Below are 459,508 nucleotides of genomic sequence, written 5' to 3' on the forward strand. Positions count from 1 at the left end.
TGTAGTAGCATTCCATCAATCTAGGCTGTCTTATCTCATCTATGAATGGTTTGCATCAGTAGCCCACTTATTATCAGCTGGCAAGACTCTCCTAGTTCCGTTAGAGTTAGCAAATACAATTTTGTTCAACAGAAAGAACAATCAGAGCTATTGCACCACAAACCTTATTCTGTAAGATTTTAATGATTTCTGAACTATGCAGTCTAGCCAGTAATTGGCTTCAGCCCCTGGGAATCAAATATCCTAAGTAATCAACAAGAATAAGTAAAAATATTATAGATGGATTGAATGTATCACCCACAACAAGTAATTGGAAACAGGCCTCTACAACAATGACATTGTCCATATGTTTTGATATTGCAGACATAATATAACCAAAGAGCATCCGAAGAGCACCTGATATGGATGGAAACTGAACAAGGAGAGATTTAACCTGGAAATAAGGAAAAACTTCTGACAGTGAGAACAATCAACCAATGGAACAGCGTGCCCTCAGAAGTTGTGGGAGCGCCATCACTTGAGATTTTCAAGAAGAGATTGGTCTCCCATCTTCAGAAATGGTCAACTCTGATTATTTGTTATCTGATACGAAATAACTGATCAAAATATCTCATTACCTTACACAAAGGAGCCCAGTAACTTAAAGATACATAACACATGTAGATCAGCCTTTTCCAGTCCAGCAACCCTCTAGATCCATGATGGCGAACTTATGGCATGTGTGTCACAGGTGGCATGCAGAGCCATTTATGCAGGCACACGAGCCCCAGCCAAACTTATCTCACTGTGCATGTGTGCGCCTCCCAGCTGATTTTCAGCCTCCCAGAAGCTTGAAGGAAGCCTCTGCAGCCTTTGGAGGCTGAAAAACAGGCCCGTTTCATCACTTCCTATATTTGGAAATACTGGAAGTGATGAAACAGGCCCATTTTTTTGGCCTCCAAAGACTGCAGAGGCTTCCCTCGAGCTTCTGGAAGGCCAAAAATCAGCTGGAACGCACATATATGCCCAGTGCAGGTTAGGAGTGGCGGAAGGATCGTGCATGCATGAGCAGGGAGTATGGGAGGGCCACACATGCAATTTTTGGCACAGGAACCCAAAAAGGTTAGCCACCACTGATCTAGATACTTTATGTAGACATCAACTTGCAAATTTTTCTGCTTTCCTAATGATGCAGGATAACGGGAGCTAAATTCCACATCAAAATGGTAAAGCTAATTTAGATAACATAATCACACATAGAGAAAACAAGTCATTTGACATGAGGATTAATTTCTAGAAATCAAGTTCTGTTTCTTCCAAGGAATCATATAGATGTGTTTTTCTTTCTAAACCTTTGGAATGTGAATCAACTTATTTTTCTTATCAACAATTTTATCTTATCACCCTGAAATAAAACTCAGTACATAGAAACTGAAATTATAATTACACACAATACAGTGAATATAAATTCTCTATAGTAGGTTCCATTTAATAACTGCTTAATATAGTAAGTGGTTTTATGACTGGCTAGTATCTTTTAAGGTCACCCTTGAAAATCAATTTTCTTGAGTTAATCTTCATCCACACATTTCTCCTTAATGCTACCATACATTGTGGCTTGATAGCTTTTTAATCTGTGTTTGAGTAATACAAGTAATGAACTGTGACATTACATCACATTATTGAGCAAATTCTATCTCTGATAATATTCTTGTACAGATGCAAATAAACCAATGTGAAAATAGATCGCAATATAAACAATGATATTTTTGTTCTGAAATGAGCACTAAAGAAAACAGTCCCCTTGGCATTTATATTGAGAACTTCCCAGCTAACCTGGTATTCTCCAGGTGTTACATAATTGCAGTTTCCAGAATTCCCAGTTACTGGTTGTAGTCTCAACTCATTTGGGTGGTAATGCAGCCAGATATAAAAAATAGCAATAGCATTTTTTTACTACTTCACAGTGCTTTACAGTCCTTTCTAAGCCGTTTTACAAAGTCACTATATTGCCCCCAACAATCTGGGTCCTCATTTTACAGACCTTGGAAGGATGGCAGGCTGAGTCAACCTTGAGCAGGTGAGGATCGAACCTCTCTGAAATTTTCTCAACTTGAGTGCAGTACGAGAATTCCTTACTCAACATGATCATTGCTGAGAAATTTGGAAATTGTAGTTTACAAATCTCAAATGAACTCAGGTTGAAAAGGCTGGTGTTCAGCAAATATTTGTAACATCCTTTGTCCATCAAAACCCATTTTTACATAAAACAATAACAACTTATTAATGTTTAGGCCTAGGATATATGCAGGGGTGGGATATATGCAGGGGTGGGATTCAAATTTTTTAACAACCAGTTCTGTGGGCGTGGCTTAGTTGGTGGGCATGGCTTGGTGGTCATGTTATTGGCTAGGTGTGGCCAACTCAATATCACTCACATCGAGGCACGCATCTCCTCACCTGGCCTCTCACGACTATGGGGATGTTGCAACAGTCGTAAGTGTGAAAAATGGTCATAAGTCACTTTTTTCAGTGCCATTGTAACTTTGAACGGTCACTCCACACAAGCAAAGTACCAGTAAAGGAGGGGAAAAAAAACTCCAGAGAAGTTCCAGAGACAGGAAGTCTAGTCCTGCCAAGAATGTAATAAGTGTTAACGGAGAGGCAGTTTCTGTAAGCAACATCAGAATGTTTTCTTCCTGCCTTCCCTACAGGATTAGGACAGTAATTTCTTCTAACAACCGGTTCTCTGAACTGCTTAGAATGTTAACAACCAGTTCTAGCAAATAGGTGCGAACTGGTAGAATCCCACCCCTGGATTTATGTAGTTACAGAAGACTTCCAACAGCATATTAGAAAACAGTGCTGTGCAGTAACATAAGTTTCTCAACATCTGTTTCTGGAACTGACCAATGCTAGTTCTTCTGTTACAACAGAAACTGCAAATGACATTCTTCCTGTTTTGTATACAGTATTTTGCTGCATTTTTTTAATGCACGCACTACTATGTTTTATTCAGTCTACACATAAATGTTAAAGAAACTGCACAACCACTCCATTAGCAAACCACATTCCTCTTATTTTAACATTTTCCATTTTCCAATATTCTCAGAGCATGTGATTTCCTTTTCATCCATCAAGTTGAGACAATCAGTCTCTGATATACATTTTTTTCCTCATTCAGCTGCTTTCACTGTGTCATTTTTTTATCCTTCGTAGTAGCATACTTTCACACAATTCTGTTGCACTTTTTGACATTTTTTTCACTTCAACTTCCACATTTTCTTTCTTTACACCCACTTACCATTCATTTTGTTAGATTAATGTATCCTCTGATATTTTTTATAGAAGGTTCATATTTGTCTTCCTGCAGCTGTTCTATTTTCACCTTAGTTTCTTTCAGCTCTTTCCTTTGTTTCTATATTCATTTTTCCCCAAATCCATACTTCATGCTACCAAATAATGATCTATCCCACGTTCACTAATTCTCTCATTCTTCTAATCTAATTAATTCTACTTTTTTGTTAATTCCTTTTCCATGTGTTCACATTAATAGACTTATGCAAAACCATGCATATTCAGAATAGACAGAAATTTATCTAAACATACTCACCAGTAACCATTCTCATTCATTTTGGGGTTTTCAAATGGCCCAATCATTGATCCCACATTTTCTCATCTTGTTCCCACCCATCCATTCAAATTACCTAAATGTCTAATATCCCACCTCCATCCCCCATTATGCATATTGTTTTCAAAACTCATATATAATTATTCCATTACAATTCTTCACTGAAGCACAACATGAAACTATTACATTCTATAAACATAGGCTTTCATATGCATTCTCAATAATATAGATAACACCAGTTTATCTGACATATATATTACCTCTTTCATTCGTAACTTAATCTTTCATATTTATTAATTCCACTCCACAAGATCAAATCACATTCATTCAATTAGATTACATTCTTTCCTTTTATCTTAGTTTTACACGAAAAAATATTTTACATTGCATTTTACTAATTTAATCTTTTTATCATTTATTTGTCTTATATTCCAAATTACAATCTTCCATATGCCATCTCTGTTACCAATAAGGCCTATAAATATTGGCTTCCATCAACCATTTGGACTTTGATCAACCAAGTTTTCACATAATGGTTTTAGTTAAATAATGAAAAAGAGAGACTATGTTAGTAAAAGTGGACTTAGTAACAAGTGTGTTATGTTAAGTATTTCTTTCACATGACATAGATAAAGATAATACTGGTCAGTATGGGCATCTTTTTGGTCCTGAGCAAAACTTTTGTTTTTATTCTAAGCATATTCATGCAACTGAAGTTCTCTAATCAAAAGACTGCCTTTAAGCCAACATATTCTTCTTACCAGGAGATATGTAGTAGACTGAGTCATAATACATAATACTTCAGAACTGGAATTACTGTTGCAGTTTTCACTAAAATTTTCCTATGAAAACATGACTTTTAAACTTCATATTTCAAAGCCTATGAAGTCTTAACATAGCAATACTAATATTCAACTCTTCTCCAATATATCAGAGTATAGATTGCAACACCAAAACTTCACAATGCCACCACTAGGCAGAGAGACAATGAAGTTTTACCTAAGAGTTACTACTACTATTTTTAATACATTTAACAAGCTTCCTGACAAAATAGACAGGTATTTTTGTAAGAATTTTTCAAGACACCTTCAGCTAATGCTTTATACAGCTAGCATTTTGAACACACAGTATTTGTAAATTAAATTGTTAATTTTAAATAACATTTTTACCTGAGCTTATTGAGCCTCCAAATAAACATTAGAAATGGTATAGTAGAATTATCTTGTTTTTTGCCAAAATGGCAATTAGGAAATAAATACTGTATGGATTGTAAAAAGGTAAACAAATTTGCACAAAATCTATTAGAATCTGTTGCAATCTTTGGAATGATAGTTCCAAAACTTTTACTCTTTTTTGGTGTTTTTGTGAAGTGAAAGAACTGACTTTAAGCACCCATTTTACCATTTAAAACTCTAGAAATCACAGACACCCAGACAAAATCATATTCCCTGGTCACATCCCTTTGCATATGGCCCTTAGCATGCTATTCAAAACTTAGTGAAACTCTCAAGCTAACTTTGTTTATTTCTGAAATAAATGCACACTGAATATCTTCAGAGAGATAACCTTCAATGTTTCTGGTTATATTGAAAGTCCTCTAGACAGAAAGGCAGGAAATAAATTATGGGTTTAAAGACTACTGGATTGAATCTGTATTTGTGCAACTAAATGGAAATGTTACCTGAAATGGAGTTACAAATCCACATACCTGTAATAACCTAGAAGGTACATTTTTCTTCTTGCAACCGTTGATTTAATCCCTAAGTAAGATCTGGCATCTTATCAATGTTCCATTTTCTGTTCTGGATGCAAAGATTCGGAGATAATTTCAAAATGTAATTTATAATAGGATTTTCCTTGATGGATAAGGTGATTGGAAGTGGAGTTGGCATATTATTCAATTAAGATAGTTTTAGTAGTGAGCATTTGTGTTTTGAATAGGCTTTTACAGATCTAATGTTTTTTTGAGAATTTTCACATTCTATGCAAAAGGTACTAAAATGCTAGACCAAGGATACACTGCCCTCAAGTGGATGAATAACTTCTCTATACTGTGAATAACAAGAATCAATATAAGTTTCACTAACAAAGTTTTATATCCAAAAGTATAAATGGCTGTACTATAGAAATCCCTAGATTATACAGCAAAGCCTAATTTTAGTTTATAAAATACTGTAATATAACTTCAAGATTTTATGTAGATACTTGTCTAAGACACATCAAGCAGAATCTACCTGTAAATCAGTCCATTGGGCTTTCCAATTCTTATGATTAAAATGAAATGGGTAACCACATTTTTAAAAGTTAAAAATGTAAACCTTCTGTCATAATTACAAAGCAGAGCTGAAGAATTGAAAGATAAAAATATTTTAAAACCTGAAGAATGCCCCCATATTCACACTCATATAAACACATATTCTACATCTTAATAAACATTATGCTGTAAGATAAGGTCAAACTCAACCTCAGAATTTGGACTTGTTCATGCATATTTTTGATACAATATCTGCACATTTTAATTATAAAATACATTGTATACCTATTTATTATTCTGGTACTTTTAAATATTATACTCATTTTACAGTTGGCAGTGTATCCCGTTCACCCCACCCCACCCCCGGACAACATCTAAAGCTAAGTGAAGAAAAATAAGCAAAGAACTGTTGTGTAGTCAGGTAGTAAATATGCCTATCCCAAAGAATATATAATCCAAAGCTAAACAAACATGAAAGTCTATAGCAGTTAAAATATTGTTTAATTATGTTAGAATAATGTCTCAATCCTGATTTAATTGCTAGCTTATTTTTTTTAATTGCTAAGCAGTGATTATAAAATTATTAATCGAGCTGTTCAGAGCTTTAAAAGTACACAATCTCTATAAAAAGCTTATTCTTTGATGATTCATCATAGAACAAAAAAAGCTACCTGTTCTGGTATACCCACTTAGGTACTACTAACCAACCAATGACCCATTGGATCATCATTTCAGAAAGATTTCTTTACCTAAACAGAGAAACAGAATGGTGTGTTTAAAAAAAAGCAGTGGGAGTGAAATGACTGAGTTCCTTCAGGCTTTCCCATTGAATTTGCCTAAGGGAAGCTGGCAGAAAACATTGGAAATCACTCCTCTTTCTCCTCAGCCAATCCACTGAATTGCCTTTCACTCTATTGGGAGGGAAAGGGGAACAAAGGTAGCCTCAGATTGTGATTAAAAGTGCACCCCCACTTCCTGTCTGGCATGACCCCAAAGGCCCTCTCTCCACGGAGGAATAAGGCTCACTTGTAGATTACTGGAGACTGCAAGCCAGCCCTACTTCTCCAGCAGGCAGAAGAGTCATGGCTTCATTTTTCCCTCACCACCCACCACCATTAAGAGATTTCAGACTTTAGCCTTGGTTCCAAAGCAGCCAATTGCAGACATCCAGGGGCCAGAGGAATACTGGAAAGAAGGTAGGGATATACTTCTCCTGTTTCTTTGTGCCATGCAACCTTCCCTTTCTGGGATGGCACTGAAGCAGCCATAACTTGCTAGATTCAATCCCACAGAACTCATGAATGCTAGATTTTGGAAACATTATTTAAGAATGTTTCAGAATGATTTAGAGAAGAGCAAATATGAATTCTCTTCAAGAAAGGGAAAAACAACATACCAGTAATTATTGATCAGTGAGTCCATTTAAGTCTGGAAATATGTTAGAGCAAGTAATAAAGCAAGCAATTTATGAACATCTTAAAGACAGTGCAATGATTGCTAAGAGCCAAGTGGCTTTGTCCAAATCTTGTCTTCTCCTTTGACAGGATAATGATTCTAGTGGACAATAAGAATACTGCTGATATAATCTACTCTGGTTTCAGCAAAGCTTTGGACAAATTTCACAAGCTGTTAAAGTCTGATCTGGATAGCACTATAATAGGTGGGTCCATAACTGGTTGGTAAACTCACTAGGACAGTTAGCTACATTGAATTGGACAACAATGAACAGTGGGATTCTGCAAAAATGAGATTTGATGCCAAGTTTATTTAATATTTTACAATGTCCTGAATGGTGAGATGATAGGCTGCTTACCAAATTTGCAGATAACACAGAATGGAGGTCTAGTAAATATTCAGAATAATAGTACAAGGTTTAGTCTAATCTGTTCAGATTGGAAGGTTGGCCTGAGAGTAAAAAAAATGTCAAGAAGAAATATAAAGTGATACATATAGGGAAAAAATGTAGGACTTACATATATCTAGGAAAGAATTAATTGTCGTCATTGACAAGGTGAATATGATTCAGCAGTGGGAAACATCTGCTAGAAGGCATAACAAATTCTGGACTTCATCAGAAGATCAAATCAAAATACATTTTGTCACTAATTCTCTCCACTTGGCAATGGTGCATCACACTTGAAGTATGATCTTCATAAGGAGAATGGTTGAAGGAATTGGGTATCTAGTTTAATGAAAAGAAGGACTGGGGTGATATGATAGCAGTGTTGCAATATCTAAAGGACTGCCACAAAGAAGCTGTCAATGTATTTCCCATTTTTCCTAAAGGCAAAAGAAGCAATAGATTGAAACTAATCAAGGAGACAATCAACCTAGAACTAAGGAGATTTCCTGACAGTTAAAACAATTAATCAGTGCAATGACTTGCCTCCAGAATTGGAGGTTTTTAAGAAGAGATTGGACAACCATTTGTCTGAAATGGTATATGATCTCCTGCCTGAACAGGTCCCTTCTCAAGTCCTGCCTCCAAGATCAGTTATTCTGTTCTAGGTACATTTTTTACAGATAAGGACAAATTATTTTTTTAAAAAAATCGTAGGATGACAACAAAGATATTAGGGGGATTTGAAGACATGCATTCTATGTATTGACTGAAGGAACTTGGAAAGTTCAGCCTGAAGAAAAGAAGACTTAAGTAAAATATAATAGCTGTGTTTGGGGACATCAAGAAAAGATAGTACCATGTTTCTCATATAATAAGGCCGGGTCTTTTTTTTTTTTTTTTTGAGCCCCGAAAAAACGGCTAGGCCATCTTTTGGGGGGTGACTTAATTCCCCCCCCTTGCATCTTAGGGTGGGCAGTGACGGCTTGGATGTTGACCTCGGCGTTGGTGGGGCACTTTGTATCAGGGTCAACGCAGGCAGCACCATATCCGGGTGTGCAACAAAAGTACTTCCTAACGGCAAGCCCCCCCTGCCATTTCCCCCCCATTTCGCATGTTTTAATATAGGCCTTAATTTGGGGGGAGAGGCTTAATTTCATTTCATGCCTATAAAACATGCTGGGACTTCCTATTGGGGGAGGCCGTATTGTTGGAGAAACAGGGTAGATAGGCAAGAATTATTTTTCAAAGCATAGAAAGATTAGAAATAACAATTATATGTTGCAGGATTGTTGTTGTTATAAGTGCCTTGACAAGTCCCTTCAGTTTTCTTAGCAAGTTTTCAAAAGTGTTTGCCATTCCCTTCTTCCTAGGGCTGAGACAGAGTGACTGGCCCAAGGTCACCGGGCTGCCTTTGAATCTAAGGCAGGCTACAATTTACATTTCCCAGTTTACTGCATTAAACTGGCTTTCTGTTGATATCTACCTTTTATTTAAATATAAGGAAAATCCTTCTTGATAAAAAGATATGCACTATAACAGTGGTATAGACAGCTTTTTAGAGACTATTTTTTCTATCATCTGGAGGTTTTTAAGAAAGAGCTTGTTTTTTTCCATTGTGTTCTTAACAGTTGAAGATGTTTCCGGTGAAGCAGGCAAACAGAAGCTCTGCATTTTGTGGAGGACATTGCAACTGAAAGTCAGCTGGACGTGAGAAGCAGACTGCTATTAATTCTCTCTGGAATAAAGAGAGATATTGAGATCACCCACATGTATTCTAGACAGCCGTTTTCTTTGTGAGTCAACAGCAGAAACAGAGGTTTTTCCAACCACTTGTAATCAGCAGAGAATTATAGGTTCCATCCTGCTCTGAGTTGTTAATATGGCCATTTTTAAGAACTCAAAGTTTGACCTAGCCTCATTCTTTTAATTACCTTGGACTTTAATTTTTTTTTACTACTTCTTTAAGATTGAAAAGCCTTCAGAACTTGCAAGATTCGTATTCAGTGGATGATTACCTCCTTAATCTGTTGAGAAAGAAAGAAAAGTAGGCAGTTTCAGCTCTGTAAGATTTTTTTTTTTGTAATATACAGTAAAGGAGGACTGTAGTTTCATTTTAGTTTTTAAATACTAAGAATTTGGATGAAATTGATTTTAAAAAGATGTGGAAGCCAGCTAACAATATTCTGTCCTATGGGAAAGAATATCTGTGTCTATAATGCTGGTGGCTTTGAAGGCTACTCATTAGAAAAACATCAGATGGCTTTGTTAAAAAAAATTACAACCAATAGACTCAATAACTTTGTGAATTAGTTAACTCTAGATTGCAACAAAAAAAAATTGAAGTGAATGGAGCTCCTTTGAATGAAATTGAAAAGGATATGATAGAGGACTCTAACATTTTAACCCATAAGAAAGATATGGAAATATTCAATCTACAAATGGAATTGGAGGACTATTTACAAAACAACAAATATATAAATAAGATACCAAAAGAATGATCTGAAGTATTCATTTAAATTGAAATATGAGAGATTTGCTGGAGAGGTTAGACTGCAAGTGCAAGTGGACTTTGATAAAGATGATAAGGGTTTTGAGAGAAGAGATAAAGATATCAAAAAATATATAATTTTGATATACAGGACTTGCTGGGAGGAAAAAGAAAAAATGCAAAATTGGTTTTCTTGATTATGGTTAAATATGGGTTTGTATTTCTGGTGCTGTTCAATTGATATTTTGATTGGTTGGATGTAATGGTATATTCTGTAATATTTATTAGTTTTGGTATATAAATAAATACTTCCAGTAATTTTTTATCTCCGTATTCTGGAGTGGCTCCTGCAATTGATGAACAACTATATAGCTGAGTTTAATATCCCATAATTGTGGAGGGAGGCTAGACTATTTCTATCCATGCTTTCATTATCCTCTAGTTCCTTCTAGTATCCAACTTTTAAAGTCTCATTATTTTATTTTGACTCAGAAAAGGCAAATAATGACAATTTCCAATAGGAAGAATTATTCCACAAGCTTAAAATTATAATTCTAGGTTGATCCCAGCTCTTAATCCTTTGTTAAACTTTATAAAATTCATATTTTAAGTATCATTTGCTATTTAATAAGACAATATTTTAATAAAAATAATTTTCAAAAGCTTTTAAAAATACTTTCTCTAAGAATAAAGTGAACACCTTTGACTTCCAGTTGCTCAACTCAAAAGCAATCTATAAATCAGTAATCCCTGTGGTTTACTCCCAAGAGATAGCTGTACAGCCATGTGGATCTTCCCATACTGCGGGAAGATATCAGTGGAGAGATCTGAGAAAGCAAATATGAAATGATCCTCATTTAAAATCAAAATGAAAAGGGAGTATCAAATTGTTTTTACTTCACCAAGCTGAAATTCAAGCAGAGAAAATTCATTCATAAACTTGCCCCATTTCCTTAAGTTATAGGAAATTCTGATATACATAAGGAAATTCTGATATATATAATATAACTTTCTCACTTGAGGAATAAATGCCTTGAGAACTCTTAAGTGGAATACAACTATTTCAGTGAAAATTTAAGTTAAAGTTTTGCTTCTAGGCTTGTTAGAAGTATTGTATGGAACCAATACATTTTTAAAGCACTGGAGATGCCAATGCCACAAATCTGGTTACTAATATTTTTTTCAAAATAAAATCAAAAATATTTTCATGCTTACCCCCCTCTATTTTATGTAGGAGACAGCCAATATGGCAGCAAAATATGGAGAGTCTTGCAGGCACTTTGCTAGGTGCCTTTTACCGTACTTTCCATATACTTATCTTGATTGGAATCCCCTAGTCACTGGAAAATAGGACATTGATTGATTAAATTTATAACATTACCCATCTCAGCCTAGTGACTCCAGATGCTTTGATTGATTAAATTTGAAACGTAACCTACCTCACCCTAGTGACTTTGGGTGACTAACAATTCAAAAATAGAAAACAACACAAGAGAAATAAATGCAATTGCAATAAAACTGAGGGTCCTAGCAAAACTCTCTTATAACACATTGTAAGACATATCTATCTGGCTTGATTAACATGCATTAATCACTAATGCCTGAGGGAAAAACTAGGTATTAAAGATTTTCTACAAGATTAATGGAATAGGCCATTAATGGGTATGAATCTGAAGGGGGTGACAAAGCATACTAGACTGTTCCCACTGCACCTGGAAATTACTGGAAGCCAATGTAAGACTTCCTGCAAATTTAGCAGGCTAAAATATAAAAGAATAAAAGGAAGCTTTCAGATAACAACATCTGTATTTTTATCTGAATTCCATCATAATGAACAAAGTATGACTAAAAGACTGAAATGAGCTACTTAAAACAGAACAATATTTATCTAGAAATATCTAGATGTATATTTCAAGATGTGTTGATTACTGAATGCAACTAGCTAGTGACTGGTTGCATGCTTCCTCTCACAAATACTTAATTGTTTTCACTGATTGAGGGCAAGCTTTACTTTCTACCCATTAGGACAAAAACAACAACTACTCTAACTCCCAATTACTTTAATTAAAGCTTGTTTTGGCTTCTAAGGGCAAAGTAGCCAAGATAATTGGAAATTCACCTGTTTAATTTCTATGGCCAAAACCAAGAATTATGTATGCATGTAGCTCTGGCCATGACATAGGGAACAGGCATTTAATCTTTTTGTCTATGTTGTTGTTTATATAGGTTCATGGTCCAATTTGGATGCTGGTTTGGTATTTCTGAAGAGAACCCACAATGTATTTGGAAGCACTCTTTGTCATCAAAATACTATACAAGGGAAACGTTTGAGCCCTTTCCTAGCAAGTACACTGCAGCTCAGAAAAATAGTAGAGGTAAAGATGTATCAGATTACTTTCAGGTATAAAAAAATGCAAGTATCTTGTCTAATCTGAATTTAAGAAGTTCTCAATATGTGGGCAGAAAAGAACCAGGAGAAGGAAACAATATCCCAGAATTAATACTGTTAAAAATATATCAGCTAAGATAGCCCTGTTCAGAAGATAAAACAGCTGATCCTCAGTTAGCCTTCTTATGAAGAAAAGGCAGTAAAGATACTATCTCTTGCTTAGGACAAACCTTTATAGTTTAGTCATTATAGTTTGTCATTTTCATTTTCTCCTATAAAAAATACTGAGTAAACTTATTAGATGCAAGCCAACTGTTCTTCTATCCCTTATAGCCTTTTCATCTTTCCAAGCTACCAATAGCAGAAGTGAATTATTTCCATGCAACTTCTGGTTTTTTTTGTTTTTTATAAAGATAACAATGGACAGACCATATATGCAAACCATTGCCAATTACTGAAACTGCTAGTATTTAGCTAAAGATAAAATTTTGAATTATAAAGAAAATGTAGAAAGCTGAATACATTTATCTAAGGAATTAAGTTATACAGTTGCCATGACCTTTGGCATGACTAACTGGTAATGTTCGTTTGTCATCTAAAATCATAGTTCTATTTACATTTTAATGACCCTTTAATGGGTATTATTAAGAAGTAAGAAAGGCAGCCTACTTTGGAGGTGCCAATTCTTTTATTAATGTGATACTAGTGATTAGGAAATTTGGCTCCCAAAATTGTCTCAACCTGAAGCAGACATTAGTGAGGAAACATCTCATTAGTAATAAAGCCATTCTGTGAGAAATATTAAGACAATATTGAGAGGAGAGGAAAGTTGTCAGAAACAAGAGTCATTTTTTGTTTCTTATGCAGAAAATCATTTTCCTTTAAAGGTGATTGCTGACCTTTGGATTCTTATGCTTTATAAATCTTCAGCAATTTTGTAACATTTTAACTGGTTGCACTGTGCTAACATGGGGCTGTGCCTAACAATATATACGAGGCAAACATTGTGCTAGCATACTTGTTAACATGGTTAAAGAATCAGACCTTTGATGGTATTGAATAGCCTTCAAAATACAGTTGTTATGAATCAATATTTACAGAAAGATTTCTGAACTATGCCAATCAACAAGTCATTCCAAACATCTTTTGAGGTTCAGCTCTGTTATTTAATTCTGACATTTGTGTTGCCACCATCTCTTTCCTCCATGAAGCAATGAGTAAATTTTCTACATTCCACCCCCACAAAGCAGAAATAATGAGATACTGTATAATATTGCATGCATTATGCTGCAGCAGAAGTGATCAATGTGAGCCCTACAAATGATGTGGAATACCAGTTCCCTTCAGTCCTAAGCAGTATGTGACTATTGACAGGGAACCAACAGTTGACAGTTGCAACTGAACAATGATGATAACAGCCCAACATGAAGACTCGTCGCACTGTAGTACAGTGTATCTGCTAAGCTTATGCAGAACTGAGAAAGTCCTCTGTTGGAAACACTTATAAACTACTATCAGTGTTAGCAATACTGAGCTAGATGCATCAATATACTGACATGATAAAAGGAGTTCGATCACTGTAAAGAAATGGCTCTCTATGTTACCATTTTGGGGAAATTATATCACAGATGTGTAAGAAGCACATCTTATCTGGAGCCTTTTCCAGGTTAGAGGGTCTTAAACAAATGAAGGGTGTCAAACTTTACCTAAGGGTGTCAAAAGTTTACCTAAGCAAAACAAAGATCTAAGTGCTAGAGCCCACTGTAACTACACAGCCAAAAAGGCATTAAGAGTTGTTAACCTAATCCTATGTAGCTTTTTCTCTGGTAATATCACACTACTAACTAGAGCATACAAAACATTTGCTAGACCAATATTTGAATACAGCTCATCAGTCTGGAACCCACATTACATATCTGATATTAATACAGTTGAGAAAGTCCAGAAATATTTCACAAGAAGAGTTCTCCACTCCTCTATTCGTTGCAGAATACCTTATGCCACCAGACTTGAAATTCTAGACCTAGACAAGCTAGAACTACGCTGCCTTCGCTCCGATCTAAGTATAGTACATAAAATTATATATTGCAATGCCCTACCTGTCAATGAATACTTCGGATTCAATCATAACAATACAAGAGAACACAATAGATACAAACTCAAGGTAAACTGAACCAAACTTGATTGCAGGAAATACGACTTCAGCAACAGAGTGGTCAATGTCTGGAATACTCTACCTGACTCTGTGGTTTCTTCCCCAAACCCCAAAAACTGTAACCTTAGACTGTCTACTATTGACCTCATCCCTTTCCTACGAGGTCTGTAGGGGGCATGCATGAGCATACCAATGTGCCTACCGTGCTTGTCCTATTGTTTCTTTTTATTTTTCTTATATGTATCCATTTCATGTATCCATAACTATGCTTATACTTATACCTGTTATCTTATAATTGCTTGACAAAATAAAATAAAATAAATAAATAAATAAACTGGTGGCCCATTGGCAAGATGTATCATGTGCAGGCCATGCCCACTGTGGCTCCACAAAGGCAAAAAACGTCATGATATGTCATGTGACACGATTGAGTTTGACATCTATGAACTAAAGGGAACAGGGCCTGATAAATGAAACAAGATAATGATTTTATTTCAAATAATTAGGTATGTATAGTTAAGCATTTTTAACATCACCTCTAAATCCTTGTTAATGTAGATTTTCTTTTGCAAAATGTAAAGAATAGTTTGTGGATATTTCCCTCTTATGAGTGTTTGCTTATTCATAATCAGGTAGCTTATGAAACGATATGTGAGTCACTTAGGTGTCAAAAGTTCTGGGTGTCATTAATGGAAATTCAGGAAATAAGCAGAGGTTGAAATTATCAAATTCAAGCATAGTATATAAATCAGGAGAGAATACTTGTTTTCCTACAGGACAACAAAAAGATGCTGATATGATTCCACTTGTGGAAATGAAATTGGCCTTTCAAAGTTTAACCTCAGATAGAAATATAATGATGGCATTTCTTGAAATGAATTCATTGCCCTTACCAAACAAATTTCATCTCTACCCTTCCTGTTTTTCTCATCTTCAGTGTTTTGTCTTTCTGTTAAATGGAATTCTCCAGAGTTTTATATATTTTATAAGGTTAGATTAATCTGACAAAAGAATCTCTCTTCCCATCCTGGCCCCTGTCTTGCTGATGTGTACTGATTACTTCTGGAAAGTGAAGATTGAAGAGGAAAAGGGGTTATTTTAGCCACAGATCAGTTGCAATGGGTTTGGGTCACTTGATGCTTTGACTTAACCTACAGCACAAATGCTATACTGTATGTCTTTATAAATGTCTGAAATTTATGGAACATGGCTGATTTTTATTGAAGTTCAACTCCATTTTTAAGGTGGAAGAAATAACATTTTGCTATTCAGGAACCTTTTTTTTTTTTTTTTTTGAGGAGAATTAGAGTCTAGCTGATGATGCAGAATTGCTGGGAGTATATCGCATACCTAAGTAGAACCAGAATGTTCAGGGTTTTTTCCTGGATTTGGAACCAGATAGGATTTCGGTTTCAGATCATGTTGGACCTATGTTATAATTTTTATTGTATTGCCTGTCTCAGACAGCAGGGAACAGCACTGACTTTGATAAACAATGGAAGTCAGAGAATGTGTCATGGAGAACAGGAAAATGCAGCCCCTGAATCAGGCTAGCCACTACTTCATAGCTGTACGTGTTTCTTCAATGAACAAGACAAGCATGGTCAGTTGGTCACCAAACACATCTAATTTCCAATGGGACAGTTTGCCTTCAGAAATTGTGGATGCTTTGTCACTGCAGTTTTTTAAGAAAAGACCAGACAGTCACTTATCTGAAATGGTATAAGTTCCCGTCTAACATTTTTGAGTTAATGCCTGCTGTCCATTTTCAGCTTTCTTCCTATTCTGTAGAGGTGGTGCTTATATAAACACTCAAAAAAGTTCTTATTCAGAATTAATTAGCATCTAGTTAATCAGGGATCAGTTAGTCAGTGTGGTTTTATAATGTCACATGCAGCCAGATTTGAAAACAGTACATGGTATTACGAAGGCAATTCAGGGTAACCAGAATAAGCATTTAACCGGTAATATGTATATACAATGCATTCAGAAAGTATTCAGACCCCCTTTACTTTTGTCAATTTTTTTATGCTGTAGCCTGATTCTGCAGTTTTTTCTTTTTAATCAATTTACAGACATTTCTAAAATTCTGTTTTCACTTTGTCATTATGGAGTACTAAGTGTAGATTAAGGATTAAAAAATGATTTTCAACAACTGTAGAATCAGGTTGCAGCATAACAAAATTAACAAAAGTGAAGGGGGTCTGAATACTTTCTGAATGCACTGTACATACTAACAGCACAAAGTCTAATTAGAATAATGGCAATGTGTTGTTCTAAATCTCAGAATATTTCTCTCAGGTTTCCTAGCACCATTCCATCCGGGCCCCAACATATATTAAATTCAGGATGGTGGTCTTCTTTGTTTGTTTGGTTTCTATGTGAAAAGAAGTCTACCATCATTTGATTTTGCTTGGTCCTAAATTTTAAATATCATATTATTGTCAACTCTCAAGAAAAGGAGTGCTGTAAAACAAATGGAACTTTTTGTTCAACTCTTTTGAGGGTTCAACTGCTGCAAACAAATATAATTTATTTGGGTTCAAAATCTCCTGGTCTATCATATTTTCAATAGTTTTTTTTTTTTTTTACAAAACAGTGATTCTTACTTAAGCAATTGGTATGCAACTAAAATGCAGTGTTGAGTCAATCTTTCCCAGTGGAAGATGCTACATATTCAGTGAATGGATTCATATGAATATAAAGAGGATTTTTATTTCAAAAAGTGATTCAGTTTGCTTAATTTGAAATGCTCATATTTTATTAGTTTTTAGAATAAAATATCAAAGTCAGGAACATTATAACTCTGACTCAATGAAAAAATGGGTACAATATACAGTACAACACAAAATACATATTACCTATATTTTATCATGTTTGCTCACAATATATTTCTTTCTTTCTAAGACTTCTGTGAAATTACAATTGTCAGGAAACCTTGGCAAAGATTCTTGTTTCATAAGTTAAGTGTCAAATTATGTCTTGAAAATTAATTGAGGTTTCTTCTAATAGCTTATTTTACATTTGCATTAAAATATGGTTCTTTTTATATTTTGCCAATATAGTGAACATCTATTGGGTTTTGGGTACGTAGGAAAGAGCTAACATATGGCATATATTTATATTCAACAGTTAAAAATCTAAATGTTTTGCTTCAGGATTCTTGCACATTTTGAACAGATTCCAAGAATTTTTCTGCTGTTTTTTACTCTAGCCTTAAGCTTACAGTATTTCTGATACTTTTACAAAAACTGACAAATTTCTATCCATACACACAAACATCTCTTATCCTCAGCTCTTTCACAAAATCTGCAGTTTCCTCAATTTTCAATCAGGAACTCCTATAATCAGGAATCTCAAAGACTTAAAGCTTGAAAAAACAATATTGTGTTAGTGATATTTATTTAATGCATGTCTTACTTAAAAATTAAGAATTGTTGTAATTACTAAATTTATACCGAAAAGGAAAGAGCATTATAATTCATCAATATGGACGTAGTCATAAAGATACTGAGTGTGGAGGATCCAACACTTAGCAAAATGTCTAAACCAAAGACCTATTTTAGCTTGGTAAAGAATGAATCAGTTCCCACACTAGAGAGAATTGCACTGTGAATTCAAATCTGGTATTTTCTAAGGCCATCAAGAAAACATTGTGTTATCTGTTCACTCTATAGGATATAGGATGAAAAAAATCTTAAATGTAAATCTACATTTAATTTATGTATGTGTATGATTTATCCAAGGACTAACAAGCAAATAGAGAAAGAGGCTATTTAGGTTGGCTCCTTACTTTTACATATTTCTGTATATATGACTTATTCTCCCAATCTCTACATTGAATAAGAAAGTCTGAAAAAAGTTTAATTCACAAATACAACTGTCCATGTGATTTATAACTCTGCTTTATTGGCAAAGAAAAAAGTGCCAGAACAAAAGGAGGCAGAGATAGAGCCCGCATATATGACACTCTCCCCTACACTCAATCTTCCATCCACTTACAATTTTTCACATGATCTGGCAAATTTATTTATTTATTTATTTATTTGTCAATTGCTTACAAGATAATAGATATAAGTAAAAACATAGTTATGAATACATGGATACATATAAGAAAAATAAAAAATAAAAGAAACAATAGGACAGGGACAGTAGGCACATTGGTGCGCTTATGCACACACCCCTACAGACCTCTTAGGAAAGGGGTGAGGTCAATAGTAGAAAGTCTAAGGTTAAAGTTTTTGGGGTTTGGGGAAGAAACCAGAGTCAGGTAGAGTATTCCAGACATTGAATACTCTGTTGCTGAAGTCGTATTTCCTGGAATCAAGTTTGGTGCGACTAATCTTGAGTTTGTATCTATTGTTTGCTCTTGTGTTGTTATGGTTGAAGCTGAAGTATTCATTGACAGATAGGACATTGCAATGTATGATTTTATATACTATACTTAGATCAGGCCGAAGGCGGCGTAGTTCTAGTTGTCTAGGTCTAGAATTTCAAGTCTGGTGGCATAAAGTATTCTGCAAACGAGTAAAGGAGTGGAGAACTCTTCTTGTGAAATATTTCTGGACTGTCTCAACTGTGTTAATATCAGATACGTAATGTGGGTTCCAGACTGATGAGCTGTATTCGAGTATTGGTCTAGCAAATGTTTTGTATGCTCTAGTTATTAGTGTAATATTACCAGAGAAAAAGCTACGTAGGGTTAGGTTAACAACTCTTGATGCCTTTTTGGCTATGTAGTTACAGTGGGCTCTAGCACTTAGATCATTAGAGATGAGTACTCCAAGGTCCTTGACAGAGTTTGGATCATCAATAAGGTCTCGACTATTCAGCCTCTATTTTATTTTCTGATTTTTTTTGCCAATATGTAAGACAGAGCATTTATTTGTTGAGATTTGAAGTTGCCATTGGTTTGACCATTCTGATGCACAGTCAAGGTCTTTTTAAAGGGTAGCAGTATTGTCTGTGGTGTTGAAAAGCTTTACATCATCAGCAAAGAGAACGCAGTTGCTCTTAATATGATCACAGAGGTCATTTATGTAGAGTATGAAAAGAGTTGGTCCTAGAACACTGCCTTGGGGGACACCACTGTTGACAGGTACAGAATTTGACAGGACGCTCCCAATTTTGACCATTTGTTGTCTGTTTGACAGGAATGCTTCTATCCAGTTATTGCAGGTGTCCAGAGATACCGTAAGATTTTAGTTTTAGGAGTAGTTTGTTGTGTACCACTGAATCAAAGGCTTTACAGAAGTCTATGTAGATTGTGTCTATTGCTTTGCCCTGATTGAGTTGTGTAGTCCATATGCTTTTGCAGTGTAAGAGTTGCAGATTACATGATAGTTTTTTTCTGAAACCAAATTGTTTATTAGAAAGTAGGTTGTTTGTTTCTAAGTGGAGGATGATGGATTAGTTAATAATTGATTCCAGACTTTACAGGTGACCCAGACTTTGCATTGTATCTTGATCTCATATTGGAACACAACACTGTAGAATTCAATTCATTCAAATATAACTAGTGATAATAAATCGATGGCAAAATTTGTGCTGGGACAGTTCTCTAACTCATAGTCGCAATTCTAAATAGCACCATATAATGTCTACAGAAATAATTTAATGATAATAATAGTTTATCAAATTCATATTCTCAGTTTTATCTCTCTCAGTACATCCTTCCCTGAAAGCCAATGAATTTTTCTCTAAGTACTGGATAGAATATGATCCCACATTTAGCAAGGATTAAAGATCACTAAACTGCCTGCCGTAACAAAGCCTGCTGTGATTAAATGGGCCAATTTATGCCAGCCAGAGTGTCATCCTATCATCATCAGCAAAACACTTCTTCACACTGCAGGACTTCTATCTATTTCTTCTTGTACCTTCGGGGGAAAAAGTACTGGTTACCTTTATGATTTATTTTCTCCTCAGCGATTCCAAACTCTTTGTTGCAAAGTACAAGTTATTTTCTTCCATTTGCAGAAAGAGAATAGAATAATAGAACCATAGAAGGAAAACATCAGAATCTAAACATGAAAGACAATCTGAGGAGTGCTGCTATCCAAGTACAGGTGGATTATTCCCACCTTTAATAACACCTGAAAAATGACTCTGAAATGGATATTGGGCATATTATACATCAGCAGCAGCATAATACCTCAAAGATTAGATTTTGAATCATTCTGAGCAGATCATCTATAGGAAAAAGACTTCTGCTCTTAATTCATAAGCAGATAAAACTGACCTTAGAGCAGGGGTGTCAAACTCACGTAGTCATAGTGGCATCACGTGACATATCGGGACTTTTTCCCCCTTTGCTAAACCAAAAGGCATGGCCAGCACATGACGCATCCGGCCTGTGGGACGTAGTGATCTTTTTTCCATTTTTTCTACAAAACAAACGACCCAAGAGTTTACAGTAAAAGATCCAGGATATCTCCACAACAAAACTCACAAGGCCATCACACAGCTCATTATACCAACATCAACTCCATCAACCAATCAAGAGGCAGCAGCGCAGCCAACCAGCCCAGCACACCAGCCCCCCCACAATTATTTATAGAGAGACAGCAGCTCCAATCACACACTGCTGGCAGTGGCACAAAGCAGGAAGCACCAGCCTGAGGATGGCAAGTGGGACCTCGCCGAAACGTCGCCAAGATACTCTTAATCTTACACGGGAAAAGACCCAAACACACCTAGACCTACATTCCTGTACTCGTGAAAATCTACGAAAACAAATGTGTGTGTGTGTGTGTGTGTGTGTGTGTGTATGGTATTCAGCTTTGTTCAGGTATCTTCCCACGTCATTATAGTTGTGCTTTTAAAGTTGTAGCAATGTTTCAGCAGAATCTCATCTGCCATCATCAGGTTTCTGTATAGTGTTTGTCTGTGAGTCAGACTTTCACAGCCATTTCTGTTTTAAATTTGGTGCTAGCCTACTGCTGTGCCAGAATGGTTTTTTCTTCATCCTGATTGGTTGGAAGTCTTGGTCTACGTTTATTGGTCTTGGAGTTTGCTGTGTTCTGCTTGATTGGTGTTTCTAATATCTTCTGTCTGTTTTGAAGCTTTTTTTGTCTTGATTGGCTGGCAACATTGTATTTCCTGTATTGGAGGCTTTTAGTGTGGCTTGGCTCCAAGTAAACAGATGGCTATCATTTATTAGGAAGCTAGGTTTCATCTGGGTGCCTGGTTGGGATGTGTTTGAGCTGGAGGTATCGGGGGGAGTCTGTTTGTGCCCAGGTGTTTGGCTGGCTTGTGGTGTGGAGATTTTTTTGTTTGAGAATGCAGGCTTCCAGATAATTGACAGTCTAATGGAGTCATCTCTTCTATTCATGCTTTCAGGTCTTTTTCAATCTCTATGGCTTCTCAGATAATTCTGTAGCTGGGGTTTTCTATAGTGGCTAGGGTTTTGGTGCCATTGAAGTCGATGCTATGACCTGTGGCTTTCATGTGTTGGACTAGTGAGGAAGTGTGTTCCAGCTTTTTTACTGCATTTTTGTGTTCATCTAGGCAGGTACTTATTTTTCTATTGGTCTGTCCAATGTATGTGGCAGGGCATGATGCACAGGGGACTTCATATATGCCTTGGTTTTCCATGTCAATTTTATCTTTGGTGTTTCTTAGGATGGCTGCTATTTTTCTGTCTGTTTTGAAGGCAGTCTTGATGTGATGCCTGTGTAGTATCTTACTGGTTTTGTCTGTAGTACCTGTTCTGTAGAGCAGGACAGCTGTTCCATAGGTCTGTTCATCTTCTAGGTCTCCATTATGTCTCAGTGTGTTTTTGTGGATCAAGCCAGTGATTTTGCTTTGTGGAAGCCGTTGGCTGTCAGTACTTTAGTCAGGGTGCATAGTTCAGTCTTTATGTGTGTCTTGTCTGCCAGGCATTTGGTTCTGGCAATTAGTGTTTTGGCCACGGAGTTTATCTGTGCTGGCTGGTGGTGGGATTGGGCATTGAGGTAGCGGTTGGTGTGTGTTTTCTTCTGGTGTGTCCTAGTGTGCCATCTGTTTTTTTGTAGATTAGTACATCTAGGAATGGTAGTTGTTTGTTTCCATTTCCATGGTGAATTTGATTTTGGGGTGTGTGCTGTTTAGGTGTGTTAGGAAATTGTTTAGGTTTTCTTTTCCATGGAGCCAAATAACAAATGTGTCATCGATGTATCTTAGCCATAGTTTGGGTTTGTGGGTGGCATTGGCTAGGCCTCTGGATTTGAATTCTTCCATGAACAGGTTTGCAATGGCGGGTGACAGTGGTGATCCCACAGGGGCTCCTTCAATTTACTTGTATCTTTGTCCTTTGTATATGAAATATGTGTTGGTTAAGCAGTGTTCTGTTAGTTCCATGAGATGTTTGGGTGGTTGGTATTTATTTTTGATGATTTCGAGAGTTCCTTTTATTGGGACTTGAGTGAAAATGACAAAATGACAAAAATGACAAACTCCTGTAGAAACTAAAGAAATTAGAACACGACAAGAAAGATACAAGCAAATTGACACACCATATACCAGAAGAAAACACACACCAACTGCTACCTAGGCATCTTCCAATTCTACTCTGTGCTAATGATGCAATTCTACTCTCCTTGTCTTCTGTAATCATGAAGTGGGCACTAAGAATCCTAGATGGGCAGCATATAAATTTAACAAAATAAATAAATTAGGAACAATTGATTATCAACTCAAATGATAAATATAAAATTTGAGTTTTTCCAACAAAAGATAAAGGCACAAGTGGATAGTTGATTCCCATGAATTAAAGTAATATGTTAAATACTATTTCATAGTATTTCAGGCCTCTAGGAAATTAACAGCTCAGCTAAATTATGCCTCTAATCAAATGTTTTTATGGCTAAAACTGCCCAACTATATGGATATAACAAACCTAAGGGTTTATGATATCATTCAATCCTTAGGGCTTTATTTGATACCCAAAGTGCACAGCTAATGCAATCCTGAGACCTGAAGCTAACATATCAAATATTAAAGTCAAGGCCTAGACCAGGAATTTAATCTCAACTCAGAATCATATTTGACTCTACAAGCCTGATGCCTCTGCTATTGTCAGACAGCTATCAATCTCATTGGCACCATACCTATATAAAAACCTTTTGAATCTTGGCCTCTCTCCTGAATATTTAAATCAATTAACCCCTGAGAAGGCCAGATCAATAATAAAAGAAAGAAAGATTTCATGGGATTCTTTATTTACATTGCCCTTATGGACCCAGAGAGACAAAAATGCTCATCCATGTCTTGATATGATGTCCTTTTTATGATGTGCCAAGACATGTTTTGATCTCCCCAATTATCTATAAATTTGAGGGTCACACAAATAAATGTTTTGATTTATTACATTTTAAGGAAAGCTAACTCTATACTTGCATACCAGATAGCCAAATATCTTTAAGCCATACACATACATAAAACTTCAAATTAGATGTGTATTATTGTCTTATTATTTTATTTTTACCTGATAACTAATTGCTGCACTAAACTATTTCTCTTTTCCTATTGTAAAGGCTGGTCAGACCATAATAACAATATTTGATATGATTTATTGGCTTAATTTCTTGTGGTCTTTGTCCCCTGCAGAATTAGTGCTATCTATCCATCTTTGAGTTTCCAGAAACCTATGCTGGAAGAATTTCTTGATTACATTGGCAATTGCTATGTTTTTTTCCTGTTGCCCAATGATGCTGCCCTTGGTTTTGCATTTGCAGAACAGGATAAGCAAATCTATTTGTTGATTCCTTCAGCTTTCTTGTTCTCCATTTTCTATAAGTTTCCAACTGGCAATAGACACATACAACAATTATAGCACTGAAGTATAAATGGGATAACTCTGTCCATCACTTGTAAATTCCTTTCTCTGTCCTTTATCTACAGCCCAAATCCAAATGAATGAAATTAATAAACAACAATAAGATATTGTAATTCTGGAAGTTGGTTCATATATCTTAAAATGGCTAAGGTATGAACAGTGGACTATTGACATAGTATTGCTGTATCCAGATATTTACCATAGGCTACAGCAAGAGGACAGAAGATGAGACAAATCAGAAAGTAGAAAGACCTGCCCAGAACTACCTGAAAGATCCAATAAGCAACATCCTGATTCCATCAGATATTGATCACTTTGCTTCAAAGTTAACTGATGGTGCAGCAAAGTCATGGTGTTGCTATAGAATATAATCAGCTTACATGATAAAAACTACCTTATATTAGTGGGAGACTTATGCTTGATTCATTCATGAGCTAGGAATGAGATGAAGACAACATCTTGGGCAGAGGTGGTATTCAGCAAGTTCTCACCAGTTCTGGAGAACTGGTAGCGGAAATTTTGAGTAGTTCAAAGAATCAACAAATACCACCTCTGAGTGGCGATTTTACAGTATCCTTTCCCTGCCACACCCACCAAGCCACACCCACAGAACCAGAAGTAAAAAAAATTGAATCCCACCACTGATCTTGGGGACATGGATTTTGTATCTTTATTTTAAGTCTAATTGTTGTATGTAAGAGCCGAGGTGGTGGTGTGGTTAGAATGTAGTACTGCAGGCTACTTCTGCTGACTGCCAGCTGTCAGCAGTTCGGCAGTTTGAATCTCACTGGCTCAGATTGATGCAGCCTTCCATCCTTCCGAGGTCAGTAAAATGAGAATCCAGATTGTCGGAAACAATATGCTGACACTGTAAACCACTTAGAGAGGGCTGTAAAGCACTGTAAAGTGGTATATATGTCTAAGTGATAGTGATAGTGCTATCACTAGTGTAGCGCTATTGATAGTGATAGTAATATTGCTATATACAGATAACAGCCATAACAAAGACTAAAGGAAATAATCAGTTATGGAATCAAACACCTCTAAAGGACATCTGAATGGAAGAGGTTACTTTTAGCCTTCTTTTTAGGCAGAGATGATTATTTATTCTTTTTCTGGCTTTTTTTAATGGGTTGTGATGGTTTTAAAGACTGATACATAACAGAAAGATATGAACGAGGATATTTCTGTCTTACACAAACTGATCTGGTAAACTGAGAAAGCAGAAGTGAAGACAGCTGTACAATTGAATGCATACTCCATAATGCCATAATCTTCTTCATGCAGTTTCATTTCAAGCATTATCTCTTTGATATCTGTGTAGCTTGTTGGGGTCAGTTCCACTTGATTGAGTCAGTACAGATATGATGGTTTCAAAGGGTTCAAGAACCATTTTCATTCGCAGGAACAATTACATCATCTGCCATCCCATTCAATCTTCCCTGTTCCTGTAAGCTTAGTGCAATCTTTGCAGGAGCTGTTGAGGTGGGGGGAAGGTCAGATTTTCCAATTAACAATATATTGCTGAGAACTGTTCCTGTAATGCATAGTATTTGGGAGGTTGTTTGATCCTTAATAGACAATTAAGACTTGGAGATGAAAAATCCTTGAACTGGTCATACCTCCGCTTCTGCTTTTCATGTACAATTTTATAAAACACACACATATACAAATGGCTTAATTATCTCTGGATGAAAATATCCCATTCTAAATTATATATTTCAATTTTCTTCTAGTGCCTTTTTATCCTTTGGTTATGATAAAGCTAAGTATTATATCATTAAGGACTAGTTTTCTAAAATTCTTTTTCTAATAACTAATAACTGACATACCATTATATGAGCCTTAATTTGGAAATGGATATGAAAGCATTCATTCTTATTAATTTAAATATTCAATTATTGATTGTCCTAAATAAGAGATTCAGGAGTGAATTTTATGTTTATTGAGATATAAGATTATGAGTTTTTGGAAAGTGCCCTTGTCACACATTTCCAGTCCACTTGATTTTTGATGCTAAAGACAAGAGCACTTTCCAATCTGCTTCCTGGAAATGTGTAACTAACCCTGATTTGTGTTTTGTTTCAGAAGGCCAATAGCCAGAAAAGTTCTGGACAAATTTCCTCATGATCACCATCATCCTGTTTTGCTTGAAATCGGATTTCATATTCCCCTAATTTGCTCCACACCTAGATCCAGATGGAATTTTCATAAAGCCAAATGGCCATAATTTGCCAAAAGCCTTGACAGTATCATGCAATGGATCCCACCAAGTCAACATTGATTTGTGAGGGCTATACTTGCTTCAGCTAAAAGATACATCCCTTGAGGATTCAGAAAAGATTATATTCCTGGATGGAGCAAAGGGACTGAAGACCTCTACAAGGCTTTTCTACACAGTGGCAACCCAGAGATTGCCGACGATCTCTTACACAGCCTAGATGCAGCTCATCTCAAGACATGGGAACAACTCACAACCCATTAAATTTCAGCAAATCCAGCAGAAAAGCCTGGAGCCTACTAAGGAAACTGGGAGTTGCCAGACAACCTGCTCGACAAACACCCAATGTAACTGCCGACCAAGTAGCCTCCCAAGTTGTCTCCCTCTCTAAAGCCCCAAGGAGCAGTCTACTATCATTAAGAAAGCACTCTCAGTCTTTTGATGGTCAGCTCCATCACACTCTGAATTCACCCACCCTTTCTCTGTAGATAAAATTGACACAGCCATCAATAATCTGAAGTCCAGCAAAGCACCAGGTTTTGATGGAATTCACCTTGAATTTCTAATTCATTCTGGGAGATTAACAAGGAATTGGCTCAGCAAATTCTGCTCAAACATGCCTTCTAGCGGACACCTCCCACTGGAATTCCAAAAAGCCAAAGTAATATCACTTCTGAAACCTGGCAAACCACAGGACAGAGTAGAAAACTACCATCTCGTTGCTCTTCTGAGTTCCTGTTACAAATTTCTGGAAAACTTATAAACAGAATTGGACCCACAATAGATACATTTCTTCCTGTGGAACAAGCTAGCTTTCATCATAATCCCACTTGCGTTGATCAGGTGCTGAGCCTTACAGGACATATCGAGGCTGGTTTCCAGCAAGGCTTAAAAACCACAGCTGTGTTCATCAACCTTACTGTGCCATACGATACCGTGTGGAAGAAGGTTCTGCTTTACAAACTGAGTCACATCATGCCCTATAAAATCCTCTATCTCCTAATAAACAACATGCTCAGTGATAGATCCTTTCAGATCATTATGAGGGACCATGTTAGCAAGTTAAGAAGAATCAACAACTGCCTTCCACAAGGTTCTGTGCAGGCATCCACACTGTTCAATCTTTGTGTCTCTGATATGCCAGCTACAAGGGGGCATAAATTTGGATATGCAGATGACCTGGTCCTAGCAGCGTAAGATAAAAACTTGGAAGTACTGGAAGAGTCCCTGGGAAAAGTCTTTACTGACTGGAGACTCATACCCAATGTCAGAAAAATGGTACCACCTGTTTCCATCTCAACAACGAACTCACCAATGCCACCCTAAAGGCCTACCTGAATAACAACCTACACCCTTATGATCCTCACCCCAAATATCTCAAAGTAATTTTGGATCGAACTCTCTCCTGTAAGAAACACCTAGAGAACATGTCCGCTAAAATCAATACCAGGAACAACTTACTACAGAAACTAAGAGGATCAAGTTAGGGAGCCTCAGCCTCTACTTTCAGATATCAGCACTAGGGTTGGTCTAGTTCACAGCTGAATATTGCATCTCTGTTTGGCTTAATAACTGCCACACTAGCAATATTGATGCTAGACTAAATGATACAATGAGGATCATAAGTGGTTGCATAAAATCTACTCCTACTTGCTGGCTCCCCATCTTGAGCCACATTGCACCACCAGCTCTATGAAGGCAGGAAGCCTTAGTGAAGGAGTACAACAAAATTATGAGAAACCCACTTCTTCCTTTGCACGCTGATCTTCCTCATCTATCAATTAGCAGGTTTAAATCCAGGAAGCCCTCTCTGGCACTTGCTCAACAGCTGTCTAACAACTTTGACATCAACACACAGGTGGAAAGCCAAATGGGCTGCTGAACATCCAGATACAGGGAGTTCCATAGTTGACCCTACACAAAAGATGCCAGGTTTTGACTTTCCTCGCCAGCATTGGTCAACTCTGCACAGGATCCTTACCCAGCATGTTGTCTGCCAGGACTCATTGTTTAAGTAGGGTCTTGTCTCTTTCCCTCAGTGTGACTGTGGTGCTCCTTGACAAAATATCCATCACATTGTGTCCAAATGTCAAGAGCTTACACTGGCCCAACGTCTGATTTTTTTCAACATAGACCACACTGTCCTTGAATGGCTGGGTGGACTGGACATTAACATTTGAAACATTATAAGTCCATGTATTTGCAACATGAATTTTTTGTTTGAGAAATGGGAAAATATGCTGCATGATGCTATTTTATTTTGTTTTCAATACCAGTAGGATTTGTATAGAGAAAATAGCCGAATGCTCATTCAATTTTACATCCTAGTTACATCACTCACAATAACAATGGGCAGATTTTCCTTGTCATTAACAAAATTGAAACAAGTAGATTTCTGCTATAATTTGCTCTTGTCTGTATTTTTTTAATAAAAATCTTGTTACTTATGTGTGTGAATATATCTGTATGCACTCAGCTACACAGACATACAAAAACTACAGCTGGCTGCCTATTTGGTCCTTCATTGCAGCACTTTAGAACTGCCATGATAAACACCTGCATCTCAAAATATAACACTAAATATAAACAGGATTTCAGATTGGTACTAGGTTTAACTTCATGGGATACACTTTAAGCTAATTTAAAATGCTTTTTCAGCAGCCTTGCCTCACTACCATTTTGATAGTAATTCTTTCATTCCCAAAGGATAATGATGCTTCCCTATGGCGTTGTCTTACAAAAAGGACAATGACAATCTTGGCTAGTAGCCATGAAAAACAGGTTAGGAAGTGGATGAGCAACTGGATCTATAGAAGCACAGCTGCTTGTCAGTGAGAGTGGCTTTTAGAGATCAAAAGACTAGCATTTCTACAGACCTTGGTCCTTTTGTTCATCCTAGCTTCAAGGGACATTGGCTAGCTTTTGACAGCAACATTACATTTAAACCTTTGTTTCTGCACATAAGTGGGTTTAGAAGAAAACATTACAGCAAACGATGATGGCATTCTGCTGCTTAGGAACTGTTAATCTTTATTACACAGAGAAGCAAGAAAGATTAAACAGCAGTTTTTCAAATGTTATAAATCTCTGCACTTTATCTGAAGCAATGCTGGTGAACATAAAGGATCTGTTTCTTCCTGCATAATTATCTCCTACAGAGATCACTGTTCAGAAATATATCTTGACTTTTTCTTTGAGGCACTGAGAAATGGGGATCTAAGAAGCTGTTTGGCAGACAGATCTGGCACATGTTTCTTTACCACATTGAAAATAGCAATTAGAATATTGTGTGATATTTTGAACAAATTAGGCTTGCATCTTCTTATAGAAGGGGCACTGTGACTTTCTGTTGGAGTCCTGGAACAATTCAAAGACTACTTTTCATGGTATTCCATAACAACAGTGTTTTGTGAAATGTTGGAGTCCCTCAAACGCTTGCTCAGATTTAGTTTGGGTTTAGCTTTTAGCTAGAAGAACAAAACTAGTGGACTGGTTTCCCAGAAACTTAATCTAAATTCTGCTAATTCCTACTTATCAGTACTAACATTGAGCATAGCATTTGATTTTATCTTCCAACCTCCCCAAGATATCTCACGTTTTCTTTCAAGTGCCATCACTGTTGCCATTCTCATTAAAAGCGGATCCATCTTCACTCCAACTAGCCAATGGCAAAGGGTAAAAACTAGCATCATGCTGCTCCCTCATCCTCATTCTTACATGTTAAATTTATATTTACTGACAAGAAAATAAAGGGGGACTAGTATAGATCTAGGGGATACGGTGACTCAGTGTCTATGAGTTGTTGATCAGAAAGGTTGGCAGTTTGGCAGTTTGAATTCCTAGCGCCATGTAATGGAGTGAGCTCCCATTACTTGTCCCAGCTTCTGCCAACCTAGCAGTTCGAAAGCATGTAAAAATGAAAGTAGAAAAATAGGGACCTCTTTGATGCGAAGGTAACAGCGTTCCATGTGCCCTCAGCATTTAGTCATGCCGGCCACATGACCATAGAGATTTCTTTGGACAGTGCTGGATGAAACTGAGATGAGCACTGCCACCTAGAGCCAGAAACGATTAGCACATATGTGCAAGGGAAACTTTTACCTTTACCTTAGTATCAAGCTATTTCAAGCTATTTAGCTCTCATCAGGTAGCCATGCCCTTGTGGAATTCAAACGTGGGTTGCTTGCATATTAGAGAGATGTATTAACCTCTAAGTCTTGCTTTGCCAGCTGTACCAGAGGAGAGATTAAGTGTGTTTTTTTTTTCCTATCAGGGCAACCTGGTCTAACCAAATATGGGAAGGACCATACTTCCCATTCATTCTTACATTTTTTTCATAATAAAAGGGGAAGGGGAAAAAAGAACAGCCATAGTACAGGGAGAAAGCATCAGGGATACTCTTCTGCTCAAACTATCTTGGCCGCATTTTCACCAGAGCATCATCATCTGAACCAGAAGTTAATTAGCCCAGCTTTCAAAAAGCAGGTGGCATTGTGACACAAGGTCATGGTACCAATCTGAGACTAGATCAACTCCTGTGTGCAGAAGTGGCTTGGTTCAAATGAAATGATGGTGACCAAGGCTCAACTGCACTTCAAAAACCTGTTATGAACTCCACAACATTCCCTCATTCTCTAAAAGCCTCAGTGATGAAACAAAATATAGCAGATGTGCAAGCAAGTTAATGTTGAAAGACTTTTCTGAAATTTAAATATGGCAGCCTCTAACCTGCACTGTGAAGGCCAATTCATCATGTATACCCACCAGGTACCTGGCATGCTGCAATCTGGCATGCTGCTGCAAACCTTTCAGTTTAACTGTATGTCTTTTCATCCTTTCACTGTCTCACCAGCATTTCAGTTTTAACTTCAATTCCCCTTCCACTTTCTTTCTTAAGACACTAAAGCAATTTGTACCAATCCAACAGCACTGCAACATCATTTTTCCTTTGTTTTTTTCCCCTTGCCATTTTAACTCATCTTTAACAATGTAATAATTGTTATTGTTTTATATCTTCCTGATAAAATTACATTTCTGGGCCAAATACTGAGCTCTTGTGTATTGCATTCTTAAACGGTCTTCAAAGCCATTTCACTATTAAAGCTACAGAATATAAAGAGGCATATACTGGACTCCTTTAGGTTTGGAAAATGATCAAACTTCTAATCCAGCTGTATGCTCCAGCCAAATAATGCCAAGGGGAAACTATTCATTGGCATACTAAGACAAAATGCCTACAGTGTAGAGTCACATGTCCCAAGCTAGCTTTGATATGCTACATTTATGTAATTTAAATTATAGTGGAACAGTCTACAAGAGCTCAGTACGGCTCCAACCCTTTTGGCCTTCCAGAAAGATATTAAAACTTGCCTTTTCTGGTTGGTCTGGGCCCTGAGGGCAGCACTGATGGTTACCTGATGGAGTAAGAAGACATCATCTCTGTCCCATTCATCTCTTAGTTCTGGTTTCAGTATAGTTTTAAAATCTTAATCTGTGTAGTTTTGATGTTTCACTATTTAAATTATTTTTTCTACTGGTTTTACAAATTGTAAGCCACCCTGAATTATAGGGAAGAAAGAAAGAAAGAAAGAAAGAAAGAAAGAAAGAAAGAAAGAAAGAAAGAAAGAAGGAAGGAAGGAAGGAAGGAAGGAAGGAAGGAAGGAAGGAAGGAAGGAAGGAAAGAAAGAAAGAAAGAAAGAAAGAAAGAAAGAAAGAAAGAAAGAAAGAAAGAAAGAAAGAAAGACAGGAAAGTTTTTCTTTGTGATTCCTATCCACCCTGCCCCTGCCTACCCTATTGGTTTTTAATGGTTGGTTTTAACTTATTTATATTGGATGGATGGATGGATAGATAGATAGATAGATAGATAGATAGATAGATTTTTATAATTGTAAGCCACCCAGAATGACCCTATAGTAAGATGGGCAGCCAATACATTTCCTCACATTTCTTCTCATCGGCAGGAAAGCTGTATACAAATATAAGATGAAAATTACATAAAACACCCCAAATGATAGAATATGACTTAACACTGATCATTATGTGCCATGAAGTAATCGTTCACTTTTAACAGGGGTGGGAAGTATTCTCAATGTTATAATCTTAAATTGGAAAAATACCAAGAAAAGCCTGAACTTCTCACATATGGCATAATCTCATCCCCTTGCATGATCACCAGGCCTGCTATGGCCTTTGCTGTCCAAAATATATTGAATGGGCCTTCCGGTCATTAAAAGATCACTTTCTTCTGTTTTTGTCAGGTTTACCTTATGATTGTGGAAAATCAGTACTTATTCACACCATACTTCAATAAACAATTTGCAACATTGTATGCACCAGGAGTATATATATATATATATACACAGTTAGAAATGAAATAAGTACTATAGAACTTTCCCAGTTGCTATTTTTTCATTCAATAATTATATTGCTTCCTGGATTACTAATTGCCATAGAGAAGTACAGAGAGTTCTATCACAAGCTAACAATAATGGTCTTTTCAGAAACGAAAAGATCAAGGGAAGAAATGTAAATGATTGTTCGATTGAAAACCTAAGATTGCATTTTTATTTTCAACATGCAATCACATTTCTGATAAATTATGGGATAGATTTACTGCTGCATTAAACATATGCAGTACATGCTTTTCAAAAGTGCTGTATTCTTAGATTTCCTCAAAGGATTTTTCTTCATGTAAAAACATGAAATAATTCATCATTAAAAACCCAATCATCATTAATAACGTATTTGAGGCAGTTTAACATTACCTTTTCATTATTTGTTGTATTTAGCCTTCCGAAAGAATGTGCCATTTCACTGATTTGATTTTAGATGGACTGCAACTGCAGTCATAGGCAAGCATAAAAAAGCTTTCCTATAATGTCTATCGGTTCAATCAGATAAGACAGTAAAGAGGGAATCAAATACTGCTGAAAAAAAGATTTCTTCAGATGAGCATCTATAGCTCCATCATTATTGAACTTCTTGAAAATAATAAAAAAAAATCTGTGAGGAAGCCTGCCACATAGTGGCATCAATTTTTTTCACAGCAATTTACACTGTATGCTGGCTGATCTTTTTCCAGATGTGGCTTTAAAGATGATTGAAATGAAAGAGGTGGCTCAAAATCCATGCATAATTCCAAGCTAATGTTATCCCATCAAGAACCTTTTTGAAGAAATTTAATTTGGGATGAAATGTCAAGAAGTGATATCACAATGCAGTAGTTAAATTTGTCACTTAATGAGTTCTTTGGTTAAATGAAGACTGGAATCTGGGTCTCCCAGTTTAATATTTTAACCTTGTTATAGTTAGGCTAAGATATCAATAAAATATATAATGTTATCTGCAGCTGCTGTAGCTTCAAAAGGCTCTAGAAAAATGGGTTATCTTGATCCTTTCGAGTCAGTCTTATGGCCTAGACAAAGGTTAAAACTGTTAGTCCTTATCAATAACTGATGGAAGGAATGTATATGCTAGATTTCTCAGCAGCCTTGATACATTGATTTATAGTATCTGTGGATTATTCAAGAGAATTGGAATTTTTGTGGTGACTGTGCCTCTTCCTGTGTCCCAGTCAAAGTTATAAGGAATCAGAATTTGAATCTTAGGGCTCAATTCACTTTTCCAATTTATTTAGTAACTACATGAAGCTGCCAGAATAGTTTAAGAACTGAGCTTATTTCACAATTTAGGGCATGGTCTCATCAGTGAAACTAGAGGGACAGCCGTACTGGACTTAATTCTTACAAACAGAGAAGAAATTATAGAGGGAGTTGAAACTGCAGGAACCTTGGGTGAGAGTGACCATGTCATACTAGAATTCAACATAACACAAACACAAGCAATAGAACATAATGACACCAGTCTTGGATTTTAAAAGAGCTGATTTTAATAAATTCAGAGATAACTTGGGAAAGATTCCATGGATGAAAATCCTAAAAGGGAAAACAACTCAAGAATCTTGGGAAACTTTGAAAAGTAGGATCATGGAAGCCCAGAATAGCACAATACCACTGAGAAAGAAAAACAAGAAATCCAAGAAGAAACCAGCATAGCTACACAAAGATCTCTCTGGAAAATTAAAAGAAAAAAAGGACAAGTACAAAAAATGGAAAGAAGGACATACAACTAAGACAGAATATCAGCAGATAGCCAGAATCTGCAAAGACAAAGTCAGAAAAGCAAGGGCTCAGAACAAACAAAGACTTGCAACAAAAGTCAAAGATAATTTAAAAAAAAAGTTTCTTCCAACATATCAATAACAAGAAAAAAATCAAGGAAACAGTCAGTCCACTTAAGAGAGAAGACGGCAAGGAAGTAACAGGCAACAGAGAGAAAGCAGAACTGCTTAACTCATTCTTTGCATCTGTCTTCATGCAAAAAGAAACTATAGCTCAACCCACCAAAAACATAACTGTAAAAGACAGACCAGAAATAAAAGTTAAAATAAACAAAAAAATAGTAAGAGAACACCTGTCTGATCTTGATGAAAACAAATCACCGGGGCCTGATGGATTACATCCCAGAGTTTTAAAAGAGCTGGCAGAGATCATCTCAGAACCACTGCACCATATCTTTCGTTAATCCTGGAGCACCGGGGAACTACCAGAGGACTGGAAAATAACTGATGTGGTTCCCACTTCAAAAAAGGAAAAAAAACAGACCCAGGAAACTATAGACCAATCAGCCTAACATCAATACTGGGGAAGATACTGGAAAAGATAATAAAAAAAACAGATCTGCCAACATCTAGAAACAAGTAAAGTAATAACTAGCAGTCAGCACGGGTTTGTTAAAAACAGATCATGCCAAACCAATCTTATTTCTTTCTTCAACACAGTGACTAAATTAGTAGACCAGCAAAATACTGTGGACATAATATATTTAGATTTCAGCAAGGCATTCGATAAAGTAGACCACAACCTACTTCTTAGTAAGCTAGAAAAAAGTGGAATAGATAGCACCACCACTAGATGGACTCACAACTGGCTCACATACCATACTCAACGAGTAGTCCTTAATGGGTCTAAGTCTACATGGAGGGAAGTAAGCAGTAGGGTGCCACAAGGTTCCGTCTTAGGCCCTGTACTCTTCAATATCTTCATTAATGACTTAGATGGGGGAATAGAAGGGGAACTTACCAAATTTGCAGATGACTCTAAGCTGGCAGGAATAGCTAAGATAGCCAAGAATATAGGCTCAAGATCCAGATGGATCTTGACAGACTAGAATACTGGACCGTATCTAACAAAATGAAATTCAATGTAGAGAAAAGTAAAGTCCTACACTTAGGCAAGAAAAACCAAAAGTACCCATATAGACTGGGTGAAACCAGGCTCAATAGCAGTAACTGTGAGAGGGATCTTGGAGTCTTAGTGGACAACTAGCTAAATATGAGCCAGCAGTGTACAGCAGCAGCCCAAAAAGCTAATGCAATCCTAAATTGCATTAACAGAGGGATGCAATCAAGATCAAGTGAGGTACTAATACCACTCTATAAAGCTTTAGTAAGACCACACCTAGAGTACTGCATCCAGTTTTGGTCACCACATTATAAAAACGACATTGAGACTCTAAAAAAAGTGCAGAGAAGAGCAACCATGATGATTAGGGGACTGGAGATTAAGGCATATGAAGAACAGTTACAGGAACTGGGCTGTAGTCTAATGAAGAGAAGGACCAGGGGAGACATGATAGCAGTCTTCCAATATTTGAGGGGCTGCCACAGGGAGGAAGGTGTCAAGCTATTTTCTAAAGCTCCTGTAGGCCAGGCAAGGAATAATGGATGGAAACTGAACAAGGAGAGATTCAACCTGGAAACAAGGAAAAACTTTCTGTCAGTGAGAACAATCAACCAATGGAACAGCTTGCCCTTGAAAGTTGTGGGAGTGCCATCACTTGAGACCTTCAAGAAGAGATTGGACTGCCACTTGTCAGAAATGGTGTAGGGTCTCCCGATGACCTATAAGGTCCCTTCCAACTCTGATTATCTGTTATCTGATGCCTAGTTGTGCATCTCCATTCAAAAATGAATGTGAGATGCAACAGAAATTTAAACCAAGAGGTTGGGTGGGAAGTAACAGACTGCAACATATCTCAAACAAGACAGAGAGGCTGTTAATTCAGAAACTAAGACCAGGACAATTTAAACATTAACTTCAGGTGGTGTTGTGCCACCACAAAAGTATTCTATCAATAAAATGAGGATTCTCCAGGTTCTCAGCAGTTGAAATCTGTAATCAGGAGAGACTTTGCCCTGCTTCAGCTGTTGTGTCACTTACTGCCATTCCTGAAATATGAGGCATTGGTAGTAGTAAAACATGTCATCATCATTATCGTCATCTTCCTCCTGTACTACTACAAGTTAGTCTATTTGAAACTACCCTTTAAAATTTTCCAAACAGATGCAAAATGCACTGACCAATTCACTGAGAAGAGCGTTTCAATATGCCCATATAATACTTGTACTGCAGGATTTGTATTAGCTGCTAGTTTGTTTCTGCATGTAATTGAGGGGTTAAGTAATCATCTGTAAAGACTTGGGGCTTGGTTATCTGCAAGATCACTTATTCCCAGAAAAATGTACTGACCTAAAGTATTTTGGGAGACAATGAGACAGAGAATGCATGCTAAGACCCTCCACATTCTGCAAAGTACAATACAGGGGAAAGGAATCTGGAAATGGACTAGGAGATGGAAGAGCTCTTGATTTTTACTTTTATTCACTCTTTTTTTCCAAAAGGGAAACTAAGTTCATCTATATCTAAGCAAAACAACTGAAGATAGTGACAACTTAAAGTAAGTAAAGATATGGTTAAGAAGCCCTAGCAACCTAGCAAATATGAGATCATCTGAGAGTCTTAAAGAAATGTATGGATAAGAAATTTATCTTGAAGCTCCTTTCTGTGAAACATGGAGGTTAAGATTAAATGTCCTTCTTATCTTCAGAGAGGTGGGGAAAAGGTTAACCACAAACTAAAGAGAACAGTTTATTATGCAGCTAATTTGTGAGCATTTAAAAATAAATCCATCGCTTGTTCAGCCATGCTGAGTTTATTAAAAATAAATTATGCCATTCTTTCTTTCTCTTTCCTTCCTTTCCCTTCCTTTTACCAGTTTATTGATGAATATTCACCAAAATTTCCTATAAGATTCAAGGAAAGTATTCAAGTTGAGTGGGTGGATGCAGAGTTGATATGTTCTTATCCCATAGTAGAACTTTATACCAGATGTTTTACCATACAAATTATAAATTATTTGGATTAGAAAAAGTATTATACAGTAATCACATATGCAAACAACACAGATCTGAGCAGTAGAATAGTAAACATAAGGCAGTGTTAATAGAGACAAATATCTAGCCCTACAACTGAGTTGGAGAACTTGAAGGCAATTTTGAGCAATGCATTTTAAATAAGACATTGACAATCTGGAAGATGTCTACAGGCAAGAAATTAAGATGATAAAGTACCTGGAAGGAAAAACATGAGTAACAGTGGAAGCACTGGAGAAAAGAAGACAGCAGGGTGACATCTTCAAGTATTTGAAAGAGTGGTATAAAGAAAAAAGGGAAGAACTACTCAGAGTTTTTCTACCAACCAGAAGAAGAAATAAAAAGTTTAAATTATAAGGAAATATGCTTTGCTTGGATATCAGGAAAAATGGCCTAATAGTTGTTCAACAATGGAAAATATTGACTCAAGAAGGAATAGACTTCCTTCACCGGAAGTGTTTAAATAGAAGCCTGAAGGTAATTTATTAGAGGTGCTGATGAGGTGGTTTTATGCATTGGGTAAGATGTTGGACATTAATCTCCCTAAGTTGTAGTATTTATAGTTTATGAATCTATGAAATAAAATAAAAAGCAGATCATTTTCTTGCAATTTCTGCAATATCTATTATTAAAAATACTTCGTTTTCCTTATTAAATACCTCTAAACCAAGCTGATACAATGAATTATAGTACAAGTCAAAAAACTGAATGCTTCTTTCCACTATGAATTGTGTTCCCAAAGTGCCTTCCAAATACAGCTTTCTATATTTGAAATCCTAGGTAGTGTCTGAATAAGAATTCATATACATGCTTAAACTAAATTTAATGTTGTAGAGTTTTCCAAAAATTGGACTAAGGAATAGAAATTTTAAACTTAAGACAAGTTCAAAATCAGTTTTGAAAAACTAATTTCAGCATAGAAGTTGGAGGAAGGAAAGAGAATCAGTTACCCTTGATCAACCTACAGTGATTAAGGCATCAGATTAGAAACCAGGAGACCGGGAGTTCTAGTCCTGCCTTAGGCACAAACCAGCTGGGTGACCTTCAGAACTGCAGATACTTTCCTAGGTAGTGTCTGAGAATTGGACATGCTTGAATGGAAATATGGCTTCTTTAAAGCAGGAATGCAAATCTTAAAAACTATACAAATCTGAAGAAAACCTACTTTTGTGTAAGAGGCTTTACAGATTTGGGGCTCAACATTTTCAACAAATCACGGTTAAATAATTATGGCTTATTGCAATATATGAATCAATTAGCTGAGAAATGACAATCTCTTTCTACTTAAGTCTAATCACAGTGATGGACTTTCAGCATATTACCTATGATCCCAAGATAGATTCTGTGAAACCCACAGGCACTCCTATAGTTGTGTGCAAATTTGCTAGCTTTCGATTTTAATTTTTATTAAGAATATATATTTTAAGTCAAACAGGGAATCTAGGAGTCTACGGCAGATGTTTGGAGTTCATTAGTGTCCATAGACACCATCTACTATAACATTAAGTTAACATATACAATATTCTGCTGTTCCCATACCAATCAGATGAAAATGGAGAAATCTTATTTTAAAAATGTATAGCAGATATTACTTTTCTTCACATACATTAATGTACTATGGTATGCCATTGTATTGTACAATCAAAAAACCTGGTCTTTTAAAATTCTGCAGGATAGGATCCCAAACTTTGTCTTAAGACACCATTTTTAAATCTTTAATGTCCTTTTTTGGTACAGAGGAAAAGCAGTAGGGCAATTATTGTTAAAAATCTGGCCACAAGGCATTACAAAACTGCAACTAATCAGTTATAATCAGTACCTTGCATGCGTATAGGATATACAGTAGCTATGTGAGGAGTAAATTGTTATGGTTAATTGATTTAAGTAGTGGTCAGGTAAAACCAATAAACAAGGAGCTTGACTTGTTGTTTGAATATTTTGGTCCATTTAGCTCAGAGCAACAATGAGTAATAAAGTATGAATTTTCAACTCTCTAGAACTCTGGGATAAAGAAAAAATGTTATTAAAGCAACTAAAAGAACTTACTGTAAGAAACAGTAGCTTTAGTCACAGGCCATTGCAGTCTGCAAGCAAGAATTTATAGCAGTAGTTCTCAGCCTTCAGTACCAGCAATCATTCTGTCAAAGAATCTGGCTAATTTGGGTGGATTATGAACTTTTTCAGATGCTTTTGCCAGGCTTAAATGTCAAGTTTACCTCTGATGAAGGAGGAAGGAGATCAAATGCTGAATAAAGATCCAGGGGGGTGGGGGGAAGAGCTAAGGCACAGTTCCCAGGTGAAGCTGGCTCTCTGAACAAAGCAGCATTCCTCAAAATTAGGGAGTTCTAAATTAACCGTTGGGTGCTGCCTGTCATTCTTCTCTGATTTGTAGGGAAAGCTGACACTCTTTGAGACAGATATCTTGAAGGATTAAGTCTCCTACAATTTTGATCAAATAGCTGCATCTGCCCTCAAGAAAAGATATCTTACATTACAGTATTACATGTGCATCTTCCCCAATGTATTAGAATTGAAACATAAACATGGAAATTTTTTTAATTCTTTAACAGTTGAAAATAGAGCCTGCACTTTTCTCCAGATGCATCTCCAGGATACAATTCTTTTGTCAAAATGACATAATGAATATTGCCCTAGAAGCTCAGGCCCTTCATAGAGAAACACATTTACAAAAGAGGCAAAGATTGCGTCATGACAGTGAAATTCTTGTTTCATCATTTGTCAGTTGAGTCATCCACAGACATCTCTGCTACGCTCCATGAAAGACATGTGGATGAGCTACCTTTTCAAACTTTGAAGAAAGAGAAGAAATCAGAAAGCTGCCTTTTTAAGGGTCTTTCAGAATGTAGCATTATCTGTGGAGGCTCCTGTTCTCTAAAGCAGCTCAACCCCAGGAATGAGAGAAGATCTCATGTACATAGACTTTTGGAAACTTGTTAAAATTTGGCTGTTCTAAGAAGATTGTTGGGACCTGCATGTTGTGAATTAACTCTTTTGTGATATACTAAGTTTCACTGGAAATAAGTTTTACTGTTGTATTAGCTTAGCCCTAGCTGTTGTATATGTCTCTCAATTGAAATGGCATATAAATTCATAAATAAAATAAAAATAACATTAATGCTTCTCTTACACCTAAGAAAACAGAGTTCTGGTTAGGAAAAGCCTTCCATTTTTAGGAACTCTTGAAAGTAATACATCTGCTTAAGTCTTCCTAGGGACTCTTTTTCTTTCAATAGGTGAGAACCAAAGAGTTAATCCTTTCACCAACCTCTAACTTGCTCCAAAATACATTGCAAGTTCTTGGCTTTATTTCTGCTTCCCAGGATGTAACCAATCTTATTTCTCCCTCTTGTGGACAAAACAAACAAGATAATATAGCATGTGAACAATAATGCAGAGAGATGATCACCAATGTGTTTGCTGTTTAAGCTCTGCCGAAAAGACTAAATAGCACTTGGATTCATGGAGAAAGAACATAACAAATATTTGATGGAAACAAAACAATTAACTTGGGTGTCATAGGTTCTTCCTTCTTTTTCTAGTCAACCAAACTACATCAAAAAACTAAGTGTCCCATCAGTCTGCATTCTTGTGGCACTGTGATTTTTTTCATAAAATTATAGGAAATTTATTTTTATTTGCTTTTTGGAATGTTAAAGAACACACAAAAAAACCTAATTGTTCTTACAAATTTATGTCAGAATAATTGATGTATATGTGTGTAGTTAAAAATCTCATTTAAAATCCATTTCTTAAATGCTTCAAATATTATTTAATATGGTGGCACATCACAGTTGTTATCCCCATTTAATTGGGCGTGCATAGCTGAATTTAAGGAACATATAGCTAAGAAGTTCTTTAATGAAGTGAAAGTTGAAACGATTGTCACTGCAATACGGTAAGTTATTGACATATAATTACTGCATTGTGTAGAATGGTAGAATAACATAGGCTGAATTTTATATACAAACATTCATTGTTAAAGCACTCCCCTCTTCCCTCCCTCTCCCAGTTCCTGCTATCTTAGCCCATGGGCACTTTGAAATACATCATTAGCACAGCTAAACTTATCAATATAAATTCTGAAATGATTCATCTGCAATTCAGAGACTAGCCTGGAAACTCAAACATTAAAATTCATATTGTTGAGGAAAAAAGCCCTGAGAAAAGGAAATGATTTGATATAAAGTTTTATTCAAAATAAAATAATAGATTAAATAAACCATGTTTGTGTTTGTGCTAATTGTTTGTTCTAAACAATAAATTTAGGAACGTGGAGCTGAAATGTCTTTACTGAACTGGAATACATCTCCAATCTGTATTGTGAAACTGGACTAATTACCTTGAATTCAAATAAGGTTTATAAAAACAGTTCCATGATGATTGAGTCTGTGTCTGTTCTGCGTCCCTCCTCAACCACCAAAACCCTCTTTCTCATCCTGTGGCATGTTGTAATTTTTTGGTTATCTTTTATTGTACATCTTATGCAAAGCTCAGCTTATGCTACTTGTCTGGACCTGATTCTAAGTGGCTGAGTCTGGTTGACAATTTAAATTGTTATGATGCCCTGGAGCAATACTACATTCAGGAGCATTTAGGAAAATTTCAACAATAACTATCCACTGCAGCCTGCCATTAAGTCTGTTAGATCCATTAATGAAGGTGACACCATTCTTAGGTTTCTCTCTAAGCAGCAAATCCATTATGGGAAGAGAAGCTAAAGACAAATGCATTTAAATTGCATCATATTATCCTTACACTTTTTTGCAAATATACTTGGTTAACAATCATTAAAACAAAACATGTACATTTGCAGAATTATTTCTAACATAGTTCTTTCCTCCATACTATCATTCCCAGACCTTTATAATATCAGGTAAAATATAACATAGTTCTATATATGAAACTTTTATCCCATAATCATAAGAACATATGCAGCAAGTATCATATCACTGTCATCATCTCTGTGATCTAACATAAGCCTACTTAGAAAAGAAGAAAGAAATGGTGTCCTCAGGACCATTGATTGACAATATATCTCACCTTAAAAGGACAAATCAACTTCTACTCACCCTTGAGAGAACACATGACTATATACAAGAAAATAACTAATGTCAAAAACACAGAGGGGATCTTTTCACAGCCGTTTTTCTAGAACATTGTAGTTGTGACACTCGGTTTTATGATGATCTTGCTGGGTTGATTATGCCTGGAAAATATCATTGGGAGAGCTTCTCGTGGCTCTTTTTTCCATCATGTTTGCAAATCCCTCCTAGTTCAGTGCAACTTCAACTGATGTACAATTTAATTATTCCCTTGCATAATTTATGAAGCTATTAAAGCAGGCAGGAGCCAATTAAGGAAGGGAAATACGATTTAGGAGAATGGAGAGACTGATGCTGTTTCAATGTCATGCTTTGATATTCTCCCTTGGAGGACTGCTGGGAAAATGTGCTATTTGAAAATAACTACAAAAAGTAACTAGTAATTTTCACTGCATCCTGAGGTAATTCTCCAAGAACACTTGATTTATGCAGTCTTTGCACCTAACACATAATGTATGTTTATGCTTAATTAGCCCCTAATCAAACTTTCTGACTTTCTGGACTAAATCACATTAAAAGGTAATTAAAAATACTCCTCAGGTTTCACCTTCCTGCTGGTTACTTCTCCATCTTCCTAGATGCCTATTTATATTTTTAAAACTATTTTTGCCTTCCTCAAAACTTTTATTACTCCTAATTAGGGCACTTCTATATTGAAGCAAAAGTGTGGAGGAGAGATAATACACACATGTACATATATATATACATGTACACATACACATATGCACATTCAATTTCACACACATTCAACTGATAATTTTAATGACTTGAAATTAAGATTTCCAACCGATTTTTCTCCTATACTTTTAAAAGCAGTCTGATGTGCAATTGGTGCCATTTATTAAACTTTTACCTGGCACTGTAACTCCATCATAAAGAAAATTTTCACTCTACTTCTCTGCCCTGCTTTGGTGTAGTACAAACAGGACTAACAGAAACGTTGGCAACCTTACAGAACACATGAGAGAAGTCTCTCTTGCTATAAAGCAGTCTGCCCAGCCTGAGAGTCTCTCCAGATGGACTGGGACTACAGCTCCAAGTATTTCCAGTAAATATGGCATTCAGCCCTGGGCATTGCAGTCCCAACACATCTGGAAGATATTACTCTGGGAAAGGCTGCTATACTCCTTCACATTCCCCTCTGTCCACATGGGATGTTTGCAGAAAAGCATCCTAGGCTCTGCATATCAAGTTTCTATTATTATATTCATTATATATACACGATATTATATTTAATTCAGTTCTGCCACCTGCAGATTATGTCCACATCCCACCTGGCACTTTTAAATGTTGCAGGAGGAGACAACTGGATTCAAGCAATGATAAATTTATCATTTGGGGGAAGAGAAAACTGTACCTCCTTCCTTGAAGATATTAGTACAACCCCTACTGAAGAAACCACCTCTCTACCAATATATGCTAGATCATTTCATTCCAACATTTCCCTTTTGGAGAAGATTTGTGAGAAGGTGAAAAAATTGCAACTGCAAAGAATCTTGAACGAAGCAGATTTTTGTAGGTCCATTTTAGTCAGGTTTCAGGCATGTATTTGTCAATCTTATGGTCTTTGGGACCTAGATAAAGGAAGGGCAGCTTTCTCATGTTACCATAGTTATTTCAGAATGTTTGATATCATCAACTATGGTTTTCAGAGCTGAGCAGGTAGGCGCAGTCAATAATAATGGAGAATGAGCAATCAACCCATTCTATAGGGGCTGCCACAGAGCTCAGTTCCTTTCCCCGTGTTGTTTAACATCTACCTGAAACCATTGGATGAAGATATCCACCACTATCCACCAATATAATTGGTTTCTCGACAATAACCAGCTATATATCTCCCCATTGAATTGACAGTTACAATGAAAGTTGCTAACTAGCCTGCGGCCAGATTAGCATTTGCCCAGTGCTGGAAATCATCCTGTTTACCTACAGATCAATTGGTCATTCAGAAAATATGTGACTGCGCAGAAATGGACAATTTAACCATAGCTCTTAAAAATAAAGAGTCTTCAGCATTTGATAATAATTGGAATGCGTGGTATAATTGGTTATATCAGAGACAAACTGTTCAAGGAATAATGGGTAATTTAAGCATAAATAGTAATAAGATGTGTATATTTAAAGTAAGGTAGGAGAATTGGATCTTGCAGACTGTCAAAAAGAATATCTGTTTGGTTTTAACGTATTTTCTTTTTTCTTCCGTCTCTTTGTTTTTTTTCTCTTTTATACTTCTTTTTCTCCTTTCTCGGTCGCAAGACCGAGCGTTTTTTCTTTTTCTTTTCCTCTCTCTTTCTCTTCTTTCTTTCTTTTTTTCTCTCTGTTGCATATGTAATGTTGTTATGTTATTTTTTAATTGTAAATTCAATAAAATTTATAAAAAAAAAAAAAAGAAAGTTGCTAACTAGCTTCTATCGTAGGTATGGAATTGGATAGAAAGAAACAAGTTAAAATAAATAGTTGCTGTTTATCAGATTTAGCAATAGTCCCTAAACTGGCCCTGCATGGAATTGCATTCATTCTGAAGGAGCAAGTCCACAGCTTAGGAACACAGCCTTTGTTTGGTGAACAAACAGGGGAGACTAAGCCATGGGAACTTTGCTCAGATTTAACTGATGCACCAGTTGTGGTCATTTATGGAATGGGTGGCTGTCAACTTTCACTCCTGTCTTTATTAACATAAGATTGGATTGCTGCAACCTGCCGAGGAAAACCATCTCTTCATTCAGAATGCAACAGCCTTCACTGTGTTGCCTTGACTATTTTGGCACAACACTTTGAGCTTAGAACACCTAAGAAGATGAGCAGGAATAATTTGCATACATGAGCACACAAATAACATGACTGAAACAAGAAGTGTTCTAGGTGGACAACTCCTAGTTAACAGCAGTTTCGAGCTCTTTCACTTTGTTTCTTTAATAATGAATTTTGGATGTAAAAATAAAACTTGCAAAAGGCAATGGGAAAAAATAGAGGAGGATTACAAATAGAAGATGACAGCATCTGGACCTTTATAAAAAAAATTATAAGTAGCCATTTCAAAATAAATATCTGAAACCATTCAAGTTCATATCAGAAACAAAGGCAGAATTCCCTCCTGAGAGGGAATAAGATCAAATGTTTGATGATGACAGATTAATGAGTCAAGGTAAACTTGAACTGAGGAACAGACAATATTATTAATCTAATTAATTTTAATTTATACTACACACAATATGAAAATTAGAACAAAACCAACAAAATTTAAGTACAAAGATAAATGAAGTTGCATTTCCTTTGAATAGAAGACTCTAAAATTAAAAGTTAATAAGTAGTTGTATAGTAAGAATACAAAACTAGATAAAATTGAATAATTTTACACATTTATTGCTAGATTTAAGCAAACTGTTGATCTTTAGTAAATGTATTTATTTATTACATTTAGGTCCCACCTATCTCACTAGTGAGTGATTCTGGCCTGCTACTTATTTCCAGTAACTTTATTATTTCTGTTATTTGATATGTTGTACTGAATGCCATTAATTGGAACAGCATGGTGGCCTCAGGATGAAGCTCTCACCTCACAATCAGGAGGCTGTGAGTTTGATCCTATGTAGCTGCAGATATTTCTCTTTCTGGCCACAAAGAGAAAATATTGCTGCAAACTCCATTCATCTGGTCAGTAAATGCTCAGCTCCAGTCACCATTCAGTTGTTCAAAGAAAAAAAAAAGTCAATTAATAGAATACAAAAAGGCAAAGAATGTAAGAATTGCTAATAACATGATAGAAATTTATCAAATATAAAAGTCGAAGAAACAGTCAGATTCCTTCTAGTCTGCACTAAGTATTCTCCATAGGTTTTTTTTAAATCAAAGAATTAGAATTAACAGTACAATTAAAATATCAAAAATTGCAAGTATATATAATAGCTCTTCAGCCCCTTTGACTTTTTTTCCCAACAGCTTACAACAAATGTCTATTGGGTTTTTTCCTTATCCATTAATTCTCCACAGAATACCAGAAACACAACTGCTTCCTTTGCTCCAAAGAAAAGCTACCAGGTGTTGAGAAGAGAATTGGCAAGAGTTAACCATGATGTGACAATGCCAATTTCTAAAGGAACTCCCTTATGGAGAGTCAATTGTACTTATAGATAGTTCATTTCATTGAGAATACTCTCTCTGGGAAGAAAAAGCAGGAAGGAAATATTTGGAATGGCCTTATACCTTTATTCTTGTATTGGTGAAAAACCCACTGTTTATACAGTACTAATGAACAGATCAACTGGACTACCAGGCAGGTGAACTGAAACAACAATTGTGCTGGAATTTTATATGTATAAAATTTGTGTGCGTGAAAGAGAGAGCCGAGCACTTACGTTGTTTTAAACAGCATCATATTTTTCTCTCCAGTTCACTTAACCTGAACAAGAAAAGTAGCTAGAAAGTTTGTATGGAACAGAATTATTTAGGTGTGTTACTTGCTCCCCCTTGTGGCTTTAAGTATAGTAACACTGAATGTTTAATTTGTCACAGCATTTTGTTGTTTTTTATAGTTTGTTCTATACAGAAAAAGGAAGGGGAAAGATCATTTAACAAATCTACATGCGGTGCATATAGGGATTTCAAACACTATTTTCCATTAATCACCTTTATAAACAGATGACTATTATAGAGATAAATGATTTACCAAAACACACACTCTCAAAGATATGCTCAATTGTCCCAACTGCTGGAAACAAAACAAAATGAGTTTAGATATCTCTGTGACTGACATGTTTCAGGTTCTTTCCCCATGATCAGAGAGAAAACTTAATACACAGTGTTAGCTAATTTAGGTTAATTCTCTTGTGTCATGTTTTGTGAATGTAGATGATCCATGAATAATTTTAACAGCTGATTCACAAATACATATTTCCATGCCAGATACATATTCTTCATATGGCACTGATACATGGATTCAATATTTTTTTTATCATTACTCTTTCAATATATACATTATTGTATAATTTTACTGTATTATTCCAAGTCCTGCTATGTGCTTCATCATGGTGATGTTGGGTTTCTTGAGACAGATAAGTGAAGTATGCCTGGAATATATGACAAGAATGCATTCCCAGCAGGGTCAGACAAGCAGCCAGGTACAGCAAGCACAAACCTGTATCAAGGAAAGATATATATAAAAGTGTGCTGGGCTGAGATGATAACTTTAGTGACAACAACAGTGGAAGAAGGCAATGGCAAACAATTTCTGTATTATACTGAGAAAAGTATATGGATAGACAATATGAAGTGATTGTTTATACAGTGCTGGATGATGGAATCCTAAGGTGAAATGACACTCAACATAAAACCTTTGAAATGTCTGGTTGCTAAATTGTCAGGCAGGAAAAAAAACATCTGAAGTTACAAAAACAAAATTACAATGGGACATGGAATTTTATAAGCATAAATATGGAAAAACTCAACAAAATGAAATATTAAAGGATTCAAATATGAGTAGTCCTCACTTAACTGTGGTTATTGGATAGTGGTTATTGGTAAGTAACATGGTCATAAAGCACAATATCACATGACTGCGTCAACTTATGACAGTAGTTGCTGTCATTCCAGATGCTGTTGTTACATGAATTCTGCATGGTCAAATCCTGTGGTCATGTGATTGCATTTGCTATGTCCTGTCCCCATTGACTTTGCTCGTCAGATGCTGACAGTGAAATTAGAAATGATCATGGAACCAGCAGATGGTGTGACTGTCATAATTGTGAGTCAGTTGTCAAATACTTGAACTGCAATCATGTGATGATGGCGAATGCTGGAATGACTGAAGCCAACCAGGGACCTAAAGGCCTCTGCCTGCTCCTTAGTCTCATCCATGGCCCAGCAACAGTGCTCAACTTACCTGTGTTTTGCAGAAAGATGCCTAGTCTATGCAATGTTATATGCTGCTCAGCTTTCCTACAGAGGCTGCCTCATGGCAACCACGTTCTGGAGTCTCCTTAAAAAGGGAAGCCCTTTAAAAAGGAACCTGCGTATAAGGGTGCTACTGGGTCCTGGAGCTGGCTGAGCGGCTGGGTTGGGAACAGGCCAAGAGTCATTGGGCACTTAGTGGGATGGAAGAGGGAGATGGTTGGGGGGAGGGGGCACTGCAGCATCCCTGTAGTTGGTCAGAAGGGTTAACAAACACAGGAGCAATACAGAGGCCACTATAGGAAGGTAGCACCCACCCCTCTCCAAGAAGAATGAACTATTTTGAGAAATAATAACAAGGCAGAATATTCTATTTCCTTGGATGAGAAATGGAGAAACATGTTCTTGGAAAGCAGCCCCAACCTTCCTTAATAGCCCTCAGCAGATGTCAGCACTTAAGGGATAAAGAGATAGCTAGCTCTATTCATAAGCAAATACACTCACCCAAGATCCAATAAAGGTACGATTAGTTCTCAGCCACAATAGAAATTGCCCAATGCCCCTTCATTGCATCATCTCAGTTGCACCACCCCCAGCAGTTCAAATTCCCATGGCCCCATGGAAGTCTGACAACAGCCAATAGGATACATATTTTTGAATACATTCTTGAACAGGAAGTTCAAGTTCAAAGCCCAAGAGAAGGTATAAATACCCCCCACTCTGAACTCCATGTGGTCAGCTGCAACAGAACTACAAACATGTGGTTCTGTTTATGAATAAATGGACCCTCTTTTTCAGCCTCAAGTCTCCATTTTGTCTCCAGTGTCTTTCACCCATGTTGGAACTGAACCAGATGGATATTTCTTCCAACACCATAACTTATTTAAGGCTATAATAACTAGCTTTTGGGAATGTCTGTCATAACTTCTATTATAATTCAAGGGCTATCTGTATAGGACAAGGTGCTATATTCTGGATGGAAAATAATAAAACAGACATGCTCTAGATCAGCAAATGTGTGAGACACGGCTGTATATTCTCTATTTATTCAAAGCATATGTCAAATATACAAGATATTGAAGAAACCTAGATTGGCAGAAGATGAGCATTGTGTTGAAGTTGCAGGAATAAACATCAATAAAATGCTCTACTTGGTGATATGATAGTTGAAAAAGGAAATGATCTGAAAGCTCTTATAAACTCACTAAACACAATGAAAAAAAATGAAAGTAAGGTCAAATGTAGAAAAGATATAATTAGTAACAAATACAGCAACTGGCCTTAGAACTGACAATGAAGAGATTTCTCAAGAAAGAGAAGTGAGTAGCTTCTGTCTTTTAAGATCAACAATTGACAGTAAAGGAAACAGCGGTGAAGAACTCTGCCATTACACCAGAGTTTCTCGGTTTTGGGAACTTTAAGGAGTGTGGACTTCAGCTCTCATAATTTCCCAGCCAGGATGTTTTACTGGGAATTGAAATCCAACACATCTGGAGAATACTAAATTGAGAAGAGTTAACTAGATTTCGATTAACGTGACAATTGCAGCACCATGGGCACAACAGAGAAAAAAAACAAAAAAACAATTGTACTACGTAAAATGTGTAAGCAATACTAGTAAACCCTGGCTGTGAAAAAAACTGACCTGAATTTAAGTTGTCCCCTCACTTTTAATTGGCGGTAAAATATTTAAAATCATGCACTGGGCTGATCACCTCGTAAATTGATAGAAAAATAAAACCGAAGCAAAAACAAAAACCCATTCTCCCCGTCGGGGAATCGAACCCCGGTCTCCCGCGTGACAGGCGGGGATACTTACCACTATACTAACGAGGAAGTGGATAAAAGCGTATCTTTTTTCCTCCACCCATATCGCTTTTAAAAGTCGTGCTGTAATCTGAACAGACCCAATTTTGTGTACATTTTCCAAGCATGTTTAATTAGAAACCCCACAACAAGTTAGATGCAAACAAAGCAAGAGACTCACCAATTATTAGCAGTCGAAGCCGCGCGGGAACGGGGTCTTCTCGGGAAAGGAAGAGCCACTGTTTTAGGTTAAAAGTCTGCTACCCTGCTAAGCAACTGGACGGCACGTAGAAATGTGACCGTTTTCTGAAAGGCTGCTGGAATTCAAGAAACCAAGCAAATAGGAAAGGAACAGAACGGTAAATAAAATACCGAGCCAAAAGTTACGAGCCAAAAGTAGGGAGAAGACTTCCATAGTCGTTCACCCTGTGTGCTTTTCGAAGCCAGTGGGTCACCTGGCCCTGCAGGGGAAATTCCGAATGACAGAAAAGATATTCATGGCTAATTATGAGACTGACCACGATTCTCTTTTTCGTGCGCTCTGCGCTTGTAAACCACTACTTTGAAACGTGAAGAAGTAACATTCAGGCAGTTGTACAGCTTTGCCTGGTGCAACTCCGCAAGACCTCGTGGCGCAACGGTAGCGCGTCTGACTCCAGATCAGAAGGCTGCGTGTTCGAATCACGTCGGGGTCAGCTTTTTAGTTTATTCTCGTTTGTTTAAAATTCTTGAAAACACTAAAATCTTTAATGATAATTAATCGAATAAAGGTATCACCTTAATATAGATTTTACACCATATTTCACTGGTTGTCAGTACCACAGCTTCCTTTTCTTAAGCTAGAAAAAAATGGCTGGGAGAGTAGACTTAGGACTACAATTGAACCCAACATTTCTGTTGCTAAGTGAGACATTTGTTAAATGACTTTTGCCCTATTTTACAACCTCTCTGCCACAGTTGTTAAGTGAATCACTGCAGTGGTTAAGTTAGTAACACAGTTGTTAAGTGCATCTGACTTTCCCATTGTCAGCAGTTTGCAAAAGGTGTTCACATGGCCCCAGGACACTGCAACCATCATAAATATGAGTCACTTGCCAAGCATCTGAATTTTGATCACGTGTCCATGGAGATGCTGCAAGTGTGAAAAACAGTTGTAAATCACTTCTTTCAGTGCTATTGTAACTTCATTCTGTCACTAAATGAACTACTGTTAAACCAAGGACAACCTGTAATAAGGATGCCTATGGCAGCATTCAGTGAACATCTTCTCACGTATAGGCCCTTGCCAAGGGAGTCTGCCATTTTATTGGCAATGTGGCTGGCATCTTTGCCTCTGAAGATGCCAGTTATAGTTGCTGGCAAAATGTCAGGAAATGTGTTCTCCTGGAACCCTGGTAATCCAACACTGCCCAACAAGAGCATTATATCATGCTAAATTAATGTTCTTTCGAATGAGGAAATGGTAATATCAGGTTCATATTTCAAATTTTATTTAATAAAATTTGTTATTTAATAAATTAAATAACATAATTAAATATAATTTAATGAAATAAAACAATCACCAAACCCTGAACCCTAAAGGATAGCAGTTGTGAAATCTTACACCAGTATATTTTTCAACATTCTCCGCAAAGTAGTTTTGGAAGGGTAATATAAAAAAGTTCCTTATGAGCTAACCATGTCTCTGTGGTTAAGGGGCTATTGAAATTACAGCTCTTGTTCTCTTTACACTCTATAAAGATCCTAAGGACCCACCTTTTATAACTTACTTGGTAAAACACGGGGGGGCAGGGGAGTTCTAATTTTGTTATGTACAGTTGTTGCCTTCAGATCAGTATGATTTAGTTTCCTTGATCATAGACAAATTCGGTTTTACTGCCTGTAAAATTAGATCCTGTAGATCCTACCACAAATTTTAACAATTTATTATTTTGTATATTCTTATTTTATTTTTAATGTGTTTTATTTGAACTTCATAATAAACTCTGTATAGATCTGTAGCCCATATCTCGTAATACATCCAGACTTGTTGAGTATTTGCACATTCAGTTAAATGGCTATATTATGTAAAATTGTACAATTGTATACAATCTAAAGATCTGTTCCAGAGGTTATGTTGCTGGAGAAATCATAGGTCTACTCCAGGTTTCTCCAGCAAGAAAAGATTGTGACAGATGATACTACACCATAGTCCAACTAGTTTCCAAACTACCTTAGTAATAGCTCTAAGTAAACCTCTGGCATATATGTCTAAACTCATTGAGATCATTATCATAATTACGATCTTAATTAAGCATTTGACTTGATTCACTTTGGGTGGACTGGCATAATTAAAATGGTAGTAGATTAGCTTGGGTAATATCAAACCACAGTAGATTCGAAATATTCCTTCACTGACAATATAGTCCTTAATTATCTTTTTCTAATTAAACATATATAGAATAAGAAGGAAAACAGATGTTTAGCTTAATCGAAATGAAAGTCTATGTGGTATGAAAAAACAAAGTACACTGATGTTCATTTTGCTTAGCATGTTAATGTATGGATTGGATACCAGCACATCACTTATGAGTAAAATTAAATTTTATTGCTTTCACCTTATCAACATAGTACGCTTTTTATATATTTAAAATATTTTAAATTCTTTAAAATGTCTAGATACCTACATATCAACCTATGCCAGCCATCAGATTTTGAACAGGTGGGAAAGTGAAGGGTGAGAAACTGGTGTATAAATTGCAAAAATCTGTATTTGAGCTAGAGCTAAAGCTAAAGCAAAGCATGGTCTGAGAAAACTAAATCAAACTTGTAAACTGCATGTTTGAACAGAGAAGAAATGATCCATGTTTATATGTAAGAGTTAATATGGGAAACGCATATACATTATCAGCTAAGTTGGTGATCCGAATGTGCAGAGGACAAAACAAGTGGCTTGCAGATAAAAAAAAGAAAGAAGTGGAAGTAATATCCAGAGGGGCATTAGCTACTATCTTGACCCTCAAATATAAAGGACAAAAGTGGAATATACTTGCTCAGTCAAAAACTAAAAATAATACCCCTAATAAAGTTTCTACGTCTTAGGGAGCTAAAGGAGTCTAATACAGGGGTTGCCCACCTTTTGGATCTCAGGGACCACCAAACTCATAATTTTAGATCCCAGGGATCACTAACTGGTTCTGTGGGTGTGGCCTAATTTGTGGGTGTGGCTTGGTGGTCATGTGACTGGCTGGGCATGGCTTGTATGTAAATATTATAAATATGTATATAAATATTGATTTTTTTATAAAAAAAGAGCAACTTTTTACCCAAAATCAGGCAAAGCAGGTAGGCAGATTGAGTTGCTCACAGAATCACAGATTTATTCAGATATCTATCTATCTGCCATCAGCTTGCTTAGTCTGTCACATAAAATTTGCTTGCAAGCAAACTCATAAAATTAACTCACAACATACCATGTAGGTAATATTCAATTTTTTTTATTTTAAAAAGAGCAACTTTACCCAAAATCAGGCAAAGCAGGCAGGCAGATTGAGTTGCTCACAGAATCATTCAGTAATCTATCTATCTGCCATCGGCTAGCTCAGTCTCTCAAATTTGCTTGCTGTGAGTCTGCACTGAATTTGCTTGCAAGCAAACCTTCAGTCCTAAGGGAGGTTTGGCTGTACTTAAAAGTAGAGCTGAAGATCTAAAGACTAGCTAGAAAACAAGAAATCCAACCATTTCCTTCTTCCTAGCTAATCTAAATCTCCCAGCATAGCAGAACATATGATGGTCGGAAAAAGGAAAAATAGCAATTTAGCAGACAAGTTTACTGGGTAAGGAGTGAGTGGGCAGGGAAGGTTCCTGCAGGCCATGTGGGAGGCACAGCCTTGTGTTGCTGCGCAGCCTGGATTAATCGCTTTGGGAGGAGTGCTCTGGGGATGAGATTTCTCTGCGGCCCACCAAAATTTTCTCACGGACCAACAGTGGGCCGCGGGCCACTGGTTGGCAACTGCTGGTCTAATATACTCATGGAAGTTGGATACCTTAACAAAAGAGAAAACCAAAGTAAACTGGCAAACAATGAGCTTTAAAGCATTTTCTAGAAGCTTATTTTATTTTATATGTTATTTTGTATGTTATTTTATTTTGTCAGGATCAAGTAACCAGGAACATTACACTGATCATTTGCTCTTTTACATCACATTCCCAGATTGATGGATGACTTCATTCAGAATTTCCTATAGATGTTAAACAGAAAGGGAGAGAGTATAGAAATCCAGACCACCAATTCTATCATCTTACCTAAAAAGAGGAAGTTAGAGACAGGATAATAATTATCAAGGGCTATTGGATCCATCAATGGGGAAGAAAAAAGAAAAGACTTTTATTTGGTTGCTATAATAAAAATTGTTGGTTGTCATAAAAAATTATTAGGGTAATTATAGAAGTATAAATCCCAGTTTCTAAGTTTTTTCCCCTGATCATATTTAAAGCAGCCCTTTAACATGCCTCTATAGAAATTAAATAGAAATATAGAAACAGCATTGATTGATACTGATAGTTAAATTAAGCATTTTATTGAAGTAGTATAATGACAAGAGGGGCATAATAATTTAGCAGTTAAAGACACTGAGCTTGTCAGCTGGAAAGCTGACAGCCCAATTGGAAACACAAATAGTGTTCAATTGGGTACTCTTCCATTATTGGTCCCAGCTCCTGCCCAGTTTGAAAACATGCAAATGTGTAAATAGGTACCATTTTGGTGTGAAGGTAACAGTGTTCCAATGTTCCTTGGCATATAGTCAAGCTAGCTAGATGACCATGGAAGGATCTTTGGACCACCCTGGGTTCCTCAGCTAAGAAACGGAGATAAGCACTGTCTCCTAAACTCAGACATGGCTGTTGTCATATCGGCCGATACGAACTAAAGACGCGAGGCAGTGACTTGAGTTCAGCTCATTTATTAAGGCTTAATACAAGTGAGTGCGGCTGGGTGAAGCCGCGGCTTATATGGATCTGGTGCCGGGCGCCGCGGCCAATGACAGCTGTTTGAATCGCGCGCGATCGGCTCGGCCACTCGCGGTCAATTCCAAATGGCCAATCAGTGCCGCGCACTCGACCAATCCGATGTCTGCGCGCTCGTCCAATCCAGGTTGCCGGATTTCAAGAATGTAAATGTCCGTACAGAACACCCCTCCCCTCTTGGTTTGGTCCTACGTAACGTAGTCCCGTAAGTAGGCGGGGCTCCGTACTTGCCGACTGGACCTGCGCAGATTAGTTGTTTCTTGGCCGCCGGCTGGTTCGGTTGGGATCCTTGTCGCTCTCCGCCTTGTTGATGGAAACGCCTGGAAGGGTGAGTCGGGCCTTTCGCCGTAGCTCCCTCCTGGTCTACCCGGGCTGGTCGAGCTGCTGGCTTCGCTGCTCCCGCTCGGGCTTCCCGGGCTGGTTGAGCTGGCTTGGCTGCTCCCGCTTGGGCTTCCCGGGCTGGTCAAGCTGGCTTGGCTGCTCCTTCCGGGCGAGGCTTCGAGTGGGTCGCTCCCTGGTGCTTCGGTCAGTGAGTACTGCTGGTTCCTTTTTGGGTGGGTTTGTCTGTTTTGTTCTTTGGGGTTTTCCCTCCCCTCTTGGTTGGTGTCTTGGCGGTTCCCCTCTGTTTCTGGTGCTTGCGTGTCGGTTGTATTTCCCGCGGTGGTTCTCGACCTTAACTGGTCGATGTGTCGTTTCCATGCTCGCCCGTCTTTTGTTAGTAGTCGGTACGAGCGGGGACCCGTTACCTGGGTTATCCGTTGCCGGTATCCAGAGTGGGTCCCCTGTGAGGTTTTTCGCATAGACTGCGTCTCCCGGTGCGAACGCCCGGTGCTTGCTAGTGGAGTCGGGGGGCTTCTCTGGGTTGTATGTGGGGTGCAGGCGGTCGAGTGGTGATCGCAGCTTTCTTCCCATCAGCAGCTCCGCTGGGCTCTTGTTCGTTGTTGTGTTCGGGGTTATGTGTTGTATGAGTAGCATCCTGTTGATTTTGTCTTGTATTTCCCCGGTTTCGATTTTTTGGATTGTCCTTTTCGTGAACTGGTCCATTTTCTCCGCCCTTCCGTTCACCGCCGGGTGAGCTGGTGCTGTCAAGGCGTGCTGGATCCCCCATTCTGCTAGGAATCTTTCGAAGGGCAGTGCGGTGAACTGGGGCCCGTTGTCCGATACGATGACATCTGGGAGGCCGTGGGTTGCGAATAGCTTGCTGAGCTCCTTGATGACGGCTTCTGTTGTGGTTGTTCTCATGTTGCTTACCTCCAGCCAGTTGGAGTAAGCGTCTACAGTCACTAGGAAGGTGTATCCTCTGGTGGGTCCCGCGAAGTCTATGTGAATCCGGGACCATGGCCCCCTGGGGGTTTCCCATTCTAGGACTGGGGCGGCGGGGGGGCTTGGTCTGGATTCTTGGCACTGCTTGCACAGTGCCACCCAGGCTTCGATCTCTTTGTCCATCCCTGGCCACCAGGCGTGACTTCTGGCCAGGGCTTTTGTCCTAACGATGCCAGGGTGCCCCTCGTGCAGCATGTCCAGGACTCTTTTCTGCAGTTTTTCCGGGATTATGACTCTATCCCCCCACAATAAACAACCCTTTTGTGTGAAGAGTTCTGTTTGGTGGTTCCGGAAGGCTCTGAATTGCTCATCCTCGTCCTTTTTCGGCCACCCTTTCTCCACCCATCTTAGCACCTGCGCCAGACGTTTGTCTTTATTTGTTGCCAGGGCAATGTCTGATGCGGTTAGGGGGAGGTTGGGTAAAGTCTCTATGCTCAGGGTGGACATGGTGGGTGCTGGGTCAGCGTCCAGGGTGGGCAGCGGCGTGCGGCTCAATGCATCTGCGTGCGGGATTGACTTACCGGCGCGATGGTCCAGCCGGTAATTGTAGGCGGCGAGGAATTCGGACCACCTCATCATCCTCGGGGATAGGATGTTCGGGGTGGCCCTGTCCCCCGCCAGTATTCCGAGCAGCGGTTTGTGGTCTTTGATGATGGAGAAAGTCCTGCCGTAAAGGTACTCGTGGCATGGTCCGTTGGTTCGAGTACCCCTTGTTCGATGAGCTTATTTAATTGCTCATCGATCTTGGGCCTGAGCGCAAAGGGTACTCGCCGGGGCTTGAGGCGGATTGGGGCAATGGTGGGGTCTAGGCTGAAGGTTATCGGGGCCCCTCGGTACTTGCCTAGGCTGCCGTCGAAGACCTCTTGGAAATCCCGCGCGAGCTGCTCCTCCCAGTCTGCCTCGGCAACGTGGTTGGTGCCGGTCACCTCTATTCCCAATGGCGTGAACCATTGGAGTCCCAGGAGGCTGGGGCGGTCCTTCTCAACGACAGTCAGGGGTAGTATTTAAGTGCGCCCTTTGAACGTGACTTTGAAATGTCCGATTCCTACCACGGGGATGCGGTTTCCCTGGTAGTCCTTGAGGATGAGTTTCTGGCTTTCCAGCTCGCGCCGCTGTATGGTTGGCACTAGACGCTTGATTTCCCGCCATGCGACCATGGATAGGTAGGACCCGGAGTCCACTTCCATCTTGCAGGGGCGGTCTTCAATGGCCACCTCCACGTGGACCTTTCGGCCATCCCAGTTGGACGAATGGCCGATGATGACCGTCTGGTGTGTTTCCTCGCGTTGGCGGACCTTGTTAAAGCGTCGGTTCCTCGCTTCCCGGCTCCATCGGCTCTCGGGGTTTCGGTCTCGGTTCCTCGGGGGGGTGCTGTCGCGTCTCCCCGGGCTGCAGTCTCGGCGCCGGGGGCTGTAGTTTCTTTTAAAACGGCAAACCTTGGCGATGTGGCCCCGCTTGTCGCAATGCCGGCATATCGCATCGAAAAACCGGCATTCCGACTGTGGGTGCTCGCCGCCGCAACCGGCGCATTGGAATCTCATTTTGCGGCTCCGCTGCTCACATCGGTCGCGCTCTGCCTGCAGCCGGTGGATGTCTTCCTCGTCGTCCTCGGAGTCGGAGGGGGAGTTGAGGTCGCCGTGGTGTGTGGAGGTGGTCGCTCGGCGGTTGGTCTCGGGCTGCCTCTCGGGGGTGTATGGCGGGTGCGTAGTGACTTCGCAGCAGGGGCTCGAGATCGGCCCAGTCCATCGCCTTCACGTCGAGGGGCTTGGCGAGGGCTTTCGCCATTTTAAACACTGCGGGCCCGCAGTGAGTCAGGAAGACGGCCCGTTTCTTCTGCCCATTTGCGTCCTTGAGGTTGCTGCTCTCCAAGAACACGAGGAATCTGTCTATGTAGGATTCCCAGTCCTCAGCAGCTTGGTTGAAGGGAGCGGGTGGCGCGGTGCCGCTGGCCATGTTGCCGGTTGCGGTTCCGTGTGCCACGTGCGGTGTGGGACTTGCTTCAAAATCCCACCCTCGTCGCCAGTGTCGTATCGGCCGATACGAACTAAAGACGCGAGGCAGTGACTTGAGTTCAGCTCATTTATTAAGGCTTAATACAAGTGAGTGCGGCTGGGTGAAGCCGCGGCTTATATGGATCTGGTGCTGGGCGCCGCAGCCAATGACAGCCGTTTGAATCGCCCGCGATCGGCTCGGCCAATCGCGGTCGATTCCAAACGGCCAATCAGTGCAGCGCGCTCGACCAATCTGGTGTCTGCGCGCTTGTCCAATCCGGGTTGCCGGATTTCAAGAATGTAAATGTCCGTACAGAACAGCTGTGTAAGAAGTGATCACCCACCCCTCTCCTAGAAAAATGAAATATCCAAGAAAATATTAAAAAGGCAGAATATTTTCCCTAAAAAGAGTAGAAACTCATAAGCAGAAACTCACCTCATAAGCAGAAACTCAGTCCCCCACCTTTGCTAATGGACCATTATCTGGCCTAGGCCAGCCTATTTTACATAACAAAGATCTCCAGGTAGAGCTATAGGAATTGCCCAAAGCCCTTTCATTACATCATCATCCAGCAAGATTCAACTAAGCCTGGGACTCAGGATAGCCTAGAGGTGCCCCTGCATGGCCCTGTGAGAGTCTGACAACCAATCAGAATGCAAGCTCAATTCAAATCCCAACAGAGTATATAAAACCCAGGCACTTTCAGCAGGTCGGCCCTTCCTTCTTTTCCTTCATCTTGAAATATGTGATCATTCTTTTAACTTTGGAGCTCCAAGCATTAAACCATCTTTCCAAATACCTTCCATGTTTCCAGTGTCTTTTTCCCCACTTGGAACTGAATCCAGAAGGGTAATTCTTCCAACAGTTGTACAGGGAAATCCTTACCTTTACCTTTATAACGGCCTCAGCTTCTTGGAGGGTGACTATGTCTATGTGTTACTGTCGAATAAAAGTTTGGAAACCTATGGGCTCTTGGATCTACTGAGCCCCTTGGCATTGATTTGGCAAATTCAAATATTTCTGATCTCTCGTGTCATTTGGGCCTGAAAAGATCCATTTTTTTTTTGTTTTCGTTGCCATGTATTTTAAGAAAGTTTGCAGAGTAGTCTGGCTGCCAGCAGTTTGCTAGTTTGTTTAGTTCACGCTGTCGCGCTATGGAAGTGCATCATGATTCAATGGGTATATAGCCTAAACACTGGAATATAGATCTTTGTAACATTAATATTTTATTGTGTTCTACTAATCTAGATGAAATGTTAATATATATTGCTACTCCATGTATGATATGTCATACGCTAAATAAATAAATAAATAAATAAATATAATGACTTAAGAGAAATAGGTGGATTAACTGGCAATTTTTATTTCTACACACCAAGTGGGAAGAAAATACACATTCCTCTACTTAGAGAAAGAGATTGCTTTGTGGGGTTAAGTAATCTAGCTGAAAGATGGGGAAGGACACTGCAAATGGAGTCTTAGTCCAAAGCACCAAATAATTATTACTTCCTAAACAGACTCTGGAAACTTAAAGTCATTCAGAATACAAAAGTGTTCCCAGGCCATTTTTCAATCAGGTACAAATTCAATTCCTACCATTTTATCTGTTCTTCATAACCGCTTTGTGCAATGTACTTCCTCCTTGTAAAACACAGAACCAAAACCGGAACTGAGAAGCTCTGCTTTTCCTTTGAGTTTTAACTTTTCTGAAACTATTTCTACAATTTCAGACGATCTGTTCACACTTCCTTCGTAAATTGGTTCCTCTTTCTATTCCTGTATATAGTTTTTCAGATCTTCACACTTTTTATAAAGGCATATTAGATTCTTTTTCTAAAGTCCAGCTTATTTTCCTTATTAGCATTATTTGCAACTGTGTTATTATTCCATCCTCCCTTCTAACATTAAGTTCCTATCCCCATCAGCTTCTCCTGCCATAGAATCCTATTACTTACATTACATTAAAAGATTTTTTCAAATTAAAATATGTATCTAACTATATTGTTTTACTGGAGAAAAGCCTTATGCTGGGAATGATTAAGGGCAAAAGAAGAAGAGGACAGCAGAGAATGAGGTGGCTGGATGGAGTCACTGAAGCAGTCAGCATAACCTTAAATGGACTCCGGGGGATGGTAGAGGACAGGAAGGCCTGGAGGAACATTGTCCGTGGGATCCCGATGGGTTGGACACTTAGTGACTAACAACGAATATTGTTTTAGTTTCTTTTAATACCTATACTTGGGGCAGGGTTGTTGCTTTGGAGTCAGTCTTAACTACCGGCATCTGCCTGGATTGGTCCCTTCCTGGTAATATTTTTTTAAACTTTTTTGTAGAGATAAGAGAGACTAACTGGCCCAAAATCACCCAACTGGCTTTGTGCTATAGAAAGTTAAAATCTACCCCTCTCCTAGAAAAAGGAAATACCTTAGGAAATATTAAAAAGGCAGAACATTTCCCCTAAAAAGAGCAGAAACTCAGAAGCAGAAGCTTACCCCCATTTTTGTTAATGGGTGGGCCGTTAAGGCCTGGGCCAGAACACTTTATATAACAAAGATCTCCAGGTAAAGGTATAGCAATTGCCCAAGAGCCCTTTCGGTGCATCATCATCCAGCAAGGTTCAACCAAGTCTGGAACTCAGGACAGCCTACAGAGTTGCCCCTGCATGGCCCCATGGGAGTTTGGCAACCAATCAGAATACAAGCTCCAATTCAAATCCCAACAAAGGTTATAAAACCCACGCACTCTCAGCATCTCAGCCTTTCTTGATCTCTTCCATTACCTTGAAACATGTGATCATCCTTCCTTTTCACTCTGGAGCTCCAGACCACATGTGGTCCTGTCCACCATTAAACCTTCCAAACAGCCCCCATGTTTCCAGTGCCTTTTTCCTCACTTGGAACTGAACGCAGAAGGATAATTCTTCCAACAGTGCCTAAGGTGGAACTGGAACTCATACTTTTATTTTTTTTCTCCTGCATCTTAACACCACACAAAACTGGCCTCAACTATGGAGTTACTTTCTCCCAAATGTGGGCTATTGCCACTTCTTTGACTATTTTCCCTCTATAAATTGAATGGATGATCCTCTTTCCTTCCTCCAACTTCTAAGAGCAAAGTAATTAGTAACAGAAATCATTGTACAGACCTTGGTTGATTTCAGACTGCCAAGATCCACAGCTAGGATCTGGTTAGTACTGGAATGCAACATCAAAATTTCATGTTTGTAAACTAGACTGAGAATAAAATGGCAAACCACCTCTTATTATTGTCAAGAAAAAAAACCTGTACATAATATCAGGACTCGAGTTTACCTCAGAAGAGATATTTATATTATCACAATCCAGTCATTTTAAAACAAAATAGGTACTCATGCCTGTTCAAAATGCAGCAGCGCAGGCAAATTATGTGTGCTTGATTGATGCCTATATTCCTCTACTCTGATAGCTGCATTGATTGCTGGCGTGCTTCCAGTTTCAAGGTATTAGTAGAATAGAATAAGAATTGGAAGGGACCTTAGTCCAACCCTCTGCTCAAGCAGGAAACACCATAACATTTCAGACAAATAGCTGTCCAATCTCTTCTTAAAAACTTCCAGTGTTGGAGAATTCACAACTTCTAGAGATAAGTTGTTCCACTGGTTAATTGTTCTGTCAGGATTTCTTAGTTCTAGGTAGCTTCTCTCCTTGATTAGTTACCACCCACTGCTTCTTGTCCTGCCCTCAGGTGCTTTAGAGAATTGTGGCCACCCCTGAGATATTGGAACACTGTTATCTTGTCATCCCTAGTCCTTCTTTTCATTAAACTAGACATACCCAATTCCAGCAACTTGTCTTTATATGTTTTGGCCTCCAGATTTATAATAATTACCTATAAATCCATTCATGGCATGGGGCAGGGTATCTGAGGAAATTACTCTCCCCAATTTTGTCTACAGATCTAGCAGGGGAGCCTCACCACAGTTCCTGTGTATTAAAAAGTGCCATCTGGCTATACCCAGGAAGGGAGTCTTTTCTGTAATAGTCTCTTTGGATCATCATCTTCCCTGGAGATTAGGATACAATAGTACAAATCATTGCCAAAGTCTTTGAAGATGTGATTAAATCACTAGACAGGACAGCAGGAGCATATGGCAGATCCTGTAAGTTGGTCATGTTTGTGATTATGGCTTATTATGTATTTATTGTTATTGGTCTATTTTTAACTGTTGTTAGTCACAGACTTATAATTGTCAATCATTTCAATTGAAATAATGAAGCATCCCAAAGCCATCTTAACAAAATTAAGAGCTAGTCATTCAATTAATGTACTTTTAAAAAAAAGCCACCTTGCAAAAAGTTTGATTAGTCCTACATAAGCTTGTAGACAAAATGCTTTTGAGGTTTCAAACAGGTTCTACCATATCCAAAAGGATAAGAAACCGAGTTTCAAATGAAATTATTAAAGGAAAACAGGGCACAGGACGCGGCCGTAACATGTTTCAATAAACATTCGCACAAGTTATTCATGAAACCACAAACGACAGTTTCCGCTGTGCTCAATAAAAATCTTCTGTCACAGAAGGTGCTTATCTCCACCCTCCTCCACAGCTCCTCTTTCTGGTCGAGAAGATCCTTGAAATCAGAACTTCGGTCATTTTCTCAAAATGATTTTCTACGTATTATACTAAACCACTCATCGGTAGACTCGGTTATCTGTAACGTAGCGATACTACATAAGTGGAATCCCAGGCAAGAAAGAAGGGGAGGGGAAACCCCAGTCTCCCACCACTCTTGCCTGAGTCGATTTTAAATTACGCGACTGAGAGGCTTACTCAATGGAGGGCTCTGAGGGGAACCCGCGCACAGCCTCTTAGGCCAGGCAGCCAATCCCAGGACTGATTTGGGTTTCCGCCGGCCAATCAGAATACATTTTATTGGCATACGGGCAAAGCTGTCCGTTGTTTTGTGCGCTCTGTGGAGTTGGGTACGGTGAGCGTCGTGCGGATTGTTCTCTTCCCTTTGGTTTCCCCCCCACCCCTTCCCCTCCGCTTTGTTGGCCGTTCCATTTCTTGCTGTCTCGGGGAAGAGTCAGAGTCTGGCAATGCCCGAGTTTTTGGCGGACCCGTCGGTGCTCACCAAGGAGAAGTTGAAGAACGAACTGATTGCTAATAACGTGAGCCTGCCCGGAGGTGAACAGCGTAAGGATGTTTATGTGCAGCTCTATCTTCAGCACCTCACCACCCGCAACGTGCCTGGAGTCCCCGCGCAGCCGGACTTCTCCAGTGACGAGGAGAGGGAGCCGACCCCGGTTACCGCCAGGAACAGAGGGGGTAGCTCTGCTGCAGTTGCTGTGGGCAGGGTAAGCGATTTGGCGAGTCTTTTTATTTCGCGAATTTCAGACGGGCTTTTCGTTTTCTCTTCACGGCCTTCCACTCTTGAGGGGGCGGTAGAGTTTTCCCGCTTTCTCTGAGGGGGCGGCGCGATGTCTTGTCACTGACGGAAGGGGAGAGAGACGATGCTTGCGCGTGGGTAAAGCCTGACACAAGTCGCATTTAAGCAGTCTGAAAAAAGGTAATTCAGGACCTAATAGCATGTAATGGTGAAATGCATACTGAAGTAATCTTCCTTTACGGACACCTGCCGCCTTCGTGCTTCTGTTGTAGCGATGCTAATGTAGTCTTTACAAAATTAAAATTTGTGAGCAAGAGCACGGTTTCACAAACGTTTTTATTCGTGTCCTGTCCTCGTCTCCATCAATATGTTCTCAACCCCCCCCCCCCACATTTCATTGTAATTCCCATCATTTGGTTTACTGATACTCATAGGAAATGATAGGACTTTCAGTGTATTATACTAGACAAAAATCAGGTTGAAAGGCTGCTTCACTCTATAATTGTTCCTTTTGCATTTTCCATGTGCAAGATATGTACTCCACGTGCTAGATAGGCCAATAGCTGCGTTGCTTGTTACTGGATTTCTTCTTGTTTGTTGCTTATCTAATACTTCGGGTATACTTACAAGAATAAAAGCATTTTATATAAAATATAATAATGCTTTTCAACTTAATCAGCAAAATATTTTTAAAAGATTTTAAGCATATTAGGAAAGGCCTTTCTTGCTGATCTTAACATGGCTCATAGTAGGAAAGATGGTTCCACAGCTAAAGCTTCAAGCCATTTGGCTTTAAAGGTCAAGAGTATCATCTTAAGTTGTACCCTATAGAAAATTGATAGCCAGTGAAGATCTAAGTAAATTACTAAGTCCAGCTACCTTAAGAAGAACTGTACAGTACTTGGCATGCTTTTCACCATACTACTACAGGTAGTCCTCAACTTGTGACCTCAGTTGAGCCCAACATTTCTGTTGCTAAGCGAGACATTTGGTAAATGAATTTTGCCCCATTTTACAACTTTTCATGCCACAGTTATTAAGTTGAATCACTGCAGTTGTTAAATTAGTAACAAGATTGTTAAGTGAATCTGGCTTTTCCATTGACTTTGCTTGTTGGAAGATCGCAAAAAGTGACCCCAGGACACTGCAATTGTTATAAATACAAATCAGTTGCCAAGCATTTGAATTTTGATCATGTGACCATGGGTATACTGCAACAGTCATAAGTATGAAAAATGTTCATAAGTCAGTTTTTTCAGTGTGGTTGTACTTTTGAACAATAATTAAATAAACTGTTGAAAGCTGAGGACTACCTGTACTTGGAAATTACTGAGTTATGGAGAGTTCTTCCAAACTGTGTGTTTTTGAAGTGAGCACAATCTCCAGGCCTATATTGCTACATACTCTAAAGCTAGGCTTTATCTGGTCTATTGAAATTAATTGAAGAGGAAGAAGAATTTGAAAATCATGGACTCCCAGAGACACAGAGATAATCTCTAGTATTTTGTGGAGGCTTGCTGATTGGAGCTTCCATACCTACTATCCCCACTGTAAAAGTGGGGCCTTGAGAAGGAAGCATATCTCAAGGTTAGATGAGGAAAGATTGAAGCAACTGCAGGTTCATATCTAAATGGCAGCTTATGAACTATGTATAAATCGATTCTATTCTTTCAGTTCCTATTGTATAATAAAGAATGCAAGAGGCAAAATGGAGTGAGCAATTGAGTCACATGTGCAGGTTTAAGAACTCACCCATAGTTTTAGATAATTAGCAATATCTGGGTTCCTACAGAAATACCTTGAACATGATGTTAAAAGGGCCGTTGGTTCTTACCTGATACGATCTTTCTCTTTGAGCGGGGATAGCACCCAGGATTGGGTTATCAGTCGCTGCTTGCTGATTGGACTGAGTATGTTAGATCTTTGAGGATGCTCCCCTGTTGTGAAGGGTGTCCCAGAAATTGGTGAAGGAATAGTGACAGACTGATGTGTTTTTTTGTTATAACGTGCTCCACTGGATTCAGAATGGACTCACATCAGGGCTGGATGCTATCTCCACCCAAAGAGAAAAGTCGTATCAGATAAGAATCAATGACCCTTCTCCATTGTGGTGGAGATAGCATCCAGGATTGGGACATACCAAAGCTAGCTATCCTACAGGTGGCCCTAGTGCCATCCGAATCCCCTAGACAGGGTGGACCTTTTGAAGAACTCTCCATCCAAAGGCTGCCTCCGCAGATGCAAAGGAGTCCAGCTTATAGTATTTGATGTACGAAGAAGGTGAGGCTGAGGTTGCTGCCCTGCAAATCTCCAGAGTTGCCTGAGTGGCTTATACTGCCTATGTGGATGTATTTCTCATCGAATGGGTCATTATCCTTGGAGGAACTGCAAGACCTTGGGATTGGTAGGCTTTGGATATACATAGTCTTATCCATCTTCCCCCAGTTGTTGGAGTAACCTTGCAACCCATAGTAGAAGGTTGGAAAGAAAGAAAGAGGGATTCAGACCTCTGGAAGGAAGAGGTTCACTTAACATAAATACACAGAGCCCTTCGAACATCTAGAGTGTGCCATCTTTTTTCTAAAGAATGTACAGGAGGCGGACAAAAATCAGGCAAGATTAGTTCCCGGGCTGTGTGGAACCAAGAGTTCACCTTTGGCACGAACGAAGGGTCTAGTCTTAACACAGCTCAGTTGATGTGAAACACACAAAGGTCCTTCCTGACAGATAAGGCAGCCAAGTCCGAAATCCTTCTGGCAGAGGTGATTGCTACTAGGAAGGCCAACTTGCAAGACAAAAATTGCAGGGAAGTAGATCTCAGTGGTCCAAATGGGGCCACAGTCAGCGAATGCAGTACTTTAGAGAGATCCCATGTTGGATAGCGATGAACCACTGGAGGCCTCAGGTTTGTAGTCCCCTTCAGAAACCTGCGGACAGTGGGATAGCTAGGGATTCTGCTCCCCGCAAGGAGAGCACAGAAGACAAGGTTGCCACCTGCCTCCGCAACGTGTTGGTCAAGGCCATCTTGAAGAAAGTCCAGCACCTGGGGAACTGAGGCCTTGGTGGGATCCCTCTCAGATGTAGAGCACCATTCGCAGAAAGCCTTCCAAGTTGCGTCATAGATGCAATTGGTGGAGGCTCTCCTGCAGGCTTGAATGGTTTGTATCACCTTGGAGGAGTAATGGTCCCGGATCAGAGATCCCCGCTCAATCTTCAAGCGGTCAATTGAAGCCACTGGGGTTCTGGATGTAAAACTGGTCCCTGGCTGAGAGACATTCTGTCCACTGGAATCTTCCAAGGGTGGGACACAGATAGGTTTACTAAGTCTGCAAACAATGACCTTCTGGGCCAATGAGGAGCCACAAGTATGAGTTTTGCTTTTTCCCCAAAAAGTTTCTGAATCACCCTTGGGATCAGGAGCAGAGAAGGAAAGGCATAGAGAAGTTCCCTTGGCCAAGGACTGTGTAAAGCATCCGTCGCCACCACCCCCAGAACCGCAAACCTGGAGTAGAATCTCAGGAGTTGTGCATTGTCCTGAGAAGCAAAGAGATCCACTGCTGGCAGTCTGAAGTGCTCCAACAGCTCATGAAACAAAGTGGGGTGCAAACATCACTCTGTGTCGTCTATGGTGGCTCTGCTAAGCCAGTCACCCTCAACATTGGTCACGCCTGCAATGTGCTTAGCTCTGAGCGATATCTGGTGCCTCTCCACCCATAGGCAGAGCTGTTCTGCTTCCAGCATCAGGCCTTGAATGTGTTCCCCCTTGGTGGTTAATATGCACCTTGGTTGACACATTGTCAGTTAAGACCAGGATGTCCCTATCTGAGACTATATCCTCTAATTGCCTCAGGGCCAGATGGACTGCCCTAAGTTCTAACCAATTAATATTGTGGCTCAAATCTGCCTCAGACCATTGTCCCTGGACCATCCTGGATTGGAGATTGGCTCCCCAGCCATAAAGGCTGGCATCCATGGTCAGCACCAGCCTGTCAGGGTCCTTGAATAAGAGCCCTAAGGAAAGGGCCTCAGATGACCATCATCGAAAGGACTTAATGACTTGCAGAGTTAATCTGACCTAGGAATGGGAGCAATTCTACCTATCCTCTGATAAGGAAGAAAAAACCATTGGAGTGCCCTGGCATGCAATCTAGCCTAGGGCACTATATTAATGCATGATATCATCTTACCCAGGAGTTTAGAAATTGTAGCCAGGGGTACCCTGTTCTTAGATTTTACTTGCCCAATCAACTCCCTGATACTCTCCCGACGCTCCTGGGACAAGGACACCCTGCAGGAAATGGTATCTATTATGGCTCGCAGATGGAGCAAACCATTGGTGGGAGTGAAGTGATTCTTGGCCTCGTTGACAGAGAAGCCATGCTCCTGGAGCACCTGAATGGTGATCTCCAAATCCTCTGCTGCTCGAGATGGGGAGGATGACTGGACCAGTATATCATCTGGATAGCACTGGACTCTGACTGGAATGGCCCTAAGGTGGCCTGCCAGGGCTGCCAATAGCTTCGAAAATGTTCTGGGAGCAGATGAACTAAAGTCCAAAGGGCAAAGCCCTATACTGAAAGTGCCTATCCCTGACCGATCTTTTGTTCCATTTAGCCATTCGCCTAAGTAGTAGACCAGTCCAGCTGCCCAGGAAACAGCATACAGAATTGTTTTTTGAATAATTTAGGCCTAATTTTCTGTAGATTTGAGATTTTGTAAGAGCAAAAAAATACACGTCCAACTAGCTGACTGAGTCAATTTCTGGGGCACCCTTAGCAACAGGAGAGTGTCCGCAAAGATCTGAAAGACTCAATCCAATCAGCAAGCAGCGACTGATAACCCAATTCTGGGTGCCATCTCCACCACAATGGAGAACTATTTCAGCTCCCAGTGTCACCAGCAACTGCAATTGTTTGTTTAATCACTCATAATTTCTACCAATCACTGCCTTCATTTAATCAAATTTGCTTCCATTTTTGCTTCTGGATCTTCATTGTGGATTCCTTTGGTATAATGAACTAATTTTCCTGTCTACCTGGTTTTGACCTGTTTTTGTTCTCCTTGGCTTGTAAGGAATGTATTGCTGCTTTGGTCGTAAATGGGACAGAACATGTTCATGATACCATCTTTAGAATGTCATTTAGCAAGTTCAGAGCATTCTGCATTATTTAAATATTTGCTATATATTTAAAGGCAGTTTATAGTAAATTAGGTAATTTACTGTAAGAAATATAAGAAGGTAATTTATAATTAGAATCTTAATATATACTTTACTCTTTTATTACAAAATATACATTCTAAAATAACAAAGCTATAACAAGAAAAGGCAGAGGGAAAAGCAGCATAATAGCACTGAAATAATAAAAAGAATTAGCTCCAGAAAAATAAAGATGACACTAGGCATATGTCACTTGACAAGGTATTCTAAAAGGGCTCTGAAAGTCATCCTACATTATTGGGAGGGACATGTAGGGAAATATGTTACTTCAGATGCTGTAGTTCCAAATTATGACATTAAGATTGGCATCTCAAATTCAAATCTGAAACAAAATGTATTAACTGTCTTCAAAGGAAGTCTCATTTATGGTGCATTACAGTAATTAAAACAAGAAGTTACTGTAACAAGGCTGTCAATCAAGTACGATTATAGTGGCATACCAGTCTAAGCTGGTAAAAATGTGCTTCACAGACAGATTATTTATATCTTTGGTGTCAAAGATAGATCCATAAGTTTCTCCAAAATGTGAAACTGATCCTTTGGAACAGTGTAACTCCATCCAGAACATAATGAATTCCTCTACCATCATCAATTGGCCCTTTTGCATCCTTTTCAGCATATCCAGTGGAAAGGAAAGGTAGAGCTGGTTGCAATTAGCATATGATAACATTAGCTCTAAACTTCCAAATGATCTTACTTGCAGGGTCATGAAGTTAGTAAATAGCATGGGGGAATAAAGTGGAACATTTTATAATTGCATATTGTAAATACTGCAAAGTTGAGGAGGAATCTCTTAATTGATGATAGAACCTAATAGCGTATGACATTTTATGCATTAAATTCATTGTGTAGAATGGATACAGTGCTATCCTTCTTAGGTTTGTTTATATGACACTGCCAGAAAAGACTTTAGATAATTTAGAAAAGAAAGATAATGAGGCTTTGAGAATAGAGTTTAAGGAATTGAGAGCTCAAGTAGTGTCAATTATTGCAGGTGAGAGTCATGTACAAAAAGAGAGCACAGGGTCCTGGAATTGAACAACTAGTCACATAGATGCTGCTGCTAAGACCATGAACAGAGCCATATACATGAGTGACTACAATAGAAGAGTTATATTTCATTAAGATCAGGGAAGGGTATTTGGCAGATGTCTTAATCTCATCAGAAGAGTGTTAAGAGCAAATGACAGAAGAGTGGCAAAAACCTAGAACCGAGTATACTATCAACAATTGGAACCTATAGTGCAGGAGTCAAAGGCAGAAGCATAAGGGCAGATGGTGGATACAGACACAAAACTACACAGAATTGGAACATAGAAATACCGTTATGGGAATTTGGCTTGGAATAAAATAAAGTAAAGTGATGTTGACATTCTCCTCCATGCTGCACTGAGAGCCCAGGATGGGTTGACTCCTTCCTACGACGTCATTTAGCTGAGTCTGTACTAAGATATAAAAGCCAGCCCCCGGAGGATACCCCAGCTTTTGACTCAGCTCCTTTCAGTTAGTAGCTGTGTCTCTGAAAGCGTTCTGTTAGTTAGCACTCACCAGTGATCTTCAGTACCTTTTTTTCCTCGCTTCAAGCAGCTCCCAGGGCAGCTGCTCTTCCAGGAGAGCAGGGCTCTCTCCTGCAACATTGGGAGCAGCGTTGCCAGAGCACTGTTCGGGCAAGTTGGGTAGCGTATGTAAGCTTCCCCCACTCCTGCGGTTTGAGCGGTCGTAAAAAGCGATCGGCAAACCGATAACAGTGTCAGCCAGCTGATCGTGTGGCATGGGGCTGCCTTTTCCTTTGCTAACTTCGCTCTTTTTTAAAGGATCCAACCAGGGATGCAATAGGAATGAAATATATACATGCCTAAATATGGGGTGAGCAATCATGTCTGTAGATCAGGGACAGCTTAGTAGTTCAACTTTGTGCTTGGCCCCAAAGTCTCTTGAATGACTTTGATCCATGCACTATTCTCTTACTTTTTGTTTGAAAATTATTAATTAAAGAAGAATGCAGTACCCTCTCCCCCCCTTTGTAGTAAGGGTAGCATAAATTGCAAATAAATATTGGACTTGCGATTATTTGGACTCTGGGGAACACACACCCCCTTCCTTTGTCTATGAATATTGTAATTAAGTTATTTGAATGTCCTGGAATATCTAGGAATGGGGGATTTAAGAGATGTGTATAGTCTTATTCTACGGGCAAACTACAGGAACAGGGTGAGATAGGTACCATTTTTGCACAAACCACGCCACAGATTACAATGTCTGTGCAAAAGCCTAAGTTGGCAGCCTAAGCAGAGGGGCCCGGAACTGCCCATTGCAGGTGATAGGTGGAATCAGCTTCTTTAGCGACCCTCCTGCGACCCATTCTGTCCAAGTGGTTGCAGTGGGAAATTGGGGGTGGGGGGAAATAGAGCTATCTGAGGGGACGAAGAAGAGCGGCTGGCTCGGGAAGCAGAAATGCAGCAGGAATCTTGAGATTGTCTGATATTAACACTGACAACGGTATATGTACGAGATTGAGTTTGCAGTTGGGAATCCGATGCCATGCCTCGCCACTAGGCCGCTTCTATTGGCTGATAGAAGCGGCTGGTGACTGCCCTAGGGGAGCTTCTATCGGCCAATAGAAGCAGCCTCATGGCGAGACGATTCTGCCCACGGGGCGCTTTTATCAGCCAATAGAGGTGAGTCTGCCCGTGAGGTGCTCTAGCAGAGGCTACCTGCAGGGGACTCCTAAAGGTAAGTTTCTCCCCCCTGCCCTTCCCCTCCATTTCTCTTCACCTCGTATAATTCAAGCTATGTGAGTAATGGTGAGGAAAGCATGGTTTAAATAGGCCTAAATTATGGGGGAGGAGCTTAATTTCACCTTATGCCTAGAAAACATGCTGGGCCTTCCTATTGGGGGGGGCGTATTGTCAGAGAAACATGGTATTTTACGTGTCTTTCTCAGAAGGGAATCAAGGCTGTCAATCCTTTTTTCTATAATAGATGGAGGGAGCTTTAGTTCATGATAGGAAGAGAGTAAAAGAAGTTATGTAATGTAATAGACAGTAGTAAATACTTTATCTACCTACCTACCTATCTGTACCTATAAAAATCAACTAAAATGTAATTGTTCTAATTTGCAGTTAATAATTTAAAGAGAGTACTCAAGGAGTCAACGATTTCATATACTGTAAAATAGGGGACACCTTGTGTTTTCAGATTGTTACTTTTCTAAATTTGTTCTGTGATTTGAAACAGTAATCTTTAAAAATTGTCAAACTTAGAATAGTTAACATACAAAAAATAATCCAATCTATTATTCATAAATTACTTCGAAGCAATAGATTATAAGGAAATACAGGTAATCCCCAACTTTTGACTATAATGGAGTTTGCTCATTGTAGTCACTTCACTTAATGACCCTAACCCCCCTCTCCCTGTTGCTGCTGTTAAGTGACTGTTGGAGTTTTTAAGTGCAGCTTGGGGGGCCTGGTAGGGAGGGGGGAATCTTGGATATCACCTTTGGGAAGGAGAACCAGTGACTCTGTCCCTTGGCCTCCCTATACATTATGGCCACTCCCAAAATTGCACCTGCTTCCAAGATGACGCCACACAGCCTCTGTATAGGAAGGCCACACAGCAGAGTGACTGCTTCCCAAAGGAGATCTACAGAAAAGGTAAGTGGGCTTAGCCATGATGGAAGTGGGGAGGAGGGTGTAGGACTCAGCAGATGGTAAGCAGGCTGAAGGTCTGAGAGTTGTAGTTTAAGGCAACGGATGCCAACTGGTGGGCTGCAGCCCACTGGTGGGCTATGAGAAAATTTTGGTAGGCCACAGAGAAATGTCACCTCCAGAGCATCTCCCCAAAGCAATTAATCCAGGCTGCACAAAAACACAAGGCTACACTGCCCACATGGCCTGGGAACCCTCCCCACCCACTCACTCCTTACCCGGCAAACTTGCCTGCTAAATTGTTATTTTTCCGACCATCAGCTGTGAGATTTAGATTAGCTAGGAAGCAAGAAATAGTTGGATTTCTTGCTTTCTAGCTAGTCTTTAGATCTTTGCACTGCCGAACCTCCCTTAGGACTGAAGGTTCTATTCAGTGCAGACTCACAGCAAGCAAATTTTAAGTGACAGACTGACCTAGCCAATGGCAGATAGATCACCAAATGATTCTGCGAGCAACTCAATCTGCCTGCCTGCTTTGCCTGATTTTGGGTAAAATTGCTCTTTTTTAAATAAAAAATTCAATACTTACATACATGGTGTGTTGTGAGTTAATTTTATGTGTTTGCTTGCAAGCAAATTTTATGTGACATACTAAGCTAGCTGATGGCAGATAGATATCAGAATAAATCTGTGATTCTGTGAGCAACTCAATCTGCCTGCCTGCTTTGTCTGATTTTGGGTAAAAGTTGCTCTTTTTTATAAAAAAAATCAATATTTATATAAATATTTATAATATTTACATACAAGCCATACCCAGTCAGGCACATGACCACCAAGCCACGCCCAAAATTAGGCCATGCCCACAGAAATGGTTAGTGATCCCTGGGATTTAAAATTATGAGTTTTGGTGGTCCCTGAGGTCCAAAAGGTTGGCGACCCCTGGTTTAAGGATTATCTGTATTTGAGGAGAAAAGAAGTGCATTTTTATTTTAGAGAGAAGTGTAAAAAGTATTTTCTTCAAATGGGAAAACTATCACATTTCAGAAGTTTTGCCAAAATCATTGCATTAGCCAACTTGCAGCCAAAACAAATTTGAATTGCTTTGGTTATTCCAGTTTTTCAATTAAAAGCCATGTAGCAAGTAAAGTGATACTAGTTTATATCATCCCTCCTCCCCCAGTATTTCATATATTAGTTTTGTTCCTTTCCTCAGCTGCTGCTGCTTCCAATGTCCCACTACATCCTACTAGTTCATCCTTTGACTTCTTATAAAATAGCCCCGTTTCACTCTAGCATGGACCAAAATATTCAGGATATGAATTTTAATTCAGGGACAGTTAGTCCAAAAACAGTTGTCCCGTTCTTGGAACAAATAGGTACATGGAATGCTTTATAACTTTGTAAAAGAATGCATCAAATATATGGAGTTATGCATTTCATGGCTATGTTATATTCTAAACATTTTTATATGTATATCTTGGCATTACAGTTTGATAACACTTAAAATATATCTCTCTATAGAAAGCAACAAAGAAAACAGATAAGTCAAGGCTTGAACAGGATGATATAGATATAGCAGAACTCAGTAATGAAGAACTCAAGGAGCAACTCCTGAGATATGGTGTGAATCCAGGTCCTATTGTTGGTAAGCTATTAGTAAATGCTAATATATTTGTATATCTGTATGAATGAATGAATGAATGAATGAATATGAATATAAAAACTGAAGACAAAGAGAAATGTAGATTAAAAAGTGATGACAATCTGCATTTAAATATTTGAAATAGAATAGAAGCATAAACTGCTTTGCTGAATCATTCATTAAGACTTAAATAAGAAAACTGCTTGTTGATGAACATAGTATACAATTGTGTTAACATATAGCACCAATACTATGAAAGTGTACAGATGGCAAATAACCATTTGCTAAACAAGTTAAAAATTACTTTTAGTAATTAATTATATGTACTAAATCCCCATATACATTTTTTTACAAGCTAGAGTTTTAAACAACATACCTAAGTGTGTTGAAGTAGGCTTTGCCTGTCAAAATTTTTCCTTTCTTTGTCTTATAGTCTGCTTTCTACATTATCCATTAACATAATTAACATACATAATATAACATTTAAATTTTAAATACAAGTTAACATAAATTATCCTTTAAAAAGATAGCAGAAGAGATGTATCTTGGCTGCACTTCTCAGATCAAAACTAACTCAACACAACTCCAAAAGGGGAATATTTATAGCAATGGAAGCAGTGCAGAAACAATCACTCCCTTGTGTACCAAATAAACAATTTCTTTCCTATGAACATATTCAGAATGATCTCTCCTACGGCTGTTAATATCAGTAATCTCTCCTATAAATCTTAATTATGACAGATAGTTAGTCCTAAACTTTATATGATTTTAAGATTAATAACAATAGTTTAAATTAAACCTGGCAAATGGTTTCAGTGTAGGGTGAAATGTTTTTTGTAACTTGTACAGGCTTGCACACTATTATTGTATTTTGTACCAATTGTAACTTACTAATATTTCAGTTCTGGGATCATCTCATATAAGGTATATTGCAGGAGTCAAACTAGTACATCAAAGTAGGATTGACTATTGGCAATTATAGCTCCTTCGGGAACAGACATAACTGTCACTTTTGTCACCTGGAAATCCAGAAACAAAATTATAAGGAGCATCTTCTAATAGAACACTTCCCCTTTCAGAGGTCATGCAGTTTTGTTCGGAAAAGCTGAACTTCAATCACACAGCTAGTTTTCTACTGAGGAACAGTGCTTGTATTTTACCTGGGTTTAATTTTATGGTAATTTGTTTGCCCACATCTAGCCCATTCATGAACTTAGGCAGTGGTTATAGGGCTGCTTTTTTTAAACTAAATAGTAATGAGCAATAGACCATGGGCATCAGCATATGAAGTAGTAACATATCAAACTTGTACTGTACGTTGTCCAATTCTCAACATAAACCTATCCATATTTTTCTAATATAGACAACTACATGATATTGTCAATCTCAATGAAGTCAATTCTAGGGAACTTTTATATTTTTTCAGTCTCTTTTACATAGATCTCAGTTACATCAGGCCAGTACATTTATTCAGGAGTAAAAAAGCCTAATGGTGCTAAAAGCAGGGGGAGTTATTGTCATTGTCACTGACTTTTGATAGATTGCCAGCCAATGAAGAGAAGCCAACCCTTCTCATTACTGCAATAAAATTGCAGCACTTCACCATATCTTTCCCTGTCTGCTAATATTTTATTCTTTGCTCCCAGGCTGCTTCCTGCTCTTAAGAATCCCCAAGAAGCCAAATTCCTCTATGATTAAAGTCCCATTCCTTAAAACAGTATGGAACATGTTCCTCTCTCCCTAAGATGCTTTCAAAACAGTAATCCCTTTTGTGGTTTCATGTGGGGCTATTTCTCCCAGGTCACAATTCCTTTATGTCCTAACTCCAGGGAATAAAGACAGCCTCTATTGAGATGACAGAGTCAAGAATCTTCTCATTTTTACTATATAAAGGATTTGACCATGACTCTTTTGCTTATAATTATTTAATTGCCTCAATTTTTAGTGCAAAGTGCTATTTTCTGGCAATTGCAGACAGATAAATACATATTTCTGAGGGCTAAACTACTTTTTACAATAAACTTGATTTTATACAGGTCGTCCTTGAGTTACAACAGTTCTTTTAGTGACCATTCAAAGTTACAACAGAATTGAAAAAAGTGACTTATGCACATTTTTCACACGTCCACTGCAGCATCCCCACGATCACATCAAAATTCAGATGCTTAACAACTAACTCATTTATGACAGTTGTAATATCTCAATGTCATGTCATCACATTTGCAATCTTCTGACAAGCAAAGACAATGGAGAAGCCAGATTCACTGAACATCCATGTTATTAACTGAACAACCGCAGTGAATCATTTAACAACTGTGGCAAGAAAATGGGGCAAAATTCACTTAACTGTCTCGGTTAGTAACAAAAATTTGGGATTGTATGGTTGTAAGTTGAGGACTACCTGTAATGGGTTTTATTTTGAAAGGGGAAATAGTTATATATAGGCCTGATTTTTCTATAAAACACTATTTACCTGTGTGCATAGTGAGATTATTAATTATGGAGCCATGGCCCAGATCACAATTCACATTTGAATTATATATTCTTATTTTTCTATCCAAACATAAACAGCTTTAGCACTTATTTTAAAAAACTGGATTATCTGTCTTATCCTTCTAGTTTGTTTCATACAAACAATTGAATTGCAATTGAAATAATTAAATCCAAAAGTTTTCAATGAGTATATTATCCACTTTCTGAAATATAGGGTCATTTTGTGTCTCTTATTATGTTAACTTTTACTTTAGTTGTCTTTTTTTACCTTTATGTTCACTCTCTTTCCCAATATAGCTTTCTGTTTAAGATGACAGTTACTTTTCAAGTTCTTATTTCCTTTATAGCTTGTCTTATGTTTTATCAAGTCTGCTGTGGCTTTTTTTAAAATGTCAAAATAAAAATGGAAGGAAACAGGCTTTAACAGTTTTACGCTCTATTAAAATACAGTTGCTATTATATTCATATTTTGACAAGGTAGTAATATAAATACACATAGTGGACTCTAAATGTCTGAGTCATATAACCAATTTTTCCTGCTCTGTTGCAGCTACGACAAGAAAGCTGTATGAGAAGAAGCTACTGAAACTGAAAGAACCACCCCAAGAGCTAAGTTCTTTCATAGCTACACCAGCATTTTCTTCATCAGCAGAAAACAATAAGCAGAATGGAAATGATGATTCTGATCAGTTCAGTGACAATGAAGAAGGTATAATACAATGCAAGATGACTAAATAGATTTTAAAATATAACCTTTTTATTTTTTATCTTTTTGTATGCAATGAAATATATATACACACCATACACACACATACATATATATTTACACACACACATAAAAGAATTCAAGATGCTACTTTCTTGAATTTTTCATTCAGGTGTATTCCATTCAGAGTCCATCTTTTGTGAATTTAATCTTTATTGCTACCAATTTTCGATGTATTTTCTAAATTGGAAAAATAAGTGAACACTCTTAAAAGATTCTAATAGCATTGATTAATAGCAGTGACATTTTAGCTGCAAAAGAATAATATATTTATTTACAGATCCTAAAATGGAATTCAGACTTGAGAAGCGAGAACCATTGAAGAGTAAAACAAAAACTTCTTTACCACTTAAACAAAGAAGAATTGCTGAAAATAACCAGGTACCACAATTTTATTTAAAGATTGTTAAAATGTATATTTCAAAAAGACATTTTAAAGCTTTATATTTCTGGTGGTTAATATTTACTGGAAAAGAAAGCACACATCTGATTCTTTAGAAGAAATGACTGAAATACAAAGAACTTATGGCAGAGGGTGATAATTGCTAGCTAGCATTTTGATGTGATAAATGAGAGGATGGGGAAAAAGTATAAGTTTCTGAACCCTACCTATTTTTTTCATGCTGGTTTTCAAAAATTGTTCTTCCTAATTGTAATATAATAAACACAGGCACCAAACAAAGTTTGTTAAAAATGAGGACAATATTTGTGATCTAAACTAGCTTAATTTTATTCAGTGCCATTCTCATTTAATAAATTCTAACGTAGACACAATATTAAGAGGAAGAAGCAGGGGTGGGTTTCTACCGTTTCTGTCCACCTCTGTAGAACCGGTAGCTCTGAAGAGCAGCAGACATAGAACCAGTTCTATGCTGATGTTTTTGTCCGCCTGGGCACATCATAAAGCAGCATGCTGATGATGATTTACAGGTGTGCGTGCAGCATGCAGGGAAGCACCTCATAAATCACCCAACCGATAGTTAATCCTGTTGGATCCCACCCCTGGGAAGGGTTGCTTTAGCTCAAAAAAATAATACAGCAGCAGTTTAATAGGATTGCAAAGAAGTTCATAATGCAGTGCTGCTGCCAACCTGAATGCCAGATAAAGAGATAAAGCAAATCAAGCCTTTTGAAATGTTTTATGTAAATATGTTTATCTGGGGAAAACAACCAAGGAGATAAAAATAACTTCAAAAGTTCCATTCGCCTCCTCTTTCCTTTCCTTTAGTATCTTAATAGGAGAAGGGGATAGTTTGAAATTTCCTTTTTCCTTTTTTTTTTTTTGGAACCAGCTCTGTATTCAGCAATAATAGTATGTACTAAGTTAACCATGTTACTATATAGTGAATAAAATAATATAATACATTAGGGATATGTATTCAAGTTGGCAGTCTATCAGAGACCCCAATTTTATGGCCTGCTTAGTACATTAAGGAAGGAAGATACTTTAAAAGGGGGGGGGATGCTTTGGGACATGTTTTCAAGAAACTGCTGGAAAAATGGGCTATGTCATAACGTTCTAAAAATACATATTAAGTTGTGTATAATTAGATTATTACTTTCGGTTTCTGCCAAAATGTAAATATTAAATACGCCTCTCTTAGTGACCATAATTTGTATCAGGAACTCTATTGGTAAAGCACTCTGATCACTAAGCAGAAAATCACATGACCACAACAGACACTATTTCCCATTCAGTCATTAGGTGAGTCACCATGGTCATTAAGCAAGACACATGATTGCAACTTGTGATTTATTATTCACTATTAACTGCTTGTTGGAAGCCAGTTGTGAAGCACAAAATGCCAATCACTACAGAATGCTACAACGGGTGTAAAAGTGAGGATTGATCATAAAGTTGGATGGGGATTTTTTCCATTATAACTTTAAATGGTAGTTAAACAAAATACTTGGTAATTCAGGACTACTGTAATTAAAAATTCAGTATCGAGAAGAAAATATACCTCATTTTTAAATGAATTATACTGCTATAAATACGTTTATTTTCAAATTGTTCATTAAAAATTGAAAAAGTTCAAAACCAAATACGTGGCACTAATTTAAAAATTTTAAATTTAGCTTGTGTAAAATATAACACACAGATCAATTATATTCAGGAAACTCCCAACATCTGAAATTTATTATTAAATCCAGACAAAAGAATATTTCTTGTTCACCTGAACATACCAATGTAGACTTCAGATAATATTTTGCTATATATTTCTGAGTCTTTTGGTAGATGGCCACATCTAATCTATTAATTCAGGGTTTACTGTCTCATCTGTATAATAATTAGCTATAATTTGATTGGCCATTGTGCTATGCCCCACAATTTTTTACTGACTAGCAAATCTTATTAAACTATCAGACAGATTTAACATTTGCAAGGTTATTCCCTTGTAAGCTTTATATTAAGAATACTCTAATTTCCATAGAATGAAGGCTACAGTCCCATTCAGCTTTAAGGAAAAAAGGAGATTTGCAATCATTACCAGTCATATTTAAACTTCTAAATCTAAGTAGAATATGGATAAGATGCTGAATATTTTAAATTTAGTAACAGATTTAAAGTGTAGTATGGCTTGCTTCAGAGAGCCATTTAAAGAATTTATATTAGTAAGGGCATATATAGTGTCACAAGATCAGAATCCCTTTATCTGAGATTAAAAAATAAGTACCAATGCAAGGAAGGATATCAGCTAATTTATTTAATATTTAATATGATTTCAAGATAGAGCATTCATATGTTTGCTAATATGTTTGATGCTTAAATATCCAAGGATGGCATTACTGAGACATTCTGGAGAAGTGGATCTTCAAAAAGTGGACTTCTTCAGGCAGTGTCTAGGGAATCTTCAAGAGTTTCAAGAAGAACACCAAGGAAAAGGGTGACACAAGGCTATTTTTTAATTTAGATCTTTATTTTTGATATTCTCAGAGCCCTAGTAACAGCTATACACTTATTTTGTTATGTTTTTGTTTTTAAACAAACAGGTTGAAACTACAGTTCCATTTCCTGTACATGATCCAGTAATATCAGAGAATACTCCCATAGCTGTAGTGGCTTCAAGCAACGAGACTCTAGTAAATATACTGAATTTTCATTAGGTGGTATTCTGTCATTTTCTTCTCATGGAAGAATTTTGAATAAACCTTTATTTCTTGGGGAAAAAAGGTTTTTAAGTAAAACATTGGGCTGTTGTTCATCAGTCTAATGCAAACCAAGAGCAACTAAATCACAGGAGGAGCAATATTCAGTTACTGTGGATCTTCTGAAAGTTTTTCCCCTGTGTGTCAAAAATTGTCTTTATATATATGTTACAGGGTAATACTTATAAATACTAAAAGCAACTTATCATTTAAAAACCCCCCACTATATTCCCCATTTAGGATAGTTAGTATCTCATGTGTAAATTGCCTGGCTTGGTTAAGATTTTTGTTGTAATTTCCTCTGTTAATTCTGAGTCTGAACAATTTGAATTTCAGCAGGTTGTCAATAGGGTACCTGGAAATACCAAGCATGCTGATCCTATACTGTCAATCAGTGACTTCTCAGAATTGCCAAGAAGAACACCAAAGAAACCATTGATGACAGATGAAGTAAATGAATTAAATATAGATTGGTGGATAGAAAGGGGAGGAGGGTGAACTTCTCTTTAATTAAAATTATGATAGTAGATATATTTTAGGACTCTTCTAGCCTCAGATTTCTTCTCAGGGCTTTTTTTTTTTTTGCATGTGTTTGGTATATACAGATACGGAATATCTAAAGTAAATAATCTGTTGGCCGATCTAATTTAATCAGGATACCTAGAAAAATCTAAAATAATTGAGTTCTATTTTTTAAGAAAATTTATCTCTGCCATGTGTGCTATTAAAATTGAATATTCCACAGCAAAACTATTGCATACTTTGCTTAAAAATGGTTCTTTTAATGCTTACATTTTTTCAGAAAGAGGATAAAAAATGAAAGTATTCATCATCTTTACACCAGTATCTGATCAATTAAATTAGAAATGAAAATATCTTTTAGGTTTTAATCAGATTAATCTTTATAAAATAACATTATTCTTCATGTTGAAAGAACAAAGGATATTTACTGAAGACATCTGGACTTACACATAAATTACTAGATAGATAAATGTAACCACATTTTGATCAACAGCTAAACCCCATGAATAAGTCTTAGATTTCATGGGTGTACTATTCGAAATGACAACGGAACATGGCTGCGCTCTGCCTCTCTCCCTTATTTTCTTTAGTACAGCTTCTAGTGAAATTTGGTAAAATTATCATTTTTCCATTTTCTAACTAGGTCTTCGAGAAAATATCTACAGAGGATACAAGATTAGAAAGAGATATTCTTAAAGAAATGTTTCCATATGAAGCATCAACACCCACAGGAATTAGGTACATGTATGCATGAATATTTTTCAGGTTTTGGCCTTTTTTGAACTAAATGTGTACTGTTAAGACATTGGATTTGATAAGGCAATATTTTTATTTCACTGTCTTACGAAGTCTTGAAAATAAATGTTACACAATATTGTGCAGGTGTGCAAATTTCTTGCTTTTTAGTGGCAGCTTAAAAGGCTTGATTTTTCAATGTTCTGTATTCAGACTCTTAAATTTTCTTCACATGTTAAAAAGACATGTGAAGAAGAAAAATAAGTGTAGTATTCTCAATTCCTAAAACCAAGGTTACCAAGATTCATTTTAACTCAAAATGTTTATTTGGAAAATATATATGGATGCCCTTCTTAAATGTATATAATTCTAGTTTACTAATAACTAGTTTACATATATACAAATGTATAAATACCCTCTACAAAAGAATCCTATATATATATATAGAGAGAGACAGAGACATTCCTAACCTGAAATCTGACTTTAACTGCCCACTTTAAATTAATACTGCAGGGGACAGGTGCACACATGTGCAAAGCATGCTATTAATGTTAATGTTGCAGAAGTCTCTCCTCTCCGCATCAGGCCTACAAATTCCAGGAGACTGGTGAAATTCTAACATGGTCCCACTATTATGGTTAATGCTCATTAATGCCTTACATTTTTAAAAAAGTTGTGTAACAATTGTTTTCATATATTAATTGTTGTATATTGCCCAGAGTCACTTCTGCGAGATGGAAATAAATTACTGAAAGGCAGCATATCTTTAATATCAGCAGCTTCTGGAGAACAAGTAGAAGACGATGATTAAATAAAAATTAAAATAAGGTTTTTCTTGTTGGCATATTTTAATTACAAACAAGAAAGTAATATTCCACAACAGGATTATTGGCTTCCTGTCCACGATTGTCTGGTCCTCAAAAACATCTTATTAGCAACTCTATAGTATAGAATGTATTGGCTCTTTGGCCTGATCCAGGAAGGCTTTTCTTGAATACCTCTGAAATTCTTTGCATAGAGAAAATATGTTTTTATTTTAATATAAAACAGACTGTATCATAAATTCTGCCAAAACTAGAATACTTTGATTGCTCCAAGTTTTGACTAAAGTAAAATCATAGGGGCTTTACAGGAGAAGTACAGTAAACCTGGTGCATATCTTGTCTTTCCCTTCTTTCTCCAGTGCCCTGCTCACTGATCTCTCTAGCACGTAAGGTTTTTTATCCTTTCAGCTATAAGTCTTAGTGTGAAGCACAGCAAATCCAATCAGCTAATTCCCTCAAGCTTCTCAAAAACTCTTATATCCCTTTAGCTAATGTCAGGGTTTCCTGTTTTCTTCCTTTTTCCCAAGCTCATAGATTTTAGGTTGTACCTGGTGTGTCAAAAACCAGCTAATTTGACCATAGATCATTTTGCATATCCCTAGTCATAATCTTATAGCTGACTTTCCTTTGAACAGTACTGCTACTGCTGCTCCTTATATCCCTGCCTAACTAGCCAGCTGTTCTGACCCAACCCTGTTACCAGCAAGAAAATCTCAAACAAACGCAGCAACTCAAACCTTCACAGCTTTAATCTACAAATAAAAGATGGCTTGCAGCCAATTAGTCCAACCAGAAAAGCCTTGACAGAATTCTTCAAATAAGCCGGAGTCTCTACACACAATGCTGGATCCTTAGAACGTTTTTGCTTTCTTCCAAAGCAGAAACCTTTTGAAACCAGGCTTATATTCCCTGGAGGGAGGGGCCATTATGTTGCATCCTTACTCCCGAGTCGCCTGTGCTGCTCCAGCTGTTCTCTTTTACGAATCATCCTGTGCTCACATGCACTTGGCACAGGCTCCTCGGGAACCTCGTCACTGCTGCCAGCCCGCACAATCCCTGAAGGCAGCAGTCCACTCCCTGATGGTCCTGGCCCCTCATCAGAGTCATCGCTCTCCTCAGCCATCTGCACCTGCTGCTGGCTAACCACAACACCAGCCTTGTTTCCTGCATCTGATGACTACCTGTTGTTTTGAAGTTAACACATGTTCAATAGGAACATATCAGTATCCAAGAAATAATTCCCTTTAGCCATGTTATGCAAAACAGGAGTCAGAAGCAATAAAACAAAATTAAAAGCAGGAAACATGTAAAATAACACATTTAAAATTAGTTTATACCAACACCAAATTACTGTATCCTTTTATGCCTTTTTATTTTTTTCTTGTTCTGTTTCATACCTTGCTATTTTTTAAATTCGTTACCTTCAGTATTTCTTTAGCCATACCCAGTTCTCACTTCCATATAAAGAAATGGACAAGCAAGTTCATATGATATATGACAATTTGTTTTAGATAATAAAAAAACACTTTTTGGATGATATAATTACATACATAATTAACATTTTTTCCCTTCCCCAAGTCTAGCTACACCCAGCTTAGCCTTTCTTTTCCCAGCAACATATTTTGATACTTAACTGTATCAAATTTAGCAGTGAATTATCAAAACATACAAGTGTCATTTTTTGGAGCTTTTAGAGTCAGCAAGCTACTAGCTTGAACTAATAAGAACTCAGGCCTAATCAGATATCTGCTGGGGGAGTTTACTAACAGTCCCTGTTCTAAGAAGCCACTCTGACCTACCTTGACTTGCAAGTTGGTATTACCTGACAACAGACCTCTTGGATTATTACCACTGTGATTTCTTTAGTAAGTACTATAGTAAGATCCCTTTGTTGGGCTTCAGCTGCTGCCCTCCCCCCAATTTGCCGAGAATCAGCAATAAAATTGGAGTGGCACAGATAAACGCAGTTTAACCGTTAGATGGCTTTATATGGACCTTGAATTGCCTACCCCAATATAAAAAAAAGACAAGTCTGATTTATTAAGTATCATTAATTTGTTCCATTGTGAGATGGGTGGCATATAAATTTAATGAATAATACTTCAAAATTAGGTTCATATTTTAATTATGCAAAGAATACATGGTCTACTATTTAAAATGTAGCTTGTGATAGAATCTCCAGCTAGAATGGAGGGAGGTATGAAAAAGGGGCAGAGCTTAAGGTCCTTGCACAACAGGAAGTGGTGCAGATTTTATCTCCCCGAGAATCCCTTAAGCCTTATCTGACCATTTCCAAGAGAATGCAATCAATATAGTGGGATTCTTATAAATAGGCATGAAAAAATAAAGAAGCAACCTTAATCAGGTCATGGTGTTGTTCTGGTTCCTTGTGATTGGCAAACTTGATTAATAGCAAATACCCATTACCAAATTATCATACAATTGCCAATGAGATACTTTTGAGAAGATCACAAGCGCTGATAAACTAATTTTATATTTTATATTTATGTTCAAATTGGTAGCAGAGCAGCACCTATCAGCTATATATTAAACCATCTATCTGATTCCAGAACTATGTGACTATCGCAGGAAGCTCCTTTGCCATGCTATTTTGAAAAAATACACAGTAGTTTTAATGAATCGACAGGTACTATGCTCACATTGTTACGCATTTCAAAACATATCCAAAGTATTACATAGCCTTCATACATTACTATATGTTGAGTCCAAATGGTTCTTATCCACATTAAAACTTTTGAAAAATATGAGGTATTCTAGCACATTTTAATGTTAATTTTAAACATATTACTTAATTTATAGTGCAAGCTGCCGCAGACCAATCAAAGGCGCTGCTGGGCGACCTGTAGAGTTCAGTGATTACCGGCTGGAAGAAACATATTCATCAAAGTATATTCCTAAATATATTGCCTCAGCAGAAGTCCAAAAAGAAAAAACAACAATTAAAAAACACTCAATTCCTTTGTGGATAAAATTTTTGTTCTTTTTCGTTGTTGCAATCTTCTTGGTTTTCATCTATCAATCCATGGAAATCAACCAAGGAAATCCATTCTCCAAATTCCTTGCAGCCGAGAGTTCAGAGAAAACAACAAATTGAGTTTTTCTTTCTGTGGCACATACAACTGGGTCTCTTATTTTTAATTATAGAGATGACTTCATCCTTCCTCATCTTGAAACTGAAAACTGGAATAAAACAGGACAGTAAATGGACATCATCAACTTATTTCAAAATTAGGAGATCACTGTGCCATAAGTAGTATCTTTAGATTTCTCTGGAACTACTTGTAGGATTTATTTTTTTAATGTGGACTTCATTATGTTCATTTGAGATTGTATATTTGATTTTATAAACTTGGAAGCTCAAAATGGGCAGAAGTGATAGTAAAATGTGAAGATGTGTTTAAATGTTTTTACTTCAGGCTAAGATACTGTACTGAAATTTTCTTTACTTCATATGTTATTGGGGGTGGAAAGAGATACATGGATAAAAGAAATGCATTTTTGAATGCATTTAGTGAAAACTGCAGCTAAATGCAGTGTAGTTTTAAGGGGCTTCAGCATTTCCTGTAGAATACTGTTAATCTCAAATAAATGGTAAACTTATTGTATACATCTGTCTTAGTTTTGATTGTAATTATACTTGAACTTATCCTTAATTTTTAATCATAGTTACTTATTTTAGTGCTTACTCCTATAATTCCTGATCTAATTGACTATTGTTTTAGAACAATATTTATTAGTATAGTTTTTTGAAATAAAGCTTACATAAAATAAATTGGTTTACTTATTTTTACTTAACTAAATGTGAAATCATTTTTATCTGCAGGCTTCTTTCAAAAGAGTCATGTACTACAGCATGAATTACATTTTTAGATTTCATATTTTTCTATGGTATTTAAAACTCTGATATTCCAAAACCTATAATTCTTATGGTACATAAAGGCCATTTGTTGCGCTGCGCATGCACACAAACATGTATGTGTGATGAACAAAAGTTAAACATGTTGCCCACCAACATGTTTAAAAAATGCAATTACCATGACTTGTCCCAAATTGCATTTTCCAATGATACAACATTCATTTTTATTGTGGATTATTACATATCAAATGAATGTATCAATTTACAGCATATTCTATACAAAATTGCAATAAAGTTATTTTAAACCATAACTTGCACTTTCCTCTGACTTGGTGTTGATGCACTCAGAAGTTCTTTACATTTTATATAGAAACTCTTGCCTTAAAATATATTTAGCCTACATGTACGTCTTAATTTTCAAGTCTCATAAATCAAGCGTTATGCTGTAAGAAATATCACAGCTCTTGGCAGCAGTACAGAAATTGTTTGGCATTGCCTTCTATCAGCAACTTTTAGTGTAGCTTACAGCTGTGATATTTCTTAGTTGTTTTCCATCCAATCACAAACTTACACTGACCCTGCTTTGCTCTTTGAAATACAGGGTTTCTAGAACAGCAGTCACCAACCGGTGGGCCCCAGAGAGATCTCACTCCCAGAGCACCCCTCAAAGCAATTAATCCAGGCTGCGCAGAAATACAAGGCTGCACTGCTCACATGGCCTGTGGAAACCCTCCCCGCCCACTCATTCCTTACCCAGCAAAGCCTGCTAAATTGCTATTTTTCCTTTTTCCGACCATCAGCTGTTCTGCTCTGCCAGGAGATTTAAATTAGCTAGGAAGCAGGAAGTGGTTGGATTTCTTGCTCTAGCTAGTCTTCAGATCTTTGGCTCTGCTTTTAAACACAACCAAACCTCCCTTAGGACTGAAGGTTCTAGTGTTCAGTGCAGACTCACAGCAAACAAATTTTATGTGACAGACTGAGCTAACTGATGGCAGATAGATAGATCACTGAAAAATTCTGTGAGCAACTCAATTTGCCTGCCTACTTTGGCTGATTTTGGGTAAAAGTTGCTCTTTTTTATAAAAAAAATCAATATTTACATCAATATTTATAATATTTACATAGAAGCCATGCCCAGCCATTCACATGACCACCAAGCCACACCCACAGAACCAGAAAGTGATCCCTAGGATTTAAAATTATGAGTTTGGTGGTCCTTGAGATCCAAAAGTTTGGCGACTCCTGTTCTGGAAAATGCCATCTACCTAGGTCTTTTGGATACCTAATCAGGTATTCATTCCAGTAATATGAAAACTCCAGATACACAATATTACATCCATACTATGCTACTTAATCAAGTCCTACAAATATTCCTCATACTAATGTCTGAAAAAATGTACTTTGTATTTGCTTCATACTTGTGCAGTTTGTTCGTGCTATCTTTTATTTTTGACTGCTATGAATAGTACTTTTCTTGTTTTATTTATGAGCCACCCAGTCATTGGGAGTCAGGTGGTATACAAATTTGATTAATATTCAATGTGCAATAGAGCTTTATGAAAGTATTTCCAGTTTTTAAGTGATCATTGATGCTGGTCCAAAACCTCAGGATTATGAGACAACTGGGAATAAGCATTTAATCTGCTAATGGAACTATTTTTGTGGACCTGTCATCCCTTTGAGACTTTCCCATCATTTTGAAGCTGCACAGATGTAGATATTAGTATGAATTGTCTAGAACTGAAAAAAAAAGTTCTTGGTAAGGCTTAGGATACTAAATTGATGGTTTAAGGAACATTTTCTTTGTGTGCTATTGATCCTTATTAGAATCTATGATAATCTTGGATATGATCATTGGAATTTTTTTCATGTGTCTTAACAAACAAAATGTCACAATTCTAGGATTTTAAATTGCATACCATTGATTAGTTGTGCTTATATGTTGTACTACAACGGGTGACAAACTCAAGGCCTGCAGGCCAAATTCGGACCACGGAGTGTTAGATCTGGTTCAAGGGGCCAGCCTGGAAACAGCAAAGGGTTGGCCCTCAGCGAAAACTGAGCTCAAGAGGGCCATTCTCCCTGGTCTCAGCTTTCTCAACTGGAAGGAATGGATCCCCCCAGACCTGCTTGGCCCACTACAGGTACCCTTGACAGGAGTGATGTTGAACCACCCCCACCCTGATCATGCTCCACCCCCACATCCCCCCCAAGGTCAAACAACTGTGATGTGGCACTCAGTAAAATTGAGTTTCATTTTTTAAAAAATCTTCATAGCTTTTCCAAAACTGAGGTAGCAATGTTATTTTGATTTAGTATTTGATTAGCAGGTTCCTGTTTCTTATCCTTAACATCTTTCAGTAATTGAACAGACTGGTGGAATATTACATTAAATCAGTAAAACAAGGATTGTACATAGAACAATATCGGACCTCTGAAAAGTATAAGCATGCATATGTACTCAGTACTTGGTTTGGGCCCCTTTTGAAGCAATTACTGCCTCAATGCGGCATGGCATGGAAGCTATCAGCCTGTGGCACTGCTGAGGTGTTATGGAAGATCAGGATGCTTCAGTCCCGGCCTTCAGCTCTTCTGCATTGTTCGGTCTCACGTCTCTCATCTTTCTCTTGGCAATGCCCCATAGAGAACCTGAACCCCTGTGCTGGCCAATCAAGCACAGTAATCCCACAGTCATTGAACCAGGTTTTGGTGCTTTTGGCAGCTTGGGCAGGTGCCAAGTCCTGCTGGAAAATGAAGTCAGCATCCCCAGAAAGCTCGTCTGTGGAAGGAAGTATGAAGTGCTCCAAAATCTCCTGGTAGACAGCTGCGTTGACCCTGGACTTAATGAAGCACAGTGGACCAACACCAGCAGATGACATGGCTCCCCAAATCAACATAGGCTGTGGAAACTTTACACTGGATTTCAAGCATCTTGCAGTGTGTGCCTCTCCATTCTTCCTCCAGACTCTGGGTCCTTAGTTTCCAAATGAGACGCAAAAGTTGCTCTCATCAGAAAAGAGGACTTTGGACCACTGAGCAACAGACCAGTTCTGTTTTTCTTTAGCCCAGGTAAGACACTTCTGACATTGTTGGTTGTTCAGGAACAGCTTGACAAGAGCAATACAACATTTGAAGCCCATGTCCAGGATCCGTCTGTGTGTGGTGGCTCTTGATGCACTGACTCCAGCCTCAGTCCACTCCTTGTGAAAGTCCGCAACACTTTTGAGTGGCCTTTTCCTGACAATCCTCTCCAGGCTGCGGTCATCCCTGCTGCTTGTGCACCTTTTTCTTCCACACTTTTCCCTTCCACATAACTTTCTATTAATGTGCTTTGATACAGCAGTTTGGGAACATCCAACTTCTTTTGCAATCACCTTTTGAGGCTTTCCCTTATTATGGGGGGTGTCAGTGATGGTTTTCTGCACAACTGTCAGGTCAGTACTCTTTCCCATGATTGTGATTCCTACTGAACCAGACTGAGAGACCATTTAAAGGCTCAGGAACCCTTTGCAGGTGTTATGGCTTAATTAGTTGATTAGAGTAGGACATTTTGAACCTAGAATATTGAACCTTTTCACAATATTCTAATTTTCTGAGATTGTGGATTTGGGGTTTTCATGAGCTGTAAGCCATATTCATCTCAATTATGACACATCACGGCTTGAATTATCTTGCTTTGCATGTAATGAGTCTATCTCATATATTAGGCTCACCTTTTAAGTTGCATTACTGAAATAAATGAACTTTTGCATGATATTCTAATTTATCAAGTTTCACCTGTAATAGTTACTAGAATTTATGAGTTTTCAATATGACAATTGCCTGCATATGAAAATATATGTAGCTATGTTCCCAAGCATTCTGTACATTCTGCTATTTTAATGCAAATAATTCACTATGTATTCCATTTATTTTCATCATATAGCTTATCACATTTACGACCAACCTTCTGATTCATTCAAGCCCTTTCACTTTATACTTTTTCTAAACAGGAAAGGTAAAACAAAATAACTTTGCATGAATAATGATCATACAAAATGATTTTATTGTACAATCCACTTAAAGAATTGTCAGATTGAGTGTTCAAAGCAATTTGGAAAAAAAGGCACACTTTGCAAAATATGAAGAGATCAGAGTGCAAAGTTTGAACTCAAAAAGTGAATTTTAGTCACATAACAAATTTCATGACTTAAGTTTATCTTATTTTCAAGGTACTGTACTTGGAAGGAAAGCACACAATTGTATCCATGCCACCATGAGCACTATACACACACACACAAATTATAAAGTTGTATAAAGTTGTACCTAACACTGTTGAAAAGTGTCAAAATGCCTTTCTTTCGAGGATTCAATTTTCCCGCTTGGAGAGCTCTGGCGCAAGGGTACAGACAACTGCTTGAAAGCTGGATCTTTTTATTTTTCAGGAAGGTGGAGAACAGCGAGAAGTCTGAGTTCCTGGCCTAGCTAGCTCCTTATGGTAAGTCCCTGGTTTTTTATACCCTTTTCTCCCTTTGTAAGTTGATTTTGTGTGTTTGTATTTGTGCCTAATGTTTTAAATCCTGTTTGAGTTTGTCTTTATTTCTGCCGGAGGGTGAACTCTGCGGGGTGTGGAAGGCAAACTCCGTGGGGTGGCCAGATTGTATTATTGGTTTTCTGTAATCTCTTTTAGCTTTAAGATAGTTTTTCATATTTGTTCTGTGGAAATCTCCTGTCTGTCCCTTTTGTAATTTATATTTTGTGTCTTTTGTCTGTTTGTTTTGCTTATTTGGTATGTCCTGTGTTTGTAAGGGTTTTCTAAATTATCTTTTGTTTCCTTTTCCTATTTGTCTAGTTTTCTTAATTACTTAGGCTTTTGTCTATAGGGATTCTTTAATACTTTTTATTTGATTCCTTTTCCTATGTAAGTTTGTTTTCTGGCTGACCTGATGTTCCCCCTGGGCTTTTCCTGTTTTTTTTTTTTTTTGTGACACTACTGCCTTCGTGAAATTCCCTTTCCACAACACAATATACTAAACATGGGGGGGTGGGGGGTGTATGTGTACAGTATATATATGTATGCCTATATTAGTCCTATATATGAGATAAAGGCTGACACGATGTTCTATGGTCATAAATGAAAATACTGTATCTGATACTAAGGTTACTGTAGTGACTTTAACTGTCCATAAGCTTAATTCGCTGTATCCATCTTTTTTTTTTAACCGATGTATGGCTCTTGTAAATATGCTGTGCTAAATCAGCTTGCTCGATCCTACAAACTTTTCAGCTATTGGGATACTGACAGTCGCGGTTATCTGCATCTTTCTCGGTACCGCGGCACTCAGGGATTCCTCCGACGCAACTTGCGTTGTCCTGGAAATTTTGCATCACCTTCTCCGCTCCGCCTCAATTTTGGTTCCACCTTCTTCCGGCACATCTTCCGGCGCGAAGGAACGGAATTCGTCGCCGCTGGAGGAAGAGTTTTCCCATCTTCCCTACCCTCCCAGTGACTTTGTCCCTGACGGAGGTTATTGGTATTGGCGGAGCGGTGGAGGAAGTGACTTTGTGACAGGATTTCCCAACCTCCTTCTCCCGAGTTGGGGGCCAACCGACCTTTTGTAAACTTGGGTCAAATTCTAAATGACGTCGAATGCAACTTTACCAATAATCTTAATTTCGATGTACTCAAGGCGGAAGCAAAATGGGCGGAGGAATTCTTGAAACAGGGAAATGACGTACATTCCAGGGCCTTGTTGCCCAATCGCAAGCGCGAGTTTTCGGGCGCTTGCCCCGCCCGTTGCGTCAGAGAGGGACAAAGTCATTGAGGAAGGTTGATTTTCGGCCTTTTAGAAGAGTCGCCTGTTAGGGGGAAGGCCGGGCGGTTACGGGTGTTCCGCCATTTTAGGAGGTAAAGGGACTTTCAGGGAGGCTAATATTTTTCATTTTTCAACCCACTGTAGCGAGTGAGAGTTTGTCCATGGGAGAACCAGGGTGAATGTTCTGCAGAAGATTTGCTGCTAACGACTGTATTTTTTTTTTTCATTTGAAGTTTTCCTGCCGCCATGTTTTCGACTATTGCGCCGCTTGTGCGGCTTAATCCATTCCACGCTCCTCAGCTTGAGTTGCACCAGAACAGCTGCGGCCCAAGGAAGCGCCTGGTTGAATCGGAAGAGGTCTCCTGCACTCGTCGGAGCCTGGCAGCCGCTTCCGCAGAAGGTGAGGCGTGGGTGGTCGGGGAAGGGCAATTCCTTCCTTGGAAGGGTCTCAGCCTCTCCTTCGGGAGCCTGATCTTTCAGGTGGCACGGTGTTAGTAGAGGAATCCATGTGCAGTCTCCTTGGGGACAAGTAAGGTCACCGAGTCCTTGATCAATTTATGAAACCTAATCTAAATCCAGTTGTTTTGCTTTTCTGATGCTGAAGGCCTGGGTGGATCTTTTAGGATCCCGACCCTAGTTTAGAACTATTGATCTGCGACCTTGAGAGTGACTATTTTAATTCAGGAAATTATGAGGTTTCATAATTTCAAAGGATGCTACTGAGGAGAGGGGAGAAATCCGAGGGCGAAAGAAAATAATTTGTTTCTACTAATTAGCATAGGTTTCCTAATGCTAAGAATGTGATTTTGAAGGTCACAATGAAATTGATTATGGTAATGATAAAAAATATTGTAAGGAGGGATTGAAAAAAGTGCTACATTTTTAACAATATATTTTATGATAGCCAATACTATTACATTATTAAAGCACTAAAATAATTTAAAATGCTTATTTTAGCAAATGCCAAGTTTCACTTACTATTACAGTATTAGATTATTAAATTTCAAAGGTAATTAAGGCAAACCCGTTGAATCTGACAATCCCCTGTGACTTTTAAAGACTTAACAAGATTTGTTGTCAGATTAATGAGACATTCATTTCAGTTGGCATTTGTACTTTTTAAAAATATATATGCTGCATAAAAAGTAATGAAAAATAATCTCACTGGTGGCTTGTCATAGTGAATATTCATAGCAGTGCTGGTTTGGATTTTAACTATTTTGGTTTATAGAACTTTAACAATCAATACCCCCGTGTACAGTGCTCTCTTGGTTTACATATCCATGAATTATATGCCATTTGAGAATAAAGATTCATCCTTTGAAATTAAAAATATTCAAAGAGAAACAGATGTTAAAAGATTGTTTTTAAAATGATTGTTTTTCAGATTGTCCTGTAGTTCTATTAGTTGAACTCAGTTATATCCCCACTTCCATTATTCTTTTCTCTGCAGCCCTCCTTCCTGTAACATGTTTTAAGAAGCAGGAAAGAAAAAAGGAAAAACTGCATCTTATTCATTCTGTGCTTTGCATTTTATAATACTATTACTTTTTTATTTTGAAACAGATTGATTTGTATCTTGTTTTTTTTGTTCAAGAATTCACATTATATACATGGTGCCTTTTCCCATTTCTCCCCACAATGACTTTGTAGATAGGTTGGCTGGGAGAAAATGAAAGGCCCAAAATCATAAGTAAATTTCTGTGGCTGAGAGCGGGCTTGAACTTGGATCTCTTCAGCATCAGTGTAGAATTTTTATCAGTATAGCGACCTGCTGCTGCTTCTGCGTAACATTTCATACATATCTATTATACTATTCCCCTTCAGGATGTAGGGAATATTACAGAGGGATGTGGCTATTGACCATAATCAGGTAGTCTATGTTATACTCATAGAACTTCATGTCCAGTGGGTCACTATTACATGTAACTCAGAGCTTTCTGAAAACTACTATTGAATAATCAGGCTATAGTCAAATAATTGCAGAGATAAGAGTTGTCTTGATGCCTGTGAATATGTATAGGTATACTTAAAAAAAAACTTGCTAAGATCTTAGAACAGAATCTGATTTCAAGATCTGGAAGACTTTTAAATATGAAACAAATACCTCACTGTTATGTCTAATCTAATTGGATATTGTCCTAATCTTAGTATTTTCCGGTGTGGGGAATACAATAGAAAAGTACTGCATTAAAATAAATGGGTGCTTATTTTTTCATGAATGATAGTTAAGGCTGTATTTTAAGTTAGTATTGAAATTATTTGATCATTTTCCTTGAAAACTTCTTATTTCTCTTTTTAAGCAGAAGAATATAGCTGTGCATATGGCTCTGGCAGATTCTTCATTCTTTGTGGCCTTGGTGGAATTATTAGTTGTGGTACTACACATACAGCTTTGGTTCCCTTAGATCTTGTTAAATGCCGAATTCAGGTTGGATTTGCATGTCAGATGAAATGAATTATATAGCATGCTAAAGTGTGAGATATTACTAATCTAATGAAAATGTATATTTCACTGAAGCTTCAGCCTTGCATGTGATTTCCTTAACAGCATGGTGTGTCTTTTCTTTACTACAGAAGAATATAGTTGTGAATATGGATCACTCAAATTTTATGCTCTCTGTGGCTTTGGTGGAATATTAAGTTGTGGTCTGACACATACAGCAGTCGTACCTTTGGATTTAGTGAAATGTCGCATTCAGGTTTGTATATTGCCAAATTTTAGAATATTAACTTTCTTCCGGAATAAGACACTGAATTCTATTAGGAGACTTCAATTTCTTTTAACTCTGATTAATATAATTAGGGCATACTAGGATATAAAGTAATATAATTACCTAAGTCATTTTAAACGTACTATACGTTAAAATATTTCTCATAATCTGAACTGAATCAAATTTGCAATATGTGATTTTTAAAAAAGACAAAATAGTAATATTTCCTATTTGTGCCTGTTAGATTCATAAATAGTTGAAACCTTTATCGATTATTTGAATATATGCTTCCAAGTTAAACACTGCAGCTGTAACTGAAATGCAGTTTAAAGGATAATCATCCTTGTCAAAACATTTCTGAGCTGTCCAGGGTTGGTTGGAATGGGGGAGGGGGCATCAAAATTTGAATAAATCTTGCATCCATACTTGCCAATTTTGAGATGGCAAGAAAGATGAATTCTATAATCATGCCAATGCTGAAATTAGGATTAGTTTTAGTTCTTAAAATTATGGCTCAATATCTATTTCTAATGATGTGGTAATATAATATTACATTAAATGATAACTTCAGCTGCTTAGAAATCTTATAATAATTTAATTTCACAGAATTAATTCAACTGTTATGTTTTTCTAAAGCAGTTAAATACCTTGAGGAATCTTTTTTACTATGTGATCCAAACACATATTGCAGAAAATGTAATCCTGTTTATACTGAAGTCAGAAAAGCCAGAAAGTAAGAGGAAAGTGAAATGGAACAAGTCAGTAGAGGGCAGCATGAGGTAGGAAGGTAGGAACAGAGAGACTGAATATCTAAACAATACTATGTTTTATTAATAAAATATTTAGAATTATTGAACAATTAATTTTTTAGCATATTTAGGTATACCACGAATAACTGCTAAGAAATTTTCATTGTTTCATGGCATTTAAGAATTTATACAGTTTTCCTAAATATCAGGAATGATATTTTCCTCTTGGTACTCCTACTCTATCCATATCTATTTTTCTATTTCAACACTATTACTATAATGTTTTTTAGTTAACATAGTTACCCTCATGACATTCATCATTCTCTGCTCATACTAAGAATACCAGTCAATTTTGGCCAGTATATATAAACAAGGATCTCATATCTGGAAATTACTTTGCAAACCAACACTCTCTTGCCCACTATCTGAACAACTAGAAGGTATTGCAGCATGCTGATAAAACAATTAGGACACAAGTTAAAATCGCTTATTTAAATTTTACATTTCATATATTTTAGCAGTATCAAAACTTGGAAATTCTACTTTCTGCTAATATTCTTCACATGGAAACTACTTTTGCTAATACTTTCCACATAGCTTTTTCCTTTTTATTCTCTATTTCAACAGCCTTTACTTTTCTAATGACTCTTAAATTTATCTTGCAACTAAACATTACTGCTTGATTTTCCCCTTCATTCTAGTTTGTTAGCCACTTGAATACTGATTCTAACCACTCTTAAATGAGGCTTCTGTCATTTATGTGGTATGTAGATGTACACATTTAAACTATATAAACTATATCTCTTAACATTGGTAATTGAAAACAGCAACTCTTGTCACTAAACAATGTGGTTGTAAAGTGACAAGTTACTGCACCAAGTTTTGGAACTCCAGTTGCTGTCTTTAGGCAAATCTTGCAGTTACAGCATCCTGCACTCATACGACAACCATTTGCAACCTCCTGCTAGCTTCTCAGTTGACTTTGCTTTTCAAAAGCCAGTAGTGAAGGTCACAGATGGTAGTCATGTGACTCAGGAACACTGCAATGACCACAACTAAAAGGACCGGTTGTAAGTATGCCTCATTCGGTATTGATATTAACTCCAGTTGATAAAGAAATGGTCATTCAACAAGCAATCATTTATAATATTGCTGATTTTAACTTACTTTTAAAAACCTGTTAGGTGGATCCTCAAAAATATAAGAGTATCTTCAATGGATTTTCAGTCACTCTCAAAGAAGATGGTGTTCGTGGCTTGGGAAAAGGATGGGCTCCAACTTTTATTGGCTATTCCATGCAAGGGCTTTGCAAATTTGGCTTTTATGAAGTTTTCAAAATCCTGTATGGCAACATGTTGGGAGAGGTAAGCTCTTGCACTTCTTAGCTTAGCTTCATTTTCTTCTGATTTGTTCAGTAGAAGTTTTACGACTATTTGTGATTTGCTATCTTTTAGGAAAACTCATATTTGTGGCGTACATCATTGTATTTAGCTGCATCTGCCAGTGCAGAGTTCTTTGCTGATATTGCTTTGTCTCCAATGGAAGCTGCTAAGGTTCGCATACAGACACAGCCTGGATATGCTAATACATTGAGGCAAGCAGTCCCCAAAATGTTTGCAGAAGAAGGTATTTGGGCGTAAGTATTTGCAATTTCCTGCACAGGCTCATTTTATAGGTATTATTAAATCTCTCACAGAGGCAAATTAACAACATGTTCAGATTGTAACAGTTCTAAAAAACAGCATGAGCCAACATGCTTCCTTAGATCCATCTTTGTTTGATGTCTCTTTGCTGAGTTCTGCTTATAGATTTTATCATGAGTAGCTCCAGCTAAGAGGGATCAGCAACTTTACTGTTGCACAGTCAAAGATGCTTGAGTCATTGGCATGTAAGAAAAATATACCTTCATTCTAGTCACTTATATTCTGATAGAAATGGCTGTACTGTATGTCATTTTCTCCTATCAGAATTTGGCTAGAATGTGGACATTTATAAAAGGCAGCTAAAATTGTTTTTGCAATTAAAGCCAGGAAAGACATCTATATTTTTTTCTACCTTTCTAAAAATTGACATCAGTTAATTTTATGGAGCTTCTGAATGGTATTTGACCTGCAAGACTAGAATTTTACCACCTTTGGTATGATTTTGTTCACTGTATCTAAAGGTTTTGAGTTGATTGCTGGTTGCTGTATATTCCTAATTCTGAATGCAAATGTACCCATATCTAAATTTACATCTCTTAAGAGTTTAATTGCAGGATAATAGAAGTGAACAGTTTATTTTGAGATTCCCTTTAATAAAAGCTCAAGAAAATTCCTAATTTCTGATTATTGTGCAGTTTCTACAAAGGAGTTGCTCCACTGTGGATGAGGCAGATTCCATACACGATGATGAAGTTTGCTTGTTTTGAAAGAACTGTGGAAGCTCTTTACAAATTTGTTGTTCCCAAACCAAGAAGTGAATGTTCAAAAGCAGAACAGCTGGTTGTTACCTTTGTAGCAGGTTATATTGGTAAGGAACATTTCTCAACATTTAAAAAAATGTGATGGTAGTATATTCCTGCCTCCTCTTGGGTACAGGTCATGTAGTCATGTGGTAGTAACAGCATTTGGGGTTGCCATTACTAAGCAGTGCAGTCACATGACATTGCACTTTATGACCTATAGCAACAGCAATTCTAATCTCAGTTGCTGTCATAACTAATCTACTTGTAATAATGCACTAACAAATTTAAAATTAATTATTTTCAGCTGGTGTCTTCTGTGCCATTGTCTCACATCCTGCTGATTCTGTGGTATCTGTGTTGAACAAAGAAAAAGGCAGTTCAGCTCTGACAGTACTGAAGAGGCTGGGATTCACAGGTAAGTATCAAAGTATTTTTTTTAAAAAAAGAGAATCAATGAATGCTTTTGGTTACTAACCCTGATATCTTTCTCATCAGGAGTATGGAAGGGTCTGTTTGCCCGTATCATTATGATTGGTACTCTGACAGCACTACAGTGGTTTATTTATGACTCTGTGAAAGTTTATTTCAAACTTCCTCGTCCACCTCCACCTGAGATGCCAGAATCCTTGAAGAAAAAGCTTGGTCTTACTGAGTAGATGAATGATGGACTGAATGGCTGATAATGAAACATTGTGAAACTTTATTCTCATGGCAGTATAGGACAATGAAACATGCTTGGCTCGGGCGGTCATTGGTGGTCAAAATAAAGAATAACTAGAAAGACTTTGTTTCATAATTTTAAGTTTGACAGGATGAAATACTGTCATCTTAATAAAGAGAAACAACATATTTATGAAAATGGTCTTTTATTTACTAAGTTCTACCTTTACCCTTCCTAAATCTGAAGAAAGGAAAAGTGCACATATTTTAATTTTACATTTAGTAATTCGTTATAATATGAATTAAATGGTTTTCTAAAGTGATCTAAATGGGTAATCATAATCATGTATATTATCAATGGTGCAATACAACAAAATATTTTAACCAGAGAAACTGCTAACTAAAAAGGCTACATTAGGCAGGAAAATGTCCTATATCATTAAGGCTGTCACAAGCAAATTTAATAGAGTAAGAAAATTGCAACTCTATGTTATAAATATATCTGCTTCCAGGTTAGACCTACCTCAAGCATTCAGTTTGAATTATATGTATAAATCTATACACAGTCATCTATCAAAATACTTGGTCAGAATTAAAGAGAAAAGTTATTAAGTTTTCAGAAGTATATAGATAAAATTTTGGAAACCATAAATATAAAATTACTTTTCTTAAGTCAGTAGTCCCCAAACTTTCTGGCTTGGGGGGTTCTGTATGAGTGGCAGACATGCAATGCCACTTGTAGAAATGGAGCTTTGCACGCAAGTGTGAGCACCCCCTGCTCACGTAAGCGAAGCTGTGCTTGCATGGCCCGGTTCTAAATGGGCCAAGGCTCAGTAGTAGGCTGCAGTCTGGGGGTTGGGGATGCCTGTCTTAAGTCTTGAACATTCCTTGTTGAGGATGCTTAGATGAAAATGATTTAAAATGATTTTGTCTAGCTACTAAAACCTGAATCTCTTGCTTCAGAAAATTTCCAATATTGTTTTTTTTTTGTTTTTTTTTACAAAAATGCTGGGAGCGTTTTGCAGAAACATGATGCAAACCTAAATTTTATAAGATTTAACATCACCAGTGTTAAAGGTATCATTGCATTTTCACTGGTAATTTAAAACTTGTGATTTCACTTGAATGTCTAATTCAGACATTGAAACAAAATTGCCTTTTTAAAAATTAAATTTGCTATATGCAGATTATTTTTTAAAGTTTTATGATTTAACATCACAACTTGGTTAAAACAAAGTACTCTGATTTGTTAGAATTAAAATGTTCTTAGATGTGTTCCTCTTTGAAATAGTTGTCACTCAGTTTGAGTCTGAACTGAAGTTAAATTAGATAGCTTTTTATTTAGGAGAGCAAGTTCCTTCTGGCTTTCCAATAGATCTCCAAGTAGTCTTCCAATTCGTAATGTTAATTCATCTAATACAAGTAGCAAATGGGCCAAATCATTCTTTAAATTGTGGACTTTAGGTTTTAACTCATTTGCAAAGGCTACTGTTGTCAGAACTTTAGCTCTATCACTTTCCAATTCTAAAAGTTTATTGAATTGCTTGGTAGAGTCGGCTTTCAACTCAAATGATTTTGCCTTAATGTGCTTTACTTCTCTGGTATTTTCAGATGCAATATTTTGTAACTTTGTAGTCCTGTCAATGCTACTAGTGAGAAGATCCCCTATATTCTGTATTATGGCCTTTTCAACTTTATTTACTTTGTCTTCTAGAATTTCTAGATTCTCTATTAATAAGGATATATCTGTTTGAAGACCTGAAATGCGTCTAATGTCAGTCTTTACATCTGCAATTTTTATAGAGATGCCCTTAGTTTTTTCCTCATGTTTAGCAACTGCATCAAAGAGAGATGTTAAATTTAGCTGGAGCTCCTCCTCTTCTTGAATTAACCGGCTGGATCTTAGTTGCATGATGCTAATCTCCTTTTGCAGATACTTCATCTGAGGAATTACATTAAGATCTTCCAGTTGTTTTGTTAAACTTGGTACCATTTCACACTAAAAAGCAAAAAGTCTGATAACATTATATTGAAATTTAAAATGTTCAGATTTCCTGCAATGAAAGGTAATTTAAAATTCTCCAGTTTTATCAGTAAACTGTCATAAAGGAAAAGGAGAATATTCTTAAATGCTTTCATTAGCTTATTAAATAAAGGATAAGGTTTGTGAGCCTTTTATGCTGACATAGAAATTGGATCTAGTGGTTTCTGTACAAATTATGAGAAGCCCGCGTTGACTGTTAAACATTCTTCATGTGATTTCCAGCCAGTATCACTGTGTCACAAACTATAAGAGCAATATTGGCTTCTTTTTGCCTGGATTGAGAGTGAGGTAAGTGTTTAATTTTTAAAAATCATAAAATTAAAACACACACATAAAAAGCTTAAAATAATATACTTAGCATTTCTTCCAGCTATTTTCCCCACCCTGTGATGTATTTTGGGGCAAGAGAAAATTACTGGGCCCAGGTCATCCTGTGAACTATCATGCTGAAAGAACCTCAATCTTGGTTTTCCTAGTCAAAATAATAATTCCTTATCTATTACACCAGACTGGTTACTTATACACCTGCATCATTGTCTGTATCATAGAATCAAGCTTGACTTCTAGCACACAGATACTTCCATGTACAGGTAGTCATTTGAGAAAAGTCCATTCAACAACCATAACTGCATTTTGACCACATTTACTGTTGCCAACTGCCGCCACCACTCATCTGCCCGCCAATGAACCCACTACACAGTACAGTATTACTATGCCAGCTGGTGTCTTTCTCATGCTGTCTTTCACACCAGTGCTTGTTGGGGTTTCTCTTGCCCAGCGTCTGCACCTGCTCTGGATGTCAGTTCACATACCCAGGCCTTTTGCAAAAAAAAAAAAAAATCTAGGTAGAATGACCCTCCTTTCACATCTCTGCCTTTTTTGAGAGACTTGTGAAAGGAAGTCCCAGGTATGCCAGCATGAAAGGAGCCTTCTAGATGGCTGCTTTCTGAAAAAAGGCCCTAATTGGTGCACAAATGGAGGTACTGGGTGAGGTATGAATGGCAGCCCAGGTAGGGAGCAAGAGGAGCCCTGGTGGCAGTGGTGCAAAAGGCAATGTGAAAAATGGCCCAGCTGGTACAGTGATGGGACACAGACTGACAGGTAGCAGTGGGTGGCAGCAGCAGCTGGTAACTAGGCTGACAGCCAAAAGGGGAAAAGATTTAGGGAGATAAGCAGGTGGAGGAAATTCAAGACAAGGCAGTTTCTTATATTATCTAGGCTTGGGATCGAGAGGGACCAAGCCTGGAATGGCTTGGCTAACAACTGATGGGATGTCACACTTTACCACTGCAGCATTTAAAAACAAATTCTGGCCCCAATTGCCATTGTAACTTAAACCTACACTTTTCTTTGGCAACATACAAAAGGGATTTGTAATCTGCCTTGTAGGATTCCCCTTCCCCTTTCCTAGTCTTTACTCCCTCAAATCTCATTCTCAACTTTTTCAACTGATGCTATATTAAATTCAAGCATATTAGAGAATGGTGAAATTTCAAATACTTTACTGATCTTATCAAGTTTACGATCAGTATCATTTTTCATTCTTTCACCAAACTAGACTAGCAATTCATAGAGAAAGGAGAATCATCCCAATCCTTATGTGTAATTTGTACATAGCACAAGAAGCCACCATCTGGATGGGCTTGTGAAACACCAATAACCTGCACACAGCTGCTAACACTATTCTGATAGCTGAAAATATGGATAATCTGCAAGTAATCCGATTCTTTCTACTAATAAAAGGAACAGTGAAAAAATGACCAATTTATAAAGAAATAAAAACAAATATTTAGAATATGACTTCCGATAGCTGAAATATGGATGACCTACAAGTAATCTGATTCTAATAAAAGGAACAGTGAAAAAATGACTAATTTATAAAGAATAAAAATAAATGATATTCAGAATGTGACTTCTGATAGCTGAAATATGGATGACCTGCAAGTAATCTGATTCTAATAAAAGAAACAGTGAAAAAATGACTAATTTATAAAGAATAAAAATAAATGATATTTAGAATGTGACAAAACTTTTGAGGTAGTATCTGCATTTTATATCAACAATAAACCAGAATTTTTATTTACACACACATACACTATTGTAGTACTTGATAAGGCAGCAATGAAGGCCAAGGAAAGATACTCAAATGCCAGGTTGTATCATGCAGGTAATTTTTTCCCCTGTTCTAGGGAAACAAAAGCTGGATTTGAAGTGTTTAGAATCAGTACTGATGCTTTTGAATTTTGATGTCAGATTAGACTCCTGAGAATTGCAATGGATAGTGAGGAAAACAAATGGATCATACACAAAATCTCTACAATAGAGAGCTCTCATTTGAGGCACAAATAACCATACTGAAATTATCAGCTATTAGATACTTCCATGCAATGATCTATATCTCTTAAGAAACCTGTAACACTGAGATAGGAGGAAGGCCAACCTGCAGCAAGAGCTTGATTACAGTGGGAATTGGAAGTCCTGAAGAATCAGGTTCACAACAAATCATCCTGAAGATCTTTGTGATCAAAACTGACTCTAACATATAACCAAAATAATGAACTTAATAATCACCAAATTATTTGCAATGTGTTTTTAAATAAATAAATGTTTCCAGTATGAATTTTAACAATTTTAATGAATCTTCTAATATTTATTTTCTTTGTATATGTTTCCAAAAAAAATGACGGCCAAAGAAATGTTAAAATTATACAGCTGCTGATATCAATACTGTTCACACTATGGTAGACTTGTTCTACTTCTGCAGAATCTTTAAGCTTTGTTTGTAATATTAATGGTTGATTCTATGGTATTAAGATGCTTTTTCATTTTTTATTCAGCTACCTTCAGATTGTATGTCTTCAAGACTGTTCTGTATGTTCGTTATTTCAGTAGTAGCTTTCATTATTTCATTTTCTATACTGATTACCTTTGTGATCATGTCTTCTTTTTTTATCTCTGCGGCAACAAGCTCACTTGATAGTCTAAGAATGGAATAAATAGCATTTTCAATTATTGGTAAGTAAGTCTTGCATTCCTGCAGTTTGTGTTCAGAAAATACAAGTTTCTGGTACAGATCATTACTTCTGGCCAAAATACTGTCGTGCTCTTCTTTTAATAATTCAGCTGTGTTTTTATCCAACTGTAGCTGCTGTTCAATCCTTTGCAGTTCATTTTCCTCTTGCCTATTTAATGTTTTAAGATTCACTATTGTACTGTCTTCTAGATCTTTCAGTCTTTCAGAAAGTTTTTTCAGTCCCTGATCCATTGTATTGATCTGAGAAATTATTTCACTATGTAAAACCTTGGTATCCAATCTTATGTTGCTGGTATTTGTATCCATCTCAGATGTGCTCGTCTTCCAGGAGTCTACCACCTTTTGAAAGGTTTTGCTAATAGTCTGAAACTTTTTAGAACGTGTCTGTTGACTATTTTCAATATACTCTATGAAGTTATGAAGGGTAGACAATTCTTGCTCAAAATTGGTTATCATGGAAACATATGAAGCAACCTCCTGCAGGACACTCGAAGATGCAAACTGCATTTTTAACACAAAACAATGTCCACCTTCACTTACTGTTTGCAAGGTATATACAATGTATTTACATTTTATCTGACTATGAACCTTTGAATGGCATGCCAAAAGCAAACTTCAAAAGGACAGAAGAGAATCAAAATAATTTAAAAACATGGAAACATGACAATATGAAGAAAAAATTATTTTAAACTAAATAATGAAACAACAAGCTAGCGCTAAATACAGAAAGGCAGATGCAGTAATAGAACAAATAGAGCTACAAAGAAGAGAATTAATAGTGTGAAGAAAGAAAAATAAAAGTTATTGTTCTTATTTTATATCATTTGATTGATTATGGCAATTACTCCCTGAAATAAACAATCATTATTTCAAAAGACAAAACTGATGAGCAGAACTCAGCTGTGTTTGGAATCATTCATGGTCCTAATCAGTTGACGATGATTTTCCAAAAAATATTCTTAAAACTATACTGAAAATTTCAGATGTTAGAATTAGATCATTCTAAATGTGCTATTAACTCAGATTTAAATTATTGTATAGTAAACTGTTCACAGTGCTCTTAGTAGAAAAAATTGGAAGAGTGAGTGCTATGTACAGTCACTTTAGTGAAAGGCAAGTTATAGATTTAACGAATAATATATTGATTCACATTGACGATAGCTAAATTCAATGGAAGTTATTTCTAAATTAGAACAGGATTGCAGGTAAATCAATTTTTTTATGTACATTTACTTTGAAAAAGAACCACTAAATCCAATGTCATTTACTTCCAAGTGGGTATAAATAGTACTACAGTCTTTGGTATATTTCACTATTTAGATTTCAACCAAACGACTGATTTGAATATTAAACTTAATTTTCAACCTAGATGTGAATTGTTAATGGTTCAATAGATTTTCCTTAAGACTGTAAAGGTCTGATGCAAAGTATCTTGCAGATTTCAGATAGTAAGAAATACCAAGTTTTATAGTAATATCTATGGTATTTGAATTATTACCTTTTCAGAGATTGTGTTAATTTTATTTTCCATATCTTGAAACTTTACAGCTTCCTCCTTTAATATGTGATATTTCTTTTCTACAGCAGCCAGCTGAACAGACTGTTGAAAAAGAAACCTGAGAAATTTAGAAAAATTAAATGTTTAGCAACAAAACATTTAAAAGTTAAATGTTGCTTCCCCGATTTTAAGATAAATTGCAATAACAATTTAACACATCTGCACAAAAGGCTATACAAGGAATTGTTTATACCCTAATATCCAACAAAAATATATAATTCAATGGAATTATGATGGTTTTACACAATCAGAAATGCTTTTGCTAGTTATAAAATAATCTGCTAATTAATAATTTGCTAATTTTGCTACAGATGCATGCCTTAATCTACAAGAGCAGGTTTTCAGAAGTGCCTAGAGAAAGAGAATTGTAGGAAAGTCTGATCAAATGTCAGCAAACAAGCTAATCCAGTCATTATTTAGATACATATTAAGTATAAATATTTTTATGAACACCTGCTTTGCTGTCAATTAACATTTAAATCTTATTTTCAAGACTAGTGATCAGCTATGAAATTTGACATAACCAGATAAACTGACACAAGGAACTCTTTAGCCAGCCTACCTGTATACATATATCACTAGATTTTTACTTCCAAGCAGTTAAAGGCCATTTCATCTAGACTTCATAATTGAATTATAAATGTAACATTTAACAAAAGTACACATTGAGGATTAATATCATGCTATGAAAAGGTTATTTAAATCTAATGTTTGTTGTTGTTGCTATGATGATAGAAAGGTATGAAATAGAGTTGACATTCCTGGGGGTACTCATAACATGAAAAACTATGTGGCATCACTAGAAAATTGATCACTGTATTTCATTGTTTCTCAATGTAAGATCATGAGCTGGGGGAAAAGAATCCTCTGCAGAGGATTGTATTGTATTGGGGATATAGTCTTAGGCAGAACAACAGAAGAAAAGGATTTAGGTGTACTCATAGTAGATGACTGCAAAATTAGCAAACAGTATGGCCAGGCAGCTGTGAAGGCAAACAAAATTCTGGGATACATCATTAGAAGGATCACTAGCAGGAAAAAGGAGGTCTTTTCCCCACGATACAGGGGTTTAGTCAGTCCACATTTGGAATACTGTGTCCAGTTCTGAAGACCTCACTTAAAAAAAGATATAAGATTGAGCGAGTCCAGAGATTGGCAACAAAAATGGTGCAAGGTATGAGGGACAAAACATATCAGGAAAAATTGGAGGACCTGAGTATGTACAGCCTGAAGGACAGAGGGAAAGGGGAGGGGGACATGATTGAAACTTTTAAATATATTAAGAATGAATAAGGTTCTTACAGGCAGTATTTTCAATACTAAGCAAAAATCAGGAACACAGGGCATAACCTCAATTTGACAGGATGGAAGTTCAAAAGTAATGTTAAAAAGTTACTTTACAGAAAGAGTAGTGGAAGCTTGGAACTAAATTCCAGCAGAGGTAGCGGTTCCAATCATCAGTAACTGAGTTTAAACACTCTTGGGATAAACACATCCATTATATGACAAAAAATTTAAAAAGAATAAAGAAAACAAAATCTCAAAGGGCAGATCAGTGGACCCTCTAGGCATTTTTCTGCCATCAGTTTTGTGTTTCTAAAAGCTGACCACCCAGCCAAAATCAAGAAATAACATTTTTGTTGTCTTTTCCCATTGACTCATTACTGCAGTCAAGAGGAGTTGATTCTTAGTGATCATGCGTATTTCACCAGAACTGTACAGTACCAGATTTTCTCTAATTTTGCTTACCATGATAGCCCTAGAATGGCAACAAGAGATAACAAACTTGAAACTGTTTGCAGATCCATCCTTGTGGATTTGGTACTCTTGAAAACTTGTTTCTTTTGTTCATCTTCGTTTGGCTTGGATATGTTTGCTTTCCTCCGCTTGACTTCGGACATGTCTTGATGTCATGCACAATTCATGCACTGAATTGAAGAAATATGTTAATCTCCTAATAGTTTTTCCTCCAAAGGAGGCTATCTACATTCCCCACACCGTGAACTTTTATCTAGAAGTAAATCCCATTTAGTTCAAATCCATTTACTTCCCACCAAATGTACTTAATGCTAAAACAATATTCCAACCGTATTCTTGAAACTTGCTTCTGTACGGCTGAGGGTTAAAACCGCAGCGTTCTTTGTATATAATGTTTTCCCTTTCCACCGCTCTCCAGTTTTCCCCTTCACACAACACACACACACACACACACTTCAGTACCTCCACGATAGAAAGTGAAAACACTTGAACTGGTAACCTTCCCAATCCTACTCCAGCCCAGCGGCCAACTCGAAGCTTTATAAGAAGATTCTTCGCTGCCGCCGATCCGAGATGGACCGCCACGTCCAACGCATGCTCGGCGATGCGCGCCCCCTCCCCTTCCGCCATCCCTCTATTCGCGGGGGCCTTGCTAGTCAATGTAGGCTGGGGGTGGGGAGGGGGAGTGACGAGTTTGAATGCGGCGCGAGCAGCCGGGAGGCGCGCGCTCGCAGGTTGTCACAGCGGTCTCTTCGTTTTTCCAGGCGCGTGCTGAGCCAGGACGGTGAGCTAGTGGCTCGCGCACGAGACGTCGGCTTTGTTTCCTGGAGCCTCGTGGCTGCCGGGCGGCGGCCTGCTCCGCTTCTACCGAACTGCCCTTCCCCGAGGAACTTTAGCCGAGGCTCGCCTCGGCTTTACCCCGCCCCTCTCGCCCTTTGCCTCCTCGATTCGCCTCGCGAAGGAGGAAGTGGCCGCTAGTTCCCGAGTTCCCAACTGAGGGGGCAACTGAGATGGGGTGAATTCAAAACTGAGAGGCTGCAAGGGCTTCATCGAGGCAGCCCCTTTCGTTTCCACGAACACTGCTTACGCTTCAGGTAACCGTGCAGCAAGCCTGAGGGCGTGGAGACGGTAGACAAGACAATGAGAGAGAAGGAGAGAGAAAATAAACAAAAGCGCGTTGAAGATGGGTTGGAGATTGCGAGGGGGCAGGGGCTGTCGAGGTCAAAAATAGTGCGGGCCAACTTTAGAAGCGGAGCGGGCAGTAGAGAATTTGCAGCAGGACGTCCCCTTTCTTTAAATAGGCAGATCGGAAAAGTCGCCCTTTGTATTTTCGGTTTTAGTTAGAGCTATTCTACATAAAGAAACGTGTTCTGTGTTGAAAAAAATCTACTCCCGTATATTTAGAAGGCAAGTGGTGGATATTGAATATTTTAAGTAGCATGAAATAGTGTAAGGGCATGTTTGAAGTGGAGGCAAGAATTTTTCACCAGATTATTCGTCCGTCGAATATTTAGCTTCTGAATGTACAAGACAGTCCTAATGAACTATAAGTGGATAATCTCCAAGTTAGTGTTTTGTTGCATCAAATTATTCTAATTTGTTGATATGCCTCTGATAGAGGCAAATTAAACCTACACAATCCTGAAAACTTACAACTCTATTCTCTAGATGTCACTTTCTCTTTTTATTGACCTAGAACAGGTTTAAGTTACGTTATTGTTGAAGAAATAAATTTTTATGTTGCATACATTTTTCAGCTAAATAGTCATATTGCAAGCAATGTAACAGTATGTGCTTTATGTGCAATATTTTGTATTTAGAGTATATGTAATTTACTTAAGTATCTTTGTAGGTCTGGTGTTTGATAATGTATATTAACGTACATGCAGTTAGATTCCAATACTTTGTGCTTAAATTTTAAAATGTTACTTTATCTTACATTTTACAGTTATATCAAATTTGAACCTTTTTATTAATCTATATTGTTTCTGTAAATCTGTTTCTTAGGCTAATTAGTATTTTCTGTTAAACATTAACTTTCAGATTGCATTTATTTCTGAACCTTGCTTCTTATGGTTATATACTTTGTATTTTATTCTTATATACATGTTTTTGTATAATTTTATTCCTTTTAACATTTTAAGTCCCTTGTAAAATGGGTGGCAAACAAATTTAATACAGAAATAATTATCTTTATTTTTCAGTTATAAATTGCATATATGTGATGTTCTAGAAAGGCAAGTATATCATTTAAAGATATCAGACTAGACTGTTTTCTTTGACTGTTTAAAGAAAATTTATAGTTGAAGTTAACTTTTATGTAATTCATTAAATAAATGCTAAAATACTTCGGTAGGAACTGCATCTAAATTAAATATTGGGTAATGCATCTTAGAAAATGTCTGAACAACTGAATAATTTGTATATAGGTAGCCCTTAATTAATGACCACAATGGAAGATAAAATTTCTGTTCTGGAGACAAAAATTCTGTTGTAATTTCTGTTGAGTTGGTAACACAGTTAATTAATCTGGCTGCCCCACTGACTTCACTTGTCAGAAGATCACAAAAGTGATCACATGACCCCAGGACATTGCAACCCTCATAAATAAATGCCAGTTACCAAGCATCTGAATTTTGATCATGTGACCATGGGGAATGGTTAAAAATGGTCATAAGTCACTTTTTTCAATAGTGTGATTTTGAAAGGTCACTAAACGAATGGTTGTAATTAAGTTATATACCAATGTCCCTAGTACACATAATTTTGGATTTATTTTTCTTATTCCTCATTCTTTATACTATGTATTAGTGCAATTGAAGAGCTTGCAGTTATATGGTATCAGTACCATTTTATAATTGAAAAATATATTTCAGGAAAATTAAATTGAACAATTCTTGGGTTCATTCTAGAGTTGATGTTAAGTAGTCATCTGCCACAATTTTTCACTGGTGACTAGGTATCAGTATTGAAGTCCAAAGGTAGCTGACAACTGTTCAATAATTTATTGTAAGTTGCAATATTAATTAATGTTAGTAATTCAAGGTTCTGTATTATCATTTTTAAAGTAGCATATAAATGATACTTGTACATTATAACTGTGAAATTTTCTGTCTTGGTTAGCTCATAGGATTACTCAGCTAAAAGGAACAGTAAACATGGACCAGAGAGCTAGAAGTTATTTGCTAATGAACCGCCAAGCTTTGGAAAGGGATATCAAGACATCTTATCTAATGGATCATATGGTTGCTGATGATACCTTGACAGTGATGGAAGAGGAGAAAGTAAAAGCTCAGGTTATTAAAGGTTTTTGTCCTTTTGTTTATGTTAGAATAGAAATATTGTTAATATATAAAGTTTTAGAACAGTGGGGCATGATGTCATACTTGAGGCCTCATGTGGCTGCACCCAGATTTTTGGTATGGACCCCAGGGATAATCTGTAACCCCTTTCACTCAAGGTTGTATGTAACTCTAGAATCATTATTGCTGTATACAAGGGACTCAGGTGACACAAGAGCAGAAAAGTACTAGTAATTATTAGTCTGTTAACGTAACAACAATTAGCAAAAGTGAAATAGCAAATAATTACAATTACATTTCTTAAAGTTGTTCTAGCTTACATTTGTGCTAATATAACAGCTTGTTGAAACCAAGTGTCAGAGTGCTTTTGGATATTTTTTGACAGAAAAAATATCAGTATTAAAAATAAAGAAGTTTAGTAACAACATTAAGTGGAATATATATGAAATTAGTTGCACATTTCAATGGGAATTAAGTGGGCATTTATATTTTTACTTTTCAGTAGGAAAATTAATCTTTTTGGAGTAGTTCTATGTATGTCTTCTCAAGAGATGTAACTGGTCTATAATTCTAATTTTTAAAAAAAGGTCATTGAGCTCACTATTATTTACTTATTGATTTGGTATACTGCTCCAATCTTAAATTGACAGTAAATAGCATTCATACCTGATGCAGTAATAGAATTAAAAACAAATAGATATAAGAACTATCTATCAAAATGTCCCAGGAATCACTAATGGTCTCCTACAATATCTCCCCTCTCCAGCAGAATTCAAAGGTTGACTCCCTGAATTAGTAAATGTAGACTAGCAGCCTCACTCTGAATCTAAGTAATTTGTTGTAACTTTATAATAATTCTTACAGTAATAAAATTAGGTTTAAGTATATAAACAAAATAAACATGTTCTGTTTGAATCAGTCATTATAATGTAGTGATCAAAGTGCTAGACTAGGATTATGGAGATCTGAGTTCATGCCTACCCTTAATCATGATGCTCATAGGGTGGTGTCTTTCGATCAGTTAGTCTCTTTCAGCCCAATTTACTTCATAGTTGCTCTGTGAGGACAAAATTAAACTGCATTCAGCTCTTCAAAAGGAATACCTTATACATTTATCAAATAAAATGCCATATCTATATTGTTATTCTTTCAATTTTCCCACTTTGAGGATTGCAATTCTTTAAAGAGAGCACTTGCTTGAGTATTTTTGACATACAATTTTTGGGGAACTAATTTCTTTTAAGACCTTATAAACAGTTGCCCATATATGAGCATTTGTATGTTCAGGTGGTGATAATATATTAATATATATTATCTGCTTAATTATTATACTGAGAACATTTCAATAATCCTATACAGATCTGTGGACATTAACCTGGAAGTACATTCCAATGAACTCAGTGAATCTTAGACTAGATATGATTTTCCCATTTGATTGCAAAAGCATTTAACTTAGCCAAGAATGTTTTCTAAAATCTAAATAGTGTAGGATTTGTCATCTTTTCTTGATTCAGTTGATGCATCAATCCAGAAAAAAATATCAAGTGCATACTGAAAGGGTTTCTTTGGCACACAACAATAAAAATTAACACAAATTAATTAAAGAAAAGAATAAAAAGAAAAGAAAACACAAAAGATAAAAATAGAAAAGAAGGAAAATTAAGAATGTACTAAAGAAAATGAAAAATACAGAAATGACTTCCATCTTCACAAGAAGTATAAACAATTTTAGTAACATCACTTTCTAGTGCATATTAAAATTGTAGAATTTTAAAGCTGAATGGTAAATAGATTGTACTAAATCTACATTTTATTCTTTTCTCTACTAGACTACTCGAAAAGAACGGGCAGCTATGCTTCTAAAATTTATTATTGCCAAAGACAATTATGCATATATATCTTTTTATAATGCTTTACAACAGGAAGGATACAAAGATCTTGCTGCTCTCCTTCAAGATGGCCTCCCTATTATTTCACCTTCAAATAAAAATAATTCTGAGGATGGTATAACTTCATATGGTTAGTTATGTTTTTTTTTTAATTTTTATATGTTGCCCCAGTCAACATAAATTAATTAACTTCCTATGTCGTGGTGTGGGTGTACTTTTTCACAGAAATAATTATTAAGAGTGAGAGGTTTGTAATATTTACCTAAAAGTGTTTCTCACTGACTCAGTCATACTTTTAAGTTAAATTTGATTGAATTATAACAAAATAAATTACAATTTCAGGAAACACTGAATTACAACATAATCTCCATTTCTAAATGATTTTTAATTTCGAAATGATTTAATATTTGCTGGATATTTTTTATAATGGATTGTAATAATTTTGTGAGTAATGTATAGGAATTTAAGCTACTAAAAACTGTATTTTATGTTTATTGATGCATAAAATTGTGTTCTTATACGTGAATAAGAAAAGCTAACAAAACAATGGATTATTCCAATTTCTTAGCTAGTATAATTGTTAATGGTATTCACAATGTTTCTCATATAGTAGCCTTTTCATCTTAAAGTGATTACAGTCCCAGACCAAAAAAAAGCATGAAAACATGGTAATTAAATTTTGTATTGGTCACATTTGTGAATAACCTTTGGAGAACTGTAGTGTGCCCATCTTGAGTCTTCTGGATTTCTCGACAGTTTTCAATACCACTGACCATGATACTTTGCTGGACCATCTCCAGGGATTGCAAATAGGAGGCACTAAATAGGAGTCTGTACTGGAGGGGAAGATAGTATTAAAGTCAAAATTATTTTGCTGTTCTTTATTCTGTACCATCTTATGATACTGGCTGCTATTATTTTTGTTTATTTATCTTTCCTTTCTGAATTTAAGTTAAGACTATCCTTTGTGAAGGTGACGTTCCACAGAGGCCAGGAGTATTTGTTACTCGTCCAGAATTACTAAAAAAAATACAGAAGAACCTATACAGGTTAGGAAATGATCCAGGATTGGTGATTGTTTATGGCATGGCGGGCTGTGGAAAGTCTGTTTTAGCAGCAGAAACTCTACGTAACCACGATCTTTTAAAAGGTATTTATATATTTTCTATTAATGTAGCATCCTAATTCACATTCATTGGGTCTCTTTTGCCACCTAATTATCTGCAAGTATATACAGAAATATAACAATAAACTCTTTCTGATCATGAAATCATTTTCTCTAAAAACTATACTTTATGAAGAATAACAAAAAATGGTGTTGCCTTCTAAACTGAGCTGTTCTACTGTGCTCAGTAGGATCATAGCTTGGGAACAGAATGGAAGTAGTTTGTTAATGTCAGTTTATTTTTCCTATTTCAGGCTTTTGTGTTTCCTGTTTGAGTGCTAATTGATCTCAAACTTGCTTACATTTACAGAATTAGCCAGGATAATCAAATGCTGCAGAGAACTGTAAAAACAATAAGAATAGAATTACATAGTTTGATACATGTATCATGGAGCCATCTAATATTTAGGAGATTCATGCTATTGTTCCTTCTGAAGATAATTTGACTTATGTATATGCTCTTATAAAGAAGACAGCCTCTCTTCTCAATGTTTAGTCTTACATAGGAAAAAGTAATAACTAGGGAAGACAAAAAGACAGAGGAAAGTAATGACTGTCATTGTTCAGTCAACTTTTTACATAGCCCCAACTCATTATATTTGGGGATTTCACTTAAGACTCATTGATGTTCACTAATATGTTTTAATTTTCACATGCATTTTTTTCTTAGATTGCTTTCCAGGAGGAGTGCATTGGGTTTCTATTGGAAAACAAGATAAAGCAGGTCTGTTAATGAAACTCCAAAATCTTTGCCTGAGATTAGACCAGGACTTCACATATTCACAAAGGCCACCATTTAATATTGAGGAAGCAAAAGATCGCCTCCGTTTGTTACTGTTGCGCATGAGACCAAGGTAATGTCAGTAGAACCAAGTTGTATTTGCTATTTTTAATTTTAAATCAATTTGACTAAAATTATTTGTTTCAAATTCTTACATTTATGGAGGTTTCCAATGAATATTCTATGTTGCTTAAAATTCTAGCAATCATGGTTTATAACAACATATTAGTGAACTGGTTCCATATAAAGCTAATAGTTGTCATTCTGATGTTTTATTTGTATAATTATTTATTTACATGTATTCTTTCATTGAATAGTGAAAGTCTAAAGCTTAATTATCAGGGATTCTGAATTAAAATCCATAGTGTGTTATTTTTTGCATAAGTAAATTTCAAACTTATTAGTATCTATCAACTTAAATTATAATTGCTCATTTTCTGAAGTGCATTGACTCTCTTTTTCAGACTTTTAAGCTATATACCAGAAGTTTAATGTACTGGTTAAATTGCTGGATTAGAAATCAGCAGGCCATGAGTTCTAGTCGTCTATTAGGCACAAACACCCACTGGGCCAGTTTCACTTTCTCAGCTCAAGTAATATTAGAATGTTATTGTTTGTAGAGAGAATAGTATATACATTTAAAAATAAATAAATCATGATTGATTTGAAAGATCAGTCAAAATAATTGATTTTGTTTGCTGTGATTTAGGCATAAAAGATGTATCATTCTTTCTTTGTTGATGTGTTTTGTTGAAGATTTTCAATTTTGAAAAAATGATTTAAAATTTCCAGAAAGAGAATATCATAACAGTACTGAGAAATATAATTGTGAATGTGCATACATTATGTATATATGCATACATAAATATTCAGACTAATATTTAGTTTTTATTTTTAATTTTTTGCCTCCCTTCCCCCCCCCCCCATTTTATCATAAATTAAACCAAAATGCCAAATTTATCTTTAAGAAAAGCATTGATCTGTAAGGCTCTTTTTGATTAAAAAAGAAACCAAAGTTTAAAATAGTTAAATTCAAATACTGTGAAGGATGCAATTAAAATGTTACACTATGCTTTGGACTTGATTTCAAAAAGGGCTTCAAAGTATGTAGGAATGTATATATATCATATGTTTGTACATTGCAAAACATTGCTATTTTCTGGAATTACATTGGGCTCCTGTTTAGATAGGATACTTTAAAAAAGGAAATTTTTTGTTACATATGAAAAACCTTCTTAAAGTAGATGTGCTGTTTATATCCTTTTTTGTAACAGATCTCTTTTGGTACTTGATGATATTTGGGACTCCTGGGTTTTAAAAGCTTTTAATAATCAGTGTCAGATTCTTATCACCAGTAGAGACAGGAGTATAGCGGATTCTGTAACTGGTAAGGGTTGTTTTCCTTTATTCCTCCACTGCATATATTTGTTTTCATATATTCCTCCACTGCAAATATATACTATATTTTTTATTTAATTTACTTTATGTATGTCTCATAGTTACCTTTCATAGTGGTAAGAGTTTTGTTGCTGTTATTCCATTATTAATAGCATACAGTGATACATCCATTATATTAAACCAAAAATAATGTCACCTTGGAGATATACTAGTAGTAGTAACAGAGAGATTGCAAAATTATCTTGTTGCCATTATGTTTAAATTATAGAAAATAATCTGAATAATGTAACCTACATATTTGAGATTTGTGGGGAAAATTAGTCAAAAAGTGTGGCTTTAAATATTCCAAACAAAATATATTCTGTAAAAAGTAAAGTATAAATGGAAATGTGAAGAATTCTAGAAACTTAGAATAACATGTTCAGCTTCAGTATAAAACAATTCCAAGCTCTTTTAGGGATGATATAAACAATATATCATGCAATCTTATAAATACACAGTGCGACTGAATAATGAATATTACCTCTTGTTAATTCTGTATAAATTGATAAAATGAAACAGTTATATAAGAAAAAAAAATAACAAAATGTATCCTTAAATGTAGAATTTTCCTTAAACATCAAAAACTAATGAAATTAACCAGACTGTTCAATTCCTTTTCCAATGTGATGATTGGCAGATGATTTTTCAAACTGCCAGTTAATGTCTTGCAGAAGACAGAACAAAGCAAAGCCTATGAGATAAACCAGTTGCTTTGCTTACCATGAGTACACGTGCATTCATGGAACAGAACTATTCAAAGTAAATGAAAACTGAGGCAAGACAAGAATTGGCAATGGAGCAACAAACCTCATGGCAATACAAAGATTCAAAGATGGGTGAATAGCACTTTAATTCAGTTGTGGAGAAACTCATTTATGCTTTAAATAAAATATTTATTTCTGATCCTGTATTCAGGCAATAAATATGAAGTTTCTGTGGAAAGTGGATTGGCACATGAAAAAGCACTTGAAATATTATCCCTGTTCGTTAATATGAAAGTAACAGAGCTGCCGGAAACAGCTGATCATATTGTTAGAGAATGCAAAGGTAAACTTTTTCATTTTATGTTAATAGGCCTGTGCATCAAAAAAATAATAGATTTTCAACATATTTGTAACTACATATATGCAAATTTAAAATTGAAATGTAGTCATTGAGCAGCTTAGTGTTTTTAAATTTTAAAAGACAAAGCAACTTGAACTTTGTTTTCTATTTTAACCTGTATGATTTGCTTTTTCAGAATTTCAATATCTATTATAATAAGTAGAAAATACAAAAAAAATGGTTTATTTTGTTTTTCCACTTCTTGTACTATATGCAAAAATTCTTTTTCTGGAAAATATTTCAGATCTTCATAAACTTTGTGCTTGCATTATTCTTGAAGACCTGTTTAAACTCCCTTTGCGTTTCTTCTTGCATCTAGCTTCAAACACTCAAAGTCAGAAAGGAGGAGGCTGCAAATAGACCCTGAGAATGTTAAAATTCTATATTTTTTAAAGGACAGAAGAAATAATAATTATTTTGGAATGGATATGAATTGTTCTTACGTGTATTTATATATACACTGCTCAAAAAAATAAAGGGAACACTTCAACAACACAATGTAACTGCAAGTCAATCATACTTCTGTGAAATCAAACTGGTAGCAACACTGATTGACAATCAATTTCACATGCTGTTCTGCAAATGGTATAGACAACAGGTGGAAAGCATAGGCAATTAGCAAGACATCCCCAATAAAGGAGTGGTTCTGCAGGCGGTGACCACAGACCACTTCTCAGTTCCTATGCTTTCTGGCTGATGGTTTGGTCACTTGAATGCTGGCGGTGCTTTCACTCTAGTGGTAGCATGAGACGGAGTCTACAACCCACACAAGTGGCTCAGGTAGTGCAGCTCATCCAGGATGGCACATCAATGCAAGAATGTTTGTGGCAAGAAGGTTTACTGTGTCTGTCAGCGTAGTGCCCAGAGCATGGAGGCGCTACCAGGAGACAGGCCAGTATATCAGGAAACGAGGAGGCCGTAGGAGGGTAACAACCCAGCATCAGGACCGTTACCTCTGCCTTTGTACAAGTAGGGACAGGAGGAGCAATGCCAGAGCCCTGCAAAATGATCTCCAGCAAGCCACAAATGTGCATGTGGCTGCTCAAACAGTCAGAAACAGACATCCACAGGTGGGGGTTGTGCTTACAGCCAAACACTGTGCAGGACATTTGGCATTTGTCAGAGAATACCCAGATTGGCAAATTCGCCACTGGCGCCCTGTGTTCTTCACAGATGAAAGCAGGTTCACACTGAGCACATGTGAGAGACGTGACAGGGTCTGGAGGCTCTGTGGAGAATGTTCTGCTGCTTGCAACATCCTCCAGAATGACCAGTTTGGCAGTGGGTCGGTAATGGTGTGGGGTGGCATTTCTTTAGGGGGCCGCACAGCCCTCCATGTGCTCGCCAAAGGTAGCCTGACTGCCATTAGGTACCGAGATGAGATCCTCAGATCCCTTGTGAGACCATATGCTGGTGTGGTTGGCCCTGGGTTCCTTCTAATGCACGACAATGCTAGACCTCCTGTGGTTGGAGTATGTCAGCAGTTCCTGCAAGACGAAGGCATTGATGCCATGGACTAGCCCGCCCGTTCCCCAGACCTGAATCCAATTGAGCACATCTGGGACATCATGTCTCGCTCCATCCACCAACGCCACGTTGTACCACAGACTGTCCAGGAGTTGGGGGATGCTTTAGTCCAGGTGTGGGAGGAGATCCCTTAGGAGACCATCCGCCACCTCATCAGGAGCATGCCCAGGCATTGTAGGGAGGTCATACAGGCACATGGAGGCCACACACACTACTGAGCCTCATTTTGACTTGTTTTAAGGACATTACACCAAAGTTGGATCAGCCTGTAGTGTTTTTTTCCACTTTAATTTTGAGTGTAACTCCAAATCCAGACCTCCATGGCTTGCTAAATTTAATTTCCATTGATAATTTTCATGTGATTTTGTTGTCAGCACATTCAACTATGTAATGAACAAAGTAATAAGAATATTTCATTCATTCAGCTCTAGGATGTCTTATTTTTGTGTTCCCTTTATTTTTTTGAGCAGTGTATAATGTTTATTTTGTTTTATCAACAATAATAAAATGCAAACAGAAAAACATATATTCAACACTAACAATGACAAAGAAAACTTGTACAAGACATGTACGAGAAAAAAATGACCCAAATATCAAACAAATGTAACATTAAACATATAGAATCCATCCCGGCTGGATGCTGATAAATTCTTCCCTTTACATAATAGGTCTATATATAGTTATAAGTTTTCCGATCCCTATTTAACAAGAACGTTGTATTAAATAAACAAATATTCCAGGTGATGGAGTCTCTATCTGATAATCAAATAGATCCAACTTCACATGCAAACACACATACATGTACATATATTTTTTTTTACAAGTCAACAGGTTAGCGCAAACATTATTCCATAGTCTTCAAATCCTTTTGTTAACCATTCACAAATGGCTTCCAGTCTCTTATAAACCAGTCTAGTCCATTGTCTCTTACCAGAATAGTTAATTTTGCCATACCTGGTAATTCGGTCAATTGTTCTTAAGTATACTTTTGAATACAGAGATGAAAAGGGTCATTTGATATGATGGGGAATAGTTAGAGAATTTTTAACTTCCTTGTTTTTTTTTATATTTCCCCCCCGTGACACCTTCAAAAAGCAAATTGATTTCTTTTTGATCAGTTTTATTGTTACCAAGTCTTCTATTATAGGTTCTCCTCTCGTGGTATCATTAATAGGAGCCTTATTACGAGACTTTCCCAATCGTTGGGAATACTACCTTAGACAACTTCAAAACAAACAGTTTAAAAGAATACGAAAATCCTCATCTTATGATTATGAAGCACTTGATGAAGCAATGTCTATAAGTGTTGATATGTTGCCAGAAAATTTTAAAGTTTATTACAGAGATCTTTCTGTTCTTCAAAAGGATGTTAAAGTGCCTTCAAAGGTAAAATACATTTTAAAACAATATTTTGAAGGTAAAGCATGATTTAAGGTTCCTAAAGATGATTGAACGTCATTTTGAACAGCATTATAAAGAAACCTGTTGCTGTAATGATACCCATTCATGAGCATATTTGGGGAGCAACAAGTTAAAACTAAACCCTTGCAAGACCAAGTGACTCTGGGTTTGGGGTTCGTTGGCTCAAGGAGAATTGCCACTTTTGGTCTTGGATGGGGTGGCACTACCCCAAACAGACCCTGTGCATTATTTAGGGGTTTTCCTGGACTCGTGACTCTTGCTGAAAGAGTAGGTGGCAGTCGTGGCCAGGAGGGTCTTTGCACAACTGTGGGTTGTGCACCAGTTATGCCCTTTCCTGGACCAGTGGTCCCTACTCACAGTCACTCATGCCCTAGTCACTTCCCATCTTGATTATTGCAACATGCTCTACATGGGGCTGCCCTTGAAGAACATCCGGAATCTCCAGTTGGTGCAAAAATGCAGCAGCCCTCATGGTTTTGTGCAGATCCTGGTATGCACATGTTTCACCTCTCCTGCAGGAGCTGCATTAGTTGCTGATTTGCTTCTGGGTGCGATTCGGGGTGCTGGTTGTCATCTTTAAAGTCCTTCATGGCTTGGGACCAGGTTATCTGAGGGAACGTTTCTTGCCAGTCACATCTACCTGACCCATTAGAGTGGGGAGGGCAGGGAATGATGCAGGTTTCATCCCTGAGGGAGATACGCCTGGTGGGACCCAGAAGAAGGGCCTTCTCCGTGATGGCTCCCCTCTCTCTGGAACATCATTTCCCCCAGAGATTAAAAAGGCCCCCTGTCTAATTCTCTTCCGGAAGACACTGAAGACCTGCTTCTGCCAGCAGGCCTGGGGAACCAGAGCAGGATGGAGCTCATCAAATGGCTCCTGTGATCTACAGGTGGGGCAGAGAGTGATTTTTTATTTAATTTTTTCCAGATTTTGTTCTATTGTAGTTTATTAATTTATTTGATTCCTTTTGTTAGTTTTTATTGGGTTTTTTTAGTTTAAATATGGTTTTACATTCTGTAAGCTGCCTTGAGTCGCCATGGGTATAGGCGGCAATGTAAATTCAATAAATAAATATTTCAACTGTCTTATAACCATAGCACTTATTACTAATTTGTGGTTTTTAATCTCTTTTCCTTCAGTGCAAAATTAGAAGTATGTCTTTCAGATCTGACCAAGAAGTCATTATGTACCTTCATAGAGCTATGCCAAAGGTGCTTTTTCAAGAGGCAACAAGACTTTCATGAGTAAGTCCAGTTAACTCTTGAAAAAGCACTTCGGGGACAACCACAACCTAGATCAGTGGTCCCCAACCTTTTTTGTACCAGGGACCAGTTTCACTCAGAAACACTTTTTCAAGGACCGGCGGCGGGGGGAGGGGAGAGACAGACGACACTTTTTCAAGGAGGGGGAGGAATCCGAGTTTGGTGGTTTGCTTGCAGACGCTTCATTACCTGACTAGATAACATCTGATGTTGTTACCTAGTCGGGTAATAAAACGTCTGCCAGCAAACCACCAAGTTCAGGGAGGCTCAGGACAAATCCCTGCAGGATGGCTGAGAAGCCCTGCCTCTCAGCCCTGCCTCCCTCAGCCTCATCCCTCAGGTGTCTCCCTCCCTCCCTCAGCCTTATCCCTCAGGTGTCTGCCTCGTTCCTCTCTCAGTCGCTCTCTCGCTCCTCCACCAGCCCAGGAAGCAACTGCTTCAAAGAAGCCGGCAGGGTGGCTTTTCCTGTCAGCGCAGCTCCTCCGAAGCGCCCGTTCACCCCCACCCCGCCGCCCGCGGTTCAATCCAGTGCTCAGTTCTGCCTGCCTGCCTTCGTTTCTGGTTGTTTCGGAGCAGCTTTGACTGAGTAAAAGGTGAATAGTTATTATTCTCAGCCAAAGCTACTCCGAAACAACCAGAGACAAAGGCAGGCAGGCAGAACGGAGCACAGGATTGAACCGCGGGCAGCGGGGTGGGGGTGAACGGGCGCTTCGGAGGAGCTGCGCTGACAGGAAAAGCCACCCTGCCGGCTTCTTTGAAGCAGTTTCTTCCTGGGCTGGTGGAGGAGCGAGAGAGCGACTGAGAGAGGAACGAGGCGGGAGGAAACCGAAGCCGCTGAGCCGGAGAGCAGGACAGGCTTTGGTCGCTTCCTCCCTCCCCGTCTTTCATTTGTGTCCTTGATCCCTGATCCCAGCAGCATTCACCGAAGGCGAAGAAAGCCGCCATTTTTATTTTATTTTTATTTTCTTTGCGGCCTGGTACCAAATGATCCACGGACCGGTACCGGTCCGCGGCCCAGTGGTTGGGGACCCCTGACCTAGATGACTGAGAATCTCCATAGATGCTTAACAGAGCTAGTTGTGCGGGTCTGCTTAGCAGTTAAGATGATAACAGATAAATATCTTTTAAAATAGGGTTTATTATTAGCAAATCTAACCAATTGGTGTAGTTACAGAATAATATTTACTTTCTGGAAAATTGACACATGCAAGATTAGTTTATATTCATTCTTCCACTGAATTCAGTAGGATTTCTGTTGTATTTATTGGTACATACTTCAGCCTTAGAATGAATACAGTTATAGCCTTAACGATATTTAACTTTATTATGCTTGCTGTATAAATATCTAGATATCTTATTAAATAGTTTAAACACTAACGGAATTTAATTAAAATTCTTCAGGATTATACATTTTTCTGAAGCAAAAAGTATATAACTATCATGGTATAAATTTTACCAGTGCATATTAAAATCTGCAATATTGATAATCATACCACAAACATTATTCCTGCTTCCCTGTATATTATTTAAATATTTAAGGAAAATTGTGCATAATTAGCAATGTGCTAGTTCATTTCATTTCTGAAATCAGAATTGCAAATCTAATTTTGAGATTTCTTTTTTATTTTAAAAGGACAATCACTAAATAGTAAATATTCTTTAAAATGTTTAACTTCAATCTATATTTAACAAAATAAAAAGCATAGCAACAATTTTAGGAAATTGAAAATAGTCTTACTCAGGATTTATATTGTCTGTAGAATGTTTCCATACTAACAACTTGTCTTTTCACAATTTGCAAATGAGATATCATTATGTTCTATTGTATTTCTCAGATTATTTTTACCTAATGAAGGGAAAACTACTAATCTGCTTATTCATTGCATTTATATTTTTTTGTTTGCATGTTAGGTATTTTGTATTCTTTGGGATATGGAGATTGAAGAAGTTGAAGACATACTGCAGAAATTTGTCAACAAATCTCTACTATTTTGTGATCGAAATGGAAAATCATTCTGTTATTATTTGCATGCTCTCCAACTTGATTTTCTTATGGAGAAGAATCTCAATGAGCTTCAAGTATGTTTTATTTTGAAAAATGATTTATTTAAGAAGCCATGTATAATAATAGTACAAAAGTCAGTCATAATATATTAGAATTCACTGCACTTCCTATTTTACACTTATTAGTGGCAGTATCTAGCTGTTTTTAGCAGATTTCAAAAAATTAAGGAGGGACAAATATGGTCCACATTTAGATGGGATATCACCAGGCACTACAACTACTGTATAGCTAGATTGTATAGCTAGGTACTCGGAAGAAGGCAAACCACTTTCATAGTATTGCCATTATATATGGTAAAATACATCCACACACCTACGCAAACAAACATAATCAATAGCTCAAAGAAGACTTTATTTTTAATTTGATATTAATTCATCTTTTCAGATAGTTTTGGAATTGTATATAAATATGTTTTGTTCATATGGGAAATCTATTTATTAATATTTATTGATAAATCCTTGTGACATGGGCTAGCCATGGGTCAGTATAAGCAAAAAGAGAGAAAATACTTTAACTCTGATATGCATTTTAATGAATTATGGGCCTTGAGCGATAGAGAAGTGAGTTAAGATTATTCAGTTAGCATTCAATTAGCAAAAAAAGACAGATGTGAAATTTAGAGCTAAATTTTTACTTAAGGGATTCCCTTGTTGTTCTGACAGTGAGAAAATCAACCAATGGAACAGCTTGCCCTCGTAAGTTGTGGGAGTGCCATCACTTGAAACTTTCAAAAAGAGATTGGGCTTCCATCTGTCAGAAATGATGTAGGGTCTCCTGCTTGGGCAGGGGGTTGGACTAGATGACCTACAAGGTCTCTTCCAACTCTGATTATCTGTTATTTATTCTCTTAAGCTCCATGTATATATGTTGCCTTTTGTTCAATGGTCCATATTCCTAATGGTTGAATATATGAATTTAACCTGCTAGCACTACAAGCTTGGAATACTGCGCATATTTGCATGCAAGCAAGCATTCAATTTAGAGTTAAAAAGACTAGATATCAGTTGGTTTTGCTTTTACTTCCATGCAGTAATAGTTTCACCAGAGCATAACATACTCAGTTTGTGAACAAAGCCAAAAATTTACTGAACTTTGTTTATTTTTATAACAGTGTATCTTGGGGAGATTTTAATATAATATAGTGTTGCAAAGTAGTGAGACTATTTTAGTTTGAATGCCATTATTGTATTAAAAGATATTTGATTTTTGTAGGAGCTACATAAAAAAGTAGTTCATCAGTTCAAGAAATATTATAAGTGTTACACACATATTTCATCCAAGGAGGACTGCATGTATTGGTATAATTTTCTGGCTTACCATATGGCAGGTGCCAATATGCATGATGTAAGTTGCACTGAATTTTATTTCTATAACCTTGTATATAAAAAAAGAAAATTTTCTTGTGAAAATTTGTGAAATGTTTTATGGCTTAAATGAAATATGCTTTTGTTTCTATACTTGCAAGAAACAAAAATATGTTTTTCTATATCTGCATTTCTATGTATTCTCATATGCATTTCTTAAAATAAAATATTTTGTCCTTTGAATCAGTGCAGTATCAAAAGAAGGTTTGAGTATTTCACTAATTTCATGAATTTGAATATAATAGGTTCTATGAAAATTGAAATAGTTGTTTAGCAATTGTTCAAAGTTAATATGGATTCCCCCTGAGTTAACTTATGACATGGTTCCAAAGTTCCGATGGCCATTCTAGCCCCAGCCACACGATTGCATTTTGGGCACTTGGCAGCTACCCACATGTACGGCCATTTGTAGTATCCCACAGATACATGACCACGATTTACAAAATTTTCTGCTGGAAACCAGCCTTCCTGTTTCCAGCAGAAATCGGCCATTGGGTTATAATGTGTTTGCCTAACAACTGTGATGCCAGTTAATAACTGTGGTTTTCACTTAGCTAAAAAGGTCATAAAATTGGGTGTGCTCACTGTAATGAACTGCATAATTTATTGCAATTCCAGACTTAATTACGGTCATAGATCGAAGAATATAGAATAGCAATCTGTAGATAGAATAACAATCTGAAAACCCTGGTTTAAGTTTTGCAACTATATTGCTTACTAATATAATAAATAGAAAGTAACATGTATTGGTAGTCCTTACCAACCCATTCAAATGGACAACAATGCTGAACAAAGCGAATTACAGCCTAAAATTACAAATGTTGCAAAGCTCTCAGAGTTACAAAATAAAAATTCAGGTGCTTGGTAACATGCCTGCTCATTGAACTATAGAAATGCTCCAACTCTTCCTACCTATCTCCCCCCCCCCCCCAAACAAAAACACATCTAGGCTACCCTGCATTCAACCATAGCCCCATGCCTGACCCTGGCCTTGGCCTGGGGTCTTGGACAATCTTAGCTGGCTGTCATCATCTCAGGCCTCAATGTAAACACTAATGCCACTACTGCTATTCAGAAATGTTACCTTTGTGCTGTTCTCCAATGCCTATGTCCAGGCATTTTATTCCTGCCATTGAGAGATCTATGTGGCCTCTTCAGCACAGACTTTCTTTTCCGAAGCTGACTCAGAGCCAATTCTAGCATGATTTTAGAACATCTTAATTCAACAACCACTATGGGGTGATAGATCCTCAGGAATGTTAGCCAACGGGGCATTGTGCAGACAGACTAGGTAGAGGATAGATAGATAGGTAGGGGGGGGGGGGCATTCCTTAGAGGCACCAAGCTGAAATCAAGGCCTGAAGTGGTAGCAGTTCTCTGAGATTGCTGAAGGCCACATACCTCTGCTTCAGGCCTAGGTGCAGTCCTTCTGTCAGAGAGTACCATACTACAGGGCCAGGCTGGGACAGCTGCTGCTTTGCACTGACTGCAGCAACAACACCAACTCATGCATAGCTTGCACTGAGGGTCTCTCACCTTCTAAGGCACACTCATGCTCCGCTTAATAACCTTACAATTGCTTAACAGTTGCAACTGTGAATGCCAGGATGGCCAAAGTTGAGCAAAGTATAATGTGGCATTTTATTTGACAACCACAATGACTCACAGCCAAAATTCTGAACTGTGGTTGTAAATCAAGGGCTACCTTGTATATTATTTATTTACTAAATTATTAATCTAGTTTCTAAGGCCACACATTAGCCAAATGATTTTAATATATTAGGTCTGATGAAATGTAGATATATAGTAAAGTCTAATGAGTCATTTGGCATATATGAATATAAAGTTCAGTAGTATTTTTAAGCCTGCTTGTACTTCATGAAGTAATATTGGGATTATTCTTTTCCCTAAAAAAATCAGTTATGTAACAGGTTACAATTTTGTTGAATATAACATATTTTCTCTACATTTTTTTCTTACAGGAACTATGTGCTCTCATGTTCTCCTTAGATTGGATTAAAATAAAAACAGAATTAGTAGGGCCTGCTCATTTGATTCATGAATATGTTGAATACAGTAAAATACTGGATCAGAAGGTATAATATGTAAAATAAATTATAATAATTCTTTGTTCAAATTTGATAAGTTACCAGTCAAATTCAACATAACTTTTATAGTTAAAATTATTTTATGTTTTATTGAATACAATTTATGTCACTTGATGCATGAACACAAAACTCCTAAGGATATTTTGTAAATGATTATTATAGTACTTTGTGTATAGATGAATCTCTGGATTTTTTTGTAAAGAAAATAAAAATGTGTCTCTTTCTAGTGCATTTGTAATTATACATCAACAATTAGAAAAAACAACAATGTGAGGAAAGGAAAGAAAGGGTAAATGCTTTGATGCAATCATTAAAAGATTCCATCTAATTCAGTTTTCCTTGCTAAACCAGGACATTATCCACTACCATTTTAATACAAAAATATTTCTTATTCACAGGATACTAATGCACGTGAAAACTTCCAGGAATTTTTGTCCTTGAATGGACATCTCCTTGGACATCTTCCATTTCTAGACATTGTACAGCTGGGACTGTGTCAGCCAGAAAATTCAGAAGTGTATCGACAAGCAAAACTGCGAGCTCAGCAAGAACTTAGTAAAGGATCTCTTTATGTGGAATGGATGTAAACATATATCTTTTTTTCATGTCTTTCCAAGTCTGTTAAACAGATATTGAAATATTTGATCCCAAGTCAATAACAAACTTTAGAGGCATGCAATTAAAAGTTATATTCATACAACATGTTCTATTCAGGCTTTATAAAAACTGGCTGATAAAACTCTTTTTGTTTCTCAGAATATTTCAGTACCAACTTTTTAATGTAGGACACTGAATTTCTGGTTAAGGAAAAAATAGAAAATGCCTGCTTTTAGTACAGATGGTTTACATTGATTGATTCATTTGAATATTGTCTAGGTTTAAATAGGGGGAATATTTTAAGCAGTTCTTCAGAACTATGGATTAGCCCAAATGAAGCTGCAAGACATGGAATAATGGAATTAAATTAGAGAAAATTAGATTCCAATTCATGTTTGAAAAGGGAATTTGAAAGTGGAACCTGTTATCTAAAGAGATGGTGGGATGGATTCCTGCACTAAGGAGGGTAGGATTCAGTTGCTAAAACCTTGGCAACTTTAAGCTGTGTGAACTTCAACTCCCAGAATTCCACAGCCAGGAAGTTCACATAGATTTGTATGCATAGTATTTCTATAATAGACTGGAAGGAAGACAGATTTCTCAGACTACAAATAGATTGTCATGCATGGTAACCACTTGTACATCTATTTTACTGTTCTATTTGTTTTTTCTTTATTGAGATATGTATGTACAATTTTACATGGAAATAAAATTATATATAGCCAAGAAATATAAAAACTGATTGCTGATGTTAAATGTTCAAGTCAATTAAAAAAGAGTAACATTTTTAAAACAGCCCTTGAGTCCTTGAAAATAAATTATTTTAGGGACTCCAGTCCTTCAATAAATTAAGAAATAGTTATTTATAGAACATAAGTATGTTTACGCATGTGTTACACGTCTTGCTAAGGTTTGATAAATTGAAGATATTAATGTATATTTAATCTTAAAAAGAGAGTAAAATAGTATCTTATTTTTCTATAATCTAGCAATAAAACATCAGTGAAGAACATGTACCGTTTGGTTGTGCATCCACATACAGATGCTGTTTACCATGCATGTTTTTCCCAAGACCATCAAAGAATAGCTACATGTGGAGCTGATAAAACTTTGCAGGTAAAGGTTTATCATATCAGCACAACAAGATAGCAATCACATATATTTTGTATCAATTGAATACATTCATAATATTTTAGAAATCATATTTTCAAATTGATCTTGTTGGGAAACTGCCGGGTGAGCTAGAAGGAAGGGTCAAATGAGGCATAGCTTGGAGTCCTTGCCTAGCTGCAAGTGGCAGAAGCTTGACCTTCCCCAAGATCCGTGATACTTTATCTGGTAATTCCAGGGGAAGACAGTCTGTTGAGATTATTGTAACATAGGTGATAAAGTTACTGACTTTGTTATTCATGAGTGATTCTGGTTGCTTGCCCTGACAGGTCTTTTGTTATCAGTTATTCTGAACATTAAGGAAGGAAAGATGGATTAATTGGTAACATAAGGAGCCCTCCATTTGGATTATTTTAATGAAATATGTACCGTTATGTGTTTTTGTGGTTTAGAACACCATCTGGTTCCAGAGATATACTACAATTACCCACTTTCTACTAACTGAAACTGCATAAAATACATTGATACATGTTCAAGATGCTTGAAATAAAAGAAGTATTAATTTTTCGCTCTAAAGACACCTAGAAAAACAATATATATCATACGTTTAACTCCCCTTGTGGTTTTTTATCTTGTGTGCTCAACAGCAGGTCCTTACATGTAACTAAAGTTTGCAGGTTGGTTACAGTTGTCCAGTGCTTAGGTTTCGATGTATTCCTTGCTTTTGAAATGTTACCTATTCTGTGATTAACAGGTAGTCCTCAACTTACGACCACAATTGAGTCCAAAATTCATGTTTTTAAGCGAGTTATTTGTTAAATGAGTTTTGCTATATTTTACTACCTTTCTTGCCACAGTTGCTAAAGGAATCACTGCAGTTGTTAAATTACTAACACAGTTGTTAAGTGAATCTGGCTTTCTCATTGATTTTGCTTGTTAAAAGGTTGCAAAAGGTGATCACATGACGTTGGGGCACAGCAGTGGTCATAAGTATGAATCAGTTGCCAAGCATCTGAATTTTGATCACATGATTATGGGGATGCTTCAAAGGTGAAAGATGGTCATTAGTCAGTTTTTTCAGTCCTTTAAAAACTCACTAAATCAACTGTTATAAGTTGCGAACTACCTTTAGTCGATTTTTGTGTGTGTAGATATTAGATGCTCTGTTTTTTCCAAAACTTTCTAAATTACTGATTGATTAACATGTATATATTTATTTGTTACAAAAAGTGCCAGTTCTCATTTATGAGGGGTCTATGGTGCTCTCAGAGTTTAGTTGTTTTCTTGCAGACATTTCATTACCCATACTAGGTAACATCATCAGTGATAGTAGGGAGTGGGATTTGCTCTCAGTTTATATTCTAGCCTTGTGTTGGTGGGGCTGGTCTTAGAGGTTCTTTGTTTGGGCTGCTTACTGTTGGTTTGATTGGCAGTTCCTTGACTGGAGTATTGTTTATTTGGTTGTTGGTCTGATGTTAAACTTGGAGTTAATCTTATGTTCATCTGGGTGCTGACTGCTGGTAGGGAGTGTTTTGGTCTTATTGTTCCCTTTTTGGTTTATGACCATCCTAGACCAAGTCAAGTCCCAAAACCCTTATTGTCTAGAAACCTGGCATTTCAACAAATTAGCCATCAATAGACACATAGACATAAACAAAATCTACATACTATGCAAAAGAGTATGCTGCTTTTTCCAAAGGGAAGTGGACTTTGTTTTTCCTTGAAGAAGTTTCACTTCTCATCCAAGATGCTTCTTGGTTTGACAAGCGAAATGTCTTCAAAGAAAACAAAGTCCAGTTGCCTTTTGAAAAAGCACCTTTGGGACAACTATGACCTGCATGACTGAGAAACTCAATAGACAAAAGAGACAATAAACAGCCAAAAAGTTCACAAAAATCCCAAAACACCTTTCCACCACCAATCAGCATACAAACGAACATAGATTAACTCAAAGATTAACAATCAAGTAAAAAAAAAACCCAATCAAGGAACAGCCAAACAAGCCAACAATAAATAGAACAAAAACTAACATAGAACTTCTAAAACCACCCTACCAACAGTGACAAGGCAAGCCACTAAAATATAAACTGAGAGCAAACCCCACTCCTTACTAGCACTATGATATTACATAGTTTGGGTAATGAAATGTCTGCAAGAAACAAAGAAGCTCAGAGAGCACCAAGGACTCCTCATTTCAATCTTGATCTACAAATATTATCCTGCATTACTGTAGTTCTTATTTAGTATTGCTGAGGTTGGCTTAAATGTTAACAATCTCTCTTTCCATTTTTTCCTTTTGAACTAACAAAAATTCAATTATATAGACAAGATAATTAATAAAATAGAATCACGACTATGTCACTAGTAATGTATGTTTGTAATACACACAGAGCGTTAGTTTTGTATACAGATATAACAATCCAATATCACTTCTACTACTTTTTTCTTCTATTTGCAGGTTTTCAAAACTGAAAGTGGAGAAAAGCTCCTAGAAGTAAAAGCTCATGATGATGAAGTGCTCTGCTGTGCTTTTTCAATGGATGACAGATTTCTAGCCACTTGTTCAATGGATCAAAAAGTAAAAGTAAGCGTATTATGAAAAATCAGTCATCCTATTTGAACTTTAATTAATACCAGTTGAATTAATAATACAGGTAGGCAGGCCTCACTAAGTGATTGTTCATTTAGTGGCTGTTCAAAGTTATGACAGTGCTAAAAAGAGTTACTTGGGACTGGTGTTCATATTTATAACTGTCGCAGCATCCCTTAAATTACTGTGATTATGATTCAGGTGCTTGGCAACTGTTGTGTATTTACAATGGTCACAGCATCCCATCTGGTTTCTGACAAGCAAAATCAATGGGAAAGCCAGTGGGAGCTTGCAAATTACAGTCATGTGATGGGTTGCATAATGAGCTCAAGTTTATTTAATGACAGCAGCTAGGACTGTCAGAACATGGTGTTTCTCTTAACTGCTTAGTGATAGATTTGTTGGTTCCAATTAGAGTAATTAAGTGAGGAGCTCCTGGTATTTTTAATTGAAGCCAATAGGAAAAAAATTAATTTCAATAATACATTAAAAGAATGTCCACTTTTTTGCAGCCCCCAGAGTTCTCTAGAATCATACTAACAACATTAAGTGTCAAATTATTACTTTTGAACCATATTATATATATATATTTTCATTAAAACAAGTTCTAAAACATTTGGTCCTAAACATAAATACCAAAGCTCTAAAATTTCAGTCTTGTCCTCTTTAATAATGTCACTACAATGTTCCATGGACCACAGAAGCTGTCTCTTCAGGATTTGTTGTTGTATTATGATTACAGTGGAACCTTGGGTCACGAACACTTCTCTTCGTGACCAAATCTGGTTCCGACCAAAATATCCATCCGATTTTTGAATCAGATCACGATTCAAGAATTGGGTGGCGAACAAACCCAGCTGAAGCAGATTCCCTTTCTGCACCAATTTCCCCTTCCGCGCATGTGCATTATGTGCAATTTTTGTCCGTACATGTGCAGTCAGCCGTGTCACGACCAAATTGGGTTGCAACTGTATTCCTGGAACAGATTACGCTTGCAACTCCAGGTTTCTTTGTATTTATTTACTTATTAAACCTATGTACCACCTATATTGCCAAAGGTGATTAAATTTTAAGAATGAATCCTTATTCTAGCATGTCAGATTCATTTTTTTATCTTATATTTTTATTCAATTTGGAGATTACCCAGTTCACAAAGTATTCTGAGCAGCGTACAATACAAAGAAAAGAATCTTAAAAATACATTTGTTTAAAAGAACAAAACAACTACATATATCTAAAACTAGCAAAAATGAACAAATGCTTCGCATTGACCCTAATCGGGCCTGGGAACTGAGCTGTGTTTTTAACTAATTCTGGAACATCTGCAGGTAGGGAGCCATATGACTCCGGTGGGCAGGCATCATACAGTAAAGAATGTGCTAGGCCCTGACATAGGACATTGTTTGATTGAGGAGACCTACATAATGTCCATTCTGCTTAGTTTCATTGATAGGATAGAACTTATCAGAAATTGACAATCTCTTAAATAACCAGGTTGAATAACATGGAGGCCTTGTTAGATTATAACAATTGTAATCTTGTTCCTGTAGCCATATGGCAACCAGTACAGCTTGCAGAGAGCAGAGATGACGTGGGTGCAACGTGATGTGTCTACTACTATCCACCTTACTGCATTCTGGACCAATAGTAGCTTCCAAATGGTACCTTGTGTAGGGTACCTTGTAGTAATCCAGTCAAGAGCTGATGGAGTATGAGTAATTGAAGGATTTCCCAATCTAGAAAATAAATCTTTTAGTTAACCTATGGTATAGTTTAAATAAAGAAAATGTGGAATTTGAATTTTTATTATATGTAGCTTTGCAAGTTCAAATTTAATATTTCAGAAAATTACTACTTGCTAAAATTTAAGGAATATTTATGTACATAGAAATTGAACATATTTCAGTTTTGCCTAGTATTTAGATTAGAAATGGATACATAGTTGATAAACATCTTTTTAATTGTTTGAATTATTGTATATAATGTTTTAGGTCTGGAACTCAAGAACAGGTGAACTTGTGTGTGAATTCGAAGAACATACAGAGCAGGTCAACTTCTGCCATTTTAGTAATCATTTATTAGCAACGTGTTCAAATGATACTTATATTAAAGTAAGTAGTAAATGAAGTCATATTGATATTTTGATGTAGCTGCAGTTATAATGATGGTTCTGGATATTTCCTAGTAGAGAATTTTTGGAAACTTCCTGAAATGCATTAATTTAGGATTTGTTACTTTGTTGCTTCCACTTTTAGCCATTGCAGGCCATTTAGTTAGTGCTGAATTGTAAAAATTAGTTAGAATTGTCCTTTGAAGCACACTAACAGCATAGTTATACCTTCCATTTTCCCAAATACTTGTGTTTCTATAGCTGTTTATAGGATATAATAAATAAAGTTTGACACCAACTGTCTGGGGTTCCTAATAAAAACTGTAAGCTGCAAATTTGTTTTCATTGCTACACAAAATATATGAATATTGTGAAATTTTAATACATTCATTCATTTCTTCTTGATTTCTTTTTCCTATCCTAAATGCAGCTCTGGGACTTGAATAATAAGTATTGTCGCAATACATTGTTTGGTCATGAAGGATCTGTGACCCATTGCAGATTTTCACCAGATGATAAATACTTGGCTAGTTGTTCCGCTGATGGAACTTTAAAGGTATGTCTTGAGACTGAATTATTGTAGATAGCACCTTTTGATTCAGTATTTTGTACCTTGGAAACAGTAATTGTATTACAACCCTTCCTTCCTTCCTTCCACACTGTATTGCTGCAAATTAAAAAAAATATTAAGTACAGTTCACTGAAGTGAGGCTTTATACATTCCTTTTTACAATATGCAAGTACCTAGTGAAAATTAAATTGTCACAAAATGTCTGACAGCTAGCTGTAAATTAATTTCTTTCTTTCTTTCTTTCTTTCTTTCTTTCTTTCTTTCTTTCTTTCTTTCTTTCTTTCTTTCTTTCTTTCTTTCTTTCTTTCTTTTGTTAAATTGGCTAATTGGTTAGCAAAGCTATTTGGGGGGAATAAGGGACATTTGATCCAGAAAATCTGTACAACTGATCAAATGACTTGCTTTGTTGCTTTGGCTTTGCCATGTATTGAATTAATATTACACTCAGATTGAAGTAGGAAATATCTGAGAAATGCATTCTATACTTTCCTTATTGCCAGTTCCCTAATTTGAAATATTCTCATATGTGTTCTCTTCTAAATTATTGCTCATGTATAATGAATGTTACCTTTACATTTTAATATATATCTATGTAAATTGCTTAGATGAAATTCCAGTACACCTGGATGTGAACAAGAAGCAAAATTTCAACATAATTTATTAAAACCTATTGTTTTAGAAATTGGAATTATTGTTTGGCCATTGCTATTGTTGTCTGTATCTATAAAATGCAACAGTTGGGTTTCATTTCATTTTTCAAACAAAACATATATTCTCCAACATGATAGATCATTATATACTCTTTCCTTTAACTCTCTGGGTAGTTCCTAAATGCACTGTATATAAGGTACAAGAATAAATGAGTTAAAATTGTAGTCCTTGACTTATGACCACAATTGAGACTGGAATTTCAGTCACTAAGTCATGTCAGAAAGCAAGATATCAGATGACTGGAATTCCTGCATTCCCTGCTGCTGCTATTAACAGAATTGTGAGTCGGTAAGCAAAAGGTGTCCCTGGTAAAGAGCATGGAGTGCTGTAAGAAACTGCAGAAGGCTTGGGGATACTTGGTGCAGGCTACATGTGAGTTGGGGAGTGTGGTGGAGAGCTTCAACGGCCCCCAGAAATCTCAGCCCAGCAGCACTTCTGATGGCAGAGATGCTGCAACTCCCCCGCCCCACCCTCTGCTAATCTATGCCCTTTTGACTGCCCGGTGGCACTCATTGATGGCATTGCCAGTGTTGGGCTGACGTAGAAGCCCAAAGTCTTCAGCAGTCACAGCATGTTGCTATCACTCCCAGGCCTCTAGTTCAGTCCCAGCACCAGCACCATTGCCACTGAGAAATGATGCCTCAATTGCACAGTGCAGGCAGTCATGCCAGCACCAATGTATAAAGCCAGATTTGTCCCTACTGCCTTGTAGTCCAGGACTGACCTTCCCCACCATGTGCCAGTCTCCAAGTTGCACGTCCCATTCCTTCTCTAAGTTGTGCATGCCATTCTTTCAATTCTTAAGAAACCTGGTTTTCCACATGTCTCATGAAAATAGGCAAAGCATTTAAAGAACAGCAGGAGCCCCGTTCTTGCGGTGTTTTGGAAGATCTTTTTCTTCAATTTGTGTGGTGATTCTTTCTTTAACTAGCAAAATTATTACCATTTAAGTAAATGTTCTTCAAATAGCATCTACTTCAGCCTCAGCCTTGGCACTGCTGCCAAGTGCTGCTGTGCAGGGCAGCCCAAAATACAGACTAGAGAAGATGGATGGAGGATGTTACAGTGTCCCTGCAGTTGTAAGTTGCCAATCACCTAAATATTGATCACATGACAGTGGAGGCACTACCACAGCCATAACATCAAACACTTGTCGTAAGTCTGTTTTTTTTCAGCAACATTGTAATGTTGAATAGTTGTTGAACTAATTTCTTGTAATTTAAGAACTATCTTCAGAGTAGGCTGTCAAACTCACAGCCCACCAGCCAGATACGTCCCATGGAGACCATGCACATTCTGGCTCCACAAAGGGAAAAAACATTGTGATACATCATGATCCAGCCTGCAACAGGATCGTGTTTGGCACCTTGCTCTAGAGGGTTTGAACTCCACAGAATACGATCTGTGTGTGTATATTTGACCATATGTTCCAGTGGTTAAGGCACCAGACTAGAAAGCGGGAGACTGTGTTCAATTTGCACCTTAGACATGAAAGCCAGCTGATTGACTTTGGGCCAGTCAATCTCTTTCTGGATTGCTGTGGGTAAAATAGAAGGCGGAAGGTGCGTTGGATACGTTCACTGCTTTGAATTATTTGTTTTAAAAAAGATACAAATAATAAATATAAAATATAAATATAAAATATAATAAATATTTGAATAATATTTAAATTAATCTTATTTAATTAATATTTAATTAATATAATATTTAAATAATATTTAAAGTAAATAATATAAAATAAATATAAAATATAAAAAAAATCCCTTAGACTGCAAGGTGATCAAACCGGTGAGTCCTAGAGGAGATCAACCTTGGCTGCTCTTTAGAAGGTCAGATCCTGAAGATGAAACTCAAATACTTTGGCCACCTAATGAGAAGGAAGAACTCACTGGAGAAGAGCCTAATGCTGGGAACAATTGAGGCCAAAAGAAGGAGGGGACAGCAGAGAATAAGGTGGATGGATGGAGTCACTGAAGCAGTTAGCATGAGCTTAAATGGACTCTGGGGGATGGTAGAGGACAGGAAGGCCTGGAGGAACGTTGTCCATGGGGTCGCGATGGGTTGTATACGACTTCGTGATTAACAATGGTACAGTAGCAGAAGTTTAGACTATAGCTAGTTCTCGCTAACCAACCATTTGTTCAGTTATTGTTCAGTTATGATGGTGCTTAAAGAAGAGATTTATTACCAGTTCTCAAAATTCTGGTTGTCAGAGCATCCCTGGGGTTACATGATTGCAATCCAAGACCTTTACAATCATCTTGCATTTAACTATAGTTGCACCCATATCCTTTTCTGACTGGCAGTAGTTAGCCCTGTCCCCTCTGTACTTGCGCTGTGCTTCTTTGGCCACTCATGCAGCCTTCTAAGTCTGTCAGAAGCCACTATTACTGGTAGCCGCATCATGACATGTTGGTTCCTTGTGCACCGCACCATACCTGGTTACAGCCAGTCCCTCCATACCTCTTGGGCCAGTCACACATGCTCCCCTAACCACTCCCACCCCCCACTGCACTCACACCATGCCTTACTGTCTGCCAGACTGCTTGAGTCCCACCATTCTTGCTTAACAATGGCAATGGGTGATGCCATTGCTAGGCGACATGGTTACTTGCCATTGCAATTTATGATTGCATTGCTTATCAGTGGAAATTCCAGTCCCAATTACAGTTGCTATCTAAGAACTACCCATATAGACAATAAAAAAGGATTAGCATGGGAACCCTAACATTGGACTAAAATGAAGAAAAAAGATGATTTTTAATATCATCTGTATGATATTATGATCTGTATGATAAAAGCCTTTTCATTATCAGCAAAAAATACAGGTAGTTCTCAACTTTCAACAACAGAATCTCAGTTGTTGACAATTAAATGGACAGAGCAAAAGAGTTACCTGCTGAAGAAGGGCAGGAAGCTCCCTTCTGTGTTTGGAAGAAACTTATATGCTTGGGTGGAGAAATGAAGCTCAGACACTAAAGATCTGAGCTTCATTTCTGCAACTTAATAAAGAATTTCCCACCACTACTACCACCCATGTGCAAATCCTTCTATACAAATCCTTACAACTTGCAAACTCTCCTGCCAGCTTTCCATTGACTTTCTGGGAAAACTGACAGTGAAGATTATGGTGATCACCTGATCACAGGCTGCTTGGCAACCAGTTGTCAGTGCAAACAGGTTGCCAGCCACCCAAATCATGATCACCCAGATCAAATCATGATGAAATGACCACTGGGGGGGCAGTTCAACATTTTAATTTTAGGACATCCAGATGTCTTTAACAGACTGTAACCAACCTTTCAGAGCTTTTGTAACTCTGGGAAGTAGGAAGTATAACTTATCAATAAGTAGGATTGATCCAACTGCATTTTGTAATAGGACACAGTTGTTTGCTTTTGTACAAGAAAAAAAGAAACAATCTTCCATTTCTAATAGGCATATAATTTGAGTTTGGATCAGAAATCTTTTATGGAGATAGATTTTGTAACAAAATAATATATCAACCAAATCCAGCAATTTGAATTCTGAAATATATTTAAATGTAGTATATACAGTTAATTAAAAACATTCATTTTTATTTACAGTAACAATATAAGTTATAGTTTTTAGAAGTTTATGAAATGTTAATTAATATTGATACAATCAGAGTTTGGACTTTATGAATAGAATAACGTGTATATTAAAATCATTAGAGAAGCAAAATGGAAAATGTTTAATTTATGCAGATCAATATGAATTGATTTTTCCATCAAAGAGTCTAAACAGAATACATCCTTTATATAAATAATTTTAATGACTATACGAAAAATGGACTAAAACAAATAGTGCTTTTTAAAACTATTATATGAGAAAACATAAGTATATATTGGATAATATACTAGATAAGTGGACTATAAAATAAATATATTTCCGATACTGGTTAAACATAAAATTATTCATGTACACACACAATAGTCTTCTCCAGCAAAAGGTGTTTTTGAAATAGTTCTTACTTGACAATATTAGGAATAAATCAGTCTGAATGAATAAGAAATTTTTATCAGCTTAGCTGCTTGATTTGAATATGTTGCTATTTTCTAACAAACGGTAATTCTAATCAGAAAACTTTTCGTTAAAGCTTTGGAATGTGCAGTCAGCAAATGAACTGAAAACTATTAACATAGGAGACTTCTTCAAAAATGGGGATGGCTACCATGATGAAGTGGAAGTATTAGTGAAGTGTTGTTCCTGGTCATCAAATAGTACAGCAATAGTAGTAGCAGCTAAAAATAAACTTTTTGTAAGTATTTAATAATATATTGGTAATGTATTTTCATTTTGTTTTTAAACTTGTTTTGAGATACCAGTATTCACAAATTTTATTTTTTTTTTGAGGTAGAATTTTTTTACAACTTTAGAAATCAGTATTACTTGTTTTAAATTATATGGTAGAAAAAGTGAAAGAATAGCATACTGCATGTTCATTCAGGAATGTTGCCCAAAGTCACCTCTTGGAGAGATGGGTGGCATATAAACTTAATACATAAATACTGTGAAGCAAAGTCCAAAATTAGCTTGTTGAAAAGGGAATCCTTGAAGCCCTCCTTCTATTTTCCAACCTGAGGGTCAGCATCTACTGATCAATCTCAGAATCTGGGGATAACTTCTTTAAAGCTTCTCCTGTTTCCTTAAATAAATAGCCAAGATAACTTCAACAACAGTATATCAGCATATAAGACATACCCTGAGAGACCAAGGTTTCAGTTCGCTCTAAACTTTTAGGACAGCAGCAGCTTGTTTTGTGAGTATATGTGATACCAAATTGAATCCGGAAAATTCTCTACCTTTTTTGTGACCCTAAACACTTATTTCATCTAAAATAACACAAAATAATGTATAGTATAGCTCATACTCTCGGCCTCCATCCATGCGCAGAGACCATATTTTGGTATTATAATCAGATCTGTCGTACTGTATAGCATTGGCTGTGGGAATATTTTCCTTTCCCCCCCTTTTTAGAAGATAAACACATTACATATTACGTTAACATTTGTCCAGATGGGGTAGAAATACATTTCCTGGACCTTAAAGATATTTATGATTTTGTTAAATAAATTAAACAGCATTTGGAAGATTTTATATTTGAATCCTTAATCCTCTGCCCCTGAAGTTTTACCTGATAGAGAATGCAGTAGCACAGACAGTTATGTGCTCTCCTTGAATAATACATATTACATGTCTGTTTTTCAAGCTGCGTTGGCTGCCAGTTTGCTTCTGGGTCCAATTCAAGGTGCTGGTTTTAATGCCATGAGACCGGGGGTTTTGAGTGACCAGGTTGTATTAGCCCGCCCCATCAGATATGGCAGAGTGAGCATGTCGTGGGTTCCATTGGCTAGGGACCTACATTTGGTGGGTCACAGGAGATGTTCTTTCTCTACTAAGGCTCCTGCCTTATGGAACACCCCTTCCCCCCCTGAAATTGGATTAAGTACATCCCTTCTGATATTCCTAAAGTCCTCAAGACCTGGTTATGTTATTAGGCCTGGGGCAGAGTAGGTACTGGAGATTTGTTGACATTGCAAATGTGTTACATATGCAATCCTGGGAATGCTCAAACCGCAGTTTTGTACCATTCAGCACAATTGCAGCTTCTAGATACTATTCAAGGGTAGCCCTATGTAGAGCGCATTGCAGTCCATATAGGAAATAACCAGGGCATAAGTGACTGAAAGAAGGGAACAGAGATGTACACCTAGATATCATCCCGTGGTGATGAATGGTCTTATCTAGTGGCTTCATGTAGATCTTAAAAAGAAATAGGGACAGCACCAAAATCTTTGGCACCTTGCAAAGCTGGAGCTACAGGATGGACCTTTCACTTCCTAATAAGATTGATTAGGACTGGTCCCAGAGGAAGGAGATAAACCAGCACAAACTGTTCTCCCCATCCCCAGTTCTTGATACCACAGTCATTGATATTGAAAACCACCAAGAAGTCAGTTACATGTAAGTGGTTTTTTTAAATGAAACGAGTAAGATATTTACATTAATAAATCAGTAATGTTGCATGCAAGATAGATAGATAGATAGATAGATAGATAGATAGATAGATAGATAGATAGATAGATAGATAGATAGAATGTTTTGTTGGGAGACATCTATAAAGTGAAAATTTTCATTTTTATATTTACACACACACACACACACACACACACACACACACATATACATGCTTGCATGCATAAATATCACAGCTTCATCTTTATATAACTATAACTGTAACTTTCCAAATAACATGGGAGATAAATGTCTTAAAATATTTATTATGTTTACAGCTTGTGGATGTTGAAACCAAGGAATTATTGGCAGAAGCTCTTTTGAGCCACCACAACACAATCCAGTACTGTGACTTCTGTCCCAATAGTAAAATAGTAGCAGTTGCTTTATCACATTGTTCTGTTGAAGTAAGTAAATATATTATTTCCATCCTCAAGTTTCTTGTTGCTATAATGTATTAGTACACAATAGGAATGAGTCACTGCTCAGTGTAAATAGGATAATTGGGCAAAGTACATATTTGAAGGCATACTGAACAGCTCTTTTTCATATAATTAAAATAGCCACATCGTTTTCAAGGTTCACCACAGCTGTTTGGAAGCTATTCCAAGCTGTTCCTGTGTATATGTGGTTGCATGGTTAATCTTTCAAAGCAGAAGGATCCAGTTGCAACTCCAAGCATATCTGAAAACAATTAGTAAAAACATACATTTGATCATAGGAAGAAGCTTCGTGGATTTATAAATGTAAAGATTTGAACTTTTGTATGGATTCAGGGTCATTTTACCAATCTGAATTAATTCAGATTTTGCTAAAAATTAATTTTCACTTTTGCTAAAAGCTAAAAGTTTATTGATGGCTAAAAGTAAGAGGTAAGAGTAACTTCCTATCAAATCAAGAATCTAAGATGAGATTATTGTTAAATTTCAAGCAAATATTTAAGCAAATATCAAATCTATTCTGGAATATATGTCCAGTAAGAGAATTAGAAATAGAGCAAAATCACCAAGAAAAGCATTTTGTCACTTCAGAAGCAGAAGAGAAACTGAGGCAAACCAAAGTAATATATATTTTTATCTAGGATGAGAGTTTGTTGTAACTTTTAATCACCTCCTACAATGAAATAAAGAAAGTCATGTTTATGCTATTCCATACTAACTAGCATCTCTATTATAAACTATCATCCTGTTGGTTAAATCTCACTAGCTAGCAGATCCAGGCAATATACTAACACTCAGAATAATGATTTTTTGATGCTTGCAAATAATCACTACCGTTTCTTTTAGTAAAATTGAAATAAAACTATTATACATGTTAGTTTAAGTCAATAATCTACATACCTATAATTTTGGATTTGGTATTTTAAATCAAAATTAAAATTCCAGGGGAATATGTCACGATTATTACTGAAAAATAGTAGTGAAACTCTAAGGTCCATAATGATACATTGATAAGACATTTTGCTTGGAAATTTAAAAAAGCTAATTAACAGTTTGTAATTAATTGTTTGTTATTAAATTTTTATTTATTTTTATTTTTCTATCTTATAATACATACCTATTGTTTAATGTTTGATGGTTCCAGCTACCTTAAGGTAATAGCAAAGAGTTCTTGAAATAGAACAGAATTAAGCAATTAAAATCTAATCTTCAATTACATTTACTTTTAGACAAGGACTCATTTTAATACTATACATCTGTATTGTGTGTTTGTTTTTTTGTAATTTTGTAGTTGCTGGTGACAGCCTAACATTTGAAAGGAAGCTGTTTGAATGTGAGCTATTTTTAATTATAATGTTTGTTTGTTTTTTAAAAAAAAACTACAAATACTGGCCCATTGATGGATGAAAGCTCTGATTCTAAATAGAGTGCAAATTACCAGGAAACAACAGTGTGGGAGGTCTGATTATGCCCTTTGCAAACCTCACAGGGCATATTGATAGACTGTGGGAGACAATGTTTTATCACTATTTGATATGATTTACTAGAGTTATGTTTTTATATTAAAAGTTTTTTTAAAAAATTTTCTATTAGATATGGAACATTGAATCCATTTCAAAAATAGCTGAGTGCCTAGGACATATGAGTTGGGTACATTCTGTGAATTTTTCTCTTGATGGTTCTTTTTTTGTCACATCTTCTGATGACCAAACAATAAGGGTAAGTTTTCCCCTCAGTTCTTTTCTGGATATTTTTAACACAGAGCAAATAATTGTCTAATGTTAAATTTTATAGCAGTAGAAGTTCAGGATATATGCATTGATTTCATAATGCGTCAAATGAGGATTTGTAGCTATCAAAACATGTACAGATTTTTAGCATATTTGAATTAGTTGCATTGTATCCTTATTTTATCTTCCTTTCTTTTTAAATTCAATGCTGTGCAAAAATACTTTACATTTGAAACTGTATCTGTATACTTACATGATTCATAGTTCTTAAAGTTCTCTTAAGTCTCCCAGAGTCTTATGGGGGAAATGAATATTTAAAGTTTGGATGACATAAAAAAATTCTTTAAGGCAGTTATTATTTGAAAAAAACCACTCGTTTTAAAGTCAGGTTAGAAAATAGGATAACTATATTTTACATCTAAACAAATAAATAAAGTAGTAGTAAAAATACTGCACAATCATAGCAAGTGGAGATGTGAAACATCTCTGCTAGAATGAAAATCTAATGAGTACCTTTTGATGAAAAACTCCATAGTATGGAAGCTAATATGGAGAAGGCCTCATTTTAACTGTTCTGTTAAGGCAAACGATGGGACTTGGAACAAAGCCTGCTTCTTTGAATTGAATAAAAGAACTACATTTTTATTAATATGTGATTTCTTTGTGAAGTACTCAGGTAAATTTTTATAGAAATTCTCAGTCATCCAGGTCATGATTATCCCAAAAGTGCTTTCTTTCAAAGGCAACTAGACTTTCTTGTTTTGCTTGAAGACGTTTCACTTCTCATCCAAGAAGCTTGCTCAGTTCTAACTGAATGGTGGAGAATGGAAGGATTTATATTTTCCCTGTAATATGATTTCTTCCATTCTCCACCATTTAATCAGAACTGAAGAAACTTCCTGGATGAGAAATGAAACATCTTCAAACAAAACAAGAAAGTCCAGTTGCCTTTTGAAAGAAAGCACCTTTGGGACACATAGATAAATTATTCATTAAATAACTTTATAAATGGAAATAAAAGAAGCTGATGTTTATTTTTAATTGAGTAATTACAGCCCTAAATTTTACAGTTTAATTTATCTATGGTCAAACTTCTACAGTTTAGATGACATAGCTTCTAATAATAATTTTCTTTTCAACAGATATGGGAAACAAATAAAGTATGCAAGTCCTCTGTTTTTGTGTTAAATCGTGAAATAGATGTTTCATTTCTAGATAATGAAGTCAATATCCTGGCAATAGGTAGTCTGAAGCATTTGCAGGTAAATATTGTTTAGATATTTCATTTACATTGAAAATTGTCAGCAGATTTGGCACAGCTTAAATGTAGTCATAAATGATTAGCACTATCACATCTTGGTTGCAAAACCCCTGACAATTACTATATGGTTGCTTTGTAATAATCAATTTGGCAGACCAAATGGATTTTGCAGATCAGGAAGATATCCTTTTAGAATTACCGACCATCTAAACCAGAGGTGTCAAACTCAATTTCATTGAGGGCCGCTCCAGGGCTATGATTGACCCTGGTGGGCCAGGTAGCCATGATCGATTAGGTGGGCGTGGCCAGCTTGACACCACTCCCCAAACTGCTGGCATGTTTTCGCTTTGCTGGCCCGGTGTTTGCTCTTCTCACTGAGTAGACCGGGCTGAGCAGTGAGCCTGCATGCAAAGCTCAGTTTCCGTGAGTGGTGAGCCAGTGCACAAGTCCATGCGTGCGCAGCTCAACTTACACATTAGCCTGTTGCTCACGTGGATTGTTTCCTGGAAGTGGGCCACAGCCCAGGGATTAAGGACCCCTGTTACAAGACATTTGTTCTCAGAATGTGGTCTGGGGATCCCTCAAAGTCACTGAGGCCATTTCAGGGAGTCATCTGTGAAATAAATATTTTAAAATATCTGATTTGTAATTTCTAATGCATTTCTAGATGTAACCCATTTAAACCAAAACTCTTGGGGGGACTCAGTCTTTTTTAATAACATAAAGGGGTTATAAGATTAAAATATTTGAGAATCACTGATATTGGAGATATATTCTTAAGAGTATTAATTTTGCCCAAAGGGGTAAGTTTTAAACATGGTTTAAATCTATCAAAACCTGAAGAGATGTCCTTATATATTAATGCTTAAAATAATTACCTATGATACATTAGAAGATGTAAGAACTCCCAGTATGCTTAATCTGCATACTCCAGTATGGTCATTTCATACATAAAATTGATAACTGCTTATTGAATTAATGAAGGGATTTTTAACTACTGACATCAGTTCTGATTTGGACCTGTTAATTGAATATCCTGCTGTTTTCCCAAAGCTGGAATGAAAGCATTAAGCATAGACATACATAATACAATACTATTTGCATATAATATTAGTTTATAACTTCTAAAGAAATATGAAATAACATGTAATCTTGAGTAAAGGCATAAAGTAGGCATTTGAAATAAATAGTAAAAAATTTTGTTAAAGGCTTTTTTAGCATCCATCTTGATGCTCTCTATTCAGAATAGAATTTCAGTTTTCCTGTATAAATTAAGCAAAACCTGCCTGTGTGTTTTTGACTACCTAAATAGCAAAAGACTTCCTAATTGTCTTTTGCTGTTTGCTAACAAAAAAAAATATTGATACTTCACGTGATACATCCTCAGGACTATGAAATATAGCTTGGAATAAAATTTGAGAAAATAAAACTATAGATCTTCAGAGAAGCTCCACAGCTTTAGTGATTTTTTTCATCATTTTTTCTTTAAAGAGTTTGCCAAGATCTAACCAGATCTTTTACCATTTTCCCAATACCTTTGACATACAGTAAAAATGTTAAAAGATTATTTTTTATATTTTCAGGAAGATATTACTTAGCTCAAATTTAGTTTGCTATATCTCACCATATAAACTATTGATAGGATCTGTAACCAACTTTGCTCAAAGTATTTTCATTTTTTTCATATTGATTTCATGTAGTATTTATTTATTTACTTATGTAATGATGTATGTACAGTAATATGGCTGACAATAGTTGTGTTGTTTTAATAAACAAGAGATGCTACGCTTATGGAAGATCTAAAACATTATTCCAAATCATTTTTGAAGTCTTAATTGGTTATGTAAAAAGTAACATACAGCATTTAATGGTATATATGATTTAATGACTTTTTAATAATTTATTAAATATGGGTTCTTATAAATGTAAAACTGCTCTATCTACATAGCAATAGGGTTTATTAGCAAGTCTGGTGAAAATTTATACAATAAATAAGTAAGGCCCCTAACTTTTATTGTAATAAGATTATAGTCTTGCTTGCTTGCTTTCTAAATGTTATGCTATCATTCTGATGCATTCCCAATTTCAGATGGGTGGTCATTTCCAATTTTAGTATTATAGCAGCATTCTGAAGGAACCTATATTTTTGTCCCTGTTATGGTGATCCAAAGAAAGAGATGCTGATACCATTGTACCGTAGTAGCTGTTTGTCACAGCCATTTATGGTGATGTTATCAATTCATTTCATATATGAAATGTATGTGTGCTACATCCCCCTCTACTGGTGGATTGTGACACATTCCATTCTGAGAATTCTATAGAGTAGCTATGGGACTCAATATGCAGCCCTTTTCCATCACAAGAGAACTTGTATAAAGGATTTCTTTTCTTTAAATAAAAATAACTTTTTCAGGTTCATTACCCCTTAATTGGGGGTAGAAAATGGGGCATTGGGGACCTGGTTATATCTTTATAAAGTTCATCCTTTTCTAAAATTATTTATAAATAAGGGTAATGTAATGCTGTTTCCTGTTCATTTTTCAGTTTAAATATTATATTGCTATGGAAACAGAAAGCCAGAAACAAAAGGGCATAGTTCTGCTATGGCGGTGTTCATTTTCACAAAGCATTGAATACTTAAAGAATTCATTGAAAAGATCATTACAAGCTTCTTTTGACATGGAAAATCAATTTTAAAGTTAAATAAATTTGTGTTTGGTAGTGTGCTTCTGTATAGTTATCAGAGAAATGGGACTTTCAAAATAAGTATAGGTATCACTACCAAAGCAATAATGAAGATGTGTTAGTCATACATATTTACCACATATTAATATATGAAATCTATATGACTTTTTATATATTGTTGTTAACAATAATGTTACTGATTCTTATTTTCAACTCTAAAGAAAAAATAGTTTTAAAAATCCTAAGCGAAGAAACAGACATTAAATGATACTCAGTAATTTCCAGTTATTTGTTGCATTATAGCTAATTAACGGATCTACAGGCCATGCTATCTATTTGACTGAAGAACAGAAGTCTTCTATTTGCTGCTGTTGTTTGAGTGAAGACCTACAGTTTGCTGCATATGGAGATGAAAATGGAATTGTAAAGGTGAAGTACCAGAATTAAATTTTTGAATCAGTGACTTTTGATTTCATTCCCCAATTATTGGAAGCATTATACAAGTCAAAATCAGTAAGACAATGAATTTGAAAAGATTCTGTTTTAATAATTTTAGAACAATTGAATATATTTTTCTAATACTGACTACAAGTTTGTAATAATGAAAACATGTTTCTCAAGCTAATGTTAGAATCACACTCATCTTTCTGATGTTCATCTCACATTTAACTGTTTTTTTTTGTTTTTGTTTTGGTAGAAAAAATGGTTTACCCATCAATGTTTTTCTTCTTAGCATTTTTCCACAAATGCAGGATTTGGGTTTTCCTTTTTTTCAGTTTTGGATTAAGTGAGTGTCAATCCATTTGTTGTGACAGGACTTGATCAAGTGGCTTGTTACCTGAGCCTGACATTGTGGACTGAAAGAAAGTAACTGGCCCAAATTCACCCAGACAGCTTTCATGCCTAAGGCAGAACTAAAACTTACAGTCTCCTGATTTTTAGCCCGGTGCCCTACCCTTTAGACCAGACTCGGTCTCAGTTACACATCCAATGTCAGAGCAAAATAATTGGGTGTTTCAGTTTAAGAGGATACATTCTATAGAAAATTACCCAGTGAAATTTTTATATTTTATGATAATAACATAAGCCTTAATAATAACATAAAAAACCATATAGAAAATCTATATGCCTGCAAGATATTGACATGGTGTTGATGATACATTACCACCCTTTGAACATCTATCCATCCATCCACTGTTTGTTTTCTTTATTTATTATATTTCTATAGACACCCATCTTATCCTTTGATTTTTTTAAAATATAATCTCAGGATATTGTACATTTCTATTTTTTGTTTTAGAGTTTAGAGTCTCTCTCTCTCCCTCTCTCCCTCTCTCTGTGTATGTCTGTGTGTGTTTTCAATTCAGTTCACTTTAGCTATTTTTGCAGGAAACTCTTCAGATCTGAAATAAATTCAGAATTTATTTAAAGTTAAATGGTTCCTTTTAATGCAGCTATTAAAATTGCCTATGGCTGATGAAAAAGTTGTAGTCCAAGGCCTGATCTCTTAGTTCCAATGATAGCAAGTTCTATGAAGATGATCACAAAATTTGCTTTACATGTATATTTTCCATTTTTCAGGATTTTTTGTATCAAAAAGATCTATAAAAAGAACTTTTTTAAAAAATCTTGCAAATTGAATTTTTCACAACTTGCTGATCTCATTTCAATAGGTTTTAAAGGTATCAGATAGGAGTGTTTTAAAATCCAGAATTGGACACAGGAAAGCTGTACAGCACTGCCAATTTACTTCTGATGGAAAAACTCTTATTTCAAGCTCTGATGATTCAACTATACAGGTACAGGAATGCTGCAAGTTTTGTTTAGGAACTGACACTATTGCTCAAAATTTGGCAGGCAGTCATTCAAATTCAGTTTGTTATAAAATATATATATTTATATAATTTAGTTTATCCATTCTACATTTTTAATTATATGTCATTTCATAATGATCAATATTTTAAAAAGTAAAAAAGCTGTTCATAGGAAAAAAGATAGTTTACAAGTTATAACTGTTCCTGAACTTTTATAGTTGTAATTGGAGTGTTGTCTTAAAGGAGATAATTACAAATTTAAATCTGTTTTATTTAATGTGCATATACTTTGTATATTGTTATATTGCCAGTTATGTGGAGATTAAAAAGAGTAAGAATTTGCAGTATGATCAAATATTTTTAGGAACCTTACAGGCAGAACATGCATGGAACAGTGCTCTCCAATTCATATTTCTGAAAAACTAACGTTCAGAGAAAACTGATTTTGGAGATAGTCATGAAATTATCCATGTTATCCTATCCATGTATTTTTTTTAACCAAAACATTTTGAGCATTCTAGTAATAATTTACTCATAATAAAATAAACATTGCATTTTACTATTTTGCAGTATTTCATAAGGCAAAAGAATGTGTCCATTGTAAAGTATGTCAGGAATGAATACATAGCTCACAGATGATAAATATTCCTCAAGAAAGTAGAATTATTCCCATGATACCGCCCAAGCTGTATTTTGTTTTCGTTTATTTATTTGTATCCTCCTTTTATTATTTTTACAAATAAATCAAAGCAGCAAACATATCCAATAGACCTTCCTCCTATTATTTTCCTCACAACAGCAAACCCTGTAAGATGGGTTGGGCTGAGAGAGAGTGACTGGCCCAAGATCACCCAGCTGGCTTTCATGGCTAAGGCAGAACTGGAATTCATAGTCACCATCTTTCCAGCCTGGTGTCTTAACCACTAGACCAATCTATGTAGATTAACTAATTTTCACAAGTGTCTTAGGATATTTGTCCAGTAAAAAAAATATTTTATATTCAAGATAATCAATGCTGTTCTTTAAAATACACAGATATCTTTATTTACATGCATTTTTATAATTTTTTTTAGGTATGGAATTGGGAGTCAGAGAATTACATTATTCTGAAAGGACATAAAGAACCTGTCAAGAATTTTCATCTTCTGAAGCAATCAAGACTCCTTTCCTGGTCATTTGATGGAACAGTTAAAGTAAATAAAAGCAATTTACTTATTATTTTAGATTAGTGCCTGTAAATTAAATGTGTACGGTATAAAATGTGTATTGTATTTGATTTACAAATAATAAAAGTCATCAGATTTTGCCTGATAAATGTCAACAAGCATTTTGCTTGATAAATGTCAACATTCAGCAGGCTAAAATAGAGGGATAAATAGGAAGAAAAGCTGTTTCGTTTTTTGATGGCGCTGTTTGTAAATCCTTTCTATTCTTTTAGTTTTTAACAGATCACAAATGCATATATGTATTGTAGCACTTATAGACAATATGCTCTCAAAACATTTTCATCCTTTGGCATTCTAGTAGGACTCACAGAATTGGTCTAAAATATTTAAAAGACACTAACTTTGCAATTCCACTGATAAAGTGATGAAAAAACAGAAAATTAAGAATGTCTGAATTTTCTGCAGATTTTTTCCCCCACTTCGAATCGTGTCATTGGGTTTTTTGTTTTTTTGATGTTTTTTGTAACTTTTTAAATTACAAGAGTTAAAGTGATCATGTGTTTTTCCATCTATGAGACTAATTTGCGTATATATGAAAAAATGGTTGGTCCGGTAACAAAATTCTGTTGCTAAGTGAATTTTACCCCATTTTACAATCTTTTTTTGCTACAGTTGTTAAGCGAATCACTGCAGTTGTTAAGTTAGTAACATAATTGTTAAGTGAATCTGGCTTTCCCATTGACTTTGCTTGTCAAAACGTCACAAAAGATGATCACATGATCCTGGGACACTGCAACCATCATAAATATGAATCATTTGCCTATTATTTGAATTCCAATCACATGATCATGTGGATGCTGTGTAATAGTTTTATGAAAAAACCTTTTAAAGTGCTGTTGTAACTTCAAATGATCATTAAATGAATAGTTGTAAGTTGAGGACTACCTGTATATGCATTTGTTAATCCATTAATTTTAATAAATGGGATATCTGATTTATAGGTAATTATTAATCACTACACTTACAGACCATGATTCTGCCTTTTTTTGGAATTTCTGACACTTAAAGTATGTTTTTATAAGTTTTGGTGCATATGTGTACATGAATACACACACACACACACACATATATATATCCCAATATTTATTTGGGAAAGTTGAGATCTTCAGGATTTATTTTATCCGGAGCTGAACATTTCAATTGATTCATTCATGAAGACATACACTTAAATTTTGGGAAAGGAATCAGTTTAAATTCAGGGTCCTCTTTTTTTATATAAGTGTCTGTCTGCCTTGCTTACCAATCACGTACAACCAGCATTAATCACTGGTATTTTTCACTATATTTCACAGGTCTGGAATATACTTACTGGAGAACTAGAAAAAGATCTTACTTGCCATGAAGATGCTGTTCTTTCTTGTGCTGTTTCACCTGATGCCACTATATTTTCCACTACCTCTGCTGACAAAACTGCCAAGGTCAGTAGTGAATGTTTGTTCCGTATTAAAAGAAAAGACTGTTTAATACAGCATTAATGTATTAATTAATACAATTAAAACACTGCTAATTCATTTATACATAAGACATATAAATTGTTTCAGGTGTGTCTGATTCTCAACCACGTAAGGAGGAGTTAGGCGTTTTTTTGTCAGAAACTGATGTAGCTTCAATATTCTATCTTTTATACTCCTTCCTTTTTACATATTTTACGTGATATTCATGAGCATATAACATGAAATAGTACTATACTGTTCTATTTGTTCTGCCAAACAGACTTCTGGAGTCATAAGTTTGATTTTTTAAAAGTAAAATGATATATCCAATATCTGAAATATCTATGCAGTGTCATTTGTACATCCAATTTAGCATTTTTTCCCATATCATACTTGTAGCCTGAAATTTTTAAATCCGTTTTCAGGTCAGTCTGTTTTGTCTGGTAAAATCTGTTCCTCTTCTGTAACATCTTTAAAGACTGTCTGTGATGTAAGTCTTAAAATTAACTTCTGGTTCCATTGTTCACAAATATCCCTTAATACATCCAATGTTAAAGTATTTTGCTTCATTCTGTGTCATTCAGTCAAATGCAACTGTTCTTAAATTAGTTCCTCCCGATTCCCTCTAGTGTCCAAAGTTCTATTGTGTCATTTTTTTTTAAAAAAAGGAAGAATTGTTATAATTAATTTTAAAATCTTATTTCAAGTCCTTCTGGATCCTTAGTCCATTTATAAATTTTCAAAATCAATATTCTAATCATCCTTTTGTTATTTATTCCAAAAAAAATATTTAAAGTCCTTAAACCTGTATTTAAAACTTCTTTTTGGAAGTATCAAAGGAGACTCACCCAATGCTATATAAATTGTCATTCCAAAAAGCGATTAATAAGCAATTTCCAAATGGGATTAGAAAGGAAGTGTGCAAACCCTGTGTCCAACTGCAATTTGGGCAAAGATGGTGTTCCAGAGTTCTAAACCACTGGGGACTGCTGTCTTGTGGTCTTCTCATGAGGAGTAGCTGCTGGAATATTTGAGAACAATCCCAACCCCTCTGTGTCCAGAGAGGAATCCCAAAGAGCCAGTCCACCTGCTGGCACTTCATTCTACCACAGTCATCAAAATGGTTATGTTTCAGTTGAAAACATAATCATTTTGAGTGTTCCATTTCTTCCCTTGAAGTGAAAAGTAGTTTTTTACTATATTGATTTCAGTGAAAGAGTTGCACATTGGCTTTTCTTTCATTTATATGAATCTGACCTTAAATGTACCTATTGCCTAATATTATAAATTAGCATTGATCATTGTAAATGTCTGTTTACAATGCAGTTGTTCCTGTTATTCTTCTGTATCAGGAGAATAACATCAAAATATCATTCCTGTTAAGGTACTGGATCAGATTGTTAAAGGAGAATTTGAGGTCTCTACAAAATTCTATGTTCCTAGCCTCCATGTGAGAAAATATATATGTTTGAAGTAAATTTAAATATGCACAGACTATTTTTAGAAATTGTTCTAGTTACTGCTCATTCATGCACGTCATCATTTCTATAATTATAGTTTTTACTGAACCCTAAATTATCTATGAAGTTCAGATACCAGTTTTGGTATCTGAGTGAATAAGGTGTATGTATTATTTGTATGTTCTTGTTCATATGTAAATTAAACATTTTGCTTAATATTATATTTTAATATTTTAAATCTTCAGATATGGAGCTTCAGAAATCCATCAGCTCTTCATACTTTGAGTGGCCACAAAGATTGTGTGAGATGCTGTACATTCTCTCTTAAAAATGAATTGTTGGCCACAGGAGATGATGATGGAGAAATAAGGGTATTTTGTTTTTCATTATTTAATATTTGGCATCATTGCTATGGATTGATAGTTTTTTATATTCATGAATTTTTGGATGGTTTTGCTATCACTACAGAGCAACAATATCAAAGAGGTAAAGAGGGATTTCAGATATTTTTTCTGTTAACAAAAAATAGCATTAGGAATATAGAATGCATTTACGTATATAGAACTAAGATAGCTAAGAAAGTGGTTGGAAACTAGAAACAGGCTTTCTCAGTAGCAGATCACCACCACCCCACTGTTTCTTTCTACAGTGAAATAAACCTGCAGAATTCTCCCCTGTCTTCGTTCAATAAGACAGAGTTTGTATCATTAAAGTAGCTCTGCACGCCAGCTCTGCCTTCAGAAGCAACTGTGGTTTTCAGATGGTCTTCAGGAGCAGCAGTATTTAAGCCAGTGGTAGGAGTCAAAAACTTTTACTACCGGTTCTGTGGGCATGGCTTGGTGGGCGTGGCAGGGGAAGGATACTGTAAAATCTCCAGTCAGAGATGGTATTTGCCGGTTCTCCAAACTACTCAAAATTTCCGCTACCAGTTCTCCAGAAGTGGTCAGAACCTGCTGAATACCATCTCTGAGTTAAGCTATATTGTAATAATGCAGTCAAGGTAGTGATGGCATGAGTCACTGTCAGTAAGTTTTTCTATTGCAGCTAGTAGATAAGCTAAAACAAACTTCCAACAGCTGCTTCTATAGAACATATAAATGTATGTACCCCAAGTACCCCAAATAGTACTTCATGATTTTTTTTCTCTCTTTATATTTCTTTCACACGTCTTTTACCATCAAGAGATAAAGGAAAAATTCAGTTTTGTTTTGTGCTGTGCAAAAATGCATTTTTCTACTGTGAACATATCATCAGAAGCAAGAACCTGATTTATTACCAGTTTGGTCAAACATGCATGAGCTAACTATGCAAGCTAAAGCCTTTTCTAAACTCAGAATGGCTCAGAATTTCACAATGGAGAAATGTTTGGCGGTCTTGGCCTAATATGATAGCGTTGCCCTATTTTAGAGTGCATTGATATTTCCAATACCTTGATGTATTTTTAAAGCAGCCCTGAGTAAGCAGTCACACAATGCAATAAGCCAGGCTGGGGATGACCAGAATGTCAAACACTTGTCTTAAAACTCTCTCCACCCAGGATGCATCAAACTTGATGCAGGTATGTGAACTGATTAAAAAAAAAAAAAAGCTCCAAGCCTCCAGTTCCTTGTCTGGAAGCAAAAAGTGGGCAGAATCCACAGCAGCTCACTCAATGCTGGAGTAGATTTCGCTAAAAAGGCATGTGCAAGTTCTAAATTCCTTCTCTGTTCTTAGAGATAAGCAAGAATATTAATTATATTTGACTAGCTGTCTCTAAGATTAGCAGTACAATTTTATCCTGGCTTGTTGCCATTACATCCTCTACAAAGTCAGTCATTAAGAATATCCCATTGGCTGCCTCTTATTTTCAGTATTCATCTCCTGAGATCCTCTGGTTTGTTTTCATCTTGGTTCTTTTCCTCCTCAAACTTCAGCAATTCTCATTCCAAGATGAACAAATTTTCATCTTGCTAGCATATCAGCCCCTTTTCATTTCTTCCATCTGAGAAAGTGTAACTTTCCATCTTGTCCAAGTGTAACTGCTTATTAACATTTTTTCCAGGTCAGTTTTATAGTGTGCACTTTTCAAAGTATGTGCATGTGGGAGATCATGTGACATTAACAACAGACCTTTTTACTTTATTTTGTCCTATCACAACACCAAGATGCATGCAAGATCAGTGTGACCCCATTCATAGCAAGTGTAAGGGATGATGGGAAGCCTAACAGATTCTGAATAAATAAGTATCCCCATCTTGCTGGGATTCAGTCTCAACTTGTTTTTTGCCATCTACTCTCACTGTCTAGATACTGAGCTACATGATCCACTCTATTCCTTGCCTAGCCAGGATGAAATATATTATTGAGTATCATCAGCATACTGATGAATTCTCATCCTGAACTGACAAATGACCACTGCCACTGGTTTTATATAGACATTAAATAACATTATTCTTAAGCATGGAGTCCAATGTTCCACTCATACAGGATGACAGGATCTAACTTGTTGCCAGTTGGAACCACTGGCTCAGGAATGAAAAGAAGTGCTGCAAAACAATACTTCCAACTTCTAACCTCACAATTTATACAATAATGTCAAATGTTGCATGAAACCTAATAGGACAAGGAAAGGTATATACACACTCATCCAATTGCTAATTCAGGTTATCTACAGGAATAACCAATGCAGGTTTTTCCAAAATAATCAATTTCATGCAGGGTTTTTTGCTAATTGTAATTGCAGCTTTTTCTCTAGTACGTTCTCAAAAAGGTAAGTTTAAATGAATGAATGAAAGTTCTCCATCACTGTTGGAACAAGAAGTATATCTTCAAGCAGGGATGAAAGCTTTGCCTCCTTCAAGCCAGCAAATATAATCCCCTCCCTCAAGGGTGCACGAAGTTGTGATACAGGTTGATGATTAGGATAAAATATGGAAAGAGAGATATTACGATATAACAGAGAGAGAGAGAGAGAACAAAATTTACATTTACAACTGCTGTAAAGAAGGTCAAACACTGCCTCATATCTTTTTCTTTTTGTGTCTTTTTATTTTATTTCTTACTATCATTTTACATACTTTTCTTAATTTTTTATTTTTATTCTGTGAAATATTCTTTAATAACATCTAATTTTAAAAAGTATACTTTTTGCAACATGTTTTCTGTAGCAAGAAAAAGATTTCAGTATTTATTAACATGAACTATCTATGGTCATATCTACAAATAGTTCTTGAGGTATGAGCACTATTCAGAGTTGCAGCAATGTTGAACAAATGGTAGTTAGTACTGGTCCTCATAGTTCTGACTGTCCCAGCACCCCAGGGTCACATGGTCACAATATGGGTACTTGGCAACTGGTTCCCATTTACAGTTGGTTGCAGCACCCCATGATAATGTGATCACCATTTGCAATCTTCATTGTTGGGTTCTCCAGAAAGTCATTGGGGAAGCTGATAGGGAAGGTTTCAAGTTGCTGATGTAAGTCACCTACATACACGCACCCTTCCCCATTCCTTCTGGGCCTTGTGCCTCACCAGCCACTGATCCTCCCTGACCGATGCCACACCCTCGATTGCCTTTTTGCAAATCCCCTCCCTCCTTCTCCCATACAGCAGCAGCCACTGCCAACCTGGCAGTTTTTTGCCTGCATCCTCATTGACTTGTTGTGGGAAACTGGCAAGAATAACTGTGGGATTTGATTAATCATGCAACTGGGACTTCGGGATTACTGTTACTAAGTGGTGCAGTCATACTTTACATCCACATTGCTTAGTGAGTAGAAATGCCAGTCCCAATTGCTATCATAAGCACGAACTAGCTGTATGTTGAAAGAAAAATACAACATTTCCAAATTCATTATGGCACTCTTATGCCACATAATTTTATTGTGTTTTTATTCCAGTTAAAACAATAGGCAATATCCACCTCAGTTTCTGTTATCCACTACTGGTTTTACATTTTTAAATCGCGCCTTTATTTTTATAAATAATTAAAGACAGGGAACTTTATATTCCCTCCTCCTCCTATTTTTCCCACAATAAATGAGGTGAGATGGTCTCTCTACTCTACTGACAGAGTAACTGGGCTAAAGTCACCCAAATGGCTTCCATGCATACGGCAGGACTGGAACTCACATTTGCCTGGTTTTTAGACTGGCGTGTTAATTACTAGACCAAACTGCCTCTCTGGTTTCAAAGTTTGCATTTTAAGATCAGAGGGAGACCATTTATTCTTATTTATTTAAAATGAAGAATTGTCTAATTAGCTTGATAAAAATAATACATTTAGGAAGTCATGGAGGTTTCACAAGGTATCTAATCTACAAGATATTGTGCCTTATTAATTCCAGAAGCATCTGTAGCAGGATTTATTTTTTGTTCCTATTTCAACACCACCATTTAGTTGTATTCTCTAAGATAACTTACAAAAAGTTATAACTGTATCTAATATTTGATTGCATTTGTATTACAGGTTTGGAGTATATCAACAGGTAAACTTCTTCACTTGTATTTTTCTGCCACAACAAATGAAGGAGGATTAGCATATGGAGGCTGGGTGACAGGCCTTCATTTTTCTCCTGATGGTAAAGTGCTTGTTTCTTCTGGAGGATACATCAAGGTAAGCTCCATAAAATTTTGTAAAAAGTGCAATTTCTAGAATTATTATATAAGCTAAGATTGCACAACCTTTTTGAGGGTCATAAAAAACCATCTCTTTGAAATATCTGATTGAATTAGGGAAAAATAAACTTAGCTCTTGTTTATGTATCTTTAATTTAGAAGTTTATGCAATAACTCTACAATTTGCCTATTCCATCCCATAGAAGATGACAATTTAGAACAGGGGTGTCAAGCTCAAGGCCCACGGGCCGGGTCCAGTCTGGGGGGTGGGGGTGTTTAAATCTGCCCCACAGGGCTGGCCTGGAAATAACATAGGACCACCCTGCAGTGCCTCTGCCAGCCAAAATAGGGCACGGGGGCACATGCGCCCCCCACCCTGTTTTTGGCCTGGATGGCCTCTTGCACCACTCTGCCAGCCAAAATGGGGTACCGGGGGCCTCACATCCCATTTTGGCTGACAGAATGCTGCAGGAGGCAGCATCCTCTTCACCTTCTCTTTAGCAGCATCTGCCAACTATAGAACTAGGTACCCTCCAAGATCTGGATGGCTGTTGTTCAGAAGAGCCAAAAACATCTGGCTCTTCACCCAGGTCTTTGATGAGAGTGATCCCTCTATATCACTTAGTTTGTCATCTTTTATCTTAATCCTTTACCTGTGATTGATTTAATTGTAAATTTTGTTGTGAACCACCCAGGGTCATTGGGAATTGGGTGGTATATCAATTTGGTAAATTATTACTAATATTAAGTCGTCCTCTAGGGCTGCATCAGAGGTAACAAAGATTGATAGACTGTTGAATAGTTTTTAGAGACATTTGGAGAAATTGTCAGTTCATTTATGCTCTGCTCCTATACAAGAGTCAAGCCCCATAGCAGCTGGGGACTCTACCTGTATTTAATCTCTACATTATGGAATTGATATTATTTGTGCCAGAAAGTAAACCTCCCTTTGTCTGGAATAGCTGTTTTGAATGCAAAGGGTGGGGGGATGCATTTTGAGCCTGTATCAAATGCCCACCATGGCCATGGCCACCCCGTCACACCCCATCCTGGCCCCCAAGGTCAAACACAACCCTGATTTAGAAGTGCTTGTGTACCTTACACAAGGTTCTCAGTTACAAGAGCTATGTAATTCTAATATAGGAAGTAAATTTCAAGAAAATAATCATGATTTGGGGCAGATATCGTAATCTACATTTGAATAGCTAATATGAATCCTTGCGTTCTGAAATTTGACTCTTATGAATACCGTACTTTTTTCAAACGTGTAGCACAGCAAGAAGAGTATGCCACAGTTTGGCTGTGGCATATTTATAGGTTATTGTCAGATTTTTATTTTTCTTAATTACAAATATATTTTCTTTTCTTTTTAGTGGTGGAATGTGGATACTAGCCAATCCTTACAAACATTCTACACAAATGGAACAAATCTCAAATCATTGCATGTGTCCCCCGATTTCAAAACATGTGTGACACTGGATAATCTAGGCATTCTTTATGTGCTACGGATTATGGAATAAATTTAAGTTGTAATCACTTTTATATTTACAGTATTTTGAGCCAAAAGTAAATCCTTTCTTATTTTTATTCTAACTTTCATGAAACTGTGATTTTTTTTTTTACTATATGTAATACATTTGTAATTTCTCCCAAATCAGCACTTTTTTAAAAAAAATATGTGATGATCAGAATGAAAATGCAATTTAATAAGTTTTGCTCTTGGAAGTTGCACTAAATATAATTACACTATACTTTGATCACGAAAAAGACCAATATGTGATAATGCAGTCATTGATTTTATAGCAAATGTTTCTAAATCATAAGCACATTTGCCACACCAAGCTTTTGTTTTAGATTTTTTTTTACTGTTGTAATTTTGTCTTAATGCCTTTGGATTGACAGGTTGTCTTGATACACAATGTGAATAATTGAAAATATCAGTGGCATAAAGTGCCTACTGGTGTTCTGTTTCAAAGATAATAAGAGCACGTTTCAGTCTTATCTTGTCCGTTACTTAAAAGCACAATACAATTTTCTAAAGATACATTTTCTCTAACAAAAGTTTGGAAGTTGGCTTAAAGTATTCCATTTTGAATCAGACTAAAATGTCACTGCATCTAGTTGTATTAAAAAATGTATTGGGAAGAGTATTTCACTTTTAAAGATTATGTATGATTAAGATTATTTTGCATTTTTCTTGTTTCCTTTTAAAAAATAAAGTATATTTGATTTTTTTCTAGCATGTATTTTTTTTAGTCTGTGTCTATGAATATTTAAATAAAACTTACCTACTAAAATGTTCTTGTTAAGTTGATATTGCTAGATGACATATTTTCAAAAGTTATTGTCCTTTAATGCTAATTTAGAGAGTTTAATAGAACCTACTCCTGGTTAGGTATGCACAGGATAGAAAATTGATAGTTCTCTTGTGGTGCATATGTGCACAAATACAAACATAGAAAGTGAAGAGGGAAGAACTTATGATTGCTGTTGTGCTGATAGGCAGATTAGAAACTCCTGCCAGATTTCTAATCTCTCCTTTTACCTCATTTTCTGAATAGAACCCAAAGGCTACCAAAAATATGCCTTGAAGAACAGATTGGCACATTTCCTTCACCATGTGGAGCATCAACTTGTCAAAAGTAATTTGGCAGCTTGATTCTCAACACAATGCCTACTTTCGGATATCAGGCCAATACAATATTTTAACAGTGTTTTAATATTTTATGCCCAATCTGACATTGAGTCATTTGCAAACATCAGGTCTTTGAAACTGGTTGGCCAAGAATAAAACACTCCAAACAGAAAAATATCTAAACATCTCTTCAATCTAGGTGGGCCCAAAAGATAATAGAACTATTGTACAGCTTCACCAAGTTGGAACAGGAGAAAAAAGGCTGAAATGCCCAAGCCCTGACATGAAGACGGCCAGAAAAAGCCTGTGGCAATAGAAGTAGTTCTGGAGAGCCATCATTGTGCCATATATAAAAGAAATGAAACCCAGGGATTGGACCTTAGACTCCTGAGTGGAAGAAGCGGTAAGAGTGGTCCTCACCTGCAGTGAAAGATTTGAATATTAAGCTGGTAGTCATTAGTAACTGGGCTGGTGGTGGTGCTAAATTAGTGGAGAAAATGGACAGTGGTTTGGAGTGACAAGTATGAGTACCTGTTAACTTGACCTATACAGGCAAACTAGGGATCCTGGCTATCAATAATGCTGGGATTTGAGTCCCTTGCTTTTTGATACAGTTATATTGATGTCTGGTTAAACTTTCATTCAGGGCAACTTGAGTATAATTTCTCCTGGGGTGCTTGGTTCATCTCGTAAGCATTTTTGGAGGATGAAACAGCAGAAGCCATATCTTGAGCGCCAATATTTAAATACAAAAACTGAATCAGGCCAAGCACAAGGAAGCATTTCTACTGCTCCCTTGTGTTGGTGGGCTGTTACCATTGCCAACTTTCTTTTTGTTGCAATTTAGCACGTAGATCTCTGCCAGGCGACTATAACTAGTTTATATGACATTTCACCAATAATATTCAAATCCATCAGAGTCTTGACTCTATATGGGTCAGGATTTGATGTGATGAGCGATGAAATAAAAGACATAATTGAGACTTCTTTTAGCCTGTGAAATAAAAAGAATATTTTGAAGTCTGATCTTTGCTACTTCTAGGCTTGCTTCCTGTCTTTCAACTCATATGGTCTGGAAAAGGCATATTTGCTGAATCTGGAGGATAGTTGGCATCTGTTTGTGAAATAGGTTATTACCAATTCTTTTCTATTTTTGACTGTTGCCAATTTCCAGTCTTCTGCTTTACTGGTAGAGTAAGACGATGCTGGAAAATCAACTTCAAAACATTGTGGAAGAAACTGATCTGGCTCATTTTCAATCTTCATTCAAGCATGGTTATGACACTGAAACAGCATTAGCTCTCCTGGTTGATGACATTTGTTGGAATTTGGATGAGAGGAACGTTGCTGTCTGGAGCCCTATTAGGGCTATTGTCAGACTTAAGTACCACAGCTCCCGTGTCTTTCTTTACCATCTGTGAGAATTGTAGATCAGAGCACTTTTCTACAATATTTTTCTACCTAGCATGCTAATAAATGAGGTTCTGTTAATGTTTCCAAGATCCTGTACTTTATATAATACTTAATATTTAATTAAATATATTATTGTATAATTCTTGCTTGCTTGATTCTGCCTTGTGATGGTCTCAACACTTACCTAGAGTGGAAGGATCTCAAAATAGTGACCCGTACTCTCATTGCTACTCATCTAGTTACACAACATGTTTTCTGTGAGTCTCCCTTTGAAAATAACCATGGCTGGAAGCCCAGAAGGACTGGGGAAGAGTGCACAGGTAGAGCAGACTAACTCAGCAACATGCAACCTTTCCTCTAAGCTTCCTAATTGAGTTTGTGGGGAATCCAGCAAGAAAAGTCACAAAAGGCACTTGTAATTATGGGTGTTGAAACCTAGTTCATAAGTGCAAACCAATTGCCAAATGCCTAGATCATGATCATGTGACCATGCAGATGCTGGGACAGCTGGAACTCCAAGGATTAGTTGTAACCACCATTTGTTCAGTAATGTTATAACTTTGAATGATGCTGAACAAATAGTCATAGTTTGAGGACTACCTGTATTTGAAATATGTTCCAAATCTATATTTTTTAATGAACTCTACTTCAAAAGTGAACCAAAGAAATACATATAGGCTCATATTTTTTGTGTCTTAATTACCCCCTAGTCCCTTGCATCGAGGTGGAGTCGGGGCAGTTGAATGGAGCTGAGTGTTTACTGGCCGATGCCCTTCCTGTCACCAGTGCAGAGTTCACAGCTGATATTTACTTATTGTGATATTTACTTATTGATATCTACTGCTATCTAAGATTGAACTCACAGACTCCTGATTGGGCGGCGAGAGCTCCACCTCTAGGCCACTGCACCACTCAAATACATATAGGCCAATATTCTAGCTTTATTCCTTCTTCCATTTTAATGTCTCTCCTTCCATTACTTTGTACTAAAACAGAATAAATTCCTAAAAACAAAAGCCTCTTTTTTAGTGTTAGTTTTTTATCATATTGCACTAAAAGTAGACAATATGAATTTCAGATTACACTGGCCATTAGACCACTATGTTTTCCATACTCCTTTTCATTTCAGAATGCCTGATGCTTAATATTATCCTTACTAAATTGTGAAAAAGCCAGTGCTGACTGTACAACTTCAATTTATTTTGTGTGCTTTTAAAGGATATAAATAATGACCAAAATTACAAAATTTATAACTGGAAGCCCAAGCATATTTACAGAGAAGAATTTGTTGCAGTGAGGCTACTATTTGCTTGTTCCTATACAATGTTCCTTTGGGTACTATTTTCAATGTTTAATATCAGCCTACTACATACATATCAACAATGATAGGCAAAATATATACAAGGAACTAATTGGTTCAAGTATATTGTATTAAAAGGTTTCTTGTCATCCAGCGCTATGATTAGGATCAACTAAACCATATACAATTTTCAGTTTTAAATCGAGTTTCATTGTCAATTTTGCTAAAAATTCCATTGAGCGTAACTGAATTTTCAGTTAGATATGAAAGAATAATAAAAAACATTGAAGTCAACCACACTATTCATAAATATTTCTATAATGATGTCCAAAATGACTCACAATTTTGACTGGATAGAATATACATTTAAAATGCTGTTTTTCGCCTATGATCAATATTTTTACTGTAATTTATTCAGTTCCACTGAAATATACATAAATGTTATTGTACAAATACTCCACGAAGACATTAAAAAATTAAAATACTTGAAACAAAACTGTAAGCAAATTTCATTAAATTCCATGTTAAGCCAGTGCTCAACAGGTTATTTTGTGGAAACAATGTATTACTTCGGATTTTTTTTAAATTTTATTTAGAAAAAAAATCTCTTGAATTGAACTTTTTCATTAAAATCAGCTGCGACAGAAAATTTAATAAAAATTCCAGTTGGATTAAAACCATCTTTGAAACATTGATAAGCTTAAATGCATGGCTATAATAACTTGAAAAACTGTGTACAGTTGCATGTACCTTAGTGCAATTGCTGGGTAGCTTTTATTTTACTCTTCCAAAGTACAAAGCATCCAGTTTATAGATGACACCACTGTTACCACTGTTGCAAACAGTACAGCAGCAGTTTAACTTCAAATTAAATCCAAATTCTCTTCATAATTAATGTTTTTCTTTATCATAAATATTCACACTTTTTCATATAATTTTTCCTCTGTCACACAAAAATATTTAATACAAGGTGCATTTTCATGCATTATTAATTCCTCTTTTTAAAACCATTTATCAATCTTAACACACTGCTATATAGAACCTCTTTTCTTCAGATGATTAAATGGCATGTAGTTTACAAAAAACAGCAACTAATAAATGAAGGAAATTAATAACTTGCTAATATTTTTTAAACATATTAAAACAAAAATTATAGGATTTTCATAATTTCTCAAATATTGTATTAAATAATCTGGGTCTGTTTCAATGTCCAATTTGCCAAATAAGAAACCCAACTATAACTGAACATTGTATTACTAAGCAGCATTAATGTTAGAGACCTTTGTAAAAGTAGAACATTAAAATATGAAATCAAAGAAAGCACTGTGGCAAAGTTCTAAGAAAATTGCGTGCACGAAAACTATCTCCCACTCCTCTTGTGGGCTCTTTGAAAAGTCTTCATCCCATGTCATTCTTCTGTCAACGCTGCAGGAAGAACAATCACCAGAAATGACCAGCAGCCTTTATATTTATATATATATTTATTTATATATATTTATGTTTTTGCTAGTTTCAAGGCCACTCAGTGCAGTCTTCCTCCCTGTTAGATTGAAGAGTTGCTTATCATGGAAAGGCTGTGCTGTGACTGCTTTGAGTGCAAGGCACAACAAGAAATGATGAACAGTTCATTATCAGAAAATTGTGGTTTCATACTTGGTATTAATTCCTCTTTTAGCTTCTTGTCCTGGTTCTACAATCCATGGTAGATTGGTAAGAGTCTTTTGTTCAGTGGGATCTATCTGCTTTGAAACAAATAAATACAGGAATGCTTTAGCTATTTAAATTACAGAAGTTTAAAACTATGTTTAAAGTTTGTCAACATGGTACATTACCTGGATGTACCATATATTATTTTTTTTACCTACTGATGATCCAATAGGACAGGGGTCACCAACCTTTTGGACCTCAGGGACCACCAAGCTCGTAATTTTAAATCCCGTAGACAAGAGACCCTGGAAAAATTCCCCAAAAAGTCTGCAGGAAAATTCCCCACCCTGTTTTCCTATCAATCAATCATTCTTTATTTGGGATTGCAGGATACCATCTCCAGCTCTGTTCTCAGGAGGAGAGAATGACTTGGCTTTATGCAAGGAAAGCAGCAAAAGCAGCAGAAGTCTTTCTTTCTCTCCCCCAAACTCTGCCAGAAATTAGTCTTTGTGAGACTTGTCACGCCGGCGCAGCCTCTTGGAGCAGGATGTCTTGCAGGGCCCCAAAGACTAGTTTCTGGTGGAGTTTGGGGTAGAGAAAGAAAGACTTTTGCTGCTTTCCTTGCGTGCAGCCAAAAGCAGAAGAAAGAAGCAGAAGCAGCCCGGTGGCCAGGTCAGGTACGAGAGGCGAGTGGAGCAAGTTCCCTCTGCCCTTTCCCTCCTTCCTCACTATCTCGTGTTCTTTGCAATGCAAGCGACACAAGCCTTCCCACAGGCCCTGTGGGTGGTGCAGCCTTGTGTTCCCGCCAGCCTGGATTAATTGCTTTGAAGGTGACATTTGTCTGCGGACCACCAAAATTTTCTCATGGACCACCAGTGGTCCCTGCCCCACTGGTTGGTGACCATTGCAATAGGACACTTCAGTGTCCCCACAAAATTATGTTGCTGGAATGAAACACACTATTACACTAAATCTGAAATTGACATATAACCTTACACCATGATGCAGCATGTGAAGCTTACAGATTTGAAAAGCAGATTGGACTGCAAGATTCACATTCTCTTTTGACTTTGAAATTACTCTAAGTGCATATATTCAAAGTACAATTGTTTAGTCAATATCACAAAAAGCAGCAGACAATCAATCAGGAGGGCCAAGCATATACATTTCCAGCAATTTGAAGAGGTACATATAAAATATTAATAGTGTTCCTCATCTGGCTTGTAATGTATCTAATGTAGGAGTGTGACATTTTATGTGTTCAAATCATAAAATAAACTCCAACAACCAAACATAAAGGTGTTTTCATGAACAAATATTTAAAATTCAGTGTTGGCAAATTTTCCTGTGGCTAAAAGCAGTACAATATTTGTTGGAGCGAGCACATAATAAACTTAATATCATGTTTTGGTTCTTCCTGGATTTTGAGTTGAAAAGAGGGATACCTAGGCTGCTAAAAGGAGATAGGGTTTTCCCATCCCTTAATCTGATGGAGATAGAATTTGAATTCTTGTTTCCAATCATATGGACTTTTTAATACATTGAATCAAATATTTATATAGCTGTCTTCCTTCTCCTCCTCTTCCTCCTGCCTTTTCGTCCGGTGAAGGTCTCCAGGTTTAACCTAGGAATCATCCTTCATGTTATTCCCACAACAGCCTGAATGGAGTGGTTTTTCAAGTCTGTAGAGTTGGAAAATAAGGCTTGAAAAGCCATTCCACTCATACCTATAGTTTTAACCTTCACATGTGGAGATTCCAATCTGATCAGAGTATTGCCAACTAGTATCAACCCCTGCTACTCCAAATTTTATTTATAAGTTACCATGATTTTCATTTTGATTTTTATCTTTTTATAACTGATATAGCACCTATTATTGTATATCATAGATAATAAATACGTTACAAATGGATATAAGTGACACGAATTAGTATTACACATTAATTTCTGACAATTTGATCTTTATAATAACCATTTGGGAAGTTAATTTTTTGTCAGTTCTTTTGTATTCCACCCCAATCCACAGGTTGATGATGGATATTTTTTTTGGTTTGTTACAAATCTTCTATGAGCTTGGTTATTTATGCCTCTTCATTTTACCACTTCAGTCATAATAACCCTGAAAAGTATGGCTATGGGGATCATGAATTCAATAATATCTGGAGAGATGCATATACTGATCTACTGTATTAAAACACCTGGGCGGCAAGAAGGTCAAAAGAACATTCTGAAAGAAAGCAATGGCAAAAGGGTTGTTAAGAAAACTACATGGATGTGTCCATGTAGTCATGTGGAATTGAGCTTGAAGTGCCTTTCTTTTACTTTACTTACTGAAAATTGAGCCAAGCAACATATATTATATTGAGGTATAATCTGGATATAATTATCAATTGTTTACTAAAGACTTTAAAGTAGTATGGTTAGAATTATCTTCAAGAATGTCTTTAATATCTAACTTTTAACTAAAATTACACTTTAGCTAGTTACAGTAAATGTTCATATAACTCACAGAATATTTGGAGTAAAATTTATAAACACAATTCAGGCCAAGAGCATCTATCACACATTGATATTAAGTTTCTTCTATATGGATTATGCTTCTTACTCACCACAGATTTTCGGATGCTAACACGTGGTTTGGGGATTGGCTTGGTAGGTTTACTATCAAAGCTTTCAGGAAGTGTTGAAGAATGGCCTCCTTTTCGAGCCTGAAGTGCCAGTTGATAAGCTACTTCAAATGCCTGTCCCAACGTGAGAATTATTTCATAGGCTAAATTCTGGAATAGCAACAAACAGCAGAATTAAACTAATATGAATATAAATTTAAAATAAAATCTTAAATATAGGATAGCTTTGACCAATTGTGAAAAGGCTATATTTTTATGTTTTTTGCGTATCAATGTTGTCTTATCATTTTCTACTACTGACACATTAGAAAACTATGGGGAGACAATATACTTGATTTCTTCCGTCAGCTACAATAAATTGAATGTTCAAATGTAAATATTCAGTCAATCATACATGCTATCTGTAGAAAGATAATGGGCGTAGGATATACTGAATATACGGAATTCTGAAAACAATATTGTATTTACCTGGAAGAAAAAGGACCCTAAATTCAAAATGCACCCTCCCCTATGAAGAGGCGGGGGGGGTAGAACCCTAACAATTCTGTGCACTATCCAGCTCCACCAGCTTTTCAACATAGGATTACCAATTCTGCCTAAAAGCAATCCTGGAGAACACTCTTACCACCTAATGTGAATGTGTCTGTCTCTGTATCATAGTCATATGCATATACATGTATGAGTATATTGTATCTGTCAGAAGTTAACTGTAAAAATAGGTAAGGCCACAACCAACAAATTTATTGTCTTTAAAATTAATTCTCCCATTTATAAAATTAATACTGTCATAATCAGAAACTCACGAGTATACACCACACATTCCCCTTCCTTCTTCCAGCAGAAACTATAATGACAAATGGACAAGGGACAGTATGGAAGGGAAGAGGAAATTGCACCAGGAAGGGAGAAGGAAAGGAAACAGAACAAAACTAGATGGAGAGAAAGTGAGGGGGAAAGCTGAAGTGTAAACATTGTTTCTCTCCTTTCATCCCAATTTAATTACTTCTTCCCAGTTACCTCTTTATTTTCAATAGGATCCTCTATTACCAGTTAATGGCAGATAATCCCCTCCTAATTATTTGGTAAGTAAAAAGTGAAGAGAAACTCATCTTCCTATTTATTTATACTTATTATCACTTTAAGTACTGTGAGCTTCAACTATCTATTTTTACTTGGTCATGTCAATTGAAATCACCATGTCTACATTTTTATAGGTTACTGCGTAAAATAAAACATCATAATCCACATTGAAATCTAGACAATAACAAAAATGATAAAAAGATGTTTTGCAAACTTGCAATTCTTTACACAGATAGCAACTGTACATTAGCTTATTTCACCACAATCTTAAAATTAATATTCATAAACCCATTCATAAATGCTCTCATCACACTGGCCATGAAATGGGAGATTCCTGAAACTTTCATTATTTGTAAGCAGTAATACTTCCAAATGAAACTTTTAAAGATATTAAATATATTTTTGTAAATTGGATTAATCTTGCAACAGGAGACAGCAATTGTTTTTACAATTTATCATTTATCACTATCCAGTCATCAACATCAAGGAATGAAGCAAGCAGACTCCACAGATTAGTTACTAAAACTATATACTAAAATTTAGGTTTGTTTATTTATCTGTTAAATTAATAACTTTTCTCTTGTCCTGAGGTAAACCAGATAGGAATCGCAACCAGGTGAGCAAATTCTACTTTATTATAAAGCTACATTGTAAGAATCTTGAAGTCTGAAAATGCAATTCATCCACTTTCCCTTGGTCTCCTTTATAGCCCAAGAAACTAAGCAGGGTCTCTTCTCAGCATCTTCTCCCATCCATTCCCCAGTTGCGGGCTATGCTGTCTCTTATCTGGTTGTTCCCTTGGTAGCATCTCTTTGCCCAGTCTCCCAAGTCTTTCCCACATAACGTTACACATCTTAAATGTGAAAAGGCTCATATGGAGCATCCCTGCCTCTTGTTCCCCAGGATTCTTGAACCTTAATCACCCAGACTGCTTATATTTTGGTGTGTTGGACATAGATTTTTAAGAAGAAACTGCAACAGCAAACTTATCTACTAGTCTTGTAATATTTATTTTGCTAGTGATTACAAAATTGTACATTGTTAAATAGTATTTGTTTTTCATTCTCAGCCAGTTGTGATAGACAAGGTTTACACATATTGATGTAGGTGGTATATGTTTGTATATATTTTGTTAATATTTTTATTTAACCAATTATGAAACTTATTCCATGGAATTACATGTGATATATGCTGATCCATTTTGGCAACATATTTATATTTATGTACTGATTACTGGATTAGAATGTTCTACAGCAGCCTCGGAATAAAGAGTAAACTATTGAAAATTCAGTGGGAAAGTCAGACTACAGTACAAACTCATTTTTCAAGTTTTAGGCACACTGAACATTTGCTCACAGAACACAGGAATACAAAAAAAAAAAAAAACCCAGCATTTTAACTCACAAATTATTTGATAGCCAGTGATAAACAGCACTATTGTTAAGATAAAAATTCACATTTTATCAGCATTTAAGGAATATAGTTATGGCAAATTTCACTGGCTTTTTAACCTGAGATACAAAGGCTTAGAATGCTTACCTCACAGAAAATATTGCTTTATCCTTTTTTGTCAATACACTAAAATTTTGAACGAATCATTTTTTGTCCCAGAATGCAGCACTATATGCTTGGATAGACTGAATTTATGGAGCTTTGTGAACTATATGCAGAACTGGTGGTTACTAGCTACTCATTGCAATGTGAAAATAAGTCTTAACTCCCAGTTATTTTGTCATGAAGAAGCAGCAAATTCCTCCACCTAGTTACAGGATAAAATACTTGATAAGGGGGTCTGAGAGGTTGTGGGTTCTGCTTCCACTGTAGAGCCCAACCTAACCATAACTCAACCAGAGAATAGTAGCTATAGACAGCTTCTTCCTTATTCTGTGCCCAAAAAACCATGTGCTTTTAAATGTCAGTGAACCCAATAAAATCCAGCCCTTTCTTTATATGTGTCACATTATTTTTTCATGTAAGTTTTTCTCAAACCATATCATTAAAATGTAATTTTTCAAAATTTTCAAAATATTATATAAACCGGATATTCAGGCAAGTACAAGCATGAATATTCAAGATATTCTGCCTATGCATAAAAATCCTCAGGTGGATTATTTCACTTGTACAGAATTGTATGTAGTCAGAAAAGTTTCTTCAACATGCACCCATCCATAAATATTGATTTCTAATCCCAGTGATTCTTAAAAAGGATGACTTGTTGCATAGAACAGCATTCCCCAATCTTTGCGCTAGCAGCACTGGGGTGAGAGGGGACTGTTTTGAACGCCTGTGGACTGCTTTCACAAATGCAGCTTGCACACTTGCACACCACTTCCGCAGCCCAGTTCCGAAGGGGTTGCAACCAGGCACTGAGCCAGCGGGCTGGGCCACAGGTTGGGGACCGTGGCATAGAACTACATAAGAAAAATAGCTTGTATCATGAGTGTGCCAGGCAGACTCAATGGCCTCTTTGTTGTATTTATCTGAGTAATGAGATCTGAGAGCTTCAGACAAAGCCTGATTACTTTTACAATTTCAGTTAATGACTGCAGCATATAGGAAAGAGAGAGGAGTTATCTGAATATTAAGCTGGCAAAAACTACATAAAATATTCTTTGTAGAACTGGAGCTTTAAAATTATTCCTCATATGCTCAGATTTTATTCTAGGAGATTCACAGATAAGACAGGCAGGCAGGCAGATATTCCTACCCTCCTTTATTATGGAAAGCAGAGACTCATAATAAAGGTGTGCAAATATTTTTGTCTAATTTTTAAATATCTATTGGAAAAAAAACATATTTTGAGAAACCTGAAGTTCTTGCACACTTGTCCTGCAAATATTCTGCCTATAATTAAAATTGGCCAACATAACTACCTAGGAAAATTTTAATGCAATATTTTATAATGCATTCATCTTGTCTCATTATTGACAGTTTATAGCACTGGCTATACCTGATGGAAAATAGATTTCTAAAACGTTGAGATATACATTTGAATTCTCAAGATGTGCATCCTGATAGATTCAACTTACTACTAATATAGGGGAAAAACAAATGACCACATGCTGTCTTAACACATTTACTAGGCAAAAAAGCCTTTGTATGAGATCTGTTTTATGAATATCAATTTTCTTTAACAAGACTTTCTCATGTTCATAACATCACAAGGATTGACAGCATATTAACATTGGAACAGATATGATTGACATTTTTGGCTTACTTTTGTTACTGGGATGGCCAAATGCCTGGGAATAGGAATAGTTCACTTTTTGGAGTCCTTAGGCTCCATACATACATGCACGCATGCACACATACAGACGTTCACAAAAAACCAAAACCACAAAGCTTAATTTTAATCATTTTGGCATGATTCTGGGTCATTTTTAGAGATATATGAGGAAGGATAAACAGAGATGTGCATTTTCCCGAAATAATTTTTTTTTTCTAAGCACATTTGTCTCAATTTCCCTAATATGTATTAGCATTTACAGTATGCTATTTGGTCTGAAAAATATTGCATTTAGTCTATTTCATGAACTTTCAACCTTAGAAATACACTAAAAGCTTCAATAAGTAGAGAAAAAATTTATTGGAATGTTAGAAACAAACATTGAGCAGTAAAGTAAGCAATAGAACAATAGAGATGGTACTTCATATGTTGGGCAAATTAGGTCATAATGTTCCTTCCAGAAATGGTTTCCAGTCACAACAGGAGGCACGCTGCCTGCAAATATAGTTCTAGCCAACGTCTTGTCTATTTTTCCTTGATCTTCTTTTAACATTTTTTCAATAAAGGTCAATTGACCATCTTGACATGAACTTAAAATGGATAGTACATCTGGTAATTAATCTTTGAAGTTCAAGATTTCTCAAAGTATTACTTGCATTACCAAGTTCCTGCAATAAAGCAACGGGATTAATATTTTTATCGGTTTCTTCCCCCCATTAGAACAACAATTTTTTTAAAAGAAAAGCTGCAGTAAACAAGCTTTATTTTTGCATTTTACATCAAGAAAATACTGCACATCTATACCAGATAACTTATCCAGAGTATGAAGCTTTTATATAATTTCTTTGCTCAAGTCTAAGGTCAAATGTAGCAAAGGAATCCATACTATTTCCAGCCAGAAGAAAACTTTGGATTAAGACTTAACTTTATATAATCTAATTAAATTCTCACTTGCTTTTTAAAATCATTTTTGTAAGTCATGGTAAGTGCTGGGACCACTACTTAGCCAAATCAAATATTAATTAAAATAACCTAGCAAACAGTCAATGTACTTACATAGGATTCTTGATGGAGGCTTCTTTCAGATGATTTTGCTTCATCCCATTTTTAGAAACAAAAATGATGTATGTTCATTATCCTAAATCCTTCTTCATCCTTGAAGTGTTATTGGAATATTCTTCTTGGCAATCTTCTTCTTACCTGAAATAGTTTCTTCATAATAATGCCATACATTTATTGTTGTGTGATTCAGGCCTAAGATGGGGATTACCAGCACATGACCCTTTCAAGAATACCCATTATCCAGGGTAATAATTGAAATGCCAGGATTGAGAAGGCACATGCAGGAAGTTGCCTGCAGGAAGTTCATAGTTTGTTCACATGGGTGCTAAAGGAGAACAAGAGATACTTGTCTCTGATTTTTCTTTAGCTTCTCTAGCTGATTACTTCTAGCTATTCCAATCATTGGAGCCAGAAATCCCTGCTGCTGTTGCTTTTTGATTTTTTTTAGAATGAACACCTGTGAAGCAAGTATTGTATAATTGTGAAACTGCTAAATTTACCTGAAAAACTTTGACCCTGAAAAACCTATATCTCTGATTAAGAATGAGATTGTTCACCATCAAAAGGCCTCCTGACCCCATCCTTACAATTGCAATTTAAAGGGAGGGAAAATCTAAAATTTATCCATTTGATGATTAGCAAACATCATCTGTTGAGGTGCCAGAAGATTGGATGCAGCTCAGGTATTTCCACCATCCCTATGGTGCACATTGTTCCCCTGATCATGTTTTCAAGTTTTCAAATTTCAAGTTTTATATATTCAATTTTCTTTGAGAGGATGGAGACTCTGTACACAGGCTAGTGCTATGCACTTCATTTGGAGGAGCACTTTTTGAACCCATTACTCAAAGTATTGAAGTGTGATGGTGGTATGTGGAAATGACTTTGGGAGAACAGGAGGAAAACCCATAGCCTAGGCAACAATCTGTTTAGAGACAGCTCAGTGTACAACTGGAGGAAAATCGGAAAAGCAGTTCAAAGGGGGTCCTTCCTAGTTTTCCAGAGATTAAAGAGACGAAAGGAGAAATACTTTCAGACTTGGAATTTTTTGTTTGATGTAACCTTACAATAAAGGTAATGCTTATAGTCCTAGTAGAGCTTCTTCTTTGGACTACCTCAAAGGAATAATAAGTGCCATATATTATCGAGGACTCAGTATAATGGCTTTAAGACCTTCTCTCTGTTGTCTGATCTTCTAGGTGCACATACAGGACTGTAATTGCAGATGGACATCCATTTTGCTGCATGATTCATGACAAAATACCTCACTCTCCTATGGAATCTGCTGTCCCAATATATAGCAATGTCTGCACTTGCTTCAAGGGAGATTAATGGAGCACATGGCTCACTAGATGTTGATTGAACATTATTTCTAATATCAGAAGCAGTGTGCTTTATTTGTACAACATTAGTTATTGGGAAAATATTATGCTCACTTCATACTTTGAACCTTCCATGGGCATCTAGAAGGCCATTGTGAAAAAGTAGATGTTTATACTGATCCTTCCTAACTTTTCATTAGCCTCTTGCTTTCATTGGATAGTTGCAATATATTCCTTTTTAAAAGGGAACTTAGTTGTAACATCAAAATAATATGAAGCATTTATATTAAATTTTAAATAGTGATTATTATGCCATGTACACATCAGTACCAGAACTGCTCCAAACAACCTTCTTCATAACTGAAATGACACAGGAAATGTCATGGTTTCTTAGCTATCACATAGAAAAAAATTATAGACCAACCACATCAAAGGCTGTGAACACATGACAGTAATGGTGATTTGTCTTCAAGTCTTTTGTAATATAAGCAAATGTTGAGAGGTCTTCGGGGTCTTGTGCGGCACAGGAAATGTTACGAATCTCATGTTCAGCAATAATATTCTAAATGTAAAGAAAAGAAATAATTGTATATATTTAATGATCCAATCTAGTTCCTAATGTTTTATAATATTTAGATTTTACACTGTTGCTAATACAAATAAAATAATAAGCAAGCGTAGCTGTATTTAACTTCAGCAATAAGCAAAAAGTGTTATTTCCTTCGTTGTTCTGTGTTTCTAAACATTTAATTTTATGACTAAATTCATTAAATCATTATTCCCATCTCAAGTGATATTGAAAGTTAAAATATCTTTAAAAATAGTAAGATACTGTAGAAATATCTACAAACTTTTAAGTTTTTCTTTGCATGTTAATTACTGAACATGAGGTTTTAACCTGTTCTAATGACACTGAGAACAGAAAGGATATGGTAGATAATTTAGATTACTGATTGTATAAGAAAGAACAGCATTATATTACAGATTTGTTACTGGTTGTTAATATGCAAATCATGTAACAGTTTAATGATTTATATTTAATTCCTCTATTAGATAAAAAGCCAAAATTTATTAGTTCATAAATATATTCGGTTGTCAGAGTAAATGATACAGAATCTTTCTTCAGACTTTCTTTTTTAAATTTAGGAATCAGTAAATGGAATATATAAAATGATATATAAGTTAATTTATGGTGCCATACGTACATATTTAACAGAAGTATGAAGATAATTTACTGAACCATATAAACTGAGTAATACGATCCAGATTACTGTAACATAAATATTTATTTTATTACTTTATTCATGAAATTTATATACCACCTCAATCCAATAGGACTCTAGATGGTTTGCAACAGGCATTAGAAAATATAAACCTATATAAATAAAACTAAATCTGTCATCAAAGGATCTACATAACCACTCAGTCTTTAATATTACAAAATTATTATCTTTATTACATCCATTTTATGAGTGTTTTTCATTAAAAATGTCATTTATTTCATTAAATCTAAGCAACTATTATTCTACCGTACATATATTTTACCTACAAAATGTCACAATCACATTAGTAAGCTTTAATTTTTAAAATTCTTTAAATTAACATTTTGGTTAAAATTATTTAATACTATGCTACTACTGTTGGCAAAACAGTATTTCAGGTTTTTTAATTCCTTTTACTGCTTCTTTCAAAACTGTTGGATTAAAACACTATGGATTGTTATTATGTTTACACTGAATATATTTCTCCAAATGAAACCATATTTGTTGCCTTAGGATATTAATCCATTAGCAATACTGTTAAGAAAAAGTCTTCAATATTCTCAGAAGGGAATTAAATTAGAAGAAGTATTTGTGCCAAAACCAGAAACTGGAATAGCTTTAATAAGCTTTGTCATTTTTAATGTACATTTCCAACTTAGTTCTATTTCACTGAAAGGTCTGTTAAAATTTGAATCCTTTAATTCAAATCCCCCCTCTGTTCCCCCTAAAATCGTGGGACTTATAAATCTAGTTCTGATTCAATGTAAGTAAAATATAACTAATCTATGATTTAGAGCTGTAAATGTAGCCTTTTTTCCCCTTTTCCTTTTGTTTTTCGTTGTATGCTACCTAGTGTTCTTGAGAACCAAACTAAGCTAAGAGACAATTTTCCAACTTGCTTTGATTCTCAACAACTTTGGGAAATTGCTTCTGGTTTTTATGTTCAAAATGGAAAAAAATTAGACTTAGATTTGATGATTGAATAATGTAGTATAGAAATGGCTTGTATAGCTAAATGTAACTAAATATTGGCTTGAAATAACAAAATGTTGAGGCTGTAAATATAGTAAGCATTTTACTGTACTGGGAAGAGTCAGAAGTCTCTTTTTTCTTTAATTCTGCCCCTCCTTTTTCTTCTACTGTTTAATCTTTATTTTCACTGTACTTTATATTATAAGAAACCTCAATAAAATCTTCAAAAAAAATAGGCAAAGCAAATTAAATAAATGAATAAAATATCCAAGCTACTTTTACTAAAAAGCAGACAAAGTCATTGTCTCTTTCATTAATTCCACATAGTTGTGTCCAATGTTGCAACACAGCAATGTACATGGTTAGCCTCAAATGCAATTTAAGGTGCTGGCCTATACCTATGAAGCGATAGGAGTTCTTAGGGACTGACATTTCCCAATAGTTCCAGTGTTCTGGAGGGCCTTCGTGATGTAACAGCTAGTTTTTAATGACAGTTTAATCATAAAAGAACATAAAGTGGAAAATTTTATTTATTTATTTATTTATTGAATTTATATTGCCGCCTATTCGCCCATGGTGACTCAAAGCGGATTACAGAATGTAAAACCATATTTAAAACAAAAAACAATAAAAACTATCAAAAAGAATCAAATAAATTAATAAAGTACAATAGAACAAAATCTGGAAAAAAATAAATTAAAAATCACCCCCCAACTCCCACCCCCGCCCCAACAAAGCAGATCACACGAGCCATTTGATGCAATCAAAGCCACATTAAAAGAAAATATACAGTACACCAGTCTGCAATGAACTGTGGACCAAGGCATGCACCTAGCCATTTATCCTTCCTTCTGTATACCTATCGGACTACTGCTATAATCATGCAACTCTTTCCTGTTTCTCAGGTGATTCCCAGAGATATCATGAATTTTAAAAGAATAGATAATTTACCTCCTTTGAAATTACAATGAAAAAAACTTCCTTTAAAAAAATTTTTTTCCTCAAGGTAATATAAGATATTCCAATTATCAAAGTAAAGGAACAATGAAAGAGCCCCAATAAGCTCCATTTGTATTTAAGTTGGAAATGTATGTAAAAATTGTGATTATTTCAAGGAAACAGACATAGACACAAGCAGGTTCATGAAATTTCAATACCTTATGCATCTTATTTTGAAGCTGGCCCGGATAGTATGTATTAAAAAAGAAATAGTATTGGACAGTAAAATTATCACTTGGATGAAACAATATTAACTGATCAAATATACATAAAATGGACAAAGCCAGATGTTTACCTTAAGCCAAACTGCTGCAACATTAGTCAACTTGTGAATAGATAGATCACTAACGTTTTAGGTTAAAATTTGACAAAAATCATCAATATAGTTTGTGAACTAAATATGAATATCTTTGCTTATGTCTGATAGCTTAGACATTCTTATAACAATGAGAAATTTAACCTGTGATTTAATTAGACAGCTACATCACAAAGGGGAATATAAACAAAACAAAAATAAAACAAATGAAATGGGTGTTGACATAATTATTGGTACTGACCACTTTCAATTGTTTTATAGTATGTTCAGTCATACATGAAAAGCAAAGTGTTTGAAACAAAACATGGCTGATTGCTGATGCCATTTACTTATGTCCATTTCAACTTATTTCATGATTAATTGGGATTCTTTGGGAAAGTGGAGGGGTATCTGTAGTTTTGGCTGCATCGAGGTGTGTGTGTGTGTGTGTGTGTGTGTGTGTGTGTGTGTTTAAGTTGGATAGTTTCTCTTTAAAAAAGTTCTCTACTAAAGTCCTATGATAGCATGTAGTGTCCTGCACAATGATTGTAGGTAGATTTGAAAAATATACTAGCAAAGAAATGTCAGTGACAGCAAGTAGTTCTGGATTTGTACTGACCATTTTGATTTTGATTTTATATTGAATGACACAAATACTTACATTATTCTACCTTTAATACAAAATTTACTGCCTATGAGACTACATTCTCTCATTAATATTGATATAACAATAACTTTGTAAGGCTATGATTTCATGCATCTGATGAAAACATCATAGCTTATCATAGCTTCACCTAGAAAAAACTTGATCATTTTCAAAATGTAATGATAATAATTTGCTGTTGAAAGGGATGGACAGCAGCTATTTGCAACTACTTAAAATGAAACAAGAAATGATACCTACCTTATTTGTTGCATCAATAAATTTTACTCCTTTGTAAGAGACAGATAGAACAATAGTAGGAACTTTCTTCATTTGTTCGGTAGACTTCTAAAATTAAAAACAAACATAAACATGATCGGGGAACTCTGTTATTTCCTTTTTTCTCATCAAGATAAATAAATAATACATTACCTGCTATGGTTGTGCAGTGCTTCATCAAAAGACAGAAAACGTTTCAGAGCAAAAAGACAAGTATGGGATAGCTATCTGCAGCAAACTAAGCCAAATCTGCCTTTTGTTGTGATTATGTGGCAGATAGGAAAGGCAGCCAAACAATTCCCCCCAAAAGGTGTGGCTGCTTTCAGGAACTGCATACAGGTACTACTTTTGAACCTCTGTTCATTCAAAACACATGCTTTCTTTGCATCTGAAGCACTGCACACCTATTATCTGTTGTAACTATAAGAAAATAGTCAAAGTATACCCACCAGATGCTAGAGGGAAAAGGGCTCTGTCTTAATTTATTTTAAAGTGTGCATGGAGGAGGTTTCCTTTCAGGCAAGAAGATAACACAGAACTGAGTGTATTTGCCCTAATTCTGTAACAGTTAACAGCAGAAATATTTGAACAAGAAACTAACAGTTATAACTGAATCAACATATTCTATTTTGGTGCTTACATTAAACTATTTGATTTCTAGGTCTGCAAAGTTTACCATTTTGAAATTAATTATTTTTTGCTACGACAACTGGCAGAGTGCAATTATTTGTCATTTAACGATTTATGATTAAATGTATGATAAATAAAAAGCATTTAAGAGGAGACTCAGACAACCATTTGTCTGAAATGGTATAGAATTTCCTGCTTGAGCAGGAGGTTGAATTAGAAGACCTCCATGTTATTCATGCTTTAAATAGATTTATTTTAGCAGAATAAGCACCTGATAGTGAAATTTCTAGGAAAGAAGCCTTTTGGTGTAAAGGTGTTGGGAGGGTTCTCCATTGTCATTTATACCACTCTTTTCCTATTATTATAAAACCATGATATGCTTGAGGAAAAGAGGGGCATTTCATATTTATGCTTTGTGTCACTTTTACTGTAAAAAAAGATAATTTTCATGGCACCACCACTCAGGAATGATCTTCAAGGATAGGCTTCACTATCTTTGGATGGACTTCACCCATGAAAGAAAATTAGTCTAAAGCAGGGATGTCAAACTTGCAGTCCACGGGCCAGATGCGTCACATGCTGGCCACACCCACCCCAGTTTTTAGCAAAGGAGGAAAAGTCGCAATACATCACATGACGACGTGAGTTTGATACCGCTGGTTCAAACCATTCAATGACTTCTAGTCAGCTTTCTAGGTTACATATTTAATGGAATACAACACACCCAGAATCTTTCTTTGTATTTTAAAAAAATACAAAATACTATTACTGATCATTTTATACAAAACAATGAAGAATTGCAAAAATCTGTAGGAAGATCATTATAGGTAGTTTTATATAGATAGATTATATAATAATTTCTATAGAAGAAAGTAAATTTTGTTTATTGTTTAAAATATTTATAATTTACCTAATTAAGGCATTGCAAAATAACTATCCAAAAATGAGTAAACAATCATTCATCAGGTCAAGAAAATGATGTTAATATACAAGCACAACAACTTAACTCATCCCAGATACTTCTGTATCAGAACTCCAGCAACCTCAGCTAACATAGCTGATCCTAACTTATTCCTGAATCATTGGTTGAAATTCTTAAATGATATGCAAGCATTCACGCTTACCAGCATTTGTGAGCAAAGGTTGAAGGAGAACAATTACAATTTTCCCTGATAGAAAAGCTCCTGGCTGTGGAAGTGAATCAGATATTGGAGAAGTAAGTAAGTTTATCCAAGAAGAAAAGCTTAGATGTCTAGAACCCAGTGCTATGCTTCAAATACAAAATTTTATTTGGTGGACTTCTAAGCAGGCCAGACTTCTCTTTGATGCCTTATTAAAGGGAAAAGAAGATCATGTCCACTGGCATGTTGTGTTAGATAATAAAACATTCAATTCTGCACTGTCCAAGGAAGATGAGATAATGAAGCAGCCCACCAATCAGCACATCACCATCCATCTACAGTCCAACTACCCACCCTTATCCCCAATGCCAGTATTGCCAACCTGGATGGGTAAGATGGACCTTTGATACCATATATAGCACATCTTGTTTAATTTGGAAAAATTAATTAAGTGAAGCCCTTGCATGACAGAGCTACTGATATAGTTGCTAAAGTACTGAGCTAGAAACTAGCAGATAGTAAGTTCTAGTCCTCCCATAGGCACAAAAGCTACCTAGCTAGCTTTAAGCCATCACTGTTTCTCAGCCCAATTCATTTCACAGGATATTGTTATGGGGAAAATAGGGGGATATGGGCATCATTACCTCTATCTCTAATGCCCTCCCCAAAGATACCTACAATTCTTTACTGTTTTGTATAAAATAATCATATTATTTACATCAATGCGAGTTGAACAAACTAAAGGTAGGAAATAGATCCGGTAATAATAATAATATTGTAAGCTTTTCAAATTATACGTTTGTCTCCTGTAATAATTTTGAAGAGTAATGGCTTACTCACCCTCATCTTTGCACAGGCATCTTGTGTAGATTCTGTACCTCTTAATTCTTTTACCAGCATAGAACCTAAATACTTAAAGGATATACAAATAATTTGTTTTCTTTCGTTAAAAAGTGTAAATAATTTATGTTTTGAAGCAGAATTTGCTATTCCATTTTTTGTACTGAATAGTCATGATGTTCTTAAAATATTCTGAAGAACTGCCTACCTGGGTAAATGGATCTGAAATGGTAAAATTTCAACTTTTTCGTAATGTTTGAGCAAGGTGTCTTTTTCTCCCCTGGCCCTTTCCCTGGGTCTCATCTTCAACTAATTTTGTTCCCCATTTTTGTTCTCCTTTCTTGCATAGCCACTCCTTTGCTCTGATTTGGATAGTTAATTAACCCCAAAATACCCTTTTCGGTCATGTTAATGCAGACAGGTGAGGTTAGCCCCATTTCTACCAGCTTTCCGTAAGGCCTTTTAAACACATTTTCCCAATAATCATGGAAGCAGGGAACTTGCAGAATGCTTGAATTATGCTTAGAATGTGTCTAATCCCCCTCAATCTTAATTTTTATTTTTATAGTTGTTTATATTTGTTTTTAACTGTTTTGTTGTATATTTTTGTGAGAATGAATAAGTAAATTTGCTAAATAAATAAATAATACACATTTCCCACCACCTCTCCCCCAAACATATACTTTTAGAATTTTATAATTCTAGAACTCTAAATATTCATAACACTGGAAATTCTTGTTGAAATCATTTCAATCATACAAGCAATACAGGTAATCTTTGATTTACAACCTCAATTGAGCCCAAATCTTTTATTGCTAAGCAATAAAATTTTATGACCTTTCTTGCCATAGTTGTTAAAGTGAATCATTGCAGTTGTAGCTTCCCCATTGTCTTTGCTGGTCAAAAGGTTGCAAAATGTGATCACATGACCCTGGGACACTGCAACCATCATAAATAATGCCAGTTACTATTTGTCCAAATTCTGGTCAAGTGACCACAGAGATGCTGCAGTGGTTTAACTGTGAAAAAGTCACTTTTTCAGTGCCACTAAAAATTCAAATGATCACCAAACAAATGGTTGTGGTGCAAGAACTACCCTGTACCTAGTCACTGCTACTGTTTATATTAGGGAGAGAAAATAATTAGCCATCTTGTTAACAATCCAATTGCCTCCCCTAAGTTGAGCAATTTTCAGCTGTTTGCATGGAAACATTCTGTTTGACTAACTTACAAATGCTTTGTAATCACATGACTGGAAAATGAGTTTCTCTGGATGATGCTGCCAGTATTGTACTGGGGTTGATCCTGTAGCTTCATTAGGAGGCCTCAATGTAATAGATGGTTCACCCCAATCTCCAGTCTGAAAATAAGACACATTTCCAAAACAAAGTAAGCTATAGAAAGGTTAGCTGGTAATAATGACTTTCTGCATTTTTAATCATTCTATTGACTGATTCTGAAATTGAATATGATTTACTGTATGTGTCATAAACTAATTAGTAAACTAATTTTCTAATGCTATGGGGACATTTCATACAATACTACATTTCATCTGAATTTTTTAGCAAACAGCAGGTAATGTCCAAAATACCTTAGCATTATTTAAAGGAAATTATTACTGACATTTATTGGTTAAGACAACGTTAGAAACTGTGGAGACTGTGAGTTCAAGTTCCGCCAGCTGGGGGACTTTGAGCTATTCACTTTCTCTCAGCCCTAGGAAAGAGGCAATGGCAAACCACCTCTGAAAAAACCTTACTAAGAAAATTCCAGGGGCTTGTCCAGACAATCAAAGAGAATCGGACATGACTGAATGGAAAGGGGGCGGGGATTACTGACATAATATTTTACAGGAGAAACTAAAGACGGTTTCAGATACTTGGCTCAAAATGGGAAATTCAATTAAACAAAGTATCTGAAAGTAAACACCTACAATGTTCACTACCAATATGACTACAACTAGGCTTTTTTCATAGAAAATAAAAACCTATTTTGGCCAGTGGGACTTACTCCTAAGAAAACCTATTAGAATTATAATATTGCATCACCCTATAAGTACTTAAAAGTAAATTCTATAAAAATCAATGGGATAAAAAATTACCAGAAGTCAATTTGCTAAGCATTACAAATTAATTTTTTTTACAGAAGAAAAGAAACATTTTAGTCTAATTTTCTTAGAAGTAAGCCTCACCAAATTAAATGGAATTAATTTTAGAGCAAATCTGTAGGGTTTTCTGTTAATTCACAAAATGATTACACTTAAAAGGCACTTACTAAAACAACACATTAAATTAAATGCTAAAAATAATTTCTTAATCCATTTTTAAGTTCTTTGTTCCTGCTCAACTGTTCTTGTATGGACAGAAACGGCAACTAAACTAATCATTAACATTTTATTTATCTTTTTAAATTCAGAAACATAGCCCATTAGCAAAAGCAACAGAAACACATAATTTTTATTAAGAATTCTGGTCACAAGAAAGTATGCTTTGATTTCTCAAGTCAGGACAAAGCAAACATAATAAGCATTATATGCATATATACATATACATATATGTATCTCTCACATCTATGAGCCACATTAAAGACAAAGACAGAAGTTTATACAGATCTACAGTAACAAACACAAGATAAAGTTGAAGGCACCAAAATTTTCTGTTTGGTGGAAACCAAAACAAGACTGCAGAAACTGAAGCAAACGGAAACAATCTTTGTGCCAACATTGCTGTATTTTAGTTTGAGGCTGACAGTACTGCAATTCATCTTCTTTTCTTAAAAGTGCTTTAAAAATATCTTGAATAATTACTTCCACATTTGCATTTTTCCAAATGAAAGATTTTTGTTTTTTGTTTTGTAAGAAAAGTGATTAATAAACCTGTAAGTGAATAAGCTGCTCCATTCTTGGAGCAGATGCATTTTTTTTCTTTGCCCTTCTTAATGCTGGGAAATGTCAGCATTTCTTATGCAATATAACAAATATGTGCACAGTAACACACTTGTTAACAAATATTAATATTATTCAATATTAATAATGTCAATTAATTCAAGATTGAATTAAATGTTAAATACATGCAGCTGATTTTGCAAAAGCAACTTTCTCTACCTTTCCCTTTCACCAAGTAAGATGGGAACACTGCTTGACTGGAACTCTGCTTCCCCGAGGGAAAATCTCCTCAATTTGTATGGATCTGTGTCATTCCAGGCTTTCTATTCAGCATAACTACCAAAATGTCTAAGTAGTATTTTACTTCTCTGTGAGGAGAAGGGAGATGTAAAGCTGCTTCTACAAAACCTGTTTCGTTTACCTAAATCTGGATTCCAGTCACTAGAATTATCCATTTTGAAACTTATTTAACTTTAATACAACTCATTTCCCACACGTAGTGTTATAATAAAATAAAAACCATAAAAAAGGTTTATAGGAGTTGGGCAAAAGTGTTCTCAGGAGTGCCAGCCTATGCTATCTTAATTATTTTAGCTGTATTATGCCACTTGATCTCTGTTTCTCAAACTTGGCAACTTTAAAATGTGTGTTCAATTATCTTTCCTTTTTGTTATTTTTCATTTCTTATCTCCTAACCTCACTCCCCCATTACACGGTTCTGCTACTAAGGTTCTCCCTTCTTCTTTGACTTCTCTAGCTCTACCTCAGGTGTCTCTTTTGCATTATCAGCATACACTGTAAAAATGTTATGCCAAGTTTGGCTACCTAATTCACACAGCAGAAGCCATGATCATTTTAATTATATCAGAACAGAGTACATAAACAACAGACTGCTGAAAATTAAACTCTGTCCTTGAAGTAGGATGGCAAAGGAAAATACTGGAGAGTAAGTGAAGTGGGACTATCTCTGCTCCAGTATATTGTTGGCCATGTACCTATAAAGATAGTGTTTGATTGGCCATGCTACCTGCCGCTCATACATTGAGAACATTTCTTGAAAATGATTGATATTTCACCAGTTAGCCAGTACAATAGCACACACTGATGATAGACTCTGAAGACTGGAAGATCTGATTTGGAAGTTCGCTTAACACCACCACATCCAACTCTTAATTAAGAGATGGAAGATGCATTACATATTATATATGTGAGAAAGACTATGAGAAACCAGACTATGCTTAACATTATAATTAAGCATACATGGCGAGATGTATGGCAAACAAATCAAATAAATAAATAAATAAATTTAACCCGCCCGTTAGAATTATTTAAGTTTGGAAATTTTCCACATACCTTTATATACTTCAGTAATTAGAACTGTTTACAGACATGACAATTTAATATCATCACCAAGCATAAAAGATGCAACTGTATTGTCCATTTACTTAAGTAATTTTATTAATGTCACTCAAATAAATATGACTGCATTCAGAGGTTTTGTTTTTTCTTTTACTGGTATAAGGCTATATTCAAGGTAACACTTGTTTTAAAGCTTTGATCCACAAAATAGTCTTAAAAAGCCAAGGGCAGAGATGGAAGGATTTCTTTCTCTACTCTAGTCCTTCCACAAATCAAGGCAGGTAGCCCAGAGACCTATGAAGTAATGATTATATTTTTCATTGAACTTTTCCTTGTTCATCTGTAGTCAGCTGTATAGCCACAAGTTATTCCAGATAAGCTGGAATATTATTATTCATATATTGTAAGAAAAATATTCATACTGTTTCCACTTCAAGACCTAGAAAGTGACAATATAGCAAAATAAAAGAAATCCAGTTCATGTCATACATACAGTATATAGTGTGGATATGGAAAGTCTACACAATCTTATTAAATGCTACATTTTTTAGATTTATTTATTTATTAAATTTGTTGGCTACCCATCTCACCACTAGGTGACTCTGGGCAGCTTACAATGTTAAAAAAATAAAACAATATCAAAACATTCATACAATAAGTATAAAATACTATAAAAATAGAAATTATCAACTATAATTAAAAGATGGGGAGGAGGGAGTAGAATGAGCAGGGAGGAGGATGTTACCATTTTATATTGATATCAAAAATATCATAATTCAAATTAATTTTAAACCTACATTTATTTAACAGCAATCCTAAACTCTTCCGAATCTTGATAGGTATTTGAAAAATGATTATATTCTAGGACCGTGATGGTGAACCTATGCCACGTGTGCTGGAAGTGGCACGCAGAGCCATCTCTCCAGGCACACCAGCTGTCGCCCATTGCTCTTCTGGGTTCCGGCGAGCACATGCTTAAAGTTGTTAAGTGAATCACTACTGTTATTATGTTAGTAGCACAATTGTTAAGTGAATCTGGCCTCTCCACTGACTTTACTGATCAGTAGTTCACAAAAGGCGATCACATGACCCCAGAACACTGCAACCGTCATAAATATAAATCAGTTGGCTAGAGTCTGAATTTTTATCCTGTGACCATGGGGATGCTGCAAGAGTGGTAAGTATGAAAAATAGTCTTCTCACTTTTTTCAGTGCTGTTGTTACTTCAAATGGTCACTAAATGAACCGTTGTAAGTTGAGGACTATTTGTAATAAACAAGTTATCTTTAATTTTTCACATTAGTAAATATCAAATAATAAAATTTTATTATGTCACATTAAGAACAGTCAAAATTGGTAATGTTAAATGAGAAGTAATATACTGTGGCTGTAAAAATGGACAGATATTTACATGATAATTTTCCTCCTATTTTTGCAAAGGTAGGTTTAGACGTTATTTCCATTGTTTTGTTTCATTATACTAATATGAGTATTTCCATTGGAAAAAGTGTATGTATTATGAATATGACCAGGAGATTCCAGTCCTACCTACTTTGCATATAAATCAGGACATTTTAAGATAGGTAACAGAGTCCAGTGCCAGTATGTACTAGAAGTCACTATCTATGAAGTACACTGCGGTAACTGTTTCTGACATTTGGAGAAAAAGTCTTGACAGACTAGAAAGGCGACCATTCTGGGTAATAAACCCCAAAAACACATAATACTGCCAAACTGCAGAATGTATACAGTTTACACCAATTGTCTTTAAAGATGAACAAAGACAGCCCCATCTGAAACAAAAACTGAAATACAGATAAAGGAATTGAAAAAAATCAGACATTGCACACTGCAACACTAAAAACTAGTGTTCAGTTACACTCTCCTCTGTCAAACATGTTAATTGCACATTATGAAAAACAAATACAAAACAAACAGAATCCTGGAAATTACTAGAAATACACACTGCCTGTTGAATTCCAAAAAGCAACGCACCTATATCAACACCAAAACAGCACAATGAACAGCAATGCAGTGACAACATAACCATTTATTGACATATCTTACATTATGAACCTGATGGACTGCTGAGTAAGGATATCCTGCATTCTGGTTGGTCCATATTTCACAGACAGACGACTGCTGATATAAATAGAAAACTGTATCTCATCTTATAAATAATAATAATCCCTTAAACAAAAGAAGAATTAAAACAGTGCACAGAGCATAAAATATAACTGCAAAAATTTAAAAGAAAGAAGAACTATTCATTTATTGGAGCTGTCAATACTCTTTTTAATTGCTGATAAAACCATTACAAAACATGAAAACACAGCATAATCCAGTTCAGAACAATGAAATTATTCCCCGATTATGGATTAAAGCTTTCACAGCAGAGAAATCCAGTTTTCCTGTCACACCCCAGTCTTTAATTTTATTTCATGGCTGAGCAGTTTTCCAATATAGTGGATGGGTGGGTAGAAGGAAGGAGGGAAGACCAACCTTAAATGGTCAAATAACTTATCAAACAAATGCCACTGCTGAACAAAAGGCATTAACATTTGGGATATTGACTGCAGTACAAGCAAAACTTCAACTGTTTTAATGGTTAAGTCACCAAAAAGGAGGACAACTCTTTGGAATAGATCACCACACTGTATTTGCTGCAATAATTAGCAGTAAAAACTGCACTCATAGTTGTAAAATAGCAGTTCAAATGCTTCAATTTGTTGGAAGTATAATTACAGCCAGTCAGGAAAGATTCCAGTGCAGCAACTGTGTCAAAAAGAATAGAAAATCGGTTTTCTATCATCAGACAGCAACTCCTGATGTATTTTTCCTTATTTGGAGACTGCAAGTGACTCCAAGATAATAGTTCATAGTAGCCAAGCAACTAAAGCACCAGATATAGTAGCTACCTGCAGTCTCCTGAGCAGGCAACAATGAAAGGCCTTAAACAGATGAGAAATGCAACTGCATTCTTTGGAAGTATCTAGTAATTAATACATCAATAGCTTAACCACAGTATACAAAGCACAGCCAATAGTTAAGACAAAGAGCGCAAATGTAATACTGGTACCTAAATAAAGACTGGATTTCAAACATATGCAGCTTCCTGTGAGAAAATCTCACTTGAAATGCATTTTCGTCTTTGAAATCTGAGCTTCTTTCACTAATAAATTATATTATTACTATAATTCTGAGGGTGTTGGAGACTGACTTTCTCTGAACTGCCAAGAAAGAATCCTACAATTCAATACTAAGAATTTGTATCACAATCAAGCAGTTATCATTATTCAACAAAACAGGTACTTTAGCAGCAAACAGTCCAAACCATTTACCAGTTACACTTATCAGTTAATTGGCAATTAAGTATTGCATTATGTCTAATTTTGTAAGATTATGAAGTGGTTGTTCTTTGATAAATGAAGATATAGCAAGGGTATCAAGGGTTACCTGGATTTTAATATGGGCAAAGATTGCAACAGGCTAGAGGCCTTCTGGGTATGAAAGAAAAAAAAATAACAAGCAGCAAAAAGCCTGACAACAAAAATAAATAAACAAACAAGATTCAGCAGTTCTCAAGGAATAAATATGCCAACAGCATGGCCTATATTTGCACTTTATAATGTGCAAGAGGTATTGCTTTAGAAGGACTAATGGCTTGCAGAATCACATAGTTTCTCAGTGTTTGAAACACAAAATTTTCAGTGTAAATACCCGAATAGTCCAATTTCAATATTCATAGCCAATTGTGGGGCTCACATAACAAAAGCAACATGGAGACACGGTAGCTAGATCATAACAAAAAAGGCTTTTGTCATAGCTCTGATTATACTTCTAATAAAAAATCCAACTGCCTTTCAGACAGCTGTTTTCTACTTTTAGCATTATTAGATCCTTTTTCAAAAAAAAAATTAAAGAGATCTGAAATGTTCCTAAAGAAGATCTAGCAGGATTCTGAAAATAACTTATTCTGACAACTCTTATGGTTTATTTTATTCCTTAATTAGTTCTCTGTCTTGTAATGTTTCAATTACTAGATGTGAGAATTTTGCATAAGAAAAACTAAACTATGGATGAAAAGGGGCGTTGGCTTACCTGAGACGCCCATTCTCATTGGACTACAAGAGAGTCTAGTTCAGGGTTTGTTCTGGCTTCTCGTCACATGACTGAGTCTGCCAATTGTTAATCTTGCCTCCATTGCTATGGTTACCCCAGCTTTTTGGTGAAGGAATCTTGACAGACGTTGTTGTATTCTGAAAACACATTAAGACATCCTCCTCCTCCCCACTACCAGATCTCCTCAGAGTGGGGCTAGACTCTCTTGCAGTCCAACGAGAATGGGCGTCTCAGGTAAGCCAACACCCCTTCTCTGTTAGACTGCTGCGAGAGTCTAGTTCAGGGACTTACCAAAGCCAGTGTGTCCCTAGGAGGGGACACACTGGCCTCCAATACCACTCAATGGAGCATCTATCTGCCAAAGTGTGCATCCGCCGAAGCGAAAGTGTCCAGACAGTAATGACAGATAAATGGGGAGGAGATGACCAAGTGGCAGCCCAGGATATCTCATATATAGAGGGTTGAGTAGCCCAAGCTGCTGTTGTGGCTGCATTCCTTGTGGATTGAGTCGTAAGTCTACTGGGCACAGGAAGACTACAAGTCTCATAAGTCGTTGATATGGAGTATCGAAACCACCTGCCCATCATAGATGGAGAGACCATGTTCCCTAATGTGGCCAGTTGAAAGGAAGCAAAAAGTTATTCTGTTTTATGGAATGAAGATGCCCTCTTTACATATATCTTGAATGCTCTGCAAACATCCAAAGCATGCCATTTCTTTTCCAATTCGTGGGTTAGGATTTGGACAAAAATCTGGCTATACCAGTTCCTGTGTTCTGTGGAACAAAGAGTTAACTTTCAGAACAAAGGTGGGATCTAATCTCAGGACCACCCTGTTATGGTGGGAAATGCAGAGGTCTGCCCTTACCAAAAGCGCTGCTAGCTCCGAAACTCTTCTAGCCAATGTGATGGCAAACCAAGAAGGCCACCTTAATTGTTAGAAATCGTAGTCCAATTGATCTCAAAGGCTGAAAGGGAGTTCCCGTAAGAGTCCACAGGACTTTAAACAGGTCCCAAGTAGGGTACCTGTGGACTACCAGAGGTCGCAGATTAAAATCCCCTCTGAGGAGTCTACAGATCAGGGGATGATGAGAAATGGATTCCAAAGTCCCCATTAATAAAACAGAAGGCAAAGCCGCTACCTGCCTGAGGAGAGTATTAGGTGAGAGAACCCTGTCCAGACCATCCTGGAGGAAGTCCAGAATGTCACTAATAGAAGCATCCATAGCCAAGCAATTAGTCTTACTACATCTAGCACAAAAAAATCCTCCAAGTAGCAGCATATATGCAATTGGTAGGTGCTTTCCTAGATGCCTGGATCATTATGACCCTTGAAGAAAATCTGTTTTTTGGCTAACAATCCCCACTCAATCTCCATATGGCTAGCTGAAGCCCTTGAGGCTCTGGGTGCAAAAGTCCCCGCTGGCTGAGGGTAATCTTGGACAGGGGGGATCCTCCATGGACATTAGGTTCAGCAGATCTGTGAACCGGGGGGCAATGTGGGGACAGGAATAGAACCTCCAAACTCTATGCCAACATCTTCCTGATTATGGCCGGAATGAGAGGAAGAGATAGAAATGCGTACAAAAGACCCTCTGGCCACTGGCACCGAAGGGTGTTGATCCCCTCCACCCCTGGTGTTGAGAACCTGGTGAAATACCTGGAAAGCTGGGCATTGTCTGGGGAGGCAAACAAGTCCATGCCCAGGGATCCAAAAATCCCAGTAATCTCCCTGAATAGATCTGGATGGAGACGCCATTCCCAGTGGCTTGGCTTGGTTTAGCTAATTGGCCTGTACGTTGTTGATCCCCAAAATGTGCTCTGCCCTGAGAGATAGTAGATACTTCTCTGACCAAAGACCTAGTCTCTCTGCCTCCTGAATAAGAGCCCTGGATCTGGTTCCCCCTTGATGATTGATGTGCGTCTCCCTCCAAAAAAATCCTGGCCCTAGAATAACTCTGGAGGGGGGAGAGAGCCCTCTGCAACCCTCGCGGCATCGCCGGATCCCTGGGAACATCTTCCAATCTCCTTTACTGTTAAATAAAATCAGCTTGCCAACAATAAACTTGAATTTTTAAAACTTCTCAGCAAGAGGGAAGCAAAAACACGACCAGTTGATGAGTGGACTGAGTTGAAATGCAACGAGGCAAGATTAACAATTGGCAGACTGTCATGTGACGAGAAGGCGGAGCAAACTCTGAACTAGACTCATGCAGCAGTCTAACAGAGGAAGTATTTAATACTTGCTATTTCTATCGGTAAGGAAAACTATATTAAAGAAGAAGCACCCAAGGTAATTTTGCATGCAAGTGTCAAAAATGAATTGTATTCTCTAAGCATATTCAGGGCAATAGCACAGAAGGAACTCAGGTCCAAAATGAGAAATATATAAAATATGTGAAAACATTTTACATGCCTGTTTTATAAACACTATTAAATTTGAAGAGAGGGACAATTATGCTTTATTCCTGTATCAAGTAAAGCAAAATTTTCATCCTCTTGCTTCATGATCAGAGTTTCAGAGAGTTTGAATATATACATTTGACTGAGATTGTAACCTGGGAGGTCAGAATCTGACATCCTTCCTCCCATGTTGTGGATACTTCATCCATTTTGAGCATTCCACAACTGTTATTTGGATAACAATAGACTCCATAAATACTGATGCATAGCCTCTCTGTTTTGACCCAGATATCTCCTCTGAAAAGGAAGCTCTAGATTATGCATAATTTATTTCTTTAGGGGTCCTATTCAGCTTCATGAACTTTGAAGGAATACAACAGAAAACACAACAATGTGCACTTTATAGTAAGTATTTTCAAAATTATTATTTTGGATGCAAAATAGTGCAAGAGACAAACCATATATTACAATAGCTTCCTTCCAAATCTGTTAGTGTGTTGCTATATTTTGTAAGTAGAGAACCAGAAGAGTTAGAAATTGGCTAAGAACACTCAAAAACACATGAAACAGCAAAGAATTTTTGGCTCTATTAGGTATCTAATATCTAACTAAAAACTGAAGAATAAATAATCAAGGGAATGTATCAGTATAATAATTTTTTTCTGCATGCAAAAATTATTCCGATTTCCAAGTATTTATAATTAAAAAGACCATAGCCAACACACTTTTTGGAATTCAAAAGAGTATAGCTAACATACTTTTTTAAAATTTGATTTTGCTTTGGGAAAGCCTGTGTAAATAGCTTTTATATGGCTTAATATGCTTCATAGTGAGTGATTTGAATGATACATAAATTTTAATGACAGTGGTCATAAAGTTTAAGACATCTGCTCAGATTTTCCTAACACCTGGTTTTGGCAATAAGATTTGTGCAGCTTTTTTTAGAAATCCCTTTTTAAAATCTGAACTATGCTTTCAGATCTATCCATTTATATTCAATACCCGTTTTTAAAAAACTCTCTATTTTATATATTTTTATGAGCAAGAAATTCAGATGTCAAAATAATTAATTAAAAAAATAAATTATTAAAGCATTGGCGGTTCTCGTATTCAAACTCTTTAACTGATGTGTAAACGTTTTTAATAATGTACTTTATCTGCAGTTTTTAAAGCTGTCTTATATTTTGGATAGATTATTCCAGTTCTTTCGGCTAGAGCAGGGGTGGGCAAACTTTTTGGCTCGGGGGTCTCATTGACTTTTAAAATTTGACAGACGGGCCGCCACCTGGTGTCGAAATGCCTGTCATTACAAGTCAAAATCAAATGAATGCAATCATTCAATCATTCACATCAAACCTTAATACTGTACCAATCTTCGGCGGGCCGGATTAAAAAGACCAACGGGCCAGATATGGCCCCCGGGCCGTAGTTTGCCCACCCCTGGGCTAGAGATTAAAATGAAATTCAATTCAGCAGGAGAAAATAAACTGTTCTTTTGAAAACTGAGAGATAAAAGACAATAGAATCAAGGTTAAGGTCACAGGTGCTATAAGCGCACCAACGTGCCTACCGTCCCTGTCCTATTGTTTCTTTTTATTTTTCTTATATGTATCCTATATGTATCTTATATATATTTCTTATATGTATTTCATGTAGTCATAACTATGTTTGTACTTATATCTGTTATCTTATAATCGCTTAACAAAATAAATAAATAAAATACTTGAACAAACATTGGATGCCACGTCAAGTCACCATCAAACTTTGTGACTTCAACTGTGACCTCACATCTATTGAAGGTGTTCATAGTTTCTGATGGATACAATATGGTTCATGATAGAGGACATCTGTCATTCTATGCACTACCAGACAATAACCTACATAATCCAAAGGCAGTTTTGCAGATAGGAACTCAAGTATACTATCCTTTAGATTGAAATCTGGAACATTTTTTGATCATATGCTTATATGTTTGCTTTATTGTCATTAATGGACTAATCATGTCTAGTTTAAGACTAGAAAATAAACTGATTTTATATAAATAATTTATTATATACACCGGAAAGCCTTCAACAAATCCCATCACAAATTATCTAAAAGTGTAGATAAGAATCAAGAATTCTGACCTGCAATTAGACTGCAATTTGTTCCAACAATTCACAAGAAATTCACGAGAAATGGTCACTATGTGTCCCAAGTGATTTTCAGCTGTACTAGCCTATTTCACATGTGTGAAAGTCTTTTCTATGTCAAAAAATATTTCCCTCTCCTTGATAACCACAGCATACTCAGACAAACTGAAAGAAGTCCACCTATCTATTATGAGTATTCTGTGACATGCATTCCTGAATACACAAGTCATGTGGGCAGCAAAGAACAGTTTCATTCTACACTTTGTCAAATCTGTTTGGGCTAAGCCATTTTAGATGACCTACATGAAAATGTATTGCTACAAAATTGTTTTTAAAGTTATTTCACAGAGATAGACAATATTGTAGTCTATAATTACCTCTATTCTCCTTAGGTAGTAGAAACTACATCATCTACATAGAAGAGTGAAGCATATTATATGTTTGAATCAGAATAAATCATCATGATAAGCTGATAACCACCACACATCACCACTTACTATCACTATCTTAAGGAAGAAAAGAAGAATGAAAATAAAGCAAAATAGGTCAGTGAATATTCAGGGACAGCAATGTTCTCATTATCAATGGGAAGAACAAAACCAGAGGGAAAGGCAGTGAAATAAAATAGTGTGGAAGAGGATAAGGATTACTGAATGAACCATTCCATGCTGCAATATCTTGTTGCGCCTCTGACGAGTTTCCAGACTAACAGTTATCAGATGGCTAAGCTGTATCATTCAAACAAAAGAGATAAAGGTTTTCCATCATGAACAACAAAAAGTAGTTCTTTTATTCAAAGGCAAGTAGATTTTTTTTTTCATTTTATTCACCTCCCAGGATTGTTCAGGTACAAATAACTGTAAGTTTACAGAATTCTATAATGCACTGGGAAAAGTGTACTTTTCTGAAAAGAATTAAAAAGATAAAAACTAAGAGGCAAATTCGGCTGGAAAAAAAATCGAACACCAATTTCTAAAAGATAATGCTAGGGACACAAACATTTAAAAATACCTTTCTAATGAATATGGAATTTTCCAACATTACCTGTGCCATTTGTCTTTCCAGTTTTGACCGAGGAATATCATCAAAATAGCTGTCATTTCTTCTTCTCCTTGCATCTCCCTGCATGATAATGTGTGGTATATCCAGGGAGCCACCAGTAGTATAAGTACTTTGGCTGAGCGAAGGAGACAACTGGGGAGGAGTGTGATTACCACTGGGTTCCTACATCAAGTAAGAAAGAAAGTAGAAGCATGAAATAAACATTATTCTCAGCACTCTAGCTCAGCATTTCTCAACCTTGGCAGATATGTAGACTTTAATTCCCAGAATTCCCCAGCTAGCACATTAATTGGGGAATTCTGGGGATTGAAGTCCACATATCTTCAAGCTGCCAAGACTGAGAAATTCTACTCAAGTTAACCATGCAAGAACCGCTGCACTGTTTAATTCATATTAATAACATGGATGAAACAGTCTGGATATACTCAATTCTGGGTGCACAATAGTTCCATTACTGGTCAATGTTTAGAAATGTAAGAAATTCATAAACTTTAAATTGACAGCAATAATTCAGTAACTGGAATGCTCACTTCTTATAGAATTTAAAGATCTTTCTTTAAATATTACCATATAAGAGACATCATTAGAAAAGCTATACGCATAAAAGAAGTCACATATAAAGGAATTACTTGTATTACTGAAAAGACAGAAGGAAATCATAAAGCTATCAGTGATAACAATGATTGCTCTTCAAGCACTTGAAGAGTTTTCATAGATCAGATATTGCCAGAGTGTAGGACATGAAATAAGACACTTATGAACAGCTAGTAAAATTTCAGTTTAACAATACAACAGTTTTAAACTGCTCTCAATGACAGTGCTTTGTCACTTGATTCAGTGTCATTATAAACAAGTAGTGAGATCTCAATATGTGAGAAGGCTAGAGATGTTAAGATCGTTAAAACTGGTTTCCCACATGGGTCAAAACTGACCACATGTCTAAATAACCCTCCCAATACAGGTAGTCCTTGACTTACAACTAACATACTTTTCAGAGTATAAGATGCTCTGAAGTATAAGATGCACCTAGCTTTTGGGGAGGAAAACAAGAAAAAAAAATCTGCCTCTGCCTCCCAGGAATTTGCCTATTTGTAGAGAACAGCAAACAGCCTGGTCAGCTTCAGCACAGCCTGATTAGCACAAGTACCTGATTGTCGGTTCAAATTGTCTCCCGACAACCAGCTGTTGCAGGCTGCAGGGATCGCCATCGCCTATTGACATCTCCGTGCACTCAATTTTCGACCTCTGCATCCCATTTTCCACACACCCCATTTTCTGTCCATTCCGATGCTGCCACCCGGAATGGGCCAAAAATGGGGCATGTGGAGGCCGAAAACAGGGCATGCAGAGGCGGCAATGGGCAATGGCAATCCTTGCAGCCTGAAATAGCTGATCGTTGTGAGGCCGATCCAGCTGACAATCAGCTGCTTATACTAATCAGGCTGTGCTGAAGCTGACCAGAGTGTTTGCTGTTTGCTACAAGGAGGCAAATTGCTGGGAGGCAGAGGCTGAAGGGTGGGGGTCGGCAGGTGGGCAGGGCTTTGGCAGCATTCACTATATAAGATGCACAGACATTTCCACCCACGTTTTTTTTTGGGGGGGAGGGTGCATCTTATCCACCGTAAAATAAAGTATTTGTTTAGTGACCATTTGAAGTTACAACTGCACTGAAAAAAGTGACTTATGACCTTTTTGCACAGTTATGACCATTGCAGAAAGAATAGTCTGTAATCTGTAATAGCTTTCTTTATTATTTGAAAAGTAATAATTAAAAGCAAATAAACCTCTTTCCAATCTCCAATAAAAAACAAAATTGTATTTATATAACAGACAGATAATATATAAACATTACTAAGACTGAGTTTGTACCAAAGAATAGCAACAGTAATAAATTAATTATTTAATAAAGATTTAATTTTATTTTTTTTGGCTGTTTTCCATTATTTTTTAACCTTTTCCTAGCAAAAAAAAAAAACATTTAGGAAAGTGGATTCAAACTCCATGATTCACTTAATGAGTGTGTGATTCAAGGTTTAGGACTGCATAATTATCTTAATGAGTTACATAATAAGAACTGAAAAATCAGGTCAAGTCATGTGGTACCTCAATTTATGCCCACAATGATTAAAATTCCAGTCCCAATTGTGGTCATAAGGATTACCTGTTTAAGCATTCAACTAGCTAAATATGAAGATGCAATAAAATATGTTTTTTAAAAGCCCAAATTCTGATTTTAATTATCCCTCTTCATCTCATCTCACAAAGCAAGTTCTGTTGACTATAAATCTAAGCACCCTTATAGAAATTTACAAATGTAATAATTGTCTGAATGGTGGTAAATTCAGTTATTAAATAGTCTCTTCTTTGTGTTGGAAGATACTATGACTTACAATGTATGCTTTAGATATTACAAGGATTTGATGAACCTACCCTGAGGGTGATAGAACGTGGTGGTTTCTGAGGTGGCTCTTCGTGAAGTCTGTCTCCCAATGAGGCCAAAATGCGTTTTCTATGTCCAAGCAAGCTGATTTTTAAAACCTGGAAAATAAATGTTTCAAAAATAATAAATCAATTAAGAACCTTTTATAGAAGTGTGCATAGAAGTGTGCATAGCAAACTACGACCAGATTATCATCCATAGTGCTTAAGTGCAGCATATATTTATACTTAAGAATATCTGCTTATGGGAAAAGAGGTGGGGAAAAAATCTCAAGAAAAATCCAAGATACCAACTGAGACAAAGGCAAGCAGGTTGAAAAATGTACTGTGTCAGAAAGGCAAAGTAATAACAGCAGAGTTTTGAAGTTAGTACCTGAATAAGTACTTAGGATCATTAGGATCATTTTCATAAAAGAAGTTGAAAAAATACAGAGAGGCATAAAACAGAATGATAATTGCTTGGAATGACAAAATGAGGTTGCCTCTTGAGTATCTATCATCAAGTCATTTTTGACTCCTGGTGACCACACAGTCAAAATCAACTTGACTGTATATTTAATCAACCAATGTAGAGTAAAGCTCAAGAATAATGGGAAATTATTATAGAATATCAGAAATAATTAAAAATCAAAGACATGCTTGAATTCATAGGAAAATAGACTATAATTTCAGTCATTCATCTAAAGAAAATTCGTACTGGACATTTTGGCAAGATGTAAAAGGGATTTACTATTTGACTTGGGTACATACCCAGAAATCTAGAATGTTCATTGCACATTGCACATTCATAAGTCAAGAAAACAAATTTTTATTTTTTTTATTTTCATTTTGTTTATTTGATTTGTCAATCACTTACAAGATAATAGGTATAAGTATAAACATAATTATGAATACATGAGATGGATACATATAAGAAAAATGAAAAGAAACAATAGGACAGGGACGGTAGGCACAATTGGTGCACTTATGTACGCCCCCTACAGGCCTTTTAGGAAAGGGGTGAGGGATTGGGATTGATGTGTTCATATGAAATATTGCTTCCTTATTATAGACTATTTAACTGATATCTAGTTCTATGATCCAGTAATTATATGGTTATCAGTCTAAAGAGCAAACAATGAAAGTTACCATGTTATTTCTAGAAAAAAAATCCAAATTCCAAATATAACTAGACAATTATGTCCAAAATTTGAGGAAATCAGAAAAACAAATCCATAAATCATATTTATGCTGGAAAGTGTGATGCAGTCAATACCATGCAATATTATACAATATCATGCAATCACTCAATAAAGAAAATCTGGGTGTGGTACAATATCATTCAAACTACTCAAAAATGAAGGTTCTCTAAGAATTCAGTTTCAATATGAACATGGTGAAAACAGATAATATGGGAATGTTACATTCAAACAACAGAAAAAAGCTTGTAAGAAAACATCATAACACACTAGTTTTCAATAGGAATTTCACCACATGAAAAATTAAAGGACTGAACTGATAAGTGTTTACAGTGAATGAAAGAAAAATATCAGCAGCAGCAGTAAATCTAGAGACCAAGCCCAGAGATTAGGAATAGAATTAAATGTAGTCTAATAGTTTGCAGATCAATGACAGTATGGAAGTACAGGTAATCCTTGATTTACAATCATTCATTTACTGATTGTTCAAAGTTACAATGGCATTGAAAAAAGTGATTTATGACCAGTTTTCACATTTATGACCGTTGCAGCATTCCTATGGTCATGTGATCAAAATTCACGTGCTTAGCAAGTGGCATGTATTTATGATATTTGCAATGTCCCAGGGTTATGTGGTCACCATTTGTGACCTTCCCAACTGCCTTCTCATAAGAAGAGTCAATGGGGGAAGCCAAATTCACTTAATGTTGACTTAACTGCAGTATTTTACTTAACAACCATGACAAAAAAGCTTGTAAAATGGGACATGACTTACTTAACAACAGTCTTGCTTAGGAATGGAAAGGCTGGGCTCAATTGTGGTCATAAGTCAAGGACTTTATGTATGTTATACAGCCCTTTTATTTTCCCCCAAATTTCTCTTCCCAATTTTCTCCTCTCCATGTTGCTCTCCTAAAGTCAAAATTTTTAAATATATCAATATGAGAAAAACAATAAATTGTATAATTTATTTATAGGTAAGAGATGATAACCTGTTTAAAAGAATATGCTATTTAGGGGGAGAAAATGCATTCTTTCACACTACAACTTGACCAATTAAGTCCACTTCATATTGTTACAAAATGCACTATGATACTGAATAAAATAGTAAAATAGACAAAATAGTGCAATATTATGTAATAAAATACTGAGTGGACTTGAAACTCTATTACTGTCCCCTCTACGCCTAAAGAGAAGAAACTGCATCCTGCTAGACGCCTCATGTTGTGCCTGTGTTTGTCCTAAAATGTTTGCTCTATGTTTAATTATCTGTGATAAATATCTGGAGTGATTATGGTGGAATATGGAGATGACTACCCCAGAAGAATGTAACAGCAATAATCAGTACAGGTATTATTTCTATGAAACCAATTGGATGTGCCCATATAGCTCAACTCATTTTTTACCCATTTAATGCACATGAGAATATACATTCCCATTCAATTTTGTGTAACCCAAATCTGTAACAGGTCAGAGATAAGGGAAAGAAGAGTTCATTAATAATAAAGATAACCTGTACTTCACTACTTCTAACATACTATTTTTTTTAAAAAAAAAATAAGAATTTGGTGGCAAGGCTACAGAAGTTCTAATTTCTACAATACACAAAATCAGAGCTCTGACTGAAAATTATATTTTAAAAACATATTTTACAGGAAAAAGGGAAAATGCACTCATTCTTGATGCACTATGGGCAACTGACAGTTTTATTAATGAAGAAAGATTATATAATCAAAAGTAAGAGGAAAATGAATCAATAACATCTGTAAAAAATTTCATATTATCTTTTGCTGAGTATAAAGTAGAATGGCACAAAATTATTCACTACAATATAAAATTCATTGCTAAAACCGTGATTAATAATAAATTAGATTCAAGAAATTTACTGTGTAATTTAGATATTAATTCAGTATTCAATATTACCTCTTAGGATTTTATGTATGCATAATTTTCCTATGAACAGCAACATTAAATTGATTGTTCTGTTTGCAAAGTAAATTAATGCTGGGCTCCATTAATTAGGGGGCAATTACTGAACTAGTTAGAACATATCCAATTTGCATTATTTAATACAAGTTTCATACAAGCTTGCAGAGAAGACGCCAGTAGGAAATGGGCAGGTCCTTTTACAGAAAATGTTGCCTTTATTCATACAAACAAGCTATTACTCCAACTATGTAACTGTTCAAATCATTTTAAGCTTATATCATTGAAATGGAAGACATTTGAATCTAAGAAAAAAGAAAAATCTAAAATGTTCCGAAATTCTGAAATACCAACTGTTTTTAAAAACAATAAATCCACACTATACTGTTTCTCTACTTGCAAATTATTCCAAAATATGTTAACGCTCCATATGGAATCATCACACCTGCCAAGTTCAGACTGCGGCAAATACAAAAAGAACACTATGAGGTAATCAATGCTGCCCTCAGCCAGCCAACAGGAGAGTCTGTAGATTCGTTAGACAGTTAGTGCCCCATCTCCTGAAGCAAAAGTCCTCTCAGGATCCACCTCACACAAAAAGGAGAAATAAATCACCAGCCTTCTCCAAATTCAGTCCACGTTATTTGGAGGCAAAGTTTTGCTCAGACTTTCAATGGCTTTCAAGACATTATTCCTTCTGCATATCAATTCTCACTCTAAGTTCTAATGTAGCATAACTTTGCAGGCATTCTTCCATCAGAGAACAACTAGCCCCATGATGGCAAACCTATGGCACGCATGCCACAGGTGCACACAGAGCCATTTGTGTGGGCACGCAAGCCACAGTGAAACTTACCTGTACTGTGCATGGCGCACCTCCCAGTTGATTTTTGGCCCATTTGAAGCCGTTTTCTCTCACCTGGAGGCTCGAGGGAAGCCTCTGCAGCCATGGGAGGCTGAAAAACGAGCCTTCTGGAAATACCGTAAGTGTCCGTTTCAGCTTCCGGAGGGCCTCTGGAGCCCGTTTTCGCCCTCCCAGAGGCTCGAGGAAAGCCTATGCAGCCTCAGGAGGCCAAAAAATGGGCCTTCCGGAAATACTGGACGTGCCGAAACAAGACTGTTTTCAGCTTCCTGAGGCTCCAGAGGTTTCCCCTGAGCCTCCAGGAGAATGAAAACGGCCTCCCCCGGGTTCCAGAGGCCCTCCGGAAGCTGAAAACAGGCACTTCCAGTATTTCTGGAAGGCCCATTTTTCGGCCTCCCAAGGCTGCAGAGGCTTCCCTCAAGCCTCTGGGAGGGAGAAAACGGCCTCAAATGGGCCAAAAATCAGCTGGGAGGTGCACACATGCACAGGGGGGCAGGACATATTGCATTGTCAGTGCCAACACGTGTTTTCGGCATACCACAACAAACTGAACTAGCCCAATCCTGGAAAGAGAGGTGGGGTACAAGATTTTGCTGCATACTAACAGTAGGTAGAACCAAGTCAAGTAGGCAATTGTGTGAAAAAGTGCAAGATCATTTCACTGATAAAGTTACCTCTCAAACATACTAGAAATCTCCAAATTCAAGCAATGGGATGGGAGAGTGAAGCAATTTTTAGAATTGGGAAAATAGCCTGGCTCAAAGCTTCACAGAGCTTCCATAGTGTAAATCATAAGTAGAAGTTCTGCAATTTAATCTAGGAAAAGAATAAGTTTGGCTGCCCAAGATGAGAATGGCATGGGAATCATGCAAAATCAAGGCCACAAGAGTACAAAATTTGTATGTGGAATGACTCCAAGGCATTTTTTTAAAAAAATACAAAGAAATCAGTTTATCAAAGCAATTTAAAGTATTTTTGTCCTGTCTGTTAATTAGGATAAGGATTTTCCCTGCATGAAAGCAAGCTGTTATAAAGAAATAAGAAAAGCAAGAAATGAACAAGATTGGTCAAGCAATTTCTGGAAATATTGTTCATCCTTCAGAAGAGTCTATGGAAATTCTCAGTCATCCAGGTCCTGGTTGTCCCAAAGGTGCTTTTTTCAAGGGGCAATTGGACTTTCTGGTTTTTCTTGGAGACATTTTGCTTTTCATCCAAGAAGCTTGTTCAGCTCTGACCGGATGGTAGGGAATGGAAGGATTTATGCACCTTTATACTTTTATGATTATATTTCTGACCCCATCAAAAAGGTTACAGAAGTTGGCCAATACAGGTAGTCTTGACAGATGACATTAATGGAGTCTGCCCATTCATGTCAGAAGTCAAGGACTACATTAAATGAATCCTAACTAACCCTAACAAATGACCTCTCTGTCCCTGCTTTCCCCAATGCATTTGTTAAATGAAGATGCAGGTCATTAGGTAGATCATGGGGTGACTCAGGGATGGGAGAAATCGAGGGAGGCCTAGTGCAGGAACAGGCACTCCCAGGAGGCCTCCCCCACCCTCTAAGATATCCCATGCTCTGCCTCCTACCCCTTGGTTTTCCCAAAGCCCTATGGGCCTCCTCCATACCCCACCACCATTACCATTCACTTACTTAATGATAAGGCCAGGAAGTCAGGGTAGAGAAGGCTGGGCCACATGGAAAAATCCAGAAGAAGAAATCCAGTCACTTTTGCCTTCGTTGCAATCCTTTCCTCTCCAGCCAGCGTAAACTACTATGATTTCCCCTTAGCTCTGCTGGCGCTAGTTTTACACTAGTGGCGCTAAGAAGAAATTGTAGTAATTTACTCTGGCTAGGGAGGAAAAGATTGCATTGCCATGGAAACAAAAGAGATCGGATTTCTTCTTTGCTCTACTAGCGTAAGACTAACATAAAGCTAGCGCTGATAGAGCAAAGAAGAAACTTTATGTCTTTTGTTTCCATGCAATCCTTTTCTCCCCAGCCAGGGTAAACTACCACAATATCTTCTTAGCGCTACCAGCGTAAAACTAGTGTGGCGGAGCTAAGAAAAAAATCATAGTAGTTTATGCTAGTGGAAAGGATTGCAATGGAAGCAAAATAGGCATGGTTTCTTCTTAGCGCCACCAGTGCTAGCTTTACATTAGTCTCACGCTGGTAAAGCAAAGAAGAAATCCCATCTCTTCTGCTTCTATGGCAATCCTTTCCTCCCCAACCAGGGTATATCACTACCAATTTATGCTAGCTGGGGCAAAAGGATTACAATGGAAACAAAAGAGATTGGGTTTCTTCTTCTTGACTATGCCATGTGGCCCAGCGAGAGAACCGCCTTCTCTCTGCTGACTTCCTGAGCTTGTCAAAAAGTGAATGTTGATAGGGGAGTGGGGGTGGGAAGAAATGCATAGAATCCAGTATATTGGCATACTGGGTTCTGAGGGCCTCTGAGGACCAACCCGGGAAAAATGGGACTGAAATAGGTGGATGGGTGTACTGCAGCATCTCTGGAGTTGGTCGTAAGGGCAAATGATTGGGAGGGGGGGAACTCCGAAATTTCTAACTTTGAAATAGATTCATATTTAGTATTTGGGATGTGAATTGTAACTTCGAATATTCACTGAATGGGCGTTGGTATAATTACCTGAGAACGCCCTTTCTATCTACGCTGCAAGAGAGTCCAGGATGGGTATGATTCCTCCCGTCTGAGGTCTTAGAGCTGAGTCTGCCACTATATAAAAAGCCAGCCTCTAGCTGGCTCTCCAGCTTTTAGGCGAAGTTGCATGACAGACATAAGGTGCATCTGGAAGATAAAACATGACAATTAAATCACCCCCCACACACACCAGGACCAGACGCCCAAGAGTGGGGCTGGACTCTTGCAACATAGATAGAAAGGGCGTTCTCAGGTAATTATAGTCCAGGATGGGACATACCAAAGCCTGCATGTCCACGAGAGGGCCATTGTCTGGTCCCCTCACTCTGACTGTGGGACAACCTTCTGTAGGATCCGTCGTCCAAATGCTGCCTCAGCGGAGGCAAATGAGTGCAGATGATAGTGCTGTATAAATGGTGATGGGGACGCCCAGGTAGCCATCATGAAGATTTCCTCAAGTGACGCTTGGGTATTCCAAGTGGCAGAAGTAGTAGCACTTCTAGTGGAGTGGGCTGTAACGTTCTTGGGCACCAGCAGGGACAAAGTCTGGTAGGCTTTAGAAATACATATTCTAATCCTAATCGTAATAGATGGGGAAGCCTTACTCCCCAAGGATGAGGGCTGGAAAGAGACGAACATTGCCTCGGATTTCCTAGAGGCTGCAGTACATTTGATGTAGATACAGAGAGCTCACCTTATATCCAATGTATGCCATTTGTGCTCTAAGTCATGGTGAGGCTTGGGGCAAAAATCTGACAACACAATGTCTTGTGCATGATCAAACCAAGAATTCACTTTGGGAACAAACATAGGGTCCAGTCTCAGAACCACCCTGTTCTCACGGAACATGCACAGGTCCTGTCGAACTGAGAGTGCCATTAATTCCAACACTCTCCTGGCCGAAATAATGGCCACTAGAAAAACCCACCTGAGGATCATAAATGGAAGAGACACCAAATTAGGAGGTTCAAACAGGTGTTCTGCAAGGGCTTGTAACACTTTAGGGAGGTCCCATGTGGGGTACCTAGGAACCACCGGGGGGGAGATTAGAAGCTCCCTTCAGAAACCTGCAGACTGACAGGTAGTGGGATAAGGATGAGTAATTTTCAACACTGATGACAGAGCCACCACCTGATGGCAAAGTGTGTTAGGTGCTAACCTCTGATCCAGCACATCTTGAAGTAATGTTAACACATCTGCAACAGATGCAGAAGAGGGGTCTCAGGCTGACTTGGAACACCAAGTATATAAGACTTTCCAGGTAGCATCGTAAATCCGAGTAGTGGAAGATTTACGGGAAGCCTGGATAGTCTCTACCACCCTGTCCAGGAGGTCAGAGATTGCCGCTCAAATGCCAAAAAGCTAAGCGAAACCACTGAGGGTCCGGGCAGAGTAATATTCCTTGATGGAGGGAGATCCTCTTGGCTGGAATCCTCCACAGCTGGCCTACAGACAGATTCACCAGGTCAGCGAACTAGGGTCTCCTGGGCCAATGGGCACAGGAAGTAGTAGCTCCGCCTTTTCCTCCAACATCTTCCTAATGACTGTTGGAATGATTGGAAGAAGGGGAAAGGCGTAGAGGAGACCTGGAGGCCATTTGCTCCGAAGAGCATTGGTCTCCTCTGCTTCCTGGGTCAGAAACCTGGTGAAGAATCTGCTTACCTGAGCATTTTGAGAAGAGGCGAAGAGATCTACTACTAGAATTCCAAACCTGCAGGACAGAACCAGGAACAAGGAAGGATGGAGACTCCACTCCGATTGGTCGATTCTGGACTGACGCAACCAATCAGCCTGGGTGTTGTTGACCCCCAAAATGTGGTCCATGCCGATGGAAAGGTGACTCTCCATCCACCACCCCAGGTGTTCTGCTCTGGACTTGGTCCCGTCTGTTGATATGTGCCTTTGCAGCCACATTGTCAGTCATGACCAGCACGTGACAACCTGCCACCCTGTTCCGGAAATGCTTCAGGGCTAGGAAGATGGCCCTGAACTCTAGTCAATTTATGGGGCAGGCCCTGTCCACCTGAGACCAGGTCCCCTAGGCTATCTCACCAGCTAGAAGGACCCCCCAGCCCTGGAGGCTGGCATCTGTGGTGAGCAGGATTCTGTCTGGTTCCATGAATGGATGCCCTTCCAGACCGTGGGGGATTGCCACCACCTGAGGGAACGAAGGATCTGTAGTGGAACCTGAACCCTGGTGGAAGAGTGGTTGGTTCCTGCCTATTGAAAAGGCAGCAGGAACCACTGAAGAGCCCGGGCATGGAGACAGGCCCAGGGGACGATGCCAATGCAGGAAATCATTTTACATAGAAGCGTGGACAGGTGGGCCAAGGGAACTGTGCACTGACGTCGAATCGGAATGATGAAGTCTTTGAGGCTCTCCTCGCGCTCCGGGGATAGAAAGACCTCACAGAGTGATGTATCGATGATCACGCCAAGATAAAGCAATCTGGTTGATGGAGAAAGATGGCTTTTTTTGAAGTTGATAGAAAAACCATGGTCTTGCAGGAACTGCAGCGTGATGCGGAGGTCGCGATAGGCCGATTGCAGTGATGTCGACTGGATCAAGATGTCATCCAGATAATACTGGACCCTCACTGGAATCGCTCAGAATGAAGCCACCAATTCCGCCAAGAACTTGGTGAAGACTCTGGGGGCCAATGAAAGCCCAAAGGGAAGGGTCCGGTACTGGAAGTGCTTGTTCTGGTAACAAAAACGAAGAAACTGGCAGTGATGAAGCCAGATAGGTATATGGAGGTATGCCTCCATAAGGTCTATCGAAGAGAGGAGATTGCCCTCCCGAATGCTCTGTACAATTGAATGCAAAGTCTGCATCTTAAAATGCCTGTAAGGGATGAATCTGTTCAAAACTTTGAGGTCGAGGATGGCTCACCATCACCCCGAGGCCTTTGGGATCACAAAGAGGCAAGAGTAGAAACCTAGCCCTTGTTGGTCCACTGGAACTGGCTGAATGGCTCTGATGTCCACAAGGTGTTGAACGGCTGATTCCATCAGGGCCCGTCACAAACTATCCCTAGATATCGGACAGGAGACAAAAAAACCTTGAAGGTGGGAGAGGAACTCCAGTTGGAGGCCCAACCTCACCGTCCTGAGCACCCAGTCATCCAATGTCGACCCCTCCCATCTGGAGGCAAAGAAGGCCAAACATCCTCTGATGGGTGGTGAGAAAGAGCATTCACTTGAGCATCAGAAAGAACTACCTCCTCCTCCTCGAAAGGGCCATTTACTAGAAGTCTGCTGCTGTCTACCTGCTGCCTCAGGAAGCTGTTCCTGACAAGGAGAGAACATTCTCTAGTCCCGGGAGAAATGAACAGAGGACTCGGAACGGAAGGAAGAAGGTCGGTAGTACGGAGCGGGACTTCTTCCCCGCTGAAGAGAGAACCTTTCTCTTGTCCCTGGTTTCCATCAAGTATGGCTCCAGAGTATCGCCAAACAACTTTTCTCCGGCACATGGAGTGGAGGCTAGCTTCCATTTTCTGTAGGAATCAGACTGCCCATTTCACAGCCAAAGGAGCCTCCTACCAATGACCCTAAGGCCCTATATGCAAATTTGGCCGAATTCAGTGTAGCATCCACTGTGAATTCTGCTGCAGCAATTATTTTGTTTAGGTCTTGATGTGACGTAAAATTGGTGGTAGGAAGCCGATCTTGCAGCTGGCGCAGCCATCGCAGAGATGGCCTTGTGAAAAATGAGGCGATGTGGAGGCCCAGACCGCCAAACCGCTGCTTGGTAGGTGCGCTTGAATGTTTGCTCTGACCTTTTGTCCTCCGCCTTGAGTATGTCCTCTGGCTCAGGGGGGTGTGCCTGATGTTGAGAACGAGGCAACCACCGAGGCATCCACAGCTGGAACCAGGGCAGCGTTGACCAAGGAAGTAAAAACGCTTGTCATGTGATGAAGGCCGAGGCCCTGCCCCAGGGAAGGCACACTGCTCCTTAACCAAATCCAGAAATAACCGAGAGGACAAGAGTACCTCTATGTGGACCACTGGCTTTGAGAAAAGAGAGTCATTGTGGCCAGATGAAGCCACTTGGGAGTTCTAGAGCCACCTCCTCAGGATTTAATTGGGCTGTGACAAGGGCCCTGCACAGAAGCGGTTTGAACAGAGAAGGTTTAAAAACTGCTGCTGTGAGGGTTTGATTAGATCTAAGCCCCTCTTCTTCAGATAAATTAGGATCCCTGATCTCCCCCTCCTCTTCCTCTGGCATGGAGGAGCGACTGTGTTCAGAGGGGTTGGTGTAACCCCTGTCCTCATCGTCACCCCATCTTATTGGGTAGATGGGTAACTGAACTGATGTCTGGAAATCCCCCTCTGAGCTGTGGGGACCCCTTGGGAGTAGCCAGGAACCAAAGACTGCCCCCTAAAGGGTGGAGGAATTGCTGAAACCCCTCAGCTAGGCCCTACCTGATGGCCACTGAGACCATGTCTTTGATATCATTAGGTCTGCCCCCTGTGGGGTTCACTGGATGTAGGCCTGCAGCAGTGGGGGTGTAAGTAGCCTCAGGCCTAGGCCTCCCTGAATTACCTGACCTGGTGGGTAAGAGGGACATGAGCCCCAGGCAGTCTGTCTGAAGTTGGGCCCAGACCTGCTTATATCCTGGGGTAAAACTTCCTCCTCCATCCTCTCTGGAGACCAAGCTAAAAGATGGCTAGCAGAGCTAGATTCAGCCTCCTCCGCCCTAGCCGTAACCTCTAGGCAAACCTGCACTTCCCCTGACTTAGAAGCCTGTTGGATCTGGTTCCTCATCTGCTCCAGTGTCTTAGCAAACTGTTTTTCCAAGGCAGCATACCTTCTCTTCTCAGACCTGAGCTTGATTTGGATGTCTTTTGCGGGGTCAGGGGCTTGGCCCTGATCTTTGCTGCAGCTTTTCTTTTTGCTGAATGGCCTCTTTGTCTTCTTCTTTTCCTACCTGGGGCTTCTTCCAGACCAGAGGGGTCCGACTGGGCCATTCTGCTCTCCATCCTTGAAACAGGACAGACACAAGGGGTGTTGGGAATTTCCCCTGTAAGAGTGCTGCCTGTTGCATGGGCCAGGTGAGCTGAGATAGCTGTGAGGCCCTAGTAATGGCCGCTCATCCAAAACAAAATGGCCAACTATCTCCTAAAATAGCCACCCACCACATGCGCTAGCCTTGGGGTGGCCTTGTCAACTCACTCGCTCCTTAGGCTCTTACCAGGCCCCGAGCGATCAGTCAAAGGGAGAAACAGCTGCGAAGTGGCAACCCAGAGCTCTGAAAATCAGCTGTGGAGTGGCCAGAAACACGCTGTGCAGCCGCTCTTTGCGACCGAGAAACTGCGTGGGAGGCTCAGCCGAATGCTCCCTATAGTCACAGCTCCTCCAACGGGCAGCGCCAAATCCTCAGGAGAGCAGATCCCCACTCTCATTGAAGCACAGCTCCACTGGAGCCCTGTTTCTTTCTTTTAAGGCTTTTGAAGAGATCACTATTGCTGCAGAATATACTAACACGCTTTAAACTCTTTACAATGCTTCCAGCTGGGGAGCCAGCTAGGGGTTGGCTTTTTATATAGTGGCAGACTCAGCTCTATGACCTCAGAGGGAGGAATCATACCCATCCTGGACTCACGTTGCAGCGTGGATGAGAATGGCCTGTCATACTTCAAGGATTACCTGTAGGCAGTAATAGTCAGAAAACATAATGTTTAGATAAACATTGATCAAGACTCTCTGGGGTATAATTAATTCTGCTTTGAATAAAGCTTAGATGATTTCCTAACAATGTCTCCTACAAGATAGCAATATATGCGTATCACAAATTAAGAAAATTGATTTTTTATGCTAGCCAAAGTTTTAATTTTAATTTACTGACTGCAAATATTAAAAATTTCATCAACTGTCGGTTATTTCAACTCCTTTTCAAATGTTTGTCATCTTTCATTGTTCCTCATCCCTGCAATTCTGCATTTCTCTTTCAAGTTGCTTACTCTTTTCCATTCATTTTCCTTTTGTACTCAGTTGGAACAGTCCACACAGATTTCCCTTCTTAAAACTTATTTGTCTTATGTCCATTTTATTCTTTGTTTTGTTCCATCCTGCACAGTTAGAGCACTTCAGTTGGAATTCACAACTTACTCTGCACTGAATCTATTTGAGGAAGGAAGAAAATGAAATCAAACTTATAGCACAGAAAGGAAAGGAAAATAGTACTATTACTATTACTATATAGAAAATAGTAAAAGTACTACTTTGTTTTCATATAATAAGGCCGGGTCTTTTTTTTTTTTTTTTGAGCCCCGAAAAAATGGCTAGGCTGTTTTTTCGGGGGTGACTTAATTCCCACCCCTTGCATCTTCGGGCAGGCGGGCAGCAACGGCTTGGATGTTGACCTCGGCGTTGGTGGGGCACTTTCATATCAGGGTCAACACAGGCAGCACCATATCCGGGTGTGCAACAAAAGTACTTCCTAATGGCAAGCCCCCCCACCATTCCCCCCCCCCATTTCGCATGTTTTAATATAGGCCTTAATTTGGGGAGAGGGGCTTAATTTCATTTCATGCCTATAAAACATGCTGGAACTTCCTATTGGGGGAGGCCATATTGTTGGAGAAACAGGGCAGGAAGAATGATTATTAGTAATTCAGTGTAACACTGCAAATTTAAATCATGATTAGACAGAACATATCACTATCTATGACTTATGAAAGGAAACATGTTATTTTTAATGATTGTTTAGTTCGTAGGCAGATGCTGTTTTCATGCTCCCATATGTTCTGTTGCAACACTTCCAGATGCTATTCAAACTACTGCACAGCCCTAACTGTTATATAAGCACCTTCTTCTATCGGAAGCCAGTATACTGGATAAGCGTACCTACTTCATGTCTGCACTTAGTACATATCTCAAAATATATCTTCTTTAGTAATTAAACTTTGTTCCATAATCTTGAAAGAATGTAATGAACAACTGCTAGAAAGTTGGTGTGATATATAAAAGGTACAATTAGCAAAGGTTCACCCCTCCAAAGATATCCTCTAGATTTCTTAGGACTCCTTAGGACATTTGGAAGTCCAAATACATTCTCTTGTGCACTACCAATCACTTACAGTTTAACTTTGAGAAATCCTGGAGAATTTGTAAAGCCCAAATGACTGGAAGAGAACAAATATTTTCCCTATCTTCAAAAAAAGGTAGGAGGCGCAAGGGTTCAGCTGTTAAAGGCACTGAATTTTTCAACTGGAAAGCTGACAGCTCAGATTTAGATGAGATGTGAGTGCTGTGGAACAGGATGAGTTCCCATTCCTGCCCACCTAGTTTGAAAGCATGCAAATGTGAGTAGATAAATAGGTACCACTTTGGTGGAAAGGTAACAGTGTTCCATATGCATTTGGCATATAGCCATGCTGGTCATGACCACAAAATGTCTTTGGACAACACTGGCTCCCTTGGTCAAGAAGCTGAGATCAGCACCAAGCCCTAGAGTCATATACAATGGATCCCCAACCCCTGGACCTCACCCAATATCGGGCCTTAAGTTGCTTGGAACCAGGTCACATAACTGGCGGGCGAGCACATGCACACATATCCCCACTTGCATGAGCAGCAGGTGACTATGTGAGCACATGCTTCATTTGCACGAACAGTGCATCCACATGCATACCACTTGTGCAAATGAAGCTGCATGTGCCTGCTTGCCCACTGCTTACACGGAACCATCCCTTTTCCCCCCACCCCCTGCCTTTCTGCAAAACCAGAAAGGTTGGGAAACTGTCATACATGACTGGCAGGGAAATGTTTAGCTTTACTCAAAAAATGGTGAGAAAGAAAAGCCAACAAACTGTAGTACAATCAGACTAACATTACTTTCTGGGGATATTTTAGTACAGATTGAAAACAGTTCATTAATTTCCATAACTGCTCATGAACAAATCATGCCAGATCAACCTTATCTTATGCTTTTGATCAGGTAACTTACAATGTTGTGGGAATGCTGAAGTCTTCAAAATAGCTTCCAACAAGATATTCCAAGATATTCTGTTTAGCAAGCGACTTAAACAAGGGCTGGATGGTTGGACAATCACACATACACATATCTGGCCTAAAAATAATACTCAAAGAATGTTCATCTATAGTTCTTCATTGAATTGGAAAGATATATTAACTTGGGCGCTGCTATAAGGAACAGACTTTCATCTTTTATTTTTCAGTGTTTTCATTAACTTGAATGAAAAATTGGAGGAAGTACTCATCCACTCTGCAGTGGGCACAAAGTTGTGTGGGACAGCTGAAATCCTAAAAAAGCTAAACAAAATTCAATATCATTGTGGTAAATTTTAGAAAAATTGGCTGAAAATAATAGAATGAAATTTAACAGAACAAGTGCAAAATTCTTCACTTAGGAATCAAACTTCAAACACTAAGGTATAGAATGGAGGAAACTGGGGTTCATCATTGTACTTATGAAAACATGTACTGTAATAGATTACAAACTGAACATGAGTTAATTGTGTGAGGAGGCTATAAGAGTGTTTTTTGCTCTGGATGGGGTACAGGACCAGGTCCACAGTATGGGGTACACTTTCACGGCTGCTGCTAGGGAAGGTGTTCCCAGCTTTAGCTGTTGGAGTCCTTTTTTGAGAACAAGCTTTGACCATAGTGGTTCATCTCATGTCTCAATGTAGTTCATCCATTTATACCTCAATGATAGAAAACCCCAAAATGTTTTGCATGAGGACTAATCAGAATCCATAGTTGGTACTAAATGTAGTGGTTTGCCTACTGGTGGGTAAGAGTTGCTAAAGCTACATAACACCAGTTTTTAAGGTGTTGCTTTAGTTTCCGTTAGGAGCTGGCAGTTGGGTACTATGACAGTGCTAAGAGCTAGTGAAGCTATAGTACATCAGGATGCCTGGTTTCCCCTGCAGGGATGGTCAGTGAGAACAATGGGAGGTCCCTGGTCTTGGAGGAAATGGGTGGATGGGGTGACTGCATGTAGCAGTCAATAAATGGGGGCTGACTGCCAAGTGCCCAAATTTTTTATCACATTACGGGGGGCTGGCAATTATCATAACTGGCATTTGTTCAGTGCCACAGTAACTTTGAATGATTGCTGAATGAATAGTTATTAAGTGAGGACTACTTGTACCCTCAGATTGAAAAAGGGCTCTAGTAATCCCAATATAATTTTCCACATCTTTTCTGTTTGGGTAGTAAAAAATGATAAATTATAGACAGTTAATGAAAGATGAGAATGTATCCATACTCTACCTAATATTAAAAGACTGTGCAATTCTCATTAAGTCCAGGTATTCCATTTGATAAGAGAAATTAAATCTTGGTAAGTTTCCGATTCTTCAATTATTTTATAATGGAAATATACCAATAAAGTATATTTAACCATTAAACAAATTTGAAAGTTGCTAGTTTATTTGCAAGGTATTTATTGAAGTTTTAACTACAACAAGATGTCTTCCTAAAGTCAATATTTAAGTTAGATCCTTATATATTTCATTATATCCAATAATTCAATTCATAGCTACAATAAACATTACAATCAGTCTTGCAGCATAGTCCAGACAAATAGTATACCCAGCAGAACTAGCTCTATTTTATTATAAGCTTACATTAACAGAATCTTGAAATTCTGAAAGTATATTTTCCTTTCAGCTTTACAGGGAACCTTCTGAGATATTTGTCATGACCATATTCCTTCAGCTCTTCTCTCGTCTTCTAAAATCATTCCACCTACCATTACAATTCCCGAAGCAAGCTATAAAACTGGCACGTATCATATTTAAGTTTCAATAAAAAGCAGATTGAGAAACACTAGCTAGTCTTATGGACTGTAGTAACCTCATGTCATCAGTAGTCTGCAAGTTTTTGTGCCTTTAAGTGTTGAGATTTGTATTGGTCAAAATATTTATTTATAATTCTATAAAATCTTCAGGAGTAGATATTATTTCTTGATTTATTTATACCACTTGGTTTGATTTTATTTTTTAATTTTATTTCCATATCTATTTTCCTTCAAAGATCCACATTTAACATTAATACATTAATGGTCCTATATTCAGAACCTCTCATCACCTTCAGTAATTCTCTAAATTTTTCATCATAAATCATATTTTCATATTCATTTCTCAATCATGTATGTGTATGAACAAACCTACATTTAAATCATATGTTTTAAAATAGCAGATGTTTTCCTAAGCCATTTATTAATTTTTTTAAACTAAAGTTTCTTCTTGGCTCTCTGAATGGCCCAATCACTTTTATCTGTACTTTTTATCTCAATCCCACTCATTCATTCTGTCACCTACCAGAATAACATTTTTTCTGGATTCATTCCGAATGTTGTACAGTACAAGTTTTCCCCCAAATACCAGTAGGGAATTTTCACTGCTGATTTGAGAGTAGCATGTAGCTATCACCAAGCTTTGAATTTCTAATTTCATGTATACCCACAACAATCTAGTCATAAAATGACTAAAAATTAACATTTAGAGAACACACACCATCAACAACACCTTTAATGTAAATGAATTCACAAAATCAGAACAGAACAAAAGACTATCCTTCCTGGATATTCACATTAGCAGAGAAAACAATGGCAAATCACAAATCCAAATGCTTTATAAAGCAGCCCACGCTAACCAAGTACTCTACTACCATAGCAACAACCCAAGAATATCAAAAGAAACTGCATAAGAACTCTATTGAAATGAGCAAAAATGCATTGCAGTAACCCAGAACACCAGAAAGCAGAGTCCATTTATATATTTTGCAATGTAATACCCACGCAACTTCATTTAAAAGAGTCTATCTATACAACCAATCAATCAACCAATCAACCATTACAACTTACAAAAAGGATACCTCTTCTGTACATCAAAAACATTTCAGAAACCACCAGTAGGTTGCTACAACCCTTTTGTAGGCATTACCAAAGCCTAGACAGCAACAAAGCAAATTATAGATTCAGTAATTAAAGGCAAAATAGATTCACAGCAATCATTTACTATGAAAAATATTATGCAGGACAAAGAGGCAGAATGCATCCATGACCATCAGTTGGTGATCAGAAGTCATTATAAAATTTATTTCACAGCAAAAAAAAGTGTTCAATCACTTTTCAACTAGAAAGCTGTACTGTATACGTTTTAAATCAAGATACTTTTAAGAATGCAAGAGAATTATCAGAAGCTTTGCATTCCAATAACTATCAACATACGGGGGAGGGACTCACTTTCATGAACCATTCAAAAGGAAAAGTCAAAAGTTAAAGAAAAGTCAAAAGTTAAAAGAGAGGCAGGTCTGAAGCACATTTTCTGTTATCATATACCTATTAAATACCCAAATAAGAACTAGCACCTGATCATAATAAACACCAGACAATAATATGCCAAACAAACAAAATCAACCAATCAATCAACACATTGCATCCAAACTTACACAGGCTATAAGACAAACAACAAACTTCTCTTCAGTACTGGTATTATTTATTTAATGAAACATCCGCAAGAAGAAAACCAAACTTAGGGAATTCTAAGGTCCCAACAATTCAACGTTTAGTCTCTGCTAGTACAATCTATTCATTCTTTAATATTATTTTAGTCATTTCATTCATTCAGACATCTCAAAATCTAGGGTTTTTTTCCATGCACACAACTATGTTAGATCATCTTAATTCAGCTTTATTACATCCTTCACTTTTCCTAAATATTTCAAGATTTTTTTTTCAGAAATAACATCTTTTTATTTCATATATTAATTCATGTACTTTACCACACGTCTCTTACATATCCAGTCCTAATCTTTCCATATGTCACAATCATCAACAGATGCACCTGTAAATATTGTCTCTACTGCCCATCATGGTTCTAGTCAAGCAAAGCTTTTACATAACACTCTTTTCCTAATCTTAGTTGTATCTATGTCACTTCTAGTGTTCAAAAACTGACACTAATAGAAAGTTATAATCCAAGATTAAAAAGTACCTCCTTGCATATGTTATAAAAACAACTGTCTATATGCACAAACAGAATGTAAGAAGACATCCCAATAAAAACTTCTTATACTTTTTTATATGTCATTGCTGCAAAGAGCAACCAATCTGTTCTTTCGCTAAATAAAGCAATATAGCTCTACCATGTTACCTAGCAACAAATATTTCACTGCTACTCTCAAAAACAAGCTTGGTTTTATGTCAACATAATGTTTGAAAAGACGTTTCAGTAGTTCATTCAAATATTCAGAACATACTTTATAGATTTGGAAGCCCTTCCTTCAACTTACTTACTGGATATGCTTTGGAGTGTGTGGGTATGTAGTCCATCATACTTGGAAAAATTTAAATTGAGGAAGACTGAAATAAGATTGTAAAATGTTTTATGGTGATAATTATGATGATAGTTATGATGATATCCATTCATATAAAGAGTTAATTACATAAAACTAAATCCTATCACTAATATCTAGAGTAGTTTTCAGAACTTTTCTCCAACTCATTTCAAACTTTTGCTTTCCTGACACCAGCTTTATAGTTCTAGTCTACTCTGTGTATTCTTTCTTTGTCACTTGACCCTCTTTCCACATTCTCTATGTGTCTTTTTGCCTCCAGATATTCTTTGTGCTTTTTGTTAGAATCTTATTGGCTTCTTCTACTGTCCTCCAATACACCTACTTTTTGGAATTGGAATTATGCTTTTAATATCCTTTTCTTCCACTGGCCTTATTTTGAAAAATATTACGCTAAGCACATATTCAACAGAATATACAAACAACAGCATTAAACAATCAATTTGTTATATTGTCAATTAACAGCATAGTAATTTTTTTAATGAAAAAAGAAGTGGAAAGAAAAAGACCCGTAAATATGTAATAAATATAACTGTAACTCTAAAAACATCTGCCATATAGCTCAGAAGTATTTTCCCTTGACTCTCTATAAAGTATATAATTATTTAGTATAATATATAATATCGTTAATAGCAAATCAGGTGTAGATTTTTTTTTCAAATATTGTGTATGATACTTCGTTTAGTCAATCTCCATGCTCCTCCAAATCTAAATTTTTAGTATTTTGTTCTTAGTACTGGGGATAACACAGAGACAGAGACACTACTTCTTTAACATAGAATATTTTATCTTGAGCCACATTTATAATCTTGTTGCCTTCCCAAATTTTAACTATAAAAGGACAAGATCAAATCATATTGGTTAGCATTCAAAATCCTGAGAAACAGGTCTTAATAGGGTAGCATTGCCCCTGATAGCAGATTTGACGGTCCCTCAAAGGCTCAACGGCTACAGCTACAAGGAAAATCAGGTAAAGGCCATGATCAGGGGACACTTTGCTCAACTTTGGCTAATGTTAGTTGTAGGAGAAACTCACAATAGTGACTCTTACCATCTTTGGACTGGATTTTTGTAATGGCTTATGTAATTTTAATTGTATCCTATTATTGTTGTTATGATGGTAACATGCAAGGTTTTGACTACAACAAATAAAAACCTAAATAAACAAGCATCCACACACTGTTTATCTTCGCTTGCAACTATATTGACATCAGGAATTAAAAGTAATGGTGAATTACTAAAGAAAAAGCAGGATTTACTTAAAATTATTTATATGTGTATAAAATATGCACTGTCTCATAGAAATGGTCATTCTTTCTTTCTGGGCTCTTCCACAATGCAACCTTAAGCAGCTTGTTTCCAGTGCTAAAACCTTGTCATAATAATAAGGACCAGCTAGGGAACACACACAAAACCATCAACAATATCTTCAAAGGAACAAAATTCACTAGGAAAGAAGAAAACAATAACATGCTATCCTTCCTGGGTATCCTCATCAGCAGAGGCAGTGATGGCAAATTGGAAACACAAGTCTATCATAAAACCACCCACTACCACTTCCCACAAGAACTCTGTAAGAATGCTATTTAGACCAGCACAAACACACTGCAGCAATCTCGAAAAATCAGAAAAAGGAAATAGATCACCTATACCTGGGGTCCCCAAACTCCGGGATGTGAACCACCACCAGTCCATGGCCCGCCAGGAGCTAGGCTGCACAAGTGAGTGAAGCCCCATCTGCACATGTGCGGGATCAAGGCAGCATTCGAAACCAGGCCCTTCCAGCCCGTGGAAAAATCACCCTCCATGGAACTGGTGCCATGGTTTGGGGGCCCTGATCTATACAACTTCTTTCAACAAAATGGATTTCCATGCAATGTCATAAAAAAAATGCCTGATCACTTGATCCAATATAACGCAATCAACAAAAGCTGTGAAAGGAATAACACTACTATACATTAAAAACATAACTACCAACAGAAACTACCAACAGACTATTACAACCACATGGCATCACAGTAGCCCTCCAAAACATTCAAAGTAAACCAAAAGACTCAGCAGCCCTGGAAGAGAAAACAGGAGTTGTCTACAATATACAGACAATATACTGCAAACTATGTAAAACGAACAGGCAGAAAACTAGCAGAGTACATCCAATCAAGGAACCATCATGACCACTTCCACCAATATTGAAAAGGCAAGCTACTAATATATAAAATAAGGGCAAATCCCAGTAGCTGGAGAGGGGAGCAAGATATTCCAGAGGGCAAGTGCAACAGTAGAGAAGGCTTTCTCCTGGACCATGCCAGCTGAAATACTCTGGCCAACAGGGCCCACAGTATGCCCCCTTGCCAGCACATGTGAGATGAGCCAATCCCAGTGGAATGAAATGGTGCCTCAAGTAGCCTAGCGCCATGCCGTGAAGGGTTTTAAAGGTGATTGCCAACATTTTGAAGCAGACCGGCAGCCACTGCAGCAGTGATACTATATTAGTCATTCTTGGGGTCGCAAGAACCATCCATGTTGCTGTACTCTGCATCAGCTGAAGCTTCAAAATGATCTTCAAGGGTAGCCCCAAGTAGAACACATTTCAATAGTTCAACCATGAGATGATGGGCCTGAATGACTGAGCGCTGGGATTCCTGATACAAGAAAGGCTGCAACGGGTACACAACCTGAAATTACGTGAAGGTCTCCTAGCTGCGACTGCCACTTGTTCTTGAGCAGGAGTGGCAAGTCAGAGGAACACCTCCCCCCCAAGTTGTGAACCAGATCCATCTGGGATAGTGTCATTCCATTCAGAATTAAACATGGCAAAGTCGCACATTTTAAGGTCCCTTGCACCCAAAGCCATTTTGTCTTGTCAGGGTTCAACTGAAACCTGTTGTCCCCCATCCAGCCCCACAGCCTCCAGGCACCAAGAGAGGGAATGGGTGTTGGTCTTACCTGACACGCCATTTCTAGTCGAGCTGCGAGGATCATCCAGAGAGTGGGAGGTGCTCCAGTCTGCGTCTGTGTAGGCTGAGCTTAATTACTGAGGAACGCTCCGCCCTCTATCACGTGGTTCCTTGTAGCGTTCCCCAGTTTATGCGAAGTCGAGAGAGGAGGAAAGTCGTCTAACTCTCATCTAACTAGACTTAAGGTATCATTGGCTGAAACAAGGTTCCCCCAGACGGAAAAAAATAAAAAGGGTGGGGCTGGATGATCCTCGCAGCTCGACTAGAAATGGCGTGTCAGGTAAGACCAACGCCCATTCTCCCTCGAGCTACTCGGATCATCCAGAGAGTGGGACATACCAAAGCTTGGCTGTCCTATGGGAGGGAATCCATCTGGGGTGGAAGCTCCCCTGGGTCCTCGATGACTCTCTGGAGGACTCGTCTGCCAAACGAAGCCTCCGCTGACGCAAAGATGTCAATCTTATAGTGCCTAATGAAAGGGGAGGGGGAAGCCCAGGTGGCAGCCCGACAAATGTCTGAAATTGGAGCTTGGGTAGCCCAGGCCGCTGAAGTGGCCGCACTTCTGGTGGAATGTGCAGTGACCCTGCTGGGAACTGGCAAGGCCTGAGACGAATAAGCCTTGGCGATGGTGGCTCTGATCCGTCGCCCGATGGTGGAAGGGGACGCCTTGTGGCCTAAAGACTTGGGCTGGAAGGAGAGGAATAAGGACTCGGACCTTCTAAAGGGTTGTGTGCGATTAATGTATATGTGGAGAGCCCGCCTCACGTGTAGGGTGTGCCATCGTTTCTCCCTTTCCCGCGAAGGATTGGGGCAAAAGTTTGGGTGTGTTAGCTCCTGTGCCCTGTGGAAGGCTGAATTGACCTTGGGCAAGAAGGTTGGGTCGGGACGTAGGACCACCCGATCGGAGTGGAAGATACAAAGGTCCTTTCTCACCGAAAGGGCAGCAATCTCCGATATTCGGCGAGCCGAGGTAATTGCCACCAGGAACACTACCTTAAAGGTCAAAGTTTGGAGAGAGGATTCTCTAATAGGCTCGAAAGGAGGTTTAGTTAGGGCCACCAGGACCTTGTTAAGGTCCCAAGTGGGGTACCGGTGCACGACGGGGACGGAGGTTAGTGGCTCCCTTGAGGAAGGCCCTGATACGGGGATGGTGAGAAAGGGGACCCAGGTTGTCGCCAGAGACGACAGTCGAGAGGGCCGCTACCTGGCATCTCAAAGTGTTAGGCGAAAGACCTTTTTTGAGCCCGTCCTGGAGAAAGTTCAAAATCTGGGCCACCGAAGGCGAGAGTGGGTTGACCAGGGAGGAATGGCACCACCTGCAGAAGCTGACCCAGGTAGCATTGTATATTCGATTGGTTGAAGGCCGTCTGGCGGCCAGGATGGTGTTAATGACCTGGTCAGATAAATTCTCCTTCTTCAACTTTTCCCGCTCAACCTCCAAACGGTTAGCTGGAGCCATTGGGGCTCCAGATGCTGAATGGGCCCCTGGGAGAGGGAGATCCTGTCCGGAGGGATTCTCCATGGAGGAGACACCGATAGGTTGCGGAGGTCCGCAAACCACGGCCGTCTGGGCCAATAGGGGACCACTAGGATCAGTTCTGCTTCCTCCTGGATCAGTTTCTGAATGACTCTGGGAAGTAGAGCTAACGGGGGGAAGGCGTACAGGAGTCCCGGGGGCCACGGACAGCGAAGTGCATCGTGATTCTTGGCCCCGGGGGAAGGGAATCTGGAGAAGAACCGAGGGAGCTGGGTGTTGCGGGGGGATGCAAAGAGATCTACTGATGGGAGGCCGAAGATCATGGTCGCCTCCCTGAAAAGGGATGGGTGGATGCGCCACTCGGACTGGTCCACGGTGGCCCTGCTCAACCAGTCCGCTCGGGTGTTTGAGGCCCCCGAAATGTGTTCTGCTTTGATCGAGAGGAGGTGACGCTCTGCCCAACGGCAGAGTCTTTCGGCCTCTCTCATCAACCGGATAGACTGGGTCCCGCCTTGCCTGTTGACATGGGCCTTGGCGGTAACGTTGTCCGTGAGAATAAGGACGTGCCACCCGCGTATCTGAGGCAGGAAGTGGCACAGGGCCAGGTGGATGGCGTGGAGCTCCAGCCAGTTTATGCTGCAGACCCGCTCTGCTTGGGACCATTTGCCCTGCGTTGTAAGGGACTGGATGTGAGCGCCCCAGCTGTTCAGGCTGGCATCTGTGGTGATGATGAGACGCTGAGGATCTTTGAAGAGATGACCCCTGTTGATGGCAGGGTTGGTCCACCAGAGGAGAGACGAGAGGACCTTTGGAGGTACCTTGATGGTGAATTTTGAGTTGCTTCTGCTGGACCTTTGAAACGGGAGCAGGAGCCACTGCAGGGACCTGGTATGAAGACGGGCCCAAGGAATAATAGAGATACATGAAACCATTTTTCCCAGTAATTTAGACAATTCTAATAGAGAAGCCCTCTTTGATCGTCAAATAACCTGAATAGAGTTTCGAATACTCAGGAGCGTTTCCGGAGAAAGGAACACTTTTCCCTGCACCGTGTCAATAATGGCCCCCAAGTGGGCAATTCGGGTAGAAGGGACCATTTGGCTCTTTTTTTGGTTGACCAGAAACCCATGGGCCTGGAGTGCAGAGAGGGTGGTCTTGGTGTCCAGCTCTGCCTGGGATTGTGAGTGGGACAGGATGAGGATATCATCCAGATAGCAGTGGAGCTGGATCGGGTAGTCCCTTAAGCGAGCCGCCAAGGCCGCGAGGATCTTAGTGAAAACTCTAGGAGCGGAAGCTAACCCAAAGGGAAGGGCCACATACTGGAAATGATGGTGATTGTAACAGAACCTAAGGAATTTAGAGTGGGAGGGCCGAATTGGGATGTGGAGGTATGCCTCTGAGAGGTCTATAGATGAGAGCCAATCTCCTTGCCTGGTGCCCAGCAAGATGGATTGAAGGGTGTGCATTTTGAATTTACGGAGGGTTAGGTAGCGATTGAGCCGTTTGAGATCCAGGATAGCCCTCCACCACCACCACCCCCGAGGATTTGGGAACCACGAAGAGGTGGGAATAGAAGCCCTGGCCTCATTGAGAGGGGGGAACTGGCTGGATGGCCTGAATGGAGAGTAAGTGGTGGATGGCAGAATCCATCAAGTTGCGTTTGGAGGGGTCCCTAGAGGGAGGAGATGACATGAAAAACTCGGGAGGTTGAGAGTTGAACTCCAGAGCAAGCCCAAACCTAATGGAGTCCCTGACCCATTTATCGGAGGTGGTGGAGTCCCATTGGTCGGCGAAATGTCTAAGCCGACCGCCATTGGGAGGAAAAAGACAGGATTTATTTGGAGCGCCGGAAGGGTCTCCCCCCCTGAACCCCTGAAGGGATGTTTAAACCCTCCGCCCCTCCTATTCCGATCGCTCGGGTCGGAACAATCCTGGGGATATGGTGTTCTATACGAGGGAGGCCTCGGGTATCTGGGAGGGAAGGGTGACTGGTAGAAGGACCGGGAGGACCCTCTTCGAAAGGGCTGAGGGGTTCTAGATTCTGGCCTCCGAAAAAGAGAAGGGAGGAATTTCTTCTTTCCCCTAGTTTCGGCCAACAGGGGGTCCAGGGCCGGACCAAAAAGCTTCTCCCCCTTAATGGGGGCGGAGGCCAGCTTGACCTTATTTTTCACATCCGCCTGCCATGGTTTGAACCAGAGCAGACGGCGAGCAGTGACCTGAGACGCTAGCGCCCGGGAGGAGAATTTGACAGCATGGTACGTGGCGTCGGCTGAAAATTCTGCCGCTGCCGTGATTTTCGCTATGTCCTGAAGCGCCCTTGTGTTGGATGGAGGGATATGCGACTTCAGTTGATGGAGCCACCGGATAGAGGACCTGGTGAAGAAAGAGGCTGCGGTGGCCGATCTAATGGCCCAGGCGTCGGCTAGATGAGCCCGACGCAAGGCTAACTCAGATCTCCTGTCTTTGGGTTTGAGAGCCTCCAGGGGGTCACTCAGGGAGGAGGAAGAGGCGAGACCAACAATGGGCTCGTCCACCTCTGGGGTATTAAGGAGGGAGCAAAAACTCAGCTCGAGGTTAAATAACCTCTTATCCTGAGTGGATGGGGCAGGAGGGGCCCCCGTAAAGCCCAGTTGGTTAGAAACCAGATCGTGGAAAATAGGAGGGGCTGGAATCACATCCTCAGCAACCACCGGCTGCCTGAACATGGCGTCCTCTGGGTCCTCCCCCGAGGAGGGAGGGGCAGAGGGGAGTTGAGTGGCCAGGCCAGAGGTATTCTTGGCCTTGAACAGGATGGACTTGAACATGTGGGGTTTGAATAACCCCACAAAGGAAGGCTGATCGGGGGTAAGGCCCTCGTCCTCCAACAGCTCTGCTTCCACTCAGCAGCTTCATATAGATGTTAAAAAGGAATGGAGAGAGTACTGAGCCCTGTGGCAAACTACGGGATAGCAGCCAAGGGCTGGACCTCTCACTTCCTATTAATAGTGATTGGGACTGGCCAAACCAGCACAAGACTGTGCCATCTAGCCTCAGCCCCACAGCCAACCCAAAAGGTTACCATGATTGATAGAATCGAAGCCACTGAGAAGTCAAGCAGAGTGAAGATGGTTGCACTACCCCCATTCTGCTCTCGCCAAAGATCATCAACAAAAGTACTATAATTTTACAATTAATGAAACAAATTAGAAATACACATATAACATATGTAAAATGTAAGATACAAGGGTGCTTCCTTTAGAAAATATATTTATTTAGTGTCAAAAATATATTTGCACTATTTTTAAATGTTTCATATTATTATGCCCTTTCCTTCAGACTACACGTGTTGTTCCTATACTGTATCTGTATATTTTAGGCAACTGTTTCTATACATGTATATTTCTAACTAATTCCACTTATTGTAAGCAAATCATTTCAACTGTTTTTTTCAGTCTTCTGATGTAGAAGTATCCCTGGAAGCACATTGGAATTTTTGGTTTAATAAAGAACACACTTTTTTTCTCATACTATTTTCCCCTGACTTTCTAGCAGTTGATTGGTGTGTTTGCTCCTGTTGCTCAAATATTGCTTTGACTCCTCATATTACTTTTGATATAGCTAAATGTATTGATTTCATGTATAAACCATGTCTTGATTTTTATTTTTACACAAGAGAGGTGAAAATTTGTTTCATAAGTCAAATCAGACTGTATATTTAAACTCTTACAAGTTCTATGCATGTTTATTTGAAAAAAATAGAAACTGCTTCATATATCCTTTCTGATTACAAATGTCCGCAGGCAAAATATGTGGAGAGAAAATATTTGCAGAATATAGTTTGCAACAAAATATATTGAAAATATACGTATAGAATATTTTTCCGAATAAACATGCTCATAACCTGACACATAACTACAACTAAAAAGCAAGCTCATAATTACTTAATCCCACTGAATCAAATGGAACCGTAATATTCTAAAACAATAGTTTATGAGACCTAAAAGTATTCCACCTTTGTATATGCAGCAATATTCCACTTAGCCACCGTTCTACTATACAGTGGCCTACAATTATAAAAGTTTGCACCCTTAACTCACTGCTATCTTGAGATTAATAAATCTTCTGGGTTAATGATGATCTCTGATTTCAATCTGTAGAATATCACACGTGAAACAAGCCAATACTCCAATATGTCTTTGACCATAGTAAGAGCAAAAAAGACACAGATAGCAACTCTACAAGTCTGAGACTCACTTCTGCATCCGACGCTTCTATTCCTGGGAACTTTGAAAGCCGCGCAGTCCTAGGCAAGCCCATAACGCGAAACTTTACAATCTAACAACTGAGAAGAGCTCTTAGCAAAACAAAAACAAAAAGAGACAGAGAGAATTGGAACCTGACTCCCCCTTAAGATTCTCCAGTGCGCAACCACTGAAAATGCATGCCCATTTTTAACCATAGCTTTAAAATACGCGCAAGAACCTCGCTGAAAATGATGCCCGCACCTCCGCATCACTGCACCCCGAGACGACGCAACCTCCCCCCCCCCAGCACGTCACTCCTAGTAGGACGCCTTCCTTCAGTTCAGCCGCTCTCCAGAAGAGCAGGAGAAGGCACGCATGTTCAGCGCCTTTGTCTCTCTGCATTTTGCCACTTTCCCCCCTTTCTTTCCAATGGACTATTTTTAGGCACCGCGACATTCCTGAAGGCCTGGCGTTCGGAGGGGACGGGGGCGGGGAGAGAGAAAGAGCCTGAAACTGTCACCGGGAGGCGACGTCCACTTCGCAACAGCCCAGAACTGGGGCAAAGGCGGCAGGTGGCAACAACACAGGTGCCTCCCAGCCGGACCCTCTCACCGCGGGTCCCCTTTTCAGGCTGTCCTGGGGCCCCAGCCCTCCCTGAGAGCCGCGCATGCAGAGGCAGCCATCCCGCCTTCGCTTACTCATCAGCCGCTCCTTTCACCTAGGTGCAGCAAGGCGGCGGCGGCAGCAGCAGCCGTGACTGGAGCGAGGCGAGCGCGAGCAGGCGGGGGCCGCCAGCCAAGCCGGAGATATTTCTATTCCGCAGCGATGCCTTTCCGCCTTTATGCATGTTTCCTCTCCGTTTCCCGGCGACCTAGGCAGGGGCGCCGCAACAGAATGGAACCAAGCGATCGCCCCCCACACCTCCCGCCTGCCACAGCCGACGAAGGAAGGAGGGCGAAAAAAAGGAGGGGGAGGACGAACGCGCGTCCTCGGGTCCTCCTTTTCCGCGCTCCCGCCGTCCGCTCCCGCTGAGGCAGAAGCCGCTCTGCGCAGCCCGACTCCCCGTTTTGTCCCGCCGAGGGCCTCGGCCATTCATCACTCACCGGGCTTTCCCGTGCGGAGCGGAGGAGTCTCGGAGCACGCCGCGCCGGTTGCGGGAGGGCACGTTGCCGAACTACCGCTGCGCAGCGCCGCGCCTCCCTCCTCTCGCATCCCCTGTTACTATGGATATTCTCCCAGTGTCTCCTCCGCTCCCGCCTGCACAGGGAGAGGGAAGGAACCGCTCGCGGGGCGCCCACATGCCGCCACTTAAATGACCCTCCTGCTGCGGCGACCGCCGCTTCTCTCCCCGACCTCAGCCCCCGCAAGGATACTTGGTTGCTGTCCCGCCAACACCGGCTGCTTCTCTAGCCTGAGTCGGGAGAAGCAAAGCTGGGAGCTGCTGGCTCCCGTTTCCTCAAAAAAGCGAGAGCGCGCAGAACGCCCCTAGGTCGGGACACGAAGGGGAACCTCGGAGCTTTCGCCCGGTAGGGGAGGATGGGTCTTTAGCCGCGACGCCCCCCTCCCCCCGACAGTTTGGGCCATTGAGGTTGCTGAGCCCCTGATCCTGTTGCTCATCCCCACGGAGAATCGCCCGGGAAGCCCGGCATCGCTCGGCAGTAGCCGGCGGCTTTAAAAACCAACGGCAGAGTTCTGCAGTACAGTAGCCGGTTCGAGGTATGGCGCGTTGCCGAGTCCTGATCCCTATTCTGGGATGGTGTATTTGCTGCTTCAGGGCGTCCTATTTCAGGGAGCCTTCCTGCAGTAACAATGCAATCTTTCTTTTGCTCTCCTGATTGCGGGAAGCAAATAGCCATCTGATGCACCACCGAAAAATGGTGCCCATTTCTTGCTATATCAAGGAAACAGGAACCAAAAAAAAAAGATGACATAAAAGTCCTGCCCCTTGGAAATTGCGTTAGACGGTTTTTCAATACATACACTTTGTGATAGCGCAGCGAGCACACGCTCAAACCGAAGCTGGGGAATAGAGGAATGTTTCTTTCTCTCCAGAGCTGCAGGGTGAGAGTTTAAGGAGTAGGGAGCAAATTTCCTGCTATTTCAAGAGATTCTCCGCCATCCTACCCAATCCAGAGAACAACTACCCTGGCTACTGAAAACGGCCAGTAGGAGGAAGTAAAGGAGGAAATAATGCCGAGAGCTTGACTATCTGATCCCTGACTGTGTTTTCTCAGCAGAGTAATATTAGTATAGCAGCTAAGAGAAGGCCAGAGATCAGGTGGAGTCCGTAGGTTGGTTGGTTGGTTATTTACAGAACTCATCACTGACTATGGGACCCAGTGATAGGGGCTTCACAACAATCAATATTAATGCAAACAAATCAACCATTCTCACTACATCATGGACACCCTGATTTAGCTCAGGCTCATCCTAGCCCAATGCTTGTGGGAAGACCTATTCTTTGTAGACTTCCAGGAGGATAAAAGAGTGCATTTTTCACTTTTGTTTTTAAGTTGTTATGCACTTCCTTGATTTATTAAGAAAGTCTAATTGTGCTTGATGCCTATAAAAATATGGCTTCAATAATACGAATACACACACACTGGCATCAGGGGTGGGATTCAACCGGCATTACTACCAGGTCAGTATTTGTGTTTTGCATGCGTGCTTTGCGCAAACACGCCAGACATGCATGTGTAATATACCATTAGCTGAGCAACTGGGACAGCTGATAAGCGCTGCGCGTGGGTGCGCAGCATTTCAAAAAGCACTTTTTTACTGCTTTTTCAACCTCAGCTGTGCTGCGCAAAGCATCTGAGGTTGAAAAAGCAGGAAATAAAGGTCAGGTAAGAACCCAGGCGGGCATGTGGGCCAGTTCAGCATTCAATACCATCATTCCAGACACTCTTCTAAGTAAATTAAACCAACTAGCGGTACCTGAACACACTTGTAAGTGGATTGTAAGCTTCCTAACAGACAGGAAGCAGCAGGTGAAGCTAGGCGGAATCACATCCGATACCTGTACAATCAGCACAGCCCCCCCCCCCCCGCCAAGGCTGTGTGCTATCTCCACTTCTCCCTATATACCAATGACTGCATCTCGAACGATCCATCTGTTAAAATACTGAAGTTTGTCAATGACACAACAGTGATTGGTCTCATTTGAGACAACAATGAATCTGCATACAGACAGGAGCCTTGTTTTGTAACCGGAAGAATCTGGAACTGAACACACTCAAAACCATAGAAATTGTGGTAGACTTTAGAAGAAACCCTCCCATACTACCACCTCTTACAATACTAGACAACACAGTATCAACAGTAAAAACCTTCAAATTTCTAGGTTCTACTATATCACATGACCTAAAATGGACACCTAACATCAAAAACATCATCAAAAAAGCACAACAAAGAATGTTCTTTCTGCGCCAACTCAGAAAGCTCAAACTGCCCAAGGAGCTGCTAATACAGTTCTACAGAGGGATTATTGAGTCTATCATCTGCACCTCTATAACTGTCTCGTTTGGTTCTCCAACCCAACAGGACAGATGCAGAAAAAACAATTACTACCCACCTGCCTTCATTTGAGGACCTGTATACTGCATGAGTCAAAAAGAGGGCTGTGAAAATATTTACAGACCCTTCACATCCCGGACATAAACTGTTTCAACTCCTTCCCTCAAAATGATGCTACAGAGCACTGCACACCAGAACAATTAGACAAAAGAACAGTTTTTTCATGAAAGCCATCACTCTGCTAAACGAATAATTCCCTCAACACTATTCACCTATTTACAAAGTGTACACTACTATTACTGTTAATCTTCTCATCACTCCTTATCACCTCCCCACTTGTGATTGTAGGACTAACTTTGTTGCTTGTATCCTTACGATTTATATTGAGATTTATATTGACTGTTTCCTAGTATGATTTAATTGTTGATTGTACCCTATGACTATCATTAAGTGTTGTACCTTATGATTCTTGATTCTTGACGAATGTACCTTTTCTTTATTTATACTGAGAGTATATACACCAAGACAAATTCCTTGTGTGTACAATCACACTTGGCCAATAAAGTATTCTAGTCTAGTCTAGTCTATTCACTACATCATGGACACCCTGATTTAGCTCAGGCTCATCCTAGCCCAATGCTTGTGGGAAGACCTATTCTTTGTAGACTTCCAGAAGGATTAAAGGGTGCATTTTTCACTTTTGTTTTTAAGTTGTTATGCACTCCCTTGATTTATTAAGAAAGTCTCATTGTGCTTGATGCCTATAAAAGTATGGCTTCAATAATACGAATACACACACACTGGCATCAGGGGTGGGATTCAACTGGCATTACTACCGGGTCGCTATTTGTGTTTTGCATGTACGCTTCGCGTAAACACGCCACACCAGAGGTGCTATTCAACTGGTTCGCACCTATTCAGGCGAACCGGTAGTGGTTATTTGGCATGGGTTGCCAAACCGGTGGCAATCCCTGGCTGGCCACACCCCCAACCCGGTTGCCTGGTCGCTCACTTGCGATTGCTCTCCTAGCTTTCCATTCCCCACATCCTCTTTCTCCCTGGGGGAAAGGAAGAAAGGCATGGACGCTGCAAGTATCACTTTCCCCATGTGAGTTAAAGTGTCTGGAGTGAGAAAGAGTGCAGTCTGACAGAGGGTGTGGGGGTGAATTGAGCCTTGGAGCACTTTTGCAACGTAAAAGAAATGCATTTTGGAAGCAGGTCTTTAAAAAACTTCTCCAAGGATTCCCCATGGACGCTGCAAGTATCTCTTTCACCTTGTGAGTTAAAGTGCTGGAGTGAGAAGAAGTGTGGTCTGACAGAGGGGGTGGGGGAATCCATTCAAGCCTTGAAGAAATTTAAAGGAGCTGCTTCCAAAATGCTTGTCTGTTAAGTGTTCTGTGTGTGTGTGTAAGAAAGGAGGGAAGGAAGGAAGGAAGGAAGGAAGGAAAACAGAGAAAGAAAGAAAGAAAGAAAGAAAGAAAGAAAGAAAGAAAGAAAGAAAGAAAGAAAGAAAGAAAGAAAGAAAGAAATAGGAAGAGAGAGATAAAACTCCGTGCTATTATTTTTAATTGTTCCATTATTTATCATGTGTTAATATTTTACACTGTCCCTATACCTAGAATGATTTTTCTGCCTTTCTTTTGCCCAGGGCTACCACATATTTTTCAGGGTTTACATGCATTCGATGTCAATAGTCCAGTGCATAAAATACACATGTGTTTAACAAGAGTTGAAAGGGACCTTGGAGGTCTTCTAGTCTAACCCTCAGCTCAGGCAAGAAAACTGAGGATGCCAAACTCTGAGTAGAAATCCTGGGAAAGGTGTCAGAATACTTAGAAGGGACCTTGGGGTGAACCCTATACCATTTCAGAGAAATGGCTGTCCAGTCTTTTAAAAATGCCCAGTGTTGGAGCACCTAGAACTTCTGGAGACAGGCAGTTCCACTGGTTAATTGTTCTCACTCACAGGAAGTTTCTCCTTAGTTTTAGGTTGCTTCTCTCTTTGTTCAGTTTCCATCCATTGCTTCTTGTTTGCATTCCACTTCTTTGGAAAATACATTGTCCCCCTTTCTTTGTGGCAGCCCCTTAAAAGCCTGTTGCCTATCACACTCTTGAGTAAAGCATGTGAGCCATTTCCTCCTTTCAGTGGTCCATGAAAATACATATATAGTATGCAGATAATAAAGTCAAAAAAGCTGAACATTTTTACAGAACTATAGATAAGTTGAGGCTGGGTGACAAGGAATGGCTGGGAGGGGAGGGGCCAGGTGAGGCACCCCTTGATGTGAGCAACATTGAGTTGGCCACGCTCACCCAGTCACATGACTACAAAGCCGTGCCCACCCGGTCACATGACCACCGAGCACGCCCACCCAGTCACATGACCACTAAGCCATACCCACCCAGTCACATGACCACAAGCCATGCCCACCAAATAAGCCACGCCCACAGAACTGGTAGTAAAAAAAATTGAATTTCACCACTGCGCCAGACACACACGCGTACTATACCATTAGCTGAGCTACTGGGACAGCTGATAAGCACTGCGCGTTGGTGTGCAGCATTTCAAAAAGCACTTTTTTACTGCTTTTTCAACCTCAGTTGTGCTGCACAAAGCATCTGAGGTTGAAAAAGCAGGAAATAAAGGTCAGGTAAGAGCCCAGGCGGACAGGTGGGCCAAACAGCAGCAGACATAGAACCAGTTCTGTGTCTGCTGCTCTTCAGAGCTAATGGTTCTATAGAGCTGGGCAGAACCAGTAGCATCCCACCCCTAACTGGCATGCCTCAGAAAGAGAACCCAGTGATGATGGCAGAATCTAAATATGCGAAGAAAATATATATGTTTTCTCCAAAAGCTTCAATATATTTTTCATTATCTAAAAAGATTAAATCATGGCAACTGGAGCAAACTTTATTAAGATGAGATGTTTCATTACTCCTCCAAGTAACTTCTTTAGTCAAAATGAAAATTGTTTGGATAGGCATAGAACCAGAGGGTGGTTGGAATATACTAACTCTGCCATACTGACTGCAGGGAGTTTCTCCCCCAAATGAAATGCAATATGTAAAATAAAAACTTAATCATTGAGGCCAAAAGTATCTAAAAAGGTTAAATCATGGAGACTGTGATCTATGCCTACCCCACAACAATTGCAGTCAGTATGGCAGAATTAATACATTCCAATAACGCTCTGACTCTATGCCTATATTTCATTTCTATATTTCATTTTGACTGAAGAAGTTACTTGAATGAGTAATGAAACATCTCAGCTTAATAAAGTTTGCCCGTTGCCATGATTTAAACTTTTTAGATACTTTTGTCCAGGATGATTAACTCTTCATTTAATATTTTTCTTTAGTTCAATATAAACCTTAACAACATGTAATATTACACAATTAAACAGCTACAAGTAAGAATCCCATAGAGCTATAGGTAATCCTTGACTTATCATTGGTCATTTAACGACTGTTTACAGTAAACCATTGGCCTTAGAACAGGTGCTTTACAGACTGTAAAGCTCTTCTGGCTGTCATAAAATGTTATGCGAGCCACTGGTCACATGTAGATGACTTTTGAACTTAACAATATTGTAACTTAGCAGGAATATCAAGCACACACCTACCCCAAAGAGCTACACTTGGAGTTATTGCAAAGGGAACTGAAGTAAAACTGACACTGACATCGACACAATAAAGCTCAAATACTGTCTTCAAATCTATGATAAGACCACACCTGGAATACCTTAAGAAGGATGTGATAGTGGTAGAAAAACTATCACAAAATGGATTAAAGCAAACAATGCCATTACAAAGAAACAACTGAGACTCTTCAATATGGAATGGAGGAGGGTAAAGGCAAACATGAGAAAGGCACATAGAGCCAGATGTCATGTGGACTGCTATAGAAGAACAAACAAACAAATGTAAATACTATACATGAAGAGATTTCCCTCTCCCCTTCATCACACTATTAAGAGCTTAAATAGAAAGGAATTCAGAGCCCACTAAAAACATTTTTTACATAACTAATCTGTGGAGTTTGCTACTGACAGTTATAGTTATGAAAACCAATTAGTTTTAGAAAGGGACTCTATCGGTACAAAGAGGATTAGGCAATCAGTGGCTACTGATGGCCATTTACTACTTTCTGAATCATGCAGAGTGCCCTTTAAATATTAGTTTCCAGGAAGTGACAGTGAAAGAGGTTACTGCCTTCCAATCCAGGCTTGTGAGGTTCCCAAATGCCTTCAGTTCTGAATGCTAGTTTAGATAGACCTATGGCTGAGTCCAGGAGAATTCATTATGTTTTTATCACCTAGATCTTCTTTACACAATATTCAGATAAATAATACTAAAAATGATTGAAAATAATTGTGGACTATTGAATTCTCAACTATTTGAAACTCAATCTCAACAAAAGTTAAAAGTTGGTAAGTACTTTTGTTTTCCATTTAATATTATACTTGAACCAACAGTGTTAATAATATTGGACTAAATTGCAAAATATAATATTTTTTTCTTAAATAAAAACCATGAGGTCCTTGACCCCCAATTTACCTTGTGTATACATAAACCAAGAAAACTATGAAAAGCACATTGGTAAATTTAATTACTCATGGGGCTTCCGGTTTAAGTCTCTTTGGCGACAGACCGAAATCCGCGATTGTGCATGGTTTCGATCTGTGCTCGCCGCCAGAGCGCCCCGAGCTGGCTGGTTTTGGGGCTAAGCCACCCCATAGAGGTGGTGAAGAAGGGAGAGACTGCCAGCAGGGTCGAGGAGAGCTGCATGTCTCTTCCCCAGCTGGCCATTACTCCCTTTCCCAAAGGCAGTTGCAGCGGTGGTCAGAAATGGCCACCTCAAAGAAGAACTGAACCGGAAAAGAACGTGCAGGAGGAAGATAAGAAGAAAAAGTTTTGGTCAAACCAGTTAAACTGAAAAAGCAACAACGTAAGCTACCCTGGAATTTAAATTAAATAACATTGTTCCCAAAGAAGATTTTGAAGCTGCGAAGGAGAGAGAGAAAGGAAAGGATTAGGGTTTTTTTTTCTTCCCTTCCTTAAACTGACAGCCAAGAGACTTAAGCAAGAAATTGAAGAAAAATCCACTTTGACATTAATAGGCAACTAAGCTGAAAATAAAAGTCAAAGGGATAATAAAGATTTCTGGATGTTTAAAAGTTTTTAAAAGCAGGAAAGGAGGGAAAAAAAGAATAAAAGGGCAGGATCTGAAGACTGCCTAGAACTAAGGAATGGAACTGTAACTAAAAGGAACCTACAGTGAAATTTTAACAAGATTCCTCAAAGATACATTTTAACTGAAACTGGGCAACAAAATAATAGAACCCCAGGAAGAGAAAGTGGAAAAAAGAAGCAAGAAGAAACAGCCTTGGATTATTTGGATTATTTGAAGATTTTTGGTTTTGGCATCTTAGATGACTAAAATTAACTGGGTGGTTGTTTAAAAGTCTTCAAAATGGTATCACTCTTAGAAGAACTGAAAATGGAACTTTAAAAATGTAAAGAAGATGCACAAGAAGGGAGAGGTTCTTTTGGCTTCGTATTTCAATTCTTAGAAATGGAGATCTGGAACTATGAGAAACAACAAGAAACACTTGTAGAACAAGAAGATTGGGACAAAGAAAAAGCCATCTTTAATGATCAAATAATTTTAAGTGGGGGTGGGAAAGGAAAGGGGGGAAAGAGAGTGAAAGGTTTAAGACCAGAAAAAAACAACCAAAAAGAAGAACAATTTGAAAGATAAGTATAATATTAGAAAGCAACAGAAGAGGGGATTACAGATGAGAGAGTTAGAAGTAGAGAGACAAGGGAGTAAAAAGGGGAGGGAGAAGAAGAGGGGGAAGAAGGTAAGGAAAAGAAGTTGTAAAAGACAGAAACAAGAAATAGAGAAACAGGGAAAAGATATAAGAATTGTAACCATAAGTTTGTTTAGAGATAATGGGTAAAAATTTAATTGTAAAAGAGATTCTGCAAAGGTACATAAGACAGAATTGTTATATTACAAACAGAAATAAATTTAGAAAATATGACTAAAATGATGGATAAAATATTTACTGTAATGTAGTGGAATGTTAATAAATAAATGAATTAAAGTGAATGAGAGAATTAAATGGGAACATTTTAATTATTATTAATGATTTATAAAAATATAAGTGAGAAATATGGGGAAAAAAAGAATTAACTATGGAAAGTTTATAAGTGTTCCCAAGGAAGTATGATATTTAATTGAAAAGAAATGTTAAAGATGTTAAGATTTTAATGAATATTAATGATAGAATTGAATTGGAATGGAATGTGTGTTTTATTTACATATATATATATATATGTTTTCTGAGGTTCTCGCGGGTATTTGTGTGTGGGTCTTTGGTTATTCGGGTTTTCTCCCACCTAGATACTTCTAATCTTACGCGGAGAAAACCCGAATAACCAAAGACCCATATATATATATATATATTTGTTTTCTGAGGTTCTCATGGTATTTGTATGTGGATCTTTGGTTGTTCGGGTTTTCTCCCGCGTAAGATTCAAGTATCTAGGCAACGTTTTGATGAAGTCTCATTCATCATCTTCAGGCTTCTGTCTTCGGCTCTGTGCTTCTCAGAGTGATGTGAGATTGCAGCTGCTTCTTCCTTTTAACTGCTAGTGGGGGTGGGACTTGATTGGGTGGGGGCTTGGCTGTGTTCTGATTGGCTGGAGGCGTGTTCTGTTCAGGTGGGGGCTTGGTTGTGCTCAGGTTAGTTTTAGTTGCTGGGGGATTTGAGTTGGTGAGCTGTGATCTTGCTGTTTGGCTTCGAGTTCGTGGTCGTGCTGCATCTTCATAGTGGGTGTCGGTTTGCTTCATGTATGGCTCGGAGGGGTTTGAAGTGGGTAGTGATGCAGCTGCAGTGCGGCTTCTGGTCCGTGGTCATGTCTCCTCTTCTGAGTGGGTGTGAGTCTGTTTTCTACATGGAAGTGTGGTGGTGGCATCTTGTGTGGCTCTCATGGGTGTGGGTCTGGTGTCATTCTTCATGTTAGGTACTCGTCTGTTCATGAGGGCAGGTTTCCAAATGGCTGGAAGGCGGGAGGTGTCATCTCGTTTGTTCATGCTGTGTGGGCGTTTTTCTATCTCTATGGCTTCTCTGATTATTCTGCTGTTGAAGTATTCGGTTTTGGCGATAGTTCTGGTATTTTTAAAGTCAATCTCATGTCCTGTGGTTTTGAGGTGTTGGACAAGGGAAGAGGTCGTTTCTTCTTTTTTGATTGAGTTCTTATGTTCTTCAATGCGTGCACTTATTCTTCTGTTAGTTTGTCCAATGTATGTGGTGGGGCAGCCAGTGCAGGGGATTTCATATACTCCTTGGTTTTCTAATTCGATTTTGTCTTTGGGGTTTCTTAGGATGGTGGATATTTTTCTGTTTGTGCAGAATGCTGTTTTAATGTTGTGTTTTTGGAGGATCTTGCTGATTTTGTCTGTAGTGCCTTTTATATATGGGAGGAGGGCTTTGCCGTTTTCTTGTTCTCTGTCTTGGATTTTGGTTGGGGTTTCTTTTTGGATTAGGTGGGTAATCTTCTTTCTTTGGAATCCATTGGCTGTTAGTACATTGGTGAGAGTGTGTAGTTCGGTTTTTTGGTGTTGTTCATCAGCTAAGCATTTTGTTCTGGAGATGAGTGTCTCGGCTAAGGAATTGATCTGTGCTGGGTGGTGGTGTGAGAGTGCATGTAGATAGCAGTTTGTATGTGTTTTCTTCTGGTAGATGGTGTGTCCTAGGGAGCCATTGGATCTTTTGTATACCAAGAACTCAATCAAAAAAGAAGAAACGACCTCTTCCCTGGTCCAACACCTCAAAGCCACAGGACATGAAATTGACTTTAAAAATACCAGAACTATAGCCAAAACCGAACACTTCAACAGCAGAATAATCAGAGAAGCCATAGAGATAGAAAAACGCCCACACAGCATGAACAAACAAGATGACACCTCCCGCCTTCCAGCTATTTGGAAACCCGCCCTCATGAACAGACGAGTACCTAACATGAAGAATGACACCAGACCCACACCCATGAGAGCCACACAAGATGCCACCGCCACACTTCCATGTAGAAAACAGACTCACACTCACTCAGAAGATGAGACACGACCATGGACCAGAAGCTGCACCTGCAGCTGCATCACTACCCACTTCAAACCCCTCCGAGCCATACATGAAGCAAACCGACACCCACTATGAAGATGCAGCACGACCACGAACTCGAAGCCAAACAGCAAGATCACAGCTCACCAACTCAAATCCCCCAGCAACTAAAACTAACCTGAGCACAACCAAGCCCCCACCTGAACAGAACATGCCTCCAACCAATCAGAACACGGCCAACCCCCCAACCAATCAGAACACAGCCAAACCCCCTACCAATGAGAACACACCCCCACCCAATCAGAACACAGCCAAGCCCCCACCCAATCAAGTCCCACCCCTATTAGCAGTTAAAAGGAAGAAGCAGCTGCAATCTCACATCACTCTGAGAAGCAAGAGCCAAGACAGAAGCCTGAAGATGATGAATGAGACTTCATCGAAACGTTGCTCTAGATACTTGAATCTTATGCGGAGAAAACCCGAACAACCAAAGATCCATATACAAATACCGAGAACCTCAGAAAACAATATATATATATATATATATATATATATATATATATATATATATATATATATATATATATATATATATAATAAATATATCTAATCTAAATAATGAAATAAGAAATAATGACCTTAACATCTGTTTCTAAATTTTCAGATTTCTGCCAAATAATACTCCAAAGGGAAATTTTAGGAAGTATTAAACATATTCTCTATGTTTCTAATTCTGATTACAAAATTTAAAACATTTCAAAGTTTGATTTCCAGAAGCTTATTGTATGTAGCATTTGTCTAAAATCTTGAAATGGTGCTTGGCTTGGAAATTTATGATATCCTTTTATTGGAATAAATGCTTCCTCTAAAATTGCTACGCTGTTAAAATGTGCAAAACACAAAAATACACAGAAATTACTTTATACCAAGGAAGATTATTGATCCATCTAGATCTGGGCTGTCAAACTCCCAGCCCAAAGGCCAGATGCATCACACACTGGCCACGCTAAGACCCAGTTTAGCGAAGGGAAAAAAGTCCCAATATGTCATGTGATGCCACTATGATGATGTGAATTTAACACCCCTGATCTAGATCAATTTCACTTATAAAGCCAGGCAAATAATTTTCAATGGATTCAGAAATTCTTTCTCAACATTGTCTGGGTTGATCTTGCATCTGGGATATTTTTAACTAAGGCTAAGTGGAATTGCTGTAGCTGTCATAAATAAAGATAACAAGGGATCTGTACTCCATTTAGTTTTGTAAATAATCAAGGAGGAAGCCCACCATGTTTAGTCATATATAAATAGATGATCTCAAGCTTTTCAAGGAGCTATACATTGTAATAAATTGTAGTGATTTCTTTGCATTTAGTACAATTATTGTTGTTTTGAATATCATAATCCCTTTCAGGAAATCCATAAGAATGAAAAATTCAGCTAATGAATCTTGTAGAAGACTTGAATAATAATCTTAATATTTTGAGACTGAATTTTGTGTGATCAACTCTAATTCTGTGTATTTAGGACACAGCTGAGTACCTCTTACAAAGATATGTCTTAATCCTGTTCCTCCCCCAGTTTAAGATACCATATTTACTTAATGATAAACTTTTTGGCAGAATGTAAGTATTCCTATAAAAGGGAATATCAGGTTCTACTACAGAATTCTTATACGCTGTGAACTTGGTTATTTCCTTGCAGACATTTCTTTAGCCAACTAAGTTACACAATGAATAAAAGTAAGTATGAAGCTTGCTGCCTGTTTATATTTGTTTAAGGGCACGCCCATAAATTCCCTAACCGTTGAAATGCAGTTATTCAACGGTTGGGGAATTTATTCAAGGGCAGGTGAGGATTTGCAAGTTCTTACCATGCAACCTTGTTCTACCACAACATTAAGGGGAACTATTTGGGTATTCTTCTTTTTTACCTCTCCTGCTCCAAGTTGGGACAGGAAATGCAGTTACGAGTCATGACATCTTAATTTTCCCAAACCCATGCCTGTGGCTTCACTCTCAAAGCAGAATAAAAAGTGGCTGTGGGAACTGAGCAGACTATGCTACCAGATGTTTGTGCTGTCTGAGGGACTAGAGGAAGCATGATAACCTGACTGTTATGCCCTAGAGAGAGGCCAAGAATTGCTAATAGTGATATTATAATTTCAGTTTATAAGTACAGTTTTCTATATTGAATTCTTTGACATAATAGTATTCAGAAATATTTACATGACATAGATACTCCTTATCACTTGAAGATTGTGTTCAGTAATTGTTCCGGACTAGCAGGCTCGTAGCCTGCATATCTGATTGGCCCGCTAAAAGCCGATCGTGATTGGTCGCCATAGACTGATGCGATTGGCCAGTAAACGGGCTGCCGTGATTGGCCCTGCCAAGAGCGGCAAACTCAAATCGCCTTCATTGGCTGCCTAGCCACAGCCAACCCTATATAAGGGACTGCTGCGGCTGGGGTTAGTTGCTCAGATCAGAAATCACAAATAAAGAGCTTTAGTTACTATCTGAGTCTTGCCTCCGTTTTTGAACCGTCCTCCCAGACATAACAGTAATATTCTTTTCTTTTAATGTTTTTAATATTCTTCCTATGTAGCTTATTTAATGGGCTTTGTATATTCCATAGAACAATAGCAGCACTGTTTAATTTTTTATGATAAGTTTTAAATTTTGGTCATATTTATGCATTGATTTGAACCAGAATTATAAGGTCAGACACATACCTCACTATGTGACCTAATTAGTTTATTACATGTCAACACCAGTGAAGAAGCAATAGGATTGTAAATAAAATGCTTTACTGATATGACATATACTACTACAGAACAAATGACAAAATATGATTCCTCAATGTAAATACCAAGAGATTTAAAAAATGTATTTAAAGCACATTGAGGATAATGTAATTATTATAGTACAGATCATTATTGTAATGATTTATGATATAGTCTTTCTGCCTTCAATCTATTTTAATAAAATGCCCCTAGCTATTTCCTAGATACTTTCATTATATATTAACGTCTGTATGCATTTGGTAAGTATATTGCTCATTTATGTTCAAGCAATGACACAAAAGATGAATTGATAGTGTTTATTAAGAGCTTGGACTCAACTCTGATCTAGAACAAAGGGGTAAGTTCAACTTTGGCTAAATACTGACTTTCTTATATCCCTCTCTTTCTAAATAAAACAACCTATTTATACAACAGCCAACAGAGTTCTGTTCAGTTATTCTATTTGGCTTCTTGATTACACATCTGCTCTATGTAATTTGTATAGCAGCATTTTTACTAAGAGTTACATGATACCCAGTATCACAAAAGATTCTTTATATCTGCTGAACCATGGAGGCATTTTTCTGTGATAATATGGAACCATCAATATGCCTGAATCAACACAATTGACTATTTGTAATTTCTTTACATGGTTTTAGATCCAGGATGATTCTTTGTGGATTTGTTATTATCATACTGAGTGCCTTATCATTTCAAAGTGAGTTAACGGCTACTTCCGTATGGCTATTGGATCTTCAATGAAAGGCAGGATATGAATGGCTTCTTGGTACCAATTTAGCTTAGGTTTCAACTTGTTGCAGCTATTTTCAGCTATTAGAAAAACTTGTATAGCAGTACCGTACCCATTTTTTATAAGTGGTGGTGATTCCATTAGTAGGTATTATTTCAATCCAGCCTCCCTTCTGATGTCTTATCCTGTTCATGTTAATTGAACCTATAAATAATCTTCTTCAGGTTCATTCTTTTTTGGCATTGTATTTGTTTTTTGAATTGTTTTTGTAACTTTGCACATTTTAGCCATAAATTTATGCTTTCTGCATTTGTACCAGAAATTTACCTATTTCTGCCCATGTGCAGGACATTTTTACAGCCATACTTTATTTTTCCTTGGCTGTATTGTTTGGGTACACTTTGCCCTGTTTCTAAGCTTTTTGCCTGCTGTTGGTTCCTTTGCTAAAGCCAAAACCATGTTTCTGACTAGAATCTGCTGGTTTCTTTCCTTTCCAGAAATCTGTAACCATTATTGTAACATAACAATTATCTATTGTGGCAAATGATATATATCATTTGAAGAAAAATTGGACCTTATGAGTGACTTTTGCTGTTTCATATATAACAATAATGTTTTGTAGGGGCAAGTTCACCTCTGTTAGTAAGCAATCTTGTACATATTTGTGTCTTATGCCTCAAACAAAGACATGTATTAGATGTATTCATAGCAAATAGAAAGCCATATGCAAAGAATATTCATTGGGAAATCTCCAGCGAACTGGAAGGAGGGGAAGGAGAAGCTAGTTATCACAAGGTTCAGTCTTGATTTGGATATTTTGTTAATGATTTGAATGAATAGAAAGAGAATAGGAGATATGGCTGCTAAAAAGAAAATACCATTATGGATTAAAATATTTAGACAGTTTCCAAATCACTGGATGCAATAGTTGAACTTTATTTTCTAGTGGTCAGCCTTCTCTCTGAGTAATATGTTCAGTTCCAGAGATTATATTTTAAGAAAAATCTAGAAAAAATTGGAAAGATAACAAAAAGCCACAAGAAAAGGAAGAATGGAGCAACTGCGTTCTCTTTGCTGATGATGTAAAGCTATTCAACACCACACACAATACCGCTACCCTTCAAAAAGACCTCGACTATGTATCAGAATAGTCAAACAAATGGCAACTTCAAATCTCAACAAATAAATGCTCTGTCTTACATATTGGCAAAAAAAAATCAGAAAATAAAATACAGGCTGAATAGTCAAGTCCTTGTTGATGATCCAAACTCTATCAAGGATCTTGGAGTACTCATCTCTAATGATCTAAGTGCTAGAGCCCAGTGTAACTACATAGCCAAAAAGGCATTAAGAGTTGTAAACCTAACCTTACGTAACTTTTTCTCTGGTAATATTACACTAATAACTAGAGCATACAAAACATTTGCTAGACCAATACAGCTCATCAGTGTGGAACCCACATTACGTATCTGATATTAACACAGTTGAGAAAGTCCAGAAATATTTCACAAGAAGAGTTCTCCGCTCCTCTACTCGTTGCAGAATACCTTATGCCACCAGACTTGAAATTCTAGACCTAGACAACCTAGAACTACTCCGCCTTTGGTCCAATCTAAGTATAGTATATAAAATCATACATTGCAATGTCCAACCTGTCAATGAATACTTCAGCTTTAACCATAACAATACAAGAGCAAACAATAGATACAAACTCAAGGTTTATCGCACCAAACCTGATTGCAGGAAATACGACTTCAGCAACAGAGTGGTCAATATCTGGAATACTCTACCTGACTGTGGTTTCTTCCCCAAACCCCCAAAACTTTAACTTTAGACTTTCTACTATTGACCTCACCCCTTTTTAAAGAGGTCTGTAAGGGGCGTGCATAAGTGCACCAATGTGCCTACCGTCCCTGTCTTATTGTTTCTTTTATTTTTCTTATATGTATCCATGTATTCATAACTATGTTTTTACTTATACCTATTATCTTGTAAGCAATTGACAAACCAAATAAAAATAAAATAAAATGCTATAGTTACTGAGATGACTAAGTACAGGTAGTTCTCAACTTACAACCACAACTGAGCCCAAAATTTATGTTAAGTGACTTTTATCCCGTTTTATGACTTTTCTTTTGAATTTGTTAAGTGAATCACAGCAGTTATTAAATTAAGAACATGATTGTTAAGTGAACTTATTTATCCATTGACTTTGCTTATCAGATGATAGCAAAAAGGGACCACATGGCCCTGGGACACTGCAACCATCATAAACATGAATCACTTGACAAGCATCCAAATCTTGGTCACGTGACCATGGGGATGCTGCAACAGTCCTAACTATGAAAAAGTCAAAAGCCACTTTTTAAAGTGCTATTGTAACTTTGAAGGATTGCTACACGAACTGTTGTAAATCGAAGACTACCTGTCTAAGTTATTTACCCTTGATAAACTTTTGTATCTGTTAGGCTGAGCATTTCATCTAACGAATCTAAACCTTTCTTCCTTCAAAACATTGGGTTCTGTGGCTCCTCCAGTAAACAACCTTTTAAAAAACTTGGTGTGAAACATTTCATAACCTTCTGTCTCAAGCATTTTAACAATACAAGACCAACATAAAACCTCACAGCCCAAGCTGTATTAGCAATTTTAATTTTCCAGGAATTGATCTACAATTACTCATTAGTAAACAAATAGAGCTAATTGCATTTTATTCTGTCTTTTTTTGGAACCTTTTCCACTTTAAAAAATGTTTGATGGAGATGGCATAACTATTATCTTCTAATTGAGGAAACCACTCTAAAGACAACGTTTTGAATTCAGGTTCCCCTTTCCCCATTTTTCCCCGTGAATATAATTCAGTTTGCTATACACCATTTTTAAATTATTTGAAATTATTTGCTCTGTTAATTATTTTGCATTGTTATGTAACACCCCTGTCCCAAAATATTTTTAAGAGCAAAATAATTTCCATTGAAAATTCAGAAATGTATAAAGAAAATAGCTTTCAGTGGTCAGTCACACCCATGTTCTATTTTTCACACTTTCTATTAGGCACAGGTATCTTACAAAACAAGAAATCCATTACAGAGAACATCTGCACAGACTGGGAAAGTAATAATGTCAGATCCATATAAGAGCTTTATATATCTTTCTTTGGTTAAAAATGGGTATGTCTCTTAATTCTGCTTTTAATTTTCCATACCAACAATTTAGGTCCCGATAATAATCCCGATGGATTATGTGCATACTTCTTTAAAAAGCTTTCCTCTGCCATAGCAGAACCCTTAATATATGATATATTATTCAGAACCAGCTTCTTACCAAACCTATGGTCCTTAGCTATGGTCATCCCTATCTTCAAAAAAGGTGACCCCAGTCTGGTTGAAAACTACAGACCAATCTCACTGTGTTGTGTCACATGCAAAGTCATGGAATCAATCATTAACCAATTCATCACCCTCCACTTAGAGTCAAACAACCTATTCTCCCAAAAACAATTTGGTTTCAGGAAAAAAATTGTCCTGCAACCTACAACTCCTTCACTGCAAAAACATATGGACATATACTCGACCAGGGTAAAGCAATAGATACAATTTACATAGACTTCTGCAAAGCCTTTGATTCAGTGGTACATGACAAACTACTGTTAAAATTAAACTCTTATGGCATTTCCGGATCCCTTCATAAGTGGACTACTGCATTCCTGTCAAACAGGCAACAAATAGTAAAAATAGGGAGCACTATATCAAACCCTGCTCCAGTTAACAGTGGTGTCCCCCAAGGCAACGTTCTAGGACCCACGCTCTTTATACTCTATATAAATGACCTTTGTGATCACCTAATAAGCAACTGCGTCCTCTTTGTGGATGACGTAAAACTACTCAACATCACCGACAATGCTACTGCTCTTCAAAGTGACCTTGATTATGTGTCTGAATGGTCGAATAATTGGCAACTCCAAATCTCGACCAACAAATACTCTGCCTACACATTGGTAAAAAAAATCAGTACACCAAATACAAACTAGGCGGATATGACCTCATTGATGACCCTCACTCTGTCAAGGACCTAGGAGTACTCATATCTAATGACCTAAGCACTAGAGCTCACTGTAAGAGCATTGCCAAAAAGGCATTCAGAGTTGTAAATCTAATCTTACGAAGCTTCTCCTCTGGAAATATCAAATTGCTAATTAGGACATACAAAACCTTTGCTAAACCAATACTCGAATACAGCTCATCTGTTTGGAATCTGCACTGTATATCAGACATTAATACAACTGAGTGAGTCCAGAAGTATTTCACAAGAAGAGTACTACACTCCTCTGCTCGCAACAGAATACCCTATATCACCAGACTTGAAATTTTGGGCTTGGACAATCTTGAACTACGCCGCCTACAGTTGGACTTAAGCATAATACACAAAATTATCTGCTACAATGTCCTACCAGTCAATGACTACTTCAGCTTCAATGGCAACAATACAAGAGTATACAACAGATACAAACTCAATGTTAACTGGTCCAAATTTGATTGCAGAAAGTACGACTTCAGCAACAGAGTGTTCAATGCCTGGAATGCACTACCTGACTCTGTAGTTACATCCTCAAACCCCCACTCCTTTAACCTCAAACTATCCACTATTGACCTCACCCCATTCCTAAGAGGTTTATAAGGGGCGTGCATAAGTGCACCATCGTGCCTCTTGTCCCTGTCCTATTGTCCCCATTTAATCATATCTATTTTCTGTATTCTTACTCATGTTTATACTTATACCTATTATTTTGTAAGCGATTGACAAATGAAATAAATAAATAAAATAAATAAATAAACTCATCCTCAGTTGTGATGGTGGGTTATCAGCTGAGTGAGTTGTTTTCATCATCAGCCTTTTCAGTAGTCGTATCAGTAAATACACCAACTTATGTCAGTCATGGACCCAGTTTACTTTTCAGCAAGCTTGATATAATTATATATACAAGAAGCATAATCCTATTAACCTTTTGCCAGATTCCTTAAAAAGCAAAAAATATAAAGCCAGTTATTCACTATGGAATAAATTGAAAAATACTTTTTCAAAATCATCTTTCTTGCACTGTATCGGTTTTCTGTTCTTACATACTTTAAGATTTAAAATGCTTTTAAGATTTAAATTTAAATGTTAAGATTTAAATTTAAGATTTAAATGCTTTTAAGATTTAAGATTTAAAATGCTTTAAGAGGGATGGACTTCAGCTGCACCCTGAGAAAGTGCAGCTAAGAAAGTGTGGCAGCAGTAGAGGCAGCATAAGGAGCTTCAGCGGGCAGAGGCAGTGCCAGGCGACAAGCCCTCTAATCCCTGCAGGTCCAGCCTGCGAAGTGGAAAGCCTAACGCCCGAGACTTGCCAGCAACCCATAAGAGCTCCATTCCTCAGCAAATGCTTAATTCAAAAGTACTTGGAGATCTCCAATTCCTCCCATCCTTGACCAGCATGCCAGTAAAGAACTCATTCTTTGGTGGGCACTAAGTTCGGGAGCGCTCTATTCAAAAGCGCTCAACGATCTGCGACTCGACCCATCCTTACTAGAAGGTAAGGCAGTGGGGCTTGCCAGTATCGGGGGGCTCAACAGTCATCCTTGCAGGGCAGTGAGATGGTGAGATTCATCCCATCCTTGCAGGGCAGTGAGCACCGGGAGCTGTTAGTCAGTCTTCAGACATTTGCAGCCAGGGTGTGAAACAGACTGCTTCCCCCCTGCCACCCCTCCTCCCCTCTTTCCTCTTCACCAAATTGCTAATCCGGACTTCCTCTTTAAAAGGACAGTAACTTTGGACTTTCAATAAGTAGGGAAGTATTGTTATAACTGAACTCCTGTGAAGATTGGAGGCAATTTTATTTCCTGTGATAGAAGCCGAAGTATATTGAAGCCAGGAGTGAATGCTCAATACAAATCTGAGTCTACATAGTAAAAATATAAACTGTTCAAATTGCCAGTGCAAGACTTTCTTTCTCTTTCTCTTAAAAGCAACAAACTTTGAAAGTGTATTTAAATTAACTAGGAGGGGGGCAGAAATCCCATTCATCAAGGGAAAACAAAACAAAAAGTTTTCTGTTGCCTCCCAGTGAATTGTTCTGTTTATCTCGGCTGAAGAAGGGGCCAGAGCTCCCCCCTTCAGCATCTTTGCATCTTTACTATCTCAAAAACTCAATCTACAAAACAAGAAAGAGAGTGTAAGCCTTGCTCATTGATTGTTTTCAAACAACCCAGGAAAAGAGACCTCCTGCCAGTTTATCAAGGGTTATAAACCTATTCTCAGATATCAGCAACAGCAAAGCAAAACAAAACAAAGCAATAATCCTTTACTTACTCTCAATACTACTTCATACTACTTCATTACTTTCATTATCTCAAAAAATCAATTTCTTTAAAATAATTAATTTTTATCAAATGATCAATTGATTTATTGTTTTTATTGCTTAGTATGATTGAGTATTTAGTGTATATAGTGTAATTACTGAATATCTGATCAGTAAAATCAGTGATTTAGTGAATTTAACTGACCAATGTGTTTAGTAATTACTGTAATAAATTAGGCTGTTGCTTAGCAAAATTATTTGATTAGAGTGATTTGAATAACCAATTGATTGATTGATTGATTTTTAGTAATAAGCAACCTTACTTTTGATTGCTCTCTAACATATCAATTAACATTTATTAATTACCAACATTCATTAAGTAACTGTCTACCTATCACATTAACTAGCTATTGTAATTGATTACTGTACTATTGCCATTGACCATGCCAACCAAAAACTCCAAACCAAAACAAAAGAAAAATATCTCTACCAATGACCTCCCAGACTCCCGCACATGTTTCAAATGTCTTGAAACCATCAATGAAAGCAAATTTACATCAAATGCCACCTATGCGATAATCTAGCCCACCCTGCCTGCTTAAACGCAAACAAAAGCCTAGCTGATATGGTTAAAAATTCAGATACATTCTTTTATCTATGTCCATCATGTTCTCCTAAGCTAAACAAACTGAGTACCCTACCTGACAGAGTTGAAAGCATAGAATCACTCATTCACTCAATAGAAGAACGCTTAGCAACATGTTTTAAAACAACTATACAAGCAAGCTTAACCGCTCTTGAAAACAAAATACAGCACAGATAAGTGAGTACCTATCAGCTCAAAATCAAATGCCACAACAACCACAACCACTACCTCAACTACAATCACAACTACAACCAAAAATAACCACCAAACCACAGCCACAAACAATTACTATCCCTCAAATAATTCCACAAATAATATCTCCTTACTCATCAGAGACACCATGGAACGTGAACAGAAATGCCCAAATGCCATCTTATTTGGTCTTGAAGACACCAATGAATCAGATGACATCACCAAAGTTCGTGATATACAACAAACATCTCTCCTGAAGATATCATTGAAATAACCAGAGATGGCCATGGATACAAATTCAATAATGGCTCTGTGGCCCCAAGATTTTGGAGAGTTGTATGCAAAAATGTGTCCAGCAAATGCATATTCATTCATACAATAAATGCCATTGTGAAAACCAATCCCAACCAAAAAAAAACTTCACTCAAGACCAGACTTATCCATACTGCAAAGAATCCACTCCCATGAACTCCACGCAGAACTCAAAAACCATCTAGACAATGGAGAAAAGGATCTATACATTGATTACAGAGCTGATTGCATCAAAAGAAAGTCACACAACCCACAACTCCACATTCAACCCCACCCCATCCAATCCAACATCACTCAAAACTAGGCATGCACACCCCTAACTACCTCTATTCCAACCACAACTGGCCTTAAATGCAAGCTACTCAATGCAAGAAGCCTTGTAAATAAAATACCTGAATTTCTCCTCTTACTAAATACGGCTAAATTCGACATTATATTTGTCTGTGAAACATGGCTCAATGCATCTCTCCCTGACTCCATTACCACAGTAAGAGACTATCATGTTTACCGATCAGATCTTGAAATCCGTAGAGGAGGTGGTGTTGCTATTTTCCATAAAAAGTCCCTATATCGAAAAAACATCCAAGTTACCCAGGAGCTTGCTATTCCTGAGACCATCGTCTGTGAACTGTCCTTAAATATCACATTTCAGTTCTTGCTATGTTACAGAGCACCTGATTATGCATGGAACATGCAAACAAGCTAAACACACTACTAACATGAGCAGCATCCTGCCCACAGGCTTTTATCTTTCTTGGTGATCTCAATCTACCTTATATTAACTGGACCCTTAACAAATGTACAACTGAACCCACACATGCAACCTTCTACAATGCAGTAACAAATCTGGGAATAGAACAACTAGTAACCAACAACACTAGACTTAACAACTACCTCGATCTCATCTTCCGCAATAGTTTGAATTCAATTTACGGAATACAAATTAAAGAACCCTTTTCCAACAGTGACCATAACATGATTGACTTTTGTCTCAACATACATCCACATAAAAATCATCACAATGATGGAATCCCCAATTATAACTTCAAAAAAGGCAACTATGATCTTATAAACAATGATCTCTCATCCCTTGATTGGCAATTTCTATTCTCTGGATGCAATACTGTAGAACACCATTACAACATATTTTTACTTGAAGTCAAAAGAGTCATCAAACTATATGTACCATTAACAACTCCCAAAACCAGAAAAAACAATTTACCCCAAACAATAAGGAAGCTTTAATCCAAAAAGAAATCACTTTGGCGGAGAAACAAATCTGGTCACGTTGCCAACTTCAAAACCCGATACAAAAATTTATGCCACCAGATAAAAACTGAATGCACCAATTATCACATTAAACAAGAAGAAAACCTATGCACCAATTCCACCGTGCTTTCTACAATTTTGTAAACAACAAACTAAAAGACTCAAGGTCCATCCCACCCCTGAAAGGACCTAATGGTAAAGACTGCAATGACGATACCATTAAAGCCAACCTCTTTAACACATTCATTGGCTCAGTATTTGTAAACAGCAATGGGTCATGCCCAGTATTTCCTAGTCGAACCACAGAAAACTACAATGATCTAATACATATCGATTTTACAGAAGACAATGTTGAAAAAGCACTGCGCAATCTAAAACCATCTCTATCTATTGGACTGGACGGAATATATGCCTACTTCTTAAAAAAGCTACCCACTGCCATAGTCGAATCTCTAAGCATAATCTTTGAAAAAATTTTCAGGACCAGCTCCTTGCCAAAACTATGGTCACAAGCCACAGGCATCCCCATCTTCAAAAAGGGAGACCTCAGCCTAGTTGAAAATTACAGACCAATCTCATTATGCTGCGTCACCTGTAAAGTCATGGAATCAATTATTAACCAATCCATCATCCTCCACTTAGAAACAAACAACTTACTCTCTAATAAACAATTTGGTTTTAGGAAAAAACTATCATGTAATCTGCAACTCTTACGCTGCAAAAACATATGGACTACACAACTTGATCAGGGCAAAGCAATAGACGCAATCTACATAGACTTCTGTAAAGCCTTTAATTCAGTGGTACACGACAAACAACTCCTAAAACTAAAATCTTATGGTATCTCTGGACAACTGCATAACTGGATAGAAGCATTCCTGTCAAACAGACAACAAATGGTCAAAATTGAGAGTGTCCTATCAAATTCTGTACCTGTCAATAGTGGTGCACCCCAAAGCAGTGTTCTAGGACCAACTCTTTTTGTACTCTACATAAATGACCTCTATGATCATATCAAGAGCAACTGCGTTCTCTTCGCTGACGGTGTAAAGCTATTCAACATCACAGACAATACTGCTACTCTTCAAAAAGACCTCCACTATGTATCAGAATGGTCAAACAAATGGCAACTTCAAATCTCAACAAATAAATGCTCTGTCTTACATACTGGCAAAAAAAATCAGAAAATAAAATAGAGGCTGAATAGTCAAGACCTTGTTGATGATCCAAACTCTGTCAAGGACCTTGGAGTACTCATCTCTAATAATCTAAGTGCTAGAGCCCACTGTAACTACATAGCCAAAAAGGCATTAAGAGTTGTTAACCTAATCCTATGTAGCTTTTTCTTTGGTAATATCACACTACTAACTAGAGCATACAAAACATTTGCTAGACCAATATTTGAATACAGCTCATCAGCCTGGAACCCACATTACGTATCTGATATTAACACAGTTGAGAAAGTCCAGAAATATTTCACAAGAAGAGTTCTTCACTCCTCTATTCATTGCAGAATACCTTATGCCACCAGACTTGAAATTCTAGACCTAGAAAATCTACAACTACGCCGCCTTCGGTCCGATCTAAGTATGGTATATAAAATCATACATTGCAATGTCCTACCTGTCAATGAATACTTCAGCTTCAACCATAACAACACAAGAGCAAACAATAGATACAAACTCAAGGTTAATCGCACCAAACTTGATTGCAGGAAATACGACTTCAGCAACAGAGTGGTCAATGTCTGGAATATTCTACCTGACTCTGTGGTTCCTTCCCCAAACCCCAAAAACTTTAACCTTAGACTGTCTACTATTGACCTTACCCCTTTCCTAAGAGGTCTGTAGGGGACGTGCATAAGCGCACCAACGTGCCTACCATCTCTGTCCTATTGTTTCTTTTATTTTTTTTATTTTTCTTATATGTATCCATGTATTCATAACTATGTTTTTACTTATACCTATTATCTTGTAAGCAATTGACAAAATAAATAAAATAAAAATAAATAAATAAAAATATTATATTTCAATCTTCTTCCTTTTTTGTCACTAATTTTTATTTTTATTCAGACAATTAAAATATAAAATCCTTCCAAACTGAATAAATTCACACTTAACCTGTAAAGAGTTTTTTTGGGGGGAAGAATATTATAGCTCCTATGATTAGCAAAATGATTTATCTATAAAGGTTTGATTCAGGTTCCTAATTAGCACAGTTACACTGACTGAAGCAAATATCTCTGTGAAAAATGATACTTCTTTTGTAACAAGTGTGAGTCTTGATGCTATTTATTTATTTATTTATTTATTTATTTATTTATTTATTTATTTATTTATTTTATTTATTTATTTATTTATTTATTACAGTGTTCTTATAATTCTGGGAGGCTAAAAGCGTCCCAAAATTAAAAGGACTGTACTGATAGCAGAACTATCTAAAGCATCCATCAAATATATGATATGCCTAGATGTACAAAAAACAAAATATCTGTTTCATCTAGATAGGTTGGACTCAGCTAGCATCCTGGCTTTAGCATCTGGAGAAGAACCAGGTTTCAAAGGATAATAAGTTGGAATCCTCAGAATCGGGGGTGGGTGGGTGATAGTTGGAGAGATGAGGTTCAGGATTTTAAAGCAAAATTAAGTTGCAGTTTTAAATCATTTGCTTTGCAAGTGACAAGCCTAATTGTTAATTTTGTTGAAATAGGAAATAGTTGATTAAACATTGACTACTATACACTAAGAAAAGAGAAGTAAAGTTCTCTGTATGTATCATAATAGGCTTCTGCATATCAAATTATTAATATACAATACTTGGTGCACAATCTGGAAGTACTGTAACACACTTCAGTTGGTGCAAAATGCAGTCACATGAGCAGTTATGTTTGCACCTAGATCTGCACATCTCTGCTTTGTAAATCACATTGGCTACCAGCTTGCTTCTGGGTTCAATTTAAGGTGATGATGATGACATTTAAAGACCTACAGGGGGCCATGCTATTTGAGGAATTACCTTTCCCCAATTATATCTGCCTATCAATCAGAGGACCATGTCCAGCAGAAGAACCATGTTGTGGATTCCATCAATGAGAGAATGCCACCTGACAACCCAGGAGGAAAGTACTGTATTTTTTGATATGGTACTTGCTCTATATCATTCCCCCTGACCTTGAGGGCCTTCTTTAAATATCTGAAGGCATGGTTTTGCCATCTGGATCAAGGAGTGGTGATGTGGAGGTTATTCCTTTCCATAAGAGCCTAAAGACCTGGCTCTTCCAGTTGGCTTGGGGCCACGATGGGGGAATTTCAGGTTGGAGGTGGTTGATTGGCTAACAGCAGTTCCCACCTCTCCTTTCTTACTTTTCTGATTTATATGTCAACGGCACTCAAAATATATCTGGTATTATCCCTCGTGTATTTCTTTACCATAAACCTACACTTTGATTTACAAAGAGGGGAAATATCCAACTCATCCTTCATTGTACAGATCTATTTCCTCTACTGAATATTAACTGTTTGCAGTAAAGAAACTAAACTGAATTAATACATTCAAATAATAACTTTGAAAAGTGTCTATATTCAAGGCTTTCAAGAACCTCAAGTAGGCAGATGGCACAAAACTAGGAGAGCTAACTGATAGAAGATAGAATTAGCCTGAGTTGACAAATATATATATAACAGATGCAAATAAAAATTTTTATTTCAAAAATAAAATTATATAGGGCAGGAAACCCATGTTTCCAATAATATGTGTGCTTTAGTAAGTCACAAATTTAATATAAGCCAATAGTCTAATAAGCATAATTTTAAATTGTATCAACAGATGTTTACAGAATTATTAGTTCTGCTCTGTTGTGCATTAGGCCATGTTTGGAATATTTAGTCTCATCCTGGGAACCACATTTCAAGAAGAACACTGATAAATGGGAGAATACTTGTAGAGCAACAATAAGAATGGTGAGAGGAAGTAAATTTTACAAGAGAGCAAACAGAAGAGCTCATATCTTAGATAAGATTAAGTGAGATATTAAAGTAGTCTCAAATATCTATAAAGTCATGCAAAAGAGTTGTTGTTGCTATTCTATTTAAATTTATTGCACCACTAGCTACCAAAATATCACTGGCATATAATAAAAAAAATGAATTGTTTTGTGATGCTCTTACTTACATTGCATCTTGCACTGCATTTTCTTTACTGAGCAAAAAACGTTGGCTAGATAACTTGGGATCACCAACAGGCTCTATCCATGATGCTAACATCCAAAACAATTACCATAAGGAAGGGACAGAAATAAAAAGAAATAAGGGAGGGAGGGAGGAGAAAGGTAATGAGATATCTATTCTAGTCCAATCACCTGCTCCAGCAGGGTTAGAAGGGTGTGTGTGTGTTTGTGCGTGTGTTTTTATAATTTACCGGTACATTTTGGTTTTGCATTCTTCAGAATTGGCACTGTAATACATTTCTTCCTTCTCTCTTTCTTTTCTCTCTCTCTCTTTCCCTCTCTCAGGATCACCCCATTGACTTGGTGCACTGCTCTGCTTGGACTTGCTTGGGCAGGTCCCTCCAGTGCAGTGGGTTCAATGGGGTGGACCTGCAGGACCGGCACCTAGAACACAGCAGTGATAGCACGTCTGAAAAGTAGAGCAAAGCCAGACTGGCTTTGCTCTACTTTCCCAACGTGCCTGCAGGGCCAGTGCCTCCTTTCTCCCACATTTCTCCTTCCCTTTCCTTCCTTTTCTCATTTCCTCACTTTATTTTTTCTATTTTACACCATGATAAAATAATAATAAAGAAATAATAAAGAAAAACCATTAGAAAAAGGACCCTTGTTATAGCATCGCTTCCTATTCCACAGCCGAGACATGCAAATTTCTGAGGGAAAAAAAGTTCATCACGACTCCACTTCTACGTCCACATTTTATATCTACCGGTCGATCGAAGTGGCTGGTGACTGCACTTGGGGAGCTTCCATCGCCCGAAAGAGACTGCCTAAAGGTGAGGGGACACGGGCAGCCATGCCATGCCCTGAAGCAGCTGTGGACTCTGCCTTCAAGGGAGCTTTCGTCGGCTGATTGAAGCAGCCTTGCGGCGAGGGGAGTGTGCATGTGCACTCACCCCGAGGCCGCTTCTACCGGCTGATCGAAGTGGCTGGTGACTTCACTTGGGGAGATTCCATCGCCCGAAAGAGACTGCCTAATGGCTAGGGGACACGGGCAGCCACGCCTCGCCCTGAAGCGGCTGGGACTCTGCCTTCAGGGAGCTTTTGTCAGCCTATAGAAGTGGCCTTGCGGCAAGGGGAGTGCGTATGGGCCGCTCTAGGTGGGGGAGGAATTTAAGTCACCCCCGAAAAGACGGCCTAGCCGTTTTTTCGGGGGTCAAAAAAAAATAAGGCCCGGCCTTATTTTGTGAGAAACACAGTATGTATGTATGTATGTATGTATGTATGTATGTATGTATGTATGTAAATAAATAAACAAATAAATAAATAAATAACTGCAATTAGAATTTCAGAGAGAGAAAATGAGAACAATTAAAGCCAATCTCAGAAACTACAGTCTCAATCTTCAGAATAACTATTCTATTTTTGATTATTTTAAGACAACCAAAAGGATCTTGTTGTTTAAAAAGTAAGCACACATCTTGCTTGATCCATGGACAATTAGGAACTTTAGCACTGTTTTTTTCCCATATGAAGGCAGAGACAGAGGTTCGGGCAGAACCACTGATTGCATCATTCTGTCTTTCAGTTCTTTATGGGAGCATCTAAAGTTCATAAGCAGAAAGGACTCCATCAAGGCTTCTTGAGTTATTGATATTTTAAATCCTTACATATTTGGGACAAAGGTCAGTTTCCTTGGAAGATGAAATCTTATGTTAAATATGTTTGGTAATTTAAAAGTTATTTATTTTTTAAAAATATATGCTGAACCCACCCTTTTTTCCAATTTGGCATTATGATACAGATCCTTTTGTCACCTGCATGCAACACATATTATCACCAGATATTTTTAATTAATGGCATTCAACTGTTTTGTTCTTTGTTATTTTTTTAAGTGAAAATAGCCATTAGTATACTTCAGTCCAATGTCACATTGTTTACTACAACATTTTAGATTATTTATTTTTCTTAGAAATCAAGAAACAGAACCTTAGATGAAAGAAAATTAAGAAGAGGCATTATTGAAGTTGTGAAAAATATAAACAGTTGTTATCAGAAAGGGGATGAGCAGTTTTAAAATAAGAATTACAATTTTTTTTTCTCAGTGGGTCAGCTCCTCTCTCCATTGCTTTTTTTAAAATCCTATCCTTTTTCTCATCTTTAATGCTTTCAGTAAGTTGTTATAATAATGTTCAGTGAATGATAATCCCATCAGATGCAAAGTTTAATTAAGTGAACACTTTTTAAAAGGTTCCTGAATAATAGATTGACTATACAATGAAGTAGTGGTAAAAACTGAAATTGAAGGAAAGGCTGTAAAAGTAGAAAGTATAGTTCAAAATCAATTACATTTCCAAATGAAAACAGTGTTTCAATCTGTTAATTAACCAACTAATTAAATTAATTAATTTAATTAGTCTAAACTAATTAACCAACTAAATTAAAAATAAATAAGCCAGAGTCACCTTCTTGGCAAGATGATTCGAATAAAAATGTAATAAATAAATAAAAATGCTTAAAATAAATAAATAAAATAATTCCAATTATGCTAGCCCCATTCTCAGGGAAACCCCCCCCCTCCTCTGCTTGCTACACATTCTGGTGAGAGAGAAGTTCCCCTGAGGATGGGCTCCAGCACAAGTCCAAATGCTTGGAACACTAAACTGCTACTCCCAGTGACTGACCCCCAATTGGATCTTGCAACGTTATGCTGTGACATATATATTTGCTTTCATTCATGGTCCAAATTTAACTAAAGGACAGCATTTGTGAAATGAAGTTTAAACTCTTTTCCATTTTTGTGTCCTAAATTAAGGTTTCAAACTTGTTATTAGCAAATTCAAACCTATTTGTATCTAATTATCATACAGCTACAAGTAGCCCTCAATTAATGACAGAAATTGAATTTCCATAGCTCAGCAGTGCAGTCATAAAGCACATCATATGATCCCCTTGCTTAATGATAACAGTTCCAGCAATTCCTAGTTGCCATTGTTAAGCCAATCCTGTGTCATCATTAAGCAAGGATGTGGACAATCATTTCAATGTGAGGCAGCAGTGTGCTACAGCTGCCAAAAAAGCCAACGCAGTTCTAGGCTGGATAAACAGAGGGATAGAATCAAGATTACTTGTAATGTTAATACCACTTTATAAGTGTGGAATACTGTATCCAGTTTTGGTCGCCATAATATAAAAAAGATGTTGAGACTCTGGAAAGAGTGCAGAGAAGAGCTACAAAGATGATTAGGGGGTTGGAGGCTAAAACATAAAGAATGGTTGCTTGAACTGGGTATGTCTAGTTTGATGAAAAGGACTAGGGGTGACATGATAGCAGTGTTCCAATATCTCAGGGGCTGCCACAAAGAAGAGGGAGTCAAGCTATTTCCCAAAGCACCTGAAGATAGGACAAGAAGCAATTAGTAGAAATTAATCAGGGAGAGAAACAACCTAGAACTTAGGAGAAATTTCCTGACATTTAGAACAATTAATCAGTGGAACAACTTGCTTCCAGAGGTTGTGAATGCTCCAACACTGGAAGTTTTAAAGAAGAGATTGGAAAACCATTTGTCTGAAGTGCTGTAGGTTTCCTGCCTAGGCAGTGGGTTGAACTAAAAGACCTCCAAGTTTCCTTCCAACTCTGTTATTTTATTCTATTCTATTGTATTCTGTTCTAGAACTGACCATTTGCAAACTCTGAAATTACCAAAAATATTATAAATTAATTTAAGTGTATTTACCTTGTAGCAGAGAAAAAACAAAAATAGCAAAGATAATGAATGATATTCTCCATTCTTAACTACGCTCTAAACTGAATAAAACAAATCAAAATAATTTGTGTTCAGAAAAGAGACTTTACACTCAATCTGTTTTTTCTTAAGGAACAGCCATCTGTTCTAAATACGAGTTTATCATTATATCACTCATTTCAAATTCAATTTCCTCAACTGTACGTTAATGTTGATGGATTTAATCCCAACTCAGAATTAATATCATGTATCATATCTACGTATATGGATATATCCTAGAATCATATAAATGTCATTTTACTCATTGGGGCTTTATCTTTAGTTGCAAAGAACAGTGGGTAACAAAGAACATTATGTTTAGTAGGTATTTTTCCCCCTATAGAGGGAAAAAAATAGTAGTTAGTGAAAGCATTCATGTGTTATATGAACATTTTATTAATATAACATTTTCAACAGCAGACAAAACATTTAATAACTAAAATAAAATGCCTTCTTTATTGTGATCTGAGTAGTTCAGATGCAACTCAAGGATAGTTTTAATTTTACTGTTAAATAAATAAGAATAATTTGAAAGTTCAGGATGGGGGGCATGTATTTCAAAAAGGAAGGAATAACTGTCCAGAGCAGGAAAACAAAAACCTAAAAAAATAAGAAGAAAAACGTTATTAAACAAAAGTATTTCACTTTTTATAAATTAAATTTAGTGTGATAATTTATATCTCCTTAGTGTATTATTTTAGTATGATAACATCCTTAATGTTTATATTGGGTGTTGGATACTTTTCAAAATTTCTCTTCAACAGAGTAGACTAAAAATCTTCCAATGAAAGAGTTCAAACAAGTTAAATATATATGATATAGTATTTTATAATGTGCACAGAGCATGAAAGTAAACAAATAGGTACCACTTTGGTGGGAAGGTAACAGTGCTGTGTTCCGTCATACTCTCTGCACTGCAACATGATGTCATGCTGGCCACATGATTGCAGAAACATGTTCGGACAGTTCTGGTTCAACGACTTAAAGAAGCAAAGATTAGCACTACCCCTAAAGTTGGCTACAACTAGCAGAGTAAAACCCACAGGGACTCTTTGTAAAGTATGTAAAATTGCTATTGAGAGATTGGGGTGTTTTTCCTTGCTGTTCAAGTGTAATAATAAGGTTCAGGATAATTATCTAAGAATTCATTAGACAGGAAATGGTTCCCCAAATTTTTCCTTCTTTTGCTATATTACGTTAACTCCATAGGTAGTTTATAAAACCTCTTTGCTTTGGAATTCTTGCTAAACAGCTCATATTAGCTGTTCCTCATGAGCCAAGGCTAGGAAAATAATTTTAATTAGTCATTTTTATCAATATGTGAGATATTTTCTACTGAAACAAATCCTGTAAAATATGGCTGCTGCTAGGTTCTCTTTTTTGACACTATATAGTCTGAATTTCTTTCTATCTATCTGATTCTGATCTAATTTTGTTTTTCTGGTAATCCTGCCGAGGGATCAGCTGGTGAGTAGGCTGGTGAGAGAAGGAGCCAAAGCCAGTGGCAGCACTGCAAGTAGGTCTGCTAAGTCTTGCAGTCAGAATATGTGTCATTTTCTCATAACGTTGCTTGCCTAATATCCCTGATATACTGAAGGGATTTTTATATCCAGCTTCTGGTAAAAACAACAAAAAAGGACAAATTATTGCAAAGTTATAAAAAAAAAAATCTAGTGCTATAAAAATGTCATGAATATATTGGAAATAATTACTTCATGTCAGAATGTTATGTGATTTCCAGCTGGCTCTAAATTATACATTTTTATATAATAAAACAAGTTATAATTTTCTATTGTAATGTGTGTCAGCAGCTCAACTTTATGAACTTTCATGGAAGCTGTGTGATATTCTTTTCTAAAAATAAATCCTGTCTATCAGGAATATTGGAAGCCACAAGATACATGAACATTACTGTTATGTCACATTTGTCTAGACCTAGGATTGCAATTAATTAGTTAACAATTATTACACGCATTTGGGTTTTTCAGGGAAATTCTTAGGTTAATCTTATTGTCAGAAATAACGATGTTCAAAATCAGATTTCTTGATTCATATAATGCAATTATTTTTATTATTTATTATTTCTTTCTTTAAAGTTATTAGCTACCCAACTCCAATGAAGTCTGGTTTCTATACAGAATTAGAGAAAACAAAAATAACTGTTGGGCTGTAATTTAACATATCCATTTAGGCTTTTATAAAAGCTCATCTTCTTTTGAATTATTTGCTAGCAATTTGGAAGCTAAGGCATAGACAATGGGAATAGATTTAATTATACTATTATGATTACTTTAAAAAATAGTGAAACCACATCCATTTCCCATCAACTACACAACAATCTGATGAACTTATTGTTCTTTTTGCATGTGAACATATTTTACTGCTAGAAATTACATAAAAAATTTAGGCTGAACACACATGTTTATATTTCCTTTTGATTCCTATTAAAGTTTATTAATTAATTAATTAATTTTTATAACATGCAATTAATATCTAGCTAAGATTAGCCTTGCTTAGTACATTAAAGTGATTTTTTTCTGATTTATTTTCCTTTTTATATTTTTCCCTATTTCAGGATATTTAAAAAAAAATTACTTCTGCTAATTATGGATTAGCTAATTATGGATTATATCACAGAACATAATCCAGTAAGACTAAACATTGTTCGTAGAGAAAATGAAAAGTTTCATATTAAAACATTATTTTAATTTCTCAATCTAATATTAAATATTAGAACTATGCATAATTAGCCAATTATATTTAAGCAGCATTTCTTTCTTCTCTCACTACGCTCCTAGAAACAAACATGAAAGGACTTATTTTTCATAACAGTTCCTTCGTCCTGCAATTGTTATGAACCACTTTGAAAGAAAATGCAGTTTAATAAAATGCTATTTTGGGGGGCTTGTTCATTAAAAAGGTAAAAAGAGGGTTTGATCAGATCAGAGGCCACCTATTCTAGCATAATGGCCAACTTCTGTAGATGTTTATGAGACTGATCCTATACAAGCAGCACCTAATGCCCGTAGTTTACAAGAAAGGCCTACTTCTGATAAGAAGAAAACAATGTCATTTGCTAAAAGAAGCAAGGAAATTATACTGTTGTTTAAGGGAGCCGGGAGATAACGTTCTTGCTTAGAACTTGAGTGAGCCATTGTGACATAAATGTTAAATAAAGGGGAGGGGTGTACAGCATTGCTTAACATCCTTCTATCTAGGAATAGAGGATACAAGTATGCCACTGGCATTGTATTTAATTTGAACTTAACTATCTTTAGATGATTAGCTACAATAAACACTGATTGATGAAAGTAACAGTTAATTTCTCCCATAAATGCCCACAGGAGATTGGCTCAAAGATTGCTTTCAGATCAATGAAAGAAACATAAAGAATCTCAGGAGGGCAGCTAGAATGAGTAACACTGGAGTATACTGCCCTTGTGGGTACTTCATGGTTATTTTAATAGTTTCATGTTACCATCCCTTTATCATCTGCTTTTTGTTGTATAATACATTTTCTTTTTTGATCTATGACCATAAATTAGTAATCAAATAAAAACAAAGTAAAATGACAAAGAAGCACAATAGAACTAGCGTGTTCATGATTCTCAGAAACTGGTAATTATAGTCATATTAAGTTAAATAACTGCAGACAATATATAAAAATATTTCATAAATAATAGCTATTTATAGCATTTTCCCATGTGAATCAGACTGAAATCCTTTTAAAGCATTCAAATTATGGTACTAACCATAATGTGGCTGCAAATTCCACAGATTAACTACGTGTGGTATAGAGATAATACTTGCTTTTATCTCCTTTGAGTCTTTAATATTCAACTTAATGGGGTGACCCCACATTCTAATAGCATGGAAAATATTATGGGAGGAAGAGACAAAGTCTTCTGTATTCATATTTTTACAGCATACATAAATCCATAAACTTCTTCATGTTCTCCATTCTTCTCTGTCTTCTGAGCTACAGGTTAACTATATGATAGATGTCTTAATCTATTGATCATTATTGTTGCTTACAGTGATTTTTCATGCTTTTTCATGTGAAGAGTTGAGATTTATACCATGTTAACTGGTTTCTTGAGGCGCAGCAAGTACTAAAAATGACGGGTTCCCAACAAATTTTTCCCATAAGGAATAATGTAAACAAATTTAATGTGTTTCCAAACCAAAGACAATGCACATTTTTAATGCAATATGTAAAAAGATAGGGTTGTGTATCATTACTTTACATGAGAAATAAACCTAAAAATTAATAAATACTTAGATTAAATAAAATAAAAACCACTTTATATTACTGATAAGAAAAAAAAAGCACAAAAATGCACAAAATGACCACAAAAGCTAAAATTTACCACGTGACTAACACGTGATCTTTTGTTTTGGCTGGAAAGGGTAGTTGAGTCATGAGGCAACCAACACCAAAAAGTTGTAACGTGTATCAAGTAACAAACAAATAACAAGTACCTTGATAAATTTTCTCATCAAAATGCGTTGTGTACCAAATTTGAGTTTCAAAGCAGTTATACCAAGCGTATTACTATACCACTTGGTACTCAACTCTTTGAAACTTTTTGAATTTGGTACTCAATGCATTTGAAGAGAAAATATTCAGAAAATATGTCTATATTAAATATGAAATAACATATGTATAACATATGTTGTTGACAACCTTTATGTGCCAATCCGTACTGCTACTGTATGTTAAATCCAGGCACGATGTCCTTAGCTTTCCTCTATTGTATAAAACCTGCTTGCTACTTGTTCATGTTAAATATCCGTACTCTAGTTTTATTCTAGAAAATTATCATAAAAGGTCCACCCATAAATTATATTTTGTTATCAGTTTTCCTTTAAATATACACTGATTTAATGTTTCTTAAATATAACTAAGACAATGCTAATTGCATTACTATCTAAGGGAAAGTATGCCAAATGTGACTACTGCATTGTACAATAGTGTACAATAATTAGAACTCTTTTTAAATGTAAAAGTAGTTATTTATAGCATAAATAATGATAATAAGGTATTATTCATCTTTGTGAGGCAAGGACAATTATTTCATCATTCAAAATTATCTTGTCTCTAAGACTGGACTTGACAGATGTAATTCTCTGATTCTCTGTCTGTTCCATGATTCAGTCATGAAATAATATCGTCCCGCTGCATCTATCAGATATTCTCACAGAATAGTAAACTATATTTGTTTCTGTGGGGGTGATGGTGGGAGATTACTAAGTACCCCCCTCTTTTTTCTAAAGAGCTAACAAAAATAAAATGTTACTAAAGATTACTTACATTCCACCAATATGATTTAATGTGAAATGGTTCAAGAAAAGGAAGCACTTTTTAGTACTTTTTCTCTTGATGTCTCTCACTGCTGTTTGGACTATAGCCTATTATTCTATCCAATATACAAATGCAGCCCTAATCTCATGAAAAGTGTACCCTGTAAAAGAGGGAAAAACAAATCAAAATAACTATAATGACATGGTTATACAAAACAGAACCGGACTGTATAAACAACAATTTAGAGATAATAGAAAACTGATCAAATATACTGGCCTGGTCAGGAGCTGTTGGCTGCCAAAGGACAAAGCAAGTTGTCAGAATAAATTAAGGTTCACCTAATTTAATATGCGGCTCAGATTTGTTCTTTTATGCCAATTTATCTTTGGAACTATGTGAATCAACCTATTATTTTTATTTCTTATGAAGTTGGAATGCTTCCCTCAAGCATTGTGTATTTTAATATTAAACTGAATGTTGAAGCAATCTCAAGGTTTCCCGCTGAAAAATATTAAAGAATTCATCTGCTACTTTATTTGCACTCTTTGTTAAATTTTATAACATGTAATGGGAAATGCAGTTCTACTGGAAGAAGGGAAGGAAATAATTTTCTTTCTCCTATTCCACTAGATCGTCTTATTCGGTGGACCAAATTTCCAATTGGAAGAACTCACCATAAATAACTACACTAGGAGTATTTGCATGGTTGCCAGCAGGACAATCTGCCTTGGGGCAGTATGTTTGATACTCGGTAGTTGAATGTCATGGACAGTGAGCTATGAATCTCTCAATAAAACAATTATTTAATCAATATTTAATATCATCTTTTGAATCTTAGGTGTTACATAAATTTGTTAGTCACTTGAAAGAAAAAGAATATTGCGAAGTATTTTTATAAAAAGGTAAATGCTATTGCTTTGTTTTGCAGAGAAGAAGTCACAATGCTAGAATTAGGTATGCTACATCTCATTTAGTGCAAGAGATACCTGCCAAATAAAACCAAAACATTTGATTTTTGAGCTGAATATTTGAATTTACATGCACATAGATGTAGAACTCTATATGCAAATAGAGTCTATGAATCTACCAGTCTCAAACACTAGACTGAACACTACAGTAAAACATACAGCTAGATTTATGTCATATTATAACTCCAATATGAAATGACCAAAAAGACTTAACAAAATGACAAAATATTGCTCATTCCAGTAATCTAGTTGATGCTGATAACTCTTGAAGATTATTGAGAAGAGAAGAGAATTATAGGGCTGGAAGGGACCTTGGAGGTCTTCTAGTCCAGCCCCCTGCCCAAGGCAGAAGACCTTATAGTACTCCATCCCAGACAAATGCTGTCTAATCTTTTTTTTTTTAATCTCCAGCAACGGAGTACCCACAACTCCAGGAGGCAAACTCTGGGAAACAAGGGAGTCTTATGTAATTTACAGGAATTCATTGCATGGATTTTTAAAATAACATTGAAGCATGTTTACAATTCCTTCCTTGAAGCTAGTTCATAATAATCTCAAGAGGTCACAATAAATATATTATAAATATATTCTTCTATGCAAATATATTTGAAAGTTATTCTACTGCCTCTGATATTATGTTGTATCATTAAGATCTTCAAAATTCCTACAGCAATTGGGAAATCCCCAAACATGGTTCACAAAGTAGGAACGTCCTACAGCAAATTTTCTTCTGTAGCTGCTGCTATGGCTCACAAAAAAAGAAAAAGAATCTTTGCAGCTGCCTTTATCAGTTATGTAGACAGCTTTTTTTTTCTCTAAAAGATCCTCATTTCTGCTGAGCAAGGTTTCAGTTTTGCTGGATTTTTTTTTAAAAAAGGCAAAGAAACAGTGTTAACTGGGACCAGTCACAAGAAAAGATGGTTAATATCAAACTATTTCTGTTTTTAATGATCCTCCATTAAAGAAGATCAAAGAATTCTACTTAAACATGTTTCTATACAGCTTCTAGACAGAACTTCCAAAAAGAAGGAAGGGTTTTTTTGCCATTAAAGGGCCTGGACATGTAAAGAGTTGCTGTTTGTACATCAGGGTTCTCTGTCAATATTACTGTTATCTCTGGATGGGTGAACACAATTGGTGAAGGAGCATGTCCAGAATTTGGAGGCCCTATTGGATTCACAACTCCTACTTGAATACAAAGTGGGGGCTGTGGCTCAAGGGGCATTGACCAAAGATGACTGCGGTTCTTATTGTGACTCTAGATCAGGGGTGTCAAACTTGCGTCATCAAGGCGTCATCATGTGATGTATCGGGACTTCCCCCCTTCACTAAACCAGGAGGGGGGTGGGGCCAGCACATGATGCATCCAGCCCATGGGCCGCAAGTTTGACACCCCTGCTCTAGCTGATGCAATGATAATTGATGCCTTCATCTGAATCAGTTGGACTACTACAATGCACATTATATGGGTTTGTCCTTAAAAACTACTCTAAACCTGCAACTGATCCAAAATGCAACTATCTTTCTACTTACTAGCTCTAGACATTGGGAGCACCTGACTCTGATTCTGAGGCTTGCACTGCTTGCCATTTGTAATTTTGTAGAATTTAAAGTGCTGATAGTTATATGCAAAGCCCTTCATGGTTTGGCACCTGCATACTTGTAGGAACATGTGCTCAAACCAGAATTGGCCCAACCCATCAAGATTCTGTAGTGGGAAGCTGCTCATAGTCCCACATTTCTGTGAGGTGAGATGATTAGAAGAAAGATAACTTTTGGTCCAGGATAGCAGAAAGGAAGTAATTCTATTTCATAGCATGCTGCCTATTTTCTACCTGTGGAGAATAGCTTCCTCTGTTTATGGGCTCCCTACAAAGGAATAAAAAAGGGGGCAACTTCCAAAGGGGATGTCTTCATAAGAATCAGCCAAATGCATTCCATTTTTATTTTTTTTAATTATTTATATTTATTATTTTATTATTTTTTATTTTATTTTATTTTATTTTTATTTAGATAGCTACCAGGAGAGTGTAGATGGAGGATCATGGTCTACTGACAGACTACAGCTTGATGTTAACAACTGTGTCAGGGGAATGTCCTGAGAATAAAACCTGAAATCATAACAGGAAGGAGAGGACGTGATGAAAGAATACAACCTGTCTGCAGTGGTGTATTAACCATTAAACAGACTAAGCATGTGCTTAGGGCACCAGGCCCAAAGGGGGCACCACAAAGCTGAGAATATGGCTTTGTTTGTACAGTATGTACAAAGGAGGGGAGCACCAAGATTTGTCAGGGCTTAGGGCACCAATAAGCCTTAATCCACCACTGCCTGCCTATTGTCGGGAAAGGAATACAAAGGGAACAGTATCTTTTCTTTCTGCAGCCTTATCAAAAACAGTCAAAGCAATTGCCAAAGGCACAGTTTTAATTTAGGATTGTGTTTATTACAGAATTTTTTTTCAAAATATGATTGATAAAGGAAAGCTTGTATTACAGTTGCTCAGTGTTGTGCATTAGCCTGCACACTACACACACACCTGTTGTGATTATGAATAAGAAGCTATGGTTTTAAGAAGTTATGGTGAATTCCCCTGTTTCCCTAAGGATGGAAGCCTTCCATCCTTCCGAGCTGGGTAAAATGAGGGCACAGTATGAGGGCGCAATATGCTGACTCTGTAAACTGCTTAAGGCTGTAAAGCACTGTGAAGCGGTATATAAGTCTAAATGCTATTGCTATTCAAACAAAAGGATGCTTGCTACAAGCTGATTTTTTTGTTTAATTTAAATAAAAATTCTATCTTGCCCATTTAATTCATATGTAGCACTAGGGTACTTTTCCAGACAAACATTCTTAGATCATAAACCATGGTCTTTCCCTTCACAGAAAATTAGTTAATTCCTTGAAAGGTAATGCATTGAAAAAATCTCCACTATGAGATACAGGGGAAATCTCTCTGATGGTACAGGTAGGCATGGGTAGAACATTTTGAGACTTAAAAAATAAGGACAAAATTGAATGCATTTAGCATTACAAAAAAAATAATTTTGTATTTATATTAAAAAAGGCATCACTGAAAATCAGCAGTTTCGCTGCCAAATTTTGATGGCATGGTTTGAGGAATATCTGGGAGCACAAAATAGCAACTGGGCTTACCTGAATCTAGGGCTAAGGGGGGCCCAACCCTAGTTTACTGTGTTATATGAATCAACTGTTTCCTTTTTTCTTAGGGCTATTAATAATTTCATATAATTTATCATTAGCATTATAATAAAGATACTGATTTATTGATACGCGGTTATACTAGACTCTAATTCAAAAATAGATACTTAAAAATATTAGTTCTGTTCCAATTAATGATTGGAAAACAGGTTTACAAAGTATATGACCATTCATTTTCTGTAACAAATATATATTTCGATTAGACATATGTATGCCATAGGTTTTTCTAAGAAAATTTATAGAACATGTTGAGTTGAGGAGTAGACACAAAGATTAAGGTTTAGGCACGGAAATGCATCAATTGTGCATTGATTTTATTCCTAGTTAATTTTAACTGGGAATAATATGGTTTTTCTAAATTCAACTAGTAATATATAAGATATTTGGCAATGTTACTAAAAAAATAGAAGATAATATGTTCAATCAATTTTTATTTTTGCATGTTATAGTTAGAAGTATCACCTTCTCTTAAATTCAGCACAGGCAAGTCAGTTTTGAATTTTCCAAGCTGGGTGATCTTTTATTATTTACTGCAACATTCTGTTTCTTTTTAATATTTTTCTGCCTGTAAAGTTGCTTGGCTTTATTTATTGAAAGAAATTATTTTCTTTGCCTGCACTTTTCATATAATAGCCTATTATCTCCATTATGGTATTATTTCTTATTTTTTCTTTTTGAAAATGTATGGTTATTTTTTTAGTTTTCAACTTTGGAGGATACTTTTGTTCTATTGTTTGGATAATATTAAACTCTTAGAGAAATTGTCATATAACCTAGAAATCAACTAAAAATCCTTAAAGCTCCATTATAGCAATATTTGTGGATTGATATTGTGTTTCAATATTGCCTGACAGAATTCAGGTTTCTGATATTCCATTCTCAAATATTAATCCGTAGAATATTATCTGACTCATTAATTATGTTTTAATCACTTTATTTTTAACATTTTAATTATCTTCATGTCATATGGCTCACTTCATTCCATATTTTCATTGCTTTGCCCTAATATCTTTTCCGCCGGCATTTTAATTCATCCAGAATTGATTTTTATACATACTTTTGGTTTAATTATCACCCTTCAGTTGCTCATTGAAGTGAACTAGAAGGAATAGAGAATTGGATTGTCACTTTTTGTTTTAATAAGTGCAGAAGCAATAGATGGTTCAATGACTGATGCCAAAGCTTAAAATACATATCCAGAAGTGAAATGGATAACATTTATTAAAAAATATAACAAGAAATGTATACATTTGTCTTATCACCTTTATGTTCTTAAATCATACTAATATGAGGCAGACTACAAAAAGAATAAATTAAAATTGTATCTCAAAGTATTTTAAAATAACTATAATGATAAATAATCACAATAATAATCATACTAATAACTGGATATCCACTATTACCTTAGGATCTGAAGCCCCCTAGACTTCATGAATAAGAGTGTAGGGGCTGAAAAACATCTTGAGGGCAATTTATTTTGTAGTGAGAGCTAATATTGAGAAAACATACTGTATGTCCTAAGCCAAGCTTCCTTAACTTCAATGAGAATCAGAGGCGGTATTCAGCAGGTTCTGACCAGTTCTGGAGAACCGGTAGCGGAAGCTTTGAACAGTTTGGAGAACTGGCAAATACTACCTCTGACCGGACATTTTACAGTATCCATCCCCTGCCATGCCCACCAAGCCACGCCCACAGAATCAGTAAAAAAAATTGAAGCCCACCACTGATGGGAAAGAGATCTCTAGCAACTCTCTCATAGATGCTCAGGATGTGCAGAATTATACATGGCAGTCCTTGATATATCCTTGACGCCATGCCATATATGGGTTTAAAGGTAAATTAAGTGTAAGCTCTATGTAAGTGTAGCTCTATGTAAAACTTATTGCAATAATCCAGTTGTTAGTTTAATATGATATGCATTGCTGTCATCCAAACATCCTGTTTCAAAGAGGTCTGTGATGTAGCAGCTGAAGATGGGTATATTCTTCCCTTACTGCGTAAGCAGAAGTTATGAATTATATGTCTAAAATGACTTCTAAGATATAGACTACTTCTGTGACCCGATCAACAACCTATCAACTGAAACTACCTATTCCAGAAGGATATTAGAATTAGTACTGACTACCAAAGGACTCAGAAGAAAGCAAACATTTCATCTGAGGTCCAGCGTAGGCTTCTACTACACTAGGGTTGTCAAACTTGATTTCATTGAGGACCACATCAGGGGTGTCTTTGACCCCAGGGAGCCAGGGTGGGTGTGGCCAGGTTGGGCATGGGCAGCTTGATGTCACTCATGTCAGGGGCACCTGTGGTGGCCCAAGCACTTTGCCATCAAAAACAGGCTCCTAAGCTCTGTTCTTGGCTGCCATGGCCTCCTGCAACCCTCTGCCAATTAAAACGGAGCTCGGGAGGGTCGCACTGTGGCAGCCGAAAATGGAGCTTGGGAGCCCATCTTCAGTGGCAGAAGCACCACGGGCCAGTCCTTTGCTGTTTCCAGGGTGGCCCTGTGGGCCAGACATAAGTACGCTGCAGGCTGGGTCTGGTGCCCGGGACTTGAGTTTGGCACCCATGTACTTCACAGTGACTAATTTTGTTTCTCTTCCGTATCTGGGCCTGAATTCTAACTGAAAGGGATTCAGATAATCTGTTTCTTTTATAATCCTACATTATTTATTCCAAGTAATCTTCTCAATAAATTTTCCTATATAAACAAGTAGTAGTAATATATTCAGATTGTTAAACAACATGTTAGATGTGAGATTAACACAAATTAGGTAGGTTTTAGCAAATTAGGTTTTGCTAAATCTGAAACACAATGATATAATTGATTTTTCCCCCATGAAAATATCCAGCTAGCACATTTTTATTCTAAAATAAAAACATAAACACACCATCAATTCATGTTTTGGGCATTAGTGTCCCAAAAACATTTCCTAACTTGCATGAACACTGTGCATTGTTTATCTCAAATGAATAATGCAATTATCCAACACATCTACAAAAATCTACAAATTTAAATCTACAATTTAAATTTGCAAGACTTAAATTTACAAGAGAATGGAGAAAGAGCAAGACAGAATTTAGATTTTTTAAATTATTACTATTTCAAGGAATAACATTCCAAATAATATTATATCATATAATTTTGTATTTTGATATATACAGAATTTCTTACCAATTAAAATAGAAGATCCAGTGATATTAGTGCAAACACATACACCTTGCTAAAGAAAAATTTCAGATTTTAGACAAAGATCATTATTACTAAATATACTCAATTTATTTCTTAAAATATTACTGGCAAATTAAACACTTGAAATGTTTAGAAAAGATTTAGATAATCTATACTCACACAAAGATATGCAGTGGTAAAATATCTCTATTACATGACACCATTTTAAATTTAATTGAATACCTGTTAAAAGAACTTCAGATCCATCTAGTGGAATTTCATTTTATTACATTAATTTTGTACCAGTTTGTAAAAATCACTGGTACGTGGAAATTAGGGATATCAAGAATTCAGACTAAAAGCCTCCAATCTTTTGTATAGAGTACAAATCAGACATACTAGATACACTAATTCTTACTATGTTTAACATTCTACCAAACAAGGTTAAGACTGACTAAAAATGTGTAAGAGAAGCATTAGATTTCTTTAAGAAAAAGTCCAATTAATTAACTAGCTATAAAAATCTGCATTCTCCAAGAAAATATATAATTCATTCATATCTCTAATCAAGGGAACCAATATCATTCTGGTGCAGGATATAATTGTAAATTCCCTATCATATCCCTTTAAGATAAATCTTTTTATAAAGATTTAAATAAATAAATCTCTAACTAACCTTAGCTCTGCTAAATCTCTGATCAGCTAATTATGGATCCATATGTATAGCTAAATAGAAATGGAATCTGTATCATATATTTGAATAATATATTCAGATGACAATAGCCATTTCATCAAGCAATTTGTCTCTCATTTCCTACACTTTTTTGCATCATTTTATTGCCACCTAGCATTTTTTTTCTGAACTTTTGCAACACAGTTCTGAAGAGATGAATAAAAATGATTAAAATGAAAATGTTACAAATATAATTAACAACTTCCTGGTTCAGTGCTCATTTCTGTCATATAGTGCAGGGGTCCCCAACCACCGGTCCGTGGACCGGTCCCGGTCCGTGGAACAATTTCTACCGGGCCACCGATTTGCTGGGCACCGCCATCTTGTTTTGATGAAAAAGTGCTTCCGGTGAGCTTTTCCGGGTAGAAAGCGGCGTTTGGGTGCTGAAAGAATCCTCACGCCTTAGTTTCATCGGGGGGGGCGGCTTTGAACAAAACTAAGGCGCAAGGATTCTTTCAGCATGCATGGCAAGGCAAGCTGAGCGACCATCCTGAAGCCATCCCGAAGCCCATTGACACAGGTACAAAGGAGGAGTTGAAGGTGGCGGGGAGAAGCGGGGGACGGCTGGCTGGCTGGTTGCTCGGCTCGCCTTGCCATGCGTGCTGATGCTGGTACCGGGCCGTGGATGATTTTGTGATGCCGGTACCGGGCCGCGGCACAAAAAAGGTTGGGGACCACTGATATAGTGGGCCTCAATCTTTGTTTCTGGCAAGTTGTTTCAGGATTCTTATCTGCAATAGGTTGATATTAATAATTATTTTACATTGTTGTACTGATGTCAAGGATTAACATCATACCAGAATTTATTTATCCTGATTTGTTTGAATAACTGAACCTACATTAGTCAACAAATCATGGCTTTTATTTTCAACTTTGAAGCTTTTGATTATTAATTCCCTTTTTCTATTTTCTATTTCCAATACAGTTTTTCATTCTGGCTTATGTAAATTTAGATTTCCTTATTAATAACCTGGCTGTTTCTGTACTACATCCAAGGCTTCTATTATCTATAGAATGCAAGGAGACTGGCTTAAAAAAAACTTTCCTCCATACTTTCCCATCTACAAGTTGCTCATCTATTTTGATTCTCCCTTACAAAATAGTATATCTTCCACATCAAGATTTCAGATAATATTTTGCTTATGTTTGCATGGAGAGAAAAGTTTTAAATGACTTATGTAACACCAATGAAAGATTAAAAGCTGAAGCAGGATAACCTAAATCCATAGTAAAAATGATAAAATCTTAAGGATTTGTGCAAAATAAAATATTTAATGCATATTCATTTCATTTAATAAATACTAAATACAATTGAAATAATTAATCCCAAAATATTTTTCATTCATGTTTTATTAACAACAAATATGCATTTTTTGCATTTTTAATGCCAGAAGTTGGTGAATGGAAACTATATTTCTAAATTATATCTGAGAGTATACAGAATATCAGCAGCTCATTAAATGATACATGTAATGATGCATATGCACATTTCCAGGTTCATCCAGGAAGTCCCTCCTTTTTTCTTACCATGTCATTCCACATCATTTTGCAATCATAGTGAACAAAAGAGAAAATTGGATATTCTAGATTCTTCCTTTGTATGAAGTTGGATGTTTGATGGTTATAAATGGCACAGAATCACTAGCTTACCCCTCTGTGAGTGGCAAGGAGTAGGCTGCAGTGAAGGAAAAAAACAACTGTGGATATTGTTTTAAAGTATGCATATCTGTCTATTTAAGTCACATGTAACCTATCCATAATAATAGCTAGAAAATCATAGTCAATATGGTGATTTTTTTCAATAACATTAGCGATAAATTATAATTTATGTTGATTTAGTTTGCTTTTATTCATATTATGAACAATACCAAGAATATACCTCATTGTCAATGAATAATAATTTAAATTATTTCAACTTATATTTACATATATTTAAACAAATCTATTATTTAAAATGAACTTTATCTCTAGAGATTTCCAAAATATAAATATCAATTTAGCTTACTTCCATTTTGAGGATACAAATACATATTTAAAAAATTAAACTAACTATCCTAAAAGAGAGCAGCCAAACTGAAGGTTACATTTTCAAGGCTACAAGTTTTGAGAACCGTTTTATACTCTCATTTGACTAACAAGATTTATTTTCAGAGTTGCAAATTAAATATGTGTATCACTTCAAAATATTTGATGGAAAGTGGCATATACTGTAAAAGTTTTAAATAAACACATATAAAGTACATATCTTAATCTGTTCAGCTGTCCACATTATTTCAATAATTATTAGTTCATTTTGTAAAAATAAAATAAATTTTATAGTGAACACTTCTGAGAAATCTCTCCTTTCACTCAAATGATATGACTTTCATTCATCCTTCATGAATATCATCAGAAGAAAAAACTTTGCACATCACTCTATATACATAGAGTGTATCTAACAGCTTTCCTCCTACAGATATTATTTGAGTGACACTAGTGGTGGGAGTGCTTATCAAAATTGTTCATATGATGTGAGCCCTGTTTTTAATGATTTCTGAACAGGGCTTAATTCAATTCAATGGATAGTCAATGGACTCCAGAGAATATTAAAGGGAATAAGGCCATTAGAAAAATTAAGAGAGAAGGAAAGGTGGAATTATTTTATTCAACCCTATGAAAATGTATAATAAGCATTATGGCAGAGTGGGTGAGAGATTAAAATTAGTTTGATGTGTGCTGTGAAATAATAAAAATAAGCACTACTTGAACACACCATTGGCATTGACAAAATCACCAGTTGCAAAAGGCAGCTTTACTTGAAATAGCTTACATCTACTTTAAAAAAAAAAACCTTTAAAAAACAGTTAACAACATATCCCTATCTCAGGTCCTTGGGAAGGATTCAATATGTGGATAAAAATGCCAAATCCAGCTGACCATTCAACAAATCAGATTAATGATAATAAGAACTGTCTAAACTACATTACATATGTATGTTCCTTAAACGAAGGGATTTTTATTTTCTGACTTTCTACTGTTTCTGAGATAGACAGACACATACTGCTCTAGTTTGTATCAAGCAATACACGTAAGTTATGTTTTATATAGCAAAGTGTATGTGTATACACAGGACTGAGATCCTGTAGGATTTCCAGATCCAGACAGACGGGAGCAGAAGTCGGCCATGGTGGTAGATGTAATAATGCCAAGTGACAGCAAAATCAAGAAGAAGGAGTATGAGAAACTTAAAAAGTACCAGAGCCTGAAGGAGAAACTAGAAGCTCTGTGGAAAGAATAGGTCAAAGTGACCCCAATGAGGCTGTGACATCAAAGCTTGGAGAATGACTCCAATAGATCTCAGGAACAACATCAGAGCTTTCTGTCCAGAAGAGTGCAGTGCTAAGAAAAGCTAAGATCCTGCACAGAACTCTTACATTCCCAGGCCTTTTATTAGAGGTCCTGAAATTGAGAAAGATACTACCTGTGGGCATGAGAAGAGAAAATTTATCATAAAAACAGAATAATGAGAGAAAGAAACATGTCCTTTATAACCACTCCAACTGCTTCTGTTGTAAGCTGTCTGATGCCTAGACAGGAATCGGTCCTCCTCAGCTACAGGGATAGACAAATTTTGTTTTAGGTTCTGATATCTTTAAAACCCTTTTTAAAATCACAACCTAAGTTATGATTTCAATGTTTATTAATATGGATTTTTTTAAAAAAATCATGGTAAGAAATTTGCCTCAGGTTAATTGTCAATAACTCAGGTAACTGGTATATTATATCTGCAATAAGTGGGCACTTGGCTGTCTTTGATAGAACCACGTAGTATGTTACTATGAAACAGTTAAAAAGATATTCAAAGATGTTCAGATTTGCTGTAGGCAGTACAAGTAGTTGCCTAGGGCAACAAAACATTTAGAGACTATTTATTTTATCAGTTTGTTGTATGATGGATTGTGTGCTATAGAGGGAGGCTATTTTAGCTTCTTCAGAAGCAGTAGAAACTCTATATATTCAGCCTAATTTTTTTATGCCCTTTTACATTCTTCAAGGTACCCAAATAGCAAAATGTATGAAAATGCATTAGGCAGTTCTGTATATCAGATTAATTCATTTGTGGAACAATGACATATTCCATTAGGATATTTCTGAAAGAGATATTCTGTTTGGAGACAACTGGGAAACAGGAATTGTATGCCAGAATGAGGATATTGTTATTCAAGCAGAAAACGTAAGGCGTTTGAAATACTCCATTTTGATTGCTAAAGCTTAATATTGCTGCCAGTCAACAACCTAGCATAATTTTTCAGTGTTACATTTTTCCAGGAAAGAGAAAGAAAAAAATACTTGTTGCATACCTGTAAACTCACCTGTTATTCTTCAGTCTTTAAAAATATACTATACAATACATTTCAGAAGAAAAACAAAGGAAACAGAAGAGAGATCAAGTGAATTGTATATAGCTCCTGGTAATTGATAAGAGGTGATATTAACTTCCCTTAATTTTCATTTTTTTAGATTCCTTTAAATGTTTTCCTACTGCAGTGTATTTATTTGTGAAATTGGGGAATCTATCAGGTATATGGATCAACTATATGGGTCAACAGACTAATCTGTTCAATAATCTTTCTCAGAATTCTCTACAATTCTGCTGATTAAAAAAGAATGTATCTAGTGCAAATGCTTCATTGAAATAATCAACAACAGCAACATATAATTTCAATTAGAATGACTAGTGAATGACTAGAATTGGACTAACAGACAGAAAAATAAATAATAAAAATAAAAACAGATATACTATACCATCAATACTACCAAATCACAAAAAATTCTACAAATAATAGAACAGAATAAAGCAGAACTGTTCAGAGAGTTAGAGAGCAACAATATTTTTTTTAAAAAAATCTAATGGTCTACATCCAGTGGTGGGATTCAAATTTTTTTACTACCAGTTCTGTGGGCAAGGGTTATTTGGTGGGCGTGGCTTGGTGGTCATGTGACTGGGTAGGTGTGGCTTGGTGGTCATGTGACTGGATGGGCATGGCCAACTCAATGTCACTCATGCCAAGGGGTGCCTTGCCTGGCCCCTCCCCTCCCAGCCATTCCTTGTCACACTCAGCCTCAACATATCTATAGTTCCATAAAAATGTTGTTCACCTTTAACTTTATTATCTACATACTATAGATGTACTCTCATGGACCACTGAAAGGGGGAAATGGCTCACATGCATTGCCCAAGAGTGTGATAGGCAACAGGCTTTTAAGGGGCTGCCAAAAAGAAGGGGGGGCAATGTATTTTTCAAAGCACCAGAAGGCAAAAAAGAAGCAATGGATGGAAACTGAACAAAGAGAGAAGCAACCTAAAACTAAGGAGAAACTTCCTGTGAGTGAGAACAATTAACCAGTGGAACTGCCTGTCTCCAGAAGTTCTGGGTGCTCCAACACTGGAGGTTTTTAAGAAAAGACTGGACAGCCATTTCTCTGAAACCTTAGGGTTCACCCCAAGGTCTCTTCTAAGTATTATTCTGTTATTCTGACACATTTCCCAGGACCACAACTCAGAGTTTGGCATCCTCTTGCTCTCTGTTTCTTTCTCTCCCTTCCTCTTTCTTTCTTGCTCTTTCTTTCTTCCTATTTCTTTTTCTTTGTTTCTTTCTCTTTCTTTATTTCTTTCTTTCCCACCCTCTTTCTTTCTTGCTCTTTCTTTTCTTGTCTCTCTCTCTCACACACACAAACCACACTCTCGTGACACACACACACCCCTGATGTGGAACAAACTGATCCTATGAGCTCCAGAGCAGCAGGTGGCGGGAGAACGAAGAAAGCAAGCAGCCCCGGGACATCCACCTGACCTCCCTTTCAGAGCACCTCTTACCCCGGTGCCAGACAGAAGTTCCACCCATGTGGAGTCAGCTCCTGCACAGCCCCGCCTTTCCAGAAAAGCAGTGGCAGCCACAACAGGGCGAGAGACAGGAGTGAGAACTGCAAGCAGCAGCAGAGGTGCAAGAAGCCTGCTCGGGTGAGGAGGCAGGAAAGCCCTGGCCCACCTGTTCTGGCTGGCAGCTCTGCTCCCCTTACTCTTCCAGGTTCCAGCACACCGGCCAGCTCGGACATGGGACAGTTGACCACCCAGCCAGCAAACGCTGCCCTGCCCGCTGCTCCTGCCACCGCTGGAGGTGAGAGGATGGCGATGGTTCACATGTGCAGCCCTGCCTCCCCAAAAGAGCAACAGTGGCAGGCAGAGGGCAAGAGACAGGAGTGAGAACTGCTGCTGCCCTTTCACCCATGGTGGTGGCAGGACCAGCGGGCAGGGCAGTGTTTGCCCCATGTCTGAGCTGGCTGGTACGCCAGAACCTGGAAGAGCAAGGGGAGCAGAGCTGGCAGCCAGAACAGGTGGGCCGGAGCTTTCCTTCCTCTCCGCCCAAGCAGGCTTCTTGCACCTCCGCTGCTGCTCATTTCTCCCAGATGATGAAAGGAAGCAGACAGTGGGCCACGGCCCGCACATGGTAGGGAGAGCTGGGAGATCACAGCCTGGCAGCTTAGCCAGCAGAGCCTGGGAATGGTGCAGGGAGGCTAGCATGATTCGCAGGCTTACCTGTGAGCAGTCAGATCAGGATTATAGAAGGAACAGATCAGACATCCAACCCTTACTTATCAATGGAGACCAAGTGGAGCAAGTGGCCAGTTTTAAGTTTCTGGGTGTTACCCTAAAAGAGGACCTGACCTGGGGTGCCCACATTGCAGCCCTAGTCAAAAGCGCCCAGCAGAGATTATACTACCTGAGACTTCTCAGAAAACAACAACTGAATGAAAAACTGCTGGTGACCTTCTACCACTGCACCATAGAGAGCATTTTAACATACTGCACTTCTGTATGGTTGCCAGTTGCACAGTGGCAGATAGGAAAGACTCCAGAGGCTTAATGTCATTGCCCAAAAGATAATTGGTTGCCCTCTCCCCTCTTTGGAAGAGATTTATAGCTCCTGCTGCCTTAAGAAAGTTCAAAACATTCTCAAAGATCCATCTCATCCTGGGAACCCTTTTTTTGAACTATTACTATCTGGCAGATGGTACAGAATAATAAAAACAAGGACAAATAGGCTGAAAAACAGCTTCTAATCCCAGGGTAGTAGCTCTTTTAAATTCTGCTGTATAGTGCAGTGTTGATGTGGTGTCAGGGGTTTCCGGTTCAATGTGTGAAGGGTGAAGGATGTGTGTTTGTGTTTATTTTCATGGTCATGGTCATGATGTGCACTGAAGATGGTGTTTGATTTCATTGTACGAGGTGCAATGACATAAAGTAAAAGTAAGTAAGTAAGTAAGCTGCTCAATTGGGTTGCAGGCACCACATGGGAAGGCAGGTTAAAGGCAAGCCACGAGGACCCAGTATGCCATATGGGAGGTGAGGAGTGACTGGGCGGGGTGAGCATCAGGCAGGCAGAATGAGTAAGCATCAGGTGGGCAGGACAAGTGAGCAAGCGGCGACTGGATGACCAGGTTGGCGGTGTGGCCAGCTAGAAGTTACTACCAGTTCGGAGACCCACACCAAATCCTTGCTACCAGTTCACCTGAACCAGTGCGAACCGGCTGAATACCACCATTGTCTACATCCAATACAATACAAATGCAGACAGAACAATAGGGTTTTCATCTCCCCAAACTCCCCCTTGCCAGATATGATCCAGCTGTCCAGAGAGAGCTCTTAGCTCCAGACTGGACTACACTACTGAGCAATGTGGCTTAGAAAAAGCCATGCCACTGGGCAATGTGAGCTTCAACTGATACAATGTCATGATGCACTGTCATAATCCAGAATGTTAATGTCTATAAAACAATGTCAGTCCTTTTATTTTATTTTTATTATGGAACAATCCAGCAGATAGATGACTTGTATTGTTTTACATGTAATTGATATCCTTAATAGCATACAATATATCACCAAATATCTATTTTCATTTAATTTATTTCTATACTCTGAAGCTTTGTCATCTGGAATTGGGACAGCTAGTTTTCTTTAAATTCTTTGTATCAATAAAAAATTTAGAGAATGAGACTAAATATTTTAATCTATTATGTTTATTTATTTGGAAGGCTCTAGTCAAGCTTATTTCCAAATTAGGGTACTAGAATTTCAAACTGGCTGCTTCTAATGTAGTGTACATTGAAAAGGTGATACATCCTGTTTCTTTAACAGCATTTAACTATGTAGCATTACTTTATCCTAAGAATAGCTTTAAATGCAAACCCCCAAATGTGCTGAATTTCCAAGAAGTTCTTTTTCAGGAAGAAAACAGAGACAATATGGACAGAATGGGAATTTTGTCTGCTCTTTCAGTCTTTGTAGATTAACACAAATTTAGAGGAAACAATAAACCATTCAGTACAGCACCCAATTGGTATTAACGTATGATATATTGCAGAAGCAGAGTAAAACTAGCTTTGGGGGATTTCTCTTAATTATTTCTACAATAATTTTCTTTAAATAAATTTCTTATAATGCAACACAAGTTTTAGCTATGTACTATGAAAGTATATAAAGCATATACATATGTGAGGTTCCATCTAATCAAGAAAAAATCAAGTTCACATAAAAGTTTCTTTAAAATATAACAAATGTGTTTTAAAGTACTATGCATTTATGTCTAATTCTCTTGTCCTCTGCACTCATTAGCATTTGGTTGCGTTATAATATATGATCCTACTTCTTTTATATGTAAAAATATTTTTATACATTATTTCGTATTATTCCTAGATTGTCTATAAAGAATTGTCTTTTGAAATTGTTATTATAATTAATTTTTTCAGACTGAATGCTGTGTATAAAGATCAAAGTCTAGTGGATAGATTAATTCCACCTATAATTATCTCTTTAGATTTAGGATGCTTGAATAGGAGCCTATTTAAAGGGACAGTTAGGCTTGGATTTGATTCTAGTAAGAAAAAATAAAATTTTGAAATATGCTGGTGGAAAAAAAATCACTTTCTTTAGTGATCTTTAAAGATGTCAGCACTTTTAAATGCAAGTCAATAGTTCTTTCAGCAAATTTTCAGTTACATAAATCAAGAAGGAAATAAAAATAAATTTCAGAACATATGTATCAGGAGAAATTTTATTTTTAAAAAATTCAGGGACAAGCACAGACAAATATATTTTTAATCAATGGTGAAGTAAAACAAAAAAGCAAACATTTTGTTATTGTTTTTTAGACCCAGCTTCAATAGTTACATATTGTTTGCATACATATGCATATAACCACAAGTTAGGCCTAATGCAAATGTGTAGCACAGTTCCCACATCACTAGTGCACAATTTGAAATGCTGAGGATGGATGTCTTTTGGCTTAGACTCTTTTAGAACTTAATTTTTCTAGACGCCCTATGGGAATATAGTATTTATGTTTAAGAAATTTAGACAGATGCCCTTAACTATTGTTCCTAGAATCTAGTTTCATTTTCTTCTAGGCATTTGAGGGATCAACAGTCTAATTAACGCATATGATAATGGGCCTTACTATCTTCTGTTTTTGGAATCTTCTGACTTATGTTGGTAGTGATCTCCTACTGTCCTCTTCTTCTGTTTATGATTATTTGTTATATTTATATTCCACTTTTTATATATAGATGCTTAAGATAGTGTATACTATCTTTGTCATGCCCCTGGTGGAGACTGACTCTGAGGGAGAGGAGGAACAGCCGACAGGGAGTGGAAGTGTGGCTCCGGAGGTTGTGGAAGAGGCTGGGAAAGGGCAGAGGCCGGCTGAGCAGTCAGAGGAGGATCCAGGCCCATCTCCTATCTATCCTAGGGTATGCAGGGAGGAGAGGATAAGGGAGAGACGTGGTCTACTTGGGAGGAGAGGGCCTTGATCCTCATCATGGGCGGCAGCTGTGACAACTGAATAAAAGGACGGACTTGCATATGGGCGAGCACTGGAAACCGGTTGGATAAAAATTGATGACTTTAATTTTTTTAAAAAAAGAACAGAGTTTTTTAAAAAATTAAGTCAGATTTTTTATTTAAATCTGATTTTTTTTTATTTTTATCAAATTTATTTTAATAAAATGTTCTTGGAGTAAAAATCTATCTAAAGATAGTTTTCTATTTAAGATACATTAATAATTTAGTTTATTTAGCATGAAATGGAGCTTAGTTATGTAGCATGAAGCTGTATATTCTGCAATATTTACATTTTTGGTAAACTCATTCAATGAACCCAAGTTCTGCAAGCTAAATAGGAAACCTTCATTTTGTTTGCAAACAATAATATTAAAAATTCTAACTACCAACAAGAATGAGTCCTTACATTTAAAGAGCACCTGTCATTTCAGATCCATCATGGAGGCGTCTGTTACTGGGCATCCATTCCTCTGCTGCCTGCCACATTCCTCACCTTATTGTATCACTGCCAGCCATCCCATTAAAGTGAATGGGACTGTTGGTGAGTCAACAGTGGGTCAGAGGAGGAGCTGCTGTGGGACAGAGATGACAGTTGCTCTTTAAAAATTATGATTTAAATTGAGTTGATTTAAATCAAGCCTTTTTACTAGTGATTTAAATCGTGATTTAAACTGTGATTTTTAAAAAATTTTTTATCAAATTTATTTTAATAAACTGCTTTTGGAGTAAAAATCTATCTAAAAATAGTTTTCTACTTAAGATACATTAATAATTTAGTTTATTTAGCATGAAATGGAGCTTATACTCCACCCTGCCTAGGAGTATAGGTGAAATACCATAGAAAATGGGAAAATGTGATCAGTAATTTAGATATGATTGTATGCTAGCATATTCGCTTAAAAACAAAAGAAGAAAGTTGTAGATGGTAAATTTTTTCAGTGTAACTATGATGCTCAAGCAACATCATCTGAGAACCAGTTTGATATAATGGTTAAAAACCACTAAAATAGAGGCCAGGATATTCTGAGGGTTAATCCTGCCAAAGCTAGCTGGGTGACCAGTCATTCCCTCTTATACTCAGAAAGAAGAAGGTAATAGCAAACTACTTCCAAAAAGTAGAGTAAAAAAAAAGTAGTCCAGACAGATTCCAGGAATCAAGGTTGATTGGATGGCTCATATAAACTAACCCTGTAATAAATTGTTAAGCAATAACATGATTTATCATAAATTATTCATTGTTTACATGATAATTTCCCCATACCTGAAGGAATATCTGAAGTACAATAAATGATTGTACAATTAATTTTTGGTTCTTAACCTGAAAATATCATTTGGGATAATTAGGAGAGTAGTAGCAAGTAGAACAAGAAGATTGCTTTTTTCCGTTAGGTAGTTACATTTTTTCTCAATATATCAAAAGTAGAATTTTTCATAAAAGAAATTCTCCAGGTCAGAAGAAAAGAGCAAAATACATTCTTCTAGAATCCGCTCATTTGAATACATTGTCCCAAAAAATTGAATAGTCATCTGTTTCAGGAGAAAGACTTTTATAGAAATGGTAGACATTTTTCTACTCTGCTATAAACTGTTACTCTTAATATGATTTCCCTAAACTTTCAAAAGAGAGACACAAAATGATTTTTTAATACTTTCAAACAAGGCCAGTACAAATGTATGACTTACCACTAAAAAACTAAATTGTTCCAATTAAAATCCAGATAGTCCCAGTAAGCTTGTTTTTGTTTTGTTTGATACTGTTTGATATCAACACAATGTTGCTATTGTATCTCTGAAATTAGTCTTCAAATCCACATTTAAATTTTCAGCTGAATATTATCTGAGATACTAACTCTATCTGTGAGTAAAAAATAAATATACAAAATAAAGTGTGTGTGTGTATTGTACAGTATACATACACACACACACAAACACACACGCACACACACATACACATGTATGCTTATGTAAAATGGCAACAAGAAAGTGTTTTTGGTGACAAGAATGCAATATGTCCTGGTGTGAATATGTTTCTGCGCAGCTAAAAGTAAGCCAGCAGGGTGACCTTGGACCAGTCAGTTTCTTTCAGCCCTAGGAAAAAAGCAATGGCAAGTCAGTTCTGAAAAATCTTGCTAAGAAAAGTGCACTGACTTGTTTAGATAGTCTTCAAGAACTGTACATGACTGAATGGAAAAAAACGATGTGACATTGGAGAGCTGGGTTAGCAGGAACAGCCTAGCACAGGGGTAGGGAAACTTGGCTCTTTTATCACTTATGGACTTCAGCTCCCAGAATTCCTGAGTGAGCCATAAAAGGTTCCCCATCCCTGGCCTACTGGTTTTTCAGTTGTGGGGGAAATCAATGTTTGACTTGGATGGGACTGTTTAATATACTGTTTAATATATTAATATAAATGTAATATGTCCTACATTTGTATATTAAACAGTCCCATTCAAGTCAAAAATTGATTTCCCCCACAACTGAAAAACCAGTAGGCCAGGGATGGGGAACCTTTTATGGCTCACTCAGGAATTCTGGGAGCTGAAGTCCATAAGTGATAAAAGAGCCAAGTTTCCCTACCCCAGCTTAGCATATCTGCTTAAATAGAAGAAGCAGTTCTGAATAGCTGAGCCTCAGCGTTTTCTGAACACAGATAGGTCATTAACCACACTATGTTGAAAAAGTAAAACATTTTTCATCCATTAGAATTACAACTGAGATGTATTAAAAAGAAAAAAATGGATCAACTTACGTTAATTAATTCAATATCCCATATTTTCTTTACAAGGTCCATTGATGTATAGCCATTTATCAAAAAGGGCTTGATATAATCTCCCAGTTCCAGGGAATCTAGCCATTCCGCTACAGAGGTGGGATTGTAGCCATCACTGCCTGTCTGTTTCATCTGAAATATAAAAATTCCAATTAATTTTCAAGTGTGTTATCATTATTAGATTTGTTGTAATAAATAAAATAAAAAGAATTTTACATCAAAATAGTTAAATAAGAAAAATATTAAACTCTATTATAATACTTTTTAAATTTCTTCAAGAGAACCTATTTGTAATATGCCTCTAAATTGCATGACTTTGTGCTGTATGGGGAGAAATTAGTTATCATGGATATGGAATTGATGCATACAAACATACATATACACCAAAGAGTTCGTGATAGGCAACTGAATAAATTTTCGTCTTTCCTTTCCCATGTATGTTGTTAAATACATTTATATGGAATGTTGGCAAGATAATATGTATTTTTATAGATAGTCTTCAACTTTCTATACGGAGTCTAGGAAAAAGAACTAGCCAGTGCGCCTGAGGCCTCCATACAGAAAAGCTGTGTAATGCCATCCCAGAAATGGGCACCATTTTGACAGCGATCACATTTCTCATATTGTGAGAATTGTGGTCATTTCCAATATGGAACCCACTTCTGCAACAGCACCATGCTTCACACAGCCTCTATATAAAAAGACTCTGAAGATGTTCCAGAGGGCAGGAATAACAGCAGAGAAGGCCCTCTTTCCTGGACTCCACCAATTAGAATAATTAGGCTGATGATGAGCCCCACAGCATGCCTGCTCTGCTGGCACGAGTGGGATGAGCCAATCCTAATGGAGTGAGATGATCCCTCAGGTAATGTGGACCCATGCCATGAATAACTTTAAAGACAATCAGCAATACGTTGAATTGTACCCCAAAGACCAGCAACCACTACAGCTCACAGAGTAGTGCAAGGGCCATTCTTGGGGACCCCAAAACTGTCTGCACCACTGTTCTCTGCATCAGCTGGAGCCTCCAAATACTGTCCAAGGGTAGCCCCGTGTAGAGTGCATTGCAATAGTTTTTTGGTAGTTTTGTTTCCTTTTTTCAGCTTTTTTATTATTTCTTTGGGAATAGTGTATAAATGTTGCTTATCTCTATGTGCTTGTTAACGGCTGACTTATCTGTCTACTAAACTTTGAGGAATTCCCTCATATTTTTGGAATTAGTTTAGCCAAATGCTGACAGTTTCCCAGTTGAAATTATGGTTGAGTTAGGGTGAGTGGGGAGAGAGAGAGACAGCATCTCTCATATTAGCAGGGGACTCCACTGGTCTGTTTTTAACAGTCAGAAGTCAGCCAGGACTGGCATTTGAATAAGACTCGAAGCGGTGGGAAGCAATTTTATTGGTGAATTGAAAGGAAATCACCTTGGTGGCTGGGCGCCCTTCTGACCAGGCAGCATTTGCCTTCCCCTCGCTTTACCCCCTCCCCACTTCTCTCCCTCACTTGCTTAGCCAGGGGAGGCCCCCCCACATGCTTCTCTTCCTGCTTCCTGCTGCTTCCGGGCCTCTTTCCAGCTGTCCATGTTACATGGCGTCCTCTCGGCAATGCCCCTTGCTGGTAATTGCTGGTGCTTGGCGGAGATAGGCTTTCTCCCAACTATGCTCGAGGGCCCGGACTGGAACAGTGCCAGGCCCAGAAATCCTTCAGAGGAGGCTCCATTTCCTTTGCTTTACTCTCCCCCAGAGTCATCTGGCCTTAAGCACTCCCACATCTGTCACCAATTGGGAGGTGTACAGAGCTTCTTTCTGGTCTTTGTGGCAGACGCTCTTTGGTGCCTTCGCTCCTCTCACGGAGCCAGGCTGGGGCTGGGTTCCTACATGCACTTCTGCTCCCGGCAAGCCCCAGGCCAACCAGCCTCTCCCACCTCCTCTCTTTTCACCTTCTCTCTCTATCTCTCTCGCCACCCCCCTCCCACATTTTGGAATTCTTAATCACAGATGGCCTCTGTGATTGGCTGTTGGGTTCTGATCCCGCTTGGGCACCAGCCTGAGCTTCCCAACCTCATGCAGCCCTGGATTACTTACCCACTGGGCACCTGCTGGAGGCCTGCTCCGTCCTCAGCTCAGGCGGGGTGGGTGGGGTGGGCAGGGGGCATGGGTTTGCTTAGCACCGGCAGCCTCCTGGGTTTCTATGCTCAGCAGGGCAAAGCCACCACAGCAGTAGCACCCGAGTTGCCTTAGCATGCTCGGTTAGTTCAGAATTGCCCTACCCAGAGAGAAAGAGGTGCTGGAGGAGGAGGAGGCAGTAATGGAGAAGCAAGCAACTCAGGGTGCTACCGCTGTGGCAGCTTTGCCTGCATCTCCGAGGTTTCGATGTTGGGAGAGGCAGAGAGGGTTGGAAAAGCAGACAGCTGCACACGACTCCATCTCCCTTTCCTTGCCTGCCAGCAAGTGGGCACAGGGGGAGGGGAAGCAAAGAGAGAGAGGCGGGAGCAATTCAAAACTAGAGAACTAATGGGGAGAGCTAACAGTGGCCACTGGTGGAGGGTACTGTTGTTGTTGCCGCCCACCATGTGGGGAAGGTGGTTGGTGCATGCATCTCAGGGACCTGACTCCAGGGTCCCTCAAAGAGCCAGAGGCACAAGAACTGCGTGGCCCAGATTAATTGCTTTCGGGAGCCATTTCTTCTGCAACCCACCAAAAATTTTCCTTGGCCCATCAGTGGGCCGTGGCCCACTGGTTGGCAACCGCTGCTCTAGACTTGTTTAAAAAAAATCTTGAGCAAAACTTTCCATCTTGAAAGAATGGTTGTAAGAGCACAACTACCAGGATTTCTGCTAATGACTATGTTTGGTAGATCTATGTCAGAGACAAAAGTCCTTCAATCCTATTTCAAGTTATTTAGTGTTCTATTAGTAACTATAGAATGACAGCAAAGTATAGCCTAACTGAAATGTGTCTGAATAGGAGATGTATTTATTTATTTGATTTGTCAATCTCTTACAAAATAATAGGGATAAGTATATACATAGTTATGAATACATAAAATGGGTACATATAAGAAAAATAAAAGAAACAATAGGACTGGGATGGTAGGCACGTTGGTGCGCTTATGCACGCCCCCTACAGACCTCTTAGGAAAGGTGTGAGGTCAATAGTAGACAGTCTAAGGTTAAAGTTTTGGGGGTTTGGGGAAGAAACCATAGAGTCAGACAGAGTATTCCAGACATTGACCACTCTGTTGCTGAAGTCGTATTTCCTGCAATCAAGTTTGGTGCGGTTAACCTTGAGTTTGTATCTATTGTTTGCTCTTGTGTTGTTATGGTTGAAGCTGAAGTATTCGTTGACAGGTAAGTCATTGCAATGTATGATTTTATATACCACACTTAGATCAGACCGAAGACGGCGTAATTCAAGGTTTTCTAGGTCTAGAATTTCAAGTCTGGTGGCATAAGATATTGTACAATGAGTAGAGCAGTGAAAAACTCTTCTTATGAAATATTTCTGGACTTTCTCAACTGTGTTAATATCAGATACGTAATGTGGGTTCCAGACTGATGAGCTGTATTCGAGTATTGGTGTAGCAAATGTTTTGTATGCTCTAGTTAGTAGTGTGATATTACCAGAGAAAAAGCTACGTAGGATTAGGTTAACAACTCTTAATGCCTTTTTGGCTATGTAGTTACAGTGGCCTCTAGCACTTATGTAGCAGTAGAAAAATTACACATAAAGCACTTTTATATTTAGCAGAAGTCCCCCAATTCTCCAAAGCTTTGCTTAATACAATATTGTGCAAAACCACAAAGTTACTGAACCAAGGAACTAGCCATGTTCCAGTAAGCAAGGGTGAATATGGAAAATAACAGATGGGCGAAAAGTTTTAAATGAATTAAGGGCTCAGAAAACATCAGAATGTTGGATTTTTAAAGTATTGTTAAAGAGTAATTGCATCTTTGTGGGATGCAATAAGACAAGTAACTTAAAATATCGATCAAAAATATCTTCAAGGACCAGCATCAGGATCTTGAATTAATTATGTCAGCTATGTTGCCTCTTTTTGGAAACAGTATGTTCCCAGAATAAGATGTTACAGAACAAAATATGCCCAAAATTTACCCAAGGAAAACATGACTGAATAAGAACTTGCTTTAAGATACAAAGAGAAAACTGACAGGGTTTTAAAAATTAGGAAGAAAATAGGCATGACAATCCCAGCAGTCAATTGGAACAATTTCTTTTTGTTGGATTTGCAAGAGAGATTGTTTAAAGCACTGAAAAAATTTCCAACAAAGATTACACTACCATCTGACTGGATTAAAGGTAAAGATTATTCTGTATAGGAGAAGAAAAAAGTACAAGTTAGCTTATTTAACCAGGAATAAAATAGGACATAGTATTCTGGCTGGCTCTTTTTAGATTTGCAGATATCTTTAACTTTAAAAATGTGGCATGCTAGAATAGCTTATACTTAATAAGATGTTTCAAGTTCTCTTCTCTATGATTACTTTATGTATTCTAGCTATATAATATGCAGAGTGATTTTGTATTAACTGTCTATATTCAAAGTAAGGAAGTTTGGTGATCTTTTTAAAGGAGAAATTATATCTTCTAGCTAAATTTAATTTTCTTTGTCTATAGTTTAAAGTTATGGAATGCTTATTTGAATAGGATAAATTGCTATTTGGGGTGGTTTTTCTTTTGAATTGGAATTTGGAATGGGAAAATGTTGCATACTGTAGCTTGTCTTTTGCAAAAGAAAAATGGTTTCTTTTTGTCATGTTAAACTTTGGTATTCTTTTATTGTGTTTACATTTGAATATTTAAACCATTTTATGCCTTTGGTGGATTTTGTTACAACTACTAATTGGCATATGGACTATGTTAATTAATATTAATATTTTAGAGCTTTGTGTTACTTTTCCTGGCAAATAAACCTACCCAAGCGAACTCTTGGTAGGAAAAAAAAATTAAAAACATCACTCTATAGAAATCAAGTTGAAAGCATCTGGGTTGAGGTCCCTAAAAGTCACAACATCAGCATATCAAACAAAACCAATTGCCCACCACAGCCCCATTAACATCCTGGCTTCAATGCCTCAGGTGAGAGCCAGGTCTTCCTGAAAGCCAAGAGGATTAGGGCTGTCCACAACTTGTGAAGAGGTTGTTCTACAAGATGGGCAACATGATAGAGAAGGCAGACTTCCTGGGGCCTATTGCTTTACTGGGGATTCAGACTGGGGATTCAGAGTATCCCCAGTCTGACAGATCTAGTGGCAAAGACCATTGGGTACATAGTTAGATTATATGCAATGCAGTTTTTAAATTATTACAAAATTACTTAAAATATATATTAAAAATACAGAAAGGCTATTAAAAGCAGAACACATTATTATGAATGGAAAACAGCAGAACCAGGACAGTAGAAACACAGAACAAGCTGCATCTAGTTCAGAATGTTAACAACAAATACAAGAGCTGATAATTAGAAACAATATCAGCCTATTTACAGGAAATTCTATTTATAAGGCTATTTCTGAAAATCTTTTCTAAAAATTTGTGTTTTGTTTTTAAAAAAGTTTCCCAAGTGTGCTAATGCCTCCGTTTCGCCCCCTCAGATGGTGCTAGATTTGTGCACATAAGTAAGGAGTGACTTCTGTCCTGCCTTTCTTCATGTGCAAATCATGCATCTAGATATTGAGTAGATCACAATATTTTCAGCAAATCTGATGAATCATTATTTATTTGAACTAAAGAGTCTAAAATTACTGAAATCTGAGGAGCATGTAGAATAGGATGAAAAATGCTTCCTTTGTTTAAGACTGCACATAGATTGGTCAATAGAAAAGTTAATATTTTTGGAACAGTGGACTGGACAAAGAATATTTGTACATCAGAAAGCAAGACATGATGATACTAAATGAGTTATTGGATGAATTCACTGGGCAAATACACAGCAACAATATTTGGGAAAATGCATCTTCACTGAATCTCAAAAATATTAAATCATGTGCCTAGTAATAAAATGATTGTTACTAGAACTGTGCAGAATTATTATGATTCTCTTAAAAGATAATTTTAGAAAAGTCATTTTAATGAAGAAAAGTGAATATATGGCTGTCTAAAAATCCAAAACTCAAGCAAACAGCAACCATATTTAAATCAAAATGGCCCAGTGAAACAGCTACACCAAAATCCACAGTAAGATTTATTTTGAACTTTGTAATATATTAACCTACAATGAAGACTAATTCTTCCCAACATGGCTGACTTCCTGTCCACCCTCTACAGCAGTCCCTATCATCCATTTTCCTTTCATAGCATCTTGAATGCCAAACAAACAACAAATATAGTGAGATAACATTTTCACATCAAAATGAGCTGAGTACCAAACTTGATGAGTTTTTAAGCAGTTGAGTATTGTGGCATCACTGTACACTATCATTTATTTTATTTTTTTAAATGAATTCAGATATTGTGACAACAACAAGGATACCTTTGGAAGAAGCTGAATTGCCTGTAGAATTCTTTGCCTGTGTCCAGAATTAAGTATTCCAATTTCCAAAAGATCCTGGTCCTCCATAACATTGCTTCCCTAAAATGAACAACAAAAAATATTGATAGATGTTTAATGCATTTAAAAAGTAACAATATTACATTTCAAATTACATAGTCCTTAACAAATGCTATTTAACCCCATGCTAAATAATTATAGATTGAATCCTGATTAATTATCTCAAGATAGACTGAAGAAGTGAAGAAGTTTGCAAGTTATTTTCAGAAGCAAAAAAAACAAGAAAAATTACATTTGCAATAGCAGAAATTATTTGAATGTTATTCAAGTTGTCAGTAATTCTCTTGAGATAAGAACAATTCTTTCAGGGCCAAAAATAATTTGAAGCTGCTTGTACATAATGACCTTCTTCTGGTCATAAAAATGATTGCAGTTATCGTCTTCTGACTATTTTGGGCAACAAAGGAGTGGTCTCCCTACCATCATATATATGGAAAAACACCCATAAGTGTTTGAAATCTGAAAACGACTTAATTGTCTATTTACATGCCCGCAATTCATCTCTGGTACAACTCAACATTTTATTTTTTATAACTTATTTCCAAGCCAATCTCCTTGCACTATTGTATAAAACACACCAACAGTCTGTTATTATGAGAATATCTATATAGAGCCACTTGGGAGTGTCATTTATTAAAGTAATATATTATGTTGTTGTTTTTGTTAATCTGAAACAAAAGCAGATACAAAATACAATCTTGTTTTCTTCCCTTCCTAGTTGATATAGCATTTGATAGACAACCTTGGGTATTACATCTGACTTTCAAAACTGACTTTATCATCATCCTAGAAGTTTCAAATAAAATTTAGTGATCAATTGACAATGTTCCCAATTTCCCTGTTATGTGTGAGGTGAAATCAAATTAAAATGTATAAAAGTTATATATTACAATTGTTAAGCATTGGTCAGTGGTAGTTCAGCCTCATTTAAATTATGTTTGTTTTACTAGAATCTTTAGAAAACTTGGTTACTTCATTGAGTTTGCAGTTTATACAACATATAGAAAGATTTTTCGTAAGATGGTGACTGTATGATCAAGGCTCTAAAATTGGGAATAAATGCATGATAAATTTATTGGCAAACACAAGCATGCTTTTTGTTTCTTAAGTTTCCGTATCTGTTAGGCAGGAAAGTAGTTACTTGACATTAAATAGTTGTCAAGTTGTAGAATATGACTATATTATGAGTTTTAAACACAGTACTCCTGTAAATCCAAACTACATTTATTTCTGGACAATATTATGATATATGCATTGCATTTTTGAAAAGGGAATACGGCTTAAGAATGAAGAAAGTTCCAAAAATAGAAAAATGTATTACTTTGCAGAGCATTTTGCATTTGTTGAAATTTTTTGCTTACAGCTGCTGTGCTATGCAGCTCATCATCTTCCCATCCCTCCAACAATCAAGAATCACAAGTTAGTTCAATGTCTCTACTGGTAGAGAGCAGCAAAAACCAATTCTTCATGCATAACTTAAATTATCTAAAGCCATTTTAGGTAGGTTCAGGCTGAGATTCAGTTTTGCTGATGACCCGAGATTCAGCTTCGCTGATGACCTTGTTGATGACCTGAGGCATAGATGGAATGGGTACATTGCTCCTTGTATTCCTTGAACTCTCAGTGGCTTCAATACGATCACCACAGTATCCTTCTGGATGAGCCGTGAGGGTTGGAAACCACCATTTTACAAAAGTTCTCTCTCTCTTCGTCCATGGCCAGTTCCAGTCAAAGTTGATGGGGAGATAGGTTGTTACTTAGGCCTCCCATCTTTTGTGGGTTACACCAGAGTTCAATATTCTTTCTCTTCCTGTTTAATATCAAATGAAGCTGGGGCTCTTCTTGGATTCAGAGTTCTTTCTTGAAGAATAGGTGGCAGATATGGCCAGGCAGCCTTTGCACAAGTCCATCCAATGTTCCATTTGCACCTTTCTCTACATCAGGAGGCCCTTCTGACAGTCACCCATGCTCTAGTCATTTCACTGCTTGACTGCCATAACACATTATGTGGTAATATCCTTAAAAACCACTCAGAAGCTTCAACCAATTCAGAATGGACAGTGAACAGTGAAGAGCATTTCTTGGTATGAATACATGACACCTTTGGGAGGCACCTCCAAGCAATGCATCTTTGGGACCAGCTGCCAACCTTCTAAGATACAATTCAAGGTGTTGGTCATCATCTATAAAGCTCAACAAAACATAGGGCCAGGTTTGAGAGACCATATATCCCAAAATTTCTGCTAGGTTAGTACATTCCAGCAGAGTTAGCATGATCCAAGTTCCTTTAATTAAACAATGCCAACTATCATAACCCACCGTTATGGCACCCATCCTCTGGAATGAAATCTTCCCTGAAATCTCTCTGATTTACAACTGGCATTGTGTAAAGCCCTGGAGATCTAGTTGTTCTCCTATGTCTTAGGTTAGGGTGGATGAAACTCCTTATTGAATGTGTTTTTATCTAAATGTTTATATCAAGTGACTGGACCCCATTATTATTTGATATTTGTTGTATTTTTATTTTTTATTATATTGTGAACTGTCCAGATGATTTGGAGACAAAGAGTGTTTTAATTGGATTAAATAAAAATTAAATATACAGAAAATAGAATTTTGACAAGTTTCCTCTACTTCTAGGAATGTTAGGAGGAAGTCAGGAACTGGTATATAGTTTTCTCTGTGAATGTCTAGAAAAAGTATGAAAAGAGAAAAACGTGAAAAAAATATTAGTTTATGATGTTCAAATACCCAGTATAATATAGTGCTTGCAATTGTATTTTCAGTGATTGATTTAATAGATTTGTGCAATTTGAGAAATATATATGGTTTGACTATGTTTTATCCTTAAAGGTCATAGTGCTCAGATAGATGTAAGGATAGGTGAGATACCAATTGAATTAATTGTATATATTTATCTAATTTACTTCTGAGAGAGATCGACAGTTCAAAAATTTGAAAAATAAATAAAATTTACAATTCTTGAACTGTTATTACATGATCATAATTAGAATTATATATCAACGTATAGTTCACTTTCATTATTCATGATCTTGTTAACTGTTGTTTTATGTGTCTATGAGTAATAATGACCAGACTGCAATATATATGTAAAAGTTTATACATAGTTATCAATAGTTTTTGCTTTGTTTACTTCACAAATATTCAAAGTAGATTTTACCCACACACAAAAGTAGGTAGACTTTTGTGTGTGGGTAAAGTATAAGAGCTAGGGTTAGGATTAGGTTAAAGGCTAGGATTAGGTTGCCTGCACAAATCTGATTGTGATGCATCCTTCTGAGTTAGCCTGATTACCTAGTCGCTTTTGGGGAGTGACTCATTTAATATTTGCACAATGTTATTCATAATAGCTTTTGTACATCTTTCATTATGTTAGTAAAGGAACCTCTTAACTTTGTCCTAGAAATTGTATACCTTGTAAAATGTCCCTGTGGATCTTTCAGTTACACTTTTGGATGCTAGTCCTGCTTGTAGCCCAGTCTGAGGGCAGCACTGCTGCCCAGCAGCATGATTGATAGAGTCCTCCATTGCAGGTATGAAAGAGCTTTAAAGAGCAGTGATGCCACTGTGAGCAAAGATGAAAATGAAAAACAGCTTCCATAAGAAGCCTTGTGATTGGGCTGATCCAGTAAGATCTGCCATGACCAAGGCAGAAGAAGCAAATAAAGATATATTTCATAGACAACTGCTACAAAAGATTGTAGGAGAAAAAAGATGACCATGGGTGTTGGCACCTAACTTTCCCCAATTTTCATTGAACGAAGGTTTCTTTATTTGGAGTTTTGTTATCCATAGTTTTTGTTGGAAGTTAATTCTCATACTCTCATAATAATAACCACTTAAAATCATTTTCTGAATTAATAGAACAAATAAAAATGTTGTAGGACCATTTTTGAACTTAGGGAAAACAGCCATAAAATTATTTCCAAAATGAGTTAATATAAAAAGAGAATACAAACATTTACATATTAAAAAGTGCATGGACCCGCATGTGGATTTTTATGTTGACTGGAAAAAAATGTGGGTATAGAATGAACAATATTAGAAAAATGAGAAACTGAGCAAAATAAAATCTACTTATTTATATTTATTAGCAAACTTAGAGTGCTAATGGAAGGTGGTTGCTGATAGGCAGTTATTATTTGGATGAAGCACTTTAAGTTTTTCCTTTTTCCCCCCTACTTTTATAATTTGGCACAACTGTTACAAAATGAATCGCTACAAAAATAGTGTAATTACTACTACAATGTGACATAAAATACTTTATAGCATTTTCAGTAATATTGTTTGCTATACTAATTAAACAATTGGGGTTGGGGGGGAGGGAAGAAGCCAGTGGTGGGATTCAAATAATTTAACAACTGGTTTTCAGCCCTAATGGCCAGCTGGGTAGGCATGGCTGGGTGGTCATGTTGTCAAGCCCAAAATTCACATATGTGTAGCCATTTTAGTTAGGCTTAGTATATATTATTTTTCTTACTTTCTCTTTGGCGGTCATGGGGCAAGGGTTTTGGGCTTGCCATATTCCTAAGGGGGATGGAGTGGAGATAGGGAGAGTTGTTTAGGTTGGTGATTCTTCATAGAGGCCAGCAGAACATGTAGTTCTGAAGCCTTTGCTCATTGCAGGGCATGAACATTATGAGGTTAAGAAAATTTTGGATTCTAGGATTTTCAGGGGGAAATTACAATATTTAATTTATTGGAAAGGTTATCCAATTTCATAAGCGCTTGGGTTAATAGCTGGGAAGTTAATGCTGATAGATTGGTGGGAAAATTCCATGAAAAATATCCACATAAGTCTAAGATGAATTCTGTGGGGGCAGAGGAGGTTAAAATGTGCATTGTATGATTGTGTTTAACCTAATTTCAATCTTTGTATTTTACGTCATTGCGGGGGTTTCTTTTCAAATGAGGAAGGGCAGCCTGTCAAGCCCAAAACTGACATATGTGTAGCCATTTTAGTTAGGCTTAGTATATATTATTTTTCTTTGTCTTTGACGGTCATGGGGGAAGGGTTTTGGGCTTGCCACATTCCTAAGGGGGAAGGAGTGGAGGTAGGGAGAGTTGTTTAGGCTAGGTGATTCTTCTTCCCATGGGAAAATAAGCTGACCATGTTCAGGTCCCTTGAGGTGGAGATTTATGAGCAATGTTGAATCACTTCTATTGGAGAATGTGACTTTTGGGGGTTGTTTTTAACTTCTGATATTGTAGGGTAATTCAGGATTGTGTCAGATTCGGAATTACCATGGACTTTGCCAATTTGATGCTTTTCTAAATAAAAGGAATTGTTTTGGAAGATGGACTTTGCTCTTTTCTTTTTAAATGGATTTCATCACTTGGAAATCTGACAATGCGACTGGGTGATCATGACCAACTCAATGCCACTCACATCGAGGGGCACTTCACCTCACCCAGCCTCTCATGGCCGTGGGGGTGCTGCAACAGTTGTAAGTGTGAAAAATGGTCATAAGTCACTTTTTTCAATGCCATTATAACTAAATGAACTGTTGTAAGTCAAGGATTACCTGTACAAAAATCCCAAAAACTTCTTTACTTGCAAAAAGCTGCCATAAAATCAATCATTAGATTAGAATTGGGGGAATATACACTGAAGATCAATAATAACCACAGCCATCATGGAAACCTAAACCATTCTGTCTGAATATCTTCCTTTTCATCAGCAATACCTGCAAACTGGAGTTACAAATCAGGTAGAGTGCCAGAGCATCTTGAGAAATTAAAATGGTTAAAATGCAACGATAACTACCAGCAGCCAACTCTTGCTCATAAAGTGAAACCCTTTAGCAGAGAGATCATTTAAGCTCTCCAGAAAGTGGGTGGGCACACTTTGGCTACAAAATGCCAAGCTAAAGAGACAAATTAGCAAAGTATATAGGGGACCCAGGTTCAAGCCCCCAGGCTTGTCAGGATCACAATAAAATTAGTACATGCCACAGATATCTAAATAAACTTCAAGCCTGGTGCCATGTTACTAAGTCTTATCATGAGAGAAAACTAAAATGAATTGGAGGATCCACACCTCTAACTTCTTTTTGTTTTTAATCTTACTATCAGTGAGCAATCATGTGCCTTGGCCACTCCAAAGCAATGCAAGAGACTCCTGTCCCAAAGGTGATTTTCAAGAGGCAACTGGACTTTCTGAAAACCAAGAAAGTCCAATTGCCTTTTGAAAAAAGCACCTTTGAGACAACCATAACCTGGATGACTGAAGAATCCCCGTAGACAAGGGCCTCCTGTGCTCAGTGAACTGACAAAGCACCCTTTCCCACCCAGGAGAAGCAATCCTTAGATCCATTTGCACCACTTAAAAATACCACCTGCTCTCACTTACCTCACAAGATATCCTAAGGAAATCATCCAGATTTAAGGAAAGATCACATGCCCCCAGAAAGGCAGTACAAAAATCATACAGAGTGCCAAGCTTGCATCCTGCCTCTTGGAAGTACACCCCAAAAGGACAGTGTGGGCAACCGTAGTGTAAAAAGCTTAAAACAACCCTTCCCCTTTAAGAAAGTCAAGCCCCTCTAGAGAAGCAGCTCAGGCAACAGAAAGCCTGGGCATATTGCCAAGAACGATTAGCTGTTAGTTACAGTGTAACAAGGCTTAATGGACAGGCAGTTTCTGTAAGCAGGGCAATAAAGATAAGGATTAGGCTAGAAACAACACAAAGGCACACCAGAATGTTTCTTTCCTGCCTTCCTGACAGCAGTAGCCCTGTAAAGTGGAAAAAAACAAAAGGTTGTTGGAAGATTTCAACCAAACTGCTCAGAAAGTTAACGAACGGTTCTCCCGAATAGGTCCGAATCAGCTAAATCACATCACTGGAAGAAGCCATATTTGAAATCAAGCAAGTATACTAGGAAATACTGCCTGATTACTCAGAGTCAACTTCATTCAAGAAAAAGTGGCTAAATTAATAAGAAATTGACTATGCTTTAAAAACATGCTTTTGTTCAAATGAGATCTTTGGTAGGTCCAGTTTGAAGTTTCCTTTGGCAATAAATAAAAATAATTAATTAATTAGTAATTAATTAGTATCTCATTTTTTTCTTTAAAAACTAAAGGTAGCATGCAATAATAATCCTAAGAGATAGGTAGGGCTCAATGGACTTTCTGATTGGTTGGGTGGAAATTGAATTCATATCTTCTCAGGTCAGCTTCAACTCTTCAACCAGCAGTCTGAATTTTAACTCTTTTAACCAGGAGTTTGTACATTTTTTTTTATTCCCGCTGAAATAAATTCTTCACTCAAATTTTGATATATCATTTTTTTATCCCTTTTAAGTAATATGATTCTCTTGTACAAAGTGATATCCTGTTTTAATCTTTTTAAGCAATGGACAAAATATCTCTTTTAAGAAGCATTTGCTCCATTTACATTACACATTAGACATTTATAATCCTTAAATGTACAATCTCTTCTGAAACCTCTATTTGTACTTCTTCCTAATTTTCCTAAGATTTTTTAGCTTTTTGGTCAGAATTCAATCAAAATATCTTGTTTTAAAGTAAATGTGATGCCTTCTCATTTGTCCCAATGAAATGGAAACTTTTTCTGCTTTAATCTTTCAGTCCAGAAAGAGTATTCTTTTCTCTTATGTATAGTAATTATAGCAGTTGCTATATTAGATTTTAGAAAGAAAAATAGTATTGTTTCAATGTTACTTTTTACAGTTTAAATATGTTCAAGGATGGAGATCAAAGCTTTGATTGATAAAGTCTTTAACTTTAAAAATGTAAGTTATATTTATTTATTTATTTGATTTGTCAATCACAAGATAATAGGCGTAAGTATAAACATGGGTAAGAATACAAGAAATAGGTATGAATAGGGACAGTAGGTATGATGGTGTGCTTAGGAATGACTCTTAGGAATGGGGTAAGGTCAATAGTGGATAGTTTGAGGTTAAAGGATGTAACAACAGAGTTAGGTAGTGCATTCCAGGCATTGAGCACTCTGTTGCTGAAGTCGTACTTTCTGCAATCAAGTTTGGAGCAGTTTACATTGAGTTTATATCTGTTGTGTTGCTCTTGTATTGTTGCAGTTGAAACTGAAGTAGTCATTGACTGGTAGGACATTGTAGCAAATAATTTTGTCTACTACGCTTAAGTCCAACTGTAGGTGGTGTAGTTCAAGGTTGTCCAAGCCCAAAATTTCAAGCCTGGTGATATAGGGTATTCTGTTGCGAGCAGAGGAGTATAGTACTCTTCGCGTGAAATACTTCTGGACTCGTTCAATTGTATTAATGTCCGATATACAGTGCGGATTCCAGACAGATGAGCTGTATTCAAGTATTGGTCTGGCAAAAATTTTGTATGCCCTAGTTAGCAATTCAACATTTCCAGAGGAGAAGCTTCCAGCTTTGTAAGATTATATTTACAACTCTTAATGCCTTTTTGGCAATGCTGTTACAATGAACTCTGGCGCTTAGATCATTTGATATGAGTATTCCAAATCCTTGACAGAGTGAGGGTCATCAACAAGGTCATATCCACCTAGTTTGTATTTGATGTACTGATTTTTTTCACCAATGTGTAGGACAGAGCATTTGTTGGTTGAGATTTGGAGTTGCCAATTGATTGACCATTCAGACACATAATCAAAGTCACTTTGAAGGACAGTAGCATTGTCGGTGGTGTTGAATAGTTTTATGTCATTCGCGAAGAGGATGCAGTTGCTTATGAGGTGCTCGCAAAGATAATTTATATAGAGTATAAAGAGTGTGGGTCCTAGAACACTGCCTTGGGGGATACTGCTGTTAACTGGAGAAGGGTTTGATACAGTGCTCCCTATTTTTACTATTTGTTGCCTGTTTGAGTGGAACACAGTAATTCACTTATCAAGGGATCCGGAAATGCCGTAAGAGTTTAGTTTTAACAGTAGTTTTATTGTGTACTACTGAATCAAAGGCTTTGCAGAAGTTTATATAAATTGTGTCTACTGCTTTACCCTGGTCGAGTAGAGTAGTCCATATGTTTTTGCAGTGTGGGAGTTGTAGATTGCAGGACAATTTTTTTCCTGAAACCAAATTGTTTTTTGGAGAGTAGGCTGTTTGACTCTAAGTGGAGGGTGATGAATTTGTTAATGATTGATTCCATCACTTTGCACGTGATGCAACACAGTGAGATAGGTCTGTAGTTTTCAACCAGTCACCTTTTTTGAAAATAGGGATGAACCAAGAGTTATTCAATTTAGAATCTATAGTTAAACATCTCTTCTGGTATAGTCAACATTTTAAAAGTTTTTTTTTTAAATCCTACTTTAATTGACTAATTTGCAGAGTTTACTTTGTAGAAATAATTTACATTGTCAAAATAATCTAATCATTCCATATCAGCCAGTAATAACATTTTCATGAAAGAAGCCATTGGAAGATCAGTATTTCAGTTTTCATTTAAAATAGCATCTCAAACATGTTTGGCTAAAAGCCCAGCACCACTGCTGTGAGGTTTTTTAGTTTTTCAAATAGGATCAGGTTTTACATTTATCACAATGAGTGGGAAGCCTTGAATGGAAAATAGAAGAAGACAAATGACAACTACAAGCTTTCTATTAAGGCCTGTCAGATAACAAACAGGGGCAACTAAAACATCCCCACCTCCCCATGATTTTCTTCCTATCCAGGCAAGAAATAAGGTGTGAAAATTTATAATCCACCTACATTTGAGGAATTTATTTCACCTACAGCTGAGGAATTAATGTATGAAAGGATTATTTTATTTTTTTTAGCTTGGGATAGGAGGATTAGTTCTTATATGGTCAAACTAAACAAGTCATCACTAAAACATTACAGGTGGAAATTTTCCATCCTTTGGAAAAGAAGTCATTTTGAGATTGTTGCAGTGTATTGGAACATCAACACTCTCTGTTGCAAGTCCCAGTTATATATTTTTTGTTTTTCTTTGATTTTTCTTTTTCTTTAATTTTCTACATTGTAGGTTTTTTGCCTTGCAACTTGCTTTGGATTTGTGTGCGTGTTTTGTGTATATGTATTGAGAGGTCTGTTTTCCTCTTTTTCTTTCCTTTTTATTGTTATCTTTTTAACAGTAATACAACAAGCATTTTTTTGCTCTGTTCTTGAGAAAAATATATATTTGTATATGTACTAGGCAGTGTGACTGGCTAGCTGGCCGAATATGCATGCATGTATATATTAGCACACACTACTAATTCTTATTCATTTGCCATCTTTGGAGTTTTAGTTTAATATAGAGTTTTTATTAATTTCACATCATATAAATGGATTGAAATTCTCTTTTAAGAGAAAGCAAATATTACTATATTAGTAAAGTTGTTTTTTATAAGAAATTTGTGTACTTTTATGTAGGTGATGAGTGGAACAACCTGTAGGTCATAGGCCAAAGCCTATCAGAGAAACAAGAAATAGTTGATCCACAGGGATATTTTAAAATATTAATTAACTACTTCCTCAGTCAATGCATTGTTTTATTAATTATCATGATTCTATGATGAAGTTTCCAGAAATATTATGTAAATGTTTTAACTATTTCTTTGCTTTGTTTTCAGATCAGATAACTATGGCTGGGGATTATAAACACATTTCAAATCCTGGATCAAATTATACTAGTATACCGCCTAAGTTAAATGTCACATACAGAAAGAAGTACATGGTACATGTTGGATTTTGACTTAGTAGATATTTGATTATTTTTAAATTAATCAAATATTAATATTTAATATTAGTAAGCAAGAATATATTTTTTAAAGTCAAATGAGTTGTTCCCGATTAAATTGCTTTGATATTTTGCTATTTAGTACTATTACAGATACAGATAATCAGAGTTGGAAGGGACCTTGTAGGTCATCTAGTCCAATCCCCCCCACCCAAGCAGGAGACCCTACACCATTTCTGACAAATGGCAGTCCAATCTCTTCTTGAAAGTCTCAACTGATGGCGCTCCCACAACTTCCGAGGGCAAGCTGTTCCATTGGTTGATGTTCTCACTGTCAGAAAGTTTCTCCTTGTTTCCAGGTTAAATCTCTCCTTGTTCAGTTTCCATCCATTATTCCTTGTAGCTTGACCCCTTCCTCCCTGTGGCAGCCCCGCAAATATTGGAAGACTGCTATCATGTCTCCCCTGGTCCTTCTATTTACTAGACTAGCCAAGCCCAGTTCCTGCAACTGTTTGTTGTATGTTTTAGCCTCCAGTCCCCTAATCATCCTGGTTGCTCTTCTCTGTACTTTTTTCTAGTCTCAACATTTTTTTTATAATGTGGTGACCAAAACTGGATGTAGTACTCTAGATGTGGTCTTACTAAGGCTTTATAGAGTGGTATTAGTACTTCCCTTGATCTTGACTGTATCCCTCTGTTAATACAATTTAGGATTGCATTAGCTTTTTTGGCAGCGGCGGCTGCACACTGCTGGCTCACATTTAGCTGGTTGTCCACTAAGACTCCAAGATCCCTCTCACAGTTACTACTATTGAGCCTGGTTTCACCCAGTCTATATGTGTACAGACTATTAGTTAATACATGTAATATTTCCATTATTGTTACAGAATATTAAGTTCTACTGCTACATCAGTTTTGTATTAAAGGACAATTGTCCTACTTTTTCTAAATGATATGTAACTGTACCTTGTAAAATGGCCTATTTTTTACACCAGATGCAGCAGGAATTTCAGTAATAATTTCTTCTGAGCATTCTTCAAATGTAAGGGTTACATGCATAAAATTACCCTTTTGCTTCGTGTAAATAGAGAAAAAAAAGCAGGGAAATCTTCATGAAAAAAGAAGGCTTTAAGGACAGATACAAAATAGTCTATACCAAACTGATAGTAAGCTTCTATTAATGCCAACAGGACTCTATTTCTTCTATGTATATGAAAGAGGGCAGAGCTTCTGACTGTAATGGTATAGGTTCTGCCTCTGTTACAATCATGGTGGCCCACCCCCTCTGGCAAAAGGGACTTACGACCAAATTTTAAGTTATGACATCTGCCTCCTTCTGCAGTCAGGAAACACATTTTGGGCACTTTGCAACTGGCCTTCATTTACAGCTTTCTGCAGTGCCCCATGGTCACATGACATACAACTTTTTGCTGGAAACTGGCATTTATGTCTGGCAAAAACTGCCCCATAGCAAACAATGGCTTCACTTAATGTCTGTGGTGTTCACTTAATGTCCTCCACATTTCTTTTATGGCTGCCATATTTGCTTAATTATCACCACAGTGAAGGTCATAAAATCAGGCAGTTTCATGGTGACCTGCTTTATAATCATCATTCGACTTACAGCTGAAATTGTGGGCTTAATTATAGTCATTAAGTTGAGGATTAGCTATAAAGCACTTGAAGAGATGTAAATTGGCATTAGCTATGTGATTTTTTTTGGCACCAAAATATCCCCGCTAAGCTCCATTATAGGGTCAGGTTATTTCCAGGATCATTTCTGCTACGGATAGGTGCTTCTTGTCTCTTCTCTTAAATATTGCCATCTTATTGGGCCTAGGAAGTATAACTTCTCTTTTGCAGCCCTCGGCTTGTGGACACTCTTATCCTTACATTTTAGTAAGCCCCGACCCTCCTAGCTTTCTCCCTCAAATGCTGGGATGGGTTGAGATGGACAAGAGGATAAGAGGATTTAACGAGAGGTTGTACACGGAAACTTAACTTTGATGCCAGGTTTTTAATGTTTATAGGTTTAATAAGCATATGTATTATGCTGTTTTATTATTGATATTCACTTTGTTGATTGAGAACTGCCCCGAGTTTCATATGAGATAGGCAACTGAATAAATGTTTTAAATAAATCATTTATATTGATGAATGAATGGGATCAATGGATGCCTTGGCCTAGGAGAGTATGAAGTGGGAATAATAATTAGAAGGCAGAATGTACTTTGATGAATACAATAGGCACAGGAAGATATGGCAATGTTAGAAATAAGAAAATTCAAAAATAAAATATAGGTGAAGAGAACAGTATAGTAGAGCATTAAGAAGATAGTTGCTCTATAGACATTTGCTATCGTGATGTAATCCTTCTGTAAATATATTTTCTAATGCATTTACTCATTGTTAAATATGTACCTGCAATCAATTACATCCTTGTGTATCAAGTAATGCCACCCCTATCTCCTCCTGGAATTGGCACGCATCTCAAACTGTCAAGGCAATTCACATACACACTTGACATAACAAAAGACTAGAGTGATCAATTAGAAGGACAATAGGAGAAGAGATAATAAAAGATAACCATTACCCCAACTTTCTTTAATCAATTGAAGTTAGATTTGGTTTTTCAAAGCATCACCTTAAGTTTACCAGACTTTTACTTTGCATAGGTGAATATGTTAGAGATGCATATAATCATTATGTTGTTCTAAGCAGATGTGCTGAATGTAACATTAATATGTAACAAGTGTGGTGTTAGGAATAGATATTTCTTTGTTCTTGGACCATTAGAAAGAGGCCCTGCTGAAGGGACATTCCTTAATGCCAAGTAAGATAAGATGTTAGCAAAATATGTGATAGGTGATCATTGGGAGGTGTTGAAGGAGATGATGCGGTCTCCATGAGGCGTTTTGGATTAGCTGTGCTCAGTCACTGGATTGATGTAGGAGGGGCATGAAAAACTATAAAATGTAATGTTTTGAAATCTTAAGGTGTGTTTCTTGGCTCAAACTTCATGTTGAGGTCAGCTGAGATCTTACTGCTCTTTGCAAACAGCTTAACAAATAAAATCTCTGTGTTTTCACCGATCCAAGTTTTTGTTATTTGGATTCATTTCCAAATAATTGATAATTAACTGTGTGACTCTGGCTGAAGTTGGACTCTCAAATAAGGATATACTTACCATAAAATAATTGCATATTTTCAGATGCATTAAAACTCTCTGATAAATGTTTGAATTGAATGAGATAAGTAGAAATAATGAGTCTTTAACAAATTTCTCAATTTCCTTTACTTATTTTTCTTTTGGTTTCTCAGAATGACTAACACTTGCACTACATTAGTTGCCAGTTTGACCCAAAGCAGTTAGCTAAAGGAGCTTACTATGCATAATCATATTTATTGAAATTATTTTTGCTTATTATATATAGCAGTGGCCCCCAAGCTTTTTTGTGCCACGGCCTGGTACCGGCATCACAAAATGATCCGCGGCCCGGTACTGGCATTAGCATGCATAACAAGGCAAGGCGAGCCGAGCGACCGGCCAGCCAGCCGTCCCCCACTTCTCCCCGCCACCTTCAACTCCTCCTTTGTACCTTTGTCGATGGGCTTCGCTTCGGGATGGCTTTGGGATGGCTTCAGGACGGTCGCTCGGCTCACCTTGCCTGGGTGCTGAAAGAATCCCCACGCCTTAGTTTCATTTGAAGCCCCCCCACTTCGATGAAACTAAGGCGCGAGGATTCCTTCAGGACCCAAATGCCACTTTCCAACCAGAAAAGCTCACCCAGAAGCACTTTCTCGTCAAACAAGATGGCGGCACCCAGCAAACCAGCGGCCCAGTAGGAAATGTTCCACGGACCGGGACCGGTCCGCGGACCGGTGGTTGGGGACCCCTGATATATAGTATATAATTTATTTAGTAAAATCATGTTCTAGACATCAAGTCAGACTTGTATTTGAATGTTAAATGCATGTCATCAAGTGTCAGAAATTTAAAGGGTGTGACAAAAAAATACCTTATCTATTAAATGTGGCTTCTTATAATTTTTGCTATTTTGATTATCAATATAGAAAACACTTCTCTAATTTATGATACAGATAGATCTGTTGGACCAAACTGATATATCATCTTTGCTTTGTAGCTTTCTGGTAGGACAAGGATGTTTGCTCAATCTGAAAATGTATGCTGAACCCCAAAATATTATCAGAATGTTGATGTAGTCTGATTCCATAGAAAAGGTTCTTCAACAAAGCAAGACCGTGTTTAATGAAACAGTAATAAAATTGACATTGTTGCAGGTATTAAATTGTCAAGCTTTAAGTTATGTGGGAGCCCCATTCTGTAAATATTTTTATTGAAGATTTATAAAAAATAGTACTTTCTTTGACTCCTGGTAACCTCATAGTCATATCTGTGCAGTTTTCTTGGCTTAATTTGCTATAGCCATCTTCCTCATTTTCTCCACCCCACCAAGAATTTACCAAGTATGAAAATTATTTTCATATTTTTAGGGATGACCACCTGGTCATCCCTAAAAATATGAAAATAATTTTTCATACTTGGTAAATTTTTTCTGCTTGTTTTTTCCTGAGTGTTCCAGCAATTTATTTCACACAGGAAGAAGGCAAGGTTTTCCTTCTTCTTTCTAATTTAGGATGGTGGTGGTGATGGTGGTGGTAGCTTACTTAGCCAGCTCAGATTTGTTACTGTGGTAACAAGATTATTGCTGTGATATGATCACATATGCTTCATAAATATGTGTGTGTGTGTGTGTGTGTGTGTGTGTGCAGCCTTTGTACAAGCTTTCTTGAATTAAGAATGTTTCAAAATTATCTATTTTATAATACTACCAGAAATATACTTTAGTAGTGCATATGTCTCAGTATTGTTTAAAGAAAACTATTGCCTACGTTTAAATATAATTTTATTTAGACTTATAAGAAGAGCCATATTTGTGAATTGTTTTCTTCAGTAATGCTTCCTTACTAATAGCTTTGCTGAAAAAAAATGATTACATTTCTCACTTCTCTGTTACTTAAAAGAAACCATGGAATGAAGACTGTTAATTTAATTGAGAAAATTGGAGATGTGGAGACTGTAATGTTTATTCCCTTCCCTACATTATTTTGACAATTTAAATCAGGGGTCGCCAACCTTTTGGACCTAAGGGACCACCAAACTCATAATTTTAAATCCCAGGGACCACTAACAGGTTCTGTGGGTGTGGCCTAATTTGTGAGTGTGGCTTGGTGGTCATGTGACTGGCTGGGCATGGCTTGTAAGTATATATTATAAATATTTATATAAATATTGAATTTTTTATATAAAAAAGAGCAACTTTTACCCAAAATCAGGCAAAGCAGGCAGGCAAATTGAGTTGCTCACAGAATCATTCAGTGATCTATCTGCCATCGGTTAGCTCAGTCTCTCAAATTTGCTTGCGTAAGGGAGGTTCGGCTGTGCTTAAAAGCAGAGCCGAAGATCTAAAGGCTAGCTAGAAAGCAAGAAATGCAACGATTTCCTGCTAATCTAAATCTCCCAGCACAGCAAAACACCTGAGGGTCAGAAAAAGGAAAAATAGCAACTTAACAGGCAAGTTTGCTGGGTAAGGAGTGAGTGGGCAGGGAGGGTTCACATGGGCCATGTCAGTGGCGCAGCCTGGTGTTTCTGCACAGCCTGGATTAATTGCTTTGTGGGGGTGCTCTGGGGATGAGATTTCTCTGCGGCCCACCAAAATGTTCTCATGGCCCACCGGTTGGCAACCGCTAATTTAAATCACATCTATCACACTGATGTACATGCACATACATTATAAAGCCACTGCTACTAATGTCTGAATACAAAGGTGAAGGGGCATTTCCAAGAGGTACCAGCTATGACCAGTGGTGCCACATTCTGAGATTGCTAAAACCACTGGACTAGTTTCAAAAGGCTAAATCACAAACAACCCATTGTATAATCCAACTTTGAGTTTACCAATTTATGTACCATCAATCCAAAGTCTTTATCTTCCAGGTAGCAGTGCAATCAGTTTATTTATTGCAGTTCTATTCACTGTAATTACAAGACTATCTTGGTTAATGGTCAGTAGTATCAAAATTGATAAGCGATCCAGAAGTATCATCAGGTTTGCATTTCTCACCTCCTGATATGCTTCAATTATTGGGACAAGGCATTTTGCCAGCCCTAGAAGATGTCAGTGAAAAACAAAACAAAACTTGGAGCCCTTGATCAAGAGGAAAAGCTCTAGGGATAGAAAACTGACTGTTTTTTCCCTTAGTCTCTCACAAGCCCACTTAAGGTTCTCTGTTTGAGAAATTCTGCATTATGATAACCAAAGCCTTTTTTATGCCAGATACAAACTTACTTCTGGATGGAAACCCTTTAAATAATTATTTTCTTCTTCAACACTACTTTCTTCTTTACCAGAAATACAGCATATTAGACACTGACCTGCACTTATTAAATAGGAGTTGGTTTCAGTGGTGGCCTTTTTAGTCTTACTATGTCTCTCACTGTCACTGAGATAGGCAACATATATATTTAATAAACAAATAAACAAACAAATAAATAAATAAATAAACAAATAAAACAAGCAACTGGGAATTCTACCTCCTGCAAAAAGAAATCTCCAAAATCACTGTTGGGATGAAGTCCTTTAAGAGAATTTAACTGATAAGCTAGGGAACAATCTGAAAACTAAATAATGACACAAACGGATCCATCAACCTTATCTATTTTCTTAAGAGTTAAGAAGAAAACTGTTTGTCAGATAAATATTGTCAGATGGTATAATGGATATTCTAGGTATAATTCAAATATAGTTCAGCAGGAATTGTTTTATTCATTCATTTTTTTATTTATTACATTTTTATGCCTCTCCCCTTCAAAGTGACTCTTTTACCCACTAAAGATCACACAAAATGTTCAAGTAGTAGCAAACTGCAAATTAGGCTAATCCATCTCTGAAGATGCTGGAAAAATTTGCTTCTTTTATTCCAGATCATATTTGGTAATGATGCATATAATTGTACTGCAGGCACATTATCATTATACTTGCAGCACAATTGTCACTGTAAGCCATTTTCCTTATACTTTATTCAAGTCCAGAGTTTTGGAAGATGAATGCCAATGAATTCAGCAATCCCACGTACAAGGATCCAATCCCCAGCAGGAAAGCACAGAGGTAGGCATGCTCTCCAAAATTTGCTATAGAAGATTTGGAATTGGAATAGAAATTAAGAGTTCTCAAGCTCTCAGGAACACTGGTAGGAGCATTTAAAAAGTCAGAAGATAAAAGAGAAAATAATGGCTGCTTACAACAGGAGGCATCTGTAGAAATTCCAGTTCTGCAGAATCTGACCGCAACAAATAATGGTTGCTCAGCTTCAGTTGCAACCAGTAACACATAAAGAAGTATTTGATACTAAAGACTTAGGTCACTAGAACTATTTCTGCAAGGTCATATCTTAAAGCAGTGTGTCATGCTGGCTGGGTAAACTTCTTGTTAGACCAACAACTACAACTTGACTATTGTACTCAAATTGCTTGCTGGAAATCTGACTCCTGACTGACTCAGAACACTTCTACTGTCTGATCCCTTGTACATCAGGAAAAAAAGCCAAAGTATGGTTGACACCTTTACAACCAAGTATAAAAATGTGTGTCTTTCTGATTTATGATGTCCATGTTTACTTTTCACTAGAGCCTAGTTAGGCTGTGAAAATCACCTCCATTCACTTTATACACCCATGAGGTATTATGAGTTATAATACTGGACAGAGAATACTTAATAGCTACTGCATCAAATACTTGGGACCTTTCATTGTTCCATATTACAACCAAATCACTGACAGAACGGTCAGCCAGGCTTGAGAAAACATTCTCCAAAGCTTTCTGGAATCCAATCTGCTTCATTAACATCTGGAAGGAGGTCAGCTCAATCTGTTCTGCTTCATATGCAAATGAAAATTTATTTCTCTTACCTGATAGTAATCTATTTTCCAAAATGATATTACTTTTGTAAAAACATATACAGACAGCTCCTACCAGGACAAAAATACAGTTGAGGTCATGGTCTTCCTTGTGGGTATATTTCCAAACATACTGAACAAAGCTCATGGAAGCAACAGAAGACATGAAGTCCTGAGCCATGTATCTCAAAATCATCTCAACAGCAATTTCCCAACACTAAAATCCTTGATATCTGCAGCACTACGCTTAAGAGCATTTTGATCAGCTCAGGAGTCATGTTAGATTATGGGGTTTAATCATAGAACCCTTATTGTCACTTGAGTGTTTGCAACAAGGTACATTCCCTTAAAAGTAGTAAAAACCCAGAAAGAGTGGTTTAAAGGAAAATGGAATGCTTATGGCAATACTTTTACTCCAACCACTTTGGAACAGAGTATCTTATTTATTTTATTTGGTTTGGTTTGTCAATTGCTTACAAGATAATAGGTATAAGTAAAAACATAGTTATGAATACATGGATACATATAAGAAAAATAAAAGAAACAATGGACGGTAGGCACATTGGTGCGCTTATGCATGCCCCCTACAGACCTCTTAGGAAAGGGGTGAGGTCAATAGTAGAAAGTCTAAGGTTAAAGTTTTTGGGGTTTGGGGAAGAAACCGCAGAGTCAGATAGAGTATTCCAGACATTGACCACTCTGTTGCTGAAGTCATATTTCCTGCAATCAAGTTTGGTGCGATTAACCTTGAGTTTGTATCTATTGTTTGCTCTTGTATTGTTATGGTTGAAGCTGAAGTATTCATTGACAGGTAGCACATTGCAATGTATGATTTTATATACTATAATTAGATCGGACCGACTTGTTGCATAACAACAAGTAAGATCACATAATATATTTTACTTTCTCCATCCAAGTCACTGTGATATGCATGAGCTGCAGGGACATCTGGGGGGGGGTGGGAGTAGGAGTGGGGCAAAAGGTATGTGATTAAGGAGTTAATATAGGGGGATGGAAAAAAAGCCAAGAGAAGAAATATGACCATGCAACCAAACCTTCCCTTCCATATGAAGGGGTGGACCATTGATCAAATAAATTGGTGATTCTCAGTGAACCTGATGAACTAGTGTTATTAGTTTTGAACTGATGAACTATGAAAATTAGTTTTATACAAACACACACCAACTAATATGTGGGCAGTTGGTTGGTGGCTATGATACGGTCTTACTATTATCTCCCTCTAGTGACAGTTGGGAAAGTCTTGCAAGGAGAGATTCATTTTAAGGAAAACAAATTGCTCTATCCATATCCAGCTGGAGCACATCACCTTTCTGAAGAACTTTCTTTCATTTAGGGCGCTGGATAGTAGGCAAGATATGTACTGTATTTTTCTGGGCAGTTATTTGTTTTAGATTTATTTTTCACATTTTTGAACCACCCATCTTCCTCAGAAGAGGGATTCTGGGTGATATATAGTAAAATGTTAAAATATAAAGGCAGTATATAAAAATTACAAATTTAGGAGATGCAAGGATGATTAAACACTTTAAAATTAATTTAAAAAGCTCTTGGAGCACCAGCCAACCTCATGGCTATGTGCTCCTCTGGGTTCCCCATTGAAGGCCAGAGTCATGTTTTGATTCCTGTTCAGAAGGCCAGGACGGGGAGGGCTGTGTCACCTCAAGTGGGAATATTGCACAGGTAAGGAGGCAGGGTGAATTAATTAATTTATCCTATTGCTAAATACAGAGCATAAGAAAGATAACTTTGATGGAGTTGTGCAAGTGCTGTTGTCTAGGCAAAAAGTATTTTTTAACTCCAGAATGTCCAGATGACATTTGGAAGTGGCTCAGACAGACATTTCCCTAATTCCCTGAACTATAATAGAGGAGGAGGAGTGGGGGAGGAACAACTACACAATCAGACCTGCAAGATTGTTGTAGCTTTTATAAGTTATAATAGCTAACAACAATGAAAGTATGGTAATTTTAGCCTTCCTATAGAGTTGATCTCATGGTCTGGTATATCTAGTGGGGTTAATATCATATATCACACTGATTATCCAAAAAGCAGAATAATTGTCTCATTTTCCTACAGTTTATTTAGGTAGCATAGAATGGAGCCTTCAAAGTTATCAGCCGAACCAATAGAGCTTTCTCTTCTCCCTGGTATCCTTTCCTAAGTTACATTTACTGGTAGTATGCTTCTGTCTACCAAGGAGAATTCCACTCCTTGCTGCTGGTTCTTCTTGGGATGAGCTATATCATTCTTCCTGGATGTGACCTAGTATCCTTTCTCTAATCTGGCTCACTTACATGAACAATCATAAACTTCAGAGCAGCATTGCTGGTAATGCTCTCCTTCACTTTGAGTTGGCCAGCTTGTCAAGCAGAAATGCTTACGTATTAGCCAAGGGCTGCAGATGGTACATGTCTCAAATGAGAATTTAAGGTACAAGACTGTTCAGTTTTGGAATCCAGCTTTTACTGGTATTCCTTTAGGATCTTCTCTAAGAAAATTGTTAGTATTTTCAGTGAAATGGCAACCTGCTAAGATGCCATTTATTCTCTTTCTCAATTCTCCATCAGCAGCAAAAGTAAAATTTGCGGGCAGTATTTGACAAGAAACTGGTGACCAGAAAATCTAAACTTCTGTACTTAGTAATTAGAAAAGATAAAAATGCCTCCTAGTTTCAAGCACCTTCCTCCTTCTCCTACAGTACAGTCTCCTTCTCTACCTTAGTCTTAGCTTCTGCCCAGTAAAATTGGGGCAGGCTATCTATTCCTTTGTGCCAGATGAAAACTCCAATTGAAACTGGAGATATACAGAGATCTATTGTTATCCTTGAAAATCCATCTGATGCAATTCTTTGTGAAGTAGATAGTTTTGAAATCCTCGTTATGTTAAGTTTACTGAATAGACATTTTTTAAAGCTTTACGATAAGATTGAAAAGATTGAAAAGAAATAGGTGAGCTCAAGAACAAGACCTTAAGACTGAAGCAAATGTGAAATGTATTGCTGTTTTAATTACTTGAAAGATAACAGGGAGCTGGTGTCCTGCTAAGAATCGTTGGACTATATCCAAGGTCAAGAACATAGGAAAAAGAAGTTTGCTTGGTCTCTCCTATCAACAGCATAAAAAAACTTTGATAGACGCTATTAAAAATGTCCCAAAGGGGCTTTTTCAGGAGGCAACTGGGCTTTCTTGTTTTTCTTTTGAAGACGTTTCGCTTCTCATCCAAGAAGCTTCTTCTGTTCTGACAGGATAGTGGGGAATGGAAGAATTTATATTCTTTGCAGACAGCTGATCATTTGCATCCTATTAGAGGGTCGTTGAAGCACTTGGAGATAACTTTAACGACCTGCTAAAAGGATGTAGATGACTCTTCTTGCAGATGAAGTCTTCAAAAGAAAAACAAGAAAGTCCAACTGCCTCCTGAAAAAGCACCTTTGGGACAACCATGACCTGGATGATTGAGAATCTCTACAGACTAGCTATTAGAAAGTGTTTTTAATCTGTTTCACATAGTTTGCACTAAATCTATTGAGGCACCCCATCTAGAAATAAGTATTTACAATGTATTGATCCTGTTGTCATGGAATTTCTCTAGAAATTTAATGATTCTGAACAAGTTGTTAATTATCTGATCCAAACAAAGGCCACATACTTAATTATAGGTGTTCCATGCTTGTCCATTCTATAATGATTTATGTTTTGCAAGGTTTACCAAATATACAAAATTTCGTTTCAATGGGTCTTCTCTTTTTCGCTTCCATTGGCAGCCCAGGGAAGAAGAAAAAAACTACTGTAGTTGGCAACTTCCTACCAGGAGAAGTAGTAACATTAAGTTTACTTTTTTTCTTTCTATGTTTTGATTTTAATTATTTTTATTTTCCCCATTTTCTTAATATCAATATTTCACTAATACTTTTTAAAAATTATATTGTAATCATACATATATTATTATTTTTATACCTTCCATTTGGATTGTTATACGATATTAACATTATGTGGCAATTTATTTATCAATAACTTGCCATATAATGTTTAGAAATATTCTGTTGTTTGAATCCATGGCAATAAAACATTTTTCAGAATTTTTAAATAAAGAATTTTGTGCTATGCAATAATAAATGACTGGCAGGGAAACCTAAATTAAGACATATTCTATTTAAAGTGAATTCAATGAAACTAAACGTTATTAGATTGAAAAGAAGAAAAATACTTTTGGCAAGAAAATAGACTGAACAGAATCCCACATGGAAAATTTAAAATCTGCCAGAGGAGTGTCTTCTAATTTTATAGTTAAATAATTTTAGATTTTAATTTTAGATTTAGATTTAGATTCTGTTTTTAGTAATTAACTATGGAAATCTTCAAATCGTGTAAATAAATTTCTACAGTTCAGAGAAAGGTAAACCAAAAACTGTAGAATCCTTAAGTGCTTCCTGAGTTTGGTTTGCAGACATTTCACTATCACCCTAAATAACTTCTTTAGAAGGGAATGGGGTTTGCTTTAGGCTTATATACAATAGCTTGCTCTGTCAGTGTTGTTGAGATATTGTTTTCTCCTTGGTAATTCCTTGTTAAACTGTGGTTTACTGCTAGACTGTTTGCTTGAGTTCATAATTCCTTCATTAGGGTATTGTTTATTTTACTAGATTGTTTGCCTAATGTTAATCCTGGAATTAACATTCACTTGTCTGGGTGTTGATTGCTGATGAGGAAGTATTCTGGTTTTTTACTTCCTTTTTAGCTTTTTTATTATCTCTTTGGAATGAACAAATTATATAATTTATATAATTGTTCTGTAATCTTTTGGGGTTACAAGTTGAACAGGTAATCATCACTGAAGATTTTAATTAATTTAATTTAATTTAATTTTGGATAGTTTATTGGATAGATCATCCATCCCCCTACAAGGTAACTCTGGGCATCTACAGGTGACAGTGGATGCTATTTAGTTCAAACAGACAAGAATATAGACTTATAGGCTGGAAGGGAACTTGGATATCCTAGTCCAATCTCATATCTGAGGCAGGATATTATCCCAGACAAATAGTTGTCTAATCTCTTCCTGAAAACCTCCAGTGATAGCACCTGCAACTCCAAGAAATAAGCTGTTCCACTGATTAATTATTCTCACTGTCAGGAAATTCCTTCTTATTTCCAGGTTGGATCTCCCTCTTACAAGCTTTCTCCACTGCTTTATGTCCTGCCCTCTGGTGCCTTAGAGAATAAATCAACATTGTCTTCCCTATGACAGCTCTTCAAGTATTGGAAGACTGCTATCATGTCTTCCCTAAGCTTCTCTATTATGCTAACATCATTGGATTTGGCCTCCAGATCCCTTATCATCTCTGTGCTTTTCTGTGAAGTCCTTCTAGGGCCTCAGTATCTTTTTATATTGTGGTGACCAGAACAACCGAATGCTACATTCCAAATGTGGCCTCACCACTGCAATATTGAATGGTATATTACTTCCCATGATCTTGATGCTATTTCTATGTTGATGCCATCTAGGACTGTTGGCATCTTGACAGCTTCAGGACATTGCTCACTCATACTTGAGCACTGGTCCACCAGGACACCTAGATCCCTCTCACAGGCACTACCATTGAGCTAGGATCAGCCTACCCTGTACCTATGAATTGGGTTTTTCCCACCTAAAGTGCAGGACCTTAATTTTTTCACCATTGAACTGAATCAGGTTGGATAGGTCCCAATGCTCAAGTCTATCAAGGTCCTTCTGAATCTTGAATCTGTCTTCCAAAGCAATTCTCGCTAGCTTGGTGTCACATACTTGTCTTTAATCTAGCCCACATGGAACTTGTTCAGAACTGGACTAGGTTCATTTGACTAAGTTTCGAATAGGTTCTTTGGTCAGTTTAGAGACAAAATATTACCTTAATCTAGTTATAACTTCTGACCATGAAGGAATTAATATAGTAATATCAATGCATGTGGGAAAAATACCCAGATGTGGAGTGATGATATTTTAATATTTTCTTACTGGAAGACTTGGAATTTGTGGAACTGCAAAAGAAATACTTATTTTTTCAAATAACTTCAACTAGGTGATAGATTGGGATACATTTAAAGCATTTGTTTATAGTAAAATACTTCTGCCTCATAGAAGAAAAAGACTTGTGAATCACAATCAAAACATTAAAAGTGAATGCCACAGAACAGACTCATAAAGTATATCATGCTCTTAAGATTTACCCAAATGTAGTTAGACCATACAGAATATTTCTTAAAATTAATGTTAGAAATGAACAGGGAGGAAAATGGGAAACACTGTTGGCTTCTTGACTGAAAGAATTATTAGAAGTATCATTTTAAGATGTTTGTGACACCTATTATAATTAAATACTTTATTTGGCCAAGTGTGATTAGACATACAAGGAATTTGTCTCCAGTACAGAAGCATTCAGTTTACATGCAAGCAACAAGGAAAATAATAATAATACTAGTTAAAAGGGGGAAGATGATAAGAAAAATAAAAGAATAATACTACAGCTATACTATATATGTTAATTTACATAGACATTAGACAGAACTATGAAAATGTTCAGCAAAGTGATGGCACGAGGGGAAAAAAGCTGTCCCCATGTCTGCTTGTTTTGGCACGTGTTGCCCTACAAGACCATCCTGAGGGGAGGAATTGAAACAGTTTATACACACATTCCAGTAGAAAAATGTTCCCTAAGAATAAGCCCCAGCACAAGTCCAAAAGCTCAAAAGACTAAATCTTTGGTTTCAATGACTGACTCATATTGGACCATCATGTCAAATATTTTAACTTTCAACTTCCAAACATTAGAGACGTTCAAAAGTTGTGACATGCCTTGGGGGAATGTAAAGTTATTTTGGTTACTTTAATATAATTTAGATGTGCTTGGTAAGTAACTACATAAATAAATAAAATTTTTAACATTTTGTTTGTTTTATTCCTGTAACATTATCCAGGACATAAAGGACATCACCTTCATTCGTGAAACAATTTATGTCCAGATGTGAATATCCGCAGATAACTTCTCAGCCCTCCTCCTGACCCACACAATATACAGGTCTTCTATGAAAGGCAAGTGGGTTGCAATTATTTTTTCTGCAGTCTTAACTATCTGCTGGAATCCGTACCTATCCTGTTTGGTTGCTGCACCAAACCAGACAGTTATAAAAGTACAAATAACAGACTCAATAATTCCTAAGTAATTAATAATTAATTGAACAATTAATTTAAACAATTAAATTAATTTTTATTGTTATTGTTATAAAAATTATATTCTAAAAATGTAGATATAGCTGGAGGTAAACAGTTAGAAAAATGTTTTCCAATAATCTGAGATATTCATTCATGGGAGATATCTGCACGCATAACTTCACAGGAAATCTATAATTTTACTGATACGATGGAATTGGAAAAACCTGAACCAGGCAGAATAACAACAGAACAATATTGAAAATTTCAGGAGAAAGTAGATCCTATACTCCTGAGATATTTCAGACATCTTATGAAAATAAAGTGCTATCATATTACTGTAATTTTGAAGGCCAGTAATGATTTACTTGGTGCACAAATTATTTTCTAATATTATTTTAAAAGTTGATGCTAAAATTTTACAGATACTTTTGCAGGATTCCAGAAGGTTATCTCCAAATTTCAGAAAAATGCCTGATTGATATATTATTATTATTTAAATTTCTATGCCACCCAATGCACAACAACCCTGGCAGTTAACAAATGATTTAAAACATGACAATAAAAAACAAGACACAAAAATGTATAGAGTTGACAGAATGACAAACTGGATGGAATCAAAAGCAAACAACCTATGTTAAAAGAAGTTTCCAGTTATCCTCTCCAAAGGCCTGGAGAAAGAACCAGGTCTTCAGGCCCTTCTAAACACCACCAGGGTGGAGGAGATGATCAAATCTTGAAATCTCATTCCATAGGACAGGTACTGCAAAAAAGAAAGTGTACTTCATAGGTCCAATAGATGGCTTTGCTTAATTGGAGGAAGCCAGAGTGTGCCAACCTTGCATCAGCCGGATCTCCAGCATGGGTTTTCCCTTTGATGCATGCTTGCTATTGGCTGCCATAGTAACAGGGGGGGGGCATGGCATCTGGGTTTGGGAAGTGAGCTGGTGAGGTGAAGGCCCATGTGAACTAAAAGGGAGGTTTGCTCTCAAGAATTACTGCACTGCTGAGTGGAGTTATTTACACCCAGTCAAGGTCTACTGTCCTAGAATTCCAGATAGATGAAAATACCTGAAGATGTGCTTCACATGACATTATGGGAGATGTGGATTGGACATTCAGTCTGGGTCCCTGAGGGGAAGGATTTAGGGTAACTTTCAACCTGTAACTTTTGAATCAGATCTTGCTTTGCTTTTGCCCCTATCATTTCAAATTCAGTAAAAGTACCTCTTCTCTACTACAATGGAGTTGGGGGTTTTCTTTCTTGGGTTTTGAATGGAGGCAGACCTAACACTCTGACAGAATGGATTGGCCAGGCAGATATGATGGGAAACAAGCAGGGCCTATGTTGGGCTTTATAGGCAGCCTGAACTGCATCCAGAAACAAATTGACCATCAGTGCAACTTGGAAAGCAGAATTGTTACATAGGGATATTGAGGCATGCTCATCTTTGTTAATGCTGCTGCATTCTACACAAGCTGAAGCTTCCAGATGGTCTTCAAGAACAGGCCCATCGAGAATCCATTTCTATATTCAAGCCATGAGGTCACTCAAAGCATGAGTGACTCTCTGAAAGATCCCCAATCTAGGAAAGAGCACAAATGGCACATCACACTCAATGAATAGAAGCTTTGAATTCAGGAAGATCCCCAAGTTGCATGTCTCCCTTGAATAGGAAAGCGCCCATCCAAATTGAATATATGCAAATTATTACTGTTTTATGCAAATTATATTTGAGTGTGTGTTTTTTATGTTTATTTAACATTTTACTCAAATTTGTAGAAATTGTATGTAATGGTAAATATTACATGTACACAATTAACTGGAATAAGTAAAATTTTCTGTCAATTGCTAAGAAGATTTCTAAAGGTGGAGATAGTGGGAGTGATTTATTGTCCAGAAATTCTTAATTACCTGGATATTATTACCTCCAAGAAAATATTTGGTTTAGCTGATAGGAACATTTCAGAATCTATTATCCACATGAAAGAGGATATTAAGGGAAGAATAAGAATGTCTTTAAACCCGTGGAGAAGAATTAATGCCATGAAACTTAATCTGGCATCATGACTTTGATAGCAAAATCAGTTAAATGTTTTAAACAGATTGATAAGTTAATGGTTAACATTTTATGGAAGAGATAAATACCCATGATTTCTCTATTACAGTTATGCTTATCATATTTTGAGACTGGATTTAATTTTCCTGATTTTAAACATTTTTATTATACTTACTTTTAAGTTCAGTTATGTTTTGGAATAGAAACAATATTGAACATTTACTATTGTGGGTTCAGCTCGAGAGTTGTTACTCAGTATCCTTACAACCTTTCAATTGTTGGGCACTAATTATAGTAAGAAATTGGTTACTTTTATAGCATGATTAAACATATTTGGGTCTTATTGGGCAGAAAATTTAGATTTTATTTTTCTTCTCAGAATAAAATTACATTTTGGAGTAACTTTTGTTAGAAAATAGCTGGTAATACATTTTTCTATAAATCATGGGGTCATAATGTAATCATTATCCTCAATCTGCTATTAAATGATACTTTAAAACTTTTGAAATTCTACAACAGGAAAGTATTTTATCTAGAACTAAAATACCTTAATTTTAAAAAGATTTATTATCCATATTGTTTGGCTCTGTTGCCTTTCTAATCTCAGAAACACTGGCTGTTTTAGGAGTGCTGGACATGCCTTTTATGGAATTTAAACCAACAGTCATAATAAAAAAAATCATATAAAAAAATCAAAAATAAAATTTGAAAAGAGCAAGCTATTTGGAATAGTAAATGGGAATATCCTACATTATCAAGGCAACGACTGCAGGCTTTAAAGAACAGATATATTTCTTATAGCTTAAAAATTTGGTTAAGTTCATAAAAATCAATGTTTTTACAGTCTGTTGGATCCTTAAAATCTGTAATATTTCTGACTAGGAAGAACTTTGGATGTGTTTTGCATGGAATGTGGCAAAAAAAAAGATTATGATAATTTACATATTCATGCTACCTCAGGAGTAACCCCATATCTGTACCTTTGACCCATATTTAGAAAAAGAGGTAAATTATCTACTTCAGTGTTTTGCTTTGTGATTTTGATTCTTTAGTTTAATGTTGGCTTCTTTTGTCACATCCGGGGAGTGGGGTGTCCTTCTTCTTTTTTTAAAAGTATTTTAATTTTAACTTTTTATTTTATTTTTTCTTTCATCTTTTTTAATTAGGCTAAAGTAAATCATATAGTTTTATTGGTACTTTTATATATTTGAAGTTATTCAAGTTATTCAAATTCATTAGTAAAAATAAGTGTTAGTTGTAATCAGGGGTGGGATTCAAATTTTTTAACAACTGGTTCTGTGAGCGTGGCTTAGTTGGTAGGTGTGGCTTGGTGGTCATGTGACTGGCTGGATGTGGCCAACTCAACATCACTCACATCAAGGCACACATCTCCTCGCCTACCCTCTCATGACTGTGGGGATGCTGCAACAGTCATAAGTGTGAAAAATGGTCATAAGTCACTTTTTTCAGTGCCATTGTAACTTTGAACGGTCACTCCACACAAGCAAAGTACCAGCAAAGGAGGGGAAAAAAATTCCAGAGAGGTTCCAGAGACAGGAAGTCTAGTCCTGCCAAGAATGTAATAAGGGTTAAGAGAGAGGCAGTGTCTGTTAGCAACACCAGAATGTTTCCTTTCTGCCTTCCTTACAGGATTAGGCCAGTAACAACGGGTTCTCCGAACTGCTTAGAATGTTAACAACCAGTTCTAGAGGTGTGAATTGGTAGAATCCCACTACTGGAACGGATGTATATGAATAAGTTTTACAAGCAAACATTTGTTTACAAGAAGAAAAAAAGGGAATATTTAATATATATGTGTAAGCATATCACTTAAAAAACTGAAATTAGCGCTTCCCTCAAATAAACAGGAAGTTGTTGGAAAATGGAGGAAGAAAATATTTATTTAATGTACAAAAGTCACCTGAGATGAGTTGCTATCAAAATCAAATAAATAAGAACCCAGTTTTTTTACAGCAACCATTCCATATCAGATTACACTACAAATCAAGGCACATCACCAATAAATGCTACTGATTACAGAATATTGTAAATCATAAAAAACAATAAAAATAAACTATTTAGCATTCATAATTTTAAACATGAGACAATCAAATTAAAAGCCATAAAACAAATTTCTAAAAGAAAAAGATTTAAACTTTCTAGTTTTTTCATAAAGCAAAGCAGCAAGACAGCAATCCATACTTCTAGTTGTTCTTACTCTAGCTGATTTCTAGTCAACTTGTTATCCTAATGAATTCCAACTATTTCGCTTTGATACATATGATAGATCTTTAAGGTGATTGCAATAATTCAGGGAAAGCTTCTTCTTCAAGAAAAAGCTTAAAGCAATTTAGGAATTTATATTTAAAGCAAGAATTTTGAAATCTATGGTACCCAGTGTACCAAGATATGATAGAACAGAAGTCATATGCTTCTTCCAGGAGACATCTAACAGAAGCCTGATGAAATTTCCAAGTTTCCTTCAGGAGGATCCCCATTTGCAACACATAAGAGGCTCTTTAGGAAGTAGCAAGTGCATAAATGACAATGGTTAAATCAGACTTTCTAGGAATGTATTTACTAAGATATTTTATACATGGAAAAAGACACTCTTCACTACCATACTGACCTGAGCATTCAGTCCAAAAGTTTAATGGATCACAAACTAAACATGAACCGATGGTGTGATGCAGCTAAAAGAAAAAGCATCCCCCGGCTATATTTACAGATGTATAGCATCAGGATGAAGATAAGTCTCAATATTCTATTATACATTGATCAGACTGCACATGGAATATTGCCTCCAGTTATGGGCACTGGGTAGCAATACCACAGTACAACAATAATACAATAAACTATAATACAGTGAAACAAGCATGTTATACCCAGGGGTGGGATTCAATCGGTGTTACTACCGGTTTGGTTATTACATTTTGCATGCGCGTACCAGTTTGGCTATTATGCACTACACGCATGTGCAATTCACTGAAAGCCGTGCTGCCTGGACAGCTGATAAGCGCTGCGTATGGGTGCGCAGTTTGAAAATACGCCTTTTTTCCTCCTGCTTTTTCAACCTCAACTGCTTTGTGTGGCACAGCTGAGATTGAAAAAGCAGGAAATAAAGGTCAGGTAACAGACCAGGCAGGCAGGCGGGAAAAACAGCAGCAGACACAGAACCGGTTCTGTGTCTGCTGCTCTTCAGAGCTAGCGGTTCTATAGAGCCGGGCAGAACCAGTAGCATCCCACCCCTGGTTATACCCAAGTATATGTATAACAATTACACACTATAACAGCTTATAACTACAGCACTACCACAGTTTGCTCTGAAAGGTAAGAAATGGAGCAGCCTAGTAACAGGTGAAGAAAAGCAGGAGAAAAAAAGATTCCCCAATGCCCATGTGGATGCTTCTCTGGCCATTCTTTAGGAGGTTATGATCCTATTGTATTCCAGGCTAGACCATAATTCTTAATCAGAATTCCTCCCACAATGCAACACAGCAATCCTAATATATACATATTTGGAATACAGCAAAATTTTGGTCTGACCATCACTCCCAAACAATTTCTTACATGATTTGCCCAACTCCTGCCTTGTAAATTCTCACCCTGGTTTCTGGTTATTATTTTGCAGTGTCTCCACTGGTTTTAGGGCAGATATATCGATCACTGAATCCCATGCTCCTGTACTATCCTGAAAGGCATTTTACATAGTCAAGTGACAAAACTGTTTAAATTGTATCCTCTCTTTAAGGCACAGTTACCATAGCAACCTCTTTGTAGAGTGGCAAAGCTTCTGAATTACAAAATTGAAGAGGAACTTTAAGACGGATTTTGATCAGAGACAAAGTGGAGAGTTATTCATCCTGCCTTAACTGAATTAAGAATTCTCAAAATTGCTCTATTATCCCAAGCTGGAAAACAATTATTCAAATATACATGCAGAAAATTTGTCCAGTATGCTTTTTCTACTATTTAAAAAACTGAAATACTGTTTGAAATTCTGGTCATGTCACTTCAGAAAAGAATATCTTTATACTAAAGATGCAGAAAAGAAGAGAGAAATGTTTTTTGCAATGCTAGAATCTGGTCCATTAAATAAAATTAGCATTATATTAATTAATTATCTATAGAATCTAATGCATAATAATATCTTAGCTGTTGGATTTGATAGTTGGGTTAGTTGATCCATGTTAGATAGTTAAATTAATAGTTATTCTGTTAAATTAAAGGCACGCCTATATTTAAATACAAATATAGGGGTTCCTTTAAATTTAAATACAAAGCCCATGAGTTCTTGTTAGTAGAATGAAAGTTGTGATTTTTCCAAGAGTCAAATGATTGGTTGCCTATGGGATGAAAGGGTCTCAATTTATTCCAATTTCCAAATTGGTGTCTCCCAGATTTCTATAAATTAATCAAATTTGTTGATGTGTGTTATTGATTGTCCACATTATATAAGGTGTTCCCAATATAATTTAATTAAAGAGCTACCTAGATATATTAAGTTGACAAAAATAAAAATTACTAGGGTAATCACCTTACTTTATCCATTTTAATTTTTCTAGTCTTTAGATTTTTATTTTATTTTTGCAAAACTTGGTATTTGACGTAACTATGACCTGAATGATAGAGAATCTCCATAGATAGAAATCAAAGTTGTGTTCTAAACTGGAATCATTGTTTTCTTTACCAGTCATAAAAATTTAACTGTTTAAGAAGTACTTATACTTCATCATGTATTAATAAAACCATATCTCAATGTTTTCAACATAACCATACAGTGCTTTGCTTAACAGAGATGATATATGAATTGTTGTCTTACTTCTTGTTCTCTTATTTTCTTACTTTTACAGTCTCTGGTCAAATATCTAGAATGTTCTGTAACTGAAGCGGAATAATATCTATTTCAACAAAAAATTGCTACATCTAACAGCAAATGCAAGCTGAAACATTGCTTGCGTATTGTTTGTTAAAATCCATCCTTTTATAATGTTATGTTTCAATTTACAATTCATAAAGTATATCAAAAAATGTACATGTAAAATACTGTAATAGAACAATAGAGATAAAATATGAATATATTATGAAAAAGCTAACCCTAGGTAGTCTGGAAAATGTTAACCAAGTTCAGACTTGTTTAGTTGTTGACATCAGATCAGCAGGAAATCCCAGAACTATAAATTAGACTGGGAAGTTAAAAAATTAAAAGGAAAACCCTGGAGGAAGTATTGGCAGTTGCATATTGTACTGTTGCCAAGAAAATCACATAGGTATAGTCACCAATACTTCAGCTCAATTGAAAAGAAACTGTATCTTTTTGCAAACAAAATTGTGTGCATTGGGACAATGTGTTCAACTATCAACCTTAACAGTAGCTCTGTCTATGGAAAAGAATGGAAGAAAATGGAAAAGAAAGCAGGGAAAGTCTCTGTGACACATTTCCTAGTTTGTAGTTTTGGGGCAGAATAACTTTTATCTCCGTAATAAAATGCCCCTTCAGTAGGAATGATCATGTATGTTTTTCTTCATGCCTCTTGAGGGTATCACAGTACGTTTTTTTTTTGTCCAATACAGGAATATGGATATGGAAACTTTTGGATCACTCAAGCCATGGTCTTCCTGCTCCTATTCTTTGTACTAGGGCAGTGATGGCTAACCTTTTCGGCGTTGCATGCCAAAAGTGCACGTGCGTGCACACACACACGTACCTGCACCCATAATGCAATGCGCGCACAATACCACCCACCCCCTGTGTATGCACATGAAACCCATGCGCACCACGCCTCTGTGCATGTGCACAACTCCGTTCCCATGCGTGCCCCACCCCATGCACATATGCGCGCATTTCCCCATGCACCATGGCCCCTGCGCATGCACAGCAGATACCCAACAATCAGCTGACTGGTGGAAGGCACGTGCGCATATGTAGTGGATCAGTTTCAGGTGACAACTCATGTGCTGTCAAAAGTGGCTCTGCATGCCACTTCCGGCATGCATGCCATAGGTTCGTCATCATGGTACTAGGATTAGATTTGATTAGCAACTGCATTTCTCTCTCTCTCTCTCTCTCTCTCTCACACACACACACACACACACACACACACACATATATATATGTTTTCTTATGTTTTCGCAGGTATTTATATGTATGGTATTCAGCTTTGTTCAGGTATTTTCCCACATCATTATGGTCATGCTTTTAAAGTTGTAGCGACATTTCGGCAGAATTTCATCTGCCATCATCAGGCTCATGTATTGGGTTCAACAAGGACAAACCCAATACACGAGCCTGATGGTGGCAGATGAGATTCTGCTGAAACGTCGCTACAACTTTAAAAGCACAACTATAAAGACATGGGAAAATACCAGAACAAAGCTGAATACCATACATATATGTATATGTATATGTATGCGTGTATGCATGTATGCGTGTATGTGTATGTGTGTGTGTGTATGTATATGTGTATATATATATATATATATATATTTTTCTATGCTCGTTTTATGTAGACATGCTATTTTGTGTGATTTTATATATAAGTTAGTGTGTGTGTGTGTGTGTGTGTGTGTGTGTGTTATTCAGCTTTGTTCGGGTATTTTCCTACGTCATTATAGTTGTGCTTTTAAAGTTGTAGCAACATTTCGGCAGAATCCCATCCGCCATCATCAGGCTTCTGCACTGTGTTCGTCTGTGAGTCAGACTTTTACAGTTGTTTCAGTTTTAAATTTGGGGCTAGCCTACTGCTGTGCCAGAATGGTTTTTTCTTCATCCTGATTGGTTGGGAGTCTTGGTCTGTGTTTATTGGTCTTGGAGTTTGCTGTGTTCTGCTTGATTGGTGTTTCTAATATCTTCTGTCTGTTTTGTGGCTTTTTTTGTGTGTCTTGATTGGCTGGCAACATTGTGTTCCTGTATTGGAGGCTTTTAGTGCAGCTTGGCTCCAAGTAAATGGACAGCTATCATTTGTTAGGAAGCTAGGTTTCATCTGGGTGCCTGGTTGGGGTGTGTTTGAGCTGGAGGTATCAGGGAGAATCTGTGCCCAGGTGTTTGCCTGGCTAGTGGTGTGGAGATTTGTTTGTTTGTGAGTGCAGGCTTCCAAATAATTGACAGTCTGGTGAAATCATCTCTTCTATTCATGCTTTCAGGTCTTTTTTTCAATCTCTATGGCTTCTCTAATAATTCTGTGGCTGGGGTTTTCTATAGTGGCTAGGGTTTTGGTGCCATTGAAGTTGATGCTATGACCTGTGGCTTTCATGTGTTGGACTAATGAGGAAGTGTGTTCCAGCTTTTTTACTGCATTTTTGTGTTCATCCAGGCGGGTACTTATTCTTCTATTGATCTGTCCAATGTATGTGGCTGGGCATGATGTACAGGGGACTTCATATATGCCTTGGTTTTCCACGTCAATTTTATCTTAGTGGTTTCTAAGGATGGCTGCTATTTTTCTATCTGTTTTGAAGGCAGTCTTGATGTGATGCCTGTCTAGTATCTTATGGATTTTGTCTGTAGTACCCCTTATGTAGGGCAGGACAGCTGTTCCATAGGTCTGTTCATCTTCTAGGTCTCCATTATGTCTCAGTGTGTTTTTGTGGATCAAGCCGGTGATTTTGCTTTTGTGGAAGCCGTTAGCTGTCAGTACTTTAGTCAGGATGCATAGTTCAGTCTTTATGTGTGTCTTGTCTGCCAGGCGTTTGGTTCTAGCAATTAGTGTTTTGGCCACGGAGTTTATCTGTGCTGGGTGGTGGTGGGATTGGGCGTTGAGGTGGTGGTTGGTGTGTGTTTTCTTCTGGTATATGGTGTGTCCTAGTGTGCCATCGTTTTTTTTGTAGATTAGTACATCTAGGAATGGTAGTTGTTTGTTTGTTTCTGTTTCCATGGTGAACTTGATTTTGGGGTGTGTGCTGTTCAGGTGTGTTAGGAAATTGTTTAGTTTTTTTTTTCCATGGGGCCAAATCACAAATGTGTCATCGATGTATCTTAACCATAGATGGGTTTTGTGGGTGGCATTAGCCAGGGCTCTGGATTCGAATTCTTCCATGAACAGGTTTGCAATGACGGATGACAAAAAAAAAAAAAACAGCTGCAAGCTCATATTACTCCAAGAAGCACAAAGCCGAAGACACAAGCCTGAAGATGACGAATGAGATTTCGTTGAAACATCGCCAAAATACTTCCAATTTTATGCGGGAGAAAACCCGAATAACCAAAGATCCACATACAAATACCTGCGAAAACCTCAGAAAACAAATATATATATATATATATCTTCTTATGTTTTCGCGGGTATTTATATGTATGGTATTTAGGTTTCTTCGGGTATTTTCCCACGTCTTAATATTTGTGCTTTTATTATAGCAACGTTTCGGCAGAATCTCATCTGCCATCATCAGGTTTGTGTAAAGAACCCAATACACAAGCCTGAGGATGGCAGATGAGATTCTGCCAAAACGTCGCTATAATAAAAGCACAAATATTAAGATGTGGGAAAATACCCGAAGAAATCTAAATACATACATACACACACACACACACATATATATATCTTATTCCATTCCAGAGGTGGTATTCAGCAGGTTCTGACCAGTTCTGGAGAACCAGTAGCAGAAATTTGAATAGTTCAGAGAACCGGCAAATACCACCTCTGACTGGAGATTTTACAGTATCCTTCCCCTGCCACACCCATCAAGTCACGCCCACAGAACCGATAGTAAAAAAAATTGAATCCAACCACTGGTCCATTCCCATAATGATCTTTTGCAATACAAAAGAAAAGCTAATCCTTTTGGGGAGAATGCAATTATGAACACAAGGAAGGAAGAAAATTGGATTAAACAATATGTGCGTACGCCAAATTTTTATGCTCTTGATGGTCTATTTCTAGCAAAGTAAGAACATATATTCCCTTTCTGAAATAACTTTGGCTTTTTGTTCCTGAATCTAGCTCCTTTTTAAAAAGACAATAAAAAGACATGTGGCACATTAAAATTCTAATGTATTCTTAGACTACTACAGCAATAACGGAACCATTTCATTGGATGCTTGAACATCCCTAGAGTGAACTTTTAGATGAGGAATTGGGTTTCCTTTAAACTTAATTCTTCACATGATTGCCTGGAAAGGATGAAAGAATAGAACTATAAAGGTTCTTATATTCCCTTCTAATATAATATTGAATGCTTTATATTCAAAAAAGTCTTTTGATTTAAATAAGATCAAGGAAATGTAGTTCAACTAGGAGGGAATTTTGCCTAAGAATTGTGAGGTTATGTAAGTGTACCTATTATATGAATTATAAGATTAGGTTCTAGACATTTTAAGGGGAAACTATTTCTGAAGGAAACAATGCACCATATCTTGTATATTAAATAAATGTTGGTCATATATCTGTTGCTTATTTATTCATTTATTTACACCGACCACAGTTATGAGAGTTGAAGATTTATAATAATTATGAACATATTTGAATAAAACATCCATAATGGGAACTAATATATATATTTAAAATAAACATCCTAAAATCAATATTTGTCTGGTTTTATGTTCACCAAAGATTTTCCAACCAGTTTTCAGAAAGTCTAGAACAGTAAGGTCCAACCTAATTTCTATCAGGAAATCATTCAATAAAATACTACAAGCTTCCATTCAATCCTGAAAAAGATTACCTACAAGAACAAATAACACTCATGCCTCGACTGAATGCTAATTAATGGTCCAGATAAACTACTTACTTTAGCTTACTCCATAGTTGCCCTAAACTGCAGTCTTATTAATCTTCTCCCCAAAAGGAAAGGTTAGAGAAAATAGCATATGTAAGACTGTCAGGGTCTCGGGATGGCTTGTAAAGAAGGGGTCACAAATTCCTTTCAAATCTGCAGGTATCACCCTATTCCAAACTGAGGCATTAAAAATAAACCTGGAGCCAGATTATCATGCCCCCTGACACCCTGAAGAAACACAAAGAGCATGGATCCAAGTCGTAAGTAGCTGAAGAAATACCAGAGAAGAAGAAACCACAGGCAAAAACAAATTTTTGGTAACATGATAAAATGTTGTCCTAGTCATAACACTGAATACCACTCATAAATCAAGAATTTGGCAACCAGCTAAGAGTTCTGTTTGATGCCTTCTCCCCCACAAATGATTGAAACTTCTAAAGAAAACTGACGGTATTGGCATCTTGGCTACAAAATAATACAGAAATGATTGTGCTTCTTTATACCACAGTGATAACCTGAAATGTGCTTGCACTCATAGTCTTCCTTGCTTTCTAGACATTGTTTCTGCCACTTCATCTCCTGAGGCTCTCCAATAAATCAATAACCCATCTAGGATTGGCATACAGAGAGATCCCCACATAGGGGATCTGACAGTAGCAATCAAAGGAACCATTCCAAAGAACATCGGGAACCATGAGACATCTGGGGCAGATCATTCTAACTGGTATACATGTCCTGTGGCACTCATGGGTCTAACTTATCAGGATCAGAAAGTGATCTCAATCATAGCAAGAATGCTTTCCAGATCACAATGCAATTGCTTCAAAGCCAATTGCATAAAATCCATTGTATGTTGCCTACATGTGGCAGGCCCATGATTAAATGGGCTTGTTTTTAAGTACTGTCTAGATTTTGATGCAAAGTTGTTATCCATATATATAAAGATGCCCCTCTTACACTTCCTGAGTTCAAATATTATTCTAGGCAGATATCTTATACTACTTTGTTTGAATGTCTATAAAAGCCACAGTGTAATGTGATGACCTGGGGCGTGGCACAAAAGCAGCAAAGTCACAAAAATAGGTAAAGTCCCTTTAATACCTCCAACTTGGCTCCCAATGTCCAGTTATCCTCGGCTGGAGATCAAACTCTTCCAAAAACAGTTTACAAAGGGAAGAAATGCTGTCCAAACCCAAAGTACAGATAAATTAGAAATTAAAAAAAAAACACAAACCATGCTGAAATAATTAACACAACAGGCCAGGATAATAAATTGCAGACTTCCGAAAGATAATGAAGCACACAGATGGGAGGATGCCAAAACCCAGATAAGCCTCAACAAAGATAACACACACTTTGCTTCCAGCAAGGTGCTGTGTGCAAACGCCCTTCTTATATCTTATTCTCCCAGCTGCAACTAATGAAAGGGATCAGGGCCTTTTTCTCTCCCGTAAACCACATTGCTCCCTTCTCCGTTCCTCCCTGCATGCCCTAGGATGAAGAGGGGGTGGCCCTGGGTCTTCCTGTGAATGCCCAGCCGGACTGTGCCCTTCCCCCATTTCTTCCACAGCCACTGGAGCCACACTCCCATTCCCTGTCAGCTGCTCAATCTCCCCCTCAGAATCAGACTCCAACAAGGGCATGACAGTGTATTAGATTTTAACAATGAAAAAACAATCATGCCAATTCACTTATTTTGTATTATGAAAATATGAGGTGTTTTGATTGCCAGAATATATTTTAGTATTCAGATAAATAAATGTATTTAAATTTTATTAAATATTACATTATTAAATTGTTGCTATCATCTGTGTACTATTCAATATACTTCAACTTTATATTAAAATGTTATTTTAAAAGCCCCGGGAGTCTTGCTTCTGCCATATGACAAACTTGCTGCAGAAACTACACTGGCTAACTATATGTTTCACGTGCAAGTCATGAGATTCTGGTTATTACCTCTAAAACCATATATATTACTCAGGGCCTGGACACCACCCAACCCATAATTTTATCCACCCAACCCCCCAAAGCAGAGAATCTCCAGCTATTGCAAAGTGTGACAGAAGAGTGGTGGTGGGGAGGGCAAGACTGAATACTTTCTGTCAGAGGTCTCCTCTTCTAGCGGAGCTTCTTCCTGAGGCAAGGGTAGTTCTAGCAAAACAATACAGTAATACTAATTTTAAACAGACATGAGGTTGTGTTGCTTAGGTAACAGGAAAACAAATAAGCACAGAATGTATTTCTAAGAAAACAACAGCTGAAATCCATATTTAAAGATAACATAAATATTAAAATGATATTGCTTGATTGGTATAACATTAGAATGGTCATATCAATAAATACTGTAACTGGTTTAATACCCATTGATGAGAGCAATCTGAATAAATAAATGAATAGTGCAGTTTCAGTGACGTCTATTCAGAATTAAGTCTCTTATTCAATGGTGTTGGAGGACACAGAATTGTAGCCTTAATAGGCAATCTTATACAGGTTTACTCGGCACTAAATCAGATTTAACATAGACTTGATTTTCATTTAAAAAACTGTAGTGAATGGAAGTTAGTTAATGCCAAAAAGCTATATTTACTATGGTCAAGCTGATCTTTGTTACTTATATAGCTCCTCTTAGGAGTGTGTGGGCATACATGTGTAAAATTCCTTAAGATTTAATATTCCATTTTTCAGTATGACAACATAAAGGAATTAACTGTTTATAACTAAAAAAGGTATAAATAATTTAATATCAGTTGATAGAAAGTGAAGGATATTGCTTTGTCTTTCAATAAAAGTATAACTGCTAAAATATACATTTAACTTTAGTCAGTTGTGATTTTCAATTTATTAATAATGTAAGATTCCACCTGTATCTCTTCTAATAAATCATAAATGTGCTATTCATCATGAATCTGGTTATAATACAAAGATTTGGAAACAACTTAAGCTCATATACATTCTGAATAACTTTTGACATCTAATGCTTCTTTATTAAATATGTTACATAAATGGGCAATCTCTACAGATATGTAACTGAAAGACTCTCACCCTAAGCCCATTCATGACTTTCCATGGAGTCCAATCAATCATTATTCTAGATTAACAACAGTGTTTATATTCTCATATAAACTGTATTTTATGTATCCTCAAGTACATATTAGTAATTTTACCACATGGATACTTGTCTACTTAAGAACTAGATCCCATTAGAACTTTGAATGCTGCACCGTGATGTTTATTTCCATATATATTAATTGAATTCAATTTTCATGGTTATGGGAGCTTGAATAAAAGGTACAACACCCTAATCCAGGTAGTGCTACCATTTGATTTGAATAGGGTTAATCTGCTTTAAATGTTAAAATTTTTTACTCAGCAAAACAGAAACAGTAATATAATAAAAAGGTCTCATTTAACCATTTTTAAAAGATAATATTGTGAACATTTCTACACATATAACTACAATTCAATGTCTAATAATATACCGAAGCTTTCTATGTATACAATACAACAATACTGCAGAAAAATTGGAAGACAGTGAAATCTATTCTAAGCAACAGATGTGGTACTATTACATCTGTATTGGGTTCAGAGAGAGAGAGAGAGAATTGTAAAAAAAACTATTTTGCAATATTTGTTTAAAAAATTAAGTATTCTTACTTTTATTTATGGGTTTAGGTGAAAATTTTGAAAGTGTTTTTTTAGATAACCAACCTTATCTTTTTCTCATATTTATGTTTATAGGAAACTCATGGGTTTGAAATATATATATTACATACAAAAGGTACCTGTCATGTTCATGTCTGTTAACTCTTTCACCGTAAAATAGTTTTAGGTTAATATTTAAAGGAACAGCCATTTATTTCCAAACATTGGGAAAATTGCTAATTTGAAAGCTCAAAATTCAGCACTTCTTTGTTAGAACATGCAGAATTCAAGCTGGAATTATGAAAAAAAAATCTTAATAAATAGCAAACCTTTGTAATAATATTTGATCTGTTTCCTGTAGTGATGTTTATTGTTATCACTGTAAGGATTATTATTTTTGCCAAAGAATAGACCAGAAGAACTATTCCTTCATTTTCATGTAAAAATGCTTGGAAATTACCTATTGTATGAAGCAAAGAGAATGACTCTTGCTCATACAGATACAGATAGAATTTTGTAAAATGTATATTTTAAACACTGCAGATCATAAAACAGACTCTGTTCTATACAGATTCTTGAAAAGCAAAGACTCACCTACCACCATAAGCTATAAGCAGAAAAGAACACTTACCATAAACTGTACATTGTCAAATCCATTGGCCAGCAAGTGGTTTTCATACTGAGGTAGCCCAATATTTTCCAACCATTGTCCCACAGTCTGGACAGGGCATCTGGGTGCTGAAAGAGTTTGAGAAGGGAGGCGTTTAAGCAATGAATATCCATCCACAGGATAATAGCGATGGTCCTGGGCTGAGAGGTGGCATTGCCACATTGTGTTCCGGGCAAAATTGGTATCAAAGGAACCTGCCAGCTTGTCCAATTAATGCTTCCAGTAAATTCCAAAGTCAGAAGTAGCACATAGTTTCCGGGGCACACTATAGAGTAAGAACTGCTCCTAACTGAACATTTCTGCATTAATCTGTACTACAGACCAGTACGTCATACAGTGGGGGGGAAACATATCAAGCTGTCAGCTAAGCTGTTTTCCGTTATATGTGATTGTTGAAATACTCCACAATGAGAAATGATCTGCTAGCAGCAAGGAATCTTTCATGACGTGCTCCCACACTCATCAGTATGCAGCTCTATGCTCCTTGCTCCCCCTTGCTTGCCTGCCCTTATTACCCAGCCTAGGCTCTACCTCACATTTTCAATAATAGCTATCAGAAAAGGCAAGAACGTTTTTGTCTGCAAGCTCTAAGCTTGCTGCTGCTGCAGTTTCCACCTACACACCCATCCAAGCATCAACCCTGAATGATGGGAGCAGTCAAAACAAATGCAGAAAATAGCGGGTCATCAGAGAAAAGCTAACATGCTAAAATCTGAATAGAACCTTTGTCTGTTATGCATTAGAGAGATTTACTTGTTGTAAATTGTTCCTGTTTCAAAGGAGATCAGGCATTGCAAAGCATGAACTGAGGTCTGTGTCACAGTTTGCTATTTGCTTTTTTTTAAATGCTGCACTGAGGTTTGCTCTGCTCACAATATACCCTAAACCGTTGTTCTTATTATTAGCCTGTTTTTCATCCAGTTATGAAAAACTGGTTGTATTTTTTCCTTAAAATTGAAAATAATCTAAATTGTAGAACATCTTTAACATTTCAAATAATTATTTCTTCATCTCTCTGATTTTTCAGCTACAGTGCACCAGAATACCATCTGTTAAAATTCAACCATTCATGTTTTGGAGGAAGAGAGATGCACATGCACGCACATGCACACACACAAACACACACACACTTTCTTCTTAAAACAGGAATTGAACCATGACTGAATGGATGCCATCGGAATATTATAATTTAAAAAAAATAACATTTAACATTTCTAAATTTACCCGACATGTTTGGTAATCCAGAAAGAAAAGTACAAAAAGGTATTTCAAATACAATCCTAAATATATATAAGCGAAATTATTTTTCTTTAAAAAGACCCATCCATTAGTAGATAAATATGCTTTTCTTTGTTCAGAGTATTTTTAATCAGTTCAAGCATGTTATACGGCAGGCACACACTGCAAATCAATATACACAATCCCTCAGCCAAAATCTGTACACTGATTACATATGTAAAAATTAGAAATACAAGAAATGCTACTAAGAATGAAAGATACTTCTGTATATCATATTCAAATCTTGCAATCTTGCTAGTATGAAACCTATTGATGTCTCATCGAAGCATTATAAAATGGGCAAATGCTGGCTGGCTTATTCTTATACAGATGAAAGAAAGAATGACTCTGTGGAAAGATCTTAGGGAATCAAAGTGAAAGATGACATTCGGCAAAACATGGGCACATTTATTCAAACAAGTTTAGTAAACTAAGTAAAATTTACTTTCCAGTAATAAACTGGTCCTATGAAAAGCGAAATGCATATAAAATCACTGATACTGAAGGCTTAATTCTGCACAAGACTGCAGGTTTTATTAAGGACTGCAGTTCTCACCATCAAAGTTACATTTAATGTACATCATAATATCTACATTCAATCAGAATTGTCAACTTGCAATTAATTTTTTTTTAAAAGGAGTTCATAAGGACGCTAGTATTTTGGTAGACTTCAGATTACAGTTCTTTTTTATTATTATTCTATGCTTGGGCATCAACCCACCTATAACTAAAATACAAAATAGCCCTTTTTTCCTGAAATGATATATAAAGGAAATTACAAGTTGTAAACTGTCAAAATTGGATGCAAATTCATATCCCTTCAGTGGCAAAACAAATTAATATTTGACAGTTTTCTATCAAAAGCAATAAAAAACAATTATGATTAATCAATAAATCTGAGGAATCAGGTAACCCAACTTCGCAAGATACAAATTTTTAAAAACAACTAATTCAAACATCTTAGTGTTCTTCAGGGAGAATACAGAGGACCCCCTGACATTTCATGTAATATACACAGTTGAACATGCGTGTAATAATGCACAGCTGAACTTGTGAATTACCAAAACAACCAAAATGACACAAAAGAATGGTGGATTGTGTTGATTTGATGGGAGAAGTGCAATAGAGAAATATATTCTGGCATTTCCAAATTGAAAACAGAGGAGAATAATATAAAATCTCTGAAATGATGATTTGTTAAACTACATAGGATTATTTCAGATACTATTTCTATGAAGTCTTTCAATGATATTTAAAATGTGATTTACAGAAACTATTAAAACAGTTATGTATTATATTTACCCGAACAGAAAATAATCCTTATTTTAAGACAATCTTTCCAAAAAAGAGGAAGCTTAGAATTAAAAAAATAAAAACAAAGGATTATTCTTTGGAATGTTCATCTTCCCAACTATGTCAAAGGAAAACTGCCAATCCTAGACTTTCCACTCCCTCAAAAAATAATACATTTGTATATGAGTTTCTGTGTGTGGTCAACAGCATTCATAGAATGATGAAATAGAAATTGCAATGTAACACAGCAAATTCAACCCTGTTTCAGCATCTGGGTGATGTCATGCCACCACAGAAAAGAAGTGGGGGTTGCAGCACAGTTCAGTAACACTGCGGACATTGGTATGATGCACCTTGCCCCCCCATTACATGGCCACTTTGTGTGTATACCCTAGTTAAATGCCACACTCCAGGCAGGAGTGGGACTTTGGACAAAATGTTTAATTTAATATTAAATGAAGTAATAATGATAAAAGTAAAATGTCTTTAAAGTAAGACATCTCATTTGTAGAATTAATTGCTCCCCAATCTGCCTATATAACTCAAAATCATTTTTTCTCACAAATACATATATCCATATTATTACTACTACAACAGTAAAGAAAAAGAAAAAAATAGATGAAAGGAGTAGCTTCATTGAGTAGGGAAGATGAAGGATGGAAATAAAATGCAATGTAGATGAGTCTAAACAAAGAATAGCCTATTCACTCCCAATAAATATGATTAGAACCTCTAGGTTTATTCAATATTATAAACATTTGCAACAGTCTATTCCAGTTCAAGGGATATTAACCCTAGAGTTTTTCTTTGTCCTCCCCCTCCCCCAATGTATAGAGGATGAATGTCCATAATGTAGCAGGAGAGGAAAAAGCCCAGTAATCATGAGACTAAGCTTATGTACGAGCAGTGAAAACCCAGTAATTGTGAAACCACGCTTCTGAATAAGCACCACCACTTCTGACATTGATACAGAAACTACAACTTGAAACTAGATATGTGATCTTGAAGTCCCCGAGAATGCAGGCAGTATCTGGTGGAGAACCATTGGATACAAGAATAAGCAGAACAGAATCTTCACAGAAACAGATTCTAGAAAATCAACTGCACCAGAATTGAGAAAGCTGGCATGTGCTTAAGACTGCCTTAGCTGTCAAATTTCTTATTAGAAAAAATCAGTAACAGCCTTATCTTGAAGCTATGTACCTTGTGCTAATGTGAATTCCTTAATCCTTGGGCAGGAATTCTTGAACCCTAACACTATATATGGGTTGTTTGAAGGAACTTTGACATTTGAACATTGCTACTGTCTGACTCCTTACAACTCACGATGAAAGACTAAACGCTGATTTACTGTTTTACACCGTAAAACAATAGTAGGTAGCCTTGATTTACAACTACCCTGTTTATTTAACCTATTCCAGCCAAAACAAAAGTCAGGATGGAGAGGCTAGCACAAAAAAAATCAGTCTATGATCAAACTACGTAATTAAGAGCACAAAGATACACAGTCATATAAATCTGTTTATACCCAAATCTTCATCTGCCCCATTCCACTTTGCTAGAAATGCCAGTTTGTCCATTTTAAAAATATTATGGGAATCCAGAAAGTTTCATAACATTCCAAACATACGGTATTTTATTTATTTAACTATGTGATCAAGAATTTCTAGGTGATCATGCTCAAGTCATCTGGATGAATAAATTAATAACTTACAATAGCTACACCTCCAAACTCTGCTGGAGCCACAAGGAAAATTGTGCTCAGTATTTGAAGTCCCTCTGAAAGTTAATATTGCCAAGAGATGTGTGGGACACCTATGAAATGGACTGAGGCCTCTGACAAATGTATTAGTGAGTTTAGACTGGTAAATCAAGAGCTGACATTAAGTCAGTCCACGTTAAGGAACCAATTTTAGGTACACTTGACTGACAAGATCCTGAATGAATAAGTGAATACAGAAAAGCTACATACACCTCAAGCCTTTATGCAACTTGGTGTTATCACTACATGACTAAAAAGCTGGAGAGTTTAGTTGACAACAGTAGTGGTCATAATTTAGTCTTTGGAGAACAAGTAACAGGACTTCCCTGCACTGAAGTCTTCAACAGAAGAGCCTATGGACCTTGGTGGCATTCAGCTTTGGCTGATGCAGCCTCATTGGTAAAAGCTAAAGATCTAGCAGACAAGTCATCAGGGTTATTGATGCTTTAATCTCTCAAAGATGATATATTCTAACCATATTTCAAACAGTCTGCTAGTCATAGCATCAACCAGATGGTAATTAATCTATTACAATGAATTATTTCCGCTCTTGTCATATTTTTACATTACACAACCTGCCAAATCTAATTCTGGACAGAGGAGCCCAATTCAATGCTTGGTTTTGATGGAACATGTTCCAGTCCTGTTGCTAGGAATGAATTTGTCCGTAGTATACCATTCTCAGTCAACTGGTTAAACAGAACAGACTAATGCCATCGTAAAGGGTGCAATATCACTTACCCAAAAGATGATTGTGCTGCTGGAATATATTGTGCTCCACTGGAAAAATAAAAAGATTGAATTACTAGGGCTGCACTGTGTTTAGTAGAGCTATGGAAAACTATGCCTAGATATTTATCAATCAATCAGAATAGAGCTGGAAGGGACCTTGTGGGTCTTCTAGTCCAACCCCCTGCTCAAGCAGGAGATCCTATACTATTTCAGATAAAACATCCAGTAATGAAGCATCCACAACTTCTGAAGGCCAGCTGTTCCACTGGTTAATTGTCCTAACTGTTAGGAAGTTTGTCCTTAATTCCGGGTTGCTTCTCTCCTTGATTAGTTTCCATCCATTGCTTCTTATTTTGCCTTTTGGTGCTTTGGAAAATAAGTTGAACCCCTCAGCCCCTTGGTGTTGCACTAACACCATGCTTTTCTCTTGGAATTCAAGGTCATGTACAAACACTATGGAGAAGTGGGGACTAAAATTGGATCATTGCAGTCCAAATCCAACTTTTTAAGCTCTGTATACATTTTGGAATGCTCTATAGCTTTATCCTTGTTTGCTGTTGAATGTAAACCTAAAAAGCCTATGGCCCATGATGTAGCTAACAAACCAGATGTCAATCCCAAGGCGTGGAAAGCTGAACTCAGATCTTGAGAGGATCCAATTGCCTGTATGAATTCTCTCCAGAATTTTGCAGTAAATTGAACCCCTCTATCTGAAATGATTCTGCGAGGCACTCCATGTAGTCTATATATATGATTCACAAACATTTTGAATAATTTTCTGGCTCATGGTAGACCTTTGCATGGAATAAAATGAGCTTGTTTGGAAAATAAATCCACTACAGTCCAAATTACTATGTGCCCTTCACTGTCAGGTAAATCTATTATAAAATACTGTACATCCCTATCTCCTCCTAGGGCCGGGATGGCTCAGCTACAGATTGTAATAATCCTGGAGGTTTTCCTGATCTGGTTTTCCTTGTGGCACAAGTGGCACAACTCTTTACATAATCCTCAATGTCTTGTTTCATACTTGGCCACCAAAACTGGCGTTGTAGTATATGTGTATATGTGTAGATTTTTTAAATATCCAAAATGTTCTGCTTGTTTAATGTCATGACTTTTTTGAAGTACAAGAAGATGTAAACCAACAAACCAACTCAGCTGATTTGCTGGGAAGTAAATGCTGATAGATTGGTGGGAAAATTCCATTAAAAATATCCACACAAGCCAAAACCAAATTCTGTGGGAGGCAGAGGAGGTTAAAAATGTGCATTGTATGATTGTGATTAACCTAATTGATAGTGGGGGCTGGGTAATTTAATCCAAACCAAAGCCGGTGCGAATCAGCTGAATCCCACCATTGCCTGCATGTCCACCAAGAAACCCACTACCAATTGTAACATTCTTGTCCTGCTTTGTGTTTTATACTTATTTAATTTTAGCAGATTTTATTTTTATTTCTGGTCTATATAACTCTATATAAATTATGTAGAGACATCTTAATGAATTATCTTCCCAGTGAAACTATGCTCAATCAATGAGGTTATTTATAAAACCCATAACTACTCTATATTATACATACCATTACATCACTTCAGTGCAACTCATGTAATAGAATTTTTTCATAGAAATTCTAGTTGTAGATTATCTGCAATAATGATTAATTCAATAAAGTTGGATGTGTAGGGATTCCTGACAAGCAGAATCAACTGATCGGTGGAGAACAAATTTTTCTTAAAAGTTTGCTTCTTGAAAAACTTTTGGTAATTAATAAGCTGAACACAAATATAATTTCAGAATGACTGTATCATGTGGATATCTTGGGAAATATGAAATTAACCTTTAATGAATATAATGTATTTAATTGCATAATATTTCCAACATGCTGCATGAGTTCAACAGGGCCAAAATGTTTTGCTGCTGATTTTCATTCATACTCAGTGTCTTACTAATTTTTCATGAATTGTTGAAAACCTGGTGTTCTTGGATTTAAATTATGTTTGAACTCCTTTGGGCTTTCTGGTGTCCTTTTGTGTTTTGGGGTCAGTTTGGGGGTTTGTTGTATTCCTTTATCATTTATATGAATTATTTTATTTGAAGTTCTTTTTAATGCCCCTCGAGTCATTGTAGAACAAAGTAGACTTTAAGCTGAAATATTAAACTAAATATTGAATACATGAATGCCCATAAAATGAGATACACTGAACCAGTGCAAAAAGGAATTGTATTATAGTGTCATTTTTTAACCAAATGCAGTGATAAATGTGCTCATAAATATTAAAAGCCTTATTCTTAAACACTACATTACTCAAACATGATTGCTTCTTAGTCTTCACTACATACAGTGAAAGTATTTTCCCCAGCTTTTCCACAGATAATTTCTAATGTGTGTGGTTATCATGATAATCAAAGAGCTAGAATGCATAGTGATACTGTGAATTCTTTTAATTCTTTGTTATATTGTGCATGTTAGACTTGCCCAAGCTCATTCCACATTTGCTACCAGCTTGGTAGCAATGTAATATGAACAATTTGTTTATAATTTTAGAAAGGACTTTTCCTTTTCCATTTTGATGAACAGATATTAAGGGATGTTTTGACATAGTAACAATAGTATTGAAGATATGAAAGTGGCTAAAAAAGCCACTAGTAGAATTGCACAACAGAACAGTGAATGTATAAATAAGGGCAAAAGGGGATTTGGGCAAAGAAAATGTTTAAGAGGTCTTGGTGGGAAAAACTCTTGGTATGTTTCCAGAACCTTGATATAAATTGTCAATGCTGGTACAAATCACATAACAGTGTATTTTTTAATCACAAAAAGCAAACTCTTAATAAAAAATGATCAAGCACATAATAGGTAACTTTTATAAAACAAATTTACATAGAGAAACCTGTATTTTGGTTACATATTGCCATAATATATGGCTAATATAAACATGTAAGTTATTACTATGTTTCTTTCTACAACATTTATGACACATTAATGTTGTGACTGGGAGGTTTGAGCCTGCTGTGCACTTTGAGTCTGATGTGTCAGAAGACACAGGTTCGAGTGATGAGGAGGGTTTGGCATTGGAATTTGAACCTGCTTTAATGGGAGATGCATTATTCCTTTGGGACATTTGGACTCTCACCTTGTGGCTACAGGTGAGACAGAACATTTTTGACCTGGACCATCATCCCATCTTCTAACCAAGATGGACAAAACACAGCTAGAGCAGCAACAGCTACAGATTAGCCAACTTCTGCAGGAAAACCAGGTATTGCAGAAACAAGTCACCCAGCTTGTTAATCATATCACGCTGATGCAAGCTCCTGTTACTCCTGCCCCTCCCCATAGGAAATGCCCAGTAGCTGTGCCGGATAAATTCTCTGGACAGCCTGAAATATTCCCGGCTTTTATGGGGCAGTGTCAACTGTTTATGTCCTTAAGGCCAGAAGATTTCCCTGATGACCGGGCTCGGGTGGGGTTTGTTATCAGTCTCTTGTCGGGTTCGGCTGCAAGATGGGCTACTCCTTTGCTGGTGCAAAGTAGTCCTTTATTGAATGACTATCAGGGCTTTTGGCACCATTTACGTTCTATGTATGAGGACCCCATAAAAATTCAAACAGTAGTCAGACGTTTAAAGGACATTCCTCAGAGGAAACGCCCTTTGCAAGAGTTTATTGCAGAGTTTTGTCTGCTCTGCATGAACTCTGCTTGGAATGAGGCACCCCACATGGACACTTTTCAGGAGGGTGTGGTAGAAGAAATTCAAGATGAGTTGGTGCATGTGGAGCCAGCTCTAACCCTGGATGCGTTAGTGGTGCAATGTTTGCGCATTGACACCCGGCTTCAATGGCGCAAGACTAGACCCCCAGTTCCAGAGCTGCCCTCCCACTCACGGCCACAGCCTCCCGTACAACCAGCGCCCTTGGTATCCCATAGTGCCGTGACCAGGACCGAGGAACCGATGGAGTTGGGTGTGCTCCGCCCTCGGTTGATGGCACAAGAACGCACACGGAGATTTCAAGGAGGCTTGTGCCTGTATTGTGGGGGGTTGGGACATTTTGCCACTTCCTGTCCTGGTAAACGAAGGGGGGCACGAAAGCCACTGCCCGAATCTCATCCTGTACCGTCGGAGAAATGGGGCAGGCCCAGCCTTGGGGAAACCCTAGGTCGGGCACATACCACACAACCACCTGAAGTAGCGGAGGTGAACTCTGGTCCTCCCCTACATTTGCTTTTGGACACACAGGTTTTCTTGCACCCGGTCGGAGGGGATTCCTGCAGTTGCGTTGGTGAACTCGGGGGCTACTACCAATTTCATGGACCGGGTTTTTGCAACACATTATGGAATCCCCTTGGTTGTGGTGGAGCCTCCCATTAAGGTGGAAAGCATTGATGGGCGGGAACTGCGGTCTGGGCCTATTCGTTTTGCTACTCAGCCATTACGCCTGGTCATTGGGGACCACGAGGAGGCGATTAGCTTTTATATCACCTCAGACCTCCATCTCCCCTTGGTTCTCGGAATGGCTTGGCTACGATTGCACGATCCTCGGTAGCATGGGCACAGAACGCCATTTCATTCCCGGGTCTCCAGTGTGTGGACCATCTAAAACACATCTGTGCTGGTCAAGACATCGCTGCTCCCGCCGACTCCGTACCTCATGAACTGACTTCTTAGATGTTTTTAGCGAGAAGGAAGCAGATTGGTTACCCCCGCATCGACCTTATGACTGTCCTGTGGACCTCCTGCCCAATGCTCCGCTACCCAAGGGGCATTTGTATTCAATGTCTGAGCCCAAATTGGCCACTCTTCGAGATTTTCTGGACAAGAACTTGGCCCAGGGGTTTATCAGACTGTCGTCGTCTCCTCTTTCTGCTCCTGTCCTTTTTGTGAAAAAGAAGACAGGGGATTTGCGCTTATGTTGTGACTACCGCAGGTTAAATGCCATTACGGTGAAAAATAGTTATCCTTTGCCACTCATCCCCAAGTGATGGAGTGATTACGAGAGGCCACTATTTTCACCAAGCTCGATCTTCGAGGGGCTTACAACCTGGTGTGGATGCGCAAAGGAGATGAGTGGAAGACGATGTTTGGTACTAGATACGGCCACTTCGAATATACTGTAATGCCTTTTGGGTTGACCAATGCCCCCGCGGTCTTTCAACGTTTCATGAATGATATTTTCAGGGACATGCTTGATCGATTCATGGTGGTGTACCTGGACGACATTTTGATCTATTCTAATTCCAGGGAAAGCCACCTTCACCAAGTCCACCAGGTATTACAACGTCTTTGGGAGGATAAACTCTATGCGAAACTGGAGAAATGTCTCTTTTTCCAGACTTCCATAGAGTTCTTGGGAATATCATCTCTCCCGAAGGCATTGCTATGGACCCACGCAAGGTGGAGGCTCTGTGTAGTTGGGAACCCCCTCGTCGAGTGAAAGACGTGCAACGTCTCTTGGGGTTTGCTAATTATTACAGGTCCTTCATCCCAGGTTTTGCTAAACTGACGGATCCCATCACCCAGCTCCTTCACAAGAAGGTTCCATTCCAGTGGGGGCCTCCACAGCAACAGGCCTTTGAGGCCATCAAGAAAGCCTTCGTTGCGGAACCGATCTTAAGGCATCCCGACCCCCATCGTCCATTTGTAGTGGAGATGGATGCATCCAACGTGGCCATTGGGGTGGTGTTGTTACAAGCCCCAGCGGATGGTGCACCTCTTTTTCCATTATTCATGGAAACTTACTACTTTCGAGCGTAATTATACCATTTGGGAGAAAGAGTTGCTGGCCATTAAGGCTACGTTTGAGATCTGGCGACATCACCTGGAGGGGGCTCGGCACAAGGTGGAAGTTCAGACGGATCATCGGAATCTGGAACACTTGACCACTGCTTGGAAATTGAAGCAACGACAGATCCGATGGTCGTTGCTCTTTGCTAGGTTCAGTTTTTCGGTCACGTACATCCCTAGTGGTCAAAATAAAAAAGCAGATGCCCTGTCCCGCAAACCAGAATATCTGTGTCCTGAAGAACCTCTTCCTTCACATATGGTGCTGCCACCGGAATCTTTGGCTGTTATCCAGGAACCAGTGGATTTGAGGGCTTGGGTATGAGAGGCACAGCGCGTAGACGATTGGTCGCAGCAGAGAATGGGGGAAATTGGACCCGACTCCCCATGGACTCTGGAGGAGGGTTTACTACAACATTGGGGCCGATTGTATGTGCCCACCAGGACACTTAGAGCCCTCATCATGAACCAATGTCATGAGAACCCAGCCGCGGGTCATTTGGGGTTCTTCAAAACCCTTCATCTAGTCACAAGGAGTTTTTGGTGGCCTCGAGTTCGGCATGATGTCTTTGCTTATGTTACCTCTTGTGTACCATGTCGGCAAGCAAAAGCTGTGTCGGGTGCACCTCCTGGCCTTCTTCAACCACCACCGACTCCAAACCAACCCTGGGGGGCAATTTCCATGGACTTTTTAACACACTTGCCCTCTTCATCGGGTTATACGATGGTACTTGTGGTGGTTGACATGCTCACCAAGATGGCCCATTTCATCCCATGTAGAAGGTTACCATCGGCTCGCGTTACTGCCTGACTTTTTCTGCAACATGTATTCCGTTTGCATGGCTTACCAGACAGAGTTGTTTCAGATCGCGGTGTCCAGTTCACCGCTCAATTCTGGAAGAGCTTAATGAATGCATTACGGGTGCAAGTATGTTTAGCATCGGCGCACCACCTGGAAAACAATGGCGGGACTGAGAAAGTAATTGGCATCCTCGTCCAATACCTCAGATGTTTTGTTAATCAACGACAAAACGACTGGGTGACCTATCTTCCTTTGGCGGAGTTTGCCTTTAACAATTCTCAGCACACCTCTACCCACATGACGCCTTTTTACGCCAATGTGGGTTGCCATCCGAGGTTTTTCCCCTTGTCGATCTTAGATTCCCCGGTTCCAGAGACACGAGAATTTGTGTCTGAACTACATTCGGTGCACCAATTGATTTCCCAACAATTGGAACGGGCTAAGGCGGACTATAAAGATTCGTGGATCGTTCGCGTCGGGAGATGCCTCCGCTGGCTGTGGGGGACAGGGTGTGGTTGTCCACGAAGCATCTCCGGGTTGATCATCCGATTAAGAAGTTGGATCATTGCTTCATTGGTCCCTTCCCTATTGAGGCGGTCATCAATCCCGTTGCTTATCGGCTCACCCTGCCGTGCTCCATTTGCATTCATCCTGTCTTCCACCGTTCCCTTCTGGTTTCTGACACCCCATCATGTACTCTCCATTTCCCAATGATGCGGTTTCTCCATCTGGGCCCAGCGATGATCCTGTTGTTGATGCCACGGTGGTTGGCATTCACGATTCATGATGGCTGAAAGGACGATTTCAGTACTTCGTAGGGAGGTTGGAGAATGAAACAGAGATTCGTTCCTGGGAGGATGCATCCAAGGTGCATGCTCCGGACCTTATCCGGCTATATCATGCACAATTTCCACCGAAGCCACATCCGGATCGCCAGACTCATGGGAAGGGCCCTGCAATGAGGGATAGTGTTGTGACTGGGAGGTTTGAGCCTGCTGTGTGCTTTGAGTCTGATGTGTCAGAAGACACAGGTTCGAGTGATGAGGAGGGTTTGGCATTGGAATTTGAACCTGCTTTAATGGGAGATGCAGACGTGAGCCAGGAGGATGAGGAAGTGTCGGAATCACCTTCCTCTCCAGAACCTTCCACATCAATTATGCCTCAGGTGTCAGCAGCTGATCCACAGAACATGCCAGAGTCTTTGAGTGATGATCAAACTGACAAATGTTGGGTTGATGCAAGGACTAGACGTAGGCTGAGACGTCAAGCACAATTTGAAAGGAAACGTCAAATCAGAGGCTAATTAGAGAGACTGACACACCCCTTCAAGGAATATAAGGAGGCGTGTTAGCTAGAGATCCTTGTTTGGGTCAAACTTCGTTAATTACGTTCGCAGTTTGGGAGAAGCCTTCTGTTTACCTTTCAGCTCTGATTTATCATGCGGCTTCTTATCTGAGTTTGAAAACAGTTTCTGGGAAAGCTGCCAACAACGACTACAGAGGAAAGTTAACTCTGTTGTTTCCTGATATTGTCTGTTCATGTTTATTCCTTTGGGACATTTGGACTCTCACCTTGTGGCTACAGGTGAGACAGAACACATTAATATCTTTCTTCATTGTAGACTGAAACAGTGTATTAACATCTATATTTGACAACAGTTACAGTGACTAAGTAACTGAATAAACCAGAAATAAGTTATCCCAGAATATGCAACAAACAATAAACAACTGTATAAATATTGATCCACCTACACATTTCCTTTCTTAAAAAAGACCGCTTTATTGTATTATAAGATGCAATAGTATGATATGTATTATACTATTGCATTTAGCATGCAATAATATAAGATGCATTACATTTTGGGGGTACAGTGGTAATATAGGATTAACTAAGTGCTTGGAAGAATAAACCTTTCATCCCAGTGAGAGCTCAGATTGGAACCTGCAGTATTAACTATTAATACTATGATGTATTTTGTTTCATTATGAATATGAACTGACTGAAAACATCATCCATGGGCTTTCATAAGGTAGTAAATATCTAGGAATAAAAGAATATTAGTAGTTCGGGATTGAAATGAGGGTCTTTGGTGTTTTCTGAATTTGATTGTTTTCTTGCAGATGTTTCATCACTCAAACTACGTAACATCATCAGTGCAAGGTTTGGTCTCATTTCATATTCTAGTGGTTTGCTCTATCAGTGTTTGTGGGGGTGGTTTTGGTGGTTTTTTGTTTGGGCTGCTTATTGTTGGCTTGTTTGGCAGTTTCTTGATTGGGGTATTAGATCATAGAACAACAGAGTTGGAAGGGACATTGGAGGTCATCTAGTCCACCACCACCCCGCTCAAGCAGGAGAGTCTATTCCAAATATTAGCCTCTACCTAGGATAGAACTCACAGCCTCCTGATTGTGAGGCGAGAGCTCTAACTCTAGGCCACCAGAGCTCCCTATTGTTTACTTGATTGTTGGTCTGATGTTAATCTTGGAGTTCATTTAGTTTGGGTAATGAGATGACTGCAGGAAAACAACCAAATTCAGGGAGAGTACCAAAGAGCCCTCAGTGAAGTTCTAGATATTCCCTCAGGAGTTTGTCTGTCTGTCAGTCTATCTGTCTGCCTTAAAAACATTAGATACAGAGACAAGAGGCAAAGGCAGAATCACTACAATGGGAGCACTTTTTCTGTTAATCCACCAGCTACTTCTAACAAAGAGTGCCCCTATCAGGACCCCAAGCTAACTGGCAAAACTCAATTTTCATGCCCTTGCAGGTCAAAAAGGGTGGGAGAGACCTCATCTCAGATAGCAAGACATTCCAAAAAATGGGGACCATAGCAGAAAAATCTCTTTTTCTAGACCTTGCCAACCAAAACTAATTTGAGACAGGAAGCCACACATGATCAGAAGTGCAATGTGTTTTTCAGTCCCTTGGCCATATTTATATTATTGTTTGGGGTGTTTATTTTTATATACTTTAGCCTCATGTTATCCCTCAAGGGTACCATAAAATTAGCACAATTGATTCAAATGTTGCAAACCCATGGCAGCTCTGACCCTACGATTAGACTTATTGGAAATCCCACCCAGTTTATTTACTTGTATTCCCATATTTCTCAGGTACAGAGGCTGTTATTAGATGCTGGGGGCTTGCAATTGCTGCAGCTGCTCCAACAGTGACCACAGAATGTTTAACCACGACTGAATCATGGACTAGTGGTTATGGTAGTTTCTGTCGTTGCTATCTAGCAATACTAGCTATTTTCTGGAATAACTGGTCCATTTGGATTACCACTTGATTCTTACACTGGAGAGAGGCACTAGTAATTTGATTGGCAGCTGTATATGGTATATGGACAAGGTTGTACATAAAAACATAAAAATATTTTTCCTTTCTTACTATCTACAGTTAGCAAACATCCCTGCTAAATTACCAAGAAAACTATTTTTTTCTTTAACATTCTTCATGTCTAAATAAAAGATCTGACTCAATTGTTTATAATGAAATACTGCAGATATAAAACTATATATTTTGGAAATGCCACAAATCTCTCTTAGTTGATGCAGTTTTAGGTGAACAGATTTCTTTTATTTTTGCATTTGTAAAGTATTTCTATACTACCACCTCCTTTTATTGGATCCATTGAGCTCATAGAAATTTCATTTTTGAATATCAGTAGCAGTTCTATCATTCTTTCATTGTTTTAAAAATGCTTTCTCAAAAATAAGCAGAATGCAGCATTTCTGCAGCATTCTGTGCTGCATATCATTATTGTTCATGTATGTTGTCAGGCATTTCAGAGGTTTATTGATTTTTTTTAGCAGCAATCTTACTGACAAAATAAAACTTAATTGTTGGCTATTTCTAATAATAACAGGTTAGACTGATATCCAGAAAATAAAATTAATTAATTACAAATGCAATTTCAGGATTAATTTCCAACACCTATTAAGAGTGTATGTGTTAAACAGTATTTTGTATGTGATATGTATGGGGAAAATCTTTGAAGAAATTTATAGAATTTATTTAATTTAATGAGTTCTATTATCACACTGAATTTAGAGAAGTTTTAAATTCTTCAGGTATATGCATAATATCTAGTTTTCAGTTCACTATTCCTCAACAACTTCAACATGTTGAGTCATTAAGATTTAAGAGCTGACCAGCAGCAGTAATAGCTGCCAGATGCTGTAAGTCTGGCTGATGCAGTTGAGAATGATTCAGCATAGCATGGGTATTTCCTTTTAAGACTGGGGATGGGTTCTATCCCTTTAAGAATGTTTATATAATTGCAGCAATTAGAGGGCTGTTCTCTTTCCTTGTGTCCGGTATTCATTGCAGAGTTCTCCGTGTAGAGTTAAGAAGAAGAAAGCTTGCTTGTAAGGTATTTTGTCTACCATGTATATTTCTGTATATAACTGTCTTGTAGATAAATCACTGTTAAATGTCTAAGTCTCTGTGTGCTGTGTTTTGCTCTTGGGTTGTCTCGTAATAGTAGTCACACTGTAAACGCTCTGACACAATACAAGACAAGGTTTTAAAATTATGGAATCACACTCACTGTTTCATTATTATTATTATTATTATTATTATTGAATAATAATATTTTAAAATAATAATAATATAATGCTTCTGTTTATATGTTGATGAGCATGCCCATATGATCATTCTAAGGTGACTAAATATAATTGATAGTTTACAAATGTACCCATGCCAGTATTATAACTGTAATTTTAACCTACATCATGAACGTTATTAAAATCTGTCTAAATTTAATTCTCTACCAAAATATCCTATCTCAATTTTACTGTTCATTCCTTCTGTATCTTACTTCCTACAACAACTCTATCCATATAGTCATCATGTATCCAAGGTCCCTTTCAACTTTGTTATTCTATGAATTCTATGAATGTAATATAACACATAAAAATACCATATCTACTGTATATTAACATTCTTTAGCAATTAATAGGGAAAAATCTCTTTATCTATTTACAATTTTAGGAAGAATTATAAGGTTTTATAGAAATAAATTAACAGTCTCAATAACTATTTTTAAACTGAACTTTCCTTCCATATGAAATAGAAGAAACAGAAATAAAGCATGCATTTAACATAGAATTTGCATGTCAGGTTTATTTTTCTGTGAAATATCGGAAAATTGGATTTATGATTTTAGTACTGGCAAAAAGATGATTTTGCAAAGAAGTGAACAACCAATAACAATATGGGTATGTCATTAAAAGACCTGAAGAACTAGGTTAGAGAAAAATCTATGTGATCAGTAAAAGTCAACATTCACTTGATGGCACATAATTCAACTTTTTGATTGACTGATTAATTATATCCAGAAAACCCTGCATTTCAATTAATGTAATGAAAAAAAATTAATTTGGTCAGAAATACATGACAGTCTGAATAAACCGCTATAATTTGCTATTTTTCTAACTTCATTAATATATTCTTAAAGGAAATAAAGCATTTGTTTCTTACTTGTAGTACCATCATTAATCTCTTCAAGTCCAGTAGTTATACCAGCATCAATGGAACTCATTATTTTATCAATCTGCAAGGAAAAATAGGGATTTTTAAAAGATGTATTGTAATGTAAATTAACATGTAATTGTATACAATAAGAAGTGTAGAGGCAAAATAACTACTTTTGTTATTTAAATGTTACTGTAAAGTATATACACATCTACAAATAACACAAAATGAATAGCTTAAGCTGAACTATTAACATGAATTTCAAAGATGTTCAGATTATCATAATATAGCATCCACACAGTGTTGGAAACATTTCATTAAATATGTGTTTAAATGATTACCTAAAAGGGCTTCAATGGATGCTATTATACAACAGGGGAGGGAGGGAGGGAAGGGGAAGGGAGAGAGGGAGGGAGGGGGGGAGGAAGGAAGGAAAATTATATACTTATCATTTTATTTTATTTTAGGACATTTATATTCGCACACGGAGACTCAAGGCAGTTTACAGGAATATAAAAACCACACACACACATAAAAACAACACATCGCATGAGCCATTTAATGGGCTCCATCCCGTTCTGGGTTCTCCAGGCCAGCTGCCAGAACCAGGTCATCAGTGCCTTCTGGAAGAGTGTTAGAGTGGGGGCCATTCTAATCTCTGGGGGAATGATGTTCCAGAGAGAGGGAGCCACCATGGAGAAGGTCCTTCTTCAAGGTACCACCAGGTTTATCTCCCTAGGGGATGGGACCCATAATATTTCTTGCCTCCCTGCTCTGGTGGGTTGGGTAGATGTGACCAGCAAGAGATGGTCTCTCAGATAACCTGGTCCTGAGCCATGAAAGACTTTAAAAGTGACAACTAGCACCTTGAATTGCACCTGGAAGCAAATCAGCAATCAATGCAGGTCCCGCAAGAGAGGTCATACATTTGCACAAAACCATACGGGGCACTGTATTTTGTACCAACTGGAGCTTTTCCATGCTCTTCAAGGACAGCCCATATAGAGCACATTGCAATACTCAAGATGAAAAGTGATTAGGGCATGAGTATCCATGAGTAGGGATTGTTGTCCAGGAAAGAACATAACTGGTGCACACCACAGTTGCGCAAAGGCCCTCCTGGCTACACTTGATCTTCCAGGAGAACCACTAGATTATGCACAGGGTCTGTTTGGGGTAGTGCCACCCCATCCAAGACCAAAGGTGGCAATTCTTCCTGGGCCAAAGAACCCCAAACCCAGAGCCACTCAGTCTTTCCAGGGTTCAGTTTCAACCCATTGCTCCCCATCCAGCCCCTAACAGCCTCCAGGCACTGTGAGTGGAAGGATACAGCATTGCTTAACTCACCACAGGCTGAAACATACAGCTGGGTATTATCACCATATTGATGATACCTCAGTCCATGGTAATGGGTGATCTCACCCAATGGCTTCATATAAATGTTGAACAGGAGTGGGGAGAGTACAGACCCCTGCAGAACCCCGCAAAGTAATGGGTGAGGGGTGGATCTTTTTCTTCCTGTCAACACTGACTGAGACTGGCCACAGAGGAAGGAAGTGAACCAGGATAGTACAGGGCCTCCCAGTCTTATGCTCTGAAGTCCCTCCAGAAGAATACCATGGTTGATGGTATTGAAAGCCTCTGAGTGGTCATACAGAGCAAGGATGGATGCACTATCCCCATCCCACTCCTGCCAGAGATCATCCAATATATGATATCTAATATTTAATCTTATCAAATGCAGGCACACTTTGAATAATTTATACTTGTATTTCACTGATTTCTTTACCTTTTCTTTTTCTTAGGAAAGTGCCAAGTATAAAGTATGCATCTTTTATAAAATTATTTGTTTCGTATTTGTTCTACATGCATCTTTGTTCTATATGCACTGTACACAGATTTTGCATGGAAGAAGCATTGTTACAAGAATAGAATAGAAGGTTTTAGAATAGAAGGTTAACTATTTATTCTTCTCAATTTGGGGTATATACAGAAGCTTGTTTATTGACTTTTCCTGAATGTACTGCATCAATGTCTTTATTTCACAAATTTCAGTGGATGTCTTTTTCAGAATGTTTAGCAAGTTCAAAAATTTTGTTAATTGATCTGGAACTAAGTGAAATAAAAAAAATATTCCTTCAAATGAGATACTCTCATTTGAAGTTTGATTTATATATAAGTATTTCAGATGAAAAAGAAGTCAAGATACTGACAAATATCCTAAAACTACTCTACGGATATTAATAGTCGGTGGAATATGGCCATCTATATATTTACAAGGTAGTCACTTGCAAAGATCCTACCTTCCATTGAATAATGTGAACATCCTTAGGATAAAATTCAGTTTTGATTGCACATGTGGCATCCTGACCACAATCAGGGAAAGTTGCATGTGATATAGGTACAACTAAGACTAGTAACTTAGTTCCCTCTTTCTTTGTCCTACTAAAATGCCTTACTTGAATGTTTTGATGAACTAAAACTATGATAGTTAGTATAGATCAAGATATCAAATAACAATCATGGCTTGGAAGTAAGCATTAGTCTTTTTGAAGGAATTTGATCTTTTACATCTAAACAGGTAGTCTTCAATAGCCAGCCCATTATGGTCACAAGTTGTGATGGCTGTTAAGTAAAGCACCCATGTGATCACCTTGCTTAATGACCCCCCTATCTCTTCTCTCCACAATGTGATCATTAAAGCTAGAAGCAGAAGGCTAGAAATTAAGGGAGGTGGGGGAAATGAAGCTGGGCGAAAGCTTTTTACCACCTTCATTTCTTCCTGAAGTTCACAGGATGCCTTGCCCTGCCTGTGCTAGAAAGAAAGGCATTGCAGAACAAGTCCTCTGTCCCTCAGCATTCTTAGGCCATGTTGCTATTAGTATTGCTAGATCTGACTGTTCTAGACTGTTCCAAAAATGGCAGTTCCTGCCGATTTCCCTCAGCCTGGGTAAGTGAGGAAGCTGGCAGGAAATTGCAAGTCCCAGGTTGGCAGGTAGGTAAGTGTCTGCTGTTGGGTGAGTGAAGGAATGAAGGGTTATGTGGATGGTGTCGGAGGATATTGTGGGAGACATGGCAAGGGTTGAAATGCAGTTCTGTTATTTTGATTCACTTTCTTCCTTCATGAATACTTACTTCTTCCCATTCTGAAGTAAATGATGGTGTTCTTTCAGAATTTTTTCTAGAGGTTTCTTGGATAGCTGAAGATTCGTTCCAATTCTGTCTTGCTTTGTGATCATTAGAAACAAGATTTGAGTCTGATTTAGAAATGTATTTGGATAAATGAATGTCAAGAAGTGTCTTTGGCAAAGATCGTATTCGTCCAAGTGTGCAAGCACGTTCTACAATTCCTGCAGCATTAACTACCCACTGATCTCCAGTTCTTGTGATACCAGCCAATGTGTTAGCTTCTCCTAGAATGTTTTTAGAAGGGAATATAGTTCTATTTAAAATTGGTGGCTTTTTCTTTTTAACCAGAAGAACAGTGCTATTTTCTTGGAGAGAATGTTGTGGATTCAAAATACTGAGGTTCAAACTAATTTTTTGATTCAAATCATCGTTTGGACAAATTTTTCTGTAGAGGTGAAGTGGATTTTCTGGTGGGTCACAAGCAGGTGATGATCCATGAAGAAGGCCAGCAAACTGCTCAAAAGGGTGTGCTTCTAGATGATCACTGTCAATGGATGTTTGTTGGGTTCCTGTAAAATATAATGATCCTTACTGTTTTATTATTTTAAACAGAAAAATTTCTTTTCTTTAGCAGTATTGCATTGTTGCTTGCACAATAAGAAAAAAATCTGATAGTATTAAAGAAAATCATTTTGCTTTTTAATTGTGTTCAGCTATATTTTAGTACATTTCCTGAATTACTCCCTTACTTTGAGAATCTTAGCCTTATTAAATTTCTATGAAGTTGACAGAAAAGAGAATCATATAATTTGGTATATCATAATCTTTTAAATTTTAAATTCTCTTTGTCTAATATAGAAGATATATATGTAAGTACCAAAAACCCAATAATCTACAATGGTGGCAAAGAGCCTCCCTGGTGTAAAACAAAAACTGTGGCTTATTACATGTTACAGTTTTTCTTAATAGTTGTTGCTTTTCTATATATGCATGTGTCATGTATATAACACTAATAGTAGATGTACTGTAAGTGGATTTATCAATTGAAATAACATGCCTGTAATCATAATGTAACTTGAAAGTGTGTAGAACTGAAGTGTTTCAATATACTGAATATTTATTTTGCTTTCACTTTTGTTCAGATACAGGACTTACTACATAATAGCTTTGAATTATCTTTACCTTTGTTTCATTCAAGATAAACTATAGATAGAACTAAGAAAATAATTTAAGCCCAACTTGGAAGGATATATGCTTCAACCTGTTAATTGTGTATTTTTTTAGTTATAACATTAAGAACTCTGCCTTTTAAAATAATTATTAAAGATTATAATTGCAATATTAAAAGAAGGAAAGAAGAATAGAAAGAAAGCGTATAAACTGCAAAGGAAAATAAGTGACTTTCAACTTTCATTACAATACGTATATACAATTTTAGTAACCTTTTACTTCCTTTTAATTTACATTGAAGTATCTCTTCATCATATGTCTCATTTCTTATATATAAACAAATCCATAAAGCAACATCATTTCAGTTCTCGAATCAGCAAAAGTACATTAAGGGTTGCCTGAAATAACATATCTATTTGAACCTTCATCAAGTAAATCAACTTTATATTGCTTCCTTTTGTTTCTAACCATCATAATCTTTAGTCTATTCAAGTACTGTCATAAATTTTGATTCCTTTTCATTTCTTTACCCTTTCTTACAATGTTCATTCAAACTGTAACAAACCTCTTTTGTAAATCCAATAAAAATATTATCTAAGTCATTCTCTTCATTTATTATTTGTAATTCTCTCTCTCTTTTAAAGCATGAATCATTTTCTATTGTTATTGTGTCCAATAAAACGTTTTTACCATGTCGTTTTGGTAGCCTATCATTTCCAGTGTCAACTCTGTCTTGTCAAATAAAACTTGTTTCTCTTCTGTCATTTCTTCTATATTTTGGACACAGTCTATCCATAGAAGCAAACATTGCTATTGACATTGTTAACTTCTGATTCTATTTTACAAAAGTATCATTCAGTATTTCCAATATTATAATATTTTGAATTATACTGTATCTATTAATCTGGTTTATATATTATTTTCCTTTCATTAAAGTCTTAAGTGTCCAGTTTTTAAAACTGTTTATCTTTTTTATGTCTTAGGAGAAAAAAACAAGTCCACTTTTTCATAGGAAGGGCTCTTTATAATTAGTTCCAGATCTTATTTCAAATTTATCTGGACCCTTAATCCATGTAAAATCTTTTTTAAATAGTTGTTATGCTTGTAGTTTTTTTTTTTTTCATTAAGAATTAAAGGCATACTCACTCAGTGCTTTCAAACTTGTCAATAAGTTTGACTTCTAATAGCTGAAAAGTAGTTAATAAGCAATTCTGATTGTGATTAGAAAAGGAAGTATGTAAACCAGAGGTGGTATTCAGCAGGTTCTGACCAGTTTTGGAGAACTGATAGCGGAAATTTTTAGTAGTTCGGAGAACCGGTGGTAACCTTCCCCCTGGAGTGGAGTGAGAATGGAGATTTCGCAGTATCCTTTCCCTGCCACGCCCACCAGTCACACCCACCAAGCCATGCCCACAGAACTGATAGTAAATTTTTTTGAATCCCACCACTGATGTTTTAGTTTCAGCTTAGAAAGACTGCTTCCAAAGGTGCTGCACACTATTTCAACCTCTATTCCAGGGAGCCAGCAATTCTCAGTCCTTCTGGGATTTGAGAGACAAAATGTATGCTATTTAAGATAGAAAAAGGAGCCCACTATTATAAAGAACAGCAATTTCTCCAGAATGTCATCTTTTCAGAAAGATCATAGAGTAACACTTTCTGAGCTTCAAAAGATAATCGAATGAAAACAAATAAGAGTCTGCCTGATGTTATGCTTAGATAATAATTTTAAATTTAAATGCACATTCCCTAGTGAAATTACTGCAATGTTGAAAGCTTTCATATAAATTCTACTCTTGAAAACAACTGCATTTAAATTTGATATTAAAAGCTAAACAATTTTCAGGGCAAACAACTACAAACAACTTTGGCAGAACTGTAGAGTATGCGTGTACAGAAGTGTATTATAAAAGGAGGCGACAGAACCCCCAAATCAATATGGAATGCTGATCCCTCTTATTTATTGGTGACAGAAGAGCCAGTGGGATGGAAAGAGACATAGTCATATTTCACCCTGCTACCTATTGAGATAGAACATAGAATAACAGAGCTGGAAAAGGCATTCAAAATCTTCTAGTCCAACTCCCTGCTTGAGCAGTAGCAGAGGTGGTATTCAGAAGGTTCTGTCCAGTTCTGGAGAACTGGTAGCGGAAATTTTGAGTAGTTCAGAGAACCGCCAAATACCACCTCTGACTTTATAGTATACTTCCCCTGCCACGCCCACCAAACCACTCCTACAGAACCAGTTGTAAAAAAAATTGAATCCCACCACTGGTAAACCCAATATCTTTTATAGATGCTGACCATGGTGTGAGCAAGATTTTTACTTATACCTATTATCTTGTAAGCAATTTACAAAAATAAATAAATAAACAAAAAGATGACTATTCACTCATCTCCCAGGGCTCCACATCCACCAGAAACCATTGTCTTGCAGTCTTCTCACAAGGAATAACTGTCTCAAGCACTTGGGACAATGTCTGTTTGTCTGGAGAGCTTCAAAGATGTATCTACTCATTTTGTTCTTTTTCTTCATAATGAAAATTCCTTTCACAATTCCTGTGTTGGTTTTCTCATACAGACGGTCCCAAAGTTAAACAAAGATTTCAATCCAGGAACCCTTTCGTAAAACAGTGTTCATGCAAGTTGAATTGTGCACTACACACATGTGCAAAATTAGTGCCTGACATTTTGCATAAAATTGTACTAATCAATTCTGTATCCACTTGTACATTATGTAAAGCAGGACATACATAATCTTGGGACTTCTGGTATTATGAATGTTCTCAGATATGTGCCTTTTTCTTAACTATAAGAAATGTTTTTAACAATTTATGCAGTCCCATGAAATTTACATTAAAATATTAGAATTTTACTTGATATCACGCTTTTAAATCAAAACAGAGAAGACACTACAGCTATAACTTAGTTGGGTTTTTGAAAGTTCTGATATGGTTCTTAGAAGTTTCTGAAACAGTTTTGTCTTATTTGGTGTTTCTCCAAAGTATTATATTTTACACTGACATAATTCATTAAAACCTTAAATCATGGATTATTATTAATAGTATAATTCCTCCTTGATCAATTTTATTAGCACATCAAAGATACCTTTCTATAGTTTTAATTTTATTTTAGCAATTATTACTAATGCAATTAATTAGACTTTCTGAAAAAAATCATAGAACTAACTATTAGAAGATCCAACAAAGTAAGAGGACTAAGGTTTTAGATTAAGATTTGTCTTCTTCACTTATGTTGCTATAAAATGTCAAGGGATTATTCTCAGGATTGTAAATTTGAACTGATCACATGTTTATAAAAATGAAGACAATTAAAGAACAAGGTCTAGAATATACAGGGCAAAATAAAAGTGGTTAATTTAACTGTGAATTTGATTTAGATTCTTACTAGCCATCTATATTTCATTAAATTACATTAAATAATTTGCAACATTTTCAGTACTTTAGCAATTATATCCTGTATGATTTTTCACCATGTAAATCACAAATTCATCTTGTAAAAAGTGGATTCAACAAGATCAAAATAGCAAGAATGCTAGTTTTCAGGGGCATAAAGCTTGCGGAAAGGATTATCAAACAAGACTGAAGGGACAAATTTAAATCTGAATGGCAGCAATGTTGTTATAGGATGTCTTGCCAACATTTTAGTTAGCTTTTATTTTTAACAGATAGGCTGGGTAGAAGACTGTTCTGCAATATACTGTAGTAAAGGATTTTAGACTTCTTTGGTTTATAAAATGATTTCCAAACTTTCAGTCATTTTAAAATTATTATTAGGATTATTAAGGTTGAGATAATATTTTTTCATTAATTTTATTGTACTGTATTTATTCTTGTTTAATCAGTTTTATATAATAGAGTTATATAACAATATCATAAACATTCATGTACATCTCCACATTCACATACATATTACTGTTACATATTTTGAAATGTTATTTTAAGTGAAATATTATTTTAGGTTTTTTTTGTTTTTTCATTCAGTTTACAATGTATACACTGTGTCAGGCTATCATCCTTCATGCTAAATATTATATAATGGAGAATTGGGGACAGTTGAACTATATATTAAAGTAATAAAACTGCAATATTTATTATGAGTGAAAACTGAATTAATCATACATACGGAATAAAAATATGTGCAACTAAGAGTTGAATTATTAAATGAATAATGCCTGTAAAAAACTATATCATATTATATCAATAATAATCACTGTGGTTGCCATAGCAAAGTATTCTCGTATGAAACAAAATCTCTTGTTTGAACTGTGTGCCACAGCTATGGTAACAAGCAAATTATGACACTTGTGCTGCTAATCTACTTAAATTATCTTTATATTTGATTTAGAAGGAAATATTAAATCTAAAAATATTTCTAAAAATATATAATATGCAATCATTGGCACACTGGAATGTTGAACATACAATAAGAATTAGAAAAGGAGAGTATTCAGCAAGTTGTTGACGCTTTGTCCGAGGTATGTTGAAGAAAATGACACTACAAAGCAGTGAACAAGTAACTGCCTTGTGTCTAATTCATAAATCACATTATTTATATGAATAAGAAATGCTAAATAAGATTCATAAAATTGGTATAAATATTTCACAAGAGATTCATTAAATTCTATAAAGGAATAGGAGATATATATATATGTGTGTTTTCTGAGGTTCTCGCGGGTATTTGTATGTGGATCTTTGGTTATTCGGGTTTTCTCCTGCGTAAGATTGGCAGTATCTAGGCAACGTTTCGATGAAGTCTCATTCATCATCTTCAGGCTTCTGTCTTCGGCTCTGTGCTTCTCAGAGAAGCAGAGAAGCACAGAGCCGAAGACAGAAGCCTGAAGATGATGAATGAGACTTCATCGAAGCGTTGCCTAGATACTGCCAATCTTACGTGGGAGAAAACCCGAATAACAAAGATCACACACATATATATATATATATATATATATATATATATATATATATTTGTAATAAATACATGAATAAACAGCACAGATTCATCATTCTCTTTAAATAATAAATAAAATTGGAAAGATGGTACTATGAAATAAAAGCTGTTAAAACACTACAAAAGACAGATGATTCTATAAACATAAAAATACCAAATTTATTATTTAATAATAATAAATAAGTATTTATTTTTAATAATGAATACGTAACTATATGAGTAAAAATATATACATATCACATGTAAATTTAATATAATACAAATACAAATGAGTATGTACATATACATATGGGTGTGTATAGCTGCATATAATTCTTAGTTATTGGAATATGAATTGGAAGGAGAATTTTTAAAAAATATTTACTTATTAAATGTGTTTGCCATCCAGCTCACTGCAGTGCAACTCTGGGCAGCTTGCAACATCAAAATAAAACCATAAAAATATACAAACATATAAAATCACAATAAAATCATAATAAAAACACAAATTATAACTAAAACTCAAAGATGGGGAGGAAAGGAACACAATGCATGGGAGGAAGTGGGAACTGCTATTAATTGATCAAACACCTCCAATATGATACTCTCCCCATTGGGGCCCTAGGCCAGCTGGCAGAGCCAGGTCTTCAGGCTGGAAGAAAGCCAGGAGGCATGGGAACCAATCTAACCTCAGGGATCAAAATGTTATAAAGGGCCTTAGTCACAGTTGAGAAAGCTCTTTTCCTGGACCCCATCAGCCAGAATTCCTTGACTGATGTAATCTGCAGCATGCCTCCTCTGTTGGCATGGGTAGGGTGGGGGAAATGGTTCCTCAGGTAACCTGGATCCCCACCCTGCAGGGCTTTATAGATAATAATCAACACCTTAAATTGCAACCAGAAGCAAATTGGCAGTCAGTGCAGTTTGTGGAACAACTGTGTAACATGGACCACTCTAGGGGTTCCAAGGACTATCTGTGCTGTTGCATTTTGTACCAGCTGAAGTTTCTGAATGCTATTCCAGTATAGTCCCATGTAGAGCACACTACAGTAGTTCAAGCTTGAGATGACCAGGACTTGAATGACTATGTGCAGGGATTCCTGATCCAGGAAAGGCTCAACTGGCACACAATCTGAAGTTGTGCAAAGGCTCTCTTAGCTGTAGCTGGAGTTACGAATCCAGGAGAAGCCCCCAAGTTTCAGATTGGGTCTGACTGTGGTAGTGCCACCCCATCCTGAGCTAAAGATATCAAACTCCTGGATCTTAAATCTTCATGTACCCAAACCATTCAGCCTTGCCACCTGTATGGACATCTGTCTGGACACATCTCTGACAGGAGGAACCCCCCTCCCCTTTTCCAGGGTCAACCAGCTTTCAGTGATGGATGCCAAGTTGGCTCACTCCTCCTCAATAAGATCCTGAACAAGGGGAAGGCTTGTTATTGATTGACTTGGCATTCATCAGCAGCAACCAAAGTTCCAGACCTCTGACACTATGCTGTCCAGGGACTGGGAATGAGCTAAGGTGGCTAGAACACCCCCGATATAGCACATCAAGGACATCTTCCCTTGTAATGGCCTGTGGTTACCGTTGCACTTCATGTCCATCACCACTTCAATGCAATGCTCTACCTCACACCCCCTTTCCACCCTGACCTCCTCTTTATACTTCTCTGTTGAAACAGAGTAATGAATGATAAAATACCACAATCCCATGGAATCATTACAATAACAATCATTTTAAATTATTTATCTCTGGTTCCCCCCAAAATTGCAAATTCTATCTGTAAATATGTTTTTTATTGTAAAATGGTGCAAAAATTCCATAAATAAATACAATCTGTACTGCAAAATAAATAGTGATGTACATAATATTTCAAGTTGAACAGACTTAGAGGTACATTTTGAATAAAAAAATACAGCACACAGTTCATACACCTACAAAAAGCCTTGGGGCATAACTGGCCAGAGTCACTCTAAGGGCAAGATTAGTGGTCTTTAAGTCTTATGTATAAATAAATAAAATAAAAACTTTCTCTTTTTTCTTAACAATGAGAACAATGAAGAGAAAAACAAGAAGGATATATGGTTTATTGTTCTAACCCTAACAAACTTGTCCCCAGGTATACAATAGTAAGAACCAGAGTGGAATGAAAGCAATAAGTAAAATATAATATTCAACTTAACAAAAAATCCAGATGCAACGAATGCCCTCTACTATACTTGATAACTGTTACAAATAATTTTATTATTCTCACACATATTCCCTTGCCTAAACTGAAATTTAGAAGACATTGTACATTCTTCACTTTCCAACATATGTTGATACCTGCCCCAAATACTTGGATCCTCTGCTTAAATGAAAGCACATAAGATCACCATAAGTCTGAATTTTGATTGAAAACACAAAAGCCATTATTTGCATTTGTCTGTGAAGTATCTCAACCACATAAATATATTCTTCTTTTTATAAAACTAACTTTCCTTGCAACTTTTATTGCAATTTTTTCAACTATTGTTAATAGGTACTTTTTAATCCTTTTAATCTGACTTATCATTTGTGTTTTTATTGTATAACATATAACTATTTATTGTTTGTAAACCAGTCACTGACAGTGAGTAGGTGACCATATACATCCTTAAAATAAAAAAATAATTAATTTTTTTAAAAAATACTAGTAAATTGATACTGTTTTATCATAAAGGGTGCAACAATAAAACAAATATACAAAAATAACCTTTCTTTTCTACAAGCTTAAATATCCTCATTCCCTTCTATCTCTGCTTGAGCAATCATGTTGAGAATTCTTCTTTTCTTCTGCCTCACTCCTGGGGACTGAGATTCAGCTGCTAGAATTCTTTCAACCCAAGGGAATCTTGTTTGTTTCCCATAAAAGAAATTTTGCTGTTTTTTTCAGTAAACATGGCATAATCAATAGTTTTAGTAGGCGGTAGGAAATACCTCATCTAGGTCAGAGCAACTCTCAGCAAGTTTCTACTTATTTATTACTATATATGATTTTTTTTAAAATGTATTTTATTCTTTGAAATTTGTATCTGCTTGATTTCACTGTCAATCATCATCAGAAAATCCCTAGCATTCAATGATTATACCAGGACAGGGCTTTACATACATAAATATGTAACATAAAAAACAACATGTTGTATCAATACAATAGTGATTTATAAATACAATCATTCACATTATTACCAGACAAGAAACCAAGACATGATGCAAACCAAATAAAGTAAAATTTAGCACTCACTCTAATTAAAATGGAATTCTGATCACAAAAAGGGATAAAAAGGGATGGTATAAGATTCCTGCTTTGAATAGAGGTTTGGATTTTTAAAAAACCCTTTTTTTGTATATGTTTTATTTGCAGTTTTCTTTTAACAACCAACATTTTTTGTGGCTAGTTAACATATGCCTCTGTGGTGCAGTGGTTAGAGTGCAGTATTGCAAGCTACTTCTGCAGCTAGCTACCTATGGTTTAGCAGTTCAAATCCCACCAGGTTCAAGGTTGACTCAACCTTCCACCCTTCCAAAGTGGATAAAATGAGGACCCAAATTGTTGCGGGCAATATGCTGACACTGTAAGCTGCTTAGAGAGGGCCGTAAAGCACTATAAAGTGACATATAAGTATATCATATATATATATAAATATATAAATATATAACATATAAAATATGTTAACCCAGTTATATAGCAATAACACTTAGTTATTGCTATATAACTGGGTTAACATATTTTTCACACAGTGCTCATAGTAATAATACAATTACATACAAAAATTTTATCTTCCAACTTCTGACCTTGATGTGCTCATTATAATATATTCTTTTATATATGTTCTGTCTCACCTGTGGCCACGAGGTGAGAGTCCAAATGTCCAAAGGAAAAAACACGAACAGACAATATCAGGAACAACAGAGTTAACTTTCCTTTGGCTGAATTCGTCATTGGCAGATTTCCCAGAAGCTGCCTATAAATTCTGATAATGAGCAGAACTATAAATCAGAGACGAACAGCAAACAGAATACTTTGTCCAAACTGCAGATGCAAATTAACAAGTTTGACCCGAACGGGGATTCAAAGCTAACACGCCTGCTTATATTCCCTGAGGGGCGTGTCAGTCTCTTTCTTCAGTCCCTGATTCGACGTCTCCTTCCAGTTTTATTTATTTTATTTTTATTTGATTTGATTTGTCAATTGTTTACAAGGTAAGTATAAGTGTATACATAGTTATGAATACATGAAATGGGTACATATAAGAAAAATAAAAGAAAAATAAAAGAAACAATAGGACAGGGACGGTAGGCACGTTGGTGCACTTATGCACGCCCCCTAGAGACCTCTTAGGAAAGGGGTGAGGTCAATAGTAGACAGTCTAAGGTTAAAGTTTTGGGGGTTTGGGGAAGAAACTACAGAGTCGGGTAGAGTATTCCAGACATTGATCATCTGTTGCTGAAGTCGTATTTCCTGCGATCAAGCTTGGTGCGGTTAACCTTGAGTTTGTATCTGTTGTGTGCTCTTGTGTTGTTATGGTTGAAGCTGAAGTATTCATTGACAGGTAGGACATTGCAATGTATGATTTTATATACCATGCTTAAATCAGACCGAAGACGGCGTAATTCAAGGTTTTCTAGTTCTAGAATTTCAAGTCTGGTGGCATAAGGTATTCTACAATGAGTAGAGGAGTGGAGAACTCTTCTTGTGAAATATTTCTGGACTTTCTCAATTGTGCTAATATCAGATACGTAATGTGGGTTCCAGACTGATGAGCTGTATTCGAGTATTGGTCTAGCAAATGTTTTGTATGCTCTAGTTAGTAGTGTGATATTACCAGAGAAAAAACTACGTAAGATTAGGTTAACAACTCTTAATGCCTTTTTGGCTATGTAGTTGCAGTGGGCTCTAGCACTTAGATCATTAGAGGTGAGTATTCCAAGGTCCTTTACAGAGCTTGGATCATCAACAAGATCTTGACTATTCAGCTTGTATTTTATTTTCTGATTTTTTTTGCCAATATGTAAGACAGAGCATTTATTTGTTGAGATTTGAAGTTGCCATTTGTTTGACCATTCTGATACACAGTCAAGATCTTTTTGAAGGGTAGCAGTATTGTCTGTGGTATTGAACAGCTTTACATCATCAGCGAAAAGAACGCAGTTGCTCTTAATATGATCACAGAGGTCATTTATGTAGAGTATGAAGAGAGTTGGTCCTAGAACACTGCCTTGGGGGACACCACTATTGACAGGTACAGAATTTGATAGGACGCTCCCAATTTTGACCATTTGTTGTCTGTTTGACAGGAATGCTTCTATCCAGTTATGCAGTTGTCCAGAGATACCATAGGATTTTATTTTTAGTAGTAGTTTGTCATGTACCACTGAATCAAAGGCTTTACAGAAGTCTATGTAGATTGCATCTATTGTTTTGCCCTGATCAAGTTGTGTAGTCCATATGTTTTTGCAGTGTAAGAGTTGCAGATTACAGGATAGTTTTTTTCTGAAACCAAATTGTTTATTGGAGAGTAGGTTGTTTGTCTCTAAGTGGAGGATGATGGATTGGTTAATAATTGATTCCATGACTTTACAGGTGACGCAGCATAAGGAGATTGGTCTGTAATTTTCAACTAGGCTGGGGTCTCCCTTTTTGAAGATGGGGATGACTGTGGCTTGAGACCATAGGTTAGGCAAGGAACTGGTCCTGAAAGATTTTTCAAAGATTATGCTTAGAGGTTTGGCTATGGCAGTGGATAGCTTTTTTAAGAAATAGGCACATATTCCATCCGGTCCAATAGATAGAGATGGTTTTAGATTGCGAAGTGCTTTTTCAACATTGTCTTCTGTAAAATCGATATGTATTAGATCATTGTAGTTATCTGTGGTTCGGCTAGGAAATACTGGGCATGATCCATTGCTGTTTACAAATACTGAGCCAAAAAATGTGTTAAAGATGTTGGCTTTAATGGTGTCGTCGTTGCAGTCTTTACCATTAGGTCCTATCAGGGCTGGGATGGACCTTGAATCTTTTAGTTTGTTGTTTACAAAATTGTAGAAAGCACTGGTGGAATTGGTGCTTAGAAGGTTTTCCTCTTGTTTAATGTGATAATTGGTGCATTCGGTCTTTATCTGGTGGCATAAATTTTTGTATCGGCTTTTGAAATTGGCAACATGACCAGATTTGTTTTTCCGCCAGAGTGATCTCTTTTTGGATTGAAGTTTCCTTATTGTTATGGGCAATCTGTTTTTTTGTTTTGTTTTGGGAGTTGTTGTTGGTACATATAGTTTGATGACTCTTTTGACTTCGAGTAAAAATATGTTGTAATGGTCTTCAACAGTATTGCATCCAGTGAATCCAGTTGGTGCTTGACGATTCTGCTTACATCTGTTCCTTGCATCAAACCAACATTCTTTGGTTTGATCTTCATCCAAGGACTCCGGCACATTCTCCTGCTTATCTGCCGACACCTGAGGCATAACTAATGAGGAAGGTCCTGGAGAGGATGAGGATTCCGAAACTTCCAGCAAAGCAGGTTCAAACCCCAATGCCAAGTCTTCCTCTTCCTCCTGACTCCCATTTATGTCATTCAACAAGGCAGGCTCAAACCTTAATGCCAGATCTTCCTCATCACTCGAGCCTATGTCTTCTGACAGAGCAGGTTCAAACCTCTGAGTCACAACATATCAATATACTGTATATTCTACTATTTTCCCAATTTATACTTAGTTCTTTATTTTTCCCATTTGTTGGGGTCCTTCTATATTTACCTCATTATAATACTATTCTCTCTTTATGATTTTTAACACTTCCTCCAAAAATATATATAAACATCAATACCATTTCTTCATTCAGTATACTTATTAATTTCTATTAAGTCACTAATATTTTAATATTATAAGTATAATTCAGTATTCCACCACATTTGCAATATCTCAATTTTCTATAAACACCAATAAAACCAGTTATCAATGATTTAATCAATCCCAAAAGTATATCTCTAAATTCCCTGAATTTATAGTCCTTGAAAACTATATATATACATATATATATATATATATGTGGATCTTTGGTTGTTCGGGTTTTCTCCCGCGTAAGATTCGAAGTATCTAGGCAACGTTTCGATGAAGTCTCATTCATCATCTTCAGGCTTCTGTCTCCGGCTCTGTGCTTCTCAGAGTAATGTGAGATTGCAGCTGCTTCCTCCTTTTAACTGCCAGTGGGGTGGGACTTGATTGGGTGGGGGCTTGGCTGTGTTCTGTGTTCCTAGATACTTGAATCTTACGCGGAGAAAACCCGAACAACCAAAGATCCACATACAAATACCCGCGAGAACCTCAGAAAACAAATAAATAAATATATATATATATATATATATGTATGTATGTATGTATGTATGTGTGTATATATATATATATATATATATATATATATATATATATATATTCATAGATTTTCACGGGTACAGGTATGCAGGTCTTGGCATGTTCGGGTCTTTTCCCCTTGAGAGTATCTTGGCAATGTTTCGGCAAGGTCCCACTCACCATCTTCAGGCTGGTGCTTTCGGCTTCGTGCCACTGCTTGCACTAGCACAAAGCCGAAAGCACCAGCCTGAGGATGGCGAGTGGGACCTCACCGAAACGTCGCCAAGATATTCTCAATCTTACACTGGAAAAGACCCGAACATGCCAAGACCTGCATATATATTTGTTTTTTTAAGTTTTCGCGGGTATTTATATGTATGGTATTCAGCTTTGTTCGGGTATTTTCCCACGTCATTATAGTTGTGCTTTTAAAGTTGTAGCAACATTTCGGCAGAATCTCATCTGCCATCATCAGGCTTCTGTATAGCGTTCGTTTGTGAGTCAGACTTTCCCTGCCGTTTCTGTTTTAAATTTGGTGCTAGCCTACTGCTGTGCCAGAATGGTTTTTTCTTCATCCTGATTGGTTGGGAGTCTTGGTCTGTGTTTATTGGCCTTGGAGCTTGCTCTGTTCTGCTTGATTGGTGTTTCTAATATCTTCTCTCTGTTTTGTAGCTTTTTTTTGTCTTGATTGGCTGGCAACATTGTGTTTCCTGCATTGGAGGCTTTTAGTGCGGTTTGGCTCCGAGTAAATGGATGGCTTTCATTTATTAGGAAGCTAGGTTTCATCTGGGTGCCTGGTTGGGGTGTGTTTGAGCTGGAGGTATCAGGGGGAGTCTGTTTGTTCCCAGGTGTTTGCCTGGCTTGTGGTGTGGAGATTTTTTTGTTTGAGAGTGCAAGCTTCCAGATAATTGACAGTCTGGTGGAATCATCTCTCAGGTCTTTTTTCAATCTCTTTGGCTTCTCTGATAATTCTGTAGCTGGGGTTTTCTATAGTGGCTAGGGTTTTGGTGCCATTGAAGTCGATGCTATGACCTGTGGTATTCAGCAGGTTCTGACCATTTCTGGAGAACCGGTAGTGGAAATTAATCAATGTTAAAATTATTCCTCCAAGTCCCCTAAATTTCTGATCTTTAAATGCTATAAATTTGTACTTTTCAGTCTTTATAATTTTCAATTTACCATTCCCAATTGTTCAGATTTTAAAGTCTTACTTTTCTTCTTTTGTTTTTTTCCACTTTTCAATGTACAGTCCTAATAAAGTTTTAATGTTTAATTTAATTTACCATATAAATCTTCAAAAAGCTCAGTAGATATTTCCCAGCATCCAAATCACCTACTAAGATAAAGTGAAGGTCAAGTAGCTTTCCTTTATTCACTTTCTCTCTTTTTTACTTTCCTTTGGATTTTACACATTGCAATTATCTTCTTCCCCCAGTAGATGGGTCCCCTGCCCCCAAATCCAGCATTCAACACAGTATAGAAAATCAAAAACAGCTGATTTGCATCCAGTGGGGGGTGTGTGTGTGTGTTAGAGATTAAATTTCAAAAAAGCAATTTCTCCCAATAATCACTTTTCACAATGTTATTCAGCTTTTCCAGGGTTTCTATATTTTAAATCATCCTTTAGGTTTTTCTTTTAAATTTATGTATTTAATCTTTGATCTTCCTTTTTAATTTTTAATCTTTAATCTTTCTCCATAAATCCAATTGCCACTTTCTTAAGGTTTGGAGATTATTTCTGGGAACTTTTTACTTAAATTAGTTTTCTAGTGTAACAGTTGGAAATTATCTCACCCAGTTTCACTTCTCTGTCCACACACTGCTCCAGCACAAAATCTTAGTGTCCCAGTTGTCCCAGCTTGTGACAGACCAAGAAAATGGCTATCGTCCCTGTTGCCAATCAGCGAGGAAATTGCAGTTTCCTCATGATCGATGAAGCACCTCTCCTTTCTTCACCATCCCTACAGGGCAGCTTAACCCTGTAGGGTCTCCCAGCAAGCAGCAATTCACAGAGCCCGGCAGAACTCCGCTATTTTCCAGCCATTCTCGCTGCGACGTCAACTGGAAACTGGATTAAAAAACCTTTGAGGTCCCTTCCATGATAATAAATTTTGTTAAAGAAAAGATTTATAGGAAAATGTGTCTTTTTTCTTTGTGTGACCATCCTTAATTGCAGGTTGGCTTTTGTGAACATGGCATAATCTCCCCAATAAAGCAGACAGCTGGCAAAAACAAATTACTTAGTTCATTCTACTTTTCTTGAAATAAGCATCTGTTCAATAATCAAAATAATTTCTGTTCTGAAATAATTACTTCCATTGTGTTCTTAAAATTTGCATTTCCTTTGAATATCCACCTTTAAAAGAAAAAAAGGCTGATTATTCCCTACAGCTTGCAAGGAGACTGGATATGTGGCATTTGGATTATTGGATGAATTATTGGATTAAGAAAAATAAATAAATAATTCTAAAGTATTACCATCATTTCCATTAATATTTGCCAAAAACAAATCCATAACTGCACCTTGTATAATTGCTTCAATGGAGCTGCCTTTCAAGCAAACATGGTTAAAATCTTGCAGCTTTGCCTATTTTATTTCTTGCACCACATCAGGTGGTAATGTGTTTACCATTCTAATTGCTCATTAGACTTTGTGCAGGATGGAGGGGAGAAGCAATCTGTTCCACTGATGCATGTTATGTCCTCAATAGATGGACACATTAGGGCATTACTATTTAGAGAATTCACACTGTGTCTATTAGAAAGGAATTGTTTTTCTGCCTAGGTTTGTTTATTTTTCACCTGTCCACTTTTCATAAAAAAAAAGAAAGCCAAAAATAAAGATATAAAAAGATATGCAGATAGAGACTAATTTTCAGTACGTGCAATGGACATTTTTAAGCAGCTGTAAAACTAAATTACATTTAGGGGCTGAAATGAATATTTTCTATAGTGATTCCCATTGCAGCAACATTAAGAATAGCAGCAAAATGGAGGGTAATGGGATCACAACAATAAAAACATAAAAGTAGAATGCTTTTTAACTGAGATTTTCAGTTAAACTCTGCTTGCTCTAGCAGAAGGTATCACTCTTCAAATAGTGACTGCTTCTGTTCTTTTTTTCTTCCTTGCCATGTAAGGTTTCATCTTTCTCCTATTCACTGACTAGAACCACATATTTTCACAGTATTATATTGTTCTTTAGAATTTTATGTACAGTTTAGCAATAAAAATACATCTGTTTCAGAGCTGTCATTACTTTTTTCAACTCCAATAGTTAGGTTAAATTACCTTTAATTTTTTTTCTTCCTACTCTTTCTCCAGTTGACAGGAAGTTGATAATTTCTTTGTCACTGAAGTACAGTACATTAAGTCACAACTTTCATTATATAGCTTATCTACATGCAATTATAGTTGTATATAACCTACCATTAAGCAATAATGATGTTACTTTCACTGGTTTGTTTTATTTTATTTGATATAAAAACAGTTCTGAATTTCATATGGATTGCATTGCTGTAACAAAAATCATGTTGATATTGATTAAAATGCTTGGTCAGTATTTAGTTTTTTACATAATTTTTACATAAAATAATTTTATAATTGTTTAGTTACATTCGATCATATTTATAATATGCCATGCAGTGTATCTTAATTAATTTGTAGAAACTTAATTCCGTATTCAGATAATGTATTTCTGTCTATTTTTATTCTTTAAACAGCTTCTAAAAAATTTGAGGCTAAATATTTCTCTCTCTAAATCTTTTTCTCTTACTCTTTAAAAAACTATCATTGATCTATCAGCCATTAGGATAATTGTATTATGTTTTTAATCATGGCAATGAGACGTAAAACCCAATTCTAAAAATACTACTCAAAATTAATGTTCCTCACCTAAATGATTTAAAGCAAATTTCCTTAAAATGTTTCATTCAAAATAAAACCTACATAAAATGGTTCAGCTCCATCAATCAAAATTACTTCAAACAATTGTTTCCCTGTCTATTTAAGGATTATTTTATATGCAGTTGTAAAATAATGACTATACACTTGTATATGCTTTACAGAAAAAGATATTATTGAGTATATTACAGGTTAGGAATATTTATTCCATAATAAAATAATTTTGTTCACTTACGGGTGTTATAGTAAATATTTTCAGCTTACAGAATAAATATAGTTTTCATTTTTGTATTGTTTAAATACTTGGTATTTTTATTACCCTTCTTCCTCAAATTGATCTGATTTAAACAATGCTTAAAAATGCTTTTGAACAGTGATTCTTGCCACCTATCATTTAGTTACTGCTTTTGTGTTGTTAAAATGGTTATATAATGATGGTTTTATGAATAATAACCACAGATATGTTTGTTATTATATTATTTTAAAACAACATGAAATCACATATGCCACCTCTTTAGCCAGTGTTGGTTTCATACTCCTTAAGCTCTTCTCAAGAATTGAAGATTTTTTAAAAATATATTGGCATAATATATGTGCACATTGAAGCAGTACAGTCTTTTGTAACTGACATATGGAAATTGTGTCAATGCACAGATTTTCTAAGTGCAAAAATCATACAAAAATATTTGGATATGGTACCTGTGCTGGGATCTCCATGGTCAGTTTATGTCATAATCCTCAAATTTCAATTTTCAGATCTAGTTTTTTCCTGATCTCCAGTTCTTTGCGTTCAATTCTACTATCCCCTGGTATCAGCACATCAGATATACACACTTTTTTCTTCTTACCCATAATTAATCTGTGTGTTGTGAGCCAAAACTTTGTTTGTGTTCAGAAATCCCACAATATTTTAACCTGCTAATTTTGAACTATTTCAACTATATTCCACCAATTTTTCATTACTAGCACATGATAATTTTACAAATATTCCAGTAAACATTTTGGTGAATGCATTGTTTATAATCAGTTTGTGCAATCTTCTTGCATGAGCTGAGTATATAATCTACTGTTTCTTCTGCCTTTTTTGCACAATCCACACTCTGAATCATTTGACAAATTTTCAATTCTGGCCTTGCTTGCATTAATTTAAATAATATGCTCTTGAGCAATCAAAATCAGGCCTCTAATTTCTTTTTCTTTTTTAATGATTCATTTGTAAGCCATTGCCAAGTTCTACCGTTATCCACTTTTCCCTAAAGATTTTTTAAAATTGACCATGTAATGCTCTTACTTGACAAAATTCTGTTGTTTTTACCACATTATTTCAATATTCATGTTTTGTTTCTTGCACATATATAAGTTCTAATTTTAAATTTGCATTACTGCTTATTCTGGCTCATCTTTTATGTGATCAGCTCATATGTGCTTTTCTTCTTTGATGGTTCGTTTGACTTGAAGTAAACCTCTGTATCCATTTTTGAAGAGAAGATAAAATCTATCAATATTATTACAGGGATGTAACGCATAATGAGTAGTCATTAGCTTTCTTGTTTTTTGGTCCAAACTGTCCAGTTCAGCTTGTGTCTTGTTAATAATTCCAGCTGTGTATTGTATTATTATTATAGTTCATTGCACAGTCAGCCAGATGTTCAGTATCAATTTGGCATTTTTTTCCACCTTTTGAGTCCTTCCCAAGGACCTGGGATAGGCAGATATGGATGTTTGATGGTGTTAAATGTATCACTGCAGGATGAAAGCTGTTCTCAATAAAGGTGCCTTTTGCAATTGATTGATGGTGAAATTGTCAATCCCGATGTTGTTCAAGTAGTGCTCCAGTTGTCTGGGAATTGCATCCATGGTGGCTATGATAATTGGTACTGCCTTTGTTTTCTTTAGCCTCAGTCATTCTACTTGTATTTGCAGATCTTTGTTTTTGTTATCTTCTTCAGTTTTTTCTCTTCTCTTCTACATTTCCAGGTACTACCACATCCATTATATAAACATTTTTGTCCTTCTTGTCAACAGTTGTTGAGTTTCGGGTGTATGTGGCAGTTGCTTGAATTCTAAAGTCTCAGAGCACTTTAGCTTTTTAATTCAACAACTTCATAGAAATTGTTTCATGAAGTTAAAGATTTTATTCTGTTAAGCCTCATAAGAGCCCAGTTGAAAAACAGTATGAAAGCACAAGTAAAAAAATAAGTTGTTAATAATACTTCAAAAATTTTAGCTTGTAAAAATTGTGATTATATAATCAAAATAGCCTTGTTTTTAAAACTATTAGGAATATCTTCTCTCTATATACGATTTTATGAATAATATGGAGAATATGCAAGAAACTAAGAATCACTGAGATTGATGAGCATATGACAGATTATGTAGCAACTGAGGAATTAAAACTTTTTGTCAGTATTAGATGAATCAGTGCACAACCTTAATTAGATGGAAATTGAGAACAGAAATAAAATGAACAGCTTGCTTCTTTAAAAAAGGAAAAGGAAATGAGGCACTTGTAATTAAGGGAACTAATATTTTACAAAATGCATATATTCATTTCTTCAAATTAGAATTCTTATTTTTACAGATTCTCTATTTGTGTCATTTACATTTATATGCTATATGCTACAGATATATATCTTTTAACCAGTAACTTCTTCAAGATTGAATTTCAATCTATTGAGTATAGACACTGAAGTCTTGAGGATAGACTCAGGACATATTACAGAGAATGTAATGCAGCATCAATAAATTATAGCATTCCTATGCATACAACCAAAGGTATGAATCTGGAATATAGATAACAGCTTTGTCATAATATAAAAGTAATAACTAGAGAAGACACTTGAAATAATCAACATCTTCAAAGGAATAAAATTCATAAGGGAAGACAAAAGCAACAACACACTATCTTTCCTGGATATTCCTATCAGCAGAGGAGTGGCAGCAAATAAGAAACATGTCTATTTTAAAACTACGCACATGAACCAAGTGCTCTATTACCAAAATTACAATCCAATTTTCTAAAAGAGGAGCTGTGTAAGAATGTTATTCAGACTGTAGTAACCCATAACACCACAAAAAAGAAGCAATTGCCTAGACAACATCTTCCACAAAAAATGGTTACCCATAAAACTTTATCATAAAATGACTGACCATTTAACTCACTACAGCACAACAAACACAAGTTACAAAAAGGATAACAACTTCATACATCAAAATCAACTTAGAAAGAACCAAAAGACTATTACAAGCACCCACTACCACAAACCAACCCAAGCCTTCCAAAACATCAGCATTCAAGATCCAATGTAAACTCCTTAATTTCACAATAAATGGATAATACTAGCCATAATTTCAACTGGAACAGTATGAGCATCCTAAACCAAGCTAAATCCCCAAATACTAGGGAGTTCCTGGAAGCTTGGGACAAATTAACCATCAACAGGGACAATGAACAACTTTTACACAACATTAAAAAAACAATAAGAAAGCTAAAAAGGAAACAAATTCAGAATATCTCATTGCTAGCAACCAGATAAGCAGAAATTAACACTAGGATTAAGGCAGACACACAATCAAACAGTCAACAACAACCTAATCAAAGAACTACCAAAGAGAAAACAACAGCCCCATCAATACTGATAGGACAAACTACTATAAATAAACAGAGAGCAAAACCCCCTCCCTTCTAGATGATGTTAGCTAGTTGGGTAATGAAATGTCTGTAAGCAACCAAATTCAGAGAGCACCAAGGACTCCACAGCAATTATTAGTTTTATTAGACTTTACCAAATGTTTAATAAGCTCACAGGTGCTGACAGTAATTTAATACTTAAAGGTGTCTATAAAGTTTGTAAAATTATCATGCTTCTTACTGAAATAGTCTATCAGACATTCAGGCCAAAAATGTAACACTTTATTGATAGACTCTACTTCACAGAATGCAATGTGTAAATTATCTGGTAATCAGTAAAACTATCTTAAGTTTGTGTGAAATGTAATTTAGACAAAAGACCAATTACAGCATTACATAGGTCCTGGAATTCACTGGATAAGAGTAAATTTGGGTTATTTTTAAAGGCATTGTTTTAAATACAAATATACTTGTCGGGGATCAGCAACCAGAACAAATCTGCAATTGCTTTGTTGTTGAACATTATTACAAGAATCTTGCCAGACTGACTGTCTTCTCTTGGGAAAAGGCAAATATAGTCTTAAAGGTTTGATCTCAGACATTTTCTCCCCAAATCAACTCCATGCTGGAATGTCTCTTTTCTCTCCCTAGAGCAGGGGTGTCAAACTCAAGGCCTGGGGGCCAGATCCAGCCTGCAGGGTGATTAGATCTGGCCCGCAGGGCCACCCTGGAAACAACAAAAGACTGGCCTGCGGTGCCTCTGCCAGCAAAAACAGAACTCGGGTGGGCTGCTCACAGCCCTCTTGAGCTCTGTTTTCATTGGCAGAGGGTTACTTACAGGAGGCTGTTACAGCCAAAAACGGAGCTCAGGAGCCTGTTTTCTCTGGCAGAAGGCTCGGGCCACCACAGGCACCCCTGACACGAGTGATGTTGAGCTGACCACACCCACTCTGGCCACGCCCATTCTGGCCCTCCAAGGTAAAATACAATCCTGATGCGGCCTTCAATGAAATCGGGTTTGACACCCCTGCCCTAGAGGTTCCTCTTCTCCTTCAGCTTCCATCACAGAACTTTTATATACATGTTTACTTGATTTCCTGTTACCTTTCTGTTAGCATAAAATATTTTATGTGGCTTGTAGTATGAAACATACACATACAAAGAAGTACATTAAAAAAAAACCAAATATATAAATATATATAATATATTCACTAAACATTCAACACATGATGAGAGCATTTTCCTAAAATGTAGAAGACAAATACAGTTCCCAAGATAATGCATTTTGCAGCTAATATTGATACATAGAAACCACCATTTATTTATAAATTACAGTATTTCATTTCATTTCCAGGCTTACCACATAAGTTTTAAAATAGTTTTTCTAATAATCTGATAAATGCTGAGCCGGGTTCCATATCCAGGCATGTACTTATTTCCTTATGGTTCATTAAGAAAAATTCCTAAACTCTGGACTCTTCATCTCAGTCCTGACCAGAATTCTTTTAATTGGGTTTAGGAGACAAAGCTGTGCATTCAATTTTGTCTGGTATGTTGCTATGCCGCTATTGCTATTTTGTAAGCACTAATTGCTGGAGACTGAAAAAAAATAAGATCTTAGGAAACAGATCTCCAAATGAGCATAGATATAGATACAAAATAACCAGGTTTATTAAAGCACAGATATAATGTAAAATTCCTCTGCTGGATGGAATGCAAACTGAAATCAGTATAGAAAAGAGAAAGAGAATGAAGAAGCTACTATAACCAAGATTTAGAATAGGGCTGTCAAACTTGTGGCCTCTGGGCCAGATGTGTCACGTGCTAGCCATTCCCACGCCCAGTTTAGTGAAGGGGAGAAAAGTCATGATACGTCACATGATGCAGCTGTGACGAATCAAGTTTGACATCCCTGATTTAGAAGAACCAAGGATGTAAATTAAAGTTAGACATAATGCAAAATAGTGACAATGCGTCTATGAACTGTTAAATCATACTTCTCATTCAGTTAGAACTATTTGCTCTTACTTAGCCCAATTGTTCATGCAACGTATTTTCTGGCAGCGGGATAAGCCAAATTCTTCATATGTCAACAATCTGTTATTTTACAAATACACTCTTACTATGCTGATCTTTAGCTATCATGACCCTAGTAAACGTTCATCCTCCAGAATCCTCCAGACAAATACAAATTTTTGCATTCTATCATTGGTCAGGTGGAGGAAGAAGTGTTTGACTTATGGAAGATGTTGAGTATTGTGAGGAGGCAAAAATGATGAAGTAAATCAGGGGTGTCAAACTCAGGGCCAGGGGACCATATCTGACCTGTGGGGTGTTTAGATCTGGCCCACAGGGCTTCCCAGGAAACAGCAAAGGACTATGATGCCCTCCTGCAGCCCTCTGCCAGTGAAAATGGAACTCTGTTTTTGCTGGCGGAGGGTTGCAGGAGGCATTTGCAGCCAAAAATGGAGCCCAGGGGGCACATGCAGCCCACCTAAGTTCTGTTTTCATTGACAGAGGGCTGCAGGAGGCATCACGGCTGAAAACGGAGCTCATGAGCCCATTTTCTCTGGAAGAGCACTCGGGCCACCACAGGCACCCCCAACATGAGTGTTATCAAGCTGGCAACACTCACTCTGGCCCCCGAGGTCAAACTCAACCTTGATGTGACCCTCAATGAAACTGAATTTGACGCCTGTGAAGTAAATAAAGGGTGATATGCAGATATATACATTTGGCATATTATTTTTTGAAAAGGCATCTTCATTATACACAGAAAAGAACATAAGACTTAAGAAATGTTTACTTATTCTAATTCAAATGAATTAGCATTGATGAAATTAATGGAAAGATTCCAGCCAATGAGGGATTTTGTCAAACAATTTTTTAGAATAATATTGGTAGATATTTTCAGACAATTATACAGCAAGAATTAAAAACAAATAATTTATTATTATTGTTGTTGTTGTTGTTGATATATGAGTTTGTGGGTATACTTGGATAATTTTTAAGCCCATATATAATATTTAACTATAAGTGTTAGATATATAAATATATACAGCAGGTAGTTCTTGTATATGACATCCTTGTTCAATGACTGTTTGAATTTATGACAGTGATGCAAAACCTTACAACCAATCCTTTTAAAGCAAAGAAAAGCTAAAATAAGATCATAAGCACAATTGCAGTTTCACTTGCCTTTTCCAATTGTGATCAATAAATTACGACTACTTTGTATTGGTTTTGGTACTCATAAAAGAATTATTCAGCAACCTGGATTTTAACTTTCATCAACACCCACAGTGTTAAACTTCAATCTTTCGTTTACCTGGTATGTTATTTTCTTCAATGCTGTCCTCAACAGACACAGTGGAGCAGTTGGCTGGACTAACTGGAGAGCTGGAATTAAAGCTTGCGTATCTTACAGAAGAGTTGATTTCAAAATAGTCGTGGCTCTGATTTAATCGGTTAAATTCAAAAGCTGATACTATTGATGTACGTTGCTTGGCCTGCAAAAATAAATTAATTAAAAGTAGACACTACTTTATTTTTTCTACAACTGCAGCTCACTGCTTCTGTTCAGTTTTTAAAACCAGATGCTATAAAATGTTACCAACTTTTTAAAATACACCTAGAATAAGAAATGCATTATAATCAGAAATACAAAATCAAGGTAACATTATTAATTGTTCTATAAAAAAAACCTGAATGCCAATTTTAAAAAATCCAACTCTTGAGAGATATCAAAATATTTATTTATAAATTCCATTCTCTAACCAAAGTTGTACTGAAAATTATATACAATAATGAAAAAAGGTTAATGTTAGCAGTTTCAAAATTATTTTAAGCTTTAAAAGACAATATGGAAAGATAAAAGTAAGAAAATCCCTGACGGACCAGGGATCAGCCAATTACCCAGATAAATTAACATTATCCATTCCTCTTGGAGAATGGATATTTAACACATTCAACTTCTGATTCAAGCCATAGCATATAACCAGCATATAACCATAAAACATTGGTATTTTCCACAAATTAAAGTAATATTATGTTTAAAACAATGAATTGATAGTTATAACCACATTTGCAGTAGAATAATGAAGCTAATGCTTAAATATTTTGGACACACAAAGTTTAAAAAACATTAAGGAAAATACATGTCCCTGGAAAAATGGAAGGCAATTAAAAAAGACTAATAGGTATGATTACTGATGACACAAAATAATCTCACAACAACCCTAAAAAACACAGTTATAGCTTTACAATTTGGATGAAATGATTGGATTATGAAGAATCAAAAGCAGCCAAACAACTTCAGAACCACATCAATGGCAAAAATTCCATAGTTTGATAATTAATATAAGTTTATTTTCAATTGCTCACCCTGAAGAAGCCTAGAATAGTATATTAAAGGGAACAATAAAAAGGGAATAATTTGATTTAAAAAATCAACCACAAAATATCTATCATAAAAGAAAATAATACAAAAATTAAAATAGGGATCATTAAAAAATTAAAAATAGTTTTTTATTTTAAATAATCAATCTTCAAAGGCTGATTGATCCTGAAAATAAAAGGTTTCATTGACATATGTTTAATGTTGATCCTTGTTTGCAATCTTGGAAACTGCAAGTGAAATTTTCATTCCACACTTATAGTGAATTCAATTTATTTATTTAGCATATTTATACAGCCACCCACCATACCTAAGATTACTCTGGGCAGCATTGGCAATTAAAACATGGCAATTAAAACAATCATGAAACACAGATGAAAAATAAAACATTACCACCACCACCACCACCCCAAGATTTCAGGAGAACAGTAATTTCATATCACATAGTCACCTTGCAGGCTCACTGTAATCAAAGATTAAAACCATCACCCTGAATTACACCTGGAAGCAAATGCAATTTGCAATGCAATTTGTAGACAGAGTGTAACATGTGTCATCCTAGGGCACACAAAGCTGTCTAAACAGCCTCATATTGCACCAATTGAAGCTTATGGATACTTGTCAAGGCCAGCCCTATGTGAAACGTGTTACAGTAAACCATTCTGGAGTTGAACAGCATATCAGTAACTGTAAGTACAGCTTTATGCTCCAGGAAGGGGCACAACTGGTGCACAACATAAAGCCATGCAAACACCTTCTTAACTAAGACTTCTACATGCTTCTCAAGCATCAGGTCTATCTGGAGCAGTGTCACCCCAACCAATTCCCAGATTTCAGAAGACTCAAAAACTCAGAGCCACTCAATCTTATCAGGATTCAACTGCAGCCTGTTGTTTCCCATCCAGATCCTCACAATCTTCAGGCACTGAGCAGGACATCAACAGCATTGATTAGTTTGCCAGGGGCAGAGATATACAGCTAGGTATCACCAGTAAACTGATGATTCCTCACCCTACAACAACAAATGAACTCACCCAGGGATTTTATGTACATGTTAAGTAAGTGTAGAGAAAGTACTGAACTGCATGGAATCCAATATAAAATGAGCCAAAGGCAAGACTTTTAACTCAATCAGTATCCAATACACCTTGGAGAGGTATAGTAAACCAAAGATAGCTCCCCAAAAGCAGAGCCAATTATCATGGCAAAGATCAAGGAATTAGTGAGTAGACTGGTTCCCTGGAACTTCTCCAGAGAAGTAGAAGATGGGATACTGTTAGTGTTTGGGGATAAACCCCCGAGCTGAGTGCACAGCAGCAGTCAAGCCAGGCAGCCAAATGAGAGTGAGGCTGGGCCCAAGAGTATACACACGCTTGAGACAAAAACACTGTTTGTGGTTTTAAATAGGTATTTAATTCATACAGAGATTAAGAAGAGTCATTCAGTCCATATGTCAGTATCCAGTTTATCAATCCAGTTACCTAGTCTTTTAAACAGTAAATACAATGTCTTTATCAGCTTGTAAATCTTCTTCTTCTGATACCTTTCTCTCAAAGACAATGCTGAATCCACAGCTCACCAAGCAAACAGTCCTTGTGTTCAGTTGAGAGAAGTATCTTGCACAGTAGACATCTCATACAGGAGTAAACAGTAGTAGGCAGACAGACAGCAGACAGACCAGAGACCGGTAACACCAGGAACCAGGAACTCGAAACCAGGATCAGAAACCAGGAAGTGTTACGTCTCTCTCACTGCCTCTTATTGCAGCTTGCAACCGCACCCATAATTATGCAATGACATTGCAGTTTGGAGCTTAAAGTTGCAAACACTTACACCTAGGTTTTATATATTCATTCACCCAAACCAGTTGGTGTATCCATATACCCAACATACTCCCCTTTTGGGTGACATGAATATATAATGCCTTCACAATCTGAACCCATATTTTTCACAATTCTCTAGGTGCTTATTAACACCTTGGGCTTTAGTAAAATTATCAGCTATATTGTCCTCCGACATACAGTACTCTAGCTGTATCATTTTACTATTCACAGATTGCCTTACATTCAGATACCTCAAATCTGTATGCTTGCTCCTAGTTTTTACTGCAATACTTGTAGCCATTTGAATTGCTGCCTGATTATCCTCATGTACAACTACAGGGTAGTTTACAGTTATACCCATATCTTTTAACATTTGTATATACATAATCAACTCAGTACATAATAGAGATAAACAGGAGAATTCTGCCTCCATTGTAGACAAACTTATATGCTGTTGTCTAATTGACTTCCAACCAATTAATGTCTTACCCAGCATTATGGCTGTTCCTGAAGTCGACTTTCTTGTGTCTCTTTCTGATGCAAAACTAGCATCTGCATAAGCACTCAATATGAGATCACCTTCTGGTTCTAAATACAGTGCATGGTGTAATGTTCCTTTAAGATATCTTAAGATTCTTTTCAATGCATTCCAGTGACATTGAAGTGGGTCATTATTGTGTCGTGCCAGTTGATTAATACTAAAAGCAATATCTGGCCTTGACCAATTGCTAATATATGATAAGCTACCAATCAAAGATTGATACAGTTCCTTATCAAACTTGGGACTTTGAGTATCCATTTTGCAAATATCCTGACTCATAGGAGTCTTTACAGGCTTACAAAGTTCCATTTTATAATCTATTAGCAATTTAGATATCTTATCTTCTTGAGATATCTTAAACCCTTTCTGTGTTCTCAGTATATTCAAACCTAGATATCTCTTTATCTCACCTAATTGCTTGATTTTTATTTTCTTGGCTAATGATGATATTATTTCATTTGCTTCATCATTAGTCTTAGTTATCAGAGCAATATCATCAGTAAACAACAATAATAATGATATTTTCCCATTCTTTTCTCTCTTAAACAGACATGGGTCGGCTAAACCAGCTTTAAACCCTATATTGTTCAGTTCCTTCACAATATACTGGTTCCATTCATAGCCCGATTGTTTAAGACCATAAAGGCTCTTCTTTAACAACCAACAATCATTATTATTATTACCTTTCAATCCACTAGGCTTTTTCATATATACAGTATGTCTTAGTGGAGCATGCAAGTAAGCAGTTTCCACATCTAGATGGTTAACTATATACTTCTTGCTTGCTGCCCACACTAAGGCTGCCCTTAATGTAGCTGCTTTAAGACTAGGTGCAAATACTTCATCATAGTCATTTGCACTTTGTCTAAAACCTTGGGCTACTAATCTTGCCTTATGGATTATATTTCCATCCTTATCAGTTTTTATCTTAAAAATCCATTTGCAGCCAATGGGTTTTTTACCAACAGGTAATCTCACATTTTCATACACCTTCATATCCTTCAAGGATTTCAATTCCTTATTCATTGCTGCATACCAATTTTTTTTCTCTTTAAAAGGATACCTTTTTATCTCATCCACAGTAGATGGAACTCTATTTACCTGGCACACTGTGTTAGCCTGGTATCTATCAGGCGGTCTAGATATACGTGTAGTCCTTCTGGGTATTACAGGGCTTGTATGAGGACTTTCTTGAGTTACTACCTGGTCATTTTCCTCATCTTGCTCAGCTATTTCTTCTTTTTCTTCTTCTATGGGCACTATCTCTTCCTGTACTTCTCTCTTTACTTTATTTTTAAAGTTACAGGGATACTTAATGGGATTTCTGTAGGATTCAATAACCACTTCTTTATTGTTATCCTGCTCTAACTTATCCCATCCTACGTGCTCTAGAAATTGGGCATTGGCACTACATAACACTCTAGATGTGCCTTTCTCCCAAAATCTATATGCCCTATGGTTAGCTTGGTAACCAACAAAGAAAAATTGTTTAGCTCTGTGTTGCCCTTTACGCCTGAGTTGTGTAGGGATATGCACCCATGCTGGTGCACCAAATGTGTGCAGGTAACTCAGATCAGGCTTTCTGCCATGCCACATGGTGAATGGTATTTCACCAGTAGTTGAGTTAACCACGTTGTTCAATAAGTGATTGGCACACATTGCAGCCTCCCCCCACAAAAAATCAGGTAATCCAGAATCAGTTAACATTGTTCTAACCATTGCCTGTAGTGTTTGGCCTCTTCTCTCTATAAATGCGTTGTGTTGTGGTCTGTATGGTGCAGATTTTTTGTGCTCTATACCAGCTGCCTTTAATCTATTCTGGAATTTGCTGTTAACAAATTCCGTACCATTATCTGTCACCAAGGTTATCAGTTGCCGTTTAGTCTTTCTTTCTGCAAACTTTAGCCAGTTGAAGAAATGTTGATATGTTTCAGTTTTGCTTTTCATTAAGTAGCAAAACCCATATCTAGAGTAATGGTCCATAATGCTCAGTATATATCGAGCACCCCCCATGCTGGGTTTCTTTGGACCTATAATGTCTGCAAATACTACTTCTAAAGGTTCTTTAGTTTTAAAACCATTTAGCCTATTTGCAGGCAATATTTTACTCTTATCTTCACAGCAGACATTACAACGCAAATACTTATCACAGGGTTTTAACCTTATACCTTCAGATAACTCTACTGTACGTTTTAGCATTTTAAAATTTACATACCCCAAACGCCTATGCAATAAATGGATACAATCATTATGAGGCTTGGTATTATTAAATACAGTCTGTGCCTCCCCTTTCTTACTATCATGTAAGACATACAATGCTCCATTTAAAGCTGCAGTTACCTTTTTGTTATCCCTTTCCAGTATGCACTTATTATTCTTAAATGTAACCACATATCCTAGTTTATCTAATTCTCTCACAGAAAGTAAATTCATCTTTAACTGTGGTACATATAACATTTTTATATTCTGGTCTAAACATGGACAATAAGCAATACCTTCACCCTTGGCCTTGAGATGCCTACCATTTGCGAGTGATATATGTTGAGAACTTGTAGACATTTTTATAAACTTTGTCTTATCTCTCGTGATGCAGTGGGATGCTCCACTGTCCACCACCCATATATCATTCTTCATATCACAGTTGCTGTATGTGGCTAGTTCAAAGGATTTCTTTGGCTTCTTTAAATTCTGGCGTTTTCCTTTTCTGCAGAACCTTGCCAAATGTCCTCTGCCTCCACAATTAAAACACTTTTTAATTGTGTATGCCGTTGAAGATAACTTCTCTTCCTCCGGGTGCTTTACCTTGCATAGCTGGTTTCTTTCAGGCTTTGAAGATAATTTCTCTTCATTAGGCTTATCTGCTCTCAGCTGGTCTCGTTCACTTCTTCTCCTGGCTTCCTCTAATAGCCTGCCGGTTATCTCAGTTACTGATAAACTGTCTTTTGGCAATACCTCTAAAGCAGTCACAAAATCATCATAGCTTCGTTCCAAAGAAGACAGTATAATGTATACTTGTTGCAACTCATTAAATATAAGCTCTTTTTCTTGTAATTCTTGAAAAATGCTTTTTATACAGTTTAAATGAGTTAACATGTCTCCATTTCTCTCAAGATGTGTTCTAAACAGTTTCCGTGTAAGATAGATATGAGCTCCTACACTGTCTCGAACATAAACCTTCTTGAGATTCTCCCAGCAATTGGCAGCACTATCCTCTCCACGAATATGTATCAGTTGCTGGTCTGAGAGAGTCAGTCCTATGATGCACAAAGCCTGTTCATTCTTTTGCTTATAGTCCTGTATCTTTTTGGCATCCTCATCAACAGTGGGATCCAAGTTGGATACATCTGGTGGGTTTGTAATTATGTCCCACAAACCTTCTCTTCGTAGCAGTAAACTACACTTCATTGACCATGAAACATAGTTTGTTCCATCTAACCTGGATATCATGGACAGACTTGGCAAATTTACTTGTGCCATTGCTCTGCAGAAAAATAACTATCCAACAAACAGTTTGTCTTTACAGTAATGTGTAACTCTTGACCAAACTCTCACTGGTATTTCCTGGTTAGCTAGACTGTGCACACTGCTGGGCCCATAACCAATGTTAGTGTTTGGGGATAAACCCCCGAGCTGAGTGCACAGCAGCAGTCAAGCCAGGCAGCCAAATGAGAGTGAGGCTGGGCCCAAGAGTATACACACGCTTGAGACAAAAACACTGTTTGTGGTTTTAAATAGGTATTTAATTCATACAGAGATTAAGAAGAGTCATTCAGTCCATATGTCAGTATCCAGTTTATCAATCCAGTTACCTAGTCTTTTAAACAGTAAATACAATGTCTTTATCAGCTTGTAAATCTTCTTCTTCTGATACCTTTCTCTCAAAGACAATGCTGAATCCACAGCTCACCAAGCAAACAGTCCTTGTGTTCAGTTGAGAGAAGTATCTTGCACAGTAGACATCTCATACAGGAGTAAACAGTAGTAGGCAGACAGACAGCAGACAGACCAGAGACCGGTAACACCAGGAACCAGGAACTCGAAACCAGGATCAGAAACCAGGAAGTGTTACGTCTCTCTCACTGCCTCTTATTGCAGCTTGCAACCGCACCCATAATTATGCAATGACATTGCAGTTTGGAGCTTAAAGTTGCAAACACTTACACCTAGGTTTTATATATTCATTCACCCAAACCAGTTGGTGTATCCATATACCCAACAGATACCCCTCACATGTGCTCCAGATGGCTGTACCTTGTGTGGAGACTATAGGACAGTGGTTTTCCATGTAAAGTATTTGATCACTGAGCGATGATGGGAATATCCCATCTTGCTCTCAACCTTGGCAGATTCTTTTAATATTTGCAACCCGTAATCTCTAATCACTTTCAGAAATGACTTTGTAATAGCTTTATTAGAAATCTTCAGAATGTTACGTTTGAAAAGTCTTTATTGGATAAGTTTATCTTCCACTCTAAATAAAAGAACAATTAATTATAAACTTAAGAAAGCATTTGAAATAAACAGAAAAACTAAATAAGATTTTGATAAAAGAATATTATAAATGACTAACAAACCATATAAATTTTGATTACTTTTACTTTAATATCTTAGAATTAACTATAAAAATAGCTTTTTGTAGGAAATAGCTTTTTGCTATCCTGGCTATTGTAAACCATAACAAAAATAAGTGATGATTCTAGAAACTAGACACTAGAGGGGAGTAAAGATTCTAAGAGGAAGAAAAAAATACAGGCTTATTCTTAATGTCAGTTTATATTGGGACTTACAAAATGGCACAAAATGTTATAACATCAGAAACTTTAAAGGAGATCTTTGAAGAAGAAAGCCAGTAATAAGTAACTACAATGTCAATTTTAACTCTCCCATGTAAACCAAAAGGAAACACGATGAGTTTACAATAGTTCTACTGCTACATGAACATAAGTTTGCAATCTGAAGGTACAAACTTCCTGCCACAACTTTTAACTACTTGATCCATTAAGACAGGTATTTCCAAGTTTCTGTTTCTGACCAATAAGCCATTGGGAGCTACTATGTCTCTGATTGTTTTCCAAGCATCCAAAGTCAACCAAATATTCCATCACATCAATATTGTTCAGTATTGATATCTGCTTCTATGAATAGATATGTCTACAAAGGTATTTCTCATCCAAGAAGCTTCTTCAGCTCTGACTGGATGGTGGGGAATGGAAGGATTCAAAGGAGTCAGAACTGAAGAAGCTTCTTGGAAGAGAAATGAAACTTCTTCGGAAAAAAAAACAAAGTCCAGTTGCCTCTTGAAAAAGCACCTTTGGGACATCTGCACTGATTTTTCCTCCATAGGCTAGCAAGCATCAAAATTATTGTTAGAACAAGCTATGTGTGATAATTTAAAACATCTTTTAAATGCTATGTTCAACATGGAATTGTCAACAGATGGATGGAGAGCATTGAATAGCACACTCTTTGATTAATTTTTTATTAATTCAATGTCTGGATTTAATTGAAGTCAGTGGCAAGATTCCCACTGGATTCACTTAGAGAACATTATGCAACTAATCATTCATTATATCATTCAGTATTTTAGTATTTAGAGTGGATTAATTAATGAAATAAGGACTTCACTATTAATCCTGAAGATTATTCATCATCCAATGCACTGCATTGGATTATGTATATCCAATGCACTGAAGGGACACGATATAAGGAGAGACATGCAAGCACGCACACACATAGAGAGACATACATTAAAACATAGTTTGGATAGAGAACGTTTTTCTGCATCACTTACAGTGTTAGAATTTAAAGTGCTTTACTAAAACTAAATGAGGGGAACAATTTTTCTTCGAAAAATAGTCCCTGCTGCCAAAAAGATTGGGGACTGGTGTCATATAGTGCAGGGATCCCCAACCTTTGAGCTGTGGACCAGTACGGTCCATAGCTGTCGGAACTGGACCGCACAAGTAACAGACGAGCAAGCAAAGCTTTATCTATGCACGCAGGAAATCTAGGTTGCATATGAAACCAGCCCCCTCTCCTCTGTCCATCCATGGAAAAATTGTCTTGCACAAAACTGGTCCCTGGTGCCAGAATGGCTGGGGACCACTGATATAATGAATCTGACCAGGAATAGGGACTTTAATGCTCCTTCAGTTCTTTCCCAAGGAAAATAAAACTGGTCCACAGACAATGTTGTTAAGAAATAATAAAAGATGTATGAGAGATTATGGAGATGCTGAGAAATTAACGGAAGGAAGAACATATTTAAAAGTTAAGGCAAATAACTCATGCAAAGTAGCAAGAAACCTGGAAAGAATTTCAAACCATACACAAAGGATCTGCTTTAGGTTTTCGTGGCTAATTAAATCTGCCTGGGGATATTGTGTAGTTAGATTCTGGTGGAGGTTAATTCCATAATTGTTCTACTGCCCCTTAGTTTTCCCCCTCCTCAAAAAAACATTCCTGGATACCACCATACTGAGCAACCTTTGTCTGGTGTCTAACCTCCCAAAGGAAAGCTGTGAGAGGGTGATTGTGCACCAGCTTGAATGAAGTGGGTTACTTGGACCCCTTTCAATCAGTATTATGTCTTGGGCATGGAATGGAGTTACACTTTTGAATGTCCTTTGGCACCAGCAGCATGGAATAGTGCATCTATCCTAGGTCTCAGCAGCCTTTCAGCAGCCTTGACGAACATTGACCATGGTATCCTTCTGGATTGGCTCCATGGTTGTGAGTGAGAAGTACAGTATTGTGCTAGTTTGTGGTCGCGACTACACAACACACACGTTTGAATCGAAGCCACAGCAACCTGAAAGATGGCATTTCTCTTCATCAGAATAAACTCTGTATCATAATAAGATGCGCGGTCTATGTAAAATGCTGTGATGTGAAGCTCTACGCATTAACCACAATTCATGTGATTGAGTTCATACGAATAATTATCATTAAAAATGATAATCATGGGTAATAAAGGTAATGGGGTAATGAGGGGAAATTATTATAAATATTGAGTTCTGGGAAACTCGGGTTAGATCCAACTTTATTTTGTTTGCTTAGCTATTATGTTAGACTCCTTGTGGAGGAAGGAATAAACAGTAAGCTTTTGTGTTACTAAATACTGAAGCGAAGAGTGTCTTATTTTCTCCCTGCATTTGTGCCAAAGAGTAGCTGAGAGTTTGCTTCCTTTCTGCAGCACCGGTCAGTGTTTGGGAATTAGAAGTCTTGCCTTTGGTCCATATTATATGGTGTTCCATGGAGTTCAGTATTCTCTCCACACCTATCTAACATGTACATGAAGTCCTTGGGGGAGTCCATTTGTTGTTGTGGGGTGATGAATCTTCAGATACTGATGATACCTAGCTATATATCTCTTCCCCTGGCAAACTAAGCAGTACTGTAAATGTCCTGCTCAGTGCCTGCAGACTGTGAGGCAATAAATTAAACTAAAATTAAATAAAATATATAATTGCCAAAGTTAAGAATGTATAAAATTCCAAATCATAGTTTAATACTACATTTAGTAGTATTAAAAAACAAGTGTACAAAAATGATTGATTTGGTTTTACTCTGCTGGATTTCTGATTTATCATTTTGTACAAATCTCCTGATAAGCATTTTAAAAAATATGGTTTCTATACAGGCCAGCTAACCAATCTCCAATTTTTTACTGTTTTATTAATCAATTGACTTTAATTTATTCTACAAATGATATGTAATTCATATGCAAAAACAAGCAGGGCACCAGGTAAAGAATTGAAAGCTGATTTATTTTTCCACCAAAAACAAAAGAGCAAAAGAATGTTAACTGGGCTCCGTGTTGCTCAGGCAGAGAATGCCTGGTATTTTTGTCCACAAGCTCTCTTCCAATATCTATTGAAGAATGGCAATGTAGACAAATATGTTTATTTAAAAAGAACACATTTAATGACAATAAATTATCTTTGTGGAAACATATTTTACCAAATGTTTAATATTCTAAGCTGATCAGTACCTTTTAATTAATTTTTAATTATTTCCTGCTTCCATTTAATACAGTTTGGGAGATTATTCACTTGGACAACCATTTGTCCAGGATGGTATAAGGATTTCTGCCTTGGGCATGGGTTGGAGTAGGACTTACTTTGGAGTAGAAGACCTCCAGACCTATGATTCTATGATTCTATACTTCAACTGCTATTTAATTTGGTTGACTGTGATTCAGTTTATTAACCTATGATGTCTTCATGATGACAAAACACTGTGACCTCAATCACATAATTTGCAGGATTCAATGAATCCTGAATATCAATGGAGAGATCAATGTGACCAAGGTCAATGAGATGAAAAAGAACACAAATGGCAGAAACAAAAGCACAAGTATGCTAAGTAAGTTAAGTATATATACAATATAACTGTAATGTGTATCAAAAATTAGGCAAAACAGGAAGTGGCTCATTAAGAGTAATGACATCCAATACAAAATCTAGATAAACTCTTTCAATTCAGAATTATTTAAAATTAAGTCTATAAATATCAATAGAATAGAACATTTGTAGTTAAGGAATGAATGTTGGAGTCCTTGATGCTCTCTGAGCTTGGTTATTTGATTGCAGAGATTTTGTTACCAAACTAAGTAATATCATCAGTGCTAGAAGGGAATGGGGTTTGCTCTCATTTTATGTACTAGTGGCTTGTCCTATCAGCATTAGTGGAAGTGATCTTGGTGGTTCACTGATTAGACTGTTCTTTAATTGTTAACTGGTTTGTCAGACAAACAAGTGTAGTGTTTTTAACACTAAAGTAATAATATAGTTTTATGTTTTCATATCCAAACAAGAACATCTATCTGCAATGTTTAGAAATTTTATTTCAAAGTCTTTAAACAAGACATATTACAATGTTCATATTGGAAACCTGAAAGAGAAAAGATGTTTTCTGATAAGCTCAAATGAAATAATATCTATCTATGACTACTCACCTGAGGTCGTATAACTTTTACTATATTTTTCAGTGCAGTATCTGGTGATGGAGGAGAGCAGTCAGGTGTTGGGCCTGTTGAACTGTTTCTATGGTTACCGGTACCTGGTGCAATAATTGCTACTTGAGGTGCATTATCTATGAATAAAAATAGTGTTCTGATGATTACACATTATTACACAAGAATATACTGTGAAAACAGAAAATGGCTTTAAAGACAAATGATTCAGTATTTTATAATTTATTATAATTATTAGATCTATAATTCATATTGTTTGCATTCAGGTTGAGATATTCCTTTATTGTTTTCTACAAAGCCTGTCACTGATCACAGCTAATGCTTAGCATTTCAATGCAGGAAACTATTCATGTGCAGAAATTGGTTTATGTTCATAGGTTGCCTGTCAAGACTAGAGGGGAAACTGGAAGTATGAGAAGGAAATTATATTTAGCATTTAGGAATATTAGTATAATACTCTACTGTACTTAAAAATGGATAGATGGTTAAAAATTATAGTTCTGATATCTTCTGTATAGGAATGGAGAAATATACTAAAGGCTTTCTGTGTTCCAACAGGTGGTATTAATTAACTAATGGGAAAATCAGCTTATCTATTAGGACCTTCCTCAACCTCATTCACCAGGATGTAAACTGTTGACTAAACTGCCCCAGCAACCAATTCAATGACTTAAAAAAATATCACTATTACCTTTCATATATACTTATATACACAATTTGTATATACTTACAGGTGGTGTAATCAAGAGAAAATGAGGAAAATTTCAGTATATATACAGTAGAATAAAGGCTAATCCATATAGAGTGCCACTATTGCTAGTGTGTTCACAGATAAATAAAAGTTAGCAGACACATATATTGTCATTACTAGCACATATGTGCATACCTGATTGGAAGGAATAATTGTCCTAAATAAACATGTAGGCTCTATTTGGGAGGAAGGGCTTGTAGGGAAAGATGTTCTTTCAATTCAAAAGAGCTGATTTTAAAAAGTAAGGGGGATGAGATGGTGTAGAAGAATCACTCTCTTTTCTTTTCATTAAATCTGTGTTTCTCACTCTCAGCAATTTTAAGATCATGGATTTCAACTCCCAGAATTTCACAGTTTCAATCTCCAACATGGAAACTTAGAAGGGCATGCAACTCTTCCCCAGTTTCATCATTCCTTGACTACAACTGACAAAATGTTCTCTGCTTCGTATTCATTTACTGTATCTATTATGGATTCCTGTGAATCTATACGTGAAGAATAGAAACTAGAGGACTGTCAGGTTATAGCTGAGGAATTAATAAGTTGTCAGCACCTGTGAATGATGAATCAAACCCAGCACAGGGAGCTACTGACTGATATAACAAGGAGTTAGAACCTGACCTCAAAAGAATACTAAGCCCTGAAACACAATACCACCAAAGAAGGATGAATGACAGCAGAGACCTGTACAACTCCTCAAGAGAATATCAGCTCCCCTGATTAGGCCAAACCAGGAATTATGTAATTATGTATTCTCCAAAACTCTTCATTTTTTGGAAACTACTCTCCTGATTCCTCATTTGCACGCCTGTGTCAGATATGCCACTTTTTCCCTCTTATGCCAAGTACACTTTACCTCAGAGTTAGTGAGCAAAAGGAAAGTCCAGGACTGGGACAGAATCATAAAAGGCAAGGCATTTCAGTATCGCTGCTGCCAATGGGATTATCTATACAAACACCGAAAATGAACTCATAAATTTGGTCTCAATTTTTTAAAATAGTCTGCACAGTAGAAATATCTAGATGAAAACCAAATGTGGTCTCTAATCTTGAATGGGAGAGCGGGGAAATGACCATCAGCCGAATGCTTGTAGAGGCAATGGCTTAATTCAGTTGCTCTTTTAGGAGACACGAGAAAATATTCTGTTGTTGGAAAAATGAGAGGCTTCAAGAATGGGGAGTGTGTCAGAAAGAATTCCATTACAAGTTTGAATAATAGTGATTTGTTTAAAATAAAGCATAAGCAAGGAATCCTCCTAGACCTATAACTTTTACCTGATGAGCAGATAGTAGCAGGGCTTTTTGCAGTTTCAGCTTTATACAGTTATGATAATTCCTGCTCATTCCCCTCATGTCCTTGTTAATTTTTATTTGGACTATTGCAACATTCTATACATATGGCTGTCCTTAAATAGCATCTGCAAGCTACGTCCATCTGGAATGCTGACTATTTAATAGGGCATGTTGAATTTTTCAATATGCCCTATAAATTTCCAAATATTAGGTATGTTTAAAAGTTGTGACATGCCGTGGGCATTATAAATATATTTTGGTTACTTTAATATAATTTAGATGTGCTTGGTAATATCATAACTTTTAACATTTTTTGTTTCATTTAGATAGAAACTTAAAAGAGTTTCAACTGGATTTTATGTATGCACAATTCTTTTCTCCTTCTTGTTATTGAGACATTATGACATGCAATTGCTCAGAAATCAATCCTTTTTAATTTACTGTAGTAGAAAAAACCTGTTTCAATTATACTGATACTCTTGGACATTATCTAGAGAGCAGAACCTGTGAGGAGTCTATAAATTGGGCCTAAGTGCCATTATACAGTCAAAGATTTATCTACTTTTTACCAAGGTTTTGTATTTAATATTTTTGAGCTTTAATGACTTTGGTTTAAATATTTTCATTATATATAGATGAGATTTTATCCCTTGGTTATAAATATCCCAGAGTTTGATACAAGATGGGCATCTATATACATATTAAATAAATAAAAGACATTTTCTTCCAAAATTATATTTTTCTTTTAAAATATGAAATAGGAGAAGCTACTACAATTATAAAAATAGTATGGAAAAAAATATAAATAAATAAATAAAAGACAAAAAATCCAGAACATTCTTAAGATTACTATAATGCAGAGTTTATTATATGAGAAAAAACAGCATGTATAGTAGTCAGACACTGAAATTCAATCACCTCCTTATTGCTCCTCATTTGTTCACCCCAGGAAAAAATCTTGAAAGTTTATATACTTTGGTCTGGATTGTTCTAGAAACAGGAATGAAGGTATCACAGAACAATGGAAACTGAAATGCTAACAGAAAAAAAGCATCGCAAGTTGTATTGGATAGGAAGAATATGGAACCCAGTCTTCTTTTCACAGGAATTCAAAACTATAAAATATTTTTGGAAGTTAGTCTTTCAGAAAGGCGCAAACACCTGGCTGGATATCCACTATTTGCTAATACAACTTCGACTGAATTGACATCTGTCTCAAGAAAGCTCGGAATGCCCTCTTTTAGTTTCAAATATATCTTATATTTGTGAGTGGCATGAATTTGTTATGTGTTAAAACAGCCTCAAGTTAGGCAGCTAAAAGCAGCAATAGATACCATATGACTTTTTGTTATGATTTACTTTTTCTCACAAGGAGATGGTCAGGAGAAATTGGAACAATAAGTATCCTCTCTAAATGCCAAATTTATGTAGCAAATACAATGCAGCTGGACTTGTCCTTAATGCTTGCTTGTGCTTCCTGCAGCGACAAGCATTAAGTGATAAAATTCCTGCATATTTCTCAAAATCAGCTAATAGTATAAAGAAAAATCTGGGTAGCACAAATACTTGTAAGATCAAAACCAGTAAAACACCTATTTTTGATGAAATTCCTCTTGTTATTTCTAAAGAACAAGGTTTCTTCGTAACTGTTGTATCAAGAAAATCACAGGGACCATTCTCATTTTCTACAGGAAATGTTTCTGAAGAAACAGATGGCACTGCTTCCAGTGTAGCACTCCTCTTCTTTGGAAAGGCTTCCTGAAATATGGAAATAGAATTATATAATAGAGTTGGCCTTGTAGAGGACAGAAGAGAAAACTATTTAAAATGATCAAATATACACTATCATATTTACCTGAAAGTCAATTACAACAATTATAAGGATTTTTAAAATAACTTTCCATTAAAAAATAATTGAAGTTAATTTTTAGAGATCTGCAAATATATCTTTGAAACAAAAATCAGCTGGGCACCTGGAAATACAGAAGATCACTTTTCTACATCTTCTACTACCGGTACTAATAATAGCAAAATAGTAATACTAATATTTTTACTAATAATAATAATAGCAAAAGAGAAAAATGAATAGTTATATCCTACTTTCCTTTCAGTCTTTAGCAAGATTTCTGCTTCTTGGCTAAAACAGTAATCTTAAAAGTTTGCATAGGATTGGATGAGAGGAGAAAGAAAAGAAAAAAAAAGAAAAGAAAAGGAATTTAGCACTATCATTTTTCAGGCTGCAAATTCTCCAAATAAATCATATTGGAACAAATGAAACTCCTCACAAAAGAGGGGTACATTGTCCTACATGTTCATGCTGGAAAAGGAGATTTAGTGCATTTTCAAGAATATATTAATTGTTTCATAATTGAGTAATATATTGAAACTCAAATTCTGACATCTAGAAGTCTAATTTTAGTCTCAACTAGGGATGATTCAGTTTTCAAACTCTACAAACTAATCTGAAATGTCAAAGCTATCTGAGATTGCATGCAGAAAAAAAATGTTACTGTATATCAGTTACTAATAAATAATTTAAACTAGTTCTATCTTTGAATTAGTAGAAAGTTCCCAAAAATGTACTTAATATTAAAAGTGTCACATTAATAGTGCAGGAAAACAACAGTAGACTGTTTGACAATAACAGTTATCAGAATTGTGGGGCCAAACAGCAGGGCTGCTTTCCCTGATATGGGCATGGGAAAATATTGCAAGAGACAGGAGTAAGCCACTGATTGTCTCCTCGCCTGTAACAATATCCCCCAATCCTTGCTCCTCCTCACTAAGGTCCCCATTATAATCTCATTACCAGCCAATAAGAAGGTCAGCTATAACACTCAATACTCAGCAGCCACCTAGCTCATCTAGTTGACACTTTCCATCAACTTAGTTCCCCATCAGCACCCTGCTCTTGGCATGTAAGTCCAAGGGGGGAAGGAAAAAAATAGTGCATCCTTACATCTTCTTAATCCATGGGTATCAAACTCAATCATATCACGGGCCAGATCATGACATATAGTGATGTTTTTTGCATTTGCAGAGCTGGGGTAGGCATGGCCTGCATGTGACATATTCAGCCAACAGGCCGCCAATTTGACAGGTCTGCCTTAATCCATAAAAACTCACACCCTACTGTCTCTCACCTGAAAAGGAGCAAAATGCCCAAGACCTCTCCCAACACTCCTTCACAACCTTTCCCATGGCCACCAAGAGCCATGGTGGTACAGTGGTTAGAATTCAGTATTGCGAGCTAATTCTGCCAATTACCAGGAGTTCAATTATGGCCAGTTCAAGTTTGACTCAGCCTTCCATCCTTCCAAGGTCAGTAAATTGAGGACCTAGATTGTTGGGGGCAATATGCTGACTCTGTAAACCACTTAGAGAGTGCTGTAAAGTACTGTGAAGTGGTATATAAGTGTCATGCTCTTGGTAGAATCGGACTCTGAGGGAGAGGAGGAACAGCCAACAGGGAATGGAGGTGTGGCTCTGGAGGTTGTGGAGGAGGCTAGGGAAGGACAGAGGCTGACTGGGCAGTCAGAGGAAGAACCAGGCCCATTCTCTATGCATCCTAGGACATGCAGGGAGGAATGGAGAAGGCAACAACTTCGCTTACAAGAGAGGAAGCCTGATGATGGCAGATGAGATACTGCCGAAACTACAAAAAGTTGCTACAACTTTAAAAGCACAACTATAATGATGTGGGAAAACACCCAAACAAAGCTGAATACCATACATGTTTCTCAATTACAATCTAAATCATCTATTTATTTCAAAGGTATTAATCTGTTCACTTAATTTTGGGAGCTGATAATAGTCTTCCCATTGCAATTCTCATAATTCATTTTAACTTTATTTATCGCTTTATTAAATATCAATTAATATTCTTATAGTAAATTCCCATTTCCATATCTATTTCAATTAAATCTACATCTGGTTTAATAGTAATCCTTAAAAAATATCAGTTTCAGTCTTTTCTATTTTTAAATCTATGTTCTTAAGTATCACAACATTTCCATGCTGAATCCCCCTTCCTATTTCTCTTCTACCCATTGTCTCTCATCCTCCTGACTGTATAATTTCTTCTCATTTTTGCTTGCTTTCTGTTTCCCATCATTTTCTGGTCCTTTTGCTTAATTTCCCCTTTTCCCCTATTGTTTCCTTCCATTTCTTGCTCCAATTATTTATTTTATCCCCCTCCCTCATTTGATCTTTCCTCTGTAATTCCCTCTTCTGCTGTTTTCTTTTCCTTTGTTTAACTTTTCAAACAATTTCCCCTTTATTTATCACATCAAACTTCAAAATTTTAGCTTTGATTCTTTTTTTTCTTGTTTTAATGTTCATTGTTCCACTTGTTCTTTAGAGCTGGTTTCCTCTTTATTTAACTCCTCCCCCTCTGGCTCTCTTTGTTCTTCTTTAGTTTGCATCATTTCGAATTTTTGTAGTATAATACTATACATTTCCAAGCTTTCTTTCATCATTTCCTTCATGTTTTGTAGTTCTGACCTTATTTCCACACATATTTCACTCATTTTGTGTACTTCTTCTTTTCCTTCTTTAATATTTATCTCCAATCTGATTGTCCAGTAATTTATTTTAACTAGTGCCTTTTATCTTTAATTTAAACAGTCAATGTCTATGAGTCTTTGTTTCCAAGTTTCCTTCTGCTAATTTCTTTTCCAACTTTTTTTACAAAGTCACCAAACACTCCCGGGGCAGTTTCTTCACATGTCTCTTTTCTGTAATGTTCTAATATTTCACTTTTCGGGGGGTTTATTTTACTGTAGTAGAATTCCTCTTATTTCATTTCACATTCTTATTTCATTTCACATTCCAATTTTAAATAGACCAAGCATTTTCAAAAAGTCACTAAAAAATTTCCTTTACCATTAGGTGGCGCTCTCAATTCTGCTTCCACATTCCACCCTTTATTTTTCACTTTTCCCCTTTTTAAATTTTTTATTAATTTCACTAATTCCAATTATTAGCTATTATTTCTTTTTAACACATTCAATTCCAGCATTTAATGAATCTAGTGCCAAAATCCAAATAATTATCCAGTTCAATTTCAAAATCTTTTATACTCAAATGTTTTCCTCTCAATTTTCCACATCCAAATTAATTCTTTTTAAAGTCCAAAGCCAATTTTGTAAGTTTCCAATTTTCTTTTCTCTCTCTCTGGTCGTCACTTCTACAATCTTTAATAAAAATGCTTTCTTTTAATTCTGGGGTACCTTTTAATGTCCAAGTATTTCACCTGGTCCACACACCATTCACTGCTTCACCACTCCAGCACAGTCTGTTTCCCAAACTGCCTCCCTAAAATAGTCACCTCTACAGCTCATTTTCAGAGGGGGGTTTCCTTTCCTAATATATATTTCTGTTTATACCTATTAATTTTGATAAACTATCAACATTTATATTAACATAATTTACTACACTCTCTCAAGTTCTTTAACCTTAGAGAAGAAATACCCTTTTTTAAAACATCCATTTAAAAACTCCAGACTTTTCTTTAAAAATATTTCTAATTATTCATGCTTCCAAATTTACTTTTAGCAATATTTTACAAGCTTTGGGAATTACTCAAACATTGAATATAAAAACCAGAAGAAAAAAACATTTTGAAACCCAATTTATAAACACAAGCTACATTAGAGCTTTCTTTCAATTGCATATCACACTTGTAAAAATCCATCCTAACTCCAATTAACTCATTAAATTTAAGTCACTCCCTTCCACTTATCCTCATAGAATAATATCTTCTTTTTCTTCTGGAATGTCTTTTTCTCAAGGAATACTCAACCTTGTTAATATCCATGGGGAAAAAAGGCCCAAACTTGTTTTTTGAAAGTTATACATTTGCTTGGAGCTCATCCTCATAGAATAAAATATTTTCTCTGAAATATCTATTGAGTCTTTTTCTGAAAGAATTCTCGACCTTGTTAGTATCCTTGGGAGTTGTTAATTTTCTTGAAATTCTTGTTTCAATTGAACTGAGAGGATCATAGTCAAACCACCATCATAATAAACATTGGTGTCAGGTTTGCATTCCAAAATTGCAGTTAAATCCGTTATATTGTCAGATATTGTGAAATTGTCTCAGTGATTTGATAGCTCCCTACACATAATTGCTCCTCTTGTTCTTTTTAAATAACATATATATTATTTATATCTTTAGAACCTAATCAGTCTATGAAATAAATAATTTTCTGTAGAGAATTTTTAAATAACTACCTTAAAATATGCTCAAATTTAGACATCTTCTTATCTCCCTCTAGTGGTCAAAGAATATTTGTTTGTTTGTTTTGGCCAATTAGAATTCATAAAAATTGAGGAATTTCAGCCACTCACAACAAATCAATTCAAGGCTATAGATTATTTTAAAACAGTAAAATAAAACCCCAACTTTCTACCCTTATGTTTCTCCATCAGAATTAAATAGAAAAGATACTCCATGTTTCCTTAATTTAGCTTGCCTCCAGCAACCCTCTTTCTTGTCATATAACATTAAAGACGTCTCAAAAACGTTACAGAGCTTCAAAGAGGGGTAATAGGCTGTGACTGAAGAGAGACTCTTTTAGCTGATTCAGATAATAATTTCATAAATTGGTTAAGAGATGAAAGGTATGTCTTACTGTCCATTTAAAATATAAATCCCAAAATGGCTGCTTTTCCATTACAATTACATTTTTTAAATTTGAGCCTTTCTCCAAATTTACTGGCATCCCTCTAAATCTCAGAAAAATATTTTTGCTTCAAATCTAATAATAATAAATCTAGTTTTGTATCTGTCTTATCCAGTGTAATCTGTATATTTTAACTGTCGCTAATAATTTGAACTTTTTGTCTAATTTTTCATTCATATTTTGTAACATATCATGTAACTATCAGCTTTGGAAGCCATATTAGCACCAGATCTTCCACACTGACACATTCTTGAGCCTGGAAAAATGGAAGGGGGGAATTTCTTGGAATGTATGTGGTTAGACATAGTAGCATTCTTCTTCTAAGTCAAGGTCATGTTATTTCTGCACCTGGTTGAGGGGACATCTCAAGTTGGGATGGATGGTGATTGGGGCACGTGATGGAATGATGGGGGCAGGGAGTGGATTTGTAATTTTTTAACTTATTGCAAGGAAACCTGGAACTTTCAGATTTGGGATTTCCCAGATGTGCCAGTTTACTATTCTAATAAAAGGAACCTTGGAGAGGATGTCTGTCTTGGAGTTAAGGTTTTCTGGAATGCTGACATTAACTTTGAAAACTTTTTCTCAAATACTTCCATAAAAATTTACCATTAATTTTAATTATATTTTAACTGTTGTATTTTAAATTTCTTACTGGGAAGTGGGGCAATAATTAGCCAGACCACATTTAAGACTTGCCTTGAGCCATCATTAATTACTAGCAAATGTAGAAACACAATAATTGTTTTCTGAAGAGTTCTACCAGTTTATCTGAATATCAAACTTTGGGTCCAAATGCAAGGCAAATATCTCTCTCGGCATGATGGCTCAGCAGTTAAAGACAGCCTAGGTTGGAGACCCAAGCTCCATGCAACAGGGTGAGCTTCTGTTACTTGCCCACATAGCAGTTTGAAAGCATGAAAATGTAAGTAGATTAATAGGTACCACTTTGGTGGGAAGATAACAATGTTCTGTACGCCTTTGGCCTATAGCCATGCTGGCACATATCAGACAACTCTAGCTCCCTCGGCCAATAAATGGAGGTAAGCATCCCTAGAGTCAGATAGGGAAATATTTACCTATGTACATGTATAGGTATGTGTATATGTACATGTATGTGTATATAGTAAGTGCCTCTTTCATTTTGGTTTAGTTTGGTTTATTTTCTACACGTAATTTCTGTTGCTGAAATCTAGTAGTCTCCAAATATCTTTCAGTTTGTAGACTTTCTACAAGTTAAATACAACAATAGATTGTTAACAGATGGCATTGAAGTTTTACTTTGCCGTTGGTTCACCTGATAACTACATTATTTTTATACATAGTAGATAGATGACGGGTCAAATTGCTTGCAAATAAATACAGAAATTTATAAATTTGGGGCCTGTATCTCAAGGGGGGAAAGTAATATTGTAATATATTTATCAATATTCAACTGGGTGGGGATAATATTTGTATATGTGCTTCTGTCTTTTCCCCTTTTAATGCACATTTTTTCTTTTGTTTTTAATGTTTTGTCTCTCTCTCTTTGTTTTGTTTTTGCAAAATTTCTTTTTCTTTTTGGGGAATATTTTACTTTAACTTCCTGAATAAAATATTTTTCCCCCAAAATGCCCTCTAGGGGCCACAGGAAAACAAAAAATTAATAAAATAAGCCAAGTTATTAGACCTATTTTTTAAATGCTATTCTTTAAAATTAATACTTAATGTTAGATTAAGCCATGTGCTGCCATATTTGATTATATATTTTTGACATATATAAAACATTGGCTTCTGGTACCATTTCTTGAAGATACTTATGGAACAGAATTTCTCATTCAATTCCATCAAGACCTTAATTTCTATCCCCACCAATAAATTTAGCTTTGACCTATAGACAGAATAAGCTCACTTTTTTATGTCATAATAAAACAATAGACACACACAAACACTACATTATCCAGGAAACATAGTTGTGATACATACTTATAGTCTTCCAACCTCCACCCAGAACACATTACTAAATGTATTGTCTATAGTCAGATAACAATAACAGCAGTTCAGACTTTTACTTGAAAAAGATGCTAATAAGATAAAGAAGTCAGAAAGTGCAAACTTCACATTAGGACTGAAAGCAACAATAAAATAATGTATCACAGCATTTTAACCAATCAGGATATTCCATTACAGATTTCATAGTAGCTGTTTCAGAACAAAAAAGTTCACCAGTACAATTGAGCAACAGACTACTTATATCAAAGGTTTGTTTCAGGGTTTAGGTTTCAGACTATCTCAGACATGAATTTTTTAACATATTACAACTGTTAATGATAGAATACTTATAATCTGTCCCATATGTATCCTTCATGTGCAAAACCACCTATCTTCCTCCATTCTTCCCTACCATCCCAATTTCAATTTTATATTTTATGCATCTGATCAAGTGAGCTATACTTCACAAAATGCCTTTTAATAATATTTATTAGCCTTAAAATTGCTACCAAACTCATTCTGATGTTCAGTTTAGGGGAACATTCTCAACAAACATGTATTTAACTACTAGTACAAAACAGGGTCCGCCCAGACCCAGCTGATTCAAAGACCTCATAGAGTAGTAGAAAGGGTCTAGAAACAATCCAGCAAGACACAAGGCTATTGATGGCCTTAAAAGCTGAAAGATCAAGAAGAAAACACTCTCAACTTTTTCTAAGCACATGAAAGATAAGTGTAATCTTTGACAAAGATAGGAAATAGGGACCATCTTGGACTAAAGACTGCTGAGAAAACTAGCATCCAAACTGGTGAACAGCCTATGATTTGGAGCTCAGTGATCTTAAAGTGTTGGTGCGGTGTTGGGGATTTTTGGTTCAATGTGTGGAGTGTGAAAGATGTGTGTTTGTGTTTATTTTCACGGTCATGATGTGCACTGAAGATGGTGTTTGACTTCGTTCTACGAGGTACAATGACAATAAACTAAACTAAACTAAAGCTGTCTCTTGATATGAAGTAGACTAGACTATAAACTATATCTCATCCCTTTACATTTCTCTACAATTTATTGTCTGTACAATTTAAGTAGATACAAAAGAGATAGCAAAGATGGACAAGATTTTGTAAACTGAGGCTAGCAATTTCTTTTAGAGTATTTATTTGGAAAAAACTATTTCAATATATTTGTTAACAGCCTATACAAGACAGTTTTCTTTTGTTAGTCAAGTAAAACTAAGAACCTGCACTATAAACAAGTACAGTGATAAACCAAGCAGGCAGATGATAGTTGCAATGTGATTGAAATCTCTAACAATAAGTAAAAGCACTTCAACATAGAAGTCCTTCTTTTGTTAGTGTCCAGAATAGTTTATTAATCACACTAACATGACTGTTATATCACCCTACCGCTGTAAAATACAGCAGTTTACTTCTGATTTCTGGCAAAAACTGCCCAATAGCAAACAATGGGTGTTTGCTATGCAGCATTCACTTAACAGTAACAACATTTGCTTAACAACTGCTGCAGAAAATATAATAAAGGTCTGATTGAATCCTTGTCAAGCTCAATTATGGTTTTAAGTCGAGAATATTGTACTTAATTTGATCAATGAATAGAAACATTTAAAAATATAACACAAACGTAAAATCAAATACATAGACAAAATAAAATACTACAATAAAAGGATAAAATGTAACATAGCTATTATATGTGCAAGTATAAATCTGAGTTATTACTGTCAACAAAGGAAAAATACACATCACCTAAAGCAAGATTGTTACCACATTAAACCTGAAATGATGTATAAAACAGAAGTAGTTATTTCTATGACCAGTTATGACTTCATCAAAACAACACAGAATTTGGCTACTGCATAAGTGAATTTTTTATGTGTTTCACATAGAAATTGTCTGGCCTTCCTGGAAACATACATATTAAGGGAAGACTATAAAAAGGCCTGATATCCCTATATAACTTGTAATAATATATACAAAATGGTTGCAATCTCCCATGAGCAGGTACACACGATTAATTAACTTGCAGCAGTGCAGAGGGTAAGATGTTATCTCTGATTTTAAGCTTCAGGAAAGTTAGATTTTTTAAAGGTATTTTTCTGGTTTCCAAGTGTCTTTATTTTTTCCAATTTTTGCCATGTTGGGCCAACCTATTAACTTTTTCCTGAAACTTCACATCTTTTTGGTGAACAGTTATTTGGCTTAGTCATTCTCTAAAAAATTAGGAGTAGTAAGAAAACTCATATAATGCCAATTTTTGCTCTACAGCCTATTTCCAGGGAGAAGGAAAATTGCATCATTCTACAATATTCTTCTATAAATTCTAACTTGTGTACCATAAAGGGTTTGGGCTAATGACTTGGCCTCAAAAAGTTTTAATGCTGCAGGGATTAACTGGTCTCCACTTGTGTAGAAGAAGCACTTAATAGCACTTTAAAATCTAAGCAGTATCAGCACTATGTAATTCTGGTGTGTATTCCAGGTGCCTTTAGATTAGGTAACCACTTAAAGGAATTTCAATGCAGTATTCTGCTCTATTTTTTGCCCTCCTATTGTCCAGGGTTATTGGGTTGTTCTCTTAGCAAAGAGCACAATTTTAGATTTTTCAGAATTAAATCCAGGTAATTGTGCTGCAGTATCAAAACATTGCTGCTATTGCTGCTATATATACTGTATTTAGGAAATTGTGTGGCATTATCTGTATAGAGAACTGTAGGGATTGAGGACTTTGACATTGAATTGTTTAATTTCTGGAAATTGAGTTAAAGGCTTGTTTAAACTCTCAAAAGGCCATGAAGAGGGAGTATTTCTTTTTATGGATGTATTTTTGTCCAAAATGGAACCCCACCACTGGGATCTGGGATCTGACAGAGGCCATTTGGAGCAATGCCATCCATTGTCCTTGTCTAACTTTCTAGAAAACAAGATTCATGGTGAAATTTTCCAACCTATTAACAGGAGGGTACTCAAGCATGATTTGTATCGAAAATGATAAATACCTGAGTAAGACTGGAGAATCCAAGATTTCTACATCCATTACAAGGCGTCAGTGCTTCCCACAAACCTGTAGGTCCACAACTATTTTCAGTTCCACCCTCTTCTTCCTCTTCTGCTTGTTCCAGATTTGTAGACGATGATCTCTGACAACAGAGTAATAATATTTCCAAGCTTATAAAATTCAATAAATTTTCACCTTACATTATTCTCAATGATGTTATATGTTAACATGGTGGTTATGCATTTGCAATAACCTAGAAATTGCTGCCTTTTATAAATGAATATTGTATCAAATAAATCATTTCTAGAAACTCCCATGTTCTTCTAGTGACTTCTTGAACTCCTCCTTATTTTTTTTTCATTGAATTCCACATGCTACTTTCTGAACTCTTTGAATTTCTTTCATTTAATTTAATACTGTAATGTACCGAATTTTTCATAAATCATTAACTGATTCTTTTTTATTATCTGAAACATAATTAGCATAATTTATTAAAATGAATTGATTACGGCTTTTGGAATGTATTTAATAACTTATGGTATTGTCTATCCTAAAGACTACACAACCCATAGGAAACTGTCAATACATTGTATTTGGAGTCCAATCATCAGGGATCTTTTTGGATTCATACTACACTAAAACGTGCCAGCCTCTCTTAATAAGTTCACCAAGAAACATGCATTTGGAAGATCCTTCTATTGTATAAAATGGCTGGTGCTCTTCTTTATTGAATCATACTGCCATCTACTGGAAGATGGATACCTAAAAATAAAGTCTATTGCAATACTTTAATTAAAAATTAGGTTTTAGTCATAGGTTTGTTGTCATATTTGGACATAATTACTTTTGTTTAATGCTTATACATATGATTTTACAGAAGAAACATAGAATTCTCTACAAAGTCGCAAATTGTTCAACGGAGAAAAAATAGGCGTTGAATTATTACTTGTTAGAGTTATATCAGCGTCAATTCTAGACTTACAAGAATGGCTTGAAATATCTTTGCTGAAGGAAAATGGTAAATATAGTTTAATCAAAAGAAAAGATGGATAGAATTTATAAAATTATAAAAACAAAACAAAACAAATGGAAGTTCCCAGAAAGTAGCTGAAAAACCCCCGCAATATACAGTAATAATTTCAGGGAGATATCGAAGAGTCTTGATATGTGCTGCCACTTCATTTTATTATCTAATTTTTAATTACATTATTTTATGCAGGAAATAAGTGTTGCAGCACATAAACATATGAAACAGATTTAAATCATATTGTTAATTGCTAGAATTTAAACCAGGGGTGTCAAACATAAGGCCTGCGATGTGGTTGGATCCGGCCCATAGGACCATCCTGGAAAATGTAAGGCTTGTCACTTTGGCCCGGTCTACCCAACGTGAAGAGGAAACATTGGGCCAGCGTGGCTTTGGCCCAGTCGTCCCAATGTGAAGAGGCTAGCATGGCTTCGGGCCATTCTACTCAGTGTGAAGAGGAAACATCAGGTCAGCATGGTCTACCCAATGAGAAGAGGAAACATTGGGCCAGGTGGCTTCAGCCCGGTTTACCCATTGCGAAGAGGAAACATAGCAACAGTTTGGGGAGTGGAATCAAGCTGGCCACACCCTCCCAGTTGGCCATACCCAGTGAGTGGTGTCAAGCTGGTCACACCCACCCAATTGGCCACACCCACCCAGTTGGCTATGCCAGTGGTCGCCAACTGGTGGGCCAGAGACCACTGGTGGTCCATAGGAAAATTTTGGTGGTCTGCAGAGAAATGTCCACCCCAAAGCATCCCCCCAAAGCAATTAATCCAGGCTATGTGGGAACTCAAGTCTGGCCGCCCACATGGCCCTCCTACCCACTGGCCCCCACCCTTCAGCCAAGTGCAAACTTTGCCTTGAGTAGAGCCATGTGAGCTGGAACTGGAAGGTAAGACCAATGGTGGGGGAGGGAAATCTGCCCTGGGGTGGCTTGTTGACTTTGGTGGAAAAGTCGGTTCCATATTCCAGAGCAGCAGTAATCACAAGACTGGCCCTCTGGAGGCCAAAGAGCGCTCCTCCAGTCCATGGCAGGCCAGTGCACCCACGTGGAGGAGCAGCTGCTCCAGGATGACCAAAGGGCCAGTCCTGTGACTACTGAAGCTCTGGAATATGGGAACGACTTTCTCACCAGCATCAGCAAGCCACCATCAATCAAAATTCATAAAAGTGGTCCGCAGGATTTAAAATTATGAGTTTGGTGGTCCCTGAAGTCTGAAAGTTTGGCAACCCCTGGGGTATGCCACAGCCCTGATACGTCCCTTAATGAAATTGAGTTTGACACCCCTGATTTAAACTGTACTCTTTCTCACTTACTATATTAGACTTGGCTCGGTTTCCATTTGCTACTGCTTCTTCTTCTGATACTTTGCTAGCATCATCCAGATAATCATCTGATATAGTATGGCTCATGTCTTCTAAATAATCTTTTTCTTGGCACAGCTTGATTTCATCTAATAGTTTTGATAATTCACCAGTCACAGCTTCACCTTTACAAGAGCCAAAATATAATAATCAGTCACTAGTCAAAGAAAATAAGTCAATTTAATATTCAAAGTATGTTCTTCTTGGTGTAATCAAATACAGAAGCAGGTGAAGATTTAATTTCATAATTAGTATGTTTCTTTTTCTTTTTTATGTGGATATTATCTCTGTTATTCTGATATCATTTGATGTAATATTACACACATCAAATGTTTGGGGAATAACATGATTAAATAATGCCATTCTGTAGAATACACTTGAGTTATACAGGCATTCAATCATACATGCTTATGGTGGTTGATTGTAATATGGATGCTGCTCAGTTGTTAATTCTAAATACTCAATTTTAAATCAATGTTCATTTTTTCTGTAAATTCAATTTTCAAAAATCCATTTCAAAATTGTTTTTTTTTCCATTAAAATACTATTAAATTATCATTATTTGGCATTACTATATGGATTTGGCATTTTGGGGATCATTTGCAAATAATCACAAAGGCAAAGTTCTCATGCACATCTATCCTTTATTGTATGGATCAATAAGTAAATTGGGAATCCAAAATGGAGCTATTGAACTACAACAACTTTCAGGCTGAAATGCCTATTTCCTGCTTTTTTTCAAATATATATAATGTATTTATCATAATAGTATAATAATAATAATACTTTATTTGCAGTCACAGACCCAAACACAACAAAAGAAGAACATGGGAAAATTAGTCATGAACAATTGGTCACCAAAAACTTGACTAAGGGGAATTTCAGTGTTCTCCTCTGATGGTTACAGCTCTTAAAAAAAAATTGGAAACCAAAGAAGTGATATATGAGGAGCCATCCCCAAGACAATATAAGAACAAATTATTAACATTGGGTCTAGAAGGGTCTGTTTCAAGGAGAGACAGTAACTTAGATCTGCCTGCATCTATCATAATAGTGTAGATTTCATTGTTTCATTGTTAATTTTTTTCTTAAAAACAGTTATTTTGTTATGTCAATTATATTCAAAAGTACAAAAATGAATGAAATATATTTAATTACAAGTTCAAACAAAGACAGACATGAGCTATTGGGTTTTCCTTTGCTCATCCTCACTCTTTAAAGAAACACAGTTACAATCTTGGGATTTAAACTACCTCTTATGTGATTCGTATAGACTGATTATTAATGCTATCAAGTCAATGTCTGCTCTTAGCAACCACATAGACAGATTTTCCTTATTAGAATCAGTCCCTAACCTGTTCTGTGAGTTCTTTTAATGGTGCGTTCATCACCACTGTAACTGAGCCAATTCACATTACTGCTGGGCATCCTCTTCTCTTTCTTTGACCTTTCCCAAGCATTAGAGCCTTCTCCCACAGGCTAGGTCATCTCATAATGTATCCAAAGTAAGATAATTTGACCATGGTCATTTATTCCTCTAGTAACACTAATAAGGACTCTGAGTATATTTGTTTTATGATATATTCGTTTGTTTTCTTGGATTTCCATGGTATTCTCAATAATTTTCTCGAACACCAAAGTTCAAAGGCCTCAATACTCTTCCTATCTTGCTTCTTCAAACTCCAAACTTTGCTTTCATCAACTGTCACAAGGAACAGCACTGCTTGCATTAGTCAGATCTTTGTAAGTTTAGACACATCAAAGCATATACATATCTTTTCCAATACATGCCTGGCTGCCTGACCAAGTACTAGTCTGTAGAGTATATCTTAATTGTATGTTACTTTACTGTTGATCATTGAGCAGACTATTCACTTCAATATCTTCGTTGTCAGTTGTAAGACTCAGTTTTGTACCTATTGTCACTGATCTTATTTATATTTAATTTTAGTCCCATTTTAACTGTGTCTTTTGTATTTCATTACTATATTTTATTACTTGCAGATCCTTTGCATTTTCAGCTATTAGAGTAGTACCTTCAGCATAACAAAAGTTATTGATGTTTCTTTTTCCAGTGATAAAATCACACTTGTCTTCTTCCAATTCAATTTCCCGTAATGTATATCCAGCATTTAGACTGAATAAAAAAAGGGAGAATATACAGCCTCGTTGCGCTCTTTTGCCAACTTGGAGTCAGTCTTTTTACCATGTTCTGTCTACCTTCTGACCTGTATTAACTTTCTTATGTGAACAATGAAATGTTCCAGGATTTCCATTTTATCTAAGCATATCGACATGATCAGTTGAAACCCTTTTTATAATGAATCACATACCTATTTCTCTTTAGTGCTCTTTGGCTTCCTCAATTATTCAGCATATATCAACATTAATGTCTGATGTTCCTCAGCTTTTTCTAAAGCCATCTTGAACATCTGTCATCTCCAGGGCTCTAATCTATATTTGATTACCCTAAGCATTATTTTACTGTGAAATTAAGGAATTATACTATAGTTTACATACTCTGCTAAGTTTCCTTTTGCGGTATTGAAATGTACATTGACCTCTTCTAATCAATTTGCCATTGTATTGTTCTCCAGATTTATTGGCATAGATTGGTTTGAACTTTTCTTCTGTTCTTACCGTATTTCTATGGGTATTCCAACTGGGTAGCATTCCAACTGGGTAATGATCAAAGTGCTGTTCTAACTTTATTTTCTAGTACTAAACATTCTTATAAGTAGGGAATATATTGAATATTGATATTAATACAGTATAATATTTCAGTATATTCCCTCCATCTTTGTTTGACCTCATTTGAATAAATTACTATTTGTCCACCGACATTTTTCAGATACTCTTTCTGAGTTCAGAGGTTTTTTGAAAGACTTTCCTTGTTTTTCCATATGTGTCCATCTTTGAAGTCTGCATATGTTGCTGGATAGGTATTTGGATATGCAATAGTGGCAAATATCTGTAGATTTGGATAGGTTGTTTCATTCATCCTTTCTTCCAAAGCATTCGATATGCTTTTCTATATTTATGTTTGTTTGGTGCGTTCTATTATTTTCTAAAAAACATAATTGAGCCATGGTGGCACAGTGGTTAAAATGCAGTACTACAGGCTACTTCTGCTGCCTGCCGGTTGCCTGCAATTTGGCAATTCAAATCTCACCAGGCTCAAGGTTGACTCAGCCTTCCATTCTTCTGAGGTTGGTAAAATGAAGACCCAGATTGTTGGGGGCAATATGCTGACTCTGTAAACTACTTAGAGAGGGCTGTAAAGCACTGTGAAGCAGTATATAAGTGATATTGCTATTTATTTTACATTTTTAAACAGGCTATATTGATATTGGTATAGTCATAAAACCCTTAAGAAGTGGGATAAATGTTTTAAATTCTAGCTTTAGAAACTATAACAAATTCCTCAGAAACTGATTTTGAGAAGATGGTTGGCACACGTCAATGTGCACTAAATGTGTTGCCATAGCATACCCATTGTTAAGACTGTAATGATATAAACATGTTTTTTGTATAAGTGAGAAAAGAAAGGTTTTTAGTAGAAGTGTATGATAAATTAGGTTTACAACTTAACAACTATGGTACTTGGCAATCAGTAGTGATTATTTGAAGATTTAAAATATACCTTAGAATACTTGAAACCCAATTATGTAATATTTTTACAAAAACTAACATTTTATAAGCAAAGAAGGATATCTTTAATTTTTTATTACTACATCTCTAGTTTGCAAAATAGGTACAATAATATCATATTGACTAGGTTTTTCATTATTAACATTTAGTAATTTAACCCATTAAACACATAACAAGCTAGTGAGAATGGAATATTTACTTTTACTTGTTTGTATAGGAGAATCTTCTGGGGATAAAACACTGGACTGTTGATCTGATACTAAATATTCCTCTATAGATTCCTCTGGAACTTCTGAATTTCCTTTTTCTGTGTAATCTATGGTAAGAATATATCCCATAAATAAAATTTGAAAATTCATTTGACAATATTTTTTGAATTCTTCATATATTTTGATTTAATGTTCATATTGTATTTAAGTTATGTAATTTAACTTATATTGTGCAATCATAAGTCATACAGCCAATTCTATGAAATTTCCTGATTTTAATGGAGATGAGTTACAATTAAATATATCTACAACTAAAATTTTTACTGCACCAAATAAATTAAAAGTTTATTTTAGAAAATTTGATTCAGTAACATAGTTAAGTTTTCAAAGTTCTATCACAGTATTGTGTCTCTATAAACAAAGTTTATGGATAGTCCGTAATTTACAACAACAAATGAGATTGGAATTTCTGTCACTAAGAGATGTGGACATAAAGTGTGACCATGTCACCCAGCAGTGGCAATTCCAACAGTCCTAACTGCCATCATTAACCGACTCCCTCTGTCATTAAATGAGGAACTTCCTGTTAGCTTGCCACAACAAAACTCAGTGGGAAAGCCAGCGTTTAGTTGCAAGTCACAGGCCAACAAGCAGTTTAGTGATCGCTTCTGGGTGGAAGAAGGCACAAGAGGGTATGAAGAGGATGTGAAGAAGTGCATGTAAGGTGCTACATGGGTCAGATACAACAAGGGAGAATTCAAGAAATGCAGAAGAGGCATGGCGTGAGTTGGGGAGGACTTACAAGGTTGCAACAGAGGGTTCAGGAGGGGGTATGTGTGAATGGTGCCACCTAGGTAAAGGAGGGTGTGTGAGAGATTGCATGAGAGGCACTGTGTGGGTCAGGAAGGTTATGCAAGGATGTGAAAGTGAGTAGGGGGAGGTGCAAGAAGGATTATTGGACATTTTCTGCAAACCCACAGAGTTGTAAAAATAGGATTCTATCAGCCTGCTCATGCTTACTGGGGATCAAATCAGGATCCCTGACTAAAGGCAGCAAGACATATAAATATAGGGAGGTAGATTACTTAAGTGTCCACAGCCCCTTCCCACTATCTCGGTATTTATATGTTGGAATGCACATATGAAAAACCTTTTCTAAAGTAAAATTAAATGGAGAATACATATCAGGTTGCCATTAATGGGAAATCTGCAGTTTCATGATAACCAAGCAATGAAGAAAATAGAGTGTTAGATTCAAAAACAGAGTAATTTTCAGAATCTGTTAGAACTACTTAATTTTAAATATAAAATAACTAGGAATTAGGTTTGTATCCTTTGGTACAGTTTTCTTGGAGAAAAGAGTAAGGCTGATGGCAGGCTGAATGCAATACTACTTGACCACTCTAAAATCTATGGAAATTATTATTATTTTATTGGATAAAACAAGCAAAGACAAGTTAACTGTGTAGTGTAGAGTCACAAAAGCAGAGAAAGCAACACAGATCAATTCACCAAATCGAAAAAGATTGATGTACGGAGATATCAAAGAAATAATATAAAATGTAAAAGACTAAAAGGTCCCAGATCACACATTCTGGATCCGATAGACATAGTTCAGGATTGAAATGTGGAATGTATAGGGCTCTCTAGCTTAGTTGTTTTCTTGCAGATGTTTCATTACAATACAATTAGATTGCATCATCAGTTCAACATCATGTACTGATGATGTTAGCTAGACAGGTAATGAAACAACTGCAAGCAAAAAACTAAGGATAGAAAGCACCTAGGATTCCACATGTTTAGAGTCACAACAAACATGGAGGGTAGATAAAAGAGTAGAAGGTTCAATTGTTTGTGGCACTAAGAAATTGGAAAGGAAATGTTTATATACTGAGGCCATCATGCTGATGTAACTATGCATAATTCTGAAGCAGCAGGAGATTCTCCAGCCTCATAAAGCTTCTACCTGCATGGCTTGAACAGTATTCCTTTCTCTTTTTCTACTATGTCTTTTGGTCCAAGTTTCTATGGGTCTCATAACTAGAATTGACAGAGGAGTTGTGGACCATTCACCAGTTCTATGTTCACCCACAAGTAATCCTTCAGCCATAATTCTAATCAGTTAGACATTGAAGTCTTTTTCAGAAGATTTGAGAGTACAATATATTAGATAATTCAAATTCTATTTCATAATCCTGGAAGCAAAGTCCACCAAACAGAGATAATGATCAACTCCAAGGGGGATTATACCAAATGGAATTAGCAGATTATAGAAGAGGAAGCCCATGGTAATCCCAAATCACATTTAGCATGAAACTTCATAGGATATTTTCATAATCAGTTGCATTTTTAGATCAGAGTTAAAGGCAGACACTCATTGGAAATGTGAGAATGCTGAGCCTAGAATGAAAGGGAGTTGTAGTTATTCAATTCAAATTAGAAAAATATTCTTATTGGTATGTTAGCATGAACCAGCACTATTTTAGTAGGAAAGCATTCAGAATTGGAGCCAAGTAATTGTGTTTATATGACAGTTTCAAAAACTGAAAGCAATCTACAACCAATATAGGGCTTGCTCCCAAACAAGGTTTAAGGCATGGCTGAACAATTATATTGTAATTATAGAATAAAATTCTAAGAATAATCACAATATCTAGTGATCCTAATCCAAACAAAGGCAACACAGATCGTGCCTATTAGAAGTCATAGATGGGAAACAATTTAAAAAGATAAAGAGGAAAATAAACAAAAAGCATGAAGAAACTATGGAATCCAATAGTGCCTGAAGAAAGAAGAGTTGGAGAGTTTTTCATGATATTGTAGTAGTAAAAGAGAAGCTGAAGAATTGGACAGTATTCTGTAGATAGCATAGAGTAGTCCTGCCCTGAAAGGTTACTTTGAAATCTACTGAAACGGTAGTTTGAGAGGCATAAATAGATACTCATATAAGCCACAAAAATAATCATAAAGTAAATCTTCATCTCCTGCAAAGTCTAACCTTCAGAACGCAACAGAAAATACATAACTCTTCATAGTGATAACATTGGGAAAATTATACGTATCTTTAATAATTATACTAAAATATTTTGAATGTGTGCCTTCAAGTTTATCTTGACTCCAGGCAAATGCCTGGACAACTCCAAATCTTTTCTTGGAAACATTTTTAGGATTTGCCATTGCCTACTTCCTAGGGCCAAGAGAGAAGGACTGAACTAAAGTCATCGAATTGGCTTCATGTCTTTTGCAGGACTAAAACTGAAGGTCTCCTGGTTCCTAGCCTGGAACTTTAAAACTACCAAATCAAACAGACTCTCAAGCCAAAACATTTATATTTTAATGTTATCCATATAAACCAATGAGTTTGAAAGCACCATGTACCAAATATGCTTAAGTGTAATTAAGCAGACAATAGGAAAATAAAAATAATATAAATAAAATTGAGATTTTTGTATTTTAATTATTTTTATATAACTTACATGACGTAGCTGACTGACCTTGAAGCAATGCAGCAATTTGAAGTGACTGTTGTGATGGATGTTCTTTCAGAATATCTAAAACTGTTCTGCCTAAGTTGTCCTTTATATTGGCATCAATTCCTGAAACAAATACATAGAATAGGAAATAGAAAAACAAGGATATAATATGGAACATTTAAGATTCCAATCCTAAAACCTAAATTTAAGGTGAACAAAATATGAGATCAGCAGAGAGGAATTCAGTCAACAGACAGATAGATCTCTCTAGTTTGTCCGACTCCAAACCTGTGCTTGGTAGGCATTGCCAGCAACAGGCCTTGAACATCCCGGGGAACAAAGATAACCTAACTCCTCTGGATCTAAGCCACTTGGTTTCCTATATTCAGTCCTATCTGGTGGGAACTGTTCTCAGTATTTTCCCTTTCATTAAAATCAACTGGTTGGGTTTTCAAACAGTATTATCAGTAATTTAAGAAAAATAAACTATTAATATGCATTCACAGAAACACAAACACAGATAAATGCATATATCATTCAGCTCTACCCAAGCTAAATTAGCAGGAATTTGGAATTGTTAGATAAATACCCTTCGCATCTGCTCTATGTATTTCTGAAGTAAATGTTCTCTAGAACATAAACTTAAATACTTCAAGTCTGATTATTTAATTAAAAGGCAATGACTACATTCAAAGCAGGTACTTTTTGGCGCATGCACATATAGTCAGCCTTCTCAAAATATTATTTTATGAACTATATAAATTCCAGTGCCTAAGAAATTTAAGTGCTTTCCAAATCTCTTCATTATTCTATTGTTTTAAGTCACCTAAAACATACTGTAATACTGTAAACACCAGCCTTGGAACACGCAGTTATACCCCTTCTAAGATCAGCAACTCTTCATAGTCATTTATGTCCTGATCACCTCAGGACATGACTACTGCAACTTGACTACTAATGGAATGAGATTCCCTGGAGATTTGAATGATACCCACCCTACTAAAGTGTCAAAGGGCCTGAAGACCTAGCTCTTCATGCAAGCCTCTGGCAAGTGTGACTGAAGCCCTCTACTTCTTTTTTTTTTGTTGCTATCCACGTTTTGTTTTCTCTACCATCGTTGTTCTTTTTTATTTTGTGTTGTTTTCTTGTTATGATATTTAACCATTTCAAGCCATCCCCTGCCACTGAAAGCCAAGTGGTATATAAATTTAATACACAAACCAATTGTTCCTAATATCTAATACCTATTTGATTGAAGGATAAGAAAAAATTCCTGTATAACTGTATCAGAGTCAGATCATTGTATAAGAGATCGACTGGAACTGGATAAAAACTGAAAACTGATTTCAAGAAGTTTCAATAGCATTTTAAAACATTTTTAAATAACTAAAAATAACTAAAAATCATTTAGGCAATCATGATTTACCTGTTTCTAAAAGAATGCGTACAACATCTACTTTTCCAAATAAAGCTGCTTCATGTAATGCACTCCCCTTTTCCGTCTAGAAAAAGAAAACATTAATAGAAATTATTATGTAAAATAATCTAATTATGACAATCAGAAATAGCTTTCATGATCAACATTAACTACAGAGGTATCATTGACTGGGATTTAATAAATAATAACACAAACTCTGGAATATGGCCCCTGAGAATCAATATAATGGAATGATAATATGATTATTCATGAATATCTCATTCAAAACACGAATCATCAACTGCTTCACTGATAACTTATTTTAACACTACTTACTTAGAACTATGAACACCTTTTTGATGTCAACAATCACATTTAACAATAAGATAGAATGTGAAATAGAAAATGGCAGATTCTTAAAGAGATGGGGGTTTTTTCTTTTTTTTTTAAACTGCGTTAAGCTTACTCTGAAAGCTTTGTGAGACAGAGAAAGGGTGTGAGTGGACAACATGTAGAGACAGACAATGCTTTTGAATGATTTTAATAAAGTTTTATAATATAATGTTCTTATTTTTGAGTGAGAAGAACTGCCTGAATGAAAGGAAGACATGAAAAGCAGTATGCCAGCAATTTTATGATTGTAGTAACAATCAGACTTTCTGCCATAGTGAGCAAAATGGAATGGAAATAATTGAACTTGGAACAGAAATTGTACATAAATATTCTACACCATCCACTTTCCTTCTATGGCTCCTTCTCCTGACTGGTTATGCAGCAGAATCTAATCAAGCTCTATTGTAGATTTTTTTTTAAAAAAGTGCTCTTCACTTCCTTATTCAAAGTACTTTAGACAGTTTCTTTTTTATTATTTGTAACATAAATTAACTTAAGCTTATGATGCTTATGATATCAATATAGCCTGCTGCCATTAACAGTGGCAGCAGGTAGTAAAACACCCCAACCAAAGCAGGGCAGAAAAGGATTGAATGCATGTCAAGATTTGAACATTTTCTACATTTTAGTGTACAATGTTTTCAGAATTTGGAATTGTTTCCATGGTAAAATTATAGTATTACTCTCTCCCTGAATAAAAATAATTGTGTGGTTTTAAAAAATATTTTAGTGCCTGTACATGTAAACATAAGAACAAAAGCAATAGTTGTTCAGAATAGAATAGAATAGAATAGAATTCTTTATAGGCCAAGTGTGATTGGACACACAAGTAATTTGTCTTGGAGCAAGTGCTCTCGGTGTACATAAAAGAAAAGATAACATTCGTCAAGAATCATAAGGTACAACACTTAATAATAGTCATTGGGTACAATAAGCAATCAAAACATACTAGGAAACAGTCAATATAAATTGTAAGGATACAAGCAATGAAGTTACACTCATACAATCACAAGTGGGAGGGGATGGTGATAAGGAGTAATTAGAAGATTAACAGTAATGGTAGTGCAGACTTCGTAAATAGTTGGACAGTATTGAAGGAATTATGCATATTATGCACTTTTCCAAATGTATGTACCATAATCATTTAGTTAGGCACCCATATATTATTAAAATCAGGTGTATATTAAACTATAGCAGAATAAATATGCTATTATCTCATTAGAGTATGCAGACCAAATATGTTTACTCCCGTCTCCAAAAAAATAGGTATGCGGGACACAGCAGTTAGTATTGGTTGGTAAGGCATAGATCACAAGACAGACCAAACAAGTGACTACTACAATAAGTCCAGATTCTGCAATGTTTAGTGGAAGATTCACAAACATCACAGAAATGGAAGGGGCCATTTTGGACATTAACGCTGCCTTGTTCCTCTAAGTTAGTCTAAAAATATGTTATTGTGATACAAAAAGTATTCCAAAAATTTAAATACAGTAAACTTACTAATATGAATCAGTACAAATCGATCAACAAGTGTTGTGTTGTGTTAAACAAAGACATAGCCTATAAATATCAGTTAATATAAATTTGAAAGTTAGATGAAATGCATACAGAAGAACATGACAAACTATCATAATAAAACATCATTTGAATTATTGCAATGAGTTTATACTAATTATGAAGGTTATCAAATTGATCCATTACTTTTATACCATGATGTAATATCTAATTAAATGTTTGAGCACAAAAGAAACATTGGATTAACCAAAATATTGTGCAAAATGATTCTCCTTAGCAGATGGTACCCAGAGCATGTTCCTCTTGCTACATTGGATAGGCAGGTAAAGACAATTGGGGAGAGACAGTCCTGTAAATAACTCAGTGAAGGTGAAGATGCTTGACCTTCTTGGCAAAAGCATCAGGGAACTCCACATATTTGGCCAACGGGGCTCTGGTTTCTTTGAGTGGCCCACAGGATTCCATACGTTTTTGGCATCATTTGACAGAGAACACCAATGTGCTTGTAGACAAGGAAATTATTGAGTCAACCATGGAAGCTTCAGGATAAGCTGGAAGTCAACAGCTGATGTGACCAAGAGCAGAAACTCCTATGCAAGATCACTGTTACAGGGAGCATCCATCAATAGTCTTGACTGACATTACAGGACTATGCCCTGGTCCATAAAGGCAATGTTAATGAAGCAGCAAAATACCCTAGAGCCAATGGTTGTATATATTTGGATCAGGCAATAATGGAACTTTCAGCTCTACTGGGATCTAGAAGTTATTCAGGTTTATGAATTTCACCCTTGAACTTAGTGCCTCAGACTGACATGGAAGATGCTATTTCCCACCTGATGTCCCATGAAATACTTTTGGGTATACTGTTAGTGTACCAATTTGGAATTTGACACTTATCTAATGCTGTTGATTCTTCTCAGATTCAGTTAGTTGACTGTGACTGCTACTAAATTGTATGGGTGATTTTACATTTGCTACATGATACTCACTGAATCTTAGATTATTAAAGGTCTATAGCTCAGCAGTTTGAGACCCAAGTGCCATGAGACAGAGTGACTTACTGTCACTTGTCTCAGTTTCTGCTAACCTAGCATTTCAAAAGCATTCAAATGCAAGTAGATGAAAGGTTACAGCATTCTCTTTTTTGCCCTATGCTTTGCGCTGTGGCATGATTTCTTGTTGGCCACATGATCATGGAAACGTCTCCAGACAAAGTTGGCTTACAAAAAAGAGATGAGTATTACTCCTTAAAGTAGGTCACAACTAGAGAGTAAAACTTGCGGGGACACCTTTACCTTGCTCATTGGGGCAAGTTCCAATTCTTGCTTATGGTTATTGTTAAGACTTGGTGACAGAACCTGTGTGGATATGCTATACCTTGTGTGTTTCAAGAGAGCCAGGAATCCCTACACAAAATTGGATCAGCTTGTATAATGTGGTAGGACTAGTCCAGGTCATCCAAGATTGTATTTAAGAATCATTCCTGGAACTGATCTAGAAGTTCTGCATCATTCTAGGCCAAGTCCTTAGTTATTAGTGTGAGCCAAGAGATGTATTGCACCATAGAATGCACTCCCTTGGCATAGGTGGTGCATCCTTCAATTTGCTTCTTAACCTCGAGAGATCTCATCTATGAAGATTCTCCAATTCTGTAGGTTAGTAGTTTCAGCTTAATAATTGTATATGCTGTTCAGGCTCTCATTGATTAAATTATACAGTGATACAAAGTTTAATTTATAAACTGATTACATAAAATTAATCTAAATAAATTAAACATGGTTCATATGTGCTCTGGTGAGACAGATCAAATGAGTTTCTACCAAATGTATCAATTTGACAGCTATATATGCTCATAAAATCTCTCCAGCCTTTGAATCACTGGTTTCTGTCTTACCAGTTTCACTTTTAACAATGGCCATAATCATTTACAAAGGCAAATTCCATTACTGTTTCATTAGAAATATAATGTTGCATGACCAGCGGTTCAGGTCAATCATTGCTCAATCACTGGACTTAAAGTTTCTTTTGAGATATCTCTTTTTCTCCACCAAACCCACCCATATGCTTTTATTGTGAACTGTAATAGGCCATTTTTCATAAGCAAGTAAGTTATTATCTAGCCACGTTGTGTTCTTTACCCCCGTTGTGAAGCTAGATTTTGAATATAGGATTCAGGGTTTGGAGAGATTTTTAGTCATAACTGGCAGGAAATCCTTGGCAGCCAAGTCTAGCTAATTCTGTTCCGTGGAAGCTGACTATAACTGAGCCAGAATCACAAAGAAAGAACATCATATATATTCAAAGCCTATCTGCTTCTTTTTTGTTCTGAACAATTTGAAAAAGGCTAAAGAAAATCTAGAGAAAATCTAATAATGTCTTATGCTATAGAGCTACATATGACTGCAACAGAGAATAGTTCTCATCGCTAATAAAATTCTGGCCGGCCTATCAATATTGTGGGAGAAATAAGTCACCATAAAGATTAATTTTAAAAGCTTTTTCTAAATGGCTGGGAATATGATTAATCAGGACAGCAAGTTTTAGTACAGTTGTGAAACTTTAATTATCTAGCACCAGGTGGCTGTTGTAGATGCTTTAAAAGAATGATGGATAGTGCTTTCTTAAATCAGATTTGAGTCACAAGCCGGCTTTTTACAGAGGTTCAAATATTACTGAGCTTTCCTCACCCCAAAAATATTAGGAAACGTAATTTAGTTGAGGCAGAAGCCATTTGTTATGCCCAATCTACAAGTTATAAGTTGTCTTTATTATTTGCCATTATGAATGTGTTAAATGTAAAACTGTAAGGTTATATGATTTGCCTGCCTTTATTTAAATAGTGCAACGTTTTTAAAAACATTACTAACTTGGCAGCTGACATCCATTCCAGCTTCTAGCAGCTCTTGTACCACAGCTTTATGACCATTACGTGCAGCAAGATGTAAAGGAGTATGCTTTCTTGTGTTACAGCTCATCAGATTTGGATATGCCTTGATTATCATCTTCACCACCCGCAGTCGGCCATATAAAGCTGCCAAATCCAGTGGAGTTTCTAATTTGTTGTTTCTTATTGTGGGATCTGTAAGTTCTTCAAGCAAAATAGCAACCACTTCTGAGTGTCCATATTGGGCAGCACAGTGCAGAGCTGTTTCATTTTCATTGTTCTGTTAAAAGAGAAAAAAATTAAATGCCTTCTCCAGAATACTATAATACAATTCAATCATTTTTGAGGCATGATTTTAATGCACTGAGCAGATCTAGCAGCAAATAAAACATTAGTTTTGCTAATAGACTTTAGATGAGTTAGTTCTTTTACGTCAATTTCTCTTGTTCTCTAAATGATGCAATCTGTTCATTAGAAAGAGGAACACAAATCTTGATTGTATATGAAGTCTCATTTGAAAATGTATCTGCATATTTTGCTTAAATGTAAATTGTACTTAACTATTTCCAATACTATTCTTATATATTCTGTCTCAACTGTAAAATTAAAAACGGTAAAACATAACAAAAGCATTGCTTCATGTTCTCAGTTAGTACAATCAGGATAGGGATTTGTGCATAAAGGAAGTCCTCAACTTAAGAACACAACTGAACCCAAAATTTCTGTTGCTAAGCAAGACAGTTGTTAAGTGAGTTTTGCCCTATTTTACAACCTTTCTTGCCATGCTTGTTAAGTGAATCATTATAGTTATTATGTTGATAACATGGTTGTTCAGTCAATCTCACTTCCTATTGAATTTGCTTGTAAGAAAGTCACAAAAGTTAATCCCATGACCACTGGACACTGCAATTGTCATAAATTCATGCCAGTTGCCAAATGTCTGAATTTTGATCATATGACCATCAGGATGCTCTTATGGTTGTAAGTGTGAAAAACAAGTTACTTTTTTCAATGTTATTGTAACTTCAAATGGTTACTAAACAAGTGGCTATAAGTTAAGGACTACTTGTATATGAAACAATCAAAACAAAATATATTAATTTTATTATTAATTTCAGTGGTTTAATTGTCTGATATTGAAAGCTATTTTTTCTACCAATTCAATACCCATTGACTGATAGAAAGCTTAATTATACAATTTTGAAGATTGTCTTCAAAGTAATCCTATTTCTATTGCTTGGATCTTAAAATTACCTTGCATGAATAGAATCCCTTTGCTTACACAAAGATTCACTAATTTTCTCTGTAAGTACATAAAAACTCATACTCGACAGACTGCAAATCCTTGGATGCCAGTTGTTGAGTGATAATAAGGATTGGAGATACAATCATAAGCTGAAGTGCTTTCTATTATACAACAGGATTTTTAAAGTAAAACCAAACTATTATATCAGACAAGTCCATCTAAAGTATATTTAAAATGCATTCATGTGAATTGTCCATGTACCTCATATATCTCATTCCTACAGATTACTATTGAAATATATAGAAATAAATACAGCCATTCTTCATTTTTATTTCAAAGAAAACATTTGCATAAAACCAAAACACAAGAATGTATAATCTCATGCAAATATTACTTAATTAGATAAGTTATACTCATGTTTTATAAATATTTTTATACTTTTTAAAACAGACATCATATTATAGCATGCGTTAAATTACACACCTACCCATTCGAATTCATTACATTCCTACTAATTAGAATTCATATTTATATTATAAAAAGAAATATTTTTGTGTGAATAAAACTGCATTTCAAAATTTTATACTGATACAGTTATAGAACAGGCAATAAAAGCTTGCATCACAAGATAACAATTTACAAATATTACAAATAAAAATCAATTAAAAAGTATAAAAAGGAGCCCTGGTGGCATAGAATGCAGTATTACAGGGAGTTGCAGTGTTGCAGGGAGGCAGAGTTGTGCTATACAGCTAGTCCTCGACTTACAACCACAATCGAACCCAAAATTTCTGTTGCTAAGTGAGTCATTTGTTAAGTTAGTTTTCCCCCATTTTACAACCCTTCTTGCCACATTTGTGAATCACTGCAGTTGTTTAGTTAGTTACATGATTGCTAAGTGAATCCAACTTCCCCATTGGCATTGCTTGTCAGAAGATCATAAAATGTGATCACATGACCCCAGGAAACTGCAACCGTCATAAATATGGATCAGTTGTTAAGTGTCTGAATTTTGATCACACAACCATAAGGTTGCTGCAATGGTTGTAAGTGTGAAAAATGGTCATAAGTCACTTTTTTAGTGCTGTTGTAATTTCAAACCATCACTAAATGTACTGCTGCAAATCGAGGACTAATTGTATATAAGACATAACTACATCTCTATAGAAATACAATAGAACAATGATGAAAACTGCCTTGAATGTATTTGGATCAGTATAAAAGGGGGGGGAAATAACATTGCCATAGGTGTACACTACAGGCCATCCAACCAAACAGAAGAAATAGATTTTTGCTACTCTGACATCAATTGGGAGACAAACATTTCAATTTGTGGAAGATCAAAGAGATTCCTGACAAACCTAGCAGACCTTTGTCTCTCAAAAGATAGAATAGGGAAGTCCAATCTAACATTCCAGTGAAAAAGAAAAATAAGAGATCTCAAAAGAAACCAGCATGGCTACACAAAGAACTCCATGATGAGCTGAAAGACAAAAAGGACAAGAATAAAAAGTGGAAAGAGGAGCAGATAACTAAGGCAGCATATCAGCAAATAGCCTGAATTTGCAAAATTGGTCAGGAAAGCTAAGGCTCAAAATGAACTAAGGTTTGTGACAAAAGTGAAAAATAAAAATAAAAGCTTCTTTCATCATCTAAAAAACAAAAGTAATAATTGATCCATTAATGGGAGAAAATGGCACGAAGGTGAAGAGCAGCAAGGAGAAAGCAGAACTGCTTAACTTGTTTTATGCATCTGTCTTTACACAAAAGGAAAAAATAGTCCAACCCATTAAAAATATATATTAAACTACCAGATGACTGGAAAAGGACTGATATATTTCCCATCTTCAAAAAAGGAAAATATTGCATCCAGGAGACCTATTAGCCTGACATCTATACTTAGGAAGACTCTCATCAATGATGAGAAAAGAAAGGTTCTACATGTAGGCAAAAAACCCGAAATGCACAGGTATAGAATAGGTGGTACCAGGCTCAATAGTAGTAATTATGAGAGCTCCCTTGGAGTCCTAGTGGACAATCCCTTAAATATGAGCCTGAAGCTACCAAAAATGCCAACGCAGTCCTCGGCTGCATTAACAGAGAGATAGAATCAAGATCATGTGAAGTGTTAACATCAATTTATAATGCCTTGGTAGGACCACACTTGGAATATTGCATCCAATTTTGGTTGCCACAATATAAATAAGATATTGAGACTCTAGAAAGAGTGTAGAGAAGAGCAACAAAGATAATTAGGGGACTGAAGCCTAAAACATATGAAGATCTGTGGCAGGAACTCAGTATTAACAAAAAGACGGACTAGAAGCACCTGAAGGCAAGACAAGAAACAATGGATGGAAACTAATCAAGGAGAGAACCAACCCAGAACTAAGGAGAAATTTCCTGACAATTAGAATAATCAATGGAATACCTCCAGAAGTTGTGAGTGCCCCAAAACTCGAGGTTTTAAAGAAGTGATTGGCCAATCATTTGTCTGGTATAGGGTTTTCTGCTTGAGCAGGGGATTGGTCTAGATTCTAGAAGACCCCCAAAGTCCCTTCCAACTCTATTATTCTGTTAACTGATTAAGTAAATAAACACTAAATAACCAATAAATAAATATTGGATATATTTCTCCATCTCATGTCAATGTACAATATTGCTTACAATATTTGTTTAAATAATCTGATGCACACTCCTCTTGTCTAGTCAAGTCATCCCAGGAAGTGACATTGGTTGAATCCATGTGGTAGTGAATGCCTTTTTGTGGAAGGTATGCTTTGAAAGAGGCAATCATTCATTTTTTCTTAAAGAAGCCATTGTTGAACTGGACAATTCTCATCCAATTTCCAACTTTCCCTTTTCAAGTTTTATTTTATTTATTGAATGTATATGTTGCCCATCTCCTCAATGGTTGTTGAGAAGTTTGTTGTCTTGTATCTCCACGTGGTCCTGGAAGAAACAAATTAGCTGCACATCTTTCAATCAGGATTCAGTCCTGGTAATAGCATCAGACAATATTGATCAACCTTTGATAGACTTAGGATAGAGGTAATGTATCTTGGCCCTAAGGCCCTAAGTCTCTCAGAGGCCTTTGATAATATCAATCATGGTATCCTTCTGAGTCAGCTCAGAAGATGCTGTTGCACTAGTTCTCCTTCCTTCAGGTAGGTGGGAAGAGTTCCATGGCTGAATACCCTGCTTCACAAGGTTCCTTGTGGCTGTGTTCATTCCCTATTCCTATTTAACATTTCCATGAAACTCCTGCAGAGATCATCCATGAAAACTGGATGAGATATCAACAATACACCAATGATATTCAAGTATATATTATTGTCCTGAACTGACTAAATGATGCTATCAGTGCCCAGAAGCCTTTGCCTGGATGGAGAAGAACAGATTTCAGTTCAGCTGATGAGACTGAGTGATTATGGGTTTTAAGATATACACCTGACCCTCAAATCTACAGATGTTCCATCTTTATGCTAGAGCACAATTTGAGGGTTTCCCCAGACTCACCATTCCTGCTTGAAGAGGAGATGTAGTCTGGCTAGAAAGGCCTTTACAGAAGTTCACCTTGCGAACCAATTGAGCCCAGTTCTGGATTGGGATGCCCTATTTACAGTCATAAATGCCTTATGCACTTCTTGGTAGGTTTTACATTAATGTAGTCTAGATGACTCTATCCTTGAAAAACTGGAAGCAGTTCAAAGTACAACAGCTGACGATTTGGGGCATTCCATGATATGCCAATTTAATACCCCTGCTTTGTGAGCTGCATTGTCTTCCATTGAGGTTCTAGGTGCAATACAAGGTGATGTACAACTTTAGGTATTGGCTATCACCTGTAAAGCTCTACATGGCAAGAATCGGATTGCTGTTATTCTCCAAAGACTGCCTGTCTCTGATTATCAGAATCAGCATTGTTGTTATTCTCCAGGACCTTGTTTTGTAGTACCTAGCAATCATATTTCCTTTATCATTGATCTTGTCCTGTGGAATAGTATCTCCCCACCACCACCAAGATCTGGATGGCCCCAATTCTGTTGGCCTTTTGGAAGATGTTCAAAAACTTGGATTTAGCCACAGGCATTTGTTCCAGGTGATTCAATAAGTCTGGTTTGATTGGTGTGTTAGTGATTCAAAGCAGGGATTTTTCTTGATTGTGGATGGTATTGTGTCACTGTTTTTCTAATATATTTTTTTAATTCTAACTGTTTTGTTTTGTTTTTGATTTTAATTTTCTGTGCACTGCCTAAAGCCACTTTGGTGATATAAGTGGCTATATACATTTCCTAAATAACTGATGTAATTTACTTTAAATAGTACATTATTGATGCTAGTTCTATTTTAGAATATCAAATTTAAAAAAATATTTCTTAATATTTAGAGCAAACGGAAACATCTTTGATTCCAGAGCATTACTAGTAACAATAATATTTTTTAAAAAATCTAGATGAGTAGATAAATATTTCTGCTTGTCAAATTTAAAATTAAACATGTCTCTTTAAGAACATGAACTTACAAATAGAGATATGAAAAGTATTATATTTTCAGTTTCACATATGTTGAAATAATTCTTAGTGTTGGAAAGCTGTAGAGTTGGGGTCACTTATAAATATAATCAAATATCCATACAATGATCAGCATACAATGATTTTTCAGGAAAAGAACAATCCAGATTTATACTTTTAATCTATAGAAGTATTTTAAAAATAAGTTATACTTTAATTTCATCAATTCTCTTAAGACCAATATCAAATTCTTACTCTTCTTCTAAATCATTTTTCAATATAAAGATATTAAAAATTGCAAATCATGACAACTAGTATCTTAACAAACTTTATTTTAGTCCTATCATTTCGACTGTGTTATTACAATTGTTTACATTGAATAGATATTATATTTAACACAAGTAACAAAAAGTACTGTGTTTGTATAGAAGTATTGGCTTTCCCAATTTAATTATATTTTTGCAATATAGACTTTTGCCAGAAAATATGTAGTAGAACAGTCTTAGCCACAAGCATAATGAATATATTTTATAAGCCATGCATGCTTGATTTAAATATGCAATGAGGTATTCAATTTCTCATACATGGTTATTTTAATAATTCATGTATATAAATTACAGGAATAAAATATGTATTTGGAAAAGCACACATTGAGCATGGGTTATACAGTACATGTTACCCAATTCAATGTACATGAAAAATACTTGCAAAGAGCATGTTCCAGCAAAATTCAGGATAACTTTACCTGGGACTCAAGGTGCTGATTGAAACTGACTAAAACTGAGAGTGTCTAGTCAATTTCAACCTTTTGTCAATGTCATTGATAAAACCCCTCTATTGCAGTTCTACTGCAACTGCTGAGTTGACCCTAAGAGAAAAAGGAAGAGGGAGGGAAAGTAGAAAGCAAGAAGAAAGAAACACAGAAATAAGGAAGATAGAAAATAACAGATTTATAGAGCAAGACACGTAAAGGACAAGAAAAGAATAGAAAACAGGAAACGGTTTTTGAAACTTCTCTAATTTCCATATGTAATGCATTAAAGATTATTATAATATGAACCTAGTTTATGTGATTCTTCACATAAAACAAATGTCAATGGGATTATAAAAGGCTTAAGGTCAGAATATAATTGTGCACTAATATTTATTTATTAAAAAGAGTAAAAAGTCTTCTCAAGTAAACATAAATTTAAACCTTAAATTTATTTTAGTTGAAGATCTTGCTTACCTCTCTTTATATTTGAGATAATAAACAAGATGTGGTACTTCTACTTGAAATGCCATCTCTCAAGAGATACAATTGCTGCTAAAATGTCTTTCTGGACTAGATATAAATTCTTGAATTTGAGAGTTAATCATTCCAGCCTGCATGTGTCCTACTATTCTCTGTAAATATCTGTTCCCCTATTATTGAATTGTGGTTATTGCTGTTTTGATTTTAAAGCATTTTCAAAAACTTTATATCAGTTTATTATTTATCATATAGTTTATAGTTTATGAATACTTGTGTTCTTAAGATAATGTCTGTGCTAAAATTATTTCAATGGATATATTAAAATGTGTCATAATTTTCACGTATCTCCAAAACATTTCAGAAATAAAATGTAAACTGTAAAAAGTACCACCGAAGATATCTCCTTCCGTGAAATGGCAGTGGGGAGAAGAGCTTGGTGTTTTTTAAATTCCATTCTATTCCTATGTTATATCGTGTCCCCAGAAAACTGGACAGCACCTTCCTGGATAATATTTAAAAAGGCCTAAGAACCAAGTTTTTACACAGATCTCTCAATTTAGCAAGATTTATTATTTTTAAGAATTGGTATGCTCAGTTAATATAGATGCTAGGCTCATTTCTATCAAGTTGCATTACTAATTTTAGAGTTTTAATAGCTTTATATTTAGTTTTATACAGTGAGTCCTTATGATATTGGCAATATATAAACACACTAAATAAAATATACAACACAAAAGGACCTTGTTTTTTTCATCCATATTTCAGAACAGTAATAGATCCTGATATGATTAGCAGATCATATTGTTATTGCTTGTTATATGTGAATCAGGAATTGTATTTCAACATAATTTCTAAGCAATTGTTTAAAATGTCAAGTTCAAATACTTGTGTAACAAATTTACTTTTAAACCTGATCCCTCATTTATATATAACAAACCAAGAAAATCCTTCTATACTTCACACATCTTTTTCTGCTGATTCACATAGTTGTTTACTTATACTGAAACAATTTGCCTAGTAAACATCACAGTTGCCTGCCCAATGATTGTTTATAAATATACTGTTATTTCTTTGTTCTAACATTAAATTCCTTGTTGTAAATAACACTTATCACTCGTTTCCTGATTTTAATTTATAATTTGTCCAGTACTTGCAATTTAGCAATCTGATTTTTTAAAAAAGCAACCAAAGGTAAACTATAATTTCAGATACAGTTACTTTTTTCATATATTTTTTTCTTTTTCACATGCCTATAAAAAAGCAGCTACTACATTCTATGGCTACAATTCCTGGGAATAAATGTTATATTCAACATTCTGAAACTTTACATTAGATGATCTTACACCAAAACTACAGGAAATATGTAAAAATAGTATTCTGAATCCCTTTTTTTCAATTTAACAATGAAATAAAAGTTTGTTTAAACAGGTGACACATTCTACATCTTTTCAACTAGAAATCTGACAAACAAGCCAAATACTCAAACTTTCCATTTTGTAAATTTCATTTATATTAAATATACTTGAAAAGTTCTCCAGATTCATCAGATTTACAGTATGTTTATTTTTTTGAGCTTTTCCTAAATATATTTTAGTAGAAAGGAAGAAGGATGATTAGAACAGTTTCCTTGCCTCTTAATGGTCTTATACAGTAATAGGCACAGATGCAAAAAACTTAAGTCTTTTACCTCCATCAGTTTAAAGTACTAACAGCTTACCCTTTGCCATCCTATTATGCCTATAATATTTTCTAGACACAAACTCTTTAGAAAACAGTACTGTAATGCCAATGGTATACATTTCTAGAACACATTGTCTGATAATACTGAGAGTTTTGAAAGAGAGAAAAGCCAGTAAGAATTTCTGTTGTTTTAATATCACTCTAAGGGACTACATGGAAGTGGTAGTAGGATTATATCTGCTGCACTCTAATAGAATAGCTCATACTGCTGATCGTGGTTTTTTTAATTGATTGTAGATAGTTTTTATATCTGTTTTTATATTGGTTCTTAATTTATTTTATTGGATTGTTTTGATCTATTGTTAGTTGCCCGGTGTCATTTAGATGAAATAAGCAACCATTCAAATAAATTCTAATCAAATTAATGTAGATTTGAATAGTACACACATCTTATCTCATTTTATGAAATGCTACCAGAGTATTTAATAACCAATATTGTTGTATATAAGATGGTTGGGGGACATTAGCATTTTGCAGAGCTTACAAATCTTTAAAGATAGTAAAGTTGTTACATGTTCTCAGTTTTTAAAATTTTTGATAAAACTATTTACAAAAACATGCCAGTGTTAATTTAAATAGACCTACTCTTAATATGACTTCAGTCTCTTTTGATTTTACGATACAAAACTGTTAACATAACAATAGAATTTTGCTATTCATTTACAGCACGGAATTACAATGCTTCTCTGTAGCCCAACCAACCTATAAAAATCAGTAGCACTTGTTCCAAATATTATTTTTATTATCTCAATGATGAAATATAGATCTGTTAAAAAAGACTGAACTAAATACAATATCATAGTAATTACCAAAAAAAAAATCTATTTTGATGTCAGATGTTTGCAAACTTGTTCTATATTGTATAAAACCTCTCATCCATATAACCCTTACCCAGATAAATAATGTTTTGTCGTGAAGGAACTTCATTTGAATCCAGTCATATTTCTGTAAGAACAAAAGGATACTTACTTGTGTTTGCTGAAGATATAAACAAATACATTTAATAATATCACCTGTTCATTCACTCTGGAATGTGATGGCCCATGATGGATAAGAATCTTCACAATCTCTACATCTCCTTTCCAAGCAGCCAAGTGTATAGGAAAATACCCTTTATTATCTGCCACATTAGTGGATGCTTCATATTGAAGTAATTTGATAACTACATCCCTGAAAAATATTTTAAAAATGCACTAAGGATTGACAGATTCCTTTACAAAACTGTGAATTTATAGCATATACCGACAAAATATACCAAAACAACCACAAAATTATTCTTATGACACTGTCATCAATGCTAAGAAGCAGGAAGCAGATGTGTTTAAGAAATTTAGAAATGACTATAATGATTATAATCATCATACTCTTTAAATCATCACTGAATAAGAGATTAGGAATTATACAGTATATTCATACAAGTTTTACTCTCTTGAGACATGCTTTAATTTGGAAGTTGGTAGTTAATAGTTAAATATCATATTACAAAACAAATATAAATCACAGGAATTACAGAAATGTTTCATGCTAGAAGTTCATAGCTAAAGATTTTGAAACTCCTATCTTCCTTCAATTATATAATAGTTTTTAAAAAGGTCACTCTTATAAGTTCTGTGAGCTATCCTCCAGCTACGAAGAATTGCTAAGATTGACATTTTGTTTTATGAACCATTGAATTTCAAGTAGTTGTTTATAACTAGGCACCAAAACCGGCATCCCCAACCTTTCCAGGTCACAGACTGGCAGCGGTGGCAGCAGTATGGGAGGATGGAAGGGGGATGGTTTCATGCACGTGCCTGCCACTTTTGCAAACTGGTTCCCAACAGGCCATGGACCAGTACTTGACTGCAGAACGGGGGCTGGGGACCCCTGCCATAAATAATTGCTGGGAATTCTGGGTATCAAAGTTCTCACATATAGAAGGAATGTATGATTTCCCTATGTTATTGCTGGCCACTGGATCTTCTTGGTCAAGAAGGGTTACAGAAAAAGTTCCTGCTCCTGGTGAATCTCTCCTGAGCAACATAATTTTCATCAGATTTGGTGTATATAGTTTGATTGTTCAGGAATGGTAATAAATTCTGGCCTGTTCTTCATTCCTCACTACTTCCCTGGCCCTGAAAACTAGTTTTATCTCTTATACTCTTTTTTGGTACAATTGTTGATACTTGACAGTTATTGCATGCTGACAAGCGACATATGATTCAATCCTGATATTCCAATTCTACTTCTTCGTTGCATATACCTTTTTTTTCAAGACCCTAATTCCCTAATCACATTTTGATTTCCTTCCTTTGATCTTTTGAAGTACCAGATTTTTCTTCACTATCTTTTTTCCAGTACCCTTCAAGACCTATATTAGATTCCCTATTAAGTTATATTTTGAAAATATTTAATATGAGCAGTAGAGATAAAAAGATTGCATGTACCAAAAGAGAGTACATTGCAAACAAAATATGATAATTAAAACAAATTTTATTTCTGAAAGTCAGTAAAAAAATCAATATTCATCCATTAATCCATCCATGTCAGATACCTGCAGCCAGAACTATTTGTGAATAGGGCCATATAGATATTTTATTGTAGATCACTTATATTACAAAAACTATCTGTCTTGACCATAGACATTACCTCTCCTGAATCAATTCCAACAAGAATGTCTCTTTACTCCCCCTAGAGGAACCCCCTCTACTTTAGCCAGTGATGCCACTACAGTCCATTCATTCAAGTTATATGTTACTCAATTTCTGAAGATTAACAGCTTGTTGATAATAACAAAAATTAAAACATAAAAATAATTATATGTATAATATGCGTCCCTGATGTGTTAATGTTTGGTAGCAGAATCTTCAAGCATCCCCAAATGTTTCCCTGAACAGCCATGAACAGTCAGTAGTTCAAAAACATAACACAAAGAATATGATCTAAATACAAATAGTCCTTGATTAACAATGGCAATTGACATTAGAATTGCCATCACTAAGTGATGTGGCCTTAAAGTATGACATCACATGACTGTATCATTTTGCAACAGCAATTCCAGCACTCAAAGTTTCCAGTAAGTGAATCACTATTGACTATTAGTGAGGATGTCACACAGTCATTATGTGACCTCCTGTCAGCTTCCCCACTTATTTGCTTCTTGGAAGCCTGCAAAGAAAGTTGCAAATGTTGGCCAAATGACTGCAAGGAAGCTGCAATGGATGGGCCTCTGAGAACCAGTCATAAATATAATTTCTTAAGTGCCATTGCAAGTTTGAACCACTGCTGAATGAGTAATCATTAACCAATGACCACCTGTACCTGAAAATAGTTTCAGACATGTAAGACAACTCTAAGAAGGTTCAAGCAATGAATCATTGTAGATGACATACTTCCAAATGTGGGGAATGTAGCAATCCTTTTTCTTACTGAGTAGACAGATTCAAGTTTGCTTCTTTTTTTGCAGATGTTTCATTACCCAAGTAGGTAACCAAAACTAGCTCTTCTACTAGCAAAACAAAATTTTCCCCCCAAAAGAAGTGTTCCAGGTAGGTCACAAGATGGCACTAGTCTGCTACAAAGTAAATGTTCTCTACTAAGACTATTACAAAGTATTATAGATATCAAGAATATCCTAGAGGCAAAAAGAATACCTTTTTGAATATGGTTTCAGTCAACCTTTATGGATAAAAAACCTGTACACTTCAGCATGACATAAATACAAATCACAAATTTAGTGCAAATTCCTGGTTAGAATGCTGTATCTTTTTCTACAGCTATAAATCAGGAGTGGGATTCTACTGGTTTGCACCTATTCGCTAGAACCGGTTGTTAACATTCTAAGCAGTTCTGAGAACCCGGTTGCTAGAAGAAATTATTGGCCTAATCCTGTAAGGAAGGCAGAAAGGAAACATTCTGGTGTTGCTAACAGACACTGCATCTCCGTTAAGCCTTATTACATTCTTGGCAGGACTAGACTTCCTGTCTCTGGAACGTCTCTGGAGCTTTTTTCCCCTCCTTTGCTTGTACTTTGCTTGTGTGGAGTGACCATTCAAAGTTACAATGGCACTGAAAAAAGTGACTTATGATCATTTTTCACACTTACAACTGTTGCAGCATCCCCACAGTCATGAGAAGCTAGGTGAGGAGATGCATGTCTTGATGTGAGTGATATTGAGTTGGCCACACCCAGCCAATAACATGACCACCAAGCCATGCCCACCACCTAAGCCACGCCCACAGAACTGGTTGTTAAAAAAATTGAATCCCACCCCTGTATAAAATCCTTTTGAAGTAAAGGATCTTGTTTGCTTCCACTTTGACACTTCCTTTTTCTGGGATTCAAAGCTTGAATCAGAGGCGGCAAAGAAATGGTAAACATGTTTTTTATCAGTCTTGATCCAGTTATTTCTGTGGCATTTTGCTTGTAATTCTAAAACAGCATTAGCTTTTCTGTTTTCAGCAAAGCAATGGTCTGTGGTAAACTGGGTACGTGACAAGAACATTTCTTCCTCATGGGAATGGCTACTGAAAAGATTGGAGTCTGCAAGACTGCATTATTATGAATGGCAAGATTTCTGACAAGGATGTTACTTTCACAATCATTCAACAATTCACAATAATTTACAATAATTCTGTAGGAGATGAGCAGGTTCGGCCTGAGGGAGGCATCAAACACATCATCATTCTTGAATCCCTTCATGCCCCAAGAGATCTAAGCCCATCCCACCTTGAATTCCATTAACTCTCATCTACTCCAATTTGCTTTAACCATTACTAGTTCAGATACTTGTAAACAGCAATAAATAATATATTCATTTGAACTGTTTCGACTTCTGATTTTCCCATGCTTCACAAATTCAAGAAAATATTATATGGGTAAAGCTTAAGGAGGAGGACTGCTGAGCAATAAATGGATAGCTCTGAGCAGATTCAATGGCTGAAAAGGAAGCCAGAAAAGATAAGAACAGTCTGATCCAGAAGGAACAGGAAAGTTGACTAAAAATAATGCCTTGCTGAGAATCTTGATTGAAATTAGTTCTGTGCATTCGTGTGATATTGGTATAAAACAAACACAACTGACAAAATGCAGGGTTCTCCAGGAAATAGAAACTAATAGTTTTTAATATATTCTGATGGACTGCCACGAAACAAATAAAAAAACCTACAGGGAATATATTTGGCACCGCTTAGTAAGTAAATAAAAGTTAATATCTTTTAGTGTTACCTATATAAATAATACTACATACATCTAAATTGCTTGCTGAACTGTGCAATGTTTATGTAAATAGGAAAATGTTCATGTCCCTTATAGCCAGGATAAGATACAAACCACTGAACCTCTTTAGGATAGTTAAGTAGCTAGAATTCAAATGGTCCAGGCCTACCACCTGATGGAATTAATTGTACTATATTGCTTATTCCTGAAAAAGAAATAAAATACCAGATTCCAGAACAAAATGTACTGGCAGGAAAAATTGAAGTGAACTTTACAGTATATCCATTATTTAGGAAGAAACTGCTCCACATAATATTATGATACATATAAACAAAATAAAAAGGCATTCTCCAAAGGAGATAAGAAAGATCACAGTAGATTGACAATGGCAGCCCCTAGATATAGTTTCAATGTGCAAGGAAAGAGGTGGCAGAACTTAATGAGAAGTCTCTTCTTTTCCATTCTATTCCAGGCAGTGACAGTTACTATTTGAGTAGGAATTTACACCTACTCACATTTTAAACACATTTAACCTACTTTTCTATGCTGGTCTTGATGGCTGCCAGCCAACAAGCTAGCAGGCTGGATTATTGCCACAATTGAGCAATAAAGGAACTCAGGCAAAACAATCTTTTGGAAGCAAAAAGTCCTCTTTACCAGTATCTTAGAACAGCAACCGTAAATGTAGTCAACAGATTTAGTATAGATTAAGACAAGAAACTGAATAATCAAGCAACAAATCTGAGGGGAGAGACAGGAAACAGGATAGAATGGAATCAAGATTTCCAAGCATAGCACAACAAGATAAACCCAATAAATCTGAGACTTGGAAAGTTGTTCTTTGCATTGTCTCCCAAGGACTGAAGCCAATAAATCAGCAATGCCAAGCCAACACCCAAATGTACAGATAAGCTACAACCTCATTAGAGTTTGCTCTACTTTTGACCTTCTCTTTGTCAAGCCTCTTACCTATGGAATTCAATCTGTGCTACTGGATCTTTATCATCCACTTCTACTTAAGACTGGGTTGCTGAACTGCAGAATCTAGAAGCAGGCTATAGGGGTAGGCAAGGATTCCTTAGGGTTTGCTGGATTTGTCTGAGCCAGAATGGAATCCAACATTGCTGGAATCACCAATCCAGAGTTATTGTCTTCCACTTCCATATAGATATAGGCATATCTATATGCGCCCTTAAGTATAAAACCTGTTTGGGACATCAGATTCTCTCAGAACAATTATGTTTTCTCTTGTTCATTTTCTGGCAAGAAGCTTAGGCACTCTTCATATAATTTAACTCAAATCTGTGATCAATCTGCCCTAAGCAGGTTTTAAGGTTAAGCACCTGTTCTGGAGTGTATTGTTAACATTATCTTTTAGCAGCAGAGAACTAAATCTAGATTATAAATTTAGTTAATTACAGTTATCATAAATCAGGTTAACTATATAAGATTTAAAATGTTCTCCAAAGTAAATTTTAGGAAAGACCTAATCCGGGGAGATGCTGGTGGTGATCTCACCATTTTCAGAGATTCATTTTGGAGTGAACATGTTTACTTTCAGCTCATTTGTCTGTTCATTTTCTCCAAATTGCAGAACTTGCTATCAGCAATTTACCATGGCAAAATATTAAATAACAGATCTCATTATGAAACATCAGTAACAGTTCCTGGGTAAACTCCTTTGGAGACAAGTACAAAGATAATTGATTGATCAAAGTGCTCTATGCTAACAGTCTGGATAAAGGTGAAACCACCTTATGTCTATGGCTGAATGTCAGCACAATCATGACAACTTTTACCAGCCTTACCTACATCTTGAAAAGGACTCATAGTACTCTCTAGGACAGTATCTCTTCAATTCTCAATGCCTGCAGAACTTCAGCCCCAGCTCTGAGAAGGAGAATGAGAAAAGCAGCTCTGAGAAGTAGAGCAACAAAAGCAAAGTTGCATTTGTCCCTGCTATGTTGCCCTCACGCCACCCCACCCCAAATTTAGAATCTAGGTAATCTAAATAATACTTCTAGGGAAGTATAACAAATCTGGGTATAATCTCTAATCCCCCCAAAACATTAGAATGAGCTATCAAATGGAGTGAGCAAGTCAAGACTATAAAAATGAATGGCAAATACTAAGCAATCAATTTTTTTAAAAAAATTCTCCTTCACAGGCTGACTGTCATTCAAATGTGAAAGTTCAAGGACTGGAAAAATCCTATCAAACACTGGAATTAATGAAGAGAACTGAAATGAAACCTATGGAGTTGGACTATTGACAAAAGAATTTCAGTTTAAATGCTGCTATAAGAGGAATTAAAGTTGTCAGTGCTGAAAATGTTGACATTAAGAAAATGTCTATTCCTAGTACACATGTTTATATGCAATTTGTTTCCTTTTGTTTTGTTCTACTTCACTATTAAGCACTACAGAAGAATAATGAAATAGTCTTGCTTTCAGGCTACAAGACAGACAAATGAATTGGTTTCTCTGCAGTGTTGTAAGTCAGCCAAACAACTTACGTTGCATTACTAATACTGAAGATAGTACCAGAAAGGTGACCAAAGTTGAAATTCATAATTGAGCTGAAAGCAAAGGCTGTGATAGAATAGTTAAATGTACAAGGCTGGACACCTGAAAAATCTCCTCAATTCCAAAGTCATATACAATTATAGCCAGGCAGGAAAGTCACCAGTTTTGAGTATCGGTAGATTGTGCCCTGAAGACACAATGTCCTACTTGTTTAGCCACCTTATCACCCACTGAACTGGTTTCCTTACAAAAATTGCTGTCAAGTAAGAGGATATATTTATGGAAAGAGTATCAAGTTTAAATCTGCTAATGTTCATAGAATGTTCCTGGAATTGGAAAACTCCTAAAGTAGAACCCTTTGGCCTATAAACCAGAAGCAAGTAAGGATCAGATGCAAACTTAGCATGAGAAAAAAAGCATAACAAAGGAGAAAACAACAGGAAAATATGGAAGGACAACAAATAGTAATAATGATTGGAAATAGGATGGAAGTTTGGGAAATATTACAAGTTTGGGACATCTGCACATTCTTTTTTTATCAAAAGAAAATAAAATCCAGCAGTTTCAACACATGATTAGCAAAAAGACTGAGGCATCCCTATTGTAATGAATTTAGAGATAAATAGAATTCTACTATAAATGTGTGAGGTCACCTGTAAAATAAAGCCTATTTTTTATTTCAATTAACTAGGTTAATAAGACACTGAAAAGCTACCTTTCTTGATTCTGAGCAATTGCTGAGGGCTTGAAAATAGTAATGAAATTCTAAGACAACTAATCACATCAACTAATGAACAAGACAATGTTCCCACTTATGCTGTTAGTGCATAATAAAATATATAGGGTGAAAGAAGCTTTTACAATTCTAGTATATTTGCAAATCCACAGATACAATGAAAAAAGACCAGAAGTACTTCAGGAAGACATAAGGAAGGCACTGATCACCTAACACTCGCTGTTGAAACCTAATACTCACCCATCCAAAGCAACAATCATCACAAAATAATCAAGTTGAAATATATTTTAAAAAATTAGTCCAGGACAGCAAACACTTAATGGTATCAAGAGCTAATGGGAAGCACCCAGAATTCCAGAAATCATAAAACAATATCATATTTCTCCACTTTCATACTAGTACAATCCATCCATCAGGTTGAAGAATGGCCCTCACAAATCCATTATCCACTGCAGAAGGTTATATAAAAATGTCAATGTAAGATTGAAGATTATTGAAATAATTTTTTTTAGAAATAAGACTTTTTACTATTATTTAAAATAAATTAGAAATTTATTTTGTTTCAAAGAGGTTCTATCCTGTCAGTTATAAAAAATGTAAGTTTAAAATCTAAAAACTTACTGATTCAACAATCTTAGTTCATATCTATATGTTATTTGTATGTTGTTCATTAAAAAGCCACTATATAGAACTTCATTAATCATTGGATTGGATCTTGCTACAGTAGGTTTCTTCAGCTGCAACTGGCATAAGTATTCTGCTAAAATCAACATAAACACAAAAACATGATGATTTTATGCAGCCTAGCATCAATACAAACATGCGATACAAACTAATTCCAACATAATAGTAATATAGCACTTACTTGTGACCATTCAAAGCTGCATGATGTAAAGCAGTGTATCCTGAACTATCTGTGCAATTTATATTTGGTCCACGCCAGATGCTGAAAATAAAAAACAAAATTCCATTATAAGAGTATGAAGTCACTAATATTTAATAAAGGATTAAATATTATTATGAAACAAATCAATGACATTTTAATTGTTATAAAGAGTAATGTTTTAATTTTTACAGTTAAAACAAGATATGACTATTTTATGTATGAAAATAAGGAACAAATTCCACTGCAACAATACAAAGGTACAAACATTTTAAAACAATTAAAGATTAATATAGAACAAGTAATAAACATTAGATTTGTTATAAAGCTAAAAGAGTAATGTTTTAATTTTAACTCTTAAAAACAAGCTATGACTAGTTTATATATCGAAACTTTCATACTGATGGCAACCTCAGGTGAAAAAAATGCCATTCTCAGAAAATCTGACTAATTTTCAAGTTCCTACCTAAAATACATACTCTGTATCCCAGAGTGTAAACGGAAGAAATTTGTTGAACAAGAATAAATAAAGAGGAATGAAACTCTTTTCTCAAGAATACTGGGCTCTGCTTTACAGTATAGAAAAAAATCCTGTGTTCCTTTATAATTACTAAGGAATTATTATTATTTTTTCTCCTTTACCAAGAATAGGGGAGAAAGGTTCTGAATAGAAAAGAGTTAGCAATTCAGATGACAGATTGCTGGTAAAACATTTAATTACAATACAATGTTCATATTTATTTAGTTATTAATGGTAAGCTTGTTACATCTGTGTTTTGCATGAGTTGGAACTAAGAGTTCTTTCTTCCTGCAGCTTACCTCCCTTCTTTTTCCATATCCCTCTTTATACAGTATATGAAATTCACTACAAATTATTAAGTTTGTACAACCTGATTAGTTTTTTTTCCCCAATTCTACCTCAAATACAACTAATAAGAGAAGGAATGAGATTTCGTGGTAGTTAACATGAAACTTTAGCAAATTATCCCAAGTGTTAAACAATGATGTTGTAGTGATTGAGAGAAAAGCCGCTATTTTTCATATAGAGTTTCTGATTGAGGTCTAACAGATAAAAAGGGGCAGGTGCAATCAGGGAAAAGACAGAACTGGGATAATAGCTTGAAGGAACCTATTCCATCCTGAATTATGTATAGATTATTTAAACAAAAACCAAAAATTTAGTCAGAAACAAGAAGCAATGCAAATAATAAATAACATTCTAACAAAAGGGCTTTTATCTCAGAAATGTTCTACCATGACTTTCCTATATAAAGTAGTCTAGTTTCTCAACTATAAAGTTAACTTTAGACTGGAGTAAACAACTACAATTTCTAATGAAAGAATGTCTTCCATGATTTACCAGAATAGACTGAAAGCACTGCCAGTAACGTAAAACAGCCATGGCCCAGGTAATAATAGCTTATCACTATCTAATTTTGTCTTTAATAAATATTTCTCTCTTTGGATTTATTCTTTAACTAGTCACATTTTTAACTTATCAGTGTTTGATATAATCCAAGTTTAAAATGTCTAGATACCTGTAGGTTTCATTCTAATGGCTCCTGTTAATTTTGGGCACAATTGAGCCCAAAATTTACATTGCTAAGTGAGAAAATTGTTAAGAGAATTTTGCCCCATTTTATGACTTTTCTTGCCACGTTTGTTAAGTGAATCACTGCAGTTGTTAAATTAGTAACATGGTTGTTAAGTGAATCTGGTTTGCCCACTGGCTTTGCTTGTCAGAAGGTTGCAAAAGGTGATCATATGATCCAGGGATGCTGCAACCATCATGAGTCAGTTGTCAAGCATCCAAATGTGAATCATGTGACCATGGGGATGTTGCAATGATGTGTAAAAAATGGTCTTAAGTCACTTTTTTCAGTGCCGTTGTAATTTGGAATAGTCCCTAAGTGAACTGTTGTAAGTCAAGGACTACCTGTAATCTTCTCTGGTCTTACTGAAATAGCTGTCCACACATGAACTGGATAATATGCCTCATTGGGTTCAATTTTCCTAATTATTGTTTGGTCTTGGTCTTTTGGATAGATGCTATTTTAATCCTTACATTAAAACCCTAAGCCAATATTGTGAAAACTGGGGATTGTGCCCTAACATAAATAAAATCAAAGTATGTGCCTTCTATCTAAGCAATTCCATCTAAGCAACAGCAAAGAAAAAGTTAAATGTATATTGCTATGGCAAGAGGATAAAATACAACTGGAATATCTTGGAATAATCTTTGACTGATCCCTCATATTTGAAAAACACCTTGAAGTAATCAAACAAAAATTGAAAACCAGGAATAATTTGATTAAGAAAATTGCAGGAACAGGCTGGGGAGTTCAAGCAAAGACACTATGTATGGTGACATGATCGTTTGTATACTCTGTCACTGAACACTGGGCACCTGTATGGGGAACAAGATGTCATACCAACAAGACTGATTTTCATCTTAATAACCCAGTGAGAATAGTATCTGGAATTCTTAAATCCACTGAAATCTGCATGGATCCAAGTTTTTTTTTCTTTCCCTCTTGATTTTAGATGACAACAACAAACAGTTTAAGAGGGGAATAAGATAAACAGGCTAACAGTTCCTAGATATTTACTGATACGCAAAATATTAAACTAACTTGCACCAGGCTTAAATCTAGGAAACAAATCTGGGATAACATACCAGAGATTTACAATTTAGATGAAGAATTGGCAATTAAAATGGGCAACCTTTAATAACCATAACCAAACAAATCATACAGATCAAACAAAATCACTTCCAAGTTGCTCCGAAAAATATGGAGCCACCTGAATAGAATCAGGACAGGCCATGCCAGATCTAGGCAAAGCCCTTGACAGAGGGTCAATTCATAGATTGTTTCAGTGCTGGATCTTTTCTGTTTTTATTTCTTCTAAATTATCATTTTTGTTGTTCATATAAGCTGTTTCCTTATGCCCAATTATTATCTGAGTTTCACCTACTGTTCTACTATTATTTTGTTCTACTGTTCTATTATTATCTTCCATGTTCACATTTTTTCTGATCTCTTCCATAGTACTTCCCTAAATATTTTATTTCTGGTAATGGACCTCCAATGATCTGCTAATTACGCTGGCTTCTAGCAATCACTTTGTTCCCTTGTTACTCTTTTCCAGAATTTTTCCAGCTACTGATCTCAAGAGAATTAGTCTATAGTTTCCTAGCTCCTACTTTTTCTTCCTTTTCAAAAATAGTTATTATACCTTCTTTGGCACATAATTGTTCCCATGGATTTTCAAAGATTACAGCCAGTGGTTCTATGATCATATCCATCAATTACTTTAGCATTCTAGAATGCAAACCATCAGTCCCAAGGATTTAAATTCATGCAAAACAAATACGTATTTCCCTACCAATTCCTCATCTATTTTGACTTGTAATTCTCTTCCTTGCACAAAAACACAAATACAGTATACAGTATAGTAACCAAGTAGTGAAATTGTACAATAATATTTAGGATATACCATTAATTGGAAGAAATATAATTTGCTTCCACTGGGATTATAAATACCCTCAGATTATGGGGTCCTTGGTGCTCTCTGAGCTCAGAGAGTATCAACAATCCACAATTCAGCCTTGAGCTACATATATTCTCTTTTATTGTAACTTACCATCAATAAGTGGATTTTACACTTTATATTTCCCTCAAATACCTCAAAATTTTGAATTAAAATTGCCTAAATACTTATATGGATTTAAACCATTGCTTAAATTTGGATTAAATCATTGGTTAAAATTATCTTTGAGCCTCTAGACTGTTCTGAATTATGAGGAGATGGAATAATATTTATCTATATTTTTTCAATGGATTTTTTCTTTTTACATTTTTAAACAATAGTGAAGAATTCAAGCACTTAGCTCAGAGTTTTAAATACGTACACATTGTTAAAATAATTTAGTTTTAGATGATTAATATCTAAATACTCTGATTACTAACTGTACAATCTTAGTAATTACTCTGTCAATTTATAGACATATATCTGTAGTTTTTATTTATTTATTCACTTTTTAAAAAAAACAATAGTTTTTAGAAAAGATTTAAGTATGATTTAAATTTGGCACAGATTGATAAAGTATTAAAGATTTTTTTAATGTCAGAATAAATTCCCAATCTTTTCTGGCTAAAGAGAATTCATATGAGAATGATGAATTACATTCACCAGATTTTCAGCTTTATCATTTGGCTTTTATTTTAACTTCTATATTGATGTGTAATGAATTTTAAAAGCTATTATTACTCTTTTAGGGCTCATTTAAGAGTAAACCTGTCTGAAATTCTGTCAATTTATAATGAACAAAGTCTGATTCCTCCAGCTAGGCATAACTGGGCATGAATTAGAAAGCAGTTAAACTTTCAGCTAGATTTACATGAGAAACCGATATTGTAAAGTAAATCTAATTTGAAGGTCACAGAAATGTTTTATTGGAACTTCTGGGCCAATTAATACAATGAATCAATTGGTTAGTAATAATTATTTAAGAATTTAAGTTTTGAATGTAACTTAGATTTTTTTCCCTGACAGTATGAACAACATGGTTCAGATGCTCCAACAGCTTCACAGGTATTGTGTGTATGTATTGTGTGAAACAAGTTTTAAGAGATGTTAAATATACTTTTTATGAGCAAAGGATGAAGTAATTTCATCTGAAGGTGTTGTTCTGTGTCTATTGCCTTCCCCCAAATAATGTTTAAGAAGAATGGCTATCAGTTTGGAGGGGACAGGTAGAAGATTTAATAGTGCTCTGACTCACTGTATCTAGCCCTGTTAAGGGATACATTTAGCATCAGGTAATCATATATAATAAAACACTGAAGTTGTATTTCTCCTTGGGAAATAAAAAGTTGTAAATGGAGTGGTGAATTACATTCCAGAAATATGGAATTAATATCTTATTTGAGCCTAGAATTCAGCAAAGTTAATTAAACACAGACATAAAGAAAACAAGCTCGAGCCGTCAAAGAATATATTCAACAATTGTACTGCTCTTTGAAATACCATTATATTTTAAAAAATGGGAAAATGGAGAAGTATGTCTCTATATAGTCCATATTTAATAATATGTTAAAGGACTACCCTTGATATACTGTATATAAATACCATATAACTGTTACCCTCACCATAATCTGTAATAAAAACATTTTTAAAAAATCTCTGGAATGATGGATGGATGGATGGACAGTTTTAAGGCATTTGAAAGCACTGTTATAATCTGTCTCAGTTATCTTTTCTCAAGATTAAATATACCCACCCCTTCAATCTCTCTTAAGACTTTAATTTTGTTACATTTTTCTAAATTTATAGACCTTTATCTCTTCTCTTTATCACTTAAATATGAATTGTTCATAGACCTTAGACCTCACATTCATGCAAAGAAGAAAGTAGTAACAGTTTCTCTAACATACACAAACGCAACCACAATTTTAAGATCCTGTGGTATCATAGTACTGATAACAAACATGATAATATAAACTGTTAGGATTTCCTTGTAAAGAAATTAAGTACTTCGTGGTCGGCCTAAATAGACAAGAACAATTTTTGGCATTCTTCTCTGGATAAGGAAAGGACTTGGGATCACCCACAAATGCCCCAGACAGCTATTCCCAATAAGGAGACTGTAAAACAGTGGTCTCTAGCAGGTTTATTGCTCTGGAAGATGAGAGGTTGTCATCTTTGACCAAAATGCAGTCTGTACCTTTATAAATTTTGAGTCCACATACTTCCTTAATCATTTCAGAAATTGCCTGTTAACTATTTTTCAGATATTAGGAAACTCCATAACAGCTAGTTTCACTACACTTCAGTCCTTAGTGAAAAGAGGACATTATCCAATTTTAAGGATTAAAAAAAATATTCTTGGAATAATCTGAAAAAGGGCAATTAGAACACTAATTTTGGAAAGTTAACTCTGCTCATTGCCAGGAATTTGATTTTAATGGCTCAAGGTTGACTCAGCCTTCCATCCTCCTGAGGTCAGTAAAATGGGGACTCATTGTTGAGGGCAATATACTGATGATGTAAACTTTTCAGAGTGCTGTAAAGCACTCTGGAGCACTATATAAGTCTAAGTCCTTTTGCTATTGCTAATTTATTAACCAACTCCAGGATGCTGCTTCCCTTTTGTGGTCCCAGGTTAGTTGGCAGAGTCGGGCCAAAAGGGTGGGTATAGATCTCACCTTGGGAAGCACAATATTCCAGAGGATGGGTGCCACAGCAAAAAAGGCTCTTCTCCTGGACCCTGACAGTTGCCCAAAGGGGTCCACAACATGCCTCGTCTGCTGGCACGGGAGAGGTTCTTTGGATAATCTTAGCACATGTCATGGAGAGCTTTAAAGGTGATAAGTAACAAATTGGACCCAGAAAGCAATGCAGCTTGCAGAATAGTGATGTAACATGGGCCATACAGATGTGTTCTGTAGCAACTGAAGCTTCCAGATCCTCTTCAAGGATAGCTCCATGTACAATACAGCAATAGTCTAACCATGAGATGACCTTGTCTTGAATGATTGAGTGCATTGGACATATTGAAGGATATTTGTGAATAAATGATCCGAAGTTAATTTTAAGAGTGTCTGCCATTATACCATTGGAAAATGGTATAAAGGAGGGGCATGTTTTACTGGATAGGGCTGGAACTGATTTGAAAGTAGATTTAAAACTGATGAAATACAGAAATGATGTGGAAGGATATGCTACATTGGGTACACAAATGGAACCAGATAATATCAACAAACCAAAAAAGGAGACCTGGATAACTTTCTTATAATGAATTTACCAAACAGATTTCTTAAAGTTTTGAAGAATTTTGTGAGAAAAAGACAAAAAAAAAACCTTAAAAAAATCTAGTTCTAGGACATTATTTGAGTTCTGCTCACCAGGACTAAACAAGGTTTATTGATTTATTAATAAATAAATAAAAATGAAAAGAAGACACCATTTGTTGTATTTTAAGAGAGGTAAAATTGTTTATGCTTGTTATTATGAAGAGGGAAATCAATTCTTTTAATTTTCTTTCTTTCTTTATAATAGTCTGACTTTTTTCTATTTTTTATTTTAGTTTTTTAAAAAGTATTATGTTAGACATGCCATATTGGGAATATGAATATACGTCCAGGTTGTATCTAAGGTCACCTTTGCAGCTCAGCACAAAAAGCATTTTATAGACAATAGGCAAACAGAACCTTGCAAATCTGACGCTACAAACCTCTTGCCTTTTCCTTTAGTCTGAAAAGTTAGGGATGACCCTTCTGAGCCTCTTTCCCCATCCATTAGGCTGCTGCAGGCTATATTATCTCTTATCAGATTGTTCCCTGAGTAGCATCTCACCTTGTTTCTCAAGTTCTTTCTCACATACCATTCCAAGTTGAGTATGATAAAGTGGGATAAAAAATTTGAGCTGAAACTTTGAAAGAACTGAAATGTATATTGTTATAATCTTTAAGAGAATGTTTATAAAATGATGTATCATTGGTGTAGGTCACCAAAGAAAGAGAGGTTGCAATAGAAATCCTTTCTCGGTGCCTGGACACTGTTAGACTCAAAGAGAAACAGGTTTAGACTCAAGCAAAATGGAATGACTGTTAATTCAGAAGCCAGTTGATTCCATAATACCAACTCATTTTCAATGGGATTGTGCTCTCTCAGAAAGAGCAAATAGAAGTTTTGACCCAGTGGGCTTTTGCCTCCCTCTGGTAGGTACATTTGTTCTGGTCTAATTTGAACAGGATACATTGAGTACCCTCACAAATATCTTTCTAATCTCATAACTGGATTACTAGGCTTCCAACTCACTCTATACGGACTTTCCTTGAGGACTATCAGAGACTTCAACTAGTCTAAAATGCAGCAGTCTAAGTGCATACTGAGCAGTCTTGGTATGCCTACATTATACCATTCAGAAACTGCAGTGATTATTAGTATTTTAAGTACAGCTCAAGGTGTTGGTCACTGCCTATAAAGCCCCATATATGTGGTGTTGAATCAGGGTATTTTTTTAAAAAAAGCACTTTTCCCAGATACATTCAGTCCAAACAATTTGGATGATCAGGGAGTGCCTGCTGCAAGTTCCTCCTATCACAAGATATAAAAAAAGGGTAGGACACAAAATGTTGTCTGTAAGATTTCTCTTTTTTTCTTCTTTCCTCTCTCCCCTAACCCTAAAGGCTACTAATAACTTCACTTTTTCAGGCAGGCTTGATCAGCATTTTATCTTTAAAAGGATCAGCAATCTTAAGAACAAGGCTGTTCAACCTTGCCATACCGTACAAATATGACCAAGAAACTCTTTTATAACAATAGAATATACTATTAATTTAAGGAATATCTTATGAAATTTCAAAGAAGATTTAAGCAGGACTAGGAATGTAATCCTCAAAACTAATCTGGATTGTTTCTGTGCCTTCTGAAAATGTAATGCTTCATGCAACATATTTTCCATACAACATATCTAAAAATTCATTATAAAGAAGAAAACGGATGGTTCAATTGTTTATACAGGAGACATATATTTAGCTATATACTTTCATGTGTAATATTTCTCACATCAGTTATTTCCATGAGCAGGGCATTGTGTAATTTTCTTTCATTGAAAAGTAAGGTAGTACTTGGAATAAATTAGCATTTTCCTCAACTTTTACAGGCTATGCTATAGGGTTGATATATACCAGAGGTGTCAAACTCAAGGCTTGGGGACCAGATTCTTCCCATGGGGTGCTTAGAATTGGCCCGCACAGCTGCCCTGGAAACAGATTGGCCCACGGTGCTTCTGCCGGCAAAAACAGATCTCAGGAGGGTCACATGCAGCCCTCCCGGGCTCTGTTTTCCCTGGCAGAGAGTTGCAGGAGGCCATCGTAGCTGAAAACTGAGCTCAGGAGCCAGCTTTCGCTGGCACAGCACTTGGGCCACCACAGATGCCCTTAACATGAGTGACTTTGAGCTGGCCCTGTCCATTCATGCCACCCCCCATCCCCAAGGTCAAATACAACCCTCATATGGCCCTCAATGAAATTGAGGTTGACACCCCTGATATACACCATTTAGAGTGCACAACCAGTAATTTTTGCTCAATCCATGAGATGCAAAAACATCTACTTTTTTTCCTTGCAAAGGCATAAAACTTCAACTGAAGTCTACCTGTGGAACACTAAATAACAGTTAAGAATTCTGTTTTGGAGCTGATTGTTCTGTGTATAGCAAAAAGTACTGAGAGTCTTGAGAAAGGAAAAAAAAAAGTGCCTCCCCTTTAATTTCACCCTGCTTAAACTTCATTAACCTTCAGAAAGGATTTTTTTTAATCTTGTGGTATTATTATCATTCCCATTTCCAGAATTTATACTATCAGCTGCTAGTGAAATGAGCAAGCCAATCTGATCAGCTTTTAATTTTCTGTCCTATCCTTCCAGTGACATAATCTGTATTCCATAGATCAATAGCTCCTAATGTTTCATAGGTTCCCAAAATCAAAAAAGGTGTCAGGTTTTGACCTTCCTCGCTAGCATTGGTCAACTCTGAGCAGGATCTGTACCCTACATGGTATCTGCCAGGACTCATTGCTTAAGTGGGGTCTTGTCTCTACCCCTCAGTGTGACTGTGGTGCTCCTCGACAAATATCCATCACATTGTGTCCGAATGTCCATCAAGAGCTTACACCGGCCCAATGTCTAATATTTTCAAGATAGACCACCCTGTCCTTGAATGGACTGGACATTTGAACTTCTATAAGTCCATGTATTTGCCTACACTAAATAAAATAAATAAATCAAAACTTCTTGGTAAAGGCATTTTTAACGTTTTTTTAAATGTTTGATGTAAGGCATTTTGTATTCAAAATAACTGGCTTTATTCATTTTTACTTATAGCAGAACCTGACTTCAGTAGAAAAGGAAATATATTATATTCCCATCCAGACAACTTCCTCAGTTAGAACAAGATACTTGCGCAGAGAGTTGTTGGAATGTGCCAACTCCTCAGGGATTTCCACCAAAGCATGTTGAAAAAAATCTTTACCTTCCCTTTGGGAAAGAAACCCCTGAGGTTGGTGTGGCAGGAGTTGGTACATTCCAACAACTCACTGCCCAACTATCTTGCTTTGATGGAGGAAGCTGCCTGGATGGTCAATGAAACGTCTCTCAAACTGACAAAAAAAAAATTAGTCCAGTTGCAATGATTCAACCTTCAGACAACTCTACCTGGATGACTGAGAATCTTCATCGACACAGCTGAAATCTTTTCATTTCATTAAAGTAAATTGCTTTTGATCTTGAAAAGACAAACTTGCTAAAATAGTGATATTACTAAGGAAAATTAAAGCCATTAAAGTTTATTTAAATTAATGCGTAATATGATTCACTTTTATATCAATACATATTCTAATTAACTGATAAGTTATACTGCCTAACAGTGTAATACAACACTGCCTATAACACTATAACTACAACAATATAACACTGCCTAACGTTGATCTTGGAATATATATTTGCTATACTATTATCTGAATACTTAGTTTTTTTAAATACACAAACATTTTTAGAAATATAAATTTGTGAAGTTTATGTTATACTTTGCTTTGAAATGCCAAAGGAGAGAACATATAATTATTTAATTTAGCAAAACCTTTGTGGGTTTGTGGGTTTAATTAAAAATGCCTACATTAAATAAAATATTTTTCTACATTTATTAATCATCACTTTTCTATAATAGCAAGTTACACAAAGTTTGTAAAAATATATTTCTTCAATCTTTGAATATATAAACTAAAAGATTTGTACAGCAATCATTCAACTGTTATACTCAAGAAAATCTTATACCTATAAGAATTACAGTAAAGATGAGCTACTATGAAATGAGGAACATTAACATAAAAATTGTAGATGTGCACATACAAACACAAATGCTACAAATAAATTCAAAATGTATTTAAATTACATTATATTACCTTTTTACTTAGGTTATATATTGTATTAAAGTTACTCTATAACATGCTACATGTATGCTAAGAAAAATTCTGCTATTGCCACTGAAAAATTGTACAGCTAACTAAATACTACTTCTTATAATTAAAAATGAAACAATTAAAAACCATTTTAAACATTGTATTTGTAGAGATAGGGACAGGTTGACAAAATGCAAAGAATCCTTGAAAACTAAATGCTCTTTTTACCTATTACTAAAACAATTTTCATTAGTTCAAAATATTTTTATTTGTTGTGATGTTAGATAAATATATCATAACATTAATGTAATTCTATTTTTTTAAAGTATCCTGAAATCTTTTGGCTAATTAAACATCTATAAAAATGATTTACCAACAGCATATTTAGCATTATATTATCAATGGGTGATATTAACATAGCCCTACATGTTATATAAAGTTTTTCTGAATTAAAAGTTTGTTGCCTCCTTCTAAAAATGCTTACTAATCCAGTTCTGCATAGCTCTAGAAACCTTGATCACCTGCTGCACACAATGTACATCATTTTTCAGAGGCAGCCTCTCAGTTGAGAGTTCAAATGTTTTCACAATATGCCACATCATATGGCTGATTTATCCTGGAACTGCCATTAGCACAGAATGTGCTACAGGTACAAATACTTAGATATCAGGCCTGCAAAAAACTGGATGACTTCTAGATGGCAGAAAAGGGGTAAGGAAAACCTTCATGTCCTTTATCTTGAAATCAACCAGAGTTTTGCAGCCCAGATCTGGCAGTCCTACATGAACAGGAGATTGGGTAATTTTGGGGGGGAGTGGGGGGGGGGGAGGAGTTCATAGAGATTTATTTTAAATGAAAGGAATAATATCAATGTGTACATTAGAGTGCCCAATGCATGCTAAAGTAACGTATCAGTGAAAGAAACCCACCAAATCAAATACTTTCTGACGCATTGGCAAAAAGAAACCCAAAGACTACTGCCTTAATGTCATCATAGGTAATGACACAAACCTCTTTCCACACCTGAACATGCTCAGAAGACACATAGGGTTGTGGGTTTTTTGGGGGGGGGGTTACTATGAATAATAAAAAGACCAGAATGAAGAGGAAGATGATGAAGATGATGATAACAACGAGAAGGTTACTATCCCAGTCCTGGTGGGAAAGGTATCCCTACCTCAGCAAGTTGGATAAAGGAATAGGTCCAGATCCACTGCCCAGGAGCCCTCCTTTTCTGCCAGCCAAGAGTTTTTCCACCAAAGCCACATTCCCAGTGCGAGCCGCTTCCAGCAGTTCCTGGTCCTTGCCCATGGTCGGGAATCATCAGCGAATCTTATTGCCCGCCCAGCGACCCTTCCAGAAAGGCTGCACGGTTACCCCCGTCTCCCCCATTCAGCGACCCTCGCCAGAAAAACAATCTTCCCCGCTCTCCATTCAAGCGAGCTGAGCAATGGGGGTATTTCCCACAGTCTTCACCGACTAGCAGAAAGCGGAGAGAGGGGAAAGAAAGAAAGGGAAGTGGGGGGGGGGGAGAGAGAGAGAGAGAGAGAGAAAAGCACTCCTCGCTAGACAATTTCTGGGTGGAGTGTGGAAGAAAAAAGAAGCTAGGGGAGCCTTCCGCCGATACGTTAGCTCAGCGAAGAGGCATGGAGAGCTTAGCTCCTCCGCCAGGCTGAAGCAGGTTAAGAATGAAGAAGGTATGGAAGACCAGCAGGGCGTGATGTGGGAGGCGCAGCCTTGGCTATCTAGGCCGGTTGCTGAGGAGACAAGAGTTCTCCGCTTCTGAATGGCTGGCCGGCCTACTGCGCCCCCTCCCCTATTTCCCTCCCATTGGCGTGCCCTTGCCCCCGATCCTGACGCAATGGGGATTCTGCTGTCCTTTCCTGAGCTAGCCAGCCCTCCCGAAGAGCAGCGGTGGCATCAACGAGCAGCTCGCCTCGCGCTCTACTGCGGTGTCGCGCGCGCGCGCGCTGCGCGCGCTCCTCCTCCCTCCCGCAGACTTCACCTTAGGATGCGGGGTGATGGAGAGGAAGGGAGAACGCTGGAAGGAAGTGGCGCCGGCAGAGTCTCTGATGGGAGTCGGTGGCGTTTCTCTGACGGGAGGATTACTCCGGAAAGTAAACAGAAATGATCCAACGAAGAATTGATGTGCTATTGAGACGACTAACGTGGTGGCGGGAGTGGCGAGGAAAGACAGCGCTGGCTGCGGTTCGAAAAAGGAAGCGAGGACCACTCCGATTTTTCAGCTTATTATAACATTAGTTCGAATTTTAAGGCACGTTTATACATTTGAATGAAGGTCCTTTGGCTGCAACCCTGCTGATTTTTTTTTTTAAGAATTACATCTTACAAACTATCTCAGTCTTCCAGATTTTTTCCCTTCCCCCCCCCCCCACCTTTGTGTAATTGGTTGCCCAGAAGATGAGGCTCCTGAACGGTTTTAGGGGGACAATTGTTTTTAAAAAGAAAGTACAAAGAAGGCAAAGATTACAGGGGGAAATTGAGTAGTTAAACACTATGGCATACAATCAAAGCACATAGCAGGATTGTGTATTTTTCTTGGGTGAAGGACCTGAATTGTCATATGAATGATATTTTGGAGAGTGCACTCCCGAAAATAAGGTCAATCTAAAGAACTGAATGAGGCTGCTCTGAAAACTTATATTTCATTTAAATTAAGTAAACCAGTTAATAGAATTAATACATAAGAAGTAATCATAACTTATTCCTAGCAAATTAAAACTTAAAATTCATAAGTAGTTCTTGAAGGAGGGCTGTGCTCTAAATACATGTGCTTTTACAACCTTCCTGTTTATCATTAAAACCAGATTGCTTCCAATTATTTCTCCAAATTTCTTGTAATGCATGATATTTCACAGTTGCTTTATTGCATAAAATATGCTAAGGATGGCTAAGAACATAAGACATTTGAGGAAAGAAAAATCACAACCTAATATATTTACCTTCAAATGTGATGTTTTTTGCATATATTATTACAGAGGCGGGATTTAATATTGTAACACAAAGTACATTGAACAGAATAGGGAAACAGCCATAATTATCTCTACCTGGAAGAAGACAGTGAAAGATCATCCATCCACTTGGTGCCCAGAGAGCATCTTTAGCCTAATGAGTAAGATCTATGCTAGATAACCATCTTCGTAAGAAACTCTGAGACTGGCTTGAAGAGACCCTAAGTCAGCCCTTTTCCCCTTGTTTGTAGATCTAAAACAGGCCTTGGACTCCATCTCTAGAAACACTCAAATAATCTACAATTGATAAACAGTTGCTTACCTTATTAAGTGAACCTCATAAAAATACAAACTTGAGTGTAACATATCCTGTAGCTGAACACCTCTAAAATTCAGTGCCAACTAGTAATGGGGTTAAACAAGAGTACATTGTACTTTAAAGTACGATATTAATGCATTGGTAGATTCCTTAAGTAAGCATTCCGTAAAACAGGCTGAACAGAATTATACCACTTTATAAAGACAATACAGTTGTACTATTGCAGGCACTGGTAGAAGATCCAGTAGCTAAGAATAATCATTACAAATTATGAGAAAACAAATACTATGCATTTTGTAAAATTCTGATGGAATGTCAAAGATTATATTATTGAACAAATCCTTCATTTTAAGTACTTGGTTTGTACTACATTCTTCAGGGGAGGAACATAGTCGTATTATCCAGATAGCTCTGAACACTCAGAGGAGTTTCCTAGCAATCCTTTCTTTTTCACTAGAAAAGCCCAATATGTACTAACTGCTGTGAAGCTTTTGAAGCCAAGACATTGGCATAGGTTCTCTATGGAGTACAGTTGAATCCAGGTATCAACTATGAGAAATTGGAAACAACTCAAATTAGTTTCCTAAGAATTCCAGACAGCAAAATATGTGCTTAACTCTGCTCTATGATTGGAGGCAGGATTTATAATAATCAAAATAAGACATACATGGTTGAATATATTCAGATATTGCCTAAAAGTTATACTTCATCCCAAAGTCTGGTATATCTTACCTTTTCAGATAAATATTTCTCCTGAAAATTCCAAGTAAATGACACATCACACAAACTGAGGTTCTCAAGTAAGATGCTGATAAAGCTGGGACAAGATCAGGCAATCGTACATCTTAAAAACCTTGGCATAACATTACACAAAGAATATATCAAAATGTCACCTATGGAGGGAGATAAATTTTTGGTTTAAAACAGCATAATATCTGATCCATCTTTCTGTTGTGGGAAAAACGTCCATTTTAAATCAGGACCCAAAGCATTTTGAGATAGATGCAACACAGTACCTTTTATTGGCAAGCACAATTACAGTGATCCCTGGGCTTCAGGCCAAAAGAATGCCAGAGTCCTGAACTAAGCCAGGTTATGGACTACTATATATCCCAGAAATGTTACATAGGAGTGATAAATAAAGCAATATAAATCATAATATGACCTTCATAGCCACACTGTAAGGTCTGACCTTTCTATGATTACACCAGTGCATCTACAGTAAATTCCACACCCCTACAAAGGCTCCAAGACCACCTCTTTTTACTGATATTAGCACTTTCTTACATAAACAATGTGCTAAAACTCATAGTTTTCTAGTTTCTAAACCACTGCCTTTATCTACAGTATCAAATTGACTCATATTATACCCATATAATGTATCTTTTCACAAGAAGAAAAAAGTGACAATCTGGTTTCTGTTAGCATTTTCCTTTCCCCCCAGAGTCATTTGGCAGTTATCTGCTATATTTAGCGTACACTCTACAAGCATAAGCAAATAGTCCCCTTTATTACAATGTTACAATATTATTTGTAAATTTATTACATTACAATGTTAAGAGTGTCTTTACATTGTTATGACTTAATGTTTTCTCAACAGTGGTCTTAGTATAATTATACCAGGCTATGGAGTATAACTGGTTTAAAAATAGATATTTACAATTACATACATTCTCCTTTAATGATATATATTTACAGTTTATTTTCTGGTGGAAAAACGATAAAAATAATTTATTCATATTATTCAGTTAATAAATCTTTCAATTTAACTGGTTGGAAATTATATCACCAGTAACCTTTCTATTAACTGAGAAGCTTGCTAAATTCAAGGATTCACATGTAGCTGAACACAACTATATTGTGTTCAGTTAAATGTCAGATAAATCATTCTTTCAGTAGCAAAATGTCAGATTGACCACGTACACGATTCTAATTTTATACTTCTTAGGAGTTGTTAGGGTACTAACAAATGGAACTAGTTGGCTTCTCCTTGTTTTCCTCAATAGGCCTCCATCATTTCTGGATTATTCTTCATACTTTGAACTTTACACAATAACCACAATAATATGATTTCAAAAATGTTCATTAAATTGTCTGTCTTTATGTTAAACACCAGGTTTCATCAAGGTGACTCTTTTTAACACATTAAAGGACTCTATTGCTTTGAGATGGACTGCTTACCAGTCCTTAACAACATGTCCTCCCACTGGAGCCTCCATTTCAAGGCCAGGCTGCCAGGCTATTAAAAAAATAATATTTTTCAGTAGAAAATGGATTAAGCCCTCCTCTATATAAATGCTCTCTGTTGAGGAAGAAAAGCCTGAAGGAGGTCAGTCACCTGTAGTGTTCCAATTGACTCACTGCAGGCACATCCTCACTTATTCAGCTGTGGGGCTCTTTGCCTCCAAAGCCAGAATGAAGGCAGCCAATGCCTTTGCATCTCTCCACACTTCCTGGAAAGCTCTGCTGCCACCATCATCATCAGGGACACCATACAACAGCACTCTGCAGCCAGCCCAGAGAAAGGGCAAATAGCTCCTCCATAGGAAGTAGCAAAGGGATCTGAGCCACAGGAGAAGGCAAGCAGGGAAGGGGAAGAGGTAGCTTCTGTCAACCTTCTTCCCTTGATATCTGGAACAGAATCCCTGGGAGGGCAAAGCAGAAGGACCGCCATGATTCTAAAGGATGGGAGAAAAGAATACCTATGAATGTGTAGGGAAAGGCCCTAAGTTTGTCATATTTATTTATTTTTTCACTCTGAATTTCATGTCATTTTATTGTACTGCAGAGTTATAATTTTAATATTTTCTTTTAAACCACACAATTCTGAGTCATTTTATGGTTTTGTTTTTAAGACACATTATGGTATATCATATACCAATCTATCATAAGAAAAAATATCCTGATCGTCTCATCCATTGATTATGGTCACTAGGCTGATAAGAAGTGGAATTGGTTATCAAACAACACTTTCTGTCCTGCTTGTTCCTTTCTGTAATATGAAAGAAAGGAAATTGATGGCATTAATTTTTGTGTAAAGCTACCTCTATCAGGTTCCTCCAAGATTGAGTTTTGAGTAAACAAATAATGAAGCAAACAGCCTAGTGACCATAATCAATGGATGAGACGATCAGTTGAACTATGGAGTCCCTGATGTTGTCTGAGTTTGGTGGTTTTCTTGCATATATTTCATAACCAGCCTAGGTAACATCATCAGTACAAGTAGGGAGTGGGGTTTTATATACCATAGGCTTGCCCTGTCAGTGTGGTGGGAATGGTTTTTGGTGGTTCCTTGATTGGGCTGTTGTTTAGTGTTAGCTTAGCTGGGCCCATCTTGTGTCTTCACAAGTTTTCAGTTGAATTGAACCTAAGCCTAGTAAAACTGTATAGTGTTTGGGAATTACCACTGAATTATTTTTTATGAGCTTGACACCAATTTCACCATAAACAATTTGATGGTCATTTTTGATGATAATTTTTCATATAGTATCAGCAGCTGGCTGTACCTGACAAACTTTCTCTGAGCTCACATGCTAAACAACAACAAGCCAGGATGGATATACAGAATTCCAGGTCTGTAAGCTTGTTTTTTTTAAAAAAAACAACCACTCCGGAAGAAGAGAATGACAAATTAATTCCTATACTGGAGTCAAGAAAGTCATATGGTTGTGTTCATCTAAATCTGAAGGAAATACAAAGAACTCGAAGTATTTATTTTTAACCAAAAAAATTACAATTATCTTTTTAACAGCACATTCCCAATTGTTTACAATTAAATAAACCAATATACTACATAGTTATACCTAAATATGCAATATGGAGTCATAATGTAGAATGCTATGTTTGCTTTGAAGAATTTTAATTTCTGCTGCCAGTTTCAACAAATACTTCTTTTCTTTTAGTAGTAGAAATGATGAAATGTGGAGAAAAAACATTTTTAAATAAATGAGATACAAATACATAATAATTGTATGTAACTGTGTGGCTTGACTTACTTGATAAACAGTGTGTGACTTGAATCACTAAACTGGCTTTTGCAAAACCTAAATCATTAATTATATAAGATGGACTGGGGGATCTTATTTTATGATATATAATTGAATTAATTTATCATTATATCCACTACCGTATTATCTTAACAACTGATGATAAAATGAAATAAATGGCTTCAAACTTTGTAACTAAAATATATCCTATTACTGAATATTCTACCCTCACATGTTTGTTAGCATAGGAGAGTCTGCAGCAGCATGTCATTGGATTCGAAACGGAAGGTATAACCAGACAATTGAAACTCTATTTTTACATTCATGCAACATGTGTGATGTACATTAAAAAGGGACAAAGTTCCATTGGCTTGTCTCAGAAGCCTGCCTTTTGCTTCTAGAGGAAAGTAGGATATAAATAACCAAATCCCAGACCAATTTCACATTTTTTTTCATTATAGGAGTATAGCCTCCCTCGGCTGAAGGAAGAGTAAACAGTACCAATTCTAAAGGAAGTATTGGATATATTAATTGAAATATATTCAAATAATTCTGGAATATACACTTTCAAATTTAAGAAACAATTGAATCAGCAGTTGTACTGTTTTTATTTTTTATTGCTCAATGATGTATATTGATGATGCAAAGCTAACAAGTTATTTAGCAATATGGAAAAATATTGGAAATAATATGATCAAGTGAATTATGTCATAGGCTGAAGTTAGGATTAGTATTAATATATAATCTGGGATTTTTGACATCTAAACATTAGACTGATACTTTCTAACAGTTGGCTGATCTACTGGAAACAACCTGAAAAAGAGAGCTTATTTATTTTTGCATTTATATATACAGATGAAAGTGTGAAGCTGTGCATAGAATACATTCAGTTCTAAAGTACATTAGATATGACATTTCTATAACTAAAACCATGATTGATACTAGAAAGTTTATTTAAATAGCTTGTGCAAGTTGATTACCAAAAATGGTCTTAGAAAGGAAGACTGTGAGAACAGGACCTTTTTTGAAAATCCAGCATTAAGAAAAATGAAGTCATAGTTGTTTTCTACCATACTTTCATTAATGTTATTATATTCAAAGCAAATAAAGATATAGTTACAGTACTCTTTAGCTTGGGGGCTAGCCACTAGATTAACACTATTAGATTAAATACAAATAAGAAAAATATTCTTTGGTTGATGAATTATTCTCAAAAATTTTAACAATGTCCACAAAGATGTTCTCAAAAACTCTAAATGTCTTTACCTGCTCCCCAAACTTTGTTGATCTATTTGCTATAATATTTTTTTCATTATAAAACTATGTAGAATATTTTGATGCAGAAACTGGTTTACTTATATTACTGAAACAACTCTGGCACTTAAGAAGCAAAGACACTATTGTATAGGCATCATGGATCATCTAGTCCTGCCTTAGGTGTGAAATCCAGCTGATTACCTTGGCAAGTCACTCTTAGCCCAACTTACCTCACAAGATTATTGTTGTGGGGGAAAATAGAAGGAGGAAAGAATATGATATCGTTCACCACCTTGAATTATTTATAAAAATAATAAAAGTTGGGAAATATTTAGTAACCTTAGAATAAAATGTGATAGAAACACTAGTTTTGTAATAGGGTTCTGCAAAACATTTGAAAAGGCTTCTTCGCAAATTGTATTCTGTAAATGGAGCACTCTTTCTTGAAGCATTTAAACAGCCATATCCTTTAAAAGGTGTTTTCTAGATGTATTCACATGTGCAAGCAAACACAAACAGTATGTCCCTGAAATCAGTAATAAAATAACTACAAATATCCTTGAAGTGGCTAAGAAAAGCCTTTAAAGCAGTGGTCACCAACCGGTGGGTTGTGGCCCACCGGTGGGCTACGAGAAAATTTTGGTGGGCCGCAAGAAAATTTTGGTGGCCCACAGAGAAATCTCATCCCCAGAGCAATTAATCCAGGCTGCACAGAAACACAAGGCTGCACCGCCCACATGGCCTGCAGGAACCCTCCCCACTCACTCACTCCTTACCCAGCAAACTTGCCTGCTAATTTGCTATTTTTCCTTTTTCTGAGCATCACCTGTTCTGCTGTGCCAGGAGATTAGATTAGCTAGGAAGCAGGAAATGGTTGGGTTTCTTGCTTTCTAGCTAGTCTTTAGATCTTCGGCTCTGCTTTTAAGCACAGCTGAACCTCCCTTAGGACTGAAGTTTCTATTATTCAGTGCAGACTCACGGCAAGCAAATTTGAGAGACTGAGCTAACCAATGGCAGATAGATAGATCACTGAATGAGCAACTCAATCTGCCTGCCTGTTTTGCTTCATTTTGGGTAAAAGTTGCTCTTTTTTAATAAAATATTTTTTAATAAAATTCTATATTTACATACATGGTATGTTGTGAGTTAATTTTGTGAGTTTACTGGCAAGCAAATTTTATGTGACAGACTGAACTAGCCAAAGATAGATTTCTGAATGAATCTGTGATACTGTGAGCAACTCAATCTGCCTACCTGCTTTGCCTGATTTTGGGTAAAAGTTGCTCTTTTTTAATAAAAAATTCAATATTTATATAAATATTTATAATATTTACATACAAGCCATGCCCGGCCAGTCACATGACCACCAAGCCACACCCACAATTAGGCCATGCCCACAGAACCAGTTAGTGGTCCTTGGGATTTAAGATTATGAGTTTGGTGGTCCCTGAGGTCCAAAAGGTTGACGACCCCTGCTTTAAAGCATTAGAGCATTCTGAAAAATGCACGACTTTAAACTTTTCAATTAGCCAAAACAGCCCTTTTCAAACATTTTAGCCTTAATGTATTGTGTGATAAAGTAGCCTTAGCTTTTCATTAATCCCTAAATTTCTGCTTCTCTGTTACTTTGCAGTGAAACTACTTTTTATAATTGCTTTACAGAACACAGATTATCACAATAGAATGATCTGTAGAAATTGAGATATTTGTTCCCTCATTGTTGGATACTAATAGTTCTGATGTCAAATATATTGTTAAATCCATTGTATTGGATAGAGATTAGTGTAGTATATCTGTACTGCAGTGGGGGATTGCTTACAAAAGTGGCATATATTATAGGCAGGATAAGCAAGTATTGTGGACAATGTAAGGTCCTATACTATTTTTTAAAGTGCAAATATGGACTTGAATAAGATCAAAGTCAAGATCAGTTTCTCCAGAATGAGTGGAATGCAAATAAATAAACAAATCTATTCATAATTTCCAGTTTTCATTTTAAATAAGTCATTTATCAAAGTTGAGATATGAAGTAAAATCTGTAGTCACTATTCTTTTTTCTTTTTAAGTCTTTTAAGTCTTCCTTTTCAGTCTTTTTAGCCAATGAATCCAGATTATTAGGCCTAATTGACATAAATACAGAAATAGGATCACCCCAACACAGGGAGAAAAATCCCATCATTTTAACACTTGCAATGGTGGGGAAAACGTTAATCATTTTCCAAATAATGTGGTAAGCACAATGTTGCAATTACAGTAGGTAATTTTAATCTGACTTTATAACTTGAAATTGAAGCACAAAAATTTGCCCAATGCATATTATATCACAAAATATCACTGCTGTGATATTTTTCTCACATATAATATGGCTCTATGTGTACAAGAAAACATAGCCTCCATTGTAATTTGGGCACTGAAGAACTATTTGTGCAAAACTGGCATCTGGATCCATTCCTGTAGCTGCATTATTGTGATCTAACGTGCTGCTGTTCCTGCTGCTTAACAGATGATTTAACTTGAATGGCTATAAGCAACTGTGGTTGACCACTAATGACACTTACTTATAGACCATCATGCAAGTAAAGCCTATGAAAGGGAATACCTTCCAGAATTGGCTTCTAATAAGTGGTATTCTGTTTTATTGTATTGTGAATTTGATGTGCTATAGAAGGCCTGTTGATTTATTTAAGGCAACATTTCCGTAGATATTTGATACATGCTTGAGTTATACTTGTGTGTTTATTTGATTGGTCTGAAGAGATGAATATTATGTTACTTGGATAAAAATGATGAATTTCTGGTGTATTCTGAATGGGAGCAGAAAATAGATATATATAATAGTTGGGTTTCCTAAATAAGGTTTTACTTAATGTGTAATTTCTCTGTATTTAAATCTTATTGATCTCTCCATGTGAATCAAGACAGTAAACTTGTCTTTAATGAATTTTATCTAGAGACTTTTGGAAGTAGAAGCTGGGGGAGCATAGTTCTAAATCAGTGATGGCTAACCTTTTCCACATCGTGTGCTGAAAGTGTGTGTGTGTGCTTACGTGTACACGAGCACGCATGCCTGCATCCATGATACAATACGCCCGCGCCCCCTGCATATGCACCTGTGACCCCCTGCGCATGTACCATGCACCTCTGACATGTGCATGCGACCCCCCACATTGCGTGCCTCTGCATATGCGTGTGTGACCCCCCACCACATGCTGCTGTGCATGCGAACACGACTCCCCCTCACCATGCGCTTCTGCACATGAGCACTTGTCTTCTGTGCACGTGTCTCCCCCCGCACATGCATGGCAGGTACCCGACAATCAGCTGGCTGGCAGGGGGCGCGCACATGTGGAATGGGGCTCTTCTAGGTGATCTCTCACGTGCTGGCAGAAATAGCTCTGCATGCTGTTTTCAGCTGTGACAGCCTGCTGCAGC

General features: G+C 36.7%; 5 protein-coding genes, 1 long non-coding RNA gene and 3 other non-coding genes across 36 annotated transcripts; 5 read left to right on the plus strand and 4 right to left on the minus strand.

Annotated features, from left to right (window-relative positions):
• Positions 1-50,823: 50,823 nt before the first annotated feature.
• Positions 50,824-50,895, minus strand: TRNAD-GUC (transfer RNA aspartic acid (anticodon GUC)). The gene has a single exon. It is a non-coding gene; the product is annotated as a tRNA-Asp (tRNA).
• Positions 50,896-51,488: 593 nt separating this feature from the next.
• On the plus strand, positions 51,489-51,560 carry TRNAW-CCA (transfer RNA tryptophan (anticodon CCA)). The gene has a single exon. It is a non-coding gene; the product is annotated as a tRNA-Trp (tRNA).
• A 12,572-nt stretch (positions 51,561-64,132) lies between these two features.
• TMPO (thymopoietin) lies at positions 64,133-87,744 on the plus strand. 7 transcript variants are annotated; one of them, XM_026698166.2, is made up of 9 exons: positions 64,133-64,524; positions 74,946-75,069; positions 78,110-78,268; positions 78,606-78,706; positions 81,106-81,213; positions 81,320-81,409; positions 81,812-81,925; positions 82,641-82,735; positions 86,377-87,744. In XM_026698166.2, the coding sequence occupies exons 1-9, from the start codon at positions 64,267-64,269 to the stop codon at positions 86,669-86,671; spliced, it is 1,344 nt and encodes a 447-aa protein (XP_026553951.1). In that variant the 5' UTR covers positions 64,133-64,266; the 3' UTR covers positions 86,672-87,744. The 7 variants fall into 7 exon arrangements, with proteins under 7 accessions (XP_026553951.1, XP_026553962.1, XP_026553972.1 ...); XM_026698177.2 differs by having other exon boundaries at positions 81,815-81,925; XM_026698187.2 differs by lacking the exon at positions 81,812-81,925.
• A 5,511-nt stretch (positions 87,745-93,255) lies between these two features.
• SLC25A3 (solute carrier family 25 member 3) lies at positions 93,256-99,996 on the plus strand. 3 transcript variants are annotated; one of them, XM_026698219.2, is made up of 8 exons: positions 93,256-93,320; positions 93,462-93,628; positions 95,532-95,659; positions 97,876-98,055; positions 98,146-98,327; positions 99,030-99,202; positions 99,442-99,552; positions 99,633-99,996. In XM_026698219.2, the coding sequence occupies exons 2-8, from the start codon at positions 93,475-93,477 to the stop codon at positions 99,791-99,793; spliced, it is 1,089 nt and encodes a 362-aa protein (XP_026554004.1). In that variant the 5' UTR covers positions 93,256-93,320; positions 93,462-93,474; the 3' UTR covers positions 99,794-99,996. The 3 variants fall into 3 exon arrangements, with proteins under 3 accessions (XP_026554004.1, XP_026554027.1, XP_026554019.1); XM_026698242.2 differs by having other exon boundaries at positions 95,535-95,659; XM_026698234.2 differs by lacking the exon at positions 95,532-95,659 and adding an exon at positions 95,806-95,930.
• On the plus strand, positions 98,442-98,681 carry LOC113438277 (small nucleolar RNA SNORA53). Its single transcript, XR_003374360.1, has one exon. It is a non-coding gene; the product is annotated as a small nucleolar RNA SNORA53 (small nucleolar RNA).
• Positions 99,051-108,910, minus strand: IKBIP (IKBKB interacting protein). 2 transcript variants are annotated; one of them, XM_026698256.2, is made up of 4 exons: positions 108,654-108,910; positions 108,183-108,361; positions 106,374-106,491; positions 99,051-101,796 (listed from the first exon to the last, which is right to left on the minus strand). In XM_026698256.2, exons 2-4 carry the CDS (start codon positions 108,332-108,334, stop codon positions 101,092-101,094), a joined length of 975 nt encoding a protein of 324 aa, XP_026554041.1. In that variant the 5' UTR covers positions 108,335-108,361; positions 108,654-108,910; the 3' UTR covers positions 99,051-101,091. The 2 variants fall into 2 exon arrangements, with proteins under 2 accessions (XP_026554041.1, XP_026554049.1); XM_026698264.2 differs by lacking the exon at positions 99,051-101,796 and adding an exon at positions 103,741-105,376.
• Positions 108,911-109,103: 193 nt separating this feature from the next.
• On the plus strand, positions 109,104-160,242 carry APAF1 (apoptotic peptidase activating factor 1). Of its 2 annotated transcripts, none has more exons than XM_026698144.2 (27): positions 109,104-109,285; positions 111,315-111,487; positions 113,323-113,512; positions 114,335-114,532; positions 115,218-115,401; positions 116,603-116,715; positions 117,684-117,815; positions 120,547-120,785; positions 123,996-124,163; positions 125,362-125,493; positions 127,496-127,609; positions 128,020-128,204; positions 129,208-129,334; positions 131,787-131,912; positions 133,910-134,029; positions 134,459-134,584; positions 139,431-139,592; positions 141,628-141,756; positions 143,383-143,508; positions 144,662-144,781; positions 147,769-147,894; positions 149,139-149,264; positions 150,353-150,472; positions 151,798-151,923; positions 153,644-153,769; positions 157,848-157,994; positions 159,370-160,242. In XM_026698144.2, exons 2-27 carry the CDS (start codon positions 111,350-111,352, stop codon positions 159,514-159,516), a joined length of 3,747 nt encoding a protein of 1,248 aa, XP_026553929.1. In that variant the 5' UTR covers positions 109,104-109,285; positions 111,315-111,349; the 3' UTR covers positions 159,517-160,242. The 2 variants fall into 2 exon arrangements, with proteins under 2 accessions (XP_026553929.1, XP_087790775.1); XM_087934649.1 differs by having other exon boundaries at positions 113,416-113,512.
• Positions 160,243-163,277: 3,035 nt separating this feature from the next.
• On the minus strand, positions 163,278-449,456 carry ANKS1B (ankyrin repeat and sterile alpha motif domain containing 1B). Of its 18 annotated transcripts, none has more exons than XM_087934636.1 (27): positions 448,720-449,451; positions 436,562-436,642; positions 428,252-428,408; positions 418,488-418,784; positions 413,716-413,791; positions 412,293-412,412; positions 408,807-408,923; positions 404,909-405,081; positions 402,563-402,703; positions 392,487-392,652; positions 388,833-388,969; positions 376,442-376,622; positions 352,092-352,654; positions 348,963-349,035; positions 331,787-331,893; positions 289,799-289,897; positions 283,289-283,441; positions 197,741-197,848; positions 195,293-195,472; positions 187,660-187,734; positions 182,581-182,709; positions 181,350-181,421; positions 178,741-178,827; positions 177,700-177,720; positions 174,733-174,870; positions 167,601-167,768; positions 163,278-165,086 (listed from the first exon to the last, which is right to left on the minus strand). In XM_087934636.1, the coding sequence occupies exons 1-27, from the start codon at positions 448,851-448,853 to the stop codon at positions 164,976-164,978; spliced, it is 3,864 nt and encodes a 1,287-aa protein (XP_087790762.1). In that variant the 5' UTR covers positions 448,854-449,451; the 3' UTR covers positions 163,278-164,975. The 18 variants fall into 18 exon arrangements, 17 of the variants coding, with proteins under 17 accessions (XP_087790762.1, XP_087790765.1, XP_087790764.1 ...); XM_087934639.1 differs by having other exon boundaries at positions 412,311-412,412; positions 448,720-449,450; XM_087934638.1 differs by having other exon boundaries at positions 187,660-187,731; positions 448,720-449,450.
• Positions 262,321-272,495, minus strand: LOC148125614 (uncharacterized). Its single transcript, XR_015743860.1, has 4 exons — positions 272,190-272,495; positions 269,933-269,981; positions 267,815-267,856; positions 262,321-262,860 (listed from the first exon to the last, which is right to left on the minus strand). It is a non-coding gene; the product is annotated as an uncharacterized LOC148125614 (long non-coding RNA).
• Positions 449,457-459,508: the final 10,052 nt, after the last annotated feature.

Source organism: Pseudonaja textilis, chromosome 5, assembly GCF_049901715.1.
Source record: "Pseudonaja textilis isolate UNSWEBS1 chromosome 5, rPseTex1.2, whole genome shotgun sequence".
NCBI lineage: Eukaryota > Metazoa > Chordata > Lepidosauria > Squamata > Elapidae > Pseudonaja > Pseudonaja textilis.

Excerpts from the sequence above, each read along its gene's own strand:
- TMPO (XM_026698166.2), top strand. The coding sequence starts at position 64,267 with ATGCCCGAGTTTTTGGCGGACCCGTCGGTGCTCACCAAGGAGAAGTTG. Across the intron at positions 64,525-74,945 it reads CTGCAGTTGCTGTGGGCAGG|AAAGCAACAAAGAAAACAGA; the intron begins GTAAGCGATTTG and ends ATCTCTCTATAG. Across the intron at positions 81,926-82,640 it reads AACCATTGATGACAGATGAA|GTCTTCGAGAAAATATCTAC; the intron begins GTAAATGAATTA and ends TTTTCTAACTAG.
- ANKS1B (XM_087934636.1), bottom strand. The coding sequence starts at position 448,853 with ATGGGCAAGGACCAGGAACTGCTGGAAGCGGCTCGCACTGGGAATGTG. Across the intron at positions 418,785-428,251 it reads ATTCCAGAGTGAATGAACAG|AACAATGAAAATGAAACAGC; the intron begins GTGATATTATTA and ends CTCTTTTAACAG. Across the intron at positions 187,735-195,292 it reads TGGAAAGACAAATGGCACAG|CAGTCGTCTGTCTGTGAAAT; the intron begins GTAATGTTGGAA and ends TATTTATATCAG.
- SLC25A3 (XM_026698219.2), top strand. The coding sequence starts at position 93,475 with ATGTTTTCGACTATTGCGCCGCTTGTGCGGCTTAATCCATTCCACGCT. Across the intron at positions 98,056-98,145 it reads ATGGCAACATGTTGGGAGAG|GAAAACTCATATTTGTGGCG; the intron begins GTAAGCTCTTGC and ends GCTATCTTTTAG. Across the intron at positions 99,203-99,441 it reads CTTTGTAGCAGGTTATATTG|CTGGTGTCTTCTGTGCCATT; the intron begins GTAAGGAACATT and ends AATTATTTTCAG.
- APAF1 (XM_026698144.2), top strand. The coding sequence starts at position 111,350 with ATGGACCAGAGAGCTAGAAGTTATTTGCTAATGAACCGCCAAGCTTTG. Across the intron at positions 149,265-150,352 it reads CTGATGATTCAACTATACAG|GTATGGAATTGGGAGTCAGA; the intron begins GTACAGGAATGC and ends AATTTTTTTTAG. Across the intron at positions 153,770-157,847 it reads ATGATGATGGAGAAATAAGG|GTTTGGAGTATATCAACAGG; the intron begins GTATTTTGTTTT and ends TTTGTATTACAG.
- IKBIP (XM_026698256.2), bottom strand. The coding sequence starts at position 108,334 with ATGTCCGAAGTCAAGCGGAGGAAAGCAAACATATCCAAGCCAAACGAA. Across the intron at positions 106,492-108,182 it reads GCCATTCTAGGGCTATCATG|GTTTCTTTTTCAACAGTCTG; the intron begins GTAAGCAAAATT and ends TAAATTTCTCAG. Across the intron at positions 101,797-106,373 it reads TTAACACAATCTCTGAAAAG|TGTGAAATGGTACCAAGTTT; the intron begins GTAATAATTCAA and ends TTTGCTTTTTAG.